We start from the raw sequence: 576,716 nt of genomic DNA on the forward strand, positions 1-576,716 counted from the left end.
TAAGCTACATATTAAGCCTTTATTTTATGCAATGCAACCAAATTCCTTAGTTGAATAGGAAGAGAACCAATGCATTCAATTGCTTACTGAAAAACAGGTTTAATGAGCTAAATGATTGGAAACATACATATAATTTATGGTAATGTTAAGCCTTTCCAAATTGCGAGTTAAGAGGTCAATCCATTGGTAATTGTTCACATTTTTAGTAATTAAAGATGAAGCAGGCAAGGAAATGGGTATTTTATTTTTACGATCTGAATCTTTATTTTTTTCTGAAAAACAAAGAAAAGGTAATTTTCTGCCATTGTGTAGAATAATATTTTCATTTCCTTCATACTAAGTTCCTAAGTGAAGCTTTGATGGAACAGATACAATCGAGTCATTCTTAAATCAAAACCACTATATCAAGCATTTCCTCTACAACACATTCACTCATATGCCATAATCTGAAACTAGATTGTTGACATTTTTTGGACTTCTTCCCAATAAACAATGAAATATCTGATTAACGTATATTTCTATAGGTGATTACAACTGACTTTATATATTTTCTGAACAACTACAGTTTACTAGTACATCATTTATGTCCTGTACATAATTTCTGACAACTGCTAAAATAATGTGATTTTCTTAAAATCTACCATATTAGTTTAAAATTATTTTCTTAAATAAAGTTTCCTTTGAAATAGTTTACATTTTTGATATTTCACAAAAAAATGTAATCTATGCTACTCTAAAGTATTGCTAAAAACTGCTAAAACATATGTTTCATAGATACAGAAGGACAACAGCAACAAGTAAAAAAAAAGTAGCGATCTGTATAATTATTAATGCAAAAAGACTGGTAAACAAAATAGAGTATAAACGCATAGCATTTATTATTAAAATAATGTGATAGATGATGTTGATACACATGACTGCGGTTTGTATTGAAGGGAATAATCTACTAAGAAAGGACTATGTATTTGTGTGCCACAATTACTTAAACTCTGGAAGAATTAATGACTTGTTAACTTAATACATAACTGTTCAAAAGTTTAAAAACATCCCCATTTTTCTAGTTTTGAATTTAAATTTAAGCAATTCAAGTCCAGTGAATAACCTGAAATAGTACAAAGTTAGAGGTTAAACAAGAGTTTACTTTTGCAAAAACTGAAAAATAATGTAAATATTACAGTCTTAAAAACTGGAAACAAGTCATGGGTTAAAAATTTACAGCTGTTCATGCACAATAAACAAAAAACTTTGTCTGGGCCATGACCTAGTGGGCTACAGAAGACCGGAAGAAGGTTTTATGGACCGATGAATCAGAATATTAAATCTTTGGTTCATCACACAGGGTTTTTGTATGCTGTAGGCAAAATGATGATTCCTCTGTAGGGTTTATTTACTAAGCAGCAACTTGAAAAAGCTGTCACTTTCTGGTATATTTAAGTCCAAAATTTCCCTAGTCCATGACTTGCACAAAGTGACTAACATTCTAAACCAAAAAGGCCATGCAATACTCTCTGATTTACTCCCAGTTGGTTAAGGATTAATCCTACAAAAAGATAATGAAACAAAACATACCTCCAGGCAATGTCAGAATTACTTTTGAAGAAAAGAACAAGATTGTAGGCTTCAAATCATGGAATGACCAGCACAGTCTCCAGGTTTAAACCCCATCAAGCTGTTTTGTGATGAACTGGATAGAAGGGTGAAAGCAAACTTCTGCAACAGTGTTGAGAAGACCTTCCTGAACCATATTTGATTTATGTTGTAGAAAGAGTGTGTTTGCGGTTATATCTATAAAAGGAATCTACTTTGAGGAGTCAAAATTTTATTATATTTTGTTAAAATGATTCTATGATTCCTTTTCTGAGTACATTGAGACATTAAACTGAGTACATTTCAATAAAAACTGGAAAAATGGGGGTGATCTAAAACTTTTGAACAGTATTGTAGTAATGAGATAATAGATTTGCTTTTAAATTTTTGCTTAAATTATTAAATCTAGTATTGGGTGGAATCAGTGGTGGAACTACAGCCACTGCCTGGGATGTGGCCACTTTGGGGCCAGAGTTGAGCCGAGTCTTCAGGAGGAATAAACAGGAATCACCAAGCCTTTCCCGTAAATGTTGCCATGATGTGTTCAACCACTAGGATGTGCTCAATGACATGTAATTAAACAAAGAGGTTTACTTATCTGATATGATTATACCTTGTGAAGTTCTGATGCATTCAATGGTCCCACATCACTCACCTCTATCCACCTATCACTCAACTCACCACCATACACCTATTGTTTTGAAGATCCTGAGAAAGTGTCACTGAACTTCCGATGTGCATTTATTTTCTGTTGTATATGAGAATTAGTGAAATGCCTGGTATAATTTTCATCATGGGGATTTGTTTTTGTTTATAGCTGCATTACAAATAGGTAGGTAAATGCCAGTTCATTTACAACTTTAAAGAGAGGGTAGAGAGCATCATCATGATCTATAGATAGTGGTCAGCTGCTGCTGCCAGCTGTGAAGCAGACCCCAATCACTTCCAAGGTGAAGACCAAAAGTTTTAAGAGGCAGACCGCTGATATCCATAACCAGGCTTTCGTCAAGTCATCTAGGTTACTGAACTTTCATAAGGCAAATTTTATCCTGCTATGAAAGCTAACACTATGTAACCATATTGAAAAACAACTATATCTATGTTCTTGGCCTTTTAAAAAGAGGGTTAAATATTTTGTTCATATGAAAAACCACCTTAAAACCTACAGGTTGCACTTTTATACAAGTCTCCGAGTGCCGCCTGCTGTGTTTTATATATATATATATATATATATATATATAGTTAGTACTGGCCCCCACAGCTATGGGTGTAATGTGACATACAGCTCCATTTACTAGTGTTGCAGGGCTGGAGAACTTTGCCTGACCCCACTGCCCCTAGTAATTTCTGACCTTGCGCAGCCATATGGAGAATTTATGTTTGGGCCAGCAGCATGCAGAGCTGGAGAAAGTTCCCCCACCCTCATGGGTGGCCTGGGTGTGCATGCAGAAGATTCCCAAGGCGGTTCCTCACTAGGGGCCCCTGACCAATGAAGATGGAAACCAGGTGAAGAACCCATTGAAGAGGAGGGGGTCGGCAGCTGTGACTGGGACTGGATCCGAGGGAGTGGAGTTGTTCCTATGGAGAAGCTACACAGCCATGACCTGTTGGAGCCCCTGCACACTAGCAACTGTGACTCTGCGCCTTGGGAGACTGCTGTGCCGGGGATGACGAAGATGACACTTACCGCATGGAAGCCCCGTCACCGGCACAGTGAACTCCGCCAACCTATATTTCCCTCACTGTGAGAAGATCCATCATCAGCCTGACAGATCTCATCAGACGCTGTGGCTGCGGGGGCCGGGGAGTGAGGAGACAGTCTGCAGCACTGCTGCCTCACACTGTCTCAGTCACTGACAGACCAGTGGCTGCGGCTGGCTTTACAAGCACCACGGCCACCGTGCGGTGTGCAGACATTACACTGGGGCCATTATAGTAAAACACCCATCATTATGGGCAGCGAGCGGCGCCCTCCAGTGGCCAGCATCCCTAGGCAGCTGCCTAAACCTGCCTAATGGTGGTTCTGGCCCTGATAGCAATGCATGAACAATGTCATATTTGTCCTCTACTTATACTAATGTTATTCTACAGACACTTTTTCCAACAAGTCCTTTTTATGATTTCAAATATTTATATATTTATGGGTTTGGAAAATAAAAGGCATCTCAATAAGAAATTAAAGATTCTTACAGAAAATTCACCAGATAAGCAAACTTCTTACTATATTTTATCATCTTTATACCATACATTTAAAACAATTTACAAATATGCTTTTGTTCACTTTGGCAATAGAATATGTCACTTAGTTGACTGTGTTTGATAAATGCTAGCTAGAAGCTGATTGGTTGCTATGGAAACTTTTCCACTCTTTGAAAGGCTTGATACATGTCCCCCATGGATCTAAAATGGATTGGGTATGGGATCCCAGTTGTCAGAATACAGACAGTGGCATCCTGACAGTCACAATTCTGACACTGAAAGGTACGTTCCCTACACCTAACCCTTACCCCTAACCCTCCCTCCCCGGTGCCTAAACCTAACCTAACCCTGCCCCCCTTAGTGCCTAACCCTAGCCCTCCCCCTAGTACCTAAACCTAACCCCCAATACTTACCTTCGGGATGCCAGTGATTGGGTTTCTGGAGCCGGAATCCCGATGCTGTCGGGATTCTGGCACCAGTATTTAGACTGTCTGCATCCCGTCTGCCGGAATGCTGACTACACCCCATCTAAAATATATACAAATAAATATTTCTATAAACATTTGTAAACAAGATATTCTGTTACAGTGCCTTCTACAAAATGCAGTTAACACCCCATTTGAAGAACCGCCATTCTTTTCAGATAAGAACTTTCAAAGATTGTGCTAAAACTTATTGTTGCCCACTTTGTCTGCACCACTCCCCTTCCACATAGCAAATAGAAGTACTTTACTTTCTTATCAGAAATTTCTTGGAGGGGAGTGGTGGGGGAGACAAAGGGGAGGGAGCACGGCTGCCTACTATGTATAAAAATTCATTTGAAAAAATCTTATCCAAAGGTAAAAAATCTGTATTTTTAACCAGAATATAACATTTATTTTCCTGCACTCAACTGAAAACAAAATAGGAAAACATTAAAGCATGTTTAAAATAATAACACTAGCAAAAATACTTCCTAAAAGTTTACAATAGGTTGTAACATAATCAGAAAACATTTGGTAACTCCATTTTACACAAAAAAAGATTTCTATATTCTTCCATTTAAATAATAATAAAAAAATAATAAGTAAGTAATAATAGTAATCTGATGTTGATCATCAACCAATAATCTGTTTGAACATTTCAGGCACATAAATCATTAGAAAACTAAAACATTTTTTAACAGTGTCTGTTGAACATTGAATTTTGTTACATTGCTGTAATATTATATTTCTGTAATTATTACAGTTTATACTTCAAAACATATTGGACGACAGTATTAAGAGGGAGAAAATGTTGCATTTTTGTATTGTAGTACTTTAAGTGACGCATTAGTGGCTTTGTAACTTGTTGACCTCTTTAAGTGATTTCTTCAACCATGATTCCAACACTTTATTATGTGTTTGTGATCTGCAGAAGATTAAAGGATTGGCAATTGCATATGATCCACAGTTCTCAGTTCTGAAAGAGCTGAAAAACTGACAGATTGGCCAAAGATCCCACCTTTTAGAGTTGACCATTCTCAATCCCATTGAACCACAACATATAGACTTAAGAAAAAGTAAGCTGTACTATACTTTTGACCCAGAAGCTATTTAAATTTAATTTAAGGTCCGTAACCCAGGAGAGGAAATGCAGCTGCATAGTCCCTACAGTGGCTAGATTATTTTCTTCAGTAACTTTTATTTCAGTTTGATGTGTTTTGCCATATGTCTTTATGTCCCAAAGTGGGATATGTTAATGCATAGCAAATGGAAGATACCATTAAATAATTCAGATACAGTACAGCAAGGGGGGTATACCAGGGAGATCAAGAAATATAAAATCATGCTACTCAGATGTAGAGACACAATATCAGTCCTGATAGTGGTGAAATAGTTTTTTAGCTGTCGCTGTTTTAGTAAAGTTTTACTTTACATTGATTAAACTCCACAACAAAACACACCGACGCTGTATTTGCACCCACGACTCCATGGGATCACAAGGTGCAAACGGAGCGCGGCGTGGTGTACCGTGGTGCAAACGTCCACGGCTAATTGCATGGCGTGATGCATGCGCACGTTTTGCAGTGTCAAAGATGCAAGAGGACACATCTGCACCTAACACGCCAATTCTGCAATTTCTCGAGTACGCGTTGAACATTCATTATTATAATATTTTAATAAAAGTACATTTTGGGATATAAATTACTAATCTGTAACTAAAAGTAAAATATTTGTTAAGGGAGAAATCCAAATGAATTACGTCATATTCTCACAGAAAACCATAAAGATGATTGTGTTTTCCTTCAGCTACTAGTATATACTACAGAATGTTCTGTATATTATATACTAAATATAAACTAATTAGGAAATACAACCATTTCACTTTTGTCTGATACTTGTGTATTGTATGGGGTCAATTATGAAGCAAAATAATAGGGTCCCATTTAGTATAATAAAGCTTTGGTTATTGTATGCGCAATTCGGTGATCATACTTAATGAAAGCAAGAGTTACTGTATAAATACATTTGCTCATTTATTCATATCTGCCTTCATTGTTCTTTGTGCCATGGTCAATGTTTGCAAAGATTGAAAAAATAAGGTGAAAATATCACTGGTTAGCACAGTTACACCTGGCTTATTCATTTGAAGCTTCCCTGATTTCTCCATGTTGACTACTTATTCAACCTTCACATATATAATAAATAACTCATAACCGGTAGTGAACATTCAGGCTGCATTTTCTTCTAGCATCGTTATTATAGCGTTTATGCTTTTAATTAGATTGAATTGACTGCTCATGACTGCATGCTTGTTTTTTCTCATCTGACTAAGATGAATACATAATGTCCCTCTGAACGTATTGAGTAACTGCACCTCTGAGGTATTGGTAAAATAGGACCATTTGTGCAGAGATGTATGATGCCTCATAATAATTTCCAATTCACCCCATTTCAATTGCTTAAGGCCCAGACACATTTTTTGTGAGCAAAAGGAAATCTCTTTTGACTAATTTAGGAACACAAATGGCTGCAAATGTGCAAATACATTATAAACAAGAAATGGGCAGGTCCGGTTCTCAGAGAATTGACAACAACCGTATTTAGGGGTTCTGAGTCCGAGTTCGGAATCACTTTGGGGTACCGGGTCTTTCTGCAGTTCGCAACTCAGATTTAATAACCAAAATCGGGTTTTGGATTGCATGCTAACAGGTCAAACTTATGTAATTGTTTTTTAAAATGCAGATCCATCCAAAACCAAAACACGAAGATGAATCCGGATCCAATAGTAAAACACGGGTGTTGGTGCACATCTCTATTATAAACCATGTAGGATAATTAATACAAACTGTGCACTAGTGTAACAATCGATATAAACATTTTCGCTTACTTGACATAATGGAGGCATGTTGCCATCGTTGGGTGGGAGTGAAGAGACAAGGATCTCCGTCGCCTATGGGAGATTTCCTGGCCACTTTTACTCTACTACGGCACCTGGCTTGCATGATCCCATGGGTTACTAAGCTGGCCAATGGACTTGCAGATGATCCAATGCTGCGTCAAGAGATGCTGCTCGGATCAGTAAGCATGAAGGAGCCGTGACGCCTCCGGCTGCATTACCATATTACAGCTTTTGCAACTACTAATATTTTAGCAGCTACGATAGCATCCAGTGAAGTGCGGTGAGGTCAATGGCTGGGGAGGCACATATGTATAAAAAAAAACAGTTTTTATATCAAAACTTTGGAGCATGACTAGCGGTCAGGGTTGATGCTTCGGCTGGAGGGCCTGATGAAAGGGCTTCCCTGGCTGTGGCATCAGCCCCCCACTAGAAAAAGTACGGTGCTGGTTCTGGAAAATACAGGGGAATCTTACTAGTTTTTTTTCCTGTATTTCCAGAACCAGAACCAGCTCAGAGCCCAGTGCTGGTTGCGCTGAATACGGGGGACTCCTACATCATTTGTCCCCCGTGTTTTGGCAACCAGGACTGGTTCTGATTTGCCTGGTGCTGGTTGTGCTTAATACGTGGGACCCCTATGTCTTTTATCCTCCATATTTTCACAACCAGGACTGGTGGGGCAGGGGGAAGATTTCCCTTTTTTTATTTTTATTTTACTCAAATTCAAATTTTAACACAGATGCATAGATGGATCTTACTGATTCATCCATGAATCTGTGTCTTATTTTCTCAGATGCATGCCCACCACCAGCGAGCACCTCTGTCGCCTGCTGATGCCCCTGTGCACTGCTCCACTGCTGCCACTGATCTGCACCCCGCTGCTGCCGCTGCCCCGCAATCCTGCAGCCCACCCGACAGCCGTATCTCCTTGTGCTTCCCCAAAACACCTCCTGTGTGCTGGCCTTCCTCCACCTGCACTAATGTACCATTTTGTTGCCATGTGTGTATTCCAATGAGCACACAATTCTGTGAATTAGAAGCTCCACCATTTTGAGTGACAGCAATCTCACTCTGTGAGAGTGCTGAATCTGCAGTTAACCACATGGCGTCATGGAAAACCATATCTGTATTACGCAAGGAACACATCCATTAAGGCGTCAGCCTTAATGATTGTAATTTCATTGCTTTTTGAAGTTTGAGTAGCAGAAATTCAATAGGTTTTGTGAAATTTCAGATCATGTTTAAGAAGCCGTAATGGGACATGTGAAACCATAAGGTTTATTGTCTATTGTCTGCTGGTAGGACCTGTGCTGCTGCCTAAAGGAGGTGTGGGGGGAGGAGGCATATGCACCATGGACTCGGTCAGGGGAGGTAGTGCAAGAGGGAGAGCACCCCCCTGACTTAAGTGCCCTGGGCCCCCTCGAAGGCTTAATCCAGCACTGAGTGTGCAGTTTTGCTGGCAGAGGCTAAGCAGTTATGCTGGGTCATACTGCAAGCAGCACAGGGGCTTGTCCATTGGAGCTCATGCTCTAGGTACTTACGGGGGTGGAGGGTGCTGCCCGGACTGTACCTTTGCCATGCTGCTGTGTAGGGTGTGTGGTGAGTGTCAGGGAAGGGGTGATGTCATTATTGTTGCTGTGTGAATCTCTGATCTTTAGTCACTGCTGGGTTTTGATGTCACTTATTATCCTCCACAATTGCACAGTCATGTTTCCCTCAGTTTGTACCCCAATCCCACCAGGTGCCTGCTCCCTGGGCAGAGGAACCAATAGGTGCTGCTGTCCTGGTGCTGTGTATGTGTATATGTGTGTCACCCTTCTGTGTGCAGAAAGTACATGCCCTTAGTACATGGGGGGTGGCTTGTGGGGGCGGTAGGCTAAAGCTTTGCCTAAGGTGTAGAGAGAGAGCTTGCACCGTCCCTGCCCTTAGGACACATTATGGCACATAGTAATGCCTCTTATAACACATTATACCACACAGTAATGCCCCTTACACATTATGTCACACAATATGCCCTTATAACACATTATGCCATACAGTAATTCCCTTTATAACACATTATGCAACATTAAGTAACACCCCTTATAGCACATTGTGCCACACAGAAATGCCCCTTACACATTATACTGCACAGTAATACCCATCTCTTCCCACCCTGAAAGATCTACCTCACTAACCCTCCTCTCTCCACTTGAGCTCAAGACAGGTTCCACAGTTTCTATGTCCATGCAGAACCAGATTATTGGGAATGTAGGTTATAACCTGTAAACTCTGCTTGTATCAGGTTAGTGCCCATTATGCAGTGCCCCCTTTAGTAGTGCCCCTTATGCCTGCCCCAAGTAGTAGTACCACATATGTAGTGCTTCCTGTAGTAGTGCCCCTTATGCAGTGTCCACTGTAGTTGTGCCCCTTATGTAGTGCCCCTGTAGTTGTGCCCCTTATGCAGTGCTTCCTGTGGTAGTGCCCCTTATGCAGTGCCCCCAGTAGTAGTGTCCCTTATGCAGTGCTTCCTGTAGTAGTGCCTCTTATGCAGTGCCCCCTGTAATAGTGCCTCTTATGCAGTGCCCCCTGTAATAGTGCCTATTATGCAGTGCCCCCTGTAGTTGTGCCCCTTATGCAGTGCTTCCTGTAGTAGTGCCCATTATGCAGTGCCCCCTGTAGTAGCATCCCTTATTCAGTGCCCCCTGAAGTAGTGCCCCTAAAGTAGTGCCCCTTATGCAGTGCCCCCTAAAGTAGTGCCCCCTCCCAATACATAAGAGCCACCAGTGGTCTCCCCACACCCCTGTGCAGTACTTACCTTACCACACTAGGCACCGCTGGCTCCACACCATCAGGGTTCCCGCTGTTGCTGCCACTGACTGGATCTAACTGGATATAACTGGATCCAGATGGCGAGCAGGCTCCTCACATCACACTGCATCACTGGAAACACTGGCCTCTGCAGCGATCAGAGCCTTCTTTAGCATCTGATCCCTTCAGTGTTCACAGTTGTTACAGTGGCGTAGCAACGGCCCCTATGCCCCCTACCCCCTTAATTCGGCACCACCGGGGACCGTTGTTATGGCACTGCCCTTAGTCATGTTTGGTGACTTTCCAATACTTTAACTGTACAGTCTATTCTGTGCACATTGCAATTACTACCATCTTGCACACGACAGATGCTGTTTTATTGGCACAATGTGTTGCAGAAGGCACAGCTAGGTTTGCATAGCATAGTATGGATGAAGTCACTCAGGGCATGTCCAGATATCAGACACATGAATATTTGCCAGTGCAGCCTCTCATGATTCTGGAAAGTCAGGGCCGTAACTAGGGTGGTGCGACCAGTGCAATTGCACAGGGCACCACAAGGCAGGGGGCACTGTTTGGACATGTTAATTTTCCTGTTTATTAGCATTCTCAGTTGTAGCTTCCTCTTCTTTTATCCCCAGCATCTCCTGGCGTCCCCCATATCTTCCCTGGCCCTTCCCTAGGAGGCAATGGCCTTTTTTCAGGTGCACTATCTTATGTCCCTATTTAAAAAATGGGGGGAGGAGGTGCCAATGCTCTCTCTGGCACAGGGAACCAAAAAGTCTAGTTACGGCTCTGGGATGAGTACAATAAGGGAGTGCTTGTATAATTGTGAACTGATGTCAATAAGGATTCAAATGTGAAAACTGTATTATTTGCTAGTGGTCAGGGGCTGGTGCGAATATCAGATGATGATGGTTGCCAACACTAGAGAACCACTTATGACTGGCTGCCTGCAATGCACCCCAGAGGCAGATTGGCATGAGATGGAGAACTGTTTCTGCTGTCTTAGGGGAGCTGTACTAAGCCTTGGAGAGAAATAAAGTGGAGAGTGATAAACGACCAGCCACTCAGCTCATAACTCTCATGTTTCAGGCTGTGTTTGAAAAATTACAGTTAGGAGCTGATTAATGCATCACTTTCCAGAGCTTAGTACATCTGCCCCTTAGTGAGGTTTTTGTAGTTTTACTGATGTCTAATAGCAAATTATGGCCCGTATTCAATAATAAGCGAAAAGCCAAGATCCGTGAAAATGTATCGCCGATTGCGTCTTTACGCCATTCGGAAACTTATCTCCGTATTCAATTACACCCGCTTTTCACGTACGTAGAGAAAGTCAATGCAATGCAATAGGCGAAAAAGATTTGCCTCTGAATAGCAGGAGAAAAGAAGAGCAACATTTTTTTATGGGGTACAAGGTGGGGAAACCACTCAGAACCCTTGGCACAGGCCCCCAAAGGACAACTGCGTAAAAAAAATCCTGTAAAAAACTTAAGAACACCCCAAAAAAGTACTTTCATTTTGGGGGCGAAAAAGCACAAAGTGGGAGGACAACTTCGCAAACTAGCAAAATAGACTTCTGGGGGTGCTCTAAGAAGAGGTCAAGTGTTTTGGAACTGCAGGTGCTTGTATGACGGAGGAATTTCACTTTTATTAAAACTTCACTTTAGAGACATTAAAATACTATATGCTTGCACCCATTTTCAGGTACCCCAAATTTGCCAAGACTACTTATTTTCTCCAAAAATACTGCTTTATGCCATTCTTCACCACTTGTGCAAAGACGCTAATTAGAGGCAATTGTGTGAATTTAAGTACCCAAAACAGTTTTATTAGGAGTAATCATGCACTACTACATTGATCCCCAATGTTTCTGCATCTTTTTGGGGGGTTCAGGCTGATTTCCCCAATTCTGACACCACTTTCCGCCTGATCTGACTTCATGTGTCGCTGTTTTTGCGTCTTTTGGAATTGAATACGGGGACGTGCAGCCAAAATACGCGATGTAGGCGAAAAGTCCTGCAGGCAAAACTTTATCGCAGGTGCAAAACTAATTGAATACGGCCCTATATTTTGAAAGGGAAAAAAATGGTTGAAAATATGGATTTAATTGTATGTGACAAATATGTGGCATAAATGAGGTACAAATGATGTTACAGGACTGCAGGCATCTTGAGATGTATAAATTGCAGCCTATGGCCGTAAATAAGCTATTTTTACATACTGCTTTTTTGCATCAACTAAACCCAATTTGACATCATGCATGGACATTCATATTTTTTTAAAATATACAGTGCATGCATTTATTATGTTTTTGTAGATCCAGATATTGGTACTATACCAAATATAGCTATGAAAACACATTTCATGAATGAAATGAATCAGTGAAACAAGAAACAAAAGAAAAGTCATAAAAAACCATAGATGGAAACATTAAAAAAAGGAATAGGCTCAGCGTGAATTACTTACAAAGTAAAACTACATTGCTTATGGAAAGAATTGGCACAATTCTTTTGGAAAAAAAATAAGGCATTGCGATTTCCTAAACCACAAACTTTTTACCACAAAACATCCCATCACTGTGTTAATGTCTACACTCAGGATACAACAAATTGTTCTTCATCTAGTTGGGTGGCAAACTTCCTTTTATCCACTGGAAAAATAACAGTTGGAGACACTAATAATAGAACACGTAATACTCAGTGTATGATCTGTAAATTATAGAAATTAACAAAACTCAAAATTTTTTGAGGTGTTTTATTATTTTATCTCTTTACTATATTTGTCCATCCATATCTGCTATTACTTTTGAAATGATATACTGTAAGTGTATATATATTAGATATTTGCGGATTCATGACCTGATTCAGACCCGCTCGCTAGATGCGTTCACACGCTAGATGCGTATGCAAATTCTGCAAGGCAGACAATCGCACGGAAAGGCATTAGCATGCCCGCTATGTCTTAGCGTGCGATCTCATTGTGTATGCAGACACCCACCTGCCTGTCTTAAGACGCCCACTTGCGCAGATCATATCCAGGAAGTGTATGCAGCCATCAGTAACATCGAGTAACATCGAATGCGATTGCAGCACTTGTGGTTGACCATACCCTGCCGCAAGCACTGCGAGTGAATACTACCAAGTGACGTGTACAATGACACTGCCTTTTAATTATGCACGGCATAAAGACGCTCAGGCATGCCTGCGTTCGCACCTCCACTCGCAGCCCCTGTCACCACCCACAAACGGCATCTCCTGTGACTCATTCTGCCGGGCAGTCTATGCGCAGTGAGCGAACGCTTTTCGATAGCTCGCACTGGTACGCCCATGCGCATTGAGATGCTTACGCATGCGCAGAATGCAAACAATCGGCTAGCTGCATGCGAACGCATCCCAGCGAGCGGGTCTGAATCAAGTCCTCAGTTCCCAGAGAACCGACAACAACCGAATTTTGGGGTTCCGAGTCCAACAGAGTCCGAGTTCGGGAACACTTTGAAGTACCGAGTCAAACCGAGTCCCTGTTTGGATCTTCCCACAGTTCAGCACTCGGATTGCATGTAAACAAGTGAAAATTATATCATCTTAGCTGTTTTTTATTTTTTGTTTTTGAAAAAAATACAGATCCAAAACCAAAACACGAAGATGAATCCGCATCCAAAACCAAAACATGGGGGTCGGCGCACAACTCTATTATATATACTGTCGTGCCCTTATATTAAGGCTGAATCGAAAAACGCGGCATTCTCCCATAGAGGATTTCGGAGGGGGGAGGGCATGGTGTTTAAGGGGCTACACCTCAAAAGCTATTGGAGTTACCAAGCTGAAATTTCACAAGGACAGGTAGAACTGTTGCTCGGTGCTGCATGCTAAATTTCAGGGCAAAAAAATATGAGAATTTGGGTGTAATCTAAATTCCAACTGTCAGTTTTTTCTGACACTCTCAGTTAGAACCACTTTTGTGCTGTTCTCTATGGGGGATTTTTGGGAAAACATAAGTCAGGGTACAGGGCAAATTTTGTTGTGGGGTTTGTTTTATTAGGTAGCTATTGTTCCAGGGTAGGTGCTTTTGGGGTTCAGGTAAATTAGAAAGTTACAGTTTGTAAACTATTACCTCACAATTATGCCATTATACAGATAGGAAGCTTCAATTTGTTGCACAGCCTCAGTGGGTGCCTCAGGCAGGGGGTGTAATCAAAGTGGCTTCACTTGAGTGCACCAAGATGGTGCTCGGGGTATGGAAGCGGGCGTTAGCTGTGGCCAGTACTCGAGGAAAGTAGAGGGGGTTAGCTGTGGCGGTGCTGGCTGCAGGACCCGGGGCAGGTAGAGGGCATTAGCAGTAGCGGTGCGGGCATTAGCAGCGGTGCGGGCTACGGTGATGTGGCCTGCAGGACCTTGGGGAGGTAGTGGGCATTAGCGGCAGACAGATGCAGGCTTGGATCAGGAAGATTCGCGATGCCTGCATCTGTGTTTAAATAGAACACAGAAGTACGAACAGGATCAGTGAGATCCATCTGTGCTTCTGTGTTTAAAAAAAATTACAACCTGTGTATAAAAAAAACACGTGCCCCCTCCCCAAAAGAACAACCAGCCCTGGGCTTTTGGAGACCCAGTACTGGCTGTGTTTAATACAGGGGACAAATGACATAGGGGTCCCCCGTAAGAAGCACAGCCATCACTGGGCTTTACAGAACCAGTCCTGGTTGCCAAAATACAGGGGAGAATTGATGTAGGGGTCCCCTGTATTAAGCGCAACCAGCACTGGGCTCTGAGCCGGTCCTGGTTCTTGAAATACAGGGGAATAAAATTTGTAGAGTCCCCATGTATTATCAAGAACCAGAACTGGACTTTTTCTAGAAGGGGGTAATGCCACAGCCAGGGAGTCCTTTCATCAGGTCCACCAGCCAAAGCATCACCCCTGACCACTAGTCAGGCCAGGCCGAGGATTCCTGGGGAGCTGTGGACCCCCCCAATAAAGGCGTCCCCCTTTCCAGGGCACCCCTGGCCCAGGCTGATAGCCCTGGGCTATCCTCATCACACCTGGGTGGTGGGTGCCGGGTTGATTGTGTAGTGTGGTGCATTTGTTGATAGTAAAAATATTGTCTTTTGCTGAGGAACTGCAGGACCCAGCAAGCCTGCACCACATGCTGGTACTTGGAGAACCACAAGTACCAGCATGCGAGGCATTATGGGCCTGCTGGTACCTGTAGTTCCATAGCAAATAAATATTAAAATAAACACAAGACACACCGTAGAAAGTTAAATTTTATTAAAACATACATGCACACACATATGTACACACACATGAACACACTATCTCACATACTCACCTAGTATCCCTGAAGCCAATCAAATCCGCTTGTCCAAGTAGATAATCCATAGGGTACCTGTAATAAACAATCCATTCTCACCTCCTCCTATGCGTGGATCACGTCCTCTTCATTCCAAAGTAGGCAATCGAGGGTCTTGGCAAAACAAAAGACGAATTTTGCGAGCCACGAAGATTAGTACTATCCTCTAAGGACAGTACTACCCGAATGATGGCTTCGCAGTGGGAATTCACTATAGAAAATCTAGTGCTGAGCGCTCATTAGCTGAGAGAGGCGAGCCTTCCGCCTCTCAGTCAATGAATGGTTCCCATCATTTACTTCAATGGTGAGAACCGCAAAAATAACTTAAGGTTCTTCCCTGCCAATTTCAAAAAGTGGCGCCTCACCACCATTTTTGAAATGTAAAAATGGCCACCACAAGCAAATCACGGCTGGCGATGTCACCGCCCCACCCCCTCCACTGGCTAATATAAGCCAGCACAAGGCAACAGCACGGCAGTCTAATGGTGGGGTGGCAGCAGAGAAGAGCTGCTGAAGAAAGAAGATGCCCCCTTGCTGGTACTTGTGGTACCAGCATGTGGGGGAGGTTTGCTGGGACCTGTAGTCCTACTGCAAAAGCCAATATTTTAACTTGCTAGAAAAAGTTCAGTGCTGGTTCTGGATTTACAGGGGAGCCTATGCATTTTTTCCCTTGTATTTCCAGAACCAGGCCCTGCATAAAGCCCAGTGATGGTTGTGCTTAATACAGGGGACCCCTACATCATTTGTCCCCTGTACTTTGGCAACCAGGACTGGTTCTGAAATGCCCATTTTTTGAGTGATGGCAATCTCACTCTGTGAGAGCGCTGAACCTGCAGTTCACCATAGGGTGCGATGGCATACCATATCTGAATTAATGATCGGAATTTCATTGCTTTTTTAAGTTTGAGTGGCAGAAATTCAGTAGGTTTTGTGAAATGTCAGATCATGTCTAAGAAGCCTTAATGGGACATGTGAAACCATAAGGTTTTTTGTCTATTGTTTATATATATTAAAGACGGACGGGTCCGGTTCTCTGAAAACCGGACCCACCCAAACATACTTGATCCAAGGGGGATCCGAGTTCAGTTCAGGGTTTCTCAACACTCAGTTCCCAAAACTAGGCAAAACATCATCAGTCCCAGTGTCAGATGTGTTTTGGATTGCATGTAAGTCCCTTCCCGCAGTGATCAGCGCCATTTGCTTCAATCTAGCTGTTCTGTACTCTGCTGTGTGGCTGAGCTGTGGGCTGTGCTGAGTCTGTCCCAGTGCTGTGCTGTCCATCCAGTGGCTGTGCTGTCCATCCATCACTTTTTCTGCTGCTACTAAGCTTCAATTGGATGATCAAGTTGCACACAGAGTTGAAGTTTTAAATAGCCTAAAAAGGTGTTTTTCTTTTTCAGAGTCAATACAATTTATATGAATGTGTGATTTTTTCTAGGTGTTGGGTGTTTACAAAATATAGCCTGCTTCATTTTCTATTGCTGAAGCAATGTTTTAAAAAATGAAATTTTCTGTTGTTACATGATACTAGTCCTTCAACGTCATCTAAAGTCAATGCCCAAGGGCATAGAGGGTTTAAATCAAGCATCTAAAATCAAAGAACAAATATTTTACAGTGGTAAAGAAAAAAACATCAGAGAGAAAGTTGGCTGCAGAAAAACATAAAATTACCAATATGCCATTCACCATACGAAGTTGCAAAAAAAGGCTCTTATGATGATGTAAGCCCTTCTCATTCTAGAAGAGGTGTCAAAAAATGAAAACCACTAGGGTGCAGGAACCAACTGTGCTTAGAAACATCACAAATCCCGAAGGAGAGTCTTGGTGTGTCCAAAGAATCAATGTGTGAGCCTGAAATTTTCAATGCTGTACTCGAAGAGGAGCCTCCTTCCACCATTTGTGCACCCTCTGCAAATATGGGCATGAGCAGCAGAAGTCAACATGCTGACATAGAAATGGAGGATGCTACTGTGGATGTGCACCAGAATGAGGCGGATATTTGTGTAGCTGACACTGGTGCTGGTAAGGATGTTGATGATGAGGATAATGATGAGGATTTTGTTTGTGTAAATTAGGCACCAGTGGAAACAGTTGTTGCCCACGATAAGAAAAAGACCATAGTCATGCCTAAGCATAAGACAAAAAAAATCGACCTCTTATTTGTGGAATTATTTCTTCTCAAATCCAGACAATTGTCAAGCCATCTGTAGCATTTGTAAAGCCAGAGAAAGTAGAGGTAGGGACCTTAACCATCTAGGAACCTCCTCCCTGTTACATCATTTGCAGCACTTTCATCAAATTTTTTTTGCCAAACTCAGAACTTTGGCTAAAAAAGTAACAACAGCCAGTCCAGTATCAGCTAGCTGTTTTCTCTCTGCTAGATCTAAGCACCTGCCATCTCCATTACCAACACCTTCATCAACAATATCCTCAATCATGATTGGAGGTAGTCCAGCATCCAATTTGATAAGTCAAAATAAATCCTCCCCTATCCAGGATTCATCAGAATTCCTTGAGCTCTATGCCTGCTGCTGGGAGTGGATCTTCATCACAGAAGGGTACCAAGAAGACTACTACTAGTAGTTTAAAAAAACAATTGACTATTAAACAATCTTTTGCAAGGAGGAGCAAGTATGACAGCAGTCACCCAGTTGCACAGCAGATCACTGACACCATAAAATCTATGCTGATATTAGATGTGCATCCAATATATGCCATTAATGCAGTGGCTTTTAGACAGTTAATTGAGGTCATGTGTCCCTGATACCAAATCCCATCTAGATTCCACTTCACTAGAAAAAGTGATTCCCAGCCTGTACAGGGACGTTAAAAAAATTTCATTAGTGTTTTTGAAAATGCCATAGTACCCATTGTTCACTTAACCACAGATATATGGACAAGCAGAAGAGTGCAAACTAAAGATTACATTACTGTGACCACCCACTGGGTGGGTGTATTGCCTTCAGCATCACCATCAACAGCAGCAGAAGCATCTAACAAACAGCAGCTCATTTAGAAGCAGGCTCCTCTGTGTATAACCGGTTTCACTAAGAGGCATACAGCTGACAACCTCTTAGAAAAAGATAAGTCATTGCAAACTGGCTTACCCCGTTTGGACTCTCCTCGAGAGTTGTCATTTCTGACAATGCCACCAATATTGTGAGAGCATTACAGCTGGGTGATTCCAACATGTCCCATGTTTTGCTCAAACTAATCAACTTGGTGGTGCAGCATTTTTTACAAAATGACAGGGCCATGCAGGAGATGCTCTCTATTGCCCAAAAAATTTCTGGACATTTTCGCCATTCAGCAAGTGCATGAAGAAGATTGCAGCATCTGCAAGAACTGTTGAATTTGCCCTGCCACCAGCTGAAGCAAGAGGTACTTACAAAGTGGAACCCCACCCTTTATATGCTTCAGTGGATCTCCTGCACCCCACCCACTTCCTAGAAATTGCCTGGTCCGTAGGGAGGGGGCAGGTCTAAATGTCACGAATCACATAATTTAGACCCACCCCCTCCTCACGGACCCGTGAATCACAAGGTTTTCCTGTAAAGGGGGCAGGGCCTAATGACGGCAATAGTTTGACCTTGTCCCCCGAAACTGAGAGAAGCGGCTCCTTTCTGGCTGCTCCCAGAAAGGTTTCCTTAAATGTCGTTAATTATGGTGTCCACCTTTGAATCAGGCCCTTGGTGCACATTTACTTACCCACCTATCTATCCTGACTCTTTGGCCCTTGTGGCCAGACACAGTCCTAACCCCACTTGAATACGTAAATTAACTTTCCTCTTCCAACATTACACTATTCAGCTCCAAATTGAGAATTTCCCAGCAGGCTCTGTTCACAGCACTCCTTGCTTTGCAATCTCTCTAGACTGAGAACTCTCTCTGTCCAGACCACCAGTCCAGTGCCATTCTTCTTTGGGTCACCTTCTCTGGGCTGGTGGCACCACACAGTCTCTTTCAAGATGCTCCCTAGTCTGCGGCTCTCTCTTTTCTGGGTTTCCCACTCTCCAAACACACAGACCTGTTAGGCTCTTCTCCCTTATCACAGTAATCTTCTGGGAGATGTAGTTTATCTACCTGGCCTTGTAAAAGGCAGCGTTACTCTCTGTTGTTACTGTTGTTATTATTAGCCCCTAGGTGCCCAAGTCTACCTGCGGGATTCCCAGGAGTCACATGCAGATGGAACAATTTTATGTATGTACAAAACTTCATGTATGTAAATGTGTGGCAATGGAAAAGACATGCAACCTGCCACATATGTATTGCGTCAGGTTGCTTTTTTTATTGAAATAAAAGTGACTCAGGGCCTGATTCAGAGCCGGACGCTATTTGCGCTCGTTCATTCAGAAAAAGGGGCCGGCTATTTAAATTGAGCGCTCGCTCTTTGCGGTCTGTTGACGCCTCTATGTCAGAGCGAGCGAACGAAACATGCGCTCGCTATTTTGTAAAGACGCCCCCTGGCCGCTTGCATCCTACGTCATCTCCGCTATTTATTTGATTAATCGAGTACATCGAAAGATGTCTGAACTGCTCGTAGTGCTTGTGGTTGGATTTTCGTACCGCAATCATGCGAACAGTTCAGGCTAAGAAACAACCAAGTGACGTGGCCGATGACGCTGCTTTGTTAATTATGCACACCCTTAAAACTCCCAATTTGACCGTTTGGCACGCCTGCGTTCAGATCTCCACTCCCCGTTTTCAAGCACCTTCCCCTGTTACCACCCACAAACGCCTCATCCTGTCACTCAAAATAGCAAGCACTCGCTATTTTGCGAGCGCTCGATTTCTGACCGCACTGACTGGTTGGCGCATGCGCATTACGACCCATATGCATGCGCAGATGTGCGGACATCACTCGGAGCGAACAAGCAGCCACTTGCGAGCGGCTCTGAATCAGGCCCTCCGTCTGTATTGTTCTCTTTTTAAAATATTTAATGTCTGGGTCTATGTACCATGCCTTGGAGAGCGAAAAAGTGGAGAGAGATAAAGAACCTCATTCAGAGCCGCTCGCAAAAAGCGAGCGCTCACTCTGAATGAGGGCGGCCACTTTTCTTTTGAAAGGCGGCCTCCTGGCCATTCACTAAGCTGTGGGAGACCATCACGACCATCGGGGATTGCGACGAGACCCTTGTGGTAGGGTCTCATCTACCGCAAGCCCCAGGTAGCTTCCTGCTCTAACAGAGCAGAAAGCTCCCTACTGCCATCACTGGTGATGTCAGTAGGGCCGCCTACAAATGGCAGACATTCCTTCAGGAACGCCTCCGTTTGTCCGGCCACCCCCCCACTTCGCCTACAAAACGGGGCGAGCTGTCGATCAACATCGACAGCCGCACCTTTTGTAGCGAGCCCCGAAGCGAGTGCATTTGTCACAGGCCCTCACCATAGACCCGCTTGCGAGCGAGTCTGAATGAGGTCCAAAGTACCAACCAATCAGCTCCTAATGGTCAGTTTTCAGGCTATGGGGTCTATTTACTGGCCGTGGATGGAGATAAAGTGAATAGAGATAAAGTACCAGCCAAGCAGTACCTAACTTCCATTTTACTAATATGGGCCTGATTAATTACCGACCGCAGCTGAGATTACACTTGCAACCGGCCGATGTTGCGCTCTGCGCATGAGTATGCATCGCAGTGCGCATGTGCAAACTGGCCTGTGCAGTGAGTACGCAGACCCATCACAGAGTGATTGACAGAAAATGCCATTTGTGGGTGGTAACTGGGGGTGGTCGGCAAAACACAGGCGTGCCAGTGCATTTGAATGCCATTGCATAAATTATCCACCGCAATGCCATAAGCAGCCTGAGCACTCATAGCATGCGATGAAGTTAGCAATTCCTGAGTAAGGTCAGACCTTGTGCAAGTGTGCGTGAGGCTGTGATGGTACTCAATGTTACCGATGGTTTTGTTTTCTTGCTAAGGATTACGGATGTGTGTAAGGTAAAGTGAGCGTCCTGTGTGCTGCAACGGCATAGCGATCGCAATGGATTTACATATGATCGCAGTGAAACTGCATGCATAATCGCTATTGAATTCCCAGTTGCGATTCTTACTGAATCAGGCCCTGTTAGGATTTGGTTGGTTGGTACTTTATCTCTCTCCACTTTATCTCTCTCCTATGTGCAACCTTGAATCAAGTTATGTTGAATACCAAAGAACTGGCATGTCTGCTTCAAAGAGAGGATGGTCTACTATTATGCATGAACCTGAGGGCCTGATTCAGACCCGCTCACGAGCGCTGAGCGCTCGCAAGCGGGTCAATGTTGGCTCAGTGTGCATGCGCATGACGGAGGCGGCTCCGTTGTGCGCATGCGCGAGACCCAGATAGCGACGGGCAAACCGTCGCTCCGGGTCTCGTACCAAAGGGGGCGTGCTGTCGATGTTGAGTGACAGCATGCCCCCTTTGGTGGGCGGGTCAAGGGTTTAGCTGCCCAGACGGAGGCGTTCCCATGGGAAGGCCTACCGTCTGGGGCCGGCCCCACTGACATCACAAGTGATGTCAGTGGGTGGACTTCTTGCTCTGTAAGAGCAAGAAGTCCACTGGGACTTGCGGCAACGAGACCCTACCACAAGGATCTCGTCGCAAGTCTGATGGTCGCAATGGTCTTGACCATCGCAACCATCATCATGGCTGCTCACACTAGCTGTGGGTGGTCACCCACAGCTATATGAGCGGCTAGGAGGCCGCTCTAAAAATTGAGCGAGCGCTCTGAAAGAGCGTCCGGCTCTGAATCAGGCCCTGAGTTCTTAATGCTCTAGTTACACTACAAAATATACTCCAAAATTGTGTTTATTTCAATGTACTATATGTAGCATTTGGTAAATAAACAAAGTAAACATTTTTGGAAGCAGGAAAATTGCCTTATGAAATTATGTGTGTTTGTTTTACTAAATACATTTGACAAGAAAAATTATCTGTAATTTGGTACAAGAAATTAATTTGGGAGTATTCTTTTTTCTATGAGACAATATTTACATAATCGCTAACCTTTTTCAGAAAATATAGATTTTAATTTTGTTTTTCAAAAATATTCATGCCAAAATTATATAGTTGCACCTGTTTCCGGTAAATAAGTAGTTAACCTGCCTGAATTACTGGGAACTGTGCAAGCAAGCTGTCAGTCTGATAATATTGTCATTTTTGGCAATACTTTAATAGTATAATCAGTAGACAGGAACCACTTAGAGCCCCACCCATCCGTGGAAGAATTTGCATCTGTTATGGAAGAGATTTTTCATAAAAAAAGGAATTTTAATCCATGTAAGTGAAAATTACGATGAATAAGTATAATGTAAATGATGAACCTTTTACAAGATCAATTTGAAGCAGAGTTTGTAATACTGTAGTTAACTAATTTTAAGAAACATCTCAAGCATTAAAATTATAAAAACAATATAATCCTTTCACAAAAATAAATTACGTAGATTCATTGTATACAGGGCCTAATTCAGACCCGCTCGTGAGCGCTGAGCGCTCGTGAGCGCTGAGCGCTCGCAAGCGGGTCGATTTTAGCCCAGTGCGCATGCTCATGAAGGAGGCGGCTCCGTTGTACGCATGCGCGAGACCTGGATAGCGACGGTCTCGCTACAAAGGGGGCGTGCTGTCGATGGTGAGTGACAGCACACCCCCTTTGGTGGGCGTGCCGGGGTCGTGGCTGCCCAGACGGAGGCGTTCCCATGGGAACGCCTACCGTTTGGAGCCTGGCCCCACTGACATCACAAGTGATGTCAGTGGGAGTGCTCTCGGCTCTGATAGAGCCGAAAGCACTCCAGGGCTTGTGGCAGACGAGACCCTACCACAAGGGTCTCATCGCAAGCCCGATGGTCGCGATGGTCTTGACCATCGCATCCATCTTTTTGGCCGCTCGCTATAGCTGTGGGTGGTCACCCACAGCTATGCAAGCGGCCAGGAGGCCGCTCTAAAATTCAGAGGGATGGCCCTGTTCAGAGCGAGCGCTGTCAGAGCGTCCGGCTCTGAATCAGGGCCACAGTTCCTAATGGCTGAGTTGGACCTGGAAGACTTTGGCTGTATTTTATTTGTTCTAACTGATACATAAAATAAAGAGTATGACAACAAACATACCATGCCAATTAGGCTCAATATCTTACCGTGCGAGAAAAAGAGTTGTAGCCTCTGATCTTTACGTCTGGGGCTATTCTAGCGGTTCCCAAACTTTCTCGGTTCATGGCATCCTTATTGACTCAGACATTTTTCGTGGCACCCCTAGGCCAAGAGGTAGAGAAGAGATATAACAGAATATTTGCTTTCTAGAAAAATAATTGGCAGATAGATAAGCGGTTTACAATGAAGCCTGACAGGTACCTGACTTTTCTACAATGTAAAAAACGGAGGGGGTGATTCAGCACAGGACAGAATTGCAAAGCTGCACGCTAATAGAAAAAAAGAAGAGAACAACCGCGCTCACCCCTATAAGCAATCTACAGTATATCGGTGCATGTGTAAACAATCTACCTCTTTTATATATGTACAAATAGGTTACTTTGCAGTGGTATAAAATTTTAAACTTCTAAGTCACAATTTCTAGCAGTGTGCTAAACATATATCATAAAAATTGCAGAATAATAAAAAGTGGTCATAAGCCACCATTCAGTGGGTGCGTGGAGGTTAGTCCTTTCCACCGTTATCTTGAAACTTGGTAACCCAATCCTCTCAATTTCCTTCATTAAGTCAAGTTCCGGATGGGATCAGGTATCTATTGAACCCGGTTACTCAAGGATATGTGCTAATCTGTATTGGTAGCAGCAGCGTCCCGCTGTTGTTAGTACATAGTCAGTCCATATGATGATCAGTGTGGTGCAGGTCCAGATATCATACTGGTGTTGGGAGCTTATCAGCTTGGTTTAATACCGGAAGCTCCATACTGTGTTTCCTCTCTGGATATCAGGCAAATTAGGGTTTATCTTGTTTGAGATGTCCCCTGGGGCCCAGTTCTCGTGGGGGTAACACTGTCTTGATATCTGGACCTGCACCACACTGATCATCATATGGACTGACTATTTACTGACAACAGCGGCATACCGCTGCTACCAATACAGATCAGCAAGTTAAGTTTAACACACTGCTAGTAATTGTGACTTCTCAATGTAATTGTGTTTTATTTATGACAACTTAGTAAAGACCTTAAGATATAACAGTTTCTTTAATTTATCTCTGATACATATCATCATTGCATAGAAGTTTAACGCTATATACCACTACAATGTAACATATTTGTACATATATAATAGAGGTAGATTGTTTACACATGCAAGGTTTAGTACATAGACCCCTAAGTTTGAATCGGATGTGCCAATCGCATAAATGTTCACCTGACTACAGCTAAGAAATGAACAAGAGAGCCACCACTGTGGCAAAGTAGGGTGAAGTGTAATTGGAGGGCAGAGTGAATAATGGACTCCAAATTAAGTTTGAAGAAAATGCAGACCACTTACAAAAGCAAAATAGGCGGTCGCTTAGAACCTCAATTTGTACAGATGCATCTAGATTTCCATCGGAAAGCATATGTATACAGACTGTAAAGTGGACACCTTTACAGTGGAGGCACAGTGAAGCTCAGAAGAAGAGTGTCAGAGCATTGCAGAAAAAAAATAGTTTTGATGAACAAAGCTGTTGCAATGTGATAAAGGGCTGGAGAGATTTCTTTTTTTAGTGGCATGAGTGAAGTGGACACTATACGACCATTTGGACATCTCAAAAGGACTTTACAACAACTGCAAACAGGTGCAGATTGGGTTTGAACACATACATTTAATATAAAAAAAAAACACTTATTACACAGAGCGCTGTGTAATTTTACATTTCTTTTACACCACTATGGACCACTAAATCCTTAGCCAACTTATCCCTGGACAGTCTAGATTGGCTCCCATTATAACAGAAAGACCATGGGCATAGCTTCCTCGGCTACTTGGAAAACCATCCACAGATTGGTCTGTGCAAGCCAAGACCCTCTACTGGGATGTGGGGTACAAAATTAGTGCTCCACCCTTCCCAGAAGCTTCCATCCATGTGCTGAAAAGTGACCCTTGCGGTGGCAACTTTGTGGTTTGCTGGGGATCCCAACAGCATTTATATTAAAATACTACTGAAATGGTTTGTTTTTAATGTTATGGAATTAAACTTCAAATGATTTAATTTATTTTAAAAAAATATTATAGGAAACTATGCTCACTTGAACATTTTAAACTTCTTCTTGTACATGCATTCATCCTACACCCTAAACTTATGACTATTGTTAAATTTTTGATCTACAGAAAAAAAAATTGTATACTCTTCCAAAGAAATCCTTGGCTCATATTTTAACTAAGTTTTCCAAATGAATAATACCAGATGCTGCTGGATTCTTCCAAACTCTTGGGTATTTCTGTCTTTCAACAACCTCCAATTCTTTACTATCCGAGCTAGAAGAAGCTGGAACTTTGTCAAGATAGAGCATTACCCCAAACCGAGTACCCATATCAACAATGACAGATACTTTCTGTTCAAGAGATTAGGTTAACATTTACAATTCTAAATACATGGATTATGATATGCTAAAAATAAGTTTAAATATACTCGCTCGTAATGCTGCAAACACTTGTCACACAGCTGACAAACTGTAGAAACATTTGCAGCAGAAAAGGCAGAATACTCGTACACTTTCAATGTGTTGACCAGAGCAACCTGCCCTGCACTGATGAGCGTAAACAAGGCTGAAACATTTATCTGCAGGTGGATGTAGTGTAAGAATGTCCCTGTGCAGCAGTGGGCGGCCTTATGCTCGGGTAAGCTTTGCAGCCATTAGCATATTTTCACAAGCTGCGATGCATATGAAATCGCAGCTGAAATTGCATTAGCGTGCGTCTCTGGAGGATGCAATCAGAAGCCGACGGTCGCAATGCCGACCGCTGGCTTCCTGACTGTCAAATCCCGACAAGGTACTAATGACAGCCGTCGAAATCCCGACACCTGTCATTAGACCTACGCAGGGAGCCCTTGCGGCCGGCGGTATTACATACTGACTCCGTCTCTGGCCCTGTGTTACAACTCATGTTACTTATGTAGGAGACAGTCATAGGCCGCAAATGTACCTTCTTACTTCTTTTCTTAGCTTTTTAAATTTGAATGTCTCTAAATAAAAAGGTGTGCTTTAGTCAGACAGAATAATTCAAATTTTATTTGCTTTTAAACTTTTAATGCTTTTGACAATAAAATCTCTAAGTTCTAGCTAGAAAACCATGAGCTTTACCATACATGTGAATAAAGTGAGTAAATGCAAGCCAATACATAAAATGGAGCTATCCAGACATGTAAATAGAGTTCTACTATTTTAATAATAACTCAGCTGACGCCATAAAATCAAAGGTCTGCAATTAAACGCAATATGGTTTTGGAGTCAGATCGAAAACATTGTATAAATGTTATGCATGTTTTATTAATGTCATTTATTTGCATTGCTTTCTTCAGCTGTTTCTTGCAATATTCTTATTTTAATTTTACAGTGTTCGTTAGCATTGTTTTATGTATTTATTGCTTTGCATTGGTAATACAATAATTAAAAGAACATTGATTTCTTAAATAAGCATCACAACATAATTTTCACTTTGGCAAATGAACGTTTGTATATACAGTATATTGTATATTTGTGTAATTTGAAGTTTGTTTGCTCTTAAAGGGACCAATGTAGAGTTGAATATAAGCAGCACGTAATAGTAGATGTAATCTGTGCTAAAAAAAAACTCAGCATTTTTGCCACTCATGCAGAGCTGCTTGTAAACACTAGATGCATCCAGCTTGACATGCCTTACATAATGTACTTCAGCAGACAATAGGAGCAGATGAACCCGGCATTGGACAGGGAGTGTGGCTTCACAATAGTTGTACAAAATTATTAAAAATCCTTTCATAATACATGCATACACAGTACAGTACATGACTGGACATAAAATATAAAGTTTCAGAGAGCATGGTAAATGAAAATCAAATGACATAAATACATTTTTAAGTGCACAAAAATGAACATATCAGTAGCCTTCCCCTTTAGAAGCTCACTAGGATAAATCTTTTATTATTGAAAATTGATTGTTCATTCCACTGTATTCCTGCAAACAATATGCACCAGAATTATTATGAGAATATTAGCGTGACTGGGAAGTATTAAATTGCACTCAGCAAATCGCACTCGGTGCCCCTGTAAACACTCATGGAGGCCCGTGTTCAATGGGCCTCCTCCTATGAACAGCTGCCCCCCAAACCACATGGTTTACCTTATGCTGGGTCCCTCCTCCTCTGCACTGCAATCATCCCAGTGGTAATCGGGAAGATGGAAAACTAGTTTCAGGGAGATTTTAGAATGCGGAATGTGGCGCGCTGGTAACGGGGCATGTCATGCTCTGCTCAAAGGCTGTGCCTAACTCCACCTGTGGGCGTATCTATTGACACTCAGGTGTTTCCTGCAGTGAACCAGGAGTTCCTGCTGTGAACTGCAGGATAGGTAAGTATGCCCCATACCCATACAGTGCTCAGCACACACCCCCATCCCCATAATGTTCAGTATACACCCTCCCATACTTACACTCAGCATACACCCCCCATACCCATACAGCATATACATATACCATACAGTGCCCAGCATACATACCCATACAGTGCCCAGCATGCACACCCCATACCCATACAGTGCCCAGCATGCACACCCCATACCCACACTGACACAGTACCCATCATACACCCCCATGCAATGATCAACACACCCCCTATACCCACAAACTCAAAGTGCACAGCATACAGCCCCCCTACCCATACCATGCACCACCCACATGCATAGTGCCAGACACACACATATACAGTACAGTAATACATTTCTATTCTATACCTGTAACACAGCCACACAGCATCTGTCATGGCCCTGTGTCCAGCAGCAGAGAGCAGGGATAACTAGAGAAGAGGGTAAATACTGCCCTCAATGCAGAAGGGTGGCAGCCAAGTTGCTGAAGCTCTACAATTCCGGACACCTCTCTTTCATATGCTCTCCCCCTGGTGGCCGCCGGCTGCAATTACAGCTAGAGAATGTGCTCTACAACTGCGGACAGCAGAGGAATGCAAGGGATTTAATTAAGTTTCCGGGGCATCGGGAGACTGTGCCTTGATCCGGGAGTCTCCTGCAGGATCGGAAAGGAAGGCGGGTATGTCATGCGCACAAGAGAGCAAAGGCTTTGGCACAGTGCCAGAGTTTTTGCTGTCACTGCGCGGCACCATCTTCCCCAAGATGTCACTGAGAAGAAGACACCGCAGAGGATGAGGGACCCACTTGCCGGCACACAGGTATGTATACTCTTGGTTGGCACACTGGGTGCAGGGTGTATGGTGCAGGGCTACCCTGATCTCAGGGGCCCATGTACACTGCACACCATGTACCTAATGTAAATACACTTATGCCACAGGGCATGATCATCATTGTCAATTTGCAACTTGCACAGGGTTCGAGATTATGTTCCTGCGGGTTCTCGAACCCTGGTGCAAAATGCATCCCATGCTTAATACCAAACACATCTGTTTGGTACTAAGCATGGGATGTATTTTGCATGAACACATCCTTACTAGAGTTTGACTGTATTTATATACCCTCTCCCAATCTCAGCCCTTTTCATACAAGGAGTTGTATGTGCAAAATGTGATTCAGACAGCAAGTGTACGCCTATATTGGAAAGCAAGTGCAGTGTGAATAGTTGCACTCTGTAGAGGAAGACAAATGCTTTGACATCCAACTCTAAATGAGCTACAAAATGGCCCCAGTGAACAATATGGTAGCATCTGTAGCTGTAATGAAAAATAGACTGCCTAGTGCTTAAGGTGTTCTGCACCCACTGAGACAAAAAATGCAGTCACGCATTACATCATTATGTGCTCAAGTCATACTTGCCGTCCTAGAGGGGGCAACCCACTACAATCTGGAAGTGGTTGGCGCCACATTCTCATCATCCTGGCCCCTCTCCCTGCTGCTAATACCCGCAATTTGCTGTATTTACAATAAGGGACAGAGCTAATCCTCATGGAGACCCTACCCCTGTCACTTCAAGACTGCAATACACAGCATTTTACAATAGGGGGCATGTCTAGTATCCAGGGGCATAGGGAGGGCGGCTCCGGTGGAGTGCAAGCTCCAGGCACCTAAAAGTAAAGTGGGCACGCAGCAGCCTGACTCTGGAAACCTACAGCCCTCCACTCACCCACGGCTGGTACCCAACAGTTGCTGCCGCGATCTGAGCTCAGCTCCGATCGGGCAGCTATACACGCTATCCAGCAGTCGCACTCGCAGCTAATGGGGGAAGCTGCTGTGCATGCCCAGCCACAGCAGCTCCCCCACAATCCTTTGCATAGCCTGCCAGTCACCACAGATGGCTCCGCCACCAGCCCCTCTGCGGCACAGCCCAGGCTCCAGGACAATCTCAACAAGCAGGCAGCGGCCTGCACGGGAACGCCGGCAACTCCACAGACAAGCAGTGGGCAGCAGGTAAGTGTTGACGGACGGATGGACAGACATACGGATGGACAGTGGGACTGATGCTGGGGGCTGATGCTGGGGGCTGGGGACTGAATTACACCCTGGGGCTGGGGGGACTGATGCAGAGAAATGCATACTGGGGTTTGGAGGAATGAGGATGAGAGACACATTGCAGCTGGCGGGAATGGGGCAGCACTGGGGCTGAGAGATGCACACTGGGGTTGGGGTGAATGAGGATGAGAGACACATTGCAGCTTGGGGGGAATGGGGCTGAGACACACTGGGGTTGGAGGAATGAGGCTAAGAGCCATAGATGGGCCTGGGGAGAATGGGGCTGCACTGGGGCTGAGAGACGCACACAGGGCCGCGGGAATGGGGATGAGAGGCACAGGTGGGCCTGGGGATGGAGAGATGCAGTGGGTCCTGTAGAGAGACAAGGGGGCCTGGAGTAGGAGAGACATGGAGGCCTGGAGATGGAGAGACATGGAGGCCTGGAGATGGAAAGACATGAAGCCTGGAGAACCACATGGGGATGGAGATGTAGGGGGGTCTGGAGTAACACAGGGGTCCTGGAGATACACAGAAATTGTTTGAACATGGAAATTCACATTTTGCCCTGCACAAAAACTTCTGTTACTATGGGCCAAATGTAATAGGGTGAGAGTTTAGAAAAGTGAGAGTTTCGGACACTTTTTAAACTTTGCCAATGTAATAGAGTCCAAAAACAAAGTAACAGAGCGAACTTGCATGTTTTTTTAGACTTAAAAAACTCTCACGATTTAAAATCTCATTCAGATGTTTTCCCATTTTGAAGATAAAACTCAACCAATGTGAGAGTTTACTGCTAATCTCTCACATTTTCTAAACTCTCACTCTATTACATTTGGCCCTATATATTAACTGGTTATGATGATGATATTGGTTATGTTTCCACATAAACAGGCATCTTACAGACAATGTGACCTCCTACATGAATAATGAACACCGGCTGAAGGCACTGCCCAGTGAGGCTCAAATTCTTCAGAGGTTCCCTGTTGCAGATAAACCACCATATAGGTAAGAAAAGACTTTCAATCTGACTGGCCTTTATTTAGTGCAGAGGGATGGGGACCCCAAAAAAAGAGTGTGTCATTCACCAAAATTTCTGTTGCTGGCACTGCTTCTCTCAGTGACTTTCAAAAGACCCTCCAGGCCCTAAAAAGGAGTATCCTGCCCTCCCCCACAGACCCTGCCCCCTCAATAGACCCACCCCATTATGGCTGCTTCCAGAAATTTCCCCGTCTGGTTTTCCACCCTAATCCACCTCTGCTGTGCGCCCCTCACGATAGTTGTGCGTGTGACATTGTGATGTCATACGCACGTACATCTGACATCAGGCGAGCGGAAAGTCAGACCGGAGTGTGGAGAGACGAGATGATGTTCATATATCCTAAGCATTGTTAATACATATAAGGTAGTACCATCCTCATCGTTTTAGTCGTTTTAATAGTCAGTGTATTATAGAGAATGTAATACAAATTATCTGCATAACCACCATGTCTAATACAACATCACAGCGACCCCACAGGTTTGAAATTTCTAGCAATAGACCAGGTCATGCCATATTGGAGGGGAGGTGATCACATCGAAAAGATTGATAAAAGAGAAAGTAGATGGATATTCAACTTACATACTTTGATCAAAGAAGGACTCAATATAGACCCATGATTGAGTAACAGCATCCACCATGTTGTATTAGACATGGTGGTTATGCAGATAATTTGTATTACATTCTCTATAATACACTGACTATTATCATGACCATAGTCAAATCTTATGAGAAATTGTAATTTTGGCTTAACAAATAGGTGCAACACACATATTATGCGACTAAAACGATGAGGATGGTACTACCTTATATGTATTAACAATGCTTAGGATATATGAACATCATAATGTCCATTAGTACAAACCACCAAAAGGTCTAACAATACAGACTATTACAAATCTAATCTGTTCTTTAGAAAATGAACGATAGGATGCCTAGGAATTAAGTATGTAAAAATATGGCCGCGCTCAGTGAAGAGACATATGTATGACCACATCCATCTCTTGACCAAGTACATCTAACCATTAAAATGGCTGCAGCAAGATTTATGCTCCTACATACTGGTAAAAATCTCACCAAAATGGCCACTGTAGTGAGCATAATGAACTACACAAAAAACAGAGAACAGAATACATTTCTGCAGTGCTGGAAACAATATCCAGTAGATGTTACATATCCTGACACCTGTTAGCATATCCAGGCATATCAGTGAAAGATGATAGGAGGTTTAACAAAATGTATAATAATTTATATTATTATCATGCATAGTGAGGAGAGGTAATCATACTCGGATCCTCCACAATTCAGATACATCCTACATTATTAATGGCCGTCGCGACACCTATATGGTTGAATTTAACTATATCAAACCAATAAAATGGCCGCCGCAACACCCATATTCACAAACAGCAGCAAAATATCTCCACCAAAATGGCAGCCGGAGTCCGCGCATGTGCATGACACAAACGGAGACCACAATACACACTCTAGTGACTGGTAATCAGGTCTCTTCATGCCGATGATGTCACAACCACAAACCCGGAAGTGCGGGGAGCGCGGACAGCGGCAACGCAGACAGCGCAATTGGCAAGCCTATTTAAGAGAGACAGAAGGTAAGGCAGGCACCTTGAAAAAGGCCATTACCTGGATGAAACGCGTTGGGCCACGCCCCTTTTTACAGAACACTTGGTGACTTTCTCATGCCTTGTATATTTTGGGATTTAACCCATTCATTACTGCTTTAGACTCCTGTGAGTTTTTATTGATTTTTAATAGAATAAATAAGATTTGATTCCATTAGATTGCATAGCCTCCCTGTATTGCCATATATACAATACCCCTCTCTCCACCACAGACCCCCTCAAGCACCGGGACAAAGGATACCAGCAGGAACCGACCAGTTTGGTAAGTACATCCATCACTTATCTACCTGCATCATCGTGTATACCCTGTCCCTGATACTGTGCCTATACATTGCATTTGAGGTGGAGAGGAGAGAGAAGAGGGCATGCTGCAGCAGAACACCCATCCTACAGCATTTAACAGACATTTACTGTGAGACTTTACTTCATCAAGAACACACATCCCACAGGTTACTGAGACATTCTCCCAAGACCCCTCATGTTGGATTCAGATGGGGATTTATTAAAACATTGTGGACATAATTAGACATTTCCCGGTTAGGGATAAGGAAGTTTTGCCTACAACATTAGTAGCTGATTGGATACTAAGGAACATTGACTTTATAGTTTGCTATTAAGGAACCATCTTCACCACATATCATCTAGTTAGCATAACCCAGAGCGCACCACTACTATACTTTCTTTTACCCTAAATGCTACTACAGTAGGTGTTCCTTCACAGATCTATATAATTAATCAAAAAAGTGAATTCTATAAATCTTTCCAGCACCTGAAACTACCAATGTACTAAACCAAACCTGCTGCAGTTAATAAAGGAGAAAAATTGATAACGCCACAGAAATATACTACGCTGGATGGATGCAGCCACCAATTGGCACAATCTAATAATTTATTGTAACAATAAAAATTATTTTGCTACACAGTAAAAAATTAGCTGACTTGTTTATGTACTGTAACAATGTATCTATGTTCTGTATAAGATATACATGGAATTAGCGCTATTGATCATTCAAAGAACTGGCATATAAAAATAATATATACATATATATACATAATATATACATACAACATAAAACATAGACCATATATATGGTGATAGATAAAAGTCCAGCTGTATATGTATAAATGAGGCAGATGGAATCTATAAGCATAGCCCGGATAAGGAGAAACGTAGGATCATATAAAATGTCAATGGACTAATTAATGTCTGTGTGTAACATACAAGAGTTACCTTCCTCTTAGTTTCATAGCACAAACACCGGCTGCTTTAGTATGTTCCTTACAACACCAAAGATTGTACTAGTGATCCTGTGTTGTTATAACACTATGCGGTGGCTGTCTGTGTTAGATCCGCCTCGGACCTCAGATGTCCTGCAGCTCGCTCTCACCACTGGGTCCCGCCGGCTATACTATTGATACGGAGTGCTTTAATGGTTAGCACTGAGGCATGCAGTGTGCTGGGATCAGCAGATAAGCTGCATCTTTGTGAATCACAAACCTCACATCAGGTGCTTATTAAGAAAAGAAGCCTCTTGAAGTCAGTCTGGACAATGTACAGGTAAGCAAGGTGGCAACGCATTTCGTCCAATACTTTGGATTTTTTCAAGCTCACTCCCTTGCATGTGGTTCTGCCATCATTATTACAGTGCATTTTAAGATGCACACTTGCAGCACTGTCTGCGCTGTCCCAGACTTAGATACTGTAGTGAATTAATGTCTTTGAAACTAGTAGTGGGATCTGAGTGAAATAGGGGTCTCTGGATTACAAACTGACTGTGCATTTTAAGATGCACACTTGTGGCACTGTCGGCATGTCCCAGACTTAGATACTGTAGTGAATGCATGTCTTAGAAACTAGCAGTGGGGTATGAGTGAAAGAGGGGTCTCTGGATTACAAGCTGAGTGCATTTTAAGATGCACATTTGTGGCACTGTCAGCTTTGTCCCAGACATAGACATTGTAGTGATTCTGGGTTCTGAGTCAAAGAGGAGTCCCTGGATTAATAGACTGACTGTGCGTTTAAGCTGCACACTTGCAGCACTGTCAGCACATTGGCGCTGTGGTGGATGCCGACACTGGGGGCTGCACATGGGATCTCCGGCACATGCCCAGTGGAGCCGGTCGGGAGTGAGACACAGTGCATCAGCACTAGGCTGATGTGCTGTGTGCTCAAGATAGTGGTGGTGCGGCGCTCCATATGCCATGTAGCACCCTGCTAGTCGTGCTATGCTTTGGCATGTGGAGGCTCATAGTACTGCGCATGCCCAGTGGAGCCACTCAGGAGTGACACACAGTGCATTAGCACTGGGCTGATGTGCTGTGTGCTCAAGAATGTGGTGTGCAGCACTCATACACTGTACTGTAGTGTATTCATGTCTTAGAAACTAGTAGTGGGGTCTGAGTGAAAGAGGGGTCTCTGGATTACAAACTGACTGTGCGCTTTAAGCCACACACCCACGGTAATGTCTGCACGCTGGCGCTGTGGCGGCTGCCGGCTTTGTAGGCTGCATATGGGATCTCCGACGCATGCTCAGTAGTTTCTAAGACAGAGAATCATTACAATATCTAAGTCTGGGACAGTGCCAACAGTGTCGCAAGTGTGCGGCTTAAAACGCATAGTCAGTTTGTAAACCAGAAACCCCTCTTTCACTCCAACCCCACTACTACTAGTTTCTAAGACATAGAATCACTACAGTATCTGAGTCTGGTACAGTGCCGACAGTGCTGCAAGTGTGCAGCTGAAAACATACAGTAAATTTGTAGTAGAGACCCGTCTTTCTGGGTTGACTTGTAGTTCAGTGATGGTTTTATGTACCACTTTATGCACCACTGTTCAGGCAACACTACAAATCGGTAAGACATACCATTGCATATTCTGCCACAGCGACCAACACTTTCATAGCAGCACATTAATTGTCCTAGTGGATGGGGGATAGTGTCCTTGGCAATGGTCACCATTCCTCGCCTTTTCAGGACACAAGAGCAGACCTTGAGCTGACTGTTTAAATGGCTAACAAAGCATCCTTTATTATGTTAATGTAACACTTGCTTTGGGGAAGGGACCTGATGCACTGTGTGTCACTCCTGACCGGCTCCACTAGGCATGTGCCAGAGATGCCATGTACAGTCTCTGGAACTGGCAAATGCCACAACATCTTAAAATGCACAGTCAGTTTGTAATCCAGAAACCCCTCTTTCACTCAGACCCCATTAGTAGTTTCTAAGACATGAAATCACTACAGTATTTAAGTCTGGGATAGCGCCGACAGTGCTGACAATGCCACAAGTGTGCATCTTAAAATGCACAGTCAGTTTTGAATCCAGAGACCCCTCTTTCACTCAGATCCCACTACTAGTTTCTAAGACATGCATTCACTACAGTATCTAAGTCTGGGACAGAATTAACAGTGCCGCAAGTGTTCGGCTAAAAACACACAGTCAGTTTGTAATCCAGAAACCCCCTCTTTCACTCAGACCCTACTACTAGTTTCTAGTCATGAAATTACTACAGTACAGTACATGAATGCCGCTCACCACTTTCTTGAGCACACGGCGCATCAGCCCAGTGCTAATGCACTATGTGTCACACCCGGCCAGATACACTGGGCATGCACATAACTATGAAACTCCCCATGCCACAGCATAGCATGACTAGCAGGGTGCTACATGGTTTACAGAGCACCGCACACCACTTTCTTGAGCACACAGTGCATCGGCTTCAAACACACAGTCAGTTTGTAATCCAGGGACCCCTCTTCCACTCAGACCCCACTGCTAGTTTCTAAGACATACATTCACTACAGTATTTAAGTCTGGGAAAATGCTGACAGTGCTGCAAGTGTGCGGCTTAAAATGCACAGTCAATTTGTAATCCAAAGACCCCTCTTTCACTCAGACCCCACTACTAGTTTCTAAGACATGCATTCACTGCAGTATCTAAGTCTGAGATAGCGCAGACAGTGCCGACAGTGCCATAAGTATGCGGTTTAAAATGCACAGTCAGTTTCTAATCCAGAGACCCCTCTTTCACTCAGACCCCACTACTAGTTTCTAAGATATAAAATCACTACAGTTTCTAAGTCATGAAATCAGTACAACACAGTGTATGAGAGCCACAGTTGGGACAGTGCCGCAAATTAGCAGCATAAAATGCACAGTCAGTTTTGCTACCCAGACCACTACTATAGTAGTTTCTCTGCAATACTCTACTACTGTATACAGTATTTCATTTGATCATCCGTCAGAGTTTACTGTTCTATTGTACTGTATTTTGTAGTGCATTAATGTAGTTGTAATCAGTGGAGCACTGGCCACCCAGTGGTGAAGCTGTGTATTGCATGCTGTGGATGTTGTCTAGTCTCACTGCGACTTAACGCGCCACACCACGCTATTCTCATGCTGCGATTTAGAGGTCTATATGGTGCACTATGAGCAACAATGTAACTGGATGCATCTGTTAATCCATTTTGCATTTTAAACTCACAGGATCCAATAGGAACATTCCTACACAGCCAAAGTTGCTGACAATGTGGTCAAGAGACTGCTGCATTGTATAAACCAGTGTTACGGTCACCATGCAACAGATACCTGGGATGCAAAGGTTTATGGTAAATTTTAGACACAACCATTCACAGAACATTCTTACAGTAGTTTTCTGGCTCATCCAGATTATCTTTAGCAAACTTAAAACAGAAATGTTCTTCTTGCATATTTGTGGCTTCCTCCATTGTTCAGTATTTTTTTCAGGGCTTGCCGGATGATGGTCTCACAAACACTGACATTAGCCACTTCAACAGGGGCCTACACATCCCTTAGCACTACCCTGGGGTTCAGTGTGATCTGATGTATTATGATGTGCCTTCCTGGTGTGAATAACAATGGTGTGGAATTTTCTTAATCTGACAGTGGATTGATGAATCCCAAACTCTTTCAAAATTGTTTTGTAACCTTTTCTTGTCTGATGAGAATCAACACATTTTTCTATGTTTCTCTGGAATCTCCTTTGAGTGAAACACGACATGAATTCACACCCCTCTATGGGACTGTATACCAGTTTTATGTTATTTTAAATAGGAAAGGGCCACCTAAACTCACATATGATTGTCATCTTATTGATTGACACATTTGAATCTATCTGTACCGATACACCTAAAGATTCACATACTTCTGTCAAATAAATTTAATGTGTGTTGCTTTAGATCAACACATTAATGAAAAAGTATATCTTTTTTTTAATTTTTGACTCATCAAAGTAGCCATCTTTAGCAGATATAATTACCGAACACACTTGTGGCTGTCTTTCTAAACTGGAAATAAAATATTGTTTGGGAAGTTGCAGAAGTTCCCACAAATATATAGCACTTGTAGGTTGCTTTGCTTTTACACTTATGTCCAGTTCATCCTAAACCAGCTGAATGAGGAGACTGTGCTGACTATTCCATGATTTGAAGCTGACATAGGGCCTGATTCAGACCCGCTCGCAAGGGCACAGTGCTCACAAGCGGGTCGATGGTCCCCCACTGTGCATGTGCCGCCTCGTCCCGTCCAGCGACGGCTGCTCCATCGCTATGGGTCTCGCTACAAGACGGGGCAGCTGTCAATGTTGATTGACAGCTCGCCCCGTTTTGTAGGTGTTGCACAAATGAAGGCATTCCCTTAGGAACGCCTGGTGTTTGTGGGCGGCCCTACTGACATCACTAGTGATGTCAGTAGTGGACTTCCTGCTCTATTAGAGCAGGAAGTCCACTCGGGCTTGCGAGAACTGAGACCCTACCACAGGATCTCCTTGCAAGCCCGATGGTCGCGATAATCGCAACTGGCTCCAGGCCACTCACAAAAGCTGTGGGTGGTCACCCACAGCTTAGCGAGCGGCCTGAAGAAAAAAAAAAAAAACGCCCATCAGACCTGCGAGCTGCCTCCGGCAGCGAGCGGGTCTGAATCAGGCCCATAGCCTGGAGGTATGTTTTGGATCATTATCTTGCTGTAGGTTGAACCCTTGACCAACTAGGCATAGACAAGATGGTATTGCATTGCACTACAAAATGCTGTGGTTCAGGGTGCCAGTCACTGTGCAAGTTGCCAACTTGGGATCCAGTAAGAGTCCCAGACCATCACGCTTCCTCCTTTGACAGTTGGTGACACAGGAGTTGCACATGCTTAAGTTCTAAATTTAAAATGGCAAAGCTTTTAATAGAAAATCCTGAGGTGCTTTCCTAATTAAAACATTTCCATTTTAAATGTTGGTGCTTAAACACACAGTGAAGCAGTGGCTCTTATAAGCAGCTGTTAATAAATAAACCGCAGACACCGAGGAACCTTCTTTTCACCTACTCGACAGGATACAAAAATTTTGCTTAAAGAATTAATGATTGCAATTCATTTGTCCTTTTTTAAAATAATAACTCTGATATTAACATTAATTTAAAGCTTTTAGCCTCTAGCAGTTTATCACTTCACTTTGTACCATTCAGGTTATTCACTGGAAAAATGAACTTATGACTGGTAGTGTACATGAAAATCTGAATACATGTATGGTTACATTTATCAGAAAATTCTAAAAAGTTTACAAATGTCACAGCACCACTGTATTTCCTGATCCCACAGAGATTGTGTGTAGTTGTAAGGAAGTGCTGAAGTGTTAATCAGCTGGGACCCAGTTATTCAAAGCAATTTGTAATTTTCTGGCAGAATATTTTTTTTTTTCAAAAAGCATTTTGATCTTAATAACAAATTTTTATCTGAAATTCAGTCAAATTATAATTGGAACAAAATTCCTGGGCCTCCATATGGCCCCTCTTAAAGTCATGTTTGAAACTCTAGTGCATAACATACTGTATATTTAACAAATATCAATTGAATTTCTGGGCACTAACACCAGGAGGCCATTTCCTGAGCCTCAAGGTAATTGTTTTGGCCAATATACAGTATTAATTTAACATAATTGAATAGCAACTTATTCTAGGTTCAATTTTGTGATACCATCAACACTACTGTATAAATATAAAAGCAAACATGTCCTCGTCTATTAATGTCACTTGTAATTTTATGCCATATGCATAGCAAGGCTGACTACTGTATGATTGTGATTTGTGGCCAAGGCCCAATGGTGAGCGGGCCCTTACATGCATTTGGCGTGGTGGCTCAGTGGATTGCATAATTGTCTGAAAAACTGTAGTTTCAGTTCCTGCTGTTGTTCAAAAGACATTCTGGTAGGCTAATCTGTTTATGGTTATTTTGACCCAGTTATTCAGCTCCACTGCTACCATTAGGCAAATCTAGACTACAGGGAAAGCTACATAGAGCACCCAGGGTATTTGTTCTCACCCAGCAAGTATGTAGCAGGGGCAAATGTAGGATTTTTAGATAGGTGGTTTCCAAATACTTTGTTTTAGAGTGAGTATGGCCAGCCTATGAAGATGGCATAAATAGCACTTGACAAGTTATAGTCTGCCTCATACAAAGTGCAGTGTACTATATGTAATACTTCAGACACATACAGGGCCAAGGGAAAGGCCACCTGGACTGAAAGTTTTTATTCCAGATGAGGGCATCATTCCACAATATAAGCATTTATCATTAGTTAAAAAGTAAAAAATAAAGATGTTTTTAAAACCAAGGAGTCATCCACAGATATTTGCCTGTTAATAAATTACTAATTTCTTATTATATTTAGAATGTATTGCTGTTCTAATATGTGTATATTATTTATTATCTCAACACTATGCCGATATTTTATCTTTTCATTTGGAAGATTTGACATAACCATAAAGTATTGCTTGTTTATTCAGGGAAAGGATGTTAGTGTACTGATCGACAGTCTCTCATAATGTAGCAACTGCGATTGTATTTGCACTTATTAGATGTTGTTACAAAGAGTATCTCTTATTGCAACAGTTTTTTCTTATGTTGCAATTCTAAACACTGTACACTTAAGGGCCTGATTCAGAGCCATTCGCTAGATGCGATCGCTCGCACGATGTGTAAGCAGTGCAATCACACAGCAATGCATTAGCACACCCAGTATTTCTTAGAGAGCGATCACATAGTGTATGCAGACACCCACCAGCCTGTCTTAAGACCCCCCACTTGTGCACGTCATGTCCAGGAAGTGTATGCAACCATCGGTACATCAGGTAACATCCGATGCGATCCCAGCGCTTGAGGTTGACCATACCCTGCAGCAAGCACTGCGAGCACTTCAGTGTAAAAACAAGCCAGGAGATGTGTACTATGATGATGTCTTTTAATTATGCACACCTGTAAAATGCCATTGAGATGCTCAGGCACGCCTGTGTTTACACCTCCACTCCCCCGTTTTTAATGGCCAGTCCCTGTTACCACCTACAAACTGCTTCCCCTGTTTCTCACTCTGCTGGGCTGTCTATGCGCAGCTAGCGAACGCATTATGAGCATTCACTAAGGTATGCACATGTGCCTTGCGATGCATACGCATGCGCACAATCCGTACACACTGCATACCATCGGCAGCAGCAAGCGTTTGCATCTTAGCGAGCGGCTCTGAATGAGCTCCTGAGTCAGCTGTCAACAATATCTGCACTGCAACCTTCTGATCACTAATAACATGTAGTAACATAACCAATATGCTTCTCTATCTTAATGGGGTCACAGTTCATTAGAAACACATTCAATCATTATGTGTAATTCAAAACTGCAGTTTCATACTGTTTATATATTTATATATATATTTTATATACATGTATACTGTATCTATATATATATATATATATATATATACTGTGTGTATATATATATATATATATATATATATATATATATATGTGTGTAAAAGAAAGTGGAGGGTGCACACACTAATTAATTGTAAAAAGCACTGTACTATATTTCAATGCTCAAAACTAGTTTGTTGTGGCCTTTGGGACTCCAGACATTGCGACGTCCTACGCTGTTCACGGTGGCCAGGGACATGGAGGTAAATTTACCAAAGTTCAATTTCATATTCGATTTTATGAAACTATAAAATTGACAAATCAAATTTAAATCAAACTGCAAAATCACTTAATAAATCCATCATTTACTAATATTCGATTTTGCATTCGATTTTCAAATCCAATTTGACTTGGTCAATTTTAAGAAGGGTTTTGTGTTCAGCTTATGAAATCCCTTCCAAAATGTAACCTCAAATCCCCATTAAAATCAAATGCAAATTAGAATGCAAAATCAAACTCAACTTCCTCATTACTTTCTATTGTGGCAAATGTATCACATGCACACTAATTAACAAGGGAAAAAATTGGAAACACTTGTGCAAAATCTAGAAAATTGAAAGTGATTTATGATTTATATATATATATATATATATATATATATATATATATATATATACAGTCAGGTCCATAAATATTGGGACATTGACAGAATTTTCATATTTTGGCCTCTATTCACCACCACAATGGCTTTGAAATAAAACAAACAAGATGTGCTTTAACTGCAGACTTTCAGATTTAATTTGAGGGTAATTACATCCAAATCGGGTGAACAGTAGGAATTACAACAGTTTCAATATGTGCCTCCCACTTTTTAAGGGGCCAAAAGTAATGGGACTATCAACTCAAAAGCTATTTCATGGACAGGTGTGGGCTATTCCCTCGTTATTTCATTATCTATTAAGCAGGTAAAAGGTCTGGAGTTGATTCTAGGTGTGACATTTGCATTTGGAATCAGTTGCTGTCAACTCTCAATATGAGATCCAAAGAGCTGTCACGATCAGTGAAGCAAGCCATCATTAGGCTGAAAAATCAAAACAAACCCATCAGAGAGATAGCAAAAACATTAGGTGTGGCCAAATCAACTGTTTGGAACATTCTTAAAAAGAAAGAACGCACCGGAGAGCTCAGCAACACCAAAAGACCCGGAAGACCATGGAAAACAACTGTGGTGGATGACTAAAGAATTATTTCCCTGGTGAAGAAAAACCCCTTCACAACAGTTGGCCAAATCAAGAACACTCTCCAGGAGGTAGGTGTAAATGTGTCAAAGTCAACAATCAAGAGAAGACTTCACAAGAGTGAATATAGAGGGTTCACCACAAGATGTAAACCATTGGTGAGCCTCAAAAACAGGAAGACCAGATTAGAGTTTGCCAAACAACATCTAAAAAAGCCATTACAGTTCTGGAACAACATCCTATGGACAGATGAGACAAAGATCAACTTGTATCAGAATGGTGGGAAGAGAAGAGAAGGAAAGGAACTGCTCATGATCCAAAACATACCACCTCATCAGTGAAGCATGGTGGTGGTAGTGTAATGGCGTGGGCATGTATGGCTGCCAATGGAACTGGAACTTGTATTTATTGATGAGAATTAATTCTGAAGTGTTTCGGGCAATATTATATGCTCTTATTCAGTCAAATGCTTCAGAACTCATTGGACGGCGTTTCACAGTGCACATGGACAATGACCCAAAAGCATACTGCAAAAGCAACCAAATAGTTTTTTAAGGCTAAATAGTGGAATGTTATGCAGTGGCCAAGTCATTCCCCTGACCTGAATCCAATTGAGCATGCATTTCACTTGATGAAGACAAAACTGAAGGGAAAATGCCCCAAGAACAAGCAGGAACTGATACATTTACAGTAGAGGCCTGGCAGAGCATCATCAGGGATGAAACTCAGCGTCTGGTGATGTCTATGCATTCCAGACTTCAGGCTGTAATTGCCTGCAAAGGATTTGCAACAAAGTATTAAAAAGTGAAAGTTAGATTTAGGATTGTTTAGTTTGTCGCATTACTTTTGGCCCCTTAAAAAGTGGTAGGCACATATAGAAACCGTTGTAATTCCTACACCGTTCACCTGATTTGGATGTAATTACCCTCAAATTAAATCTGAAAGTCTGCAGTTAAATCACATCTTGTTTGTTTCATTTCAAAGCCATTGTGGTGGTGAATAGGGGCCAAAATATGAAAATGATGTCAATGTCCCAATATTTATGGACCTGACTGTATATTGATACTTGGGATTAATTAGCTCGGTAGACTGGGGTCAGTGGTGCAGTGAGTAGGTGCAGAATTAGAGTCCACACGTAGCATTCCAGTTAAATAAACATAAGTGGTGCTTTACTTCCAGCATGTGAAATCAGGAAACAGAAAAATAATAAACAAACCTCGCACTTGCTTAGGGCACTAGCTCACTTCTTAAACCCTCTCTACAGAAGCAGCTACTCTACATGATAGTCTCTCACAGTCTCTGAGATTGGTGGTCCTTCCTGCCACATGCAGGACTGGACACTGGCCTCCTGGCCTGGTAAAGCTTCCTTAGCTTGTTGGCTGCCACCCCTTACAGTCTGGCCTGCTTCCTTGCAAGTACCATAGCTCAGTCCCAGAGTTTGGTAGCCTTCCCTGTATCTCACAGGTCTAGGCTCAGGCCTCCTGACTCTCACTGGTTTGCTAGCACAGTGATCTCTGTCTGACTGGTCTGCCTCAGTCCTCCCTGGACTGAGTTCACTCAGCAGCCCTTACACCTCTTCCCAGAATCCTTTTCTTCTCTGTGTGGGTGGATCTCTCCTGCCCCACACAGAATCTGCTGCTCTCCACCGCCATCTCTGGTGATACTGCCACATATCCCCCTCCCCAGCTTGAAACCCCTAGGTTCAGTGACATGGGATGAGGAATTCTCATGACAAAGTCCCTCTTCACTCTCTTCATGAGGGAAATCCACCGCATTCGTGGTCATACAAACTCTTGCGACCTCTGGGGGTCTCATCCTCCAGATTCCAGAATTTATTTTCCTCCTAACTTTTTTCCTCACTTTGTGGTACTTCTTGCTTTCTATATTAAGCACTTGAGATTCATTCTTGAGCATGTCAAGCTTTAAGGATTTCAGGCACATTTTCCCATAGAGCCCTACTTCTTCATAGACAAATTCAGCAGAATTGCAAGATCCGTCCTGCTTACTGTGTCCACATACACCTTTGTGAAAATTGAGCCATGGCCTGCCATTCATGGCATCAGATAACCAGCCCTGCCAAGATATACATGTCGGGACATGTGTAAGGAGGCTGAAATATAGTGTAGTACCACTTTTCAGACAGCAGGTGGCATTTTTAGAAAAGTATACTGTGGCTGCCTAAGTAGAAAGCTGAAGAGGAAGATCCAATACAGTAAGCTGCTTCACATTGCAGTGCCAGACAGGCTTACAAAATTTCTTACATACTTTGTCTACATATATAGTAAAAAGTCCTACAGAATAGAAAATAGCACTTGGAAATATAGCACCATATTTCATATACTAAAAAAAACTATTGCTATCTTTCTAGCTGGATCTAGAACAGAAGCTGTCAGTTTCAGTTCATTTTCACTTTGTAAGAGGTAAAAGACTTCAGTATTTGCCTGTAGGTGTTATAGCGTAGTGGTAAGGTGACTGCACATCACTCCAGGAAATTAGGGTTTGAATCTCAATGTAAACCTATTTTTTTCTCCAAAAATAAATTTTTATGATTATATATATATATAGTATAATTCAAAAACTGACCATCAGTAATATACTATATGTTTATGTCCTTCTCCAGGTAAACCCTTTGCTTTTTCATTTTGTAAAGGCTGCACATTTTCCACAGATAGACAACAAACCACATTTTCATGAGACACTTTTGTACATTGACACAGAAGCACGGATGGAATCAGTGAGACCCCTCTGTGCGGCTATGTATTTCAAAGACATAGATGCTTGCATGGCCCAGGAGATCCATGCTACATGCATCTGGGTCATTGACACAGAGCATAGACGGGACCAGAAAGACCCATCTGTGTAGCTGTGGTAAAAAAAAAAAAATCCTGTGAAAACAAATAAATAAAAAATGGCATGCCCTCCCTCCACAAAAGAGCCCTGAGCTTTTAGTGACCCAGTGCTGGTTTTGATTAAATACAGGGGACAAATGACGTAGGGGTCCTCAGTGAAGGGTACTGGCAATGTCAGCAGTGCCAGTGGTGTCTATGGGTGAGGGGGGCACACAGAGCCACCGCTGCTCTATTCATAGAGGGGGAAGGAGGAGGAGAGCTGCTGCTGTAAAGGTGCATACACGTAGCAATTTAAAAGGATGATTTAAATGATATCGATATCGTTATCGTTACCGTTATCTATCAAATCATCCTTTTTTAATGTACCCTACCAACTTACCTTCAACCATCAATGTGCAGGCAGCTACATTACTGGTCTATGAATGTACAATATAACCATGGAAATGAGTACAGTTTTGGGAGGAAGGGAGGGACTGAAAGTACAAAAGTGTCTCTAGACACAAAGGGCAACATTAATGAGTAGTAACAACACACAGGGGGAAAAACTTGATTTGTTGTCTGTGTAAAAAGTGCAGCCTTTACAAATGAATTCCTCCTCCCTCCCCCTCTGTGTTGAGGCAAACAATGGGCAGGGTTATTCTGAAAAAGGACATGAAGACACTGTAAATTACTGATGGCCAGTTTTTGAATTATAATGTATATCTAGAACCAGTACTGTATATGAATACTGGGATGGCAATGCTGCAGTGCTGGCAGTGTTCTCAGTGATTGGTACCGGCAGTGTCGGCAGTGCGGGGGTTGCTGATGGTGTCTGCAGTACATGGCATGGTAGTGCTGCAGTGCTGGCAGTGTCCTCAGTGACGGGTACCGGCAGTGTCGGCAGTGTGGAGGTTGCTGATGGTGTCTGCAGTACATGGGATGGCAGTGCTGCAGTGCTGGCAGTGTCCTCAGTGACGGGTACCGGCAGTGTCGGCAGTGTGGGGGTTGCTGATGGTGTCTGCAGTACATGGGATGGCAGTGCTGTAGTGCTGGCAGTGTCCTCAGTGAAGGGTACTGGCAATGTCAGCAGTGCCAGTGGTGTCTATGGGTGAGGGGGGCACACAGAGCCACCGCTGCTCTATTCATAGAGGGGGAAGGAGGAGGAGAGCTGCTGCTGTAAAGGTGCATACACGTAGCAATTTAAAAGGACGATTTAAATGATATCGATATCGTTATCGTTACCGTTATCTATCAAATCATCCTTTTTTAATGTACCCTACCAACTTACCTTCAACCATCAATGTGCAGGCATGTATGGATGATAGCGATATCGCCCATTGTCCTTGCATGCTGCACAACCTGCTGATCGCGGGTCGCTATAGTTGTTAGTGTTTTGGATTATCTATATAGATCATCCAACACTCCAGGGAGTGTGCAGTATGATCTGCCAGTGATATTATATTGCTGGCAGATCGCTACGTGTGTATGCACCATTACACTGCTATGGGTTGGGGAGAGGGGCACACAGAGCCAGGGATAGGGGGAGGGGGAGAACTGCTTGGAGTGTGCATGTGCAGCCCTCTGGCTCTGAGGGCCTGATTCAGAGCCGGACGCTATTTGCGCTCACTCGTTCAGAAAAAGGGGCCGGCTATTTAAATTGAGCGCTCGCTCTTTGCGGTCTGTTGCGCCTCTATGTCTGAGCGAGCAAACGCAACATGCGCTCGCTATTTTGTAAAGACGCCCCCTGGCTGCTCGCATCCTACGTCATCTCCGCTATTTATTAGATTAATCGAGTACATTGAAAGGCATCTGAACTGCTCGCAGTGCTTGTGGTAGGTTTATTCTACCGCAATCATGCGAACAGTTCAGGCTAAGAAACAACCAAGTGACGTGGTCGATGACGCTGCTTTGTTAATTATGCACACTCTTAAAACGCCCGTTTTGACCGTTTGGCACGCCTGCGTTCAGATCACCATTCCCCGTTTTCAAGCACCTTCCCCTGTTACCACCCACAAACGCCTCATCATGTCACTCAAATTAGCAGGCACTCGCTATTTTGCGAGCGCTCGATTTCCGACCGCAATGACTGGTTGGCGCATGCGCATTATGACCCATACGCATACGCAGATGTGCGAACATCGCTCAGAGTGAACGAGCGGCCGCTTACGAGCGGCTCTGAATCAGGCCCTGAGTCCGCTTGCAGTGTCTCCCGGCTGCAGGCTGTGGCGTTTTGGAGGCGGAGCGGGGGTGGTCCCTGGCAGTGGGATGGTAGGCATCCTTATTCAAACGATCTTAGTGTTTTTTTTATTTTCAGGACTTGCTATTAAATATAGAGGTCCTGTTTTTTATCTGTAATATTTTTAATAAATTAGCTGTTTGAAGCAGTATTATGCTACAGTGCATCCGGAAAGTATTCACAGCGCATCACTTTTTCCACATTTTGTTATGTTACAGCCATACTTCAAAATGGAATAAATTAATTTTTGTCCTCATAATTCTACAAACAATACCCCATAATGAAAACATGTAAAAGTTTTTTTGAGATTTTTGCAAATTTAATTAAAAAAAAACAAACACTAAGATATCACATATACATAAGTATTCACGGCCTTTGTCATGAAGCTCAAAATTGAGCTCACGTGCATCCTTTTTCTACTGATCATCCTTGAGATGTTCCTACAGCTTAATTGGAGTCCACCTGTGGTAAATTCATTTGATTGGACATGATTTTGAAAGGCATACACCTGTCTATATAAGGTCCCACACTTGACAGTGCATATCAGAGCACAAAACAAGCATGAAGTCCAAGGAATTGTCTGTAGACCTCCGATACAGGATTGTCTCAAGGCACAAATCTGGTGAAGGGTACAGAAAATATCTGCTGCTTAGAAGGTCCCATTGAGCACAGTGGCCTCCATCATCCGTAAATGGAAGAAGTTTGGAACCACCAGGACTCTTCCTAGAGTTGGCCGTCCATCTAAACTGAGCGATCGAGGGAGAAGGGCCCTAGTCAGGGAGGTGACCAAGAACCCGAAGGTCACTCTGTCAAAACTACAGCACTCCTCTGTGGAGAGACAAGAACCTTCCAGAAGGACAACCATCTCTGCAGCAATCCACCAATCAGGCCTGCATGGTAGAGTGGCCAGATGGAAGCCACTCCTTAGTAAAAAGCAGATGGCAGCCCGCCTGGAATTTGCCAAAATGCACCTGAAGGACACTCAGACCATGAGAGACAAAGATTGAACTCTTTGGCAAGAATGCCAGGCGTTCTATTTGGAGGAAACCAGGCATGGCTCATCACCAGACCAATGCCATCCCTACAGTGAAGCATGGTGGTGGCAGCATCATGCTGTGGGGATGTTTATCAGCGGCAGGAACTGGGAGACTAGTCAGGATAGTAGAGGGAAAAATTCATGCAGCAGTGAACAGAGACATCCTGGATGAAAACCTGCTCCAGAGCACTCTTGGCCTCAGACTGGGGCGACGGTTAATCTTTTAGCAGGACAATGACCCTAAGCACACAGCCAAGATATCAAAGGAGTAGCTTCAGGACAACTCTGTGAATGTCCTTGAGTGGCCCAGCCAGAGCCCAGACTTGAATCCGATTGAACATCTCTGGAGAGATATGAAAATGGCCAGGGCCGGATTAAGCTCTGTGGGGGCCCCTGGGCAACAAACATGTGGGGGCCCCCCAAAATAAAGGTTATATATATATCTATATAAATATCGATATATATATACATATATACACACATATAGTACCCCTTCTGAAATGCCCCCTGAAGTTGTGCCCCTTCTCTAATGCCCTCAGTAGTTGTGCCCCCTGCAATGCCCCCAATAGTTGTGTCTCTTATTCAATGATCCATGTAGTTGTACCACTTGTCTGATGCCCCAGTAGTTGTGCCCCCTGCAATGCCCAAAGTAGTTGTGCCCCCTGCAATGCCCCCTGTAGTCGTGCACCCTAAAGTAGTGCCCCCAGTATTAACTCCCCCTCCACGCCCACACACCTGTGAAAAACTTACCTGTCAGGGCTGCCAGGTCCCGCCGTCGCAACTGCTGCTGCCGCTGCCTGCTGGATAAGGCGCACAGGCTCCTCTCATCGCGCGGGTGCCGTCATGACATCACCCGCGCAATGAATCACTGGGAACGCTGGCCTCTGAAGCGCTCAGAGGCCAGCGTTCACAGTTAGTTGGTCACGATCTACATGCAGGAGCTCCGCGAGCTTCTAGTAGATCGCGACCAACCTTAGCAGGACCTGACCTGAGTCATGTGGCCAGGGGTCGGCGACAGTGTGTGGGGGCCCCCTATGTGTGGGGGCCCCTGGACAACCGCCCCTGTCCCCTGCCTTTAATCCGGCCCTGAAAATGGCTGTGCATTGATGCTTCCCATCCAACCTGATGGAGCTTGAGAGGTGCTGCAAAGAGGAATGGGCGAAACTGCCCAAAGATAGGTGTGCCAAGCTTGTGGCATCATATTCAAAAAGACTTGAGGCTGTAATTGCTGTCAAAAGTGCATCAACAAAGTATTGAGCAAAGGCTGTGAATACTTATGTACATGTGATTTTTTATTTTTATTTTTATTAAATTTGAACAAATCTCAAAAAAAACTTTTTACACATTGTTATTATGGGGTATTTGGTGTAGAATTTTGAGGAGAAAATTTAATTTATTCCATTTTGGAATAAGGCTGTAACATAACAAAATGTGAAAAAAGTGACACGCTGTGAATACTTTCCGGATGCACTGTACGTACTGTACCTCTATTTACTTTTATGTAAGTACATGAAATATCATCTGGAAATCATCTGTTGGAGTTGCAATAAAGGATTTTATTGAAATCTACTGTATGCTGTTGAATCCTCTTTATGTGAAGAAAATTATAAGGTAACCTTAAAACCTGAAGGGGTAATAAGAGGTGTTTGCTTTAAATATATCAAGAGGTATGTACCTTGAACATGAGGTGGATGGGACTGTTCTATCAAGACCTATTTTTCAGATATAAATAATCCCTCACATTGGGTGGATCAACAATAATTTTAAAATACTACACTATGGGTCTCATTTATTAACGAGTTTTATCACCAGAATGAGTGAAACATGTCACTGTGTATGATAAATGGTGCTCCAGCCAATCAGCTCCCAACTGTCAACTGTTAGAAAAGTGACAGTGGGGAGCTGATTGGCTGGAGCAACATTTATCATACACAGTGACATTTGTCAATCGTTTTGGTGATAAAACTAGTTAATAAATGGGTGCCTTTGATTGTTTCCTTTTGTTGTCATCATTTTGAGGTAAATATAAGGACACAAAGGACCTGGATGGAATTGCAGAGCCGCACATAAGCGCACACAAGAGACTGTGCAATTCTGTTCATTTAAAATGCGAATGCAGAAGGAGGTATCGCACACCTCCTTTCTGTATTTGCATGATCTCAGCTCTGCGACTGAGGCTGCATCCTGGTATCACCATCAGGACAATTGCGACTTATGGTTGCCGATGTTCCTTAGGCCAGGCTGCGGGAGCTAAAACTTCCCACAGCCTGGCCGGGTCCTGGCAGCTTGCGAGGCAAGAAAGTCTGCATGCACCCATATAGACTCTGCCCTCGCCCCTCCTTGAAAAATGGGGCAACACGCCCCTGTTTCCGGGAACGCTGCCAGGGAACATCCCTGTTCCACCTCCAAAACACCGCAACCTGTCAATCAGGCTGTGGCCGGGAGACACTGCAAGCGGACTCACAGTCAAAGGGCTGCACATGCTCAGTACACCTCCTGCACATGCGCAGCCCTACCACCATCGGAGATGTGCGCTAAACATCGAGTTTCAGAACCAATGTTTAGGTCTAAAAAATGTTTTGCAATTAATGTTAAAAACATTGGTACAGTACTTTTAATGTTATCTTTTTATGGCCTATCCATAGTGCACACACTCCAAGCAGCTCTGCCTTCCCTGATAACAGCATCACTGGCCCTGTGTGCCAACCTCCCCCACCCACAAAAGTGTAACAGCAGCAGCTCACCTCCTTCTCCTCCTTTCCCCTCTGAACACTGCAGTGGTGGGTCAGTGTGCAACCCTCACAGAGGGCCAAATTTAGGTCTGTGGGGGTTCCTGGGCAACACATGTGGGGGGGCTAGCAAGTTTATTTATATATATATATATATATATATATAGCAACTGGCATACTGTGTATACTCTATTGTAATAACTAAGTGGAAAACAAAACATTGAGCTACATTACTGGTCAATGAATGTACAATATAACCATGGAAAATGAGTACAGTTTTGGGAGGAAGGGAGGGACTGTGAGTACAACACTGTCTCTAGACACAAGGGGCAACATTAATGAGTAGTAACAACACACAGGGGGAGGGCTAATGAAAACTTGATTTGTTGTCTGTGTAAAAAGTGCAGCCTTTACAAATTAATTCATCCTCCCTCCCCCTCTGTGTTGAGACAAACAATGGGCAGGGTTATTCTGAAAAAGGACATGAATACATTGTAAATTACTGATGGCCAGTTTTTGAATTATAATGTATATCTAGAACCAGTACTGTATATAAAATATTGAGGCATATTTTCAGGGGGAAATTTCTACACTAAGAAATCACTGTACACACATGCCGTCCTCTCTGACTCAGATCCCCACATAGTGTACACGGTGTTCACAGCCTCTAGATGAAATATGATATTATTCTAAAAAGTTTTATTATTATTACAATAATATTATTGATATTATTATATTATTGAATTATACAAATTTATTTTTGTAGCAAAAAAAAAAAATGTTTACACTGGGATTCAAACCCTAACTGCCAAGTGTGATGTGCAGTGACTTTACCACTATGCCACAATACTGGGGGATGGGAATTACAGAATCTGTCTTTTCAGGAACTGATGACAGTTTCCTAGTTACAGTTTTTTTGATGCTAGTACAGTGTTTCAGCGGCTAGTACAGTGATATAGCCGCAAATGCATATAAGCCCATTTAATATGCACACAGGAAGCAAAAGAAGATGGCGCCCATCATCACCCACTGCATGACACCACCTGCACCCTCGTTGCTGACACAGCCGGCACTCCTGCACTGCTGCCCCACGTACTGAGGACACCATTAGTGACCCCCACACTGCTGGCACTCCCACACAGAGGACACCACCAGCACCACTGCACTGCCGACACTGTCAGCACACATGCACTGAGGATACTGCTGGCTCCCCTGCTCTGCTGACACCACCAAAACCCTGCATTAAGAACACCCCTGCACTGCCAACACAGTCAGCAAACCTGCACTGAGGACACCGCTGGCACCCCTGCATTGCCGACATCGCCGGTACCCTTCACTGAGGACACTGCCAGCACCACAGCACTGCCATTCCATGTACTTAGAACACTGACAGCAACCCCTGCACTGCCGACACAGCCAGCAAACCTGCACAAAAGACACCACTGGCACTGCCTACATCGCCAGTACCCTACACTGAGGACACTGCCAGCACCGCAGCACTGCCATTCCATGTACTGAGGACACCATCAGCAACCCCTGCACTGCCAACACAGCCAGCAAACCTGCACAAAAGACACCACTGGCACTGCCTACATCGCCAGTACCCTACACTGAGGACACTGCCAGCACCGCAGCACTGCCATTCCATGTACTGAGGACACCATCAGCAACCCCTGCACTGCCGACACAGCCAGCAAACCTGCACTGAAGGCACCACTGGCACTGCCGACATCGCCAGTACCCTACACTGAAGACACTGCCAGCACCGCAACACTGCCATTCCATGTACTGAGGACACCGTCAGAAACCCCTGCACTGCCGACACAGCCAGCAAACCTGCACTGAAGGCACCACTGGCACTGCCTACATCGCCAGTACCCTACACTGAAGACACTGCCAGCACCACAACACTGCCATTCCATGTACTGAGGACACCGTCAGCAACCCTTGCACTGCCGACATAGCCAGCAAACCTGCTCCGAAGATACCACTGGCACCCCAGCACTGCCAACATTGCCAGTACCCTTCACTGAGGACACTGCCAGCACTACAGCACTGCCATCCCATGTACTGCAGACACCATCAGCAACCCCTGCACTGCCGACACTACCAGTACCCATCACTGAGGACACTGCCAGCACTGCAGCATGTCCATTTCATGTACTGAGGACACTGTCAGCAACCCCTGCACTGCCAACATAGCCAGCAATCCTGCACCAAAGATACCACTGGCACCCCAGCACTGCCAACATCACCTGTATGCTTCACTGAGGACACTGCCAGCATCGCAGCACTGCCATTCCATCTACTGAGGACACCGTCAGCAACCCCTGCACTGCCGACACAGCCAGCAAACCTGCACAAAAGACACCACTGGCACTGCCTACATCGCCAGTACCCTACACTGAGGACACTGCCAGCACCGCAGCATTGCCATTCCATGTACTGAGGACACTGTCAGCAACCCCTGCACTGCTGACACAGCCAGCAAACATGCACCGAAGATACCACTGGCACCCCAGCACTGCCGACTTCGCCAGTACCTTTAACTGAAGACACTGCCAGCACCGCAGCACTGCCATTCCTTGTACTAAGGACACCGTCAGCAACCCCTGCACTGCTGACCCAGCCAGCAAACCTGCACAAAAGACACCGCTGGCACTGCCTACATCGCCAGTACCCTACACTGAGGACACTGCCAGCACTGCAGCATTGCCATTCCATGTACTGAGGACACTGTCAGCAACCCCTGCACTGCAGACACAGCCAGCAAAAATGCACCAAAAGATACCGCTGGCACCCCAGCACTGCTGACTTTGCCAGTACCCTTAACTGAGGACACTGCCAGCACTGCAGCACTGCCATTCCTTGTACTAAGGACACCGTCAGCAACCCCTGCACTGCTGACACAGCCAGCAAACCTGCACTAAAGACATCACTGGCACTGCTGACATTGCCAGTACGCTTCACTGAGGACACTGCCAGCACCACAGCACTGCCATTCCATGTACTGAGGACACCGTCAGCAACCCCTGCACTGCTGACACAGCCAGCAAACCTGCACCAAAGATACCACTGGCACCCCCGCTCTGCTTACACCGCCAGTACCCTGCACTGTGGATACTGCCAGCACCATAGCACTGCCATTCCATGTACAGAGGACACCGTCAGCAACCCCTGCACTGCTGACAAAGCCAGCAAACCTGCACCAAATATACCACTGGCACCCCAGCACTGCTGACATCGCCAGTACCTTTCACTGAGTACACTGTCAGCACCACAGCACTGCCATTCCATGTACTGAGGACACCATCAGCAACCCCTGCACTGCCAACACAGCCAGCAAACCTGCACTAAAGACACCACTGGCACTGCCTACATTGCCAGTACCCTACACTGAGGACACTGCCAGCAAACCTGCACTAAAGACACTGCTGGCACCCCAGCACTGCTGACATCATCAGTACCCTTCACTGAGGACACAGCACTGCCATTCCATGTACTGATGACACCGTCAGCAACCCTGCTCTGCCGACACTGCTGTCATAGTAAAAGCACTATTGGTGTATCCAACCCACACTGTATAACACAGTGTATCCATGTTGGAAATTGGAAGCTGAACTGCAACATGTTAGTGCCATCCAATGTATCATTTAGCGTAGTCAGCCAGCTAGCTGGATGCAACCTTTTGGCCTTAACTAGATGAAAAAATAATATTGTGAGGTGGTCAAAATTGATTGGAAATTACTGGAAATAAATGTTATTGAGGTTAATAATACTGTAGGAAGAAAAACAGGCCTATTTTATGTGATTTTAACTGTTTTTATGATATTTTAAGAACAAATCCAAAACCAAAACACGAGGGTCGGCACACATGAGAGAGAGAGAGAGAGAGAGAGAGAGAGAGAGAGAGCGCAACTGACATACTGTGTATACTTTTTCTAGCTACATTACTGGTCAAATAATGTACAATATAACCATGGAAAATTAGTACTATTTTGGGAGGAATGGATGGACCAAAAGTACAAAAGTGTCTCAATACAAAAAGGGCAACATTAATGAGTAGTAACAACATAAAACACAGGGGGAGGGCTAATGAAAACTTAATTTGTTGTCTGTGGAAAATGTGCATACTGTAAATTACTGATGGCCAGTTTTTGAATTATAATGTATATCTAGAACCAGTACTGTATATGAAATATTGAGCCATATTTTCAGGGGGAAATTTCTACACTAAGAAATCACTACACACACATGCTGTCGTCACTGACTCAGATCCCCACAGCCTCTAGATGAAATATGATATTATTCTAAAAAGTTTTATTGTTATTACAATAATATTATTGACATTATGATATTATTGAATTATATAAATTTATTTTTGGAGCAAAAAAAAATGTTTACACTGGGATTCAAACCCTAACTGCCAAGTGCGATGTGCAGTGACTTTACCACTATGCCACAATACTGGTGGAGGGAAGTACAGAATCAGTCTTTTGAGGAACTGATGACAGTTTTTTTGATGCTAGTACAGTGTTTCAGCGGCTAGTACAGTGATTTTGATGCAAATGCATATTGCACCTTAACATAAACACTCCTCAAAACTCCTTGTTTGCCCTCTATTCAAATCCAAAGGAGACCACTACTGTATCTTTGCTACATAGGTTGAACACTATTAAGTGCTACATTACATGATACACTGGCCACCCAGTGGTGAAAGTATGAATTGCACCTTTGCTGCACCGCGGATAGCACGGCACGACAATATATGAGAATTGATGTCATGCCAAATTGAGAGCCATGGCACAGTTTTCAGAAAGGTGTATGTGCACACATCTGTACCTGAGTATTATTCTTCACAAAACTCTCAGAATTAACCTTCTTTAAGGTTCTGCTTTGCACTGCAAAACTGTGTGATTGCATCACATTCACATCACTCTGAATCCACGGCAACAAGAGAGTCTCATCCTTTGAAGCCATGACTATCTCCGTAGACTTCTGTACATCCTGTACCTTTGCTTGACAGGTCATGCGATCACCATCTGTATACGTCAGTTCTTTATCATCAACTTCAGACACGGTATTGCCATCTGGACCTGTGTCCCTTTGGGAGGACTTCACACCCTCAGCTATCAATGTAAGCTGGAAGTCACTGCAAGGACTCTCATCCACTTTTCCAAGACAGACTTTTAGGGAATTTCCCAACTTTGATACAACTATTTCAGACGCTGCCACTTTTAATACACATTGCAACTCCAGTTCTTTGGTATTCCTCTCCGCTTGGAATCTTTGCAACTGGTCCTGTGTAGTTAGCAGACACTTTTCAAGGTTCTTCTTCTGTTCTTGCAACTTCCAAGCCCTGCCATGGGCAAGGTTAAGCTCTCTCTCCAAAGATTCACTTTGCTTTGCGGCTTTATGCAAACTTTCCTCCAGGAATGCATTTCTTTCCGTCAAACATTCTGAAACTGTTCTAGCTGCAGCTAAATTGGATTGGATAGTTTGTACTTACTCTTTACAGTTGACTTCAAGACGGACAATCTCCATCTCTTTTCCTTCACTGTCAGTTTCCCACTTAGCACGAGTCTGCAGCATCTGGAGATACTTCTCTTTTACTTCACAGAACTCTTCAGCCAGAGAACTTTTCTCCAATTCACAATCTTTAAGTTTTACTAGTATGGACACAATTAAAGAGTCTTTTCCTTTTAACACCAGAGCCAGATCCGCCAATTTCACTTGTGCGCACTCTGCATCACTGTGATGTTTATGGACACCTTCTTTCAATTCTTCCACTTCCTGCTGAAGTATCACCCACTTTTGCTGCAATTCCACTACATCCTGCTCTAATATGTCATTATTTGCTAGGAGCACATCATTCTCATACTTTGTAACACATTGGAAAAATTTAGCTTCCTCAAGGCGCTCAGACATAGCTGCCAATTTGAGGTCTGTCTCTTTAATAACTTCACGATTTTTTAATTCTTGCTGCTCAAATGTCATTTTCAAAGTGGACAATTCACTCCGTAATTTCTTTTCAACTTGTTCATGAACATTTCTCTCATCAGCTTCTTGCTCCATTAAGTCATCAACCTTCCCAGCAAAATACGCATTACCTTCATTCAAAACTTTACGCATATTGTCAAATTCTTCCAGGCTGATATAGTCCTTTTTGGATGGACCTTGCACCATACCCTGACCACTTTCTTTTTGGGCCTTGAGCTTTGCCCACTGCTGCTTGTTGGCTTCTTGCGGAGCTGCTGTAGCCATCCGCAAGGCCTTCACCATGTCATTCATTTTGTCTGGTGATTTAGAAGTGAGCCAGGGTTCGGCTTGAATGGATGTCAGCACCATGAAGAGCTTAGAACCACAGTCTTTTCTCCCCAAAATAAATTGGGTGCCTGTCCCTTTAAATTTTAAATACTTTTTTTTTTTTTAAGCACAGTTCTTCTTTCACTTGTACAACACTTGACTTTCAATTGTATTTACAGCACAATATAACACAGCACCTGCTTTCACTTCTGTGGAACTACAATGTCCAGCAATCAACATAGCACCTGCTCTTTTATTTGCAAAAGAAATGTCCAGGCCACATAATTAGACACACATTGTCTTAATGAGCTTGATTTCAACAGAATAAACTACACAACTTCTTTTAACCTTTCAAATGCTGAAGAAACTGCACAACTTTTAGCAAACTTTGTAGCACGATTTTCAGACATGCATACAACTTTTCCATGAAATATTTCAAAATCGATGTTATCTTCACTCACCAACCTGATGAGCTTTGCACTGTTGAGTCCACTATGCAGGTGCAGTGAGTCTCCTTTTGGCTTTCTAGGAGAGTTCGATTATGCAGTGCAATAAGCATCCATATTTCCATTTGTATTCCACATTTTCTGCAGCATAGATCTTTTTGCGTAGAATCTGTATGCCCGCATTCTCCACCATATGTGATACTTGGGGTTAATTAGCTCGGTAGACTGGGGTCAGTGGTGCAGTGAGTAGGTGCAGAATTAGAGTCCACACATAGAATGCCAGTTAAATAAACATAAGTGGTGCTTTACTTCCAGCATGTGAAATCAGGAAACAGAAAAATAATAAACAAACCTAGGGCCTGATTCAGACCCACTCACGAGCGGCTGTCCGCTCGCAAGTGGGTCGATGGTCTGCACTGAGCATGCGCACGACGGAGGGAGCTCCGTCGTGCGCATGCGCCAGACACGACGAGCGAAGGACTTTCCTTCGCTCGTTGTGTCCGATCAAAGGGGGCGTGCTGTCAATGTTGATTGACAGCACGCCCCCTTTGGTAGGCGTACCGGGGGCGTGCCTCCCTGACGGGGGCGTTCCCACGGGAACGCCTCCCGTCAAAAGCCGGCCCACTGACATCACTAGTGATGTCAGTGGGAGTGATTTTGGCTCTGATAGAGCCAAAATCACTCCGGAGCTTGCGGTTGAAAACCTCAACCGCAGGCTCCGGCTCGCAATTTCGATGGTCGCGATGGTCTCGACCATCGCGGCCATCAAAATGCACGCTCGTATAGCCTGTGGGTGGTGACCCACAGCTATACGAGCGTCCAGAAGGACGCTCCATTTTCATGGGGGGCGGCCCTCATTCAGAGCGTGCGCTCTGCTCAGAGCGTACGGCTCTGAATGAGGGCCCTAGCCCTTTCTTAGGGCACTAGCTCACTTCTTGAGCCCTCTCTACAGAAGCAGCTACTCTGCATGATAGTCTCTCACAGTCTCTGAGATTGGTGGTCCTTCCTGCCACATGCAGGACTGGACACTGGTCTCCGGGCCTGGTAAAGCTTCCTTAGCTTGTTGGCTGCCGTCTCTCACAGTCTGGCCTGCTTCCTTGCAAGTACCATAGCTCAGTCCCAGAGTTTGGCAGCCTTCCCTGTATCTCACAGGTCTAGGCTCAGGCCTCCTGACCCTCACTGGCTTGCTAGCACAGTGATCTCTGTCTGACTGGTCTGCCTCAGTCCTCCCTGGACTGAGTTCACTCTGCAGCCCTTACACCTCTTCCCAGAATCCTTTTCTTCTCTGTGTGGGTGGATCGCTCCTGCCCCACACAGAATCTGCTGCCCACTAGCGTCATCTCTGGTGACACTGCCACAATATATAGATATATATATATATATATATATAAATAAATAAAACACATGCTCCTCCGGCACATTGTTAACTTAGGGCTCGCTGCCCAACTGGCTCCGGTGCCCTCCTCATGGGTACAATGACCCTAATGAATACAGTCCACCAAATGATAGGCAGAACTCGGAGGCTTGAAGATCCATAAACCCTCACCAGAGGGATTTATTTAGTGCAAAATAGTGGTCAACGTTTCGGGGTCTTACACCCCTTCCTCAGGTCCCCGAAAGGTTGACCACTATTTTGCACTAAATAATCCATAAACCCTCACCAGGCCTCCGAGTGCCGCCTATGATTTGGTGGACTGTATATATATATATACACATTTATATGGACATACAAACTGTATACATGTATATATATACATATCATTTAAAAAAAATGTTTGGTTTGCCTGGCTATGTCGGCTAAACCCAACCATGGGAGGGGTCCAGTGTGCAGCTTTGCTATGCGGCTCCCACAGAGCTAGTTATGCCCCTAATACCGCAGGTAGGTGCACAGCATAGCATAGCCTTGAGCCGCCATTATTCCTACAGCCATACTGCCCCACATTCTTTTGGGAACTTTTAAAGGCAACACAATCACTTTCCAGCCAAAAGAATGGTGTTTAGAAGCTCAAATCGTAAATTAAGGGATCCTATATTTGACTATGGGAAAACATTGATGTTTTGCCTATATTCAATTTTGAGTGAAATACCATTTTCTGTGCAATTTGACATTCGATTTTGGTATAGTAAATCTCCAATATTAATATCGAATGGAAATCGAACCAAAATCGAACAGAATACAAAATCAATCTTTAGTATCACCCACGCACGCAGGGGGGGTTCCCGAGTACCTAGAAATCCCCCCTGCCCATTGCTCCATCTCCGATGGATGGTGAGCAGCTGAACACTATTACTTTTTTTTTTTGTGAAAGGAGCCACTACCTGGGCTGGCTGTAGGGAAAGCTGCAGTGCGCAAGCCCCTCCCAGTCAGTTCCCATAGGGGCACTGTGACTGGCAATGTGAGAGAGCACCTGACGCCGGGACACTATCTACTAGTGCCAGCGCAGCAAGTCCCGAAGCCGCACGACGTCGGTGGGGGTGCCGGGGGGATAATATTTTCTAGAATTACTGCTGTATGTACATGCCGGTGGGGGATGAGGGGAGGATCCTGTGACTGCTGTATGTATATGCCGGGGAAGGGGGACAATAACATTTATTAAATGATGCCAGATCAATGGCTGCATGTATTTGAAGGTGGGTGGGGCGAGGTTAATATTTATTAAATGCTGCTGTTTGTATTTAACTACTTGTATTTTGGCTCTGCATTCGTATGTGTGTCAGTGTGTAGTCTTTGTCAGTGTGTATGCAATGTATAGTCTTTGTCAGTGTGTGTCAGTGTGTAGTCTTTGTCAGTGTGTGTGCGTGTCTGTGTCATTGTGTGTGCAATGCTGAACTGTCCATAAAATATATATATATATATATATATTAGAGGTGAGCGGGTTCGGATTTCTTAAATCCGAACCCCCCCCGATCCTTCCGATCCGAGGCCGATCCGAGTCAGGCTCGACTTTTCCCGCCTGACTCAGATCTGAAATCGAGGCAAAACATCATCATCCCGCCTTCCGGGTCTCGCGGGTTTTGGATTCTATATAAGGTACCCGAGTTGGCGCCATTTTCTCACTCGGCTGTGGACAGTAAAGAGGGAGGGTGGGAGTTAGGGCTGGCTGGGCTGTGTAGTGTAGTGTAGTGCAGTGTAGTGTTGTGCTGTGTTGTGCTGTGCTGCTGTTGTCCATAGGGGCTGTGTCCACTCCTCCAAAGTCCATAGGGGCTGGCTGTACTGTATTGTGCAGTCAGTTGTCCATAGGGGCTGTGTCCACTCCAAAGTCCTGTGCAGTGTCCCAGTCCTAAAGGGGTGCTGTAGTGTTGTCCAGGGGGTGCTCTCTCCATGAGGGGTGCTCCCCCAGAGTGCAAAAAAAATAAATATGTTTTCTGTGTTACTGAATTGTGTGCACTGTAGCCGCACGTGCATCAACAAAGTAGCGCCAAGTGCACTCCAAACCAAATAAAAAAATATTTTCTGTGTTTCTGAATTGTGTGCACTGTGGCTGCACGTGCTTCAACAAAGGAGCAGCGCCAAGTGTGGGCCTGTGTCCCATAAGTAAAGGGCCGGCTGGCTTGTCCGTTAAAGGGTGCTGTAACCCCCAAAGTGCACTCCAGAAAAAAATTAAAATATATTTTTTTGTGTTTGTGAATTGTGTGCGCAGTAGCTGCACGTGCATCAACAAAGTAGCGCCAAGCATGTGCCTGTGTCATAAGTAAAGGGCCGGCTGGCTTGACCGATAAAGGGTGCTGTAACCCCCAAAGTGCACTCCAAACCAAATAAAAAAATATTTTCTGTGTTTGTGAATTGTGTGCACTATGGCTGCACGTGCATCAACAAAGGAGCAGCGCCAAGCATGCGCCTGTGTCCCATAAGTAAAGGGCCGGCTGGCTTGTCCATTAAAGGGTGCTGTAACCCCAAAAGTGCACTCCAAAAAAAATAAAAAAATATATTTTTTTGTGTTTGTGAATTGTGTGCACAGTAGCCGCACGTGCATCAACAAAGTAGCACCAAGCGTGTGCCTGTGTCATAAGTAAAGGGCCGGCTGGCTTGTCCGTTAAAGGGTGGTGTAACCCTCAAAGTGCGCTCCACAAAAAAAAAAAAAATGTTCTGTATTTGTGATATGTGTGGGCTGTAGCTGCACCTGCATCCTCAAAGCAGCAGCGACAAGCGTGCTTCTGTCTGTTAAAGGGTGGTGTAACCCCCAAAGTGCACTCCAACAAAAATAAACCATTTTCTTCTGTGTTTGTGAATTGTCTGCACTGTACGTGCATCCTCAAAGCAGCAGCGCCAAGCGTGCGTCTGTCTGTTAAAGGGTGCTGTAACCCCCAAAGTGCACTCCAAACCAAATAAAAAAATATTTTCTGTGTTTGTGAATTGTGTGCACTGTGGCTGCACGTGCATCAACAAAGGAGCAGCGCCAAGCGTGCGCCTGTGTCCCATAAGTAAAGGGCCGGCTGGCTTGTCCGTTAAAGGGTGCTGTAACCCCCAAAGTGCACTCCAAAAAAAAAATATATATATATTTTTTTGTGTTTGTGAATTGTGTGTGCAGTAGCCGCATGTGCATCAACAAAGTAGCGCCAAGCGTGCGCCTGTGTCATAAGTAAAGGGCCGGCTGGCTTGTCCATTAAAGGGTGGTGTAACCCTCAAAGTGCGCTCCACAAAGAATAGAAAATTCTTTTTTTTTCTATCTTTGTGAATTGTGTGGGCTGTAGCTGCACGTGCATCCTCAAAGCAGCAGCAACAAGCGTGCGTCTGTCTGTTAAAGGGTGGTGTAACCCCCAAAGTGCACTCCAACAAAAATAAAACATTTTCTTCTGTGTTTGTGAATTGTCTGCACTGTACGTGCATCCTCAAAGCAGCAGCGCCAAGCATGCATCTGTCTGTTAAAGGGTGGTGTAACCCTCAAAGTGCACTCCACAAAGAATAAAATTTTTTTTTTTTTCTGTCTTTGTGAATTGTGTGGGGTATAGCCGCACCTGCATCCTCAAAGCAGCAGCGCCAAGCATGCGTCTGTCTGTTAAAGGGTGGTGTAACCCTCAAAGTGCGCTCCGCAAAGAGTAAAAAATTCTTCTCTTTTTTTCTGTCTTTGTGAATTGTGTTCACTGTCGCTGCACGTGCATTAACAAAGGAGCAGTGCCAAGCATGCACCTGTATCCCATAAGTAAAGAGCCGGCTGGCTCATTTCTTAAAGGGTGGTGTAACCCACAAAGTGCACTAGTCTCCAACAAAAATAAAAAATTATTTTCTGTGTTTGTGTGCGCTTTAGCCGCACGTATTTCTCAATATAACATAAATGGAGGACCAAACTTTCTCCAATAAAAATAAAATAGGGAAAGATCAAGAACAACTTCCTCCTAGTGCTGAAGCTGCTGCCACTAGTCATGACATAGACGATAACATGCCATCAACGTCATCTGCCAAGGCCGATGCCCAATGTCATAGTAGAGGGCACATACAATCCCAAATGACAAAGTTCAGGAAAATGACCTTAAAAAAACATTGAAATCATCTGAGGAGAAACGTAAACTTGCCAATATGCCATTTACGACACGGAGTGGCAAAGAATGGCTAAGGTCTTTCCCTATGTTCATGACTAGTGGTTCAGCTTCACATGACGATGGAAGCCCTCCTCCCGCTAAAAAAATCAAACGAGTTAAGCTGGCAAAAGCACAGCGAAGAACTGTGCGTTCTAAGAAGATATCACAAATCCCCAAGGAGAGTCCAAGTGTGGTGGTTGTTGCGATGCATGACCTTCCCAGCACTGGACGGGAAGAGGTGGCTCTTTCCACCATTTGCACGCCCCCTGCAAGTGCTGAAAGGAGCACCCACAGTCCACTTGCTGATATGCAAATTGAAGATGTCACTGTTGAAGTACAACACGATGAGGATACTGGTGTAGCTGGCACTGAGGAGGAAGTTGGTGAGGAGGATTCTGATGGTGATGTGGTTTGTTTAAATCAGGCTCCGGGGGAGACAGTTGTTGTCCGTGGGATGAAAAGCCCATCACGGTCATGCCTAGGCAGAAGACCAAACATTCCACCACTTTGGTCTGGCAATATTTCAATCCAAGTCCGGACAACAACTGTCTTGCCATATGTACCATATGTAAAGGTGAAATAAGTATAGGTAGGGACGTTAACCACCTAGGAACATCCTCCCTTATACGGCACCTGCAGCGCATTCATAAAAAGTTACTATCAAGTTCAGAAACTTTGGCTAAGACCATAAGCAGTCCAGAGACACCTAAATGCCATTGTCCTGTTGTATCCAAGCGCCTGCAAACCACACCGTCAACTCCCTCCTCGTCAATTTCCTCCTTAGTCAGGATCGGAAGTAGTCCTGCAGGCCATGTCACTGACATGACTGACTCTCGTATCCAGGATTCCTCCGGAGGATCCTGCATTGCTACGCCTACTGCTGCCGCTGCTGCTGTTGCTGCTGCTGGGAGTCGTTCATCATCCCAGAGAGGAAGTAGGAATGCCACTACTTTTACTAAACAATTGACCCTCCAACAGTCCTTAGCGAGGAGGATGAAGTACAACAGCAGTCATCCTGTAGCAAAACGTATAACTGAGGCCTTGACTGCTATGTTGGTGTTAGATGTGTGTCCGGTGTCCGCCATTAGTGCAATGGGATTTAGACAATTGATGGAGGTAGTGTGTCCCCGGTTCCAAATCCCTTCTAGATTCCACTTCACTAGGCAGGCGATACCGAGATTGTACAGAAACGTCAGAAAAAGTGTCCTCAGTGTCCTGAAAAATGCGGTTGTACTCAATGTCCACTTAACCACGGACATGTGGACAAGTGGAACAGGGCAGACTAAGGACTTTTTGACTGTGACAGCCCACTGGGTAGATGTATCACCTTATGCAGCAACAACAGCAGCGTCACCAATAGCAGCATCTCAGAAACACCAGCTCGTTCCAAGGCAGGCTACGCTGTGCATCACCAGTTTCAGTAAGAGGCACACCACCGACAACCTCATAGAGAAACTGAGGGAAATCATCGCCCAGTGGCTAACCCCACTTAGACTCTCCTGGGGATTTGTGATATCTGACAATGCCACCAATATTGTGCGGGCATTACATCTGGGCAAATTCCAGCACGTCCCATGTTTTGCTCACACAATAAACTTGGTGGTGCAGAATTTTCTGAAAAGCGACAGGGGCGTGCATGAGACGCTTTGGGTGGCCCGAAAAATTTCTGGCCACTTTCGCCATTCAGCGACTGTGTGCCAAAGATTGGAGAGTCAGCAAACACTCTTGAACCTGTCCCTCCATCACCTGAAGCAAGAGGTTGTGACGCGGTGGAATTCAACCCTCTATATGCTTCAGAGGATGGAGGAGCAACAAAAGGCCATTGAAGCCTATACATCCCCCTATGACATAGGCAAAGGAGGGGGTATGCACCTGACTCAAGCGCAGTGGAGAATGATTGCCGTGTTGTGCAAGGTTCTCCAGCCCTTCGAACTTGCCACACGTGAAGTCAGTTCAGACACTGCCAGCTTGAGTCAGGTCATTCCCCTCAACAGGCTTTTGCTGAAGCAGCTGGAGAAAGTGAAGGAGGAGCTAAGACGGAGTGATTCCGCTCGGCATGTGGGACTTGTGGATGAAGCCCTTCATTCGCTTTGCCAGGATTCCAGGGTGGTCAATCTGTTGAAATCAGACCACTACATTTTGGCCACCATTCTCAATCCTAGGTTTAAAGCCTATGTGGTGTCTCTCTTTCTGGCTGACACAAGCCTGCAGAGGTGCAAAGACCTGCTGGTGAAAAAACTGTCAGCTGAAGTGGAACGTGACACGTCAACAGCTCCTTCTTCATTTTCTCCTGCAACTGGGGCTGCCAGGAAAAAACTTAGGTATCCTAAGCAACCCGCTGGCGGTGATGCAGGGCAGGCAGGATCAAGTTTGGACATCTGGTCCGGACTGAAGAACCTGGCAACAATTTCTGACATGTCTACTGTCACTGCATATGATACTGTCACCATTGACAGAATGGTGGAAGATTACATCAGTGACAGCATCCAAGTAGGCATATCAGACAGTCCGTACCTGTACTGGCAGGAAAAAGAGGCAATTTGGAGGCCCCTGTACAAACTGGCTCTATTTTACCTGAGTTGCCCCCCCTCCAATGTGTACTCCGAAAGAGTGTTTAGTGCAGCCGGGTACCTTGTCAGCGAAAGGCGTAGGAGGTTGCTTCCACAAAATGTGGAGAAGATGATGTTCATAAAAATTAATTATCAACTCTTCCAGGGAGACCAGCCTCCAGAACGTACAGAGGGACCTGTGGTGGTGGATTCCAGCAGGGACAAATTAATACTCTGTGAGGATGAGGATGTACACAACACTGAAGAGGGTGAGGAATCGGTGGATAAGGAGGATGAGGACGACATCTTGCCTCCGTAGAGCCAGTTTGTGCAGGGACAGATTAATTGCCAGCTTGTTTTGTGGGGGCCCATATGAACTAATCATTTCAGCCACAGTGGTGTGGCAGACCCTGGCGCTGAAATGATTGGTTTGCTAAAGTGTGCATGTCCTGTTTATACAACATAAGGGTGGGTGGGAGGGTCCAAGGACAATTCCATCTTGCACCTCTTTTTTTTCTTTGCATTATGTACTGTTTGGGGCCTAGTTTTTCAAATTGCCACCCTGTCTGCCACTGCAGTGTCACTCCTAGATGGGCCACGTGTTTGTGCTGCCCACTCGTGTCGCTTAGCATAGTCATCCAGCGACCTCGGTGCAACCTTTTGGACATAAAAACACTATTGTGAGGTGTGAAGTGTTCAGAATAGACTGGAAATGAGTGGAAATTAAGGTTATTGAGGTTAATAATAGCATAGGAGCAGAAAACCCCCACAAATTCTGTGATTTTAGCTGTTTTTATGCTTTTTTTCAAAACACAAAACACGGAAGGGTGGTTTTGGCAAAACCAATCCAGATCCAAAACACGAAGAAAGATCCAGATCCAAAACCAAAACAGAAAACATGAAAAGTGGCCGGTGCACACCCCTAATATATATATTGTATATATATATATATATATATATATATATACGGTCAGGTCCATAAATATTGGGACATTGACAGAATTTTCAGATTTTGGCCTCTATTCACCACCACAATGGCTTTGAAATGAAGCAAACAAGATGTGATTGTGCAGACTTTCAGATTTCATTTGAGGGTAATTACATCCAAATCAGGTGAACGGTGTAGGAATTACAATGGTTTCTATATGTGCCTCCCACTTTTTAAGGGGCCAAAAGTAATGGGACAAACTAAACAATCCTAAACCTAACTTTCACTTTTTAATACTTTGTTGCAAATCCTTTGCAGGCAATTACTGCCTGAAGTCTGGAATGCATAGACATCACCAGACGCTGGGTTTCATCCCTAATGATGCTCTGCCAGGCCTCTACTACAAATGTCTTCAGTTCCTGCTTGTTCTTGGTGCATTTTCCCTTCAGTTTTGTTTTCGTCAAGTGAAATGCATGCTCAATCGGATTCAGGTCAGGGGATTGACTTGGCCATTGCATACCATTCCACTTTTTAGCCTTAAAAAACTCTTTGGTTGCTTTTGCAGTATGCTTCGGGTCATTGTCCATGTGCACTGTGAAGCGCCGTCCAATGAGTTCTGAAGCATTTGACTGAATATGAGCATATAATATTGCCCGAAACACTTCAGAATTCATTCTGCTGCTTTTGTCAGCAGTCACATCATCAATAAATACAAGGGAACCAGTTCCTTTGGCAGCCATACATGCCCACGCCATGACATTACCACCACCATGCTTCACTGATGAGGTGGTATGTTTTGGATCATGAGCAGTTCCTTTCCTTCTCTTCTCTTCCCATCACTCTGGTACAAGTTGATCTTTGTCTCATCTGTCCATAGGATGTTGTTCCAGAACTGTAATGGCTTTTTTAGATGTTGTTTGGCAAACTCTAATCTGGTCTTCCTGTTTTTGTGGCTCACCAATGGTTTACATCTTGTGGTGAACCCTCTATATTCACTCTTGTGAAGTCTTCTCTTGATTGTTGACTTTGACACATATACACCTACCTCCTGGAGAGTGTTCTTGATTTGGCCAACTGTTGTGAAGGGGTTTTTCTTCACCAGGGAAATAATTCTTCTGTCATCCACCACAGTTGTTTTCCGTGGTCTTCCGGGTCTTTTGGTGTTGCTGAGCTCTCCGGTGCGTTCTTTCTTTTTAAGAATGTTCCAAACAGTTGATTTGGCCACACCTAATGTTTTTGCTATCTCTCTGATGGGTTTGTTTTGATTTTTCAGCCTAATGATGGCTTGCTTCACTGATAGTGACAGCTCTTTGGATCTCATATTGAGAGTTGACAGCAACTGATTCCAAATGCAAATGTCACACCTAGAATCAACTCCAGACCTTTTACCTGCTTAATTGATAATGAAATAACGAGGGCATAGCCCACACCTGTCCATGAAATAGCTTTTGAGTTGATAGTCCCATTACTTTTGAAACTGTTGTAATTCCTACACCGTTCACCCAATTTGGATGTAATTACCCTCATATTAAATCTGAAAGTCTGCAGTTAAAGCACATCTTGTTTGTTTCATTTCAAAACCATTGTGGTGGTGAATAGAGGCCAAAATCTGAAAATTCTGTCAATGTCCCAATATTTATGGACCTGACTGTATATATATATATATATATATATCAAGCAATAGATGGGTACAGCGCCACTACCTGTGTGACTTACTGAGTGAAACAAATAAATATTCAAATGTATAGCAACTTAGCCTATTATTTTTTTCGGCGTCCGCTCTGAGACAATAGTGTAATACTAGTGTGAGTATTTTTAGAAAGTGAAAAACAAGAGAATTGACAATCAGGCGACTAGTTTGCTAGATGTGTAGATTCACACACAGTAAAATGTACAGTAGATAGGTTAATGGTTTACAAATATAGTTATACCTCAAACCATATAGAGGGGCGTGTTTCACGCTAATTAATAAATATAATAAACCAATAAATAGCAAAGTGCTTAGTGCAAAATATGATATATCTGATTACATCTAGATAAAAAAAAAAATTTTTTTTGTTGAACTCATATAGACAACAAAGTGCTAGTGCAAAAATATAGTGAATCTGAAACAAAGTGCTAGTGCCAAGTATAATAAAAATTATGACAATTTATTGAAAAACAGTGCACATAAAAATATATAAATAAATATGACCATAAAAACAACGACTGGCAGTAAATAGATAAAAACAAAGTAGAGGAAAGTTGATATTTTTAAGCAGCTTATCTGATTGAAGGAGAGAGGTAGTTCTCCACAGTGCATGAGGCAGCCAACAGTCCCAACGTGTTTCGTCACTATGACTTCATCAAGTCATAGTGACGAAACGCGTTGGGACTGTTGGCTGCCTCATGCACTGTGGAGAACTACCTCTCTCCTTCAATCAGATAAGCTGCTTAAAAATATCAACTTTCCTCTACTTTGTTTTTATCTATTTACTGCCAGTCGTTGTTTTTATGGTCATATTTATTTATATATTTTTATGTGCACTGTTTTTCAATAAATTGTCATAATTTTTATTATACTTGGCACTAGCACTTTGTTTCAGATTCACTATATTTTTGCACTAGCACTTTGTTGTCTATATGAGTTCAACAAAATTTTTTTTTTTTTTTATCTAGATGTAATCAGATATATCATATTTTGCACTAAGCACTTTGCTATTTATTGGTTTATTATATTTATTAATTAGCGTGAAACACGCCCCTCTATATGGTTTGAGGTATAACTATATTTGTAAACCATTAACCTATCTACTGTACATTTTACTGTGTGTGAATCTACACATCTAGCAAACTAGTCGCCTGATTGTCAATTCTCTTGTTTTTCAATATATATATATATATATATACTCGTATATAGAATTCCAGCACGATTGGCACTCCCTTTGAAAAGCAGTAGAAGACCGTGGTGCCTGCCAGACCAATAAATACATCCATCCATATACAGCGGCACTCGTCGGACACAATTTACTAAACAATGATGACAAGTTGAAATAAACTGGAAAAGTTGAAGCAGATTGTGTGATCATTGTTTAGTAAATTGTGACCGACGAGTGCCGCTGTATATGAATGTATATATATATGTATGTAAATTATATCACCAACACTTTCAGTTGTTCGCTGACAATTCAGAGAGACAAACTCCTTTATCAAGACAGAGTTTGTCCCTCCGAAACGTTGGTGAACAACTGAAAGTGTTGGTGATTTCATTTACGTTGTCCAGTCCCAGAGTGCCTTTACACTATGCTGGGGATATATTGCATTTTCAGGAAAGAGCATCAAGGCAAGTTGTATTGGAGTCTAGGAGTGTTGGAGTCTTGTGGAACTGTATATATTTATATATATATATATATATATATTTTTTTTTTTAATATATATATATATATATATATATATATACATATAATATCTCTCGAACAGTTTGGAAACCCCCCTTTCAAAATCCTGTGTTTGCCACTGAATATATATCCTATGTGCCTCTGCATTCAATGTCCCCTGTATTGTACTAAGAACCTCACTTACACTCCATGTTACTTGTAGAGTTCTTTCATAGTTCTTAGTACCTAGAGTGTGTGCCTGCATTCTATGTCCCCTGTATTGTACTACAAGTCTCAACATGGCAGCACCTCCTGATATGTTTTAAATTAGGGTGTGCAGTCCAAGCCCCTCCCTTACTACTATATTTGTGTATATTTTGTGCACTTGGAGGATGAGGCTCCTTCTATTTGGAATTTGCACCCCAACCATTCGCCATCAGGTGTTTTTAAGTTCCTGCATTTCTGTCTACATAATAAAATGGGCACTATTACAGATATGTCCTGGATAAATTTAATGTAATGTGTTAGTATTAGCCTATTAGGGATGTTAGTGACCCATCTTATGGGGTTCACCTTGACAATGTGGATGGGCAAACATTTTTGGCCAAACATGTACTAAGAACTTCACTTATACTCTATGTTAATTGTAGAGTTTATCAGGATTTTTTTGTCTATCAATGTTCTTAGGGCCTGATTCAGAAGCTCACAGGGGCTTGCGGGAACGAGACCCTACCACAAGGGTCTCGTCACAAGCCTGATGGTCTCAACCATCGTGACCATCACCTGGCCGCTCGCAAAAGCTGTGGGTGGTCACCCACAGCTATGTGAGCGGCCAGGAGGCTGGCTCCCGAAAAAAAAATAACGCCCTGATTCAGAGTGAGTGCATCAGGGCCTTAGTACCTAGAGTGTACACCTGCATTCTATGTCCCCTGATGATTGAAAACTGCTATTAAGGACTTGCCTGGAGCGGTTCCTGCCCGCTGGTATTATTCAGAGGTATCGGAGTTGCATGCTGAGTCAGGAGTTTGCAATAAACCAGTTGATCTTTACTATAATGTACGTGAGCATTGAAAAATAGTAAAGTACTTTTTACAATTAATGTGTGCGCCCTACATTTTCTTTTTACATGTGCTGACATTATAATCCTGTAAATAAGCTTAAAGGCCGCCACCCTCCAGGTGAGGATACCATGGAAGGTGGCAGCCATGTAAAAGGGCATAAAGACTGCTGTCCCCCAGGTGAAGGTGCAGCAAAATAAATTATTAAAACATTTGGTGTAATGTTTTATTTTTATATTTTTTTTACATGTTTACTATAGGTACAAGTGGACCTTTAATGTCCCGCTTGCCTGTACTTGTGGTTCTCCAAGTACCAGCATGCGGGGGAGGCTTGCTGGGATCTGTAGCTACCTGGAAAAAGACAATATTTTAACTTCTTATTTTCACTACACAATCAACCCGGTACCCACTGCCCAGGGGGACCAGGGATAGCCCCGGCTATCAGCCCAGGCCTGGGGTGCCCTGGAGAGGGGGACACCTTTATAGAGGGGTCCAAACTCTGGGCTGACTAGCGTAAGGGGTAATGCTTTGCCCGGGGGACCCGGTAAAAGCATTCCCTTGGCTGTGGCATTACTCTCCTTGTAGAAAAAGCTTGGCGCTAGTTATGAATAAATGAATAATAATACAGGTGACCCCTACTCTTTTTGTCCTCTGTATTTCCAAAACCAAGATGGCTCAGCAGAGCCCAGTGCTGGTTGTGCTAAATACCACTAAATGTTTAATACCCTGTATTTTGACAACCAGTACTGGCTCTGATAAGCCCGGTGCTGGTTGTGCTAAATACAAGGGACCCCTATGCTTTTTATCACCTGTATTTTCACAATCAGGAATGGCAGTGAAAATCCCAGGGCTGGTTGTGCTTTGAACGGGGGCACGTCATTTTTTTTTATTTTTTTTTTCTTTACACATATTCAATTTTTTCAATGTGTGTATTTCAATGAGAACACAATTCTGTGAATTAGCGATCCACCATTTTCTGAGTGACAGCAATCTCACTCTGTGAGAGTTCTAAATCTGCAGTTAACAACAGGGTGTGATGCATACCATATCTGTATTGTGCAAGGAACACATCCAGAATTGTATTGTATTGCTTTTTTTAGTTTGAGTGGCAGAAAATTCAGTAGGTTTTGTGAAATTTCAGATCATGTCTAAGAAACCTTAATGGGACATGTGAAACCATAAGTAATTTTGTCTATGGAATATATATTATAGTTGAGTACATGAGCTACTGGTACTTAGGATTTGGTTTTCCATTATGGGCCGTATTCAATTAGAAGCAAAAAGTTGATTTTGCGTGGGTTTTTTTAGCGATAATTTCGCTTTTTTGTTTTTACTCTGTATTCAATTCCATTTCGTTTTCCTCTATGCGGAAATTCAATGCACTGAAATAGGCGATACTTTTTCTCCACAGAATAGCAGGTGAAAAAAAGTGTAAAATCTATATTTGGGGTGAAGATGTTGGGAAACCATTCAAAAGCCTTGGTACACTACTCCCCAAAGAACAAATCACCCCAAAAAAGAATAACAAAATTCCAGGATCCCCCCTAAAAAACGCTTTTGAAGTTGGGGGTGAAAATGACAAAAGTGGTGGGACAACTTCAAAAACTAGCGAAATAAGCTTCTGGGGGTTCTCTAAGAAGGGGCCACATGTTTTTGGGATGGCAGGTGCTTGTATGATGGAGGCACTTCACTTTAGAGAAATTAAAATATGCTAGTATCCTTTTTCTAGCATCCCAAATTTGATGGAACTACTTATTTTCACCAAAAAATACTGCTTAATGCCATTCTTCACCACATTTACAAAGACACTAATAACAAGGATTTTAAACAACTTCAGTACCCCAATTAGTTTTATTAGGGTTATTGGAACACTTCTACATTGATCCCCAATGTTAGTGCATCTTTTTTGGGGGGTAAGTCTGACAGTACTTTCCACCTGTTCTGCATTCGCCGCTTGCCGTTTTCGCATGTTTTGGAATTGAATACGGCAGAGAGCGGGGACACACACGATAAGTTTCCAAGTCCAAAATACGCGATGTCGGCGAAGTCGGGCAGGCGAAACTTTTCCGCATGTACAAAACTAATTGAATATGGCCCTATGTAATAAAACAGACTTTAAACCTTTAGAAGAAGCGATGAATAATCTCCATTCTTCAGGGTTATGGTGAAACTCTATTTCATCCATCAATCCATTTATATCTTTGCAGACACAAAGGGAAGCTTGGATTCACAGTAGCATGCAAAGCTGTTATGTAGATTTCTAAACACAGAAATCCTTGTGTCTATAACAAGAAAATTCTATTGAAGCAACCTGAATATTCTAATATTTCAGCCTGTTGCTTTGAAAATGTAAAATCCCTAACTATCACTAACTATTATCAATAAGTTTTATAATTCAGAACGAGTGATAAAACTCATTGTGTATGATAAATGGTGCTCCAGCCAATCAGCTCCCAACTGTCATTTTTCAAACAGATGACAGTTAGGAGCTGATTGGCTGGAGCACCATTTATCATATGAAACAAGTTTTATCACTCAAAAAGAGGAGATAGAAACCTTGCGCTCCACTGTAGGGTTACAACATATAAATACACAAAACTTTCAAAACTTTTACATTAAATACTAATGTGTGTTTGATTCTACAATTCTCCTATCAGTCAATTTTTCTTACATTGAGGATCCCTTACATAAAAAAGGAAAGAATGCAAAAATAGTGCATTATGTTTATAACACACAAAGCTATTCAAAAGTGAAGGTATAGCAAAATCCAAATAATGAAAATAGCTTCTATAACTTCTATAATAGGCTCCAAGCCACGTGTTGTATTTGAGAAATGGGACACCTAGTGATAAGGTGGATGAGATATGAAATCGCTCACATCAAAAACTTTCATCAAAGAGTTAGTGAAATCATATAAATGTATCTTTTCATTTATCCCTCATGGTTATTCATTAAAATTAAAGCTTCAAATCACCATGTGTCCATATCCATAGAGGAGAAGGCTTACATGTATGCTTATATATAACAAGTGCTTTATATTCATATAGCAGTTTCTTTCAATACTTTATAATCTGAAACATCACTCCCACTCCAGAAATCAGTATAAGGATATTTATTCATACCAGACTGATGTTAAAGTCCATAAACCAACATGGCAAAGAACCCAAGGGCCCCAAAAAAGTCCTTACCATATGGTTAGGGTCACTGGTAAGGGATACATATGTCCATAGAACACCATACCACCAACACATTTCGACTTCAAATTATCTTTTTCAAGGTGATGGTGTCATAGTTATTTGGTAAGTTACATATGCTTAAACAAGTCCCATCCCCAATTGGGGCTGTAAAGAAATAAAAATTTTATTTTTGAACGTCTAAACGTAATAATAAACATATCCTGCAATATGAAAAACATATATCTAGTCATATATTTATACAGACAAAATTAGTATGGCTTACAAACTCCAAAATAACCTTTTTGTTTAGGGGGTGAGACTTCTTGGATTTATATGTTATACATGTTGCCAAGGTAACCGGAATAAATGGGCAATCAAAATCTTCCATAATATCCAACACTAGAACAACTACACTGTTGTCTCTAGTGACCCAGTGACGTACTTCCGGTCCACACTCCTCTTGCGGTAACTGGAAGTGTCCTAAATTTATATTCCTATTTTGTCTCCATAGCGCTCAGTACTACAGACATGCTGGCTAGTCTGTAGTGCTCGCAAGGAGAACTTCCAGTATGTGCTCCTGGCAGAAAAAACTGAAGTGTCTGAACCATGTGATGCATTCCACCGCTATTAGGGCACACGTCACAGCTTCCTCTCCAATGCTGCCTCTAGTGTCAGTCAAGTCAGATGCTATTTTGTAGAAGGATATATACGTAGTAAAATCTCAATTAAAATGGAGGGGAGCCATTTTCCAGGGGCAGTATAAGTATAAATTAATATATATGGACTATAACTATTACATAAATATAAAATAAAGGTAAAATTAAAATTTTCATGACAAATTTCATCCATAATGGCCCAAAATGGCATAAAAATAAGTAAATAAAGATATCAAATACTAAAAAATCCATATATGTGATAATAAAAATTTACTGGGTATAAATATTAAAACTCATATAAACTTTTTAAACAAGGATCATATATAAAATGTACGATAACAGTTATGCAATGGAAGATGAGGAAAGGGTATAATCATCGGCACATACAATTATAGAAACCATTTTGTTTCAAATTCTACATTGAGGCCGAGGGGAACTAACATATTCTTATCATATACAGTATGGATTTCATTCCACTTTATGCCACTTCTCAAATCTCTCTTTCACCAATTACCCTTCACATTTTTTATCCCTATAACAAGAAAGATGGAGTCAACGTCACATTTGTGTTTCTCCTAAAAATAGTTGGAAAGGTTGTGTTTACCAAAACCTTTTTTATGTTCCTAGCGTGCTTATTCCATCTTTCACATAGAGTTCTTTAAGTTCTTCCAATATATTGCAAGCTACATTCACATAGGATCAGATATATACAGTTGTTACTGTTGCATGTAATGAACTCCTGGATTTTAAAAGAGCATCCATTTGAGGTAGAAACAAAATCCAAAACTTTTTTAGGAGTTCTGTACATAATGCAATCTCCACATCTGTAGAATCCTACTATTTTGATTCGTCCATTTCGTTGTTCCGGGAATCGCACTCTTTACAAGGTGGTTTTTTAGATTTTTTGCTCTTCTATATACAAAAGAGGGTTTATCTGGTGCAACATCTTTTAAAACTGGGTCCTTAGTTAGAATATACCAATGTTTTCTAATGGCTTTGTCCACTTCTTTATATTGGCCATTAAATGTTGAAATAAAAGGTATTTTCTGTTTACCTACATTAGTTTTCTCTTTATACTAAAGCAAAGTTGTTCTGTCTGTATTTCTTATCTGGTCCACTGTTTCCTCAATTTTATTCTTACTATATCTCTTCTCTATAAGTCGCTGTTTCATTTCCCCAACTTGTTCATCAAAAACATGTAATTCTGAACAATTTCTTCTAATTCTTTAAATTTGACGTCGAGAGACACTCTTGAGCCACGCGGGATTATAATTACTTGTAGATGGAATACAGGTGTTGTTATCCGTTGGTTTGATATAAATTCTTGCTTCAATAGACCCCTCATTTATATATAATATATATATATATATATATATACAGATCCAAAATATGCACTTCAATTTTACTAATATCAAAAGTAAGGGCAATATTAAAAGTATTGTCATTTCAAATATTACAAAATAATTTCAAATCTTCCTCACTGTCATGCCAAATAAAAAGAATATAATCATTATACATTTTCCATAGCTTGATATTTGTTATATATATGCAATATTTTTCCAAATGTGGTACTCTTCCCAAAAACACATAAATTAGCTCACGTACGCTGGGGCAAACTTCATTCCCATCGCTGTACCTTGTATTTGTTGAACCATAAAAATAGTTTTTCAATATAAAATCTATGGCCTCTTCTAAAAATTTTATTTTAGTTTTATTCCTATCACTATTCTCCAAACTCTGTTTTACTGCATCTATTCCAATTTGATGGTCTATAATGGAGTATAGAGAGCTTACATCTGCTGTTATTAAGAGATCGCTTGTCCATTTTATAGTTCATTAATTACATTTATGGTGTCTTTCAAATATGATTTTATTTTTAAAACCTCAGATTGAAGATTACAGTCTACATATTGTTATATTACATTTGATTTTGCACAGGCAAATTGAAGAAAAAATTCCCTTTGTGGGGAACTCTTTATATTGTGAACCTATGATATGGTCATAATTAGTTAAAACATAACTTTTATTTTAATACATACCAAATAAAAAGAGTCACGGTTAATACCGTGGAAAAAATAATAAACAACAGGTGAAAATAAGGAAGAAAAAAAGGAAGTTTGATCACACTATATATAATAATACAATTCCTAAAGTATATTGTTTCCGGTCACAAAAATATGTCAGTGTTAATGCCAGACTACCGGCATCCAGCAGCACCTCCAGCTCTCAATGCCTCATCACATCAATGACTCTAAAAGCCACATAACATCACCAGCTCTCAAGCCACACTACCGGAACTCAGCCACATGCCTGACTCTCAAAGCCGCATCACATCACTGGCTCTCAAGCCACCTTACCGGGCACTCAGCCACATGCCCGACTCTCAAAGCCGCATCACATCACCAGCTCTCAAGCCACACTACTGGCACTCAGCTGCATGCCTGACTCTTAAAGCTGCATCACACCACTGGCTCACTAGTCACTCCACTGGCTCTCAGCTGCATCTCCGGCTCTGAAAGCCACACCACCAGTGTTCTCTATCCACACAAGCACACCTGTGTTCTCTATCCACACCAGCACACAGCCGCATCTACGGCTCTCAAGCCACTCCATCTGGATTTACTGTGCTTAAATCACCAGCTCTTTAGCTGTCACATTGTACTGCGGTCTTCCTAGGGAAACCGCTACTACCCCGTGTTTAAGTCCAGGCGGCCACCTAAATACCAGTGAATGAAATTAGTTCTAAGGGAACAGTGAGCAGTTGTCAGTGGCAGAATATCTTGTCCATTGGCTTCTAGGGATTTACACATGGTAACCATAACATTATAGCCAGCCAAAACAGCAGTGACATGAATGGAGCCTTCACAGAATCCTGCTCAGGTTCTGGCAGGCCAGATTCAAATCCTTACTCAGAAGATGCAGTAGTTCTCCTTCAGGGTAGAAGATGTTTGTTCCACTTCAGCTCAGATGAGTGTCTAGGAACCCAAGATGCATCTCCCTGACCAATTCTCAGATGATTACAAGGAGTTTCTCAAGTTTCTAGAAAGTTGTAAACTCTATTTTAAATTATGCCCCATTTCCTCCGAAACCGAGGCACAATGTGTTGTATTAGTAATTTCGCCTAAGTGTCCAGGGGAAATTACATTCTGTTCTAGTGCCTGCACTTCTTCGGATATCTGGAAATAAATTTTCTACCACTGCATTTCTTGACAGTGGTGTGGCTGGTATTTTCATGGACCTTTCCTTCTTTCAGAAACTGGGAATCCCTGCTTCTCCTCTGAATCACTCAATTACCATTTGCAGTTTAGATGGCCAGATCTTCCCTGATGGAATTGTAACTTCTCGGACACCAACCATCCATCTTTCTGTTGGCATGTTACATTCCAAAGAGATCTCCTTTCTTCTCATACACTGCACCTTGGCGCCAATCGTCCTGGGTCTTCCCTAGCTCAGGCTGCATAATCCCGTCATTAACTGGAAGACTGGCAAAATCACCAGGTGGAGTTGGTAAGAAATCTTCCTCCACAAACTCCTCGTTCTCCCTTTGGACACCTGTGGGTGAGCAGGAGGAACCCATGCAATTAGGGGCTTTCTGTCTCCCTGTTGAAGAGAACCGAAGAAGATGTACCCTAGGACTGTGCATGTTTTGTGGGGGTAAAGGTCATTTGGCTCAGCTATGTCCTGTCAAGGCAGGAAAAAAGGCAAGGTCTAGATGCTGGTGGAGAGTTGCATCTAGACCTTGCATCCATCTCTCCAAAAAACTCAGTCTTATTTCCCACTATACTCTAGTCTTCTTCTGGTCCAGTCACCGTTTCAGCCTTGATTGATAGTGGAGCCACAGAGAACTTCATGGACATAGCATTCTTTAAGACATACGAAACAAAGAAGGAATTATGTTCCAATTTTAAATCCAAAAATTCTAATTTGAATAGATGGGAAAAGTCAGCTCTACGAGAACTGAGCTCTGATAGCTCAATAGTTATTAAAGAGGTGGACAAGGGTGGGGGTATAGTCATCCTTGATAGGGATGACTATACACTCGAGGCCCTACGCCAATTGAATGACACCATGTTCTATAGAATTTTGACTCAAGATCCCTCAATTCAGTATCTGGAGGACTTTAAAGTGATGTTAAATGATGCTTTGCAGAAAAAAGTTATTTCCAAGGAGACACATCGGTTGCTACTGGTTCCATACCCAGTCACTCCTATTTTTTATTATTTGCCCAAAATACACAAATCCCTCACTGCACCATCCGGGCACCCTATTATTTCGGGTATTAATTCACTCACTTCTAATCTTTCGTATTATGTTGATTCTTTTCTTCAACCCCATGTTACATGTCTAAAGTCCCATCTCAAACACACAACATACTTTCTAAATTTAATAGAAAGAATTATTTTGAATGAAAAGTATGCCTTTCTCACACTTGATGTGAAAGCGCTATATACACATATCCCCCATGGGTTGGGGATAGATGCGGTATCTAAATGTCTTTTGGAAGATGGGACCCTAGAGGTCGAACATCAGGAATTTATTCTCAAAGCTATTCATTTTATTTGAACTCACAATTATTTTATTTTTACTGACACTTACTTCTTACAGGTGCTTGGGATGGCCATGGGGACTAGGTTCGCCCCGAGTTTTGCTAACTTCTACATGGGGGAGTTTGAATCCCGACATGTTTTGGGGAGCGATTTTGGGGGGAACCTGGTTATCTATGGCCGTTACTTAGGTGATCTTTTTATTATTTGGGATGGGGATCTGTCTAGTGCACAATCTTTTGTATCCTCTCTTAATTCCAATCACTTTAATCTCTCCTTCACTTATTCTTACAATAGGCACCATGTGAATTTTTTGGACCTTACTTTGCAAATAATTGATACTAAAATCATCACCACAAACTACTGTAAGGAAGTAAACTCCAATAATTATTTGCACTTTCAGAGCTGCCATTATCTTCCCTGGAAAAACGAACATACCTAAGGGACAATTCATGCGGATTAGGCGGAACTGTTCTAACCTTTCTGACTATATAGAACAAACTAGGGTAATGTGTAAGAACTTTGAGGAGAGAGGTGACCCTCCCTCACTATTAGAAAAAACATGCAAGGAAGTAGCCAGCATGAATAGGACACATCTTTTGGAACAAAAAATAAAGAAACCTACACTATAGATGGTAAAAACAATTTTGTTTTTGTTTCTACTTATAATGAATCTTCGGGGAAAAATAGATCAAATCTTAAGGAAGAATTATCATATGTTGAAATATGATTCAGTATTAAGACAAATCCTCCCAGAAAAACCTGTGGTAGTACATAGAAAAAATAGGTCGCTGAAAAATATACTGGCACTGAGTGTTCTTAAGGCCCCCCCAAAAAATTCCTAGATGTTGGCACTAATTGGATACCAGTAAAACCAGTAGGATTCCACAAATGTGGGATGCCCAAATGTATAACCTGTCACCATGCAATTAAAAAAAAAACAACTATTGTTGAGGGGCAAGATAGAAATTTTACTATTAAACAGTTTATTAACTGCAATACTAAATATGTAGTTTATCTGCTTACTTGTAGCTGTGGAAATACTAGATACATAGGTAGAACAATAAGGAGCCTACGAGAAAGATTTCTTGAACATAGGCGAAATATTTAGAAGAAAAATCTTTTACACAGCGTATCTAGACATTTTGCAGGCAAACATGGGGGTTAGGTTACTTCCCTCAAAGTAACGGGATTAGAAGCTATTCCATCTACAGTAAGAAAAGGGGACCATTATAGGATTTTGTGTAAGGAGATCTTTTGGATCTTCAATATGAACAGTCAGTTTCCAGATGGTTTAAACGAACAGATAGAACTTAATACTGTCTTTTGAAGACTTTGAGAGATTGGTCTGTTTTATTGTCTATTTACCACTGCCATTATTAATGTATTTTATGGCAAAAATTAATTAATCAACAGATTATGTACCTGTTAATTGTCAATTGTTCACCCTTCATCTCTTCGTTCTACCTATATTGTCATCACATATTATGTTTTGTTATTACTCCTCATATGAACATTCTCACATACACACACTATCCATGGTTTTGAGACCTGAGATAGCTAGTTTGTATTCAAAGAATATATATGCATATAACATGTATATACTGTATGTATATATATATATACCCCTCCGGGCACGTTGAGGAGAGTTGGGAGTCACACACACAGTGTTGTGCCAAGAGTATTTTGATGTAATTCGTGGTAGGTGTTTCTGAGATAATTCATTTAATCTCTTTAGCTTTTTAAAAATATGAGGTCAAAACAAATAAGTATCTATTAAAATGCATAAGACAAAACAATGGGAAATGCTAACTTTATAACAGTGTTTTAAAGTGTAATACTCAAGCCAACTATTTAAATTGAAATAATCTGTATCACATTAGCCTAATTAGGATCGCTACTTATACTGGGATCTGACTATCATCTACACACCTTGACAAAGACGCCTTGTGACGTCGAAATGCGTAGGTGATTCCCCAGTCCATGATTGCAAGAGCATGGCTCATTACTTCTCTCTGAGCACAAAAGACCCCGACGCTGGTTCTCCACCTCTCCAGTCACCTGCCGCAATAGACATCCGGGTGCCGATCGCTGTGACTCCCACACACACAAAGGTACACAGCGTCGTGTCGGTGAGATATCTGGACCCTGTCAGCGTCCAGACACCTGGCGGCTTCTGGAATACAAGACTGGTGGCATTGGGATTTGTTCCTTGGAGCTTGTGGATCCTTCATTTGCAGAAAACCAAATGCTTTAAAGAGGCAATTACCCTGACAGTAGCTTCTCTGGTTACATCCATCACAGCTCCATCGAGTCGCTCCCCGCTGGTAGGCTTGAGCGCAGCACCATACGGATATAGATACCTCATCCTTATTATATTCACTACTGCAAAGGACTAGAGTCCAAAGGTAACTTTGTTTCCACAAGGATCACTCGTTCACCTTGCTCAATTCATTTCAACACTCACCCAAAAGACAGTTTGTATATTTATTGTTTCCCCTGTAGAGAGTTTACAATTTTGAGCCCTATTCTTTGATTAGGAAATTTTTAAATGTTTCAATGTAGACATGTGTACATTTGTATTGGTTAATTAACCTTATCATTTTACTATTTCAATTGCATAGATCACATATGTGGTCCTTTATAATATTATAATTTTTATCAACAATAAATGTTATTAATTTGACTTGTTGGCTTGAGTACATTTAATGTAACCTCCAATCTTTGCGACTGTTCTTTGTTTCTTATTTCTATTTCTATGAGGCTGACTACCTCATTCAGTCGTTTATAGATTTTAAGCTCATAAGCGCCTGGGTTCTTTACTTCATTCGTTAAGACATTGGGGTTCTCTCCAGAATCTTTGGGTACTTCAGTCATGGTAGTTGGACTAGATGGCAAGGATCTGTCTTCAGTTCCCATTTCTTATCGAACACCTCCTATTCAGTTGACCATTGGTGCACTTTATCAAGAGGAATTGTCTTTTCTCCTTTTACAATGCCCATTGGCTCCTGTGGTACTGGGCTTGCCATGGCTATAGAAGCATAGTCCTGTGATCCACTGGCAAACTGGAGAGATTCTACAGTGGGGACCCTCTTGTCACGCTCATTGTCTGTCTTGTCCAGTGCGTTTTGCTGCTGCCATTCCGTCTGGGACTCCCATAATCCCTGCTCCTTATTGTGACCTGGCAGAGGTGTTTTCTAAAAAGAAGGCCTTCCGCCACATCAGTCCTTTGATTGTGCCATAGCATTGATACCTGATGCCAGACTACCCAAAGGCAGACTTTATGCCCTGTCAGTTCCCAAAGATAAAGCAATGCAGGAGTATATCCAAGATGCTCTTGAGAAAGACTTTATTCGGCCATCCCAATCTCCGGTATGTGACGGCTTCTTTTTCATTCAGAAAAAAGATGGATCTCTCCAACCCTGTATTGATTTCAGAGGACTGAACAAGATCACTAATAAGAATGCTTACCCATTACAGCTCATCTCTGTCCTATTTGATCAGCTCCGGGAAGCTGTGATCTTCTCCAAGATTGATCTACGTGGTGCTTACAATCTTATCCGCATTCGAAAAGGAGACTAATGGAAGGTGGCTTTCAACACTCACTCAAGACATTTTGAGTATTTGGTGATGCCCTTCGGTCACTCTAATGCCCCAGCCGTCTTCCAGGACTTTATCAATGAAGTCTTGAGGCATTTTCTAGGGGTCTTTGCGGTTGTCAATTTGAATGATATCTTATTTTTTCCAAGTCCCGGGAACAACACCGACAACATGTGAGGCTGGTCTTGCAAAGACTCCTAGATAACAGCTTATATGCCAAGTTGGAGAAATGCGAGTTCGAAGTGAAAGAGATCTCCTTCTTGGGCTACATAATTTCATCTCGTGGGTTCTCCATGGATCCAAGTAAGTTGAAGGCTGTCTTGGATTGGAAACAACCACATCATTAAAGGCTATTCAGCATTTTTTGGGTTTTTCCAATTATTACCGCTGGTTCATCAGATCCTTTTCCACCACTGTTTCTCCCATTGTGGATCTGACTAAGAAAGGGGCAGATGTCAGTAATTGGTCTCCCAGATCCGTTCAGGCTTTCAACTTCCTCAAAGCAGCATTTGTGTCCACTCCGGCTCTCCGTCATCCTAATCCCGATCTTCCCTTTGTGGTGGAGGTGGACACCTCTGAGGTTGGAGTAGAGGCCATTCTTTCTCAGAGGGATTTGGAGGACAATAAACTCCATCCATGTGCCTTCTTTTTTCTGAAGTTTCAGTCAGCAAAGAAATATTACGATGTGGGCAATCGAGAGCTTCTTGCCATAAAATGAGCCTTTGAAGATTGGCAACATTGTTAGAAAGAGCTAACAATGTTATTTCTGTGCTGACAGACCATAAAAATCTGGCCTACATTGAGTCCGCCAGGAGACTGAATGCGAGACAGGCACAATGGGCCTTGTTCTTCACACGCCTTAACTTTATCATCTCCTTTTGACCTGGATCTAAGAATGTGAAGGCGGATGCCTTTTTCTGTAGTTTTTCTCTTGACCAAGTTCCTGTTGTTGGAGAGGAGACCATCATCCCTTCTTCCCAGATTCATTTGGCCTTGACTAGAACCCTGGTGGATTTTCTGAAGCTCCTCCTGAGATGCCTCCAGGTTTGATTTTTGTTCCAGAAAAGTCTTGTAAAGCAGTCCTTAAAGAATTCCACTTGTCCAAGGTTGTGGGACATCCAGACATATTCAAAACTTTTGAACTGCTTTCTCATTCTGTCTGGTGGTAGTCCATGTCTCGGGACATTCATGAGTTTGTGGCAGCTTGTGAGGTGTGCTTTAGAAACAAGACCCTCTGTACCACTCCTTCGGGTCTATTATGTCCATTACCAACTCCTCTCAGACCTTTGACACATATCGCAATGGACTTTGTGGTGGATCTTCCGTCATCTTCTCGCTGTAAAGTCATCTGGACCATTGTGGACTGCTTCTCCAAGATGGTACATTTTGTGCCTCTTAGTAAATTGCCCTCAGCCAAAGAACTAGCAGTTCTTTTCGTTCAACAAGTTTTTAAACTTCATGGACTTCCGGTGGACATTGTCTCTGACCATGGTACTCAATTTGTTGCTTGGTTCTGGAGATGTTTCTGTGCTGATTTAGGCATTAATGTCAGTCTGTCTTCTGGGTATCACCCACAGTCCAATGGACAGACAGAGTGGGCTTATCAAACACTGGAGCAGTACCTTCATTGTTTTATTTCCAGGTGTCAAAACATCTTGGTGTCCTTGTTGCCATTTGCAGAGTTTGCCTACAACAACTCCTGTCACTCCACCTGCTCAGTGTCTCCATTCTTCTGCAACTTTGGGATTCATCCAAGAAGTAATTCATTTGAGACTCCGGTTTCCACCACTCCTCCTTCTTCTGTGTCCAGGCTACGTGTAGTTTGGAGGAAAGTCCATCAGTCCCTTCTTCAAGTGTCTGGGCACTCCAAGGTCTGGGTGGACAGACATCGTAGGCCTTGTGGACTCAAAGTGGGGGATTTGGTCTGGCTGTCCGCCAGAAACATTAACCTGAGTCAGAGGTCGCAGAAGTTGGGACCCAAGTTCATCGTCCATTCAGGATTATATCCCAAGTAAATCCTGTGGCTTTCCATTTGGAGTTACCCCGGACTCTCAAAATCAATAACACTTTTCATTGTTCCCTCCTGAAGCTGGTGTTTCTTTCCTCTAAGTTTTCTCCTAGATGTCCGGTCAGACCTCATCTATGCTCGTCCAAGGGTGCCAGGAATTTGTCATGGAGAGGATCCTAGACTTCGAAATTTCCCATCTCTTCAGTTTCTGGTCCATTGGAAGGGGTATGGACCAGAGGAGCATTTCTGGGCCCCAGAAATTTCTTTGCATGTTCCTGCTCTGAAGAGAAGATTTTTCTGGGACTTTCCAGATAAACCAGGATTTAGGGGTTTCATAACCCCTTGTCAAGGGGGGAGTACTGTCACAAGCCACCGTGCTGCCAATGCTGTGCTGGGTGAATGCCGGGCAAGTGTTTGCTGAAGTCTCCTCCTTCCTCCTGTTAGGATCTGTGGTTAGCAGCATATTGTTTGCAGTTCCAGTCCTGGTTGCTGCTGAGCTTCTGCACTAATTACTACCTGTCTGTATGCACTTTAAGGTGCACACTGATTGATTCTCCTGTCTGAACACAGCCCAGGTGCTCAATAATCTGTCATTAGGGAGACTTGCTCTGGTTGGGCCCTGTTTCTGTTAAAATCCAGCCAACCTTTAACTCCATGCCGGTAATAGCATTTATTGTGTTCCAGTGGCATCTAGTGTCCTGTTGATCTGTCTAAGTTCCAGAGTCCACTCTTGCTGTGCTTCCTCACTACCTTTTGATCCATCCAGGTGGCCCGGTCTGCATAACATCTGCTGTTGCTGATTGTGTCATCTTGGTGGCATGGCGTGCATTCCAGCATCTAGGGTACACTACCTAGTGTACCAGTGCCAGTGTCAACTCAGCGACATAGGACACATTTCAGCATCCGAAGTGCAGAAATCCCAGTACCCAGGGTACGCTGTTCTGTGTACCACCATCAGTGTCATCCTGGTGGCACTTGGCGCACCCAAGCATCTCCTTCCAAGGTCACCAGCCCTCAAGGCTGCTACACAGCCGAAAGGCTGCATCATGGCCCAAAGGCTGCATCCTGCCAAAATCACCAGCTCTCAAGGCTCCTACACAGCCCAAAGGCTGCAACGCAGCCCAAATGCTGCATCACGGCCCAAAGGCTGCATCCAGCTAAGACTACCAGCCCTCAAAGCTGCTATACAGCTCTCAAGGCTGCTACACAGCCCAAAGGCCGCATCCTGCCAAGATCACCAGCCCTCAAGGCTGCAACTCAGCCCAAAGGCTGCATCATGGCCCAAAGCCATATCCAGCTAAAACTACTCAGCCCAAAGGCTACACCTCGGCCCAACGGCTGCATCTAGCCTATTACCAGTCCTCAAGGCTGTCATACAACTCCTGGACTATTTACATTCCTGCCTTCAAGACTGTGCTGAACTAGTCCCTACCTAACATAACACAATCAAACAGGCTTTTGAGGACTGGAGACATTGGTTAGAGGGGGCCAAGTTTCAGATCACTGTTCTTACCAATCATAAGAACTTGGCATATATCGAGACAGCGAAACAACTCTATTCCAGGCAGGCAGGTTGGGCCTTATTTTTCACCTGTTTCAATTTTATCATCTCTTTTCATCCAGGGTCGAAGAATATCAAGGCAGATGCACTCTCCAGGAGTTTTTTACCTGCCCAACACACTGTAGTCTCAGATGAACCTATTATTCCCACTTCTCGTTTCCATCTGGCTGTAGCAATCAATTTGGCTGATTCTCTTCCAACTTGTCAATCGGAAGCTCCACCTGAAAAACCTACCAGACTATTGTTCATTCTGGACAGACTTTGAGAAGCAGTCCTGTTGGAGTTCTACTCCCGAAAAGGACATTGGCCATTCGGGCATTTCCAAGATGATGGAATTACTTTCCCGCTTGGTAAGGTGGACTTTGTTGTCTAGAGATGCCCATGAGTTTGTTCTTGCCTGTGACACCTGTGCTCAGAATAAGATTCCACAGGTAGCTCTTCCTGGCTTCCTACTACCATTATCCATACCCAAAATACCGTGGACACATATCACCATGGACTTCATTGGTGACCTCCCTATGTCTTCTCAATGTTATGTTATTTGGACTGTGGTAGATTGCTTCAGCAGAATGGTACATATCATTCCTCTGCTCAAACTTCCCACTGCAAAGGAACTTTCTGTCTTGTTTCTCCAGCATGTTTTTCGTCTTCATGGTTTACCTTCAGATATTGTGTCTGACCGGGAAACACAGTTCATTGCCCAATTCTGGAAGAATTTTTGTTCCTCATTAGGGATTTGCCTGTACTCACCTGCAGTCCAACAGGCAGGTTCATTGGAAGGGGTATGGTCCTGAGGAGAGGTCTTGGGATCCGGAGAGGTCTTTACATGCTCCCAGGTTAAAGAACAGCTTTTTTGATGATTTCCCCAACAAACCAGGTTCTAGGGGTTGCTTAACCCATTGACATCATCACTCTCCAACACTGCAGCCATCGTGTCCACTACTTCCAACTCCCGTGTGCGAACTGCACCACCGATTTCTAGGCAACCTGGTGCAGGATGATGTCACGGGTTACTGGGAACGTAGGATTATTATCCATTAATCTGATTGGTTCCTCATCCTTTTTATACCAGGCAGCATCCTCATGGCTTTGCCGGCTATAGTGTCTCCGTACGTGCCCTTCTGGTTCCTGTTGCTAGACTCAGCTTTTTCTGTGATTTTCTCCCAGCCTTGCCGCATGATCTTTATGTCTTCCAGAACATGTCGTTCTATTGGATCCCCTCTTTTCAACTTCCACGTTGCTTTCCTGGCTCTCAAGCCAAACTACTGGTACTCAGCTGCAGCTCTGGCTCTCAAAGCCACATCACATCACCGGCTCTCAAGCCACACTACTAGCTTTCAGCCACACCAACAGCTCTCAAAGCTACATCACATCAACGGCTCTAAAGCAACACTAACAGCCCTCAGCTCCAGCTCTCAAAGTCACATTACATCACTGGCTCTCAAGCCACACTAGTGGCATTCAGCCGCACCTCTGTCTCTCAAAGCCACATCACCGCTCTCAAGTCACACTACAGCCACACCAACGGCTCTCAAAGCTGCATCACATCAACAGCTCTAAAGCCACATTAACAGCCCTCAGTTGCACCTCCAGCTCTCAAAGCCACATCACATCACCAGCTCTCAAGCCACACTACTGGCATTCAGCTGTACCTCTGGCTCTCAAAACTGCATCACATCAACAGCTCTCAAAGCCACATCATGTCAACAGTTCTCAAGCCATACTACTGGCACTCAGCCACACCTCTGGCTCTCAAAGCCACATCACATCTCCGGCTCTCAAACCACACTAACTGCACTCAGCCACACCTCTGGCTTACAAAGTCGCATTAAATCAATGTCTCTCAAGCCAACTTACTGGCACTCAGCCACATCTCAGGCTCTCAAAGCTGCATCACACCACTGACTCTCTAGCCACTCCACCAGCTCTCAGCCGCATCTCCATCTATCATACCGGCATTCAGCCACATCAACAGCTCTCAAAGCCGCATCACATCAACGGCTCTAAAGCAACACTAACAACTCTCAGCTGCACCATCAGCTCTCAAGCCACATCACATCACTGGCTCTCAAGCCACACTACTGGCATTCAGCCACACCTCTGTCTCTCAAAGCCACATCACCGCTCTCAAGTCACACTACCGGCATTCAGCCACACCAATGGCTCTCAAAGCTGCATTACATCAACAGCTCTAAAGCCACATTAACAGCCCTCAGCCACACCTCCAGCTATCAAAGCCGCATCACATCTCCGGCTCTCAAACCACACTAACTGCACTCAGCCACACCTCCGGCTCACAAAGTCACATTAAATCAATGTCTCTCAAGTCACCTTACCGGCACTCAGCCACATCTCAGGCTCTCAAAGCCGCATCACACCACTGACTCTCTAGCCACTCCACCCTCTCTCAGCTGCATCTCCATCTCTCAAATCCGCACCACCAGTTCTCTAGCCACACCATCAGCACACAGCCACATCTCCGGCTCTCAAGGCACTCCATCTGGACTTACTGTGCTTAAATCACTGGCTCTCTAGCTTTCACATTGTACTAAGGTCTTCCTAGAGAATCTGTGTAAACTGCTACTACCCCGAGTTTAAGTCCAGGAAGTTGCCTAAGTACCGGTGAATTAAATTAGTTTGTGGTTGTAGTAGGTCTAAGTACCAGTGAATTAAATTAGTAGGTGGTTGTTAGTGGCAGAAGACCTCATCCATTGGGTTCTAGGGCTTTACACGGGGTACCCTAGGTAACCGTAACAATGATTCTAAAGTATTAATTAGCTGTCAGGTGAAGATCATCATCTCCATCAATCATATTGCACAAGTCCCTATAGCATATTTGGCATTTGTCAGTATTGACTTATTATTGTCACATAAAGCACTATTATAATAGCAGATATTGTGTTGATATCCTTAGGCTAAGCATTTAACAGGAAGGTCCGCATTGACATATCAATCCTGACAATTATTACTTTAAGGTACTAGTTTCTGCTATAAATAGTAAACTATTTTAATTTCTGCAGGCAGGTAAAAGTCATTTTAAGCTCTAGCATTAGACTAAGTGAAAGTAAAACACATAAGTGTCCCCCACTTCTGCTTTCACTTGTACACAATGCATAGCATTGGACAAGTGATGAGAGATTTGTGACCAGAATCAATATACTTTAGGAAGTGTATAATTATATATTGGGATCAAACTTCCTTTTTTTAAATATTTTCACCTATTGTTTATAATTTTTTCCACTGTATTAACCATAACTCTTTTTATTTGGTATGTATTAAATAAAAGTTATGTTTTAACTACTTATAACCATATCATAATTCACAATAAAAAGAAAGGGAACTTTTTTTTTAATTTTGCCTGTACAAAATCAAACGTAATATAGCAATATATTAGTTCCCGGGAGAACTACCAACACTGTAAAATTGATAAGGATACTACTCCAGTGAAATTACATTACTGTTGGTATACTAATATTATTTCAGAGTGACTTTTTATAAATAGATCCTGTGCTTAATTATTTCCCCCAATCCCCTTCCTTTTACTCAATATAGTCTACATTTTGTGAAAGATTGCCATAACAGAATCAATTCCTGCCACCATAGGTCTGTAGGGAGGATTATGTATATCCTTATGGATCTTTGGCAGTATGTAAAATACTGGTAGGGTAGGGTTCTCATTCACAATAAATGAAATTTCTTTCTCTGTGATGGTACTATCATTTAGAATGTTTTTCATCAAAATATTCATTTCTTTATCTGTTTTAGAACTAGTGTCTTCCTGTAGGAATTTATAGGTGGTTCTATAATTTAATTGTCTCATCACTTCTTTTTCGTAATCGGTTTTGTTCATTATCACAATTCCCCACCCTTATCTGCCGGCTTAATGACAACCTCTTAATTTTTTCCAAAGATTCCAGTGCTTCTCTTTCTGATTTTGTGATATTAGGGTGTTTGTTCTATCTGGGTTGAATTTTTTCTAGATCCTCACTCACTAGTCTGTTGAAATTCTCCACAAAGCATCCCCACATATAGGTAGGATTAAACATTGATCTAGGTTTAAAAATATCCCTCACTTCTGAGTTTACTTCCTTTTGTGTAATGAAGTAGCTTTTTAATGATACATTTCGAGTACATTTTTGTAAATCTACATATGTACCAAATTTGTTGATCTTATTATCTGGTGCATATTTCAAGCCATGTTGTAATACCGTAGTTTCATCCTTAGTTAAAACGTGTGCTATTAGGTTGAAGATCCTATTATCCTGTTGTAATTGAGGGGTTATACTCTTTTCTATAGTTAAATTATGTTATATTTTTTGTTCCCTTGTTCCCTTGTATTTTCTTTTGTGGTTTTCTTTTTTGTTGCCTTCCCTCTTTTTCATCTTCTTTTTCATTTGTAGTATATTACCTCCTTTGAAAGTGCCTCCTCCTGCCTTGTCCTAAAAAATCTTCATTACTTAGTACTTCAAATCTGTTCTTATTGGTAAAAGGAGTTTGGAGACATGATTTTCCCTCATTCCATTCATCTGACTTTCAATCTTCTTGGATTATAATTTGAAAAACTATACCTTCTGTTTCTCAGATTAACATCTCTTTTTAGTCTGGTTCTTCTTTCTTTATTTTTATCATGTAGCCGTCCATGACGATTATCTTCTTGCCATCTTCTGCTTCCACCATTTTGTTTTCTGTATTCCCTTTTATACGATGGAGTGTTCCATGCATTATGTTCCTTCCATCTATTTGTATTTCTATAGATCTGTGGAATTGCTCTTACTCTCTTATCTATTTTTTTGAGTGGAGATTCTACTGCTTTCTCAGTAATTATATTAGATGAACAACTATAAAGCTGGGCATCCACTATACAATTTTCTGTCAGATTTCTGTCCAATCTGGCTGGTTGTAATGAAAACCTGGTAATGTATGGGAGCAAATGACAATCGTCCATTTGCTCACAAACACTGAAAAATAGCCAAAAATGGTTGTTCAGACAAATTGGTTAAAATACACAAATTTAACCAATTTGAACAATTTTGTTTGTCCTTTTTTCAGTGTTTAAAACCATATGATCAACTGTCATTTGCTCCCATACATTACCAGGTTTTCATTCCAACTAGCTAGATTGGACAGATATCTGACAGAAAATTGCATAGTGGATGCCCAGGTTTACTCCTCTCTCTCTCGGAGATTAGTATGCAGGTTTTCTTTATAATTCGTGTGCTAGATGGAAGCTTGTCCCTAATATATAATCTCCTTCTCTTTCATCTTAACTTTATGTTCCAGCTCTTCCTCTAAAATTTGGTATTCCCCCATATCTCTAAATGGTTCAACTGCTACTGTTAATTTGTTTATTTCTTCCTTTACGTTCTCTAAATATTTTTTTCTTTCTCTTATAATGAACTCCATTAGAGCGAAAGAGCATGAATCTACAATATGTTTCCAAGCAATTTAAAAAATCCAACAATTCCATTTAGCTTGTAGGGTCTATTTTAATGGTGAGGCCTTTTGGAATAAGGCGGTCAGCTAAAAACCTCTCCAAAGTAGATATATCCCACCATAATTTACTTTCTTTTGTTAGCATTCTTTCTAATTGATATAAAATCTGATCTAGACTATCTTCTATATGTGTCTGGTGTGAATTTATATCACTTACATATTTTCAAGTATGATATCTTTTATCCCTGAATCCCGATATCCTGCCGCAAAACTCGCAGATAACAAAGCTATGATAAAAACAAACAAAATGTGACCTTGCGCTAGAAAGGAGCAGCTCAGGATTTTTACCAGTGTTATCAAACTGGGCAAATAAACATACAAAAAGAGGGGATAGAAACCTTGCACTCCACTGTAAGGTTACAATATTTAAATACACAAAATCTTTCAAAACTTTTACATTAAATACTGTACTTATGTCTGTTTGATTCTTCAATTCTCCTATCAGTCAATTTTTCTTCATTGCAAATGATAAAACTCGTTGATAAATGAGGTCATAAGTCATTATCTCACTTTCAATTAATTGCATCTTTTTTGTCATGCTTGGGACTGCAACTGGGATCACAAGATATGGAGAGTTTTCACATAATAAGGTTTTTTACAGTATCAAGTCATTTTTTACATAAAATTATATAATTATATAATTTTATGTATCGATCCTATGTACAGTACTAAAAGCACAATGCAGATTTCACAGAAATCTCTAGCAAAGTGCTAATTAGCACTTCAGATCGCAGTCCCCATTATTGTCAATGGGACTACGATCTGACCCCTACAGTATGTACTAAACTCCAAAATGCGATGGTGTAAATTCAGATGGTAAAACTATAAACTACTGTTTGCCTAAGGGCGCTCCAGGGGCAAGAGAGAGATCTTTCAATCTCTCCCCCGCAGCCCCTGGCCGGCCCTGGAAGCTGACGCTTTGCGCCAGTGGCATAAGCATCCCAGGTGCCCGGAGGCAAGTTATCATTTAGTGCCCCCCTATCCCCTATATTTACAGCCCTAAGTGGATGATGGAGGAGGTGCCCCTTCAGTGCTGGCGCCCGGCGGCAGGCGCCTCCATTGTCTCCCATACTTCTGCCCCTGCTGTGTGCACATGCAATGTCAGCTTCCCCCGGGGAAGTCTTTCACTTCAGTGAAAGACTTCTCCTAAATGCCGGGGATGTAACTCGCGGGGACAGTGGTTACCACAACCGCTGTCCCTGTGAGTTCCTGGTAGTATATAGCCGGGATATTTTTTATTAAAAATGAAAATATTCCCGGCGTGTTGGCAGTGCCGTGATTATTAATACATAGGCCCCTTAGTGTCATATTCTGAATCAGCACATAAAAGTTAACAGAAAATGACAGTTATCAGCTATATTGCTGAAACCTTGTTGCTGAATCCATATTAACAAAGATGGTCTATGGTGGTGATCCCCAAACTAAAGGCCCCCATAAATCAGCAATTGATGGCAGCAATCGTGCAATTTGCAATCGATTGTGTATAAAAATCTTTCCCTTTTTCAATCGATTGCAGATTGCAGAATTGCCACAATCGATTGAAAAAACTAAAGATTTTTATACACAATCGATTGCAAATTGCACGATTGCTGCAATCTATTGCTGATGTATAGGGGCCTTTAGTCCTCAGGGATCCTTAACAGAAACCTCCTAGTTAGTGCACAGGTGTATTAATTACTAGTTGACACTTTAAAAAAAAAAAAAAAAACTGGTGGTGCTAATTATTTCAATTGTGAAACTTAGGAGTGTAGGGGTGAGGGTTAAAAACAAACTTTTTCAGACATAATTATCTTCAGTGGTCAGGAAAAGGTTAGAAAAGGTTAAATAAATATACATACATAGTACAACAAGTAAGAGACAGAACTGAGTTTTCACACTCTCTCAGCTCATGTGAAGATGCCTGTCTCTTATTACTGGCAGCTGCTCTTTGGTATGGTCCATTGATTGAGTGCATAGATCCACACACACCGCAGACTTCGTAGGAGAAGCTACTGATACTGGGTATGCGCGGCCGCTACATTCTGTCCCTTATACTGCATGTTTTGGCAGAAGCTCTTGTAAAAGCATATTATGTGTTACTGCTATATTGTGGTCATGATTCGAGCTACTGGCCAGGCATTCATGAGGGATTTGTTGATGCTTTACAAGTAAAAAGTAATCATCTGAAACCTGGCACTGGGCCGATACTGATGAATATATTATAACTCTGTGCTACAGTTGAGTACTATACTTGAAATTGGAAAATCTGCTTGTTATTTCCAATCAGTATTGAAAATTGCATTGAATGATATGACTTATTTCCAATTCCTGGGAATACTGTACAAATGCATGGTTTAGAATTTGCAAACATGCCATGCTCTTATTAGTTATTGGATTAACATAGAGTTTCCCAAACTCTGCTATTATAGTCCAGGTTTTAATCATATCCATGCTTGAATCCAGATGGTTATATCAAATTGACTGAGGTACTAATTAAGTCACCTGTGCTCAAACATTGATATATCCATAAATCCTGGACTGTAATGGCGAAGTTTAGGAAACCCTCGGTTAACATTCCAGAATCACAATCCAATAAACATTAACAATCACATGCAGGAAAACAAGACATTTTTGCAAACTGTTATAAACAAGAAAAAAATCTAAACTAGTTGAGATTAAATCCTGATTTCTATCCCTTATGTGAAATATGGGTGGCCTAAGATTGTTAAGATTGTAACATGCATCAAGGTGGTACATGATGTGACAGGAAAGTGTGTAAAAAAAGATATGTCAGCATGTTAACACTGTGAGGGGGCTGGTGTGATGATTAATTTTTTCCTCTCTCTCGATTTAATACAAAACACAGAGGAAGGAAAAATAAACTCATTTTATTGGTTCATATGTACTTAATTTGTGCAGCTGTTTTTTTTTCAGTGATATGTGTTTTTCACATGTTAATTTAAATGAAATGTGAACTGTTGCATGCAATGTAAAACTAAAATAAATAGACATCTCTTAGTTTGACTAGACCCCAAAGGTTGTATGGGAAAAATCTAAACACGCACATACAGACGGATACATAAATACAAACAAGCATTCTCTATCCCTTATTAAAGAGATTAGATCTGAATGTTTTGGATGTAATATGATAAAAAATATAGAGATAAAAACTAGGTGCAGATGACTTCATATTGCAGTAGTTACAAGTATACAGTATAGGAAAAACATTTTCTATTAAAGTTGAGCAAAGAGACCATATAATTTTGAGAAACTCAGTGGAACTAAAATAATATAATGTATTGCACAGAACACATAAGGCCAAATTCCTCCCTCCAAATAATATACATTCGAAATTCGTAATGAGGCAATTATTCCACAAAACAGATTGGAAAATTTTGCTAATCTCTGTATCCTAGTGTTATTACAGATTCTTATTTGTAATAAGTAGTGATGACTGGTTTGGTTTTACTGAAAACAAAACACAGCAAAAATTGGGGGTGTTTCATGTCTGTACTGAGACATGTCATTGGACATGTCTCAGTACCCCCAACCAAATCCGGGTCTCAAATTGAGGCAAAACATAATCAGATCTTGTGTGTTTTAGATTGCATATAAATCCCTCGATGTCAATCAGAGCCGGATTAAGGCAGGGCCCCACCGACACTTTGTGGGCAGGGGCAAACCCAGGATCTTCTGGGTGGCTCTAACATATATATATATATATATATATATATATATAAACTGTAATATATATATATATATAATGTAGCAAGCATATATATTACACACACACTAACACACACATAGACACATACTTACACAATAACACATATACTGTACATACACAGTAAACAGTAACACACACACTAACGCATATATACAAATTAACACATACATACACATATATACATACACATACAGTGCATCCGGAAAGTATTCACAGCGCTTCACTTTTTCCACATTTTGTTATGTTACAGCCTTATTCCAAAATTTAAAAATCCTCAAAATTCCACACAATATACCCCATAATTAAGATTTTTGCAAATTTAATAAAAAAAAGATATCACATGTACAGTATTCACAGCCTTCACAGTATTCACAGCCTTTGCCATGAAGCTCAAAATTTAGCTCAGGTGCATCCTGTTTCAACTGATCATCCTTGAGATGTTCCTACATCTTAATTGGAGTCCATCTGTGGTAAATTGAGTTGATTGGATATGATTTTGAAAGGCATACACCTGTCATTATAAGGTCCCACACTTGACAGTGTATGTCAGAGCACAAACCAAGCATGAAGTCCAAGGAATTGTCTGTAGACCACAAATCTGGGGAAGGGTACAGAAAAATATCTGCTGCTTTGAAGGTCCCAAAGAGCACACTGGCCTCCATCATCTGTAAATAGAAGAAGTTCGGAACCACCAGGACTCTTCCTAGAGTTGGCCGGCCAGCTAAACTGAGCAATCAGGGGAGAAGGGTCCTGGTCAGGGAGGTGACCAAGAACCCGATGGTCACTCTGTCAGAGCTATAGCATTCCTCTGTGGGGAGAGAAGTACTGCACCTTCCAGAAGGACAACCATCTCTGCAGCAATCCACCAATCAGGCCTGTATGGTAAAGTGGCCAGACAGAAGCCACTCCTTAGTAAAAAGCACATGGCAGCCCGCCTGGAGTTTGTCAAAATGCACCTGAAGGACTCTCAGACCATGAGAAACAAAATTCTCTGGTCTGATGAGACAAAGATTGAACTCTTTGGCATGAATGCCAGGCGTTATGTTTGGAGAAAACCAGGCACCGCTCATCACCAGGCCAAAACCATCCCTAAAGTGAAGCATGGTGGTGGCAGCATCATGCTGTGGGGATGTTTTTCAGCAGCAAGAACTGGGAGACTAGAGAGGATAGAGGGAAAGAGGAATGCAGCAAGAGGGAAAAAGGAATGCAGCAATGTACAGAGATATCCTGGATGAAAACCTGCTCCAGAGCGCTCTTGACCTCAGACTGGGGCGACAGTTCATCTTTCAGCAGTACAACTACCCTAAGCACACAGCCAAGATATCAAAGGAGTGGCTTCAGGACAACTCTGTGAATGTCCCTGAGTGGCCCAGCCAGAGCCCAGACTTGAATCCGATTGAACATCTCTGGAGAGATCTGAAAATGGCTGTGCCCCGACACTTCCCATCCAACCTGATGGAACTTGAGAGGTGCTGAAAGAGGAATGGGCAAAACTGCCAAAGATAGGTGTGCCAAGCTTGTGGCATCATATGCAAAAAGACGAGGCTGTAATTGCTGCCAAAGGTTCATCAACAAAGTATTGAGCAAAGGCTGTGAATACTTATGTACACGTGATTTCTTAGTTACTGTTTTTTTTTAGCAAATTTGCAAAAATCTCAAAAAATCTTTTTACACATTGTCATTATGGGGTATTGTGTGTAGAATTTTGAAGACAAAAATTAATTTATTCTATTATGGAATTTTTGAATTAAGCTGTAACCTAACAAAATGTGGAAAAAGTGAAGCGCACTATACTATACACAATAAACCAGTATACGTATGCTTCTCACATCATTAGACCCAGCCCTCGTGCCGTAATTCCATGTTTTATGGGTAATATAGGGGCGGGTCTTGTCATATTTGCTCCGCCACACTTCGTCCGCTGTAAGGGGTGTTTGTCCATCAGGAGGGGTTTCTAAGTACTCAGAACCCCCTTGCGTGTGCTAGTTGTGGGGGCCCCTCGGTGTGTGGGGGTCCCTGTTGAACCCCCCTTAATCCAGCCTTGATGTCAATCATATTCTTATTCTAGTTCCTATTCATCCCTGAAGAGCAGCTCCACCTTTGTGGGTGGGCTGAAAGCACTGCACAGATCAGAATATTTTGTGCAGACTTAGCTATGTGTTAAAAAAAACAGAAATCAGTAACTCAGCATAGACCTCTCAGCCTTGGCTGGTAAAGGAAATTAGGGGGGAAAAGAAGGCATGGGTTCCTCTATTCTCCAATAACCAGCAACAGGTTGAAACAACTCGGTTGTTAAAGTCATTGCAGGAAAGCAGAGAGTGTGGGGTCCCCATGCCATCACATTAACAAACCAAAACTGGTCAGCCCAGGGCTAGAATTCCATGAAAAGTGGGGACCCCATACTCTGTTGCAGAGATAACCCTGTTATTTTTTTGCTACAAAAAAACCCGTAGATACTACCCTTCTAAATTACCATTATAGAGTACAAGCCAGCACATTGCCGCTGAAAACCCATGAGGACGCTGGTTTTCTGTTTTCAAATGTACTGCTGAGTGTGATTCTAATCCCGCTAATATAAGATCAGCATCTACACTATATCACGGCACCTGGAGGTTAGCGGTGAGTGACTACTTCAGAGTACACACGGCAGGTCACAAGCCAACTTCGCTGGTCCTTACATTACACCTTGGATGTGGATTTCTGCTGCAGTATTTCCCTATAATTGTTGGGGCTGACGTCTCAGTGTAGCAGTGAGTGATCCCATCGGAGCCATAGCAACAGCTTTCAATTTGCTCCGTCGGTCTCCTGAATTGGGACAAAATATATGTGCACATATACAGGTTAATAAAACACTCTTCACTTAAGTTGCTATAATTATATCAGCTGGCTTGGAAACAAACTATTTATGTATATACAGCTTTTAATCTACATAAGCAGGTTTGAATAGAGATTATTAGAATTCTGAACTATATATTTCTATATTTGTGACATTTATATCCCGCTATCGCTATGAACGTTAAAGGTTACCAAGCTTTTTAATGTATGAGAATGCTATATTAACATCTGATTTGCTATAAGGCTGTTATGAGGCAATGAAATTATTATTCTTTGAAGGGATGCTAACTATTTCTATGTCTATATGAATTGATTGTTTTTATCCTATGCATTTTGCACCTTAACCCTGCGTCAGGCACAGCTGGCCTGACATGCGTCACAAAGCTGTTCTCGCTCACCTCTCCGCCGCAAGGGGGTCCAGGGGCCTGCCCCTCCTAGTACCTTACTATCTCTAGGTGCTGTTTGAAACCTCCCTAGTCAGTGTTCCCGCCACCTGCGTGGAGTGCAGTAGTGACCTTCCTGGCCTCTCTAAACTCGTCCAACTTTTGAAGGTACGTATTTCTTTTTATTTACTCATAATTTTGTGTATTTTGCTCATTTTATGAATGAAATTTACAAAGGTTGGGGGTATTTTGCGGAAATATGTAGGTTTGTCCAGAGTGGCCTCTTAGGCACACTGCGCCTCTTAAAATTTTATGTTTTTTGTTTTACTTGCTTTAAGGTTAATAAATGTGGTATTGTGAATCAGATTTCCATATATTCTCTCTTTGTACATCCTAATGAAGGTCACTGATCACTTTAAGAGCGTTAGAATTGAATTAATTAGGTGCTAATGACTATTTTATAACAAGTGCTTGTCAGGCACACCGCGCCCGAACCTGGGAGTCCCAGAGGTGCGCCTGATGCAGGGTTAATAAATAATCATTATTGATTATAATTGTCTGTGACATTATTCACCACTACAGCATAGCACTGTGTAGTTGTTTTTTGGATCCCCTCTCCTGAGGAATAACCAGCTCTGGGCTCTTCCACACACCCCACTGGCTTGGGCACATGGGTAATAGTAAAATAATTGTTAATCATATATAATTTAATGAATGGTCTAAAGGTCCCAGCAAGCCTGCCCAGCATGATGGCACTTGTGGAACAAGTGCCAGCATGCCAGGACATTAAGGGTCCGCTGGCACCTATAATCTGTCTGTAAAGCAAATATTAGAATAAAGACAGTACTCGCACACTGCGCATTTTAGTATTTTATTTAAAAAAATAAATCATACTTACCAGACCCATGGGTGGTCTTCGCTTGGGTCCATGTAGGCATCCTTTTTCTTTTGAAACAACCAACCACAAACCTGATCCATGTCCTTGTACTGTACTTACTGTACAACTGCCTACCCTGAATGACCGGTGACTCACAGTCACGCCATAGGATTCAATGGGGAAGCGCTGATTGGCTGAGCTACCAATAGCGCTATTTGGGTTTTTTTTTATCTAGTAAGTGCATGTTCACGTAATTGCACATTGAGGCACATGACGACACAGATACTGTACTCATAGGCAAATGCAGGAGGGGTTTCCGTCTGCCTGGAAACCCCTCTCCCCAGCACACATCATGACCACAAAATAAATAGTAATATAATACAATGTTACTAGTGCTGCATGTTCTTCTCAGTATCACAAATGAAACGATTAGCAACACCTGTGGAACTTTTAAACTGTGTCAGCCAGTAATAAATATACCTGTGCACCAAATAGGAGATGTGGAAAACATGCACTGTTAGGGGTGCACTGCTATAGACCATCAATAGGGTTAATTATTAATACTGTATAATAATACAGTATCCAGTACCTAAGGAGACCAATATATACATATATATGTCCAGGGCAGTGCTAGGTTCCTCTGTTGCTACCCCAGACTCCCGGACTTGCTTCCATGCTCTGGAATGATGCCCACATCTGAAAAAAAAAACATTCTGCTCAGACAGGATGGCCCTACTGCCATATATAATGGCTTACTGTGATCACTGGTCCTGTATATGCTGGAATTATGCAACACAATACACTTTGTATGATGCATATTAAAGCTGGATAAGTGCCAATTATACCCTCTTCATGGACTGGCCACGCTCGCTCTAAAATTACGCATTTGGAAACCCCCTCTAGAAATCCTGCATTTGCCACTGGTACTCTTGTAAACATTAATGCTGAAGACCTTAACCAGCACTAGCCATGATATGATTATGTGAGGATGTTGTCAAAAGGTAGACAGTGACAATGTCCGCATTCACAATGTCGACAGAACAATGTTGAAACTTAAAATGTCAGAATGTCAACATTAGGGTTAGGCTGCAGATGGGAGGGTTAGGGTTAGGCTGTGGGGCAGGGATGTTAGGGTTAGGCTGCATGGACGGGGAGGTTAGGGTTTGGCACTAGAAGAAGTTATGGATTATGGTTAGGGATAAGGGAGAAATATTCACTTGAATGCCGAAGGATTACAGCTCTGACTCTGATTTCACAATTACATGATCAGTAGGTCCAAGAAGCTACATACGTTGAGAGCTGTATATAGAAAAGGGGGCCCTAGACTGCACACCCTACATAAATATATAATGGGAGGTGCTACCTGTGGAGACTATTGTTGCAAATACAAGAAGAGAAAATACAAGTGCACAACTCCAACATTACTAATTATTAGGGGTGTGCACCGGCCACTTTTCGTGTTTTGTGTTTTGGTTTTGGATCTGGATCTTTCTTCGTGTTTTGGATCTGGATTGGTTTTGCCAAAACCACCCTTCCGTGTTTTGGGTTCTGGGTTTTGTGTTTTGGATCTGTATTTTTTTTTTAAAAAGCATAAAAACAGCTAAAATCACAGAATTTGTTGGTTTCTCTGCTCCTATGCTATTATTAACCTCAATAACCTTAATTTCCACTCATTTCCAGTCTATTCTGAACACCTCACACCTCACAATAGTGTTTTCATGTCCAAAAGGTTGCACCGAGGTAGCTGGATGACTATGCTAAGCGACACGAGTGGGCGGCACAAACACGTGACCCATCTAGGAGTGACACTGCAGTGGCAGACAGGATGGCAGTTAGAAAAACTAGGCCCCAAACTGTACATAATGCAAAGAAAAAAAAGAAGTGCAAGATGGAATTGTCCTTGGGCCCTCCCACCCACCCTTATGTTGTATAAACAGGACATGCACACTTTAACAAATCAATCATTTCAGCGCCAGGGTCTGCCACACAACTGTGGCTGAAATGATTGGTTCGTTTGGGCCCCCACAAAACAAGCTGGCAATTAATGTGTCCCTGCACAAACTGGCTCTACGGAGGCAAGATGTCATCCTCATCCTCCTCATCCACCGATTCCTCACCCTCTTCAGTGTGTACATCCTCATCCTCACAAAGTATTAACTCGTCCCCACTTGAATCCACCACCACAGGTCCCTCTGTACCTTCTGGAGGCTGGTCTCCCTGGAAGAGCTGATAATTCATTTTGATGAACATCATCTTCTCCACATTCTGTGGAAGCAACCTCCTACGCCTTTCGCTGACAAGGTTCCCGGCTGCACTAAACACTCTTTCGGAGTACACACTGGAGGGGGGGCAACTCAGGTAAAATAGAGCCAGCTTGTACAGGGGCCTCCAAATTGCCTCTTTTTCCTGCCAGTACAGGTATGGACTGTCTGACATGCCTACTTGGATGCTGTCACCGATGTAATCCACCACCATTCTGTCAATGGTGACAGTATCATATGCAGTGACAGTAGACATGTCAGAAATTGTTGCCAGGTCCTTCAGTCCGGACCAGATGTCCAAACTTGGTCCTGCCTGCCCTGCATTACCGCCAGCGGGTTGCTTAGGATACCTAAGTTTTTTCCTGGCAGCCCCAGTTGCGGGAGAAAATGAAGAAGGAGCCGTTGACGTGTCACGTTCCGCTTCAGCTGACAGTGTGTTCACCAGCAGGTCTTTGCACCTCTGCAGGCTTGTGTCGGCCGGAAAGAGAGACACCACATAGGCTTTAAACCTAGGATCAAGCACGGTGGCCAAAATGTAGTGGTCTGATTTCAACAGATTGACCACCCTGGAATCCTGGCAAAGCGAATGAAGGGCTTCATCCACAAGTCCCACATGCCGAGCGGAATCGCTCCGTCTTAGCTCCTCCTTCACTTTCTCCAGCTGCTTCTGCAAAAGCCTGATAAGGGGAATGACCTGACTCAAGCTGGCTGTGTCTGAACTGACTTCACGTGTGGCAAGTTCGAAGGGCTGGAGAACCTTGCACAACACGGAAATCATTCTCCACTGCGCTTGAGTCAGGTGCATACCCCCTCCTTTGCCTATGTCATAGGTGGATGTATAGGCTTGTATGGCCTTTTGCTGCTCCTCCATCCTCTGAAGCATATAGAGGGTTGAGTTCCACCGCGTCACAACCTCTTGCTTCAGGTGATGGCGGGGCAGGTTCAAGAGTGTTTGCTGGCGCTCCAGTCTTCGGCACGCAGTCGCTGAATGGCGAAAGTGGCCAGAAATTTTTCGGGCCACGCAAAGCGTCTCCTGCACGCCCCTGTCGCTTTTCAGAAAATTCTGCACCACCAAGTTTATTGTGTGAGCAAAACATGGGACGTGCTGGAATTTGCCCAGATGTAATGCCCGCACAATATTGGTGGCGTTGTCAGATATCACAAATCCCCAGGAGAGTCTAAGTGGGGTAAGCCACTGGGCGATGATTTCCCTCAGTTTCTCTAAGAGGTTGTCGGCGGTGTGCCTCTTACTGAAACCGGTGATACACAGCGTAGCCTGCCTTGTAACGAGCTGGCGTTTCTGAGATGCTGCTACTGGTGACGCTGCTGCTGTTGCTGCGTAAGGTGATACATCTACCCAGTGGGCTATCACAGTCATATAGTCCTTAGTCTGCCCTGTTCCACTTGTCCACATGTCCGTGGTTAAGTGGACATTGTGTACAACGGCATTTTTCAGGACACTGAGGACACTTTTTCTGACGTTTCTGTACAGTCTCGGTATCGCCTGCCTAGTGAAGTGGAATCTAGACGGGATTTGGAACCGGGGACACACTACCTCCATCAATTGTCTAAATCCCACTGCACTAATGGCGGATACCGGACGCACGTCTAACACCAACATAGCAGTCAAGGCCTCAGTTATACGTTTTGCTTCAGGATGACTGCTGTCGTACTTCATCCTCCTCGCTAAGGACTGTTGGAGGGTCAATTGTTTAGTAAAAGTAGTGGTGTTCCTACTTCCTCTCTGGGATGATGAACGACTCCCAGCAGCAGCAACAGCAGCAGTGGCAGCAGTAGGCGTAGCAATGCAGGATCCTCCAGAGGAATCCCGGATAGGAGAGTCAGTCATGCCAGTGACATGGCCTGCAGGACTACTTCCGATCCTGACTAAGGAGGAAATTGACGAGGAGGGAGTTGACGGTGTGGTTTGCAGGCGCTTGGATACAACAGGACAACGGGATTTAGGTGTCCCTGGACTGCTTACGGTCTTAGCCAAAGTTTCTGAACTTGACAGTAACTTTTTATGAACGCGCTGCAGGTGCCGTATAAGGGAGGATGTTCCTAGGTGGTTGACGTCCCTACCCCTACTTATTTCACCTTTACATATGGTACATATGGCAAGACAGTTGTTGTCCGGATTTGGATAGAAATATTGCCAGACCAAAGAGGTGGAATGTTTGGTCTTCTGCCCAGGCATGACCGTTATGGGCTTTTTCATCCCACGGACAACAACTGTCTCCCCCGGAGCCTGATTTAAACAAACCACATCACCATCAGAATCCTCCTCGCCAACTTCCTCCTCAGCGCCAGCTACACCAGTATCCTCATCCTGTTGTACTTCAACAGTGACATCTTCAATTTGCATATCAGCAAGTGGACTGTGGGTGCTCCTTTCAGCACTTGCAGGGGGCGTGCAAATGGTGGAAAGAGCCACCTCTTCCCGTCCAGTGCTGGGAAGGTCAGGCATCGCAACCACCACCACACTTGGACTCTCCTTGGGGATTTGTGATATCTTCTTAGAAAGCACAGTTCTTCGCTGTGCTTTTGCCAGCTTAACTCTTTTGATTTTTTTAGTGGGAGGAGGGCTTCCATCGTCATGTGAAGCTGAACCACTAGTCATGAACATACTAGGGATCGACCTTAGCCGTTCCTTGCCACTCCGTGTCGTAAATGGCATATTGGCAAGTTTACGTTTCTCTTCAGCTGATTTAAATGTCTTTTTCAAGGTCATTTTCCTGAACTTTGCCATTTGGGATTGTATGTGCCCTCTACTATGACATTGGGCATCGGCCTTGGCAGACGACGTTGATGGCATGTTATCGTCTATGTCATGACTAGTGGCAGCAGCTTCAGCACTATGAGGAAGTGGTTCTTGATCTTTCTCTATTTTATTTTTATCGGAGAAAGTTTGGTCCTCCATTTATGTTATATCGATTTGATATATACGTGCGGCTAAACACAGAAAATAATTTTTTTTTTGGTTTGGACTGGAGTGTACTTTGTGGGTTACAGCACCCTTTAACGGTCAAGCCAGCCGGCCCTTTACTTATGACACAGGCGCACTCTTAGCACTACTTTGTTGATGCACGTGCGGCTACTGCGCACACAATTCACAAACACAGAAAATAATTTTTTTTTGGTTTGGACTGGAGTGTACTTTCGGGGGTTACAGCACCCTTAACGGTCAAGCCAGCCGGCCCTTTACTTATGACACAGGCGCACGCTTGGCACTACTTTGTTGATGCACGTGCGGCTACTGCGCACACAATTCACAAACACAGAAAATAATTTTTTTTTGGTTTGGACTGGAGTGTACTTTCGGGGGTTACAGCACCCTTTAACGGTCAAGCCAGCCGGCCCTTTACTTATGACACAGGCGCACGCTTGGCACTACTTTGTTGATGCACGTGCGGCTACTGCGCACACAATTCACAAACACAGAAAATAATTTTTTTTTTGGTTTGGACTGGAGTGTACTTTGGGGGTTACAGCACCCTTTAACGGTCAAGCCAGCCGGCCCTTTACTTATGACACAGGCGCACGCTTGGCACTACTTTGTTGATGCACGTGCGGCTACTGCGCACACAATTCACAAACACAGAAAATAATTTTTTTTTTGGTTTGGACTGGAGTGTACTTTGGGGGTTACAGCACCCTTTAACGGTCAAGCCAGCCGGCCCTTTACTTATGACACAGGCACACGCTTGGCACTACTTTGTTGATGCACGTGCGGCTACTGCGCACACAATTCACAAACACAGAAAATAATTTTTTTTTTGGTTTGGACTGGAGTGTACTTTGGGGGTTACAGCACCCTTTAACGGTCAAGCCAGCTGGCCCTTTACTTATGACACAGGCGCACGCTTGGCACTACTTTGTTGATGCACGTGCGGCTACTGCGCACACAATTCACAAACACAGAAAATAATTTTTTTTTGGTTTGGACTGGAGTGTACTTTCGGGGATTACAGCACCCTTTAACGGTCAAGCCAGCTGGCCCTTTACTTATGACACAGGCGCACGCTTGGCACTACTTTGTTGATGCACGTGCGGCTACTGCGCACACAATTCACAAACACAGAAAATAATTTTTTTTTTGGTTTGGACTGGAGTGTACTTTGGGGGTTACAGCACCCTTTAACGGTCAAGCCAGCCGGCCCTTTACTTATGACACAGGCGCACGCTTGGCACTACTTTGTTGATGCACGTGCGGCTACTGCGCACACAATTCACAAACACAGAAAATAATTTTTTTTTTGGTTTGGACTGGAGTGTACTTTGGGGGTTACAGCACCCTTTAACGGTCAAGCCAGCTGGCCCTTTACTTATGACACAGGCGCACGCTTGGCACTACTTTGTTGATGCACGTGCGGCTACTGCGCACACAATTCACAAACACAGAAAATAATTTTTTTTTGGTTTGGACTGGAGTGTACTTTCGGGGATTACAGCACCCTTTAACGGTCAAGCCAGCCGGCCCTTTACTTATGACACAGGCGCACGCTTGGCACTACTTTGTTGATGCACGTGCGGCTACTGCGCACACAATTCACAAACACAGAAAATAATTTTTTTTTGGGTTTGGACTGGAGTGTACTTTGGGGGTTACAGCACCCTTTAACGGTCAAGCCAGCCGGCCCTTTACTTATGACACAGGCGCACGCTTGGCACTACTTTGTTGATGCACGTGCGGCTACTGCGCACCACAATTCACAAACACAGAAAATAATTTTTTTTTTGGTTTGGACTGGAGTGTACTTTCGGGGGTTACAGCACCCTTAACGGTCAAGCCAGCCGGCCCTTTACTTATGACACAGGCGCACGCTTGGCACTACTTTGTTGATGCACGTGCGGCTACTGCGCACACAATTCACAAACACAGAAAATAATTTTTTTTTGGTTTGGACTGGTGTACTTTCGGGGGTTACAGCACCCTTTAACGGTCAAGCCAGCCGGCCCTTTACTTATGACACAGGCGCACGCTTGGCACTACTTTGTTGATGCACGTGCGGCTACTGCGCACACAATTCACAAACACAGAAAATATATTATTTTTTTAGCACTTGGGGGGAGCACCCCTGATGGACAGAGCACCCCCTGGACAACACTACAGCACTCCTTTAGGACTGGGACACTGCACAGGACTTTGGAGTGGACACAGCCCCTATGGAGAACTGACTGCACAACACAGTCCAGCCAGCCCCTATGGACTTTGAAGTAGTGGACACAGCCCCTATTAACAACAGCAGCACAGCACAACACAGCCAGCCCCTATGGACTTTGAAGTAGTGGACAACAGCAGCACTACACTACACTACACTACACTACACAGCCCTAACTCCCACCCTCCCTCTTCACTGTCCACAGCCGAGTGAGAAAATGGCGCCGACGCGGGTACCTTATATAGGATCCAAAACCCGCGAGACTCGGAAGGCGGGATGATGAAGTTTTGCCTCGATTTCAGATCCGAGTCAGGCGGGAAAAGTCGAGCCTGACTCGGATCGGACTCGGATCGGGGGGGCTCGGGGGGGTTCGGATTTCAGAAATCCGAACCCGCTCACCCCTACTAATTATATATAATACATTATGCAATAGAATTTTGCAATACATAGAGGTTTTAGCATAATCATGGCCATGGTTATGAGCCTACCCACTGCGCCCACATAACCTCTGAGGGTAGATCCCTAACCTACTGGGGTTGAAATCCAGAGCACAGGACACCCCCAAACAAGCCCAGCTGAGCCACCCCAGGGCATCACTCTGAGAGAAGGTGAAGTGTAAGAAAGTGTAAGATAGATAAGAGCAACTACTGCTGCATATATAAGAAGGTGAAAAATAGAGGTTTAAAAATAATACATATATATTAAAACAAACAATAAAGGTGCTAAAAGTGCAAAAAGGAAAATGTGTTTATAATGCGATGCCCTGAAGCAGCCCAACCAAAGCAATCCAGGGGACCCATGCCCCAAAAATCAACCCATAGCTGCACTGCAGTATAACATTTTTTAGGACTTACCTAGAATTGTGCCTTGTACTAAGGTGCAGTCAAAATGCCAGGATCCCTTCTTAAAACCAATGGGGGAAGGGGTGCTAATCTAGGCTGAAGGCGTCTCAAACCTTCAGGTGTGCATGGGAGCACACTAAATAGAGTATATAGAAAAGGGCCAGGATCCCTGCTTAAAACCAATGGTCCAGACAGCCTTCTCTACAACTTCCTCCCTAGTCCAGCAAGCCAGCATGCCCTGCCCTGTCCTCCCAATCCAGCCAGCACGCCTTCCCTGCACACCCCTCCCAGTCCAGCCAGCCAACCTTGTCTGTCCTGCCCCCCTCTAGTCCAACCAGCCTTCCCGGCCCTGGTCCCCACTAGTTTAGCCAACTTTCTCAGCCCAGTGTACCCCCCTTAGTCCAGCAAGCCTTCCCAGCCCTGTGCTCCCCCCAGTCCAGCCTTCCCTGTCCTGTGCCCTCCATTAAGGTCCAGCCATTCCTACCCTGTGCCACCCCTCCCCTACCATGTCTAGGGTCATCTCTCTCTGTCCTGCACTTCCCCTTCCTTCTGGCTTTTTACAGTTTGTGGATCCTTGTATTTCCATGTATCTTATGTGGATCCGGCTATTTATATATGATGTATTAGAATGGCGGCATTCGCAGGACTCAATAATGAATGTAGGAAAGTTTAAGTTTTACTTCAACATTTCAATCTTATTTATTTGAGATGTTCCTCATCCCTGAGGAAGTGAAACTCTTATTTGTGCATATGATGGAGTGTCGGCTAATGGAGTTATATATACAGTATATATATATAATTTTCAAAAGGCAGGCACTCACAGACTAAATGAACTTTGGAAAAAACTAATGCTTTATTGCATTAGCGCTAAGGCAATAAAGCATTAGTTTTTTCCAAAGTTCATTTAGTCTGTGAGTGCCTGCCTTTTGAAAATTATACATACGGGGGACATTCAACCTCAGGGAGAGCACCGCAGCAAGGAAATCTTTTGCTCATACTACAGGAGTGCCGGTAATTTGGATTGTATATATATATATATATATATATATATTTATAGATATATATATATATATATATATATATAAAATATATATATATATATGTATATTAGGGGTGAGCGGGTTCGGATTTCTGAAATCCGAACCCCCTCGGATCTGAAATCGAGGCAAAACGTCATCATCCCGCCTTCCGGGTCTCGCGGGTTTTGGATCCTATACAAGGTACCCGCGTCGGCGCCATTTTCTTACTCGGCTGTGGACAGTGAAGAGGGAGGGAGGGAGTTAGGGCTGGCTGGGCTGTGTAGTGTAGTGTAGTGTAGTGTAGTGCAGTGTAGTGTTGTGCTGTGCTGTGCTGCGCTGTGCTGTGCTGTTCTGCTGTTGTCCATAAGGGCTGTGTCCACTCCTAAAAAAGTCCATAGGGGCTGAGTGTGTTGTGCTGTGCTGCTGTTGTCCATAGGGGCTGTGTCCACTCCTCCAAAGTCCATAGGGGCTGGCTGGACTGTGTTGTGCAGTCAGTTGTCCATAGGGGCTGTGTCCACTCCAAAGTCCTGTGCAGAGTCCCAGTCCTAAAGGGGTGCTGTAGTGTTGTCCAGGGGGTGCTCTGTCCATCAGGGGTGCTCCCCCCCAAGTGCAAAAAAAAATAAAATATTTTCTGTGTTTGTGAATTGTGTGCGCTGTAGCCGCACGTGCATCAACAAAGTAGTGCCAAGCGTGCGCCTGTGTCATAAGAGAAGGGCCGGCTGCCTTGACCGTTAAAGGGTGCTGTAACCCTCAAAGTACACTCCAAACAAAATAAAAAATATTTTCTGTGTTTGTGAATTGTGTGCGCAGTAGCCGCACGTGCATCAACAAAGTAGTGCCAAGCGTGCACCTGTGTCATAAGTAAAGGGCCGGCTGGCTTGACCGTTAAAGGGTGCTGTAACCCCCAAAGTACACTCCAAACAAAATAAAAAAATATTTTCTGTGTTTGTGAATTGTGTGCGCAGTAGCCGCTCGTGCATCAACAAAGTAGTGCCAAGCGTGCGCCTGTGTCATAAGTAAAGGGTCGGCTGGCTTGACCGTTAAAGGGTGCTGTAACCCCCAAAGTACACTCCAAACAAAATAAAAAAATATTTTCTGTGTTTGTGAATTGTGTGCGCAGTAGCTGCACGTGCATCAACAAAGTAGTGCCAAGCGTGCGCCTGTGTCATAAGTAAAGGGCCGGCTGGCTTGACCGTTAAAGGGTGCTGTAACCCCCAAAGTACACTCCAAACAAAATAAAAAAATATTTTCTGTGTTTGTGAATTGTGTGTGCAGTAGCCGCACGTGCATCAACAAAGTAGTGCCAAGCGTGCGCCTGTGTCTTAAGTAAAGGGCCGGCTGGCTTGTCTGTTAAAGGGTGCTGTAACCCCCAAAGTACACTCCAAACAAAATAAAAAAATATTTTCTGTGTTTGTGAATTGTGTGCACAGTAGCCGCACGTGCATCAACAAAGTAGTGCCAAGCGTGCGGCTGTGTCCCATAAATAAAGGGCCAGCTGGATTGACTGCTAAAGGGTGCTGTAACCCCCAAAGGGCACTCCAAACAAAATAAAAAAACATTTCTGTGTTTGTGAATTGTGTGCACTGTGGCTGCACGTGCATCAACGAAGGAGCAGCGCCAAGCATGCGCCTGTGTCCCATAAGTAAAAGGTCGGCTGGCTTGTCCATTAAAGGGTGCTGTAACCCCCAAAGGGAACTCCAAACAAAATAAAAAAATATATTTTTTTGTGTTTGCGAATTGTGTGCGCAGTAGCCGCACGTGCATCAACAAAGTAGTGCCAAGCGTGCGCCTGTGTCCCATAAATAAAGGGCCAGCTGGATTGACCACTAAAGGGTGCTGTAACCCCCAAAGGGCACTCCAAAGAAAATTAAAAAAAAAATTCTGTGTTTGTGAATTGTGTGCACTGTGGCTGCACGTGCATCAACAAAGGAGCAGCGCCAAGCGTGCGCCTGTGTCCCACAAGTAAAGGGCCAGCTGGCTCATTTCTTAAAGGGTGGTGTAACCCACAAAGTGCGCTAGTCTCCAACAAAAATAAAAAATAATTTTCTGTGTTTGTGTGCGCCTTAGCCGCACGTATATATCAATATAACATAAATGGAGGACCAAACTTTCTCAGATAAAAATAAAATAGGGAAAGATCAAGAACCACTTCCTCCTAGTGCTGAAGCTGCTGCCACAAGTCATGACATAGACGATAACATGCCATCAACGTCGTCTGCCAAGGCCGATGCCCAATGTCATAGTAGAGGGCACATACAATCCCAAATGACAAAGTTCAGGAAAATGACCTTGAAAAAAACATTTAAATCATCTGAAGAGAAACATAAACTTGCCAATATGCCATTTACGACACGGAGTGGCAAGGAATGGCTATGGTCTTTCCCTATGTTCATGATTAGTGGTTCAGCTTCACATGACGATAGAAGCCCTCCTCCCACTAAAAAAATCAAAAGAGTTAAGCTGGCAAAAGCACAGCGAAGAACTGTGTGTTCTAAGAAGATATCACAAATCCCCAAGGAGAGTCCAAGTGTGGTGGTGGTTGCGATGCCTGACCTTCCCAGCACTGGACGGGAAGAGGTGGCTCTTTCCACCATTTGCACGCCCCCTGCAAGTGCTGAAAGGAGCACCCACAGTCCACTTGCTGATATGCAAATTGAAGATGTCACTGTTGAAGTACAACAGGATGAGGATACTGGTGTAGCTGGCGCTGAGGAGGAAGTTGGCGAGGAGGATTCTGATGGTGATGTGGTTTGTTTAAATCAGGCTCCGGGGGAGACAGTTGTTGTCCGTGGGATGAAAAAGCCCATCACGGTCATGCCTGGGCAGAAGACCAAACATTCCACCTCTTTGGTCTGACAATATTTCTATCCAAATCCGGACAACAACTGTCTTGCCATATGTACCATATGTAAAGGTGAAATAAGTAGGGGTAGGGATGTTAACCACCTAGGAACATCGTCCCTTATACGGCACCTGCAGCGTGTTCAAAAAAAGTTACTGTCAAGTTCAGAAACTTTGGCTAAGACCATAAGCAGTCCAGGGATACCTAAATCCCGTTGTCCTGTTGTATCCAAGCGCCTGCAAACCACACCGTCAACTCCCTCCTCATCAATTTCCTCCTTAGTCAGGATCGGAAGTAGTCCTGCAGGCCATGTCACTGGCATGACTGACTCTCCTATCCGGGATTCCTCCGGAGGATCCTGTATTGCTACGCCTCCTGCTGCCGCTGCTGCTGGGAGTCGTTCATCATCCCAGAGAGGAAGTAGGAACACCACTACTTTTACTAAACAATTGACCCTCCAACAGTCCTTAGTGAGGAGGATGAAGTACGACAGCAGTCATCCTGAAGCAAAACGTATAACTGAGGCCTTGACTGCTATGTTGGTGTTAGATGTGCGTCCGGTATCCGCCATTAGTGCAGTGGGATTTAGACAATTGATGGAGGTAGTGTGTCCCTGGTTCCAAATCCCATCTAGATTCCACTTCACTAGGCAGGCAATACCGAGACTGTACAGAAACGTCAGAAAAAGTGTCCTCAGTGTCCTGAAAAATGCCGTTGTACCCAATGTCCACTTAACCACGGACATGTGGACAAGTGGAACAGGGCAGACTAAGGACTATATGACTGTGACAGCCCACTGGGTAGATGTATCACCTTACGCAGCAACAGCAGCAGCGTCACCAGTAGCAGCATCTCAGAAACGCCAGCTCATTCCAAGGCAGGCTACACTGTGTTTCACCGGTTTCAGTAAGAGGCACACCGCCGACAACCTCTTAGAGAAACTGAGGGAAATCATCGCCCAGTGGCTAACCCCACTTAGACTCTCCTGGGGATTTGTGATATCTGACAACGCCACCAATATTGTGCGGGCATTACATCTGGGCAAATTCCAGCACGTCCCATGTTTTGCTCACACAATAAACTTGGTGGTGAAGAATTTTCTGAAAAGGGACAGGGGCGTGCAGGAGACGCTTTGGATGGTCCGAAAAATTTCTGGCCACTTTCGCCATTCAGCGACTGCGTGCCGAAGACTGGAGCACCAGCAAACACTCTTGAACCTGCCCTGCCATGACCTGAAGCAAGAGGTTGTGACGCGGTGGAACTCAGCCCTCTATATGCTTCAGAGGATGGAGGAGCAGCAAAAGGCCATACAAGCCTATACATCCACCTATGACATAGGCAAAGGAGGGGGTATGCACTAGGGGTGTGCACCGGCCACTTTTCGTGTTTTGTGTTTTGGTTTTGGATCTGGATCTTTCTTCGTGTTTTGGATCTGGATTGGTTTTGCCAAAACCACCCTTCCGTGTTTTGGGTTCTGGGTTTTGTGTTTTGGATCTGTATTTTTTTGAAAAAAAGCATAAAAACAGCTAAAATCACAGAATTTGTAGGTTTTTCTGCTCCTATGCTATTATTAACCTCAATAACCTTAATTTCCACTCATTTCCAGTCTATTCTGAACACCTCACACCTCACAATAGTGTTTTTATGTCCAAAAGGTTGCACCGAGGTAGCTGGATGACTATGCTAAGCGACACGAGTGGGCGGCACAAACACGTGACCCATCTAGGAGTGACACTGCAGTGGCAGGCAGGATGGCAGTTAGAAAAACTAGGCCCCAAACTGTACATAATGCAAAGAAAAAAAGAGGTGCAAGATGGAATTGTCCTTGGGCCCTCCCACCCACCCTTATGTTGTATAAACAGGACATGCACACTTTAACAAATCAATCATTTCAGCGCCAGGGTCTGCCACACAACTGTGGCTGAAATGATTGGTTCGTTTGGGCCCCCACAAAACAAGCTGGCAATTAATGTGTCCCTGCACAAACTGGCTCTACGGAGGCAAGATGTCATCCTCATCCTCCTCATCCACCGATTCCTCACCCTCTTCAGTGTGTACATCCTCATCCTCACAAAGTATTAACTCGTCCCCACTTGAATCCACCACCACAGGTCCCTCTGTACCTTCTGGAGGCTGGTCTCCCTGGAAGAGCTGATAATTCATTTTGATGAACATCATCTTCTCCACATTCTGTGGAAGCAACCTCCTACGTCTTTCGCTGACAAGGTTCCCGGCTGCACTAAACACTCTTTCGGAGTACACACTGGAGGGGGGGCAACTCAGGTAAAATAGAGCCAGTTTGTACAGGGGCCTCCAAATTGCCTCTTTTTCCTGCCAGTACAGGTATGGACTGTCTGACATGCCTACTTGGATGCTGTCACCGATGTAATCCTCCACCATTCTGTCAATGGTGACAGTATCATATGCAGTGACAGTAGACATGTCAGAAATTGTTGCCAGGTCCTTCAGTCCGGACCAGATGTCCAAACTTGGTCCTGCCTGCCCTGCATCACCGCCAGCGGGTTGCTTAGGATACCTAAGTTTTTTCCTGGCAGCCCCAGTTGCGGGAGAAAATGAAGAAGGAGCCGTTGACGTGTCACGTTCCGCTTCAGCTGACAGTGTGTTCACCAGCAGGTCTTTGCACCTCTGCAGGCTTGTGTCGGCCGGAAAGAGAGACACCACATAGGCTTTAAACCTAGGATCGAGCACGGTGGCCAAAATGTAGTGGTCTGATTTCAACAGATTGACCACCCTGGAATCCTGGCAAAGCGAATGAAGGGCTTCATCCACAAGTCCCACATGCCGAGCGGAATCGCTCCGTCTTAGCTCCTCCTTCACTTTCTCCAGCTGCTTCTGCAAAAGCCTGATGAGGGGAATGACCTGACTCAAGCTGGCAGTGTCTGAACTGACTTCACGTGTGGCAAGTTCGAAGGGCTGAAGAACCTTGCACAACACGGAAATCATTCTCCACTGCGCTTGAGTCAGGTGCATACCCCCTCCTTTGCCTATGTCATAGGTGGATGTATAGGCTTGTATGGCCTTTTGCTGCTCCTCCATCCTCTGAAGCATATAGAGGGTTGAGTTCCACCGCGTCACAACCTCTTGCTTCAGGTGATGGCGGGGCAGGTTCAAGAGTGTTTGCTGGCGCTCCAGTCTTCGGCACGCAGTCACTGAATGGCGAAAGTGGCCAGAAATTTTTCGGGCCACCCAAAGCGTCTCCTGCACGCCCCTGTCGCTTTTCAGAAAATTCTGCACCACCAAGTTTATTGTGTGAGCAAAACATGGGACGTGCTGGAATTTGCCCAGATGTAATGCCCGCACAATATTGGTGGCGTTGTCAGATATCACAAATCCCCAGGAGAGTCTAAGTGGGGTAAGCCACTGGGCGATGATTTCCCTCAGTTTCTCTAAGAGGTTGTCGGCGGTGTGCCTCTTACTGAAACTGGTGATACACAGCGTAGCCTGCCTTGTAACGAGCTGGCGTTTCTGAGATGCTGCTACTGGTGACGCTGCTGCTGTTGCTGCGTAAGGTGATACATCTACCCAGTGGGCTGTCACAGTCATATAGTCCTTAGTCTGCCCTGTTCCACTTGTCCACATGTCCGTGGTTAAGTGGACATTGTGTACAACGGCATTTTTCAGGACACTGAGGACACTTTTTCTGACGTTTCTGTACAGTCTCGGTATCGCCTGCCTAGTGAAGTGGAATCTAGACGGGATTTGGAACCGGGGACACACTACCTCCATCAATTGTCTAAATCCCACTGCACTAATGGCGGATACCGGACGCACGTCTAACACCAACATAGCAGTCAAGGCCTCAGTTATACGTTTTGCTTCAGGATGACTGCTGTCGTACTTCATCCTCCTCGCTAAGGACTGTTGGAGGGTCAATTGTTTAGTAAAAGTAGTGGTGTTCCTACTTCCTCTCTGGGATGATGAACGACTCCCAGCAGCAGCAGCAACAGCAGCAGCGGCAGCAGTAGGCGTAGCAATGCAGGATCCTCTGGAGGAATCCCGGATAGGAGAGTCAGTCATGCCAGTGATATGGCCTGCAGGACTACTTCCGATCCTGACTAAGGAGGAAATTGACGAGGAGGGAGTTGACGGTGTGGTTTGCAGGCGCTTGGATACAACAGGACAACGGGATTTAGGTGTCCCTGGACTGCTTACGGTCTGAGCCAAAGTTTCTGAACTTGACAGTAACTTTTTATGAACGCGCTGCAGGTGCCGTATAAGGGAGGATGTTCCTAGGTGGTTGACGTCCCTACCCCTACTTATTTCACCTTTACATATGGTACATATGGCAAGACAGTTGTTGTCCGGATTTGGATAGAAATATTGCCAGACCAAAGAGGTGGAATGTTTGGTCTTCTGCCCAGGCATGACCGTGATGGGCTTTTTCATCCCACGGACAACAACTGTCTCCCCCGGAGCCTGATTTAAACAAACCACATCACCATCAGAATCCTCCTCGCCAACTTCCTCCTCAGCGCCAGCTACACCAGTATCCTCATCCTGTTGTACTTCAACAGTGACATCTTCAATTTGCATATCAGCAAGTGGACTGTGGGTGCTCCTTTCAGCACTTGCAGGGGGCGTGCAAATGGTGGAAAGAGCCACCTCTTCCCGTCCAGTGCTGGGAAGGTCAGGCATCGCAACCACCACCACACTTGGACTCTCTTTGGGGATTTGTGATATCTTCTTAGAAAGCACAGTTCTTCGCTGTGCTTTTGCCAGCTTAACTCTTTTGATTTTTTTAGTGGGAGGAGTGCTTCCATCGTCATGTGAAGCTGAACCACTAGTCATGAACATACTAGGGATCGACCTTAGCCGTTCCTTGCCACTCCGTGTCGTAAATGGCATATTGGCAAGTTTACGTTTCTCTTCAGCTGATTTAAATGTCTTTTTCAAGGTCATTTTCCTGAACTTTGCCATTTGGGATTGTATGTGCCCTCTACTATGACATTGGGCATCGGCCTTGGCAGACGACGTTGATGGCATGTTATCGTCTATGTCATGACTAGTGGCAGCAGCTTCAGCACTAGGAGGAAGTGGTTCTTGATCTTTCTCTATTTTATTTTTATCGGAGAAAGTTTGGTCCTCCATTTATGTTATATCGATTTGATATATACGTGCGGCTAAACACAGAAAATAAATTTTTTTTTGGTTCGGACTGGAGTGTACTTTGTGGGTTACAGCACCCTTTAACGGTCAAGCCAGCCGGCCCTTTACTTATGACACAGGCGCACTCTTGGCACTACTTTGTTGATGCACGTGCGGCTACTGCGCACACAATTCACAAACACAGAAAATAATTTTTTTTTGGTTTGGACTGGAGTGTACTTTGGGGGTTACAGCACGCTTTAACGGTCAAGCCAGCCGGCCCTTTACTTATGACACAGGCGCACGCTTGGCACTACTTTGTTGATGCACGTGCGGCTACTGCGCACACAATTCACAAACACAGAAAATAATTTTTTTTTGGTTTGGACTGGAGTGTACTTTCGGGGGTTACAGCACCCTTTAACGGTCAAGCCAGCCGGCCCTTTACTTATGACACAGGCGCACGCTTGGCACTACTTTGTTGATGCACGTGCGGCTACTGCGCACACAATTCACAAACACAGAAAATAATTTTTTTTTAGGTTTGGACTGGAGTGTACTTTCGGGGGTTACAGCACCCTTAACGGTCAAGCCAGCCGGCCCTTTACTTATGACACAGGCGCACGCTTGGCACTACTTTGTTGATGCACGTGCGGCTACTGCGCACACAATTCACAAACACAGAAAATAATTTTTTTTTTGGTTTGGACTGGAGTGTACTTTCGGGGGTTACAGCACCCTTAACGGTCAAGCCAGCCGGCCCTTTACTTATGACACAGGCGCACGCTTGGCACTACTTTGTTGATGCACGTGCGGCTACTGCGCACACAATTCACAAACACAGAAAATAATTTTTTTTTTGGTTTGGACTGGAGTGTACTTTCGGGAGTTACAGCACCCTTAACGGTCAAGCCAGCCGGCCCTTTACTTATGACACAGGCGCACGCTTGGCACTACTTTGTTGATGCACGTGCGGCTACTGCGCACACAATTCACAAACACAGAAAATAATTTTTTTTTGGTTTGGACTGGAGTGTACTTTCAGGGGTTACAGCACCCTTTAACGGTCAAGCCAGCCGGCCCTTTACTTATGACACAGGCGCACGCTTGGCACTACTTTGTTGATGCACGTGCGGCTACTGCGCACACAATTCACAAACACAGAAAATAATTTTTTTTTTGGTTTGGACTGGAGTGTACTTTCGGGGGTTACAGCACCCTTAACGGTCAAGCCAGCCGGCCCTTTACTTATGACACAGGCGCACGCTTGGCACTACTTTGTTGATGCACGTGCGGCTACTGCGCACACAATTCACAAACACAGAAAATAATTTTTTTTTTGGTTTGGACTGGAGTGTACTTTCGGGAGTTACAGCACCCTTAACGGTCAAGCCAGCCGGCCCTTTACTTATGACACAGGCGCACGCTTGGCACTACTTTGTTGATGCACGTGCGGCTACTGCGCACACAATTCACAAACACAGAAAATAATTTTTTTTTGGTTTGGACTGGAGTGTACTTTCAGGGGTTACAGCACCCTTTAACGGTCAAGCCAGCCGGCCCTTTACTTATGACACAGGCGCACGCTTGGCACTACTTTGTTGATGCACGTGCGGCTACTGCGCACACAATTCACAAACACAGAAAATAATTTTTTTTTGGTTTGGACTGGAGTGTACTTTCGGGGGTTACAGCACCCTTTAACGGTCAAGCCAGCCGGCCCTTTACTTATGACACAGGCGCACTCTTGGCACTACTTTGTTGATGCACGTGCGGCTACTGCGCACACAATTCACAAACACAGAAAATAATTTTTTTTTAGGTTTGGACTGGAGTGTACTTTCGGGGGTTACAGCACCCTTAACGGTCAAGCCAGCCGGCCCTTTACTTATGACACAGGCGCACGCTTGGCACTACTTTGTTGATGCACGTGCGGCTACTGCGCACACAATTCACAAACACAGAAAATAATTTTTTTTTTGGTTTGGACTGGAGTGTACTTTCGGGGGTTACAGCACCCTTAACGGTCAAGCCAGCCGGCCCTTTACTTATGACACAGGCGCACGCTTGGCACTACTTTGTTGATGCACGTGCGGCTACTGCGCACACAATTCACAAACACAGAAAATAATTTTTTTTTTGGTTTGGACTGGAGTGTACTTTCGGGGGTTACAGCACCCTTAACGGTCAAGCCAGCCGGCCCTTTACTTATGACACAGGCGAACGCTTGACACTACTTTGTTGATGCACGTGCGGCTACTGCGCACACAATTCACAAACACAGAAAATAATTTTTTTTGGGTTTGGACTGGAGTGTACTTTCAGGGGTTACAGCACCCTTTAACGGTCAAGCCAGCCGGCCCTTTACTTATGACACAGGCGCACGCTTGGCACTACTTTGTTGATGCACGTGCGGCTACTGCGCACACAATTCACAAACACAGAAAATAATTTTTTTTTGGTTTGGACTGGAGTGTACTTTCGGGGGTTACAGCACCCTTTAACGGTCAAGCCAGCCGGCCCTTTACTTATGACACAGGGGCACTCTTGGCACTACTTTGTTGATGCACGTGCGGCTACTGCGCACACAATTCACAAACACAGAAAATAATTTTTTTTTAGGTTTGGACTGGAGTGTACTTTCGGGGGTTACAGCACCCTTAACGGTCAAGCCAGCCGGCCCTTTACTTATGACACAGGCGCACGCTTGGCACTACTTTGTTGATGCACGTGCGGCTACTGCGCACACAATTCACAAACACAGAAAATAATTTTTTTTTGGTTTGGACTGGAGTGTACTTTCGGGGGTTACAGCACCCTTTAACGGTCAAGCCAGCCGGCCCTTTACTTATGACACAGGCGCACGCTTGGCACTACTTTGTTGATGCACGTGCGGCTACTGCGCACACAATTCACAAACACAGAAAATAATTTTTTTTTTGGTTTGGACTGGAGTGTACTTTCGGGGGTTACAGCACCCTTAACGGTCAAGCCAGCCGGCCCTTTACTTATGACACAGGCGCACGCTTGGCACTACTTTGTTGATGCACGTGCGGCTACTGCGCACACAATTCACAAACACAGAAAATATATTATTTTTTTAGCACTTGGGGGGAGCACCCCTGATGGACAGAGCACCCCCTGGACAACACTACAGCACCCCTTTAGGACTGGGACACTGCACAGGACTTTGGAACTGACTGCACAACACAGTCCAGCCAGCCCCTATGGACTTTGAAGTAGTGGACACAGCCCCTATTAACAACAGCAGCACAGCACAACACAGCCAGCCCCTATGGACTTTGAAGTAGTGGACAACAGCAGCACTACACTACACTACACTACACAGCACTAACTCCCACCCTCCCTCTTCACTGTCCACAGCCGAGTGAGAAAATGGCGCCGACGCGGGTACCTTATATAGGATCCAAAACCCGCGAGACTCGGAAGGCGGGATGATGACGTTTTGCCTCGATGTCAGATCCGAGTCAGGCGGGAAAAGTCGAGCCTGACTCGGATCGGACTCGGATCGGGGGGGCTCGGGGGGGTTCGGATTTCAGAAATCCGAACCCGCTCACCCCTAGTATGCACCTGACTCAAGCGCAGTGGAGAATGATTTCCGTGTTGTGCAAGGTTCTCCAGCCCTTCGAACTTGCCACACGTGAAGTCAGTTCAGACACTGCCAGCTTGAGTCAGGTCATTCCCCTCATCAGGCTTTTGCAGAAGCAGCTGGAGAAAGTGAAGGAGGAGCTAAGACGGAGCGATTCCGCTCGGCATGTGGGACTTGTAGATGAAGCCCTTCATTCACTTTGCCAGGATTCCAGGGTGGTCAATCTGTTGAAATCAGACCACTACATTTTGGCCACCGTGCTCGATCCTAGGTTTAAAGCCTATGTGGTGTCTCTCTTTCTGGCCGACACAAGCCTGCAGAGGTGCAAAGACCTGCTGGTGACCACACTGTCAGCTGAAGCGGAACGTGACACGTCAACAGCTCCTTCTTCATTTTCTCCCGCAACTGGGGCTGCCAGGAAAAAACTTAGCTATCCTAAGATACCCGCTGGCGGTGATGCAGGGCAGGCAGGATCAAGTTTGGACATCTGGTCCGGACTGAAGGACCTGGCAACAATTTCTGACATGTCTACTGTCACTACATATGATACTGTCACCATTAACATAATGGTGGAGGATTACATCGGTGACAGCATCCAAGTAGGCATGTCAGACAGGAAAAAGAGGCAATTTGGAGGCCCCTGTACAAACTGGCTCTATTTTACCTGAGTTGCCCCCCCTCCAGTGTGTACTCCGAAAGAGTGTTTAGTGCAGCCGGGAACCTTGTCAGCGAAAGGCGTAGGAGGTTGCTTCCACAAAATGTGGAGAAGATGATGTTCATCAAAATGAATTATCAACTCTTCCAGGGAGACCAGCCTCCAGAACGTACAGAGGGACCTGTGGTGGTGGATTCCAGTGGGGACGAGTTAATACTCTGTGAGGATGAGGATGTACACAACACTGAAGAGAGTGAGGAATCGGTGTATGAGGAGGATGAGGACGACATCTTGCCTCCGTAGAGCCAGTTTGTGCAGGGACAAATTAATTGCCAGTTTGTTTTGTGGGGGCCCAAACGAACCAATTATTTCAGCCACAGTCGTGTGGCAGACCCTGGCGCTGAAATGATTGCTTTGTTAAAGTGTGCATGTCCTGTTTATACAACATAAGGGTGGGTGGGAGGGCCCAAGGACAATTCCATCTTGCACCTCTTTTTTTTCTTTGCATTTGCATTATGTACAGTTTGGGGCCTAGTTTTTCAAACTGCCATCCTGTCTGCCACTGCAGTGCCACTCCTAGATGGGCCACGTGTTTGTGCCGCCCACTCGTATCGCTTAGCATAGTCATCCAGCTACCTCGGTGCAACCTTTTGGACATAAAAACACTATTGTGAGGTGATCAGAATAGACTGGAAATGAGTGGAAATTAAGGTTATTGAGGTTAATAATAGCATAGGAGCAGAAAAACCCACAAATTCTGTGATTTTAGCTGTTTTTATGCTTTTTTTAAAAAAAAAAAATACAGATCCAAAACACAAAACCCAGAACCCAAAACACGGAAGGGTGGTTTTGGCAAAACCAATCCAGATCCAAAACACGAAGAAAGATCCAGATCCAAAACCAAAACACAAAACACGAAAAGTGGCCGGTGCACACCCCTAATGTGTGTGTATATATATATATATATATATATAAAGAATAGGTGGGTGCGGCGCCAGCTACTATTTATATATATATAATAAATAAATCAAGGTAAGAACCCACTAATATGGGCATCAGCAAGACGGTCACTCACGGGAGACTAAAAGGGACAGCGAGAGGCTAGGAAATGACCAGCGGTATACGATGTGATAGAAAGTCTATACGCAAATATGCGTCTACGGGGACGGTGGCAGTGGGACATTAACAAGATGGCCGCGAGGATAAGACGGTCATGGGAGACTTAAAGGAAATGATCAGCGGTATACTGTGTATGTGATAGAAACTCGATACGCAGATATCCGTCTAACACAGCAAACATAGCAAAATGACCGTGAACCATAGCAAGCTACTTACAGTACCAGTGGGATGATATTGTATGAAACAGCTAGAAGCTCAAGGTACAGCAGCAAAGGTGACTCGGAAGTCAGGCAGCGTTGCAGATAGTAGTATCTCAAGGGATCCGAGCAGCAAGTCTGTACGGTTATGTAACAGATTCACAGTGTGGATTGCTAGGCCGGTCTGAGATGTTATATTATACTACCAGAGACAAAAGAATTCCTTCCCGCTGAAACTCTGGCTGCTGATTGGTGTATTTGAAAAATGCACTTCATTGTCGTCCAATGGCATGGCAGAGTTTCGGCGGCAAGGTTTTATTTGTCTCTGGTAGCATAAAAGAGCATCTCAGACCAGCCTAGCTATCCACACTGTGAATCTGCTACTTAACTGTACGGACTTGCTGCTCGGATTGTCTCTTCGGCACGTATCACCAGTTCGAACCCTTGAGATACTACTATCTGCAACGCTGCCTGACTTCTAAGTCGATGTTGTTGCTGCTCATTACAGCGATCTACCTCTGCAACTCTGCCTGACTTCCGAGTCACCTTTGTTGCTGTACCCTGAGCTTCTACAGCTGTTTCCTACAGTATCAACCCGCTAGTACTGTAAGTAGGTTCACGATCATTTTGCTTTGTTTGCTGTGTTAGACACATATTTGCGTATCGAGTTTCTATCACACCATATACCGCTGATCGTTTTCTAGCTACCCACAGCCATTTTGTGTAAGCTCAGCGGTCATCAGCGGCCATCTAGCTTTAGTCGCAATATTGCTGTGTCTAATGTCCCGCTGCCACAGTGTCTCGTCCTTTAGCCGTAGTCGCTTATTTGCATTTCTATCACACACCGTATACCGCTGATAGTTTCCAAGCCTCCCGCAGCCCTCATAGTGCCCCTCATAGTCTCCCGTGAGTAACCATCTTGTCCTAGCTGCCATCTTGTGTTTGCTCGGCAGCCATCTTAGTTTCAGTCGCAATATTGCTGTGTTTAATGTCCCGTTGCCACAGTATGAGCCGTCCTTTGCCCGTCCCTGTAGATGCTTATTTGCGTATAGACTTTCTACCACACACACCATATACCACTGATCGTTTCCTAGCCTCCCAATGCCCCTCATAGTCTCCCGTGAGTGACTGTCTTGTCCTAGCGGCCATCTTGTGTTTGCTCAGTGGCCATATTAGTTTCAGTTGCAATATTGCTATGTTTAAAGTCCCGCTGCCACAGTATGCCCCATCCTTTGCCTGTTCCCATAGACACTTATTTGCGTATAGACTTTTTATCACACACGCCGTATACCGCTGAACATTTCCTAGCCTCCCGCTGCCCCTTTTAGTCTCCCTTGAGTAACCATCTTTTCCTAGTGGCCATCCTGTGTTCGCTCAGTGGCCATCTTGTTTTAGTCACAATATTGCTGTGTTTAATGTCCTGTATAATGTCTCCTTCGTAGACGCATCTTTGCGTATTAAGGGGCATATGTATCAAAGCTTGATGTGAGATAAAATTGGGAAATTTATATCACCAATCAGCTCAAAACTATCATTTATTAAACAAAGCCTGCAAAATGGAAGTTACAAGCTGATCGGTTGGTGATATATATCTCACAATTTTATCTCACATGAAGCTTTGATACATACTGTACTGTGTGTCCCTTAGTTTCCATCGAGCAGGCCACATTTCACATTATCTGCTGGTGTAAATGTGAGGAAATTTAATGTGTAATACTTTTTAGCCTTTACTGTACAATAAGTTTAGCCCTGGTAGTGACAGTACAGTATCACAGTATTTCTGGGATATATATATATATATATATATATATATATATAGATAGATAGATATATATATACACTGTGTCTATGTGTATACTATATATATATATATATATATATATATATATATATACACACACACATACACATATTACACACACACACCAAAGAGATAAGGTACTGTACTGTACCAAACAATCAGCTCCCGAATGTAATTTTTCAAACATAACCTTGAAAAATTACAGTTGGGAGCTGATTGGTTGGTACAGTACCTTATCTCTTTTCACTGTCTACTAACACTGCTTAGTACTGTATATACAGTATATACTGTACATATTGTATTTGATTGAAAATATATTTACTGTTGAAAAAAACAATCAAAACAACCTTTAAACTAAAACTGAAAGTACTGTATCTTATAAAAAGTAAATTTTGCCCTGTCAAACTGGAGTTAATGATTGGTACAGGAACTGAGATCTTAAAGAAAAATAGCCCCACCCTTTTCACACAGAAAATACTGTAGCAAAAAACCCTGTCTTTACCCGACATTTGAAGCACAGGCTTATTTGATAGTCCTGCTTTGTACCCCTTTTGGCACAGACAATCAAAATACTGGGCATACAGTATAGTACCACTTTTACCCAGTGATTTGCAGATGAACACGAGCATTTAATCTATGTGAAAGGGTCAACCTACGTCGAAATTACCAGGTCTCTGACCCAGGTAAAATGTAAGGTCAAAGTGACCCTTTCACACAGTAAAAATCTCTGTTCATCAGCAAATTACTGCACCAGGTACAGTAAAGTGCTTTACTGTAACTGCTACAGTCATTTGCTTTTCTGTGTGAAAGGGTTATTACTGGAGTTGTATAGAGTACAGTAGCAGCACATTCTTCAAAGTACAGTACATACAATATTGGTACTGTAATTGTTTACAGTGCTGTAATGTGAAACATTTATATTTCCACTATTTTGCTTAATATTGTATTTAGTGTCTTTATACTTGTGTATTTCAGAGTGCACCGAACTGTGAAAATGGTGAAGAGTAAAGGTTTTTACAACGGTGAGTCATCTTGCCCACTTCCACTGACCAAAAGGCTGAGGGCCTGATTCAGAGCCAGACACTCTTTAAGAGCACTCACTATGAATCAGGGCATTATTTTTTTTGGTTTGTTGCGGCCTCCTGACCCCTCGCTAAGCTGCGGGTGACCACCCACAGCTTTTGCAAGCGGCCAGGTGATGACCGTCGGGGCTTGCGATGAGACCCTTGTGGTCCGTCGCAAGCCCCAGAGAGCTTCCTGCTCTAACAGAGCAGGAAGCTCTCCACTGACATCACTGGTGATGTCAGTGGTGCCTCCCACAAACAGCAGGCGTTCCTTTGGGAACGCCTCCTTTTGTGTAGCCACCCTCCCTCCCCGCCTACAAAATGGGGTGAGCTATCGATCAATATCGACAGCCACCCCTTTTGTAGTGAGTCCCAGAGCGAGAGAATTTCTCTCTCGCTCTGGGGCTTGCACATGCGTGCGGCGCGCATGTGCAGTACCAACCATCGACCCGCTTGCGAGCACTATGCGAGCGGGTCTGAATCTGGCCCTGAGTGCACTAGTGCCACAACGATCTAAATCCAAACCTTCCAAGAAGAAAGCAGGGAAGGAAAATGTACCTGTACTTGTCAAGGCGAGGAAAAATGCAAAGCCCAAGTGCGCGACTTTGGATCTGCACATAGGAGAAACTAGACCAGGGAAAGTGGAGCAACCAATGAACGTGGAGAACCAGGAGGAAACACCAGTGATTGATGCACCAAATACACTGAACAAAGAACTGGACACCTTGGAGCCTCTGGTTTGTACACTTGTCAAAGATGCATCCCACTCACCAACCCGTCAAAAACTGTCCTTTCAAGAAGATAATGAATGCACATGTAGCTGTGCTAAGATGTGAGAGACATCGTGGGAAAAGTTGGTCATCTGGAGGTGAAAATTGACAATTTGAAAGAAGGGCTGAAGGACACCATTGCAGAAGTAATGAAAGAAGCAATCCGGCAAACTAAAGAAGAATGGCAAGAGGCTCTGCCCAGCGTACCAGGAACAGTCATGAGCAGGCAGTACAGTATGAAATGGTCACACCTGATGAATTTGAGCCTCAGGATAACAACGACCATGAGGATTTCAACTTGGAGACAGACCCATCATTCCACTTGCTAGACGTGGACACTACAGTGGCATCAGAGCACTTGGACATGACACCAGTGTCATCATACAGCCTGCCTCAGTGGGAGAGTACACCAGTGGCATTGTATCGTCTTCCTGAATGGTCAGTCGAAGAATCGAGGATCAACAATGCAAGCTTGCCTGTACTTTCACCAGGAACACCTGTCATGTCAAGCACCCCAGCACCACAGACTGTATTTGGAACACCCTTGCCAGATATACCACTGGCTGTAATCACCATTGAGAAGGACAATGAACTTTACAGAGCTGGCAATTGTGAGATGCATCGATATGCACAAGCAATATTTCAAGAACATGTGGCCTGCAGCCTCTGTTGCAATTGGACCAAGTGTGTGAACTTTGTTGGCAGTCGGAAGAAAGTACCAATCCCGTGCAATTTAAAAGAAGATATCCTCTCAAGATGTTGGACAAGATTCAGGATTGGAAAAGAAGAAATTAACCTGATAAAGAACACGTTGAATGGGGTGCTGCGCATGACAAGGAACCAAGCATGGAGGACTGCCACACAGCCACCAAGTACAGATCTTCAATCAACAAACACAACTTGAAGGGACTTGTAAGAAGAGAGGAAGACCCGGCGCCGCTGGCCAGGACATGCCAGCAGCAGAAGAAAGAAGCTGAGGACAGGAGAGGACTAAAGGGGTGGAAAGCAAAAGAGCTAAAGAAGTTCCCCCCCCCAAAGCCTCTTCCACCATAACAGGTAGGCCCTCTGTGAGGCCAACTGTACATTAACCCCAAACTAGACCAACAGATCTGAAGAGAGGAAAACCTGACGCCGCTGGCCGGAATGTGCCAGCGGCAGAAGAAAGAAGCTGAGGACAGGAGAGGACCATGGGGGTGGAAAACAAAAGAGCTAAAGATGTTCCCCCCCAAGCCTCTTCCACCATAACAGGTAGGCCCTCTGTGAGGCCAACTGTACATTAATACTGTAGTTTGTTAGGCTGGTGAGTTACAGTAGGGCTGATATTAATGTAGATTAGTGTGACACACTGTTAGAGCAGGAAAGGGCCTTTCATGGCATATTCTCTCTCCTCACCTGTGTGTGGGATTGAGCAGGCTGAAAGAACAAGAGTATCTCCGATGTTCATCTCTGCCTATCCTCCTTTCTTCAGGGCGTACAGTGGACCTTGCACTCCGGTGCGAGGTTGAGTCTGCACCGGGCATAGGTGAAACTCCGGATCTGAGACCAAAAGTGCCAGTGATGATTTTAACTTAAAAGCCTAATTTTTTTGTGTAGCCCTCGGTCTGGTAGGGCATATTGATCGGCATTGAGGAAGGACTGTTCTCACGTCATCTCCTTCCTCCTAGTTACTGTACAGTAGTCATGTCAGAGTCCTGCTTGGAATTCCAGGACCATCTAAGCAACATACGGGCTGAAGATGAGACAGTGCAATGCAAGCTACGGAAGTACACTTGCATGGCAGTAGGCACCACACCGCACCCCTCTTAGAAATGCATGCTAATTTCATAGTGTAATACAGTTGTTGAGTAAAGACTTAAGGCACACATCCACTAGCCGACGGAGAAATGAGAGCACGATTACGACATTGTAATCGTGCTGTCATTTGTCCATCTGTAATGAGCCTACTGTACATTAAACAAGCAGATGTTCAGTGCAGGCTCATCAATCATTAGGCAACATGCTGAACCTGCCGATATCGTCAGGTTGTTCAGCATGTTTGCCCGATGATACTGTAGATGTCGGAAACGACCAGCGGGCGCGCGTATCACTGATCGTTTCCGATAAAAAAGTGCACAATTTCCATCGTTCGCAAATCGTTTGCAAATAATTTGCAAAAATGTCTAAAAGGACCAGCGATGCATGTGGCCGATGGTCATTTAGACATCTGCAGGTATCATCGTGCAAACAAGCTGGTTAACCTGACGATAACGTCAGGTTGAGCAATGTTTGCAGATGATTGATGAGTCTGCACTGAATGACTGCTTGTTCAGTGCAGGCTCATCACAGGCTGACAAATGACTGCATGATTGCAATGTCATAATCGGGTACTTTTCAGCACGTCTAGTCAGGGCCGAAACTAGGATATCTGTCACCCGGTGCAAGGCAGCGATTTTGCGCCCCCTCCCTTCCTGTACCTGGAGTTTGTCCTTGCTCCTCCATAAAGCAGTGCACTACTCAGACGTCCCTGGTATAGTGACTTACATTATTCCATACACCATAATGCCCATTACACATTATGCCACACACTGTAATGCCTATTACCAAAGTGCCACTGACATATTTGCCCGACACCATTTTATGCCCCACAGTAATGCTTCGAATTACTTTAAAATTATCTGCTCATTGCCAGGGGGTTTATGCTCGTTGCCAGGGGTTTCATGCTCGTTGCCATGGGGTGTCATGCTCATTGCCATGGGGTTTCATGCTCGTTGTCAGGGGATTTATGCTTGTTACCAGGGGTTCCATGCTCGTTGCCAGGAGTTACATGCTCATTGCCATGGGGTTTATGCTCGTTGCCAGGGGGTTTCATGCTTGTTGTCAGGGGATTTATGCTTGTTACCAGGGGTTACATGCTCATTGCCAGGGGGTTTCATGCTTGTTGTCAGGGGATTTATGCTTGTTACCAGGGGTTTCATGCTCGTTGCCAGGAGTTACACGCTCGTTGCCATGGGGTTTCATGCTTGTTGCCAGGAGTTACATGCTCGTTGCCATGGGGTTCCATGCTCGTTGCCATGGGGTTCCATGCTTGTTGCTAGGAGTTACATGCTCGTTGCCATGGGGTTTACGCTCATTTCCAGGGGGGTTTATGCTCATTGCCAGGGGATTTGAAGGGAGAAGATGCAGCTCTCAGCATCTTCTCCGTGCAGCGCCAGCGTTCCCGGCACTTCCGGGAACGCTGTGCGCATTGCTCTCTGCTAACAGACACTAGAAGTCCAGTAGGACCTCTAGCATCTGTCTCTTCCTTGGCGGCGGCCATTTTTGGATTGCCGTTTTCAGCAGAGTCCATGCGGACGGCTAGTCCGCATGGAATCTGCTGAAAACGGCCATCCAAAAATGGCCGCCGCCAAGGAAGAGACAGACACTAGAGGTCAAGTAAGGACCTCTAGCATTAGTCTCCTCTTTGGCGGCAGCCATTTTCAGATGGCCGAGTCAGCCTTTTCACCCCCCCGCAAACCCCACCCGGTGCACGTGCACCTCTAGCACCCCCCTAGTTGCGGCCCTGGTCTAGTGGATTGGCAGCATACTGTAACTGTAAGAAAACTGCAATAATGTATATAAAATGCAGGACTGTAGTACTGTAGATTCATACTGTATACTGTTAAATTACAGTACTGTGTAACAGAATATATGTTTAATTTACTGTACACTACTGTGTTTGACCATACAGTACAGTACTTACAGGTACAGTACAATCATTTTTGTTTACTTTTTCTAGTTGGCATCATGCAGTGACCATTAGCAAATCAATTTTGTTTTCACCTTATCTAAAAGCATGTACAGTATTAAAAAGGTGTGCTTAACTGCATACAGTACAGTATATTACAGTATGTTAGGTTAAGTAAAAATTTTCATTGATTTATAAAATTGGTGTTTGTGTGTAATTCAGTCTTTAAGTGCGTCTGAGACCCAACACGTGCATTTGTCATTGCAAGGTAGAGTTGGGGTTGTTGTGAATAATGAAGTGAGTTCGACACAGTACCCCAACAGTTCTGAACAGGAATTAATCTTACTGTAAATCAGTACGTGACATACAGTACAGTAAGAACTATCGTGCACGGTTTCACAATTTTTATATTAGATCGTACGCAATAACAGAAGATGCTTGCAGCACGGATCAGGGAGATCCATGCTCCAAGTACTATATTGGTGAAAAAAAAATTACAGATGCATGCACGGATCAGTGCGTTACGTGTTGCACGCGGCTACAGTATGATGAAAAAAAGTCAATAACACACAGATGCAGGGGCGTATCTTCCTATTGGCCAGGATTGCCCTCACTAGGGGCGCCGGCCGATGGGGGGTGCCGCCCGCAGTCATATACACTATCCATGTTGCCCGTCCCAGTGATTTCCCGGCTGCTCAGCACTTACAGTAGTATACAGTACAGTACACATACTGTACACACTGAGGGCCTGATTCAGAGCCGGACGCTATTTGCGCTCATTCAGAAAAAGGGGCTGGCTATTTAAATTGAGCGCTCACTCTTTGCGGTCTGTTGACGCCTCTATGTCTGAGCGAGCGAACAAAACATGCGCTTGCTATTTTGTAAAGACGCCCCCTGGCCGCTCGCATCCTACGTCATCTCCGCTATTTATTTGATTAATCGAGTACATCGAAAGGCATCTGAACTGCTTGCAGTGCTTGTGGTAGGATTTTCCTAACCGCAATCATGCGAACAGTTCAGGCTAAGAAACAACCAAGTGACGTGGTCGTTGACGCTGCTTAGTTAATTATGCACACCCTTAAAACGCCCGTTTTGACCGTTTGGCACGCCTGCGTTTGGATCTCCACTCCCCGTTTTCAAGCACCTTCACCTGTTACCACCCACAAACGCCTCATCCTGTCACTCAAATTAGCAGGCACTCGCTATTTTGCGAGCGCTCGATTTCCGACCGCAATGACTGGTTGGCGCATGCGCAGTACGACCCATATGCATGCACAGATGTGCAAACATCGCTCGGAGCGAACGAGTGGCCGCTTATGAGCGGCTCTGAACCAGGCCCTGAGGCCCATATTAAGGGCCTGATTCAGAGCAGGACGCTCTGACAGAGTGCTCGCTCTGAATCAGGGCCATCCTTCCTGATTTTAGAGCGGCCTCCTGGCCGCTCGCATAGCTGTGGGTGACCACCCACAGCTATATCGAGCGGCCAAAAAGATGGTCGCGATGGTCAAGACCATCACGACCATCGGGCTTGCGATGAGACCCTTGTGGTAGGGTCTCGTCTGCCGCAAGCCCTGGAGTGCTTTTAGCTCTATCCATCACTTGTGATGTCAGTGGGGTCGGCCCCAGATGGTAGGCATTCCCAAGGGAATGCCTCTGTCTGGCCAGCCACGCCCTGGCACGCCCACCAAAGGAGGCATGCTGTCACTCACCATCGACAGCATGCCCCCTTTGTAGCGAGACCCATAGCGATGGCTTGCCCGTCGCTATCCAGGTCTCGCGCATGCGCATGACGGAGCCGGGTCCGTTGTGCGCATGCGCACTGGCCCAACATCGACCCGCTTGCGAGTGCTCAGCGCTCGCGAGCGGGTCTGAATTAGGCCCTAAATTTGGAGCGAAAAGACGAGATCGGCTAAAAAAGTTTCGCCGATGACGTAATTTCGCAAAGGTGGAAAAGTATCGCTGTATTCAATTTGAAAGACTTTCCACCTAGGCGGGAAGTCAATGCAATGTACAGTAATATGCAAAAAAGTTTTGCCTATTGTATGAATAGCAGGCGGCAAAAAAAATGCTGAATTGGGGTGCAAGTGGGGAACCCACATGCAGCCTTCAGACAGTCCCCCAAGGGTAAACTGCATCAACAAATTTTGAAAAAACCCTTAATGCCCCAAAAAATCACTTTCATTTTGGGGGCGGAAAAAAAAATTTGGGGGACAAAGTTAAAAATCTAGTATATATAATGTACTGAGTTTAATAAGGGTTTGATAATAATACTGAACTAGGGAAGAATTTAAAAAAAAATTATCAAGGTCTAGAACAGGCGGGACAGGCAGGTAGAGAGACTGAACACCTAATTGGTTGTCCACAAGCCTGTCGTAGCAAGACATCCCACTTTAGCTGCATTTGACTCCTGACCCACTGGGCATGAGCAGTGCTGTGATCTTCCATATGCCATGGAATAGCGCTACATGGTGTATGGCTTGCCTCCACTGGGCATGCACCAGAAAACCCATTGCAACCCCTCCACTGGGCATGCACCAAAGATCCCATTTGTAACCCCTCGGAGCTGGCTGACAGCCACCACAGCACCAACCGTGCTAACATTGATGCAAGTTTGCGCTTTAAATGCACAGTCAGTTTGTAATAGAGAGACCTCTCTCAAACAGACCCCACTACCAGTTGCTGCTCATGAGAAATCACTATAATGTCCATAATGTCCAAGGCAGGGACAGCACCAACTTTGACACAATTTTGCGCTCTAAACGCACAATCAGTTTGTAATATAGAGACCCCACTTTTAAACAGCCTAATACACTACTAATTTCTAAAGTAATGAAATCACTATACAGTACTTTAGTCTGGGATACAGTGTGTGAATCCCGACACACTGGGCATGTGCAGTAGAAATAGACTCAAAATGCTATACTATAGCGCAACTAGCTTTGTGCTGTACGTGGGTACTGTATTGGTGCGCCATACACCCCTTTCTTGAGCACACAGTGTCATAAAGTACTGTAGCATAGAAATGCCAGAATTTGTGGATAATGTATTAGTGAAGATTTAAAAAAATATTTATATATATTTTAAAGGTCTCGAACCCGTGGGACAAGATGGTAGAAGCAGCAAGGCTAGGCATTAGCCCCCTAGCCCACACACCTCCACCCTATACTACTGTAGTTCCTAAAGTCATGGAATCACTACAATGTCTAAGTCCGGGACAATGCCGACAGTACTGTACTTACATTACCACAAGTGTGCACAGTCAGTACAGTATATACAGTAATACAGACAACTGGGCGTGGGCAGTGCTATGAGACTCAATATGCCACAGCATAGCACGCAACTAGCAATGCATTACATATGGAGCAACAAACTACAGCAGCTGGGCACATCTACATATACAGTATAATGTATTGAGTTTAGTAAGGGTTGGATAACAATACTGAACTACTGTAGTGAACATTTAAAAAAAAATTCTCAAGGTCTCGTACAGGTGGACAGGAAGTGTAAGTAAGGTGGTTCACCTAACCCCTTGCCCACAAGCCTGTCCTAGTAAGAATTGCATCTGTCATGTATGTGATGTGATGGCTGTGAATTACAGTACTGTATGTGTAGTGAGCCTCCTTGTAGCTTGACTGGTGTAAGGGAGTGGCTCCATTGTGTGTGACTCCTGACACACTGGGCATGCACATTACTACTACAGTATACAGTATGAGCCTCCTTACACCACAGCTATGGAGCGGCTCCACTGGACATGCACCAGAAATGCCATTGCAACCCCTCCACTGGGCATGTGCCAGAGATCCCATTTGTAACCCCTTGGAGCTGGCTGACAGCCACCACAGCACCAGTCAGTGTGTAATACAAAGCTTAATGATTTAAAACTTTATTAGACATTCTTCTACTGCTTTATTATACATTCCGTATTCCATGTGGAAAACGCTGTACTACTGTATAGTATACTGAATCACCACTTCTGTCATCCAATCATTGGGCGGTGATACAGAACATGCATTGGAAATCAGACACATGCGCTATGTAGTTTAGGAAAAGTGACACCTGGTGGACAAAAAGTTGTATTATACGTTATGACTTTTTTACAGCGCTACACTACATTCTGAAACTTTCTGTGTGACGTGACTCATGGCGTGGTGTGTGGCGTGCTTCATAGCATATGGAGCAACAAACTAGCTGGGCACATCTGTAAAAACCCATTAATATGGTCGTCAGTTACTTTGTCAATAGTAGTATAGTGCTGGTAGTGCACTAGAATGAATGAATAGAGATAATGGAATTGACCTGTCGAGGGATTTAATAATAACAATCAATGGAGTGTGTAAGGTTACCAACCTTTAAAGTGACTTTGTGTGGTATTATGGTCACTTATTTTTCACTAATTATGGATAATGATTTCCTATACAGGTAAGGTGCTAGTGTACTGTATATACAGTAGGTGTGCAAAGGTATATTGAGATTAGAAATATATATTTTTTAGAAGAAAGTGCTAATGTGCCATAAATAACATAGTGTACAAAGTTCAGTGAAATCACAAGACAGAACTCATAAAAAATACATATACTAAAAGTTCTAAAAACATATATAAATATATTTTCACAAATTGATAAAGTATATATTAAATACCAACTCCGACACAAGGAGGCAAAATTAATATTGCACATAAAAAACTGAGGACAACGGAATCACAGTATAAAAATAAATATTGGATAAATAAAAGGTAAGGCTTATCTGAGATAAACGAGTGGATTTCTATAGTTCATGCAGCAAGAATCAAGAGCACCCAACGTGTTTCGTCCAGCGGGGACTTCATCAAGGGGATACTGCTTTAGTGAGATGTCTGTCCTTCTATGCCCCACCAAGTGCTCATTAGGGATTGATCATTTAGCTAATTACTTCAGGTTTCTGTTCCTTAGCATAACACGATTCCCATAAAAAAAATGGGTCCCTTGGCTTTTAACGCTATGACCATTGAATTTTTAGACCTGGTATTAACAGGAGAACGGGTTACTATCTCCACAAAAAATGTAATCAACGGAGTAGATGCAAACAGCTATTTACACTTTAAGAGCTGCCATCTAAAGAAATGGAAACAAAATATTCCATATTCTCAGTTCCACAGGATAAAATGGAACTGTAGTGATATGGAAATATGTGAGGAACAAATCGAAATGTATGCCAATAGATTCCATGAAAAAGAGTATCCAGAGGAAACTTTGAATAAGGCTATAAATGAAGTGAAACTGGTTGACCGCAACACTCTATTGGATTACAAAACGGAGACGAACCAAAATAAAGCACTAATTCCGTTCACTACCACATTTAATGGTAATGAGAATAGGATCAGAAGATCACGTAGTAAAGTATCTTGATGATGGACCCCATTTTAAAAGAGATATTACCAACGAGACCTCAAATTGTATACAGTAAATCCAGGAACCTCAAGATTTGTTAGCTCCAAGCATGCTGAGATAGAATGATAAATCATGCAAAGAGGGAATTAAAAAATGTAAGGGTTGCTATAAGTGTGGATATTGCAATATTTCTAAGTACCTACATCCAAAAAGCAAAATCTTCACAAATTCAGAGGGATCCAAAGAATATGCTATTAAAGAGTTTTTGAATTGTAATTCAACCTCTACCATTTATTTACTGGAGTGCACATGTGGGAAGAAATACGTCGGGAAAACCAAGAGAATATTTAAGTTAAGAATACCGGAACACATAAGGAACATGAAAAATAAAATAGAGGGACACGCGGTTTCTAAGCATTTTATTACAAAACACAACTTTAACCCAGAGCACTTAACTTTCAAAGCCATCGAACATGTTACTTTAGGCGAAAAAGGAGGTGATTTGGGAAATGTATTACCCAAATGGGAGATGTATTGGATATTTGAACTTAACACTTTTGCTCCCAACGGCTTCAACAAGATCTATGAAATAGCTCCATTCCTGTGAAAATCAAGACCGTGATTCAAGCAATTGTGGGGTACAGTATTATCTAGTATTATATTAACCTGGGAAAGTGCCCAATCTTGCTTAATTTTGGAAGCAAAAGTTGGTTGAGCTCAGCAAGTACCGAGAAGGGAGACCTTCAGGGAACACTGTACGCACACATAAGTGTTCTTTCGATCTCTGGGGACAAAAGAAACACTCAAGATTACTGATGGGAATTTATGGGATGTAGGGATTAAGGGTTAGGAAGGTATTTATGACCATACCACTGTATACATGCCCAAACTCGTCTGATCTTATAAGCCAAGCACAGTTGGGCCTGGTTAGTACTGGGTTGGGAGACCCCCTGAGAATACCAGGTGCAGTAGATACCTCCACCCTGATGCAATAAGCATCCTACCCTTCGAAACCACCACCTGAAGAGACTAAAGAATGAAGAATCAAGTACATCAAAGAAAACATGAAGGAAATCTAACAATTAAAAAAGAAAGTGATAAGTTGTGAGTATGAGAGAATGAACATCTAAATGACGCTGTGTTCCCAGGATGTGAATTTTTGGTATATACCGTGTGTCCCCATCAAAAGAATGAACCAATTTTCTAATTAAATATTGAAAATAGAAGATCTGAACTAATTAAACCTTGTTCACTGATTGTTTAGGGTTAAGATGCTAAATGGACCTATTTATAATTTATTTCACTTATCTGTAAATAGGTCCTATACAGTGATGTTTAGGGATATGTTGGTATATGGACCTGTATACAACCTAATTACCAGATGTGTACTGAATCCTACACTAGACTTGAATTTTCAAACTAGAACTTATTTTCTATATGGAACGCTTATCCATACCAAATGATATACCTCTCTTTCAGTTATTCATGGAATATTTTATTTTTAGAATAAACAACAGAGGGTGCTCTGGGAACTCCAATAGCCCACATGAACATGGTACGGGAGAGCCGGGCCAATGTGATGTGGCGACTGGTCCATGCAGAGGGCGGAAATTGGAAAGACCAGTCATGTGTCTAACCCGGAGCCGGGCAGAAGCATTATTCCATTGCGGAGTGCGACGGTGCACTGCTCGCATGTTGAGGATGGAGGCCAAGTGATGTAATACAGTGCTGGATGCTGGTGATGACGCGGGTCATCGAGAGTCCGGGCGGAAGTGACCAGATGACCTCTCAGGGCGATAATAACCCTGGTCATATACACAAAGGAGCTGCTTAATAGTTTACTATTATTCTTTTAACATAGAACTATTTATGTATTCACTTGCTCAGTTCATAGCACTAATAGAAAGTGAGGCACCCGTTTTTTTTATGGGAATCGTGTTATGCTAAGGAACAGAAACTGGAAGTAATTAGCTTAATGATGGATCCCTAATGAGCACTTAGTGGGGCATAAAAGGACAGACACCCCACTAGAGCAGTATCCCCTTGATGAAGTCCCTGCTGCATGAAATGTGTTGGGAGCTCTTGATTCTTGCTGCATGAACTATAGAAATCCACTCGTTTATCTCAGATAAGCCTGACCTTTTATTTAGCCAATATTTGTTTTTATAGTTTGATTCCATTGTCCTCAGTTTTTTATGTGCAATATTAATTACGCCTCCTTGTGTCGGAGGTGGTACTGTATTTTAATATATACTTTGTTGATTTGTGAAAATAAATTCATATATGTTTTTAGAACTTTTAATATATGTATTTTTTATAAGATCTGTCTTGTGATTTCACTGAACTTTGTACAATATGTTATTTATGACACATTAGCACTTTCTTCTAAAAAATATATATATCTAACCTCAATATACCTTTGCACACTTATATACACTTGCACCTTACAATCATTATCCTTTGATTTTTGTAGTATTATGGTCACTTATTTTTCACTAAGTCACTTTAAAGGTTGGTAACCTTACACACTAATATTAAGTCGCTCAACAGGTCAATTCCGTTATATATATATATATATATATATATATATATATATATATATATATATATATATATATACATATATACATATATACATATACAGTATGTACGATTCAACGTTGCTTTCCTTATATATTTAGTATAGATTATGGTTATCTGTCCATGTTAATTTACAGAAGTTTGCTTTACATTGATGTATTTGCATAGTTTCATATATTATAATAGATTATCATGTTATAATAAACACTCCAACAGCCCAATCTTTGAGAATGTTTAAACTGTTTTATGCACCAATTGATGCCCCACCCCCGATGTAGCTCCATCCATATTATGTACAGCTCTGCCTACTTTTGCCCCATCCCCAAGGGGAAGGGGGGCCCTGCCTATTTTGTAGGTACTATGCCCTTCAATTTCTGATGGCAGCCCTTTCTCCGGCAGCCTAACCCTAACCCACCCCTCCCGCAGCCTAACCCTAACTCCCCCTAGTGTCTAACCTTAACCCTAAACCTAAATCTCCCTCGGATCCTAATACAGTACTTACCTCTGAAATCTGTCAGGATTCTGATAGTCGGGAACCTGCTGTTGGTATTGTGACCATCTGCATCTTATTGTCAGGATGCTGACTACATCCCTTACAGTAATATCTACGCACCATATTTTTGTGATAATAGAAAATTATGGAAATATGGTGCATGTCAAAATGAATATGTACATATGTACAAAAAGGAGCTTTCCAGTTCAGAAAATAAATTGCAGCAATAAATCATTTATTTTATGATCTGATGTATAACTGACATATTGATACATGTCTAGATTCACTATAAAAAGCCTTGCATAAGGGTGCATTGTTGCCTGTGTTCAATTCTAGCGTGTTTTTTTTATTTTTATAAAGTGCATGTACATCCAATTCACCATCAGCCCCTGAATGTTTAATGTGAGGACAGCAAATGGACCTGTGGATTTCCTTTATTTTCTGTGTTATAGCTTAACATTTGCTTGATTTTTATTATATTGTTTTTTACAGAAATTACCATATACTGTATTTGTACTAGCATGAACATTTTCCACCTCTGTATAATTTTCATTTATTGGCGTTTACGTGCATTCTTCTTGGAAATGTTTTTTATGGTAGTACAATATGTTGATTACATTATGCAATAACTGTATGCACACACACTAATTAATCTGCACCGCAATGCTACATAAGCATATAATATTTTACAGTGTTCCAAGAAAATGTAGAGATTTATTGCTGCTATTTTTCATGTACCTGCATAATTCCTGATGACTCTTCAACGTTTATTTATACTGTTGATTTGTGTTAGAAGAATTTTACAAAACAGTCTCTGTGCTTAAAAGAGGAAAAACATGAAAATATAGACATAGTTGAATAATGATATGTTACCACCACAGACAGATGTAAAACCATGTGAGATACAGGAGTGAGTATTCATCTGGAAAGAGTGATGCAATAAAAAGGGCCACAAGTGAAAAGGGCCACAACCTTCTACACGGGGAGAAGGGAGGAATCCAATTGGATCCCTCCCTGGGGGAGGTTTTGCGAACAAAGCCCATAGGCTTCTATAAGGCAACGCCATCTAAAGATGGTGTGGCCCACTGCATCCAAGCCCCAGAATGTATCGCATTCCAGGGCTTGGTGCATATGAAAAATGTGGTCAAACAAATAATTTTGTCTATTTACAATATAATTGTTCTTATGCAAGTGACTCCCCCATCAAAAGTATATCCTATCTTGTCTGTAGTTGGCAACAATGGAAGTCAAGTCTATCAGGAAACTGCCAACAGTTCATAAATATGTGGCTATCTTAGGATTGTTTATTCAGCGGATAAGAAAGATAATCGACACTGCCTGCAAAAATCATCAGACATGCTTCCTCTTTTTTGTGGCGGAACATGTTCAGTGGTTAACTTCCATGGGACCTATATATCCTGTTCCATTGAAAAAAACATTTCAGCAACGAACAATGTGATTCCTTCTGACATCTTGGTATATTAAGCTGTTTTTGGCAGCACACTTATTATTTTACTTCTGTACTGTTTTCCCAAAACAGGTACAAAATCTACCCCAATTAATTGACAAAACAGATTGAGGTTTTAAATATTTTGGTATTGCAGGTGTTACAATGACGTGGACCCTGAGAGTTATAGCACTTTCCCTAAAACACAATATGCAGATACTGTATATCAGCCATGAATGGAAGTTTCAAGACTCAAAGGAAAAAAATTAAAAACATAGGTGCTCCATATCCTGAACTGCAGCTTGCCATGGATCTTGTCCCGTATGCTCTGATAGTAGCCACAGTCAGCCAATGACGTGCACAATACCATCATTTATTTATTAAAAAAAATGTTATTATGACATGTTGAATTACACATAAAATAGTAAATGAAATCTTAAGTCACTTATATGGAGAGGGATGTGTCATCTATGGGCCTGATTCATTACAGATCGCAACTGCGATTGCAATATCGGTTACGCACACAATCTCACTGCGATAGCATGCTAATTCATTGCTATCAAAATGCCATCACAGCACAACATAAGGACGCCCACTTTACTTTACTTTACACATCCGTAAGCCTTAGCAAAACTGCGAAACCATCAGTAACATCGAGTACAATCGCAGCCTCAATCACACTTGATAAAGAAGAAAAACAGGAAAGAGAAGGTGTGCTGGTATCCCACTAATTGAATTAATAAACGACTGCTATCACAGTGGGCTCTGCATCCCACAATAAATAGTAAATGGAAAAATCAAAAGTGGAGTGCCGTATAGAATTCAATAAAATGTTAATAATACACTTAATACACTATGGGGGTCATTCAGATCCGCTCGTGACCGCAGGACGCTCGCAAGTGGGTCGATGTTTCCTCACTGCACATGCGCACGATGGAGGGAGCTCCGTCGTGCGCATGCGCGAGACCTGGCGAGCGACGGGCTCTCCATCGCTCCGGGTCTCGCACCAAAGGGGGCGTGCTGTCGATGTTGATTGACAGCACGCCCCCTTTGGTGGGCGTGCCGGGGGCGTGCCTGCCAGACGGAGGCGTTCCCATGGGAACGCCTACCATTTGAAGCCGGCCCCACTGACATCACTAGTGATGCCAGTGGGAGTGATTTTGGCTCTGATAGAGCCAAAATCACTCCAGGGCTTGCGGCAGCGAGACCCTACCGCAGGGTCTCCGTCGCAAGCCCGATGGTCGCGATGGTCAAGACCATCGCGAACCTTCATCATGGACGCTCGCATGTGCTGTGGGTGGTCACGCACAGCTATGCGAGCGGCCAGGAGGCCGCTCCATTTTCATGGAGGAGGGCACTGATTCAGAGCGAGCGCTCTGGTCAGAGCGCTCGGCTCTGAATCAGGCCCTATATTCCTATAATACCATAGTAATACTTATCAGCTAAAACTGCGAATTACCAGATAATACAAGCCTGAGAATAATGCTGCTGGCAATGTCTAGCAATGTACAATATATGAATCTCTAAAAGTCTGCACAGACATATGGATGAAGTACATACAGAAAAAAATATTTTGATATCAAACAAAGATATCATTAGATCCTGTAATGTTGTTATTAGTACAGAAATCGTAATTAGCCACACTATTGGATATGTAACAATCCGCAATTCATTGTAGCAATATGAATGGGAAAAAATAAACAGCCACGGATCGTGTTTCCAACTTCAATAGTCCCAAGGTGATACGAAACAGTCAGAGAACTTATTTGTATCGAAATGATAATAAATAGTGTGAAGCAGGGCCGTAACTAGGGTAGTGCGACCAGTGCCATGGCACAGGGCACCGCAGGACAGGGGGCGCTGTTTGGACCTCTCAATTTTGCTGTTTATTATCATTCTCACGTGTAGCTTCCTCTTCTTTTATCCCCAGCATCTTCTGGTCACCCCTATCTCTTCCCTGGTCCTTCCCCTTGAGGCTATGGTCCTTTTTCAGGTGCACTATTGTATGTCCCTATTTAAAAAATGGGACAAGGGGGGTGCCAATGCTCTCTCTGGTACAGGACACCAAAAAGTCTAGTTACGGCTCTGGTGTGAAGTACTCATTGCTGATCAAAAACGATATGTATACACGGCTAATTATACTTGCAGGAATAACGTGTAAGTGGAGGGATTTGTTCACCCGACAGGAGGTCCAATGTATGCCTTTCCAGACGCTATTCACCAATAGATTGTATCAGCCGGCGTGCTGGTGGAGGATTGTGTCTCCGTAATCGACTCTATCACACTGCACAGAGATTGTCATTATGGAGTATACACCGGCCGCAGACAGTTAGCTCTATTGATACACCCGTGGGCTGCTCTTTGATATCAGTGGCTCAATGACTGACTGCTAAAAACACAGTGGGATAGAGATTGCCTTAATCCAGTGGAGCGCACACCTGGACGGAGGTGTCCCAGCCTTCCGAAAAAATCTTTCATTTATGGAGAGACAATTCTCCACTAGCACGCCGGCTGATACAATCTTTTGGTTAATAGACTTAACAGCGACTGGAAAGGCATACATTGGACCTCCTGTCGGGTGAACAAATCCCTCCACTTACACGATTTTCCCGCAAGTATAATTAGCCATGTATACATACTGTTTTTTGAGCAGCAATCAGTACTTCACACTACTCATTATCATTTCGATACAAACAAGTTCTCTGACTGTTTAGTATAACCTTGGGTCTATTGAAGTTGGAAACACGACCCGTGTTTCTTTTTTCCCATTCATATTGCTACAATGATTGTTACATATGCAATAGTGTGGCTGATTACGATTTATATTCTAATAACAACATTACAGGATCTAATTATATCTTTATTTGATATCATAATATTTTTTTCTGTATGTACTTCATCCATATGTCTGTGCAGACTTTTAGAGATTGATATATTGTATGTTGTTAGACTATGCCAGCAGCATTATTCTCAGGCTTGTATTATCTGGTAATTAGCAGTTTTAGCTAATAAGTATTACTATGTTATTATAGGAATATTGTGTATTAATTGTATTAATACAATTTTATTGAATTCCAAACGGTACTCCACTTTTGATTTTTTTCACGCACACTTGCACAAGCTCTGACCTTACTCGGGAATTGCTAACCTTGTTGCTACGTAAGGCATCGCAGTGGACAATTTATGCACGCCCCTGCAACAGCGTTCAAACACACTTGCACGCATACGTTTCACCAACCACCCCTCTTCACCTCCCACAAACAGTACTTCCTGTCAATCAATCCGCGATGGGTCTGCATGGTCCCAATCGCCAGGGACTGGCTGGCAAGTTTTAGCCTGGGGGGCAAATGCATGCAGGTGACCCTGGCCGAGGAGTAGTGTGTAGCCAGGGTGCTCAGAGCACATGCTATGGAGCCCCCCCCCTCAAGTGTTCCAGGGAGGAGGCGGTCCATATGGAATTAATGTAAAGTAAAAATAAAGATATGGGGCAGCCCCCTGTAGTGGTGCCCATATGCAGTGCCCCCTGTGCCCCAGGAGAGGACCCCCTTATGCAGGCCTCCAATAGTGCCCCCAGTAATGATCCCCCTATGCAATGCACCTTATACAGTGCCCCCAGTAGTGGTCCCCCCTGTGCAGTGCCCCTTGTGCCACCAGTAGTAAGCCCCTTATATAGTGCCCCCAGTAATGGTCCCCCCTGTGCAGTGCCCCTTGTGCCCCCAGTAGTAAGCCCCTTATATAGTGCCCCCAGTAGTGGTACGCCCTAAGCAGTGCCCCCAGTAGTAGTCCCCCCTCGTAGTGCCCCCAGTTGTGCTCTCCCCCTTGTAGTGCCCCCAGTAGTAGTCCCCACCCCTTGTAGTGCCCCCAGTAGTGGTCTCCCCCTTGTAGTGCCCCCCAGTAGTAGTCCCTCCCCTTGTAGTGCCCCCAGTAGTAGTCCCCGCCCCTTGTAGTGCCCCCAGTAGTGGTCTACCCCTTGTAGTGCCCCCCAGTAGTAGTCCCTCCCCTTGTAGTGCCCCCAGTAGTGGTCTCCCCCCCTTGTAGTGCCCCCAGTAGTAGTCCCCACTCCCCTTGTAGAACCCCAGGGAGTGGTCTCCCCCTTGTAGTGCAGTTGACACATGTAATAAAAAAAATAATAAAACACTTACCTGAATCACCGCTCCCGCCGCCGCCATCTGCTCCTCTGTTCGACCTCACGGGCCGGGCCACTCTGCATTACGGGAGAGACGTCATGATGTCTCTCCCATTACTCACTGCAGGAGCCGGAAGATGGAGCAGCTCCTGCAGTGGGTGCAGCAGCAGTCACTGAGAATCTGACAGACTCTCATTGGCTGCCACTCAAAACAAACACACAGCTGCCGGCGCTGGCAGCTCTGTGTTTGTCAGTCACTGTGTAGCACTGACCGAACTCTGTCCGGTCAGCGTTACACTTGTGGTGCAGCTGTGTCACAGAGACCCAGACTGCCCGCGGCCCATGGTCTGCGGCCCGTTTGGCGCTGTGGCCAGGGGGCACATGGCACCCTGCCCCCCCGGCCCAGCAGTGGCCGGTTTTGCATGTGCACTGCGATGCATATGCATGCGCAGAACGCAACAATCGGCCGATTGCGTGCTTAATCGCAGTTGCGATCGGTAATGAATCAGGCCCTATATCTTTTATTGTCAGCTGCAAATTGCTTTAAAAAAAATCTACAATAGTCCCATAGCCATCCACTATCACAAGATTATGGTGATGGGCAGAACTACATTTAAAGAATGGTCTACATTTCACACAAGGGGTCTTATTATGTCATAAAGAACTGTAGTATAGGTCCTTATGTCTCAGGCCAACTACAATTCAATGTTAAATGGCCACATACTGTAATTAAGGTTTTAATATGTCCCATTTTGTGCAAATAGTGTAGCTGTCTAGAGACAGGAGAAAGAATGCAATGTGGCCAAACAAACATATGCAACAACAAAACCTAAATGACAACCAGTGGATTGATAAAGTGTAAACAACTGAGTAATTACATTTTCAATAGTTACAGTAAGTGCTGCATTTACAAGAAGAGATTGCCAGATGCTGATGTTACAGTGATGTAGCTGACAAAGCAGGTCAGCATTCCTTGCTGGCAAAGGGAAAGATTACATACAGTACTATAAGTGGGTTTAAAATTATACAAATCCATTGTATCCAATTACATGTGTAAAACATGCGGCTTGCCTTTATATACATTTATATGTCTGTCATATTGTACAAATTCATTCTTTAGTTAGCAGTTATTTATGGGAATAATTTATTTATATTTAATTTACAGACAATTCTTTTGAACTATAAGCATAAAATGCTGCAAATGAAGAGTATTTGGGCATGTACAATATAGTAAAATCAACTAAGCTAATGATGAGCATATAGAGGTGTAGTATGAGATTGATAGTTTGGGCAACGGGTTGCAGAGCTAAAAACAAATTAAGTAGAGTTAATGCCTAAAGGTGCAGTAACTACGTGGTGCGACATGTGCAGACGGCGCTGTTTGGCCCTTTCAATTTTACTGTTTATAATCATTCTCACTTGTAGCTGCCCTTTCTTTTATCCCCAGAATTTCGTGGCTGCCCCATCTCCTCCCTGGCCAACTCCCCCTCCATCTGACCACCTCCCCAAGCACCTTCAGTCACATCTTTTATTTAACACACACATTTCAAAATACTGTCATACCTGGGACTCAAACCTATCACCTCTAACATGGCAGTGAGACAATTGGAGCTATCTGCCCCTCAATTTCTGATGGCAGCCCTGAATATAGCCACTGATTCCCGGCCCAGGTGTTACCAACAGACCTTGAGTACCTTTACTACTGATATTTTCTGCATATACACTACAAGTAGTCCTTTTTCTATACCTTCAGTAGGTGATCTACACTGCCAGCTCCAGACTTGTGCATGGCTGTTTTGATGGACAAATCCTGCTGCAGCCTCACCAGCGCTCTCTTACATCTAGAGCTGGTGAATTATACTGCATTTTTTTGTGTATCCTCACTGCAGCCATTTGAGTCACACTGTATTTGGCAGCGACACCTAGATAACAAATCTATCTGATTTGTCCTGGCACCCCTTCATCATGGTACGGGACAAATCAGATTTCCCCATGAAGCCACACCCCTTTTTTGGGTGCCAGTCTTATGTCCTCATTTGAAAACTTGGGAGGGGGGGGCAGTGCCAGTGCTCATTCTGGTCCAGGGCACCAAAAATTGCCTACTCTACTTAGAGAAGGTCTTTAGAAGGGGTAGATCAAACAGTAATATTATCAATGTAAGGAAAATAAAAATTCTCAATAATTAACACTCAATTAGTCCATTGCCTTAATGTTCCTTATGTGGGATTTGTACAGAGTAACCCACCGGGTGGTTTGCAAATCCGCCAGTTTGCGTAGTAAGTCGCACCATCCGCACTATTGGATGCACATTGGTCACACCATCAGACATTAGAGCAACCCTATGGTTGCTCAGAATGTCCATCAGAAAACAGCCACTGGTGCCAGTGCAGCTGTGAAAGAACATGCAGGCGTATCGCGACTAGCTAGCCACTCCTGTTACCACTCAGGAGCACCCACTAACTCTAATTGCATCCAATTTTTTTCTGCATCCCCCTGGCAGTATCCTTCGGGATACACGTGCAGTGTGATTTGGATGCATACGTAGACTGAAAACATTGGCTGCTTGCAACCAAAATCGACAATGTGTCCACCTCTGACTCAGGCCCAATGTCTCTATGCTTCCAATTTGACTGTTTAAATGAAAGAGATGTTCGCCTTTGGGGTCACAAAAACTCCACTGTCAAAACTCCATATAGTTCTGTACGCACAATCCAATCCATATAGTTCTGTATGCACAATCCAATCCATATAGTTCTGTACGCACAATCCAATCCATATAGTTCTGTACGCACACATCCAATCCATATAGTTCTGTACGCACAATCCAATCCATATACTTCTGTACGCACTATCCAATCCATATACTTCTGTACGCACAATTAAATCCGTATAGGCCTGTACGTACAATTCAATCCATATAGTTCTGTACGAACAATCCAATCCATATAGTTCTGTACGCACAATCCAATCCATATAGCTCTGTACACAGAATCCAATCCATATAGTTCTGTACCTACAATCCAATGCATATTGGGCCTGATTCAGAGCTGAACACTCTGACCAGAGCGCTCGCTCTGAATCAGGGCCCTCCAACCTTTTTTTTCAGCGTCCTCATGGACGCTCGCATAGCTGTGGGTTACCACCCACAGCTATAGCGAGCGTCCATGATGATGGTCGCGATGGTCTTGACCATCGCGACCATCGGGCTTGCGACGGAGACCCTGCGGTAGGGTCTCGCTGCCGCAAGCCCTGGAGTGATTTTGGCTCTATCAGAGCCAAAAATCACTCCCACTGACATCACTAGTGATGTCAGTGGGGCCGGCTTGAGACGGTAGGCGTTCCCATGGGAACGCCTCCATCTGGCAGGCATGCCCCTGGCACACCCACCAAAGGGGGCATGCTGTCAATCAACATCGACAGCACGCCCCCTTTGGTGCGAGACCCGGAGCGAAGGTGAGCCCGTCGCTCGCCGGGTCTCACGCATGCGCACGACAGAGCTCCCACCATCGTGCGCATGCGCAGTGGGGAACATCGACCCGCTTGCGAGCGTCCTGCCGCTCGCGAGCGGGTCTGAATGACCCCCATAGTTCTGTACGCACAATCCAATCCATATAGTTCTGTACGGACAATCATAAGAAAGTAATAATGTACAGTATCAATTATCTCAAAGAGCACTATTTTGCAGAATAATTCAGATGAGATATATCGTACTCACACAGGTGGGGTCTTGGTCCACTTGCCATCTGAGTTACTGTTTTTCTTAATGCCTGTGCATGTGTGGGAGATATCAGAGGAAAATGTCTGCAGTGTTAATAAAAACAATAGCTGTACATATTGCTTAACATGCTGTACAAATAACTGCTTGCTACAGTATGGTAATATCAATATAACAGCTGTCTCACCGATAATATGTGAAATCTACAAAGTCTCCTACTGTATATTGAAGAGTAACATCTAAGTTACATTGACAAGTATAGGTGGGCGTCTCCCAATGGGTTTCATCACGGTCACATGACTTACTCATGGGGTGTATCAGTGGCCGTTGCGTCTCCTTCTCTGCACCATCCTTCATGCTAACAGGGTGAATCCCATGTAAACCATGAGATACAGTTGCTATATTTTAAAAATAAAAAGGGACACACTGGCGGTGTGACCAAATCAAGGAGACGTGGCCATGCCCCTCCCACAAAAATCAGAATCAGCCCTCTGTGTATCAGCTCCCTATATATGGATTTAAATACAATACATGCCTTTTAGGTAAACAGTACATCAACCTTATGTGTGTAAATATATACAGTACTGTGTGAAAGTTTTAGGCAGGTGTGGAAAAAATGCTTCAAAGTAAGAGTGCTTTCAAAAATAGAAGTGTTAATAGTTAATTTTTATCAATTAACAAAATGCAAAGTGAATGATCTAAATCAAATCAATATTTGGTGTGACCATCCTGTGCCTTCAAAACAGCAACAATTCTTCTAGGTACACTTGCACAAAGTCAGGGATTTTGGGCCTGATTCAGAGCCGGACGCTCTGACAGAGCGCTCGCTCTGAATCAGGGCCGTCCTTCTGTTTATTTAGAGCGGCACTGAACACAGGAGACCATTACTGGGGGCACTATATAAGGGGCTTACTACTGGGTCACATAGCTCTAGCGAGTGGCCAGGAAGATGGTCGCTATGGTCAAGACCATCGCGACCATCGGGTTTGCGACGAGACCCTTGTGGTAGGGTCTCGTTGCCGCAAGCCCTAGAGTGCTTTCGGCTCTACCAGAGCCGAAAGCACTCCCACTGACATCACTTGTGATGTTAGTGGGGCCGGCCCCAGACGGTAGGCGTTCCCATGGGAAGGCCTCCATCTGGGCAGCCATGCCCCCGGCACGCCCACCAAAGGGGGCGTGCTGTCACTCAACATCGACAGCACGCCCCCTTTGGTACGATACCCGGAGCGACGGCTTGCCCGTCGCTATCCGGGTCTCGCGCATGCGCACGACGGAGCCGACTCCATCGTCCGCGTGCGCACTAGGCCACCATCGACCCACTTGTGAGTGCTCAGTGCTCGCGAGTGGGTCTGAATCAGGCCCTTTGTATGATTATAGGGCCCGATTCAGACCCGCTCGCTAGATGCGCTCGCATGCAGCCGTCAGCTGCCAAAGTATGCAAATCGTGGTGTGTATTTAGACGTCCACCAGCCTGTCTAAAGGCTCCCACTTTTCCTTAGTACTACACATCATCTCCAAGAAGTGTATTCAACAATTGGTAACATCGAGTAACATCGAACCCATACGCAGAGCCGGATTTAGACCTCATATGGCCCTAGGCAAGATACCGGTTTTGGGCTCCCCTCCCCTCAAAAGATACATAGCACTACATTTTCATTCCAGATTCATGTCCCTATACAGCACCCTGAAGAAAAGGTCCACTGCGGCCTTGAACACTGACCTCCATCCCATCTCACTTATTGCATCCCTATAGCACACCAAGACCCCCACAGTACACACACTAACCTAGTTACTGCCCACCTTATAGCACCACATACTGCCCCCTTCACTGTCCCCTCACAGCACAGAGCAGGACAGGATAGCAGTGACAGGACAAGGTGACAGTGACAGTCACATGGCCAGAACAGAGGTGACAGGACCAGGACAGTGGAGGCAGGGGAGACAGGACCAGGACAGAACAGAGGGACAGGAGAGGTGGGACAGGAACAGTACAGAGGTGACAGGTTCAGGACAGCATTGACAGGGACAAGATAGGGACAAGACAATGGGGCATGACAGAGATGACAGGACAGGACAAAGGTGACAGGAACAGGACCAGGACAAAGGTGACAGGGATGGGGCCAGGACAAAGCTGACGGGGCCAGGACAGAGGTGACAGAACTAGTACAGAGGGTACATGGAAAGGACGGGAGGACCAGGGCAGAACAGAGGGGACAAGAGAGAGGAGTGACAGGGCCAAGAAAGAAGTAGCAGGGCCAGGACAGAAATAACAGGGCCACGACAGAGGGGCCAGAGAAAGGACAGGGATTACAAAGCAAGGCAGGAACAGAGGGGGCAGGAGAGAGGGGTGACAGGGACAAGATAGAGGTAACAGGTGGACAGGGGTGTATTTAGGGGTCAGAGCACCCCTGGCAAAGAAATGGACAGGCGCCCGCCCCCCCCATTTTCAGAATAATTACACTTAGCACTTATTTAATAAAAACAAAGATAAACAAAAAATGATAGAGATAATAATAAAAACAAAAAAGTAACCTTTCCATGTTTCTCCCAGTCGGATTCCTCAGGGACCTTCCTTCCAATTCAGCCAGCACCCCCTTATGTCTACAAATCCAGCCTCTCCCCCCTTCTGTCTGACCAGGAGGTGACCAATCCCAGGGACAGGCTCCCCAGACATCCAGTCAACAATCAGGCTCTGTATTGCAGCATGCAGAGCACAGAGGATCCAAGATGGGGCCAACAAGGAGAAATGGAGCAGAGTGGAGTTCACTGCACAAACAGCTGGGCACCGGACCACACCGGAGGATGCCAGGAGCATTACTGAGGCCGGCCTTTCCCCCCTTTCTGTCTGACCAGCCAGTCCCCTTCCCTAGCTCCAGCCCCCTGTCCCTCGCAGACCAGAGACACTTACATGCAGCTGCAGCGGCCGGCTCCTCCTCAGTGCAGTGATGAGGCGCACGAGACGTCATGACGTCACGCGTGTCTTGTCTCAAAGAAAAAAAAAACTTTATTAACTTAAACCAGACAGCCGCCGGCAAGTACAAGCGCCAGCGGGTGTCTGGCTCTGGACGTCTGTGCTGCATAGGAATGAGGGGCGGGCCCAGGACTCCAGTCCTGGCAGTCCCGTCCTGTCTATCCCCCTGGCCACAAGTGGCACCACCAGACAGCGGCCCCCCTTGGCCGGTGCCCCTGGCAAGTGCCATCCTGGCCAATGGGTAGATACGCCCCTGCAGGTGGATAGTAAAACTGCTAGCCCACTGACCTTACTCCTACACCTGCTGTCGTGGGTCACATGTTTGTGACATCAGAAGTCCTTCAACATAGCTAGCGCATTTCAATATCTTAGACATCGCCTAGCCTCTGGGAACCTTCCTTGGGGCCACCCCGTCTCCTCTTAAACTGGCCCAGCAATCACCATAGTAAATAGACAGAGGACATGCCTGAGCCTGTGAGAGTGAAAGCACAGACACTTCGGTGCCAGCCGAGTATCACCCTGTGCAACAGCAACCTCACTTACCATACTCTGGATCTCCCTGATGCTATTCTTCCATGGCTCCTCTCTGAGTCTCAGCATGGCGCGTGAGACTCAGAGGGTTGTAAATTTATTTAGCCTAGAGATAAGACATTGAGAAAAAAAAATTAAAAAATCTTGAACTCATTGATTACATTAGACATACGTCTATCTCAGGTAGTGCTGGACTTAAGCATGGACCAACAAAGGTGCATGGCCAACTATCATAGAGGAGTGGTCAGCCTTTTTTAGGGGCATGTTCAGACAACAGGGGACATAATATATAAAGAAAAAAGTGTACCTTGCTAAACAGAATTCTGCCCTATCCACTTTAACAATGATGGTTTGCCTAATGATAATGACATAGTCAATGTGCTGTAGCACACAGACCTTCTCTGTGAGTGTAACACACAGTAGCCTGTACAGGCCTTAATCACTGGTGAACTGGTGATGACAGACACTGACAGACAGTGACACTGAGTGTGACACACAGTAGCCCTAAGCTCACAGAGTCACAGTCGCAGCACTGCAGCCTCACAGTGTTGATGACAGACACTGACAGTCACAGAAAGTGACACTGATTGTGAAATACCATAGTCCAGAGAGTCACAGTCTCACTGCAGCCTGCCCCACACACCCTAACCCTCCATCGTCCTGTGTGAAATGGCAGCCTTTTATCAAATCCAAAACACGTGAGATCCAACGTCAGGTAGATGACATTTTGCATCGTTTGGGATTCTGAGTTTGGCATGAAAACCCGAGCCCTGGCTTGGAAATACTCGGTTATGCAAAAGTTGAGGGTATTCGGTTTTCAGAAAACTGGACCCGCTCATTTCTCATACTTTTGTCCTTTCTGACCCATATCTGTAATAACATTGAGTAGCATTTAGACACTATTTGGGAAAATTTAAGCACAGCTGACGTCATGACACCTGAATAAAGCACACAAAATAGACATACAAAGCAGAATGGGTCAGAACTTAATCAACTCAAAAAATAGGACATGAGGATCAATATGAAAACTGTATAGCAAAGAGATTACCATAGTCTTACTGATTTTACTAATTATAGTCTTTGAGACTTGTGCAAGCCTTAGAGACATTAAGGGATCAACTCAAGGTTTGTGAAGCTGCCTAATATAGACTTCATTTACATTAAACTATTTTAAAGTCTCCATATAGTCAGTATATACAAACTAGTCACACAAACATGTCTAAGATAATCATTGGTCCCTTACTTGGATAACATACCTAGGCCTGGGGTATGATAACAAGAATAGAAAATGTAAAAATAAGGGATCAGCTTTCAGGGTCTGTTTTAATAAGAGTTTAGGGAACCTTTTTGTGAAACAAAATAGTGACTTTACTTTGTTTAGAATAATAATAAAAAGTATAATAATAACAAGAGTAGTGTTTTCATCATATGGATCTGGATGTGTGATGAAATAAATATATCTTGTAAAAGACTAATATTGGCCTCCGAAGACAAATAATGAACTGGCAATTTGCACTTAGCAGGCACAATTCATAGGTTAGTATTATGCAAACTAACAGGTCAATGATCTAGACCTTTCCCAGTCACAGGTATCAAGGGAATTAAAATAAAAAATTATCACCGTGCTCAATAACTGGTAACGTAGGGAATTACCAAGAGAGAAAAAGGAAAAAATTAATAATTGGAAAAAAGAAATCCAAGAAATACCTGAAATAACATCATTTTTGTTTTTCTACTTTTACTACTTTCTTTAGTAGTTTGTCATCTGCAACAACATATTCATAATATTTAAATTGGTCCATTATTATGGGAAAATTTATTTGTTTCACAGGGATATAGTCATAATGTCGACATTACAGTGTTGACTTCAGAATGTCAACAGTTATGTCGACATTGACAATGTCTGCATGTTCAGAATGTTGACATGCTCACATTGCCGACATCTGAAATGTTGACATGTGAAATGTTGGAATTCTGCACAGAGGGTTAGGCACTAGGGAGAGGGTCAGGCACTAGGGGGAGGGTTAGGATTAGGCTGTGGGAGGGGAGGTTGGGGTTAGGCACTAGGGTGAGGGTTAGGGGTTAAGTTTAGTAATACTTATCACCAGAAGCGCTACAGAATCTGCCGAATGTCACCATGACATTTTGTCGACGTGGTCAATGTCAACATGCTGCACATCAACATTACAACCAGAAATGTCAACATGATGAATGTCAACAAAATATATACCACACCCTCTGTCACAGAGAACTGGTTACCATGTGTTATGGACAACATGTAACTGGCAGCTGTAACGTTTATTTTGGTTTTCATTGCAGGTGCTGGTTTGCTGGATGTCAACTAATTCTGAATCCTACACTAAGGTGACATGTTATTTATGTAATATGGTCCTTTTAATATTTCTTATTGGTGCCCGATGCCTTAAACAGTCATCTGTTACAATACACCTTGCGAGTAGTTTTAGTGTTCACATGCTAGCATTTCCATGTTCCTGTCTCTGTGACCCCATCTTTGCCTTATTGCTGCCTTCCCTGTCACCTGGATTATGCCTATTGCTGTATGGCCATCTTATATCTGTGACTTGTACTTTGCTGTTTGAACCATTCGCTTGTTTGTGCGTCTTTGGATGCAGCACTGATGCTAAACTATGCTAATGCCGCAGGAGGCCTCTTGTGTAAATAGAAGCCTCCTGCCAGCTTCTGTGATCACTGTGTATGATCATTGGTCATCTGAGTAGCCTTCAAGTTACTCAGGATTGGCGGTGTTTCACGCATCTGCAGCCAAAGAATCTTCTGCGTACAAGGACACAGCCACTGATTTAGCATGCCCAGAAAACGGGACAACATGCCCCCATTTACTGGAATGCTGCTCCAGCTCCGCCACCAAACGGCCACAACCTGTCATTGCCCAAGCTGCGCTGTCTGGGCACTGTGATCGAACTCACAGACACTGATCAGCACGTGTACAGTACAGATCCTGTGCATGCACTGATTGGCCACCATTGGAGTTGCACAGAAACCATCTGGTTTGCATACAACTCTGAATCAGCCCACTATTCATTTCTATCATAGACTCCTGCTACCCATTGTACATACTGCATACACCTTTCATACACAGGTGCTTATTAACAGCAGTGCCTGGCATCTGACCAAATAACTTTCTCTTGCATTGCTGGACAAAACTCTACTTGCAGTACTGCATTTCCCATATCTACTGGTTTACCTACTAGTATCTGTTGTGTAATATATACTACTACTGTACTACAGATGAACATCTGTATCGCTGGCCAAACACAGGTACAACAACCTGCATCTAATTGACTTTGTGCATGTACACCGTGGCTTAACAAATTACTCACAACTCTATATTGCCAAGAGGAGTTACTGATCAGACCTACCTCCTGCATCCTGCAATACAATAAAACACTGTATTTAGGCTTGGTCTTACTACTACTTACATACAGCTAATCTCTTTATCTTACTGGTGCATCATCTGTCCTGGCTGTCATTGTACAGATTGGTACTTTCAGGTCAGACTGACATGTAAACTAGTATTTAATCCTAGTAAGTTTTCACTTCCAAAGACCATGTAATGGTGACAACTGAATAATGGCAAACATAGTGGGTTCCCCTTGAACAGTTTGTTGCTATAGGTGAAGTTCTTGTCAAGATTATCTCTGATTACTTAACACAGTAAGTAAAGAGGTTTGTGACTCTAGGGACCAGTTTATAAAGGTTTGTATTCATGTTATGTGTCCACAATCACCCTATATCAAAGTGAGCTCTTGTAGTTTCACCATATAGATAGCTGCTTAGCTGTCAAGATGAAACAGCCATTTTACTGTCTGAGGGGGTGTGATGGAGCCACAATTAAAAGCATTGTGAAATGGGGGTCAGGGCCACGATGACGCGATTTAGTCTAAATCATGTCATCAGCAGCCAGAAGAGTCCACTTCATTCGAGAAGTGGGTAGCCACAGGTGGGTGGCAGATGGCTCTGGGAGACTTGCCCACTCTTCTGGATAACCAGGAATGCCACCCAAGATTCATTACAGGTCATTCATCTTGCTCACAGCCTTTTCTCACAATGGAAAGTAACACACATTTGAGGGGTGGATCCATGTCTATTTGTGCTTATGTAACACATGCTCCGCTGTATGTGGAGTAGGTAGATGACCATGGTCACATGTAACTGTTGCTGTTGGTTTTAGTGCATCTTATGTCTTATGTAAGTAAATGAATTACCCTTTAGGGGTTAGGTTGTTATTTATTAAAAGAAGATAGAAGAAGATAGATGCAATAATATCACCAGTATCCCTTACATATATAATTACCCCTAGACCTTTTAATCTAACTCACAGCTCTAAGGCTGACTATAAATGTAATGTGGAACACTTTACCAGAGATACCCTTCAAAATATGTTGTTTAAAAGTTACAGTATAGAGTAATTACTTCACCTAAAATATCTACACAATATTACAATATCAGTTCAAGAAAGCTAGCAATTCTAAAATAGAAGTATTTCCTCCTGTATCAACCTACCCAAAATTACACCTTTAGCCTATACACAATCTATTTGTTTATAATAACGTCAACTGAGCAAGAACTAATAGGTCAGTGAACATGGGCAGGAGAAGTGGAGGAGGAGGCCATGAAGCTGGTGGAGATGATCCAGAGGGAAGAGGAGTAGCTACAGGAGTCTGCAGCGGTCAGCCCATGGGCATGAGCCATGAAAGAAGCAGACCAGCCAGCAAAAAGGTTCTATCAAAAAATAATAAAGTTCTTAGTCCCGTTATATGACCTTATTTCTGTTTAGTTATCTGCTTGTGCGATCACTATGTTACTATTCGGAAGACTCACTACTATGTATGACTACCTACTTTGTGTATCAAACTGTCTTCTGTCTGACCACCTACTGGGTACCAACCAGACACTTATCTGACTTCCCACCAGTGTGTATAACCTTGCTTCCATCTAACTTCCTGTTGCTGTGTATGACCAGGTTTACATCTTACTACCTATGCTGTGCACCTAGACTGGCTACTTAACTAGATACCCTTGTTCCAAGAATCATTGCATATACAGTAGTTTTAAAAAAATTACTTTTTGTAAGCTACCTGCAAAGATGAACTCCACAAAAACTCAGCTTGCAAAGCCTGGGAAAATCCTTGCGTCTTAGGAAAATAAAATTTACAGCCAGATAAATTGTGTGTCATGAAAAAAACAAATCCTCTATATGATGTTTGCACCATTAATTGAATCATAAAATATTTGTCTGTTCTCAATTATCATGTCTGCCAATAATAGGTTGGGACTGTGGTTTGTATTCACATTGAGAGAATTTTTGAATATTATTATTCTAGACCTGTTCTCAGCAGTGTCCTGAACAGCAAGGTCCTATTAAGGGTTCTCATCAATCTTTCCAGGGAATCCTGTATATATGTGATATCTGTAAAATACAGCACATTCATGATTACTTTCCCTAGAAACACATTACCAAACTTCCAGATACCTAAATTAAATGTATAACAATTGTCTGCTCAAAAATATGCATCTCTAATTCATTCTCAGTGTTGAAGATCAATTGTGACCAATAGTGTAAGGAGGCATAAGTCTTATGTTTTCTGCGCCTTTCATCTTTTTTTTTTATCTTCAAAAACTGCAAGTGTTGATAGTGATATCCTATGATAAAAGGGCTAACAACAATGCACATGGACTTTTTCTTTATTGTACTTTAGTTACTTCTGTATTTTTACCAGTTTTAAAAATGCAAGCATTATTTTAACATTAAATCTATGAGTAGAGATATAAAAATGCAAACCATACATTTGCAATCAATTTAACTTGTGGGCTACACGCAAAAATAATACTTGCAATCATTTTAAAAAGGGAGAGAATAAAAACTGCATGTAAAAATGAATGACATACTAGAAAAATAATATTAAAAAAGTAGAATTTTTATTAGCAAAACATAAAATAAATGGGTCAAAAAAAACTCATAGAATCTTCTTTTGTAGCAACTCCAAACCCTCCCACCCACAATTACTCTTTATTCAAAATACTATACCTACACATCCACAATCTTCTTTAATTTATACTCTTAATATGTAAATATCACTACCTTTTACAATATACCCACGTCCCAGCCAACCCTACACTCAACTCACACACTAATAAATAACTAATACAGTTAAGACAATAACACCAGTAATATTATATATTTTCAATTATGGTCACTTAGAATGAACTGGCCAAATATTTGTTGATGAACATAGATTGTAATGTAATTATAAAAAGAGGTTAAACAATGGCGAGATACTTATGCACTAGATTGGTTTAAACAAAAGAACATTATACTATACATAAGATATAAAGGATCAAGAAAAATCCAACACATCAAACAGATAATAAGGATTTTATGGAAAAATGGTAAACTGTCCTTGAAGATGTTCATTTAAGCTAAGAAGATGTGGATGTGGCTGGGGTGTGAGGAAAGAAGGATGGTGTATGTGATGATGTGGCCAGGGTGTGAGGAAAGGAGGATGATGGAGAGGTTGTGGCCAGGGTGTGATGGAAGGTGGATGATGGAGAGGATGTGACTAAGATGTGAGGGAAAGATGTTAGAGGAGAGGAGGTGGCTGGGTTGTGAGGGAAGGAGGTTGATGTAAGAGGAGATGGGGTCTGAGTGTGAGGGAAGAAGGATGATGGAGGAGAGGATGTGGCAGCAATGTGAAGGAAGAAGGGTGATGGAGGAAGGGATGGGGCCAGGGTGTGAGGGAAAGAGGATAATGGAGAGGATGGGGCCAGGTGGTTGATGCAGAGGATGTTACTAGGATGTGAGGGAAGGAGGATGTTGGAGGAGAGAAGGTGGCTGTGTTGTGAGGGAAGGAGGTTGATGGAAAAGAGGATGGGAAGGATGATGATGGAGGAGAGGATGTGGCAGGGATGTTAGGGAAAAAGGGTGATGGAAGAGGGGATGGGGCCAGGGTGTGAGGGAAGGAGGATGATGGAGAGGATGTGGCTGGGGCATGAGGGAAGAAGGATGATGGAGGAGAGGGTGTGGCTGGGGGTGAGGGAAGAAGGATGATGGAGGAGAGGATGTGGTCGGGGTCTGAGGGAAAGAGAATGATAGAAGAGAGGATGTAGCCGGGGTGTGAGGGAAGTAGAATGATGGAGAAGTGGATGTGACTGGGGTGTGAGGGAAGAAAAGTGATGGAGGAGAGGATATGGCCAGGGTGTGAGGGAAGAAAAGTGATGGAGGAGAGGATATGGCCAGAGTTTGAGAGAAGGAGTATGATGGAGGAGAGGATGTGGTTGGGGTGTGAAGGAAGGAGGATGATGGTGGAGAAAATGGGGCTGGGGTGTGATGGATGGAGGATGATGGAGGACAGAATATGGGTGGGGTGTGAGGGAACGGGGATGATGTAAGAAAGGATGCAACCAGGATGTGAGGAAAGGAGGATGATCAGTAACTGATCAACTATTAGGTAGATCAGGTTGCAGCCTAGAGTACTAGGGCTTGGATGGGCACCAACCATCCCTATTGGGGCATAGCCTGAGCAATCATGGACAACTTTGAGGTGCACCTAGCACTTCCTAGTATTTTCAGAATCATGACACTGTGGCATTGGCAGATGTCACTGTAGAGGAGCTGGGATAGAGCAGTCATCCGGACTGTAAAGAAGATGCAGAGCAAATAGGATGTAGTTTTAAGTTAAGTAATAATTAACTAATAGGCACTGTATTAGTTTTGAGAGCTGGTATTTTGGTGTAGATGGCAGTGTGTGGGTCACGGAGCTATAAGGTTCATTGTATTGTTAGGAGAAGGGATACTTACCATATTAGCCTTTCACATCATCACTATGCTAGCTAGTTATAGCAGGAGGCAATATAACAATCAAGTGACCTTGTCTTTGTTAGCAATTACAATTATATGAATGGCAAGGAGGGAAAGAGTAACAGTGACAGTGTCTCTCATGTTGTGAGTAAGTAAAATGAAGTAGGGTGTAATTTCTATGTTGACCACAGTGCAGGGCATTTTCCACACATTGGAGGAGGCATAGGCCTTATGTCATCTCTAGCTTTATTAGTGATGAATGATAATTTATTACCCTCCTAACACACCATTGACTTGCCATTCTGTCTCACCTCTATTCAACAACCCCTGCCTGTTGATTGTAAACTCTAAAAAGAGGCACCTTCTTCCCTCATGTACTCTTTCTTCGTGTTATGATTCCTGGAGGGAATTGACAGTATTAATGTAGAGCCAACTGATGACAGCCTTGAGGGCTGGAATGTATTGTACTAGTCGTGGCCAAGGGTTAAGGATTTGGTTGCAGCTGTTGGGCTGTCGATGCCACCTTGGGGCTGATTTGTTTTCTCTAGTTGTGCCGAGGGCAAGAGGTGTGATGCAGCCTGTGGGCTGTAGGAGTAGCCTTGTGGGCTGGTTGTGGCTTTTATAGTGGTGGCCAAGGGACTAATGGTGTGAAGCAGCCTTTGGGCTGTTGCAGAAGCCTTGAGGGCTGATAGTGACCTGGGGCCCCAGGACTGTTGCAGCCTTTGGGCTGATGAGACTCAGGTGAGGTATGCAACAAGAATGTGGGACTGCTACCAGTGCAGCCAAGATGACACTGGTGATGGTGTGCTTAATAGCACACCTGGAATGCAGAGTTGCTACCAGTGCTGACAGGATGACACTGGTGATGAAGTGCTAATTTGTGCACCTGGAACGCAGAGTTGCTACCAGTGCCACCGGGATGACACTGGCGATGGTGTGCTAGATTGTGCACCTGGAACACTAGACTATGACTAGTGCCACCAGGTTGGCACAAGCTGCCGGATGGTGACAGATGCTTCTGGGGTAGGAAGCGCTCTGTGCTGCCCCGATGGTACCAGCAGCATGCGTGGATGAGATGTAGGTGGAGCCGCCTAGATGGAATAAACGGCACACACGAAACAAAGCTAGACTGATTCAGGAACTTGACTGACAAGCAGGAGACTGGAAACCGTAAATACGAAAAAACTCTATCACCAGCATGGAGTGAGGGCTGGCTGGAATTTAACAGGAACAGGGCCCAACCAGAGCAAACCTCCCTTAGCGACAGACCAGTGTGCAGCTGTGCTGTGCACAGACAGGAGAATCAATTAGCATGCACTTGAGACTGCACACAGACAGGCAGTAATTAGTGCAGTGCCTCAGCCTGGAAATTGCAAACAATATGATCAGCTAACCACAATTCCTTACCATACCCCCCCTTGATGAGGGGTTAAAGAACCAGGTTTTTCCAGAAAATTTGAAAAAATGTTCTTACTAAGGTAGGAGCATTCAATGATCTCATAGGCACCCAGGAGCATTTTTTTGGCCCATACCCCTTCCAATGGGCCAGGAACTGAAGGGCTCCTCGTGAGAGTCTTGAGTCCAGAATTTTCTCCACCACAAACTCTCGACATCCTTGGACAGGGATGGGTGGAGGTCTTGCTGGCTTTCTACAGCTGTACCTGAGGGAAGAGGATACCAGCTTGAGTAAGGAGCAGTGAAACATATTGTCAATCCTCAGGTTAGCAGGCAGCTTCAGACGGAAGGCCACAGGATTGATACAAGAGATAATCCTAAATGGTCCAATGAATCTGGGACCTAACTTCTGTGATCGTTGACGGATATTAATATTCTTGGAAGACAGCCACACCAAATCGTCCACTTTGAAATTGCATGGTCGTTGATGTTTATCCGCCAAGATTTTGGCATGACAGGATGCTTTGGCATTGGCGAACTCTTCTCCAAACAGACCGTAGCCTTCCCACTGATGTGGAGGATGGAAAAAAAACAGCTGAAATTGCCTCAAAGGAGTTTGCATTAGGGTGCAGCCCAGAGTTGCAGAAAAAAGGTGAAACCGATGAAGAGGAGTGACAAGAATTATTAAATGCAAATTCCGCAATGGGAAGAAGAGACACCCAGTCGTTCTGGTACTTAGAAACGAAGAATCAGAGATACTGCTCCAATGACTGGTTCATCCATTCTGTCTGTCCGTTTGACTGTGGATGGTACCCGGAAGATAGTGTTATGATTCCTGGAGGGAATCGATGGTATAGTTGTGGCCAAGGGTTAAGGATTTGGTTGCAGCCATTGGGCTGTTGATGCTGCCTTGGGGCTTATTTGTTTTGACTGGCTGTGCCGAGGGCAAGAGGTGTGATGCAGGCTGTGGGAACAGCCTTGAGGGCTGTTGCAACAGCCTTGAGGGCTGGTTGTGGCCTTTATAGTTGTGGCCAAGGGACTGGTGATGTGAAGCAGCCTTTGGGCTGTTGGAGCAGCCTTGAGGGTTGATAGTGACCTGGGGTCCCAGGACCGTTGCAGCCTTTGGGCTGATGAGACTCAAGTGAGGTATGCAACAAGAATGTGGGTCTGTTACCAGTGCTTCCGGGACACTGGCGACAGTGTACTTAATAGTGCACCTGGAACGCAGAGTTGCTACCAGTGCCACCGGGATGACACTGGCGATGGTGTGCTAAGTTGCGCACCTGGAAGACAGAGCTGCTACCAGTGCCACCGGGATGACACTGGTGATGGTGTGCTAAGTTGCGCACCTGGAACGCAGAGCTGCTACCAGCACCGCCGGGATGACACTGGCGACGATGTGCTAGGTTGCGCACCTGGAACGCAGAGTAGCTACCAGTGCTGCCGGGATGACACTGGCAATGGTGTGCTAGATTGCACTCCTGGAATGCTAAACTGCAACTGGTGCCACCGTATTGATACAAGCCACCGGATGGTGACAGACGCTTCTGGGGTAGGAAGCACTCCGTGCTGCCCAGATGGTACAAGCAGCACGTGTGGATGAGATCCAGGTGGAGATGCCTGGATGGAATAAATGGCACACACGAAACACAGCTAGACTGACTCAGGAACTCAACTGACAAACAGGAGACAGGAACCAGAAGTACGAAGAAACTTCTATCACTGGCAGGGAATGCAGGACTGGCTGGGTATTAACAGGAACAGGCCCCAAGCAGCCTGCATCCCTTAACAATGCAGCTGTGCTGAGCACAAACAGGAAAATCATTTAGCATACACCTGACATTGCACACAGACAGGCAGTAATTAATGCAATGCCTCAGGCAGGAGCTGCAAACAATATGATCAGCTAACTACAGATCCTGACACTTCGCTTACCTGGGCCATCATCTACTCCCTCTTAGCATTCCTTTGCAATCACTGGCTTTAAACCAAGGGGCAAAGTTGTGCCTCTGTCACCCAGGACAAAGACTCAGCTTGGCTCCTCCTCCCACTATCAGTCTTTTTAACATTTTGTTCTTATATGCCATCAGACCCATCCAAATGCCCCTTATATGCCATCATGCACCTTCATATGCTCTTATATTCCATTCTACCTTTTGTGTGCTGGTTTTCAATCTTTATTTCCATGCATTCTGACTGCCGATTAGAAGCATAGCTACAGGAACTGGAAGTACGAATAAAATTCTATCACCGGCAGGGAATGCAGGGATGGCTGGGTTTTAACAGGAACAGACCCCAAGCAGCAAGCCTCCCTTAATGATGCAGCTGTGCTGAGCACAAACAGGAGAATCATTTAGCATGCACCTGACATTGCACACAGACAGGCAGTAATTAATGCAATGCCTCAGGCAGGAGCTGCAAACAATATGATCAGCTAACTACAGATCCTGACACTTCGCTTACCTGGGCCATCATCTACTCCCTCTTAGCATTCCTTTGCAATCACTGGCTTTAAACCAAGGGGCAAAGTTGTGCCTCTGTCACCCAGGACAAAGACTCAGCTTGGCTCCTCCTCCCACTATCAGTCTTTTTAACATTTTGTTCTTATATGCCATCAGACCCATCCAAATGCCCCTTATATGCCATCATGCACCTTCATATGCTCTTATATCCCATTCTACCTTTTGTGTGCTGGTTTTTAATCTTTATTTTCATGCATTTCTGACTGCCGATTAGAAGCATAACTGCTTTTATATTGTACACTATCGTTTTCTCTGACTGTACCCTGTTCACTACAGCTGTCTCAGAATTAAAACAATGATAATTATGAGCTGAATTTGATTGATTAGATTACACTGACTAACAATTACACAGCTCAGTGAATTAATTCAACAAACTGCTATGTCATAACTTGTCTAGTTAGTGTAAATTACCATGGCAGAGATATGGAGCACTTGTCAGACTGAAAAAATATTGCAACAGTTACAGACAATAGTGGGGCAGCCAGTTTAAAAACTAAGCTTGAGAAGATAATCTGAATAAAATATTAAATTTATTAACTATTTTTTCAATTGACGTTATTTATAATATGCTACAATTTGATAAAACTATTTTGACAATGCCTAATACCAGAGATTATAGAATTATGTATTGGAAACATTAGACTCTTAGGCCCTCATTCAGAGCCGTTCGCTATTTGCGGTCGTTCGTTCAAAAACAAGGGGTGGCTATTCAAATGATCCGTTCGCACATTGCAGTCTGTTCACACCTCTAAGTCTGAACGAGCGAGCAAAACATATGCTCGTTTATTTGATAAAAACGCCCCCTGGCCGCTCGCACCATACATCATGTCCACTATTTATTAGATTAATCGAGTACATCGTACAGCATATGAACTGCTCGCTATTCTTGTGGTTGGTTTTTCCAACCGCTATTTTGCGAGCAGGTCTGAGTTAAAAAAAAACAAGTGACGTGGTCAATGACGCTGCTGTATTAATTATGCACTCCCTTAAAACGCCCGTTTCGACCTTTAAGCACGCCTGCGTTCGAATTCCACTCCCCCGTTTTCAAGCACCTTCCCCTGTTACCACCCACATACGCCTCATTCTGTCACTCAAAATAGCAGGCACTCGCTATATAGTGTACAAACGATTTTCGGCCGCACTGACTGGTTCGCGCATGCGTACTAAAAACCGTACGCATGCGCTGATGTGCGAACATCGCTCGGAACGAGCGTACTGCCGCTAGCGAGCGGCTCTGAATGAGGGCCTTTACTCGATAACTTTGCTTTTTCAGTAACCATTTGTACTTGGTAGTAGAAGTAACTTGATTTGTTCTAAATGAATTTAAATGTTGAAACATTTATATGATGCTAGTTAGTACATCAATATATTTGTGTTTTATTTGCAGTTTAGTAACCTATCAGTGGTCTGTAGGCTCATGTACTGAGGGCCTGATTCAGCTATGGATGCAGCTCAGTCTTTTACATAGAGTCCCGATGTTTGGGAATCTGCAAATGCGCCGGACCCGTACTGCGAATGTGCAGTACGGGTCTGAGATATCCCTCACAGTTTGGCAGCAGACTGTCAGTGATTGCCATGGTAGCAGCTGCGATAGCTAGTGCATCCACAGCTGAATCAGACCCTGAATGCAGAACCCCAATAATTATTTTCTGGCCAAATGTAAAATAATATCTTGCTAATTTACAACATTACTACACATGATAATGTAACAATACACATGGTATATTCAGATGTGCCATTATTAGTTGCTGTTTAGCTCAATAAAATACCTTGCTTTTGCACAAGTGTGCTTGGATCTCCCTCCAGCACTCATCAAGTGATCCACCTACTCTGCACTCCCTGAGACAGCTCCTTTATCTAGATAAGCAATCTCTGGAGGCACACTGTCCATCTGTAAGCATTATATCTAAAGGCAAACTTCATACCTCATGCCACTTCAGTATACATCTGTCCCATTTTAATAAAATATGATATTTTTTTTGGCCTAAGTACTCAATAAAATAATGCTTGGTTTGGTGTGGTATGATATGTCCACAGTCATAATGTCAACATTCATCAACATGAGAATGTCGACATGGTCATAAGGTCGACGTTGACCATGTTGACATTCACCATGTAGACGGTGATGAAATGTGGACATGTTAGAATGATCACATATCATCCCTGGTGGTCCAGCAGTGCCTTACCTGCTCCCGATGGCTGGAGAAAGTCAAGTACGGTTACTGAGTCTCGGCGGTCATGTGACTGTGACTTCCTGGTCAGAGCTGTGATCCTCTGGCGTTCCGATGAGTATGTCTCCACTATTCCTAACTATAATCCCTACCCTAATCCCAACCCTTCCTCTAGTGCCTAAGCCCACCCCCTGGCAGCCTAACCCTAACCCTTCCTCCGCCTAACCTACGGTACATGTCGACATTCTGACAATATAAACATTTCATCTGTCGACATTCTGAGAATACTGACACGTTGCCTGATTTTTTAACAGTGTCGGCCTCAATACTGTTGACATTGTGGTGAAGCTTTTTATTTCATTTCTTAACGTGCACCTAAAAATGTGCTTCTTTGCGAACCTGCTACATGTAGAGACAGAGGGGTAAATTTACTAAGGTGGGAGTTCTATTAAGAAGTGATGTTGCTCATAGCAACCAATCAGATTCCAGGTATTATCTTCTAGAAGGTGCTAGATAAATGAGAAGTAGAATCTGATTGGTTGGTATGGGCAATTTTAGAATAAGGCTGTAACATAACAAAATGTGGAAAAAGTGAAGAATTGTGAATACTTTCCAGATGCACTGTATGTGTGTGTATATATATATACCCTGTAGTAGTGCCCCAATAGTAATGCCCCCTGTAGTAATGCCCCCCGTCGCAGTGCCCCCAATAGTAATGCCCACTACATAATGCCCCCATTAGTATTGCCCCCTATAGTGAAGCCGCTTACACAAAAAAAAACAATACTTACCTAAAACCCTGCTCCTGCGTCCGCTGCCTCTGTTCCACCTAGCCGCTCCTCTGAACTATGGGAGATGTCGGACCTGTTCGGGGAGCCGGAAGCCAGAGCTCAAGAGTGAGCCCCAGCCTCAGTAGTTGTGCCCCTTATGCAGCGCCCCCAGTAGTGGTAGTGCCTCTTATACAGTGCCTACAGTGGAAGCACCCCTTATGCAGTGCCCACAGTGATAGTGTCCCTTATTCTGTGCCCCCAATAATGGAACCCTTATGCAGTGCCCCCAGTAGTGGTGCCCCTTATGCATGTCCCTATTAGTGGTAGTGCCCCTTATGCAGTGCCCACAGTGATAGTGCCCCTTATTCTGTGCCCCCAATAATGGAACCCTTATGCAGTGCCCCCAGTAGTGGTGCCCCTTATGCAGTGTCCCTATTAGTGGTAGTGCCCCTTATGCAGTGCCCACAGTGGTAGTGTCCCTTATTCAATGACCACAGTATTGGTGCCCATTATGCAGTGCCCCCAGTAGTGGTGCCCCTTATGCAGTTCTTCCAGTAGTGGTAGTGCCCCTTATTCAGTGCCCCCAGTAGTGGTGCCCCTTAAGCAGAGCCCACAGTAGTGGTAGTGCCCCTTATGTAGTGCCCCCAGGAGTGGTGCCCCTTGTAAAAATGCCCCCTGTATAAGTAATGCCCCCTGTAGTAATATGCCCAGTAGTAGTGCCCCCAATAGTAATGCCCACTACATAATGCCCCCATTAGTATTGCCCCCTATAGTGAAGCCGCTTACACAAAAAAAAACCAATACTTACCTAAAACCCCGCTCCTGCATCTGCTGCCTCCACTCCACCTAGCCGCTCCTCTGAACTATGGGAGATGTCGGGCCCGTTGGGGGAGCCAGAAGTCAGTGCTCAAGAGCGAGCTCCAGGCTCCGGCTGCTGGTAACAAATTCTTAGCAGGTGCCTGGCAAATGGAGCCTCCTTCGGCGCTGGGCTGAGGTGGGTCAGGGGAGGCGGAATTGCAGTGGCGTATTTATAATGAGTGCAGGGTGTGCAGGGAACACGGGCCCGCACCACACACCCTGCACCCATATTATACTTACCTCTTCGGAGTCCAAAGGTCGGCGTAGGTGTCTGCGCTGTAAAAATGGCTGGAAAATGGCCTCCATGGCCATTTTCCCATCGTTTGCGTGTGCGCCGTACAGAGAAGATGGCCATTTTCCCGGTGACCTGTGCATGCGCTATAGACTCTGGGCACACTCTGGTGCCCAGAATCTGTAAGTGCAGCACTGCTCAGTGCGCTGCCAGCCGCCGGAGGGAGAGGAGGGGGCCTGTGATGGAGACTGCACACAGGCCCCCTCCTCTCTAGAAACGCCCCTGCTGAACTGGTTCCGTCTCCGAATAGAAGTGATGGAACACAGTTTAAACTTTAAACCCTATATATATATATATATATATATATATATATATATACACTTTAAACCATATATATATATATATATATATATATATATATATAGATATATATATATATATAGAGAGAGAGAGAGAGAGAGAGAGACAGAGAGACCCCGAGACCCATTAAAATCCAATGTTTGTCCCTGGTAGGAGCATTATGGCCAAATGGGCGATTTCCAATAATCTCTGTGCCTGATTCAGACCCGCTCGCAAGCGCATGGGTCAATGGTCCCCCACTGCGCATGCAAACACCGGAGCTGGCTCCGGCATGCACATGCGCAAGAGCCAGCCAGCGACGGGCGCACCGTCGCTACGGATCTCGCACCAAAACGGGGCGGCTGTCGATTGTGATTGACAGCTCGCCCCGTTTTGGGGGCGGGCAGGGGGGGGTGGCTGGCCAAACGGAGGCGTTCCCGAAGGAACGCTTGCCGTTTGGGGGAGGCCTCAGTAGTGAGCCTCCGGCTCTATTAGAGCTGGAAGCTCACTGGGGCTTGCGATGGACGAGACCCTACCACAAGGGTCTCGTTGCAAGCCCGATGGTCGCAACAATCTTGACCATCACCTGGCCACTCGCAAAAGCTGTGGGTAGTCGCCCACAGCTTAGCGAACGGCCAGGAGGCCGGTTAAATAAAAAATGCCGCCCTGATTCAGAGAGAGAGCTCTGAAAGAGTGTTCGGCTCTGAATCAGGCCCTCTGTACCTCTACATAGTCACTATTGGCCTTATATTGACAATTAATGACTGTTTCTAATGAATTAATGTTTATTTTAGGACTGAATGAATCAAATTGTATCTACATTTTAGTGCAATAAGTATAGAAAAGAGATTTGTTTGTCAGTAACATCTTAGGTAAATCTTTTAAAATCAATGCAAGTGTGTTTTACGTGACATTTCACCAGACAGTCCAGATTTTCAAAGCAGTTCTGGAAAAACTAGACGACGCCTTCTATTCACAAGTTTGTATTTAGATAATGGAGTACTCGGAAATTACGCCCATAAATCACAGTATAGACAACAAATGTCATTCTTAAAAAATATTTTCCAAAACAATTTACATAATAAATACCAGACACAAGAAATGTTCCACTATATCTATAAATAAAGCATTTTTTAAATTGTTAGGCTCATTAGATGCTGAGAGCAGTAACATGCTTGCTGTAAACTAGTTGAGAGTGTGGAATACTTTCACAAATAAATTACCAAATGTAATTTAAAGGTGATATGTGCAAATACTAACTATACTGGAAATCATAGCAATCTTTCGAGGTTCTATGAACCATTTGCCTTATTAAAAAAACAAATCTGAAATTTCAAATAGAGTGAAGAGAAGAGAGAACAGATCAAGATATAAACAACTACAATGTAGAACAGGCATTTGGTGGAGAACCAAAGTCTGCCCAGAGAAGTTAACTGTCAGGTTGTATGCTAACACATATCAGAGGTGTACAGGAGAAATCCCCAGTGGGCTCCACTGCCTGAGGGCAGCACACCCCCCTCTAAGGGTCAGTAATTTGTTGGAGCAGGATCATGGATAAACTTATATTTTTGGTATGTTTATATGAAAATTACACCAAGATTAGCCCTCCTGCCAATCAGTGGGTGGTCCTGACACACCCCTGTTCTTTGCATGCCCTCTCTAATGGTTGACCAAATACATTTTGTTGGCTGACCCCACCCCTCTGATGGATGGCCACGCCCCTTAAGCTTGAGCCCCTTCTACTGCATTCCCTGATGGTCCCTTCATGCCCCAGACTGACACTAGAGATAAGAATATGCAAATGTAGACATGAAATACATGCTTTGCATAAACAATATAGCAATGTCCATTTTATACGAGGACATTGTATCCACCATTGTAATATACTTAAAATGAATGAAATGTCTAGATCAGGGGTCTCAAACATGCTACCCTCCAGCTGCTGTGGGACTACATATCCCAGTATTCCCTGCCACAGTTTTAGCATGTCGTAATAGCAAAACTGTGGCAGTGCATGTTGGGATGTGTAGTTCCACTGCAGCTGAAGGGCCCTATGATTAACACTACTGGTCTAGATGAAGTTTGTACATAGAAGAAAGTGGAACAGGGGCATCTTTATAATGGGTGCAAGGTGTGCAGTGCACACGGGGCCCTGGGTAGAGGGGGGCCCACACTGCACACCCTGCGCCCATAGTTAACAATACTTACCTTCCTGCACATTCCGGTGTAAAAAATGGTTGCACCCATTTTCCCGGTGACTCGTGCACATGCAGAAAAGATGTCCCCGGGAAAAAGTCACGGGCGCCATTTTCCTGGAGACCTGCGCAAGCGCAGTAGATTCTGGCATGAAGCCAGAATCTACCACACTCAGTGTGCTGACAAAGAGGAGTGGGCCCAAATGGAGACTGCATACGGGCACCCTCCTCTCTTAAAATGCCACTGAAGTGGAAGTGGGCACAGCTAAATCTTTGAAACACAGAAAAACATCTCAACTGGATAAAATTTGATGCCCTGACCACAGTCCAATGGTCACCATACAGGCTGCAATATCTGTTCTCATATCAGTTGACCTAATATTTCCTAATGTATGGGACAAATATGATTGAGATTACCAATAATGATCTTTATTGCGCATGGAGTATCCGCATCACTCATGGCTTCCAGCTAGAAACTATCTATGCACCTTCTGGACTTATAGTTTCATATTAAGTAATGTAATGGGGTAAACGGTTGCACTTGTAATGCAGCAGCCAAGTAGCAGCACACCAGTCTAGGGCCTTGGAACATGTATCTGCAGCTCGTTTTATTAGCAGCACAAAAAAAATAAAACATAAAAGTAAATCCTGGCATGTCTGGCTTTAACTAAACAAAATAATTCCCTCTCTCACAGTGAAAGGACCTAACAATGCTCTCACAAACAGAATCTTTAGCACAGTGTCTCTCAACAGACCTATGACCTGTTACCCAGGCAGTGAGAAACTATAGAGACTGACACAACCTTTATCAGCCTCTCACAGGTGGTCTGGCAATCAAGACTGTTAATCAGCTTCTGTCTACCAGACAGGAGCTGAAAACCTGTGGCATATATATCTCATCTTGACAAACTTTCCAGTGTTTTTGTCACATTAGCTTAAACAACATAGGGCCTGATTCAGCAAGGATTGCTATTGCGATTGCAATAGCTGTTACTCACGTAGTCTCACTGCGAAGATATACTAATGATTGCAATAGCAATGCCATACGCAGTCTAACATAAGGACGTCCCCCTTACCTTACACACAACCATAATACTTAGCAAGACTGCAAAACTATCGGTAACATCAAGTACAACTGCAGCCTCACGCACACTTGCACAAGGCCTGACCTTACTCAGGAATTGCTAATCTCATCGCACGCAGAGGAAGTCCAAACTGCGTATGGCATCACAGTGGCTAATTTATGCATGACCCTGCAATGGCGTAGTCACTGCGATCACTGTCCCGATTGCAGTGGGGTGTTCGTGCATGCACACTGTGATGCATACACATGAGCAGAATGCAACAATCGGCCGATTGCGTGCGTAATCGCAATAGCGATTCTTGCTGAATCAGGCCCATAGTACACTATTTATAGTATATTAATTTTAATTTTTTTTGCATTATACACTGCTTGAAGAAGAGTGATCATCAATTTAAGAAGAATTGTGAGAATACAGTGCAGAATGTAATTTATGATATTAAAGTCGTTTATTGATTTGGGTGTATTTTATATTTTAATGTTTTGCAGCAGTTTTTGGGATGCTGCATTTTTGTGCTACTTATTTTTATACAGGTTGAGTCTCCCATATCCAAATATTCAGAAATACGGAATTTTTTTGGCATGACTGAGAAATGAAACCTATGAGTTTTGATGGTTCAATGTACACAAACTTTGTCTAAGGCACAAATTATTAAAAATATTGTATAAAATGACCTACAGGGCATGTGTATAGGGTGTATATGAAACATAAATAAATTTCATGTATGTACACAAACTTTGTTTGAGCCAGAAAATTATTGAAAATATTGTATAAAATTACCTGCAGGCTGTGTGTATAAGGTGTATATAACACATAAATGCATTCTGTGTGTATATTTGAGTCCCATTCTCAAGATATTTCATTATTAAATCCAAATATTACAAAATATGGAATATTCCATTATCCAAAATACCCCTGGTCCCAAGCATTTTGGATATGGGAGACTCAACCTGTATATCCACATTTGCCCATATAACAATAATTCCATTGCGTAACTCTTGCCCAAGTATATGCAGCTTTATTGGAAAACATCTGAAAACCCAAGAACAAGCTAGAAATGTAAATTTATAAAAAATATATATATATATAACCTTTACAAATAGGTTTAAGTTGAACCTACAGCAAGAGTTTATGTCTACTAATCAGTCATAAAGTTAGCATTCATTATAGATATGTATTATGTTAAATTACTGTGCGAACATAAAACTCTTATCTATAATTACAATTATAATATCAACATTTCAATATGTAATATTATTCAGAAAAGCACATGCAGACATTCCCACAGTTGAAAACCGCAACTGCCATCTACTTTCTTAACCCTTAAAAAGTGTAAAATACAAAAAAAGTTGAAAGATTGTGACACTAGTAAAAGTTTTTTAGGTTGATTATTCTGTCTATGTTTAGTTATCATTGTCCCAGAACTGTATGCCATGACAACATCTGCACAAAGTTTGAATGAATTTTGCTGTACATTTTTGGTTATTACTCTACCATATAAGATGCATGACTTACACACATTTATTATTATTATTATTATTATTATTATTATTATTATTACTTCCAGATGTTCCGTTACCACACTTAGGGGTCTATTTACTAAGCAGTGTTAGGAGACAGAGTGAAAAGTGATAAGAAAGTGATAAGGTGCTAGCCAATCAACTCCCAACTGTCATTTTTCAAACACAGCCGGTGAAATGGCAGTTGGGAGCTGATTGGCTGGCACCTTATCACTTTCTTATCACTTTTCACTCTGTCTCCTAACTCTGCTTAGTAAATAGACCCCTTAGATTGCTCAGTAATAAGCACCACATTACAACATCTGCAGATAAAAATATTCTGTTGAAAAGCTTTCTGGAAATTGAAAGTGTATTCTTGGATTGATAGTTGGATGCTTCACCCGACAGACTTTCTGTATTGTTCAAGACAATTTTCTACATATTTTTTCAATGTAAAAGTTTGGTATGTTGGATGTGTCCAAAACCAATTATCTGCACAGAATGGATAATGTTACAGATAATTTAAGAAATAAAATGCTTTGAAGAAAAAATAAATAGTGATACAAGCTGAGAGATCGTTTATCACTGTCATGCGATCACAATGACCGTATTATAATAACAAAGGAATCAAAGGTCCTTATTAAGATGAAAGATTTGTTACATTTTATGTATGACGCTGTGATACAAAAGTTGATTTTTTTTCTTATGGTTTGAATCTTGAAAATGATTTGAATGAGTTTCTTCAGGAGCACTAGTGAGCTTCAAACTGTGTGTACCTTTATAAAACCTGGTATTCTAACATATCTTCTTAGTAAATATCAATATAAAATTACATGGTTTAGAGCACAGGCTCTCAAACTCGGTCCTTAGGACCCCAATCAGGGCACGTTTTCCAGGTCTTCTCACAGAAACCCAAGGGAAATAATTAGCTCCACCTGTGGACCTTTTAAATATGTCAGTGAGTAATAAGTACACCTGTGCACCTGCTGGGTGACCTATAAAACGTGACCTGGGTGGGGTCCTGTGGACCGAGTTTGAGAACCATTGATTTAGAGGCTCCAATTTCAATTTCTTGCAACCCTTAACCACTTTAGCTATCGAACCTTTAATTCCTTCAGAGCCAAAACCTCAACCACATCAAAAAAGAATCAATCAGGCAAAGTACATATGCATAATTAGTATAAGGTGGCACTTATAGGACACAAAGCAGTATAAAGATTGAATATCCCGTTTTAATCACAATATAGCAATGACAAAATACATATCCTACACATTGTGCATGCACATATTAAACATTTAAGCAATAAAAAGTCTCAATAAAAGACCTTCAGAATAGTCAGGTGATATCATAGGTAGTTATTCCACAGAGTTCCAAGTAATTGAAACAATTGTATCGGGTTAGTGCCAGCTGCAGTTCATTAGATTGGAACTTAAAGGTGCCTATACACTTACCGATCTGCACTCGATCCGACATCGTGTACGATTTGGTGTCCAATTTACAAACGATCTATCGTGCATCCAGATTTTTTCCAGTACATTTGTGTCCCAGATTGGTAGATCTGCCCTACAGCACAGCAGATCTGACGATGTGATGTGCGGCCAGCGGGGACGCGCATCGCATCGTGATCGTGAGTGGGGACTCACGATTTGGGCATTTTTTACATGATCTGTCGTTCCAATGCGTCGGAATCGGCCAGATTGTGTAAAAAAATTGCCAAGTGTGTAGGCACCTTAGCACTAACAATGCCACAGTGTACTGTAACTGTAGCAGTAAATGTTACAGTAACGCTATTACACTTCAGTATACGTTTTGAAAGTTCTGATAAGATAAGTCTATAGTAAATCTCCTATATGGAATCCTTCTACTCACAGTCCTGAGTCAATGAGAACTTACAGTATATGTAGCCCAGCTCCTCCATGAGTTTATACTGGGTAAGCTGATAAACTGCAATGTCCAGATTACCTCCTGTGTACACTATACACACTGTGCGGCTCTCTGTAAATATCCAATTACAATACATATATAATATACAATAAACAGAGGGGAAAGAAAAAAAAAACACTGAATTATAGACAGTCAGGGGTATATTTACTAAAGGTCGATTTTAATCAATTTTGATCCATTTAATATCCATGAAAATTGATCAATATGAGTTTCTGGGGCTAAATCATACTTTTACTAACAGACAATTTTTGACTTGTTTTAGTACAGTAAATGTGTGATTTAGCCTCAGAAACTATCGATTTTTATTGATTTTAAATCACTCAAAATGGATTAAAGTCGACATTTAGTAAATATACCCCTCAAATGGAACATGGTCAAATAGTAAAAAGCAGGGAATGTCTATCTCTGTAAATATGCCACCATAACCATGCACCACAATAGTCTTTCCACATAAAGTATTATACTGTATGGTGTCTGCAGAAATGTTGGTTATAACTTGGATTAGCAAGCATTTTACAATGCAAATTTCCAATTTAGTACTTTGAAGTCTTGTGGACATCTATGAGTGAATCATGTAAATATTGACATTATGACCACATCCCATATAAAGTGATTGGAATAAAAATCACAGGCTGTACCCATACACATTGCATAGAGCATCTCTAGTCACATGGAGAATTATGCTGTATGGCTATTTCCCAAGGTATCTAATATTATCAGGTTTTTCTTTTTGTAACTGGATTATGCTGTTTTATTTCTTGCAGAGTATCATATTCTAAACTGAGAAAAGCACATCTCAGGATTTCTCATGATTGAGATATTATTTTCAGTCTTTATTAGTATTGTTGCTTTTTTCCTATATAGCAGAGGATTTATCTTAATTGAATGTATATTGGACGAACAGATATTGCAACATTTCTATAATATAAAATGTTATGTATCTGTAGTGTTACAAAATATCTAGACCACCAACCCATTTTAGACAGTTCTCCTCTGAAATGCCTATGAACAACTGGTTTGAATTCCGCTGACCTGACAAAACCATTCCTTATGTACTTATTTAAAAGTCCCTGTTGTACTGAAGCATTGTTAAGTATGCACAGAGATAGGGAAGCTGTTAATTTCAGTACCTCCAACCTTGATATGAAACAGAACAGTTACTTAATCTCAGAGGACACTTAACAGGCCAATAAAGTGACTGCCTAGCATTAGTTTGCATTTTCTGGTACTCTAGATGGCTGTAGTAAAAGTGTAAGCCTTCGGATGAACACTTCACAAGATTTTATTACTTCAACACTTTACACAAAAGAATCAGTGACTCATACCCCTTTTATGAGAGCATGTGTCTGTTGAATAAAGTTGTAATAATACTGTTTGCCTTATCCATGCCTCCATGCCAGAAAAAAGTCAGACCGTGTTTCTGTCAGTGATCGTTACAAAAAATAAGCTGAATATATTTTAATTTGATCCAAAAATCCCATTCCAGGTTTACTGATTGCAATATACTGGAATGTGTGGGGACACAGATTGGCTATACATTGTGCATTGATTATAAAGTGAAAATATATATTTTTTTTCAATCAAAATATATTTGGATTTAAGGCAATAGTAATAACTTTAATAACACAGGTCTGCGATGAAAAAGCTTTTTTAACTAATTTATGTGATACTTATAGATTTTTGGCTTCTGAACATGAAATTGACTCCCGATTTTGCATATCACATCACGTTGTTCTGCAAAACGGGTATTTATGAATAAGTAATTTTTTCATATTCTTCAAAGTATTAAATGTATTCTGCCTACATTTATTATAGAACTTGGTCTTAAATTAATTCAGTCGGCAGTATAGAACGTTGTAATTCAGTTCTCGTCATAAAACTTCCCCCGCCCACTGCCAGATTAAGGTCCACATGGTCCTGGAGCTGAAATTTACAAAGGGCCTAAACCCCGTACTGTCTAAAAGGAACATTGCACACACACAACAACTACAACTGCAAGGTGAGCTGGCGAAGGTGGAACCATGTACAACAGATGCAACATGGTTTTGCCCTGTGGCGGCTCATTTGAACCCCTGGCTACCACCATATACACACACACAGTACACACTACACACACACAGTACATATACAGTACACACCACTCATACAGTGATTTCAAAATTTTTAGGCAATGTCAAGGATCCAAACTACAAAGAAATTGTCAGGGAAATGCTTAATAGTTACAGAAACCTTGGCTGCAATATGAGTTTAAAGGTAAATTTTTTGAATTCCCATATTGAGCATTTCCCGAATAAACTCGGAGACTACAGTGAAGAACAGGGTGAACGGTTCCACCAAGACGTTAAAGGTGTAGAAAGAAGATACCAGGGTCATTGGTACACACTAGACTAGACATTGTCTAGTGTGTACTGGCCTTAAGTGATATAGAGGACAGCATATGTGAGTATTTCATTCAACCTGTGAGCCACCTCAACAATTAGGGATACAGGCTGTTGACTAGGGTGCCAGTGGTTAGGTGGTGCCTAAAACACTGAGGGCCTGATTCAAAACAAACACAATATCGATATTCATGTAGTTCAGCAGTTGTTTACTACTGCTCATGCACGAAAAGTTCTGAAAACCCCAATGGTACATGCACAAAAGTGCGGTTGCAATTGACTCAGACGTATCAGAAATCGAGCAGCAAAATGATTGGGCATTCCTGGGCGGTGGCCTGAAGTGAACACAGAAAAAGTCTGACTCGTGGGAACGTTATAGCAGTGTCACAGACGTGTCAGTGAAAGAGGCTGCATTCTTAAGGCGCATATCCACTACACAAACGATTGAACGATAGCAACATTGTTGTTGTTCAATCTTTCATTATATTGTGCAGTGGATATTGAGCCCACACTGAAATATCGTTCAGTGTGGGCACCTTCCCTCATCCCCAAACCTGCACAACCTGACGATATGGGAGGGTACAGTATGGGATTAATGTAAAGTAATGTAAAGTAAAATAAAGACTAGGGGCAGCACCCTGTCATAGTGCCCATATGCAGTGCCCCCCTGTGCCCCAGGAGAGGACCCCCTTATGCAGGCCTCCAGTAGTGCCCCCCTTTGTAGTGCCCCCAGTAGTAGTAATCCCCCCTTTGTAGTGCCCCCAGTAGTAATCCCCCCTTTGTAGTGCCCCCAGTAGTGATCCCCCCTATGCAGTGCCCCTTATACAGTGTCCCCAGTAGTGGTCCCCCCTGTGCCCCCAGTAGTAAGCCCCTTATATAGTGCCCACAGTAGTGGTCCCCCCTGTGTAGCGCCCCTTATATAGTGCCCCCAGTAGCAGTCCACCCCCCATGCACTGCCCCCAATAGTGGTAACCCTTATGCAGTGCCCCTTAAATAGTGGTCCCAGTTGTAGTCTCCCCCCTATGCAGCACCCCCAGTATTGCCCTTTATATAGAGCCCCCAGCAGTGGTCCCTCGATGCAGTGCCCCCAGTGGTAGTCCCCTCCCCCCTATGTAGTGCCCCTAGTAGTAGTCCCCTCCCCCCTATGTAGTGCCCCTAGTAGTAGTCCCCCCTTTGTAGTGCCCCCAGTAGTAGTAGTCCCCCCCTTATAGTGCCCCCAGTAGCAGTAGTCCCCCCTTATAGTGCCCCCAGTAGTAGTAGCCCCCCCCTTGTAGTGCCCCCAGTAGTAGTAGTCCCCAGTAGTAGTAGTCCCCCCTTGTAGTGCCCCCAGTAGTAGTAGTCCCCCCCTTTGTAGTGTCCCCAGTAGTAGTATTCCCCAGTAGTAGTAGTCCCCCCCCTTGTAGTGCCCCCAGTAGTAGTAGTCCCCCCCTTGTAGTGCCCCCTGTAATAGTAGTCCCCAGCAGTAGTAGCCCCCCCCCCTTTTAGTGCTCCCAGTAGTAGTAGTGCTCCCAGTAGTGGTCTCCCCCTTGTAGTGCCAGAGTGCCAGCCCCCCCCAGTAGACACACGTAATAAAAAAAAACCACTTACCTGAATTCCCGCTCCCGCCGCCAACATCCGCTCCTCCGTCTGTCCTACCGGGCCGGCCCACTCTGCATTATGGGAGAGACGTCATGACGCCTCTCCCATTACCCACTGCGGGAGCCGGAAGATGGAGCGGCTCCTGCAGTGGGCGCTGCAGCAGCTAATGAGAGTCTGTCAGACTCTCATTGGCTGCTGATAAAAACAAACACACAGCTGCCGGAGCCGGCGGCTGTGTGTTAGTCGGTGTAGCGCTGACCAAACGCCGTCCGGTCAGCGTTACACACGCGGTGCAGCCTCTGTCAAAGAGACACAGACTGCCCACGGCCCGCGGCCCGCGGCCCGCATGGCGCTGTGGCCCGGGGGTCACATGGCACCCTTCCCCCCGGCCCAGCCCACCACTGGGTTCGGGCGATGAGCGACGGCGTCGATGATCAGCGGGAGTGCGCATTGGTGGTCATTGATGACATGCACGATATTGCGGACAATGAACGATGTCATTATCGTTAAATTGGTTATTTGGCCAGTTCCACAGAGGCCATGTTCAGATGGAGAAATTGCACCTGCCATAGTGTCGATGATGCGACCAATGGTGATCCAATGGTAGAATGTCAAGAATCCTTTGCGGTATAACTATGTGAAAGTGGGCGTCTCAGAGCTTGCACATTCAGACACAGGCTAGTACACAAGGCGGGACGCTGAAACTAGCATTTTCATATTATTGCTCCCATGACTCTGCCAACAGATGCACACATGGACCAAGCAGGGTCACCTCTGAATCAGGCACTGAATGAGAGACAAAACATCTTTTATCTGGTGCTTTTCACATCTTCACATAGAGCGCCAGCTGCTGACACGAAAGAGAAGCAGAAACACACAATGAAAAAGGAAGTGTATTTTTTGTGAGTGCACTTTAGGGATTCAGTAACAGTTGTACAATTATAAATTTGAAAAATATAATATAATATATATATATTTAACTTTTCATATTTTATTATTAAAAAGATGTATGCAAAAACACCCTTAGTAATGTAAGCAATATATTGTTCTAGATGGAATACGTAAGTTAAAGAAAATTAAAGTGTGTTTTAAAAAAGAAGTCCGCTGCTAGACAATTTATTAAGTCTCTTATATTGGGAATAGTATTGTATGATAGATAGTCACAGGCTGAGGCATGGATATATTATAGGATTGGTTTTATCTATATAATATACACAACATACAGGGGCGTATCTACCCCTTGGCCAGGATGGCACTCGCCAGGGGCACCGGTCTATGGGGGGGCGCCGCCCAGCTGTGCCACCTGTGGCCAGGGGGTATAATCACATAGTAGGCCACTCAGACACTTCCTGCTGGACTGGCCGACGGGTTGGATGACCCAGTCCTACCTCCTAAGCGGCAGCGCCATGTGCCAACCAATAGCCACTCCTCCCACACTCCCTCTGAGCTGGCATGAATTACGGCAGCAACAGCCAATCAGCTGCCACCAAATCCTGCCCCCTCACTGACTGACGGTGGTGCAAACTAATCAGCAGCTAGCACCACTGTCCGAGGCTCCGTCAGTAATGCCAGCTGCTTATTGGATTGCGCCGCCGTCAGTCATCGCTGGGTCCCGCTAGCGCACACGGGGGGGGTTCTAAGTACCTAGAGACACCCCCCTGACAGACTGATCCACCCCCTACACTGGCTGCAGTGGGGCGGAGGAAACACAGCAAGCTCCGCCTCCATATAAACCGCGAATTGTGGCATTTAAGTTAAGAGGGGGCGGGGCCTAATGCATCTACGTGCCAACCCCTTTAACAACCTGTACCAGCAGCAGCTGCTGCATCAAATGTGTAAGTATGCATGTGTGTATGTGTTAGTGTGTATGTGATAGTGTGTGTATACTCTGCATGTGTTAGTGTGTATACATGTGAAGCTATGTGACCCCCCCCACAACAGCCATTGACCTCCACCTTCAGCTCGCTGCCCCCCAGCAGGTGGTACTTTTGAGGCAGCTGACGCACGTTCAGCAGTTTGGAGATGTTCTTTCTCTCCATGGCCTCTGGGAAGTGGTGCGGGTCGGGCTGCGGGAATGGGGTAGGGGTCTATAGGCTGTACCTGTAACAGGTGAGCGCTGTCTCGCCCTCCTTTGCAGGTGCTGGCCCATCCCAGGCTCCATGCATGGCAGACATGGGGAGGAAACGGCAGCCATGGGCAGGAGGATGAGACCCTACTCCACGCATGTGCGACCCCCGTTCCGCTAACTGAGCCTGCCTCTGCAGAACATCACACCATAGGGTGGCTGCATCTGATATGGGGTCTGCAGAGCCTAACATCTTAAGGGTCTGCACCTGATATGGGGTCTACAGATCATATGCATGTGTATAAGGGGTACTACTGTGTGAAGTTACATGTATAAGGGGTACTGTGTGGCGTAATGTGAATAAGGTGTACTACTGTGTGGCGTAACGTGTACAAGGGGAACGAATGTGTGGCGTAACATGAATAAGGGGTACTACTGTGTGATGTAACGTGTATAAGAGGTACAACTATGTGACATAAAGTGATTAAGGCAACTACTGTCTGGTGTATTGTAAATAACAGACATTACTGTGTGGTGTAATGTGAATAACGGGCACTACTGTGTGGTGTAATTTTAATTGGCACTAATGTGTTGTCACATCCCTTTCCCATGATGCTATGCCCCTTTATTTTTGTTTTTTAGAGGAGGGGCGCCAGTCCCTTACTTTGCCAGGGGTGCTTGGACCCCTAGATACACCTCTGACAACATATAATAACATATAATACTGCATATTCACACCGAATATATAGATAATACAAATGTATATAGTAGGTCCACGCCCCAGCCTGCAGATATATTTTTTGTCAGTATTGTATAGTAAGATTATGTTATAAACATATCATTAACAATATCTACTGTATATTATGTGCAAGTCCCATGCGGGTGATCCCACATTTCTATACCTTATTAGCAAAGATATGTTATATGGTTGTTGGATTTGGTCCTATACATCACCAGTTCACATTGCTTAGTATCTATTAAAAGACATGATATTCTTACTTTTAGATTAACAATACTGTCAAATACAATACTCCTTCTTACATGTTCTAATACCAATTATTCTTGAAAATTAAGCATAAATAAAGGTCCCCATGTGGGTTAGCTTAAATGACTTCGTTTACGTATTGTAATGTACATGTAAATTGTTATTAATTTGTGGAATACTGTTAGGTCTTATTCCCCTGTTGAATTTATCTTATTTTAATTGGTTTCTGATACAGAGGAGTGTGAGTCCCTTATGGTATTAATCATTAGTTGACCATCTCTGTTTACGAGCATTTAAAGAAGTCGCTATGCTCTTTTTTGAAGTACAATGTATTTTTGGAATACAGTATGCGCTTGTTTATAAGGTGGTATTTATCATAAAGTGGTACTCTATTTGTTGACATAATTCCACACTGTATTTTGATTTCTAAGTTACTGTGACAGGGTTTCAAAAACTTTCTCTTATGCAGTTAGTAGGTACATACTGTAAATATTTCAGAGTATCAATCATGCACTTCAGATCATATAAGGTATCTGGTGCCCTCAATACTGTACACACACATTCAGACATTGTACTTAATTTTCATTAGAAGGATCGGACTGTGGACCTCATTCAGACCCGCTCACTAGATGCGTTCGCTCGCACGCTGCCTGTGCAAATTTGGGAAGGCAGGTGATCGCACGGCAAGGCACTAGCACACCCACTATGTCTTGGCGTGCGATCGCATTGTGTATGCAGACACCCACCAGCCTGTCTTAAGACGCCCACTTGCGCACGTCATCTCCAGGAAGTGTATACAACCATCAGTACATCGGGTAACATCGGATTCGATCGCAGTGCTTGTGGATGACCATACCCTGCCGCAAGCACTGCGAGCACTTCAATGTAAAAACCAGCCAGGTGATGTGTACTATGACGCTGCCTCTTAATTATGCATGCCTCTGAAATGGCGTTAAGATGCTCAGGCACGCCTGCATACACACCTCCACTTCCCCGTTTTTAATGGCCAGCCACTGTCATCACCCAGAAACAGCTTCTCCTGTCACTCACTCTGCTGGGCAGACTATGCACAGCGAGCGAATGCTTCCCGATCTCTTGCACTGGTTCGCGCACACACACTGCGAAGCGTACGCATGTGCACAATGCGAAAATTTGCTGTTTACGAGCGAACGCAGCCTAGCGAGTGAATCTGAATCAGGTCCCGTGTCCCAGAAAACGCAGATGTGCGTTTCGCTCTGGGCTTTCTCTAGGCAGGTAGCCTATTCTTTTATGCAGAAAAACAATGGGATAAAAAATAAAGTTTGTATTTTTCATTCAGCTCAGGACGTAATAAATATTTAAATATTACATTTCTCCCTTGGCCCTGAAGTGATTGAAAGTAAAAAAAAAAAAAAAAAAATCATGTTATTTCAACTGTAAGTGACAAAACTTAATAAAAAAATATGTATTATTCTATGGAAAGATGTACCCCCACTACATTCTAATCAGGTGGATATGAGTGCAACAGGTTCTATAGGCAATATATCAATATGGGTACTGACAGTTCAACCTAATTAATGTATCAGTCAGTAATGTAAATTAATGCCACCAAAGAAGCAATTTAACAGACTAACATAGGCCATGTACATTAAAGGCGTGATCGCATAATTGCAAACAGATGCAAACTGGCACAGAGATGCATATAAGCCTTTCAAAGCTGTTTCTACAGAGGTGTCTGAAAGATGGTGAAAATACACGCTGATGATGTTGAAGAGCATTACCTAACTATCACTAAACCTGATATGTACTTTTTTGTGGCTCGTGCATATATTATGGGGCTGAGTTCACATTTCTTTGAGGTTTCAGTCTACTCCAATGTTCGTCCAGGCAGTGTGTGCCGCCATCTTGCTGTAGTACTCAGAGTTTTAGCTCTGGTCTCCACTTATGGGTGTCACCATTTTGCTGAAGCCTCAACTCTTCAGTTTCTTCTCAACTGACCACAGCAACCAGATGCAGAGGCTAAATATAGAAGGTATGCCACATCTGGCATTGAATACAATATATGAGATGCAGTTTCCATAATAAAGAAGGTATGTGCAGAGCCCTTCAAAATATGGTATACTATTTAAGCCACTTCCCCTGATTCTTGTCTAACTTTGGGGTTAAGACTTCCTCAATCTCCTGCAGTTTCCACATACTGCTGCAACCTAAAGTGTGTACCAGACCTGGCCAGACTTGACCCCTGCTCCTTCACCCTTGCTATTGACTTTCATCCCAATTAAGAACTTTTGCTAGTGATCTTAACCTTTGGCTTGATTAACCACTTCTTGGATCCTGCCTCTTTACTGCAATATTACAATTTCCCAGCTAATCTTTTAGTATGTATTAAGGGGGAGGCCATGACATGTGTGGTTCCTACGGCAAAGTCCAGATCCCTTTGCTGGGTTCCCTGGTGTAAGCCAAGTCTCCATTAGACTCAGTGGCCTCAGGTGAGTCTCACCAAACCAATTGTGACTAATAGAATCTTGGAAATTACAATATTTTCAGTATCTAAAGTAGGGACTAGTGAAAACAGCCTTTAATATCTAGAATGGGCAATACAAATATCTTGTTATGCCCCTTGACCTCTGCAACTGCAACTTTGCCAGTGAAGTCTTTTGAGATCTGCTCCATAAAACAATGGTAGTATATCTAGATGACATTGTAATCTTTTCTCAAGATCTACACTCCCATCATCTTCATGCCTCAGAGGTTATATCCTGTCAGTGGGCAAATCAGCTGAATTGTAAACTGGAGAAGATGAGATTCCATTCCTAGACTACATCATATCTGGTACAGACCTTCAATTGGACGCTGACAAGGTGCAAAGAATTCTGAACTGTCCTCAACCCAAGGACCTGAAGGCAGTCCAATCATTTTTAGGTAAAACAAAATAGTGTGAAATAACTCAGTGCACTCCAGCAGCCAACAGATCAAACAACTCAATGAGGTTGTTCCCTCAAAAAACTGATACTAACTAAACATAAATAAAGATGTTGATATCTGTCGGCGCTATACTGATATAACAATGTAGATAAAAATTGATTAGATATACTGATAACAATCCTTTTCTGTGAATGTCTTATCCTCCAATGATTGGATGTCCTCTATTCATAAAAGGGCCAGACTTTCAATCTCTGAAATCTTCTCAATTGTATCACCAATAATTCTGCTTCAGATGGCAAGGATGAGGGTGTGACTCTCAAAAAAAAAAAAAAGCAACCCATAGCATATTTTTCTTTTTAATCACAAATAAGCACATATAACATTAAAACACGCAAGTGAGAAACTAAAATCCAGAATGGAAGAAAAGAGTACAATTACCATAAAGGCTTTCAGAACCTGCTTGAAGTTCTGGATGAGCATGTAAGGAAGGAGTAGAGGTGCTGCCTCAAATCTCCCAAAATTCCAATCAGCAACAGGAACCCGGTCACTGCTGCAATGCGTCCCAAAAGAGTGAGCCAAAAAGTGATCCAACGCGTTTCAACCCCTTCCTGGGGTCTTTATCAAGGCAAGGTTAGTGAGTGAATGTAGTCCAAGCAATGTCCGTTCTTAAATACCGCTCAGCACCAATCACAGGTGGAACATAATCAACCCTAGTCTAAACAAGTGACATCTGTCTAAACCTGGTCCCACCCCCATTAATGAACCATCGTATCCTGAGCCTAATAGATGAAGGAGCTGTGTTCCAACCAATCATGTAGTCTACAGCTCCGATCATGTGGTCTAAAACATTATACAGCCTGGAAGTCAACATGGCGTGGGGATTCTCCTCCGGCGTCTTTACTGTCTAGGCAACCAAAGTATCTACGTAGCTGCCGAATGACATCCGGAAGGGCAACCCTGGCATCACCGTTGTTATGGTGACGTTCACGAGCATGTGACCTCCGGCGAAACCATGGCAACTCCGATAGAATCATCCGTTTACATGAGAGCATGATTAGACGGCATCTACACAATGGAGCTTGTATGATACTGTTTGGAGGAGCAAAACCGGGGATCTGAATGGATCCACTTGCAGATAAATGATAGGGGGATCCATAATAGCACATAGGAAGATAAAAGACTAAACAAATTATTAGATTATATACTTTAAAACATATATCATAAAACCACTGAATAAAAAGTTAGAAAAAGTTAAAAAAAAGGAGGATATGAATTATAAAAACCATTGAAGCTCGAAGTCAATGTTAAGACCACCCGGATGTAAGGTATTATATTCATAAATATATTGCATCTCTCATTTAGCAAGTTGTCGGGCTACATCCTTCCTCCTCCAGTTGCCTTTCACCAAAATGAGCCCTGCAAATCTTTTGATGTTAGTGACTGAACAATTATGTGTAAGCTTAAAATGATTGGATAAAGCATGGCTCTCCAGACCTTTTTTAATATTTTGTATATGTTCGCCTAATCGAACCTTTAAAGGTCTGGAGGTACGACCTATATAAATCAAATTACAAGAGCACTCTATCATGTAGATAACACTTTTGGTGTTACAAATTATAAAGTCATCAATGGGCTTTTTAATCCCATTTATAATAGTTTCCTCCATCTTAGCAGCACCACAGGTATTAGGGATTGTCCTGCAGCCCATACAAAGCCCGCATCTGAAGAAACCTTTCGATTTAATGTTACTGGTTGGGCCACTGGGGGGAAAAGCACTTCTAACTAATTTGTTACCAAAATTGGGTGCTTTCTTGTAAATAATCTTACGTCTATTTGGTATCACACTCCCTAAGACCTGATCCTTCTGAAGGATAGGCCAATGCTTGTTCAAAAATTTTTCAATGGTTTTATATTGGGCACAATATCCAGTTTTGAATGCCTATTGATAACTATTATCCTGCTTGACCTTTGGTAAATCCTTTTTAAATAACTCATGTCTTTCTATGGTTTCAATATTATCCAAAGCTTTATTTACTAAATCCTGTCCATATCCACAGGCTACAAAATTTTCCTTCATTTCAGAAGCCTGTTTTTTAAAAATCTCATCAGTGCAGTTACGTTTAAGTCTCTTCAGTTGACCACTCGGAATCGACCGCAGCCAGTTCCGATGGTGGCAACTATCGGCTCCAATGTAAGTTCTTGAATCAGTTGATTTAAAAAAAGCTTTTGTCATGACCTCCGTGTCCACATGTTAAATAGTAATATCTAAAAAATTGACCTCTACATCACTAATATTAAAACTTAATTCAATATTTAAAAGGTTAGTATTTAAATATGTGCAAAGCTCATTAAGAAGGAATCAATCTCCTCTCCAAATAAACAATATATCATCAATGTACCGCCACCAGGACACCAGGTTCACACCAAATGGGTTATTGGTCCATATTACATCGTTTTCCCATTGACCCATAAAAATGTTGGCATAGCTAGGTGCGAACCTGGTGCCCATTGTGGTACCAACCTTTTGAAGATAAAAGTTGTCTTTAAATTTAAAATAGTTATTGCATAAAATGAACTCTACACCATACAAAATAAATTCTTGTAGTTTTTTGTCCAGTGTACTGGCAGAAATGTATTTTTTTATGGCTCTGATACCAGCTTGATGTTCTATTATAGTATATAAAGATTTTACATCTGCTGTCACAAACCAGAAATTATCCTCCCATTTAATTTCAGTTAATTAATTTAACACATCCATGGTATCCTTCAAATGTGATTTATTGGAGCACACTGAAGGCTGTAGATGGAAATCTATATACTCCGAAAGGTTCGCTGTCACTGAATTCTCTCCTGAGACTATGGGTCTCCCCGGAGGGTGGAGTGGATCCTTGTGAACCTTCGGCAGTATATAGAAAAATGGAATCATGGGATCTGGATTAATAAGGAATTTTTGTTCATTCAAATTTAAGACACCTTGTTTCCCAAAATTGTCTACAGAACTAGCCAATTTATTGGAAATGTTAATGGTAGGATCTGATCTCAATTTATGGTATGTGGTTCTATCCTCCAATAGTTTCATTACTTCAGACTCATACCAAACTTTATCCATCACTACTACCCCACCGCCTTTATCGGCAGATTTGATAATTAAATCGGTGTTAGATTGAAGTGTTTTTAAAGCTTCTCTTTCTTTAAAGGTCATATTAGATTTTCCCTTCTCTGCACCTAATTTTCTAATATCATCTTGGACAAGGGCAGAGAAGGTATCTAAAAAGTTACCTTTAACATGAGACAGGTAAAACAGTGCTTTGGGTTTAAATTTACATTCTGCAGTATAATCAATTGAACTAGTTTCCTCATCCTCTTTTTTACTCAAGTAGAATTTTTTTAAAGTGAATTTTCTGACATATTTATGTACATCCACAAAAATGGAAAACTTATTGATATTATGCATTGGGGCATATTTTAGACCTTTTTCCAAAACTATGGTCTCTTCTCTCGTTAAAACCTGAGAACTGATATTGAAAATTTTAACCTTTTTATTCCTTACAACATCTTCATTTATTTTATTTCTACTGGTAATCTCATTTAAGTTCCTTTTCTTCCTTTTGTATATTTTCCTTATATAAGGGATGCTGCCTCTTTTGCCTCTGGACCTACAATGTCCTACCTTGTGGTATAAGGACAACCTCCTTTTTCTAAAAAGTGATGAGAATGAGCGATCTTATTATCATCCAAAGGGAGGAATCTATTATTTGTGGATACATGGGACCTATTTTGTCTCGGACTTGTGGCACAACTGGGCTCCCCCAATTGGCCACTTCTCCAGTTAGAATCCACTTCCTGTTTCCTCATCCTTCTTTTTTTAGGGGATTGCATAGACCCTACTGAAAACCACTCATTACATATATTCTCTTCCACTTCAGATTTCTGTTTCTGAGAACTGTGCTCTATATTGGGTGAAGTGTGATAAGACCTCCATCTATCAGGAGACTGAAAATTCCATATATGGCCTCTAGGATTAAATCTATATTTAACATTATCCCTTCTAAAAATCATGGATGGGCCTGTTATTTTTCTAGACTGAGCTAATTCTCTCCAATGTTTATGAGGCCGAAAATTATCTTTAATTGTATATTTATCTGTATAGTGCTCAATTTGATTCTGTTTAGCTATATCAAGATTGGATTCAGATAAAGCCTCAGAAGCGTCCCTTTTGTCCCTTTGAAATTTCCTGACCTTACGATCAATTAAATTTTTTCATTTTTCTTTATATTAAATTCTATCCTATTTTCCAACTCTTTGAATTCTGGTGAATCAACAAAAGGAGTGATGAGTTCCTTTAAAGAGGAAATTTCCTCCTCCAATTTAACAAGATCCTTCCTTCTCTCAATAATTATCAAATTCATTAATGAGATGGAGCAATCCTGCAAAAAAAATTTCCAATCATTTTTAAATTCTTCTGTAGCCATAGAAAAAGAGGCATTTTTTTGAATTTGTAAACCTTTAGGTATGATCTGGTGGGTGACATATTTTTCTAATGTTACTGTCTCCCACCAGATCTTATTTTCCTTTAATAGTGTGCCTTCTAATTTCCTCATGATATTTACTAAACTTTCATCAACCAAAATTGTTGTATTATCATCTTCTTTAAATATGTTCTCTAAAATAGACCTCCTATGGTTCCTATATTCAAACAAAATAAGCTGCACGTGATATTTTACACAATGGGTAAAACAATACAAATAGCTAAAACAAAATAGTGTGAAATAATAATAGCTCCAGCAGCCAACAGATCAAACAACTCAATGAGGTTGTTCCCACTGCCTCAAAAAACTGATACTAACTAAACATAAATAAAGATGTTGATATCTGTCGGCGCTATACTGATATAACAATGTAGATAAAAATTGATTAGATATACTGATAACAATCCTTTTCTGAGAATGTCTTATCCTCCAATGATTGGATGTCCTCTATTCATAAAAGGGCCAGACTTTCAATCACTGAAATCGTCTCAATTGTATCACCAATAATTCTGCTTCAGATGGCAAGAATGAGGATGTGACTCTCAAAAAAAGGAAATTTTCCGAGTGGACAACTGAAGAGACTTAAACGTAACTGCACTGATAATGAGATTTTTAAAAAACAGGCTTCTTAAGTGAAGGAAAATTTTGTAGCCTGTGGATATGGACAAGATTTAGTAAATAAAGCTTTGGATAATATTAAAACCATAGAAAGACATGAGTTACTTAAAAAGGATTTAACAAAGGTCAAGCAGGATAATAGTTATCAATGGGCATTCACAACTGGATATTGTGCACAATATAAAACCATTGAAAACATTTTGAACAAGCATTGGCCTATCCTTCAGAAGGATCTGGTCTTAGGGAGTGTGATACCAAATAGACCTAAGATTATTTACAAGGAAGCACCCAATTTTGGTAACAAATTAGTTAGAAGTGCTTTTCCCCCCAGTGGCCCAACCAGTAACATTAAATCGAAAGGTTTCTTCAGATGTGGACTTTGTATGGGCTGCAGGACAATCCCTAATACCTGTGGTGCTGCTAAGATGGAGGAAACTATTACAAATGGGATTAAAAAGCCCATTGATGACTTTATAACTTGTAACACCAAAAGTGTTATCTACATGATAGAGTGCTCTTGTAATTTGATTTATATAGGTCGTACCTCCAGACCTTAAAAAGGTTGGATTAGGCGAACATATACGAAATATTAAAAAAGGTCTGGAGAGCCATGCTTTATCCAATCATTTTAAGCTTACACATAATTGTTCAGTCACTAACATCAAAAGATTTGCAGGGCTCATTTTGGTGAAAGGCAACTGGAGGAGGAAGGATGTAGCCCGACAACTTGCTAAAAGAGAGATGCAATGTATTTATGAATATAATACCTTACATTCGGGCAGTCTTAATATTGACTTCGAGCTTAAATGGTTTTTATAATTCCTATCCTCCTTTTTTTAACTTTTTCTAACTTTTTTATTCAGTGGTTTTATGATATGTGTTTTAAAGTATATAATCTAATCATTTGTTTATTCTTTTAACTTCCTATGTGCTATTATGGATCCCCCTATCATTTATCCGCAAGTGGATCCGTTCAGATCCCCGGTTTTGCTCCTCCAGACAGTATCATACAAGCTCCGTTGTGTAGATGCCGTCTAATCATGCTCTCATGTAAACGGATGATTTTATTGGAGTTGCCATGGTTTCACCGGAAGTCACATGCTTGTGAATGTCACCATGACAACGGTGACGCCAGGGTCACCCTTCCGGATGTCATTTGGCAGCTACGTAGATTCTTTGGTTGCCTAGACAGTAAAGACGCCGGAGGAGAATCCCCACGCCACGTGGACTTCCAGGCTGTATAACGTTTTAGACCACGTGATCAGAGCTGTAGACTACATGATTGGTTGGAACACAGCTCCTTCATCTATTAGGCTCAGGATACAATGGTTCATTAACGGGGGTGGGACCAGGTTTAGACAGATGTCACTTGTTTAGACTAGGGTTGATTATGTTCCACCTGTGATTGGTGCTGAGCGGTATTTAAGAACGGACATTATTGGACTACATTCACTCACTAACCTTGCCTTGATAAAGTACCCAGGAAGGGGTTGAAATGCGTTGGTAACTTTTTGGCTCACTCTTTTGGGATGCATTGCAGCAGTGACCGGGTTTCTGTTGCTGATTGGAATTTGGGGAGATTTGAGGCAGCCCCTCTGCTCCTTCCTTACATGCCCATCCAGAACTTCAAGCAGGTTCTGAAAGCCTTTATGGCAATTGTACTCTTTTCTTCTATTCTGGATTTTAGTTTCTCACTTGCATGTTTTAATGTTATATGTGCTTATTTGTGATTAAAAAGGAAATTATGCTATGGGTTGCTTTTTTTCCTTTTTTGAGAGTCACACCCTCATCCTTGCCATCTGAAGCAGAATTATTGGTGATACAATTGAGAAGATTTTAGTGATTGAAAGTCTGGCCCTTTTATGAATAGAGGATATCCAATCATTGGAGAATAAGACATTCTCAGAAAAGGACTGTTATCAGTATATCTAATCAAGTTTTATCTACATTGTTATATCAGTATGGCGCCAACAGATATCAACATCTTTATTTATGTTTAGTTACAATCATTTTTAGGGTTTGCAAAATATTATAGACATTTATTTGTGAATAATCTTTGTTGGTGGCTCCCCTCCCCTCTCTCAACAAAAAGCAGGCAAATCCAAAACTTTTTACTTCTGGGGCACTCACAACCTTTCAAAACTTAAAAAAGTCCTTCATCGCAGCCCCTATTCTCTGGAAATCATATACAACATCAGAGGTAGAGGCAAAATGTAGCTATTTTTCTAAAAAAGTTCTTCTGGCAGAAAATAACTACACTATTGAAGATAAAAAAAACTCCAGGCTATGTGTTTGGCCTTGGAAGAATGGAGATATTTGGGTGTCAAATTACCTTAGACAGTGTACACAGACTCCTATGGCTGCTGTCAGCTGTCTGAATAAACGTCAGACTTGGTGTTCCTTATTCTTCTCACATTTTATTTTAAAGATAAAATTCAGGCCAGGAAGCAAAAATCATAAAGCCAATGCACTCTCCTGAGCTTTTGTTATACAAAATAATAAGAATTTTGATAAGATTGGCCTATCATAGACCGTACATGTATTCAAGTGGCATTTGCCACTCCCAGTCCTCCACAAGGGAAATCCTTCAATGCCCCAATACTTCACAAAAGATAGGTTTAATATGCACATTCCTTCCAATTCTTGGATCATGATGGTATCTGCAAAAATTAGGAGATTATTCAGCAAAATTACTGTTAGCCTTCACTCCATCTGGATGTGGAACATTTTCTTTCAGGCTGTCTTACGTGTGATCAATCATGCCACAATCAACCATGTAGAAGCAACTAACTAGCATTGTCTGTGGTCACCATCATCATCATCAGTTTGTATTTACACCAGCCCTCAGGCATCTGTAAGTGATATGGTTACTGATGCCTATCCGCGTCTTCATGTTACACAAACACACCCTTACTGTACCATAACTACATTTGACCACATCTTCCATCCATCATTCTGCCTCTCCAGTTGTAAGGACCAATTCTGCATATGGATGTCTGTGTACCCTTTCTTTAGTGGGGCATATATTAGAATGGAAAAAAAACAGGTATACGCCCAACTCAGTATGAGACACATAATGTCTCTGCAGCACTGCATTGCTCATGCTAGTCACACACTCAAATCCTACACTGCTTGAACATGACTTAGTCATACTCTGCTGTGGTCTTCATGTTGTCAAAGCTGGATAATTGGCTGAGACAAGATCAGTTTAAAATTGAAGCGTGCACGACACCATCTTGCGAATGGCAGCTAGACTCCATTTTAGAAACAAGAATCTGCAAGACGCCATTTTGCGACCAACGTCACTTTAAGTTACAACTCACGAGCTAAGAACAGATGGCAATGTTTTTGATAATCTACCAAGGGCAACTAGAAGAACAGCCTCTTGAGAAAAAGTAAATAGAATAGACAATGCACCAGAAACTGTGAGTGCTTTACATACAAATTGGGAATCCCAGTATGCAGATAAGTATAGTTGTGGCAATTGTAATATAATCCAGGCATTAATCTACACAATTGAATATGTCTGAATCCTAAACAGGTTTTAGTTTCACACCCAGACAGAATGGCCCTAGCTTCACAGCTGGAGGAAACACATTTGCATTGCAGTCTGAAACTGTGAGTGAGGAATGATATGTGTGTGTGTATGTATGTATATGTATATATATATATATATAAATATGTTAAGTCCATCATGGATGGAATCTCATGCATAAACACCGTACATTATGCACAATTGAGCTGCTAACATGACGCCCAGTAGCTAATGCACAATTATTAGCATCATGCGATTGCATATTTCTCCATTTCACATACACACATTATGCTTAAGACCCCAAATGAAAACACGTTTAGTAGCTAAATGCGCACGCATCTGTCCTCAGTTAACTAGCATCTTCATATCAAACCCCGTACTCTCACACATTACATATTCACTTACAAGGTTACATTAGCGTTAAGGTATAATATTTAAGTTTGTTCAGATAATATAAATGCTGTGAAATAAAGATATTTGGTAACTAAGGTATTAACATGCTAAACAAGCCATGTTTGGTTTTGTACTGATGCGTACTCTTTCCACAGTATTCCGGTGTAATTGGTGGGGAGATCGCATCATGCATTCTCGAGTTATGGACCGCAGAGACTTCAAGCAACAAAATGTATTAACTGTTAGGATGTTACAGGGGGCGGGAAGGGAGAGAACCTCAGTTGTTAGAGGCTGGGTGAGTCTATTTGAACCAGCCTGTTAAATGCTCCGTAACAGATGGATTCCCCTTGGGAACCAATAGCATCAGCAACAAATGTCTCTATTGTTTTGCCTATTCCTGGGGGGGTATAAATATGTGTGCTCCAACACTGGGTCTTACATCTTCTTGCTGAATGCTGACTGAGTGGTTTCTTGCTGATGCCTAACATCTGGTACCAGAAGCGCTGCGTATGTATACTGTACTTGGGTCTGTATAATTCCTTTGCGCCTAAATTGTGTCTGGATCAATTGCGTGTAACTGACTGTACTTTTACTTGAATAATACTTTGTGCTTTGGAACCACAGATTCCAGGTCTAAGTCTCTATTTACTGTATGACTGCATACGCAAATTAGCATCATCCTTAGAAGGTATAGGCAGGATATTAGAAGGTATAGGAAGGTGTGTATAGAGGTTCTGATCCAATATCGTCAATGTGCTAACCAAAGGTGTGAGAGCTCACAAAAGGGGTGTGGCTTCTACCAGAAAAACCATGCCCCTTATTAATGACATTTTGGGTTGTGACATTGTGTCAAGTCCCTGTTTTCATCAAGTCCCCAGTCTCTCCAGACACAGTGTGCATGCACGTGTCATCCATCAATGCTATCTGAGCTGCATGGTGAAACCATCTGAGGGGGTGACACCAAAATATCAGAGCGGCTCTACTATTTTGGTGTTACTGGCTCGGATGGTGTCACCCCCTCCACTGAGTTCACTGAACCTTCTGCTCGTAATCTCTCAACAACATAAATGTTACACATAGTTCAGTTCATAACTACAGTATTAGTCAATCTGACAATTGGCAACAAGCAAAACTTTATCACCTGCCCATGTCACCCTCTTCTTAGGGTAAACAGATAGCGGTGGCTCTCTTGGCAGCTCCAAGTTTAAACAACAAGTACTATTTAGTCGAGGTATTGTAGTGAGCAGGATGAGGCTTACAAAAGTTATTACCATTATGGCATATTTTCATGACAGCTCCTCTTTAATTCATCAGGCACAATCCCAATTACAATGGTTCTGCTCCACTGCATTGAAAACCTATACATGAGCAGCAAACAATCATATTAAGGATGTCACGAAAGATTGGCACACAGTTTGTAATCCAAAGACCTTGTTTGTCCTTATCTACCATTAAATTAAGGGTTGGCTAGTCACAATTTTTATTAGCTTAACCGGGAGTCCCCAACCCTACAACAACAACTCCATGATCCCTTCCATGCAATTCAACTCTTCTGTTGCTGAAACTAGTGGTAGTAATTCTGTGACCCATTTGGAAGGATCGGCAACTTTAGTAATGAGGTAGGATGGCACTTGCTCCTATGGATTACCTGCCCACATCATAATCTGCAAACAAAAAGTATGGTGGTCGCTCACATCAATTTAATGACATTGCACAGGTGCTTGTAAAGGGTGGGGATTACACTGAGCTACAGAAAAAAAAGGGATTTTCCCTCCAGCACACTGCAGCAAAATCAACAAAAATACTTGAATCCTACACGATAATAGAAATTCAGAGGTATTGGTTTACATACATTTGCAAATATATGAATAAGCGCTGGGCCAACGTCAAGGCTCCTCTATGCCAGCGTCCCTAACATTATGGGGTTCACGTCCGAGATGCAGAGAACCCCAAAAGAATCCAGCCAAGGACCATCCCCAGGGCATCACACGAAAAATGGAAAAAAGGTGAAAGTGAAGTGTAAAGTATAGATGTATAAAGATAAATCAATAAGTGTTAATGGTAAGGGGTTAAAATTACATAAATAATAGACAAACAAATAGAAAGGTGATAAAAAAATATCTATGTGAATTAAGTGGTGATGCCCTGAAAAAAGGCCCAGCCAGAGCAACTTCGGGGGCCCCACGCCCAAACACCCACCCCAAAATAATTGTTGCTATCTAATAGTAGCACCCACTCTGGGTTATATAATTACAAATTAATGGACTGCATAATAACAGTACATGTATAAGCTGAGAGCACATACACCTAGAAGGTACCCAGAAACCTCCTAATGGCACTATTCAGACCAACACATCCTCCCCATGCTGGCTCCTTTCATGCCGCACAAAACTGCAAACAAAAACTATGGTGGTCGCTCACATCAACTTAATGACATTGCACAGGTGCTTGTAATGGGTGGGGTTTACACTGAGCTACAGAAAAAAAAGGGATTATCCCTCCAGCACACTGCAGCAAAATCAACAAAAATACTTGAATCCTACATGATAATAGAAATTCAGAGGTATTGGTTTACATACATTTGCAAATATATGAATAAGCGCTGGGTCAACATCAAGGCTCCTCTATAACAGCATCCCTAACATTATGGGGTTCACGTCCGAAACGCAGGGAATCCCAAAAGAATCCAGCCAAGGACCATCCCCAGGGCATCACACGAAAAATGGAAAAAAGGTGAAAGTGAAGTGTAAGGTATAGTTGTGTAAAGATAAATCAATAAGTGTTAATGGTAAGGTGTTAAAATTACATAAATAATAGACAAACAAATAGAAAGGTGATAAAAAAATATCTATGTGAATTAAGTGGTGATGCCCTGAAAAAAGGCCCAGCCAGAGCAACTTCGGGGGCCCCACGCCCAAACACCCACCTCAAAATAATTGTTGCTATCTAATAGTAGCACCCACTCTGGGTCATATAATTACAAATTAATGTACTGCATAATAACAGTACATATATAAGCTGAGAGCAGACTCACCTAGAAGGTACCCAGAAACCTCCTAATGGCACTATTCAGACCAACACATCCTCCCCATGCTGGCTCCTTTCATGCCACACAAAACTGCAAACAAAAACTATGGTGGTCGCTCACATCAACTTAATGACATTGCACAGGTGCTTGTAAAGGGAGGGTTTACACTGAGCTACAGAAAAACAGGGATTTTCCCTCCAGCACACTGCAGCAAAATCAACACAAATACTTGAATCCTACATGATAATAGAAATTCAGAGGTATTGGTTTACATACATTTGCAAATATATGAATAAGCGCTGGGCCAATGTCAAGGCTCCTCTATACCAGCGTCCCTAACATTATGGGGTTCACGTCCGAGATGCAGGGAACCCCAAAAGAATCCAGCCAAGGACCATCCCCAGGGCATCACACGAAAAATGGAAAAAAGGTGAAAGTGAAGTGTAAAGTATAGTTGTGTAAAAATAAATCAATGGGTGTTAATGGTAAGGTGTTAAAATTACATAAATAATAGACAAACAAATAGAAAGGTGATAAAAAAATATATGTGTGAATTAGGTGGTGATGCCCTGAAAAATGGCCCAGCCAGAGCAACTTCGGGGGGCCCACGCCCAAACACCCACCCCAAAATAATTGTTGCTATCTAATAGTAGCACCCACTCTGGGTCATATAATTACAAATTAATGTACTGCATAATAACAGTACATGTATAAGCTGAGAGCAGACTCACCTAGAAGGTACCCAGAAACCTCCTAATGGCACTATTCAGACCAACACATCCTCCCCATGCTGGCTCCTTTCATGCCACACTAAACTGCAAACAAAAACTATGGTGGTCGCTCACATCAACTTAATGACATTGCACAGGTGCTTGTAAAGGGAGGGTTTACACTGAGCTACAGAAAAAAAGGGATTTTCCCTCCAGCACACTGCAGCAAAATCAACACAAATACTTGAATCCTACATGATAATAGAAATTCAGAGGTATTGGATTACATACATTTGCAAATATATGAATAAGCGCTGGGCCAACAAGAAGGCTCCTCTATACCAGCATCCCTAACATTATGGGGTTCACGTCCGAGATGCAGGGATCCCCAAAAGAATCCAGCCAAGGACCATCCCCAGGGCATCACACGAAAAATGGAAAAAAGGTGAAAGTGAAGTGTAAAGTATAGTTGTGTAAAGATAAATCAATAAGTGTTAATGGTAAGGTGTTAAAATGACATAAATAATAGACAAACAAATAGAAAGGTGATAAAAAAATATCTATGTGAATTAAGTGGTGATGCCCTGAAAAAAGGCCCAGCCAGAGCAACTTCGGGGGCCCCACTTCCAAACACCCACCCCAAAATAATTGTTGCTATCTAATAGTAGCACCCACTCTGGGTCATATAATTACAAATTAATGTACTGCATAATAACAGTACATGTATAAGCTGAGAGCAGACTCACCTAGAAGGTAAACAGATACCTCCTAATGGCACTATTCAGACCAACACATCCTCCCCATGCTGGCTCCTTTCATGCCACACAAAACTGCAAACAAAAACTATGGTGGTCGCTCACATCAACTTAATGACATTGCACAGGTGCTTGCAATGGGTGGGGTTTACACTGAGCTACAGAAAAAAAGGGATTTTCCCTCCAGCACACTGCAGCAAAATCAACAAAAATACTTGAATCCTACATGATAATAGAAATTCAGAGGTATTGGATTACATACATATGCAAATATATTAATAATCGCTGGGCCAATGTCAAGGCTCCTCTATACCAGCGTCCCTAACATTATGGGGTTCACGTCCGAGATGCAGGGAACCCCAAAAGAATCCAGCCAAGGACCATCCCCAGGGCATCACACGAAAAATGGAAAAAAGGTGAAAGTGAAGTGTAAAGTATAGTTGTGTAAAAATAAATCAATAAGTGTTAATGGTAAGGTGTTAAAATTACATAAATAATAGACAAACAAATAGAAAGGTGATAAAAAAATATCTGTGTGAATTAGGTGGTGGCCCAGAAAAAAGGCCCAGCCAGAGCAACTTCGGGGGCCCCACGCCAAAACACCCACCCCAAAATAATTGTTGCTATCTAATAGTAGCACCCACTCTGGATCATATAATTACAAATTAATGTACTGCATAATAACACTACATGTATAAGCTGAGAGCAGACTCACCTAGAAGGTACCCAAGAAATATCCTAATGGCACTATTCAGAACCAACTTATCCTCCCAATGCTGTCTCCTTTCATGCCACACAAAACTGCAAACAAAAAGTATGGTGGTCACTCACATCAACTCAATGTCATTGCACAGGTGCTTGTAAAGGGTGGGGTTTACACTGAGCTACAGAAAAAAAGGGATTTTCCCTCCAGTACACTGCAGCAAAATCAACAAAAATACTTGAATCCTACATGATAATAGAAATTCAGAGGTATTGGTTTACATACATTTGCAAATATATGAATAAGCGCTGGGCCAATGTCAAGGCTCCTCTATACCAGCGTCCCTAACATTATGGGGTTCACATCCGAGATGCAGGGAACCCCAAAAGAATCCAGCCAAGGACCATCCCCAGGGCATCACACGAAAAATGGAAAAAAGGTGAAAGTGAAGTGTAAAGTATAGTTGTGTAAAGATAAATCAATAAGTGTTAATGGTAAGGTGTTAAAATTACATAAATAATAGACAAACAAATAGAAAGGTGATAAAAAAATATCTATTTGAATTAAGTGGTGATGCCCTGAAAAAAGGCCCAGCCAGAGCAAATTCGGGGGCCCCACGCCCAAACATCCACCCCCAAATAATAGTTGCTATCTAATAGTAGCACCCACTCTGGGTCATATAATTACAAATTAATGTACTGCATAATAACAGTACATGTATAAGCTGAGAGAAGACTCACCTAGAAGGTAAACAGATACCTCCTAATGGCACTATTCAGACCAACACATCCTCCCCATGCTGGCTCCTTTCATGCCACACAAAACTGCAAACAAAAACTATGGTGGTCGCTCACATCAACTTAATGACATTGCACAGGTGATTGTAAAGGGTGGGGTTTACACTGAGCTACAGAAAAAAAAGGGATTTTCCCTCCAGCACACTGCAGCAAAATCAACAAAAAAACTTGAATCCCACATGATAATAGAAATTCAGAGGTATTGGATTACATACATTTGCAAATATATGAATAAGCGCTGGGCCAACAAGAAGGCTCCTCTTTACCAGCATCCCTAACATTATGGGGTACACGTCCGAGATGCAGGGATCCCCAAAAGAATCCAGCCAAGGACCATCCCCAGGGCATCACACGAAAAATGGAAAAAAGGTGAAAGTGAAGTGTAAAGTATAGTTGTGTAAAGATAAATCAATAAGTGTTAATGGTAAGGTGTTAAAATTACATAAATAATAGACAAACAAATAGAAAGGTGATAAAAAAATATCTATGTGAATTAAGTGGTGATGCCCTGAAAAAAGGCCCAGCCAGAGCAACTTCGGGGGCCCCACTTCCAAACACCCACCCCAAAATAATTGTTGCTATCTAATAGTAGCACCCACTCTGGGTCATATAATTACAAATTAATGTACTGCATAATAACAGTACATGTATAAGCTGAGAGCAGACTCACCTAGAAGGTACTCCAGAAATATCCTAATGGCACTATTCAGACCAACTCATCCTCCCAATGCTGGCTCCTTTCATGCCACACAAAACTGCAAACAAAAAGTATGGTGGTCACTCACATCAACTCAATGACATTGCACAGGTGCTTGCAATGGGTGGGGTTTACACTGAGCTACAGAAAAAAAGGGATTTTCCCTCCAGCCCACTGCAGCAAAATCAACAAAAATACTTGAATCCTACATGATAATAGAAATTCAGAGGTATTGGATTACATACATATGCAAATATATTAATAATCGCTGGGCCAATGTCAAGGCTCCTCTATACCAGCGTCCCTAACATTATGGGGTTCACGTCCGAGATGCAGGGAACCCCAAAAGAATCCAGCCAAGGACCATCCCCAGGGCATCACACGAAAAATGGAAAAAAGGTGAAAGTGAAGTGTAAAGTATAGATGTGTAAAGATAAATCAATAAGTGTTAATGGTAAGGGGTTAAAATTACATAAATAATAGACAAACAAATAGAAAGGTGATAAAAAAATATCTATGTCAATTAAGTGGTGATGCCCTGAAAAAAGGCCCAACCAGAGCAACTTCAGGGGCCCCAAGCCCAAACACCCACCCCAAAATAATTGTTGCTATCTAATAGTAGCACCCACTCTGGGTCATATAATTACAAATTAATGTACTGCATAATAACAGTACATGTATAAGCTGAGAGCAGACTCACCTAGAAGGTACCCAGAAACCTCCTAATGGCACTATTCAGACCAACACATCCTCCCCATGCTGGCTCCTTTCATGCCACTCAAAACTGCAAACAAAAACTATGGTGGTTGCTAACATCAACTTAATGACATTGCACAGGTGCTTGTAAAGGGTGGGTTTACACTGAGCTACAGAAAAAAAGGGATTTTCCCTCCAGCACACTGCAGCAAAATCAACAAAAACACTTGAATCCTACACGATAATAGAAATTCAGAGGTATTGGTTTACATACATTTGCAAATATATGAATAAGCGCTGGGCCAATGTCAAGGCTCCTCTATACCAGCGTCCCTAACATTATGGGGTTCACGTCCGAGATGCAGGGAACCCCAAAAGAATCCAGCCAAGGACCATCCCCAGGGCATCACACGAAAAATGGAAAAAAGGTGAAAGTGAAGTGTAAAGTATAATTGTGTAAAAATAAATCAATAAGTGTTAATGGTAAGGTGTTAAAATTACATAAATAATAGACAAACAAATAGAAAGGTGATAAAAAAATATCTGTGTGAATTAGGTGGTGATGCCCTGAAAAATGGCCCAGCCAGAGCAACTTCGGGGGCCCCACGCCCAAACACCCACCCCAAAATAATTGTTGCTATCTAATAGTAGCACCCACTCTGGGTCATATAATTACAAATTAATGTACTGCATAATAACAATACATGTATAAGCTGAGAGCAGACTCACCTAGAAGGTACCCAGAAACCTCCTAATGGCACTATTCAGACCAACACATCCTCCCCATGCTGGCTCCTTTCATGCCACACAAAACTGCAAACAAAAACTATGGTGGTCGCTCATATCAACTTAATGACATTGCACAGGTGCTTGTAAAGGGAGGGTTTACACTGAGCTACAGAAAAAAAGGGATTTTCCCTCCAGCACACTGCAGCAAAATCAACACAAATACTTGAATCCTACATGATAATAGAAATTCAGAGGTATTGGTTTACATACATTTGCAAATATATGAATAAACGCTGGGCCAATGTCAAGGCTCCTCTATACCAGCGTCCCTAACATTATGGGGTTCACGTCCGAGATGCAGGGAACCCCAAAAGAATCCAGCCAAGGACCATCCCCAGGGCATCACACGAAAAATGGAAAAAAGGTGAAAGTGAAGTGTAAAGTATAGATGTGTAAAGATAAATCAATAAGTGTTAATGGTAAGGGGTTAAAATTACACAAATAATAGACAAACAAATAGAAAGGTGATAAAAAAATATCTATGTGAATTAAGTGGTGATGCCCTGAAAAAAGGCCCAGCCAGAGCAACTTCGGGGGCCCCACGCCCAAACACCCACCCCAAAATAATTGTTGCTATCTAATAGTAGCACCCACTCTGGGTCATATAATTACAAATTAATGTACTGCATAATAACACTACATGTATAAGCTGAGAGCAGACTCACCTAGAAGGTACCCAGAAACCTCCTAATGGCACTATTCAGACCAACCCATCCTCCCAATGCTGGCTCCTTTCATGCCACACAAAACTGCAAACAAAAAGTATGGTGGTCACTCACATCAACTCAATGACATTGCACAGGTGCTTGTAAAGGGTGGGGTTTACACTGAGCTTCAGAAAAAAAGGGATTTTCCCTCCAGCACACTGCAGCAAAATCAACAAAAATACTTGAATCCTACATGATAATAGAAATTCAGAGGTATTGGTTTACATACATTTGCAAATATATGAAAAAGCGATGGGTCAACATCAAGGCTCCTCTATACCAGCATCCCTATCATTATGGGGTTCACGTCCGAAACACAGGGAACCCCAAAAGAATCCAGCCAAGGACCATCCCCAGAGCATCACACGAAACATGGAAAAAAGGTGAAAGTGAAGTGTAAAGTATAGTTGTGTAAAGATAAATCAATAAGTGTTAATGGTAAGGTAATAAAATTACATAAATAATAGACAAACAAATAGAAAGGTGATAAAAAAATATCTATGTGAATTAAGTGGTGATACCCTGAAAAAAGGCCCAGCCAGAGCAACTTCGGGGGCCCCACGCCCAAACACCCACCCCAAAATAATTGTTGCTATCTAATAGTAGCACCCACTCTGGGTCATATAATTACAAATTAATGTACTGCATAATAACAGTACATGTATAAGCTGAGAGCAGACTCACCTAGAAGGTACCCAGAAACCTCCTAATGGCAATATTCAGACCAACACATCTTCCCCATGCTGGCTCCTTTCATGCCACACAAAACTGCAAACAAAAACTATGGTGGTCGCTCACATCAACTTAATGACATTGCACAGGTGCTTGTAAAGGGTGGGGTTTACACTGAGCTACAGAAAAAAAAGGGATTTTCCCTCCAGCACACTGCAGCAAAATCAACAAAAATACTTGAATCCTACATGATAATTGAAATTCAGAGGTATTGGTTTACATACATTTGCAAATATATGAATAAGCGCTGGGCCAATGTCTACGCTCCTCTATACCAGCGTCCCTAACATTATGGGGTTCACATCCGAGATGCAGGGAACCCCAAAAGAATCCAGCCAAGGACCATCCCCAGGGCATCACACGAAAAATGGAAAAAAGGTGAAAGTGAAGTGTAAAGTATAGTTGTGTAAAGATAAATCAATAAGTGTTAATGGTAAGGTGTTAAAATTACATAAATAATAGACAAACAAATAGAAAGGTGATAAAAAAATATCTATGTCAATTAAGTGGTGATGCCCTGAAAAAAGGCCCAGCCAGAGCAACTTCGGGGGCCCCACGCCTAAACACCAACCCCAAAATAATTTTTGCTATCTAATAGTAGCACCCACTCTGGGTCATATAATTACAAATTAATGTACTGCATAATAACAGTACATGTATAAGCTGAGAGCAGACTCACCTAGAAGGTAAACAGAAACCTCCTAATGGCAATATTCAGGCCAACACATCCTCCCCATGATGGCTCCTTTCATGCCACACAAAACTGCAAACAAAAACTATGGTGGTCGCTCACATCAACTTAATGACATTGCACAGGTGCTTGTAAAGGGTGGGGTTTACACTGAGCTACAGAAAAAAAAGGGATTTTCCCTCCAGCACACTGCAGCAAAATCAACAACAATACTTGAATCCTATATGATAATAGAAATTCAGAGGTATTGGTTTACATACATTTGCAAATATATGAAAAAGCGATGGGTCAACATCAAGGCTCCTCTATACCAGCATCCCTATCATTATGGGGTTCACGTCCGAAACACAGGGAACCCCAAAAGAATCCAGCCAAGGACCATCCCCAGAGCATCACACGAAACATGGAAAAAAGGTGAAAGTGAAGTGTAAAGTATAGTTGTGTACAGATAAATCAATAAGTGTTAATGGTAAGGTAATAAAATTACATAAATAATAGACAAACAAATAGAAAGGTGATAAAAAAATATCTATGTGAATTAAGTGGTGATACCCTGAAAAAAGGCCCAGCCAGAGCAACTTCGGGGGCCCCACGCCCAAACACCCACCCCAAAATAATTGTTGCTATCTAATAGTAGCACTCACTCTGGGTCATATAATTACAAATTAATGTACTGCATAATAACAGTACATGTATAAGCTGAGAGCAGACTCACCTAGAAGGTACCCAGAAACCTCCTAATGGCAATATTCAGACCAACACATCTTCCCCATGCTGGCTCCTTTCATGCCACACAAAACTGCAAACAAAAACTATGGTGGTCGCTCACATCAACTTAATGACATTGCACAGGTGCTTGTAAAGGGTGGGGTTTACACTGAGCTACAGAAAAAAAAGGTATTTTCCCTCCAGCACACTGCAGCAAAATCAACAAAAATACTTGAATCCTACATGATAAATGAAATTCAGAGGTATTGGAATACATACATTTGCAAATATATGAATAAGCGCTGGGTCAACATCAAGGCTCCTCTATACCAGCATCCCTAACATTATGGGGTTCAAGTCCGAGATGCAGTTAACCCCAAAAGAATCCAGCCAAGGACCATCCCCAGGGCATCACACGAAAAATGGAAAAAAGGTGAAAGTGAAGTGTAAAGTATAGATGTGTAAAGATAAATCAATAAGTGTTAATGGTAAGGGGTTAAAATTACATAAATAATAGACAAACAAATAGAAAGGTGATAAAAAAATATCTATGTGAATTAAGTGGTGATGCCCTGAAAAAAGGCCCAGCCAGAGCAACTTCGGGGGCCCCACGCCCAAACACCCACCTCAAAATAATTGTTGCTATCTAATAGTAGCACCCACTCTGGGTCATATAATTACAAATTAATGTACTGCATAATAACAGTACATGTATAAGCTGAGAGCAGACTCACCTAGAAGGTACCCAGAAACCTCCTAATGGCACTATTCAGACCAACACATCCTCCCCATGCTGGCTCCTTTCATGCCACACAAAACTGCAAACAAAAACTATGGTGGTCGCTCACATCAACTCAATGACATTGCACAGGTGCTTGCAAAGGGTGGGGTTTACACTTAGCTATAGAAAAAAAAGTGATTTTCCCTCCAGCACACTGCAGCAAAATCAACAAAAATACTTGAATCCTACATGATAATAGAAATTCAGAGGTATTGGTTTACATACATTTGCAAATATATTAATAAGCGCTGGGACAATGTCAAGGCTCCTCTATACCAGCGTCCCTAACATTATGGGGTTCACATCCGAGATGCAGGGAACCCCAAAAGAATCCAGCCAAGGACCATCCCCAGGGCATCACATGAAAAATGGAAAAAAGGTGAAAGTGAAGTGTAAAGTATAGATGTGTAAAGATAAATTTATAAGTGTTAATGGTAAGGGGTTAAAATTACATAAATAATAGACAAACAAATAGAAAGGTGATAAAAAAATATCTATGTGAATTAAGTGGTGATGCCCTGAAAAAAGGCCCAGCCAGAGCAACTTCGGGGGCACCACACCCAAACACCCACCCCAAAATAATTGTTGCTATCTAATAGTAGCACCCACTCTGGGTCATATAATTACAAATTAATGTACTGCATAATAACAGTACATGTATAAGCTGAGAGCAGACTCACCTAGATGGTACCCAGAAACCTCCTAATGGCACTATTCAGGCCAACACATCCTCTCCATGCTGGCTCCTTTCATGCCACACAAAACTGCAAACAAAAACTATGGTGGTCGCTCACATCAACAAAATGACATTGCACAGGTGCTGGTAAAGGGTGGGGTTTACACTGAGCTACAGAAAAAAAAAGGGATTTTCCCTCCAGCACACTGCAGCAAAATCAACAAAAATACTTGAATCCTACATGATAATAGAAATTCAGAGGTATTGGTTTACATACATTTGCAAATATATGAATAAGCGCTGGGTCAACATCAAGGCTCCTCTATACCAGCATCACTAACATTATGGGGTTCACGTCCGAGATGCAGGGAACCCCAAAAGAATCCAGCCAAGGACCATCCCCAGGGCATCACATGAAAAATGGAAAAAAGGTGAAAGTGAAGTGTAAAGTATAGATGTGTAAAGATAAATCAATAAGTGTTAATGGTAAGGGGTTAAAATTACATAAATAATAGACAAACAAATAGAAAGGTGATAAAAAAATATCTATGTGAATTAAGTGGTGATGCCCTGAAAAAAGGCCCAGCCAGAGCAACTTCGGGGGCCCCACGCCCAAACACCCACCTCAAAATAATTGTTGCTATCTAATAGTAGCACCCACTCTGGGTCATATAATTACAAATTAATGTACTGCATAATAACAGTACATGTATAAGCTGAGAGCAGACTCACCTAGAAGGTACCCAGAAACCTCCTAATGGCACTATTCAGACCAACACATCCTCCCCATGATGGCTCCTTTCATGCCACACAAAACTGCAAACAAAAACTATGGTGGTCGCTCACATCAACTTAATGACATTGCACAGGTGCTTGTAAAGGGTGGGGTTTACTCTGAGCTACAGAAAAAAAAGTGATTTTCCCTCCAGCACACTGCAGCAAAATCAACAAAAATACTTGAATCCTACATGATAATAGAAATTCAGAGGTATTGGTTTACATACATTTGCAAATATATGAATAAGCGCTGGGCCAATGTCAAGGCTCCTCTATACCAGCGTCCCTAACATTATGGGGTTCACATCCGAGATGCAGGGAACCCCAAAAGAATCCAGCCAAGGACCATCCCCAGGGCATCACACGAAAAATGGAAAAAAGGTGAAAGTGAAGTGTAAAGTATAGATGTGTAAAGATAAATCAATAAGTGTTAATGGTAAGGGGTTAAAATTACATAAATAATAGACAAACAAATAGAAAGGTGATAAAAAAATATCTATGTGAATTAAGTGGTGATGCCCTGAAAAAAGGCCCAGCCAGAGCAACTTCGGGGGCCCCACGCCCAAACACCCACCTCAAAATAATTGTTGCTATCTAATAGTAGCACCCACTCTGGGTCATATAATTACAAATTAATGTACTGCATAATAACAGTACATGTATAAGCTGAGAGCAGACTCACCTAGAAGGTACCCAGAAACCTCCTAATGGCACTATTCAGACCAACACATCCTCCCCATGCTGGCTCCTTTCATGCCACACAAAACTGCAAACAAAAACTATGGTGGTCGCTCACATCAACTTAATGACATTGCACAGGTGCTTGTAAAGGGTGGGGTTTACTCTGAGCTACAGAAAAAAAAGTGATTTTCCCTCCAGCACCCTGCAGCAAAATTAACAAAAATACTTGAATCCTACATGATAATAGAAATTCAGAGGTATTGGTTTACATACATTTGCAAATATATGAATAAGCGCTTGGTCAACATCAAGGCTCCTCTATACCAGCATCCCTAACATTATGGGGTTCACGTCCGAGATGCAGGGAACCCCAAAAGAATCCAGCCAAGGACCATCCCCAGGGCATCACACGAAAAATGGAAAAAAGGTGAAAGTGAAGTGTAAAGTATAGATGTGTAAAGATAAATCAATAAGTGTTAATGGTAAGGGGTTAAAATTACATAAATAATAGACAAACAAATAGAAAGGTGATAAAAAAATATCTATGTGAATTAAGTGGTGATGCCCTGAAAAAAGGCCCAGCCAGAGCAACTTCGGGGGCCCCACGCCCAAACACCCACCCCAAAATAATTGTTGCTATCTAATAGTAGCACCCACTCTGGGTCATATAATTACAAATTAATGTACTGCATAATAACAGTACATGTATAAGCTGAGAGCAGACTCACCTAGATGGTACCCAGAAACCTCCTAATGGCACTATTCAGGCCAACACATCCTCCCCATGCTGGCTCCTTTCATGCCACACAAAACTGCAAACAAAAACTATGGTTGTCGCTCACATCAACTTAATGACATTGCACAGGTGCTTGTAAAGGGTGGGGTTTACACTGAGCTACAGAAAAAAAAGGGATTTTCCCTCCAGCACACTGCAGCAAAATCAACAAAAATACTTGAATCCTACATGATAATAGAAATTCAGAGGTATTGGTTTACATACATTTGCAAATATATGAATAAGCGCTGGGTCAACATCAAGGCTCCTCTATACCAGCATCACTAACATTATGGGGTTCACGTCCGAGATGCAGTTAACCCCAAAAGAATCCAGCCAAGGACCATCCCCAGGGCATCACATGAAAAATGGAAAAAAGGTGAAAGTGAAGTGTAAAGTATAGATGTGTAAAGATAAATCAATAAGTGTTAATGGTAAGGGGTTAAAATTACATAAATTATAGACAAACAAATAGAAAGGTGATAAAAAAATATCTATGTGAATTAAGTGGTGATGCCCTGAAAAAAGGCCCAGCCAGAGCAACTTCGGGGGCCCCACGCCCAAACACCCACCCCAAAATAATTGTTGCTATCTAATAGTAGCACCCACTCTGGGTCATATAATTACAAATTAATGTACTGCATAATAACAGTACATGTATAAGCTGAGAGCAGACTCACTTAGATGGTACCCAGAAACCTCCTAATGGCACTATTCAGGCCAACACATCCTCCCCATGCTGGCTCCTTTCATGCCACACAAAACTGCAAACAAAAACTATGGTGGTCGCTCACATCAACTTAATGACATTGCACAGGTGCTTGTAAAGGGTGGGGTTTACACTGAGCTACAGAAAAAAAAGGGATTTTCCCTCCAGCACACTGCAGCAAAATCAACAAAAATACTTGAATCCTACATGATAATAGAAATTCAGAGGTATTGGTTTACATACATTTGCAAATATATGAATAAGCGCTGGGTCAACATCAAGGCTCCTCTATACCAGCATCACTAACATTATGGGGTTCACGTCCGAGATGCAGTTAACCCCAAAAGAATCCAGCCAAGGACCATCCCCAGGGCATCACATGAAAAATGGAAAAAAGGTGAAAGTGAAGTGTAAAGTACAGATGTGTAAAGATAAATCAATAAGTGTTAATGGTAAGGGGTTAAAATTACATAAATAATAGACAAACAAATAGAAAGGTGATAAAAAAATATCTATGTGAATTAAGTGGTGATGCCCTGAAAAAAGGCCCAGCCAGAGCAACTTCGGGGGCCCTACGCCCAAACACCCACCCCAAAATAATTGTTGCTATCTAATAGTAGCACCCACTCTGGGTCATATAATTACAAATTAATGTACTGCATAATAACAGTACATGTATAAGCTGAGAGCAGACTCACCTAGAAGGTACCCAGAAACCTCCTAATGGCACTTTTCAGACCAACACATCCTCCCCATGATGGCTCCTTTCATGCCACACAAAACTGCAAACAAAAAATATGGTGGTTGCTCACATCAACTTAATGACATTGCACAGGTGCTTGTAAAGGGTGGGGTTTACTCTGAGCTACAGAAAAAAAAGTGATTTTCCCTCCAGCACACTGCAGCAAAATCAACAAAAATACTTGAATCCTACATGATAATAGAAATTCAGAGGTATTGGTTTACATACATTTGCAAATATATGAATAAGCGCTGGGCCAATGTCAAGGCTCCTCTATACCAGCGTCCCTAACATTATGGGGTTCACATCCGAGATGCAGGGAACCCCAAAAGAATCCAGCCAAGGACCATCCCCAGGGCATCACACGAAAAATGGAAAAAAGGTGAAAGTGAAGTGTAAAGTATAGATGTGTAAAGATAAATCTATAAGTGTTAATGGTAAGGGGTTAAAATTACATAAATAATAGACAAACAAATAGAAAGGTGATAAAAAAATATCTATGTGAATTAAGTGGTGATGCCCTGAAAAAAGGCCCAGCCAGAGCAACTTCGTGGGCACCACGCCCAAACACCCACCCCAAAATAATTGTTGCTATCTAATAGTAGCACCCACTCTGGGTCATATAATTACAAATTAATGTACTGCATAATAACAGTACATGTATAAGCTGAGAGCAGACTCACCTAGATGGTACCCAGAAACCTCCTAATGGCACTATTCAGGCCAACACATCCTCCCCATGCTGGCTCCTTTCATGCCACACAAAACTGCAAACAAAAACTATGGTGGTCGCTCACATCAACTTAATGACATTGCACAGGTGCTTGTAAAGGGTGGGGTTTACACTGAGCTACAGAAAAAAAAGGGATTTTCCCTCCAGCACACTGCAGCAAAAAAATCAACAAAAATACTTGAATCCTACATGATAATAGAAATTCAGAGGTATTGGTTTACATAAATTTGCAAATATATGAATAAGCGCTTGGTCAACATCAAGGCTCCTCTATACCAGCATCCCTAACATTATGGGGTTCACGTCCGAGATGCAGGGAACCCCAAAAGAATCCAGCCAAGGACCATCCCCAGGGCATCACACGAAAAATGGAAAAAAGGTGAAAGTGAAGTGTAAAGTATAGATGTGTAAAGATAAATCAATAAGTGTTAATGGTAAGGGGTTAAAATTACATAAATAATAGACAAACAAATAGAAAGGTGATAAAAAAATATCTATGTGAATTAAGTGGTGATGCCCTGAAAAAAGGCCCAGCCAGAGCAACTTCGGGGGCCCCACGCCCAAACACCCACCCCAAAATAATTGTTGCTATCTAATAGTAGCACCCACTCTGGGTCATATAATTACAAATTAATGTACTGCATAATAACAGTACATGTATAAGCTGAGAGCAGACTCACCTAGATGGTACCCAGAAACCTCCTAATGGCACTATTCAGGCCAACACATCCTCCCCATGCTGGCTCCTTTCATGCCACACAAAACTGCAAACAAAAACTATGGTGGTCGCTCACATCAACTTAATGACATTGCACAGGTGCTTGTAAAGGGTGGGGTTTACACTGAGCTACAGAAAAAAAAGGGATTTTCCCTCCAGCACACTGCAGCAAAATCAACAAAAATACTTGAATCCTACATGATAATAGAAATTCAGAGGTATTGGTTTACATACATTTGCAAATATATGAATAAGCGCTGGGCCAATGTCAAGGCTCCTCTATACCAGCATCCCTAACATTATGGGGTTCACGTCCGAGATGCAGTTAACCCCAAAAGAATCCAGCCAAGGACCATCCCCAGGGCATCACATGAAAAATGGAAAAAAGGTGAAAGTGAAGTGTAAAGTATAGATGTGTAAAGATAAATCAATAAGTGTTAATGGTAAGGGGTTAAAATTACATAAATAATAGACAAACAAATAGAAAGGTGATAAAAAAATATCTATGTGAATTAAGTGGTGATGCCCTGAAAAAAGGCCCAGCCAGAGCAACTTCGGGGGCCCCACGCCCAAACACCCACCCCAAAATAATTGTTGCTATCTAATAGTAGCACCCACTCTGGGTCATATAATTACAAATTAATGTACTGCATAATAACAGTACATGTATAAGCTGAGAGCAGACTCACTTAGATGGTACCCAGAAACCTCCTAATGGCACTATTCAGGCCAACACATCCTCCCCATGCTGGCTCCTTTCATGCCACACAAAACTGCAAACAAAAACTATGGTGGTCGCTCACATCAACTTAATGACATTGCACAGGTGCTTGTAAAGGGTGGGGTTTACACTGAGCTACAGAAAAAAAGGGATTTTCCCTCCAGCACACTGCAGCAAAATCAACAAAAATACTTGAATCCTACATGATAATAGAAATTCAGAGGTATTGGTTTACATACATTTGCAAATAAATGAATAAGCGCTGGGTCAACATCAAGGCTCCTCTATACCAGCATCACTAACATTATGGGGTTCACGTCCGAGATGCAGTTAACCCCAAAAGAATCCAGCCAAGGACCATCCCCAGGGCATCACATGAAAAATGGAAAAAAGGTGAAAGTGAAGTGTAAAGTATAGATGTGTAAAGATAAATCAATAAGTGTTAATGGTAAGGGGTTAAAATTACATAAATAATAGACAAACAAATAGAAAGGTGATAAAAAAATATCTATGTGAATTAAGTGGTGATGCCCTGAAAAAAGGCCCAGCCAGAGCAACTTCGGGGGCCCCACGCCCAAACACCCACCCCAAAATAATTGTTGCTATCTAATAGTAGCACCCACTCTGGGTCATATAATTACAAATTAATGTACTGCATAATAACAGTACATGTATAAGCTGAGAGCAGACTCACCTAGAAGGTACCCAGAAACCTCCTAATGGCACTATTCAGACCAACACATCCTCCCCATGATGGCTCCTTTCATGCCACACAAAACTGCAAACAAAAACTATGGTGGTCGCTCACATCAACTTAATGACATTGCACAGGTGCTTGTAAAGGGTGGGGTTTACTCTGAGCTACAGAAAAAAAAGGGATATTCCCTCCAGCACACTGCAGCAAAATCAACAAAAATACTTGAATCCTACATGATAATAGAAATTCAGAGGTATTGGTTTACATACATTTGCAAATATATGAATAAGCGCTGGGCCAATGTCAAGGCTCCTCTATCCCAGCATCCCTAACATTATGGGGTTCACGTCCGAGATGCAGGGAACCCCAAAAGAATCCAGCCAAGGACCATCCCCAGGGCATCACACGAAAAATGGAAAAAAGGTGAAAGTGAAGTGTAAAGTATAGATCTGTAAAGATAAATCAATAAGTGTTAATGGTGAGGGGTTAAAATTACATAAATAATAGACAAACAAATAGAAAGGTGATAAAAAAATATCTATGTGAATTAAGTGGTGATGCCCTGACAAAAGGCCCAGCCAGAGCATCTTCGGGGGCCCCACGCCCAAACACCCACCCCAAAATAATTGTTGCTATCTAATAGTAGCACCCACTCTGGGTCATATAATTACAAATTAATGTACTGCATAATAACAGTACATGTATAAGCTGAGAGCAGACTCACCTAGATGGTACCCAAGAAATATCCTAATGGCACTATTCAGACCAACTCATCCTCCCAATGCTGGCTCCTTTCATGCCACACAAAACTGCAAACAAAAAGTATGGTGGTCACTCACATCAACACAATGACATTGCACAGGTGCTTGTAAAGGGTGGGGTTTACACTGAGCTACAGAAAAAAAGGGATTTTCCCTCCAGCACACTGCAGCAAAATCAACAAAAATACTTGAATCCTACATGATAATAGAAATTCAGAGGTATTGGTTTACATACATTTGACAAATATATGAATAAGCGCTGGGCCAATGTCAAGGCTCCTCTATACCAGCGTCCCTAACATTATGGGGTTCACGTCCGAGATGCAGGGAACCCCAAAAGAATCCAGCCAAGGACCATCCCCAGGGCATCACACGAAAAATGGAAAAAGGTGAAAGGGAAGTGTAAAGTATAGATGTGTAAAGATAAATCAATAAGTGTTAATGGTAAGGGGTTAAAATTACATAAATAATAGACAAACAAATAGAAAGGTGATAAAAAAATATCTATGTGAATTAAGTGGTGATGCCCTGACAAAAGGCCCAGCCAGAGCAACTTCGGGGGCCCCACGCCCAAACATCCACCCCAAAATAATAGTTGCTATCTAATAGTAGCACCCACTCTGGGTCATATAATTACAAATTAATGTACTGCATAATAACAGTACATGTATAAGATGAGAGCAGACTCACCTAGAAGGTAAACAGAAACTTCCTAATGGCACTATTCAGAACAACACATCCAACCCAAGCTGGCTCCTTTCATGCCACACAAAACTGCAAACAAAAACTATGGTGGTCGCTCACATCAACTTAATGACATTGCACAGGTGATTGTAAAGGGTGGGGTTTACACTGAGCTACAGAAAAAAAAGGGATTTTCCCTCCAGCACACTGCAGCAAAATCTACAAAAAAACTTGAATCCTACATAATAGAAATTCAGAGGTATTGGATTACATACATTTGCAAATATATGAATAAGCGCTGGGCCAACATGAAGGCTCCTCTATACCAGCATCCCTAACATTAAGGGGTTCACGTCCGAGATGCAGGGAACCCCAAAAGAATCCAGCCAAGGACCATCCCCAGGGCATCACACGAAAAATGGAAAAAAGGTGAAAGTGAAGTGTAAAGTATAGTTGTGTAAAGATAAATCAATAAGTGTTAATGGTAAGGTGTTAAAATTACATAAATTATAGACAAACAAATAGAAAGGTTATAAAAAAATATCTATGTGAATTAAGTGGTGATGCCCTGAAAAAAGGCCCAGCCAGTGCAACTTCGGGGACCCCACGCCCAAACGCTCACCCCAAAATAATTGTTGCTATCTAATAGTAGCACCCACTCTGGATCATATAATTACAAATTAATGTACTGCATAATAACACTACATGTATAAGCTGAGAGCAAACTCACCTAGATGGTACCCAAGAAATATCCTAATGGCACTATTCAGACCAACTCATCCTCCCAATGCTGGCTCCTTTCATGCCACACAAAACTGCTAACAAAAAGTATGGTGGTCACTCACATCAACTCAATGACATTGCACAGGTGCTTGTAAAGGGTTTACACTGCACAGGTGCTTGGGGTTTACACTGAGCTTCAGAAAAAAAGGGATTTTCCCTCCAGCACACTGCAGCAAAATCAACAAAAATACTTGAATCCTACATGATAATAGAAATTCAGAGGTATTGGTTTACATACATTTGCAAATAAATGAATAAGCGCTGGGTCAACATCAAGGCTCCTCTATTCCAGCATCACTAACATTATGGGGTTCACGTCCGAGATGCAGTTAACCCCAAAAGAATCCAGCCAAGGATCATCCCCAGGGCATCATATGAAAAATGGAAAAAAGGTGAAAGTGAAGTGTAAAGTATAGATGTGTAAAGATAAATCAATAAGTGTTAATGGTAAGGGGTTAAAATTACATAAATAATAGACAAACAAATAGAAAGGTGATAAAAAAATATCTATGTGAATTAAGTGGTGATGCCCTGAAAAAGGCCCAGCCAGAGCAACTTCGGGGGCCCCACGCCCAAACACCCACCCCAAAATAATTGTTGCTATCTAATAGTAGCACCCACTCTGGGTCATATAATTACAAATTAATGTACTGCATAATAACAGTACATGTATAAGCTGAGAGCAGACTCACCTAGAAGGTACCAAGAAACCTCCTAATGGCACTATTCAGACCAACACATCCTCCCCATGATGGCTCCTTTCATGCCACACAAAACTGCAAACAAAAACTATGGTGGTCGCTCACATCAACTTAATGACATTGCACAGGTGCTTGTAAAGGGTGGGGTTTACTCTGAGCTACAGAAAAAAAAGTGATTTTCCCTCCAGCACACTGCAGCAAAATCAACAAAAATACTTGAATCCTACATGATAATAGAAATTCAGAGGTATTGGTTTACATACATTTGCAAATATATGAATAAGCGCTGGGCCAATGTCAAGGCTCCTCTATACCAGCGTCCCTAACATTATGGGGTTCACATCCGAGATGCAGGGAACCCCAAAAGAATCCAGCCAAGGACCATCCCCAGGGCATCACACGAAAAATGGAAAAAAGGTGAAAGTGAAGTGTAAAGTATAGTTGTGTAAATATAAATCAATAAGTGTTAATGGTAAGGTGTTAAAATTACATAAATAATAGACAAACAAATAGAAAGGTGATAAAAAAATATCTATGTGAATTAAGTGGTGATGCCCTGACAAAAGGCCCAGCCAGAGCATCTTCGGGGGCCCCACGCCCAAACACCCACCCCAAAATAATTGTTGCTATCTAATAGTAGCACCCACTCTGGGTCATATAATTACAAATTAATGTACTGCATAATAACAGTACATGTATAAGCTGAGAGCAGACTCACCTAGAAGGTACCCAGAAACCTCCTAATGGCACTATTCAGACCAACACATCCTCCCCATGATGGCTCCTTTCATGCCACACAAAACTGCAAACAAAAACTATGGTGGTCGCTCACATCAACTTAATGACATTGCACAGGTGCTTGTAAAGGGTGGGGTTTACACTGAGCTACAGAAAAAAAAGGGATTTTCCCTCCAGCACACTGCAGCAAAATCAAAAAAAATACTTGAATCCTATATGATAATAGAAATTCAGAGGTATTGGTTTACATACATTTGCAAATATATGAAAAAGCGATGGGTCAACATCAAGGCTCCTCTATACCAGCATCCCTATCATTATGGGGTTCACGTCCGAAACACAGGGAACCCCAAAAGAATCCAGCCAAGGACCATCCCCAGAGCATCACACGAAACATGGAAAAAAGGTGAAAGTGAAGTGTAAAGTATAGTAGTGTAAAGATAAATCAATAAGTGTTAATGGTAAGGTAATAAAATTACATAAATAATAGACAAACAAATAGAAAGGTGATAAAAAAATATCTATGTGAATTAAGTGGTGATACCCTGAAAAAAGGCCCAGCCAGAGCAACTTCGGGGGCCCCACTTCCAAACACCCACCCCAAAATAATTGTTGCTATCTAATAGTAGCACCCACTCTGGGTCATATAATTACAAATAAATGTACTGCATAATAACAGTACATGTATAAGCTGAGAGCAGACTCACCTAGAAGGTACCCAGAAACCTCCTAATGGCACTATTCAGACCAACACATCCTCCCAATGCTGGCTCCTTTCATGCCACACAAAACTGCAAACAAAAACTATGGTGGTCGCTCACATCAACTCAATGACATTGCACAGGTGCTTGTAAAGGGTGGGGTTTACACTGAGCTACAGAAAAAAAAGGGATTTTCCATCCAGCACACTGCAGCAAAATCAAAAAAAAAAAATGAATCCTACATGATAATAGAAATTCAGAGGTATTGGATTACATACATTTGCAAATATATTAATAAGCGCTGGGACAATGTCAAGGCTCCTCTATACCAGCGTCCCTAACATTATGGGGTTCACGTCCGAGATGCAGGGAACCCCAAAAGAATCCAGCCAAGGACCATCCCCAGGGCATCACACGAAAAATGGAAAAAAGATGAAAGTGAAGTGTAAAGTATAGATGTGTAAAGATAAATCAATAAGTGTTAATGTTAAGGGGTTAAAATTACATAAATAATAGACAAACAAATAGAAAGGTGATAAAAAAATATCTATGTGAATTAAGTGGTGATGCCCTGAAAAAAGGCCCAGCCAGAGCAACTTCGGGGGCCCCACGCCAAAACACCCACCCCAAAATAATAGTTGCTATCTAATAGTAGCACCCACTCTGGGTCATATAATTACAAATTAATGTACTGCATAATAACAGTACATGTATAAGATGAGAGCAGACTCACCTAGAAGGTAAACAGAAACCTCCTAATGGCACTATTCAGACCAACACATCCTCCCCATGCTGGCTCCTTTCATGCCACACAAAACTGCAAACAAAAACTATGGTGGTCGCTCACATCAACTTAATGACATTGCACATGTGATTGTAAAGGGTGGGGTTTACACTGAGCTACAGAAAAAAAAGGGATTTTCCCTCCAGCATACTGCAGCAAAATCAACAAAAAAACTTGAATCCTACATGATAATAGAAATTCAGAGGTATTGGATTACATACATTTGCAAATATATGAATAAGCGCTGGGCCAACATGAAGGCTCCTCTATACCAGCATCCCTAACATTAAGGGGTTCACGTCCGAGATGCAGGGAACCCCAAAAGAATCCAGCCAAGGACCATCCCCAGGGCATCACACGAAAAATGGAAAAAAGGTGAAAGTGAAGTGTAAAGTATAGTTGTGTAAAGATAAATCAATAAGTGTTAATGGTAAGGTGTTAAAATTACATAAATTATAGACAAACAAATAGAAAGGTGATAAAAAAATATCTATGTGAATTAAGTGGTGATGCCCTGAAAAAAGGCCCAGCCAGAGCAACTTCGGGGGCCCCACGCCCAAACATCCACCCCAAAATAATAGTTGCTATCTAATAGTAGCACCCACTCTGGGTCATATAATTACAAATTAATGTACTGCATAATAACAGTACATGTATAAGCTGAGAGCAGACTCACCTAGAAGGTACCCAGAAACCTCCTAATGGCACTATTCAGACCAACACATCCTCCCCATGCTGGCTCCTTTCATGCCATACAAAACTGTGAACAAAAACTATGGTGGTCGCTCACATCAACTTAATGACATTGCACAGGTGCTTGTAAAGGGTGGGTTTACACTGAGCTACAGAAAAAAAAGGGCTTTTCCCTCCAGCACACTGCAGCAAAATCACCAAAAATACTTGAATCCTACATGATAATAGAAATTCAGAGGTATTGGTTTACATACATTTGCAAATATATGAATAAGCGCTGGGCCAATGTCAAGGCTCCTCTATACCAGCGTCCCTAACATTATGGGGTTCACGTCCGAGATGCAGGGAACCCCAAAAGAATCCAGCCAAGGACCATCCCCAGGGCATCACACGAAAAATGGAAAAAAGGTGAAAGTGAAGTGTAAAGTATAGTTGTGTAGAGATAAATCAATAAGTGTTAATGGTAAGGTAATAAAATTACATAAATAATAGACAAACAAATAGAAAGGTGATAAAAAAATATCTATGTGAATTAAGTGGTGATGCCCTGAAAAAAGGCCCAGCCAGAGCAACTTCGGGGGCCCCACGCCCAAACACACACCCCAAAATAATTGTTGCTATCTAATAGTAGCACCCACTCTGGGTCATATAATTACAAATTAATGTACTGCATAATAACAGTACATGTATAAGCTGAGAGCAGACTCACCTAGATGGTACCCAGAAACCTCCTAATGGCACTATTCAGGCCAACACATCCTCCCCATGCTGGCTCCTTTCATACCACACAAAACTGCAAACAAAAAGTATGGTGGTCGCTCACATCAACTTAATGACATTGCACAGGTGCTTGTAAAGGGTGGGGTTTACACTGAGCTACAGAAAAAAAAGGGATTTTCCCTCCAGCACACTGCAGCAAAATCAACAAACATACTTGAATCCTACATGATAATAGAAATTCAGAGGTATTGGTTTACATACATTTGCAAATATATGAATAAGCGCTGGGTCAACATCAAGGCTCCTCTATACCAGCATCACTAACATTATGGGGTTCACGTCCGAGATGCAGTTAACCCCAAAAGAATCCAGCCAAGGACCATCCCCAGGGCATCACATGAAAAATGGAAAAAAGGTGAAAGTGAAGTGTAAAGTATAGATGTGTAAAGATAAATCAATAAGTGTTAATGGTAAGAGGTTAAAATTACATAAATAATAGACAAACAAATAGAAAGGTGATAAAAAATATCTATGTGAATTAAGTGGTGATGCCCTGAAAAAAGGCCCAGCCAGAGCAACTTCGGGGGCCCTACGCCCAAACACCCACCCCAAAATAATTGTTGCTATCTAACAGTAGCACCCACTCTGGGTCATATAATTACAAATTAATGTACTGCATAATAACAGTACATGTATAAGCTGAGAGCAGACTCACCTAGAAGGTACCCAGAAACCTCCTAATGGCACTATTCAGACCAACACATCCTCCCCATGCTGGCTCCTTTCATGCCACACAAAACTGCAAACAAAAACTATGGTGGTCGCTCACATCAACTTAATGACATTGCACAGGTGCTTGTAAAGTGTGGGGTTTACTCTGAGCTACAGAAAAAAAAGTGATTTTCCCTCCAGCACACTGCAGCAAAATCAACAAAAATACTTGAATCCTACATGATAATAGAAATTCAGAGGTATTGGATTACATACATTTGCAAATATATGAATAAGCCATGGGCCAACATGAAGGCTCCTCTATACCAGCATCCCTAACATTATGGGGTTCACGTCCGAGATGCAGGGAACCCCAAAAGAATCCAGCCAAGGACCATCCCCAGGGCATCACACGAAAAATGGAAAAAAGGTGAAAGTGCAGTGTAAAGTATAGTTGTGTAAAGATAAATCAATAAGTGTTAATGGTAAGGTGTTAAAATTACATAAATTATAGACAAACAAATAGAAAGGTGATAAAAAAATATCTATGTGAATTAAGTGGTGATGCCCTGAAAAAAGGCCCAGCCAGAGCAACTTCGGGGACCCCACGCCCAAACGCTCACCCCAAAATAATTGTTGCTATCTAATAGTAGCACCCACTCTGGATCATATAATTACAAATTAATGTACTGCATAATAACACTACATGTATAAGCTGAGAGCAGACTCACCTAGATGGTACCCAAGAAATATCCTAATGGCACTATTCAGACCAACTCATCCTCCCAATGCTGGCTCCTTTCATGCCACACAAAACTGCAAACAAAAAGTATGGTGGTCACTCACATCAACTCAATGACATTGCACAGGTGCTTGTAAAGGGTGGGGTTTACACTGAGCTACAGAAAAAAAAGGGATTTTCCCTCCAGCACACTGCAGCAAAATCAACAAAAATACTTGAATCCTACATGATAATAGAAATTCAGAGGTATTGGTTTACATACATTTGCAAATATATGAATAAGCGCTGGGCCAATGTCAAGGCTCCTCTATACCAGCGTCCCTAACATTATGGGGTTCACGTCCGAGATGCAGGGAACCCCAAAAGAATCCAGCCAAGGACCATCCCCAGGGCATCACACGAAAAATGGAAAAAAGGTGAAAGTGAAGTGTAAAGTATAGATGTGTAAAGATAAATCAATAAGTGTTAATGGTAAGGGGTTAAAATTACATAAATAATAGACAAACAAATAGAAAGGTGATAAAAAAATATCTATGTGAATTAAGTGGTGATGCCCTGACAAAAGGCCCAGCCAGAGCAACTTCGGGGGCCCCACGCCCAAACATCCACCCCAAAATAATAGTTGCTATCTAATAGTAGCACCCACTCTGGGTCATATAATTACAAATTAATGTACTGCATAATAACAGTACATGTAAAAGATGAGAGCAGACTCACCTAGAAGGTACCCCAGAAATATCCTAATGGCACTATTCAGACCAACTCATCCTCCCCATGCTGGCTCCTTTCATGCCACACAAAACTGCAAACAAAAAGTATGGTGGTCACTCACATCAACTCAATGACATTGCACAGGTGCTTGTAAAGTGTGGGGTTTACACTGAGCTACAGAAAAAAAAGGGATTTTCCCTCCAGCACACTGCAGCAAAATCAACAAAAAAACTTGAATCCTACATGATAATAGAAATTCAGAGGTATTGGATTACATACATATGCAAATATATTAATAAGCGCTGGGCCAATGTCAAGGCTCCTCTATACCAGCGTCCCTAACATTATGGGGTTCACGTCCGAGATGCAGGGAACCCCAAAAGAATCCAGCCAAGGACCATCCCCAGGGCATTACTCGAAAAATGGAAAAAAGGTGAAAGTGAAGTGTAAAGTATAGATGTGTAAAGATAAATCAATAAGTGTTAATGGTAAGGGGTTAAAATTACATAAATAATAGACAAACAAATAGAAAGGTGATAAAAAAATATCTATGTGAATTAAGTGGTGATGACCTGAAAAAAGGCCCAGCCAGAGCAACTTCGGGGGCCCCACGCCCAAACACCCACCCCAAAATAATTGTTGCTATCTAATAGTAGCACCCACTCTGGGTCATATAATTACAAATTAATGTACTGCATAATAACAGTACATGTATAAGCTGAGAGCAGACTCACCTAGAAGGTACCCAGAAACCTCCTAATGGCACTATTCAGACCAACACAACCTCCCCATGCTGGCTCCTTTCATGCCATACAAAACTGCAAACAAAAACTATGGTGGTCGCTCACATCAACTTAATGACATTGCATAGGTGCTTGTAAAGGGTGGGTTTACACTGAGCTACAGAAAAAAAAGGGCTTTTCCCTCCAGCACACTGCAGCAAAATCAACAAAAATACTTGAATCCTACATGATAATAGAAATTCAGAGGTATTGGTTTACATACATTTGCAAATATATGAATAAGCGCTGGGCCAATGTCAAGGCTCCTCTATACCAGCGTCCCTAACATTAAGGGGTTCACGTCCGAGATGCAGGGAATCCCAAAAGAATCCAGCCAAGGACCATCCCCAGGGCATCACACGAAAAATGGAAAAAAGGTGAAAGTGAAGTGTAAAGTATAGTTGTGTAGAGATAAATCAATAAGTGTTAATGGTAAGGTAATAAAATTACATAAATAATAGACAAACAAATAGAAAGGTGATAAAAAAATATCTATGTGAATTAAGTGGTGATGCCCTGAAAAAAGGCCCAGCCAGAGCAACTTCGGGGGCCCCACGCCCAAACACACACCCCAAAATAATTGTTGCTATCTAATAGTAGCACCCACTCTGGGTCATATAATTACAAATTAATGTACTGCATAATAACAGTACATGTATAAGCTGAGAGCAGACTCACCTAGATGGTACCCAGAAACCTCCTAATGGCACTATTCAGGCCAACACATCCTCCCCATGCTGGCTCCTTTCATGCCACACAAAACTGCAAACAAAAAGTATGGTGGTCGCTCACATCAACTTAATGACATTGCACAGGTGCTTGTAAAGGGTGGGGTTTACACTGAGCTACAGAAAAAAAAGGGATTTTCCCTCCAGCACACTGCAGCAAAATCAACAAACATACTTGAATCCTACATGATAATAGAAATTCAGAGGTATTGGTTTACATACATTTGCAAATATATGAATAAGCACTGGGTCAACATCAAGGCTCCTCTATACCAGCATCACTAACATTATGGGGTTCACGTCCGAGATGCAGTTAACCCCAAAAGAATCCAGCCAAGGACCATCCCCAGGGCATCACATGAAAAATGGAAAAAAGGTGAAAGTGAAGTGTAAAGTATAGATGTGTAAAGATAAATCAATAAGTGTTAATGGTAAGGGGTTAAAATTACATAAATAATAGACAAACAAATAGAAAGGTGATAAAAAAATATTTATGTGAATTAAGTGGTGATGCCCTGAAAAAAGGCCCAGCCAGAGCAACTTCGGGGGCCCCATGCCCAAACACCCACCCCAAAATAATTGTTGCTATCTAATAGTAGCACCCACTCTGGGTCATATAATTACAAATTAATGTACTGCATAATAACAGTACATGTATAAGCTGAGAGCAGACTCACCTAGAAGGTACCCAGAAACCTCCTAATGGCACTATTCAGACCAACACATCCTCCCCATGATGGCTCCTTTCATGCCACACAAAACTGCAAACAAAAACTATGGTGGTCGCTCACATCAACTTAATGAAATTGCACAGGCGCTTGTAAAGGGTGGGGTTTACTCTGAGCTACAGAAAAAAAAGTGATTTTCCCTCCAGCACACTGCAGCAAAATCAACAAAAATACTTGAATCCTACATGATAATAGAAATTCAGAGGTATTGGTTTACATACATTTGCAAATATATGAATAAGCGCTGGGCCAATGTCAAGGCTCCTCTATACCAGCGTCCCTAACATTATGGGGTTCACATCCAAGATGCAGGGAACCCCAAAAGAATCCAGCCAAGGACGATCCCCAGGGCATCACACGAAAAATGGAAAAAAGGTGAAAGTGAAGTGTAAAGTATAGATGTGTAAAGATAAATCAATAAGTGTTAATGGTAAGGGGTTAAAATTACATAAATAATAGACAAACAAATAGAAAGGTGATAAAAAAATATCTATGTGAATTAAGTGGTGATGCCCTGAAAAAAGGCCCAGCCAGAGCAACTTCGGGGGCCCCACGCCCAAACACCCACCCCAAAATAATTGTTGCTATCTAATAGTAGCACCCACTCTGGGTCATATAATTACAAATTAATGTACTGCATAATAACAGTACATGTATAAGCTGAGAGCAGACTCACCTAGATGGTACCCAGAAACCTCCTAATGGCACTATTCAGGCCAACACATCCTCCCCATGCTGGCTCCTTTCATGCCACACAAAACTGCAAACAAAAACTATGGTGGTCGCTCACATCAACTTAATGACATTGCACAGGTGCTTGTAAAGGGTGGGGTTTACACTGAGCTACAGAAAAAAAAGGGATTTTCCCTCCAGCACACTGCAGCAAAATCAACAAAAATACTTGAATCCTACATGATAATAGAAATTCAGAGGTATTGGTTTACATACATTTGCAAATATATGAATAAGCGCTGGGTCAACATCAAGGCTCCTCTATACCAGCATCACTAACATTATGGGGTTCACGTCCGAGATGCAGGGAACCCCAAAAGAATCCAGCCAAGGACCATCCCCAGGGCATCACATGAAAAATGGAAAAAAGGTGAAAGTGAAGTGTAAAGTATAGATGTGTAAAGATAAATCAATAAGTGTTAATGGTAAGGGGTTAAAATTACATAAATAATAGACAAACAAATAGAAAGGTGATAAAAAAATATCTATGTGAATTAAGTGGTGATGCCCTGAAAAAAGGCCCAGCCAGAGCAACTTCGGGGGCCCCACGCCCAAACACCCACCCCAAAATAATTGTTGCTATCTAATAGTAGCACCCACTCTGGGTCATATAATTACAAATTAATGTACTGCATAATAACAGTACATGTATAAGCTGAGAGCAGACTCACCTAGAAGGTACCCAGAAACCTCCTAATGGCACTATTCAGACCAACACATCCTCCCCATGATGGCTCCTTTCATGCCACACAAAACTGCAAACAAAAACTATGGTGGTCGCTCACATCAACTTAATGACATTGCACAGGTGCTTGTAAAGGGTGGGGTTTACTCTGAGCTACAGAAAAAAAAGTGATTTTCCCTCCAGCACACTGCAGCAAAATCAACAAAAATACTTGAATCCTACATGATAATAGAAATTCAGAGGTATTGGTTTACATACATTTGCAAATATATGAATAAGCGCTGGGCCAATGTCAAGGCTCCTCTATACCAGCATCCCTAACATTATGGGGTTCACGTCCGAGATGCAGGGAACCCCAAAAGAATCCAGCCAAGGACCATCCCCAGGGCATCACACGAAAAATGGAAAAAAGGTGAAAGTGAAGTGTAAAGTATAGATGTGTAAAGATAAATCAATAAGTGTTAATGGTAAGGGGTTAAAATTACATAAATAATAGACAAACAAATAGAAAGGTGATAAAAAAATATCTATGTGAATTAAGTGGTGATGCCCTGAAAAAAGGCCCAGCCAGAGCAACTTCAGGGGCCCCACGCCAAAACACCCACCCCAAAATAATTGTTGCTATCTAATAGTAGCACCCACTCTGGGTCATATAATTACAAATTAATGTACTGCATAATAACAGTACATGTATAAGCTGAGAGCAGACTCACATAGATGGTACCCAGAAACCTCCTAATGGCACTATTCAGGCCAACACATCCTCCCCATGCTGGCTCCTTTCATGCCACACAAAACTGCAAACAAAAACTATGGTGGTCGCTCACATCAACTTAATGACATTGCACAGGTGCTTGTAAAGGGTGGGGTTTACACTGAGCTACAGAAAAAAAAGGGATTTTCCCTCCAGCACACTGCAGCAAAATCAACAAAAATACTTGAATCCTACATGATAATAGAAATTCAGAGGTATTGGTTTACATACATTTGCAAATAAATGAATAAGCGCTGGGTCAACATCAAGGCTCCTCTATACCAGCATCACTAACATTATGGGGTTCACGTCCGAGATGCAGTTAACCCCAAAAGAATCCAGCCAAGGACCATCCCCAGGGCATCACATGAAAAATGGAAAAAAGGTGAAAGTGAAGTGTAAAGTATAGATGTGTAAAGATAAATCAATAAGTGTTAATGGTAAGGGGTTAAAATTACATAAATAATAGACAAACAAATAGAAAGGTGATAAAAAAATATCTATGTGAATTAAGTGGTGATGCCCTGAAAAAAGGCCCAGCCAGAGCAACTTCGGGGGCCCCACGCCCAAACACCCACCCCAAAATAATTGTTGCTATCTAATAGTAGCACCCACTCTGGGTCATATAATTACAAATTAATGTACTGCATAATAACAGTACATGTATAAGCTGAGAGCAGACTCACCTAGAAGGTACCCAGAAACCTCCTAATGGCACTATTCAGAACAACACATCCTCCCCATGCTAGCTCCTTTCATGCCACACAAAACTGCAAACAAAAACTATGGTGGTCGCTCACATCAACTTAATGACATTGCACAGGTGCTTGTAAAGGGTGGGGTTTACTCTGAGCTATAGAAAAAAAAGGGATTTTCCATCCAGCACACTGCAGCAAAATCAACAAAAATACTTGAATCCTACATGATAATAGAAATTCAGAGGTATTGGTTTACATACATTTGCAAATATATGAATAAGCGCTGGGCCAATGTCAAGGCTCCTCTATACCAGCGTCCCTAACATTATGGGGTTCACATCCGAGATGCAGGGAACCCCAAAAGAATCCAGCCAAGGACCATCCCCAGGGCATCACACAAAAAATGGAAAAAAGGTGAAAGTGAAGTGTAAAGTATAGTTGTGTAAATATAAATCAATAAGTGTTAATGGTAAGGTGTTAAAATTACATAAATAATAGACAAACAAATAGAAAGGTGATAAAAAAATATCTATGTGAATTAAGTGGTGATGCCCTGACAAAAGGCCCAGCCAGAGCATCTTCGGGGGCCCCACGCCCAAACACCCACCCCAAAATAATTGTTGCTATCTAATAGTAGCACCCACTCTGGGTCATATAATTACAAATTAATGTACTGCATAATAACAGTACATGTATAAGCTGAGAGCAGACTCACCTAGAAGGTACCCAGAAACCTCCTAATGGCACTATTCAGACCAACACATCCTCCCCATGATGGCTCCTTTCATGCCACACAAAACTGCAAACAAAAACTATGGTGGTCGCTCACATCAACTTAATGACATTGCACAGGTGCTTGTAAAGGGTGGGGTTTACACTGAGCTACAGAAAAAAAAGGGATTTTCCCTCCAGCATACTGCAGCAAAATCAAAAAAAATACTTGAATCCTATATGATAATAGAAATTCAGAGGTATTGGTTTACATACATTTGCAAATATATGAAAAAGCGATGGGTCAACATCAAGGCTCCTCTATACCAGCATCCCTATCGTTATGGGGTTCACGTCCGAAACACAGGGAACCCCAAAAGAATCCAGCCAAGGACCATCCCCAGAGCATCACACGAAACATGGAAAAAAGGTGAAAGTGAAGTGTAAAGTATAGTTGTGTAAAGATAAATCAATAAGTGTTAATGGTAAGGTAATAAAATTACATAAATAATAGACAAACAAATAGAAAGGTGATAAAAAAATATCTATGTGAATTAAGTGGTGATACCCTGAAAAAAGGCCCAGCCAGAGCAACTTCGGGGGCCCCACGCCCAAACACCCACCCCAAAATAATTGTTGCTATCTAATAGTAGCACCCACTCTGGGTCATATAATTACAAATTAATGTACTGCATAATAACAGTACATGTATAAGCTGAGAGCAGACTCACCTAGAAGGTACCCAGAAACCTCCTAATGGCACTATTCAGACCAACACATCCTCCCCATGCTGGCTCCTTTCATGCCACACAAAACTGCAAACAAAAACTATGGTGGTCGCTCACATCAACTCAATGACATTGCACAGGTGCTTGTAAAGGGTGGGGTTTACACTGAGCTACAGAAAAAAAAGGGATTTTCCATCCAGCACACTGCAGCAAAATCAAAAAAAAAAAATTAATCATACATGATAATAGAAATTCAGAGGTATTGGATTACATACATTTGCAAATATATGAATAAGCGCTGGGCCAACTTGAAGGCTCCTCTATACCAGCATCCCTAACATTATGGGGTTCACGTCCGAGATGCAGGGAACCCCAAAAGAATCCAGCCAAGGACCATCCCCAGGGCATCACACGAAAAATGGAAAAAAGGTGAAAGTGAAGTGTAAAGTATAGTTGTGTAAAGATAAATCAATAAATGTTAATGGTGAGGTGTTAAAATTACATAAATAATAGACAAACAAATAGAAAGGTGATAAAAAAATATCTATGTGAATTAAGTGGTGATGCCCTGAAAAAAGGCCCAGCCAGAGCAACTTCGGGGGCCCCACTTCCAAACACCCACCCCAAAATAATTGTTGCTATCTAATAGTAGCACCCACTCTGGGTCATATAATTACAAATTAATGTACTGCATAATAACAGTACATGTATAAGCTGAGAGCAGACTCACCTAGAAGGTACTCCAGAAATATCCTAATGGCACTATTCAGACCAACTCATCGTCCCAATGCTGGCTCCTTTCATGCCACACAAAACTGCAAACAAAAAGTATGGTGGTCACTCACATCAACTCAATGACATTTCACAGGTGCTTGCAAAGGGTGGGGTTTACACTGAGCTACAGAAAAAAAGGGATTTTCCCTCCAGCACACTGCAGCAAAATCAACAAAAATACTTGAATCCTACATGATAATAGAAATTCAGAGGTATTGGATTACATACATATGCAAATATATTAATAAGCGCTGGGACAATGTCAAGGCTCCTCTATACCAGCGTCCCTAACATTATGGGGTTCACGTCCGAGATGCAGGGAACCCCAAAAGAATCCAGCCAAGGACCATCCCCAGGGCATCACACGAAAAATGGAAAAAAGATGAAAGTGAAGTGTAAAGTATAGTTGTGTAAAGATAAATCAATAAGTGTTAATGTTAAGGGGTTAAAATTACATAAATAATAGACAAACAAATAGAAAGGTGATAAAAAAATATCTATGTGAATTAAGTGGTGATGCCCTGAAAAAAGGCCCAGCCAGAGCAACTTCGGGGGCCCCACGCCAAAACACCCACCCCAAAATAATTGTTGCTATCTAATAGTAGCACCCACTCTGGGTCATATAATTACAAATTAATGTACTGCATAATAACAGTACATGTATAAGCTGAGAGCAGACTCACCTAGAAGGTACCCAGAAACCTCCTAATGGCACTATTCAGACCAACACATCCTCCCCATGCTAGCTCCTTTCATGCCACACAAAACTACAAACAAAATCTATGGTGGTCGCTCACATCAACTTAATGACATTGCACAGCTGCTTGTAAAGGGTGGGTTTACACTGAGCTACAGAAAAAAAAGGGATTTTCCCTCCAGCACACTGCAGCAAAATCAACAAAAATACTTGAATCCTACATAATAGAAATTCAGAGGTATTGGTTTACATACATTTGCAAATATATGAATAAGCGCTGGGCCAATGTCAAGGCTCCTCTATACCAGCGTCCCTAACATTATGGGGTTCACGTCCGAGATGCTGGGAACCCCAAAAGAATCCAGCCAAGGACCATCCCCAGGGCATCACACGAAAAATGGAAAAAAGGTGAAAGTGAAGTGTAAAGTATAGATGTGTAAAGATAAATCAATAAGTGTTAATGGTAAGGGGTTAAAATTACATAAATAATAGACAAACAAATAGAAAGGTGATAAAAAAATATCTATGTGAATTAAGTGGTGATCCCCTGACAAAAGGCCCAGCCAGTGCAACTTCGGGGGCCCCACGCCCAAACATCCACCCCAAAATAATAGTTGCTATCTAATAGTAGCACCCACTCTGGGTCATATAATTACAAATTAATGTACTGCATAATAACAGTACATGTATAAGATGAGAGCAGACTCACCTAGAAGGTAAACAGAAACCTCCTAATGGCACTATTCAGACCAACACATCCTCCCCATGCTGGCTCCTTTCATGCCACACAAAACTGCAAACAAAAACTATGGTGGTCGCTCACATCAACTTAATGACATTGCACAGGTGCTTGTAAAGGGTGGGGTTTACACTGAGCTACAGAAAAAAAAGGGATTTTCCCTCCAGCACACTGCAGCAAAATCAACAAAAATACTTGAATCCTACATGATAATAGAAATTCAGAGGTATTGGTTTACATACATTTGCAAATATATGAATAAGCGCTGGGCCAATGTCAAGGCTCCTCTATACCAGCGTCCCTAACATTATGGGGTTCACGTCCGAGATGCAGGGAACCCCAAAAGAATCCAGCCAAGGACCATCCCCAGAGCATCACACGAAACATGGAAAAAAGGTGAAAGTGAAGTGTAAAGTATAGTTGTGTAAAGATAAATCAATAAGTGTTAATGGTAAGGTAATAAAATTACATAAATAATAGACAAACAAATAGAAAGGTGATAAAAAAATATCTATGTGAATTAAGTGGTGATACCCTGAAAAAAGGCCCAGCCAGAGCAACTTCGGGGGCCCCACGCCCAAACACCCACCCCAAAATAATTGTTGCTATCTAATAGTAGCACCCACTCTGGGTCATATAATTACAAATTAATGTACTGCATAATAACAGTACATGTATAAGCTGAGAGCAGACTCACCTAGAAGGTACCCAGAAACCTCCTAATGGCACTATTCAGACCAACACATCCTCCCCATGCTGGCTCCTTTCATGCCACACAAAACTGCAAACAAAAACTATGGTGGTCGCTCACATCAACTCAATGACATTGCACAGGTGCTTGTAAAGGGTGGGCTTTACACTGAGCTACAGAAAAAAAAGGGATTTTCCATCCAGCACACTGCAGCAAAATCAAAAAAAAAAAATGAATCCTACATGATAATAGAAATTCAGAGGTATTGGATTACATACATTTGCAAATATATGAATAAGCGCTGGGCCAACTTGAAGGCTCCTCTATACCAGCATCCCTAACATTATGGGGTTCACGTCCGAGATGCAGGGAACCCCAAAAGAATCCAGCCAAGGACCATCCCCAGGGCATCACACGAAAAATGGAAAAAAGGTGAAAGTGAAGTGTAAAGTATAGTTGTGTAAAGATAAATCAATAAATGTTAATGGTGAGGTGTTAAAATTACATAAATAATAGACAAACAAATAGAAAGGTGATAAAAAAATATCTATGTGAATTAAGTGGTGATGCCCTGAAAAAAGGCCCAGCCAGAGCAACTTCGGGGGCCCCACGCCAAAACACCCACCCCAAAATAATTGTTGCTATCTAATAGTAGCACCCACTCTGGGTCATATAATTACAAATTAATGTACTGCATAATAACAGTACATGTATAAGCTGAGAGCAGACTCACCTAGAAGGTACTCCAGAAATATCCTAATGGCACTATTCAGACCAACTCATCGTCCCAATGCTGGCTCCTTTCATGCCACACAAAACTGCAAACAAAAAGTATGGTGGTCACTCACATCAACTCAATGACATTTCACAGGTGCTTGCAAAGGGTGGGGTTTACACTGAGCTACAGAAAAAAAGGGATTTTCCCTCCAGCACACTGCAGCAAAATCAACAAAAATACTTGAATCCTACATGATAATAGAAATTCAGAGGTATTGGATTACATACATATGCAAATATATTAATAAGCGCTGGGACAATGTCAAGGCTCCTCTATACCAGCGTCCCTAACATTATGGGGTTCACGTCCGAGATGCAGGGAACCCCAAAAGAATCCAGCCAAGGACCATCCCCAGGGCATCACACGAAAAATGGAAAAAAGATGAAAGTGAAGTGTAAAGTATAGTTGTGTAAAGATAAATCAATAAGTGTTAATGGTAAGGGGTTAAAATTACATAAATAATAGACAAACAAATAGAAAGGTGATAAAAAAATATCTATGTGAATTAAGTGGTGATGCCCTGACAAAAGGCCCAGCCAGAGCAACTTCGGGGGCCCCACGCCCAAACATCCACCCCAAAATAATAGTTGCTATCTAATAGTAGCACCCACTCTGGGTCATATAATTACAAATTAATGTACTGCATAATAACAGTACATGTATAAGATGAGAGCAGACTCACCTAGAAGGTAAACAGAAACCTCCTAATGGCACTATTCAGACCAACACATCCTCCCCATGCTGGCTCCTTTCATGCCACACAAAACTGCAAACAAAAACTATGGTGGTCGCTCACATCAACTTAATGACATTGCACATGTGATTGTAAAGGGTGGGGTTTACACTGAGCTACAGAAAAAAAAGGGATTTTCCCTCCAGCATACTGCAGCAAAATCAACAAAAAAACTTGAATCCTACATGATAATAGAAATTCAGAGGTATTGGATTACATACATTTGCAAATATATGAATAAGCGCTGGGCCAACATGAAGGCTCCTCTATACCAGCATCCCTAACATTAAGGGGTTCACATCCGAGATGCAGGGAACCCCAAAAGAATCCAGCCAAGGACCATCCCCAGGGCATCACACGAAAAATGGAAAAAAGGTGAAAGTGAAGTGTAAAGTATAGTTGTGTAAAGATAAATCAATAAGTGTTAATGGTAAGGTGTTAAAATTACATAAATTATAGACAAACAAATAGAAAGGTGATAAAAAAATATATATGTGAATTAAGTGCTGATGCCCTGAAAAAAGGCCCAGCCAGAGCAACTTCGGGGACCCCACGCCCAAACGCTCACCCCAAAATAATTGTTGCTATCTAATAGTAGCACCCACTCTGGATCATATAATTACAAATTAATGTACTGCATAATAACACTACATGTATAAGCTGAGAGCAGACTCACCTAGATGGTACCCAAGAAATATCCTAATGGCACTATTCAGACCAACTCATCCTCCCAATGCTGGCTCCTTTCATGCCACACAAAACTGCAAACAAAAAGTATGGTGGTCACTCACATCAACTCAATGACATTGCACAGGTGCTTGTAAAGGGTGGGGTTTACACTGAGCTACAGAAAAAAAAGGGATTTTCCCTCCAGCACACTGCAGCAAAATCAACAAACATACTTGAATCCTACATGATAATAGAAATTCAGAGGTATTGGTTTACATACATTTGCAAATATATGAATAAGCGCTGGGTCAACATCAAGGCTCCTCTATACCAGCATCACTAACATTATGGGGTTCACGTCCGAGATGCAGTTAACCCCAAAAGAATCCAGCCAAGGACCATCCCCAGGGCATCACATGAAAAATGGAAAAAAGGTGAAAGTGAAGTGTAAAGTATAGATGTGTAAAGATAAATCAATAAGTGTTAATGGTAAGAGGTTAAAATTACATAAATAATAGACAAACAAATAGAAAGGTGATAAAAAATATCTATGTGAATTAAGTGGTGATGCCCTGAAAAAAGGCCCAGCCAGAGCAACTTCGGGGGCCCTACGCCCAAACACCCACCCCAAAATAATTGTTGCTATCTAATAGTAGCACCCACTCTGGGTCATATAATTACAAATTAATGTACTGCATAATAACAGTACATGTATAAGCTGAGAGCAGACTCACCTAGAAGGTACCCAGAAACCTCCTAATGGCACTATTCAGACCAACACATCCTCCCCATGCTGGCTCCTTTCATGCCACACAAAACTGCAAACAAAAACTATGGTGGTCGCTCACATCAACTCAATGACATTGCACAGGTGCTTGTAAAGGGTGGGGTTTACACTGAGCTACAGAAAAAAAAGGGATTTTCCATCCAGCACACTGCAGCAAAATCAAAAAAAAAAAATGAATCCTACATGATAATAGAAATTCAGAGGTATTGGATTACATACATTTGCAAATATATGAATAAGCGCTGGGCCAACTTGAAGGCTCCTCTATACCAGCATCCCTAACATTATGGGGTTCACGTCCGAGATGCAGGGAACCCCAAAAGAATCCAGCCAAGGACCATCCCCAGGGCATCACACGAAAAATGGAAAAAAGGTGAAAGTGAAGTGTAAAGTATAGTTGTGTAAAGATAAATCAATAAATGTTAATGGTGAGGTGTTAAAATTACATAAATAATAGACAAACAAATAGAAAGGTGATAAAAAAATATCTATGTGAATTAAGTGGTGATGCCCTGAAAAAAGGCCCAGCCAGAGCAACTTCGGGGGCCCCACTTCCAAACACCCACCCCAAAATAATTGTTGCTATCTAATAGTAGCACCCACTCTGGGTCATATAATTACAAATTAATGTACTGCATAATAACAGTACATGTATAAGCTGAGAGCAGACTCACCTAGAAGGTACTCCTGAAATATCCTAATGGCACTATTCAGACCAACTCATCGTCCCAATGCTGGCTCCTTTCATGCCACACAAAACTGCAAACAAAAAGTATGGTGGTCACTCACATCAACTCAATGACATTTCACAGGTGCTTGCAAAGGGTGGGTTTACACTGAGCTACAGAAAAAAAAGGGATTTTCCCTCCAGCACACTGCAGCAAAATCAACAAAAATACTTGAATCCTACATGATAATAGAAATTCAGAGGTATTGGATTACATACATTTGCAAATATATGAATAAGCGCTGGGCCAACATGAAGGCTCCTCTATACCAGCATCCCTAACATTAAGGGGTTCACGTCCGAGATGCAGGGAACCCCAAAAGAATCCAGCCAAGGACCATCCCCAGGGCATCACACGAAAAATGGAAAAAAGGTGAAAGTGAAGTGTAAAGTATAGTTGTGTAAAGATAAATCAATAAGTGTTAATGGTAAGGTGTTAAAATTACATAAATTATAGACAAACAAATAGAAAGGTGATAAAAAAATATATATGTGAATTAAGTGCTGATGCCCTGAAAAAAGGCCCAGCCAGAGCAACTTCGGGGACCCCACGCCCAAACGCTCACCCCAAAATAATTGTTGCTATCTAATAGTAGCACCCACTCTGGATCATATAATTACAAATTAATGTACTGCATAATAACACTACATGTATAAGCTGAGAGCAGACTCACCTAGATGGTACCCAAGAAATATCCTAATGGCACTATTCAGACCAACTCATCCTCCCAATGCTGGCTCCTTTCATGCCACACAAAACTGCAAACAAAAAGTATGGTGGTCACTCACATCAACTCAATGGCATTGCACAGGTGCTTGTAAAGGGTGGGGTTTACACTGAGCTACAGAAAAAAAAGGGATTTTCCCTCCAGCACACTGCAGCAAAATCAACAAAAATACTTGAATCCTACATGATAATAGAAATTCAGAGGTATTGGTTTACATACATTTGCAAATATATGAATAAGCGCTGGGCCAATGTCAAGGCTCCTCTATACCAGCGTCCCTAACATTATGGGGTTCACGTCCGAGATGCAGGGAACCCCAAAAGAATCCAGCCAAGGACCATCCCCAGGGCATCACACGAAAAATGGAAAAAAGGTGAAAGTGAAGTGTAAAGTATAGATGTGTAAAGATAAATCAATAAGTGTTAATGGTAAGGGGTTAAAATTACATAAATAATAGACAAACAAATAGAAAGGTGATAAAAAAATATCTATGTGAATTAAGTGGTGATGCCCTGACAAAAGGCCCAGCCAGAGCAACTTCGGGGGCCCCACGCCCAAACATCCACCCCAAAATAATAGTTGCTATCTAATAGTAGCACCCACTCTGGGTCATATAATTACAAATTAATGTACTGCATAATAACAGTACATGTATAAGATGAGAGCAGACTCACCTAGAAGGTACCCCAGAAATATCCTAATGGCACTATTCAGACCAACTCATCCTCCCCATGCTGGCTCCTTTCATGCCACACAAAACTGCAAACAAAAAGTATGGTGGTCACTCACATCAACTCAATGACTTTGCACAGGTGCTTGTAAAGGGTGGGGTTTACACTGAGCTACAGAAAAAAAAGGGATTTTCCCTCCAGCACACTGCAGCAAAATCAACAAAAATACTTGAATCCTACATGATAATAGAAATTCAGAGGTATTGGATTACATACATATGCAAATATATTAATAAGCGCTGGGCCAATGTCAAGGCTCCTCTATACCAGCGTCCCTAACATTATGGGGTTCACGTCCGAGATGCAGGGAACCCCAAAAGAATCCAGCCAAGGACCATCCCCAGGGCATTACACGAAAAATGGAAAAAAGGTGAAAGTGAAGTGTAAAGTATAGATGTGTAAAGATAAATCAATAAGTGTTAATGGTAAGGGGTTAAAATTACATAAATAATAGACAAACAAATAGAAAGGTGATAAAAAAATATCTATGTGAATTAAGTGGTGATGCCCTGAAAAAAGGCCCAGCCAGAGCAACTTCGGGGGCCCCACGCCCAAACACCCACCCCAAAATAATTGTTGCTATCTAATAGTAGCACCCACTCTGGGTCATATAATTACAAATTAATGTACTGCATAATAACAGTACATGTATAAGCTGAGAGCAGACTCACCTAGAAGGTACCCAGAAACCTCCTAATGGCACTATTCAGACCAACACATCCTCCCCATGCTGGCTCCTTTCATGCCATACAAAACTGCAAACAAAAACTATGGTGGTCGCTCACATCAACTTAATGACATTGCACAGGTGCTTGTAAAGGGTGGGTTTACACTGAGCTACAGAAAAAAAAGGGCTTTTCCCTCCAGCACACTGCAGCAAAATCAACAAAAATACTTGAATCCTACACGATAATAGAAATTCAGAGGTATTGGTTTACATACATTTGCAAATATATGAATAAGCGCTGGGCCAATGTCAAGGCTCCTCTATACCAGCGTCCCTAACATTATGGGGTTCACGTCCGAGATGCAGGGAACCCCAAAAGAATCCAGCCAAGGACCATCCCCAGGGCATCACACGAAAAATGGAAAAAAGGTGAAAGTGAAGTGTAAAGTATAGTTATGTAGAGATAAATCAATAAGTGTTAATGGTAAGGTAATAAAATTACATAAATAATAGACAAACAAATAGAAAGGTGATAAAAAAATATCTATGTGAATTAAGTGGTGATGCCCTGAAAAAAGGCCCAGCCAGAGCAACTTCGGGGGCCCCACGCCCAAACACACACCCCAAAATAATTGTTGCTATCTAATAGTAGCACCCACTCTGGGTCATATAATTACAAATTAATGTACTGCATAATAACAGTACATGTATAAGCTGAGAGCAGACTCACCTAGATGGTACCCAGAAACCTCCTAATGGCACTATTCAGGCCAACACATCCTCCCCATGCTGGCTCCTTTCATGCCACACAAAACTGCAAACAAAAAGTATGGTGGTCGCTCACATCAACTTAATGACATTGCACAGGTGCTTGTAAAGGGTGGGGTTTACACTGAGCTACAGAAAAAAAAGGGATTTTCCCTCCAGCACACTGCAGCAAAATCAACAAACATACTTGAATCCTACATGATAATAGAAATTCAGAGGTATTGGTTTACATACATTTGCAAATATATGAATAAGCGCTTGGTCAACATCAAGGCTCCTCTATACCAGCATCACTAACATTATGGGGTTCACGTCCGAGATGCAGTTAACCCCAAAAGAATCCAGCCAAGGACCATCCCCAGGGTATCACATGAAAAATGGAAAAAAGGTGAAAGTGAAGTGTATAGTATAGATGTGTAAAGATAAATCAATAAGTGTTAATGGTAAGAGGTTAAAATTACATAAATAATAGACAAACAAATAGAAAGGTGATAAAAAATATCTATGTGAATTAAGTGGTGATGCCCTGAAAAAAGGCCCAGCCAGAGCAACTTCGGGGGCCCTACGCCCAAACACCCACCCCAAAATAATTGTTGCTATCTAATAGTAGCACCCACTCTGGGTCATATAATTACAAATTAATGTACTGCATAATAACAGTACATGTATAAGCTGAGAGCAGACTCACCTAGAAGGTACCCAGAAACCTCCTAATGGCACTATTCAGACCAACACATCCTCCCCATGCTGGCTCCTTTCATGCCACACAAAACTGCAAACAAAAACTATGGTGGTCGCTCACATCAACTTAATGACATTGCACAGGTGCTTGTAAAGGGTGGGGTTTACTCTGAGCTACAGAAAAAAAAGTGATTTTCCCTCCAGCACACTGCAGCAAAATCAACAAAAATACTTGAATCCTACATGATAATAGAAATTCAGAGGTATTGGATTACATACATTTGCAAATATATGAATAAGCCATGGGCCAACATGAAGGCTCCTCTATACCAGCATCCCTAACATTATGGGGTTCACGTCCGAGATGCAGGGAACCCCAAAAGAATCCAGCCAAGGACCATCCCCAGGGCATCACACGAAAAATGGAAAAAAGGTGAAAGTGAAGTGTAAAGTATAGATGTGTAAAGATAAATCAATAAGTGTTAATGGTAAGGGGTTAAAATTACATAAATAATAGACAAACAAATAGAAAGGTGATAAAAAAATATCTATGTGAATTAAGTGGTGATGCCCTGACAAAAGGCCCAGCCAGAGCAACTTCGGGGGCCCCACGCCCAAACATCCACCCCAAAATAATAGTTGCTATCTAATAGTAGCACCCACTCTGGGTCATATAATTACAAATTAATGTACTGCATAATAACAGTACATGTATAAGATGAGAGCAGACTCACCTAGAAGGTACCCAGAAACCTCCTAATGGCAATATTCAGACCAACACATCCTCCCCATGCTGGCTCCTTTCATGCCACACAAAACTGCAAACAAAAAGTATGGTGGTCGCTCACATCAACTTAATGACATTGCACATGTGATTGTAAAGGGTGGGGTTTACACTGAGCTACAGAAAAAAAAGGGATTTTCCCTCCAGCATACTGCAGCAAAATCAACAAAAAAACTTGAATCCTACATGATAATAGAAATTCAGAGGTATTGGATTACATACATTTGCAAATATATGAATAAGCGCTGGGCCAACATGAAGGCTCCTCTATACCAGCATCCCTAACATTAAGGGGTTCACGTCCGAGATGCAGGGAACCCCAAAAGAATCCAGCCAAGGACCATCCCCAGGGCATCACACGAAAAATGGAAAAAAGGTGAAAGTGAAGTGTAAAGTATAGTTGTGTAAAGATAAATCAATAAGTGTTAATGGTAAGGTGTTAAAATTACATAAATTATAGACAAACAAATAGAAAGGTGATAAAAAAATATATATGTGAATTAAGTGCTGATGCCCTGAAAAAAGGCCCAGCCAGAGCAACTTCGGGGACCCCACGCCCAAACGCTCACCCCAAAATAATTGTTGCTATCTAATAGTAGCACCCACTCTGGATCATATAATTACAAATTAATGTACTGCATAATAACACTACATGTATAAGCTGAGAGCAGACTCACCTAGATGGTACCCAAGAAATATCCTAATGGCACTATTCAGACCAACTCATCCTCCCAATGCTGGCTCCTTTCATGCCACACAAAACTGCAAACAAAAAGTATGGTGGTCACTCACATCAACTCAATGGCATTGCACAGGTGCTTGTAAAGGGTGGGGTTTACACTGAGCTACAGAAAAAAAAGGGATTTTCCCTCCAGCACACTGCAGCAAAATCAACAAAAATACTTGAATCCTACATGATAATAGAAATTCAGAGGTATTGGTTTACATACATTTGCAAATATATGAATAAGCGCTGGGCCAATGTCAAGGCTCCTCTATACCAGCGTCCCTAACATTATGGGGTTCACGTCCGAGATGCAGGGAACCCCAAAAGAATCCAGCCAAGGACCATCCCCAGGGCATCACACGAAAAATGGAAAAAAGGTGAAAGTGAAGTGTAAAGTATAGATGTGTAAAGATAAATCAATAAGTGTTAATGGTAAGGGGTTAAAATTACATAAATAATAGACAAACAAATAGAAAGGTGATAAAAAAATATCTATGTGAATTAAGTGGTGATGCCCTGACAAAAGGCCCAGCCAGAGCAACTTCGGGGGCCCCACGCCCAAACACCCACCCCAAAATAATAGTTGCTATCTAATAGTAGCACCCACTCTGGGTCATATAATTACAAATTAATGTACTGCATAATAACAGTACATGTATAAGATGAGAGCAGACTCACCTAGAAGGTACCCCAGAAATATCCTAATGGCACTATTCAGACCAACTCATCCTCCCAATGCTGGCTCCTTTCATGCCACACAAAACTGCAAACAAAAAGTATGGTGGTCACTCACATCAACTCAATGACTTTGCACAGGTGCTTGTAAAGGGTGGGGTTTACACTGAGCTACAGAAAAAAAAGGGATTTTCCCTCCAGCACACTGCAGCAAAATCAACAAAAATACTTGAATCCTACATGATAATAGAAATTCAGAGGTATTGGATTACATACATATGCAAATATATTAATAAGCGCTGGGCCAATGTCAAGGCTCCTCTATACCAGCGTCCCTAACATTATGGGGTTCACGTCCGAGATGCAGGGAACCCCAAAAGAATCCAGCCAAGGACCATCCCCAGGGCATCACACGAAAAATGGAAAAAAGGTGAAAGTGAAGTGTAAAGTATAGTTATGTAGAGATAAATCAATAAGTGTTAATGGTAAGGTAATAAAATTACATAAATAATAGACAAACAAATAGAAAGGTGATAAAAAAATATCTATGTGAATTAAGTGGTGATGCCCTGAAAAAAGGCCCAGCCAGAGCAACTTCGGGGGCCCCACGCCCAAACACACACCCCAAAATAATTGTTGCTATCTAATAGTAGCACCCACTCTGGGTCATATAATTACAAATTAATGTACTGCATAATAACAGTACATGTATAAGCTGAGAGCAGACTCACCTAGATGGTACCCAGAAACCTCCTAATGGCACTATTCAGGCCAACACATCCTCCCCATGCTGGCTCCTTTCATGCCACACAAAACTGCAAACAAAAAGTATGGTGGTCGCTCACATCAACTTAATGACATTGCACAGGTGCTTGTAAAGGGTGGGGTTTACACTGAGCTACAGAAAAAAAAGGGATTTTCCCTCCAGCACACTGCAGCAAAATCAACAAACATACTTGAATCCTACATGATAATAGAAATTCAGAGGTATTGGTTTACATACATTTGCAAATATATGAATAAGCGCTGGGTCAACATCAAGGCTCCTCTATACCAGCATCACTAACATTATGGGGTTCACGTCCGAGATGCAGTTAACCCCAAAAGAATCCAGCCAAGGACCATCCCCAGGGCATCACATGAAAAATGGAAAAAAGGTGAAAGTGAAGTGTAAAGTATAGATGTGTAAAGATAAATCAATAAGTGTTAATGGTAAGAGGTTAAAATTACATAAATAATAGACAAACAAATAGAAAGGTGATAAAAAATATCTATGTGAATTAAGTGGTGATGCCCTGAAAAAAGGCCCAGCCAGAGCAACTTCGGGGGCCCTACGCCCAAACACCCACCCCAAAATAATTGTTGCTATCTAATAGTAGCACCCACTCTGGGTCATATAATTACAAATTAATGTACTGCATAATAACAGTACATGTATAAGCTGAGAGCAGACTCACCTAGAAGGTACCCAGAAACCTCCTAATGGCACTATTCAGACCAACACATCCTCCCCATGCTGGCTCCTTTCATGCCACACAAAACTGCAAACAAAAACTATGGTGGTCGCTCACATCAACTTAATGACATTGCACAGGTGCTTGTAAAGGGTGGGGTTTACTCTGAGCTACAGAAAAAAAAGTGATTTTCCCTCCAGCACACTGCAGCAAAATCAACAAAAATACTTGAATCCTACATGATAATAGAAATTCAGAGGTATTGGATTACATACATTTGCAAATATATGAATAAGCCATGGGCCAACATGAAGGCTCCTCTATACCAGCATCCCTAACATTATGGGGTTCACATCCGAGATGCAGGGAACCCCAAAAGAATCCAGCCAAGGACCATCCCCAGGGCATCACACGAAAAATGGAAAAAAGGTGAAAGTGAAGTGTAAAGTATAGATGTGTAAAGATAAATCAATAAGTGTTAATGGTAAGGGGTTAAAATTACATAAATAATAGACAAACAAATAGAAAGGTGATAAAAAAATATCTATGTGAATTAAGTGGTGATGCCCTGACAAAAGGCCCAGCCAGAGCAACTTCGGGGGCCCCACGCCCAAACATCCACCCCAAAATAATAGTTGCTATCTAATAGTAGCACCCACTCTGGGTCATATAATTACAAATTAATGTACTGCATAATAACAGTACATGTATAAGATGAGAGCAGACTCACCTAGAAGGTACCCAGAAACCTCCTAATGGCAATATTCAGACCAACACATCCTCCCCATGCTGGCTCCTTTCATGTCACACAAAACTGCAAACAAAAAGTATGGTGGTCGCTCACATCAACTTAATGACATTGCACATGTGATTGTAAAGGGTGGGGTTTACACTGAGCTACAGAAAAAAAAGGGATTTTCCCTCCAGCATACTGCAGCAAAATCAACAAAAAAACTTGAATCCTACATGATAATAGAAATTCAGAGGTATTGGATTACATACATTTGCAAATATATGAATAAGCGCTGGGCCAACATGAAGGCTCCTCTATACCAGCATCCCTAACATTAAGGGGTTCACGTCCGAGATGCAGGGAACCCCAAAAGAATCCAGCCAAGGACCATCCCCAGGGCATCACACGAAAAATGGAAAAAAGGTGAAAGTGAAGTGTAAAGTATAGTTGTGTAAAGATAAATCAATAAGTGTTAATGGTAAGGTGTTAAAATTACATAAATTATAGACAAACAAATAGAAAGGTGATAAAAAAATATCTATGTGAATTAAGTGGTGATGCCCTGAAAAAAGGCCCAGCCAGAGCAACTTCGGGGACCCCACGCCCAAACGCTCACCCCAAAATAATTGTTGCTATCTAATAGTAGCACCCACTCTGGATCATATAATTACAAATTAATGTACTGCATAATAACACTACATGTATAAGCTGAGAGCAGACTCACCTAGATGGTACCCAAGAAATATCCTAATGGCACTATTCAGACCAATTCATCCTCCCAATGCTGGCTCCTTTCATGCCACACAAAACTGCAAACAAAAAGTATGGTGGTCACTCACATCAACTCAATGACATTGCACAGGTGCTTGTAAAGGGTGGGGTTTACACTGAGCTACAGAAAAAAAAGGGATTTTCCCTCCAGCACACTGCAGCAAAATCAACAAAAATACTTGAATCCTACATGATAATAGAAATTCAGAGGTATTGGTTTACATACATTTGCAAATATATGAATAAGCGCTGGGCCAATGTCAAGGCTCCTCTATACCAGCGTCCCTAACATTATGGGGTTCACGTCCGAGATGCAGGGAACCCCAAAAGAATCCAGCCAAGGACCATCCCCAGGGCATCACACGAAAAATGGAAAAAAGGTGAAAGTGAAGTGTAAAGTATAGATGTGTAAAGATAAATCAATAAGTGTTAATGGTAAGGGGTTAAAATTACATAAATAATAGACAAACAAATAGAAAGGTGATAAAAAAATATCTATGTGAATTAAGTGGTGATGCCCTGACAAAAGGCCCAGCCAGAGCAACTTCGGGGGCCCCACGCCCAAACATCCACCCCAAAATAATAGTTGCTATCTAATAGTAGCACCCACTCTGGGTCATATAATTACAAATTAATGTACTGCATAATAACAGTACATGTATAAGATGAGAGCAGACTCACCTAGAAGGTACCCCAGAAATATCCTAATGGCACTATTCAGACCAACTCATCCTCCCCATGCTGGCTCCTTTCATGCCACACAAAACTGCAAACAAAAAGTATGGTGGTCACTCACATCAACTCAATGACATTGCACAGGTGCTTGTAAAGGGTGGGGTTTACACTGAGCTACAGAAAAAAAAGGGATTTTCCCTCCAGCACACTGCAGCAAAATCAACAAAAAAACTTGAATCCTACATGATAATAGAAATTCAGAGGTATTGGATTACATACATATGCAAATATATTAATAAGCGCTGGGCCAATGTCAAGGCTCCTCTATACCAGCGTCCCTAACATTATGGGGTTCACGTCCGAGATGCAGGGAACCCCAAAAGAATCCAGCCAAGGACCATCCCCAGGGCATTACTCGAAAAATGGAAAAAAGGTGAAAGTGAAGTGTAAAGTATAGATGTGTAAAGATAAATCAATAAGTGTTAATGGTAAGGGGTTAAAATTACATAAATAATAGACAAACAAATAGAAAGGTGATAAAAAAATATCTATGTGAATTAAGTGGTGATGCCCTGAAAAAAGGCCCAGCCAGAGCAACTTCGGGGGCCCCACGCCCAAACACCCACCCCAAAATAATTGTTGCTATCTAATAGTAGCACCCACTCTGGGTCATGTAATTACAAATTAATGTACTGCATAATAACAGTACATGTATAAGCTGAGAGCAGACTCACCTAGAAGGTACCCAGAAACCTCCTAATGGCACTATTCAGACCAACACAACCTCCCCATGCTGGCTCCTTTCATGCCATACAAAACTGCAAACAAAAACTATGGTGGTCGCTCACATCAACTTAATGACATTGCACAGGTGCTTGTAAAGGGTGGGTTTACACTGAGCTACAGAAAAAAAAGGGCTTTTCCCTCCAGCACACTGCAGCAAAATCAACAAAAATACTTGAATCCTACATGATAATAGAAATTCAGAGGTATTGGTTTACATACATTTGCAAATATATGAATAAGCGCTGGGCCAATGTCAAGGCTCCTCTATACCAGCGTCCCTAACATTATGGGGTTCACGTCCGAGATGCAGGGAACCCCAAAAGAATCCAGCCAAGGACCATCCCCAGGGCATCACACGAAAAATGGAAAAAAGGTGAAAGTGAAGTGTAAAGTATAGTTGTGTAGAGATAAATCAATAAGTGTTAATGGTAAGGTAATAAAATTACATAAATAATAGACAAACAAATAGAAAGGTGATAAAAAAATATCTATGTGAATTAAGTGGTGATGCCCTGAAAAAAGGCCCAGCCAGAGCAACTTCGGGGGCCCCACGCCCAAACACACACCCCAAAATAATTGTTGCTATCTAATAGTAGCACCCACTCTGGGTCATATAATTACAAATTAATGTACTGCATAATAACAGTACATGTATAAGCTGAGAGCAGACTCACCTAGATGGTACCCAGAAACCTCCTAATGGCACTATTCAGGCCAACACATCCTCCCCATGCTGGCTCCTTTCATGCCACACAAAACTGCAAACAAAAAGTATGGTGGTCGCTCACATCAACTTAATGACATTGCACAGGTGCTTGTAAAGGGTGGGGTTTACTCTGAGCTACAGAAAAAAAAGTGATTTTCCCTCCAGCACACTGCAGCAAAATCAACAAAAATACTTGAATCCTACATGATAATAGAAATTCAGAGGTATTCGATTACATACATTTGCAAATATATGAATAAGCCATGGGCCAACATGAAGGCTCCTCTATACCAGCATCCCTAACATTATGGGGTTCACGTCCGAGATGCAGGGAACCCCAAAAGAATCCAGCCAAGGACCATCCCCAGGGCATCACATGAAAAATGGAAAAAAGGTGAAAGTGAAGTGTAAAGTATAGTTGTGTAAAGATAAATCAATAAGTGTTAATGGTAAGGTGTTAAAATTACATAAATAATAGACAAACAAATAGAAAGGTGATAAAAAAATATCTATCTGAATTAAGTGGTGATGCCCTGAAAAAAGGCCCAGCCAGAGCAACTTCGGGGGACCCACTTCCAAACACCCAACCCAAAATAATTGTGGCTATCTAATAGTAGCACCCACTCTGGATCATATACTTACAAATTAATGTACTGCATAATAACAGTACATGTATAAGCTGAGAGCAGACTCACCTAGAAGGTACCCAGAAACCTCCTAATGGCACTATTCAGACCAACACATCCTCCCCATGCTGGCTCCTTTCATGCCACACAAAACTGCAAACAAAAACTATGGTGGTCGCTCACATCAACTTAATGACATTGCACAGCTGCTTGTAAAGGGTGGGGTTTACACTGAGCTACAGAAAAAAAAGGGATTTTCCCTCCAGCACACTGCAGCAAAATCAACAAAAAAACTTGAATCCTACATGATAATAGAAATTCAGAGGTATTGGATTACATACATTTGCAAATATATGAATAAGCGCTGGGCCAACATGAAGGCTCCTCTATACCAGCATCCCTAACATTAAGGGGTTCACGTCCGAGATGCAGGGAACCCCAAAAGAATCCAGCCAAGGACCATCGCCAGGGCATCACACGAAAAATGGAAAAAAGGTGAAAGTGAAGTGTAAAGTATAGTTGTGTAAAGATAAATCAATAAGTGTTAATGGTAAGGTGTTAAAATTACATAAATTATAGACAAACAAATAGAAAGGTGATAAAAAAATATATATATGTGAATTAAGTGCTGATGCCCTGAAAAAAGGCCCAGCCAGAGCAACTTCGGGGACCCCACGCCCAAACGCTCACCCCAAAATAATTGTTGCTATCTAATAGTAGCACCCACTCTGGATCATATAATTACAAATTAATGTACTGCATAATAACACTACATGTATAAGCTGAGAGCAGACTCACCTAGATGGTACCCAAGAAATATCCTAATGGCACTATTCAGACCAACTCATCCTCCCAATGCTGGCTCCTTTCATGCCACACAAAACTGCAAACAAAAAGTATGGTGGTCACTCACATCAACTCAATGGCATTGCACAGGTGCTTGTAAAGGGTGGGGTTTACACTGAGCTACAGAAAAAAAAGGGATTTTCCCTCCAGCACACTGCAGCAAAATCAACAAAAATACTTGAATCCTACATGATAATAGAAATTCAGAGGTATTGGTTTACATACATTTGTAAATATATGAATAAGCGCTGGGCCAATGTCAAGGCTCCTCTATACCAGCGTCCCTAACATTATGGGGTTCACGTCCGAGATGCAGGGAACCCCAAAAGAATCCAGCCAAGGACCATCCCCAGGGCATCACACGAAAAATGGAAAAAAGGTGAAAGTGAAGTGTAAAGTATAGATGTGTAAAGATAAATCAATAAGTGTTAATGGTAAGGGGTTAAAATTACATAAATAAATAATAGACAAACAAATAGAAAGGTGATAAAAAAATATCTATGTGAATTAAGTGGTGATGCCCTGACAAAAGGCCCAGCCAGAGCAACTTCGGGGGCCCCACGCCCAAACATCCACCCCAAAATAATAGTTGCTATCTAATAGTAGCACCCACTCTGGGTCATATAATTACAAATTAATGTACTGCATAATAACAGTACATGTATAAGATGAGAGCAGACTCACCTAGAAGGTACCCCAGAAATACCCTAATGGCACTATTCAGACCAACTCATCCTCCCCATGCTGGCTCCTTTCATGCCACACAAAACTGCAACACAAAAGTATGGTGGTCACTCACATCAACTCAATGACTTTGCACAGGTGCTTGTAAAGGGTGGGGTTTACACTGAGCTACAGAAAAAAAAAGGGATTTTCCCTCCAGCACACTGCAGCAAAATCAACACAAAATACTTGAATCCTACATGATAATAGAAATTCAGAGGTATTGGATTACATACATATGCAAATATATTAATAAGCGCTGGGCCAATGTCAAGGCTCCTCTATACCAGCGTCCCTAACATTATGGGGTTCACGTCGAGATGCAGGAACCCAAAAGAATCCAGCCAAGGACCATCCCAGGGCATTACACGAAAAATGGAAAAAAGGTGAAAGTGAAGTGTAAAGTATAGATGTGTAAAGATAAATCAATAAGTGTTAATGGTAAGGGGTTAAAATTACATAAATAATAGACAAACAAATAGAAAGGTGATAAAAAAATATCTATGTGAATTAAGTGGTGATGCCCTGAAAAAGGCCCAGCCAGAGCAACTTCGGGGGCCCCACGCCCAAACACCCACCCCAAAATAATTGTTGCTATCTAATAGTAGCACCCACTCTGGGTCATATAATTACAAATTAATGTACTGCATAATAACAGTACATGTATAAGCTGAGAGCAGACTCACCTAGAAGGTACCCAGAAACCTCCTAATGGCACTATTCAGACCAACACATCCTCCCATGCTGGCTCCTTTCATGCCATACAAAACTGCAAACAAAAACTATGGTGGTCGCTCACATCAACTTAATGACATTGCACAGGTGCTTGTAAAGGGTGGGTTTACACTGAGCTACAGAAAAAAAAGGGCTTTTCCCTCCAGCACACTGCAGCAAAATCAACAAAAATACTTGAATCCTACACGATAATAGAAATTCAGAGGTATTGGTTTACATACATTTGCAAATATATGAATAAGCGCTGGGCCAATGTCAAGGCTCCTCTATACCAGCGTCCCTAACATTATGGGGTTCACGTCCGAGATGCAGGGAACCCCAAAAGAATCCAGCCAAGGACCATCCCCAGGGCATCACACGAAAAATGGAAAAAAGGTGAAAGTGAAGTGTAAAGTATAGTTATGTAGAGATAAATCAATAAGTGTTAATGGTAAGGTAATAAAATTACATAAATAATAGACAAACAAATAGAAAGGTGATAAAAAAATATCTATGTGAATTAAGTGGTGATGCCCTGAAAAAAGGCCCAGCCAGAGCAACTTCGGGGGCCCCACACCCAAACACAAACCCCAAAATAATTGTTGCTATCTAAGAGTAGCACCCACTCTGGGTCATATAATTACAAATTAATGTACTGCATAATAACAGTACATGTATAAGCTGAGAGCAGAATCACCTAGATGGTACCCAGAAACCTCCTAATGGCACTATTCAGGCCAACACATCCTCCCCATGCTGGCTCCTTTCATGCCACACAAAACTGCAAACAAAAAGTATGGTGGACGCTCACATCAACTTAATGACATTGCACAGGTGCTTGTAAAGGGTGGGGTTTACACTGAGCTACAGAAAAAAAAGGGATTTTCCCTCCAGCACACTGCAGCAAAATCAACAAACATACTTGAATCCTACATGATAATAGAAATTCAGAGGTATTGGTTTACATACATTTGCAAATATATGAATAAGCGCTGGGTCAACATCAAGGCTCCTCTATACCAGCATCACTAACATTATGGGGTTCACGTCCGAGATGCAGTTAACCCCAAAAGAATCCAGCCAAGGACATCCCCAGGGCATCACATGAAAAATGGAAAAAAGGTGAAAGTGAAGTGTAAAGTATAGATGTGTAAAGATAAATCAATAAGTGTTAATGGTAAGAGGTTAAAATTACATAAATAATAGACAAACAAATAGAAAGGTGATAAAAAATATCTATGTGAATTAAGTGGTGATGCCCTGAAAAAAGGCCCAGCCAGAGCAACTTCGGGGGCCCTACGCCCAAACACCCACCCCAAAATAATTGTTGCTATCTAATAGTAGCACCCACTCTGGGTCATATAATTACAAATTAATGTACTGCATAATAACAGTACATGTATAAGCTGAGAGCAGACTCACCTAGAAGGTACCCAGAAACCTCCTAATGGCACTATTCAGACCAACACATCCTCCCCATGCTGGCTCCTTTCATGCCACACAAAACTGCAAACAAAAACTATGGTGGTCGCTCACATCAACTTAATGACATTGCACAGGTGCTTGTAAAGGGTGGGGTTTACTCTGAGCTACAGAAAAAAAAGTGATTTTCCCTCCAGCACACTGCAGCAAAATCAACAAAAATACTTGAATCCTACATGATAATAGAAATTCAGAGGTATTGGATTACATACATTTGCAAATATATGAATAAGCCATGGGCCAACATGAAGGCTCCTCTATACCAGCATCCCTAACATTATGGGGTTCACGTCCGAGATGCAGGGAACCCCAAAAGAATCCAGCCAAGGACCATCCCCAGGGCATCACACGAAAAATGGAAAAAAGGTGAAAGTGAAGTGTAAAGTATAGATGTGTAAAGATAAATAAATAAGTGTTAATGGTAAGGGGTTAAAATTACATAAATAATAGACAAACAAATAGAAAGGTGATAAAAAAATATCTATGTGAATTAAGTGGTGATGCCCTGACAAAAGGCCCAGCCAGAGCAACTTCGGGGGCCCCACGCCCAAACATCCACCCCAAAATAATAGTTGCTATCTAATAGTAGCACCCACTCTGGGTCATATAATTACAAATTAATGTACTGCATAATAACAGTACATGTATAAGATGAGAGCAGACTCACCTAGAAGGTACCCAGAAACCTCCTAATGGCAATATTCAGACCAACACATCCTCCCCATGCTGGCTCCTTTCATGTCACACAAAACTGCAAACAAAAAGTATGGTGGTCGCTCACATCAACTTAATGACATTGCACATGTGATTGTAAAGGGTGGGGTTTACACTGAGCTACAGAAAAAAAAGGGATTTTCCCTCCAGCATACTGCAGCAAAATCAACAAAAAAACTTGAATCCTACATGATAATAGAAATTCAGAGGTATTGGATTACATACATTTGCAAATATATGAATAAGCGCTGGGCCAACATGAAGGCTCCTCTATACCAGCATCCCTAACATTAAGGGGTTCACGTCCGAGATGCAGGGAACCCCAAAAGAATCCAGCCAAGGACCATCCCCAGGGCATCACACGAAAAATGGAAAAAAGGTGAAAGTGAAGTGTAAAGTATAGTTGTGTAAAGATAAATCAATAAGTGTTAATGGTAAGGTGTTAAAATTACATAAATTATAGACAAACAAATAGAAAGGTGATAAAAAAATATCTATGTGAATTAAGTGGTGATGCCCTGAAAAAAGGCCCAGCCAGAGCAACTTCGGGGACCCCACGCCCAAACGCTCACCCCAAAATAATTGTTGCTATCTAATAGTAGCACCCACTCTGGATCATATAATTACAAATTAATGTACTGCATAATAACACTACATGTATAAGCTGAGAGCAGACTCACCTAGATGGTACCCAAGAAATATCCTAATGGCACTATTCAGACCAATTCATCCTCCCAATGCTGGCTCCTTTCATGCCACACAAAACTGCAAACAAAAAGTATGGTGGTCACTCACATCAACTCAATGACATTGCACAGGTGCTTGTAAAGGGTGGGGTTTACACTGAGCTACAGAAAAAAAAGGGATTTTCCCTCCAGCACACTGCAGCAAAATCAACAAAAATACTTGAATCCTACATGATAATAGAAATTCAGAGGTATTGGTTTACATACATTTGCAAATATATGAATAAGCGCTGGGCCAATGTCAAGGCTCCTCTATACCAGCGTCCCTAACATTATGGGGTTCACGTCCGAGATGCAGGGAACCCCAAAAGAATCCAGCCAAGGACCATCCCCAGGGCATCACACGAAAAATGGAAAAAAGGTGAAAGTGAAGTGTAAAGTATAGATGTGTAAAGATAAATCAATAAGTGTTAATGGTAAGGGGTTAAAATTACATAAATAATAGACAAACAAATAGAAAGGTGATAAAAAAATATCTATGTGAATTAAGTGGTGATGCCCTGACAAAAGGCCCAGCCAGAGCAACTTCGGGGGCCCCACGCCCAAACATCCACCCCAAAATAATAGTTGCTATCTAATAGTAGCACCCACTCTGGGTCATATAATTACAAATTAATGTACTGCATAATAACAGTACATGTATAAGATGAGAGCAGACTCACCTAGAAGGTACCCCAGAAATATCCTAATGGCACTATTCAGACCAACTCATCCTCCCCATGCTGGCTCCTTTCATGCCACACAAAACTGCAAACAAAAAGTATGGTGGTCACTCACATCAACTCAATGACATTGCACAGGTGCTTGTAAAGGGTGGGGGTTTACACTGAGCTACAGAAAAAAAAGGGATTTTCCCTCCAGCACACTGCAGCAAAATCAACAAAAAAACTTGAATCCTACATGATAATAGAAATTCAGAGGTATTGGATTACATACATATGCAAATATATTAATAAGCGCTGGGCCAATGTCAAGGCTCCTCTATACCAGCGTCCCTAACATTATGGGGTTCACGTCCGAGATGCAGGGAACCCCAAAAGAATCCAGCCAAGGACCATCCCCAGGGCATTACTCGAAAAATGGAAAAAAGGTGAAAGTGAAGTGTAAAGTATAGATGTGTAAAGATAAATCAATAAGTGTTAATGGTAAGGGGTTAAAATTACATAAATAATAGACAAACAAATAGAAAGGTGATAAAAAAATATCTATGTGAATTAAGTGGTGATGCCCTGAAAAAAGGCCCAGCCAGAGCAACTTCGGGGGCCCCACGCCCAAACACCCACCCCAAAATAATTGTTGCTATCTAATAGTAGCACCCACTCTGGGTCATATAATTACAAATTAATGTACTGCATAATAACAGTACATGTATAAGCTGAGAGCAGACTCACCTAGAAGGTACCCAGAAACCTCCTAATGGCACTATTCAGACCAACACAACCTCCCCATGCTGGCTCCTTTCATGCCATACAAAACTGCAAACAAAAACTATGGTGGTCGCTCACATCAACTTAATGACATTGCACAGGTGCTTGTAAAGGGTGGGTTTACACTGAGCTACAGAAAAAAAAGGGCTTTTCCCTCCAGCACACTGCAGCAAAATCAACAAAAATACTTGAATCCTACATGATAATAGAAATTCAGAGGTATTGGTTTACATACATTTGCAAATATATGAATAAGCGCTGGGCCAATGTCAAGGCTCCTCTATACCAGCGTCCCTAACATTATGGGGTTCACGTCCGAGATGCAGGGGAACCCCAAAAGAATCCAGCCAAGGACCATCCCCAGGGCATCACACGAAAAATGGAAAAAAGGTGAAAGTGAAGTGTAAAGTATAGTTGTGTAGAGATAAATCAATAAGTGTTAATGGTAAGGTAATAAAATTACATAAATAATAGACAAACAAATAGAAAGGTGATAAAAAAATATCTATGTGAATTAAGTGGTGATGCCCTGAAAAAAGGCCCAGCCAGAGCAACTTCGGGGGCCCCACGCCCAAACACACACCCCAAAATAATTGTTGCTATCTAATAGTAGCACCCACTCTGGGTCATATAATTACAAATTAATGTACTGCATAATAACAGTACATGTATAAGCTGAGAGCAGACTCACCTATACCCAGAAACCTCCTAATGGCACTATTCAGGCCAACACATCCTCCCCATGCTGGCTCCTTTCATGCCACACAAAACTGCAAACAACAAGTATGGTGGTCGCTCACATCAACTTAATGACATTGCACAGGTGCTTGTAAAGGGTGGGGTTTACTCTGAGCTACAGAAAAAAAAGTGATTTTCCCTCCAGCACACTGCAGCAAAATCAACAAAAATACTTGAATCCTACATGATAATAGAAATTCAGAGGTATTCGATTACATACATTTGCAAATATATGAATAAGCCATGGGCCAACATGAAGGCTCCTCTATACCAGCATCCCTAACATTATGGGGTTCACGTCCGAGATGCAGGGAACCCCAAAAGAATCCAGCCAAGGACCATCCCCAGGGCATCACATGAAAAATGGAAAAAAGGTGAAAGTGAAGTGTAAAGTATAGTTGTGTAAAGATAAATCAATAAGTGTTAATGGTAAGGTGTTAAAATTACATAAATAATAGACAAACAAATAGAAAGGTGATAAAAAAATATCTATGTGAATTAAGTGGTGATGCCCTGAAAAAAGGCCCAGCCAGAGCAACTTCGGGGGACCCACTTCCAAACACCCAACCCAAAATAATTGTGGCTATCTAATAGTAGCACCCACTCTGGATCATATACTTACAAATTAATGTACTGCATAATAACAGTACATGTATAAGCTGAGAGCAGACTCACCTAGAAGGTACCCAGAAACCTCCTAATGGCACTATTCAGACCAACACATCCTCCCCATGCTGGCTCCTTTCATGCCACACAAAACTGCAAACAAAAACTATGGTGGTCGCTCACATCAACTTAATGACATTGCACAGCTGCTTGTAAAGGGTGGGGTTTACACTGAGCTACAGAAAAAAAAGCGGATTTTCCCTCCAGCACACTGCAGCAAAATCAAACAAAAAATACTTGAATCCTACATGATAATAGAAATTCAGAGGTATTGGTTTACATACATTTGCAAATATATGAATAAGCGCTGGGCCAATGTCAAGGCTCCTCTATACCAGCGTCCCTAACATTATGGGGTTCACGTCCGAGATGCAGGGAACCCCCAAAAGAATCCAGCCAAGACCATCCCCAGGGCATCACACGAAAAATGGAAAAAAGGTGAAAGTGAAGTGTAAAGTATAGATGTGTAAAGATAAATCAATAAGTGTTAATGGTAAGGGGTTAAAATTACATAAATAATAGACAAACAAATAGAAAGGTGATAAAAAAATATCTATGTGAATTAAGTGGTGATGCCCCTGAAAAAAGGCCCAGCCAGAGCAACTTCGGGGGCCCCACGCCCAAACACACACCCCAAAATAATTGTTGCTATCTAATAGTAGCACCCACTCTGGGTCATAAAATTATAAATTAATGTACTGCATAATAAACAGTACATGTATAAGCTGAGAGCAGACTCACCTAGAAGGTACCCAGAAACCTCCTAATGGCACTATTCAGGCCAACACATCCTCCCCATGCTGGCTCCTTTCATGCCACACAAAACTGCAAACAAAAACTATGGTGGTCGCTCACATCAACTTAATGACATTGCACAGGTGCTTGTAAAGGGTGGGGTTTTACACTGAGCTACAGAAAAAAAAGGGATTTTCCCTCCAGCACACTGCAGCAAAATCAACAAAAATACTTGAATCCTACATGATAATAGAAATTCAGAGGTATTGGTTTACATACATTTGCAAATATATGAATAAGCGCTGGGTCAACATCAAGGCTCCTCTATACCAGCATCCCTAACATTATGGGGTTCACGTCCGAGATGCAGTTAACCCCAAAAGAATCAACCAAGGACCATCCCCAGGGCATCACACGAAAAATGGAAAAAAAGGTGAAAGTGAAGTGTAAAGTATAGATGTGTAAAGATAAATCAATAAGTGTTAATGGTAAGGGGTTAAAATTACATAAATAATAGACAAACAAATAGAAAGGTGATAAAAAAAATATCTATGTGAATTAAGTGGTGATGCCTGAAAAAAGGCCCAGCCAGAGCAACTTCGGGGGCCCCACGCCCAAACACCCACCCCAAAATAATTGTTGCTATCTAATAGTAGCACCCACTCTGGGGCATATAATTACAAATTAATGTACTGCATAATAACTGTACATGTATAAGCTGAGAGCAGACTCACCTAGAAGGTACCCAGAAACCTCCTAATGGCACTATTCAGACCAACACATCCTCCCCCATGCTGGCTCCTTTCATGCCACACAAAACTGCAAACAAAAACTATGGTGGTCGCTCACATCAACTTAATGACATTGCACAGGTGCTTGTAAAGGGTGGGTTCACACTGAGCTACAGAAAAAAAAGCGATTTTCCCTCCAGCACACTGCAGCAAAATCAACAAAAATACTTGAATCCTACATGATAATAGAAATTCAGAGGTATTGGTTTACATACATTTGCAAATATATGAAAAAGCGATGGGTCAACATCAAGGCTCCTTTATACCAGCATCCCTAACATTATAGGGTTCACGTCCGAAACACAGGGAACCCCAAAAGAATCCAGCCAAGGACCATCCCCAAAGCATCACACGAAAAATGGAAAAAAGGTGAAAGTGAAGTGTAAAGTATAGATGTGTAAAGATAAATCAATAAGTGTTAATGGTAAGGTAATACAATTACATAAATAATAGACAAACAAATAGAAAGGTGATAAAAAAATATCTATGTGAATTAAGTGGTGATGCCCTGAAAAAAGGCCCAGCCAGAGCAACTTCGGGGGCCCCACGCCCAAACACACACCCCAAAATAATTGTTGCTATCTAATAGTAGCACCCACTCTGGGTCAATAATTATAAATTAATGTACTGCATAATAACAGTACATGTATAAGCTGAGAGCAGACTCACCTAGAAGGTACCCAGAAACCTCCTAATGGCACTATTCAGGCCAACACATCCTCCCCATGCTGGCTCCTTTCATGCCACACAAAACTGCAAACAAAAACTATGGTGGTCGCTCACATCAACTTAATGACATTGCACAGGTGCTTGTAAAGGGTGGGGTTTACCACTGAGCTACAGAAAAAAAAGGGATTTTCCCTCCAGCACACTGCAGCAAAATCAACAAAAATACTTGAATCCTACATGATAATAGAAATTCAGAGGTATTGGTTTACATACATTTGCAAATATATGAATAAGCGCTGGGCCAATGTCAAGGCTCCTCTATACCAGCGTCCCTAACATTATGGGGTTCACGTCCGAGATGCAGGGAACCCCAAAAGAATCCAGCCAAGGACCATCCCCAGGGCATCACACGAAAAATGGAAAAAAGGTGAAAGTGAAGTGTAAAGTATAGATGTGTAAAGATAAATCAATAAGTGTTAATGGTAAGGGGTTAAAATTACATAAATAATAGACAAACAAATAGAAAGGTGATAAAAAAATATCTATGTGAATTAAGTGGTGATGCCCTGACAAAAGGCCCAGCCAGAGCAACTTCGGGGGCCCCACGCCCAAACATCCACCCCAAAATAATAGTTGCTATCTAATAGTAGCACCCACTCTGGGTCATATAATTACAAATTAATGTACTGCATAATAACAGTACATGTATAAGATGAGAGCAGACTCACCTAGAAGGTACCCCAGAAATATCCTAATGGCACTATTCAGACCAACTCATCCTCCCCATGCTGGCTCCTTTCATGCCACACAAAACTGCAAACAAAAAGTATGGTGGTCACTCACATCAACTCAATGACTTTGCACAGGTGCTTGTAAAGGGTGGGGTTTACACTGAGCTACAGAAAAAAAAGGGATTTTCCCTCCAGCACACTGCAGCAAAATCAACAAAAATACTTGAATCCTACATGATAATAGAAATTCAGAGGGTATTGGATTACATACATATGCAAATATATTAATAAGCGCTGGGCCAATGTCAAGGCTCCTCTATACCAGCGTCCCTAACATTATGGGGTTCACGTCCGAGATGCAGGGAACCCCAAAAGAATCCAGCCAAGGACCATCCCCAGGGCATTACACGAAAAATGGAAAAAAGGTGAAAGTGAAGTGTAAAGTATAGATGTGTAAAGATAAATCAATAAGTGTTAATGGTAAGGGGTTAAAATTACATAAATAATAGACAAACAAATAGAAAGGTGATAAAAAAATATCTATGTGAATTAAGTGGTGATGCCCTGAAAAAAGGCCCAGCCAGAGCAACTTCGGGGGCCTCACGCCCAAACACCCACCCCAAAATAATTGTTGCTATCTAATAGTAGCACCCACTCTGGGTCATATAATTACAAATTAATGTACTGCATAATAACAGTACATGTATAAGCTGAGAGCAGACTCACCTAGAAGGTACCCAGAAACCTCCTAATGGCACTATTCAGACCAACACATCCTCCCCATGCTGGCTCCTTTCATGCCATACAAAACTGCAAACAAAAACTATGGTGGTCGCTCACATCAACTTAATGACATTGCACAGGTGCTTGTAAAGGGTGGGTTTACACTGAGCTACAGAAAAAAAAGGGGCTTTTCCCTCCAGCACACTGCAGCAAAATCAACAAAAATACTTGAATCCTACACGATAATAGAAATTCAGAGGTATTGGTTTACATACATTTGCAAATATATGAATAAGCGCTGGGCCAATGTCAAGGCTCCTCTATACCAGCGTCCCTAACATTATGGGGTTCACGTCCGAGATGCAGGGAACCCCAAAAGAATCCAGCCAAGGACCATCCCCCAGGGCATCACACGAAAAATGGAAAAAAAGGTGAAAGTGAAGTGTAAAGTATAGTTATGTAGAGATAAATCAATAAGTGTTAATGGTAAGGTAATAAAATTACATAAATAATAGACAAACAAATAGAAAGGTGATAAAAAAATATCTATGTGAATTAAGTGGTGATGCCCTGAAAAAAGGCCCAGCCAGAGCAACTTCGGGGGCCCCACGCCCAAACACACACCCCAAAATAATTGTTGCTATCTAATAGTAGCACCCACTCTGGGTCATATAATTACAAATTAATATACTGCATAATAACAGTACATGTATAAGCTGAGAGCAGACTCACCTAGATGGTACCCAGAAACCTCCTAATGGCACTATTCAGGCCAACACATCCTCCCCATGCTGGCTCCTTTCATGCCACACAAAACTGCAAACAAAAAGTATGGTGGTCGCTCACATCAACTTAATGACATTGCACAGGTGCTTGTAAAGGGTGGGGTTTACACTGAGCAGCTACAGAAAAAAAAGGGATTTTCCCTCCAGCACACTGCAGCAAAATCAACAAACATACTTGAATCCTACATGATAATAGAAATTCAGAGGTATTGGTTTACATACATTTGCAAATATATGAATAAGCGCTGGGTCAACATCAAGGCTCCTCTATACCAGCATCACTAACATTATGGGGTTCACGTCCGAGATGCAGTTAACCCCAAAAGAATCCAGCCAAGGACCATCCCCAGGGCATCACATGAAAAATGGAAAAAAGGTGAAAGTGAAGTGTAAAGTATAGATGTGTAAAGATAAATCAATAAGTGTTAATGGTAAGAGGTTAAAATTACATAAATAATAGACAAACAAATAGAAAGGTGATAAAAAATATCTATGTGAATTAAGTGGTGATGCCCTGAAAAAAGGCCCAGCCAGAGCAACTTCGGGGGCCCTACGCCCAAACACCCACCCCAAAATAATTGTTGCTATCTAATAGTAGCACCCACTCTGGGTCATATAATTACAAATTAATGTACTGCATAATAACAGTACATGTATAAGCTGAGAGCAGACTCACCTAGAAGGTACCCAGAAACCTCCTAATGGCACTATTCAGACCAACACATCCTCCCCATGCTGGCTCCTTTCATGCCACACAAAACTGCAAACAAAAACTATGGTGGTCGCTCACATCAACTTAATGACATTGCACAGGTGCTTGTAAAGGGTGGGGTTTACTCTGAGCTACAGAAAAAAAAGTGATTTTCCCTCCAGCACACTGCAGCAAAATCAACAAAAATACTTGAATCCTACATGATAATAGAAATTCAGAGGTATTGGATTACATACATTTGCAAATATATGAATAAGCCATGGGCCAACATGAAGGCTCCTCTATACCAGCATCCCTAACATTATGGGGTTCACGTCCGAGATGCAGGGAACCCCAAAAGAATCCAGCCAAGGACCATCCCCAGGGCATCACACGAAAAATGGAAAAAAGGTGAAAGTGAAGTGTAAAGTATAGATGTGTAAAGATAAATCAATAAGTGTTAATGGTAAGGGGTTAAAATTACATAAATAATAGACAAACAAATAGAAAGGTGATAAAAAAATATCTATGTGAATTAAGTGGTGATGCCCTGACAAAAGGCCCAGCCAGAGCAACTTCGGGGGCCCCACGCCCAAACATCCACCCCAAAATAATAGTTGCTATCTAATAGTAGCACCCACTCTGGGTCATATAATTACAAATTAATGTACTGCATAATAACAGTACATGTATAAGATGAGAGCAGACTCACCTAGAAGGTACCCAGAAACCTCCTAATGGCACTATTCAGACCAACACATCCTCCCCATGCTGGCTCCTTTCATGCCACACAAAACTGCAAACAAAAAGTATGGTGGTCGCTCACATCAACTTAATGACATTGCACATGTGATTGTAAAGGGTGGGGTTTACACAGAGCTACAGAAAAAAAAGGGATTTTCCCTCCAGCATACTGCAGCAAAATCAACAAAAAAACTTGAATCCTACATGATAATAGAAATTCAGAGGTATTGGATTACATACATTTGCAAATATATGAATAAGCGCTGGGCCAACATGAAGGCTCCTCTATACCAGCATCCCTAACATTAAGGGGTTCACATCCGAGATGCAGGGAACCCCAAAAGAATCCAGCCAAGGACCATCCCCAGGGCATCACACGAAAAATGGAAAAAAGGTGAAAGTGAAGTGTAAAGTATAGTTGTGTAAAGATAAATCAATAAGTGTTAATGGTAAGGTGTTAAAATTACATAAATTATAGACAAACAAATAGAAAGGTGATAAAAAAATATCTATGTGAATTAAGTGGTGATGCCCTGAAAAAAGGCCCAGCCAGAGCAACTTCGGGGACCCCACGCCCAAACGCTCACCCCAAAATAATTGTTGCTATCTAATAGTAGCACCCACTCTGGATCATATAATTACAAATTAATGTACTGCATAATAACACTACATGTATAAGCTGAGAGCAGACTCACCTAGATGGTACCCAAGAAATATCCTAATGGCACTATTCAGACCAATTCATCCTCCCAATGCTGGCTCCTTTCATGCCACACAAAACTGCAAACAAAAAGTATGGTGGTCACTCACATCAACTCAATGACATTGCACAGGTGCTTGTAAAGGGTGGGGTTTACACTGAGCTACAGAAAAAAAAGGGATTTTCCCTCCAGCACACTGCAGCAAAATCAACAAAAATACTTGAATCCTACATGATAATAGAAATTCAGAGGTATTGGTTTACATACATTTGCAAATATATGAATAAGCGCTGGGCCAATGTCAAGGCTCCTCTATACCAGCGTCCCTAACATTATGGGGTTCACGTCCGAGATGCAGGGAACCCCAAAAGAATCCAGCCAAGGACCATCCCCAGGGCATCACACGAAAAATGGAAAAAAGGTGAAAGTGAAGTGTAAAGTATAGATGTGTAAAGATAAATCAATAAGTGTTAATGGTAAGGGGTTAAAATTACATAAATAATAGACAAACAAATAGAAAGGTGATAAAAAAATATCTATGTGAATTAAGTGGTGATGCCCTGACAAAAGGCCCAGCCAGAGCAACTTCGGGGGCCCCACGCCCAAACATCCACCCCAAAATAATAGTTGCTATCTAATAGTAGCACCCACTCTGGGTCATATAATTACAAATTAATGTACTGCATAATAACAGTACATGTATAAGATGAGAGCAGACTCACCTAGAAGGTACCCCAGAAATATCCTAATGGCACTATTCAGACCAACTCATCCTCCCCATGCTGGCTCCTTTCATGCCACACAAAACTGCAAACAAAAAGTATGGTGGTCACTCACATCAACTCAATGACATTGCACAGGTGCTTGTAAAGGGTGGGGTTTACACTGAGCTACAGAAAAAAAAGGGATTTTCCCTCCAGCACACTGCAGCAAAATCAACAAAAAAACTTGAATCCTACATGATAATAGAAATTCAGAGGTATTGGATTACATACATATGCAAATATATTAATAAGCGCTGGGCCAATGTCAAGGCTCCTCTATACCAGCGTCCCTAACATTATGGGGTTCACGTCCGAGATGCAGGGAACCCCAAAAGAATCCAGCCAAGGACCATCCCCAGGGCATTACTCGAAAAATGGAAAAAAGGTGAAAGTGAAGTGTAAAGTATAGATGTGTAAAGATAAATCAATAAGTGTTAATGGTAAGGGGTTAAAATTACATAAATAATAGACAAACAAATAGAAAGGTGATAAAAAAATATCTATGTGAATTAAGTGGTGATGCCCTGAAAAAAGGCCCAGCCAGAGCAACTTCGGGGGCCCCACGCCCAAACACCCACCCCAAAATAATTGTTGCTATCTAATAGTAGCACCCACTCGGGGTCATATAATTACAAATTAATGTACTGCATAATAACAGTACATGTATAAGCTGAGAGCAGACTCACCTAGAAGGTACCCAGAAACCTCCTAATGGCACTATTCAGACCAACACAACCTCCCCATGCTGGCTCCTTTCATGCCATACAAAACTGCAAACAAAAACTATGGTGGTCGCTCACATTAACTTAATGACATTGCACAGGTGCTTGTAAAGGGTGGGTTTACACTGAGCTACAGAAAAAAAAGGGCTTTTCCCTCCAGCACACTGCAGCAAAATCAACAAAAATACTTGAATCCTACATGATAATAGAAATTCAGAGGTATTGGTTTACATACATTTGCAAATATATGAATAAGCGCTGGGCCAATGTCAAGGCTCCTCTATACCAGCGTCCCTAACATTATGGGGTTCACGTCCGAGATGCAGGGAACCCCAAAAGAATCCAGCCAAGGACCATCCCCAGGGCATCACACGAAAAATGGAAAAAAGGTGAAAGTGAAGTGTAAAGTATAGTTGTGTAGAGATAAATCAATAAGTGTTAATGGTAAGGTAATAAAATTACATAAATAATAGACAAACAAATAGAAAGGTGATAAAAAAATATCTATGTGAATTAAGTGGTGATGCAATGAAAAAAGGCCCAGCCAGAGCAACTTCGGGGGCCCCACGCCCAAACACACACCCCAAAATAATTGTTGCTATCTAATAGTAGCACCCACTCTGGGTCATATAATTACAAATTAATGTACTGCATAATAACAGTACATGTATAAGCTGAGAGCAGACTCACCTAGATGGTACCCAGAAACCTCCTAATGGCACTATTCAGGCCAACACATCCTCCCCATGCTGGCTCCTTTCATGCCACACAAAACTGCAAACAAAAAGTATGGTGGTCGCTCACATCAACTTAATGACATTGCACAGGTGCTTGTAAAGGGTGGGGTTTACACTGAGCTACAGAAAAAAAGGGATTTTCCCTCCAGCACACTGCAGCAAAATCAACAAAAATACTTGAATCCTACATGATAATAGAAATTCAGAGGTATTGGTTTACATACATTTGCAAATATATGAATAAGTGCTGGGCCAATGTCAAGGCTCCTTTATACCAGCGTCCCTAACATTATGGGGTTCACGTCCGAGATGCAGGGAACCCCAAAAGAATCCAGCCAAGGACCATCCCCAGGGCATCACACGAAAAATGGAAAAAAGGTGAAAGTGAAGTGTAAAGTATAGATGTGTAAAGATAAATCAATAAGTGTTAATGGTAAGGTAATACAATTACATAAATAATAGACAAACAAATAGAAAGGTGATAAAAAAATATCTATGTGAATTAAGTGGTGATGCCCTGAAAAAAGGCCCAGCCAGAGCAACTTCGGGGGCCCCACGCCCAAACACACACCCCAAAATAATTGTTGCTATCTAATAGTAGCACGCACTCTGGGTCATAAAATTATAAATTTATGTACTGCATAATAACAGTACATGTATAAGCTGAGAGCAGACTCACCTAGAAGGTACCCAGAAACCTCCTAATGGCACTATTCAGGCCAACACATCCTCCCCATGCTGGCTCCTTTCATGCCACACAAAACTGCAAACAAAAACTATGGTGGTCGCTCACATCAACTTAATGACATTGCACAGGTGCTTGTAAAGGGTGGGGTTTACACTGAGCTACAGAAAAAAAAGGGATTTTCCCTCCAGCACACTGCAGCAAAATCAACAAAAATACTTGAATCCTACATGATAATAGAAATTCAGAGGTATTGGTTTACATACATTTGCAAATATATGAATAAGCGCTGGGTCAACATCAAGGCTCCTCTATACCAGCATCCCTAACATTATGGGGTTCACGTCCGAGATGCAGTTAACCCCAAAAGAATCCAACCAAGGACCATCCCCAGGGCATCACACGAAAAATGGAAAAAAGGTGAAAGTGAAGTGTAAAGTATAGATGTGTAAAGATAAATCAATAAGTGTTAATGGTAAGGGGTTAAAATTACATAAATAATAGACAAACAAATAGAAAGGTGATAAAAAAATATCTATGTGAATTAAGTGGTGATGCCCTGAAAAAAGGCCCAGCCAGAGCAACTTCGGGGGCCCCACGCCCAAACACCCACCCCAAAATAATTGTTGCTATCTAATAGTAGCACCCACTCTGGGTCATATAATTACAAATTAATGTACTGCATAATAACTGTACATGTATAAGCTGAGAGCAGACTCACCTAGAAGGTACCCAGAAACCTCCTAATGGCACTATTCAGACCAACACATCCTCCCCATGCTGGCTCCTTTCATGCCACACAAAACTGCAAACAAAAACTATGGTGGTCGCTCACATCAACTTAATGACATTGCACAGGTGCTTGTAAAGGGTGGGTTCACACTGAGCTACAGAAAAAAAAGGGCTTTTCCCTCCAGCACACTGCAGCAAAATCAACAAAAATACTTGAATCCTACATGATAATAGAAATTCAGAGGTATTGGTTTACATACATTTGCAAATATATGAAAAAGCGATGGGTCAACATCAAGGCTCCTTTATACCAGCATCCCTAACATTATAGGGTTCACGTCCGAAACACAGGGAACCCCAAAAGAATCCAGCCAAGGACCATCCCCAAAGCATCACACGAAAAATGGAAAAAAGGTGAAAGTGAAGTGTAAAGTATAGATGTGTAAAGATAAATCAATAAGTGTTAATGGTAAGGTAATACAATTACATAAATAATAGACAAACAAATAGAAAGGTGATAAAAAAATATCTATGTGAATTAAGTGGTGATGCCCTGAAAAAAGGCCCAGCCAGAGCAACTTCGGGGGCCCCACGCCCAAACACACACCCCAAAATAATTGTTGCTATCTAATAGTAGCACCCACTCTGGGTCATATAATTATAAATTAATGTACTGCATAATAACAGTACATGTATAAGCTGAGAGCAGACTCACCTAGAAGGTACCCAGAAACCTCCTAATGGCACTATTCAGGCCAACACATCCTCCCCATGCTGGCTCCTTTCATGCCACACAAAACTGCAAACAAAAACTATGGTGGTCGCTCACATCAACTTAATGACATTGCACAGGTGCTTGTAAAGGGTGGGGTTTACACTGAGCTACAGAAAAAAAAGGGATTTTCCCTCCAGCACACTGCAGCAAAATCAACAAAAATACTTGAATCCTACATGATAATAGAAATTCAGAGGTATTGGTTTACATACATTTGCAAATATATGAATAAGCGCTTGGTCAACATCAAGGCTCCTCTATACCAGCATCCCTAACATTATGGGGTTCACGTCCGAGATGCAGTTAACCCCAAAAGAATCCAACCAAGGACCATCCCCAGGGCATCACACGAAAAATGGAAAAAAGGTGAAAGTGAAGTGTAAAGTATAGATGTGTAAAGATAAATCAATAAGTGTTAATGGTAAGGGGTTAAAATTACATAAATAATAGACAAACAAATAGAAAGGTGATAAAAAAATATCTATGTGAATTAAGTGGTGATGCCCTGAAAAAAGGCCCAGCCAGAGCAACTTCGGGGGCCCCACGCCCAAACACCCACCCCAAAATAATTGTTGCTATCTAATAGTAGCACCCACTCTGGGTCATATAATTACAAATTAATGTACTGCATAATAACAGTACATGTATAAGCTGAGAGCAGACTCACCTAGAAGGTACCCAGAAACCTCCTAATGGCACTATTCAGACCAACACATCCTCCCCATGCTGGCTCCTTTCATGCCACACAAAACTGCAAACAAAAACTATGGTGGTCGCTCACATCAACTTAATGACATTGCACAGGTGCTTGTAAAGGGTGGGTTCACACTGAGCTACAGAAAAAAAAGCGATTTTCCCTCCAGCACACTGCAGCAAAATCAACAAAAATACTTGAATCCTACATGATAATAGAAATTCAGAGGTATTGGATTACATAAATATGCAAATATATTAATAAGCGCTGGGCCAATGTCAAGGCTCCTCTATACCAGCGTCCCTAACATTATTGGGTTCACATCCGAGATGCAGGGAACCCCAAAAGAATCCAGCCAAGGACCATCCCCAGGGCATCACACGAAAAATGGAAAAAAGGTGAAAGTGAAGTGTAAAGTATAGATGTGTAAAGATAAATCAATAAGTGTTAATGGTAAGGGGTTAAAATTACATAAATATTAGACAATCAAATAGAAAGGTGATAAAAAAATATCTATGTGAATTAAGTGGTGATGCCCTGAAAAAAGGCCCAGCCAGAGCAACTTCGGGGGCCCCACGCCCAAACACCCACCCCAAAATAATTGTTGCTATCTAATAGTAGCACCCACTCTGGGTCATATAATTACAAATTAATGTACTGCATAATAACAGTACATGTATAAGCTGAGAGCAGACTCACCTAGAAGGTAAACAGAAACCTCCTAATGGCACTATTCAGACCAACACATCCTCCCCATGCTGGCTCCTTTCATGCCACACAAAACTGCAAACAAAAACTATGGTGGTCGCTCACATCAACTTAATGACATTGCACAGGTGCTTGTAAATGGTGGGTTTACACTGAGCTACAGAAAAAAAGGGATTTTCCCTCCAGCACACTGCAGCAAAATCAACAAAAATACTTGAATCCTACATGATAATAGAAATTCAGAGGTATTGGTTTACATACATTTGCAAATATATGAATAAGCGCTGGGCCAATGTCAAGGCTCCTCTATACCAGCGTCCCTAACATTATGGGGTTCACGTCCGAGATGCAGGGAACCCCAAAAGAATCCAGCCAAGGACCATCCCCAGGGCATCACACGAAAAATGGAAAAAAGGTGAAAGTAAAGTGTAAAGTATAGATGTGTAAAGATAAATCAATAAGTGTTAATGGTAAGGGGTTAAAATTACATAAATAATAGACAAACAAATAGAAAGGTGATAAAAAAATATCTATGTGAATTAAGTGGTGATGCCCTGACAAAAGGCCCAGCCAGAGCATCTTCAGGGGCCCCACGCCCAAACACCCACCCCAAAATAATTGTTGCTATCTAATAGTAGCACCCACTCTGGGTCATATAATTACAAATTAATGTACTGCATAATAACAGTACATGTATAAGCTGAGAGCAGACTCACCTAGAAGGTACCCAGAAACCTCCTAATGGCACTATTCAGACCAACACATCCTCCCCATGCTAGCTCCTTTCATGCCACACAAAACTGCAAACAAAAACTATAGTGGTCGCTCACATCAACTTAATGACATTGCACAGGTGCTTGTAAAGGGTGGGGTTTACACTGAGCTACAGAAAAAAAGGGATTTTCCCTCCAGCACACTGCAGCAAAATCAACAAAAATACTTGAATCCTACATGATAATAGAAATTCAGAGGTATTGGTTTACATACATTTGCAAATATATGAAAAAGCAATGGGTCAACATCAAGGCTCCTCTATACCAGCATCCCTAACATTATGGTGTTCACGTCCGAGATGCAGGGAACCCCAAAAGAATCCAGCCAAGGACCATCCCCAGGGCATCACACGAAAAATGGAAAAAAGGTGAAAGTGAAGTGTAAAGTATAGTTGTGTAAATATAAATCAATAAGTGTTAATGGTAAGGTGTTAAAATTACATAAATTATAGACAAACAAATAGAAAGGTGATAAAAAAATATCTATGTGAATTAAGTGGTGATGCCCTGAAAAAAGGCCCAGCCAGAGCAACTTCGGGACCCCACGCCCAAACGCTCACCCCAAAATAATTGTTGCTATCTAATAGTAGCACCCACTCTGGATCATATAATTACAAATTAATGTACTGCATAATAACACTACATGTATAAGCTGAGAGCAGACTCACCTAGATGGTACCCAAGAAATATCCTAATGGCACTATTCAGACCAACTCATCCTCCCAATGCTGGCTCCTTTCATGCCACACAAAACTGCAAACAAAAAGTATGGTGGTCACTCACATCAACTCAATGACATTGCACAGGTGCTTTCAAAGGGTGGGGTTTACACTGAGCTACAGAAAAAAAGGGATTTTCCCTCCAGCACACTGCAGCAAAATCAACAAAAATACTTGAATCCTACATGATAATAGAAATTCAGAGGTATTGGATTACATACATATGCAAATATATTAATAAGCGCTGGGCCAATGTCAAGGCTCCTCTATACCAGCGTCCCTAACATTATGGGGTTCACGTCCGAGATGCAGGGAACCCCAAAAGAATCCAGCCAAGGACCATCCCCAGGGCATCACACGAAAAATGGAAAAAAGGTGAAAGTGAAGTGTAAAGTATAGATGTGTAAAGATAAATCAATAAGTGTTAATGGTAAGGGGTTAAAATTACATAAATAATAGACAAACAAATAGAAAGGTGATAAAAAAATATCTATGTGAATTAAGTGGTGATGCCCTGAAAAAAGGCCCAGCCAGAGCAACTTCGGGGGCCCCACGCCCAAACACCCACCCCAAAATAATTGTTGCTATCTAATAGTAGCACCCACTCTGGGTCATATAATTACAAATTAATGTACTGCATAATAACAGTACATGTATAAGCTGAGAGCAGACTCACCTAGAAGGTACCCAGAAACCTCCTAATGGCACTATTCAGACCAACACATCCTCCCCATGCTGGCTCCTTTCATGCCACACAAAACTGCAAACAAAAACTATGGTGGTCGCTCACATCAACTTAATGACATTGCACAGCTGCTTGTAAAGGGTGGGTTTACACTGAGCTACAGAAAAAAAAGGGATTTTCCTTCCAGCACACTGCAGCAAAATCAACAAAAATACTTGAATCCTACATGATAATAGAAATTCAGAGGTATTGGTTTACATACATTTGCAAATATATGAATAAGCGCTGGGCCAATGTCAAGGCTCCTCTATACCAGCGTCCCTAACATTATGGGGTTCACGTCCGAGATGCAGGGAACCCCAAAAGAATCCAGCCAAGGACCATCCCCAGGGCATCACACGAAAAATGGAATAAAGGTGAAAGTAAAGTGTAAAGTATAGATGTGTAAAGATAAATCAATAAGTGTTAATGGTAAGGGGTTAAAATTACATAAATAATAGACAAACAAATAGAAAGGTGATAAAAAAATATCTATGTGAATTAAGTGGTGATGCCCTGACAAAAGGCCCAGCCAGAGCATCTTCGGGGGCCCCACGCCCAAACACCCACCCCAAAATAATTGTTGCTATCTAATAGTAGCACCCACTCTGGATCATATAATTACAAATTAATGTACTGCATAATAACAGTACATGTATAAGCTGAGAGCAGACTCACCTAGAAGGTACCCAGAAACCTCCTAATGGTACTATTCAGACCAACACATCCTCCCCATGCTAGCTCCTTTCATGCCACACAAAACTGCAAACAAAAACTATAGTGGTCGCTCACATCAACTTAATGACATTGCACAGGTGCTTGTAAAGGGTGGGGTTTACACTGAGCTACAGAAAAAAAGGGATTTTCCCTCCAGCACACTGCAGCAAAATCAACAAAAATACTTGAATCCTACATGATAATAGAAATTCAGAGGTATTGGTTTACATACATTTGCAAATATATGAAAAAGCAATGGGTCAACATCAAGGCTCCTCTATACCAGCATCCCTAACATTATGGTGTTCACGTCCGAGATGCAGGGAACCCCAAAAGAATCCAGCCAAGGACCATCCCCAGGGCATCACACGAAAAATGGAAAAAAGGTGAAAGTGAAGTGTAAAGTATAGTTGTGTAAATATAAATCAATAAGTGTTAATGGTAAGGTGTTAAAATTACATAAATTATAGACAAACAAATAGAAAGGTGATAAAAAAATATCTATGTGAATTAAGTGGTGATGCCCTGAAAAAAGGCCCAGCCAGAGCAACTTCGGGACCCCACGCCCAAACGCTCACCCCAAAATAATTGTTGCTATCTAATAGTAGCACCCACTCTGGGTCATATAATTACAAATTAATGTACTGCATAATAACAGTACATGTATAAGCTGAGAGCAGACTCACCTAGAAGGTACCCAGAAACCTCCTAATGGCACTATTCAGACCAACACATCCTCCCCATGCTGGCTCCTTTCATGCCACACAAAACTGCAAACAAAAACTATGGTGGTCGCTCACATCAACTTAATGACATTGCACAGCTGCTTGTAAAGGGTGGGTTTACACTGAGCTACAGAAAAAAAAAGGGATTTTCCGTCCAGCACACTGCAGCAAAATCAACAAAAATACTTGAATCCTACATGATAATAGAAATTCAGAGGTATTGGTTTACATACATTTGCAAATATATGAATAAGCGCTGGGCCAATGTCAAGGCTCCTCTATACCAGCGTCCCTAACATTATGGGGTTCACGTCCGAGATGCAGGGAACCCCAAAAGAATCCAGCCATGGACCATCCCCAGGGCATCACACGAAAAATGGAAAAAAGGTGAAAGTAAAGTGTAAAGTATAGATGTGTAAAGATAAATCAATAAGTGTTAATGGTAAGGGGTTAAAATTACATAAATAATAGACAAACAAATAGAAAGGTGATAAAAAAATATCTATGTGAATTAAGTGGTGATGCCCTGACAAAAGGCCCAGCCAGAGCATCTTCGGGGGCCCCACGCCCAAACACCCACCCCAAAATAATTGTTGCTATCTAATAGTAGCACCCACTCTGGATCATATAATTACAAATTAATGTACTGCATAATAACAGTACATGTATAAGCTGAGAGCAGACTCACCTAGAAGGTACCCAGAAACCTCCTAATGGTACTATTCAGACCAACACATCCTCCCCATGCTAGCTCCTTTCATGCCACACAAAACTGCAAACAAAAACTATAGTGGTCGCTCACATCAACTTAATGACATTGCACAGGTGCTTGTAAAGGGTGGGGTTTACACTGAGCTACAGAAAAAAAGGGATTTTCCCTCCAGCACACTGCAGCAAAATCAACAAAAATACTTGAATCCTACATGATAATAGAAATTCAGAGGTATTGGTTTACATACATTTGCAAATATATGAAAAAGCAATGGGTCAACATCAAGGCTCCTCTATACCAGCATCCCTAACATTATGGTGTTCACGTCCGAGATGCAGGGAACCCCAAAAGAATCCAGCCAAGGACCATCCCCAGGGCATCACACGAAAAATGGAAAAAAGGTGAAAGTGAAGTGTAAAGTATAGTTGTGTAAATATAAATCAATAAGTGTTAATGGTAAGGTGTTAAAATTACATAAATTATAGACAAACAAATAGAAAGGTGATAAAAAAATATCTATGTGAATTAAGTGGTGATGCCCTGAAAAAAGGCCCAGCCAGAGCAACTTCGGGACCCCACGCCCAAACGCTCACCCCAAAATAATTGTTGCTATCTAATAGTAGCACCCACTCTGGATCATATAATTACAAATTAATGTACTGCATAATAACACTACATGTATAAGCTGAGAGCAGACTCACCTAGATGGTACCCAAGAAATATCCTAATGGCACTATTCAGACCAACTCATCCTCCCAATGCTGGCTCCTTTCATGCCACACAAAACTGCAAACAAAAAGTATGGTGGTCACTCACATCAACTCAATGACATTGCACAGGTGCTTTCAAAGGGTGGGGTTTACACTGAGCTACAGAAAAAAAGGGATTTTCCCTCCAGCACACTGCAGCAAAATCAACAAAAATACTTGAATCCTACATGATAATAGAAATTCAGAGGTATTGGATTACATACATATGCAAATATATTAATAAGCGCTGGGCCAATGTCAAGGCTCCTCTATACCAGCGTCCCTAACATTATGGGGTTCAGGTCCGAGATGCAGAGAACCCCAAAAGAATCCAGCCAAGGACCATCCCCAGGGCATCACACGAAAAATGGAAAAAAGGTGAAAGTGAAGTGTAAAGTATAGATGTGTAAAGATAAATCAATAAGTGTTAATGGTAAGGGGTTAAAATTACATAAATAATAGACAAACAAATAGAAAGGTGATAAAAAAATATCTATGTGAATTAAGTGGTGATGCCCTGAAAAAAGACCCAGCCAGAGCAACTTCGGGGGCCCACGCCCAAACACCCACCCCAAAATAATTGTTGCTATCTAATAGTAGCACCCACTCTGGGTCATATAATTACAAATTAATGTACTGCATAATAACAGTACATGTATAAGCTGAGAGCAGACTCACCTAGAAGGTACCCAGAAACCTCCTAATGGCACTATTCAGACCAACACATCCTCCCCATGCTGGCTCCTTTCATGCCACACAAAACTGCAAACAAAAACTATGGTGGTCGCTCACATCAACTTAATGACATTGCACAGCTGCTTGTAAAGGGTGGGTTTACACTGAGCTACAGAAAAAAAAAGGGATTTTCCGTCCAGCACACTGCAGCAAAATCAACAAAAATACTTGAATCCTACATGATAATAGAAATTCAGAGGTATTGGTTTACATACATTTGCAAATATATGAATAAGCGCTGGGCCAATGTCAAGGCTCCTCTATACCAGCGTCCCTAACATTATGGGGTTCACGTCCGAGATGCAGGGAACCCCAAAAGAATCCAGCCAAGGACCATCCCCAGGGCATCACACGAAAAATGGAAAAAAGGTGAAAGTAAAGTGTAAAGTATAGATGTGTAAAGATAAATCAATAAGTGTTAATGGTAAGGGGTTAAAATTACATAAATAATAGACAAACAAATAGAAAGGTGATAAAAAAATATCTATGTGAATTAAGTGGTGATGCCCTGACAAAAGGCCCAGCCAGAGCATCTTCGGGGGCCCCACGCCCAAACACCCACCCCAAAATAATTGTTGCTATCTAATAGTAGCACCCACTCTGGGTCATATAATTACAAATTAATGTACTGCATAATAACAGTACATGTATAAGCTGAGAGCAGACTCACCTAGAAGGTACCCAGAAACCTCCTAATGGCACTATTCAGACCAACACATCCTCCCCATGCTAGCTCCTTTCATGCCACACAAAACTGCAAACAAAAACTATAGTGGTCGCTCACATCAACTTAATGACATTGCACAGGTGCTTGTAAAGGGTGGGGTTTACACTGAGCTACAGAAAAAAAGGGATTTTCCCTCCAGCACACTGCAGCAAAATCAACAAAAATACTTGAATCCTACATGATAATAGAAATTCAGAGGTATTGGTTTACATACATTTGCAAATATATGAAAAAGCAATGGGTCAACATCAAGGCTCCTCTATACCAGCGTCCCTAACATTATGGTGTTCACGTCCGAGATGCAGGGAACCCCAAAAGAATCCAGCCAAGGACCATCCCCAGGGCATCACACGAAAAATGGAAAAAAGGTGAAAGTGAAGTGTAAAGTATAGTTGTGTAAATATAAATCAATAAGTGTTAATGGTAAGGTGTTAAAATTACATAAATTATAGACAAACAAATAGAAAGGTGATAAAAAAATATCTATGTGAATTAAGTGGTGATGCCCTGAAAAAAGGCCCAGCCAGAGCAACTTCGGGACCCCACGCCCAAACGCTCACCCCAAAATAATTGTTGCTATCTAATAGTAGCACCCACTCTGGATCATATAATTACAAATTAATGTACTGCATAATAACACTACATGTATAAACTGAGAGCAGACTCACCTAGATGGTACCCAAGAAATATCCTAATGGCACTATTCAGACCAACTCATCCTCCCAATGCTGGCTCCTTTCATGCCACACAAAACTGCAAACAAAAAGTATGGTGGTCACTCACATCAACTCAATGACATTGCACAGGTGCTTTCAAAGGGTGGGGTTTACACTGAGCTACAGAAAAAAAGGGATTTTCCCTCCAGCACACTGCAGCAAAATCAACAAAAATACTTGAATCCTACATGATAATAGAAATTCAGAGGTATTGGATTACATACATATGCAAATATATTAATAAGCGCTGGGCCAATGTCAAGGCTCCTCTATACCAGCGTCCCTAACATTATGGGGTTCACGTCCGAGATGCAGGGAACCCCAAAAGAATCCAGCCAAGGACCATCCCCAGGGCATCACACGAAAAATGGAAAAAAGGTGAAAGTGAAGTGTAAAGTATAGATGTGTAAAGATAAATCAATAAGTGTTAATGGTAAGGGGTTAAAATTACATAAATAATAGACAAACAAATAGAAAGGTGATAAAAAAATATCTATGTGAATTAAGTGGTGATGCCCTGAAAAAAGGCCCAGCCAGAGCAACTTCGGTGGCCCCACGCCCAAACACCCACCCCAAAATAATTGTTGCTATCTAATAGTAGCACCCACTCTGGGTCATATAATTACAAATTAATGTACTGCATAATAACAGTACATGTATAAGCTGAGAGCAGACTCACCTAGAAGGTACCCAGAAACCTCCTAATGGCACTATTCAGACCAACACATCCTCCCCATGCTGGCTCCTTTCATGCCACACAAAACTGCAAACAAAAACTATGGTGGTCGCTCACATCAACTTAATGACATTGCACAGCTGCTTGTAAAGGGTGGGTTTACACTGAGCTACAGAAAAAAAAAGGGATTTTCCGTCCAGCACACTGCAGCAAAATCAACAAAAATACTTGAATCCCACATGATAATAGAAATTCAGAGGTATTGGTTTATATACATTTGCAAATATATGAATAAGCGCTGGGCCAATGTCAAGGCTCCTCTATACCAGCGTCACTAACATTATGAGGTTCACGTCCGAGATGCAGGCAACCCCAAAAGAATCCAGCCAAGGACCATCCCCAGGGCATCACACGAAAAATGGAAAAAAAGTGAAAGTGAAGTGTGAAGTATAGATGTGTAAAGATAAATCAATAAGTTTTAATGGTAAGGGGTTAAAATTACATAAATAATAGACAAACAAATAGAAAAGTGATAAAAAAATATCTATGTGAATTAAGTGGTGATGCCCTGACAAAAGGCCCAGCCAGAGAAACTTCGGGGGCCCCACGCCCAAACATCCACCCCAAAATAATTGTTGCTATCTAATAGTAGCACCCACTCTGGGTCATATAATTACAAATTAATGTACTGCATAATAACAGTACATGTATAAGCTGAGTGCAGACTCACCTAGAAGGTAAACAGAAACCTCCTAATGGCACTATTCAGACCAACACATCCTCGCCATGCTGGCTCCTTTCATGCCACACAAAACTGCAAACAAAAACTATGGTGGTCGCTCACATCAACTTAATGACATTGCACAGGTGATTGTAAAGGGTGGGGTTTACACTGAGCTACAGAAAAAAAGGGATTTTCCCTCCAGCACACTGCAGCAAAATCAACAAAAAAACTTGAATCCTACATGATAATAGAAATTCAGAGGTATTGGATTACATACATTTGCAAATATATGAATAAGCGCTGGGCCAACATGAAGGCTCCTCTATACCAGCATCCCTAACATTATGGGGTTCACGTCTGAGATGCAGGGAACCCCAAATGAATCCAGCCAAGGACCATCCCCAGGGCATCACACGAAAAATGGAAAAAAGGTGAAAGTGAAGTGTAAAGTATAGATGTGTAAAGATAAATCAATAAGTGTTAATGGTAAGGGGTTAAAATTACATAAATAATAGACAAACAAATAGAAAGGTGATAAAAAAATATCTATGTGAATTAAGTGGTGATGCCCTGAAAAAAGGCCCAGCCAGAGCAACTTCGGGGGCCCCACGCCCAAACACCCACCCCAAAATAATTGTTGCTATCTAATAGTAGCACCCACTCTGGGTCATATAATTACAAATTAATGTACTGCATAATAACAGTACATGTATAAGCTGAGAGCAGACTCACCTAGAAGGTAAACAGAAACCTCCTAATGGCACTATTCAGACCAACACATCCTCCCCATGCTGGCTCCTTTCATGCCACACAAAACTGCAAACAAAACTATGGTGGTCGCTCACATCAACTTAATGACATTGCACAGGTGCTTGTAAATGGTGGGTTTACACTGAGCTACAGAAAAAAAGGGATTTTCCCTCCAGCACACTGCAGCAAAATCAACAAAAATACTTGAATCCTACATGATAATAGAAATTCAGAGGTATTGGTTTACATACATTTGCAAATATGTGAATAAGCGCTGGGCCAATGTCAAGGCTCCTCTATACCAGCGTCCTTAACATTATGGGGTTCACGTCCGAAATGCAGGGAACCCCAAAAGAATCCAGCCAAGGACCATCCCCAGGGCATCACACGAAAAATGGAAAAAAGGTGAAAGTGAAGTGTAAAGTATAGATGTGTAAAGATAAATCAATAAGTGTTAATGGTAAGGGGTTAAAATTACATAAATAATAGACAAACAAATAGAAAGGTGATAAAAAAATATCTATGTGAATTAAGTGGTGATGCCCTGACAAAAGGCCCAGCCAGAGCATCTTCGGGGGCCCCACGCCCAAACACCCACCCCAAAATAATTGTTGCTATCTAATAGTAGCACCCACTCTGGGTCATATAATTACAAATTAATGTACTGCATAATAACAGTACATGTATAAGCTGAGAGCAGACTCACCTAGAAGGTACCCAGAAACCTCCTAATGGCACTATTCAGACCAACACATCCTCCCCATGCTAGCTCCTTTCATACCACACAAAACTGCAAACAAAAACTATGGTGGTCGCTCACATCAACTTAATGACATTGCACAGGTGCTTGTAAAGAGTGGGGTTTACACTGAGCTACAGAAAAAAAAGGGATTTTCCCTCCAGCACACTGCAGCAAAATCAACAAAAATACTTGAATCCTACATGATAATAGAAATTCAGAGGTATTGGTTTACATACATTTGCAAATATATGAAAAAGCAATGGGTCAACATCAAGGCTCCTCTATACCAGCATCCCTAACATAATGGGGTTCACGTCCGAGATGCAGGGAACCCCAAAAGAATCCAGCCAAGGACCATCCCCAGGGCATCACACGAAAAATGGAAAAAAGGTGAAAGTGAAGTGTAAAGTATAGTTGTGTAAATATAAATCAATAAGTGTTAATGGTAAGGTGTTAAAATTACATAAATTATAGACAAACAAATAGAAAGGTGATAAAAAAATATCTATGTGAATTAAGTGGTGATGCCCTGAAAAAAGGCCCAGCCAGAGCAACTTTGGGGGCCCCACGCCCAAACACCCACCCCAAAATAATTGTTGCTATCTAATAGTAGCACCCACTCTGGGTCATATAATTACAAATTAATGTACTGCATAATAACAGTACATGTATAAGCTGAGTGCAGACTCACCTAGAAGGTAAACAGAAACCTCCTAATGGCACTATTCAGACCAACACATCCTCCCCATGCTGGCTCCTTTCATGCCACACAAAACTGCAAACAAAAACTATGGTGGTCGCTCACATCAACTTAATGACATTGCACAGGTGCTTTCAAAGGGTGGGGTTTACACTGAGCTACAGAAAAAAAGGGATTTTCCCTCCAGCACACTGCAGCAAAATCAACAAAAATACTTGAATCCTACATGATAATAGAAATTCAGAGGTATTGGATTACATACATATGCAAATATATTAATAAGCGCTGGGCCAATGTCAAGGCTCCTCTATAGCAGCATCCCTAACATTATGGGGTTCACGTCCGAGATGCAGGGAACCCCAAAAGAATCCAGCCAAGGACCATCCCCAGGGCATCACACGAAAAATGGAAAAAAGGTGAAAGTGAAGTGTAAAGTATAGATGTGTAAATATAAATCAATAAGTGTTAATGGTAAGGGGTTAAAATTACATAAATAATAGACAAACAAATAGAAAGGTGATAAAAAAATATCTATGTGAATTAAGTGGTGATGCCCTGAAAAAAGGCCCAGCCAGAGCAACTTCGGGGGCCCCACGCCCAAACACCCACCCCAAAATAATTGTTGCTATCTAATAGTAGCACCCACTCTGGGTCATATAATTACAAATTAATGTACTGCATAATAACAGTACATGTATAAGCTGAGAGCAGACTCACCTAGAAGGTACCCAGAAACCTCCTAATGGCACTATTCAGACCAACACATCCTCCCCATGCTGGCTCCTTTCATGCCACACAAAACTGCAAACAAAAACTATGGTGGTCGCTCACATCAACTTAATGACATTGCACAGCTGCTTGTAAAGGGTGGGTTTACACTGAGCTACAGAAAAAAAAAGGGATTTTCCGTCCAGCACACTGCAGCAAAATCAACAAAAATACTTGAATCCTACATGATAATAGAAATTCAGAGGTATTGGTTTACATACATTTGCAAATATATGAATAAGCAATGGGTCAACATCAAGGCTTCTCTATACCAGCATCCCTAACATTATGGGGTTCACGTCCGAGATGCAGGGAACCCCAAAAGAATCCAGCCAAGGACCATCCCCAGGGCATCACACGAAAAATGGAAAAAAGGTGAAAGTGAAGTGTAAAGTATAGATGTGTAAATATAAATCAATAAGTGTTAATGGTAAGGGGTTAAAATTACATAAATAATAGACAAACAAATAGAAAGGTGATAAAAAAATATCTATGTGAATTAAGTGGTGATGCCCTGAAAAAAGGCCCAGCCAGAGCAACTTCGGGACCCCACGCCCAAACGCTCACCCCAAAATAATTGTTGCTATCTAATAGTAGCACCCACTCTGGATCATATAATTACAAATTAATGTAATGCATAATAACACTACATGTATAAGCTGAGAGCAGACTCACCTAGATGGTACCCAAGAAATATCCTAATGGCACTATGCAGACCAACTCATCCTCCCAATGCTGGCTCCTTTCATGCCACACAAAACTGCAAACAAAAAGTATGGTGGTCACTCACATCAACTCAATGACATTGCACAGGTGCTTTCAAAGGGTGGGGTTTACACTGAGCTACAGAAAAAAAGGGATTTTCCCTCCAGCACACTGCAGCAAAATCAACAAAAATACTTGAATCCTACATGATAATAGAAATTCAGAGGTATTGGATTACATACATATGCAAATATATTAATAAGCGCTGGGCCAATGTCAAGGCTCCTCTATACCAGCGTCCCTAACATTATGGGGTTCACGTCCGAGATGCAGGGAACCCCAAAAGAATCCAGCCAAGGACCATCCCCAGGGCATCACACGAAAAATGGAAAAAAGGTGAAAGTGAAGTGTAAAGTATAGATGTGTAAAGATAAATCAATAAGTGTTAATGGTAAGGGGTTAAAATTACATAAATAATAGACAAACAAATAGAAAGGTGATAAAAAAATATCTATGTGAATTAAGTGGTGATGCCCTGAAAAAAGGCCCAGCCAGAGCAACTTCGGGGGCCCCACGCCCAAACACCCACCCCAAAATAATTGTTGCTATCTAATAGTAGCACCCACTCTGGGTCATATAATTACAAATTAATGTACTGCATAATAACAGTACATGTATAAGCTGAGAGCAGACTCACCTAGAAGGTACCCAGAAACCTCCTAATGGCACTATTCAGACCAACACATCCTCCCCATGCTGGCTCCTTTCATGCCACACAAAACTGCAAACAAAAACTATGGTGGTCGCTCACATCAACTTAATGACATTGCACAGCTGCTTGTAAAGCGTGGGTTTACACTGAGTTACAGAAAAAAAAAGGGATTTTCCGTCCAGCACACTGCAGCAAAATCAACAAAAATACTTGAATCCTACATGATAATAGAAATTCAGAGGTATTGGTTTACATACATTTGCAAATATATGAATAAGCGCTGGGCCAATGTCAACGCTCCTCTATACCAGCGTCCCTAACATTATGGGGTTCACATCCGAAATGCAGGGAACCCCAAAAGAATCCAGCCAAGGACCATCCCCAGGGCATCACACGAAAAATGGAAAAAAGGTGAAAGTGAAGTGTAAAGTATAGTTGTGTAAAGATAAATCAATAAGTGTTAATAGTAAGGTGTTAAAATTACATAAATAATAGACAAACAAATAGAAAGGTGATAAAAAAATATCTATGTGAATTAAGTGGTGATGCCCTGAAAAAAGGCCCAGCCAGAGCAACTTCTAGGGCCCCACTTCCAATCACCCACCCCAAAATAATTGTTGCTATCTAATAGTAGCACCCACTCTGGGTCATATAATTACAAATTAATGTACTGCATAATAACAGTACATGTATAAGCTGAGAGCAGACTCACCTAGAAGGTACTCCAGAAATATCCTAATGGCACTATTCAGACCAACTCATCCTCCCAATGCTGGCTCCTTTCATGCCACACAAAACTGCAAACAAAAAGTATGGTGGTCACTCACATCAACTCAATGACATTGCACAGGTGCTTTCAAAGGGTGGGGTTTACACTGAGCTACAGAAAAAAAGGGATTTTCCCTCCAGCACACTGCAGCAAAATCAACAAAAATACTTGAATCCTACATGATAATAGAAATTCAGAGGTATTGGATTACATACATATGCAAATATATTAATAAGCGCTGGGCCAATGTCAAGGCTCCTCTATACCAGCATCCCTAACATTATGGGGTTCACATCCGAGATGCAGGGAACCCCAAAAGAATCCAGCCAAGGACCATCCCCAGGGCATCACACGAAAAATGGAAAAAAGGTGAAAGTGAAGTGTAAAGTATAGATGTGTAAAGATAAATCAATAAGTTTTAATGGTAAGGGGTTAAAATTACATAAATAATAGACAAACAAATAGAAAGGTGATAAAAAAAATATCTATGTGAATTAAGTGGTGATGCCCTCACAAAAGGCCCAGCCAGAGCAACTTCGGGGGCCCCACGCCCAAACATCCACCCCAAAATAATAAATGCTATCTAATAGTAGCACCCACTCTGGGTCATATAATTACAAATTAATGTACTGCATAATAACAGTACATGTATAAGCTGAGAGCAGACTCACCTAGAAGGTAAACAGAAACCTCCTAATGGCACTATTCAGACCAACACATCCTCCCCATGCTGGCTCCTTTCATGCCACACAAAACTGCAAACAAAAACTATGGTGGTCGCTCACATCAACTTAATGACATTGCACAGGTGATTGTAAAGGGTGGGGTTTACACTGAGCTACAGAAAAAAAGGGATTTTCCCTCCAGCACACTGCAGCAAAATCAACAAAAATACTTGAATCCTACATGATAATAGAAATTCAGAGGTATTGGATTACATACATATGCAAATATATTAATAAGCGCTGGGCCAATGTCAAGGCTCTTCTATACCAGCATCCCTAACATTATGGGGTTCACGTCCGAGATGCAGGGAACCCCAAAAGAATCCAGCCAAGGACCATCCCCAGGGCATCACACGAAAAATGGAAAAAAGGTGAAAGTGAAGTGTAAAGTATAGATGTGTAAATATAAATAAATAAGTGTTAATGGTAAGGGGTTAAAATTACATAAATAATAGACAAACAAATAGAAAGGTGATAAAAAAATATCTATGTGAATTAAGTGGTGATGCCCTGAAAAAAGGCCCAGCCAGAGCAACTTCGGGGGCCCCACGCCCAAACACCCACCCCAAAATAATTGTTGCTATCTAATAGTAGCACCCACTCTGGGTCATATAATTACAAATTAATGTACTGCATAATAACAGTACATGTATAAGCTGAGAGCAGACTCACCTAGAAGGTACCCAGAAACCTCCTAATGGCACTATTCAGACCAACACATCCTCCCCATGCTGGCTCCTTTCATGCCACACAAAACTGCAAACAAAAACTATGGTGGTCGCTCACATCAACTTAATGACATTGCACAGCTGCTTGTAAAGGGTGGGTTTACACTGAGCTACAGAAAAAAAAAGGATTTTTCCTCCAGCACACTGCAGCAAAATCAACAAAAATACTTGAATCCTACATGATAATAGAAATTCAGAGGTATTGGTTTACATACATTTGCAAATATATGAATAAGCGCTGGGCCAATGTCAAGGCTCCTCTATACCAGCGTCCCTAACATTATGGGGTTCACGTCCGAGATGCAGGGAACCCCAAAAGAATCCAGCCAAGGACCATCCCCAGGGCATCACACGAAAAATGGAAAAAAGGTGAAAGTGAAGTGTAAAGTATAGATGTGTAAAGATAAATCAATAAGTGTTAATGGTAAGGGGTTAAAATTACATAAATAATAGACAAACAAATAGAAAGGTGATAAAAAAATATCTATGTGAATTAAGTGGTGATGCCCTGAAATAAGGCCCAGCCAGAGCAACTTCGGGGACCCCACGCCCAAACGCTCACCCAAAAATAATTGTTGCTATCTAATAGTAGCACCCACTCTGGATCATATAATTACAAATTAATGTACTGCATAATAACACTACATGTATAAGCTGAGAGCAGACTCACCTAGATGGTACCCAAGAATTATCCTAATGGCACTATTCAGACCAACTCATCCTCCCAATGCTGGCTCCTTTCATGCCACACAAAACTGCAAACAAAAAGTATGGTGGTCACTCACATCAACTCAATGACATTTCACAGGTGCTTGTAAAGGGTTTACACTGCACAGGTGCTTGGGGTTTACACTGAGCTACAGAAAAAAAGGGATTTTCCCTCCAGCACACTGCAGCAAAATCAACAAAAATACTTGAATCCTACATGATAATAGAAATTCAGAGGTATTGGTTTACATACATTTGCAAATATATGAATAAGCGCTGGGCCAATGTCAACGCTCCTCTATACCAGCGTCCCTAACATTATGGGGTTCACATCCGAGATGCAGGGAACCCCAAAAGAATCCAGCCAAGGACCATCCCCAGGGCATCACACGAAAAATGGAAAAAAGGTGAAAGTGAAGTGTAAAGTATAGTTGTGTAAAGATAAATCAATAACTGTTAATGGTAAGGTGTTAAAATTACATAAATAATAGACAAACAAATAGAAAGGTGATAAAAAAATATCTATGTGAATTAAGTGGTGATGCCCTGAAAAAAGGCCCAGCCAGAGCAACTTCGGGGGCCCCACTTCCAAACACCCACCCCAAAATAATTGTTGCTATCTAATAGTAGCACCCACTCTGGGTCATATAATTACAAATTAATGTACTGCATAATAACAGTACATGTATAAGCTGAGAGCAGACTCACCTAGAAGGTATCCCAGAAATATCCTAATGGCACTATTCAGACCAACTCATCCTCCCAATGCTGGCTCCTTTCATGCCACACAAAACTGCAAACAAAAAGTATTGTGGTCACTCACATCAACTCAATGACATTGCACAGGTGCTTGTAAAGGGTGGGGTTTACTCTGAGCTACAGAAAAAAAGGGATTTTCCCTCCAGCACACTGCAGCAAAATCAACAAAAATACTTGAATCCTACATGATAATAGAAATTCAGAGGTATTGGATTACATACATATGCAAATATATTAATAAGCGCTGGGCCAATGTCAAGGCTCCTCTATACCAGCATCCCTAACATTATGGGGTTCACGTCCGAGATGCAGGGAACCCCAAAAGAATCCAGCCAAGGACCATCCCCAGGGCATCACACGAAAAATGGAAAAAAGGTGAAAGTGAAGTGTAAAGTATAGATGTGTAAATATAAATCAATAAGTGTTAATGGTAAGGGGTTAAAATTACATAAATAATAGACAAACAAATAGAAAGGTGATAAAAAAATATCTATGTGAATTAAGTGGTGATGCCCTGAAAAAAGGCCCAGCCAGAGCAACTTCGGGGGCCCCACGCCCAAACACCCACCCCAAAATAATTGTTGCTATCTAATAGTAGCACCCACTCTGGGTCATATAATTACAAATTAATGTACTGCATAATAACAGTACATGTATAAGCTGAGAGCAGACTCACCTAGAAGGTACCCAGAAACCTCCTAATGGCACTATTCAGACCAACACATCCTCCCCATGCTGGCTCCTTTCATGCCACACAAAACTGCAAACAAAAACTATGGTGGTCGCTCACATCAACTTAATGACATTGCACAGCTGCTTGTAAAGGGTGGGTTTACACTGAGCTACAGAAAAAAAAATGATTTTTCCTCCAGCACACTGCAGCAAAATCAACAAAAATACTTGAATCCTACATGATAATAGAAATTCAGAGGTATTGGTTTACATACATTTGCAAATATATGAATAAGCGCTGGGCCAATGTCAAGGCTTCTCTATACCAGCGTCCCTAACATTATGGGGTTCACGTCCGAGATGCAGGGAACCCCAAAAGAATCCAGCCAAGGACCATCCCCAGGGCATCACACGAAAAATGGAAAAAAGGTGAAAGTGAAGTGTAAAGTATAGATGTGTAAAGATAAATCAATAAGTGTTAATGGTAAAGGGTTAAAATTACATAAATAATAGACAAACAAATAGAAAGGTGATAAAAAAAATATCTATGTGAATTAAGTGGTGATGCCCTCACAAAAGGCCCAGCCAGAGCAACTTCGGGGGCCCCACGCCCAAACATCCACCCCAAAATAATAGTTGCTATCTAATAGTAGCACCCACTCTGGGTCATATAATTACAAATTAATTTACTGCATAATAACAGTACATGTATAAGCTGAGAGCAGACTCACCTAGAAGGTAAACAGAAACCTCCTAATGGCACTATTCAGACCAACACATCCTCCCCATGCTGGCTCCTTTCATGCCACACAAAACTGCAAACAAAAACTATGGTGGTCGCTCACATCAACTTAATGACATTGCACAGGTGATTGTAAAGGGTGGGGTTTACACTGAGCTACAGAAAAAAAGGGATTTTCCCCCCAGCACACTGCAGCAAAATCAACAAAAATACTTGAATCCTACATGATAATAGAAATTCAGAGGTATTGGTTTACATACATTTGCAAATATATGAATAAGCGCTGGGTCAACATCAAGGCTCCTCTATACCAGCGTCCCTAACATTATGGGGTTCACGTCCGAAACGCAGGGATCCCCAAAAGAATCCAGCCAAGGACCATCCCCAGGGCATCACACGAAAAATGGAAAAAAGGTGAAAGTGAAGTGTAAAGTATAGTTGTGTAAAGATAAATCAATAAGTGTTAATGGTAAGGTGTTAAAATTACATAAATAATAGACAAACAAATAGAAAGGTGATAAAAAAATATCTATGTGAATTAAGTGGTGATGCCCTGAAAAAAGGCCCAGCCAGAGCAACTTCGGGGGCCCCACTTCCAAACACCCACCCCAAAATAATTGTTGCTTTCTAATAGTAGCACCCACTCTGGGTCATATAATTACAAATTAATGTACTGTATAATAACAGTACATGTATTAGCTGAGAGCAGACTCACCTAGAAGGTACCCAAGAAATATCCTAATGGCACTATTCAGACCAACTCATCCTCCCAATGCTGGCTCCTTTCAAGCCACACAAAACTGCAAACAAAAAGTATGGTGGTCACTCACATCAACTCAATGACATTGCACAGGTGCTTGTAAAGGGTTTACACTGCACAGGTGCTTGGGGTTTACACTGAGCTACAGAAAAAAAGTGATTTTCCCTCCAGCACACTGCAGCAAAATCAACAAAAATACTTGAATCCTACATGATAATAGAAATTCAGAGGTATTGGTTTACATACATTTGCAAACATATGAATAAGCGCTGGGCCAATGTCAACGCTCCTCTATACCAGCGTCCCTAACATTATGGGGTTCACATCCGAGATGCAGGGAACCCCAAAAGAATCCAGCCAAGGACCATCCCCAGGGCATCACACGAAAAATGGAAAAAAGGTGAAAGTGAAGTGTAAAGTATAGTTGTGTAAAGATAAATCAATAAGTGTTAATGGTAAGGTGTTAAAATTACATAAATAATAGACAAACAAATAGAAATGTGATAAAAAAATATCTATGTGAATTAAGTGGTGATGCCCTGAAAAAAGGCCCAGCCAGAGCAACTTCGGGGGCCCCACGCCCAAACACCCACCCCAAAATAATTGTTGCTATCTAATAGTAGCACCCACTCTGGGTCATATAATTACAAATTAATGTACTGCATAATAACAGTACATGTATAAGCTGAGAGCAGACTCACCTAGAAGGTACCCAGAAACCTCCTAATGGCACTATTCAGACCAACACATCCTCCCCATGCTGGCTCCGTTCATGCCACACAAAACTGCAAACAAAAACTATGGTGGTCGCTCACATCAACTTAATGACATTGCACAGCTGCTTGTAAAGGGTGGGTTTACACTGAGCTACAGAAAAAAAAGGGATTTTCCCTCCAGCACACTGCAGCAAAATCAACAAAAATACTTGAATCCTACATGATAATAGAAATTCAGAGGTATTGCTTTACATACATTTGCAAATATATGAATAAGCGCTGGGCCAATGTCAAGGCTCCTCTATACCAGCGTCCCTAACATTATGGTGTTCATGTCCGAGATGCAGGGATCCCCAAAAGAATCCAGCCAAGGACCATCCCCAGGGCATCACACGAAAAATGGAAAAAAGGTGAAAGTGAAGTGTAACGTATAGATGTGTAATGATAAATCAATAAGTGTTAATGGTAATGGGTTAAAATTACATAAATAATAGACAAACAAATAGAAAGGTGATAAAAAAATATCTATGTGAATTAAGTGGTGATGCCCTGTCAAAAGGCGCAGCCAGAGCAACTTCGGGGGCCCCACGCCCAAACATCCACCCCAAAATAATAGTTGCTATCTAATAGTAGCACCCACTCTGGGTCATATAATTACAAATTAATGTACTGCATAATAACAGTACATGTATAAGCTGAGAGCAGACTCACCTAGAAGGTAAACAGAAACCTCCTAATGGCACTATTCAGACCAACACATCCTCCCCATGCTGGCTCCTTTCATGCCACACAAAACTGCAAACAAAAACTATGGTGGTCGCTCACATCAACTTAATGACATTGCACAGGTGATTGTAAAGGGTGGGGTTTACACTGAGCTACAGAAAAAAAAGGGATTTTCCCTCCAGCACACTGCAGCAAAATCAACAAAAAAACTTGAATCCTACATGATAATAGAAATTCAGAGGTATTGGATTACATACATTTGCAAATATATGAATAAGCTCTGGGCCAACATGAAGGCTCCTCTATACCAGCATCCCTAACATTATGGGGTTCACGTCTGAGATGCAGGGAACCCCAAAAGAATCCAGCCAAGGACCATCCCCAGGGCATCACACGAAAAATGGAAAAAAGGTGAAAGTGAAGTGTAAAGTATAGATGTGTAAAGATAAATCAATAAGTGTTAATGGTAAGGGGTTAAAATTACATAAATAATAGACAAACAAATAGAAAGGTGATAAAAAAATATCTATGTGAATTAAGTGGTGATGCCCTGAAAAAAGGCCCATCCAGAGCAACTTCAGGGGCCCCACGCCCAAACACCCACCCCAAAATAATTGTTGCTATCTAATAGTAGCACCCACTCTGGGTCATATAATTACAAATTAATGTACTGCATAATAACAGTACATGTATAAGCTGAGAGCAGACTCACCTAGAAGGTACCCAGAAACCTCCTAATGGCACTATTCAGACCAACACATCCTCCCCATGATGGCTCCTTTCATGCCACACAAAACTGCAAACAAAATCTATGGTGGTCGCTCACATCAACTTAATGACATTGCACAGGTGCTTGTAAAGAGTGGGGTTTACTCTGAGCTACAGAAAAAAAAGGGATTTTCCCTCCAGCACACTGCAGCAAAATTAACAAAAATACTTGAATCCTACATGATAATAGAAATTCAGAGGTATTGGTTTACATACATTTGCAAATATATGAATAAGCGCTGGGTCAACATCAAGGCTCCTCTATACCAGCATCCCTAACATTATGGGGTTCACGTCCGAGATGCAGGGAACCCCAAAAGAATCCAGCCAAGGACCATCCCCAGGGCATCACACGAAAAATGGAAAAAAGGTGAAAGTGAAGTGTAAAGTATAGTTGTGTAAAGATAAATCAATAAGTGTTAATGGTAAGGTGTTAAAATTACATAAATTATAGACAAACAAATAGAAAGGTGATAAAAAAATATCTATGTGAATTAAGTGGTGATGCCCTGAAATAAGGCCCAGCCAGAGCAACTTCGGGGACCCCACGCCCAAACGCTCACCCAAAAATAATTGTTGCTATCTAATAGTAGCACCCACTCTGGATCATATAATTACAAATTAATGTACTGCATAATAACACTACATGTATAAGCTGAGAGCAGACTCACCTAGATGGTACCCAAGAATTATCCTAATGGCACTATTCAGACCAACTCATCCTCCCAATGCTGGCTCCTTTCATGCCACACAAAACTGCAAACAAAAAGTATGGTGGTCACTCACATCAACTCAATGACATTGCACAGGTGCTTGTAAAGGGTTTACACTGCACAGGTGCTTGGGGTTTACACTGAGCTACAGAAAAAAAGGGATTTTCCCTCCAGCACACTGCAGCAAAATCAACAAAAATACTTGAATCCTACATGATAATAGAAATTAAGAGGTATTGGTTTACATACATTTGCAAATATATGAATAAGCGCTGGGCCAATGTCAACGCTCCTCTATACCAGCGTCCCTAACATTATGGGGTTCACATCCGAGATGCAGGGAACCCCAAAAGAATCCAGCCAAGGACCATCCCCAGGGCATCACACGAAAAATGGAAAAAAGGTGAAAGTGAAGTGTAAAGTATAGTTGTGTAAAGATAAATCAATAAGTGTTAATGGTAAGGTGTTAAAATTACATAAATAATAGACAAACAAATAGAAAGGTGATAAAAAAATATCTATGTGAATTAAGTGGTGATGCCCTGAAAAAAGGCCCAGCCAGAGCAACTTCGGGGGCCCCACTTCCAAACACCCACCCCAAAATAATTGTTGCTTTCTAATAGTAGCACCCACTCTGGGTCATATAATTACAAATTAATGTACTGCATAATAACAGTACATGTATAAGCTGAGAGCAGACTCACCTAGAAGGTACTCCAGAAATATCCTAATGGCACTATTCAGACCAACTCATCCTCCCAATGCTGGCTCCTTTCATGCCACACAAAACTGCAAAGAAAAAGTATGGTGGTCACTCACATCAACTCAATGACATTGCACAGGTGCTTGCAAAGGGTGGGGTTTACACTGAGCTACAGAAAAAAAGGGATTTTCCCTCCAGCACACTGCAGCAAAATCAACAAAAATACTTGAATCCTACATGATAATAGAAATTCAGAGGTATTGGATTACATACATATGCAAATATATTAATAAGCGCTGGGCCAATGTCAAGGCTCCTCTATACCAGCGTCCCTAACATTATGGGGTTCACGTCCGAGATGCAGGGAACCCCAAAAGAATCCAGCCAAGGACCATCCCCAGGGCATCACACGAAAAATGGAAAAAAGGTGAAAGTGAAGTGTAAAGTATAGATGTGTAAAGATAAATCAATAAGTGTTAATGGTAAGGTGTTAATATTACATAAATAATAGACAAACAAATAGAAAGGTGATAAAAAAATATCTATGTGAATTAAGTGGTGATGCCCTGAAAAAAGGCCCAGCCAGAGCAACTTCGGCACGCCCTAACACCCACCCCAAAATAATTGTTGCTATCTAATAGTAGCACCCACTCTGGGTCATATAATTACAAATTAATGTACTGTATAATAACAGTACATGTATTAGCTGAGAGCAGACTCACCTAGAAGGTACCCAAGAAATATCCTAATGGCACTATTCAGACCAACTCATCCTCCCAATGCTGGCTCCTTTCATGCCACACAAAACTGCAAAGAAAAAGTATGGTGGTCACTCACATCAACTCAATGACATTGCACAGGTGCTTGCAAAGGGTGGGGTTTACACTGAGCTACAGAAAAAAAGGGATTTTCCCTCCAGCACACTGCAGCAAAATCAACAAAAATACTTGAATCCTACATGATAATAGAAATTCAGAGGTATTGGATTACATACATATGCAAATATATTAATAAGCGCTGGGCCAATGTCAATGCTCCTCTATACCAGCGTCCCTAACATTATGGGGTTCACGTCCGAGATGCAGGGAACCCCAAAAGAATCCAGCCAAGGACCATCCCCAGGGCATCACACGAAAAATGGAAAAAAGGTGAAAGTGAAGTGTAAAGTATAGATGTGTAAAGATAAATCAATAAGTGTTAATGGTAAGGTGTTAATATTACATAAATAATAGACAAACAAATAGAAAGGTGATAAAAAAATATCTATGTGAATTAAGTGGTGATGCCCTGAAAAAAGGCCCAGCCAGAGCAACTTCGGCACGCCCTAACACCCACCCCAAAATAATTGTTGCTATCTAATAGTAGCACCCACTCTGGGTCATATAATTACAAATTAATGTACTGTATAATAACAGTACATGTATTAGCTGAGAGCAGACTCACCTAGAAGGTACCCAAGAAATATCCTAATGGCACTATTCAGACCAACTCATCCTCCCAATGCTGGCTCCTTTCATGCCACACAAAACTGCAAACAAAAAGTATGGTGGTCACTCACATCAACTCAATGACATTGCACAGGTGCTTGTAAAGGGTTTACACTGCACAGGTGCTTGGGGTTTACACTGAGCTACAGAAAAAAAGGGATTTTCCCTCCAGCACACTGCAGCAAAATCAACAAAAATACTTGAATCCTACATGATAATAGAAATTCAGAGGTATTGGTTTACATACATTTGCAAATATATGAATAAGCGCTGGGCCAATGTCAACGCTCCTCTATACCAGCGTCCCTAACATTATGGGGTTCACATCCGAGATGCAGGGAACCCCAAAAGAATCCAGCCAAGGACCATCCCCAGGGCATCACACGAAAAATGGAAAAAAGGTGAAAGTGAAGTGTAAAGTATAGTTGTGTAAAGATAAATCAATAAGTGTTAATGGTAAGGTGTTAAAATTACATAAATAATAGACAAACAAATAGAAAGGTGATAAAAAAATATCTATGTGAATTAAGTGGTGATGCCCTGAAAAAAGGCCCAGCCAGAGCAACTTCGGGGGCCCCACTTCCAAACACCCACCCCAAAATAATTGTTGCTATCTAATAGTAGCACCCACTCTGGGTCATATAATTACAAATTAATGTACTGCATAATAACAGTACATGTATAAGCTGAGAGCAGACTCACCTAGAAGGTACCCCAGAAATATCCTAATGGCACTATTCAGACCAACTCATCCTCCCAATGCTGGCTCCTTTCATGCCACACAAAACTGCAAACAAAAAGTATTGTGGTCACTCACATCAACTCAATGACATTGCACAGGTGCTTGTAAAGGGTGGGGTTTACACTGAGCTACAGAAAAAAAGGGATTTTCCCTCCAGCACACTGCAGCAAAATCAACAAAAATACTTGAATCCTACATGATAATAGAAATTCAGAGGTATTGGATTACATACATATGCAAATATATTAATAAGCGCTGGGCCAATGTCAAGGCTCCTCTATACCAGCGTCCCTAACATTATGGGGTTCACGTCCGAGATGCAGGGAACCCCAAAAGAATCCAGCCAAGGACCATCCCCAGGGCATCACACGAAAAATGGAAAAAAGGTGAAAGTGAAGTGTAAAGTATAGATGTGTAAAGATAAATCAATAAGTGTTAATGGTAAGGGGTTAAAATTACATAAATAATAGACAAACAAATAGAAAGGTGACAAAAAAATATCTATGTGAATTAAGTGGTGATGCCCTGAAAAAAGGCCCAGCCAGAGCAACTTCGGGGGCCCCACGCCCAAACACCCACCCCAAAATAATTGTTGCTATCTAATAGTAGCACCCACTCTGGGTCATATAATTACAAATTAATGTACTGCATAATAACAGTACATGTATAAGCTGAGAGCAGACTCACCTAGAAGGTACCCAGAAACCTCCTAATGGCACTATTCAGACCAACACATCCTCCCCATTCTGGCTCCGTTCATGCCACACAAAACTGCAAACAAAAACTATGGTGGTCGCTCACATCAACTTAATGACATTGCACAGCTGCTTGTAAAGGGTGGGGTTTACACTGAGCTACAGAAAAAAAAGGGATTTTCCCTCCAGCACACTGCAGCAAAATCAACAAAAAAACTTGAATCCTACATGATAATAGAAATTCAGAGGTATTGGATTACATACATTTGCAAATATATGAATAAGCGCTGGGCCAATGTCAAGGCTCCTCTATACCAGCGTCCCTAACATTATGGTGTTCATGTCCGAGATGCAGGGATCCCCAAAAGAATCCAGCCAAGGACCATCCCCAGGGCATCACACGAAAAATGGAAAAAAGGTGAAAGTGAAGTGTAACGTATAGTTGTGTAAAGATAAATCAATAAGTGTTAATGGTAAGGTGTTAAAATTACATAAATTATAGACAAACAAATAGAAAGGTGATAAAAAAATATCTATGTGAATTAAGTGGTGATGCCCTGAAATAAGGCCCAGCCAGAGCAACTTCGGGGACCCCACGCCCTAACGCTCACCCAAAAATAATTGTTGCTATCTAATAGTAGCACCCACTCTGGATCATATAATTACAAATTAATGTACTGCATAATAACACTACATGTATAAGCTGAGAGCAGACTCACCTAGATGGTACCCAAGAATTATCCTAATGGCACTATTCAGACCAACTCATCCTCCCAATGCTGGCTCCTTTCATGCCACACAAAACTGCAAACAAAAAGTATGGTGGTCACTCACATCAACTCAATGACATTGCACAGGTGCTTGTAAAGGGTTTACACTGCACAGGTGCTTGGGGTTTACACTGAGCTACAGAAAAAAAGGGATTTTCCCTCCAGCACACTGCAGCAAAATCAACAAAAATACTTGAATCCTACATGATAATAGAAATTCAGAGGTATTGGTTTACATACATTTGCAAATATATGAATAAGCGCTGGGCCAATGTCAACGCTCCTCTATACCAGCGTCCCTAACATTATGGGGTTCACATCCGAGATGCAGGGAACCCCAAAAGAATCCAGCCAAGGACCATCCCCAGGGCATCACACGAAAAATGGAAAAAAGGTGAAAGTGAAGTGTAAAGTATAGTTGTGTAAAGATAAATCAATAAGTGTTAATGGTAAGGTGTTAAAATTACATAAATAATAGACAAACAAATAGAAAGGTGATAAAAAAATATCTATGTGAATTAAGTGGTGATGCCCTGAAAAAAGGCCCAGCCAGAGCAACTTCGGGGGCCACACGCCCAAACACACACCCCAAAATAATTGTTGCTATCTAATAGTAGCACCCACTCTGGGTCATATAATTACAAATTAATGTACTGCATAATAACAGTACATGTATAAGCTGAGAGCAGACTCACCTAGAAGGTACCCCAGAAATATCCTAATGGCACTATTCAGACCAATTCATCCTCCCAATGCTGGCTCCTTTCATGCCAGACAAAACTGCAAACAAAAAGTATTGTGGTCACTCACATCAACTCAATGACATTGCACAGGTGCTTGTAAAGGGTGGGGTTTACACTGAGCTACAGAAAAAAAAGGGATTTTCCCTCCAGCACACTGCAGCAAAATCAACAAAAAAACTTGAATCCTACATGATAATAGAAATTCAGAGGTATTGGATTACATACATTTGCAAATATATGAATAAGCGCTGGGCCAACATGATGGCTCCTCTATACCAGCATCCCTAACATTATGGGGTTCACGTCTGAGATGCAGGGAACCCCAAAAGAATCCAGCCAAGGACCATCCCCAGGGCATCACACGAAAAATGGAAAAAAGGTGAAAGTGAAGTGTAAAGTATAGATGTGTAAAGATAAATCAATAAGTGTTAATGGTAAGGGGTTAAAATTACATAAATAATAGACAAACAAATAGAAAGGTGATAAAAAAATATCTATGTGAATTAAGTGGTGATGCCCTGAAAAAAGGCCCAGCCAGAGCAACTTCGGGGGCCCCACGCCCAAACACCCACCCCAAAATAATTGTTGCTATCTAATAGTAGCACCCACTCTGGGTCATATAATTACAAATTAATGTACTGCATAATAACAGTACATGTATAAGCTGAGAGCAGACTCACCTAGAAGGTACCCAGAAACCTCCTAATGGCACTATTCAGACCAACACATACTCCCCATGATGGCTCCTTTCATGCCACACAAAACTGCAAACAAAAACTATGGTGGTCGCTCACATCAACTTAATGACATTGCACAGGTGCTTGTAAAGGGTGGGGTTTACTCTGAGCTACAGAAAAAAAAGGGATTTTCCCTCCAGCACACTGCAGCAAAATCAACAAAAATACTTGAATCCTACATGATAATAGAAATTCAGAGGTATTGGTTTACATACATTTGCAAATATATGAATAAGCTCTGGGTCAACATCAAGGCTCCTCTATACCAGCAACCCTAACATTATGGGGTTCACGTCCGAAACGCAGGGATCCCCAAAAGAATCCAGCCAAGGACCATCCCCAGGGCATCACACGAAAAATGGAAAAAAGGTGAAAGTGAAGTGTAAAGTATATCTGTGTAACGATAAATCAATAAGTGTTAATGGTAAGGTGTTAAAATTACATAAATAATAGACAAACAAATAGAAAGGTGATAAAAAAATATCTATGTGAATTAAGGGGTGATGCCCTGAAAAAAGGCCCAGCCAGAGCAACTTCGGGGACCCCACGCCCAAACACCCACCCCAAAATAATTGTTGCTATCTAATAGTAGCACCCACTCTGGGTCATATAATTACAAATTAATGTACTGCATAATAACAGTACATGTATTAGCAGAGAGCAGACTCACCTAGAAGGTACCCAAGAAATATCCAAATGGCACTATTCAGACCAACTCATCCTCCCAATGCTGGCTCCTTTCATGCCACACAAAACTGCAAACAAAAAGTATGGTGGTCACTCACATCAACTCAATGACATTGCACAGGTGCTTGTAAAGGGTTTACACTGCACAGGTGCTTGGGGTTTACACTGAGCTACAGAAAAAAAGGGATTTTCCCTCCAGCACACAGCAGCAAAATCAACAAAAATACTTGAATCCTACATGATAATAGAAATTCAGAGGTATTGGTTTACATACATTTGCAAATATATGAATAAGCGCTGGGCCAATGTCAACGCTCCTCTATACCAGCATCCCTAACATTATGGGGTTCACGTCCGAGATGCAGGGAACCCCAAAAGAATCCAGCCAAGGACCATCCCCAGGGCATCACACGAAAAATTGAAAAAAGGTGAAAGTGAAGTGTAAAGTATAGATGTGTAAAGATAAATCAATAAGTGTTAATGGTAAGGGGTTAATATTACATAAATAATAGACAAACAAATAGAAAGGTGATAAAAAAATATCTATGTGAATTAAGTGGTGATGCCCTGAAAAAAGGCCCAGCCAGAGCAACTTCGGCACGCCCAAACACCCACCCCAAAATAATTGTTGCTATCTAATAGTAGCACCCACTCTGGGTCATATAATTACAAATTAATGTACTGCATAATAACAGTACATGTATTAGCTGAGAGCAGACTCACCTAGAAGGTACCCAAGAAATATCCTAATGGCACTATTCAGACCAACTCATCCTCCCAATGCTGGCTCCTTTCATGCCACACAAAACTGCAAACAAAAAGTATGGTGGTCACTCACATCAACTCAATGACATTGCACAGGTGCTTGTAAAGGGTGGGGTTTACACTGAGCTACAGAAAAAAAGGGAGTTTCCCTCCAGCACACTGCTGCAAAATCAACAAAAATACTTGAATCCTACATGATAATAGAAATTCAGAGGTATTGGATTACATACATATGCAAATATATTAATAATCGCTGGGCCAATGTCAAGGCTCCTCTATACCAGCATCCCTAACATTATGGGGTTCACGTCCGAGATGCAGGGAACCCCAAAAGAATCCAGCCAAGGACCATCCCCAGGGCATCACACGAAAAATGGAAAAAAGGTGAAAGTGAAGTGTAAAGTATAGATGTGTAAAGATAAATCAATAAGTGTTAATGGTAAGGGGTTAAAATTACATAAATAATAGACAAACAAATAGAAAGGTGATAAAAAAATATCTATGTGAATTAAGTGGTGATGCCCTGAAAAAAGGCCCAGCCAGAGCAACTTCGGGGGCCCCACGCCCAAACACCCACCCCAAAATAATTGTTGCTATCTAATAGTAGCACCCACTCTGGGTCATATAATTACAAATTAATGTACTGCATAATAACAGTACATGTATAAGCTGAGAGCAGACTCACCTAGAAGGTAAACAGAAACCTCCTAATGGCACTATTCAGACCAACACATCCTCCCCATGCTGGCTCCTTTCATGCCACACAAAACTGCAAACAAAAACTATGGTGGTCGCTCACATCAACTTAATGACATTGCACAGGTGATTGTAAAGGGTGGGGTTTACACTGAGCTACAGAAAAAAAGGGATTTTCCCTCCAGCACACTGCAGCAAAATCAACAAAAAAACTTGAATCCTACATGATAATAGAAATTCAGTGGTATTGGATTACATACATTTGCAAATATATGAATAAGCGCTGGGCCAACATGAAGGCTCCTCTATACCAGCATCCCTAACATTATGGGGTTCACGTCCGAAACACAGGGAACCCCAAAAGAATCCAGCCAAGGACCATCCCCAAAGCATCACACGAAAAATGGAAAAAAGGTGAAAGTGAAGTGTAAAGTATAGTTGTGTAAAGATAAATCAATAAGTGTTAATGGTAAGGTGCTAAAATTACATAAATTATAGACAAACAAATAGAAAGGTGATAAAAAAATATCTATGTGAATTAAGTGGTGATGCCCTGAAAAAAGGCCCAGCCAGAGCAACATCGGGGGCCACACGCCCAAACACACACCCCAAAATAATTGTTGCTATCTAATAGTAGCACCCACTCTGGGTCATATAATTACAAATTAATGCACTGCATAATAACAGTACATGTATAAGCTGAGAGCAGACTCACCTAGAAGGTACCCAGAAACCTCCTAATGGCACTATTCAGGCCAACACATCCTCCCCATGCTGGCTCCTTTCATGCCACACAAAACTGCAAACAAAAACTATGGTGGTCGCTCACATCAACTTAATGACATTGCACAGGTGCTTGTAAAGGGTGGGGTTTACACTGAGCTACAGAAAAAAAAGGGATTTTCCCTCCAGCACACTGCAGCAAAATCAACAAAAATACTTGAATCCTACATGATAATAGAAATTCAGAGGTATTGGTTTACATACATTTGCAAATATATGAATAAGCGCTGGGTCAACATCAAGGCTCCTCTATACCAGCATCCCTAACATTATGGGGTTCACGTCCGAGATGCAGTTAACCCCAAAAGAATCCAGCCAAGGACCATCCCCAGGGCATCACACGAAAAATGGAAAAAAGGTGAAAGTGAAGTGTAAAGTATAGATGTGTAAAGATAAATCAATAAGTGTTAATGGTAAGGGGTTAAAATTACATAAATAATAGACAAACAAATAGAAAGGTGATAAAAAAATATCTATGTGAATTAAGTGGTGATGCCCTGAAAAAAGGCCCAGCCAGAGCAACTTCAGGGGCCCCACGCCCAAACACCCACCCCAAAATAATTGTTGCTATCTAATAGTAGCACCCACTCTGGGTCATATAATTACAAATTAATGTACTGCATAATAACAGTACATGTAAAAGCTGAGAGCAGAGTCACCTAGAAGGTACCCAGAAACCTCCTAATGGCACTATTCAGACCAACACATCCTCCCCATGCTGGCTCCTTTCATGCCACACAAAACTGCAAACAAAAACTATGGTGGTCGCTCACATCAACTTAATGACATTGCACAGGTGCTTGTAAAGGGTGGGGTTTACACTGAGCTACAGAAAAAAAAGGGATTTTCCCTCCAGCACACTGCAGCAAAATCAACAAAAATACTTGAATCCTACATGATAATAGAAATTCAGAGGTATTGGTTTACATACATTTGCAAATATATGAATAAGCGCTGGATCAACATCAAGGCTCCTCTATACCAGCATCCCTAATATTATGGGGTTCACGTCCGAAATGCAGGGATCCCCAAAAGAATCCAGCCAAGGACCATCCCCAGGGCATCACACGAAAAATGGAAAAAAGGTGAAAGTGAAGTGTAAAGTATAGTTGTGTAAAGATAAATCAATAAGTGTTAATGGTAAGGTGTTCAAATTACATAAATAATAGACAAACAAATAGAAAGGTGATAAAAAAATATCTATGTGAATTAAGTGGTGATGCCCTGACAAAAGGCCCAGCCAGAGCAACTTCGGGGGCCCCACGCCCAAACATCCACCCCAAAATAATAGTTGCTATCTAATAGTAGCACCCACTCTGGGTCATATAATTACAAATTAATGTACTGCATAATAACAGTACATGTATAAGCTGAGAGCAGACTCACCTAGAAGGTAAACAGAAACCTCCTAATGGCACTATTCAGACCAACACATCCTCCCCATGCTGGCTCCTTTCATGCCACACAAAACTGCAAACAATAACTATGGTGGTCGCTCACATCAACTTAATGACATTGCACAGGTGATTGTAAAGAGTGGGGTTTACACTGAGCTACAGAAAAAAAAGGGATTTTCCCTCCAGCACACTGCAGCAAAATCAACAAAAAAACTTGAATCCTACATGATAATAGAAATTCAGAGGTATTAGATTACATACATTTGCAAATATATGAATAAGCGATGGGTCAACATCAAGGCTCCTCTATACCAGCATCCCTAACATTATGGGGTTCACGTCCGAAACGCAGGGAACCCCAAAAGAATCCAGCCAAGGACCATCCCCAGGGCATCACACGAAAAATGGAAAAAAGGTATAGTTGTGTAAAGATAAATCAATAAGTGTTAATGGTAAGGTGTTAAAATTACATAAATTATAGACAAACAAATAGAAAGGTGATAAAAAAATATCTATGTGAATTAAGTGGTGATGCTCTGAAAAAAGGCCCAGCCAGAGCAACTTCGGGGACCCCACGCCCAAACGCTCACCCCAAAATAATTGTTGCTATCTAATAGTAGCACCCACTCTGGATCATATAATTACAAATTAATGTACTGCATAATAACACTACATGTATAAGCTGAGAGCAGACTCACCTAGAAGGTACCCAAGAAATATCCTAATGGCACTATTCAGACCAACTGATCCTCCCAATGCTGGCTCCATTCATGCCACACAAAACTGCAAACAAAAAGTATGGTGGTCACTCACATCAACTCAATGACATTGCACAGGTGCTTGTAAAGGGTGGGGTTTACACTGAGCTACAGAAAAAAAGGGATTTTCCCTCCAGCACACTGCAGCAAAATCAACAAAAATACTTGAATCCTACATGATAATAGAAATTCAGAGGTATTGGTTTACATACATTTGCAAATATATGAACAAGCGCTGGGCCAATGTCAAGGCTCCTCTATACCAGCATCCCTAACATTATGGGGTTCACATCCGAGATGCAGGGAACCCCAAAAGAATCCAGCCAAGGACCATCCCCAGGGCATCACACGAAAAATGGAAAAAAGGTGAAAGTGAAGTGTAAAGTATAGATTTGTAAAGATAAATCAATAAGTGTTAATGGTAAGGGGTTAAAATTACATAAATAATAGACAAACAAATAGAAAGGTGATAAAAAAATATCTATGTGAATTAAGTGGTGATGCCCTGAAGAAAGGCCCAGCCAGAGCAACTTTGGGGGCCGCACGCCCAAACACCCTCCCCAAAATAATTGTTGCTATCTAATAGTAGCACCCACTCTGGGTCATATAATTACAAATTAATGTACTGCATAATAACAGTACATGTATAAGCTGAGAGCAGACTCACCTAGAAGGTACCCAGAAACCTCCAAATGGCACTATTCAGACCAACACATCCTCCCCATGATGGCTCCTTTCATGCCACACAAAACTGCAAAAAAAAGTATGGTGGTCGCTCACATCAACTTTATGACATTGCACAGGTGCTTGTAAAGGGTGGGGTTTACATTGAGCTACAGAAAAAAAAGGGATTTTCCCTCCAGCACGCTGCAGCAAAATCAACAAAAATACTTGAATCCTACATGATAATAGAATTCAGAGGTATTGGTTTACATACATTTGCAAATATATGAATAAGCGCTGGGTCAACATCAAGGCTCCTCTATACCAGCATCCCTAACATTATGGGGTTCACGTCCGAGATGCAGGGAACCCCAAAAGAATCCAGCCAAGGACCATCCCCAGGGTATCACATGAAAAATGGAAAAAAGGTGAAAGTGAAGTGTAAAGTATAGTTGTGTAAATATAAATCAATAAGTATTAATGGTAAGGTGTTAAAATTACATAAATAATAGACAAACAAATAGAAAGGTGATAAAAAAATATCTATGTGAATTAAGTGGTGATGCCCTGAAAAAAGGCCCAGCCAGAGCAACTTCGGGGGCCCACGCCCAAACACCCACCCCAAAATAATTGTTGCTATCTAATAGTAGCACCCACTCTGGGTCATATAATTACAAATTAATGTACTGCATAAAAACAGTACATGTATAAGCTGAGAGCAGACTCACCTAGAAGGTACCCAGAAACCTCCTAATGGCACTTTCAGACCAACACATCCTCCCCATGATGGCTCCTTTCATGCCACACAAAACTGCAAACAAAAAGTATGGTGGTCGCTCACATCAACTTAATGACATTGCACAGGTGCTTGTAAAGGGTGGGGTTTACATTGAGCTACAGAAAAAAAAGGGATTTTCCCTCCAGCACACTGCAGCAAAATCAACAAAAATACTTGAATCCTACATGATAATAGAAATTCAGAGGTATTGGTTTACATACATTTGCAAATATATGAATAAGCGCTGGGTCAACATCAAAGCTCCTCTATTCCAGCATCCCTAACATTATGGGGTTCACGTCCGAGATGCAGGGAACCCCAAAAGAATCCAGCCAAGGACCATCTCCAGGGCATCACACAAAAAATGGAAAAAAGGTATAGTTGTGTAAAGATAAATCAATAAGTGTTAATGGTAAGGTGTTAAAATTACATAAATTATAGACAAACAAATAGAAAGGTGATAAAAAAATATCTATGTGAATTAAGTGGTGATGCCCTGAAAAAAGGCCCAGCCAGAGCAACTTCGGGGGCCCCACGCCCAAACACCCACCCCAAAATAATTGTTGCTATCTAATAGTAGCACCCACTCTGGGTCATATAATTACTAGGGGTGTGCACCGGCCACTTTTCGTGTTTTGTGTTTTGGTTTTGGATCTGGATCTTTCTTCGTGTTTTGGATCTGGATTGGTTTTGCCAAAACCACCCTTCCGTGTTTTGGGTTCTGGGTTTTGTGTTTTGGATCTGTATTTTTTTTAAAAAAAGCATAAAAACAGCTAAAATCACAGAATTTGTTGGTTTCTCTGCTCCTATGCTATTATTAACCTCAATAACCTTAATTTCCACTCATTTCCAGTCTATTCTGAACACCTCACACCTCACAATAGTGTTTTCATGTCCAAAAGGTTGCACCGAGGTAGCTGGATGACTATGCTAAGCGACACGAGTGGGCGGCACAAACACGTGCCCCATCTAGGAGTGACACTGCAGTGGCAGACAGGATGGCAGTTAGAAAAACTAGGCCCCAAACTGTACATAATGCAAAGAAAAAAAAGAAGTGCAAGATGGAATTGTCCTTGGGCCATCCCACCCACCCTTATGTTGTATAAACAGGACATGCACACTTTAACAAATCAATCATTTCAGCGCCAGGGTCTGCCACACAACTGTGGCTGAAATGATTGGTTCGTTTGGGCCCCCACAAAACAAGCTGGCAATTAATGTGTCCCTGCACAAACTGGCTCTACGGAGGCAAGATGTCATCCTCATCCTCCTCATCCACCGATTCCTCACCCTCTTCAGTGTGTACATCCTCATCCTCACAGAGTATTAATTCGTCCCTGCTGGAACCACAGGTCCCTCTGTACGTTCTGGAGGCTGGTCTCCCTGGAAGAGTTGATAATTCATTTTATGAACATCATCTTCTCCACATTTTGTGGAAGCAACCTCCTACGCCTTTCGCTGACAAGGTTCCCGGCTGCACTAAACACTCTTTCGGAGTACACACTGGAGGGGGGGCAACTCAGGTAAAATAGAGCCAGTTTGTACAGGGACCTCCAAATTGCTTCTTTTTCCTGCCAGTACAGGTACGGACTGTCTGACATGCCTACTTGGATGCTGTCACCGATGTAATCCTTTAACAGACAGACGCACGCTTGTCGCTGCTGCTTTGAGGATTCAAGTGCGGCTACAGCCCACACAATTCACAAAGACAGAAAAAAAAAAAGAATATTTTTATTGTTTGTGGAGCACACTTTGAGGGTTACACCACCCTTTAACAGACAGACGCACGCTTGTCGCTGCTGCTTTGAGGATGCAAGTGCGGCTACAGCCCACACAATTCACAAAGACCGAAAAAAAAAGAACAATATTTTAATTGTTTGTGTAGAACACTTTGAGGGTGTCACCACCCTTTAACAGACAGACGCACGCTTGTCGCTGCTGCTTTAAGGATGCAGGTGCGGCTACAGCCCACACATTTCACAAAGACCGAAAAAAAAAGAACAATATTTTAATTGTTTGTGTAGCACACTTTGAGGGTGTCACCACCCTTTAACAGACAGACGCACGCTTGTCGCTGCTGCTTTAAGGATGCAGGTGCGGCTACAGCCCACACATTTCACAAAGACCAAAAAAAAAAGAACAATATTTTAATTGTTTGTGTAGCACACTTTGAGGGTGTCACCACCCTTTAACAGACAGACGCACGCTTGTCGCTGCTGCTTTAAGGATGCAGGTGCGGCTACAGCCCACACAATTCACAAAGACAGAAAAAAGAACAATATTTTAATTGTTTGTGTAGCACACTTTGAGGGTGTCACCACCCTTTAACAGACAGACGCACGCTTGTCGCTGCTGCTTTAAGGATGCAGGTGCGGCTACAGCCCACACAATTCACAAAGACAGAAAAAAGAACAATATTTTAATTGTTTGTGTAGCACACTTTGAGGGTGTCACCACCCTTTAACAGACAGACGCACGCTTGTCGCTGCTGCTTTAAGGATGCAGGTGAGGCTACAGCCCACACATTTCACAAAGACCGAAAAAAAAAGAACAATATTTTAATTGTTTGTGTAGAACACTTTGAGGGTGTCACCACCCTTTAACAGACAGACGCACGCTTGTCGCTGCTGCTTTGAGGATGCAGGTGGAATCTAGACGGGATTTGGAACCGAGGACACACTACCTCCATCAATTGTCTAAATCCCACTGCACTAATGTCGGATACCGGATGCACGTCTAACACCAACATAGCAGTCAAGGCCTCAGTTATACGTTTTGCTTCAGGATGACTGCTGTCGTACTTCATCCTCATCGCTAGGGACTGTTGGAGGGTCAATTGTTTAGTAAAAGTAGTGATGTTCCTACTTCCTCTCTGGGATGATGAACAACTCCCAGCAGCAGCAACAGCACTAGGAGGAAGAGGTTCTTGATCTTTCCCTATTTTATTTTTATCGGAGAAAGTTTGGTCCTCCATTTATGTTATATTGATATATATACGTGCGGCTAAAGCGCACACAAACACAGAAAATATTATTTTATTTTTGCTGGAGAGTAGTGCACTTTGTGGGTTACACCACCCTTTAAGAAATGAGCCAGCCGGCTCTTTACTTATGGGACACAGGCGCACGCTTGGCGCTGCTCCTTTGTTGATGCACGCGCAGCCACAGTGCACACAATTCACAGACACAGAAAATAATTTTTTTTTGGTTTGGACTGGAGTGTACTTTCGGGGGTTACAGCACCCTTAACGGTCAAGCCAGCCGGCCCTTTACTTATGACACAGGCGCACGCTTGGCACTACTTTGTTGATGCACGTGTGGCTACTGCGCACACAATTCACAAACACAGAAAATAATTTTTTTTTGGTTTGGACTGGAGTGTACTTTCGGGGGTTACAGCACCCTTAACGGTCAAGCCAGCCGGCCCTTTACTTATGACACAGGCGCACGCTTGGCACTACTTTGTTGATGCACGTGCGGCTACTGCGCACACAATTCACAAACACAGAAAATAATTTTTTTTAGGTTTGGACTGGAGTGTACTTTCGGGGGTTACAGCACCCTTAACGGTCAAGCCAGCCGGCCCTTTACTTATGACACAGGCGCACGCTTGGCACTACTTTGTTGATGCACGTGCGGCTACTGCGCACACAATTCACAAACACAGAAAATAATTTTTTTTTGGTTTGGACTGGAGTGTACTTTCGGGGGTTACAGCACCCTTTAACGGTCAAGCCAGCCGGCCCTTTACTTATGACACAGGCGCACGCTTGGCACTACTTTGTTGATGCACGTGCGGCTACTGCGCACACAATTCACAAACACAGAAAATAATTTTTTTTTAGGTTTGGACTGGAGTGTACTTTCGGGAGTTACAGCACCCTTAACGGTCAAGCCAGCCGGCCCTTTACTTATGACACAGGCGCACGCTTGGCACTACTTTGTTGATGCACGTGCGGCTACTGCGCACACAATTCACAAACACAGAAAATAATTTTTTTTTTGGTTTGGACTGGAGTGTACTTTCGGGGGTTACAGCACCCTTAACGGTCAAGCCAGCCGGCCCTTTACTTATGACACAGGCGCACGCTTGGCACTACTTTGTTGATGCACGTGCGGCTACTGCGCACACAATTCACAAACACAGAAAATAATTTTTTTTTTGGTTTGGACTGGAGTGTACTTTCGGGGGTTACAGCACCCTTAACGGTCAAGCCAGCCGGCCCTTTACTTATGACACAGGCGCACGCTTGGCACTACTTTGTTGATGCACGTGCGGCTACTGCGCACACAATTCACAAACACAGAAAATAATTTTTTTTTTGGTTTGGACTGGAGTGTACTTTCGGGGGTTACAGCACCCTTTAACGGTCAAGCCAGCCGGCCCTTTACTTATGACACAGGCGCACGCTTGGCACTACTTTGTTGATGCACGTGCGGCTACTGCGCACACAATTCACAAACACAGAAAATATATTATTTTTTTAGCACTTGGGGGGAGCACCCCTGATGGACAGAGCACCCCCTGGACAACACTACAGCACTCCTTTAGGACTGGGACACTGCACAGGACTTTGGAGTGGACACAGCCCCTATGGAGAACTGACTGCACAACACAGTCCAGCCAGCCCCTATGGACTTTGAAGTAGTGGACACAGCCCCTATTAACAACAGCAGCACAGCACAACACAGAAAGCCCCTATGGACTTTGAAGTAGTGGACAACAGAAGCACTACACTACACTACACTACACTACACAGCCCTAACTCCCACCCTCCCTCTTCACTGTCCACAGCCGAGTGAGAAAATGGCGCCGACGCGGGTACCTTATATAGGATCCAAAACCCGCGAGACTCGGAAGGCGGGATGATGACGTTTTGCCTCGATTTCAGATCCGAGTCAGGCGGGAAAAGTCGAGCCTGATTCGGATCGGACTCGGATCGGGGGGGCTCGGGGGGGTTCGGATTTCAGAAATCCGAACCCGCTCACCCCTAATAATTACAAATTAATATACTGCATAATAACAGTACATGTATAAGCTGAGAGCAGACTCACCTAGAAGGTACCCAGAAACCTCCTAATGGCACTATTCAGACCAACACATCCTCCCCATGCTGGCTCCTTTCATGCCACACAAAACTGCAAACAAAAACTATAGTGGTCGCTCACAACAACTTAATGACATTGCATAGGTGCTTGTAAAGGGTGGGTTTACACTGAGCTACAGAAAAAAAAGGGATTTTCCCTCCAGCACACTGCAGCAAAATCAACAAAAATACTTGAATCCTACATGATAATAGAAATTCAGAGGTATTGGTTTACATACATTTGCAAATATATGAATAAGGGCTTGGCCAATGTCAAGGCTCCTCTATACCAGCATCCCTAACATTATGGGGTTCACATCCGAGATGCAGGGAACCCCAAAAGAATCCAGCCAAGGACCATCCCCAGGGCATCACACAAAAAATGGAAAAAAGGTGAAAGTGAAGTGTAAAGTACAGATTTGTAAAGATAAATCAATAAGTGTTAATGGTAAGGGGTTAAAATTACATAAATATTAGACAAACAAATAGAAAGGTAATAAAAAAATATCTATGTGAATTAAGTGTTGATGCCCTGAAAAAAGGCCCAGCCAGAGCAACTTTGGGGGCCCCACGCCCAAACACCCACCCCAAAATAATTGTTGCTATCTAATAGTAGCACCCACTCTGGGTCATATAATTACAAATTAATGGACTGCTTAATAACAGTACATGTATATGCTGAGAGCAGACTCACCTAGAAGGTACCAAGAAACCTCCTAATGGCACTATTCAGACCAACACATCCTCCCCATGCTGGCTCCTCTCATGCCACACAAAACTGCAAACAAAAAGAATGGTGGTCGCTCACATCAACTTAATGACATTGCACTGGTGCTTGTAAAGGGTTGGGTTTACATTGAGCTACAGAAAAAAAAGAGATTTTCCCTCCAGCACACTGCAGCAAAATCAACAAAAATACTTGAATCCTACATGATAATAGAAAATCAGAGGTATTGGTTTACATACATTTGCAAATATATGAATAAGCGCTGGGTCAACATCAAGGCTCCTCTATGCCAGCATCCCTAATATTATGGGGTTCACATCCAAGATGCAGGGAACCCCAAAAGAATCCAGCCAAGGACCATCCCCAGGGCATCACACGAAAAATGGAAAAAAGTTGAAAGTGAAGTGTAAAGTATAGTTGTGTAAATATAAATCAATAAGTGTTAATGGTAAGGTGTTAAAATTACATAAATAATAGACAAACAAATAGAAATGTGATAAAAAAATATCTATGTGAATTAAGTGGTGATGCCCTGAAAAAAGGCCCAGCCAGAGCAACTTCGGGGGCCCCACGCCCAAACATCCACCCCAAAATAATAGTTGCTATCTAATAGTAGCGCCCACTCTGGGCCATATAATTACAAATTAATGTACTGCATAATAACAGTACATGTATAAGCTGAGAGCAGACTCACCTAGAAGGTAAACAGAAACCTCCTAATGGCACTATTCAGACCAACACATCCTCCCCATGCTGGCTCCTTTCATGCCACACAAAACTGCAAACAAAAACTATGGTGGTCGCTCACATCAACTTAATGACATTGCACAGGTGATTGTAAAGGGTGGGGTTTACACTGAGCTACAGAAAAAAAAAGGGATTTTCCCTCCAGCACACTGCAGCAAAATCAACAAAAAAACTTGAATCCTACATGATAATAGAAATTCAGAGGTAATGGATTACATACATTTGCAAATATATGAATAAGCGCTGGGCCAACATGAAGGATCCTCTATACCAGCGTCCCTAACATTATGGAGTTCACGTCCGAGATGCAGGGAACCCCAAAAGAATCCAGCCAAGGACCATCCCCAGGGCATCACACAAAAAATGGAAAAAAGGTGAAAGTGAAGTGTAAAGTATAGTTGTGTAAAGATAAATCAATAAGTGTTAATGGTAAGGTGTTAAAATTACATAAATTATAGACAAACAAATAGAAAGGTGATAAAAAAATATCTATGTGAATTAAGTGGTGATGCCCTGAAAAAAGGCCCAGCCAGAGCAACTTCGGGGGCCCCACGCCCAAACACCCACCCCAAAATAATTGTTGCTATCTAATAGTAGCACCCACTCTGGGTCATATAATTACAAATGAATGTACTGCATAATAACAGTACATGTATAAGCTGAGAGCAGACTCACCTAGAAGGTACCCAGAAACCTCCTAATGGCACTATTCAGACCAACACAGCCTCCCCATGCTGGCTTCTTTCATGCCACACAAAACTGCAAACAAAAAGAATGGTGGTCGCTCACATCAACTTAATGACATTGCACAGGTGCTTGTAAAGGGTGGGGTTTACACTGAGCTACAGAAAAAAAATGGATATTCCCTCCAGCACACTGCAGCAAAATCAACAAAAATACTTGAATCCTACATGATAATAGAAATTCAGAGGTATTGGTTTACATACATTTGCAAATATATGAATAAGCGATGGGTCAACATCAAGGCTCCTCTATACCAGCATCCCTAACATTATGGGGTTCACGTCCGAAACGCAGGGAACCCCAAAAGAATCCAGCCAAGGACCATCCCCAGGGCATCACACGAAAAATGGAACAAAGGTATAGTTGTGTAAAGATAAATCAATAAGTGTTAATGGTAAGGTGTTAAAATTACATAAATTATAGACAAACAAATAGAAAGGTGATAAAAAAATATCTATGTGAACTAAGTGGTGATGCTCTGAAAAAAGGCCCAGCCAGAGCAACTTCGGGGACCCCACGCCCAAACGCTCACCCCAAAATAATTGTTGCTATCTAATAGTAGCACCCACTCTGGATCATATAATTACAAATTAATGTACTGCATAATAACACTACATGTATAAGCTGAGAGCAGACTCACCTAGAAGGTACCCAAGAAATATCCTAATGGCACTATTCAGACCAACTGATCCTCCCAATGCTGGCTCCATTCATGCCAGACAAAACTGCAAACAAAAAGTATGGTGGTCACTCACATCAACTCAATGACATTGCACATGTGATTGTAAAGGGTGGGGTTTACACTGAGCTACAGAAAAAAAAGGGATTTTCCCTCCAGCACACTGCAGCAAAATCAACAAAAAAACTTGAATCCTACATGATAATGGAAATTCAGAGGTATTGGATTACATACATTTGCAAATATATGAATAAGCGCTGGGCCAACATGATGGCTCCTCTATACCAGCATCCCTAACATTATGGGGTTCACGTCTGAGATGCAGGGAACCCCAAAAGAATCCAGCCAAGGACCATCCCCAGGGCATCACACGAAAAATGGAAAAAAGGTGAAAGTGAAGTGTAAAGTATAGATGTGTAAAGATAAATCAATAAGTGTTAATGGTAAGGGGTTAAAATTACATAAATAATAGACAAACAAATAGAAAGGTGATAAAAAAATATCTATGTGAATTAAGTGGTGATGCCCTGAAAAAAGGCCCAGCCAGAGCAACTTCGGGGGCCCCACGCCCAAACACCCACCCCAAAATAATTGTTGCTATCTAATAGTAGCACCCACTCTGGGTCATATAATTACAAATTAATGTACTGCATAATAACAGTACATGTATAAGCTGAGAGCAGACTCACCTAGAAGGTACCCAGAAACCTCCTAATGGCACTATTCAGACCAACACATACTCCCCATGATGGCTCCTTTCATGCCACACAAAACTGCAAACAAAAACTATGGTGGTCGCTCACATCAACTTAATGACATTGCACAGGTGCTTGTAAAGGGTGGGGTTTACTCTGAGCTACAGAAAAAAAAGGGATTTTCCCTCCAGCACACTGCAGCAAAATCAACAAAAATACTTGAATCCTACATGATAATAGAAATTCAGAGGTATTGGTTTACATACATTTGCAAATATATGAATAAGCGCTGGGTCAACATCAAGGCTCCTCTATACCAGCATCCCTAACATTATGGGGTTCACGTCCGAAACGCAGGGATCCCCAAAAGAATCCAGCCAAGGACCATCCCCAGGGCATCACACTAAAAATGGAAAAAAGGTGAAAGTGAAGTGTAAAGTATATCTGTGTAACGATAAATCAATAAGTGTTAATGGTAAGGTGTTAAAATTACATAAATAATAGACAAACAAATAGAAAGGTGATAAAAAAATATCTATGTGAATTAAGGGGTGATGCCCTGAAAAAAGGCCCAGCCAGAGCAACTTCGGGGACCCCACGCCCAAACACCCACCCCAAAATAATTGTTGCTATCTAATAGTAGCACCCACTCTGGGTCATATAATTACAAATTAATGTACTGCATAATAACAGTACATGTATTAGCAGAGAGCAGACTCACCTAGAAGGTACCCAAGAAATATCCAAATGGCACTATTCAGACCAACTCATCCTCCCAATGCTGGCTCCTTTCATGCCACACAAAACTGCAAACAAAAAGTATGGTGGTCACTCACATCAACTCAATGACATTGCACAGGTGCTTGTAAAGGGTTTACACTGCACAGGTGCTTGGGGTTTACACTGAGCTACAGAAAAAAAGGGATTTTCCCTCCAGCACACAGCAGCAAAATCAACAAAAATACTTGAATCCTACATGATAATAGAAATTCAGAGGTATTGGTTTACATACATTTGCAAATATATGTATAAGCGCTGGGCCAATGTCAACGCTCCTCTATACCAGCATCCCTAACATTATGGGGTTCACGTCCGAGATGCAGGGAACCCCAAAAGAATCCAGCCAAGGACCATCCCCAGGGCATCACACGAAAAATTGAAAAAAGGTGAAAGTGAAGTGTAAAGTATAGATGTGTAAAGATAAATCAATAAGTGTTAATGGTAAGGGGTTAATATTACATAAATAATAGACAAACAAATAGAAAGGTGATAAAAAAATATCTATGTGAATTAAGTGGTGATGCCCTGAAAAAAGGCCCAGCCAGAGCAACTTCGGCACGCCCAAACACCCACCCCAAAATAATTGTTGCTATCTAATAGTAGCACCCACTCTGGGTCATATAATTACAAATTAATGTACTGCATAATAACAGTACATGTATTAGCTGAGAGCAGACTCACCTAGAAGGTACCCAAGAAATATCCTAATGGCACTATTCAGACCAACTCATCCTCCCAATGCTGGCTCCTTTCATGCCACACAAAACTGCAAACAAAAAGTATGGTGGTCACTCACATCAACTCAATGACATTGCACAGGTGCTTGTAAAGGGTGGGGTTTACACTGAGCTACAGAAAAAAAGGGAGTTTCCCTCCAGCACACTGCTGCAAAATCAACAAAAATACTTGAATCCTACATGATAATAGAAATTCAGAGGTATTGGATTACATACATATGCAAATATATTAATAATCGCTGGGCCAATGTCAAGGCTCCTCTATACCAGCGTCCCTAACATTATGGGGTTCACGTCCGAGATGCAGGGAACCCCAAAAGAATCCAGCCAAGGACCATCCCCAGGGCATCACACGAAAAATGGAAAAAAGGTGAAAGTGAAGTGTAAAGTATAGATGTGTAAAGATAAATCAATAAGTGTTAATGGTAAGGGGTTAAAATTACATAAATAATAGACAAACAAATAGAAAGGTGATAAAAAAATATCTATGTGAATTAAGTGGTGATGCCCTGAAAAAAGGCCCAGCCAGAGCAACTTCGGGGGCCCCACGCCCAAACACCCACCCCAAAATAATTGTTGCTATCTAATAGTAGCACCCACTCTGGGTCATATAATTACAAATTAATGTACTGCATAATAACAGTACATGTATAAGCTGAGAGCAGACTCACCTAGAAGGTAAACAGAAACCTCCTAATGGCACTATTCAGACCAACACATCCTCCCCATGCTGGCTCCTTTCATGCCACACAAAACTGCAAACAAAAACTATGGTGGTCGCTCACATCAACTTAATGACATTTCACAGGTGATTGTAAAGGGTGGGGTTTACACTGAGCTACAGAAAAAAAGGGATTTTCCCTCCAGCACACTGCAGCAAAATCAACAAAAAAACTTGAATCCTACATGATAATAGAAATTCAGTGGTATTGGATTACATACATTTGCAAATATATGAATAAGCGCTGGGCCAACATGAAGGCTCCTCTATACCAGCATCCCTAACATTATGGGGTTCACGTCCGAAACACAGGGAACCCCAAAAGAATCCAGCCAAGGACCATCCCCAAAGCATCACACGAAAAATGGAAAAAAGGTGAAAGTGAAGTGTAAAGTATAGTTGTGTAAAGATAAATCAATAAGTGTTAATGGTAAGGTGTTAAAATTACATAAATTATAGACAAACAAATAGAAAGGTGATAAAAAAATATCTATGTGAATTAAGTGGTGATGCCCTGAAAAAAGGCCCAGCCAGAGCAACTTCGGGGGCCACACGCCCAAACACACACCCCAAAATAATTGTTGCTATCTAATAGTAGCACCCACTCTGGGTCATATAATTACAAATTAATGCACTGCATAATAACAGTACATGTATAAGCTGAGAGCAGACTCACCTAGAAGGTACCCAGAAACCTCCTAATGGCACTATTCAGGCCAACACATCCTCCCCATGCTGGCTCCTTTCATGCCACACAAAACTGCAAACAAAAACTATGGTGGTCGCTCACATCAACTTAATGACATTGCACAGGTGCTTGTAAAGGGTGGGGTTTACACTGAGCTACAGAAAAAAAAGGGATTTTCCCTCCAGCACACTGCAGCAAAATCAACAAAAATACTTGAATCCTACATGATAATAGAAATTCAGAGGTATTGGTTTACATACATTTGCAAATATATGAATAAGCGCTGGGTCAACATCAAGGCTCCTCTATACCAGCATCCCTAACATTATGGGGTTCACGTCCGAGATGCAGTTAACCCCAAAAGAATCCAGCCAAGGACCATCCCCAGGGCATCACACGAAAAATGGAAAAAAGGTGAAAGTGAAGTGTAAAGTATAGATGTGTAAAGATAAATCAATAAGTGTTAATGGTAAGGGGTTAAAATTACATAAATAATAGACAAAAAAATAGAAAGGTGATAAAAAAATATCTATGTGAATTAAGTGGTGATGCCCTGAAAAAAGGCCCAGCCAGAGCAACTTCAGGGGCCCCACGCCCCAACACCCACCCCAAAATAATTGTTGCTATCTAATAGTAGCACCCACTCTGGGTCATATAATTACAAATTAATGTACTGCATAATAACAGTACATGTAAAAGCTGAGAGCAGAGTCACCTAGAAGGTACCCAGAAACCTCCTAATGGCACTATTCAGACCAACACATCCTCCCCATGCTGGCTCCTTTCATGCCACACAAAACTGCAAACAAAAACTATGGTGGTCGCTCACATCAACTTAATGACATTGCACAGGTGCTTGTAAAGGGTGGGGTTTACACTGAGCTACAGAAAAAAAAGGGATTTTCCCTCCAGCACACTGCAGCAAAATCAACAAAAATACTTGAATCCTACATGATAATAGAAATTCAGAGGTATTGGTTTACATACATTTGCAAATATATGAATAAGCGCTGGATCAACATCAAGGCTCCTCTATACCAGCATCCCTAATATTATGGGGTTCACGTCCGAAATGCAGGGATCCCCAAAAGAATCCAGCCAAGGACCATCCCCAGGGCATCACACGAAAAATGGAAAAAAGGTGAAAGTGAAGTGTAAAGTATAGTTGTGTAAAGATAAATCAATAAGTGTTAATGGTAAGGTGTTCAAATTACATAAATAATAGACAAACAAATAGAAAGGTGATAAAAAAATATCTATGTGAATTAAGTGGTGATGCCCTGACAAAAGGCCCAGCCAGAGCAACTTCGGGGGCACCACGCCCAAACATCCACCCCAAAATAATAGTTGCTATCTAATAGTAGCACCCACTCTGGGTCATATAATTACAAATTAATGTACTGCATAATAACAGTACATGTATAAGCTGAGAGCAGACTCACCTAGAAGGTAAACAGAAACCTCCTAATGGCACTATTCAGACCAACACATCCTCCCCATGCTGGCTCCTTTCATGCAACACAAAACTGCAAACAATAACTATGGTGGTCGCTCACATCAACTTAATGACATTGCACAGGTGATTGTAAAGAGTGGGGTTTACACTGAGCTACAGAAAAAAAAGGGATTTTCCCTCCAGCACACTGCAGCAAAATCAACAAAAAAACTTGAATCCTACATGATAATAGAAATTCAGAGGTATTAGATTACATACATTTGCAAATATATGAATAAGCGATGGGTCAACATCAAGGCTCCTCTATACCAGCATCCCTAACATTATGGGGTTCACGTCCGAAACGCAGGGAACCCCAAAAGAATCCAGCCAAGGACCATCCCCAGGGCATCACATGAAAAATGGAAAAAAGGTATAGTTGTGTAAAGATAAATCAATAAGTGTTAATGGTAAGGTGTTAAAATTACATAAATTATAGACAAACAAATAGAAAGGTGATAAAAAAATATCTATGTGAATTAAGTGGTGATGCTCTGAAAAAAGGCCCAGCCAGAGCAACTTCGGGGACCCCACGCCCAAACGCTCACCCCAAAATAATTGTTGCTATCTAATAGTAGCACCCACTCTGGATCATATAATTACAAATTAATGTACTGCATAATAACACTACATGTATAAGCTGAGAGCAGACTCACCTAGAAGGTACCCAAGAAATATCCTAATGGCACTATTCAGACCAACTGATCCTCCCAATGCTGGCTCCATTCATGCCACACAAAACTGCAAACAAAAAGTATGGTGGTCACTCACATCAACTCAATGACATTGCACAGGTGCTTGTAAAGGGTGGGGTTTACACTGAGCTACAGAAAAAAAGGGATTTTCCCTCCAGCACACTGCAGCAAAATCAACAAAAATACTTGAATCCTACATGATAATAGAAATTCAGAGGTATTGGTTTACATACATTTGCAAATATATGAACAAGCGCTGGGCCAATGTCAAGGCTCCTCTATACCAGCATCCCTAACATTATGGGGTTCACATCCGAGATGCAGGGAACCCCAAAAGAATCCAGCCAAGGACCATCCCCAGGGCATCACACGAAAAATGGAAAAAAGGTGAAAGTGAAGTGTAAAGTATAGATTTGTAAAGATAAATCAATAAGTGTTAATGGTAAGGGGTTAAAATTACATAATTAATAGACAAACAAATAGAAAGGTGATAAAAAAATATCTATGTGAATTAAGTGGTGATGCCCTGAAGAAAGGCCCAGCCAGAGCAACTTCGGGGGCCGCACGCCCAAACACCCTCCCCAAAATAATTGTTGCTATCTAATAGTAGCACCCACTCTGGGTCATATAATTACAAATTAATGTACTGCATAATAACAGTACATGTATAAGCTGAGAGCAGACTCACCTAGAAGGTACCCAGAAACCTCCAAATGGCACTATTCAGACCAACACATCCTCCCCATGATGGCTCCTTTCATGCCACACAAAACTGCAAAAAAAAGTATGGTGGTCGCTCACATCAACTTTATGACATTGCACAGGTGCTTGTAAAGGGTGGGGTTTACATTGAGCTACAGAAAAAAAAGGGATTTTCCCTCCAGCACGCTGCAGCAAAATCAACAAAAATACTTGAATCCTACATGATAATAGAATTCAGAGGTATTGGTTTACATACATTTGCAAATATATGAATAAGCGCTGGGTCAACATCAAGGCTCCTCTATACCAGCATCCCTAACATTATGGGGTTCACGTCCGAGATGCAGGGAACCCCAAAAGAATCCAGCCAAGGACCATCCCCAGGGTATCACATGAAAAATGGAAAAAAGGTGAAAGTGAAGTGTAAAGTATAGTTGTGTAAATATAAATCAATAAGTATTAATGGTAAGGTGTTAAAATTACATAAATAATAGACAAACAAATAGAAAGGTGATAAAAAAATATCTATGTGAATTAAGTGGTGATGCCCTGAAAAAAGGCCCAGCCAGAGCAACTTCGGGGGCCCCACGCCCAAACACCCACCCCAAAATAATTGTTGCTATCTAATAGTAGCACCCACTCTGGGTCATATAATTACAAATTAATGTACTGCATAAAAACAGTACATGTATAAGCTGAGAGCAGACTCACCTAGAAGGTACCCAGAAACCTCCTAATGGCACTTTCAGACCAACACATCCTCCCCATGATGGCTCCTTTCATGCCACACAAAACTGCAAACAAAAAGTATGGTGGTCGCTCACATCAACTTAATGACATTGCACAGGTGCTTGTAAAGGGTGGGGTTTACATTGAGCTACAGAAAAAAAAGGGATTTTCCCTCCAGCACACTGCAGCAAAATCAACAAAAATACTTGAATCCTACATGATAATAGAAATTCAGAGGTATTGGTTTACATACATTTGCAAATATATGAATAAGCGCTGGGTCAACATCAAAGCTCCTCTATTCCAGCATCCCTAACATTATGGGGTTCACGTCCGAGATGCAGGGAACCCCAAAAGAATCCAGCCAAGGACCATCTCCAGGGCATCACACAAAAAATGGAAAAAAGGTATAGTTGTGTAAAGATAAATCAATAAGTGTTAATGGTAAGGTGTTAAAATTACATAAATTATAGACAAACAAATAGAAAGGTGATAAAAAAATATCTATGTGAATTAAGTGGTGATGCCCTGAAAAAAGGCCCAGCCAGAGCAACTTCGGGGGCCCCACGCCCAAACACCCACCCCAAAATAATTGTTGCTATCTAATAGTAGCACCCACTCTGGGTCATATAATTACTAGGGGTGTGCACCGGCCACTTTTCGTGTTTTGTGTTTTGGTTTTGGATCTGGATCTTTCTTCGTGTTTTGGATCTGGATTGGTTTTGCCAAAACCACCCTTCCGTGTTTTGGGTTCTGGGTTTTGTGTTTTGGATCTGTATTTTTTTTAAAAAAAGCATAAAAACAGCTAAAATCACAGAATTTGTTGGTTTCTCTGCTCCTATGCTATTATTAACCTCAATAACCTTAATTTCCACTCATTTCCAGTCTATTCTGAACACCTCACACCTCACAATAGTGTTTTCATGTCCAAAAGGTTGCACCGAGGTAGCTGGATGACTATGCTAAGCGACACGAGTGGGCGGCACAAACACGTGCCCCATCTAGGAGTGACACTGCAGTGGCAGACAGGATGGCAGTTAGAAAAACTAGGCCCCAAACTGTACATAATGCAAAGAAAAAAAAGAAGTGCAAGATGGAATTGTCCTTGGGCCCTCCCACCCACCCTTATGTTGTATAAACAGGACATGCACACTTTAACAAATCAATCATTTCAGCGCCAGGGTCTGCCACACAACTGTGGCTGAAATGATTGGTTCGTTTGGGCCCCCACAAAACAAGCTGGCAATTAATGTGTCCCTGCACAAACTGGCTCTACGGAGGCAAGATGTCATCCTCATCCTCCTCATCCACCGATTCCTCACCCTCTTCAGTGTGTACATCCTCATCCTCACAGAGTATTAATTCGTCCCTGCTGGAACCACAGGTCCCTCTGTACGTTCTGGAGGCTGGTCTCCCTGGAAGAGTTGATAATTCATTTTATGAACATCATCTTCTCCACATTTTGTGGAAGCAACCTCCTACGCCTTTCGCTGACAAGGTTCCCGGCTGCACTAAACACTCTTTCGGAGTACACACTGGAGGGGGGGCAACTCAGGTAAAATAGAGCCAGTTTGTACAGGGACCTCCAAATTGCTTCTTTTTCCTGCCAGTACAGGTACGGACTGTCTGACATGCCTACTTGGATGCTGTCACCGATGTAATCCTTTAACAGACAGACGCACGCTTGTCGCTGCTGCTTTGAGGATTCAAGTGCGGCTACAGCCCACACAATTCACAAAGACAGAAAAAAAAAAAGAATATTTTTATTGTTTGTGGAGCACACTTTGAGGGTTACACCACCCTTTAACAGACAGACGCACGCTTGTCGCTGCTGCTTTGAGGATGCAAGTGCGGCTACAGCCCACACAATTCACAAAGACCGAAAAAAAAAGAACAATATTTTAATTGTTTGTGTAGAACACTTTGAGGGTGTCACCACCCTTTAACAGACAGACGCACGCTTGTCGCTGCTGCTTTAAGGATGCAGGTGCGGCTACAGCCCACACATTTCACAAAGACCGAAAAAAAAAGAACAATATTTTAATTGTTTGTGTAGCACACTTTGAGGGTGTCACCACCCTTTAACAGACAGACGCACGCTTGTCGCTGCTGCTTTAAGGATGCAGGTGCGGCTACAGCCCACACATTTCACAAAGACCAAAAAAAAAAGAACAATATTTTAATTGTTTGTGTAGCACACTTTGAGGGTGTCACCACCCTTTAACAGACAGGCGCACGCTTGTCGCTGCTGCTTTAAGGATGCAGGTGCGGCTACAGCCCACACAATTCACAAAGACAGAAAAAAGAACAATATTTTAATTGTTTGTGTAGCACACTTTGAGGGTGTCACCACCCTTTAACAGACAGACGCACGCTTGTCGCTGCTGCTTTAAGGATGCAGGTGCGGCTACAGCCCACACAATTCACAAAGACAGAAAAAAGAACAATATTTTAATTGTTTGTGTAGCACACTTTGAGGGTGTCACCACCCTTTAACAGACAGACGCACGCTTGTCGCTGCTGCTTTAAGGATGCAGGTGAGGCTACAGCCCACACATTTCACAAAGACCGAAAAAAAAAGAACAATATTTTAATTGTTTGTGTAGAACACTTTGAGGGTGTCACCACCCTTTAACAGACAGACGCACGCTTGTCGCTGCTGCTTTGAGGATGCAGGTGGAATCTAGACGGGATTTGGAACCGAGGACACACTACCTCCATCAATTGTCTAAATCCCACTGCACTAATGTCGGATACCGGATGCACGTCTAACACCAACATAGCAGTCAAGGCCTCAGTTATACGTTTTGCTTCAGGATGACTGCTGTCGTACTTCATCCTCATCGCTAGGGACTGTTGGAGGGTCAATTGTTTAGTAAAAGTAGTGATGTTCCTACTTCCTCTCTGGGATGATGAACAACTCCCAGCAGCAGCAACAGCACTAGGAGGAAGAGGTTCTTGATCTTTCCCTATTTTATTTTTATCGGAGAAAGTTTGGTCCTCCATTTATGTTATATTGATATATATACGTGCGGCTAAAGCGCACACAAACACAGAAAATATTATTTTATTTTTGCTGGAGAGTAGTGCACTTTGTGGGTTACACCACCCTTTAAGAAATGAGCCAGCCGGCTCTTTACTTATGGGACACAGGCGCACGCTTGGCGCTGCTCCTTTGTTGATGCACGCGCAGCCACAGTGCACACAATTCACAGACACAGAAAATAATTTTTTTTTGGTTTGGACTGGAGTGTACTTTCGGGGGTTACAGCACCCTTAACGGTCAAGCCAGCCGGCCCTTTACTTATGACACAGGCGCACGCTTGGCACTACTTTGTTGATGCACGTGCGGCTACTGCGCACACAATTCACAAACACAGAAAATAATTTTTTTTTAGGTTTGGACTGGAGTGTACTTTCGGGGGTTACAGCACCCTTAACGGTCAAGCCAGCCGGCCCTTTACTTATGACACAGGCGCACGCTTGGCACTACTTTGTTGATGCACGTGTGGCTACTGCGCACACAATTCACAAACACAGAAAATAATTTTTTTTTTGTTTGGACTGGAGTGTACTTTCGGGGGTTACAGCACCCTTAACGGTCAAGCCAGCCGGCCCTTTACTTATGACACAGGCGCACGCTTGGCACTACTTTGTTGATGCACGTGCGGCTACTGCGCACACAATTCACAAACACAGAAAATATTTTTTTTTGGGTTTGGACTGGAGTGTACTTTCGGGGGTTACAGCACCCTTTAACGGTCAAGCCAGCCGGCCCTTTACTTATGACACAGGCGCACGCTTGGCACTACTTTGTTGATGCACGTGCGGCTACTGCGCACACAATTCACAAACACAGAAAATAATTTTTTTTTAGGTTTGGACTGGAGTGTACTTTCGGGGGTTACAGCACCCTTAACGGTCAAGCCAGCCGGCCCTTTACTTATGACACAGGCGCACGCTTGGCACTACTTTGTTGATGCACGTGCGGCTACTGCGCACACAATTCACAAACACAGAAAATAATTTTTTTTTAGGTTTGGACTGGAGTGTACTTTCGGGAGTTACAGCACCCTTAACGGTCAAGCCAGCCGGCCCTTTACTTATGACACAGGCGCACGCTTGGCACTACTTTGTTGATGCACGTGCGGCTACTGCGCACACAATTCACAAACACAGAAAATAATTTTTTTTTTGGTTTGGACTGGAGTGTACTTTCGGGGGTTACAGCACCCTTAACGGTCAAGCCAGCCGGCCCTTTACTTATGACACAGGCGCACGCTTGGCACTACTTTGTTGATGCACGTGCGGCTACTGCGCACACAATTCACAAACACAGAAAATAATTTTTTTTTTGGTTTGGACTGGAGTGTACTTTCGGGGGTTACAGCACCCTTAACGGTCAAGCCAGCCGGCCCTTTACTTATGACACAGGCGCACGCTTGGCACTACTTTGTTGATGCACGTGCGGCTACTGCGCACACAATTCACAAACACAGAAAATAATTTTTTTTTTGGTTTGGACTGGAGTGTACTTTCGGGGGTTACAGCACCCTTAACGGTCAAGCCAGCCGGCCCTTTACTTATGACACAGGCGCACGCTTGGCACTACTTTGTTGATGCACGTGCGGCTACTGCGCACACAATTCACAAACACAGAAAATTATTTTTTTTTGGTTTGGACTGGAGTGTACTTTCGGGGGTTACAGCACCCTTTAACGGTCAAGCCAGCCGGCCCTTTACTTATGACACAGGCACACGCTTGGCACTACTTTGTTGATGCACGTGCGGCTACTGCGCACACAATTCACAAACACAGAAAATATATTATTTTTTTAGCACTTGGGGGGAGCACCCCTGATGGACAGAGCACCCCCTGGACAACACTACAGCACTCCTTTAGGACTGGGACACTGCACAGGACTTTGGAGTGGACACAGCCCCTATGGAGAACTGACTGCACAACACAGTCCAGCCAGCCCCTATGGACTTTGAAGTAGTGGACACAGCCCCTATTAACAACAGCAGCACAGCACAACACAGAAAGCCCCTATGGACTTTGAAGTAGTGGACAACAGCAGCACTACACTACACTACACTACACTACACAGCCCTAACTCCCACCCTCCCTCTTCACTGTCCACAGCCGAGTGAGAAAATGGCGCCGACGCGGGTACCTTATATAGGATCCAAAACCCGCGAGACTCGGAAGGCGGGATGATGACGTTTTGCCTCGATTTCAGATCCGAGTCAGGCGGGAAAAGTCGAGCCTGATTCGGATCGGACTCGGATCGGGGGGGCTCGGGGGGGTTCGGATTTCAGAAATCCGAACCCGCTCACCCCTAATAATTACAAATTAATATACTGCATAATAACAGTACATGTATAAGCTGAGAGCAGACTCACCTAGAAGGTACCCAGAAACCTCCTAATGGCACTATTCAGACCAACACATCCTCCCCATGCTGGCTCCTTTCATGCCACACAAAACTGCAAACAAAAACTATAGTGGTCGCTCACAACAACTTAATGACATTGCATAGGTGCTTGTAAAGGGTGGGTTTACACTGAGCTACAGAAAAAAAAGGGATTTTCCCTCCAGCACACTGCAGCAAAATCAACAAAAATACTTGAATCCTACATGATAATAGAAATTCAGAGGTATTGGTTTACATACATTTGCAAATATATGAATAAGGGCTTGGCCAATGTCAAGGCTCCTCTATACCAGCATCCCTAACATTATGGGGTTCACATCCGAGATGCAGGGAACCCCAAAAGAATCCAGCCAAGGACCATCCCCAGGGCATCACACAAAAAATGGAAAAAAGGTGAAAGTGAAGTGTAAAGTACAGATTTGTAAAGATAAATCAATAAGTGTTAATGGTAAGGGGTTAAAATTACATAAATATTAGACAAACAAATAGAAAGGTAATAAAAAAATATCTATGTGAATTAAGTGTTGATGCCCTGAAAAAAGGCCCAGCCAGAGCAACTTTGGGGGCCCCACGCCCAAACACCCACCCCAAAATAATTGTTGCTATCTAATAGTAGCACCCACTCTGGGTCATATAATTACAAATTAATGGACTGCTTAATAACAGTACATGTATATGCTGAGAGCAGACTCACCTAGAAGGTACCCAGAAACCTCCTAATGGCACTATTCAGACCAACACATCCTCCCCATGCTGGCTCCTTTCATGCCACACAAAACTGCAAACAAAAAGAATGGTGGTCGCTCACATCAACTTAATGACATTGCACTGGTGCTTGTAAAGGGTTGGGTTTACATTGAGCTACAGAAAAAAAAGAGATTTTCCCTCCAGCACACTGCAGCAAAATCAACAAAAATACTTGAATCCTACATGATAATAGAAAATCAGAGGTATTGGTTTACATACATTTGCAAATATATGAATAAGCGCTGGGTCAACATCAAGGCTCCTCTATGCCAGCATCCCTAATATTATGGGGTTCACATCCAAGATGCAGGGAACCCCAAAAGAATCCAGCCAAGGACCATCCCCAGGGCATCACACGAAAAATGGAAAAAAGTTGAAAGTGAAGTGTAAAGTATAGTTGTGTAAATATAAATCAATAAGTGTTAATGGTAAGGTGTTAAAATTACATAAATAATAGACAAACAAATAGAAATGTGATAAAAAATATCTATGTGAATTAAGTGGTGATGCCCTGAAAAAAGGCCCAGCCAGAGCAACTTCGGGGGCCCCACGCCCAAACATCCACCCCAAAATAATAGTTGCTATCTAATAGTAGCGCCCACTCTGGGCCATATAATTACAAATTAATGTACTGCATAATAACAGTACATGTATAAGCTGAGAGCAGACTCACCTAGAAGGTAAACAGAAACCTCCTAATGGCACTATTCAGACCAACACATCCTCCCCATGCTGGCTCCTTTCATGCCACACAAAACTGCAAACAAAAACTATGGTGGTCGCTCACATCAACTTAATGACATTGCACAGGTGATTGTAAAGGGTGGGGTTTACACTGAGCTACAGATAAAAAAGGGATTTTCCCTCCAGCACACTGCAGCAAAATCAACAAAAAAACTTGAATCCTACATGATAATAGAAATTCAGAGGTATTGGATTACATACATTTGCAAATATATGAATAAGCGCTGGGCCAACATGAAGGATCCTCTATACCAGCGTCCCTAACATTATGGAGTTCACGTCCGAGATGCAGGGAACCCCAAAAGAATCCAGCCAAGGACCATCCCCAGGGCATCACACAAAAAATGGAAAAAAGGTGAAAGTGAAGTGTAAAGTATAGTTGTGTAAAGATAAATCAATAAGTGTTAATGGTAAGGTGTTAAAATTACATAAATTATAGACAAACAAATAGAAAGGTGATAAAAAAATATCTATGTGAATTAAGTGGTGATGCCCTGAAAAAAGGCCCAGCCAGAGCAACTTCGGGGGCCCCACGCCCAAACACCCACCCCAAAATAATTGTTGCTATCTAATAGTAGCACCCACTCTGGGTCATATAATTACAAATGAATGTACTGCATAATAACAGTACATGTATAAGCTGAGAGCAGACTCACCTAGAAGGTACCCAGAAACCTCCTAATGGCACTATTCAGACCAACACAGCCTCCCCATGCTGGCTCCTTTCATGCCACACAAAACTGCAAACAAAAAGAATGGTGGTCGCTCACATCAACTTAATGACATTGCACAGGTGCTTGTAAAGGGTGGGGTTTACACTGAGCTACAGAAAAAAAATGGATATTCCCTCCAGCACACTGCAGCAAAATCAACAAAAATACTTGAATCCTACATGATAATAGAAATTCAGAGGTATTGGTTTACATACATTTGCAAATATATGAATAAGCGATGGGTCAACATCAAGGCTCCTCTATACCAGCATCCCTAACATTATGGGGTTCACGTCCGAAACGCAGGGAACCCCAAAAGAATCCAGCCAAGGACCATCCCCAGGGCATCACACGAAAAATGGAAAAAAGGTATAGTTGTGTAAAGATAAATCAATAAGTGTTAATGGTAAGGTGTTAAAATTACATAAATTATAGACAAACAAATAGAAAGGTGATAAAAAAATATCTATGTGAACTAAGTGGTGATGCTCTGAAAAAAGGCCCAGCCAGAGCAACTTCGGGGACCCCACGCCCAAACGCTCACCCCAAAATAATTGTTGCTATCTAATAGTAGCACCCACTCTGGATCATATAATTACAAATTAATGTACTGCATAATAACACTACATGTATAAGCTGAGAGCAGACTCACCTAGAAGGTACCCAAGAAATATCCTAATGGCACGATTCAGACCAACTGATCCTCCCAATGCTGGCTCCATTCATGCCAGACAAAACTGCAAACAAAAAGTATGGTGGTCACTCACATCAACTCAATGACATTGCACAGGTGCTTGTAAAGGGTGGGGTTTACACTGAGCTACAGAAAAAAAAGGGATTTTCCCTCCAGCACACTGCAGCAAAATCAACAAAAATACTTGAATCCTACATGATAATAGAAATTCAGAGGTATTGGTTTACATACATTTGCAAATATATGAACAAGCGCTGGGCCAATGTCAAGGCTCCTCTATACCAGCATCCCTAACATTATGGGGTTCACATCCGAGATGCAGGGAACCCCAAAAGAATCCAGCCAAGGACCATCCCCAGGGCATCACACAAAAAATGGAAAAAAGGTGAAAGTGAAGTGTAAAGTACAGATTTGTAAATATAAATCAATAAGTGTTAATGGTAAGGGGTTAAAATTACATAAATATTAGACAAACAAATAGAAAGGTAATAAAAAAATATCTATGTGAATTAAGTGTTGATGCCCTGAAAAAAGGCCCAGCCAGAGCAACTTTGGGGGCCCCACGCCCAAACACCCACCCCAAAATAATTGTTGCTATCTAATAGTAGCACCCACTCTGGGTCATATAATTACAAATTAATGTACTGCATAATAACAGTACATGTATATGCTGAGAGCAGACTCACCTAGAAGGTACCCAGAAACCTCCTAATGGCACTATTCAGACCAACACATCCTCCCCATGCTGGCTCCTTTCATGCCACACAAAACTGCAAACAAAAAGAATGGTGGTCGCTCACATCAACTTAATGACATTGCACTGGTGCTTGTAAAGGGTTGGGTTTACATTGAGCTACAGAAAAAAAAGAGATTTTCCCTCCAGCACACTGCAGCAAAATCAACAAAAATACTTGAATCCTACATGATAATAGAAAATCAGAGGTATTGGTTTACATACATTTGCAAATATATGAATAAGCGCTGGGTCAACATCAAGGCTCCTCTATGCCAGCATCCCTAATATTATGGGGTTCACATCCAAGATGCAGGGAACCCCAAAAGAATCCAGCCAAGGACCATCCCCAGGGCATCACACGAAAAATGGTAAAAAGGTGAAAGTGAAGTGTAAAGTATAGTTGTGTAAATATAAATCAATAAGTGTTAATGGTAAGGTGTTAAAATTACATAAATAATAGACAAACAAATAGAAATGTGATAAAAAAATATCTATGTGAATTAAGTGGTGATGCCCTGAAAAAAGGCCCAGCCAGAGCAACTTCGGGGGCCCCACGCCCAAACATCCACCCCAAAATAATAGTTGCTATCTAATAGTAGCGCCCACTCTGGGCCATATAATTACAAATTAATGTACTGCATAATAACAGTACATGTATAAGCTGAGAGCAGACTCACCTAGAAGGTAAACAGAAACCTCCTAATGGCACTATTCAGACCAACACATCCTCCCCATGCTGGCTCCTTTCATGCCACACAAAACTGCAAACAAAAACTATGGTGGTCGCTCACATCAACTTAATGACATTGCACAGGTGATTGTAAAGGGTGGGGTTTACACTGAGCTACAGATAAAAAAGGGATTTTCCCTCCAGCACACTGCAGCAAAATCAACAAAAAAACTTGAATCCTACATGATAATAGAAATTCAGAGGTATTGGATTACATACATTTGCAAATATATGAATAAGCGCTGGGCCAACATGAAGGATCCTCTATACCAGCGTCCCTAACATTATGGAGTTCACGTCCGAGATGCAGGGAACCCCAAAAGAATCCAGCCAAGGACCATCCCCAGGGCATCACACAAAAAATGGAAAAAAGGTGAAAGTGAAGTGTAAAGTATAGTTGTGTAAAGATAAATCAATAAGTGTTAATGGTAAGGTGTTAAAATTACATAAATTATAGACAAACAAATAGAAAGGTGATAAAAAAATATCTATGTGAATTAAGTGGTGATGCCCTGAAAAAAGGCCCAGCCAGAGCAACTTCGGGGGCCCCACGCCCAAACACCCACCCCAAAATAATTGTTGCTATCTAATAGTAGCACCCACTCTGGGTCATATAATTACAAATGAATGTACTGCATAATAACAGTACATGTATAAGCTGAGAGCAGACTCACCTAGAAGGTACCCAGAAACCTCCTAATGGCACTATTCAGACCAACACAGCCTCCCCATGCTGGCTCCTTTCATGCCACACAAAACTGCAAACAAAAAGAATGGTGGTCGCTCACATCAACTTAATGACATTGCACAGGTGCTTGTAAAGGGTGGGGTTTACACTGAGCTACAGAAAAAAAATGGATATTCCCTCCAGCACACTGCAGCAAAATCAACAAAAATACTTGAATCCTACATGATAATAGAAATTCAGAGGTATTGGTTTACATACATTTGCAAATATATGAATAAGCGATGGGTCAACATCAAGGCTCCTCTATACCAGCATCCCTAACATTATGGGGTTCACGTCCGAAACGCAGGGAACCCCAAAAGAATCCAGCCAAGGACCATCCCCAGGGCATCACACGAAAAATGGAAAAAAGGTATAGTTGTGTAAAGATAAATCAATAAGTGTTAATGGTAAGGTGTTAAAATTACATAAATTATAGACAAACAAATAGAAAGGTGATAAAAAAATATCTATGTGAATTAAGTGGTGATGCTCTGAAAAAAGGCCCAGCCAGAGCAACTTCGGGGACCCCACGCCCAAAAGCTCACCCCAAAATAATTGTTGCTATCTAATAGTAGCACCCACTCTGGATCATATAATTACAAATTAATGTACTGCATAATAACACTACATGTATAAGCTGAGAGCAGACTCACCTAGAAGGTACCCAAGAAATATCCTAATGGCACTATTCAGACCAACTGATCCTCCCAATGCTGGCTCCAATCATGCCACACAAAACTGCAAACAAAAAGTATGGTGGTCACTCACATCAACTCAATGACATTGCACAGGTGCTTGTAAAGGGTGGGGTTTACACTGAGCTACAGAAAAAAAGGGATTTTCCCTCCAGCACACTGCAGCAAAATCAACAAAAATACTTGAATCCTACATGATAATAGAAATTCAGAGGTATTGGTTTACATACATTTGCAAATATATGAACAAGCGCTGGGCCAATGTCAAGGCTCCTCTATACCAGCATCCCTAACATTATGGGGTTCACATCCGAGATGCAGGGAACCCCAAAAGAATCCAGCCAAGGACCATCCCCAGGGCATCACACGAAAAATGGAAAAAAGGTGAAAGTGAAGTGTAAAGTATAGATTTGTAAAGATAAATCAATAAGTGTTAATGGTAAGGGGTTAAAATTACATAAATAATAGACAAACAAATAGAAAGGTGATAAAAAAATATCTATGTGAATTAAGTGATGATGCCCTGAAGAAAGGCCCAGCCAGAGCAACTTCGGGGGCCGCACGCCCAAACACCCTCCCCAAAATAATTGTTGCTATCTAATAGTAGCACCCACTCTGGGTCATATAATTACAAATTAATGTACTGCATAATAACAGTACATGTATAAGCTGAGAGCAGACTCACCTAGAAGGTACCCAGAAACCTCCAAATGGCACTATTCAGACCAACACATCCTCCCCATGATGGCTCCTTTCATGCCACACAAAACTGCAAAAAAAAGTATGGTGGTCGCTCACATCAACTTTATGACATTGCACAGGTGCTTGTAAAGGGTGGGGTTTACATTGAGCTACAGAAAAAAAGGGATTTTCCCTCCAGCACACTGCAGCAAAATCAACAAAAATACTTGAATCCTACATGATAATAGAAATTCAGAGGTATTGGTTTACATACATTTGCAAATATATGAATAAGCGCTGGGTCAACATCAAGGCTCCTCTATACCAGCATCCCTAACATTATGGGGTTCACGTCCGAGATGCAGGGAACCCCAAAAGAATCCAGCCAAGGACCATCCCCAGGGTATCACATGAAAAATGGAAAAAAGGTGAAAGTGAAGTGTAAAGTATAGTTGTGTAAATATAAATCAATAAGTATTAATGGTAAGGTGTTAAAATTACATAAATAATAGACAAACAAATAGAAAGGTGATAAAAAAATATCTATGTGAATTAAGTGGTGATGCCCTGAAAAAAGGCCCAGCCAGAGCAACTTCGGGGGCCCCACGCCCAAACACCCACCCCAAAATAATTGTTGCTATCTAATAGTAGCACCCACTCTGGGTCATATAATTACAAATTAATGTACTGCATAAAAACAGTACATGTATAAGCTGAGAGCAGACTCACCTAGAAGGTACCCAGAAACCTCCTAATGGCACTTTCAGACCAACACATCCTCCCCATGATGGCTCCTTTCATGCCACACAAAACTGCAAACAAAAAGTATGGTGGTCGCTCACATCAACTTAATGACATTGCAAAGGTGCTTGTAAAGGGTGGGGTTTACATTGAGCTACAGAAAAAAAAGGGATTTTCCCTCCAGCACACTGCAGCAAAATCACCAAAAATACTTGAATCCTACATGATAATAGAAATTCAGAGGTATTGGTTTACATACATTTGCAAATATATGAATAAGCGCTGGGTCAACATCAAAGCTCCTCTATTCCAGCATCCCTAACATTATGGGGTTCACGTCCGAGATGCAGGGAACCCCAAAAGAATCCAGCCAAGGACCATCTCCAGGGCATCACACAAAAAATGGAAAAAAGGTATAGTTGTGTAAAGATAAATCAATAAGTGTTAATAGTAAGGTGTTAAAATTACATAAATTATAGACAAACAAATAGAAAGGTGATAAAAAAATATCTATGTGAATTAAGTGGTGATGCCCTGAAAAAAGGCCCAGCCAGAGCAACTTCGGGGACCCCACGCCCAAACACCCACCCCAAAATAATTGTTGCTATCTAATAGTAGCACCCACTCTGGGTCATATAATTACAAATTAATATACTGCATAATAACAGTACATGTATAAGCTGAGAGCAGACTCACCTAGAAGGTACCCAGAAACCTCCTAATGGCACTATTCAGACCAACACATCCTCCCCATGCTGGCTCCTTTCATGCCACACAAAACTGCAAACAAAAACTATAGTGGTCGCTCACAACAACTTAATGACATTGCATAGGTGCTTGTAAAGGGTGGGTTTACACTGAGCTACAGAAAAAAAAAGGGAATTTCCCTCCAGCACACTGCAGCAAAATCAACAAAAATACTTGAATCCTACATGATAATAGAAATTCAGAGGTATTGGTTTACATACATTTGCAAATATATGAATAAGGGCTTGGCCAATGTCAAGGCTCCTCTATACCAGCGTCCCTAACATTATGGGGTTCACATCCGAGATGCAGGGAACCCCAAAAGAATCCAGCCAAGGACCATCCCCAGGGCATCACACAAAAAATGGAAAAAAGGTGAAAGTGAAGTGTAAAGTACAGATTTGTAAAGATAAATCAATAAGTGTTAATGGTAAGGGGTTAAAATTACATAAATATTAGACAAACAAATAGAAAGGTGATAAAAAAATATCTATGTGAATTCAGTGGTGATGCCCTTAAAAAAGACCCAGCCAGAGCAACTTCGGGGGCCCCATGCCCAAACACCCACCCCAAAATAATTGTTGCTATCTAATAGTAGCACCCACTCTGGGTCATATAATTACAAATTAATGTACTGCATAAAAACAGTACATGTATAAGCTGAGAGCAGACTCACCTAGAAGGTACCCAGAAACCTCCTAATGGCACTTTCAGACCAACACATCCTCCCCATGATGGCTCCTTTCATGCCACACAAAACTGCAAACAAAAAGTATGGTGGTCGCTCACATCAACTTAATGACATTGCACAGGTGCTTGTAAAGGGTGGGGTTTACATTGAGCTACAGAAAAAAAAGGGATTTTCCCTCCAGCACACTGCAGCAAAATCAACAAAAATACTTGAATCCTACATGATAATAGAAATTCAGAGGTATTGGTTTACATACATTTGCAAATATATGAATAAGCGCTGGGTCAACATCAAAGCTCCTCTATTCCAGCATCCCTAACATTATGGGGTTCACGTCCGAGATGCAGGGAACCCCAAAAGAATCCAGCCAAGGACCATCTCCAGGGCATCACACAAAAAATGGAAAAAAGGTATAGTTGTGTAAAGATAAATCAATAAGTGTTAATGGTAAGGTGTTAAAATTACATAAATTATAGACAAACAAATAGAAAGGTGATAAAAAAATATCTATGTGAATTAAGTGGTGATGCCCTGAAAAAAGGCCCAGCCAGAGCAACTTCGGGGGCCCCACGCCCAAACACCCACCCCAAAATAATTGTTGCTATCTAATAGTAGCACCCACTCTGGGTCATATAATTACAAATTAATATACTGCATAATAACAGTACATGTATAAGCTGAGAGCAGACTCACCTAGAAGGTACCCAGAAACCTCCTAATGGCACTATTCAGACCAACACATCCTCCCCATGCTGGCTCCTTTCATGCCACACAAAACTGCAAACAAAAACTATAGTTGTCGCTCACAACAACTTAATGACATTGCATAGGTGCTTGTAAAGGGTGGGTTTACACTGAGCTACAGAAAAAAAAGGGATTTTCCCTCCAGCACACTGCAGCAAAATCAACAAAAATACTTGAATCCTACATGATAATAGAAATTCAGAGGTATTGGTTTACATACATTTGCAAATATATGAATAAGGGCTTGGCCAATGTCAAGGCTCCTCTATACCAGCATCCCTAACATTATGGGGTTCACGTCCGAAACGCAGGGAACACCAAAAGAATCCAGCCAAGGACCGTCCCCAGGGCATCACACGAAAAATGGAAAAAAGGTATAGTTGTGTAAAGATAAATCAATAAGTGTTAATGGTAAGGTGTTAAAATTACATAAATTATAGACAAACAAATAGAAAGGTGATAAAAAAATATCTATGTGAATTAAGTGGTGATGCTCTGAAAAAAGGCCCAGCCAGAGCAACTTCGGGGACCCCACGCCCAAACGCTCACCCCAAAATAATTGTTGCTATCTAATAGTAGCACCCACTCTGGATCATATAATTACAAATTAATGTACTGCATAATAACACTACATGTATAAGCTGAGAGCAGACTCACCTAGAAGGTACCCAAGAAATATCCTAATGGCACTATTCAGACCAACTGATCCTCCCAATGCTGGCTCCATTCATGCCACACAAAACTGCAAACAAAAAGTATGGTGGTCACTCACATCAACTCAATGACATTGCACAGGTGCTTGTAAAGGGTGGGGTTTACACTGAGCTACAGAAAAAAAGGGATTTTCCCTCCAGCACACTGCAGCAAAATCAACAAAAATACTTGAATCCTACATGATAATAGAAATTCAGAGGTATTGGTTTACATACATTTGCAAATATATGAATAAGCGCAGGGCCAATGTCAAGGCTCCTCTATACCAGCATCCCTAACATTATGGGGTTCACATTCGAGATGCAGTTAACCCCAAAAGAATCCAGCCAAAGACCATCCCCAGGGCATCACACGAAAAATGGAAAAAAGGAGAAAGTGAAATGTAAAGTATAGATGTGTAAAGATAAATCAATAAGTGTTAATGGTAAGGGGTTAAAATTACATAAATAATAGACAAACAAATAGAAAGGTGATAAAAAAATATCTATGTGAATTAAGTGGTGATGCCCTGAAAAAAGGCCCAGCCAGAGCAACTTCGGGGGCCCCACGCCCAAACACCCACCCCAAAATAATTGTTGCTATCTAATAGTAGCACCCACTCTGGGTCATATAATTACAAATGAATGTACTGCATAATAACAGTACATGTATAAGCTGAGAGCAGACTCACCTAGAAGGTACCCAGAAACCTCCTAATGGCACTATTCAGACCAACACCTCCTCCCCATGATGGCTCCTTTCATGCCACACAAAACTGCAAACAAAAAGTATGGTGGTCGCTCACATCAACTTAATGACATTGCACAGGTGCTTGTAAAGGGTGGGGTTTACATTGAGCTACAGAAAAAAAAGGGATTTTCCCTCCAGCACACTGCAGCAAAATCAACAAAAATACTTGAATCCTACATGATAATAGAAATTCAGAGGTATTGGTTTACATACATTTGCAAATATATGAATAAGCGCTGGGTCAACATCAAGGCTCCTCTATACCAGCATCCCTAACATTATAGGGTTCACGTCCGAGATGCAGGGAACCCCAAAAGAATCCAGCCAAGGACCATCCCCAGGGCATCACACGAAAAATGGAAAAAAGGTGAAAGTGAAGTGTAAATTATAGTTGTGTAAATATAAATCAATAAGTGTTAATGGTAAGGTGTTAAAATTACATAAATAATAGACAAACAAATCGAAAGGTGATAAAAAAATATCTATGTGAATTAAGTGGTGATGCCCTGAAAAAAGGCCCAGCCAGAGCAACTTCAGGGGCCCCACGCCCAAACACCCACCCAAAATAATTGTTGCTATCTAATAGTAGCACCCACTCTGGGTCATATAATTACAAATTAATGTACTGCATAATAACAGTACATGTACAAGCTGAGAGCAGACTCACCTAGAAGGTGCCCAGAAACCTCCTAATGGCACTATTCAGACCAACACATCCTCCACATGCTGGCTCCTTTCATGCCACACAAAACTGCAAACAAAAACTATGGTGGTCGCTCACATCAACTTAATGACATTGCACAGGTGCTTGTAAAGGGTGGGGTTTACACTGAGCTACAGAAAAAAAAGGGATTTTCCCTCCAGCACACTGCAGCAAAATCAACAAAAAAACTTGAATCCTACATGATAATAGAAATTCAGAGGTATTGGATTACATACATTTGCAAATATATGAATAAGCGCTGGGCCAACATCAAGGCTCCTCTATACCAGCATCCCTAACATTATGGGGTTCACGTCCGAGATGCAGGGAACCCCAAAAGAATCCAGCCAAGGACCATCCCCAGGGCATCACTCGAAAAATGGAAAAACGGTATAGTTGTGTAAAGATAAATCAATAAGTGTTAATGGTAAGGTGTTATAATTACATAAATTATAGACAAACAAATAGAAAGGTGATAAAAAAATATCTATGTGAATTAAGTGGTGATGCCCTGAAAAAAGCCCAGCCAGAGCAACTTCGTGGGCACCACGCCCAAACACCCACCCCAAAATAATTGTTGCTATCTAATAGTAGCACCCACTCTGGGTCACATAATTACAAATGAATGTACTGCATAATAACAGTACATGTATAAGCTGAGAGCAGACTCACCTAGAAGGTACCCAGAAACCTCTTAATGGCCCTATTCAGACCAACACATCCTCCCCATGCTGGCTCCTTTCATGCCACACAAAACTGCAAACAAAAAGTATGGTGGTCGCTCACATCAACTTAATGACATTGCACAGGTGCTTGTAAAGGGTGGGGTTTACACTGAGCTACAGAAAAAAAAGGGATTTTCCCTCCAGCACACTGCAGCAAAATCAACAAAAATACTTGAATCCTACATGATAATAGAAATTCAGAGGTACTGGATTACATACATTTGCAAATATATGAATAAGCGCTGGGCCAACATGAATGCTTCTCTATACCAGCGTCCCTAACATTATGGGGTTCACGTCCGAGATGCAGGAAACCCCAAAAGAATCCAGCCAAGGACCATCCCCAGGGCATCACACGAAAAATGGAAAAAAGGTGAAAGTGAAGTGTAAAGTATAGTTGTGTAAAGATAAATCAATAAGTGTTAATGGTAAGGTGTTAAAATTACATAAATAATAGACAAACAAATAGAAAGGTGATAAAAAAATATCTATGTGAATTAAGTGGTGATGCCCTGAAAAAAGGCCCAGCCAGAGCAACTTCGGGGGCCCCACGCCCAAACACCCACCCCAAAATAATTGTTGCCATCTAATAGTAGCACCCACTCTGGGTCATATAATTACAAATTAATGTACTGCATAACACCAGTACATGTATAAGCTGAGAGCAGACTCACCTAGAAGGTACCCAGAAACCTCCTAATGGCACTATTCAGACCAACACATCCTCCCCATGCTGGCTCCTTTCATGCCACACAAAACTGCAAACAAAAAGTATGGTGGTCGCTCACATCAACTTAATGACATTGCACAGGTGCTTGTAAAGGGTGGGGTTTACACTGAGCTACAGAAAAAAAAGAGATTTTCCCTCCAGAACACTGCAGCAAAATCAACAAAAATACTTGAATCCTACATGATAATAGAAATTCAGAGGTATTGGTTTACATACATTTGCAAATATATGAATAAGCGCTGGGTCAACATCAAGGCTCCTCTATACCAGCATCCCTAACATTATGGGGTTCACGTCCAAAACGCAGGGAACCCCAAAAGAATCCAGCCAAGGACCATCCTCAGGGCATCACTTGAAAAATGGAACAAAGGTATAGTTGTGTAAAGATAAATCAATAAGTGTTAATGGTAAGGTGTTAAAATTACATAAATAATAGACAAACAAATAGAAAGGTGATAAAAAAATATCTATGTGAATTAAGTGGTGATGCCCTGAAAAAAGGCCCAGCCAGAGCAACTTCGGGGGCCCCACGCCCAAACATCCACCCCAAAATAATTGTTGCTATCTAATAGTAGCACCCACTCTGGGTCATATAATTACAAATTAATGTACTGCATAATAACAGTACATGTATAAGCTGAGAGCAGACTCACCTAGAAGGTAAACAGAAACCTCCTAATGGCACTATTCAGACCAACACATCCTCCCCATGCTGGCTACTTTCATTCCACACAAAACTGCAAACAAAAACTATGGTGGTCGCTCACATCAACTTAATGACATTGCACAGGTGATTGTAAAGGGTGGGGTTTACACTGAGCTACAGAAAAAAAGGGATTTTCCCTCCAGCACACTGCAGCAAAATCAACAAAAGTACTTGAATCCTACATGATAATAGAAATTCAGAGGTATTGGATTACATACATTTGCAAATATATGAATAAGCGCTTGGCCAACATGAAGGCTCCTCTATACCAGCATCCCTAACATTATGGGGTTCACGTCCGAGATGCAGGGAACCCCAAAAGAATCCAGCCAAGGACCATCCCCAGGGCATCACACGAAAAATGGAAAAAAGGTGAAAGTGAAGTGTAAAGTATAGTTGTGCAAAGATAAATCAATAAGTGTTAATGGTAAGGTGTTAAAATTACATAAATTATAGACAAACAAATAGAAAGGTGATAAAAAAATATCTATGTGAATTAACTGGTGATGCCCTGAAAAAAGGCCCAGCCAGAGCAACTTCGGGGGCCCCACGCCCAAACACCCACCCCAAAATAATTGATGCTATCTAATAGTAGCACCCACTCTGGGTCATATAATTACAAATTAATGTACTGCATAATAACAGTACATGTATAAGCTGAGAGCAGACTCACCTAGAAGGTACCCAGAAACCTCCTAATGGCACTATTCAGACGAACACATCCTCCCCATGCTGGCTCCTTTCATGCCACACAAAACTGCAAACAAAAAGTATGGTGGTCGCTCACATCAACTTAATGACATTGCACAGGTGCTTGTAAAGGGTGGGGTTTACACTGAGTTACAGAAAAAAAAAGGGATTTTCCCTCCAGCACACTGCAGCAAAATCAACAAAAATACTTGAATCCTACATGATAATAGAAATTCAGAGGTATTGGTTTACATACATTTGCAAATATATGAATAAGCGCTGGGTCAACATCAAGGCTCCTCTATACCAGCATCCCTAACATTATGGGGTTCACGTCTGAAACACAGGGAACCCCAAAAGAATCCAGCCAAGGACCATCCTCAGTGCATCACTTCAAAAATGGAACAAAGGTATAGTTGTGTAAAGATAAATCAATAAGTGTTAATGGTAAGGTGTTAAAATTACATAAATAATAGACAAACAAATAGAAAGGTGATAAAAAAATATCTATGTGAATTAAGTGGTGATGCCCTGAAAAAAGGCCCAGCCAGAGCAACTTCGGGGGCCCCACGCCCAAACATCCACCCCAAAATAATTGTTGCTATCTAATAGTAGCACCCACTCTGGGTCATATAATTACAAATTAATGTACTGCATAATAACAGTACATGTATAAGCTGAGAGCAGACTCACCTAGAAGGTACCCAAGAAATATCCTAATGGCACTATTCAGACCAACTGATCCTCCCAATGCTGGCTCCATTCATGCCACACAAAACTGCAAACAAAAAGTATGGTGGTCACTCACATCAACTCAATGACATTGCACAGGTGCTTGTAAAGGGTGGGGTTTACACTGAGCTACAGAAAAAAAGGGATTTTCCCTCCAGCACACTGCAGCAAAATCAACAAAAATACTTGAATCCTACATGATAATAGAAATTCAGAGGTATTGGTTTACATACATTTGCAAATATATGAATAAGCGCAGGGCCAATGTCAAGGCTCCTCTATACCAGCATCCCTAACATTATGGGGTTCACATTCGAGATGCAGTTAACCCCAAAAGAATCCAGCCAAAGACCATCCCCAGGGCATCACACGAAAAATGGAAAAAAGGAGAAAGTGAAATGTAAAGTATAGATGTGTAAAGATAAATCAATAAGTGTTAATGGTAAGGGGTTAAAATTACATAAATAATAGACAAACAAATAGAAAGGTGATAAAAAAATATCTATGTGAATTAAGTGGTGATGCCCTGAAAAAAGGCCCAGCCAGAGCAACTTCGGGGGCCCCACGCCCAAACACCCACCCCAAAATAATTGTTGCTATCTAATAGTAGCACCCACTCTGGGTCATATAATTACAAATGAATGTACTGCATAATAACAGTACATGTATAAGCTGAGAGCAGACTCACCTAGAAGGTACCCAGAAACCTCCTAATGGCACTATTCAGACCAACACCTCCTCCCCATGATGGCTCCTTTCATGCCACACAAAACTGCAAACAAAAAGTATGGTGGTCGCTCACATCAACTTAATGACATTGCACAGGTGCTTGTAAAGGGTGGGGTTTACATTGAGCTACAGAAAAAAAAGGGATTTTCCCTCCAGCACACTGCAGCAAAATCAACAAAAATACTTGAATCCTACATGATAATAGAAATTCAGAGGTATTGGTTTACATACATTTGCAAATATATGAATAAGCGCTGGGTCAACATCAAGGCTCCTCTATACCAGCATCCCTAACATTATAGGGTTCACGTCCGAGATGCAGGGAACCCCAAAAGAATCCAGCCAAGGACCATCCCCAGGGCATCACACGAAAAATGGAAAAAAGGTGAAAGTGAAGTGTAAATTATAGTTGTGTAAATATAAATCAATAAGTGTTAATGGTAAGGTGTTAAAATTACATAAATAATAGACAAACAAATCGAAAGGTGATAAAAAAATATCTATGTGAATTAAGTGGTGATGCCCTGAAAAAAGGCCCAGCCAGAGCAACTTCAGGGGCCCCACGCCCAAACACCCACCCAAAATAATTGTTGCTATCTAATAGTAGCACCCACTCTGGGTCATATAATTACAAATTAATGTACTGCATAATAACAGTACATGTACAAGCTGAGAGCAGACTCACCTAGAAGGTGCCCAGAAACCTCCTAATGGCACTATTCAGACCAACACATCCTCCACATGCTGGCTCCTTTCATGCCACACAAAACTGCAAACAAAAACTATGGTGGTCGCTCACATCAACTTAATGACATTGCACAGGTGCTTGTAAAGGGTGGGGTTTACACTGAGCTACAGAAAAAAAAGGGATTTTCCCTCCAGCACACTGCAGCAAAATCAACAAAAAAACTTGAATCCTACATGATAATAGAAATTCAGAGGTATTGGATTACATACATTTGCAAATATATGAATAAGCGCTGGGCCAACATCAAGGCTCCTCTATACCAGCATCCCTAACATTATGGGGTTCACGTCCGAGATGCAGGGAACCCCAAAAGAATCCAGCCAAGGACAATCCCCAGGGCATCACTCGAAAAATGGAAAAACGGTATAGTTGTGTAAAGATAAATCAATAAGTGTTAATGGTAAGGTGTTATAATTACATAAATTATAGACAAACAAATAGAAAGGTGATAAAAAAATATCTATGTGAATTAAGTGGTGATGCCCTGAAAAAAGCCCAGCCAGAGCAACTTCGGGGGCACCACGCCCAAACACCCACCCCAAAATAATTGTTGCTATCTAATAGTAGCACCCACTCTGGGTCACATAATTACAAATGAATGTACTGCATAATAACAGTACATGTATAAGCTGAGAGCAGACTCACCTAGAAGGTACCCAGAAACCTCTTAATGGCCCTATTCAGACCAACACATCCTCCCCATGCTGGCTCCTTTCATGCCACACAAAACTGCAAACAAAAAGTATGGTGGTCGCTCACATCAACTTAATGACATTGCACAGGTGCTTGTAAAGGGTGGGGTTTACACTGAGCTACAGAAAAAAAAGGGATTTTCCCTCCAGCACACTGCAGCAAAATCAACAAAAATACTTGAATCCTACATGATAATAGAAATTCAGAGGTACTGGATTACATACATTTGCAAATATATGAATAAGCGCTGGGCCAACATGAATGCTTCTCTATACCAGCGTCCCTAACATTATGGGGTTCACGTCCGAGATGCAGGAAACCCCAAAAGAATCCAGCCAAGGACCATCCCCAGGGCATCACACGAAAAATGGAAAAAAGGTGAAAGTGAAGTGTAAAGTATAGTTGTGTAAAGATAAATCAATAAGTGTTAATGGTAAGGTGTTAAAATTACATAAATAATAGACAAACAAATAGAAAGGTGATAAAAAAATATCTATGTGAATTAAGTGGTGATGCCCTGAAAAAAGGCCCAGCCAGAGCAACTTCGGGGGCCCCACGCCCAAACACCCACCCCAAAATAATTGTTGCCATCTAATAGTAGCACCCACTCTGGGTCATATAATTACAAATTAATGTACTGCATAACACCAGTACATGTATAAGCTGAGAGCAGACTCACCTAGAAGGTACCCAGAAACCTCCTAATGGCACTATTCAGACCAACACATCCTCCCCATGCTGGCTCCTTTCATGCCACACAAAACTGCAAACAAAAAGTATGGTGGTCGCTCACATCAACTTAATGACATTGCACAGGTGCTTGTAAAGGGTGGGGTTTACACTGAGCTACAGAAAAAAAAGAGATTTTCCCTCCAGAACACTGCAGCAAAATCAACAAAAATACTTGAATCCTACATGATAATAGAAATTCAGAGGTATTGGTTTACATACATTTGCAAATATATGAATAAGCGCTGGGTCAACATCAAGGCTCCTCTATACCAGCATCCCTAACATTATGGGGTTCACGTCCAAAACGCAGGGAACCCCAAAAGAATCCAGCCAAGGACCATCCTCAGGGCATCACTTGAAAAATGGAACAAAGGTATAGTTGTGTAAAGATAAATCAATAAGTGTTAATGGTAAGGTGTTAAAATTACATAAATAATAGACAAACAAATAGAAAGGTGATAAAAAAATATCTATGTGAATTAAGTGGTGATGCCCTGAAAAAAGGCCCAGCCAGAGCAACTTCGGGGGCCCCACGCCCAAACATCCACCCCAAAATAATTGTTGCTATCTAATAGTAGCACCCACTCTGGGTCATATAATTACAAATTAATGTACTGCATAATAACAGTACATGTATAAGCTGAGAGCAGACTCACCTAGAAGGTAAACAGAAACCTCCTAATGGCACTATTCAGACCAACACATCCTCCCCATGCTGGCTACTTTCATTCCACACAAAACTGCAAACAAAAACTATGGTGGTCGCTCACATCAACTTAATGACATTGCACAGGTGATTGTAAAGGGTGGGGTTTACACTGAGCTACAGAAAAAAAGGGATTTTCCCTCCAGCACACTGCAGCAAAATCAACAAAAGTACTTGAATCCTACATGATAATAGAAATTCAGAGGTATTGGATTACATACATTTGCAAATATATGAATAAGCGCTTGGCCAACATGAAGGCTCCTCTATACCAGCATCCCTAACATTATGGGGTTCACGTCCGAGATGCAGGGAACCCCAAAAGAATCCAGCCAAGGACCATCCCCAGGGCATCACACGAAAAATGGAAAAAAGGTGAAAGTGAAGTGTAAAGTATAGTTGTGCAAAGATAAATCAATAAGTGTTAATGGTAAGGTGTTAAAATTACATAAATTATAGACAAACAAATAGAAAGGTGATAAAAAAATATCTATGTGAATTAACTGGTGATGCCCTGAAAAAAGGCCCAGCCAGAGCAACTTCGGGGGCCCCACGCCCAAACACCCACCCCAAAATAATTGATGCTATCTAATAGTAGCACCCACTCTGGGTCATATAATTACAAATTAATGTACTGCATAATAACAGTACATGTATAAGCTGAGAGCAGACTCACCTAGAAGGTACCCAGAAACCTCCTAATGGCACTATTCAGACGAACACATCCTCCCCATGCTGGCTCCTTTCATGCCACACAAAACTGCAAACAAAAAGTATGGTGGTCGCTCACATCAACTTAATGACATTGCACAGGTGCTTGTAAAGGGTGGGGTTTACACTGAGTTACAGAAAAAAAAAGGGATTTTCCCTCCAGCACACTGCAGCAAAATCAACAAAAATACTTGAATCCTACATGATAATAGAAATTCAGAGGTATTGGTTTACATACATTTGCAAATATATGAATAAGCGCTGGGTCAACATCAAGGCTCCTCTATACCAGCATCCCTAACATTATGGGGTTCACGTCCGAAACACAGGGAACCCCAAAAGAATCCAGCCAAGGACCATCCTCAGTGCATCACTTCAAAAATGGAACAAAGGTATAGTTGTGTAAAGATAAATCAATAAGTGTTAATGGTAAGGTGTTAAAATTACATAAATAATAGACAAACAAATAGAAAGGTGATAAAAAAATATCTATGTGAATTAAGTGGTGATGCCCTGAAAAAAGGCCCAGCCAGAGCAACTTCGGGGGCCCCACGCCCAAACATCCACCCCAAAATAATTGTTGCTATCTAATAGTAGCACCCACTCTGGGTCATATAATTACAAATTAATGTACTGCATAATAACAGTACATGTATAAGCTGAGAGCAGACTCACCTAGAAGGTAAACAGAAACCTCCTAATGGCACTATTCAGACCAACACATCCTCCCCATGCTGGCTACTTTCATTCCACACAAAACTGCAAACAAAAACTATGGTGGTCGCTCACATCAACTTAATGACATTGCACAGGTGATTGTAAAGGGTGGGGTTTACACTGAGCTACAGAAAAAAAGGGATTTTCCCTCCAGCACACTGCAGCAAAATCAACAAAAGTACTTGAATCCTACATGATAATAGAAATTCAGAGGTATTGGATTACATACATTTGCAAATATATGAATAAGCGCTTGGCCAGCATGAAGGCTCCTCTATACCAGCATCCCTAACATTATGGGGTTCACGTCCGAGATGCAGGGAACCCCAAAAGAATCCAGCCAAGGACCATCCCCAGGGCATCACACGAAAAATGGAAAAAAGGTGAAAGTGAAGTGTAAAGTATAGTTGTGTAAAGATAAATCAATAAGTGTTAATGGTAAGGTGTTAAAATTACATAAATTATAGACAAACAAATAGAAAGGTGATAAAAAAATATCTATGTGAATTAAGTGGTGATGCCCTGAAAAAAGGCCCAGCCAGAGCAACTTCGGGGGCCCCACGCCCAAACATCCACCCCAAAATAATTGTTGCTATCTAATAGTAGCACCCACTCTGGGTCATATAATTACAAATGAATGTACTGCATAATAACAGTACATGTATAAGCTGAGAGCAGACTCACCTAGAAGGTAAACAGAAACCTCCTAATGGCACTATTCAGACCAACACATCCTCCCCATGCTGGCTACTTTCATTCCACACAAAACTGCAAACAAAAACTATGGTGGTCGCTCACATCAACTTAATGACATTGCACAGGTGATTGTAAAGGGTGGGGTTTACACTGAGCTACAGGAAAAAAAAAGGGATTTTCCCTCCAGCACACTGCAGCAAAATCAACAAAAGTACTTGAATCCTACATGATAATAGAAGTTCAGAGGTATTGGATTACATACATTTGCAAATATATGAATAAGCGCTTGGCCAACATGAAGGCTCCTCTATACCAGCATCCCTAACATTATGGGATTCATGTCTGAGATGCAGGGAACCCCAAAAGAATCCAGCCAAGGACCATCCCCAGGGCATCACACGAAAAATGGAAAAAAGGTGAAAGTGAAGTGTAAAGTATAGTTGTGTAAAGATAAATCAATAAGTGTTAATGGTAAGGTGTTAAAATTACATAAATTATAGACAAACAAATAGAAAGGTGATAAAAAAAAAACTATGTGAATTAAGTGGTGATGCCCTGAAAAAAGGCCCAGCCAGAGCAACTTCGGGGGCCCCACGCCCAAACACCCACCCCAAAATAATTGTTGCTATCTAATAGTAGCACCCACTCTGGGTCATATAATTACAAATTAATGTACTGCATAATAACAGTACATGTATAAGCTGAGAGCAGACTCACCTAGAAGGTACCCAGAAACCTCCTAATGGCACTATTCAGACGAACACATCCTCCCCATGCTGGCTCCTTTCATGCCACACAAAACTGCAAACAAAAAGTATGGTGGTCGCTCACATCAACTTAATGACATTGCACAGGTGCTTGTAAAGGGTGGGGTTTTCACTGATCTACAGAAAAAAAAAGGGATTTTCCCTCCAGCACACTGCAGCAAAATCAACAAAAATACTTGAATCCTACATGATAATAGAAATTCAGAGGTATTGGTTTACATACATTTGCAAATATATGAATAAGCGCTGGGTCAACTTCAAGGCTCCTCTATACCAGCATCCCTAACATTATGGGGTTCACGTCCGAAACGCAGGGAATCCCAAAAGAATCCAGCCAAGGACCATCCCCAGGGCATCACACGAAAAATGGAAAAAAGGTATAGTTGTGTAAAGATAAATCAATAAGTGTTAATGGTAAGGTGTTAAAATTACATAAATTATAGACAAACAAATAGAAAGGTGATAAAATAAATATCTATGGGAATTAAGTGGTGATGCCCTGAAAAAATGCCCAGCCAGAGCAACTTCGGGGACCCCACGCCCAAACGCTCACCACAAAATAATTGTTGCTATCTAATAGTAGCAACCACTCTGGATCATATAATTACAAATGAATGTACTGCATAATAACAGTACATGTATAAGCTGAGAGCAGACTCACCTAGAAGGTACCCAGAAACCTCCTAATGGCACTATTCAGACGAACACATCCTCCCCATGCTGGCTCCTTTCATGCCACACAAAACAGCAAACAAAAAGTATGGTGGTCGCTCACATCAACTTAATGACATTGCACAGGTGCTTGTAAAGGGTGGGGTTTACAATGAGCTACAGAAAAAAAAAAGGGATTTTCCCTCCAGCACACTGCAGCAAAATCAACAAAAATACTTGAATCCTACATGATAATAGAAATTCAGAGGTATTGGTTTACATACATTTGCAAATATATGAATAAGCGCTGGGTCAACATCAAGGCTCCTCTATACCAGCATCCCTAACATTATGGGGTTCACGTCCGAAACGCAGGGAACCCCAAAAGAATCCAGCCAAGGACCATCCCCAGGGCATCACACGAAAAATGGAAAAAAGGTATAGTTGTGTAAAGATAAATCAATAAGTGTTAATGGTAAGGTGTTAAAATTACATAAATTATAGACAAACAAATAGAAAGGTGATAAAAAAAATATCTATGTGAATTAAGTGGTGATGCCCTGAAAAAATGCCCAGCCAGAGCAACTTCGGGGACCCCACGCCCAAACGCTCACCCCAAAATAATTGTTGCTATCTAATAGTAGCACCCACTCTGGATCATATAATTACAAATTAATGTACTGCATAATAACACTACATGTAAAAGCTGAGAGCAGACTCACCTAGAAGGTACCCAAGAAATATCCTAATGGCACTATTCAGACCAACTCATCCTCCCAATGCTGGCTCCTTTCATGCCACACAAAACTGCAAACCAAAAGTATGGTGGTCACTCACATCAACTCAATGACATTGCACAGGTGCTTTCAAAGGGTGGGGTTTACATTGAGCTACAGAAAAAAAGGGATTTTCCCTCCAGCACACTGCAGCAAAATCAACAAAAATACTTGAATCCTACATGATAATAGAAATTCAGAGGTATTGGTTTACATACATTTGCAAATATATGAATAAGCGCTGGGCAATGTCAAGGCTCCTCTATACCAGCATCCCTAACATTATGGGGTTCACGTCCGAGATGCAGGGAACCCCAAAAGAATCCGGCCAAGGACCATCCCCAGGGCATCACACGAAAAATGGAAAAAAGGTGAAAGTGAAGTGTACAGTATAGTTGTGTAAAGATAAATCAATAAGTGTTAATGGTAAGGGGTTAAAATTACATAAATAATAGACAAACAAATAGAAAGGTGATAAAAAAATATCTATGTGAATTAAGTGGTGATGCCCTGAAAAAAGGCCCAGCCAGAGCAACTTCGGGGGCCCCACGCCCAAACATCCACCCCAAAATAATTGTTGCTATCTAATAGTAGCACCAACTCTGGGTCATATAATTACAAATTAATGTACTGCATAATAACAGTACATGTATAAGCTGAGAGCAGACTCACCTAGAAGGTACCCAGAAACCTCCTAATGGCACTATTCAGACCAACACATCCTCCCCATGCTGGCTCCTTTCATGCCACACAAAACTGCAAACAAAATCTATGGTGGTCGCTCACATCAACTTAATGACATTGCACAGGTGCTTGTAAAGGGTGGGGTTTACACTGAGCTACAGAAAAAAAAGGGATTTTCCCTCCAGCACACTGCTGCAAAATCAACAAAAAAACTTGAATCCTACATGATAATAGAAATTCAGAGGTATTGGATTACATACATTTGCAAATATATGAATAAGCGCTGGGCCAACATGAAGGCTCCTCTATACCAGCATCCCTAACATTATGGGGTTCACGTCCGAGATGCAGGAAACCCCAAAAGAATCCAGCCAAGGACCATCCCCAGGGCATCACACGAAAAATGGAAAAAAGGTGAAAGTGAAGTGTAAAGTATAGATGTGTAAAGATAAATAAATAAGTGTTAATGGTAAGGGGTTAAAATTACATAAATAATAGACAAACAAATAGAAAGGTGATAAAAAAATATCTATGTGAATTAAGTGGTGATGCCCTGAAAAAAGGCCCAGCCAGAGCAACTTCGGGGGCCCCACGCCCAAACACCCACCCCAAAATAATTGTTGTTATCTAATAGTAGCACCCACTCTGGGTCATATAATTACAAATTAATGTACTGCATAATAACAGTACATGTATAAGCTGAGAGCAGACTCACCTAGAAGGTACCCAGAAACCTCCTAATGGCACTATTCAGACCAACACATCCTCCCCATGATGGCTCCTTTCATGCCACACAAAACTGCAAACAAAAAGTATGGTGGTTGCTCACATCAACTTAATGACATTGCACAGGTGCTTGTAAAGGGTGGGGTTTAAATTGAGCTACAGAAAAAAAAGTGATTTTCCCTCCAGCACACTGCAGCAAAATCAACAAAAATACTTGAATCCTACATGATAATAGAAATTCAGAGGTATTGGTTTACATACATTTGCAAATATATGAAAAAGCGATGGGTCAACATCAAGGCTCCTCTATACCAGCATCCCTAACATTATGGGGTTCACGTCCGAAACGCAGGGAACCCCAAAAGAATCCAGCCAAGGACCATCCCCAGGGCATCACTCGAAAAATGGAAAAAAGGTATAGTTGTGTAAAGATAAATCAATAAGTGTTAATGGTAAGGTGTTAAAATTACATAAATAATAGACAAACAAATAGAAAGGCGATAAAAAAATATCTATGTGAATTAAGTGGTGATGCCCTGAAAAAAGGCCCAGCCAGAGCAACTTCGGGGGCCCCACGCCCAAACACCCACCCCAAAATAATTGTTGCTATCTAATAGTAGCACCCACTCTGGGTCATATAATTACAAATTAATGTACTGCATAATAACAGTACATGTTTAAGCTGAGAGCAGACTCACCTAGAAGGTACCCAGAAACCTCCTAATGGCACTATTCAGACGAACACATCCTCCCCATGCTGGCTCCTTTCATGCCACACAAAACTGCAAACAAAAAGTATGGTGGTCGCTCACATCAACTTAATGACATTGCACAGGTGATTGTAAAGGGTGGGGTTTACACTGAGCTACAGAAAAAAAAGGGATTTTCCCTCCAGCACACTGCAGCAAAATCAACAAAAATACTTGAATCCTACATGATAATAGAAATTCAGAGGTATTGGATTACATACATTTGCAAATATATGAATAAGCGCTTGGCCAACATGAAGGCTCCTCTATACCAGCATCCCTAACGTTATGGGATTCACGTCCGAGATGCAGGGAACCCCAAAAGAATCCAGCCAAGGACCATCCCCAGGGCATCACACGAAAAATGGAAAAAAGGTATAGTTGTGTGAAGATAAATCAATAAGTGTTAATGGTAAGGTGTTAAAATTACATAAATTATAGACAAACAAATAGAAAGGTAATAAAAAAAATATCTATGTGAATTAAGTGGTGATGCCCTGAAAAAATGCCCAGCCAGAGCAACTTCGGGGACCCCACGCCCAAACGCTCACCCCAAAATAATTGTTGCTATCTAATAGTAGCACCCACTCTGGATCATATAATTACAAATTAATGTACTGCATAATAACACTACATGTATAAGCTGAGAGCAGACTCACCTAGAAGGTACCCAAGAAATATCCTAATGGCACTATTCAGACCAACTCATCCTCCCAATGCTGGCTCCTTTCATGCCACACAAAACTGCAAACAAAAAGTATGGTGGTCACTCACATCAACTCAATGACATTGCACAGGTGCTTTCAAAGGGTGGGGTTTACACTGAGCTACAGAAAAAAAGGGATTTTCCCTCCAGCACACTGCAGCAAAATCAACAAAAATACTTGAATCCTACATGATAATAGAAATTCAGAGGTATTGGTTTACATACATTTGCAAATATATGAATAAGCGCTGGGCAATGTCAAGGCTCCTCTATACCAGCATCCCTAACATTATGGGGTTCACGTCCGAGATGCAGGGAACCCCAAAAGAATCCGGCCAAGGACCATCCCCAGGGCATCACACGAAAAATGGAAAAAAGGTGAAAGTGAAGTGTACAGTATAGTTGTGTAAAGATAAATCAATAAGTGTTAATGGTAAGGGGTTAAAATTACATAAATAATAGACAAACAAATAGAAAGGTGATAAAAAAATATCTATGTGAATTAAGTGGTGATGCCCTGAAAAAAGGCCCAGCCAGAGCAACTTCGGGGGCCCCACGTCCAAACATCCACCCCAAAATAATTGTTGCTATCTAATAGTAGCACCCACTCTGGGTCATATAATTACAAATTAATGTACTGCATAATAACAGTACATGTATAAGCTGAGAGCAGACTCACCTAGAAGGTACCCAGAAACCTCCTAATGGCACTATTCAGACCAACACATCCTCCCCATGCTGGCTCCTTTCATGCCACACAAAACTACAAACAAAAACTATGGTGGTCGCTCACATCAACTTAATGACATTGCACAGGTGCTTGTAAAGGGTGGGGTTTACACTGAGCTACAGAAAAAACAGGGATTTTCCCTCCAGCACACTGCAGCAAAATCAACAAAAAAACTTGAATCCTACATGATAATAGAAATTCAGAGGTATTGGATTACATACATTTGCAAATATATGAATAAGCGCTGGGCAATGTCAAGGCTCCTCTATACCAGCATCCCTAACATTATGGGGTTCACATCCGAGATGCAGGGAACCCCTAAAGAATCCAGCCAAAGACCATCCCCAGGGCATCACACGAAAAATGGAAAAAAGGTGAAAGTGAAGTGTAAAGTATAGATGTGTAAAGATAAATAAATAAGTGTTAATGGTAAGGGGTTAAAATTACATAAATAATAGACAAACAAATAGAAAGGTGATAAAAAAATATCTATGTGAATTAAGTGGTGATGCCCTGAAAAAAGGCCCAGCCAGAGCAACTTCGGGGGCCCCACGCCCAAACACCCACCCCAAAATAATTGTTGTTATCTAATAGTAGCACCCACTCTGGGTCATATAATTACAAATTAATGTACAGCATAATAACAGTACATGTATAAGCTGAGAGCAGACTCACCTAGAAGGTACCCAGGAACCTCCTAAAGGCACTATTCAGACCAACACATCCTCCCCATGATGGCTCCTTTCATGCCACACAAAACTGCAAACAAAAAGTATGGTGGTCGCTCACATCAACTTAATGACATTGCACAGGTGCTTGTAAAGGGTGGGGTTTACATTGAGCTACAGAAAAAAAAGGGATTTTCCCTCCAGCACACTGCAGCAAAATCAACAAAAATACTTGAATCCTACATGATAATAGAAATTCAGAGGTATTGGTTTACATACATTTGCAAATATATGAAAAAGCGATGGGTCAACATCAAGGCTCCTCTATACCAGCATCCCTAACATTATGGGGTTCACGTCCGAAACGCAGGGAACCCCAAAAGAATCCAGCCAAGGACCATCCCCAGGGCATCACTCGAAAAATGGAAAAAAGGTATAGTTGTGTAAAGATAAATCAATAAGTGTTAATGGTAAGGTGTTAAAATTACATAAATCATAGACAAACAAATAGAAAGGCGATAAAAAAATATCTATGTGAATTAAGTGGTGATGCCCTGAAAAAAGGCCCAGCCAGAGCAACTTCGGGGGCCCCACGCCCAAACACCCACCCCAAAATAATTGTTGCTATCTAATAGTAGCACCCACTCTGGGTCATATAATTACAAATTAATGTACTGCATAATAACAGTACATGTTTAAGCTGAGAGCAGACTCACCTAGAAGGTACCCAGAAACCTCCTAATGGCACAATTCAGACGAACACATCCTCCCCATGCTGGCTCCTTTCATGCCACACAAAACTGCAAACAAAAAGTATGGTGGTCGCTCACATCAACTTAATGACATTGCACAGGTGCTTGTAAAGGGTGGGGTTTACACTGAGCTACAGAAAAAAAAGGGATTTTCCCTCCAGCACACTGCAGCAAAATCAACAAAAATACTTGAATCCTACATGATAATAGAAATTCAGAGGTATTGGATTACATACATTTGCAAATATATGAATAAGCGCTTGGCCAACATGAAGGCTCCTCTATACCAGCATCCCTAACATTATGGGATTCACGTCCGAGATGCAGGGAACCCCAAAAGAATCCAGCCAAGGACCATCCCCAGGGCATCACACGAAAAATGGAAAAAAGGTGAAAGTGAAGTGTAAAGTATAGTTGTGTAAAGATAAATCAATAAGTGTTAATGGTAAGGTGTTAAAATTACATAAATAATAGACAAACAAATAGAAAGGTAATAAAAAAAATATCTATGTGAATTAAGTGGTGATGCCCTGAAAAAATGCCCAGCCAGAGCAACTTCGGGGACCCCACGCCCAAACGCTCACCCCAAAATAATTGTTGCTATCTAATAGTAGCACCCACTCTGGATCATATAATTACAAATTAATGTACTGCATAATAACACTACATGTATAAGCTGAGAGCAGACTCACCTAGAAGGTACCCAAGAAATATCCTAATGGCACTATTCAGACCAACTCATCCTCCCAATGCTGGCTCCTTTCATGCCACACAAAACTGCAAACAAAAAGTATGGTGGTCACTCACATCAACTCAATGACATTGCGCAGGTGCTTTCAAAGGGTGGGGTTTACACTGAGCTACAGAAAAAAAGGGATTTTCCCTCCAGCACACTGCAGCAAAATCAACAAAAATACTTGAATCCTACATGATAATAGAAATTCAGAGGTATTGGTTTACATACATTTGCAAATATATGAATAAGCGCTGGGCAATGTCAAGGCTCCTCTATACCAGCATCCCTAACATTATGGGGTTCACGTCCGAGATGCAGGGAACCCCAAAAGAATCCGGCCAAGGACCATCCCCAGGGCATCACACGAAAAATGGAAAAAAGGTGAAAGTGAAGTGTACAGTATAGTTGTGTAAAGATAAATCAATAAGTGTTAATGGTAAGGGGTTAAAATTACATAAATAATAGACAAACAAATAGAAAGGTGATAAAAAAATATCTATGTGAATTAAGTGGTGATGCCCTGAAAAAAGGCCCAGCCAGAGCAACTTCGGGGGCCCCACGTCCAAACATCCACCCCAAAATAATTGTTGCTATCTAATAGTAGCACCCACTCTGGGTCATATAATTACAAATTAATGTACTGCATAATAACAGTACATGTATAAGCTGAGAGCAGACTCACCTAGAAGGTACCCAGAAACCTCCTAATGGCACTATTCAGACCAACACATCCTCCCCATGCTGGCTCCTTTCATGCCACACAAAACTACAAACAAAAACTATGGTGGTCGCTCACATCAACTTAATGACATTGCACAGGTGCTTGTAAAGGGTGGGGTTTACACTGAGCTACAGAAAAAAAAGGGATTTTCCCTCCAGCACACTGCAGCAAAATCAACAAAAAAACTTGAATCCTACATGATAATAGAAATTCAGAGGTATTGGATTACATACATTTGCAAATATATGAATAAGCGCTGGGCAATGTCAAGGCTCCTCTATACCAGCATCCCTAACATTATGGGGTTCACATCCGAGATGCAGGGAACCCCTAAAGAATCCAGCCAAAGACCATCCCCAGGGCATCACACGAAAAATGGAAAAAAGGTGAAAGTGAAGTGTAAAGTATAGATGTGTAAAGATAAATAAATAAGTGTTAATGGTAAGGGGTTAAAATTACATAAATAATAGACAAACAAATAGAAAGGTGATAAAAAAATATCTATGTGAATTAAGTGGTGATGCCCTGAAAAAAGGCCCAGCCAGAGCAACTTCGGGGGCCCCACGCCCAAACACCCACCCCAAAATAATTGTTGTTATCTAATAGTAGCACCCACTCTGGGTCATATAATTACAAATTAATGTACAGCATAATAACAGTACATGTATAAGCTGAGAGCAGACTCACCTAGAAGGTACCCAGGAACCTCCTAAAGGCACTATTCAGACCAACACATCCTCCCCATGATGGCTCCTTTCATGCCACACAAAACTGCAAACAAAAAGTATGGTGGTCGCTCACATCAACTTAATGACATTGCACAGGTGCTTGTAAAGGGTGGGGTTTACATTGAGCTACAGAAAAAAGAGGGATTTTCCCTCCAGCACACTGCAGCAAAATCAACAAAAATACTTGAATCCTACATGATAATAGAAATTCAGAGGTATTGGTTTACATACATTTGCAAATATATGAAAAAGCGATGGGTCAACATCAAGGCTCCTCTATACCAGCATCCCTAACATTATGGGGTTCACGTCCGAAACGCAGGGAACCCCAAAAGAATCCAGCCAAGGACCATCCCCAGGGCATCACTCGAAAAATGGAAAAAAGGTATAGTTGTGTAAAGATAAATCAATAAGTGTTAATGGTAAGGTGTTAAAATTACATAAATCATAGACAAACAAATAGAAAGGCGATAAAAAATATCTATGTGAATTAAGTGGTGATGCCCTGAAAAAAGGCCCAGCCAGAGCAACTTCGGGGGCCCCACGCCCAAACACCCACCCCAAAATAATTGTTGCTATCTAATAGTAGCACCCACTCTGGGTCATATAATTACAAATTAATGTACTGCATAATAACAGTACATGTTTAAGCTGAGAGCAGACTCACCTAGAAGGTACCCAGAAACCTCCTAATGGCACTATTCAGACGAACACATCCTCCCCATGCTGGCTCCTTTCATGCCACACAAAACTGCAAACAAAAAGTATGGTGGTCGCTCACATCAACTTAATGACATTGCACAGTTGTTTGTAAAGGGTGGGGTTTACACTGAGCTACAGAAAAAAAAGGGATTTTCCCTCCAGCACACTGCAGCAAAATCAACAAAAATACTTGAATCCTACATGATAATAGAAATTCAGAGATATTGGATTACATACATTTGCAAATATATGAATAAGCGCTTGGCCAACATGAAGGCTCCTCTATACCAGCTTCCCTAACATTATGGGATTCACGTCCGAGATGCAGGGAACCCCAAAAGAATCCAGCCAAGGACCATCCCCAGGGCATCACACGAAAAATGGAAAAAAGGTGAAAGTGAAGTGTAAAGTATAGTTGTGTAAAGATAAATCAATAAGTGTTAATGGTAAGGTGTTAAAATTACATAAATTATAGACAAACAAATAGAAAGGTGATAAAAAAAAAACTATGTGAATTAAGTGGTGATGCCCTGAAAAAAGGCCCAGCCAGAGCAACTTCGGGGGCCCCACGCCCAAACACCCACCCCAAAATAATTGTTGCTATCTAATAGTAGCACCCACTCTGGGTCATATAATTACAAATTAATGTACTGCATAATAACAGTACATGTATAAGCTGAGAGCAGACTCACCTAGAAGGTACCCAGAAACCTCCTAATGGCACTATTCAGACGAACACATCCTCCCCATGCTGGCTCCTTTCATGCCACACAAAACTGCAAACAAAAAGTATGGTGGTCGCTCACATCAACTTAATGACATTGCACAGGTGCTTGTAAAGGGTGGGGTTTACACTGAGCTACAGAAAAAAAAAGGGATTTTCCCTCCAGCACACTGCAGCAAAATCAACAAAAATACTTGAATCCTACATGATAATAGAAATTCAGAGGTATTGGTTTATATACATTTGCAAATATATGAATAAGCGCTGGGTCAACATCAAGGCTCCTCTATACCAGCATCCCTAACATAATGGGGTTCACGTCCGAAACGCAGGGAACCCCAAAAGAATCCAGCCAAGGACCATCCCCAGGGCATCACACGAAAAATGGAAAAAAGGTATAGTTGTGTAAAGATAAATCAATAAGTGTTAATGGTAAGGTGTTAAAATTACATAAATATTAGACAAACAAATAGAAAGGTGATAAAATAAATATCTATGGGAATTAAGTGGTGATGCCCTGAAAAAATGCCCAGCCAGAGCAACTTCGGGGACCCCACGCCCAAACGCTCACCCCAAAATAATTGTTGCTATCTAATAGTAGCACCCACTCTGGATCATATAATTACAAATTAATGTTCTGCATAATAACAGTACATGTATAAGCTGAGAGCAGACTCACCTAGAAGGTACCCAGAAACCTCCTAATGGCACTATTCAGACGAACACATCCTCCCCATGCTGGCTCCTTTCATGCCACACAAAACTGCAAACAAAAAGTATGGTGGTCGCTCACATCAACTTAATGACATTGCACAGGTGCTTGTAAAGGGTGGGGTTTACACTGAGCTACAGAAAAAAAAAAGGGATTTTCCCTCCAGCACACTGCAGCAAAATCAACAAAAATACTTGAATCCTACATGATAATAGAAATTCAGAGGTATTGGTTTACATACATTTGCAAATATATGAATAAGCGCTGGGTCAACATCAAGGCTCCTCTATACCAGCATCCCTAACATTATGGGGTTCATGTCCGAAACGAAGGGAACCCCAAAAGAATCCAGCCAAGGACCATCCCCAGGGCATCACACGAAAAATAGAAAAAAGGTATAGTTGTGTAAAGATAAATCAATAAGTGTTAATGGTAAGGTGTTAAAATTACATAAATTATAGACAAACAAATAGAAAGGTGATAAAAAAAATATCTATGTGAATTAAGTGGTGATGCCCTGAAAAAATGCCCAGCCAGAGCAACTTCGGTGACCCCACGCCCAAACGCTCACCCCAAAATAATTGTTGCTATCTAATAGTAGCACCCACTCTGGATCATATAATTACAAATTAATGTACTGCATAATAACACTACATGTATAAGCTGAGAGCAGACTCACCTAGAAGGTACCCAAGAAATATCCTAATGGCACTATTCAGACCAACTCATCCTCCCAATGCTGGCTCCTTTCATGCCACACAAAACTGCAAACAAAAAGTATGGTGGTCACTCACATCAACTCAATGACATTGCACAGGTGCTTTCAAAGGGTGGGGTTTACACTGAGCTACAGAAAAAAAGGGATTTTCCCTCCAACACACTGCAGCAAAATCAACAAAAATACTTGAATCCTACATGATAATAGAAATTCAGAGGTATTGGTTTACATACATTTGCAAATATATGAATAAGCGCTGGGCAATGTCAAGGCTCCTCTATACCGGCATCCCGAACATTATGGGGTTCACGTCCGAGATGCAGGGAACCCCAAAAGAATCCGGCCAAGGACCATCCCCAGGGCATCACACGAAAAATGGAAAAAAGGTGAAAGTGAAGTGTACAGTATAGTTGTGTAAAGATAAATCAATAAGTGTTAATGGTAAGGGGTTAAAATTACATAAATAAAAGACAAACAAATAGAAAGGTGATAAAAAAATATCTATGTGAATTAAGTGGTGATGCCCTGAAAAAAGGCCCAGCCAGAGCAACTTCGGGGGCCCCACGCCCAAACATCCACCCCAAAATAATTGTTGCTATCTAATAGTAGCACCCACTCTGGGTCATATAATTACAAATTAATGTACTGCATAATAACAGTACATGTATAAGCTGAGAGCAGACTCACCTAGAAGGTACCCAGAAACCTTCTAATGGCACTATTCAGACCAACACATCCTCCCCATGCTGGCTCCTTTCATGCCACACAAAACTGCAAACAAAAACTATGGTGGTCGCTCACATCAACTTAATGACATTGCTCAGGTGCTTGTAAAGGGTGGTGTTTACACTGAGCTACAGAAAAAAAAGGGATTTTCCCTCCAGCACACTGCAGCAAAATCAACAAAAATACTTGAATCCTACATGATAATAGAAATTCAGAGGTATTGGATTACATACATTTGCAAATATATGAATAAGCGCTGGGCCAACATGAAGGCTCCTCTATACCAGCATCCCTAACATTATGGGGTTCACGTACGAGATGCAGGAAACCCCAAAAGAATCCAGCCAAGGACCATCCCCAGGGCATCACACGAAAAATGGAAAAAAGGTGAAAGTGAAGTGTAAAGTATAGTTGTGTAAAGATAAATCAATAAGTGTTAATGGTAAGGTGTTAAAATTACATAAATAATAGACAAACAAATAGAAAGGTGATAAAAAAATATCTATGTGAATTAAGTGGTGATGCCCTGAAAAAAGGCCCAGCCAGAGCAACTTCGGGGGCCCCACGCCCAAACACCCACCCCAAAATAATTGTTGCTATCTAATAGTAGCACCCACTCCGGGTCATATAATTACAAATTAATGTACTGCATAATAACAGTACATGTATAAGCTGAGAGCAGACTCACCTAGAAGGTACCCAGAAACCTCCTAATGGCACTATTCAGACCAACACATCCTCCCCATGCTGGCTCCTTTCATGCCACACAAAACTGCAAACAAAAAGTAAGGTGGTCACTCACATCAACTCAATGACATTGCACAGGTGCTTGTTAAGGGTGGGGTTTACACTGAGCTACAGAAAAAAAGGGATTTTCCCTCCAGCACACTGCAGCAAAATCAACAAAAATACTTGAATCCTACATGATAATAGAAATTCAGAGGTATTGGTTTACATACATTTGCAAATATATGAAAAAGCGCTGGGCCAATGTCAAGGCTCCTCTATACCAGCGTCCCTAACATTATGGGGTTCACGTCCGAGATGCAGGGAACCCCAAAAGAATCCAGCCAAGGACCATCCCCAGGGCATCACACGGAAAATGGAAAAAAGGTGAAAGTGAAGTGTAAAGTATAGATGTGTAAAGATAAATCAATAAGTGTTAATGGTAAGGGGTTAAAATAACATAAATATTAGACAAACAAATAGAATGGTGATAAAAAAATATCTATGTGAATTAAGTGGTGATGCCCTGAAAAAAGGCCCAGCCAGAGCAACTTCGGGGACCCCACGCCCTAACGCTCACCCCAAAATAATTGTTGCTAACTAATAGTAGCACCCACTCTGGATCATATAATTACAAATTAATGTACTGCATAATAACAGTACATGTATAAGCTGAGAGCAGACTCACCTAGAAGGTACCCCAGAAATATCCTAATGGCACTATTCAGACCAACTCATTCTCCCAATGCTGGCTTCTTTCATGCCACACAAAACTGCAAACAAAAAGTATGGTGGTCGCTCACATCAACTCAATGACATTGCACAGGTGCTTGTAAAGGGTGGGGTTTACACTGAGCTACAGAAAAAAAGGGATTTTCCCTCCAGCACACTGCAGCAAAATCAACAAAAATACTTGAATCCTACATGATAATAGAAATTCAGAGGTATTGGTTTACATACATTTGCAAATATATGAATAAGCGTTGGTTCAACATCAAGGCTCCTCTATACCAGCGTCCCTAACATTATGGGGTTCACATCCGAGATGCAGGGAACCCCAAAAGAATCCAGCCAAGGACCATACCCAGGGCATCACACGAAAAATGGAAAAAAGGTGAAAGTGAAGTGTAAAGTATAGTTGTGTAAAGATAAATCAATAAGTGTTAATGGTAAGGTGTTAACATTACATAAATAATAGACAAACAAATAGAAAGGTAATAAAAAAATATCTATGTGAATTAAGTGGTGATGCCCAGAAAAAAGACCCAGCCAGAGCATCTTCGGGGCCCCACGCCCAAACGCTCACCCCAAAATAATTGTTGCTATCTAATAGTAGCACCCACTCTGGGTAATATAGTTACAAATTAATGTACTGCATAATAACAGTACATGTATAAGCTGAGAGCAGACCCACCTAGAAGGTACCTAGAAACCTCCTAATGGCACTATTCAGACCAACACGTCCTCCTAATGCTGGCTCCTTTCATGCCACACAAAACTGCAAACAAAAAGTATGGTGGTCGCTCACATCAACTTAATGACATTGCACAGGTGCTTGTAAAGGGTGGGGTTTACACTGAGCTACAGAAAAAAAAGGGATTTTCCCTCCAGCACACTGCAGCAAAATCAACAAAAATACTTGAATCCTACATGATAATAGAAATTCAGAGGTATTGGTTTACATACATTTGCAAATATATGAATAAGCGCTGGGTCAACATCAAGGCTCCTCTATACCAGCGTCCCTAACATTATGGGGTTCACATCCGAGATGCAGGGAACCCCAAAAGAATCCAGCCAAGGACCATACCCAGGGCATCACACGAAAAATGGAAAAAAGGTGAAAGTGAAGTGTAAAGTATAGTTGTGTAAAGATAAATCAATAAGTGTTAATGGTAAGGTGTTAACATTACATAAATAATAGACAAACAAATAGAAAGGTAATAAAAAAATATCTATGTGAATTAAGTGGTGATGCCCTGAAAAAAGACCCAGCCAGAGCAACTTCGGGGACCCCACGCCCAAACGCTCACCCCAAAATAATTGTTGCTATCTAATAGTAGCACCCACTCTGGATCATATAATTACAAATTAATGTACTGCATAATAACACTACATGTATAAGCTGAGAGCAGACTCACCTAGAAGGTACCCAAGAAATATCCTAATGGCACTATTCAGACCAACACATCCTCCCAATGCTGGCTCCTTTCATGCCACACAAAACTGCAAACAAAAAGTATGGTGGTCACTCACATCAACTCAATGACATTGCACAGGTGCTTGTAAAGGGTGGGGTTTACACTGAGCTACAGAAAAAAGGGATTTTCCCTCCAGCACACTGCAGCAAAATCAACAAAAATACTTGAATCCTACATGATAATAGAAATTCAGAGGTATTTTACATACATTTGCAAATATATGAATAAGCGATGGGCCAATGTCAAGGCTCCTCTATACCAGCATCCCTAACATTATGGGGTTCACATCCGAGATGCAGGGAACTCCAAAAGAATCCAGCCAAAGACCATCCCCAGGGCATCACACGAAAAATGGAAAAAAGGTGAAAGTGAAGTGTAAAGTATAGATGTGTAAAGATAAATCAATAAGTGTTAATGGTAAGGGGTTAAAATTACATAAATAATAGACAAACAAATAGAAAGGTGATAAAAAAATATCTATGTGAATTAAGTGGTGATGCCCTGAAAAAAGGCCCAGCCAGAGCAACTTCGGGGGCCCCACGCCCAAACACTCACCCCAAAATAATTGTTGCTATATAATAGTAGCACCCACTCTGGGTCATATAATTACAAATTAATGTACTGCATAATAACAGTACATGTATAAGCTGAGAGCAGACTCACCTAGAAGGTACCCAGAAACCTCCTAATGGCACTATTCAGACCATCACATCCTCCCCATGATGGCTCCTTTCATGCCACAAAAAACTGCAAACAAAAAGTATGGTTGTCGCTCACATCAACTTAATGACATTGCACAGGTGCTTGTAAAGGGTGGGGTTTACATTGAGCTACAGAAAAAAAAGGGATTTTCCCTCCAGCACACTGCAGCAAAATCAACAAAAATACTTGAATCCTACATGATAATAGAAATTCAGAGGTATTGGTTTACATACATTTGCAAATATATGAATAAGCGCTGGGTCAACATCAAGGCTCCTCTATACCAGCATCCCTAACATTATGGGGTTCACGTCCAAGATGCAGGGAACCCCAAAAGAATCCAGCAAAGGACTATCCCCAGGGCATCACATGAAAAATGGAAAAAAGGTGAAAGTGAAGTGTAAAGTATAGTTGTGTAAATATAAATCAATAAGTGTTAATGGTAAGGTGTTAAAATTACATAAATAATAGACAAACAAATAGAAAGGTGATAAAAAAATATCTATGTGAATTAAGTGGTGATGCCCTGAAAAAAGGCCCAGCCAGAGCAACTTCGGGGGCCCCATGCCCAAACACCCACGCCAAAATAATTGTTGCTATCTAATAGTAGCACCCACTCTGGGTCATATAATTACAAATTAATGTACTGCATAATAACACTACATGTATAAGCTGAGAGCAGACTCACCTAGAAGGTACCCAGAAACCTCCTAATGGCACTATTCAGACCAACACATCCTCCCCATGCTGGCTCCTTTCATGCCACACAAAACTGCAAACAAAAAGTATGGTGGTCACTCACATCAACTTAATGACATTGCACAGGTGCTTGTAAAGGGTGGGGTTTACACTGAGCTACAGAAAAAAAAAAGGGATTTTCCCTCCAGCACACTGCAGCAAAATCAACAAAAATACTTGAATCCTACATGATAATAGAAATTCAGAGGTATTGGTTTACATACATTTGCAAATATATGAATAAGCGCTTGGCCAATGTCAAGGCTCCTCTATACCAGCATCCCTAACATAATGGGGTTCACATCCGAGATGCAGGGAACCCCAAAAGAATCCAGCCAAGGACCATCCCCAGGGCATCACACGAAAAATGGAAGAAAGGTGAAAGTGAAGTGTAAAGTATAGATGTGTAAAGATAAATCAATAAGTGTTAATGGTAAGGGGTTAAAATTACATAAATATTAGACAAACAAATAGAAAGGTGATAAAAAAATATCTATGTGAATTAAGTGGTGATGCCCTGAAAAAAGGCCCAGCCAGAGCAACTTCGGGGACCCCACGCCCAAATGCTCACCCCAAAATATTTGTTGCTATCTAATAGTAGGACCCACTCTGGATCATATAATTACAAATTAATGTACTGCATAATAACACTACATGTATAAGCTGAGAGCAGACTCACCTAGAAGGTACCCAGAAACCTCCTAATGGCACTATTCAGACCAACACATCCTCCCCATGCTGGCTCCTTTCATGCCACACAAAACTGCAAACCAAAAGTATGGTGGTCGCTCACATCAACTCAATGACATTGCACAGGTGCTTGTAAAGGGTGGGGTTTACATTGAGCTACAGAAAAAAAAGGGATTTTCCCTCCAGCACATTGCAGCAAAATCAACAAAAATACTTGAATCCTACATGGTAATAGAAATTCAGAGGTATTGGTTTACATACATTTGCAAATATATGAATAAGCGCTGGGTCAACATAAAGGCTCCTCTATACCAGCATCCCTAACATTATGGGGTTCACGTCCGAGATGCAGGGAACCTCAAAAGAATCCAGCCAAGGACCATCCCCAGGGCATCACACGAAAAATGGAAAAAAGGTGAAAGTGAAGTGTAAAGTATAGTTGTGTAAATATAAATCAATAAGTGTTAATGGTAAGGTGTTAAAATTACATAAATAATAGACAAACAAATAGAAAGGTGATAAAAAAATATCTATGTGAATTAAGTGGTGATGCCCTGAAAAAAGGCCCAGCCAGAGCAACTACGGGGGCCCCACGCCCAAACACCCACCCCAAAATAATTGTTGCTATCTAATAGTAGCACCCACTCTGGGTCATATAATTACAAATTAATGTACTGCATAATAACAGTACATGTATAAGCTGAGAGCAGACTCACCTAGAAGGTACCCAGAAACCTCCTAATGGCACTATTCAGACCAACACATCCTCCCCATGCTGGCTCCTTTCATGCCACACAAAACTGCAAACAAAAAGTATGGTGGTCACTCACATCAACTTAATGACATTGCACAGGTGCTTGTAAAGGGTGGGGTTTACACTGAGCTACAGAAAAAAAAGGGATTTTCCCTCCAGCACATTGCAGCAAAATCAACAAAAATACTTGAATCCTACATGGTAATAGAAATTCAGAGGTATTGGTTTACATACATTTGCAAATATATGAATAAGCGCTGGGTCAACATCAAGGCTCCTCTATACCAGCATCCCTAACATTATGGGGTTCACGTCCGAGATGCAGGGAACCTCAAAAGAATCCAGCCAAGGACCATCCCCAGGGCATCACACGAAAAATGGAAAAAAGGTGAAAGTGAAGTGTAAAGTATAGTTGTGTAAATATAAATCAATAAGTGTTAATGGTAAGGTGTTAAAATTACATAAATTATAGACAAACAAATAGAAAGGTGATAAAAAATATCTATGTGAATTAAGTGGTGATGCCCTGAAAAAAGGCCCAGCCAGAGCAACTTCGGGGACCCCACGCCCAAACGCTCACCCCAAAATAATTGTTGCTATCTAATAGTAGCACCCACTCTGGATCATATAATTACAAATTAATGTACTGCATAATAACACTACATGTATAAGCTGAGAGCAGACTCACCTAGAAGGTACCCAAGAAATATCCTAATGGCACTATTCAGACCAACTCATCCTCCCAATGCTGGCTCCTTTCATGCCACACAAAACTGCAAACAAAAAGTATGGTGGTCACTCACATCAACTCAATGACATTGCACAGGTGCTTGTAAAGGGTGGGGTTTACACTGAGCTACAGAAAAAAAAGGGATTTTCCCTCCAGCACACTGCAGCAAAATCAACAAAAATACTTGAATCCTACATGATAATAGAAATTAAGAGGTATTGGTTTACATACATTTGCAAATATATGAATAAGCGCTGGGCTAATGTCAAGGCTCCTCTATACCAGCATCCCTAACATTATGGGGTTCACATCCGAGATGCAAGGAACCCCAATAGAATCCAGCCAAAGACCATCCCCAGGGCATCACACGAAAAATTGAAAAAAGGTGAAAGTGAAGTGTAAAGTATAGTTGTGTAAAGATAAATCAATATGTGTTAATGGTAAGGGGTTAAAATTACATAAATATTAGACAAACAAATAGAAAGGTGATAAAAAAATATCTATGTGAATTAAGTGGTGATGCCCTGAAAAAAGGCCCAGCCAGAGCAACTTCGGGGACCCCACGCCCAAACGCTCACCCCAAAATAATTGTTGCTATCTAATAGTAGCACCCACTCTGGATCATATAATACAAATTAATGTACTGCATAATAACACTACATGTATAAGCTGAGAGCAGACTCACCTAGAAGGTACCCAAGAAATATCCTAATGGCACTATTCAGACCAACACATCCTCCCCATGCTGGCTCCTTTCATGCCACACAAAACTGCAAACAAAAACTATGGTGGTCGCTCACATCAACTTAATGACATTGCACAGCTGCTTGTAAAGGGTGGGGTTTACACTGCGCTACAGAAAAAAAAGGGATTTTCCCTCCAGCACACTGCAGCAAAATCAACCAAAATACTTGAATCCTACATGATAATAGAAATTCAGAGGTATTGGTTTACATACATTTGCAAATATATGAATAAGCGCTGGGTCAACATCAAGGCTCCTCTATACCAGCATCCCTAACATTATGGGGTTCACGTCCAAAACGCAGGGAACCCCAAAAGAATCCAGCCAAGGACCATCCCCAGGGCATAACACGAAAAATGGAAAAAAGGTATAGTTGTGTAAAGATAAATCAATAAGTGTTAATGGTAAGGTGTTAAAATTACATAAATTATAGACAAACAAATAGAAAGGTGATAAAAAATATCTATGTGAATTAAGTGGTGATGCCCTGAAAAAAGGCCCAGCAAGAGCAACTTCGGGGACCCCACGCCCAAACGCTCACCCCAAAATAATTGTTGCTATCTTATAGTAGCACCCACTCTGGATCATATAATTACAAATTAATGTACTGCATAATAACACTACATGTATAAGCTGAGAGCAGACTCACCTAGAAGGTACCCAAGAAATATCCTAATGGCACTATTCAGACCAACTCATCCTCCCAATGCTGGCTCCTTTCATGCCACACAAAACTGCAAACAAAAAGTATGGTGGTCACTCACATCAACTCAATGACATTGCACAGGTGCTTGTAAAGGGTGGGGTTTACACTGAGCTACAGAAAAAAAAGGGATTTTCCCTCCAGCACACTGCAACAAAATCAACAAAAATACTTGAATCCTACATGATAATAGAAATTAAGAGGTATTGGTTTACATACATTTGCAAATATATGAATAAGCGCTGGGCCAATGTCAAGGCTCCTCTATACCAGCATCCCTAACATTATGGGGTTCACATCCGAGATGCAGGGAACCCCAATAGAATCCAGCCAAAGACCATCCCCAGGGCATCACACGAAAAATGGAAAAAAGGTGAAAGTGAAGTGTAAAGTATAGATGTGTAAAGATAAATCAATAAGTGTTAATGGTAAGGGGTTAAAATTACATAAATAATAGACAAACAAATAGAAAGGTGATAAAAAAATATCTATGTGAATTAAGTGGTGATGCCCTGAAAAAAGGCCCAGCCAGACCAACTTCGGGGGCCCCACGCCCAAACACCTACCCCAAAATAATTGTAGCTATCTAATAGTAGCACCCACTCTGGGTCATATAATTACAAATTAATGTACTGCATAATAACAGTACATGTATAAGCTGAGAGCAGACTCACCTAGAAGGTACCCAGAAACCTCCTAATGGCACTATTCAGACCAACACATCCTCCCCATGCTGGCTCCTTTCATGCCACACAAAACTGCAAACAAAAACTATGGTGGTCGCTCACATCAACTTAATGACATTGCACAGGTGCTTGTAAAGGGTGGGGTTTACACTGAGCTACAGAAAAAAAAGGGATTTTCCCTCCAGCACACTGCAGCAAAATCAACAAAAAAACTTGAATCCTACATGATAATAGAAATTCAGAGGTATTGGATTACATACATTTGCAAATATATGAATTAGCGCTGGGCCAACATCAAGGCTCCTCTATACCAGCATCCCTAACATTATGGGGTTCACGTCCGAGATGCAGGGAACCCCAAAAGAATCCAGCCAAGGACCATCCCCAGGGCATCACACGAAAAATGGTAAAAAGGTGAAAGTGAAGTGTAAAGTATAGTTGTGTAAATATAAATCAATAAGTGTTAATGGTAAGGTGTTAAAATTACATAAATAATAGACAAACAAATAGAAAGGTGATAAAAAAATATCTATGTGAATTAAGTGGTGATGCCCTGAAAAAAGGCCCAGCCAGAGCAACTTCGGGGGCCCCACGCCCAAACACCCACCCCAAATAATTTTTGCTATCTAATAGTAGCACCCACTCTGGGTCATATAATTACAAATTAATGTACTGCATAATAACAGTACATGTATAAGCTGAGAGCAGACTCACCTAGAATGTACCCAGAAACCTCCTAATGGCACTATTCAGACCAACACATCCTCCCCATGCTGGCTCCTTTCATGCCACACAAAACTGCAAACAAAAAGTATGGTGGTCGCTCACATCAACTTAATGACATTGCACAGGTGCTTGTAAAGGGTGGGGTTTACATTGAGCTACAGAAAAAAAAGGGATTTTCCCTCCAGCACATTGCAGCAAAATCAACAAAAATACTTGAATCCTACATGATAATAGAAATTCAGAGGTATTGGTTTACATACATTTGCAAATATATGAAAAAGCGCTGGGTCAACATCAAGGCTCCCATATACCAGCATCCCTAACATTATGGGGTTCAAGTCCGAGATGCAGGGAACCCCAAAAGAATCCAGCCAATGACCATCCCCAGGGCATCACACGAAAAATGGAAAAAAGGTGAAAGTGAAGTGTAAAGTATAGTTGTGTAAATATAAATCAATAAGTGTTAATGGTAAGGTGTTAAAATTACATAAATAATAGACAAACAAATAGAAAGGTGATAAAAAAATATCTATGTGAATTAAGTGGTGATGCCCTGAAAAAAGGCCCAGCCAGAGCAACTTCGGGGGCCCCACACCCAAACACCCACCCCAAATAATTTTTGCTATCTAATAGTAGCACCCACTCTGGATCATATAATACAAATTAATGTACTGCATAATAACACTACATGTATAAGCTGAGAGCAGACTCACCTAGAAGGTACCCAAGAAATATCCTAATGGCACTATTCAGACCAACACATCCTCCCCATGCTGGCTCCTTTCATGCCACACAAAACTGCAAACAAAAACTATGGTGGTCGCTCACATCAACTTAATGACATTGCACAGCTGCTTGTAAAGGGTGGGGTTTACACTGCGCTACAGAAAAAAAAGGGATTTTCCCTCCAGCACACTGCAGCAAAATCAACCAAAATACTTGAATCCTACATGATAATAGAAATTCAGAGGTATTGGTTTACATACATTTGCAAATATATGAATAAGCGCTGGGTCAACATCAAGGCTCCTCTATACCAGCATCCCTAACATTATGGGGTTCACGTCCAAAACGCAGGGAACCCCAAAAGAATCCAGCCAAGGACCATCCCCAGGGCATAACACGAAAAATGGAAAAAAGGTATAGTTGTGTAAAGATAAATCAATAAGTGTTAATGGTAAGGTGTTAAAATTACATAAATTATAGACAAACAAATAGAAAGGTGATAAAAAATATCTATGTGAATTAAGTGGTGATGCCCTGAAAAAAGGCCCAGCAAGAGCAACTTCGGGGACCCCACGCCCAAACGCTCACCCCAAAATAATTGTTGCTATCTTATAGTAGCACCCACTCTGGATCATATAATTACAAATTAATGTACTGCATAATAACACTACATGTATAAGCTGAGAGCAGACTCACCTAGAAGGTACCCAAGAAATATCCTAATGGCACTATTCAGACCAACTCATCCTCCCAATGCTGGCTCCTTTCATGCCACACAAAACTGCAAACAAAAAGTATGGTGGTCACTCACATCAACTCAATGACATTGCACAGGTGCTTGTAAAGGGTGGGGTTTACACTGAGCTACAGAAAAAAAAGGGATTTTCCCTCCAGCACACTGCAACAAAATCAACAAAAATACTTGAATCCTACATGATAATAGAAATTAAGAGGTATTGGTTTACATACATTTGCAAATATATGAATAAGCGCTGGGCCAATGTCAAGGCTCCTCTATACCAGCATCCCTAACATTATGGGGTTCACATCCGAGATGCAGGGAACTCCAATAGAATCCAGCCAAAGACCATCCCCAGGGCATCACACGAAAAATGGAAAAAAGGTGAAAGTGAAGTGTAAAGTATAGATGTGTAAAGATAAATCAATAAGTGTTAATGGTAAGGGGTTAAAATTACATAAATAATAGACAAACAAATAGAAAGGTGATAAAAAAATATCTATGTGAATTAAGTGGTGATGCCCTGAAAAAAGGCCCAGCCAGAGCAACTTCGGGGGCCCCACGCCCAAACACCTACCCCAAAATAATTGTAGCTATCTAATAGTAGCACCCACTCTGGGTCATATAATTACAAATTAATGTACTGCATAATAACAGTACATGTATAAGCTGAGAGCAGACTCACCTAGAAGGTACCCAGAAACCTCCTAATGGCACTATTCAGACCAACACATCCTCCCCATGCTGGCTCCTTTCATGCCACACAAAACTGCAAACAAAAACTATGGTGGTCGCTCACATCAACTTAATGACATTGCACAGGTGCTTGTAAAGGGTGGGGTTTACACTGAGCTACAGAAAAAAAAGGGATTTTCCCTCCAGCACACTGCAGCAAAATCAACAAAAAAACTTGAATCCTACATGATAATAGAAATTCAGAGGTATTGGATTACATACATTTGCAAATATATGAATTAGCGCTGGGCCAACATCAAGGCTCCTCTATACCAGCATCCCTAACATTATGGGGTTCACGTCCGAGATGCAGGGAACCCCAAAAGAATCCAGCCAAGGACCATCCCCAGGGCATCACACGAAAAATGGTAAAAAGGTGAAAGTGAAGTGTAAAGTATAGTTGTGTAAATATAAATCAATAAGTGTTAATGGTAAGGTGTTAAAATTACATAAATAATAGACAAACAAATAGAAAGGTGATAAAAAAATATCTATGTGAATTAAGTGGTGATGCCCTGAAAAAAGGCCCAGCCAGAGCAACTTCGGGGGCCCCACGCCCAAACACCCACCCCAAATAATTTTTGCTATCTAATAGTAGCACCCACTCTGGGTCATATAATTACAAATTAATGTACTGCATAATAACAGTACATGTATAAGCTGAGAGCAGACTCACCTAGAATGTACCCAGAAACCTCCTAATGGCACTATTCAGACCAACACATCCTCCCCATGCTGGCTCCTTTCATGCCACACAAAACTGCAAACAAAAAGTATGGTGGTCGCTCACATCAACTTAATGACATTGCACAGGTGCTTGTAAAGGGTGGGGTTTACATTGAGCTACAGAAAAAAAAGGGATTTTCCCTCCAGCACATTGCAGCAAAATCAACAAAAATACTTGAATCCTACATGATAATAGAAATTCAGAGGTATTGGTTTACATACATTTGCAAATATATGAAAAAGCGCTGGGTCAACATCAAGGCTCCCATATACCAGCATCCCTAACATTATGGGGTTCAAGTCCGAGATGCAGGGAACCCCAAAAGAATCCAGCCAATGACCATCCCCAGGGCATCACACGAAAAATGGAAAAAAGGTGAAAGTGAAGTGTAAAGTATAGTTGTGTAAATATAAATCAATAAGTGTTAATGGTAAGGTGTTAAAATTACATAAATAATAGACAAACAAATAGAAAGGTGATAAAAAATATCTATGTGAATTAAGTCGTGATGCCCTGAAAAAAGGCCCAGCCAGAGCAACTTCGGGGACCCTACGCCCAAACGCTCACCCCAAAATAATTGTTGCTATCTAATAGTAGCACCCACTCTGGATCATATAATTACAAATTAATGTACTGCATAATAACACTACATGTATAAGCTGAGAGCAGACTCACCTAGAAGGTACCCATGAAATATCCTAATGGCACTATTCAGACCAACTCATCCTCCCAATGCTGGCTCCTTTCATGCCACACAAAACTGCAAACAAAAAGTATGGTGGTCGCTCACATCAACTCAATGACATTGCACAGGTGCTTGTAAAGGGTGGGGTTTACACTGAGCTACAGAAAAAAAAGGGATTTTCCCTCCAGCACACTGCAGCAAAATCAACAAAAATACTTGAATCCTACATGATAATAGAAATTAAGAGGTATTGGTTTACATACATTTGCAAATATATGAATAAGCGCTGGGCCAATGTCAAGGCTCCTCTATACCAGCATCCCTAACATTATGGGGTTCACATCCGAGATGCAAGGAACCCCAAAAGAATCCAGCCAAAGACCATCCCCAGGGCATCACACGAAAAATTGAAAAAAGGTGAAAGTGAAGTGTAAAGTATAGTTGTGTAAAGATAAATCAATATGTGTTAATGGTAAGGGGGTAAAATTACATAAATATTAGACAAACAAATAGAAAGGTGATAAAAAAATATCTATGTGAATTAAGTGGTGATGCCCTGAAAAAAGGCCCAGCCAGAGCAACTTCGGGGACCCCACGCCCAAACGCTCACCCCAAAATAATTGTTGCTATCTAATAGTAGCACCCACTCTGGATCATATAATACAAATTAATGTACTGCATAATAACACTACATGTATAAGCTGAGAGCAGACTCACCTAGAAGGTACCCAAGAAATATCCTAATGGCACTATTCAGACCAACACATCCTCCCCATGCTGGCTCCTTTCATGCCACACAAAACTGCAAACAAAAAGTATGGTGGTCACTCACATCAACTTAATGACATTGCACAGCTGCTTGTAAAGGGTGGGGTTTACACTGCGCTACAGAAAAAAAAGGGATTTTCCCTCCAGCACACTGCAGCAAAATCAACCAAAATACTTGAATCCTACATGATAATAGAAATTCAGAGGTATTGGTTTACATACATTTGCAAATATATGAATAAGCGCTGGGTCAACATCAAGGCTCCTCTATACCAGCATCCCTAACATTATGGGGTTCACGTCCAAAACGCAGGGAACCCCAAAAGAATCCAGCCAAGGACCATCCCTAGGGCATAACACGAAAAATGGAAAAAAGGTATAGTTGTGTAAAGATAAATCAATAAGTGTTAATGGTAAGGTGTTAATATTACATAAATTATAGACAAACAAATAGAAAGGTGATAAAAAATATCTATGTGAATTAAGTGGTGATGCCCTGAAAAAAGGCCCAGCAAGAGCAACTTCGGGGACCCCACGCCCAAACACTCACCCCAAAATAATTGTTGCTATCTTATAGTAGCACCCACTCTGGATCATATAATTACAAATTAATGTACTGCATAATAACACTACATGTATAAGCTGAGAGCAGACTCACCTAGAAGGTACCCAAGAAATATCCTAATGGCACTATTCAGACCAACTCATCCTCCCAATGCTGGCTCCTTTCATGCCACACAAAACTGCAAACAAAAAGTATGGTGGTCACTCACATCAACTCAATGACATTGCACAGGTGCTTGTAAAGGGTGGGGTTTACACTGAGCTACAGAAAAAAAAGGGATTTTCCCTCCAGCACACTGCAACAAAATCAACAAAAATACTTGAATCCTACATGATAATAGAAATTAAGAGGTATTGGTTTACATACATTTGCAAATATATGAATAAGCGCTGGGCCAATGTCAAGGCTCCTCTATACCAGCATCCCTAACATTATGGGGTTCACATCCGAGATGCAGGGAACCCCAATAGAATCCAGCCAAAGACCATCCCCAGGGCATCACACGAAAAATGGAAAAAAGGTGAAAGTGAAGTGTAAAGTATAGATGTGTAAAGATAAATCAATAAGTGTTAATGGTAAGGGGTTAAAATTACATAAATAATAGACAAACAAATAGAAAGGTGATAAAAAAATATCTATGTGAATTAAGTGGTGATGCCCTGAAAAAAGGCCCAGCCAGACCAACTTCGGGGGCCCCACGCCCAAACACCTACCCCAAAATAATTGTAGCTATCTAATAGTAGCACCCACTCTGGGTCATATAATTACAAATTAATGTACTGCATAATAACAGTACATGTATAAGCTGAGAGCAGACTCACCTAGAAGGTACCCAGAAACCTCCTAATGGCACTATTCAGACCAACACATCCTCCCCATGCTGGCTCCTTTCATGCCACACAAAACTGCAAACAAAAACTATGGTGGTCGCTCACATCAACTTAATGACATTGCACAGGTGCTTGTAAAGGGTGGGGTTTACACTGAGCTACAGAAAAAAAAGGGATTTTCCCTCCAGCACACTGCAGCAAAATCAACAAAAAAACTTGAATCCTACATGATAATAGAAATTCAGAGGTATTGGATTACATACATTTGCAAATATATGAATTAGCGCTTGGCCAACATCAAGGCTCCTCTATACCAGCATCCCTAACATTATAGGGTTCACGTCCAAGATGCAGGGAACCCCAAAAGAATCCAGCCAAGGTTCATCCCCAGGGCATCACACGAAAAATGGAAAAAAGGTGAAAGTGAAGTGTAAAGTATAGTTGTGTAAAGATAAATCAATAAGTGTTAATGGTAAGGTGTTAAAATTACATAAATAATAGACAAACAAATAGAAAGGTGATAAAAAAATATCTATGTGAATTAAGTGGTGATGCCCTGAAAAAAGGCCCAGCCAGAGCAACTTCGGGGGCCCCACGCCCAAACACCCACCCCAAAATAATTGTTGCTATCTAATAGTAGCACCCACTCTGGGTCATATAATTACAAATTAATGTACTGCATAATAACAGTACATGTATAAGCTGAGAGCAGACTCACCTAGAAGGTACCCAGAAACCTCCTAATGGCACTATTCAGACCAACACATCCTCCCCATGCTGGCTCCTTTCATGCCACACAAAACTGCAAACAAAAACTATGGTGGTCGCTCACATCAACTTAATGACATTGCACAGGTGCTTGTAAAGGGTGGGGTTTACATTGAGCTACAGAAAAAAATGGGATTTTCCCTCCAGCACATTGCAGCAAAATCAACAAAAATACTTGAATCCTACATGATAATAGAAATTCAGAGGTATTGGTTTACATACATTTGCAAATATATGAATAAGCGCTGGGTCAACATCAAGGCTCCTCTATACCAGCATCCCTAACATTATGGGGTTCACGTCCGAGATGCAGGGAACCCCAAAAGAATCCAGCCAAGGACCATCCCCAGGGCATCACACGAAAAATGGTAAAAAGGTGAAAGTGAAGTGTAAAGTATAGTTGTGTAAATATAAATCAATAAGTGTTAATGGTAAGGTGTTAAAATTACATAAATTATAGACAAACAAATAGAAAGGTGATAAAAAAATATCTATGTGAATTAAGTGGTGATGCCCTGAAAAAAGGCCCAGCCAGAGCAACTTCGGGGGCCCCACGCACAAACACCCACCCCAAATAATTGTTGCTATCTAATAGTAGCACCCACTCTGGGTCATATAATTACAAATTAATGTACTGCATAATAACAGTACATGTATAAGCTGACAGCAGACTCACCTAGAAGGTACCCAGAAACCTCCTAATGGCACTATTCAGACCAACACATCCTCCCCATGCTGGCTCCTTTCATGCCACACAAAACTGCAAACAAAAAGTATGGTGGTCGCTCACATCAACTTAATGACATTGCACAGGTGCTTGTAAAGGGTGGGGTTTACATTGAGCTACAGAAAAAAAAGGGATTTTCCCTCCAGCACATTGCAGCAAAATCAACAAAAATACTTGAATCCTACATGATAATAGAAATTCAGAGGTATTGGTTTACATACATTTGCAAATATATGAAAAAGCGCTGGGTCAACATCAAGGCTCCCATATACCAGCATCCCTAACATTATGGGGTTCAAGTCTGAGATGCAGGGAACCCCAAAAGAATCCAGCCAAGGACCATCCCCAGGGCATCACACGAAAAATGGAAAAAAGGTGAAAGTGAAGTGTAAAGTATAGTTGTGTAAATATAAATCAATAAGTGTTAATGGTAAGGTGTTAAATTACATAAATAATAGACAAACAAATAGAAAGGTGATAAAAAAATATCTATGTGAATTAAGTGGTGATGCCCTGAAAAAAGGCCCAGCCAGAGCAACTTCGGGGGCCCCACGCCCAAACACCCACCCCAAAATAATTGTTGCTATCTAATAGTAGCACCAACTCTGGGTCATATAATTACAAATTAATGTACTGCATAATAACACTACATGTATAAGCTGAGAGCAGACTCACCTAGAAGGTACCCAGAAACCTCCTAATGGCACTATTCAGACCAACACATCCTCCCCATGCTGGCTCCTTTCATGCCACACAAAACTGCAAACAAAAACTATGGTGGTCGCTCACATCAATTTAATGACATTGCACAGCTGCTTGTAAAGGGTGGGGTTTACACTGAGCTACAGAAAAAAAAGGGATTTTCCCTCCAGCACACTGCAGCAAAATCAACCAAAATAATTGAATCCTACAAGATAATAGAAATTCAGAGGTATTGGATTACATACATTTGCAAATATATGAATAAACGCTGGGTCAACATCAAGGCTCCTCTATACCAGCATCCCTAACATTATAGGGTTCACGTCCGAGATGCAGGGAACCCCAAAAGAATCCAGCCAAGGTTCATCCCCAGGGCATCACACGAAAAATGGAAAAAAGGTGAAAGTGAAGTGTAAAGTATAGTTGTGTAAAGATAAATCAATAAATGTTAATGGTAAGGTGTTAAAATTACATAAATAATAGACAAACAAATAGAAAGGTGATAAAAAAATATCTATGTGAATTAAGTGGTGATGCCCTGAAAAAAGGCCCAGCCAGAGCAACTTCGGGGGCCCCACGCCCAAACACCCACCCCAAATAATTGTTGCTATCTAATAGTAGCACCCACTCTGGGTCATATAATTACAAATTAATGTACTGCATAATAACAGTACATGTATAAGCTGAGAGCAGACTCACCTAGAAGGTACCCAGAAACCTCCTAATGGCACTATTCAGACCAACACATCCTCCCCATGCTGGCTCCTTTCATGCCACACAAAACTGCAAACAAAAACTATGGTGGTCGCTCACATCAACTTAATGACATTGCACAGGTGCTTGTAAAGGGTGGGGTTTACATTGAGCTACAGAAAAAAATGGGATTTTCCCTCTGGCACATTGCAGCAAAATCAACAAAAATACTTGAATCCTACATGATAATAGAAATTCAGAGGTATTGGTTTACATACATTTGCAAATATATGAATAAGCGCTGGGTCAACATCAAGGCTCCTCTATACCAGCATCCCTAACATTATGGGGTTCACGTACGAGATGCAGGGAACCCCAAAAGAATCCAGCCAAGGACCATCCCCAGGGCATCACACGAAAAATGGTAAAAAGGTGAAAGTGAAGTGTAAAGTATAGTTGTGTAAATATAAATCAATAAGTGTTAATGGTAAGGTGTTAAAATTACATAAATAATAGACAAACAAATAGAAAGGTGATATAAAAATATCTATGTGAATTAAGTGGTGATGCCCTGAAAAAAGGCCCAGCCAGAGCAACTTCGGGGGCCCCACGCCCAAACACCCACCCCAAAATAATTGTTGCTATCTAATAGTAACACCAACTCTGGGTCATATAATTACAAATTAATGTACTGCATAATAACAGTACATGTATAAGCTGAGAGCAGACTCACCTAGAAGGTACCCAGAAACCTCCTAATGGCACTATTCAGACCAACACATCCTCCCCATGCTGGCTCCTTTCATGCCACACAAAACTGCAAACAAAAACTATGGTGGTCGCTCACATCAACTTAATGACATTGCACAGGTGCTTGTAAAGGGTGGGTTTACACTGAGCTACAGAAAAAATAGGGATTTTCCCTCCAGCACACTGCAGCAAAATCAACAAAAAAACTTGAATCCTACATGATAATAGAAATTCAGAGGTATTGGATTACATACATTTGCAATTATATGAATAAGCGCTGGGCCAACATGAAGGCTCCTCTATACCAGCATCCCTAACATTATGGGGTTCACATCCGAGATGCAGGAAACCCCAAAAGAATCCAGCCAAGGACCATCCCCAGGGCATCACACGAAAAATGGAAAAAATGTGAAAGTGAAGTGTAAAGTATAGTTGTGTAAAGATAAATCAATAAGTGTTAATGGTAAGGGGTTAAAATTACATAAATATTAGACAAACAAATAGAAAGGTGATAAAAAAATATCTATGTGAATTAAGTGGTGATGCCCTGAAAAAAGGCCCAGCCAGAGCAACTTCGGGGACCCCACGCCCAAACGCTCACCCCAAAATAATTGTTGCTATCTAATAGTAGCACCCACTCTGGATCATATAATTACAAATTAATGTACTGCATAATAACACTACATGTATAAGCTGAGAGCAGACTCACCTAGAAGGTACCCAAGAAATATCCTAATGGCACTATTCAGACCAACACATCCTCCCCATGCTGGCTCCTTTCATGCCACACAAAACTGCAAACAAAAAGTATGGTGGTCGCTCACATCAACTTAATGACATTGCACAGCTGCTTGTAAAGGGTGGGGTTTACACTGAGCTACAGAAAAAAAAGGGATTTTCCCTCCAGCACACTGCAGCAAAATCAACCAAAATACTTGAATCCTACAAGATAATAGAAATTCAGAGGTATTGGTTTACATACATTTGCAAAAATATGAATAAGCGCTGGGTCAACATCAAGGCTCCTCTATACCAGCATCCCTAACATTATGGAGTTCACGTCCAAAACGCAGGGAACTCCAAAAGAATCCAGCCAAGGACCATCCCCAGGGCATAACACGAAAAATGGAAAAAAGGTATAGTTGTGTAAAGATAAATCAATAAGTGTTAATGGTAAGGTGTTAAAATTACATAAATTATAGACAAACAAATAGAAAGGTGATAAAAAAATATCTATGTGAATTAAGTGGTGATGCCCTGAAAAAAGGCCCAGCCAGAGCAACTTCTGGGACCCCACGCCCAAACGCTCACCCCAAAATAATTGTTGCTATCTAATAGTAGCACCCACTCTGGATCATATAATTACAAATTAATGTACTGCATAATAACACTACATGTATAAGCTGAGAGCAGACTCACCTAGAAGGTACCCAAGAAATATCCTAATGGCACTATTCAGACCAACTCATCCTCCCAATGCTGGCTCCTTTCATGCCACACAAAACTGCAAACAAAAAGTATGGTGGTCACTCACATCAACTCAATGACATTGCACAGGTGCTTATAAAGGGTGGGGTTTACACTGAGCTACAGAAAAAAAAGGGATTTTCCCTCCAGCACACTGCAGCAAAATCAACAAAAATACTGGAATCCTACATGATAATAGAAATTAAGAGGTATTGGTTTACATACATTTGCAAATATATGAATAAGCGCTGGGCCAATGTCAAGGCTCCTCTATACCAGCATCCCTAACATTATGGGGTTCACATCCGAGATGCAGGGAACCCCAAAAGAATCCAGCCAAAGACCATCCCCAGGGCATCACACGAAAAATGGAAAAAAGGTGAAAGTGAAGTGTAAAGTATAGTTGTGTAAAGATAAATCAATAAGTGTTAATGGTAAGGGGTTAAAATTACATAAATATTAGACAAACAAATAGAAAGGTGATAAAAAAATATCTATGTGAATTAAGTGGTGATGCCCTGAAAAAAGGCCCAGCCAGAGCAACTTCGGGGACCCCACGCCCAAACGCTCACCCCAAAATAATTGTTGCTATCTAATAGTAGCACCCACTCTGGATCATATAATTACAAATTAATGTACTGCATAATAACACTACAAGTATAAGCTGAGAGCAGACTTACCTAGAAGGTACCCAAGAAATATCCTAAAGGCACTATTCAGACCAACACATCCTCCCCATGCTGGCTCCTTTCATGCCACACAAAACTGCAAACAAAAAGTATGGTGGTCGCTCACATCAACTTAATGACATTGCACAGCTGCTTGTAAAGGGTGGGGTTTACACTGAGCTACAGAAAAAAAAGGGATTTTCCCTCCAGCACACTGCAGCAAAATCAACCAAAATACTTGAATCCTACATGATAATAGAAATTCAGAGGTATTGGTTTACATACATTTCCAAATATATGAATAAGCGCTGGGTCAACATCAAGGCTCCTCTATACCAGCATCCCTAACATTATGGGGTTCACGTCCAAAACGCAGGGAACCCCAAAAGAATCCAGCCAAGGACCATCCCCAGGGCATAACACGAAAAATGGAAAAAAGGTATAGTTGTGTAAAGATAAATCAATAAGTGTTAATGGTAAGGTGTTAAAATGACATAAATAATAGACAAACAAATAGAAAGGTGATAAAAAATATCTATATGAATTAAGTGGTGATGCCCTGAAAAAAGGCCCAGCCAGAGCAACTTCGGGGACCCCACGCCCAAACGCTCACCCCAAAATAATTGTTGCTATCTTATAGTAGCACCCACTCTGGATCATATAATTACAAATTAATGTACTGCATAATAACACTACATGTATAAGCTGAGAGCAGACTCACCTAGAAGGTACCCAAGAAATATCCTAATGGCACTATTCAGACCAACTCATCCTCCCAATGCTGGCTCCTTTCATGCCACACAAAACTGCAAACAAAAAGTATGGTGGTCACTCACATCAACTCAATGACATTGCACAGCTGCTTGTAAAGGGTGGGGTTTACACTGAGCTACAGAAAAAAAAGGGATTTTCCCTCCAGCACACTGCAGCAAAATCAACAAAAATACTTGAATCCTACATGATAATAGAAATTAAGAGGTATTGGTTTACATACATTTGCAAATATATGAATAAGCTCTGGGCCAATGTCAAGGCTCCTCTATACCAGCATCCCTAACATTATGGGGTTCACGTCCAAAACGCAGGGAACCCCAATAGAATCCAGCCAAAGACCATCCCCAGGGCATCACACGAAAAATGGAAAAAAGGTATAGTTGTGTAAAGATAAATCAATAAGTGTTAATGGTAAGGTGTTAAAATTACATAAATTATAGACAAACAAATAGAAAGGTGATAAAAAAATATCTATGTGAATTAAGTGGTGATGCCCTGAAAAAAGGCCCAGCCAGAGCAACTTCTGGGACCCCACGCCCAAACGCTCACCCCAAAATAATTGTTGCTATCTAATAGTAGCACCCACTCTGGATCATATAATTACAAATTAATGTACTGCATAATAACACTACATGTATAAGCTGAGAGCAGACTCACCTAGAAGGTACCCAAGAAATATCCTAATGGCACTATTCAGACCAACTCATCCTCCCAATGCTGGCTCCTTTCATGCCACACAAAACTGCAAACAAAAAGTATGGTGGTCACTCACATCAACTCAATGACATTGCACAGGTGCTTGTAAAGGGTGGGGTTTACACTGAGCTACAGAAAAAAAAGGGATTTTCCCTCCAGCACACTGCAGCAAAATCAACAAAAATACTTGAATCCTACATGATAATAGAAATTAAGAGGTATTGGTTTACATACATTTGCAAATATATGAATAAGCGCTGGGCCAATGTCAAGGCTCCTCTATACCAGCATCCCTAACATTATGGGGTTCACATCCGAGATGCAGGGAACCCCAAAAGAATCCAGCCAAAGACCATCCCCAGGGCATCACACGAAAAATGGAAAAAAGGTGAAAGTGAAGTGTAAAGTATAGTTGTGTAAAGATAAATCAATAAGTGTTAATGGTAAGGGGTTAAAATTACATAAATATTAGACAAACAAATAGAAAGGTGATAAAAAAATATCTATGTGAATTAAGTGGTGATGCCCTGAAAAAAGGCCCAGCCAGAGCAACTTCGGGGACCCCACGCCCAAACGCTCACCCCAAAATAATTGTTGCTATCTAATAGTAGCACCCACTCTGGATCATATAATTACAAATTAATGTACTGCATAATAACACTACATGTATAAGCTGAGAGCAGACTTACCTAGAAGGTACCCAAGAAATATCCTAAAGGCACTATTCAGACCAACACATCCTCCCCATGCTGGCTCCTTTCATGCCACACAAAACTGCAAACAAAAAGTATGGTGGTCGCTCACATCAACTTAATGACATTGCACAGCTGCTTGTAAAGGGTGGGGTTTACACTGAGCTACAGAAAAAAAAGGGATTTTCCCTCCAGCACACTGCAGCAAAATCAACCAAAATACTTGAATCCTACATGATAATAGAAATTCAGAGGTATTGGTTTACATACATTTGCAAATATCTGAATAAGCGCTGGGTCAACATCAAGGCTCCTCTATACCAGCATCCCTAACATTATGGGGTTCACGTCCAAAACGCAGGGAACCCCAAAAGAATCCAGCCAAGGACCATCCCCAGGGCATAACACGAAAAATGGAAAAAAGGTATAGTTGTGTAAAGATAAATCAATAAGTGTTAATGGTAAGGTGTTAAATTTACATAAATTATAGACAAACAAATAGAAAGGTGATAAAAAATATCTATATGAATTAAGTGGTGATGCCCTGAAAAAAGGCCCAGCCAGAGCAACTTCGGGGACCCCACGCCCAAACGCTCACCCCAAAATAATTGTTGCTATCTTATAGTAGCACCCACTCTGGATCATATAATTACAAATTAATGTACTGCATAATAACACTACATGTATAAGCTGAGAGCAGACTCACCTAGAAGGTACCCAAGAAATATCCTAATGGCACTATTCAGACCAACTCATCCTCCCAATGCTGGCTCCTTTCATGCCACACAAAACTGCAAACAAAAAGTATGGTGGTCACTCACATCAACTCAATGACATTGCACAGGTGCTTGTAAAGGGTGGGGTTTACACTGAGCTACAGAAAAAAAAGGGATTTTCCCTCCAGCACACTGCAGCAAAATCAACAAAAATACTTGAATCCTACATGATAATAGAAATTAAGAGGTATTGGTTTACATACATTTGCAAATATATGAATAAGCTCTGGGCCAATGTCAAGGCTCCTCTATACCAGCATCCCTAACATTATGGGGTTCACATCCGAGATGCAGGGAACCCCAATAGAATCCAGCCAAAGACCATCCCCAGGGCATCACACGAAAAATGGAAAAAAGGTGAAAGTGAAGTGTAAAGTATAGATGTGTAAAGATAAATCAATAAGTGTTAATGGTAAGGGGTTAAAATTACATAAATAATAGACAAACAAATAGAAAGGTGATAAAAAAATATCTATGTGAATTAAGTGGTGATGCCCTGAAAAAAGGCCCAGCCAGAGCAACTTCGGGGACCCCACGCCCAAACGCTCAACCCAAAATAATTGTTGCTATCTAATAGTAGCACCCACTCTGGATCATATAATTACAAATTAATGTACTGCATAATAACACTACATGTATAAGCTGAGAGCAGACTCACCTAGAAGGTACCCAGAAACCTCCTAATGGCACTATTCAGACCAACACATCCTCCCCATGCTGGCTCCTGTCATGCCACACAAAACTGCAAACAAAAAGTATGGTGGTCGCTCACATCAACTTAATGACATTGCACAGGTGCTTGTAAAGGGTGGGGTTTACACTGAGCTACAGAAAAAAAAGGGATTTTCCCTCCAGCACATTGCAGCAAAATCCACAAAAATACTTGAATCCTCCATGATAATAGAAATTCAGAGGTATTGGTTTACATACATTTGCAAATATATGAATAAGCGCTGGGTCAACATCAAGGCTCCTCTATACCAGCATCCCTAACATTATGGGGTTCACGTCCGAGATGCAGGGAACCCCAAAAGAATCCAGCCAAGGACCATCCCCAGGGCATCACACCAAAAATGGAAAAAAGGTGAAAGTGAAGTGTAAAGTATAGTTGTGTAAATATAAATCAATAAGTGTTAATGGTAAGGTGTTAAAATTACATAAATAATAGACAAACAAATAGAAAGGTGATAAAAAAATATCTATGTGAATTAAGTGGTGATGCCATGAAAAAAGGCCCAGCCAGAGCAACTTCGGGGGCCCCACGCCCAAACACCCACCCCAAAATAATTGTTGCTATCTAATAGTAGCACCCACTCTGGGTCATATAATTACAAATTAATGTACTGCATAATAACAGTACATGTATAAGCTGAGAGCAGACTCACCTAGAAGGTACCCAAGAAATATCCTAATGGCACTATTCAGACCAACACATCCTCCCCATGCTGGCTCCTTTCATGCCACACAAAACTGCAAACAAAAAGTATGGTGGTCGCTCACATCAACTTAATGACATTGCACAGCTGCTTGTAAAGGGTGGGGTTTACACTGAGCTACAGAAAAAAAAGGGATTTTCCCTCCAGCACACTGCAGCAAAATCAACCAAAATACTTGAATCCTACAAGATAATAGAAATTCAGAGGTATTGGTTTACATACATTTGCAAATATCTGAATAAGCGCTGGGTCAACATCAAGGCTCCTCTATACCAGCATCCCTAACATTATGGAGTTCATGTCCAAAACGCAGGGAACCCCAAAAGAATCCAGCCAAGGACCATCCCCAGGGCATAACACAAAAAATGGAAAAAAGGTATAGTTGTGTAAAGATAAATCAATAAGTGTTAATGGTAAGGTGTTAAAATTACATAAATTATAGACAAACAAATAGAAAGGTGATAAAAAATATCTATGTGAATTAAGTGGTGATGCCCTGAAAAAAGGCCCAGCCAGAGCAACTTCGGGGACCCCACGCCCAAACGCTCACCCCAAAATAATTGTTGCTATCTAATAGTAGCACCCACTCTGGATCATATAATTACAAATTAATGTACTGCATAATAACACTACATGTATAAGCTGAGAGCAGACTCACCTAGAAGGTACCCAAGAAATATCCTAATGGCACTATTCAGACCAACTCATCCTCCCAATGCTGGCTCCTTTCATGCCACACAAAACTGCAAACAAAAAGTATGGTGGTCACTCACATCAACTCAATGACATTGCACAGGTGCTTGTAAAGGGTGGGGTTTACACTGAGCTACAGAAAAAAAAGGGATTTTCCCTCCAGCACACAGCAGCAAAATCAACAAAAATACTTGAATCCTACATGATAATAGAAATTCAGAGGTATTGGTTTACATACTTTTGCAAATATATGAATAAGCGCTGGGCCAATGTCAAGGCTCCTCTATACCAGCATCCCTAACATTATGGGGTTCACATCCGAGATGCAGGGAACCCCAAAAGAATCCAGCCAAATACCATCCCCAGGGCATCACACGAAAAATGGAAAAAAGGTGAAAGTGAAGTGTAAAGTATAGTTGTGTAAAGATAAATCAATAAGTGTTAATGGTAAGGGGTTAAAATTACATAAATATTAGACAAACAAATAGAAAGGTGATAAAAAAATATCTATGTGAATTAAGTGGTGATGCCCTGAAAAAAGGCCCAGCCAGAGCAACTTCGGGGACCCCACGCCCAAACGCTCACCCCAAAATAATTGTTGCTATCTAATAGTAGCACCCACTCTGGATCATATAATTACAAATTAATGTACTGCATAATAACACTACATGTATAAGCTGAGAGCAGACTCACCTAGAAGGTACCCAAGAAATATCCTAATGGCACTATTCAGACCAACACATCCTCCCCATGCTGGCTCCTTTCATGCCACACAAAACTGCAAACAAAAAGTATGGTGGTCGCTCACATCAACTTAATGACATTGCACAGCTGCTTGTAAAGGGTGGGGTTTACACTGAGCTACAGAAAAAAAAGGGATTTTCCCTCCAGCACACTGCAGCAAAATCAACCAAAATACTTGAATCCTACATGATAATAGAAATTCAGAGGTATTGGTTTACATACATTTGCAAATATATGAATAAGCGCTGGGTCAACATCAAGGCTCCTCTATACCAGCATCCCTAACATTATGGGGTTCACGTCCAAAACGCAGGGAACCCCAAAAGAATCCAGCCAAGGACCATCCCCAGGGCATAACACGAAAAATGGAAAAAAGGTATAGTTGTGTAAAGATAAATCAATAAGTGTTAATGTTAAGGTGTTAAAATTACATAAATTATAGACAAACAAATAGAAAGGTGATAAAAAATATCTATGTGAATTAAGTGGTGATGCCCTGAAAAAAGGCCCAGCCAGAGCAACTTCGGGGACCCCACGCCCAAACGCTCACCCCAAAATAATTGTTGCTATCTTATAGTAGCACCCACTCTGGATCATATAATTACAAATTAATATACTGCATAATAACACTACATGTATAAGCTGAGAGCAGACTCACTTAGAAGGTACCCAAGAAATATCCTAATGGCACTATTCAGACCAACTCATCCTCCCAATGCTGGCTCCTTTCATGCCACACAAAACTGCAAACAAAAAGTATGGTGGTCACTCACATCATCTCAATGACATTGCACAGGTGCTTGTAAAGGGTGGGGTTTACACTGAGCTACAGAAAAAAAAGGGATTTTCCCTCCAGCACACTGCAGCAAAATCAACAAAAATACTTGAATCCTACATGATAATAGAAATTAAGAGGTATTGGTTTACATACATTTGCAAATATATGAATAAGCGCTGGGCCAATGTCAAGGCTCCTCTATACCAGCATCCCTAACATTATGGGGTTCACATCCGAGATGCAGGGAACCCCAATAGAATCCAGCGAAAGACCATCCCCAGGGCATCACACGAAAAATGGAAAAAAGGTGAAAGTGAAGTGTAAAGTATAGATGTGTAAAGATAAATCAATAAGTGTTAATGGTAAGGGGTTATAATTACATAAATATTAGACAAACAAATAGAAAGGTGATAAAAAAATATCTATGTGAATTAAGTGGTGATGCCCTGAAAAAAGGCCCAGCCAGAGCAACTTCGGGGACCCCACGCCCAAACGCTCACCCCAAAATAATTGTTGCTATCTAATAGTAGCACCCACTCTGGATCATATAATTACAAATTAATGTACTGCATAATAACACTACATGTATAAGCTGAGAGCAGACTCACCTAGAAGGTACCCAAGAAATATCCTAATGGCACTATTCAGACCAACACATCCTCCCCATGCTGGCTCCTTTCATGCCACACAAAACTGCAAACAAAAAGTATGGTGGTCGCTCACATCAACTTAATGACATTGCACAGCTGCTTGTAAAGGGTGGGGTTTACACTGAGCTACAGAAAAAAAAGGGATTTTCCCTCCAGCACACTGCAGCAAAATCAACCAAAATACTTGAATCCTACATGATAATAGAAATTCAGAGGTATTGGTTTACATACATTTGCAAATATATGAATAAGCGCTGGGTCAACATCAAGGCTCCTCTATACCAGCATCCCTAACATTATGGGGTTCACGTCCAAAATGCAGGGAACCCCAAAAGAATCCAGCCAAGGACCATCCCCAGGGCATAACACGAAAAATGGAAAAAAGGTATAGTTGTGTAAAGATAAATCAATAAGTGTTAATGTTAAGGTGTTAAAATTACATAAATTATAGACAAACAAATAGAAAGGTGATAAAAAATATCTATGTGAATTAAGTGGTGATGCCCTGAAAAAAGGCCCAGCCAGAGCAACTTCGGGGACCCCACGCCCAAACGCTCACCCCAAAATAATTGTTGCTATCTTATAGTAGCACCCACTCTGGATCATATAATTACAAATTAATATACTGCATAATAACACTACATGTATAAGCTGAGAGCAGACTCACCTAGAAGGTACCCAAGAAATATCCTAATGGCACTATTCAGACCAACTCATCCTCCCAATGCTGGCTCCTTTCATGCCACACAAAACTGCAAACAAAAAGTATGGTGGTCACTCACATCATCTCAATGACATTGCACAGGTGCTTGTAAAGGGTGGGGTTTACACTGAGCTACAGAAAAAAAAGGGATTTTCCCTCCAGCACACTGCAGCAAAATCAACAAAAATACTTGAATCCTACATGATAATAGAAATTAAGAGGTATTGGTTTACATACATTTGCAAATATATGAATAAGCGCTGGGCCAATGTCAAGGCTCCTCTATACCAGCATCCCTAACATTATGGGGTTCACATCCGAGATGCAGGGAACCCCAATAGAATCCAGCGAAAGACCATCCCCAGGGCATCACACGAAAAATGGAAAAAAGGTGAAAGTGAAGTGTAAAGTATAGATGTGTAAAGATAAATCAATAAGTGTTAATGGTAAGGGGTTAAAATTACATAAATAATAGACAAACAAATAGAAAGGTGATAAAAAAATTATCTATGTGAATTAAGTGGTGATGCCCTGAAAAAAGGCCCAGCCAGAGCAACTTCGGGGGCCCCACGCCAAAACACCCACCCCAAAATAATTGTAGCTATCTAATAGTAGCACCCACTCCGGGTCATATAATTACAAATTAATGTACTGCATAATAACAGTACATGTATAAGCTGAGAGCAGACTCACCTAGAAGGTACCCAGAAACCTCCTAATGGCACTATTCAGACCAACACATCCTCCCCATGCTGGCTCCTTTCATGCCACACAAAACTGCAAACAAAAAGTATGGTGGTCGCTCACATCAACTTAATGACATTGCACAGGTGCTTGTAAAGGGTGGGGTTTACATTGAGCTACAGAAAAAAAAGGGATTTTCCCTCCAGCACATTGCAGCAAAATCAACAAAAATACTTGAAATCTACATGATAATAGAAATTCAGAGGTATTGGTTTACATACATTTGCAAATATATGAATAAGCGCTGGGTCAACATCAAGGCTCCTCTATACCAGCATCCCTAACATTATGGGGTTCACGTCCGAGATGCAGGGAACCCCAAAAGAATCCAGCCAAGGACCATCCCCAGGGCATCACACGAAAAATGGAAAAAAGGTGAAAGTGAAGTGTAAAGTATAGTTGTGTAAATATAAATCAATAAGTGTTAATGGTAAGGTGTTAAAATTACATAAATAATAGACAAACAAATAGAAAGGTGATAAAAAAATATCTATGTGAATTAAGTGGTGATGCCCTGAAAAAAGGCCCAGCCAGAGCAACTTCGGGGGCCCCACGCCCAAACACCCACCCCAAAATAATTGTTGCTATCTAATAGTAGCACCCACTCTGGGTCATATAATTACAAATTAATGTACTGCATAATAACAGTACATGTATAAGCTGAGAGCAGACTCACCTAGAAGGTACCCAGAAACCTCCTAATGGCACTATTCAGACCAACACATCCTCGCCATGCTGGCTCCTTTCATGCCACACAAAACAGCAAACAAAAACTATGGTGGTCGCTCACATCAACTTAATGACATTGCACAGGTGCTTGTAAAGGGTGGGTTTACACTGAGCTACAGAAAAAAATGGGATTTTCCCTCCAGCACACTGCAGCAAAATCAACAAAAAAACTTGAATCCTACATGATAATAGAAATTCAGAGGTATTGGATTACATACATTTGCAAATATATGAATAAGCGCTGGGCCAACATGAAGGCTCCTCTATACCAGCATCCCTAACATTATGGGGTTCACATCCGAGATGCAGGAAACCCCAAAAGAATCCAGCCAAGGACCATCCCCAGGGCATCACACGAAAAATGGAAAAAAGGTGAAAGTGAAGTGTAAAGTATAGTTGTGTAAAGATAAATCAATAAGTGTTAATGGTAAGGGGTTAAAATTACATAAATATTAGACAAACAAATAGAAAGGTGATAAAAAAATATCTATGTGAATTAAGTGGTGATGCCCTGAAAAAAGGCCCAGCCAGAGCAACTTCGGGGACCCCACGCCCAAACGCTCACCCCAAAATAATTGTTGCTATCTAATAGTAGCACCCACTATTAATGTACTGCATAATAACACTACATGTATAAGCTGAGAGCAGCCTCACCTAGAAGGTACCCAAGAAATATCCTAATGGCACTATTCAGACCAACACATCCTCCCCAATGCTGGCTCCTTTCATGCCACACAAAACTGCAAACAAAAAGTATGGTGGTCGCTCACATCAACTTAATGACATTGCACAGCAGCTTGTAAAGGGTGGGGTTTACACTGAGCTACAGAAAAAAAAGGGATTTTCCCTCCAGCACACTGCAGCAAAATCAACCAAAATACTTGAATCCTACATGATAATAGAAATTCAGAGGTATTGGTTTACATACATTTGCAAATATATGAATAAGCGCTGGGTCAACATCAAGGCTCCTCTATACCAGCATCCCTAACATTATGGGGTTCACGTCCAAAACACAGGGAATCCCAAAAGAATCCAGCCAAGGACCATCCCCAGGGCATAACACGAAAATTGGAAAAAAGGTATAGTTGTGTAAAGATAAATCAATAAGTGTTAATGGTAAGGTGTTAAAATTACATAAATTATAGACAAACAAATAGAAAGGTGATAAAAAAATATCTATGTGAATTAAGTGGTGATGCCCTGAAAAAAGGCCATGCCAGAGCAACTTCGGGGACCCCACGCCCAAACGCTCACCCCAAAATAATTGTTGCTATCTAATAGTAGCACCCACTCTGGATCATATAATTACAAATTAATGTACTGCATAATAACACTACATGTATAAGCTGAGAGCAGACTCACCTAGAAGGTACCCAAGAAATATCCTAATGGCACTATTCAGACCAACTCATCCTCCCAATGCTGGCTCCTTTCATGCCACACAAAACTGCAAACAAAAAGTATGGTGGTCACTCACATCAACTCAATGACATTGCACAGGTGCTTGTAAAGGGTCGGGTTTACACTGAGCTACAGAAAAAAAAGGGATTTTCCCTCCAGCACACAGCAGCAAAATCAACAAAAATACTTGAATCCTACATGATAATAGAAATTAAGAGGTATTGGTTTACATACATTTGCAAATATATGAATAAGCGCTGGGTAAATGTCAAGGCTCCTCTATACCAGCATCCCTAACATTATGGGGTTCACATCCGAGATGCAGGGAACCCCAAAAGAATCCAGCCAAAGACCATCCCCAGGGCATCACACGAAAAATGGAAAAAAGGTGAAAGTGAAGTGTAAAGTATAGATGTGTAAAGATAAATCAATAAGTGTTAATGGTAAGGGGTTAAAATTACATAAATTATAGACAAACAAATAGAAAGGTGATAAAAAAATATCTATGTGAATTAAGTGGTGATGCCCTGAAAAAAGGCCCAGCCAGAGCAACTTCGGGGGCCCCACGCCCAAACACCCATCCCAAAATAATTGAAGCTATATAATAGTAACACCCACTCTGTGTCATATAATTACAAATTAATGTACTGCATAATAACAGTACATGTATAAGCTGAGAGCAGACTCACCTAGAAGGTACCCAGAAACCTCCTAATGGCACTATTCAGACCATCACATCCTCCCCATGATGGCTCCTTTCATGCGACACAAAACTGCAAACAAAAAGTATGGTTGTCGCTCACATCAACTTAATGACATTGCACAGGTGCTTGTAAAGGGTGGGGTTTACATTGAGCTACAGAAAAAAAAGGGTTTTTCCCTCCAGCACACTGCAGCAAAATCAACAAAAATACTTGAATCCTACATGATAATAGAAATTCAGAGGTATTGGTTTACATACATTTGCAAATATACGAATAAGCGCTGGGTCAACATCAAGGCTCCTCTATACCAGCATCCCTAACATTATGGGGTTCACGTCCGAGATGCAGGGAACCCCAAAAGAATCCAGCCAAGGACCATCCCCAGGGCATCACACGAAAAATGGAAAAAAGGTGAAAGTGAAGTGTAAAGTATAGTTGTGTAAATATAAATCAATAAGTGTTAATGGTAAGGTGTTAAAATTACATAAATAATAGACAAACAAATAGAAAGGTGATAAAAAAATATCTATGTGAATTAAATGGTGATGCCCTGAAAAAAGGCCCAGCCAGAGCAACTTCGGGGGCCCCACGCCCAAACACCCACCCCAAAATAATTGTTGCTATCTAATAGTAGCACCCACTCTGGATCATATAATTACAAATTAATTTACTGCATAATAACACTACATGTATAAGCTGAGAGCATACTCACCTAGAAGGTACCCAAGAAATATCCTAATGGCACTATTCAGACCAACACATCCTCCCAATGCTGGCTCCTTTCATGCCACACAAAACTACAAACAAAAAGTATGGTGGTCGCTCACATCAACTTAATGACATTGCACAGGTGCTTGTAAAGGGTGGGGTTTACATTGAGCTACAGAAAAAAAAGGGATTTTCCCTCCAGCACACTGGAGAAATTCAGAGGTATTGGTTTACATACATTTGCAAATATATGAATAAGCGCTGGGTCAACATCAAGGCTCCTCTATATCAGCATCCCTAACATTATGGGGTTCACGTCCGAGATGCAGGGAACCCCAAAAGATTCCAGCCAAGGACCATCCCCAGGGCATCACACGAAAAATGGAAAAAAGGTGAAAGTGAAGTGTAAAGTATAGATGTGTAAATATAAATCAATAAGTGTTAATGGTAAGGTGTTAAAATTACATAAATAACAGTACATGTATAAGCTGAAAGCAGACTCACCTAGAAGGTACCCAGAAACCTCCTAATGGCACTATTCAGACCAACACATCCTCCCCATGCTGGCTCCTTTCATGCCACACAAAACTGCAAACAAAAACTATGGTGGTCACTCACATCAACTTAATGACATTGCACAGGTGCTTGTAAAGGATGGGGTTTACACTGAGCTACAGAAAAAAAAGGGATTTTCCCTCCAGCACACTGCAGCAAAATCAACATAAAAACTTGAATCCTACATGATAATAGAAATTCAGAGGTATTGGATTACATACATTTGCAAATATATGAATAAGCGCTGGGCCAACATCAAGGCTCCTCTATACCAGCATCCCTAACATTATGGGGTTCACGTCCGAGATGCAGGGAACCCCAAAAGAATCCAGCAAAGGACCATCCCCAGGGCATCACACGAAAAATGGAAAAAAGGTGAAAGTGAAGTGTAAAGTATAGTTGTGTAAAGATAAATCAATAAGTGTTAATGGTAAGGGGTTAAAATTACATAAATATTAGACAAACAAATAGAAAGGTGATAAAAAAATATCTATGTGAATTAAGTGGTGATGCCCTGAAAAAAGGCCCAGCCAGAGCAACTTCGGGGACCCCACGCCCAAACGCTCACCCCAAAATAATTGTTGCTATCTAATAGTAGCACCCACTCTGGATCATATAATTACAAATTAATGTACTGCATAATAACACTACATGTATAAGCTGAGAGCAGACTCACCTAGAAGGTACCCAAGAAATATCCTAATGGCACTATTCAGACCAACACATCCTCCCCATGCTGGCTCCTTTCATGCCACACAAAACTGCAAACAAAAAGTATGGTGGTCGCTCACATCAACTTAATGACATTGCACAGCTGCTTGTAAAGGGTGGGGTTTACACTGAGCTACAGAAAAAAAAGGGATTTTCCCTCCAGCACACTGCAGCAAAATCAACCAAAATACTTGAATCCTACATGATAATAGAAATTCAGAGGTATTGGTTTACATACATTTGCAAATATATGAATAAGCGCTGGGTCAACATCAAGGCTCCTCTATACCAGCATCCCTAACATTATGGGGTTCACGTCCAAAACGCAGGGAACCCCAAAAGAATCCATCCAAGGACCATCCCCAGGGCATAACACGAAAAATGGAAAAAAGGTATAGTTGTGTAAAGATAAATCAATAAGTGTTAATGTTAAGGTGTTAAAATTACATAAATTATAGACAAACAAATAGAAAGGTGATAAAAAATATCTATGTGAATTAAGTGGTGATGCCCTGAAAAAAGGCCCAGCCAGAGCAACTTCGGGGACCCCACGCCCAAACGCTCACCCCAAAATAATTGTTGCTATCTTATAGTAGCACCCACTCTGGATCATCTAATTACAAATTAATATACTGCATAATAACACTACATGTATAAGCTGAGAGCAGACTCACCTAGAAGGTACCCAAGAAATATCCTAATGGCACTATTCAGACCAACTCATCCTCCCAATGCTGGCTCCTTTCATGCCACACAAAACTGCAAACAAAAAGTATGGTGGTCACTCACATCATCTCAATGACATTGCACAGGTGCTTGTAAAGGGTGGGGTTTACACTGAGCTACAGAAAAAAAAGGGATTTTCCCTCCAGCACACTGCAGCAAAATCAACAAAAATACTTGAATCCTACATGATAATAGAAATTAAGAGGTATTGGTTTACATACATTTGCAAATATATGAATAAGCGCTGGGCCAATGTCAAGGCTCCTCTATACCAGCATCCCTAACATTATGGGGTTCACATCCGAGATGCAGGGAACCCCAATAGAATCCAGCGAAAGACCATCCCCAGGGCATCACACGAAAAATGGAAAAAAGGTGAAAGTGAAGTGTAAAGTATAGATGTGTAAAGATAAATCAATAAGTGTTAATGGTAAGGGGTTAAAATTACATAAATAATAGACAAACAAATAGAAAGGTGATAAAAAAATATCTATGTGAATTAAGTGGTGATGCCCTGAAAAAAGGCCCAGCCAGAGCAACTTCGGGGGCCCCACGCCAAAACACCCACCCCAAAATAATTGTAGCTATCTAATAGTAGCACCCACTCCGGGTCATATAATTACAAATTAATGTACTGCATAATAACAGTACATGTATAAGCTGAGAGCAGACTCACCTAGAAGGTACCCAGAAACCTCCTAATGGCACTATTCAGACCAACACATCCTCCCCATGCTGGCTCCTTTCATGCCACACAAAACTGCAAACAAAAACTATGGTGGTCGCTCACATCAACTTAATGACATTGCACAGGTGCTTGTAAAGGGTGGGGTTTACACTGAGCTACAGAAAAAAAAGGGATTTTCCCTCCAGCACACTGCAGCAAAATCAACAAAAAAACTTGAATCCTACATGATAATAGAAATTCAGAGGTATTGGATTACATACATTTGCAAATATATGAATTAGCGCTGGGCCAACATCAAGTCTCCTCTATACCAGCATCCCTAACATTATAGGGTTCACGTCCGAGATGCTGGGAACCCCAAAAGAATCCAGCCAAGGTTCATCCCCAGGGCATGACACGAAAAATGGAAAAAAGGTGAAAGTGAAGTGTAAAGTATAGTTGTGTAAATATAAATCAATAAGTGTTAATGGTAAGGTGTTAAAATTACATAAATAATAGACAAACAAATAGAAAGGTGATAAAAAAATATCTATGTGAATTAAGTGGTGATGCCCTGAAAAAAGGCCCAGCCAGAGCAACTTCGGGGGCCCCACGCCCAAACACCCACCCCAAATAATTGTTGCTATCTAATAGTAGCACCCACTCTGGGTCATATAATTACAAATTAATGTACTGCATAATAACAGTACATGTATAAGCTGAGAGCAGACTCACCTAGAAGGTACCCAGAAACCTCCTAATGGCACTATTCAGACCAACACATCCTCCCCATGCTGGCTCCTTTCATGCCACACAAAACTGCAAACAAAAACTATGGTGGTCGCTCACATCAACTTAATGACATTGCACAGGTGCTTGTAAAGGGTGGGTTTACACTGAGCTACAGAAAAAAAAAGGATTTTCCCTCCAGCACACTGCAGCAAAATCAACAAAAATACTTGAATCCTACATGATAATAGAAATTCAGAGGTATTGGATTACATACATTTGCAAATATATGAATAAGCGCTGGGCCAACATGAAGGCTCCTCTATACCAGCATCCCTAACATTATGGGGTTCACGTCCGAGATGCAGGAAACCCCAAAAGAATCCAGCCAAGGACCATCCCCATGGCTTCACACGAAAAATGGAAAAAAGGTGAAAGTGAAGTGTAAAGTATAGTTGTGTAAAGATAAATCAATAAGTGTTAATGGTAAGGTGTTAAAATTACATAAATAGTAGACAAACAAATAGAAAGGTGATAAAAAAATATCTATGTGAATTAAGTGGTGATGCCCTGAAAAAAGGCCCAGCCAGAGCAACTTCGGGGGCCCCACGCCCAAACACCCACCCCAAAATAATTGTTGCTATCTAATAGTAGCACCAACTCTGGGTCATATAATTACAAATTAATGTACTGCATAATAACAGTACATGTATAAGCTGAGAGCAGACTCACCTAGAAGGTACCCAGAAACCTCCTAATGGCACTATTCAGACCAACACATCCTCCCCATGCTGGCTCCTTTCATGCCACACAAAACTGCAAACAAAAAGTATGGTGGTCGCTCACATCAACTTAATGACATTGCACAGGTGCTTGTAAAAGGTGGGGTTTACACTGAGCTACAGAAAAAAAAGGGATTTTCCCTCCAGCACACTGCAGCAAAATCAACAAAAATACTTGAATCCTACATGATAATAGAAATTCAGAGGTATTGGTTTACATACCTTTGCAAATATATGAATAAGCGCTTGGCCAGTGTCAAAGCTCCTCTATACCAGCATCACTAACATTATGGGGTTCACATCCGAGATGCAGGGAACCCCAAAAGAATCCAGCCAAGGACCATCCCCAGGGCATCACACGAAAAATGGAAAAAAGGTGAAAGTGAAGTGTAAAGTATAGATGTGTAAAGATAAATCAATAAGTGTTAATGGTAAGGGGTTAAAATTACATAAATATTAGAGAAACAAATAGAAAGGTGATAAAAAAATATCTATGTGAATTAAGTGGTGATGCCCTGAAAAAAGGCCCAGCCAGAGCAACTTCGGGGACCCCACGCCCAAACGCTCACCCCAAAATAATTGTTGCTATCTAATAGTAGCACCCACTCTGGATCATATAATTACAAATTAATGTACTGCATAATAACACTACATGTATAAGCTGAGAGCAGACTCACCTAGAAGGTACCCAGAAACCTCCTAATGGCACTATTCAGACCAACACATCCTCCCCATGCTGGCTCCTTTCATGCCACACAAAACTGCAAACAAAAACTATGGTGGTCGCTCACATCAACTTAATGACATTGCACAGGTGCTTGTAAAGGGTGGGTTTACACTGAGCTACAGAAAAAAAAAGGATTTTCCCTCCAGCACACTGCAGCAAAATCAACAAAAATACTTGAATCCTACATGATAATAGAAATTCAGAGGTATTGGATTACATACATTTGCAAATATATGAATAAGCGCTGGGCCAACATGAAGGCTCCTCTATACCAGCATCCCTAACATTATGGGGTTCACGTCCGAGATGCAGGAAACCCGAAAAGAATCCAGCCAAGGACCATCCCCATGGCTTCACACGAAAAATGGAAAAAAGGTGAAAGTGAAGTGTAAAGTATAGTTGTGTAAAGATAAATCAATAAGTGTTAATGGTAAGGTGTTAAAATTACATAAATAGTAGACAAACAAATAGAAAGGTGATAAAAAAATATCTATGTGAATTAAGTGGTGATGCCCTGAAAAAAGGCCCAGCCAGAGCAACTTCGGGGGCCCCACGCCCAAACACCCACCCCAAAATAATTGTTGCTATCTAATAGTAGCACCAACTCTGGGTCATATAATTACAAATTAATGTACTGCATAATAACAGTACATGTATAAGCTGAGAGCAGACTCACCTAGAAGGTACCCAGAAACCTCCTAATGGCACTATTCAGACCAACACATCCTCCCCATGCTGGCTCCTTTCATGCCACACAAAACTGCAAACAAAAAGTATGGTGGTCGCTCACATCAACTTAATGACATTGCACAGGTGCTTGTAAAGGGTGGGGTTTACACTGAGCTACAGAAAAAAAAGGGATTTTCCCTCCAGCACACTGCAGCAAAATCAACAAAAATACTTGAATCCTACATGATAATAGAAATTCAGAGGTATTGGATTACATACCTTTGCAAATATATGAATAAGCGCTTGGCCAGTGTCAAAGCTCCTCTATACCAGCATCACTAACATTATGGGGTTCACATCCGAGATGCAGGGAACCCCAAAAGAATCCAGCCAAGGACCATCCCCAGGGCATCACACGAAAAATGGAAAAAAGGTGAAAGTGAAGTGTAAAGTATAGATGTGTAAAGATAAATCAATAAGTGTTAATGGTAAGGGGTTAAAATTACATAAATATTAGACAAACAAATAGAAAGGTGATAAAAAAATATCTATGTGAATTAAGTGGTGATGCCCTGAAAAAAGGCCCAGCCAGAGCAACTTCGGGGACCCCACGCCCAAACGCTCACCCCAAAATAATTGTTGCTATCTAATAGTAGCACCCACTCTGGATCATATAATTACAAATTAATGTACTGCATAATAACACTACATGTATAAGCTGAGAGCAGACTCACCTAGAAGGTACCCAGAAACCTCCTAATGGCACTATTCAGACCAACACATCCTCCCCATGCTGGCTCCTTTCATGCCACACAAAACTGCAAACAAAAAGTATGGTGGTCGCTCACATCAACTTAATGACATTGCACAGGTGCTTGTAAAGGGTGGGGTTTACATTGAGCTACAGAAAAAAAAGGGATTTTCCCTCCAGCACATTGCAGCAAAATCAACAAAAATACTTGAATCCTACATGATAATAGAAATTCAGAGGTATTGGTTTACATACATTTGCAAATATATGAATAAGCGCTGGGTCAACATCAAGGCTCCTCTATACCAGCATCCCTAACATTATGGGGTTCACGTCCGAGATGCAGGGAACCCCAAAAGAATCCAGCCAAGGACCATCCCCAGGGCATCACACGAAAAATGGAAAAAAGGTGAAAGTGAAGTGTAAAGTATAGTTGTGTAAATATAAATCAATAAGTGTTAATGGTAAGGTGTTAAAATTACATAAATAATAGACAAACAAATAGAAAGGTGATAAAAAAATATCTATGTGAATTAAGTGGTGATGCCCTGAAAAAAGGCCCAGCCAGAGCAACTTCGGGGGCCCCACGCCCAAACACCCACCCCAAAATAATTGTTGCTATCTAATAGTAGCACCCACTCTGGGTCATATAATTACAAATTAATGTACTGCATAATAACAGTACATGTATAAGCTGAGAGCAGACTCACCTAGAAGGTACCCAGAAACCTCCTAATGGCACTATTCAGACCAACACATCCTCCCATGCTGGCTCCTTTCATGCCACACAAAACAGCAAACAAAAACTATGGTGGTCGCTCACATCAACTTAATGACATTGCACAGGTGCTTGTAAAGGGTGGGTTTACACTGAGCTACAGAAAAAAAAGGGATTTTCCCTCCAGCACACTGCAGCAAAATCAACAAAAATACTTGAATCCTACATGATAATAGAAATTCAGAGGTATTGGATTACATACATTTGCAAATATATGAATAAGCGCTGGGCCAACATGAAGGCTCCTCTATACCAGCATCCCTAACATTATGGGGTTCACATCCGAGATGCAGGAAACCCCAAAAGAATCCAGCCAAGGACCATCCCCAGGGCATCACACGAAAAATGGAAAAAAGGTGAAAGTGAAGTGTAAAGTATAGTTGTGTAAATATAAATCAATAAGTGTTAATGGTAAGGTGTTAAAATTACATAAATAATAGACAAACAAATAGAAAGGTGATAAAAAAATATCTATGTGAATTAAGTGGTGATGCCCTGAAAAAAGGCCCAGCCAGAGCAACTTCGGGGGCCCCACGCCCAAACACCCACCCCAAAATAATTGTTGCTATCTAATAGTAGCACCCACTCTGGGTCATATAATTACAAATTAATGTACTGCATAATAACAGTACATGTATAAGCTGAGAGCAGACTCACCTAGAAGGTACCCAGAAACCTCCTAATGGCACTATTCAGACCAACACATCCTCCCCATGCTGGCTCCTTTCATGCCACACAAAACAGCAAACAAAAACTATGGTGGTCGCTCACATCAACTTAATGACATTGCACAGGTGCTTGTAAAGGGTGGGTTTACACTGAGCTACAGAAAAAAAAGGGATTTTCCCTCCAGCACACTGCAGCAAAATCAACAAAAATACTTGAATCCTACATGATAATAGAAATTCAGAGGTATTGGATTACATACATTTGCAAATATATGAATAAGCGCTGGGCCAACATGAAGGCTCCTCTATACCAGCATCCCTAACATTATGGGGTTCACATCCGAGATGCAGGAAACCCCAAAAGAATCCAGCCAAGGACCATCCCCAGGGCATCACACGAAAAATGGAAAAAAGGTGAAAGTGAAGTGTAAAGTATAGTTGTGTAAAGATAAATCAATAAGTGTTAATGGTAAGGGGTTAAAATTACATAAATATTAGACAAACAAATAGAAAGGTGATAAAAAAATATCTATGTGAATTAAGTGGTGATGCCCTGAAAAAAGGCCCAGCCAGAGCAACTTCGGGGACCCCACGCCCAAACGCTCACCCCAAAATAATTGTTGCTATCTCATAGTAGCACCCACTATTAATGTACTGCATAATAACACTACATGTATAAGCTGAGAGCAGACTCACCTAGAAGGTACCCAAGAAATATCCTAATGGCACTATTCAGACCAACACATCCTCCCCAATGCTGGCTCCTTTCATGCCACACAAAACTGCAAACAAAAAGTATGGTGGTCGCTCACATCAACTTAATGACATTGCACAGCAGCTTGTAAAGGGTGGGGTTTACACTGAGCTACAGAAAAAAAAGGGATTTTCCCTCCAGCACACTGCAGCAAAATCAACCAAAATACTTGAATCCTACATGATAATAGAAATTCAGAGGTATTGGTTTACATACATTTGCAAATATATGAATAAGCGCTGGGTCAACATCAAGGCTCCTCTATACCAGCATCCCTAACATTATGGGGTTCACGTCCAAAACACAGGGAATCCCAAAAGAATCCAGCCAAGGACCATCCCCAGGGCATAACACGAAAATTGGAAAAAAGGTATAGTTGTGTAAAGATAAATCAATAAGTGTTAATGGTAAGGTGTTAAAATTACATAAATTATAGACAAACAAATAGAAAGGTGATAAAAAAATATCTATGTGAATTAAGTGGTGATGCCCTGAAAAAAGGCCATGCCAGAGCAACTTCGGGGACCCCACGCCCAAACGCTCACCCCAAAATAATTGTTGCTATCTAATAGTAGCACCCACTCTGGATCATATAATTACAAATTAATGTACTGCATAATAACACTACATGTATAAGCTGAGAGCAGACTCACCTAGAAGGTACCCAAGAAATATCCTAATGGCACTATTCAGACCAACTCATCCTCCCAATGCTGGCTCCTTTCATGCCACACAAAACTGCAAACAAAAAGTATGGTGGTCACTCACATCAACTCAATGACATTGCACAGGTGCTTGTAAAGGGTCGGGTTTACACTGAGCTACAGAAAAAAAAGGGATTTTCCCTCCAGCACACAGCAGCAAAATCAACAAAAATACTTGAATCCTACATGATAATAGAAATTAAGAGGTATTGGTTTACATACATTTGCAAATATATGAATAAGCGCTGGGTAAATGTCAAGGCTCCTCTATACCAGCATCCCTAACATTATGGGGTTCACATCCGAGATGCAGGGAACCCCAAAAGAATCCAGCCAAAGACCATCCCCAGGGCATCACACGAAAAATGGAAAAAAGGTGAAAGTGAAGTGTAAAGTATAGATGTGTAAAGATAAATCAATAAGTGTTAATGGTAAGGGGTTAAAATTACATAAATTATAGACAAACAAATAGAAAGGTGATAAAAAAATATCTATGTGAATTAAGTGGTGATGCCCTGAAAAAAGGCCCAGCCAGAGCAACTTCGGGGGCCCCACGCCCAAACACCCACCCCAAAATAATTGTAGCTATATAATAGTAGCACCCACTCTGGGTCATATAATTACAAATTAATGTACTGCATAATAACAGTACATGTATAAGCTGAGAGCAGACTCACCTAGAAGGTACCCAGAAACCTCCTAATGGCACTATTCAGACCATCACATCCTCCCCATGATGGCTCCTTTCATGCGACACAAAACTGCAAACAAAAAGTATGGTTGTCGCTCACATCAACTTAATGACATTGCACAGGTGCTTGTAAAGGGTGGGGTTTACATTGAGCTACAGAAAAAAAAGGGTTTTTCCCTCCAGCACACTGCAGCAAAATCAACAAAAATACTTGAATCCTACATGATAATAGAAATTCAGAGGTATTGGTTTACATACATTTGCAAATATACGAATAAGCGCTGGGTCAACATCAAGGCTCCTCTATACCAGCATCCCTAACATTATGGGGTTCACGTCCGAGATGCAGGGAACCCCAAAAGAATCCAGCCAAGGACCATCCCCAGGGCATCACACGAAAAATGGAAAAAAGGTGAAAGTGAAGTGTAAAGTATAGTTGTGTAAATATAAATCAATAAGTGTTAATGGTAAGGTGTTAAAATTACATAAATAATAGACAAACAAATAGAAAGGTGATAAAAAAATATCTATGTGAATTAAGTGGTGATGCCCTGAAAAAAGGCCCAGCCAGAGCAACTTCGGGGGCCCCACGCCCAAACACCCACCCCAAAATAATTGTTGCTATCTAATAGTAGCACCCACTCTGGGTCATATAATTACAAATTAATGTACTGCATAATAACAGTACATGTATAAGCTGAGAGCAGACTCACCTAGAAGGTACCCAGAAACCTCCTAATGGCACTATTCAGACCAACACATCCTCCCCATGCTGGCTCCTTTCATGCCACACAAAACAGCAAACAAAAACTATGGTGGTCGCTCACATCAACTTAATGACATTGCACAGGTGCTTGTAAAGGGTGGGTTTACACTGAGCTACAGAAAAAAAAGGGATTTTCCCTCCAGCACACTGCAGCAAAATCAACAAAAATACTTGAATCCTACATGATAATAGAAATTCAGAGGTATTGGATTACATACATTTGCAAATATATGAATAAGCGCTGGGCCAACATGAAGGCTCCTCTATACCAGCATCCCTAACATTATGGGGTTCACATCCGAGATGCAGGAAACCCCAAAAGAATCCAGCCAAGGACCATCCCCAGGGCATCACACGAAAAATGGAAAAAAGGTGAAAGTGAAGTGTAAAGTATAGTTGTGTAAAGATAAACCAATAAGTGTTAATGGTAAGGGGTTAAAATTACATAAATATTAGACAAACAAATAGAAAGGTGATAAAAAAATATCTATGTGAATTAAGTGGTGATGCCCTGAAAAAAGGCCCAGCCAGAGCAACTTCGGGGACCCCACGCCCAAACGCTCACCCCAAAATAATTGTTGCTATCTCATAGTAGCACCCACTATTAATGTACTGCATAATAACACTACATGTATAAGCTGAGAGCAGACTCACCTAGAAGGTACCCAAGAAATATCCTAATGGCACTATTCAGACCAACACATCCTCCCCAATGCTGGCTCCTTTCATGCCACACAAAACTGCAAACAAAAAGTATGGTGGTCGCTCACATCAACTTAATGACATTGCACAGCAGCTTGTAAAGGGTGGGGTTTACACTGAGCTACAGAAAAAAAAGGGATTTTCCCTCCAGCACACTGCAGCAAAATCAACCAAAATACTTGAATCCTAAATGATAATAGAAATTCAGAGGTATTGGTTTACATACATTTGCAAATATATGAATAAGCGCTGGGTCAACATCAAGGCTCCTCTATACCAGCATCCCTAACATTATGGGGTTCACGTCCAAAACACAGGGAATCCCAAAAGAATCCAGCCAAGGACCATCCCCAGGGCATAACACGAAAATTGGAAAAAAGGTATAGTTGTGTAAAGATAAATCAATAAGTGTTAATGGTAAGGTGTTAAAATTACATAAATTATAGACAAACAAATAGAAAGGTGATAAAAAAATATCTATGTGAATTAAGTGGTGATGCCCTGAAAAAAGGCCATGCCAGAGCAACTTCGGGGACCCCACGCCCAAACGCTCACCCCAAAATAATTGTTGCTATCTAATAGTAGCACCCACTCTGGATCATATAATTACAAATTAATGTACTGCATAATAACACTACATGTATAAGCTGAGAGCAGACTCACCTAGAAGGTACCCAAGAAATATCCTAATGGCACTATTCAGACCAACTCATCCTCCCAATGCTGGCTCCTTTCATGCCACACAAAACTGCAAACAAAAAGTATGGTGGTCACTCACATCAACTCAATGACATTGCACAGGTGCTTGTAAAGGGTCGGGTTTACACTGAGCTACAGAAAAAAAAGGGATTTTCCCTCCAGCACACAGCAGCAAAATCAACAAAAATACTTGAATCCTACATGATAATAGAAATTAAGAGGTATTGGTTTACATACATTTGCAAATATATGAATAAGCGCTGGGTAAATGTCAAGGCTCCTCTATACCAGCATCCCTAACATAATGGGGTTCACGTCCGAAACGCAGGGAACCCCAAAAGAATCCAGCCAAGGACCATCCCCAGGGCATCACTCGAAAAATGGAAAAAAGGTATAGTTGTGTAAAGATAAATCAATAAGTGTTAATGGTAAGGTGTTAAAATTACATAAATAATAGACAAACAAATAGAAAGGTGATAAAAAAATATCTATGTGAATTAAGTGGTGATGCCCTGAAAAAAGGCCCAGCCAGAGCAACTTCGGGGGCCCCACGCCCAAACACCCACCCCAAATTAATTGTTGCTATCTAATAGTAGCACCCACTCTGGGTCATATAATTACAAATTAATGTACTGCATAATAACAGTACATGTATAAGCTGAGAGTAGACTCACCTAGAAGGTACCCAGAAACCTCCTAATGGCACTATTCAGACCAACACATCCTCCCCATGCTGGCTCCTTTCATGCCACACAAAACTGCAAACAAAAAGTATGGTGGTCGCTCACATCAACTTAATGACATTGCACAGGTGATTGTAAAGGGTGGGGTTTACATTGAGCTACAGAAAAAAAAGGGATTTTCCCTCCAGCACATTGCAGCAAAATCAACAAAAATACTTGAATCCTACATGATAATAGAAATTCAGAGGTATTGGATTACATACATTTGCAAATATATGAATAAGCGCTGGGTCAACATCAAGGCTCCTCTATACCAGCATCCCTAACATTATGGGGTTCACGTCCGAGATGCAGGGAACCCCAAAAGAATCCAGCCAAGGACCATCCCCAGGGCATCACACGAAAAATGGAAAAAAGGTGAAAGTGAAGTGTAAAGTATAGTTGTGTAAATATAAATCAATAAGTGTTAATGGTAAGGTGTTAAAATTACATAAATAATAGACAAACAAATAGAAAGGTGATAAAAAAATATCTATGTGAATTAAGTGGTGATGCCCTGAAAAAAGGCACAGCCAGAGCAACTTCGGGGGCCCCACGCCCAAACACCCACCCCAAAATAATTGTTGCTATCTAATAGTAGCACCCACTCTGGGTCATATAATTACAAATTAATGTACTGCATAATAACAGTACATGTATAAGCTGAGAGCAGACTCACCTAGAAGGTACCCAGAAATCTCCTAATGGCACTATTCAGACCAACACATCCTCCCCATGCTGGCTCCTTTCATGCCACACAAAACTGCAAACAAAAAGTATGGTGGTCGCTCACATCAACTTAATGACATTGCACAGGTGCTTGTAAAGGGTGGGTTTACACTGAGCTACAGAAAAAAAAGGGATTTTCCCTCCAGCACACTGCAGCAAAATCAATAAAAAAAACTTGAATCCTACATGATAATAGAAATTCAGAGGTATTGGATTACATACATTTGTAAATATATGAATAAGCGCTGGGCCAACATGAAGGCTCCTCTATACCAGCATCCCTAACATTATGGGGTTCACGTCCGAAATGCAGGAAACCCCAAAAGAATCCAGCCAAGGACCATCCCCAGGACATCACACGAAAAATGGAAAAAAGGTGAAAGTGAAGTGTAAAGTATAGTTGTGTAAAGATAAATCAATAAGTGTTAATGGTAAGGGGTTAAAATTACATAAATATTAGACAAACAAATAGAAAGGTGATAAAAAAATATCTATGTGAATTAAGTGGTGATGCCCTGAAAAAAGGCCCAGCCAGAGCAACTTCGGGGACCCCACGCCCAAACGCTCACCCCAAAATAATTGTTGCTATCTAATAGTAGCACCCACTCTGGATCATATAATTACAAATTAATGTACTGCATAATAACACTACATGTATAAGCTGAGAGCAGACTCACCTAGAAGGTACCCAAGAAATATCCTAATGGCACTATTCAGACCAACACATCCTCCCCATGCTGGCTCCTTTCATGCCACAAAAAACTGCAAACAAAAAGTATGGTGGTCGCTCACATCAACTTAATGACATTGCACAGCTGCTTGTAAAGGGTGGGGTTTACACTGAGCTACAGAAAAAAAAGGGATTTTCCCTCCAGCACACTGCAGCAAAATCAACCAAAATACTTGAATCCTACATGATAATAGAAATTCAGAGGTATTGGTTTACATACATTTGCAAATATATGAATAAGCGCTGGGTCAACATGAAGGCTCCTCTATACCAGCATCCCTAACATTATGGGGTTCACGTCCAAAACGCAGGGAACCCCAAAAGAATCCAGCCAAGGACCATCCCCAGGGCATAACACGAAAGATGGAAAAAAGGTATAGTTGTGTAAAGATAAATTAATAAGTGTTAATGGTAAGGTGTTAAAATTACATAAATTATAGACAAACAAATAGAAAGGTGATAAAAAATATCTATGTGAATTAAGTGGTGATGCCCTGAAAAAAGGCCCAGCCAGAGCAACTTCGGGGACCCCACGCCCAAACGCTCACCCCAAAATAATTGTTGCTATCTTATAGTAGCACCCACTCTGGATCATATAATTACAAATTAATATACTGCATAATAACACTACATGTATAAGCTGAGAGCAGACTCACCTAGAAGGTACCCAAGAAATATCCTAATGGCACTATTCAGACCAACTCATCCTCCCAATGCTGGCTCCTTTCATGCCACACAAAACTGCAAACAAAAAGTATGGTGGTCACTCACATCAACTCAATGACATTGCACAGGTGCTTGTAAAGGGTGGGGTTTACACTGAGCTACAGAAAAAAAAGGGATTTTCCCTCCAGCACACTGCAGCAAAATCAACAAAAAAACTTGAATCCTACATGATAATAGAAATTCAGAGGTATTGGATTACATACATTTGCAAATATATGAATTAGCGCTGGGCCAACATGAAGGCTCCTCTATACCAGCATCCCTAACATTATAGGGTTCACGTCCGAGATGCTGGGAACCCCAAAAGAATCCAGCCAAGGTTCATCCCCAGGGCATGACACGAAAAATGGAAAAAAGGTGAAAGTGAAGTGTAAAGTATAGTTGTGTAAATATAAATCAATAAGTGTTAATGGTAAGGTGTTAAAATTACATAAATAATAGACAAACAAATAGAAAGGTGATAAAAAAATATCTATGTGAATTAAGTGGTGATGCCCTGAAAAAAGGCCCAGCCAGAGCAACTTCGGGGGCCCCACACCCAAACACCCACCCCAAATAATTGTTGCTATCTAATAGTAGCACCCACTCTGGGTCATATAATTACAAAATAATGTACTGCATAATAACAGTACATGTATAAGCTGAGAGCAGACTCACCTAGAAGGTACCCAGAAACCTCCTAATGGCACTATTCAGACCAACACATCCTCCCCATGCTGGCTCCTTTCATGCCACACAAAACTGCAAACAAAAACTATGGTGGTCGCTCACATCAACTTAATGACATTGCACAGGTGCTTGTAAAGGGTGGGTTTACACTGAGCTACAGAAAAAAAAGGGATTTTCCCTCCAGCACACTGCAGCAAAATCAACAAAAATACTTGAATCCTACATGATAATAGAAATTCAGAGGTATTGGATTACATACATTTGCAAATATATGAATAAGCGCTGGGCCAACATGAAGGCTCCTCTATACCAGCATCCCTAACATTATGGGGTTCACGTCCGAGATGCAGGAAACCCCAAAAGAATCCAGCCAAGGACCATCCCCAGGGCTTCACACGAAAAATGGAAAAAAGGTGAAAGTGAAGTGTAAAGTATAGTTGTGTAAAGATAAATCAATAAGTGTTAATGGTAAGGTGTTAAAATTACATAAATAGTAGACAAACAAATAGAAAGGTGATAAAAAAATATCTATGTGAATTAAGTGGTGATGCCCTGAAAAAAGGCCCAGCCAGAGCAACTTCGGGGGCCCCACGCCCAAACACCCACCCCAAAATAATTGTTGCTATCTAATAGTAGCACCAACTCTGGGTCATATAATTACAAATTAATGTACTGCATAATAACAGTACATGTATAAGCTGAGAGCAGACTCACCTAGAAGGTACCCAGAAACCTCCTAATGGCACTATTCAGACCAACACATCCTCCCCATGCTGGCTCCTTTCATGCCACACAAAACTGCAAACAAAAAGTATGGTGGTCGCTCACATCAACTTAATGACATTGCACAGGTGCTTGTAAAGGGTGGGGTTTACACTGAGCTACAGAAAAAAAAGGGATTTTCCCTCCAGCACACTGCAGCAAAATCAACAAAAATACTTGAATCCTACATGATAATAGAAATTCAGAGGTATTGGTTTACATACCTTTGCAAATATATGAATAAGCGCTTGGCCAATGTCAAGGCTCCTCTATACCAGCATCACTAACATTATGGGGTTCACATCCGAGATGCAGGGAACCCCAAAAGAATCCAGCCAAGGACCATCCCCAGGGCATCACACGAAAAATGGAAAAAAGGTGAAAGTGAAGTGTAAAGTATAGATGTGTAAAGATAAATCAATAAGTGTTAATGGTAAGGGGTTAAAATTACATAAATATTAGACAAACAAATAGAAAGGTGATAAAAAAATATCTATGTGAATTAAGTGGTGATGCCCTGAAAAAAGGCCCAGCCAGAGCAACTTCGGGGACCCCACGCCCAAACGCTCACCCCAAAATAATTGTTGCTATCTAATAGTAGCACCCACTCTGGATCATATAATTACAAATTAATGTACTGCATAATAACAGTACATGTATAAGCTGAGAGCAGACTCACCTAGAAGGTACCCAGAAACCTCCTAATGGCACTATTCAGACCAACACATCCTCCCCATGCTGGCTCCTTTCATGCCACACAAAACTGCAAACAAAAAGTATGGTGGTCGCTCACATCAACTTAATGACATTGCACAGGTGCTTGTAAAGGGTGGGGTTTACACTGAGCTACAGAAAAAAAAGGGATTTTCCCTCCAGCACACTGCAGCAAAATCAACAAAAATACTTGAATCCTACATGATAATAGAAATTCAGAGGTATTGGTTTACATACCTTTGCAAATATATGAATAAGCGCTTGGCCAATGTCAAGGCTCCTCTATACCAGCATCACTAACATTATGGGGTTCACATCCGAGATGCAGGGAACCCCAAAAGAATCCAGCCAAGGACCATCCCCAGGGCATCACACGAAAAATGGAAAAAAGGTGAAAGTGAAGTGTAAAGTATAGATGTGTAAAGATAAATCAATAAGTGTTAATGGTAAGGGGTTAAAATTACATAAATATTAGACAAACAAATAGAAAGGTGATAAAAAAATATCTATGTGAATTAAGTGGTGATGCCCTGAAAAAAGGCCCAGCCAGAGCAACTTCGGGGACCCCACGCCCAAACGCTCACCCCAAAATAATTGTTGCTATCTAATAGTAGCACCCACTCTGGATCATATAATTACAAATTAATGTACTGCATAATAACACTACATGTATAAGCTGAGAGCAGACTCACCTAGAAGGTACCCAGAAACCTCCTAATGGCACTATTCAGACCAACACATCCTCCCCATGCTGGCTCCTTTCATGCCACACAAAACTGCAAACAAAAACTATGGTGGTCGCTCACATCAACTTAATGACATTGCACAGGTGCTTGTAAAGGGTGGGGTTTACATTGAGCTACAGAAAAAAAAGGGATTTTCCCTCCAGCACACTGCAGCAAAATCAACCAAAATACTTGAATCCTACATGATAATAGAAATTCAGAGGTATTGGTTTACATACATTTGCAAATATATGAATAAGCGCTGGGTCAACATCAAGGCTCCTCTATACCAGCATCCCTAACATTATGGGGTTCACGTCCAAAACACAGGGAACCCCAAAAGAATCCAGCCAAGGACCATCCCCAGGGCATAACACGAAAGATGGAAAAAAGGTATAGTTGTGTAAAGATAAATCAATAAGTGTTAATGCTAAGGTGTTAAAATTACATAAATTATAGACAAACAAATAGAAAGGTGATAAAAAATATCTATGTGAATTAAGTGGTGATGCCCTGAAAAAAGGCCCAGCCAGAGCAACTTCGGGGACCCCACGCCCAAACGCTCACCCCAAAATAATTGTTGCTATCTTATAGTAGCACCCACTCTGGATCATATAATTACAAATTAATATACTGCATAATAACACTACATGTATAAGCTGAGAGCAGACTCACCTAGAAGGTACCCAAGAAATATCCTAATGGCACTATTCAGACCAACTCATCCTCCCAATGCTGGCTCCTTTCATGCCACACAAAACTGCAAACAAAAAGTATGGTGGTCACTCACATCAACTCAATGACATTGCACAGGTGCTTGTAAAGGGTGGGGTTTACACTGAGCTACAGAAAAAAAAGGGATTTTCCCTCCAGCACACTGCAGCAAAATCAACAAAAAAACTTGAATCCTACATGATAATAGAAATTCAGAGGTATTGGATTACATACCTTTGCAAATATATGAATAAGCGCTGGGCCAACATGAAGGCTCCTCTATACCAGCATCCCTAACATTATGGGGTTCACGTCCGAGATGCAGGAAACCCCAAAAGAATCCAGCCAAGGACCATCCCCAGGGCTTCACACGAAAAATGGAAAAAAGGTGAAAGTGAAGTGTAAAGTATAGTTGTGTAAAGATAAATCAATAAGTGTTAATGGTAAGGTGTTAAAATTACATAAATAGTAGACAAACAAATAGAAAGGTGATAAAAAAATATCTATGTGAATTAAGTGGTGATGCCCTGAAAAAAGGCCCAGCCAGAGCAACTTCGGGGGCCCCACGCCCAAACACCCACCCCAAAATAATTGTTGCTATCTAATAGTAGCACCAACTCTGGGTCATATAATTACAAATTAATGTACTGCATAATAACAGTACATGTATAAGCTGAGAGCAGACTCACCTAGAAGGTACCCAGAAACCTCCTAATGGCACTATTCAGACCAACACATCCTCCCCATGCTGGCTCCTTTCATGCCACACAAAACTGCAAACAAAAAGTATGGTGGTCGCTCACATCAACTTAATGACATTGCACAGGTGCTTGTAAAGGGTGGGGTTTACACTGAGCTACAGAAAAAAAAGGGATTTTCCCTCCAGCACACTGCAGCAAAATCAACAAAAATACTTGAATCCTACATGATAATAGAAATTCAGAGGTATTGGTTTACATACCTTTGCAAATATATGAATAAGCGCTTGGCCAATGTCAAGGCTCCTCTATACCAGCATCACTAACATTATGGGGTTCACATCCGAGATGCAGGGAACCCCAAAAGAATCCAGCCAAGGACCATCCCCAGGGCATCACACGAAAAATGGAAAAAAGGTGAAAGTGAAGTGTAAAGTATAGATGTGTAAAGATAAATCAATAAGTGTTAATGGTAAGGGGTTAAAATTACATAAATATTAGACAAACAAATAGAAAGGTGATAAAAAAATATCTATGTGAATTAAGTGGTGATGCCCTGAAAAAAGGCCCAGCCAGAGCAACTTCGGGGACCCCACGCCCAAACGCTCACCCCAAAATAATTGTTGCTATCTAATAGTAGCACCCACTCTGGATCATATAATTACAAATTAATGTACTGCATAATAACAGTACATGTATAAGCTGAGAGCAGACTCACCTAGAAGGTACCCAGAAACCTCCTAATGGCACTATTCAGACCAACACATCCTCCCCATGCTGGCTCCTTTCATGCCACACAAAACTGCAAACAAAAAGTATGGTGGTCGCTCACATCAACTTAATGACATTGCACAGGTGCTTGTAAAGGGTGGGGTTTACACTGAGCTACAGAAAAAAAAGGGATTTTCCCTCCAGCACACTGCAGCAAAATCAACAAAAATACTTGAATCCTACATGATAATAGAAATTCAGAGGTATTGGTTTACATACCTTTGCAAATATATGAATAAGCGCTTGGCCAATGTCAAGGCTCCTCTATACCAGCATCACTAACATTATGGGGTTCACATCCGAGATGCAGGGAACCCCAAAAGAATCCAGCCAAGGACCATCCCCAGGGCATCACACGAAAAATGGAAAAAAGGTGAAAGTGAAGTGTAAAGTATAGATGTGTAAAGATAAATCAATAAGTGTTAATGGTAAGGGGTTAAAATTACATAAATATTAGACAAACAAATAGAAAGGTGATAAAAAAATATCTATGTGAATTAAGTGGTGATGCCCTGAAAAAAGGCCCAGCCAGAGCAACTTCGGGGACCCCACGCCCAAACGCTCACCCCAAAATAATTGTTGCTATCTAATAGTAGCACCCACTCTGGATCATATAATTACAAATTAATGTACTGCATAATAACACTACATGTATAAGCTGAGAGCAGACTCACCTAGAAGGTACCCAGAAACCTCCTAATGGCACTATTCAGACCAACACATCCTCCCCATGCTGGCTCCTTTCATGCCACACAAAACTGCAAACAAAAACTATGGTGGTCGCTCACATCAACTTAATGACATTGCACAGGTGCTTGTAAAGGGTGGGGTTTACATTGAGCTACAGAAAAAAAAGGGATTTTCCCTCCAGCACACTGCAGCAAAATCAACCAAAATACTTGAATCCTACATGATAATAGAAATTCAGAGGTATTGGTTTACATACATTTGCAAATATATGAATAAGCGCTGGGTCAACATCAAGGCTCCTCTATACCAGCATCCCTAACATTATGGGGTTCACGTCCAAAACACAGGGAACCCCAAAAGAATCCAGCCAAGGACCATCCCCAGGGCATAACACGAAAGATGGAAAAAAGGTATAGTTGTGTAAAGATAAATCAATAAGTGTTAATGCTAAGGTGTTAAAATTACATAAATTATAGACAAACAAATAGAAAGGTGATAAAAAATATCTATGTGAATTAAGTGGTGATGCCCTGAAAAAAGGCCCAGCCAGAGCAACTTCGGGGACCCCACGCCCAAACGCTCACCCCAAAATAATTGTTGCTATCTTATAGTAGCACCCACTCTGGATCATATAATTACAAATTAATATACTGCATAATAACACTACATGTATAAGCTGAGAGCAGACTCACCTAGAAGGTACCCAAGAAATATCCTAATGGCACTATTCAGACCAACTCATCCTCCCAATGCTGGCTCCTTTCATGCCACACAAAACTGCAAACAAAAAGTATGGTGGTCACTCACATCAACTCAATGACATTGCACAGGTGCTTGTAAAGGGTGGGGTTTACACTGAGCTACAGAAAAAAAAGGGATTTTCCCTCCAGCACACTGCAGCAAAATCAACAAAAAAACTTGAATCCTACATGATAATAGAAATTCAGAGGTATTGGATTACATACATTTGCAAATATATGAATTAGCGCTGGGCCAACATCAAGGCTCCTCTATACCAGCATCCCTAACATTATAGGGTTCACGTCCGAGATGCTGGGAACCCCAAAAGAATCCAGCCAAGGTTCATCCCCAGGGCATGACACGAAAAATGGAAAAAAGGTGAAAGTGAAGTGTAAAGTATAGTTGTGTAAATATAAATCAATAAGTGTTAATGGTAAGGTGTTAAAATTACATAAATAATAGACAAACAAATAGAAAGGTGATAAAAAAATATCTATGTGAATTAAGTGGTGATGCCCTGAAAAAAGGCCCAGCCAGAGCAACTTCGGGGGCCCCACGCCCAAACACCCACCCCAAATAATTGTTGCTATCTAATAGTAGCACCCACTCTGGGTCATATAATTACAAAATAATGTACTGCATAATAACAGTACATGTATAAGCTGAGAGCAGACTCACCTAGAAGGTACCCAGAAACCTCCTAATGGCACTATTCAGACCAACACATCCTCCCCATGCTGGCTCCTTTCATGCCACACAAAACTGCAAACAAAAAGTATGGTGGTCGCTCACATCAACTTAATGACATTGCACAGGTGCTTGTAAAGGGTGGGGTCTACACTGAGCTACAGAAAAAAAAGGGATTTTCCCTCCAGCACACTGCAGCAAAATCAACAAAAATACTTGAATCCTACATGATAATAGAAATTCAGAGGTATTGGTTTACATACCTTTGCAAATATATGAATAAGCGCTTGGCCAATGTCAAGGCTCCTCTATACCAGCATCCCTAACATTATGGGGTTCATGTCTGAGATGCAGGGAACCCCAAAAGAATCCAGCCAAGGACCATCCCCAGGGCATCACACGAAAAATGGAAAAAAGGTGAAAGTGAAGTGTAAAGTATAGTTGTGTAAATATAAATCAATAAGTGTTAATGGTAAGGTGTTAAAATTACATAAATAATAGACAAACAAATAGAAAGGTGATAAAAAAATATCTATGTGAATTAAGTGGTGATGCCCTGAAAAAAGGCCCAGCCAGAGCAACTTCGGGGGCCCCACGCCCAAACACCCACCCCAAAATAATTGTAGCTATCTAATAGTAGCACCCACTCCGGGTCATATAATTACAAATTAATGTACTGCATAATAACAGTACATGTATAAGCTGAGAGCAGACTCACCTAGAAGGTACCCAGAAACCTCCTAATGGCACTATTCAGACCAACACATCCTCCCCATGCTGGCTCCTTTCATGCCACACAAAACTGCAAACAAGAACAATGGTGGTCGCTCACATCAACTTAATGACATTGCACAGGTGCTTGTAAAGGGTGGGGTTTACACTGAGCTACAGAAAAAAAAGGGATTTTCCCTCCAGCACACTGCAGCAAAATCAACAAAAAAACTTGAATCCTACATGATAATAGAAATTCAGAGGTATTGGATTACATACATTTGCAAATATATGAATTAGCGCTGGGCCAACATCAAGGCTCCTCTATACCAGCATCCCTAACATTATAGGGTTCACGTCCGAGATGCTGGGAACCCCAAAAGAATCCAGCCAAGGTTCATCCCCAGGGCATGACACGAAAAATGGAAAAAAGGTGAAAGTGAAGTGTAAAGTATAGTTGTGTAAATATAAATCAATAAGTGTTAATGGTAAGGTGTTAAAATTACATAAATAATAGACAAACAAATAGAAAGGTGATAAAAAAAAATCTATGTGAATTAAGTGGTGATGCCCTGAAAAAAGGCCCAGCCAGAGCAACTTCGGAGGCCCCACGCCCAAACACCCACCCCAAATAATTGTTGCTATCTAATAGTAGCACCCACTCTGGGTCATATAATTACAAAATAATGTACTGCATAATAACAGTACATGTATAAGCTGAGAGCAGACTCACCTAGAAGGTACCCAGAAACCTCCTAATGGCACTATTCAGACCAACACATCCTCCCCATGCTGGCTCCTTTCATGCCACACAAAACTGCAAACAAAAACTATGGTGGTCGCTCACATCAACTTAATGACATTGCACAGGTGCTTGTAAAGGGTGGGTTTACACTGAGCTACAGAAAAAAAAGGGATTTTCCCTCCAGCACACTGCAGCAAAATCAACAAAAATACTTGAATCCTACATGATAATAGAAATTCAGAGGTATTGGATTACATACATTTGCAAATATATGAATAAGCGCTGGGCCAACATCAAGGCTCCTCTATACCAGCATCCCTAACATTATGGGGTTCACGTCCGAGATGCAGGAAACCCCAAAAGAATCCAGCCAAGGACCATCCCCAGGGCTTCACACGAAAAATGGAAAAAAGGTGAAAGTGAAGTGGAAAGTATAGTTGTGTAAAGATAAATCAATAAGTGTTAATGGTAAGGGGTTAAAATTACATAAATATTAGACAAACAAATAGAAAGGTGATAAAAAAATATCTATGTGTATTAAGTGGTGATGCCCTGAAAAAAGGCCCAGCCAGAGCAACTTCGGGGACCCCACGCCCAAACGCTCACCCCAAAATAATTGTTGCTATCTAATAGTAGCACCCACTCTGGATCATATAATTACAAATTAATGTACTGCATAATAACACTACATGTATAAGCTGAGAGCAGACTCACCTAGAAGGTACCCAGAAACCTCCTAATGGCACTATTCAGACCAACACATCCTCCCCATGCTGGCTCCTTTCATGCCACACAAAACTGCAAACAAAAAGTATGGTGGTCGCTCACATCAACTTAATGACATTGCACAGGTGATTGTAAAGGGTGGGGTTTACATTGAGCTACAGAAAAAAAAGGGATTTTCCCTCCAGCACATTGCAGCAAAATCAACAAAAATACTTGAATCCTACATGATAATAGAAATTCAGAGGTATTGGATTACATACATTTGCAAATATATGAATAAGCGCTGGGTCAACATCAAGGCTCCTCTATACCAGCATCCCTAACATTATGGGGTTCACGTCCGAGATGCAGGGAACCCCAAAAGAATCCAGCCAAGGACCATCCCCAGGGCATCACACGAAAAATGGAAAAAAGGTGAAAGTGAAGTGTAAAGTATAGTTGTGTAAATATAAATCAATAAGTGTTAATGGTAAGGTGTTAAAATTACATAAATAATAGACAAACAAATAGAAAGGTGATAAAAAAATATCTATGTGAATTAAGTGGTGATGCCCTGAAAAAAGGCACAGCCAGAGCAACTTCGGGGGCCCCACGCCCAAACACCCACCCCAAAATAATTGTTGCTATCTAATAGTAGCACCCACTCTGGGTCATATAATTACAAATTAATGTACTGCATAATAACAGTACATGTATAAGCTGAGAGCAGACTCACCTAGAAGGTACCCAGAAATCTCCTAATGGCACTATTCAGACCAACACATCCTCCCCATGCTGGCTCCTTTCATGCCACACAAAACTGCAAACAAAAAGTATGGTGGTCGCTCACATCAACTTAATGACATTGCACAGGTGCTTGTAAAGGGTGGGTTTACACTGAGCTACAGAAAAAAAAGGGATTTTCCCTCCAGCACACTGCAGCAAAATCAATAAAAAAACTTGAATCCTACATGATAATAGAAATTCAGAGGTATTGGATTACATACATTTGTAAATATATGAATAAGCGCTGGGCCAACATGAAGGCTCCTCTATACCAGCATCCCTAACATTATGGGGTTCACGTCCGAAATGCAGGAAACCCCAAAAGAATCCAGCCAAGGACCATCCCCAGGACATCACACGAAAAATGGAAAAAAGGTGAAAGTGAAGTGTAAAGTATAGTTGTGTAAAGATAAATCAATAAGTGTTAATGGTAAGGGGTTAAAATTACATAAATATTAGACAAACAAATAGAAAGGTGATAAAAAAATATCTATGTGAATTAAGTGGTGATGCCCTGAAAAAAGGCCCAGCCAGAGCAACTTCGGGGACCCCACGCCCAAACGCTCACCCCAAAATAATTGTTGCTATCTAATAGTAGCACCCACTCTGGATCATATAATTACAAATTAATGTACTGCATAATAACACTACATGTATAAGCTGAGAGCAGACTCACCTAGAAGGTACCCAAGAAATATCCTAATGGCACTATTCAGACCAACACATCCTCCCCATGCTGGCTCCTTTCATGCCACAAAAAACTGCAAACAAAAAGTATGGTGGTCGCTCACATCAACTTAATGACATTGCACAGCTGCTTGTAAAGGGTGGGGTTTACACTGAGCTACAGAAAAAAAAGGGATTTTCCCTCCAGCACACTGCAGCAAAATCAACCAAAATACTTGAATCCTACATGATAATAGAAATTCAGAGGTATTGGTTTACATACATTTGCAAATATATGAATAAGCGCTGGGTCAACATGAAGGCTCCTCTATACCAGCATCCCTAACATTATGGGGTTCACGTCCAAAACGCAGGGAACCCCAAAAGAATCCAGCCAAGGACCATCCCCAGGGCATAACACGAAAGATGGAAAAAAGGTATAGTTGTGTAAAGATAAATTAATAAGTGTTAATGGTAAGGTGTTAAAATTACATAAATTATAGACAAACAAATAGAAAGGTGATAAAAAATATCTATGTGAATTAAGTGGTGATGCCCTGAAAAAAGGCCCAGCCAGAGCAACTTCGGGGACCCCACGCCCAAACGCTCACCCCAAAATAATTGTTGCTATCTTATAGTAGCACCCACTCTGGATCATATAATTACAAATTAATATACTGCATAATAACACTACATGTATAAGCTGAGAGCAGACTCACCTAGAAGGTACCCAAGAAATATCCTAATGGCACTATTCAGACCAACTCATCCTCCCAATGCTGGCTCCTTTCATGCCACACAAAACTGCAAACAAAAAGTATGGTGGTCACTCACATCAACTCAATGACATTGCACAGGTGCTTGTAAAGGGTGGGGTTTACACTGAGCTACAGAAAAAAAAGGGATTTTCCCTCCAGCACACTGCAGCAAAATCAACAAAAAAACTTGAATCCTACATGATAATAGAAATTCAGAGGTATTGGATTACATACATTTGCAAATATATGAATTAGCGCTGGGCCAACATGAAGGCTCCTCTATACCAGCATCCCTAACATTATAGGGTTCACGTCCGAGATGCTGGGAACCCCAAAAGAATCCAGCCAAGGTTCATCCCCAGGGCATGACACGAAAAATGGAAAAAAGGTGAAAGTGAAGTGTAAAGTATAGTTGTGTAAATATAAATCAATAAGTGTTAATGGTAAGGTGTTAAAATTACATAAATAATAGACAAACAAATAGAAAGGTGATAAAAAAATATCTATGTGAATTAAGTGGTGATGCCCTGAAAAAAGGCCCAGCCAGAGCAACTTCGGGGGCCCCACACCCAAACACCCACCCCAAATAATTGTTGCTATCTAATAGTAGCACCCACTCTGGGTCATATAATTACAAAATAATGTACTGCATAATAACAGTACATGTATAAGCTGAGAGCAGACTCACCTAGAAGGTACCCAGAAACCTCCTAATGGCACTATTCAGACCAACACATCCTCCCCATGCTGGCTCCTTTCATGCCACACAAAACTGCAAACAAAAACTATGGTGGTCGCTCACATCAACTTAATGACATTGCACAGGTGCTTGTAAAGGGTGGGTTTACACTGAGCTACAGAAAAAAAAGGGATTTTCCCTCCAGCACACTGCAGCAAAATCAACAAAAATACTTGAATCCTACATGATAATAGAAATTCAGAGGTATTGGATTACATACCTTTGCAAATATATGAATAAGCGCTGGGCCAACATGAAGGCTCCTCTATACCAGCATCCCTAACATTATGGGGTTCACGTCCGAGATGCAGGAAACCCCAAAAGAATCCAGCCAAGGACCATCCCCAGGGCTTCACACGAAAAATGGAAAAAAGGTGAAAGTGAAGTGTAAAGTATAGTTGTGTAAAGATAAATCAATAAGTGTTAATGGTAAGGTGTTAAAATTACATAAATAGTAGACAAACAAATAGAAAGGTGATAAAAAAATATCTATGTGAATTAAGTGGTGATGCCCTGAAAAAAGGCCCAGCCAGAGCAACTTCGGGGGCCCCACGCCCAAACACCCACCCCAAAATAATTGTTGCTATCTAATAGTAGCACCAACTCTGGGTCATATAATTACAAATTAATGTACTGCATAATAACAGTACATGTATAAGCTGAGAGCAGACTCACCTAGAAGGTACCCAGAAACCTCCTAATGGCACTATTCAGACCAACACATCCTCCCCATGCTGGCTCCTTTCATGCCACACAAAACTGCAAACAAAAAGTATGGTGGTCGCTCACATCAACTTAATGACATTGCACAGGTGCTTGTAAAGGGTGGGGTTTACACTGAGCTACAGAAAAAAAAGGGATTTTCCCTCCAGCACACTGCAGCAAAATCAACAAAAATACTTGAATCCTACATGATAATAGAAATTCAGAGGTATTGGTTTACATACCTTTGCAAATATATGAATAAGCGCTTGGCCAATGTCAAGGCTCCTCTATACCAGCATCACTAACATTATGGGGTTCACATCCGAGATGCAGGGAACCCCAAAAGAATCCAGCCAAGGACCATCCCCAGGGCATCACACGAAAAATGGAAAAAAGGTGAAAGTGAAGTGTAAAGTATAGATGTGTAAAGATAAATCAATAAGTGTTAATGGTAAGGGGTTAAAATTACATAAATATTAGACAAACAAATAGAAAGGTGATAAAAAAATATCTATGTGAATTAAGTGGTGATGCCCTGAAAAAAGGCCCAGCCAGAGCAACTTCGGGGACCCCACGCCCAAACGCTCACCCCAAAATAATTGTTGCTATCTAATAGTAGCACCCACTCTGGATCATATAATTACAAATTAATGTACTGCATAATAACAGTACATGTATAAGCTGAGAGCAGACTCACCTAGAAGGTACCCAGAAACCTCCTAATGGCACTATTCAGACCAACACATCCTCCCCATGCTGGCTCCTTTCATGCCACACAAAACTGCAAACAAAAAGTATGGTGGTCGCTCACATCAACTTAATGACATTGCACAGGTGCTTGTAAAGGGTGGGGTTTACACTGAGCTACAGAAAAAAAAGGGATTTTCCCTCCAGCACACTGCAGCAAAATCAACAAAAATACTTGAATCCTACATGATAATAGAAATTCAGAGGTATTGGTTTACATACCTTTGCAAATATATGAATAAGCGCTTGGCCAATGTCAAGGCTCCTCTATACCAGCATCACTAACATTATGGGGTTCACATCCGAGATGCAGGGAACCCCAAAAGAATCCAGCCAAGGACCATCCCCAGGGCATCACACGAAAAATGGAAAAAAGGTGAAAGTGAAGTGTAAAGTATAGATGTGTAAAGATAAATCAATAAGTGTTAATGGTAAGGGGTTAAAATTACATAAATATTAGACAAACAAATAGAAAGGTGATAAAAAAATATCTATGTGAATTAAGTGGTGATGCCCTGAAAAAAGGCCCAGCCAGAGCAACTTCGGGGACCCCACGCCCAAACGCTCACCCCAAAATAATTGTTGCTATCTAATAGTAGCACCCACTCTGGATCATATAATTACAAATTAATGTACTGCATAATAACACTACATGTATAAGCTGAGAGCAGACTCACCTAGAAGGTACCCAGAAACCTCCTAATGGCACTATTCAGACCAACACATCCTCCCCATGCTGGCTCCTTTCATGCCACACAAAACTGCAAACAAAAACTATGGTGGTCGCTCACATCAACTTAATGACATTGCACAGGTGCTTGTAAAGGGTGGGGTTTACATTGAGCTACAGAAAAAAAAGGGATTTTCCCTCCAGCACACTGCAGCAAAATCAACCAAAATACTTGAATCCTACATGATAATAGAAATTCAGAGGTATTGGTTTACATACATTTGCAAATATATGAATAAGCGCTGGGTCAACATCAAGGCTCCTCTATACCAGCATCCCTAACATTATGGGGTTCACGTCCAAAACACAGGGAACCCCAAAAGAATCCAGCCAAGGACCATCCCCAGGGCATAACACGAAAGATGGAAAAAAGGTATAGTTGTGTAAAGATAAATCAATAAGTGTTAATGGTAAGGTGTTAAAATTACATAAATTATAGACAAACAAATAGAAAGGTGATAAAAAATATCTATGTGAATTAAGTGGTGATGCCCTGAAAAAAGGCCCAGCCAGAGCAACTTCGGGGACCCCACGCCCAAACGCTCACCCCAAAATAATTGTTGCTATCTTATAGTAGCACCCACTCTGGATCATATAATTACAAATTAATATACTGCATAATAACACTACATGTATAAGCTGAGAGCAGACTCACCTAGAAGGTACCCAAGAAATATCCTAATGGCACTATTCAGACCAACTCATCCTCCCAATGCTGGCTCCTTTCATGCCACACAAAACTGCAAACAAAAAGTATGGTGGTCACTCACATCAACTCAATGACATTGCACAGGTGCTTGTAAAGGGTGGGGTTTACACTGAGCTACAGAAAAAAAAGGGATTTTCCCTCCAGCACACTGCAGCAAAATCAACAAAAAAACTTGAATCCTACATGATAATAGAAATTCAGAGGTATTGGATTACATACATTTGCAAATATATGAATTAGCGCTGGGCCAACATCAAGGCTCCTCTATACCAGCATCCCTAACATTATAGGGTTCACGTCCGAGATGCTGGGAACCCCAAAAGAATCCAGCCAAGGTTCATCCCCAGGGCATGACACGAAAAATGGAAAAAAGGTGAAAGTGAAGTGTAAAGTATAGTTGTGTAAATATAAATCAATAAGTGTTAATGGTAAGGTGTTAAAATTACATAAATAATAGACAAACAAATAGAAAGGTGATAAAAAAATATCTATGTGAATTAAGTGGTGATGCCCTGAAAAAAGGCCCAGCCAGAGCAACTTCGGGGGCCCCACGCCCAAACACCCACCCCAAATAATTGTTGCTATCTAATAGTAGCACCCACTCTGGGTCATATAATTACAAAATAATGTACTGCATAATAACAGTACATGTATAAGCTGAGAGCAGACTCACCTAGAAGGTACCCAGAAACCTCCTAATGGCACTATTCAGACCAACACATCCTCCCCATGCTGGCTCCTTTCATGCCACACAAAACTGCAAACAAAAAGTATGGTGGTCGCTCACATCAACTTAATGACATTGCACAGGTGCTTGTAAAGGGTGGGGTCTACACTGAGCTACAGAAAAAAAAGGGATTTTCCCTCCAGCACACTGCAGCAAAATCAACAAAAATACTTGAATCCTACATGATAATAGAAATTCAGAGGTATTGGTTTACATACCTTTGCAAATATATGAATAAGCGCTTGGCCAATGTCAAGGCTCCTCTATACCAGCATCACTAACATTATGGGGTTTCACATCCGAGATGCAGGGAACCCCAAAAGAATCCAGCCAAGGACCATCCCCAGGGCATCACACGAAAAATGGAAAAAAGCTGAAAGTGAAGTGTAAAGTATAGATGTGTAAAGATAAATCAATAAGTGTTAATGGTAAGGGGTTAAAATTACATAAATATTAGACAAACAAATAGAAAGGTGATAAAAAAATATCTATGTGAATTAAGTGGTGATGCCCTGAAAAAAGGCCCAGCCAGAGAAACTTCGGGGACCCCACGCCCAAACGCTCACCCCAAAATAATTGCTGCTATCTAATAGTAGCACCCACTCTGGATCATATAATTACAAATTAATGTACTGCATAATAACACTACATGTATAAGCTGAGAGCAGACTCACCTAGAAGGTACCCAGAAACCTCCTAATGGCACTATTCAGACCAACACATCCTCCCCATGCTGGCTCCTTTCATGCCACACAAAACTGCAAACAAAAACTATGGTGGTCACTCACATCAACTTAATGACATTGCACAGGTGCTTGTAAAGGGTGGGGTTTACATTGAGCTACAGAAAAAAAAGGGATTTTCCCTCCAGCACATTGCAGCAAAATCAACAAAAATACTTGAATCCTACATGATAATAGAAATTCAGAGGTATTGGTTTACATACATTTGCAAATATATGAATAAGCGCTGGGTCAACATCAAGGCTCCTCTATACCAGCATCCCTAACATTATGGGGTTCATGTCTGAGATGCAGGGAACCCCAAAAGAATCCAGCCAAGGACCATCCCCAGGGCATCACACGAAAAATGGAAAAAAGGTGAAAGTGAAGTGTAAAGTATAGTTGTGTAAATATAAATCAATAAGTGTTAATGGTAAGGTGTTAAAATTACATAAATAATAGACAAACAAATAGAAAGGTGATAAAAAAATATCTATGTGAATTAAGTGGTGATGCCCTGAAAAAAGGCCCAGCCAGAGCAACTTCGGGGGCCCCACGCCCAAACACCCACCCCAAAATAATTGTAGCTATCTAATAGTAGCACCCACTCCGGGTCATATAATTACAAATTAATGTACTGCATAATAACAGTACATGTATAAGCTGAGAGCAGACTCACCTAGAAGGTACCCAGAAACCTCCTAATGGCACTATTCAGACCAACACATCCTCCCCATGCTGGCTCCTTTCATGCCACACAAAACTGCAAACAAGAACAATGGTGGTCGCTCACATCAACTTAATGACATTGCACAGGTGCTTGTAAAGGGTGGGGTTTACACTGAGCTACAGAAAAAAAAGGGATTTTCCCTCCAGCACACTGCAGCAAAATCAACAAAAAAACTTGAATCCTACATGATAATAGAAATTCAGAGGTATTGGATTACATACATTTGCAAATATATGAATTAGCGCTGGGCCAACATCAAGGCTCCTCTATACCAGCATCCCTAACATTATAGGGTTCACGTCCGAGATGCTGGGAACCCCAAAAGAATCCAGCCAAGGTTCATCCCCAGGGCATGACACGAAAAATGGAAAAAAGGTGAAAGTGAAGTGTAAAGTACAGTTGTGTAAATATAAATCAATAAGTGTTAATGGTAAGGTGTTAAAATTACATAAATAATAGACAAACAAATAGAAAGGTGATAAAAAAAAATCTATGTGAATTAAGTGGTGATGCCCTGAAAAAAGGCCCAGCCAGAGCAACTTCGGAGGCCCCACGCCCAAACACCCACCCCAAATAATTGTTGCTATCTAATAGTAGCACCCACTCTGGGTCATATAATTACAAAATAATGTACTGCATAATAACAGTACATGTATAAGCTGAGAGCAGACTCACCTAGAAGGTACCCAGAAACCTCCTAATGGCACTATTCAGACCAACACATCCTCCCCATGCTGGCTCCTTTCATGCCACACAAAACTGCAAACAAAAACTATGGTGGTCGCTCACATCAACTTAATGACATTGCACAGGTGCTTGTAAAGGGTGGGTTTACACTGAGCTACAGAAAAAAAAGGGATTTTCCCTCCAGCACACTGCAGCAAAATCAACAAAAATACTTGAATCCTACATGATAATAGAAATTCAGAGGTATTGGATTACATACATTTGCAAATATATGAATAAGCGCTGGGCCAACATCAAGGCTCCTCTATACCAGCATCCCTAACATTATGGGGTTCACGTCCGAGATGCAGGAAACCCCAAAAGAATCCAGCCAAGGACCATCCCCAGGGCTTCACACGAAAAATGGAAAAAAGGTGAAAGTGAAGTGGAAAGTATAGTTGTGTAAAGATAAATCAATAAGTGTTAATGGTAAAGGTGTTAAAATTACATAAATAGTAGACAAACAAATAGAAAGGTGATAAAAAAATATCTATGTGAATTAAGTGGTGATGCCCTGAAAAAAGGCCCAGCCAGAGCAACTTCGGGGGCCCCACGCCCAAACACCCACCCCAAAATAATTGTTGCTATCTAATAGTAGCACCAACTCTTGGTCATATAATTACAAATTAATGTACTGCATAATATCAGTACATGTATAAGCTGAGAGCAGACTCACCTAGAAGGTACCCAGAAACCTCCTAATGGCACTATTCAGACCAACACATCCTCCCCATGCTGGCTCCTTTCATGCCACAAAAAACTGCAAACAAAAAGTATAGTGGTCGCTCACATCAACTTAATGACATTGCACAGGTGCTTGTAAAGGGTGGGGTTTACACTGAGCTACAGAAAAAAAGGGATTTTCACTCCAGCACCATGCTGCAAAATCAACAAAAATACTTGAATCCTACATGATAATAGAAATTCAGAGGTATTGGTTTACATACATTTGCAAATATATGAATAAGCGCTGGGTCAACATCAAGGCTCCTCTATACCAGCATCCCTAACATTATGGGGTTCACGTCCGAGATGCAGGGAACCCCAAAAGAATCCGGCCAAGGACCATCCCCAGGGCATCACACGAAAAATGGAAAAAAGGTGAAAGTGAAGTGTAAAGTATAGTTGTGTAAATATAAATCAATAAGTGTTAATGGTAAGGTGTTAAAATTACATAAATAATAGACAAACAAATAGAAAGGTGATAAAAAAATATCTATGTGAATTAAGTGGTGATGCCCTGAAAAAAGGCCCAGCCAGAGCAACTTCGGGGGCCCCACGCCCAAACACCCACCCCAAAATAATTGTTGCTATCTAATAGTAGCACCCACTCTGGGTCATATAATTACAAATTAATGTACTGCATAATAACAGTACATGTATAAGCTGAGAGCAGACTCACCTAGAAGGTACCCAGAAACCTCCTAATGGCACTATTCAGACCAACACATCCTCCCCATGCTGGCTCCTTTCATGCCACACAAAACTGCAAACAAAAAGTATGGTGGTCGCTCACATCAACTTAATGACATTGCACAGGTGCTTGTAAAGGGTGGGTTTACACTGAGCTACAGAAAAAAAAGGGATTTTCCCTCCAGCACACTGCAGCAAAATCAACAAAAATACTTGAATCCTACATGATAATAGAAATTCAGAGGTATTGGATTACATACATTTGTAAATATATGAATAAGCGCTGGGCCAACATGAAGGCTCCTCTATACCAGCGTCCCTAACATTATGGGGTTCACGTCCGAAATGCAGGAAACCCCAAAAGAATCCAGCCAAGGACCATCCCCAGGGCATCACACGAAAAATGGAAAAAAGGTGAAAGTGAAGTGTAAAGTATAGTTGTGTAAAGATAAATCAATAAGTGTTAATGGTAAGGGGTTAAAATTACATAAATATTAGACAAACAAATAGAAAGGTGATAAAAAAATATCTATGTTAATTAAGTGGTGATGCCCTGAAAAAAGGCCCAGCCAGAGCAACTTCGGGGACCCCACGCCCAAATGCTCACCCCAAAATAATTGTTGCTATCTAATAGTAGCACCCACTCTGGATCATATAATTACAAATTAATGTACTGCATAATAACACTACATGTATAAGCTGAGAGCAGACTCACCTAGAAGGTACCCAAGAAATATCCTAATGGCACTATTCAGACCAACACATCCTCCCCATGCTGGCTCCTTTCATGCCACAAAAAACTGCAAACAAAAAGTATGGTGGTCGCTCACATCAACTTAATGACATTGCACAGCTGCTTGTAAAGGGTGGGGTTTACACTGAGCTACAGAAAAAAAAGGGATTTTCCCTCCAGCACACTGCAGCAAAATCAACCAAAATACTTGAATCCTACATGATAATAGAAATTCAGAGGTATTGGTTTACATACATTTGCAAATATATGAATAAGCGCTGGGTCAACATCAAGGCTCCTCTATACCAGCATCCCTAACATTATGGGGTTCACGTCCAAAACGCAGGGAACCCCAAAAGAATCCAGCCAAGGACCATCCCCAGGGCATAACATGAAAAATGGAAAAAAGGTATAGTTGTGTAAAGATAAATCAATAAGTGTTAATGGTAAGGTGTTAAAATTACATAAATTATAGACAAACAAATAGAAAGGTGATAAAAAAATATCTATGTGAATTAAGTGGTGATGCCCTGAAAAAAGGTCCAGCCAGAGCAACTTCGGGGACCCCACGCCCAAACGCTCACCCCAAAATAATTGTTGCTATCTAATAGTAGCACCCACTCTGGATCATATAATTACAAATTAATGTACTGCATAATAACACTACATGTATAAGCTGAGAGCAGACTCACCTAGAAGGTACCCAAGAAATATCCTAAAGGCACTATTCAGACCAACACATACTCCCCATGCTGGCTCCTTTCATGCCACACAAAACTGCAAACAAAAAGTATGGTGGTCGCTCACATCAACTTAATGACATTGCACAGGTGCTTGTAAAGGGTGGGGTTTACACTGAGCTACAGAAAAAAAGGGATTTTCCCTCCAGCACACTGCAGCAAAATCAACAAAAATACTTGAATCCTACATGATAATAGAAATTCAGAGGTATTGGTTTACATACATTTGCAAATATATGAATAAGCGCTGGGTCAACATCAAGGCTCCTCTATACCAGCATCCCTAACATTATGGGGTTCACGTCCGAAACGCAGGGAACCCCAAAAGAATCCAGCCAAGGACCATCCCCAGGGCATCACTCGAAAAATGGAAAAAAGGTATAGTTGTGTAAAGATAAATCAATGTGTTAATGGTAAGGTGTTAAAATTACAAAAATTATAGACAAACAAATAGAAAGGTGATAAAAAAATATCTATGTGAATTAAGTGGTGATGCCCTGAAAAAAGGCCCAGCCAGAGCAACTTCGGGGGCCCCACGCCCAAACGCCCACCCAAAAATAATTGTTGCTATCTAATAGTAGCACCCACTCTGGGTCATATAATTACAAATTAATGTACTGCATAATAACAGTACATGTATAAGATGAGAGCAGACTCACCTAGAAGGTAAACAGAAACCTCCTAATGGCACTATTCAGACCAACACATCCTCCCCATGCTGGCTCCTTTCATGCCACACAAAACTGCAAACAAAAAGTATGGTGGTCGCTCACATCAACTTAATGACATTGCACAGGTGCTTGTAAAGGGTGGGGTTTACATTGAGCTACAGAAAAAAAAGGGATTTTCCCTCCAGCACATTGCAGCAAAATCAACAAAAATACTTGAATCCTACATGATAATAGAAATTCAGAGGTATTGGTTTACATACATTTGCAAATATATGAATAAGATCTGGGTCAACATCAAGGCTCCTCTATACCAGCATCCCTAACATTATGGGGTTCACGTCCGAGATGCAGGGAACCCCAAAAGAATCCAGCAAAGGACCATCCCCAGGGCATCACACGAAAAATGGAAAAAAGGTGAAAGTGAAGTGTAAAGTATAGTTGTGTAAATATAAATCAATAAGTGATAATGGTAAGGTGTTAAAATTACATAAATAATAGACAAACAAATAGAAAGGTGATAAAAAAATATCTATGTGAATTAAGTGGTGATGCCCTGAAAAAAGGCCCAGCCAGAGCAACTTCGGGGGCCCCACGCCCAAACACCCACCAAAAAATAATTGTTGCTATCTAATAGTAGCACCCACTCTTGGTCATATAATTACAAATTAATGTACTGCATAATAACAGTACATGTATAATCTGAGAGCAGACTCACCTAGAAGGTACCCAGAAACCTCCTAATGGCACTATTCATACCAACACATCCTCCCCAATGCTGGCTCCTTTCATGCCACACAAAACAGCAAACAAAAACTATGGTGGTCGCTCACATCAACTTAATGACATTGCACAGGTGCTTGTAAAGGGTGGGTTTACACTGAGCTACAGAAAAAAAAGGGATTTTCCCTCCAGCACACTGCAGCAAAATCAACAAAAATACTTGAATCCTACATGATAATAGAAATTCAGAGGTATTGGTTTACATACATTTGCAAATATATGAATAAGCGCTTTACCAATGTCAAGGCTCCTCTATACCAGCGTCCCTAACATTATGGGGTTCACATCCGAGACGCAGGGAACCCCAAAAGAATCCAGCCAAGGACCATCCCCAGGGCATCACACGAAAAATGGAAAAAAGGTGAAAGTGAAGTGTAAAGTATAGATGTGTAAAGATAAATCAATAAGTGTTAATGGTAAGGGGTTAAAATTACATAAATATTAGACAAACAAATAGAAAGGTGATAAAAAAATATCTATGTGAATTAAGTGGTGATGCCCTGAAAAAAGGCCCAGCCAGAGCAACTTCGGGGACCCCACGCCCAAACGCTCACCCCAAAATAATTGTTGCTATCTAATAGTAGCACCCACTCTGGATCATATAATTACAAATTAATGTACTGCATAATAACACTACATGTATAAGCTGAGAGCAGACTCACCTAGAAGGTACCCAAGAAATATCCTAATGGCACTATTCAGACCAACACATCCTCCGAATGCTGGCTCCTTTCATGCCACACAAAACTGCAAACAAAATGTATGGTGGTCGCTCACATCAACTTAATGACATTGCACAGGTGCTTGTAAAGGGTGGGGTTTACATTGAGCTACAGAAAAAAAAGGGATTTTCCCTCCAGCACACTGCAGCAAAATCAACAAAAATACTTGAATCCTACATGATAATAGAAATTCAGAGGTATTGGTTTACATACATTTGCAAATATATGAATAAGCGCTGGGTCAACATCAAGGCTCCTCTATACCAGCATCCCTAACATTATGGGGTTCACGTCCGAGATGCAGGAAACCCCAAAAGAATCCAGCCAAGGACCATCCCCAGGGCATCACACGAAAAATGGAAAAAACGTGCAAGTGAAGTGTAAAGTATAGATGTGTAAATATAAATCAATAAGTGTTAATGGTAAGGTGTTAAAATTACATAAATAATAGACAAACAAATAGAAAGGTGATAAAAAAATATCTATGTGAATAAAGTGGTGATGCCCTGAAAAAAGGCCCAGCCAGAGCAACTTCGGGGACCCCACTCCCAAACACCCACCCCAAATTAATTGTTGCTATCTAATAGTAGCACCCACTCTGGGTCATATAATTACAAATTAATGTACTGCATAATAACAGTACATGTATAAGCTGAGAGCAGACTCACCTAGAAGGTACCCAGAAACCTCCTAATGGCACTATTCAGACCAACACATCCTCCCCATGCTGGCTCCATTCATGCCACACAAAACTGCAAACAAAAAGTATGGTGGTCACTCACATGAACTTAATGACATTGCACAGGTGCTTGTAAAGGGTGGGGTTTACACTGAGCTACAGAAAAGAAAGGGATTTTCCCTCCAGCACACTGCAGCAAAATCAACAAAAATACTTGAATCCTACATGATAATAGAAATTCAGAGGTATTGGTTTACATACATTTGCAAATATATGAAAAAGCGCTTGGCCAATGTCAAGGCTCCTCTATACCAGCGTCCCTAACATTAAGGGGTTCACATCCGAGATGCAGGGAACCCCAAAAGAATCCAGCCAAGGACCATCCCCATGGCATCACACGAAAAATGGAAAAAAGGTGAAAGTGAAGTGTAAAGTATAGATGTGTAAAGACAAATCAATAAGTGTTAATGGTAAGGGGTTAAAATTACATAAATATGAGACAAACAAATAGAAAGCTGATAAAAAAATATCTATGTGAATTAAGTGGTGATGCCCTGAAAAAAGGCCCAGCCAGAGCAACTTCGGGGACCCCACGCCCAAACGCTCACCCCAAAATAATTGTTGCTATCTAATAGTAGCACCCACTCTGGATCATATAATTACAAATTAATGTACTGCATAATAACACTACATGTATAAGCTGAGAGCAGACTCACCTAGAAGGTACCCAAGAAATATCCTAATGGCACTATTCAGACCAACACATCCTCCCAATGCTGGCTCCTTTCATGCCACACAAAACTGCAAACAAAAAGTATGGTGCTCGCTCACATCAACTTAATGACATTGCACAGGTGCTTGTAAAGGGTGGGGTTTACATTGAGCTACAGAAAAAAAAGGGATTTTCCCTCCAGCACACTGCAGCAAAATCAACAAAAATACTTGAATCCTACATGATAATAGAAATTCAGAGGTATTGGTTTACATACATTTGCAAATATATGAATAAGCGCTGGGTCAACATCAAGGCTCCTCTATACCAGCATCCCTAACATTATGGGGTTCACGTCCGAGATGCAGGGAACCCCAAAAGAATCCAGCCAAGGACCATCCCCAGGGCATCACACGAAAAATGGAAAAAAGGTGAAAGTGAAGTGTAAAGTATAGATGTGTAAATATAAATCAATAAGTGTTAATGGTAAGGTGTTAAAATTACATAAATAATAGACAAACAAATAGAAAGGTGATAAAAATATATCTATGTGAATAAAATGGTAATGCCCTGAAAAAAGGCCCAGCCAGAGCAACTTCGGGGGCCCCACGCCCAAACACCCACCCCAAATTAATTGTTGCTATCTAATAGTAGCACCCACTCTGGGTCATAGAATTACACATTAATGTACTGCATAATAACAGTACATGTATAAGCTGAGAGCAGTCTCATCTAGAAGGTACCCAGAAACCTCCTAATGGCACTATTCAGACCAACACATCCTCCCCATGCTGGCTCCTTTCATGCCACACAAAACTGCAAACAAAAAGTATGGTGGTCGCTCACATCAACTTAATGACATTGCACAGGTGCTTGTAAAGGGTGGGGTTTACATTGAGCTACAGAAAAAAAAGGGATTTTCCCTCCAGCACATTGCAGCAAAATCAACAAAAATACTTGAATCCTACATGATAATAGAAATTCAGAGGTACTGGTTTACATACATTTGCAAATATATGAATAAGCGCTGGGTCAACATCAAGGCTCCTCTATACCAGCATCCCTAACATTATGGGGTTCACGTCCGAGATGCAGGGAACCCCAAAAGAATCCAGCCAAGGCCCATCCCCAGGGCATCACACGAAAAATGGAAAAAAGTTGAAAGTGAAGTGTAAAGTATAGTTGTGTAAATATAAATCAATAAGTGTTAATGGTAAGGTGTTAAAATTACATAAATAATAGACAAACAAATAGAAAGGTGATAAAAAAATATCTATGTGAATTAAGTGGTGATGCCCTAAAAAAAGGCCCAGCCAGAGCAACTTCGGCGGCCCCACGCCCAAACACCCACCCCAAAATAATTGTTGCTATCTAATAGTAGCACCCACTCTGGGTCATATAATTACAAATTAATGTACTGCATAATAACAGTACATGTATAAGCTGAGAGCAGACTCACCTAGAAGGTACCCAGAAACCTCCTAATGGCACTATTCAGACCAACACATCCTCCCCATGCTGGCTCCTTTCATGCCACACAAAACTGCAAACAAAAACTATGGTGGTCGCTCACATCAACTTAATGACATTGCACAGGTGCTTGTAAAGGGTGGGTTTATACTGAGCTACAGAAAAAAAAGGGATTTTCCCTCCAGCACACTGCAGCAAAATCAACAAAAATACTTGAATCCTACATGATAATAGAAATTCAGAGGTATTGGATTACATACATTTGCAAATATATGAATAAGCGCTGGGCCAACATGAAGGCTCCTCTATACCAGCATCCCTAACATTATGGGGTTCACGTCCGAGATGCAGGAAACCCCAAAAGAATCCAGCCAAGGACCATCCCCAGGGCATCACACGAAAAATGGAAAAAAGCTGAAAGTGAAGTGTAAAGTATAGTTGTGTAAAGATAAATCAATAAGTGTTAATGGTAAGGTGTTAAAATTACATAAATAGTAGACAAACAAATAGAAAGGTGATAAAAAAATATCTATGTGAATTAAGTGGTGATGCCCTGAAAAAAGGCCCAGCCAGAGCAACTTCGGGGGCCCCACGCCCAAACACCCACCCCAAAATAATTGTTGCTATCTAATAGTAGCACCAACTCTTGGTCATATAATTACAAATTAATGTACTGCATAATATCAGTACATGTATAAGCTGAGAGCAGACTCACCTAGAAGGTACCCAGAAACCTCCTAATGGCACTATTCAGACCAACACATCCTCCCCATGCTGGCTCCTTTCATGCCACAAAAAACTGCAAACAAAAAGTATAGTGGTCGCTCACATCAACTTAATGACATTGCACAGGTGCTTGTAAAGGGTGGGGTTTACACTGAGCTACAGAAAAAAAGGGATTTTCACTCCAGCACCATGCTGCAAAATCAACAAAAATACTTGAATCCTACATGATAATAAAAATTCAGAGGTATTGGTTTACATACATTTGCAAATATATGAATAAGCGCTTGGCCAATGTCAAGGCTCCTCTATACCAGCGTCCCTAACATTATGGGGTTCACATCCGAGATGCAGGGAACCCCAAAAGAATCCAGCCAAGGACCATCCCCAGGGCATCACACGAAAAATGGAAAAAAGGTGAAAGTGAAGTGTAAAGTATAGATGTGTAAAGATAAATCAATAAGTGTTAATGGTAAGGGGTTAAAATTACATAAATATTAGACAAACAAATAGAAAGGTGATAAAAAAATATCTATGTGAATTAAGTGGTGATGCCCTGAAAAAAGGCCCAGCCAGAGCAACTTCGGGGACCCCACGCCCAAACGCTCACCCCAAAATAATTGTTGCTATCTAATAGTAGCACCCACTCTGGATCATATAATTACAAATTAATGTACTGCATAATAACACTACATGAATAAGCTGAGAGCAGACTCACCTAGAAGGTACCCAAGAAATATCCTAATTGCACTATTCAGACCAACACATCCTCCCAATGCTGGCTCCTTTCATGCCACACAAAACTGCAAACAAAAAGTATAGTGGTCGCTCACATCAACTTAATGACATTGCACAGGTGCTTGTAAAGGGTGGGGTTTACATTGAGCTACAGAAAAAAAAGGGATTTTCCCTCCAGCACACTGCAGCAAAATCAACAAAAATACTTGAATCCTACATGATAATAGAAATTCAGAGGTATTGGTTTACATACATTTGCAAATATATGAATAAGCGCTGGGTCAACATCAAGGCTCCTCTATACCAGCATCCCTAACATTATGGGGTTCACATCCGAGATGCAGGGAACCCCAAAAGAATCCAGCCAAGGACCATCCCCAGGGCATCACACGAAAAATGGAAAAAAGGTGAAAGTGAAGTGTAAAGTATAGATGTGTAAATATAAATCAATAAGTGTTAATGGTAAGGTGTTAAAATTACATAAATAATAGACAAACAAATAGAAAGGTGATAAAAAAATATCTATGTGAATAAAGTGGTGATGCCCTGAAAAAAGGCCCAGCCAGAGCAACTTCGGGGCCCCACGCCCAAACACCCACCCCAAATTAATTGTTGCTATCTAATAGTAGCACCCACTCTGGGTCATATAATTACAAATTAATGTACTGCATAATAACAGTACATGTATAAGCTGAGAGCAGACTCACCTAGAAGGTACCCAGAAACCTCCTAATGGCACTATTCAGACCAACTCATCCTCCCAATGCTGGCTCCTTTCATGCCACACAAAACTGCAAACAAAAAGTATGGTGGTCACTCACATCAACTCAATGACATTGCACAGGTGCTTGTAAAAGGTGGGGTTTACACTGAGCTACAGAAAAAAAGGGATTTTCCCTCCAGCACACTGCAGCAAAATCCACAAAAATTCTTGAATCCTACATGATAATAGAAATTCAGAGGTATTGGTTTACATACATTTGCAAATATATGAATAAGCGCTGGGCCAATGTCAAGGCTCCTCTATACCAGCGTCCCTAACATTATGGGGTTCACGTCCGAGATGCAGGGAACCCCAAAAGAATCCAGCCAAGGACCATCCCCAGGGCATCACACGAAAAATGGAAAAAAGGTGAAAGTGAAGTGTAAAGTATAGTTGTGTAAAGATAAATCAATAAGTGTTAATGGTAAGGTGTTAAAATTACATAAATAATAGACAAACAAATAGAAAGGTGATAAAAAAAATATCTATGTGAATTAAGTGGTGATGCCCTGAAAAAAGGCCCAGCCAGAGCAACTTCGGGGCCCCACGCCCAAACGCTCACCCCAAAATAATTGTTGCTATCTAATAGTAGCACCCACTCTGGGTCATATAATTACAAATTAATGTACTGCATAATAACACTACATGTATAAGCTGAGAGCAGACTCACCTAGAAGGTACCCCAGAAACCTCCTAATGGCACTATTCAGACCAACTCATCCTTCCAATGCTGGCTCCTTTCATGCCACCAGTAATCTACCAGTTGACAGGTGGGTTATGATCAAGTGGAACTACAACCTTCTTTCTCCTCTGCACCTCTGCTATGGGCACCTGACTAATTTCACATGTCTCTTCCACCCTAACTTCCTCTGGGACATTGCTTGTTAATTAAAATAATGTCTTGAGATTTGGTCATCTCTGTGAAGCCAGTTACCTCCTGTTCAGGTCTGCTTGACATGGCACTCTCTACAGTAGATCTGGACTGGAGAGCCCAGTTAAATAGTTTGTCCAATCTATCCTGACCATACCCTCTTCTAGTCAGATTCTTGGTATAGCTGTTACTGTACTTTTACTAGGCTATGGGTGCATACTCATATGTGGTGTCCTGAATGATTGAAATAATTTAAGAGTACTTGAGAGGTAATGTATTTTGATAAAGCCACAGGAGGTCCTCCCTTATCCTGCATAATCTTCTGTTCTCTTACTACCTCCAACATCCCTCCATAGGACTCATAGGTGTTAGTGTAATACCTGAAGGGTAGAGATAAGACCTTTTGAACAACTTGATGAGGTTTTCACCTTTAGCAGCTGCCTTTCCAATACTTACTGGTACTTGAATGCCACCAGGTCCAGGACTTTGACTCAGAGTAAAGGTTTGCCTCTCCAGAGAATAGCTTCAGTCAGGAATGGACAGAACACTAATAGATGTGCTAGAAGGGTGGTCCTTAGTCTGTAATAAATATCAGTCTCCGCTGGGAACTATTCCTGCTTGGGGTGCTGATGACAGTAAGAAGAAGATTAAACAGGCTTGGTCAGAGTACAGTCCAAAGGTCAGGGTTGGCAGCAGGCAGGCAGAAGCAATAAGAAAATGTTAGATCAGGGCTAATGGCAGACAACCTCTATAGTCCAGAAAGAGGCAAGATGTTGATTGCTTAGCATAGCCTTAACTTAGGGTTCGATTCCTGTTGAGGACACTGCTATTGACACTGCTATTGAAGAATAAGTTTTAAATTTTAAGTCAACATACAAGTTTGCCACAGAAGCCAACTACTGTATTCAGGTGCTGCACACATCCATTACTGATGGCTGATTAATGTCACTGTTATTGAATAGGTGCAATGTGAGAAGTTCGCACTTTGAATAAGGCCCCTGTCTGCAACATTATTGCAAGCAATAAGTTACTGTAATGTAAGCTGTTAGAGGATATGTCAGCATTTAACTAGAGTTAAAGTTTCATCATGAAAATATCTAATTTTATTAAAGACTGGCCATGATTCATATAAGCAGCCATGTTTGCTACTTTTATGCAGAAACGCCAGTGCACTACTGCCATGATGGTTTACCGTACTCTACATCTACGGCTTTATAGCGGCTATGTACTATACTGTAGCAGCTACATCCACAGGCAGTACACTGTTGGGGCTTGCTATACTGTGATACTGTAGTGCCATCTCCATCCACTGCTATTGTATCCAGTTCCATAGTTTTCATTAGTGAAGCACTGGCCATCCAATGGTTAAGCTGTGCATTGCATGCCGTGGATTCAGTCACGTCTCACTGCACCCTTCCATGGTATTTCATAAATAGACCACCTAATGTCCCTTCATAAGTAAATAGGTTCTGACTAAAGTAGCCTGTGTGTGTACATGCTTATATTTCATAAATAATTTATATGCTTCATTGAAGGCTGTGCGCCATTTATTTATGGTTAGCAGTCATAAAAAGTGATCAGCTCTATTCAGTTGTTAGCAGTGGATACCTTCTCATATCTCTATGTAAGCCTTAAACTATTTTATTTGATTGAAAACTTTTTAGGGACCTCTAATGTTTTATGATATTTTTTTCTACTGTGTTATGCTTTGTGCTTTGTTGATTACTCTGTAAGCAGGGGCGTATTTAGAGAGGAGGGGGCCCGTGTTCACTCACCATCCGGGGCCCCCTCCTATTTCACTGGTGGCTGTGGCATACTTATATATTCAATAGACTCCAGGCACTATTCTGTGCCCGGAGTCTACTGCGCATGCGCACGGTGTGGCAGCCATTTTCCCAGCAATTTCCCTACTGCGCATGCGCAGAACACTGTGGCCACTTTCCAGGCGTTCAGTGTAGCGCCTTTCCAGCCAACTTGAGACTTTGGAGAGGTAAGTATTAAGAAGTATGGGTGCATGGTGTACGATGTGGGCCCCCTGGACCCAGGGGCCCGTGTACCCTGCACCCATTATAGATACGCCCCTGTCTGTAAGATACTGTGTCCTTTTGCGGCACAATATAAAAAACTGGGCCTAATGACATAAACCAGTACCCTACCAAGAAAGGAATAGAATAAAAAAAATTAAAGTTTGTATCACAATTAACCTTCTGGATACCTCAGAAAGTACTTGGTTAAAATGCCTTTATTCCATAGGGCTATAAAATAAACATCTACGTACATACATGGAAGTTAACTTATTTGAGAACTAAATGCAAGCAGGTTTAAGTGTGTGGCATCAGTAAAATTACTAACTTGTTGATGAAAAAGTGGCAGTTTGCCTCTGGGTAAAAGACATTCTAAACAAAGCACTTCATTGGGAGGAAAAACAAGGCTCCAAAATATATATTTATTTTCTAAAGCACAAACAAATTCCATTTTCTTCTTGGAGGTGGTATCAAAAGTTAAAAAAAAAATGCTAATTCTTTTGCACATGTATTAATAGCCTTCAACTAACCAAAAAATCAAAATGTAATTAAGAATATCTATTCTATGCATGATGTTAAAATTTCTGTTTATTTGTACATTTATTTTCATGCAAAGATTTATACGGTATTGTGGCTATTAATGAACTGTGTAAAACATTTGTTGAAGGTACGGTTAAATCCTATTGTGCAAGTTTTACAATTACCCTGCATTCTACCCATTAAACTGTGTGTAAAGCAGTTTTAATTGTACCTATGACCTACTACTTCAGTTCCTGTTACCCACTTCCCTTGTGACCTGTTCCATTCTGGTGGTGCCTGTGACCTGCTTCTTCATGGTCACTATTGATCCAGCCTATCCCCCCTAACCTGGTATTGTCTACTTTCCTACTATCACCTCTTACCCTTCCTATATTCTGTGTCTCTAGTCTTCTCGTCCCGTCCTTCCTCTCCTGTCCATTTTTCCCTGCCCCTCACATCTTTCCTCACGTTAGCAGTGTACTCAATCTAATAGCCTCAAATCAAGAGCAAGCCATTATTATTATTATTATTATTATTATATACATATATATATATATGTAAACATTATGTGTATTTTCTAAATACTACATATATGTATATATAATATCTACAGAGCCGCCATCAGGGGGGGACTGCCGGGCCTCGAGTCCCGGGCCCGGAGAGAACAGAGACAGAGGAGGGCCTGGGTGGCTGCGATGCTGCACCAACAGCCATGAAGTACTGATTTAATGCCTGACAGTGCCTGCTGCATTACAGTTACAAATATGGTGCGGCCGCGAGCCAGCTGGAGCTCACGGACCGGCTGATTGGCTGCTGGTCCGCGAGCTTTGATTGGTTCACGCCCGGCGCCATCCAATCAAAGCTCCCGCACTGGCAGCTAATCAGGAGTGGACGCTCCTGATTGGCTGCTGGTCCGCGAGCTTTGTTTGGCTTGGGCCCGGCACCATATGTGAAATGCCGGTGGGTGCAGCAGCTTCCAGTCACAGTGCCACTCTACTTATATGATTCTGATATGCCGTCAGTGCGCCGCTGATTCCAGCTGCCAACTGAAGAGGCGCAATCCAGGTACTACATAGTGCCTGAGCTTGCCCTGTGCTCGCCCTCCTGTTCCAGCCAGCCCTCCCTACCTTGTCCCCCCTCTCTACCCTGAGCCTCCCCAGCTATCCCAGCCAGCCTTCCAAGTCCCTCTCCTAGTCTAGACAGTCTTCCCTGCCAGGCCACTCCCCCCAGTCCAGACAGCCCTCCCTGACCTGTGCATCTCCCCCCTAGTCCAGCCACTCAGCCATCCCTGTCCGACCCCCCCCCTAGGCCAGCCAGCCCTCCGTACCCTGTCGCCCCCTCTCTGCCCTGACCTCCCCCTGAAGAAGTTTGTTTGTTTCTTTATTTGTTGGTGAATATCTTTATCACCTCTCGAGGTAAAGCTACCAAATCTTAGAAATAGTTATGTAGTATCAAAAAAGTAAGCTATTAGACCACATAGCGACAATGCGACAAATCTTATATCCGAAATTTGTTGGTCTGTTTGTTTGTCTGTCTGGTTATGCATTCGACCACCCATGCACTGATTGAGATGAAACCAACACAAGGTGGTCCAGTGGAACCCTGGCCAGGTTTTAGGGTGGTTAGGGTCCTGGTCGGACCTCCCATTGGTGTATGCTGGGCAGAAATTTGACGCGAGGACTTCCGTGTCTCCTAAGGATTGGCCAAGTACTTTTGTGTAAATCACTGTGGTTACGGACCGGAAGTGATGTGAAGTCATAGGCTGCAAGGCCCACTGGGTTTTGTCTACTATAATAATTGCTATGACGATACCGGAAGACACAACTCTAAGGATTGTACCAATTGACTGGGCACAGGAAAGGATCATGGGACTTGTAGTTGATTCATTGTTGTATAGCTATAGAGATCAGCTGTGCCGGTGTTCGCAAAATTGGATAGAGGGGTATTTAAAGTAGTTTGGGACTGAGAGTGACATACACACATTCTGGATTAAACTTAAAGAAGACCCTAGCTGAGGGTTGAAAAGCATAGGTGTTGTGACGGTGATGCCTGATGGCGTTTGAGTCACAGGATCCGGTTTAATCAGGATTGGAGCCATTACCAGTGAAGGACCCGGGATCGACACTCAGATTTAACATCTCACTTGAGCCCCTTAAGGACTACCCATTCACAGTTCTTTCCACTATCCGTTAATTGTTACTCTTCCAGTCATTTGGGGATACCTGTGGATGTGTATATTGGCCGATTGTTTTACATGTTTTTTAATAAATAGTACTTCATTATATTTTTCTTATCCTCTATTTTGGGTACATGCTTATGGACTTATGAGGAGACTACATCAGAGGACCAATCTATTAAAGTTACGGTGAAGTAGATACTGAAATCAGCTGGGATACATCGCTCTGCTATATATGTTAAATTAGCGCTGGTCAAGTGATTTCTAATTTTACTTTGCATCTCTTGCAATCCTTGTCAGCAATCATTGGCTATTAACATTGTATTCTTTTCTCTTCTCAGTTGCTGCAAAACAGCACTCGCAAGGCCATGTCTCAATTTAAATATTTTTAATTAATCAATAGAGTTGTCAATCGATCATTCTTTTTTACCTGTCTTCCACTACATATTCTACCTCCATTTAGCTGTACTGCCCCATGGCCTCTGTCTGATCTAGTTCTTGATTAATGAAAAAAAAATGCTATGGGGTTGTATAGTTTCTTAAACTGCTATCTTGTCTGCCACTGCTGTGTTGCAATGTTTCATAGATGTGCTATATTCTTTTAAACTGCCGTGTGCTTGTGCCGCTGCTCTGTTGCTTAGTTTAGCCAACCAGCCTTTGGCCAATATTGGTGAACAATATTGTGAGCTGTGAGGTGGTCAAAATTGTCTTGAAATGACTGGAAATTAATATTTTTAAGATTAATAATACTGTAGGAACAAAAACAGACCCAAATTGTATTAGTTTAGCTGTTTTTAGCAATGTTAAGAAAAAATCCAGACCCAGAACTAAAACTGAAACCCGTGAGGGTAGTTTTGGCAAAACCAAAACACAAAGATGAATTAGAACAAAAACACGGAGGTCCGAGCAGATCTCAAATTTATATTATTCTGATACCTACTGTGTCTCTGTTATAATGACTCTATTCTTGTAAATTGTATTATTCCTACACAGTTGCTATAACTTTACCCTCTGTATCCCTTCCCTATATTTATTTTTTGTTTGGACCGCCATTTAGTGATCACTTGTTATACTCATTAGATAATACCTATAGTGGTTCTCCTGACCTATACTAGTCCCTCTATTGTTCATTAAACTGTATTGTACATTAGTAATTTGTATTATATCTGCTACCACCTATTGTGGTTTCTGACATTTACGACATCTAATCTCAGACCTTCCCTTACTTGCTGACATTATTTATGTTACCTCTGGGCTCTCCATTTTTTGTTAAATTATACTATATTTTTGCATTTTCCCTGATCTGATATAACTTGTTTACTGTGCTATATTGCTACCTGTTCATGACTTGAACCTTTACCATCACCTATTGTAATACCTGTGTGATATGGACAAATTCTTGGGCAAATCTACTCCTTTACCCCCAAGGATGGGCAAATCCAAACATGGTACATACATCCAACACATTCTCCTGTATCAACAATGGAGCCTTTGGATGTGTCCCAACTGTTTTTCTCTCATGATGATTCTTCTTCCCCTGGCCCTGACACTGCCCCAGGGGATTCCTCACAGTTCTGTCAAATGGATAAGAAATTGGACAGAATTCAATTGTCTATTAGTATTAATGCAATATTTTCAATGTTATATTAAATTCATCACTAAGGTGGAGTAATGTAACAGTGATAATGAGGATGTAACTACAGGTATGTGACTCTTGCCCTATAAAACACTGTTGAATCTCAGCCTAGGGTTATTGGTATACTGACCAGTAAGGTAGATTATCTGGCAAGATATTCTTTGATTTTTGAGTATTATAGAGTCCATTAAAGGCTCAGACTTAGAGGATGTTCTCAGTACTGGCCTGATTCAGGTACTAAATATCCCTGTACAAAATAGCTCAGTGGCTATAGAGCGCTCCCAGAACGGTCACCCCATAACAAATATGCCAGACAAGTGATTCCCAGATTCCTAGATTACCATTACAAGGAACATATCCTTAGGGAGTATCGCAAAGTGCAGACCCTTCAAATAAGTACTTATTTTTCCTCCGATGTTGCCCTCAATAGGAAAAAATTTAGCCCCATTTTACATTTCTCTTTGAAAATCATGCCAAATTTGCCTTACACTACCCGGCTAGGTTAAGAGTCATGATAGACGGCAAACCTGTCTTTTTTATTCCCCGCAGGCAGATTGGTTACATTTGAATCTGCCCTTATCACAGCCTTTCATGGCTGCATAATCGACTCCTTATGGCTGATATAGTTAGTTTATCCTTTTTTGTTGCACTTATTATGGCGGTGCTGAGTCAGCTGACTCTTTCATATTCACACTACTGACTCCATAACTTTATGTTCTGATATTTAATTGTTATATTATCCCATGTTACTGATTTATGTTTTATGTTCTTCTGTTTCTTCTTCCTACCCTCTTTATTTTCCCTTGTTTCCTCTCACAGTACACTCTGGATTGCTGTAGGCGGGGGTCCCTGTACTTTTAGACAGAGTTGTTTTCTTTAGGCCTTTCCTCTTGGAATGTAGAGGGTCATAACTCTGCTATCAAACGTAAAAGAGTTGTCACCTATGTTAAATCTTTTAATCCCAATGTAGTGTTGGTGCAGGAGACTCACAATTGGCTGTCTCCTGGATAAGTAAATGTATAGCAGCCCCCTATGTATGTAAAAAGTGGGAAGTGGCAGGGGTGTATTAAGAGAGGAGGGGGCCCGTGTTCACGTCCCATCTGGGGCCCCCTCCTCTCTCCCCAGCTGCCGTCAGTGAATTGACAGCAGCGGTAGACTCCAGGCACTAGAGTGTGCCCGGAGTCTACTGCGCATGCGCAGATCATCGGGAAAATGCGCGGCAGCCATTTTCCCAGTGATTTCCTACTACGCATGTGCAAAACGCAGGGAAAATGGCCATGGGGGCCAAAAGTTTGGGTGCAGGGTGTGCGGTGCGGGCCCCCCTGGACCCAGGGGCCCATGTGCACCACACTCCCTGCACCCATTATTACACAAACATTTAAACTATGACATGACCAATAGACTTATCGACCCTGAGGGCTGTTATATGCTGCATAATAATACAATTCCAGGTTAAGCTTTATACCATTCTTAATGTTTGTGCCCCGAACACACCAATTTTGACTTTCTTACCGTGCTCTCTAATTTGTCGATGTGGTCTGATATGCCAAACCTGATTGTTAGAGGCAATTTCAATCTGATCATTGATCCTTGAAATGACTGATCCCCCCCCTTTTGTCTCGTAGTTCTTTTCTTCCCCACGGAATGGCATACACATGCTCTTAAATCACCATAACTTGCTTGACTCACAGAGATCACTGCAGCACAACGGTAAGGAATTCAATTTTTCACTCCCCCATGTGCACAACATTTTTACGAGAATTGACCACATGTTAGTTGTGGACTCATTATTATCCCAAATGATTAATGCTCATGTCACCAACATTGTTATATCAGATCATGCCCAAATTTTTATTTTTTAATTTAGCCCTTCATCCCTGTAGTACACCTGCAGCCTTCACTTTTTTACATCCTCATCTATAACCATGATAACTATTCATATTAGGAGTAAATGACAGTGCAGACAGGCATATTCTCATAATGTTTGGAATGGAGTATATCAGGAGTATCAGGAGCAGACTGATTTACAGAAAAGAAATCAGTATAGCTTCCAGAATCACTTGAGTTTCAGAAATCACTGCAGAACAGAGGGGTGACTCAGCTGTGGATGAACATGCTATTGCAGCTGCTAACATGTTAGCAGCTGCGATAGCTGTAATATGATAATGCAGCAGGAGGCGTCATATAGGAATGATACTTTTTATAGTTGTTACATAGCACATTCAAATAGTTCTTATTGTATCAATAGATGTCAGTGTGTGTTCATATTACATACTGTGACAATTTCTCTCTTTGGAGTTTAAGTGAGAAGAGTCCTGTTACATAGATGTTAATTATGAGTCACATATTAATTAAATCAGACAGATATATGCACACGCGTGTGTTCAACAGTATGTGATGAGGGGTAATAAACCCTGAGGAAGTCCATGAGATAAGACATTACTCTATCCAGACGAAACGCATTGTGTGTATCTGCTGATCTAATCTTCTTCAGATAAGCTATTGTTTTCTCTAAATTATTGTACAAGCAACCTTATATTCTTAAGTGCTAATATTATTTGCAAAAACCATCTGCACTATGTTTGTTTGTTTTTTCTTTTACATATTTTTTGGAGTTCTAAAAATTTTTCGTTATGTGGATGACTTTGTGTGGACCTAAAATACTTTGAGATAAGCCCAATTAATTTATTCATATGGTACGGGTTCACTTTTAAGTTGCATTTATTCACTTTGGTGGCATTTGCACTTGTTTGCACTAGGAGGTGCCTTTGTCATTTATTATATATATATATATATATGTCTGTGTGTGTGGAAATATTAATATACTGTTTTATATATACTGTATATATATATATATATATATATATATATATATATGCACACGTTGTGCATTGACAACAGACAACATATTTGTATATGATTAAAGCTAGATATCTGTTGGGGAACGGTATGAAGCACTGGCAGTCAGGATCCTGGTAATCATTGAAAAAAAAGTGTTGAACAATAGTGTCTGTGGGCATTCTAAAAAAAAAAGGGGGCACAAGATAAGATTGGCATTGGAGTGCTTCATTAAGGTTGCAGGATGCCTGCTGGGCAAACCGGTTTTAGGCACAATAATTGTAAACCATGCAGTTATGTAAATAAAATAACCATTTCTATAAAATTATCATACCTTTAAAGAAGAAAAATGTAATGTCAGAGTATAATAATACTCCATTGCATCCTAAAATTATTTAAAGACCATTTCCAATTACTAAAGATGGAAATGTGCAAAAGAGATTTTAAATCATCTGTGTATACATTCCTCTGTAAATGGAAACAGCCAACATCAGTCCCCACTTCCTGAGCAGATATCATAACCAATAATCAAATTGGATCCTAAGTAGTCTAGAAAACATCCCCACTGGAACTGCACATATATTAACCTTTGCTTTAAAGCACGACATATACACAATACAATTTTGTATTTAACTTGGTGAGAAATTTAGCTTAGAGGTACAAAGGCAAAAACATTTTTTTCCATCCAGAAACACAGATGCATAATCTCAGGCTGCAGAGCTTTTATGGTCCCTAAGTCACTGGATTGGCTGTAGAACACATTACCTGACAGTGTAGACTAAACTGTTCCTCTGTCTTTTGCCAGAGGGAAAAAAGTTTTGCAAAATATAATACACTTGAGCTTATGAGCATGCACTTTAAGAAAAAAAAAAAGTATAGATCAGAATTTTTAGAAGATATAATCATACAAACATATTAACACCCATCATTCCAAGCCATAAAATGCAGACGTAGGATTTTGTCAGGCAGTTGTTCACATTGTATGGATAACAGTATCTGACCTTTAATACTGAATAAATATCTCCTTACCTGCTTCATTAAAAGTACAGTACTCTACACACTGTAGGTCTGTTCATTTTTACTAATGTCTACTATTAGACTTGTTTCTCTTTAGTTTGCTACAGTATATTTATACTTTAAATTACATGGTCAAATGTTTGTCATCTATTCTATACTCATTTGCAGCACTCAAACACCCTATCCCAAACAATCAGCCAGTGAGTCACTCTCATGCTGGAAACTAGAGGATCCTATACTGTCAGTTTGATTTGCCACTACTTGGGACAGAGGACCTAGTGGGCGGCTAAAGACAGGCTGGTTGGCGTCTATAAATACAAAGTGATTGCTTGCCAAGACATAGTGGGTGTGCTTATAATAATTAATAATAATTTTATTTATATAGAGCTTTTCTCCTAAAGGACTCAAAGTGCTTTACATTTACAGTACAAAATACAAAACAAGCTTAAACAAGGGACATTAGTGAAATGCTTGGGTGAATAGGTAAGTCTTGAGTCTATTTTTGAAGGATTCTAGAGTGGAGGCCTCTCGAACTGTGCGGGGAAGTGAGTTCCATAAGGTTGGAGCCACAAAACTGAAAGCTCGACCCCCAGACGAATTCCGTGAGATTCTAGGTACTGTTAATAGTCCTTCGTCAACGGATCGCAGTAACCGAGTGGGACAGTAGGGAATCATAAGCTGCTTCAGGTACCCTGGGCCATGGTCATGAAGGGCTTTGTAAGTTATTAATCCAATCTTGAAAGCAATTCGCCATCTGACAGGCAGCCAGTGAAGGGAGTAGAGAATGGGTGTTATGTGGCTGGAACGGGGCTGGTTGGTTAATAGCCTGGCAGCTGCGTTTTTTTACCATCTGCAAGTGGTGTAATTCTTTTGCTGGGAGACCGAGGTAGAGGGCGTTGCAGTAGTCTAGGCGTGATGATATAAATGCATGTATGACTTTAGGCAGATCTTCTGAGGGAATTAAGTGCTTGATTCTGGCTATGTTCCTCAGATGAAAGAATGAGGATTTGATTGTGGCTGATACCTGATGTTTAAGTGTCAAGCCACTATCCAGGACAACACCAAGATTCCGCACATGTTTAGTGTTTTGTAATTCTGAACCCCCAAGCGTAAGTCCTGTTGGTTGGCTATGCTGTAGCCCTGTCCTTTGACCTATCATAAGAACCTCTGTTTTATCAGGGTTCAGTCGTAGCCAACTGGCACTCATCCACTCCTGAAGCTCAGCTAGGCAGGCATTTAGGGTTGTTATTGGGTCATTTGTATATGGAGCAAAGGACAGGTACAGTTGTGTATCATCTGCATAGCAGTGGTAAACCAGGCCATGACGTCTGATTATTTCGCCCAGTGGCAGCATGTATACTGCAAAAAGCATGGGAGATAGTATAGAACCCTGTGGGACACCGCATGGAAGTGACATTGGTGATGAAGAGTTTACTCCAGAAGAAACTCTCTGTGATCTGCCAGTGAGAAATGATTTGAACCATCTAAGGACTGTACCATCCAGTCCACAGAAATTTTTCAGGCGCTCAATTAGAATCCCATGGTCCACAGTATCAAATGCTGCTGAGAGATCCAGAAGGATTAAGATTGAATATGTCTTGCCGTGCGAGCGGCTGCCTTGACGTCACTTACATAGGCAAAAGCAGGGAGGGTTTCTGGCTGCCTGGAAACCCCCCTCCCCAGCCCACACCATGACCACAATAGAAATAGTATTATAATAAATATTTACTAGTGCTGCATGTTCTTCTCAGTATCACAAATGAAATAATTAGCACCACCTGTGGATCTTTTAACATGTATCAGACAGTAATAAATAACCTGTGCACCAACTAGGAGATCTGGAAAACATGCACTGTTAGGGATGCACTGCTGTAGAGCCCAATATGTAGATATATGTCTAGGGCAGTGCTAGGTTTTTCTGCTGCTCCTCCAGGCTCCCGGACTTGCTCCAATAGTCTGGAATGGTGCCCACATCTAAAATAAACACATTCAACTCAGGCAGGATGGCCTACTGATGCATCTAATGGCTACTGTGATCATTGGTCCTGTATATGCTGGAATTATGACACACAATACACTTTAAATGATGCATATAATGGCTTACGGTTATCACTGGTCCTGTATATGCTGGAATTATGACACACAATACACTTTGTATGACACTTATTAAAGCTGGTTAAGTACTAATTCTGCCCTCTTCATGGACTGGCAACACTAGCTCTAAAATCAAGCATTTGGAAACCCCCCTCTAGAATTCCTGTGTTTGCCACTGCCTTAGCTGAATTTTCATACGCTGGGAGCGAGCGACCGCATCTAGCGAGCGGGTTTGAATCACCCTCATCCTACAAACAATGCAGACCCCATCAATACTCATCTACCCTTGTGATCTGCCTCTCAACGCCATGCACATCGGTAACCTGTTACTTGTACTGTCATTGTCAGCAATCCTAACTGCTCTTATTCTATTAAACCAATCAGTGTTCACTACCTTTGCCCAGATTTTGCTACACTGAAATCCTAAAACTGATCATGGCAGCAGTGGCTTGTTGCCACAGCAGTTTTACAGAATTTGCCAGTGGTTCCCAAACTGTGCACGGCGGCTTCCTGGGGTGCCGGGGTGCAGCGGCGGCTGGTTTTGTGTAAAATATATATACTTTTTGCATGGGTGGGAGAGGGGTTGGCGGCACAGACTAGAGCGGAGCTGCAGGGAAGGGGTGGCAATGAGCGGGGGGAGAGCTGTCACTGTAAAGCAACATCAGTGAATCCTGAGGCTGTCTGTTGCTGAATGGGGTCCTACAACGCAATGCATTGTGGGAGATCAGACAGGAAGTGTCTGATCTGATCTGAGGAGTGATGCTGCAGAACAGCTCTGACGATCACAATTAAAGGTAAGTAAGGGGTGGAAATGGAGGTGGCAAAGGAAGAGACATGGAGGGGACAAAGGGAGAGACATGGAGGGGGCAAAGAAAGAAAGACGAAGTGGGCAATGGGAGAGAGACGGAGGGGGCAATGGGAGAGAGACAGAAGCGACAATGGGTAAGAATAGCACAGTTTTTCTCTTTCTTTTATAAATACTTATTATGTTATTTTGACCCAACTACTTAAAAAAACTAGACTGCTCTGTAATTATTTTGGCTTAGGAGTGCCTTGAAAAAAATATGGAGACCCTAATGGTGCCTCCTACTGAGAAAGTTTGGGAACCACTGGTATATACATATAAATAAATAAACAAAAGTACACTTGGAAATAAAACTGCAGTAAATACATTATAAAGGTTACTGTAGCAATAGTTGAGCATTTACAGGTTCTAAGAAAGCTCTCAGAAAAACGTACAAATAACCTACAAAACAAAATGTAAAAGTGTCATTGTTATTGGATATATTGTTCATCTGAGATGTGCACTATAAATTCTTGTTTTTTCCATTAGCCTTACATGAGAAATGATAGAGCACAGTGTAATAAGCATACATGTATTACAGCTAAGTAACCTCTATACAGGAAGATTCTTGGAATCTATAGCTCTTCTAATCCCCTTGTTGTTGTGGGTAATAGTTATGACAGATTTGATTTTTTTAAGGGAGTCATAGCAGTCCAACATTTCGGAGGTATTTGTATAATGACGCTGTCCCTAATTCACTGCTCAATATTTTTTTGTATAATTTATCAATATGATTGTTCACGCCTTGCTTTTTATGATGAAATACTCCTAAATATTTTCACTTTACAACCACTCCTTAGAGAATTTGTGTGCTCGTTCAACTTACTGAATATACATACTTTGTGAATGGGTACCGACACACCTCCTTGCTGTCCAACCATCTGGGGGAAATATACAGCTACAATATGTGAATAAACAATGCATTTTCTTCTGTGCAAACTAAATGTATTTAAATTCTCAGCTCATTTGTAAAGAATCTTCAAGGACCGGTTGAGTGGATGTGTTGCAGGTAGGCAAAATTAAAAATGGCACTTATTTATTAACTGTTATTTATATAGCGTACACATACTGTATTATGCAACTCTTTAGATAGAATATTTAGTCATTCACTTCAGCTCCCTCCACAATGACACACATATACATTAGGGTCATTATTTTTCTTTTTAGTCAGAAGTCAATTAACCTACAAATATATTTTTGGAGTGTGGGAAGAAACCAGAGTTCCAGAAGGAAACCCACACAGACACGGGGTAAATACGCAAACTCCACACACAGACAGAACCCTGGATGGAAGATTCTCCATATCATGTGGTTGGTGAGGCAGCAATACAAAGGCCACCTCAGGTGCCTGAAGACTGCAGTATGCCACTGTGGTATTCTCTTTCGCTACTTTTGAAATTGCCTCCTGTCAGCCCCACCAAGTCTCATTGCATAGCTTAAACTTTGATTGCGCCATACCTTATAGACTATCAGCACTATTGAAAACCCCAATCATGACTGCACTTCTTATATCATAAAGGGGAATTCACACAAGAATGCAGCACAAAAAGATAAAACGTTCAATTCATCTACAAAACAGGTGGAAAAGCATGATGGATCATTAACTTCTAACGTACATGAAGAAATTGCAATTGTTTTGTGTTGGATTGAGTTTCCCTTTAACTGTTTAGCATGTTGTACCTAACCAACTATCTGAGTATGGGCCTGATTCAGAGCCGGACGCAATTAGCGCTCGCTCGTCTTGAAAATAGGGGTGGCTAATCAAATGAACCTTTCGCTGTTTGCGGTCTGTTCACGCCTTTAGGTCTGAACGAGCGAACAAAACTTGCGGTCGTTTTTTGGGAAACTACGCCCCCTGGCCACTCGCATCCTACGTCATGTCCGCTATTTATTAGATTAATCGAGTACATTGACCACGGTATGAACTGCTCGCTATTCTTGTGGGTGGTTTTTGCTACCACAATTTTGCGAGCAGTTCTGGCTTAAAAAAAACCCAGTGACGTTGTCAATGACGCTGATGTTTTAATTATGCACACCCATAAAACGCCTGTTTTGACCTTTAAGCACGCCTGCGATCGGATCTCCACTCCCCGTTTTCAAGCACCTTCCCCTGTTACCACCCACATACGCCTCATTCTGTCACTCAAAATAGCAGGCATTCTCTATTTTGCGAGCACATGAATTTTGGCCGCACTGACTGGTTCGCGCATGCGTATAACGATCCGTACGCATGCGCAGTTGGGAAAACATCGCTCGGAGCGAACGAGCGGCCGCTTACGAGTGGCTCTGAATCAGGCCCAATATCTCTAACTACTAATTAGATTGTAAACTGTGACAGAAGCATCTTTGGATTGGGGGTGTGTTTCTGTTTGTGTGGGGGGGAGGGGGGAGTGCTGGACATAAACTGGAAAAAAGGGTGAGTCAGGTACGCTCTCTCAATCTGTAGGGTAGGGATGTGTGTGTGTTCTGTGGTGCTTGTGTGGGAAAAAATAACAGACAACCAGGTAAGGGGCTTAACCATTTATTTGAAAAGGTACAGTGCTGCTCGGGAATGGTCCCAGGAGGGGTGTGGGGTGGTATGACTGGCTCAGGGGGAAGGTGAGTGGACCCTTTCAGGGGGCTTCTTACTGTGTGGTTCTAGACTGGCACCTCTTCCCTGCTGGACCTTTGGTCAAAAGTCTTGGTAGCCGTCAGTAGGATAGAGTGATGTTAAGGGCATGTGTGCTGCTGTGGTGGTATCCCGCACGGTGTAGCATGCATGCAACTTACCTACCGGTAGGTTGCCTATGAGATGGCGTTGCAGATGGGGTATGGCAGCATAGGGGTGGTGGCAGTCTTATCCTGGTATGGACGGTGCTGTGACCATGTGGGCGGTGCTGAGGTGTGCGACACGTGTGGGGTGTGCTGGTCCACCCTGTTGTGGGTGCTGTTGAGTTGCAGTCTCTGGATGGCTGCTGGTGGTGCCTGGGTGGACGACGGTAGCTGGTGCCAAGATGCTGTCTATGGGGCAGGTCTCCGGGAGCTGCCCTGTGCTGGGTGGGAGGCTGGTGGTGTGTGCAGAACAGGTGCCGGCGGTGGTGCCGGGGGATGGGAGTGCGTCACGGTCTAGGATAGGGTGCTGTTTGCTGAAGGTGCTTGCAGCTGCCTGAACCGACAGAACTCCTAAGCTACAGGTGCGGGGGGCATTGGGTTAGGGCAGTCGCGCTGAGTGTTGCAGCTGATTGCTGCGCTCGTCTGGGTGCAATGTGGTAACTCCGGTTACTGGTCGGGAGTGAGTAGCTGGATCAGAGCTGGGGGGAATTCGGGGATGGTCTCCAACGTGTTTCGGCTCATGGCTTTCTTCAAGGAGGTTAATGAGGTGCTTGGCAGGAAGGTGTTTTATGCTGAGTTACCTGGTGGTCATGTGGTTTGTCCGGCCAATGAGGGGGCTGTGCTGTGATGATGCGTAGGGGAAGGTGTGTGTGTGGGAGTGTGCATGGTAATAGGAGGCAGACGGAGGTGTGGGGATGACGTATAGGTAATCGGCCAATCAGGGAGTGGAGAGAAGCATGATATCTGTGACAGGTGTGTGTGGGCAAGGGGGCGTGCTGTTGAAGTTGTGTGTGGGGTCTGTGTGTAGGACTTCATACGTCTGGGTGTCTTGTAGGATGCGCTGTGATTCGTTGATGTAGTCTGATTTGTCCAGGAGTTCCACTCCTCCTCCTTTGCCGGCCGGCTTGATGATCAGTTTGTGATTGAGTTTCAGGTTTTTCAGTGATGTTCATTTCTTGGTGTTGAGGTTGTTATTGTGGTGTTTGATGTGGGTTTTGATTTTGTTAATGTCTTCCATAACCAGATGTTCGAATGTGTTTATGAAATGTCCCTTGAGGTGGCTAGGGAAAAATTTGGAGGATGGTTTCAGTGTGCTGTGTTTGTAATGGTCACTATTGGGTTCTTTTGTGAGGGGATTGGACATGAAGAATCTTTTAAGGGTTAGTCTGCAGACAAATCTGTTGAGCTCTAAGTATGTCTCGAATTTGTTAAGTTTGTTGTAGGGGGTGAATTTGAGGCCTTTGTTGAGTAGGGAAATGTCACTGTTGGTTAGTGTGTGGCTGCTTACATTAAAGATGCCTTTTGTGCTGCAGGGAGTGGTGTGGGTGGGGGCTTTGGGTTTGGTTGTATGTCCTCCTCTGCATCATCATCTCGTTGGTCCATTTTTCTTTTTGTCCTGGTGGAGCTGATTTGGGTTGATTGTGGGCAGATGCAGCTGCCCGCTTCCAAGTCTATGGTCCTCTGTGCTGATGGTTGTGTTGGTGGGGGTTACTCTGACTCACTCTCCCACCCTGTCCACAGCACGCTCCCTTGCCCACACACACCTATCACAGATATCACGCTCCCTGTACCGTCTCATTGCCAACCACAGTTTATATATACACTTCTCCCCACTCCCTGATTGGCCGATCACCTATACGTCATCCCCACACCTCCATACGGCCTCCTATTACCATGCACACTCACACACACCTTACCCTACACATCATCACAGCACAGCCCCTTCATTGACCAAACACACACATGACCACCAGGTAACTAACCATAAAACACCTTCCTGCCAAGCACCTCATTAACCTCCTTGAAGAAAGCCATGAGCCGGAACACATTGGAGACCATCCGCCCCACACGGAATTACCCCCAGCTTCAAGCCAGATATTCACTCCAGACCCGTGACCAGAGTCACCACACTGCGCCCAGACGCGCGCGACAATCAGCTGCACCACTCAGCGCGACTGCCCTCATCCGTCACCCCCGCACCTGCAGCTTAGGAGTTCCGTTGGTCCAGACAGCCACGAGCACCTTCAGCAAACAGCATCCTGTCCTGGACAGCGACGCACTCCCATCGACCAGCACCGCTGGTGGCACCTGTTCTGCACACACCACCGGCCTCCCGCCCAGCACACGGCGGTGCCTGGAGACTTGCCCATAGACCGCATCTCAGCACCAGCTACCACCGTCCACCCGGGCACCACCAGCAGCCATCCAGAGACTGCAACTCAACAGCACCCACAACAAGGTGGACCAGCACACCTCAGCATCGTCCACACAGCGACGGCACCGTCCATACCAGGATAAGACTGCCAACACCCCTATGCTGCCATACCCCATCTGCAACACCATCTCATAGGCAACCTACCCGTTGGTAAGTTGCATGCATGCTACACCGTGCGGGACACCGCCACAGCAGCACACATGCCCCTTACATCACTCAATCCTACTGACGGCTACCAAGACTGTTGACCAAAGGTCCAGCAGGAAAGACATGCCGGTCTAGAACCGCACAGTAAGGAGCCCCCTGAAAGGGTCCACCCACCTTCCCCCTGAGCCAGTCACACCACCCACACACCCCTGGAACCATTCCTGAACCTTCTCAAATAAATGGTTTGGCCCCTTACCTGGTTGTCTGTTATTTTTTCAACACAAGCACCACATAACACACACACAATCCAACCGTACACATTGAGAGAGCACACCAGACCCACGCTTTTTTGTGAGAGGATGTAGTTAGGAGACCGGCGGATGGGATGCCGCCGGTAAAAATCCTGACATCACAAGCCCAACACAGGACTAAAGATAGGCATCGAAATACAAACATCTATCTTAATCCCAACGCCAGAATCTAGACAGACGCCACCCTGAACAAGCGAATGCATGGTGAACATACCTTAGCGAATGTTCACAATGCATTCGCTCACTGCGCATAGACAGCCCAGCAGAGTGAGTGACAGGGGAAGCTGTTTGTAGGTGGTAACAGGGGCTGGCCATTAGAAACTGAGGAGTGGAGGTGCAAACGCAGGCGTGCTGAGCATCTCAACGGTGTTTAAGAGGTGTGCATAATTGAAAAACAGCATCATAGTACATGTCACCTGGCTTGTTTTTACACTGAAGTGCTTGCAGTGCTTACAGTAGGGTATAGTCAACCTCAAGTGCTGCGATAGCATCCGATGTACCGATGGTTGCATACACTTCCTGGACATGACGTGCACAAGTGGGCGTCTTAAAACAGGATGATGGCTGTCTGCATACACAATGTGATCGCTCTCTAAGAAATACTGGGCGTGCTAATCCATTGATGTGCGATTGCACTGCCTACACATCGTGCGAGTGGCTCTGAATCGGGTCCTAGGTTCAATATCTACTGTCAAAAAATGACAACAAACGTAGTTTCCATGGGATACATTGGTATCTATTTATCAAGGCACATAGCAGAACTTTAAGATAGATTGGCTCTTTGATTATGTGTCATTATAGCTCTTATATGCTGATGTTTTAATGTGGCGATTCCCTCTTTCACTGTGAACTCCCGCACAGGCTGAGGAGACTGTTCTTGCTGCTGCTCATCAACAGCGAGCAGTCTCCCACTGCAGCTCAGATAGGTAAGAGGGAGAGAGGGCGGTGTCGGACCCGGTCCCCACCAGGCCCCTCCTACAAACCCAGGTAATCCCGAGTAATTAGTACCACCCCCCATCTTGGCCCTCCTGCCTATACCTATGTCCAACTCCATTTCTACAGCTCTTCCCAAATTGCTGTTTAATCTGTTTTTACAGTTATTCTATATTGGCAGTTTGGACTAATTCTGGGCATACACTGCCAGATGAAATGCCTGTCAGACTGACAGACATTTTATCTGGCAGTCTGACATCCTGCAGATATCATGGGCATACACTGTGAGATGTCTCACGGTGTATTGGCCCCGATACCTGCGTTCCTCCCCTCAGGAGGAGACATTTCCCCATTCCTTCCCTGTGAAGGTAAAAGGGAAATGTCTATCAGTTGGCAGCGGCTGGGCATACACTGCCCGATGAGACCGACTTTTAACTTACAAAATATTCCATCGGACAGACATTCTGGACGATCCAGCATGCCTGACCAATACATATTTTAGCATCGGTCGGCGGCACACACAGTACAATTATTAGGTCGATCCACCAGGTATCAGCGAATCGCCCCAATTATTGTATAGTGTATGCCCAGCATTACCGATGAGATAAGCATGCAGTGTTTGATTTACAACCATACTGAGCCAATGTTCTACACATTACATTTGATTTATTTAGACAAATTAAACATTGCATAAAGTATGGTTAGCACACAACATTTGTACTTGTTTATATCTTTTCCAATAAAGATAGATTACATAAAAAATATTGCTCATACATAAAAATAGCTAAATAAAAAAAATGTCCAGGCAATGTGAACTAACAAATTTAGTAGCGGCATTTGGAAGAAACCTTATGTCACCACTTGAACAGATGGTACACTTTTTATTGTTGCCCTGTTACTTATAAGAGGTAACACGGCATGCATTCCAATGTTAATGACTGAATTTATCACATAATACAAGATGTTGCAGATGAACATAATGTATTTTACTGAGCCTTCATTAAATACAACAACCCTGTGCTCTCAGTTTTAGGACAGCTGTTGATCTCCAAAACATTGCAATCATTAATCAAATGCAGCAGAGAGTTAACCTGTGTTTAGGCTCACAATCTAGGTTCTAAGTGAAATATGTCTGTAAATCGTTGCTGTGCCTTTTGGGAGGTGCAGCATTTTGTATCCGCAAGACCAGAACACCTGAGTCTACGGACTTTGACCCCTTATAGCACCAAGTATGGCAAATATACAAAATGTAAACATAATTGAATGGAAATTTAATTATCTCTCAACTCCAGAGACAGCACAGCCCTTCCAGCATTGCTTATGGGGCGCTGTGAAATTCTCACATTACAGTTGATAAAGCTGACAAACTAAACCAGCTCTATACACTTGTTAGACACTAAATGCAAGCACTCATGTATTTACTTTAGGTGTTCTAAAAATCACAAGACATACAACAGTCACATACATCAAGTAAAACATTAGTATTAGCATATGCTGGTATCACAATAAAGTTCAATTTGCAGGGCTTTCAGTATATGAACCTCATTTACTATTCCCACATTTGTATACATTGGAAGCATAACTGTTCTGTGTCTAAATTTATCTTCTTCCCTGCTGACACTTCTGAGCCTGTATCTGAGGTTTGCCTTACCTTTGCTGCTGTCTACAGGGGTTTCTGAAACAGCACCCTCTTAATCAGGACCGTTTCTAGACAATCTGGCTTCCAGTGCAAACAGTAAAAATGCGCCATCACCACCGTCATCCCCACAGGAATTTAAAAGATCATGTGTGCATGACCTCACAGCAAGGGGCATGGCCATGTGGGAAATCCTGCCTCCAGCCTGCCCCCAGTGTCACTCCTGCCAGCCCTCAGTGTCCCTCCTGGCTCCAGCCAGCCCCCAGTAATTATTATATAATAAACCTCACCTGGCTGCGGCTTTCATATAATCACACCTGTGAAGAAACTTATCGTCCCTGGGCAGACTGTGTCTTCAGTCGGTATTCACTATTCATGTAGTAGATCACATGGTACAGAAGATGCCTGTTTGTTTAGGAATTTAACCAATGTCATCATCATACAACAGAGGTTCAACCAGACTGGTGCCCTATGTAACCTACTGCCCCCAGTATCCCCTTCAGCCTCCTGCCCCTTGTGTCTCTCCAGCCTCCTTTCTTTACAGCCTCCTGTCCCATTCCTCTAAAATAAGAGCACAGCTCCCCTCTCCCATCACAGCAGCATTTTCCCAACACAGCACTGGTCCCCTCTCCCCACCTGACAGCACTGGTCCCTTCTGCCCACCTGACAGCACTGGTCCCTTCTCCCCACATGACAGCGCTGATCATTTCTCCTCACCTGACAACACTGGTCCCTTCTTCCCCAGGCCCGGTGACAGGAGGGGACAAAGGGTGCACCCATACCGGGCCCAGACTTCCAGAGGAACCCCGAGGTCCAGACAGGCACAAAACGGGGCTGCGGAAGACAGGACTCACTGTTTCAGCTGGCTGGGCATGGCTGCAACCTAGCCCCGGCTCCCTCATAGCTTGGCCGGGCAGTGCAGGGCTCTTCCAAGTGGCATAGCTGTGGCCCAGGCCATGCATGACCTTTAAGTTAGCAATGCGGTGGCATGAAGTCATAGGTCACATTGCCACATGTCTTCCCTGCCCGTAAGTCTGCTGCGGTGGTGAGGTGTTGAGTTGATAGGGCATAGAGGATAAGGAATAGAGGATGGGTGCAGACGAAGGTGATGGGGGCTGGGGACAGAAGAAGGTGAAATGGGCAGAGAAAGGTAATAGGGGCTGGGAGCAGAGGAAGGTGATGGGGCTGGGGATGAAAGATGGTGAAGGGGGCAGATGAAGGTGATAGGGCTGGGGGCAGAGGAAGGTATTTGGGGCTGGGATGGAGGAAGGTGAAGGGGCAGAGGAAGGTGATGGGGCAGAAGGTGACAGGGGCTGGGGGCAGAGGAAGGTGATGGGGGCTGGGGATGGAGGAAGGTGAAGGAGGCAGAGGAGGGTGATGGGGCTGGGGGCTAAAGGTGATGGGCTGGGGGCAGAGGATGGTGATGGGGGCTGGGGATGGAGGAAGGTATAGAGAGCAGAGGAAGATGATGAGGGCTGGGGACAGAGGAAGGTGATGGGGGCTCGGGAAAGAGGAAGGTGATGGGGCTGGGGATGGAGTAAGGTGATGGGGGCTTCTGGGCTGAGGATTGTGATGAGAGGCTGAATTTGAGGAAGGTGATAAGGGGATGAGAACTGAGGATGGCTGGCTGCAGACACCATCCCTCCTACCCCGGAGGCATCCACAGCACTCTCATCAAGAAGACCATGCAAGAGACGGCAGACAAGAACTACAGCGATAGAGAGACAGTGTAGTAAGTCATATTGTATTTTTACTTTATTTAAAGGCTGGTATATATTTCAGTTAACATTACCATGCTTCATATATCACACATGCAGAAAAGGGATGTGTGGGATCGGGTGTGGTGGTGAGAAGGTGGGTCATCAGTGTACTGGGCCCAGAGATTTCTGTTGCAGGCCCTATTCTCCCCACCTGACAGCACTGGTCCCCTCTCTCCACCTGAGAGCACTGGTCTCCTCTTCCCATCTGACAGCACTGGTCCCCTCTCCCAACCTGACAGCACTGGTCCTTTCTCCCCACTGATAGCACAGGTCCCTTCTCCCCACCTCACAGCACTTGTTCTCTCTCCCCACCTGACAGCACTGGTCCCTTCTCCCCACATGACAGCACTTGTCCCTTCCCCCCACATGACAGCACTGGTCCTTTCTCCCCACCTCACATCACTTGTCCCTTCTCCCCAGCTGACAACACTGGTCCCCTCTCCCCACCTCACAGCACTGGTCCCCTCTCACACCTGACAACACTGGTCCCCTCTCCCCAACTCACAACACTGGTCCCTTCTCCCCAGCTGACAACACTGGTCCCCTCTCCCCACCTCACAGCACAGGTCCCCTCTCCCACCTGACAACACTGGTCCCCTCTCCCCACCTGACAATACTGGTCTTTTCTCCCCACCTCACAGCACTAGTCCCTTCTCCTCATCTGACAGCACTGGTCCCCTATCCCCACATGACAGCACTGGTCCTTTATCCTCACCTCACAGCACTGGTCCCTTCTCCCCACCTGACAGCAATGGTCCCTTCTCACCACCTTACAGCACTGGTCCCTTCTCCCCACATGACAGCACTGGTCCCTTCTCCCCACATGACAGCACTGGTCCTTTCTCCACACCTCATGGCACTAGTCCCTTCTCCCCACCTGACGGCACTGGTTCCTTCTCCCCACCTGACAGCACTGGTCCCTTCTCCCAACATGACAGCACTGGTCCTTTCTCCCCACCTGACAGCACTGGTTCCCTCTCCCCACCTGACAGCACTGGTCTCCTCTCCCCACCTGACAAAACTGGTCCCCTCTCCGCACCTGACAGCACTGGTCCCCTATCCCCACCTGACAGCACTGGTCCCCTTACCCCACCTCAAAGGTAAATTGCCCACTGCAGCGGCATGACATCATGATGTCACGTTGCCCAGACCAGCAGTCATGGCAAGGACCAGCTCCTAAGCAAAGGAGCCGCAGCCCTCCCCTTACTCATTGATGCAGTGTAGGCAACTGTACCACAGTGACACAGTCTGAGACCCGCGGACAAACTAATCTGCAGCGGAACTCAGGAGATTAGTGTAGTCCTCCTGATCCTTGCCAGCAGCCAGCAGGGGTCGGGTGGGGTAGTGGCATTCCTCCCCGCAGTGTCACCCGGTGCAGGGAGGGATTCTGCTAGATCCAAGATGGAGAAAGGTCCTCTCTGATGTCACAACCACGTGACTGCTGCAGCAAGGCTGGATCGCTCCTGTGTTACCATACACGTGGGCACAGAGGGGGAATATAATTTTGTGATGAGCGTAACAAGCGTAATGAGCCACTGTGCCAAAGCATGGTGAGCAAAGTGAGCCAGCGAGGGGACACTTTGGGTCCCCATTGTAATCCTTGCCCCTCCCCCTTTTGTCGCAGGTAACGTGGGTGTGACGTCAGAGGTCCTTTGCAGCACACAATTCTAGACCTAACTGTGCAGGGAAGGACGCAGGGCACGCCTCTAAAAAGGGGGTGTGACCACTCAGGAAGGGGTGTGTCCTTGTAGGAAGGGGCATGGCCTGAACCCCCATGCCTATTACTTGGTGGAGAGAAGTGAGGGGGTGCAGGAGGTCCCTGCGTGCAGTGCCGACTTGGCTCCCTGTGAAGTGCAGCACCCATCTCCTGTTAGTGAGAGGGAGTCTGCACCTTGGTGTCACCCCTCAGTGAGTGACACTCGGGTGCGGACTGCACCCCCATTGTGACACCACTGGGGCGGGACACCACATGTGATTGCAAGCCTTGCCCACCCATAGAAATGTCTCTGCTCTTAATCCTTTGCAGAAACTTATAGAAACATTTATTTATAGATGTGTAATTTCATACCACACTAGATCAACTAGCAGGAATCCACAAATGTATTTGACTTTGCTGCAAGAGAATCAGCATTTTGGCCCTCATTCAGAGCCACTCGCTATTTGCGTTCGTTCGTTCTAAAACTAGGGGTGGCTATTCAAATGAACCGTTCGCTGTTTGCGGTCTGTTCACGCCTCTATGTCTGAAAGAGCGAACTAAACTTGCGTTCGTTTTTTGGAAAAATACGCCCCCTGGCCGCTCGCATCCTACGTCATGTCCGCTATTTATTAGATTAATCGAGTACATCGACAAGGGTATGAACTGCTCGCTATTCTTGGGGTTGGTGTTTGCTACCACAATTTTGCGAGCAGTTCTGACTATAAAATAACCCAGTGACGTGGTCCATGACGCTGCTGTTTTAAATATGCACACCCATAAAATGCCCGTTTTGACCTTTAAGCACGCCTGCGTTCTGATTTCCACTCCCCATTTTCAAGCACCTTCCGCTGTTACCACCCACATACGCCTCTTTCTGTCACTCAAAATAGCAGGCATTCGCTATTTTGCGAGCACATGAATTTCGGCCGCACTGACTGGTTAGCGCATGCGTATAACGATCCGTACGCATGCGCAGTTGGGCTAACATCGCTCGGAACGAACGAGCGGCCGCTTACGAGCAGCTCTGAATCAGGCCCTTTGTTTGGTGAGTGGTGGAAGGGGTATTGGGTACTGTGATCACAATATGCTACAAAAATTTAGGGTTGGTGGATTATTTCTATCTCTTGGCAAAAACAAAATCACTATTATAGCCCATTTATCAGGCCCATTTATCAAACATAGGAGACTTTCTAAATTGTGAGCAACATCCAGGCGTTAGTGGTGGGGTGACCCGGCAATGGCAGCGGGTGGAAGCGGTGGCGGGGACCTGGCGGCGGTGTGGTACTTACTTCCCGGGGACCCAGCAATGGTGGAGCAGGCATCAGCAGTGGCGGTGTAGCGGGCAGCGGTGGCATCAGTGCGGGCTACAGTGGCGGTGGTGGTGCGGGCTGTGGGACCCAGCGGTGGCGGCGAGACATGATGTCTATGCGGGCATTGAAAGCGGGCCTGGATCCAAGAGGATACAGTACCTGGCAGCCATTCTGCTGAGTTTGGCAGCGGAGCCCATTTAAAAAATGGCACCTCAGCGCCATTTTTGAAATTCAAAGATGGCTGCCGTGAGGCAATCACGGCTTGTTACATCATCACCCTGCCCCCTTGGCTGGCTTATAAAGGCTAGTGCGAAGCGGTTTTATGACAGTCCGGTAACGGAGAGGTAGTCAATATCTCCCAAAGAAATAAGACGCCAGAAGTCCTAGGGGGTGGCAGCCATGCCAAAGCCATGGCAGGTTGGTGCCCACCAGGCAAAGATGATGAAGCCCTGGTGGGTTGGTGCCCACCAGGTGAAGATGACGAATTCCTTGGGTGGCAGTGGCCTCGAAAAAGAGCTTAAAGGCCACCGCCACCCAGGTGAAGACGTCGAAGCCCTGGTGGGTTGGTGCTTGCCAGGCAAAGACACCGAAGCCCTGGAGGGTTGGTGCTTGCCAGGTGAAGACAACATAGTCCTGGGGTGGCTGTGGCCATGAAAAAGAGCTTAAAGTCATCCCCTTCCCTTTATTTTGGCAACCAGGACTTATTCTGAATAACCCGGTGCTGGTTGTGTTAAATACAGGTGACCCCTATGTCATTTGTCTCCTGTATTTTCACAACCAGGACCGGCAGTGAAGAGCCCGGGGCTGGTTGTGCTTTAGTGGGAGGGGGCCACTTTACACAATCAACCTGGCACCCACCACCAAGTGGTGCCGGGGAAAGCCCTGGGCTATCAGCCCAGGCCTGGGGTGCCCTTGAGAGGGAGACCCATTTTTTGGGGGGTCCTCTGCTCCACAGGGACCCCAGCCTGGGCTGACTACCAGTCAGGGTTAATGCTTCAGCCGGGGGACATGGTGGAAGGATTCTCCTGGTTGTGGCATTAGCCCCCTGCTAGAAAAAGTCTGGTGCTGGTTCTGGATAATACAGGGGGAACCTATGCTTTTTTCCCCTGTATTTCCAGAACCAGGACCAGCTCAGAGCCCAGTGTTGGTTGTGCTGCATACGGGGAACCTCTAAGTCGTTTATCCCTGTATTTTGGCAACCCGGACTGGTTCTAAAAAGCCCAGTTCTGGTTGTGCTAAATGCAGGGGACCCCTATGCTTTTTGTCCCCTGTATTGTTACAAACAGGACTGGCAGTGAAAAGCCCGGGGCTGGTTGTGCTTTGGGTGGGGAGGCGGCCCTGTCCTTTTTTTATTATTTTACACATATTAAATTTTTAACATAGATGCATAGATGGATCTCACTGATACATCCATGCATCTGTGTCTGATTGTTTTTATTTTCTCCGACGCATGTCCAGCACCAGTGAGACCCTCTGTCACTCACTGATGCCCCTGTACACTGCCCCACTGCTGCCACTGCTCCACACCCCTGTTGCTGCCACTCTCCTGCAGCCTGCCCCCACAGCCGTCTCTCCCTGTGCACCCCCAAAACACCTCCGGTGTGCTGGCTTTCCTCCACCTGTGCTAATGTACCATTTTATTGCCCTTGTCCCCTGCAGGTGGCCCGGTTTGCTCCTCCAATTCCTGAAAGTTAATCAATTTTTAAAAATAATTAAATGCCATAGACTAAAAGCCTTACGGTTTCACATGTCCCATTAAGGCTTCTTAGACATGATCTGAAATTTCACAAAACCATAATCTGAAATTTCACAAAAAAATTCTGACACTTAAACTTAAAAAAGCAATGAAATTCCGATCATTAAGGCTGATGCCTTAATGGACATGTTCCTTATGCAATACAGATATGGTATGCCATCATACCTTGTGGTTAACTGCAGATTCAGCACAATTCTGAGAGTTAGCAGCTCCACCATCTTGTGAGTGACAGCAATCTCACTCTGTGAGAGTGCTGAATTTGCAGTTAACAATAGAGTGTGATGGCATACCATATTTGTATTGCACAAGGAACACATCCATTAAGGCATCAGCCTTAAAGATCAGAATTTCATTGCTTTTTTAAGTTTGAGTGGCAGAAATTCAATAGGTTTTGTGAAATTTCAGATCATATCTAAGAAGCCTTAATGGGACATGTGAAACCGTAAGGTTTTTTGTCTATGGAATATACATTTCTGATTGTTTGATTGGAAATCAAATGTCTATAATGTACAGGCAAAATAATATTTTTTTATTAAAGAATTCTCCACTACATTGTGCATGCAGTAGAATTCATAAACTGTTGTAAAACCCCTTTAGCATACAGTACAACCTCACGGGACAGGAGGACTGGGCTGAAGAAGCTTGTTTATTAGGATACTGTATCTGATCAATAATTGTCATTTGTCTATTTAAACTGTAATGGGGCCTATCCATTAGCAGATCTTTCTCTACGATGAATGACAAAAGATTTATCCCTTGAAAATTCCTGGGGCTGCGGTGACAGATATCTGTCATGTACATGACAGATTTTTGCAAACGACGAACAATATGGCATGACATCATTCAGGGAGTGGATTTTTTTTTATGTTTCTATTAATTTTCATTAAAAATATCGTTCGTCGTTTACCGCTTATAAACTGACAGATATTTCTAATATCTGTCAGCGATAATTGACCAACATGTTGGAGAGACGAAAGGCACAATTTGTCGGCCGCGGGAGTGCACATCTGTCATCGTTCAGGGCCTATCCATGGCAGATAAATTGAATGACTGAACGATATAACGTTCATCGTTCAAATTTATCTGCTGATGGATAGGCTAGGGTTATTCCCTCCTTGTTATAATAAGTGAGTTTCTTTTTTCTACTGTTTTAATACATACTCAGGAGGAATTCACATTTTTTCTTTACCAACACTGAAAGCGACTCTATCTTTGCCAGCAAATATCTAATGGGCATATGGGGGACCGGCTGAAATCCCGACAGTGGAAGCCCGGCTGGTTGAGACTCCCGGCAACAGTAAGTAAGTACTTTAACCTACTCCTACCCCCCCTAACTCTAATCCTCCCTTGGTGGCGCCTAACCCTAACCTCTGGAAGGGGAGCCTAACCCTAACCTTCCCCCTAGTGGTGCCTAAACCTAACCCCCCCTTCCCCGTACCCTAAACCTAACCCTCCCGGGGGGTGCCTAGCCCTAACCTCCCCCATAGTGGTGGTTAACCCTAACCCCCCCCTTCCCCTAGCCTAACCCTAACCCTCCCAGGGGGTGCCTAACTCTAACCTCTCCCCCAGTGTTGCCTAAACCTAAACCCCCCTTCCCCAGGGACATTGGCGTTACTTACCCGTCTGCACGATCGGGATTGTGGAGTTTCGAGATGCCGGCATCGGTATCCTGTTCACTGTTGGGATATCGTTGCCGGCATTTTGCCAGGTGGCGGGATGTGGGCTTTGGGATACTAGCTGGCCAGCCTTGCTTGTAAAAGCCATACAACACAAAAACTGTCTGATTTCCTAAAGGAGTTGGTATGATCCACATAGATTTGGATAGCATGAACCATATCCAGGGAAGCTTCACCTGCAGAGAGGTCTGAAGACTGGAAGGCTGGAACCACAATCTCTTCATTCAAATGAAATTGGGATACTACCTTAGGAAGGTAACCCACCTGGGTACGGAGGACTGCTCTATCCAGATGAAAAATCAAAAAGAGGGAGTGACAAGAAAGTGCTGCTAAGTCAGATACCCTGCGGGCAGAGGAAATATCTAAGAGGAAGAGCGTCTTTGCTGTCAGCCACTTGAGATCTACTGAGTCTAAAGGTTCAAACGGAAGAGCCTGTAAAGCCCGGACAAGCCGTCGGTATGGGTCTCGCTACAAAGGGGGCGTGCTGTCGATGTTGAGAGACAGCACGCCCCCTTTGGTGGGTGTGCCGGGGGCGTTGCTGACCAGAAGGAGGCGTTCCCATGGGAACGCCTACCATCTGGGGCTAGCCCCACTGACATCACAAATTATGTCAGTGGGAGTGCTTTTGGCTCTGATAGAGCCAAAAGCACTCCAGGGCTTGCGTCAGATGAGACCCTACCACAAGGGTCTCGTCACAAGCCCGATGGTCGCGATGGTCTTGACCATCGCGACCATCTTTTTGGCCGTTCGCTATAGCTGTGACTCTGAATCAGGCCCTCTGTGACATTCTCTGCAGTACATGGCAGGCACTGACGGTCTTTCCATTATATGGCGGCAACTGCTGCTCTCTGCGTTATATGATGAGCACTGCAACACTGTATTATATGGTAATCACTGTGGTGCTCTCTGCCTTTTATGGTGGACAATGATGGTCTCTGTATTACATGACAGGCACTTATGCTCTTTGCATTATATGGCAGAAACTGCAACACTGTCTGCATTATATAGTAGTCACTGCAAAGCTTTTTCACCGAAAATGCTTCTAAGCAGCAATGCAACTCGGATGCACCAGCAGACTGTGTTGATTATTTTTACATGTGCACCTGAGTTTGTATATAAACCACAATGGAACTTGGAATGAAAAAAACTGCAGCAGCTACATTGTAGCTCTTCGTATACAGGTTCAGAGACTCAGTCGCACTGAAATATACAAGTGTCACATATCAAATTAATCAGCACAGTCTGTTGGTGCGTACCAGTCACATTGAATTGCGACTTAAAACATTTATGGCAAAAAAAGATGCAAAATATACGCCAGGCGCTAGCAGTGTCTCATGGGCCCTGGCACTCCAAGAGGGGCTTTTTAGAGCGACAGCAGTAAAGATGTATAGGGAGATGTGTATGTGCAAGTGAAAGGAATACAGATACACACACGTACTGTATGCGCATATCGTCTATAACCAGGCTACTGGAAACATGCGTAAACCTCAGAGGTATTAACTATTCCGTAGTCATTATATCATTTCATGAAATATATCTTTAAAAGTAAATAGTGTAATATGTCAAGACCACCAAGCTGTTATTGTAACAGTATATCATAGATATGCAGTAGAAAAAGGAACTGTACTCAGGTCATGTAGGCATGTGGTAGAGGCTGCTGTAAACAACAGAGATTTTTTGCTGAGCTCCACATAAAATCTGCATGTGGACATTAAAACAGGAATTTGATCTTTTTTTTATTGGTTTAAAGACCAGACCAAATCTTTAGAAACAAATGCCAAAGCAAAATAACAAAAAAAACACATTAAAAGGTGCAAAACAGCATAGCAACCGTATCCTTTAATCTCCATTTTGGTTTAGGTAGCATGAAATATAGATTGCATATTTTTAGCAGAAAAGATTTAGCTTTTGAAGCGGGTAAGGGATTTCAACTCAGCAGGCGACCAAGTGTTCTTCACAACTTTCCTGATTTATTGACAGGAAATCTAACATTTTACATTTCTAACTCTGAATTTGGTGATACATCTGCTGCTCTATGAGTCAAATTTCAGTGTATTTCTCTTATGTATTAAAACAAATGAGCATTTCTTACAGATCAATGTCAAATATTTCCTATATATTTGTGGGTCCCTGACAATACCTGCATTTTTGAAAAATAATCTTCATTTAAATATTTTTTAATATATAACTATAAGCCGTAGTGAAGACATACAGCATAATGGCAAACAAAAAGCACTACTATGGAAACAATGCAGTATCAGAAAGTGTAGTAGTCACACTATTGAATATATGGCAGCTTACAAGTGTTAAAGCTTCAAGGGACAATACATTGAATAAGGATAAATCAATCAGAATTTAGAAAAGGGAAAGGGAGGAATAAATGTGGAGGAGCAGGTAAACAGAGGGCGAGGAAGGAAGGAGTGCTCAGAGCAGGGGTAACTGATGAAACACCAGGGGGTAAATTTACTAAGAATCGAGTTTGGTTGAGTGTTGTTTTTTTAAACACTCTTTACTTCGCCAAAACTCGGGTGAGTTTTCCGTTTTTCAACTCGCAAATTTACTAAGGAGTGAGTTTACTTAGAGTGAGTTTTCCGATGGTGAAGTAGAGTGAGATTTCTTCCCCTAGTTGCGAGTTTAGATGAGATTACTCACCCGAGATTGCAGTGTTTTCTCTCTGCCAAACTCACCCATACAAGCAGCCTGCACATATCAGTGAGATACAGTATGTGAAGGCTGCTTGTGTTGTACCTGTAAAACATGGATTAAAATATATTTAAAAAATGAAATAGGGTCCCCCACCCAAAAGCATAACCAGCCCCGGACTTGTCAGCCAGTCCTTGTTCCTAAAATTATGGGGAACAAAATGAGTAGGGTTCCACCGTAATTTAGGAACCAGCACCAGGCTGCAGGGCCAGTACTGGCTTTAAATATAGGGGGGAAAAAACACAATCTAAAAACAAACAGGACACGCCATACAGCGCGTGACTCGTGGCATCTTGACGCTTGTTTCACTATTAGCGCTTAGTCATAGGATCCTATCACTAAGCTCTATTAGCAAAACGCGCATCATGACACCAAGAGACATGCACTGTATGGCGTGTCCTGTTTGTTTTTAGATTGTGTTTCACCTCACTGTTTATGTTGCAAGTGTAAAATAAAGAGACGTGATTCTGTCTGTCAGTAGGGAGCATTATGCCCGTGAGATGTCTGATTACAGACGGGTGTGATTTTTGCTATACTTGATCCACATCACTCAACAAAAGAGAGGGAATAATAATATCCCCATGTGATGTATAACAGTATTACCTACGTCTCTGTTAAGCTAACAAGCTCCGGATAATCAATGAGTCACAGTGCGCTACAACATTACATTTATAACAATGTGTCTACAAAAAAAGTATCATCTCTACAAATAACACAGTATTGCTGCAGTGACAGCTTACTGATATGAAGCCGAGGGTTGCTAACTATGAGAGAAGACTCTCTGATTAATGATTTAATAAAGTGTATTATCTCTGTAAATAACACAACATCACTATAGTGACAGTTTAACTGTAGGTAGCTGATTTAATAAATTATGTTGAATATTACAACATGGGGATATGATTTCTAAATCCCCTGTTGAATTAGCAATCAAACAGTGAACCTGTAGTCACGTTGCATGATAGATATAATTGAGTGGTCAGTTATATAGATTTAGATATGTTCAATCATCTTCATACAAAACCATGTGGTGTAATCAATATTTAATATAAATTATCAGATATAGGTAATTTTACTTGGAGTTTACATCACAAGAGAGTTGATATACTGTAAATAACTCATAACACATGAACAATTCCGACTAGAGAAAAATTATAATTGAGACACACAACCTAAGTATATGTGTGGTGAACACTGATTCTTAAATCACTTGTACACTTGTTTTAAATAAAATAATGCAATATTGATTAAAAATATTTAGCTGACATTATTTTAGGTACTTATTAAAGGTTATATTTTAGTAATTAGGGGCATATTCAATTGCCGGCGATACTTTTTCGCTGATGATGCAATTTTGCCAATCTGAACTTATCCTCGTATTCAATTCTTCAGACTTTTCGCAGGGGCGGAAAGTTAATGCTTAGAAACCAGCGAAAAAGTATCACCTATAAATAGGTGTAAAAAAAAGCGCGGAATTGGGCTTTTGGGGTACAAACGTTTGAAAACTAGCCAGCACCCATGGGACAGCCCCTCAAAGGTAAACTGTGTCAAAAAAATTGTAAAAGAAAATTAAGAAATCCCCAAAAAAGTAGTTTTGTTTTGGGTGCGATAAAAAACAAAGTTGGGGGACAAAGTTTAAAACTAGCGAAATAGACTCTGGGGGTGGTCCCCAAGTATGCGCCAGGTGTTTTTTTTCTTGCAGGTGGTTGCGGCAGGTGGATTCATCACATTTTTTAAAAGTTCACATAAGCCACTTTAAAATATGCTAGCACCCATTTTCATGAACCTCATATTTGATGGGACTACTCATTTTTCCAGAAAATCTTGCTAAATGCAAGCACTTTTTCAAAGACGCAAATTAACATCTATTGAGACCATTTAAACAGCCCAAATACCTTCAGCAGGGCTATTCGGGGGTACCCATAGTGAACCCCATATCGCAGCATCTTTTGGAGGGTGTCAGGCTGATTTCCCCAAAAATGACAGCACTTCTTGCTCATTCCAATTTCAACGAGTGCCGTTTTCGCCGATTTGGAATTGAATACGGGGATATGCGGGGACAAGCGCGATACATTTACACTCAGAAAATCTGCGATGTTGCTGGACTTTTCACCGGCAATTTAGGGTCACTAGGTGACTTAATAATTGGACATTAGTCCGTGAGTGCCCCTCAATAGTAATACTTTGTTTCTTTTTCTATTTCACTGTACTTGTTTTATTCCTGGGTGCACCTCCCCTCTGTATTTGAGACTAGTAATTCAGCCTGATTGGATTATAGGGGAAGGATGATATTCATTCAAGATCTGTGCGGACATTCTTTTGTTCTACTAACCTATATTCCCTACCACATGCTCACACACTTACACACTAGGGTAATTTTGTTGGGACACAATTAACCTAACAGTATATTTTTGGAGTGTGGGAGGAAACTGGAGTACCCAGAGGAAACCCACGCAAGCACAGGGAGAATATACAAACTCCACACAGTGTTGTATTGTGGGAAGAACTTCATAGTATCTGTTCTTCCTAGCACAGCCTTGTTTTGGCAATGGCCATATTTAATTTTAAAATAATTTCATCCTAGAATTGAAACTTTAAGTTTCTCAAGTACCAGGATGAGCTAGAAAACTTACCTGCAGATGTGTTACAGTTGTACAACAACAATGAGAACTGTTGGAGTTGCTACCTGACTGCAATGCAAAACAATGCAAATGCAAGTACATCATTTAACTATTTACAGTACACTCAGGCAGCATATGTGGTTCATATGTGTCCGGTTCTAAACAGCTCATCTGTTAACCCTATAAAATGGTCATGATGCTATATCAACAAAAGTCCTCTGATGTGCTAATTTACTATAAATATCTTTTTATAGTACATAAACAGTATCATAGACCCAAATCTATCAAACATATTTAGAATTCTGAAGACTATATTTAAACTGAGCACTGCCGATTAGACTATATTACCGATATGTTGCTTGAAGCACTATGGGAAGCAAAAATGAATTCCATATATTATTTACTTTATTAATGAATAACTGGTGCCAGCTGGGTGGAAACAAGTCTCAGACCACACTTGGTGCTCCACATGTTAATTATCGAGGATCTGAAATGAATTGGAAAATTTCATCATTCTATTTCTTGATCTGCTGTCACATGAAAGAATAGATAAGATTTTATCTTATACACTGAGTTTTATCATTTTCAGATAAACTGTAAGTTTGCCCATTTATGTCCGACAAATGTTTTTTTAGTGCATGAAATATACTCTTTGTTCTTGCTTCCATCCATGTTCATATAAAGTTCTTAGGAACCAATGAAATTTATATTCTAAAAAATTGTTCAGCTGCTGTATTTGTCTTTGACAGAAAATAGAAGAATTATTTTCTGATAAACTGATATGCCAACAGTCATTGCTTCAAATTGCATCAGTTTAGATTCAAAAAAGAGAATCAAGTCACTGAATATATTGTATGCAGTAATGAGACCAAAGCTAGAACAATATGTGGCCACCAACATGTCTTAGGGCTTTATTTACTACAATCCGCATTTTGAATGCATTACCGACTGGCTTGAGCGAAGCCTTCCAGGAATTGTCCAGTCCCCGCCGGGAGACAGTGCAATGCACATGCGCAGACTGACCATCGTGCATGTGCATGACACAACAGCTCATTGCTGGCAGCGTTACCTATCGGTAAGTATCCTAACTCTACCCTTAACCCTCCTTCCCCGCAGGTAGAATAGATTCATGAGAGGTGACACCATGAGTTACTGCAATGGTTGACACCAACCCTAGTGACGCCATTGGTTACAAAGGTACTATGTTATGCATTAAACATTTCTGGAATGAAATGCAGAACTTAACTAATATAATAACTGATTAATCACTCCCAAAATGTACATGCTTTTCATTATTATGCTAGCCAATTTCATATAGTTATAAAAAAACAAACTTCAACCCTAATAAACCATACTTTATTTGTTGCAAAACTGATAATAGCTTCACATTAGAAAAACTCAGAGGCACAAACCAATAATATTTGGGAATAATATAATCTACAATCAATCATTAACATAAAAGAAGCTTACAACAAATTTTGATCTATTTAATCTCTCTGATTTGAACATTTTAATCCCAACATAGAAAACTAAACATTTTACATTAAAATTGTTTTATGTTATGCTTACAACTATTAATAATTCTAATTGCTAAACATAACTATTTCCCCCTTAACCCTCTTGCTATCCCTACATCACAGTCATTTAGATTTTTTTCTTTAATTATTTGAATAACCTTGCTTAAAAAATAAGTGTTCATAGTTATTTTATATTATATATTAAAAAAAGTTAAATAAAAATATATTAAAAAAAGCACAAATAGCTATTGTATTAATTATTAATTATTTTAATTATTCAATAATTTTTCTCATCATATAAAAAAATAACCGAAGAACATCTTTCACCTGACTTCCAAAAAAATTATGCATGAAGACATTTACATAGTTTCATGTTACTGTATCATGTAATGTCTTTCATGGCCAACCATGTTTACCACATAATAATGATAACACAAACTGCCTTTTATTCACAGTTGTGTAATTCTGTAAAATGTTACTATCCATAATCTGCTTGCTACCTGGTTCAATAGTTCTACACATCTGTACTTCAGGTGTGTGTTCTTATAGTATGTGCAAAGTATTTTAAGGTAAAAGGTCATGTAACAATCTGACTTGGTTTATGACTTCCTATGGCGACTCATTCCATTGATAATGATTCAAATTGGGAGTTTTTCTGTAGATGCTATAGCACCACAGCACATCTCCCGACATTTAAAAATACATTGATAAACTCTTAAAGATGATATCCATCCTAAAATCAGGTTATAATTAGATTATAAGACGTTGTAATACAGAATCTTCTAAAAGAATGCCATTGTCAAATAACTTACTCTCAAGAAAAAAAGTCTTGTCAAAATTGAACAAAACTTGTTATACAGTATACTTGTAATTTAATACAGGTGAATATCTCACATAAAAGTGGAATGTAATAGCCTGTATAGCACGGGTGGAGAACTTTTTTTCTGCCGACGGCCATTTTGATATATATATAACATTATTCACGGGCCTAGTCCAGGCCACGCCCCCACCATGGGCCCAGTCCAGGCCACAATCAACGGTGATTACAGCACTGCCCGGAGCATCCTGAGGATGCTCTGGGGAGCTGTAAGGGCAGTGGTGTGACCATCTGAAGTGTCCTAAGGATGCTCCAGGCAGCACTGCTGCATAGATTCTGGCTGCACTGTGCTGTTCTAGGCTCCATTCTAGCCAGATAAGGCTAGCAGAAAAAAGTTCTGAGGGCCAGACCAAATGATTATAAGGCCCCCGGGCCTGAGGTTTCCCATCCCTGCTGTATAGCCTGTAAAAAATTGTGTCAAGATTGTGGCGACTTTGGCCGCCAAGTCACAGGATAAAATAGGCCACAATTTGGAACTTACAGTAAGCCACTAACCTGCCGGCAATGTGTGGCAGGTTTTGAAACCACACATTGCCAGCATTCTGGCATGCTTACAGCAACTTTAAAAAACAATTAAATAAATGGGGAAAATAAGCACCCCACCACACAAAAACATAAACAATATCAGTTCTAGCACTTCTGTCTAGGAAACATCAGAGAAACGAGTGTGGAGTCTTCCCAGTTTTCTATTTTCCAGCAATAGGCATTACCAAATAATACTGATGGCACTATAGCAAGCGGGACACACAACATTGGATTCCCTCACCATAGTGCCAACAAGATGGCGCCTGTAGAGAGGTACATCATAATTCATAGAAGTACACAAGACATGGACCACCACAAGGAGTGCTGCAGAGGCAAGGAGATGGTATTATGTTACTGTGATGTGCAGACACACACTATTTATAAACCCCACCCTCCCCCTCCCCCCTTCACTGGGCACAGCAGTACGGTAAGATGTGCTGATTTGATGTTTATTCTGAACATTAAGGGTATTAAGGGTATTAAGGGTATATGACGAGTAGAGATGAGTGTTTCAGTACTTTTCGCCAAATTAACGCAAGTTAGTATTAGTTTGGATTTATCTTAAAACATGTGAGAGCTGGATAGCTAATAAGATGTCATTTTTGAGATAAAAACATAACCGAGTAAAACTGAACTGCTCATCTCATCTCATTTTTGTCACGGTCAGGGTTTCTCGGCATGGTAGTCACCGGGTATTACCTGTGAGGTCGTTATGGCGTGGGATCTTTGGCAGCGGTGCTGGTGTTTGGCGAGGGGCATTGGCTGCGCGGGGTTCTGTGCGGGCACATTGTCACTAGGCCTGGTGAGGTCTGGCGGTGTTTCCGTTCTGTTGGCATAGGCGCCGCCATCTTGCCTGCGGCCATGTGATTCGGCTGTCTAATCCTGGTAGGGCATGTGCTCATTCAAGCCAGTTACAGCACGGCACTGAGTATTTAGGAAGGTCCAGAGCCTTACTTCCTTTGCCAGTGCAACGTGTTTCTCAGCTGCGGCTGAGAGAGAGTACCTGTGCCTTATCTGCCTGCTTGTATAGGCTCCTAGCCTGAACCTTGCCTGCTCCAACCTGCTGGACTTACCCTGCACCCTCCATATACCTTCTTACCTGTCTGAGTACCTGAACCTGCTGTTCCCCTGCACCTTGCTTAATTTCACTCCCAGCTGGACTTCACTACCTCTGCCTGCATCAGTTACAGCTCACCAAACCTGCATTCACTTACAGCTCACCAAACCTGCATTCAGTTACAGCTCATCAAGCCTGCATTCTGTTTTCAGCTCACCATACTTGTATACTGGACTGTTCCTGCCTGTCACTATCTGGACATTTCCCATTAACCCCCACTACAGTTATCAAGTACACTTTAGTGCTATACCTGGACTTTTTCATTTGCCATTCCCATGTCTTCTAAGTCACTTATTAAAAACTCCACTTTTTCATTTAAGTCTTCTTCTGTGTCTGCTCCTATCACCACCCCGAGTCCACAACAAATTCAGAACCTAACAATGATTTGACATGGGTGTAACTAGGATAGTGTCGTCGGTATTGCTGCATAGAGCACAGGATGCCCTGAGGGCGGAACCAGCCACCACTGCAATCTCAATTTTCAGATGCCAACTCTGCTGTTGTTACTAACAGTGCACCCGGTTCCTTCCTCTCCTGGTTTCACACAGCTCCAAACTTCTCCCCCCATTCGCAGCACGCCCAACCCCCCCCCCCCACACACACACACACACACACTCACAGGATACCCTTTGCTGCTCTTTCTCCCCTCACACAGCTCCAACCCCCCCCATTCATGGCCACCCCTGACCTCCCTCTCCCCCACACATACACACATACACCTATTCCTCTTTCCTACTCTCTCTCCCCTCACACAGCTCCATTTGTAGCACCTCCATCCACCCCTACTCCAAAAAGGTTACACTTTGTTGCTCTCTCATTTCTCACACAGCTCCAAACCCCCCCTAATTCACAACCACCCCCTACTCTATACCGGTAACTTTTTCCTGGTCGCTCTCCCCTCACAGCTACAAACTCTCCCTCCCATCCAGCAGCACCCCATCCCCTAGTGCCTAGAGCACAAAGGAGCTGTTAAGTAGCAGGAGCAGAAGGTAGGCATCTGGTTTCACAGTCAGGGAAGGCAGATGACCAAGACAAGCAGTCAGTGAGTGACAGTGAGGGTTTGGCTGCCAGGTGAGTGCTGTCACTGTGACTCACCCTATGAAGGTGACGTAAGGTGTAAGGGGCATAACTGTGTGGCTTAGTGTGTAAGGGGCAGTACTGTATGGAATAATATGAAAGGGTCATTACTGTATGGAATAATGTTTATGGGGCATTACTGTGCACCATATTGTATAAGGGGCATTACTGTGTGGCATAATGTGAAAGGGACTCTACTGTGGTGTAATGTGAAGGGGCACTACTGCATGGAATAATGTATATAAGGGACTCAACTGTGTGGTATAATGTGTAAGGGGCACTACTGTATGGCATAATGTGTATAAGGGGCTCTACTGTGTGGTGTAACATGAATAAGGGACACTAATGTGTGGTGTAATGTGAATAAGGGACACTACTGTGCAGTGTAATATGAATAAGATTGCACTACTGTATGTTGTAAATTGAATAAGGGGTAGTATCGTGGTGCCACACCTCTTCCTCACAAGACCATGCCCCTTTTTGGGCACGTGCTGCTCCTATTTATAACATGAGGAGGACACCAATGCTCTTTCTGGCACAGCGCACCAAAATGTCTACTTACAGTATGACTCTGTGGCGAAATAACTTTTGGTGACTCTTTTTTTTTACTTTTAGTAAATTCTCATAGAAAAACGTTTATTAAATCCGTCTCTGTCCCCCGCCCTTATTCACAGTTTAACCTTCATATTATGCATGTACAAATCATTGTAAGCTCTAGCAAGTAGCCCATCCCCCCATCTTTTGTTTACTATGATATCCAGTGGCTTCAGTTTGTTCTCCAACTTATACAGCATTGCTGAATATTGTGGACACAGTCTAACCAAAACCAAAATAATGTTAATAATGTAATGATAAATGTAAAAGAAAAATATTATTTCTACAATTATTTTAAACATTTGCAGATGTGTATGAAAGAGCTACACTTGTAAATTGTATGCAGAGGAATTGATGCGATTTATAAGCCATTTTATAGAATTTTTGTGGTTACCATTAACCCAGTGATCACTAATTGGTTAAGTTATGTATTGAACCCTTAACAGTATTTGTAATGGAAAAATCAAAAAGAGTACAATCTTTAAAGAGAAAACATTTTTCTTATTATCACCCGTGGCTATGTTATTCTAACTATATAGCATGCACTTGAAAAAAATAAACCGCAAAACCCACATTAATAGCATATGTTCATTGGCTTGTGTACTTTGGCAAATATCTTTGTACTGAAAATTAACACAAAGATATTCTAAGAGTCACTGATACTACAATGATCATGAGAGTTCACTTAGCTGTGTAAAATTTAAATGTATTCTACTTCTTCCAGAGTTATGCTTGGGAGTCAAAGGAAAAATGTGAAGCTGCAATAAATTACATGCTGTTATAAGGTGCAATTTGGTAAAGCAGAAAGTCATGTCTATCTTATGTGCCCTAGGAATGATTTTCTGCAGGAATGTAATTTTTGTTCTTAAAGAAGAACTCACCCAAATTGTAAACTGTAGTAACAGATGGAGTGTACTGTGTTAATTAATAACTAATATAGAAGATGAACCATTGGAGACAATTAGCAGTGGAAACCACCTGAACGAGTTCCAGCTGCTTTGAGCGTTACCTCCCACTACCTGGAATCTGTCCGCAGACTATGAAGGTGCAAGAAGAAATCAGCTACCATTATGGGGTGATACATTCACCAATGGCAACTCGCGTCTAATTGAATTTGGCCCCTTGAACAGTGCATCACAAGGGGATGTGATCAATATCCCAGCCAAGGGGATTCCGGCGCTCAGAATGTTGGCGCCGGAATCCAGACACTTGTCATAGTCCCGGCATCCCAAAGGTAAATAGTGGGGTTGGAGGGAGGGTTACCGTTAGGGTTAGGTGTTAGGGTTAGGCACTAGGGGGAGAGTTAGGGTTAGGCACTAAGGGGGGAGAGTTAGGTTTAGGGTGCGGGAAGGGGGAGGTTAAGTTTAGGCACTAGGGGGGGAGGTAAGGGTCAGGCACTGGGGAGGGAGGGTTAGGATAGGGAGAGGGGGATGGTTAGAATACTGACCGATAAGTGTCAGCATCCCGAGCGCCGGCATCCCATGCACCGCCATCCTGAGACCATCCCCTTCACAAGTGTGGGAGGTTTACTAAAACGTTTTGGTCGATTTATGTGAGGTTTGGAATTTGTGAGCTTTGAGCAAAACAGTACATCAGACCACATTATTCCAAAGTGCCAATTCATTGACTCTGTAAACTGCATTAAATGAAGTCTGATTTGCAAACTGCATTCAAATCTGCTTAGTAAATTTCTCCCTAGTTCTAATATTAACGGTACAAATTCCAACTAATATTACATTTTAAGTCAATGTTTGTACCTGATGCAGAGCTGTACCAGGTGCCAAGTGCCACCACATGGTGAGAGGATGAAGGGGCAAAATTGCTGTCCCCATGCTACAGTAGCTGTCTCCAGCTTGTGGGATCCCTGGAGGACCATTATGCTGCCTAAAGAGGCTCTGAATGTGACCTAAGAACTTAGCTTAGTTTATGTTCCCTTCCTCAAAAGTGCCCTGTGACAGCATGACCTGTTATATGATATATGTGATTATATCTTGTATACATACATACTGTATATATTTCATTATTGAATATTAAACCATCTCACTCAGTGATTTACTTAAACAGTGTTCAGGCATCTATTGTAGATAAGTAATTAGAGTTAGGATAATGGTTTCATTTATTGCTTAGACAGTGTAAATTAGCTCTGATCCTAACACTGCTATAAAACTAACCTTCCAAATCAGGTAAACCACTTAATGTAAGTGTAGTGGGGTCCAGTGTACTTGTGTGTGCACTGGCCCTGTTGCTGTGCACAATTGCCCTCCTCATATGGGCAGGGCAATGTGCGTCTTGGAGTCCAGTGGAAGTCCTGGCCATGGCAGTGGGCCTGGATCCTGGAGGGTTCCCCCTGGCACTGACTTATATCAGCCACTGCAAGGCAGCGCAAGAGGATCCGTCAATGGGAAAGGAGCATTGAAAAGCTCCTGAAGAATGAATCGAGAAGATGTCTGAAGTCTTAGAGGGCAGTGGGCCATTACTGAGGACTATTAACAGGTTGCTGTCCACTAGGTAAAGACAAAAGAGCAGACGCCCACTGGAAATGGGATCAATGAAGACACTGTTAGCCTTCAGGCAGTAGTGTGCAACGCAAAAGAGCTAACGCTGGTCACTGTTCCTCAGGTGAAGACTACTAGAAGCCCTGAAGTGGTGGGGATTGGCCCGCCTCAGGGTTCAGCCAAAGACATCAGGACTGGTAAGTCCCATTATATTTATATATCCCCTAGACCACCAGAGTTGGGGCATCATGCCAGTGGACTTTGTCAGGCATTAGGCCTGTGGAACAGTAGGTGGGCATTAGGCCCGGAAGGCATAGGGGTCATTTATTTCCATAGTGTGTGAAAGGTCCACACTGATTAGGTGGACATGAGGCCTGACCCCCCTATTAAATATAAAAGGTCCCACTGGTTAGGCGGGCATTTGGCAATAGGAGCAAAGGGCAATAGGCCCTATAGTGATTATATTTTAGCACGTGGATAGGCGGGCACCAGGCCCAAGGTGCTGTGAGCATTAATCTCAAATTAGTATTGTAAGCAGCCCCATTGATAGGCAGGCACCAGGCATGTGGCACAGAGAGCATTAGGCACTATAAGTATTGGTTTGTCCCCAGTGATACAAAGGTAATAGACTCAAATCCACAGAGGCCCTGTAGTAATTAGGTTATAGCCCCATGGTCAGACAGGCACTAAACCCCAGTGTAGTGAGAGACCCATTATTAGGACATATTCTGTGTTAAGTCACAAAGACATTGCATCTCCCACAGTGGTGCCAATTAAAAATAGGCAGTTGGTAAGTCATTGCATCGCCTTCAGTCAGGCACCCATTAAGGGTAGGCTGTTGGTAAGTCACCTGTCTGTTCTATAAACGGTATAGTTGTATTGTTTGTAACCATTTTATTATATTGGCTTGTACCGATTACTACATTGAGTGTGTAAATGCTTTGTTGGTGAGTATAAGAGGGAATGCACCACACCCAGCCTGGATTGTTGTGGTTTACCAGGTCAATGAGAGTTAGGGCCCTGATGTATGTATGAGTTGCCAGATTATTGTGAGTGGCACATGTTGGGAAAAATAATCTATTGCAGCTATGAAGATGGCCTATTTTCCTGTGCTTATTTGAAGGTACCAAGATTAAGACCATCTGTCCATCAAGGTGGCACCTCCTTTCCTTTGGGCAACTTCGATCCATCTAAGGCCAAAAGTGGCAATGATGACCGTCCACTAAACTTAGGTCATCCAGTTGTAGCACGTTTCTCTTCCTTTGCAGGGTCTGTGAGCAGGATTTTCACCTACACCATCCATGTCCGACCTGCATTGAAGGACCATTGACCAGAGCTTCCTTGGTGGTCTGAAGTGAGATCAAGCAAAGTGCCAGATTACACCTGCACGGCAGCAGGCATTTGCACCCTACAGCCACCCTTCACATTTGCCAAGCCCCAAAGTGTTAAACAACAGAAAATTGTTTCTTCCTTTTCTATACATTCACACTGCCACCCTCAGCACTTATCTATTCTGGTACTCAGATTATCACCATTATTCTAGTGCTCTTGGCTAGGTTCTGTTCTTGGTCCTCTACTAGTCTCCATTTATACATCCTCTTTAGGAGAGCTTATCAGCTCTTTGGGCCTCCAATATCATCTCTATGCTGATGACACTCAGATCTACCACTCCTCTTCTGGCCTTTGCCCCTCTCTCCTCACTCGTATCTCAAACTGTCTCTCTGCCATATCCTCTTGGATGTCCCAGCACTTTTTCAAATTTACCATATCTAAGACTGAGCTGACCATTTTCCCACCCTCCCGAATGATCTCACCTTCCACAATTTCACTATTTATTGACAGCACGATCATCACCTCTAGCCTCCAAGTGCTCTGTCTTGTAGTTATTCTTGACTCCTCCCTCTTTTTCAGACAAAACATTCAGCACCTCTCGCAGTCCTGCCATTTCCATCTCAGAGATATCTCCAGTATCAGACCCTTTCTCCTCACCCTGGAGGCAACTAAGACTCTCATCCACTCACTGGTCATATTCTGAATGGAATCCTGTAACCTCCTCTTATCTGTACTTCTTGACTCCCACATATCTACACTCGAATCTTCCTCAATGCTGCTGCCCGGCTTATTATCTTCTCCAAACATACTACATCTGCCTTTTCTCTTGTACAAGCCCTCCTCTGGCTCCCCTTCCCCTTCAGTACCCAACTCAAACTCCTCACTCTTACTTACAAAGCCCTGACCCAGTGCTCTCCCATTTACATCTTGGACCTTGTCTCACTGTATGCTCCCACCCGCCCACTTTGCTCCACAAATGAATGCTGCATTTCCACCCAACTGATTATTTCCTCCCACCCTCACCTCCAAGACTTTGCCGGTGCTGCTCCTTTCCTCTGGAAGTGGCCTATCTGTATCCTTCATACAGCCAGGTCCATTCCATCTACCATTTAGCTTTTCCCTAGTGTTCCCCACCTTGTCACCCCAGTTTCCCTATCTTCCTGGACTTGTCTAAACTCTCATTATTATTCCTAGGTTCCCCTTCCACCTACTTCAATTTATCCTTTACCTAGCTCATTTTCTACATGCTTTTATTTTTATTTCTGTTCCCATTGTTCTGTTTGCCATAATTTTTGTAATTGCTTTCTTTTATTGTTTACATCAATTGTTTTTGTTTGCATCTATTGCTATTTTCTCTCCCACATCTTTTCTCCCATTTTGTTTTGCAGTTTTGTTTTTCTTTCACATCACTTTTGCTGTGACTTTATCTCTCTATCACCATTTTGTCTTTCTGCATTTAACAGACACTTTTTATGCATTTAAATGCCATTTTGGTCTTTGCATTAACCACCAATTGTTTTTTCCTGTTTCTCATCAACATTATGGGCCAAATGTGAGAGTGAGAGTTTAGAAAATGTGAGACTTTACACTCTCACACTTTTTAATCTCTGCCAATGTCAGAGAACATGGAAACTCGCATGTTTTCTGACTCAATAAACTCTAACAATTTAAACTCTCATCCAGATGTTTTCCCATTGTGAAGATAAAACTCGATCAATGTGAGAATTTACTGCTAAACTCTCACATTTTCTAAACTCTCACCCTATTACATTTGGCCCTTTGTCTCCAAATTTGAATGCCATTTAATTGCCATTATTGCTTTAGCTGTATTGCCACTTTTAGTACTGTAACCTCTGCATTGTTCTGCCTTTATTGTGTAGGGTAATTCCATAGTCTACAGTCCATAATCATAGGCTAAAATTGGGGGAACACATCTCTGGGTAATAATTTCAGTAATTTTTAAAATGTTTCAAAGTGAAAATAAAAACATAAACTAAGCTATTCAATAAGAAGTCTCTAAATTGTCTAATATGTTTTAACTATTTGTTTTAATATTAATATCATTTTTGTGGTTATAGACTAACATGTATTAGGGGCCTATTCATTAAACCTAAAAATTCTCTGGAGATAATTAGCTTTAGAACTCTCATGGAGTTCTAGCTAATTATAGATGGAATTCATCATTCCACCTCTCCATAAGTATCTATTCCGAAAAGCTGTCATTTTTGCGATGACAGCTTTTCGGGAAATAGATACTTTTCCCTGCCTACACTACCTTATCGCATCTGGAAACAGTGCTGCGCATGCGCTGTTACATCTGTAAAACCAGCGCATGCGCAGCACTGCCTACAGATGCGTTAAGTTTGTGTACCCCCCCAACCTAAAAACTCTCCCCTAGACCCACTCCGCTCACCTCCCCCCCCCCCGACTTACCTGTCTGCACAGCAGCCTCCGGCTCCATCCTGCTGGTCTGTCATGTGGTTTCCCAGCAGATCACATGACAGATTAGAACAAAAAAAAATTTGTCCGACCAGCCTCCGGAGCCTGAGGACAGAGCAGAGCGCCGGAGGGACTCGTCGGGGGATCTGCACACGCGGATACAGGTAAGTTTCACCTGCTATTCGCCACCTCACAGTGGCGAATAGTAACTGCATCAAATTCCGAAAATTGATAATTTTCGGAATTTGATGAATACCACAATTTCCACATCCCCATACTAATGTATGGGGAGTATGGAAATTAACGCAGGGGAACTTAGCAAGGAGATATCTGTGATATCTCCTGTGCTAAGTGGCTACATGAATAATAAAATAACGTCATTTAAGGAAAATGTCCTTAAAAACGTTATTTTAGTGTTGATGAATAGGCCCCTTAGACAGTATTATTGCAAATGTACTTGTTAACGTTCTGTGAAATGAGAGTCACTTTCAAAATAATCTTAGTTCCATGGGATGTACAGTATTAGATGTTGATAGTGCTAAAAATTAGATTTATTAAATACTTTATTTTAATTATTTATTTTAGAATGCAGTGAAAATAAGAAAAGGGGTTACAGACTAACATGGCAGTGGTCACAGACTAATATTATGAAATGAGTTTGTAAATTGCCAATTACCAATTCGTTCTTTTTCTAGTTAAAAATAGTTTATTGAAGTAATATAGCAGTGATTCCCAAACTGGGTGCCATGGGGCACTTGCAGGGGTGCCACGTGTTTATGATTCAGAACCAAATAAAATTATTTATGATAAATGTGATAGGCAAAACCAGTGTTGGTAGCTGCCCATTATAAATGAATGTAGACAAACAGAAGCACAACCACATAACTGGACAGGTTTGTGGACAGGATGACAGGTAAGCACAATTTACTTAATTTCATTATATTTTCTGAATTTTTTCAATAAAAAACTTTTGACCTAAAAGTGGAGTGGAAAAAGTCCTGATACTCTACGACACCATGATTCAAGAAAGTTTGGGAACCACTACAATATAGTATTCATGCTGTTATACAAAACCTTAGGTAATTTGAGCACTTGGATAGCACAAACTTTCATTAACAAACTGATTTCACAATGCTCTTCATATTCATGTCATGAAAGGTTTAATGAATGAGCTCCACCTTACAGCTCACTGAGCGTTTCTTGAATCACTTTGAAGTCAATTTCAAGAATAAGAATCTGGATGATTATTACAACTATTGTATGTATACACACTATAATAACTATTGTGTCCACTGTAATAGCTACTGTGATTATTACAACTATGTACAGTAAATACATATTATAATATTGTAGCTACTGTGTCCACATTATAAGACCAACTGTATGTACTGTACATTATAAGTTGTATTCACACTTTAGAGCCACTGTATACATTATATAAAATTATTTATGCAACAAGTACGAACAAATCTTGAAATAAATGTATAGACAATTTTGTCAATTGATTCTTGTTTTTCATTTATAATTATTTATATCTGTCCCTTTGGAGAATACCCTAATAATAAAGATCCATACAACTTTGTACCACAAGCTGTTTATTACATACGAGGAAGACACAGAGGGTGATTCGACTTAGGAAGGACTTGCAAAGCTACACGCAGGCAGCTTTGCAATTCCATCATTGCTAATATGCAAATGCAGCAGGAGGTGTATGACACTCTTTGCTGCATTTGCGATCCCAGCACTGCGACCGAGTTCGCAAGCTGGGATCACCATAGCGATGGTGGTTTGTGCTGGGCCGTTGGTCAGCTGAGTAAGCCTTAGCTTACTCAGGGTGGCTGGCTTGGGAGGCCAGGAAACTGTGTCCATGGACGCATCCCCTGGCCTAGCCACTCCCGGAAAGCAGGGCGTACACGCCCCCGTTTCCGAGAATGTCGGCCATCCTCATCCCCGCACCACCCCTTAAATGCCTCTGCCTGTCAATCAGGCAGAGGCATAGAAGGGGCTATGTGCAATAATGCTCACTTGCAGAATGGGTTCTGCGCACGTGTAGGTTCCCGATAATCGGGAATCTGCGTTCAGCATTGCACATACGTGCAATGCTGAATCAGCCCCACAGTCCTATCAAGGAGAGCTATTAAAGAAGACAGATGAATGGTTTATGTAGAGACGATTGTGATTTTCAAAACTGTTTTCTTGTGTGTGTTGACATGAGTAGTGTAACGGCGACTATGGAGTCTATTCATGCAGCAGTGAAATGCCCTTTGTCAGTGATAACAGGGCTTTTTACTGCTTTCTCCTAGTCATAGAAGGGGTTACCGTGGAGTTTCTGATTTCTCCAGCGTTGCCCCTCACCAATGTAGATATACGCTGCCCCATACACAAGTATAGTGAGAGCGATTCATGGAAGCACGAAAAGCTCTGTGACAGGAGAAGCGCAGTGCCTTCTCCCTGCTCTCCCCGCCCCCTTCCCATAAACTGGCAAATCACCTGCCTCCTCATCACCCCCTGTTTAGGGTCCATAATGTACTGAGCACTGCCATTTAAGCATAAGTAATGGGTATGATGTCAGAGACACACATCCCCTGCATCAAGCTGTGCTGCTGCCAAGTGCTTGCTCTCAATGCACCCAGGGCTCTGTCGTTAGTTGCTGCTGGCCAGGGGCAATGTGAGGACTGGGAGAAGTGTGTAGGAACAAAGCAAGGGGCTCGCATGAACTTACAGCAGCCAGAGGCAGAGCTGCCGCTGTCACAGGACCATCAGTACAGGCTGGAGCTTCACTGGCGCATGCTCAGTATCCGGATCCTAGGTCTCAGATGCGATATTTTGCAAACCGCACTGATCCATTGGTTCACTGAGGAGGCTGAACATCCTGGGACATCTTAAGATGGGTAAGTATTTGTAAATCGCTCTGGGGCCCATTTATCATTGAATATTTGAGGTAAAATCCCAGAAAACACCAGTTCTTGGGGGTTTACTTCAAATATTAAATATCCCCCGAATGTATTAAGGAAGGGCCGGAGCAAGTATCTCTAATACCTGCTGTGATCCCTCCATATGGGGGATACGATGCTGCCAGATTTACCAATATCTGAAGATGGCGTAAGCCGCTGTAGCCTATGGGCTACCACCGCATAATTGCCTATGGCCGCCACACATTTGCATTCAGCGTGACTGCACATGCGCAGCAGCCCCAGCACTGGCCAGAAGCTCTCCAGGCACATCGCAGGGACGGACACCTTTCGGATGATATATCCGGCCGCTATGATCGCATTTTGCAATGCGATCATGTGCAGTACTGACATGCCTTGATTGCATTGCAAATACGATCATTAATAAATGGGTGCCTCTATAACTTTGAGATATATCGCATCGATATGAAGCACTCTGTCTTGAAAGTTACCGTATGTCCTTTAATGTAGAACAGCTGGAAATAGACAAGTTGCTGTTTTCTGGGAAGTACATTTTGTAACACTGATGAATGAAAACAGCTATAAATGGAATTGTGCATTTAAAAAAGAGTGACAAATAATGACAGTGTAAGAGGAATTGCTAAAATAATAGATGAATTTAAAACATATGTTCTTTAACTTTTAATTAATTGTGTTGTATTTGTGTCTGAGCTGTGTTGGTGCCAAAAATCCTTTATAACAATAAATCTGTGGCAATGACCTGATGACACAAAACATACTGCTGCATAGATTTTGCTCATAAAATGGGTGTGGATTGATAGATCTATAATAAAAAGCTCAATATTCAAATGGTTGACACAAAAAAGGTTGACACATTAATATTTTCGTTATTTTAGCCTAACCCTAGACCCGACTCTAACCGTAAAATCATGAAAAACCATGTGTTGACTATTTTGTAGACCATTTGAATGTCGACATTTAACCCTGTCGACTTAAGGCACTGATGACAAATTACATGTCGACTTAATGTCCCTGTCGACCTATTGACCTTATTATTAGATATAGGTATATTTAGGGGTGTTGGGTAATAAGGCATATTAAAGGGAACAGGCATTCTGGACATTTGTGATATGTGAATTAAGCAGTGGGTGTCCTTCCATAAATCAGTGCCCTTATTGCCACAGAGGAAATGTGCTTGGGAAGATAATGTAACCTTTTAGGCATAAGATTTCAGCAATAGAGAACAGTCATTTATGTATTTTGGATTATATTGAAGTATCTTTTTGTTTCCCTGAATTAATAATACTTGAAGTTCATACAGAATTTAAGATTAAACCTTGAATGGAGACTGGAGAAATTGCAATATACATTTCAATTATGTATTTAATTCAAATTAAAAAAAAACTTAGAAATGTTAATTTAGCTATAAACAGTCAAAAACAGAACACTCCAATCAACTGTATATGCATATATTTTCTCAATATGTTTTTGCTGTGTTTATTTTAGAATTAATTTAGAAAGTTATAATTTTACTGTACTGTATGCTGAAGTTTGCATCCTATTCACACTTAACAGATGTGGCATATGGTGTTATACAAATAATTAGTATACACAGGTTTGTAACCAATATAATGTTTTTTCAATATGTTTTTAATTTAATTTGCATAAGGTTTAATCAGATGTCCTTTGCTAAGGTGCAATCAGCAGTTTAAATTATTATGCACAGAATAATTATTGCAAATCCAGATTTACACACAGAAAGCCAAATACAATACTTAAATTATATGGAAGAATTATGTAACCCTGATTAGGGTTACGGAGATATAAATATAATTCATATATACAATTGAAACAGGTATACATTTTCAGTCATCTATTTACAGCAAAATGCCATTTATGTGGTAAATGTTAAATATACTGAAGGGATATATGTGATGTGATGTAAACATGTATGTACCCTGTGCATGTTAGATATCTATGATGTCAGTGGACTTTAGTGCTTCATGCTGCAGATATACATTTCACAGGCATTGGTGATAGTTGCAGAAGGGGGCGGAGTAATATAGATGGGAGTGAATCGGTTCCTGTCAGGAAAATAGGATCCGGTGAGGGAGAGGCTATATAACAGCTGTTGGTAGCAGCTGAGAGGCAGTCTCCTGATCCCTCCCTCCAGTGCCTGCCCTCCTGTGACCCGGGCAGCCAGTGAGCGGCTAAATGCTGCCGGGCGCAGGGGGGCAGAGCCGGAGATGGAGCCCAGCCGGAGCTGGGGAAGAAGGTGGAACAGTGGCACCCACTCTGCCTACCTGATGATGCCAGAGAGGCAGCGTTGTGGGACGTGGACTAGGCAGCATGAGTGGAAGTGGCTAGGAGCCACGCAGGAAGTCCCGGTGTCAGCCGCCACATCAGCGGGGAGGCAGCTCCGGAAGTTCTGGCTACTGTCCAGTGACAGGAGGGCTGCCTGCTTGGTGGCAGGCTATGACAGAGCCGGGGGAGAGAGAGACACTGCAGCTGATGGGGTGAGGCTATCAGCAGTCATCCCTGCACAAGCAGCTGGAGAGCCTGTGTGCACACAGCCCCTGTCAGTGAAGCAGACTAGTGTCCTGCCGGGGCAGGCACTAAACGCTGACGTGGTCATAAAGCTGTCTATCTCCCTGGAAAGCACCAATCATCGGCTGTGAGTAACCATAACTTATGCCCTTACAGGATGCAGAAAAAGCTGTGCAGTCACACAAATAGCAGGCCGTGTTACCTGCAGTTACTAGCCTCATGTACTATGGCCCTCATTCAGAGCCACTCGCTAGCGGCAGTACGCTCGTTCCGAGCGATGTTCGCACATCTGCGCATGCGTACGGTTTTTAGTACGCATGCGCGAACCAGTCAGTGCGGCCGAAAATCGTTGGAACGCAATATAGCGAGGGCCTGCTATTTTGAGTGACAGAATGAGGCGTATGTGGGTGGTAACAGGGGAAGGTGCTTGAAAACGGGGAGTGGAGATCCGAACGCAGGCGTGCTTAAAAGTCAAAACGGGCGTTTTAAGGGAGTGCATAATTAATACAGCAGCGTCATTGACCACGTCACTTGGTTTTTTTAAACTCAGAACTGCTCGCAAAATAGCGGTTGAAAACACCAACCACAAGAATAGCGAGCAGTTCATACGCTGTACGATGTACTCGATTAATCTAATAAATAGCGGACATGACGTATGGTGCGTGCGGCTAGGGGGTGTTTTTATCAAATAAACGAGCGTATGTTTTGCTCGCTCGTTCAGACTTAGAGGTGGGAACAGACTGCAATTTGCGAACGGATCATTTGAATAGCCACCCCTTGTTTTTGAACGAACGACCACAAATAGCGAACGGCTCTGAATCAGGCCCAATATCTCTAATACTCTCTCATTAATACCAGACTGACTAAAGAGGTGGGGGAGAGAACAGTTTACTGCACTTATTCAGACAAAGCTGAAAACTGGTATATTGACATTTGATCACACAGTAAAGTAACTATTCAGTTTTGGCTTCTGATAGCAGAGATCCACAGGAACTGCAACCGGACTTTTAGAACTTAGTATTTAGGAGGAAATCTATATTGATATATTGTTATTATTTATGCATGATGTTACTGCATTGTTCAGATAAACATATGTATGTCAATATACAACACAGTACACTGTTATGTCATATAATGAGATGAATGTATGTTCTTATTTACTTGGAATTTCGTCAATATAAAGAACGTTATATCTATATGTAATTGTGTTTACTTACCTGGAGGTGTGATGCAAGCATCCAAAAAGTATAAGGAACAGATGTCTTTGTGTTATAATATTGTTTTCAACTAACATGCCCCTTCTACACACTACACTATAGGGAGTAATATTAATACTTGAGTGTATCCTTGGGCTTACATAGGCAAGTCCTATATATATTCTATGGGTTTTCCCAAGTAGACCCATACCGACAACCAATACTTGGGTGGAGGCACTGATAAAATAATGGTACACCACTTAGAGAGAGGTTAAGGGTGGGTACATTAGGAGTAATAGAGGTGTTAGTAACCTGGTGACCCTTTAGTGGTAAAAAGGGGGGTTACAATTATAAAATGAGAATGCAGAGTGATGCAGATGCCCAGAAAATGACCAAACACAAACACATACTGTACATATTCATACATACATACAGTATATGAGGCATATTCAATTAGGTGCGAGAATAGCAAATAACCCACACCTGTGGGGTTTTTCCTGCAGGTGCAGGATTTTTGCTATTCAATTTGGCGCGGAGCTTTTCATTTTTAAGTGCCAGGAGGTTTCTTTTGAGCACTTTCAGAGCACCACCAAACTTTCCTAAAATCCATATTTTTAGGAAAAATGGTCGGGACATGCTCTGGGACCCTGGCAGCACCCCTCCTAATGACTAATTAAGCAATTGGAAGTTGCCAATTAGCTTAATTATTAATTACTCACCTTCCGAAGCGGTGTCTTTTCCCTCTAGCGTCGGGACCCGGTCTTCTGCAGCAGCGGTGTATGTAAGCAGGGACGTTTCTATAATGGGTGCAGGGTGTGCGGGCCCACCGATATTTTTAATACTCACCATCGGCGCCGGTGTCGGCGCTGTCAAAACCGCCTGTGAAATGGCCGCTGTGGCCATTTTCCCAGCGTTTTGCGCATGCACAGTAGGGAGGTTAGGGTTAGGCACCCCCCCAGGGGCCTTAGGTTTAGGCAGCGGGGAAGGGGGGGTTAGGTTTAGGCACTTAGAGGGGGGGTTAGGGTCAGGCACAGGGGGGAGGTTAGGGTTAGGCACCCTAAAGGAGGGTTAGGGTTAGGGGGGAAAATAGGTTAGTTTATACTTACCTAGGGACGATCGGGATTTCCTCCTCTGTCTGCCAGCCGCTGTCGGGATTTGAACCGCCGGCCATGCGGCTGGCGGTAATACATATCACACCCATTCTAGTGACCACAAAATTACTGGACAACTAATACTTGCAACTGGAGTTCCAAGTCTTCATTGGCCAATGATCAAAGTCTGCCTTCATTCCATATCTCCTCTCTTATTGGAATTAACTAAAGTTATTACAGCAGGGTAAACTCTTTGCTTCTCAGCTCTGGAGATATGAATCCATCCTGTAAATAAAATTACTTTGGCTAGAACAGAATAGGAAGAGGACATCAGGAAGAGGTACAGACATCACTGTTGTCTGTGACAGGCCCCAACTAATTAGGGTGTCTCCAACACTGGTACCTGGTGGATGTATGCTCACAAGGAACCAGACACCTTATTAAAAGTGAAAAGGGAGGGGGCTGGAATGCACAACCTTATTTTAAACATTATAAGAGGTACTATGATGAAAAAAAAAATTGCAGGTGCACACTCTAAGCTCTAAGAATACTGATAATCATAACAACTATAATAAACTGTAACATAAGGTTCTTAGCACATGTTTGGCCAAAAATGTATGCCCACCTACCACGTCAAGGTGAACCCCATTAGGTGGGATCCTAACATTCCTAATACTGGCACATTATAACATTTTATCTAGGACTTATCTATAACAGTACCCATAATATTTATATTCCATGTAATTGTTAGAGTTTCTTATAATTGTTTATATAATGTGTCAGAATTAGGGATAATTGGCAGAGCAGCTCTGATGTCTGAAGATTGGGTACCTGAGCAGAAGTGTCATTGTTTCCGACTGCTGGAAAGCAGGAGCTGGAAGCAAGAGATTATGGTGATCCTTTACTGGACGTATTGCACTATTTGGGCATTGCTATCTTTGGGGCTGATCCTGAGTCACACTGACCTCTATTTATGTACTGTATGTAAACTGGGAGTTTTTGCACACAGCACATGTGCAGAAGTTACTTTAAGTATTTTTGTGTATGTTTGTCATATTCTGAGTTAGAAGCAACTTGGCCGGATCAGTCTTTCCGTGATATAGGACATTTTGGGATGTGAACTGGGTATTGGCAAAGTAATCGCACGTTACCACCCTGACTTGTGGAGTGTCGCGAGTATGTAACAAAGCTCCGTGCAATTGTCAGTTGTATGTATGGAGAAGTAAATCTGTTTCTGATGGATCTCTTACACCTAGCATGGGGCTGATGCAAGGGCAGACAGTTGTAGCAGCTGATGTAAAATCGATGGTTGGCAGTGGTTTCCACTTGCATATACATGATCCTAGCATTAGGTGAATGGATACTCACATTGGCATAAAGGAGTAAAACAGGATTCCGCCACTGCCTGCAACTACAGTCCCTGCCTGCAACTACAGCCGCTGCCTGCAACTACAGCCCCTGCCTGCAACTACAGCCGCTGCCTGCAACTACAGCCACTACTACTCAGACTAAGCCTGCAGTGTTTTTTGGTTCATACTTCTATCTTACTAGCACTTTGTGGTAATGTGAAAATAAATCACTTCATCGTTAATATACCATAAAAAAAGTTATAAAAATATACAAAGTGTGCTCAAGAATAACAAATATATGCATGCTGATTCACTGAAATGGTTATACATTTATGTAAAACAGTTAGACAATGGATTTATGTATTCCTAAATCACAGGAAAAGAGAAAAACCTGGCCTGCTGTGATGGGAACACTGTTCTTTCTGGTTCAGAAATGCTTCATCCTTAGGTGATGCAGCTGCAAATTTGAAGTGAACATAGGAAGTGAACTTGAGACCTATAGTTGTCTGCTAAATATATAAGTGTCCCATTGTGTGTGGTTACTGTCTTTGTACAGAAAGATATCAGTATACATTCAACATATGCTTGAATTTTACTTGTGCCCCTATAATCTAACAATATCCAAAGTGCTCGACCTATAATCCACAGTTGTACTGTTACTGTAACTTGATTATCATACATTGTTATTCATACAGTAAATAACGTAATGTATGAGGTAAATAATTCATGTTTATATGACAGGCTGGTGTTGGTGTGTTTCCATATAGAATCCTCTGACAGGTTCTCTTTTTTGAGCACAGATGTTAAAATTAGATTATTACAAATGCCCCTCATCTGTTGGTTCAGTAGTTGTTGCATAGCTCCATCAACTAGCGTATATACTGTATAAACTTATTTAGCATTCAATCTAATCGACTTTCATGCAAAAAGCAGCCCAGCCAGCATGCTAATCATGGTCAATGCTGTCCTCAGAATCCGTAGCAGCAGTAGGGGGCCTGTCCGACTACTACCACAGATCTTTCCACTACCATGGTGAAACAGAGCCGGCGCCAATTCAAACATGTCGCCGGCTGCGAGCTAATCACAGCTCACGAAACAGTAACCAATCAGGAGTGGCCATTCCTGATTGGCTGCAGGTCCGCAAGCTGTGATTGGCTCATGGCCGGTGCCATGTTTGAAATGCCGCACTGGTGCACTCCAGGACCACAGTATATCACATCTATATACATTTATTTTAATGAAAAAGTTCTGAAAATTATAATGATAAGCTAGGTGATGCTACAGTTAAACCACTAACATGTTCATTTACATTAGAGATGTGAACTGACCCCTATGTTTTTGCTTTGATTTTAGATCCGGATTCATCTTTGTGTTGTTGTTTTGGTTTTGCAAAACCACCCTCATGCGTTTTGGATCTGTATTTTTTAAAATATAAAAATAAAAAACATCTAAAATGACGTCATTTTGACCTGTTAGCATGCAATCCAAAACACAAGTTCGATTTTTAAATCTGACTTCCGAATTGCAAGAAGATCCAAACCAGGACATGTTCAACTCGGTTCCCCAAAGTGATTCGGAATCCCTTAATTCAGTTGTCTGTTCTGAGAACCGGACCTGCACATCTCTAATTTACATACTGACAGTGTATGTATATATATATATATATATATATATATATATATATGGTAGAATCTGTGCTAATTTGTAAAAGATCCCCAACTAATTTTGCTCTACGACTGTAGATATAGAAGTTTAGCTGGTAGCGGCAAACTCTTGCAATAAACTGCACTCCATCTGTAAATTGAATAACTTAATTTCCTTAGTAAATGATTCATTGAAGAGGGCAGTAAAACAAAATATAATTATACCTTTTTTTTTTACATATTTTATGCATTTATAAATAAAAAATTTTCAAAGTCAGAGTTGGACAATCCTATTAAAATGTAGATGGAGAACATACTTTTTAGGAATAAAAATACTGGCTTTGTTCACAACATTATAAGGCGAACAGTTGTCTCATGTAACTGCACATGACAGCTTTGGGAAGTCAAACATTGGACAAACACTCTGGGGAGCAATTTTGTATAATAATTCATATCTTGATTAACTGAATGAATTAAATACCCATAGTTGCTGATGGTATCTTTACAAATGATGGTCATATATTTTAGTTATTTAGAAAAGAGTCCTGGGAGTACTATATATCTCTCAGTTGAATACTTCTATAACGCATGCCATAACCTTTTACATTTGTTACACAAACTGACCTAGCAGTAACAAACACCAGCCATGGGACAACAATAAAGAAAGTTGTAACTGAAGTGTTTCAAAGTAGCATAATTTGCTTCCATGTAGAATTTAATTGAACAATAAAACAAATAATTCTATCCTATACAAAATTAAAGTTTGGATTGAATACTGGGAATTGGTTTTAATAATCTTGGGCCTGATGAAAGGGCGCACGGAAAGTGGCCACATCAGCGGTAGCTCTGCATGCAGGTCTGAAATAGGCCCCTTCACAATAAATATCTACTTCTAGCTAGTTAGCTAAGTTGCTTTATGTCTCTTACCTTTACTTGTTTAGGTGTGGAGATTATAGAGGTATTCTGTGATATATGTAGTGATCTCTCTTAAATGAACCCTTGAATTGGTGTCAAAAAGGTAAGTTAACTTGTGCCATAAAGAACATATGAGTTCCAATTTCCTTTAATTTACCCCTCTGGGGTTTCCACTAAGTTAAGTTAGTTCAACAAATTGTGAATGGCATTTTTTCAAGATGCACTTGACTTGGGACAGACCATCTTTTTGTGATCACTCTTCAAATCCTGCTTCTGCTTACAGTATTTCATATATCCAAAGGGTCGGACTGGCCAACAGGGCTACAAGGCAAATCCTTGATGGGTCCCACTGCCCAAGGTCCTACCCCCTCTTCCTGCCCAAGCTAGTACCCCCTCTTTAGGCTGCGCTCTAAAATAATACAGTGTTACTCTATTAGAAGGTAAATTACCTGGTGGAGCAAGGCCACAGATGAACATGGGTGTTTGGTTCACATCTATAGAAACTACACCAAGATTCACCCTAGTGTCAATTGAAGTGAGTGGTCACTATACACCCCTGTCCCCTCCTCTTCTTGGCTGTGGGTCTTGGCATAATGAACAGAGTTCCAGCCTGTGATTGGAATGGCTCTGTATTCATTCACTAACCTAAAATTAAGTAATCCCAGTAATAAAAATGTAGGTAGTTAATTTTTTTAACAATGGCATGTATTTCATCTTTACAATTCTGACTTCTGTCACGGTACATGAATCAAGCTGACACAGGTCTGATACACTAGGGTTGGCTTCCTTGGTAGGAGAGTGAATGAAGCTGGAAGACTTAATAAGACTCCTCCTCGGGCAGACTGACTACTAGAAGATGGATGTGGTACTGGAAGTGGATAGACAGCTGTAGGCCGATTGTACAGAATCACTGATAATACTGAGCAAGCAGGAACAAATATCACTGATTATAATGATGATAGTGCACTGTCAGGAGTCGATAGCACTGAGTTGCTGATCATTTTGTACAGCCCGAAGCAGGTAGCACGGAGATGCTGAATACTGTGCAGCCAGGAGCAGATAACATGGAGATGCTGAATACTGTGCAGCCAGGAGCAGATAACATGGAGATGCTGAATACTGTGCAGCCAGGAGCAGATAACATGGAGATGCTGAATACTGTGCAGCCAGGAGCAGATAACATGGAGATGCTGAATACTGTGCAGCCAGGAGCAGATAACATGGAGATGCTGAATACTGTGCAGCCAGGAGCAGATAACATGGAGATGCTGAATACTGTGCAGCCAGGAGCAGATAACATGGAGATGCTGAATACTGTGCAGCCAGGAACAGATAACATGGAGATGCTGAATAGTGTGCAGCCAGGAGCAGATAACATGGAGATGCTGAATAGTGTGCAGCCAGGAGCAGATAACATGGAGATGCTGAATAGTGTGCAGCCAGGAGCAGATAACATGGAGATGCTGAATACTGTGCAGCCAGGAGCAGATAACATGGAGATGCTGAATACTGTGCAGCCAGGAGCAGATAACATTGAGATGCTGAATACTGTGCAGTCAGGAACAGATAACATGGAGATGCTGAATAGTGTGCAGCCAGGAGCAGATAACATGGAGATGCTGAATAGTGTGCAGCCAGGAGCAGATAACATGGAGATGCTGAATAGTGTGCAGCCAGGAGCAGATAACATGGAGATGCTGAATAGTGTGCAGCCAGGAACAGATAACATGGAGATGCTGAATAGTGTGCAGCCAGGAGCAGATAACATGGAGATGCTGAATACTGTGCAGCCAGGAACAGATAACATGGAGATGCTGAATACTGTGCAGCCAGGAGCAGATAACATGGAGATGCTGAATACTGTGCAGCCAGGAGCAGATAACATGGAGATGCTGAATACTGTGCAGCCAGGAGCAGATAACATGGAGATGCTGAATAATGTGCAGCCAGGAACAGATAACATGGAGATGCTGAATTGTGTGCAGCCAGGAGCAGATAACATGGAGATGCTGAATACTGTGCAGCCAGGAGCAGATAACATGGAGATGCTGAATAGTGTGCAGCCAGGAACAGATAACATGGAGATGCTGAACTGTGTGCAGCCAGGAGCAGATAACATGGAGATGCTGAATAGTGTGTAGCCAGGAGCAGATAACATGGAGATGCTGAATAGTGTGCAGCCAGGAGCAGATAACATGGAGATGCTGAATAGTGTGCAGCCAGGAGCAGATAACATGGAGATGCTGAATACTGTGCAGCCAGGAGCAGATAACATGGAGATGCTGAATACTGTGCAGCCAGGAGCAGATAACATGGAGATGCTGAATAGTGTGCAGCCAGGAACAGATAACATGGAGATGCTGAATTGTGTGCAGCCAGGAGCAGATAACATGGAGATGCTGAATACTGTGCAGCCAGGAGCAGATAACATGGAGATGCAGGTCTTTGTAATAAGAAGTTCTTCTGGCACTGAATCCTGTACTGTACAATTAAAGGTTTATGTAGGGCATAGTAAGTGCCAAATGGCTGTTCGAGCACTTGATCAGGAAGATTCGGAGACTGGTTGGCTGAAGGTAGTCAGATTATCATTGTCAAGATGGCGGTGCCCATGCATCACAAATGCAAAAAGAAGGAGATAGATGCTGATCTTGAGACCAATATAAACAGACATCCCTTCAGGGAAACTGCAGATGGCCTGGACGGTCATGGATGGCACCCAGGAGGTCCCACCGGATTGTGTAACAGGGACTACGAAGCCTCTTCATCATGTTAATTATCGGGGTCCGAATAATTAACATTCTAACTCGCCACTGCTACCGGCGCGGTAACAGCTGATGCGATATCAGCTGCCCCCGCTAGCAGCTTCACTTTTCGGAGCAGTGAATCCTTTCACTGCTCCTGTCAGAGCAGTGACGAGAGTGACCTACAGGTCACGCATGCGCACAAGAACCCCGACGTCCGGCGGAAGGAGCCGGACAGGGGCGGAGGAATCCGAAAGGACCTTCCTCCCATAGGGAAGTGAGGCTTGAATTCTTAAGTGAATTGTGAGTTTGAAAGACAAGCAGGTGAGTATTCTGAGTATTCTCTGCCTATCTATATAAGAATATAAGAATTGTAATTTAAGGGAGACATCTGTGTGTGAATTTTGGTTGTGTCTGTATCTGGGTTGTGTCTTGTGTATTCTATTCTTACTAGGTGTGAAGTGAAACTAGGAGGAGGGGCTGATTCTAAGTAGGGGTGAGCGGGTTCAGATTTCTGAAATCCGAACCCCCCCGAGCCCCCCCGATCCGAGTCCGATCCGAGTCAGGCTCGACTTTTCCCGCCTGACTCGGATCTGAAATCGAGGCAAAACGTCATCATCCCGCCTTCCGAGTCTCGCGGGTTTTGGATCCTATATAAGGTACCCGCGTCTGCGCCATTTTCTCACTCGGCTGTGGACAGTGAAGAGGGAGGGTGGGAGTTAGGGCCGTGTAGTGTAGTGTAGTGTAGTGCTGCTGTTGTCCACTACTTCAAAGTCCAAAGGGGCTGGCTGTGTTGTGCTGTGCTGCTGTTGTTAATAGGGGCTGTGTCCACTACTTCAAAGTCCATAGGGGCTGGCTGGACTGTGTTGTGCAGTCAGTTCTCCATAGGGGCTGTGTCCACTCCAAAGTCCTGTGCAGTGTCCCAGTCCTAAAGGGGTGCTGTAGTGTTGTCCAGGGGGTGCTCTGTCCATCAGGGGTGCTCCCCCCAAGTGCTAAAAAAATAATATATTTTCTGTGTTTGTGAATTGTGTGCGCAGTAGCCGCACGTGCATCAACAAAGTAGTGCCAAGCGTGCGCCTGTGTCATAAGTAAAGGGCCGGCTGGCTTGACCGTTAAAGGGTGCTGTAACCCCCAAAGTACACTCCAGTCCAAACCAAAAAAAAATTATTTTCTGTGTTTGTGAATTGTGTGCGCAGTAGCCGCACGTGCATCAACAAAGTAGTGCCAAGCATGCGCCTGTGTCATAAGTAAAGGGCCGGCTGGCTTGACTGTTAAAGGGTGCTGTAACCCCCAAAGTACACTCCAGTCCAAACCAAAAAAAAAATTATTTTCTGTGTTTGTGAATTGTGTGCGCAGTAGCCGCACGTGCATCAACAAAGTAGTGCCAAGCGTGCGCCTGTGTCATAAGTAAAGGGCCGGCTGGCTTGACCGTTAAAGGGTGCTGTAACCCCCAAAGTACACTCCAGTCCAAACCAAAAAAAAAATTATTTTCTGTGTTTGTGAATTGTGTGCGCAGTAGCCGCACATGCATCAACAAAGTAGTGCCAAGCGTGCGCCTGTGTCATAAGTAAAGGGCCGGCTGGCTTGACCGTTAAAGTGTGCTGTAACCCCCAAAGTACACTCCAGTCCAAACCAAAAAAAAAATAATTTTCTGTGTTTGTGAATTGTGTGCGCAGTAGCCGCACGTGCATCAACAAAGTAGTGCCAAGCGTGCGCCTGTGTCATAAGTAAAGGGCCGGCTGGCTTGACCATTAAAGGGTGCTGTAACCCCCAAAGTACACTCCAGTCCAAACCAAAAAAAAAAATTATTTTCTGTGTTTGTAAATTGTGTGCGCAGTAGCCGCACGTGCATCAACAAAGTAGTGCCAAGCGTGCGCCTGTGTCATAAGTAAAGGGCCAGCTGGCTTGACCGTTAAAGGGTGCTGTAACCCCCGAAAGTACACTCCAGTCCAAACCAAAAAAAAAATAATTTTCTGTGTTTGTAAATTGTGTGCACAGTAGCCGCACGTGCATCAACAAAGTATTGCCAAGCGTGCGCCTGTGTCATAAGTAAAGGGCCGGCTGGCTTGACCGTTAAGGGTGCTGTAACCCCCGAAAGTACACTCCAGTCCAAACCAAAAAAAAAATTATTTTCTGTGTTTGTGAATTGTGTGCGCAGTAGCCGCACGTGCATCAACAAAGTAGTGCCAAGCGTGCGCCTGTGTCATAAGTAAAGGGCCGGCTGGCTTGACCGTTAAAGGGTGCTGTAAACCCCAAAGTACACTCCAGTCCAAACCAAAAAAAAAATAATTTTCTGTGTTTGTGAATTGTGTGCGCAGTAGCCGCACGTGCATCAACAAAGTAGTGCCAAGCGTGCGCCTGTGTCATAAGTAAAGGGCCAGCTGGCTTGACCGTTAAAGGGTGCTGTAACCACCAAAGTACACTCCAGTCCAAACCAAAATAAAAATTATTTTCTGTGTTTGTGAATTGTGTGCGCAGTAGCCGCACGTGCATCAACAAAGTAGTGCCAAGCGTGCGCCTGTGTCATAAGTAAAGGGCCAGCTGGCTTGACCGTTAAAGGGTGCTGTAACCCCCAAAGTACACTCCAGTCCAAACCAAAAAAAAATTATTTTCTGTGTTTAGCCGCACGTATATATCAAATCGATATAACATAAATGGAGGACCAAACTTTCTCCGATAAAAATAAAATAGAGAAAGATCAAGAACCACTTCCTCCTAGTGCTGAAGCTGCTGCCACTAGTCATGACATAGACGATAACATGCCATCAACGTCGTCTGCCAAGGCCGATGCCCAATGTCATGGTAGAGGGCACATACAATCCCAAATGGCAAAGTTCAGGAAAATGACCTTGAAAAAGACATTTAAATCAGCTGAAGAGAAACGTAAACTTGCCAATATGCCATTTACGACACGGAGTGGCAAGGAACGGCTAAGGTCGATCCCTAGTATGTTCATGACTAGTGGTTCAGCTTCACATGACGATGGAAGCCCTCCTCCCACTAAAAAAATCAAAAGAGTTAAGCTGGCAAAAGCACAGCGAAGAACTGTGCTTTCTAAGAAGATATCACAAATCCCCAAGGAGAGTCCAAGTGTGGTGGTGGTTGCGATGCCTGACCTTCCCAGCACTGGACGGGAAGAGGTGGCTCTTTCCACCATTTGCACGCCCCCTGCAAGTGCTGAAAGGAGCACCCACAGTCCACTTGCTGATATGCAAATTGAAGATGTCACTGTTGAAGTACAACAGGATGAGGATACTGGTGTAGCTGGCGCTGAGGAGGAAGTTGGCGAGGAGGATTCTGATGGTGATGTGGTTTGTTTAAATCAGGCTCCGGGGGAGACAGTTGTTGTCCGTGGGATGAAAAAGCCCATCACGGTCATGCCTGGGCAGAAGACCAAACATTCCACCTCTTTGGTCTGGCAATATTTCTATCCAAATCCGGACAACAACTGTCTTGCCATATGTACCATATGTAAAGGTGAAATAAGTAGGGGTAGGGACGTCAACCACCTAGGAACATCCTCCCTTATACGGCACCTGCAGCGCGTTCATAAAAAGTTACTGTCAAGTTCAGAAACTTTCGCTAAGACCGTAAGCAGCCCAGGGACACCTAAATCCCATTGTCCTGTTGTATCCAAGCGCCTGCAAACCACACCATCAACTCCCTCCTCGTCAATTTCCTCCTTAGTAAGGATCGGAAGTAGTCCTGCAGGCCATGTCACAGGCATGACTGACTCTCCTATCCGGGATTCCTCCGGAGGATCCTGCATTGCTACGCCTACTGCTGCCGCTGCTGCTGTTGCTGCTGCTGGGAGTCGTTCATCATCCCAGAGAGGAAGTAGGAACACCACTACTTTTACTAAACAATTGACCCTCCAACAGTCCTTAGCGAGGAGGATGAAGTACGACAGCAGTCATCCTGAAGCAAAACGTATAACTGAGGCCTTGACTGCTATGTTGGTGTTAGACGTGCGTCCGGTATCCGCCATTAGTGCAGTGGGATTTAGACAATTGATGGAGGTAGTGTGTCCCCGGTTCCAAATCCCGTCTAGATTCCACTTCACTAGGCAGGCGATACCGAGACTGTACAGAAACGTCAGAAAAAATGTCCTCAGTGTCCTGAAAAATGCCGTTGTACACAATGTCCACTTAACCACGGACATGTGGACAAGTGGAACAGGGCAGACTAAGGACTATATGACTGTGACAGCCCACTGGGTAGATGTATCACCTTACGCAGCAACAGCAGCAGCGTCACCAGTAGCAGCATCTCAGAAACGCCAGCTCGTTACAAGGCAGGCTACGCTGTGTATCACCGGTTTCAGTAAGAGGCACACCGCCGACAACCTCTTAGAGAAACTGTGGGAAATCATCGCCCAGTGGCTTACCCCACTTAGACTCTCCTGGGGATTTGTGATATCTGACAACGCCACCAATATTGTGCGGGCATTACATCTGGGCAAATTCCAGCACGTCCCATGTTTTGCTCACACAATAAACTTGGTGGTGCAGAATTTTCTGAAAAGCGACAGGGGCGTGCAGGAGACGCTTTGGGTGGCCCGAAAAATTTCTGGCCACTTTCGCCATTCAGCGACTGCGTGCCAAAGACTGGAGCGCCAGCAAACACTCTTGAACCTGCCCCGCCATCACCTGAAGCAAGAGGTTGTGACGCGGTGGAACTCAACCCTCTATATGCTTCAGAGGATGGAGGAGCAGCAAAAGGCCATACAAGCCTATACATCCACCTATGACATAGGCAAAGGAGGGGGTATGCACCTGACTCAAGCGCAGTGGAGAATGATTTCCGTGTTGTGCAAGGTTCTCCAGCCCTTCGAACTTGCCACACGTGAAGTCAGTTCAGACACTGCCAGCTTGAGTCAGGTCATTCCCCTCATCAGGCTTTTGCAGAAGCAGCTGGAGAAAGTGAAGGAGGAGCTAAGACGGAGCGATTCCGCTCGGCATGTGGGACTTGTGGATGAAGCCCTTCATTCGCTTTGCCAGGATTCCAGGGTGGCCAATCTGTTGAAATCAGACATTTTGGCCACTGTGCTCGATCCTAGGTTTAAAGCCTATGTGGTGTCTCTCTTTCCGGCCGACACAAGCCTGCAGAGGTGCAAAGACCTGCTGGTGAACACACTGTCAGCTGAAGCGGAACATGACACGTCAACGGCTCCTTCTTCATTTTCTCCCGCAACTGGGGCTGCCAGGAAAAAACTTAGGTATCCTAAGCAACCCACTGGCGGTGATGCAGGGCAGGCAGGACCAAGTTTGGACATCTGGTCCGGACTGAAGGACCTGGCAACAATTTCTGACATGTCTACTGTCACTGCATATGATACTGTCACCATTGACAGAATGGTGGAGGATTACATCGGTGACAGCATCCAAGTAGGCATGTCAGACAGTCCATACCTGTACTGGCAGGAAAAAGAGGCAATTTGGAGGCCCCTGTACAAACTGGCTCTATTTTACCTGAGTTGCCCCCCCTCCAGTGTGTACTCCGAAAGAGTGTTTAGTGCAGCCGGGAACCTTGTCAGCGAAAGGCGTAGGAGGTTGCTTCCACAGAATGTGGAGAAGATGATGTTCATCAAAATGAATTATCAGCTCTTCCAGGGAGACCAGCATCCAGAAGGTACAGAGGGACCTGTGGTGGTGGATTCAAGTGGGGACGAGTTAATACTTTGTGAGGATGAGGATGTACACACTGAAGAGGGTGAGGAATCGGTGGATGAGGAGGATGAGGATGACATCTTGCCTCCGTAGAGCCAGTTTGTGCAGGGACACATTAATTGCCAGCTTGTTTTGTGGGGGCCCAAACGAACCAATCATTTCAGCCACAGTTGTGTGGCAGACCCTGGCGCTGAAATGATTGATTTGTTAAAGTGTGCATGTCCTGTTTATACAACATAAGGGTGGGTGGGAGGGCCCAAGGACAATTCCATCTTGCACCTCTTTTTTTTCTTTGCATTATGTACAGTTTGGGGCCTAGTTTTTCTAACTGCCATCCTGTCTGCCACTGCAGTGTCACTCCTAGATGGGTCACGTGTTTGTGCCGCCCACTCGTGTCGCTTAGCATAGTCATCCAGCTACCTCGGTGCAACCTTTTGGACATAATAACACTATTGTGAGGTGTGAGGTGTTCAGAATAGACTGGAAATGAGTGGAAATTAAGGTTATTGAGGTTAATAATAGCATAGGAGCAGAAAAACCTACAAATTCTGTGATTTTAGCTGTTTTTATGCTTTTTTTTAAAAAAATACAGATCCAAAACACAAAACCCAGAACCCAAAACACGGAAGGGTGGTTTTGGCAAAACCAATCCAGATCCAAAACACGAAGAAAGATCCAGATCCAAAACCAAAACACAAAACACGAAAAGTGGCCGGTGCACACCCCTAATTCTAAGGAAAAGTAACACTAGGAGGAGGGTCTGAATCTAATAGCAGTCACCCGAGAGACTATATAAACAGTGTTCACACTCATTAGAGCTTGCTCATTGAGAGAAGCTTGCAGTCTAAAGTGAGGCTTGAATTCTTAAGTGATTTGTGAGTTTGAAACAGAAGCAGGTGAGTTATTATACACAAACAGTAACATATATTTTCAATACAACTTACATCTGAGACAATGTTTGGCCTAGTGCAGTGCAGGGGATGTAATGCATTTGTTTTACAGGAAGAATGCTGGGGACTCAGCTGCTTTCCAATCTGTAAGCAATTTTCTCTACTGCAGGAGGAGGTAGCAAAACTTCATGCAGAGATATGTAGGATGTCTGTGTCCTTGAGGCCACCACTGCCTCAGAGAGCCCCCCGAAGACATACTGCCTGGACTACTGTGGGCTCTGAAAGGCAGAGATTTCTAGAGGGACACAGACACCCACAAGCTGTGACACTGCAAAACTCATATGCTGCTTTTGCAGGACTGGAAGGTACAGCTAATACAGGCAATACAGAACAGGAAGATATATGGGGTCTTCCACTGACTATAGAAAAAGGAATAGGAACAGGAAAATGACATCTTCAAAAAGGACTACACTTCTCTTGGGAGATTCCATTATCAGAGGAGTACACCTGGGAAACACTGCTGAAGTAGAGAGACAAGTAGGGTGTTTACCTGGATCCACAGCTCCAAGGGATAAAGAGCGCATGCTGAGAATTGTGAAGGCAGCAAGAAAAGATGGAGAGGTGGATGTCATTGTCCACCTAGGGACAAATGACCTGGCCAATGCTGAAGTCATGGCAGTAAAAGATGAATTCAGGAAGTTAGGGTTTTCTCTAAAGCAGGTGGCAACCACTGTAACTTTTTCAGAAGTATTGCCAGTACACAGAGGGGGAGATAGAAATCATTGCATCAGAAACTTCAATGTTTGGCTACAGGAGTGGTGTTATGAGGAGGGATTTGGACTGAGAGTCCATAGCCACGCCATCTGGCAATATAGAAGCTTATACAAATATGATGGCCTGCACCCACCTTCAAAAGGAACTAGAGTACTGAGTGAAGAGTTTGAAAGCTTCACCAAGAACTATTTAAACTAGAAGAGGGGGACAGTGAACCAAACATGAAAAAATAAATCTGCTCCCCCAATAAAGAGGTATTATTTCTGCTGGCAAATGGAGCAGTAAGCATATCCACAGCAACAGAAGATGATTCAGAACAAAAGCAAATAAACATAGGCAGAGAGATGAACATACCTAGGAAAAGGAGAAATAAGCAAACAAATAAAACTCTAAGAGCAATGTGTGCAAATGCTAGGAGCTTAGGAAATAAAATCCCTGAACTAATTGCAATAATGACAAGGGATGATCTGGATATTGTGGCTATTACGGAGTCACGGTGCAATGAAAATCATGACTGGGACATAGCTATACCGGGATATACTTTATTTAGGAAGGATAGAATGGGAAGAATAGGCGGAGGAGTAGCAATGTATGTCAAGGAAAGCATTAATACTACGTTAATACATAGTATTGAAGAAAAAAATGCATCCCTTTGGGTGACTATAGAAACAGGGGAGAAAGTGATTCTTCGTATCAGGGTGATCTACAGACCACCAGGTCAGAAAGAGGAACTGAACAATAAACTATTGCAGGGCATCACTAAAATGACATTAAAATGAGAGGTTATAATCATGGGAGATTTTAATCTACCCGATATAAACTGGGAGGTGTCTGTGGCAAGTTCCACTAGAAGTAGTGGAACTCATTGAATTCATTGCAGGGAGCCTCCCTCCAGCAATTGGTGAGGGAGCCCACTCGGAAAGACGCAATATTAGACTTAATACTTACAAATGGAGACAAAATATCTAATATAAAAGTGGGTGAGAACCTGGTATCCAGTGATCATCAAGCAGTATGGTTCAGAATAAAGACAGATACTGACTCACCCCATACAAAAACAAAGGTGTTAGATTTTAGGAAGGCTGATTTTGCTCCCGGCCAAATCGGGAGGGTAGCCAACCCTGACACATACTTGACTACTCTCCTGGAACCTGGGTGAGGCTCCCGGTTTGTCAGTAGCCCCCCACAACTCTGTGTGTAGTAACAAAAAATAGAGACATTACTTTATGGTATAATGTGAATCGGGCACTATGTACGGTGTAATGTGAATAAGATTGTGCACTGTGACTCCTTGGGCTGTAGCCCACTGTGTTAACAAGTACTTGACTCTGCTGGCTGTACCCCACTGGGTGGGTGGGAGAGCCCAAGGACAATTCCGTCTTGCACTACCTTTCATTTCTGCCACTGCTGTGTGGCAATGTTTCATAGATGTGCTTTAAACTGTGGTGTCTGCGCCGCTGCGCTGCTGTTCTGATGCTTAGTAACCAGTCAGCTCACTGCAACCTTTGGCCAATAATGGTGAAAACAATACTATAAGCTGTGAGGTGGTCTAAATTGACTGTAAATGACTGGAAATCAATGTTATTGAGGTTAATAACACTCTAGTAAGAAAAAAATGCCAAATTTATGTGATTTTAGTTTTTTTGTAAATTTTTTAAAACAATCCAAATCCAAAGCCAGTCACCACAGTTTGGCAAATCCAAATCCAAAGCCGGACAATGAATTAGAACCAAATCCAAATACGGCAAATATGGTCCGGCGAACATCCCTAGTTACATCATAAATAGATTTTGTGTAGTCACTCAGCTTTTGGTAGAAATCTCACCATTTTGTAGAGAACTGTCAGTTATCAACTGTATCTGCTGGGGATGCAGTTAAAAATGTTGACTGCTGATATGACAAGTAATGTACGGTATGAGATAGATAGATAGATAGATAGATAGATAGATAGATAGATAGATAGATAGATAGATAGATCGATCACAATAGTAAAATGCAGATAGGAGGTAATTTATAACCTGTTCCCGGAAGGGGGTTGCTGCGGAACTGTGTTCTGAAGATGGTGCTTGCTCTCACAGGTAAACTCTGATAACTTTAATTTTACGGAGTTTGTTGAATATCGGGTGGTCCTATTCGGACCCCTGATGATGAATGGTCTGTTAACTTAAATATGCGGAATCTAGCATTTCCACATGGTTAATGGGGCATTTTAGGTATGATGAATAGGCCCCTCATTCCCTGAGTTTGCTGAGCATGGGCACCGCCATCTTGGTTGCGATCACCTGACTGCACCTGCCAAACAAAGTCCAGTAACATTGGCCACCTGCTCTGTTCAGCCTATCAAAGCACACTATTTAAACCTAGACTTGCACTGTGATCATTACTAGAATAACTCCTGATTCCATTTGCATTCTGCTTCTGATCTAGTCACCTGTCTCCTGCATTCGGACTCCTTCATCAGTCTCCTACATTGCTTACAGCATTCAGACTTACAGTACAGGAATAGCAAATAGGTAGATCAATCTTGGCATCACAATAATCATAAGCAAATATACTTATATTCAAAATGTGTCTCCACTTCTTGTAATGTTCTTTAAGCTTATACAACATCACACAGGTAATATCTTTTGAATCAACCAACAGAATGAAATAAATAAGCCTGTCAATCTGTCTCAGCTGTGACTGGAGTTTCTTCTTCTCTCTGTATAACAGATGTCTGCATATAGAAAAGATTTAGAAAAATAGCCTCAGAAATGTTTCTGTGTCCCTGGGGTAGAATCACTGCACCATGCCTGATGGTCACCTGTTTGGAGGTCCCCACTGCAACATATCCCTTCTTACGACGTGTTTAAACAAGAATTGGGTCTTTTTCAAGGCATTGAATGGTGCTGTGATTCTACCTCGGGGAGCACAGAAACCCTTTTGAGGCTTTATTTTTTTTAAATCTTTTATGTATGGAGACATCTTTTATAAAGAGAGAAGCTACAGTCACAGCTGAGACAGCATGACATGCCTGTTTATCACATCCTATTTGCTGATTCAGAAGATAGTATCTATGTGATGGTGTAGAACCTCATAGGACATATCAGGAAGATACATAATGAATATAAGTATATTCACTTTTTATTATTGTGGTGCCAAGATTAGCCTATCTATTTGCCTGATTCACTGATGGACTGGATGGTGCTGTGTCTTCGGTAACAGCGTATCAGAGAAGGTATGTAAATTATGCAGGTGTCTTTTGAATTGAAATGCCCACTTGGGCCTTCTCAGATCAGCTGCATGCGTCCAAAGATGCAACATCGCATCAACATCTGGAACATCGGCAGACCATCAGATATCTGAGTAACCCTAAGGTTATGGAGAAAAAATTAAATAAAGTTCACACTCTGGGCCTGATTCAGAGTTGGTAGTAGAGTAAGATAGAGCAAGTCACTGTGTACCTGGACAAACCATGCTGCAATGCAAGGGGTGTAAATACATACATGTTTTTTTGCATGCAAGTTAAATACTGGTTACTTTTGCATGTTGTCCACAAATGCTGGACAGCTTTATTTTACACTGCAATTTAGATTTCAGTTTGGACACCCCCTCCCAAATCTAAATCTCTCTATACATTGTATATCTGCCCCACCTGGAGTGCAACATGGTTTTACCAAGGTTCACAGTTACTAGCTATATCTTACTCTATTCCCAAAGTTGAACCAGGCCCTCTAAGCACTAAGAATACTGATAATGAAAACATTTATAATAAGCACTAACAATTAACATGGAGTTTAAATTCAGTTGTTATTGTTTGGCCAAAAATGTATGCCCACCTACCACTACTTCCAGGCAAACCTCATCAGGTGGGTCCCTAACATACCTAATACTGACACATTATATTTATTCAGGACTTATCTATAATAGTGCCTATTCCAATGTGTAGACTGCAATGCAAGGACCTATACTAATTAATATCACCTTTAACCCTAAGGTTACTCAGAATGTAAGTAAGCTGCCAAGGATAGTAAATCAGCACCAGACAGTGAAGTTGCTGGCATCGGCACACCTCTAAAATGCCAGTGACATGCCTGAATTTTAGATGCCCCAATCAGGTAGGGATGGCCATCAACCATCGATGGTTAACCACCAATGAGCGATGGTTTTGCCATTGATGGCAGAGATACAATGGGTTTTTATTCTCCATGTACCAGAGCCTAGCTTCACCCCCTGACACAACCCGCAAAGCCCTGCCCCCACTTCCTGATTGGGCTGCAGCCTGGCAAGTACTAAAGCAGGGATACCATCAATGGTTTCCAGCAATGGTTTCATACCATCAATGCATCAATGGTGACCATCAATGGTTAACCTATCGGTGGCAATCCCTACACCCAGGTGCATAGCAAGATCTATGGGGGCCCAATAACAAAACTTTTCTACAGGCCCCCCTCCCCACTCACTGCTATAGAGCAGAATAGCTGTTGTCACAGGCCCAGCCAGCTCTATCTCTCCTCACTAATGCAAGAAGAAAAAATGACACCAGCTAAACATTAAGGGCAGAATTGGACTATGGACATGTTATATCATAAACATTAGAATTAGGGAGACTATTTAGAACCTTTACAAGCATAATGGTTAAGCAGGTAAATAATTTGCATATATGCAAATTATTTAGCAGTTTATTTATCACCGCCCCCACACTGCGACGAGAGCCACAGCAGAATCATGGCACATGTGCACTGCGGCTCCGGTGCAGTAATGCGACTGAGTCCCCACTTACATCCTGGTCTGACAGCTTCAAACATCACCTGCAGCCTGCTTTTATTGTGCATTACTGCAAACCAGATTCCAACATTACCTGCAATCTGCCTTTAGTGTGCATATCACTCAGCTTCAAACATCATCTGCAGCTGGCTTCAATTGTACAATGCACTGAATTACAATACTATCTGCAGTCTGCCTCTGAGGTGCATAGCACACAATTGCTACACCATCTGCAGTTTGCCTCCAGTGTGCACGCAACTCCTACGCATACTTGCCTAATCTCACGGAACCTGGGTGAAGCTCACGATTTTTTGAGTAGCCCCCCACAACTCTGAAAGAGTAGGTACTCCTCCCGCATTACGCCAACTTCATTGTGAAGTGTGTAGAATGGGAGAGATAATATCATAAATCTGTGGATCCATGATGAGGGGAGAGTGCCTAATAACACAAATAGTCCAGTACCGCCCTTATCACCTGCCACCAGGCTTCTCCCAGAGAGGAAATTACAAAAGTAGGCAAGTATGCTCCTATATCACCTCCGCTATACTACTATAGTCCTATAGTCCAGTCCTCATGCATATTGACTTTGTCCTGCTCCCGGCACTTACTCCAGTGTTGGTCTGTGGCCTCTTCAGGATATCCAGTCTATATATATTAGGGGTGAGCGGGTTCGGATTTCGGAAATCCGAACCCCCCCGAGCCCCCCCGATCCGAGTCCGATCCGAATCAGGCTCGACTTTTCCCGCCTGACTCGGATCTGAAATCGAGGCAAAACGTCATCATCCCGCCTTCCGAGTCTCGCGGGTTTTGGATCCTATATAAGGTACCCGCGTCGGCGCCATTTTCTCACTCGGGTGTGGACAGTGAAGAGGGAGGGTGGGAGTTAGGGCTGTGTAGTGTAGTGTAGTGTAGTGCTGCTGTTGTCCACTACTTCAAAGTCCATAGGGGCTGGCTGTGTTGTGCTGTGCTGCTGTTGTTAATAGGGGCTGTGTCCACTACTTCAAAGTCCATAGGGGCTGGCTGGACTGTGTTGTGCAGTCAGTTCTCCATAGGGGCTGTGTCCACTCCAAAGTCCTGTGCAGTGTCCCAGTCCTAAAGGGGTGCTGTAGTGTTGTCCAGGGGGTGCTCTATCCATCAGGGGTGCTCCCCCCAAGTGCTAAAAAAATAATATATTTTCTGTGTTTGTGAATTGTGTGCGCAGTAGCCGCACGTGCATCAACAAAGTAGTGCCAAGCGTGCGCCTGTGTCATAAGTAAAGGGCCGGCTGGCTTGACCGTTAAGGGTGCTGTAACCCCCGAAAGTACACTCCAGTCCAAACCAAAAAAAAAATTATTTTCTGTGTTTGTGAATTGTGTGCGCAGTAGCCGCACGTGCATCAACAAAGTATTGCCAAGCGTGCGCCTGTGTCATAAGTAAAGGGCCAGCTGGCTTGACCGTTAAGGGTGCTGTAACCCCCGAAAGTACACTTCAGTCCAAACCAAAAAAAAAATTATTTTCCGTGTTTGTGAATTGTGTGCGCAGTAGCCGCACGTGCATCAACAAAGTAGTGCCAAGCGTGCGCCTGTGTCATAAGTAAAGGGCCGGCTGGCTTGACCGTTAAGGGTGCTGTAACCCCCGAAGTACACTCCAGTCCAAACCAAAAAAAAAATTATTTTCTGTGTTTGTGAATTGTGTGCGCAGTAGCCGCACGTGCATCAACAAAGTAGTGCCAAGCGTGCGCCTGTGTCATAAGTAAAGGGTCGGCTGGCTTGACCGTTAAGGGTGCTGTAACCACCGAAAGTACACTCCAGTCCAAACCAAAAAAAAAATTATTTTCTGTGTTTGTGAATTGTGTGCGCAGTAGTCGCACGTGCATCAACAAAGTAGTGCCAAGCGTGCGCCTGTGTCATAAGTAAAGGGCCGGCTGGCTTGACCGTTAAAGGGTGCTGTAACCCCCAAAGTACACTCCAGTCCAAACCAAAAAAAAAATTATTTTCTGTGTTTGTGAATTGTGTGCGCAGTAGCCGCATGTGCATCAACAAAGTAGTGCCAAGCGTGCGCCTGTGTCAAAAGTAAAGGGCCGGCTGGCTTGACCGTTAAAGGGTGCTGTAACCCCCAAAGTACACTCCAGTCCAAACCAAAAAAAAAATTATTTTCTGTGTTTGTGAATTGTGTGCGCAGTAGCCGCACGTGCATCAACAAAGTAGTGCCAAGCATGCGCCTGTGTCATAAGTAAAGGGCTGGCTGGCTTGACCGTTAAAGGGTGCTGTAACCCCCGAAAGTACACTCCAGTCCAAACCAAAAAAAAAATTATTTTCTGTGTTTGTGAATTGTGTGCGCAGTAGCCGCACGTGCATCAACAAAGTAGTGCCAAGCGTGCGCCTGTGTCATAAGTAAAGGGCCGGCTGGCTTGACCGTTAAAGGGTGCTGTAACCCCCGAAAGTACACTCCAGTCCAAACCAAAAAAATAATTATTTTCTGTGTTTGTGAATTGTGTGCGCAGTAGCCGCACGTGCATCAACAAAGTAGTGCCAAGCGTGTGCCTGTGTCATAAGTAAAGGGCCGGCTGGCTTGACCGTTAAAGGGTGCTGTAACCCCCAAAGTACACTCCAGTCCAAACCAAAAAAAAAATTATTTTCTGTGTTTGTGAATTGTGTGCGCAGTAGCCGCACGTGCATCAACAAAGTAGTGCCAAGTGTGCGCCTGTGTCATAAGTAAAGGGCCGGCTGGCTTGACCGTTAAAGGGTGCTGTAACCCCCGAAAGTACAGTCCAGTCCAAACCAAAAAAAAATTATTTTCTGTGTTTGTGAATTGTGTGCGCAGTAGCCGCACGTGCATCAACAAAGTAGTGCCAAGCGTGCGCCTGTGTCATAAGTAAAGGGCCAGCTGGCTTGACCATTAAAGGGTGCTGTAACCCCCAAAGTACACTCCAGTCCAAACCAAAAAAAAAATTATTTTCTGTGTTTGTGAATTGTGTGCGCAGTAGCCGCACGTGCATCAACAAAGTAGTGCCAAGCGTGCGCCTGTGTCATAAGTAATGGGCCGGCTGGCTTGACTGTTAAAGGGTTCTGTAACCCCCAAAGTACACTCCAAACCCAAAAAATATATATTTTCTGTGTTTGTGACTTGTGTGCACTGTGGCTGCACGTGCATCAACAAAGGAGCAGTGCCAAGCGTGCGCCTGTGTCCCATAAGTAAAGAGCCGGCTTGCTCATTTCTTAAAGGGTGGTGTAACCCACAAAGTGCACTACTCTCCAGCAAAAATAAAAAAATATTTTCTGTGTTTGTGTGCGCTTTAGCCGCACGTATATATATCAATATAACATAAATGGAGGACCAAACTTTCTCCGATAAAAATAAAATAGGGAAAGATCAAGAACCACTTCCTCCTAGTGCTGTTGCTGCTGCTGGGAGTTGTTCATCATCCCAGAGAGGAAGTAGGAACATCACTACTTTTACTAAACAATTGACCCTCCAACAGTCCCTAGCGATGAGGATGAAGTACGACAGCAGTCATCCTGAAGCAAAACGTATAACTGAGGCCTTGACTGCTATGTTGGTGTTAGACGTGCGTCCGGTATCCGACATTAGTGCAGTGGGATTTAGACAATTGATGGAGGTAGTGTGTCCTCGGTTCCAAATCCCGTCTAGATTCCACCTGCATCCTCAAAGCAGCAGCGACAAGTGTGCGTCTGTCTGTTAAAGGGTGGTGACACCCTCAAAGTGTGCTACACAAACAATTAAAATATTGTTCTTTTTTTTTCTGTCTTTGTGAATTGTGTGGGCTGTAGCCGCACCTGCATCCTTAAAGCAGCAGCGACAAGCGTGCTTCTGTCTGTTAAAGGGTGGTGTAACTCTCAAAGTGCTCCAAAAAATAAAAAACTATTTTTTTAATGTGTTTGTGACTTGTGTGCGATGTAGCCGCACTTGCATCCTCAAAGCAGCAGCGACAAGCGTGCGTCTGTCTGTTAAAGGGTGGTGACACCCTCAAAGTGTGCTACACAAACAATAAAAATATTCTTCTTCTTTTTTCTGTCTTTGTGAATTGTGTGGGCTGTAGCCGCACCTGCATCCTTAAAGCAGCAGCGACAAGCGTGCGTCTGTCTGTTAAAGGGTGGTGACACCCTCAAAGTGTGCTACACAAACAATTAAAATATTGTTCTTTTTTCTGTCTTTGTGAATTGTGTGGGCTGTAGCCGCACCTGCATCCTTAAAGCAGCAGCGACAAGCGTGCGTCTGTCTGTTAATGGGTGGTGATACCCTCAAAGTGTGCTACACAAACAATTAAAATATTGTTCTTTTTTTTTTGGTCTTTGTGAAATGTGTGGGCTGTAGCCGCACCTGCATCCTTAAAGCAGCAGCGACAAGCGTGCGTCTGTCTGTTAAAGGGTGGTGACACCCTCAAAGTGTGCTACACAAACAATAAAAATATTCTTCTTCTTTTTTCTGTCTATGTGAATTGTGTGGGCTGTAGCCGCACCTGCATCCTTAAAGCAGCAGCGACAAGCGTGCATCTGTCTGTTAAAGGGTGGTGACACCCTCAAAGTGTGCTACACAAACAATTAAAATATTGTTCTTTTTTTTTCGGTCTTTGTGAAATGTGTGGGCTGTAGCCGCACCTGCATCCTTAAAGCAGCAGCGACAAGCGTGCGTCTGTCTGTTAAAGGGTGGTGTAACTCTCAAAGTGCACCAAAAAATAAAAAAATATTTTTTTAATGTGTTTGTGACTTGTGTGCGATGTAGCCGCACTTGCATCCTCAAAGCAGCAGCGACAAGCATGCGTCTGTCTGTTAAAGGGTGGTGGCACCCTCAAAGTGTGCTACACAAACAATAAAAATATTCTTCTTCTTTTTTCTGTCTTTGTGAATTGTGTGGGCTGTAGCCGCACCTGCATCCTTAAAGCAGCAGCGACAAGCGTGCATCTGTCAATTAAAGGGTGGTGACACCCTCAAAGTGTGCTACACAAACAATTAAAATATTGTTCTTTTTTTTTCGGTCTTTGTGAAATGTGTGGGCTGTAGCAGTACCTGCATCCTTAAAGCAGCAGCGACAAGCGTGCGTCTGTCTGTTAAAGGGTGGTGACACCCTCAAAGTGTGCTACACAATCAATTAAAATATTGTTCTTTTTTTTTTGGTCTTTGTGAAATGTGTGGGCTGTAGCCGCACCTGCATCCTTAAAGCAGCAGCGACAAGCGTGCGTCTGTCTGTTAAAGGGTGGTGACACCCTCAAAGTGTGCTACACAAACAATAAAAATATTCTTCTTCATTTTTCTGTCTATGTGAATTGTGTGGGCTGTAGCCGCACCTGCATCCTTAAAGCAGCAGCGACAAGCATGCGTCTGTCTGTTAAAGGGTGGTGACACCCTCAAAGTGTGCTACACAAACAATAAAAATATTCTTCTTCATTTCTCTGTCTATGAGAATTGTGTGGGCTGTAGCCGCACCTGCATCCTTAAAGCAGCAGCGACAAGCGTGCGTCTGTCTGTTAAAGGGTGGTGACACCTCAAAGTGTTCTACACAAACAATTAAAATATTGTTCTTTTTTTTCGGTCTTTGTGAAATGTGTGGGCTGTAGCCGCACCTGCATCCTTAAAGCAGCAGCGACAAGCGTGCGTCTGTCTGTTAAAGGGTGGTGTAACTCTCAAAGTGCTCCAAAAAATAAAAAACTATTTTTTTAATGTGTTTGTGACTTGTGTGCGATGTAGCCGCACTTGCATCCTCAAAGCAGCAGCGACAAGCGTGCGTCTGTCTGTTAAAGGGTGGTGACACCCTCAAAGTGTGCTACACAAACAATAAAAATATTCTTCTTTTTCTGTCTTTGTGAATTGTGTGGGCTGTAGCCGCACCTGCATCCTTAAAGCAGCAGCGACAAGCGTGCGTCTGTCTGTTAAAGGGTGGTGACTCCCTCAAAGTGTGCTACACAAACAATTAAAATATTGTTCTTTTTTTTCGGTCTTTGTGAAATGTGTGGGCTGTAGCCGCACCTGCATCCTTAAAGCAGCAGCGACAAGCGTGCGTCTGTCTGTTAAAGGGTGGTGACACCCTCAAAGTGTGCTACCCAAACAATAAAAATATTCTTCTTCTTTTTTCTGTCTTTGTGAATTGTGTGGGCTGTAGCCGCACCTGCATCCTTAAAGCAGCAGTGACAAGCGTGCGTCTGTCTGTTAAAGGGTGGTGACACCCTCAAAGTGTGCTACACAAACAATAAAAATATTCTTCTTCTTTTTTCTGTCTTTGTGAATTGTGTGGGCTGTAGCTGCACTTGCATCCTCAAAGCAGCAGCGACAAGCGTGCGTCTGTCTGTTAAAGGGTGGTGTAACCCTCAAAGTGTGCTCCACAAACAATAAAAATATTCTTTTTTTTTTTCTGTCTTTGTGAATTGTGTGGGCTGTAGCCGCACTTGAATCCTCAAAGCAGCAGCGACAAGCGTGCGTCTGTCTGTTAAAGGATTACATCGGTGACAGCATCCAAGTAGGCATGTCAGACAGTCCGTACCTGTACTGGCAGGAAAAAGAAGCAAATTGGAGGTCCCTGTACAAACTGGCTCTATTTTACCTGAGTTGCCCCCCCTCCAGTGTGTACTCCGAAAGAGTGTTTAGCGCAGCCGGGAACCTTGTCAGCGAAAGGCGTAGGAGGTTGCTTCCACAAAATGTGGAGAAGATGATGTTCATAAAATGAATTATCAACTCTTCCAGGGAGACCAGCCTCCAGAACGTACAGAGGGACCTGTGGTTCCAGCAGGGACGAATTAATACTCTGTGAGGATGAGGATGTACACACTGAAGAGGGTGAGGAATCGGTGGATGAGGAGGATGAGGATGACATCTTGCCTCCGTAGAGCCAGTTTGTGCAGGGACAGATAAATTGCCAGCTTGTTTTGTGGGGGCCCAAACGAACCAATCATTTCAGCCACAGTTGTGTGGCAGACCCTGGCGCTGAAATGATTGGTTTGTTAAAGTGTGCATGTCCTGTTTATACAACATAAGGGTGGGTGGGAGGGCCCAAGGACAATTCCATCTTGCACCTCTTTTTTTTCTTTGCATTATGTACAGTTTGGGGCCTAGTTTTTGAATGCCATCCTGTCTGCCACTGCAGTTTCACGCCTAGATGGGTCACGTGTTTGTGCCGCCCACTCGTGTCGCTTAGCATAGTCATCCAGCTACCTCGGTGCAACCTTTTGGACATAAAAACACTATTGTGAGGTGTGAGGTATTCAGAATAGACTGGAAATGAGTGGAAATTAAGGTTATTGAGGTTAATAATAGCATAGGAGCAGAAAAACCTACAAATTCTGTGATTTTAGCTGTTTTTATGCTTTTTTTAAAAAAAATACAGATCCAAAACACAAAACCCAGAACCCAAAACACGGAAGGGTGGTTTTGGCAAAACCAATCCAGATCCAAAACACGAAGAAAGATCCAGATCCAAAACCAAAACACAAAACACGAAAAGTGGCCGGTGCACACCCGTAATATATATATATATATATATATATATATATAACACTTGCTACAGTGGCCTGTATGAGGCGAAGCATAATCAGGCCCTCCAGCTTCATGCACCCTGCTACTAGTGCAGCTGGCCTCAGGGGTTCTGATCCCAATCACCAAAACACCAGTGCCATGACACATTATGGGCCTGATTCTGAGAACTTCTCTGTGGTATTTTACTTACTGTACTTCCTTATGCTAATTCAAGTATCAACTCAAGTATATTAAAAATGTGTGCTTCTGCATGTGGACAGGCTTTTTACAGCTGCAGCTGCAAACATAATTAATAGTATCTGGACTTGTACCCACCCCATGCTTGGTGCAAAAGATCTGTCTGAAACAGATGTCCAATTTTCACAGAAGCCAGCATACATGCCAACGACACGCCACAGACACTCCCATGAGGTAGAAGAGTTACATGCACTCTCATGGTCAACACCCAGTTACCACCCAGAACGCCCATATCATGGATAGTATGCTCTGTCGACCTCCGAATCAATCCATGTTCACTAGCAAACTCCGTCAGTGTGTGCATCACTTATCCCGCACATGCGTAGAAGGTGATTTTTTTCTTTGGTGCATGCGCAGTATGCTGACATCCATGAGTTGTGTGCATTGCATCTTATGCGCACCTTATAATCAGGCCCTATATGTGAAACTAGATGTTGTCCCTGGCGTTGCATTTTTTTTTCTCTCTGTCTCTTTCTTTCCTGCTCTCTCTCTTCAACGCTCCCCACAGCGAAATTGTGACAACAAAAATCAACAGTGAGACTTGAGTAAACAAACAAAAATGATGTGTGAGCTATGCTGTCATACCTTAGTAAAGCAATCAACCACATTTTAAAGTCTTAATACAGGAGATTGTATATCTAAGCTGCAGGAGGTGTTGTTTGTTATGTATATACAGAGCATACAATGTGTAGTTGAAACTATCGTATGGGCCAAAGGATGATTTAGGGAACCTAGAGCCACCCCCTGCATACACACGCACCCCACTCCCAAACCTCCTGCAGCCTGACCACCCACAAATTGCAACAATTATACTGGGCACATCATTTGAAAAGACTAGAAAAAAATTTGAATAATTAATATAATTTTGCCATAATTTAATGCTTTTTAAAAAAAAGTAGCACTGTATAACTTTATATATCTACTTATTATTATTATTATTATTATTATTATTATTATTATTAGTTACTTATACAGTATTGCTCCAGCATATTCCCTTGCACTTTACAATTGGGAACAAAACAGTAATATAACAAGAATAGGTAATAACAAAGAGGTAAGAGAGCCCTGCTCACAAGCTTACAATACTGTACTGTATATACTGTAGGACATATTAAATCAGTGTTTCTTAAAAGCAGTCTTCAAGCACGACAAACATCTCATATTTTGTATGTAATATATATTTATCTTAATTGTATTGGAGGGTACTTTAATAACAAGCCACACCATAAAGGTATCTGAAGGCTGTACAAACCTAATGCTACATTGATGGCTAATCTTGGAGCTGATAGGTTGGTTAGTTATTAGTATTTAAATGGTTTAGATTGACAGTTGTAGTTAGAACCATTTAGCCTATTGTAGTGTAGCAGTGGTTGGTGTTAAGAGTCTATGTAAGGGAGAATCAGATTCAGTCATGTCCTCTTTCCTTAAGTATTCCGGAAGGCTAAAGGACATATTTATTAACTATTAGTTTGTAGACCCGATAATTTTAATTTCTTATTACCACTATTAACGGCAATACGAATTTAAGTCTGTCTAAATGTATTAATAATCGCATGCAGGGACTATGGCTCCTATGGATCCCTCTCCGGAACCTTTGGCTAACACCATCTGGTATCTGTTTGTTGCCTGGTAGTAGCAAGCTTATGTTGCCCAGTGGCAGGCCGGCATTTCCTTTTTCTTGCAATTTGCGGGTATTAGAGACTTCACTAAGGGTTTCTTGATACAAAAAGCTCTTAGGGGTCAGTTGCGATTAGTGCCTGTGGCAGATGATCGGCATCCTATCGGTCCCAAACTTTTTTTGCAATTGTTAGATAGTTTTTTCTGTTTGTTAGGTCCTATTTCTTCAAAGTGTCCCTGTTTAGGCTAGCTTTTGCGATGACCTTTCGTGGGCCTATTGCATCAGCGAGTTAATCATGGCTTCACGTGCTCCCTTCCCTTCTTGCTTCACAACCATATTTTCCTGGGTGATACGGTGTTGTGCCGGATCCGGCAATCTAAAACCAACCAGAGGGGTAGGGGTCGCTGGGTGTGCCCGAGATCCTGTTCTGAGGTCCGGATTCATCCAGTATGCCTGGCCACCCTATATATTGGATGCCGACACTCTCTGCCGGGTGCATGGCTGATGCATGATGATGGTTCGCCTCTAACTAAATAATTTTATTCAGCATTTCGGGCTTACCTCTCGGAGTGCGGTATCTATTCATTTAGAATTGATGCCGCAACTTCTGCAGCTTCTTCGGGTCTTTCAATCCAGGATCTCAAAATATGGAAGTCCAATGTCTACCAGACATATATTCGTGTGGAGTCCTAATTTGTAATACTTGTGCCTTTTATTGACTTGAGAGCTGCGGCCAATCACCACCATTTTGGTGGGGACCTAAAGGAATTTTGCACTGTTTTTTGCCTTGCTACAGACAACAATTGGTGTTACAAAAAATATATATAGGAAAGAAGTGCAATGTAGCCTAAATTTAAAAGATGCAACAGGTGTTTTGTAGGTTTTTACCTCAGGGCAAGTCCTCCTTCTCCCCTTTTACCTAACCCTCCTTCCTTATTGCTTGATATAATTTGTTTGATATAAATAATTTCTACTCCCCTATTATTTTCTGTATGCTGCAGGTGGTTTCCTGGATTTTAGGCCCATTTGGTTAGTTGCCCATTCTTTTGTCTTTTGCGCTTCGCAATCCCGCTTTGCAACTAATACCTCTATTTTTCCATGGTGGGACAGCAACAGGTAGTTTGAGTTTAAGGGTATGTTGTGGGAGGCTTTGTTGCCCAGACTCCATAGGTCGGTAGCTGAGTTTGGGGCCCCTCTTGTGTTAATGATCCATCATGGGGGAATTGATTTACGCCAATAGACTTCTTTAGAGTTGCGTAAAGCTTTGGACTAATTGTGTGGTGGTATGGTCCTGTGTAATCGCTAGTCTGTCTTGGCAATATAGGTCTAGTGGGGTGATGATTGACAGGCCCAGAAAGAAAGTCAACCCCAGGTGGCTAGACACATGTTGGAGCTGGGCGGGTTGGTGGTTCATCACTCTTTAATTAGAGTCCAGTATGTCCATATTTTTTTTAGGGATGGGGTTTACCTCATGGAGGAGAATTTTTTTTTGTTTCTTGAGAGTATTTTTTCTGTGTTATGGGATTTAGTTAGTCTAGTATGGTAGTAGGCTTGGTTCTTTACTGAGAACAATGCTTGGTGGGAAAGACATGAAATCATCCACCTTGCTGCAATATGAGTGGTGCACTCCCCTTCAATCCACTGGTTAGACTGATTTCATCCTACTGGGGTCAATGACACCTCTCAACCAAGCAGGTCTGACTAGTGCATTGGCATGGGTGTTGGATACCACCTCACTTGCTTAGAAAGGGAGAGCTGGCCCTTGCAAGTTTTAATATCACACTTGCCCTTGATATTGGGATAGCTGGCCGTCGTAAGCTGTGATGTCCTTTTGACTAAGACAAGTGGTCGCCATTTTTTCTTCTGCCACCATACTTCTATTGTAACAATTAAATAAAGCTGACCATTATTTTGAACTGCATATTTTGGTCTTGTGTCTTTTTTTTAGTTAAGTATAGGTTAAGAAGTTTTTTGGTATATCTATCATCTGATAATAGAGAGCTTCAAGGTATCTGAAGGTACAAGCCTAATGCTACATGGGTGGATAATCTTGGCGCTGATAGGGGGTTTAGTTGATATGATTAAAATTATTTATATTGACAGTGTATTTGGGGCCAGTTAGCCTGTTGTAGTGTAGCAGGGGTGGGTCTTAGGAGTCTATGTAAGGGAGGATCAGATTCAGTCACTTCCTATTTTCTTAAGGATTCTGGAAGGTAAAGAAGCATATTTATTAATTATCAGTTGTAGACCCAATAATTATAATTTCGTATCACCACTATTCATGGAGTTAAGAATTAAAGTATTGCAAAAAATGTATTAATAATCACATGCAGGGATGACGACTTCTACAGAGCCCTCTTCTGAACCTTTTGCGGAAAGTAGCCGATAGGTTACAACAGCTAACACCATTTGAAGATGGTGTTAGCTACTGGGGATAAGCTCCGTAATACTTTGTAGGTTTCTATGGGGGCTGCTTTTGCAGTAGAAAATGAGGGGATCATAGATATCTGCTGAGGTCCCCTGTAGATACATTCGGGGGATACTTAAGATTTGCAGATATTCTGCAACTATTAATTGATAAATAAGCCTCTTAGCACCCTGTGCTGATTCTCTATCCTGTCCCTGAGCCATTTGTTTTTCATTGTTTTTTTTCTCTTTCTTATGCTTTCCTCCTTGTCCCCTTATTTTTTTTCTGTCAATTAATTGTGTCTTTTCATTTCAGTGCTTTTTCTCCTCTCATTTGTGTTTCCTTCTGTTTTTCCTATGTGCTGATTTTCTTTCTTCCCTGTCTCCACGTCCTGCCAGCAGTGCTCTGCTCCCCTCCTCAGCTGTTTGGCAGAGCTACCCTCTCTAGCTATTTGACTGAGCTTGCCCATCCCCCTCTTCTCCTACCTTTATCAGGCTACACGTCTCCCCATTGCCTCAGTACACTTACATCAGCACAGCTGCCCCCTCTCCTCTCCCCACAGGCCAGTTGCCCATTCAGTTGCTCTGAGGGCCATGCCCCACAAGTGATTTGAGGAAAGCCCCTTCTCCAGTCTAGAATTGGCCAAATGGCTGGGATGATACTTCAGTCAGGCTGACACAAAATTCCTCAGGGAATGTTTTTTTGAAGGTTTTAAAGTTCCTGTCACTGGCTCGGTGGTTGACGTTGACTTACTCAATATTCACTCCACCTAGAACCTCCCTGATGTGATTAAGGACACATTTGATGTTGAGCTTGGATTGGGTAGGATGTCAGTCCCTTTTCCCAGTCCTCCAATAGATGATGTATGCATCTTCCCTTTAGGTACTGTGTGGAAGATGATGCAGGGAAAGTTTAAGTTAATTCAACACCACTCCAGTGGCTTCAGTTAATGAGCCTTGGCTCTACAGTATTATTTATCGATCCTTAATGATGTATAGGCCTGATTCCAAAGTTGCACACAGCAGTGTCTATAGGCGGTCATGCTTCATGCCAATGCCGATACAAACTTCTTCCCTTGTGTACATCTGTGTGGCTGAAATGTGCTTAGAATCTAATGTCTGTTTCCGGGCAAAGTATGTACCGGGGGTGGGCAACTGCATTGCGATGCACTGTTGTGTTTTCAAAGATGAAGTTTAGAGTTCTGGTGCCTTTAGATGAGGCTTCAAGGTTTAAAATCTCATTTTTATGTCTGGAAAATAACCAAGCTGGTTTAGAGGGATTGGCTACCATGACTCTGATGCCATCCATGGAGTAGTTCATTCAGCAGCCTTGAGGGAGAGCAATTGCGCACTTCCAGTTTAAGATCTGTTATGACTTGTGAGTAGAATTTAGGCACTTTTGTTTGGGCTTGCTATAGGCAAGGTCACTCTAGGGCATCGACCACAATAGTGCTTGTAGAAATTTCTTAATTTTCCATTTTTGGGGGGAGAAAGGATCCTACAATATATTTTTTTTTTCAAGGCCATGAGGGGTTAGGCTAGGTCAGACATAGTTAAGGAATATAGGAGGCAGCTTATTGATATAGGGCTTTTGAGGGATTTGATTAACTGCATGCCCAAGGCGGCTTCTAATACGTCCAAAACCAAGTTGTTTTGGTTGGTATTTTTAATGGCTTTTTTCTAGGCTTTCAGGGTTTGAGAATTAGTGACTCTTGAAAACAGTAGTACTTATCAGGGATCCTGGCAAAGACTGTGAATTTGTGAATTTGGTCCTAAAACCTATATCCCTTCTTTGCAAGATTAACTGATCCAAAACGGATCAGTGGAGTAAAGTGCGTTACTGTAACTGCCCAAGCTATAGTTGATGTCTGACCAGTAACTTTAACAAAGCTATTTGAATGTTTGCTCTGAGAATTGCAAACATTGGTTAGCTCATGCTAATGGCACCAGCTGACTAAATTCAGTTTGCAGCAGTATTTAAGCATTGCATATAGTCTCTGGGTTTAGACACATATTGTTATGGTATGCATTCATGTCACATAGGGGCAGCGACATACATATAAGAATTATATTCACTGCAAACTGAAGTGCTAGGCTTACTAGGCAAATGGTTTGGGATTCAGCTTATCCTTACCGTGCATGCTGGTCTACTATCTAAAAGGAATTTTCTTCATGGGTCAATACAGATGGTTTGGTCAGATACAGTTCAGCATAGGGTTTGGAGATTCCCACATATACGGACTGTAGATGATAGGATTTGGTAGAAGGTTAATGCTTTCATTGCTAAATATGTTATCAATCTTGGGGGTTTAGTGGTATGGTACCCTTTAATTTGTTATGACAATCCAAGATCATTCGAGAATATGGTGTGCACCTACTGTAAGTGATAGCAGTAGTGATAGATATATTCTTTCAGGATATATTTTCTGTTCTAAGGGTGGATTTGTACGGTTACTAGAATGCAGGCTAAATGGCCAAACACAGCTTTAGCTAATGAAGGGTGGACTTCGCATCTTAGTTTGCATTGGGGGTGTACATACTGTATTGTTAGTGGAGAATATCTCAGCTAGAGCTGAGATTTGCAATGTTTTCTTAGGCCATCTTTATTCAATCTATATCACATTAATAAAAGCTGTGACCTTATTTATATCCCAATTCTTGTGACTTGTGTCTTTTATTTCTAGTTTATTAGTTATTGGTTTATTATATTTATTTTGTTTGTCAGATGTTCTAACGACCAAATGTTGTGTTTTCCTTTTTGACGCAGGTGAAACAAAGTGCTTATTGAGAAATCATTGATCAGTACATCATCCTGATATACTAAACCTAGTGCTTTTCCCAATATGAAACCACTAAATAAATCCTATGAAAACACAGTTGTTGTTGTTATTATTATTATTATTATTATTATTATTACTATTATTATTGTTATTATTATTATTAAATTTATGTTTTCATGTAGCATAAATGTGAACATGATTTTTCAGGCTGTTTCGCAGCACTCACACAATTTGAAGCTGCTTTGACAGTTTCAGCACCAACACCTCATAACACTGGCTGGAAGAGAAAGTCCTTCAAACCGTAGGAGCCAGTTAAAAGAAAGATGATTCATCATTTGGAGAAGAGATCAGTGGTCTGTTCTTTCAAGAATGAAATGGAAACAATACCAAGGATACAAGCTGCCACAACCTTCAATCCTCTTGGTGGAAATGTTTCATACATGAAAGTGTTTCCTCTCCTTGTTGACAACGATGTTAAGTTCATAACTAAAAGTGTCAAGAAAGTGTAATTATTTCCATATAATTCGTAATAGGAACCATATTGCTCATGGGGCATGTGGTTTCTGTTTGAAGATATTATATATTGGAATGGATTTGTGTATACACAGGTGAGAATTGCAAAGACTAATTTTCCACACTGTCATCTTTTTATAGAAGGGTTCAAGTACTATATTTGAAGAATATATCCCAAATATGTTTATATGCTGCTAAAACTAATGCTCAAATATTTTAATTATAAATTGAATCTAAATATTGTAAATTGCTTGAATTTAAGATTTATTATCTGTTGTTTTATGGCCTTTACAGTTGGAGGCTGTACTAGTGTAATAGTTGCTATTACTAGCAATAAAGATGTGCGCCGACCCCCATGTTTTGATTTTTGTTTTGGATTTGAATCTCCCCTGGTTTTGGATCTGGATTGGTTTTGCCAAAACCTCACCTCTGTGTTTTGTTTTCGGGTCTTGGTTTTGGATCTGGATTTTTTCTTAAAAAATAAAAAAAACAGCTAAAATCACATAAAATGGGCCTTTTTTTGATCCTACGCTATTAATAACCTCAATAAAATTAGTTTCCACTCATTTCTAGTCTATTCTGAACACCTCACACCTGACAATATTGTTTTAGGCCAAAAGGTTGCACCGAGGTAGCTGGATGACTATGCTAAGTGACACAAGTGGGCGGCACAAACACGTGGCCCATCTAGGAGTGGCACTGCAGTGGCAGACAGGAAGCCAATCAGCGTTATGGTGCCCATTTGCATGTAGCATGGACCCGGGAGATCCGTGCTACATGCATCTGTGTGATTGACACAGACCTCAGACGGGTCAGTGAGACCCGTCTGTGCTGCTGTGTGTTTCAATTACACAGATGCACGCATGGCCTGGGCTGACTAGCGGTCAGAGCTGATGCTGCAGCTGGGGGGCCCGGTGAAAGGAGATCCGTGCTACTTGCATCTGTGTCATTGACCGTGAGATGCCTACTTTGGAACAAAGAGGACAGAACCTCGCATAGGAGATGGTGAGTATAATTTTTTTCACAGGTCCCCTATGGATACCTTACCGGAGAAGTGGACCGATAGCTACAGAGATACATAGGTGAGTATGTATACATGTATGTGTGTATGTGTGTGTACATGTGTGAGTGCATGTATGTTTAATATGCTTATACTGTCACTGTGTGTGTGTCCTGTGTTATTTTTAAACATTTTTTTACAGGTGAACTACAGGTACTAGTGGGCCCTTGTGGTTCTCCAAGTATCAGCATGCGGGGCAGGCTTGCTGGGACCTAGTCACCCACAGCTATGCGAGCGGCCAGGAGGCCGCTCTAAAAATACAATAGGCGGCACTGATTCAGAGCGAGCGCTCTGAAAGAGCGTCCGGCTCTGAATCAGGCCCTGTGATCGGAGCCGCGGCTCTGGTGCAGGTGCAGTAAAGAAACCATGAGACAGCTGAGACTGAATCTGCACAGCACCTGAGGCTGAATCAGGCCCTTAGAGCAGTTTTATGCAATAAGCTGCGATATCATACACATCAAAAAACAGTACAATGTATTATACAAAAGTTGGGTCACTTGAAATAAAATTACTATAAAAAGAAGTTATGTCTGTTATTATATTTTGGGGTAAGTAACAAGCGGTGGGGTAGGACATAGCCCAATTCATTAAAAGTTTCATCACAATGTAAGTTCTTCCAATAATATAAAAAGAAGTGTTCTCCAGCTCTGGAAGAAGGTAAAGTTCAAATATTTTATATAAAATTAATTGTGTCACTATACTATGATTAGACCTACCCTTACTCATCCATATAGTGTAAACGATTGTGTAGAATGGGAGAGGTCAAAGTAATTATCACAGCTATTATACAATTGTGTAACACCTTAGAAACAATAATAAAGGATTGAATTAAATACTGGAGGATAGGTTCAAATTGTTAGAAGTGGTGTGTGCTACTGTGCAGTCTCCAACAACAAGGTTCCTGCTCCTCTAGGGAAACCTAACTCACTAACAGAGATAGTCGCCGATAGTGAATCTGCGCATGCATGGTGCCAACTTCTCACTGTGTATGAGCGACATGTTGGAGGACGGACTTCCTCCTCTTAGCTCCCGCAAGTTCACCCTGCTATTACTGCTGGTCCAGAACCCTGCACTGCTACCTTATGCCAAGTTGACAGTCGCTGGCTAATGAGCTGTGTGCACTCCACTCCACTACAGGCTCCGCTCAATCTGACATCCAAGCTGTGTTACAGTGAGTACAGCAGTACATTCACTTGTGCTAAATAAACATCAAAGCCTGGTTAAGCCACCGCACTGGTATATTTTAAAAAGACAGCCTAACAAACCTTGCTCGATCAATTCACAACTTTTACCAAGTCCTGGATGCATTATGAGATTACGTAGCTGGGGCGTTACTCTTCAGTTAAAATGATGATGCTCCCTAATATCTTATATCTGTTCTCTTTATAATGCCATTGCAAATTTAACCAAATTATTTTCTGTTGTTTTGGCCTTTATACTGATATTTCTGGAAAGGCATATGCCATTGAATGACTGGGGTTCAGCTGTTCCACTCTAAGATTAGGGGTGGACTTGCTGTCCCAAACCTTGAAATGTATCAAAAAGCCTGTATATTAGATCAGTTGAGAGATTGGATCTCCTCCTCACTAAAACCTTGGGTAGCCATAGAAAAGATTAGTTCTAATACCTTTCCCTTGCAGGCTCTTTTATGGGTTGATTCAACACACAAACCTCCGAGCTCTCTTAGATTGAATAATGTATCAAATTCCCTAATTGTTTGGGATACATTAATATCTACATATTTTCACTTTCCATACTGATTTCCAAACTTGAATTTGTGCAATTGGCATAGTCAAGGTATTATTACGGTACAGGATCTATATGATAACCAACCCTTTAAACTCTGAGAACAACATGTCATTCATTTAAGTGAGTTTTATAAATGCAGTAGCTCCAAATTCAACATTGGATTTTGTCTAACTCTGCTCATGACCGACCTTTATCTTCCCCACCTCCTTATATATCCTCTACATTCTCTTCCTTGAGTTGTAAGGGTGGTATAACAATGTGTTACAAAACCCTTCTGTCTTCCATAAAAGACAATAAGCTTGCTATCTAAATTAAATGGGAAGCCACCTTTCAGATCTCCTTAACTGATGCAGACTGGAATATTGTTTAAGAATGTTTCCAAAATGTCTAAATGTACAGTATTAAGCATTCTGAAATTATGTTTAAACTCATACAAGGTCTATATCAAACTCCAGATAAGTTACACAAAATATGGCCAAAGTCCTTAACTTTTGCTGGAGAAATTGTGGAATGGTGGGTTCTGTGATACATATTTTGTTGTCATGCCTGGTAATCCAATCCTTGGGGTCTTTGATCTAATTTTACTTCAGTATCACTTCTTTTCCTCCCTGAAATAACTGTTCTGAATCACTTTCCTCCTTCAGTCCAATCCTATAATAAATATGTAATTTGCTGTATTTTCATAGCTGCAAGAGCTGCATTAGCTCAGTATTGGAAAATACCTGATCCTTCTCTTCTGTCTAGATTAATCTCTGACACTCAGTGTAGCTTTGAAATGGAAACTCTTGGCTTCAAATTCTCCACATCAGTTTCTTCTCCTTTGGTTAAATGGAGTCTTTAGACTGACCATATTACTCCGACAGGTACCTAGCAGTGGCATAACTAGGGTATTTAGAGCCCAGGACAAGTTGAAAAATGGAGCCCCCCCCCAATGTGCGCGTGCCAAAGGCACCTGTGCTGAAAAATGGGCATGGTCTCATGCCACAAGGGGCATGGTCACTGAAAAATGGGGTTTGTCAACATGACACACACCCCTTTCTCGTCACTCTGGGAACATTCCTTTCTATATGCAACTTAATGCATTGCCCCTTATACAGTGCCCCCTATGCAGTGCCCACAGTAGTGACCCCCCTTAAGCAGGCCCCCAGTAGTGCCCCTGATACAGTGCCCCTGGTAGTGGTCCCCCTTATGCAGGCCACCAGCAGTGATCCCCTCTAGGTAGTGCCCATTATACAGTGCCATTTGTAGTGGTCCTCCCTATTCATTGCCCCCAGTAGTGATACAGTGCCAGTAGTGCCCCTTACATAACATACAGACATACACACAGAAAACAGAAAACTCTGGCACTGACTTACCTGAATCACCACTCCTGCTGCGCCCCACGCCGCAGTCTACTCCTCCATCCTCCCACTTGGTACCACTCAGTACTATGGGAGAGACGTCACCCACTGCAGGAACCAGAAGGCGGAGCTCGTGAGTGAGCTCCAGCCTGGCTGTGGCAGTGGGCGCAGCAGCCAATGAGAGGCTGTCTGACTCTTGTGGGCTGCTGAAACACACACATCGCCGCAGCGCCAGCGGCGATGTGTGTGTAACTGTGTAGTGTGGACCACACTCACTGCAGTCTGCACTACACTGGCTGACTAGGTCGGGTCTGTACTCTCTGTAAATGTCAACTTTATACACAATTGTTATTTTTGTTCAATTTGTACTGTAATTCTTTTCAATAAAGTTAAAAAAAGACAGTATCAGTAAAATAACACCAGGCATAAAATCAAAATATTCCAAAAAATAAAGCATAAAATAGAGCAGGAAGTTCACTACTGAGATCACGTGTGATGTCAGTAGGGCCGCCCCCAAACGGCAGGCGTTTATTCGGGAACGCCTCCGTTTGGCCATCCACCCCCCCAACCCGCCTACAAAACGGGGCGCGCTGTCAAACAATATTGACAGCCGCCCCGTTTTGCTGCGAGCCCCGAGCGAGTAAAGGTCTCACACGCTCCGGGGCTCGGGCGTGCGCACTGCCCGGCCATCGACCCGCTTGCGAGCGCTATACGCTCGCGAGTGGGTCTGAATCAGGCCCGCTGTACAATGGAAATTCAATGTACATTAATAGTAATTAATACAGAAATTATTATTATATCCATTTTACTCCTCAGATTTATCAGCACTGCATTGCATGGGAAGCCTGATTCAGATTTCTTATCATTTTAACAAGGTTTTTATACCCTGCATGGGATACCATAATGAGGATTTCAATGACAAAAGCACTATGGCTTTTAACACATCCCTCTCTAATGGCAGTGTGTAATGATTGTGGAATCAGGAGCCAATCTATAGTTCCATACCTCCCAACATTCCAAGGCCAAAAAATTGTTGCAAAAATTGGTCATCTTCCCAGACCTAGATCCAACCAGTCCATTCTCATATTTACTTATGTTATTGGTTCCTGCCTTTTTCTAATTACAAAGTTAGGTCTGTTAAGCAGTTCTGAAGTTCATGGGCCTAACCTCAGAACTGTCAATGACTTAGGGGGTCTGAACTTACAAACAATCGCTGACACAACACAAGGATTAGGTTCGCCAACCCAACATATATTTATATTGGTAAGTTGTATAAAAGTTAATTAAACAGTATTTTGTACAGAAAACTTTTCTATTTAGTTATTTTTTTCAGTAGTAAAATGACAAAATGAGTTAATAACATTGGTGTACCATATTACATTTCTATCAACCAATCAGCAATTAGATTGTATTAGTCTCATGCAAATCAAACAATAAGAGCAAAATGTTGATCGATTTCTAGAGATTAAGTGTAGTTATGCATCTCTGTGCAACAATTGTAAATAAACATCCTATGTATGAAAAGATATTACCCCTGAAATTCATGTGGAAAGAGCAGATTTATCTATCTCTGATATTTTCCAAAAGCAGAATTCAGGACATATCAGCAGGAGGCCATAGTCAACATTAATGGAATGGGAACCGTAGTCTTCTCCTATTTATCAAGCTCCGAAAGAAAGTTTTGGAGCTTAATCTCCCGATAACTAATGCTATTTCATGGATTTGGCCATTGTAGCCTATGGGCTACAGTTCTGCTTTTGTCTACAGAGAGGGAGCAGATTGCTGGGACTCCTCTCACTGTTGGGCTGCCGGTGAGACTAAGAAAACAGTGGAGTGGAGTTTTTTGCTTGGGGTGCCAGATTGACAAATATGGGATAAATTGTGTTCAGTATTATTGTGATATGCAGCAATACAGAATGCACCCACTGACCCATAAAACCCATAAGTAGGCACCTTAGTTAGCCAGGAGCACAAGTGTCAGCTGCTGATCAGTTTAATTTCACTCCACTTTTTTGCACATCATTTACATAACTAATTTTACTATATGGATAACAGACCCTCTACAAAACACATGTATTACGTTAAGCATTTCACAACTGCATTACATCATAGTAAGAAGTAAAAGAAAACAACAGACAAGTTAGCATATGATCTATCTATACAACCATTCAAGAAAATATCAACACTCATGTCACTGCTATCAGATACTCCCAAAGTAAAACACTGCAACACAGTGATGAGATTATAATGATCTCTTTCCTGGACATCAACCGTAAACATAAAGAGTATAAACAAAATTTAGCAACATACATCAGAGTACACACAATATTTGAAGGTATATCCATGAGGTTAAGAACATAAATTCAGAAAGTGACAGTACTTCATGCCTCAGGTTTCATGAATCACGATTCAATATAAAACCTGTGACCCTTGAGTATTACACATTGTTTGCTCTAACACTGAAGAAACAAAGCTTCATCCTTAACTCTTCCGTTTTTTTTATGAGAAAATCTATTATGTAGCCAATTGTTATGTTATGTTCGAGGTTTGCATCAAAATCCACCCTATAATATATTTAGGTCATTCTTCATTTCCTGCTTATCCTATGTGTTTTAATGCTGAATACAAGTAAAGTTGAGAGAATATTTTTTCCACTGTAAAGTAATACAACTAGTATGTGCACAAAGTTGCTAAGACTAACATAATAGTCACAATTTATTCCTGTCTGCAATAAAAAGTACCTGTTCCAGTGGCAAACGCAGGATTTCTAGAGGGGGGTTTCCAAATGCTTGATTTTAGAGTGAGTGTGGCCAGTCCATGAAGAGGACATAATTAGCACTTATCCAACTTTAATATTTGTCATACAAAGTGTATTGTGTATCATAATTCCAGCATATACAGGACCAGTGATCACATCCCTAACAGTGCATGTTTTCCAAATCTCATAGTTGGTGCACAGGTTATTTATTATTGGCTGATCAATGTTATAATATCCACAGGTGGTGCTGATTATTTCATTTGTGATACTGAGAAGAACATGCAGCGATAGTACATTTCTATTATATTACTATTTCTATTGTGGTCATGGTATAGGCTGGTGAGAGGGGTTTCCAGGCAGCCGGAAACCCCCCCTGCGTTTGCCTATGTGTTCTACTGCTTTTCCCAATGAGCGGCCTCAGTTGCTTTGATGCAAATACAGTAAGTTGCATATACAAGCATGGAGCTACAGAAATGTGAGTAGTTCATTTTGCATTATACTGTATACTGGACATCAGAAGAGAGCTCTACATTGTATATGGAACATCAGATAGAGGCTATGTACTGAAAAATGAATCATTAGAACGAGTTTTACATTGTACACTTATCACTAGGATGTGCTATGTATTATGCAATGGTTAGCAGAAAACACTTTGTATATTATAATTAGAGATGTGCGCAGACCCCCTTGTTTTGGTTTCGCCAAAACCACCCTCAACAGTTTTGATTTTGCCAAAGCCACCCTTAAATGTTTTGTTTTTTAATCTGGATTTTGTAAAAAATGTATAAAAACAGCTATAATCATGTAATATAGGCCTGTTTTTGTTCCTACATTATTATTAACCTCAATAACAATTTCCTGTCATTTCAAGTCAATTTTGACCACTTCACAGCTCACAATCATGTTTTCAGTTTTCACCCATATTGGCCAAAGACTGCTTGGAGCTGACTGGCTAAACTAAGCAACAAAGTACTGACACAAACACACAGCAGTTTAGAAAATAATATAGCACATCTAGGGAACAAAGCACTGGCAGACATGATGGCAGTTTAATATTAAACTATATGATGCTATAGGATGTTAGCATTAATCAAGAACTAGATCAGAGGCCTGAGGCACAAATAAATGGAGGTTGTAGTATTAGTGGAAGCCAGGTAAAGGATTGATTATTTGTTGGTTGGTTGATTGATTGAATTAATGAAATGGAACAAGCTATCAAAAAACAAGAATCCAAATTACACTGATTGATTATAGAATAGTCTATAAATAAAAAAAATTGTAAATGGAACAAACCATTAAAAAACAAGAATCCAAGTGAGAATGATTGATTGGTTGATTGATTACAGAATAAAACACTATTAATAAACAAGCATCCAAAATACCAATGAGATTGATTCCTCATGATTCAAGGCAGAGTAACAGCCTAGTCAAATTGAATAAATAATTAATAATGATATGATTATATGATTTGATTACACTAGTCTGTATCTGTTGAGAAGCTGCAGATACTATGGACCTGATTCAGACCCGCTCGAAAGTTGCGGTTGCTCGCTGGAAAAAAGGGTCTGGATATTTAAATTAAGTGCTCGCACTGTGTCGCGTAAGGATGCCCACTATGTTTTAACAAGCTACGGAAAAATGCGATCGCAGGTGTCTAAAGATGCCCCCTTGCCACTCGCAACACACATCATCTTCCTCGGGAAATGAAGGATTAATCGGGACCATCGAGAGCCATCGGAGTTGCTCACAGCCCTTGCAGTTGCCTCAGCCAGCGATCAGTGCTGGCTGAAATACATGCAGGTGATGTGTACAATGACGCTACTTTGCTAATTTTGCACGCCCTTTAAACAGCATTTTGGCAGCCTGACATGCCTGCGTTCGCACATCCACTCCCCCGTTCACAAGCACCTTCCCCTGTTACCACCCACAAACGGCACTATCTTTCACTCAAAGCAGCGACCTGATTGTGGCTTATGAGCAACCAAAATCAGATCGCAATGAATGGCTTGCACATGTGCACTGTGAATTATGCGCATACGTAGATGGGCGAAAATCGTTCAGAGCACGTGATCGTGCCTTAGCGAGCGGGTCTGAATCAGGTCCCATGTGCCTGGATGAAAAGCTGGTGATGACTTGCCTCCCAGCTCAGGTCCAATCCTGATATCCAGGGTATACAGATAGGGTCCACGGACTCCAAAATCTCTCTATCTGCTGATGATATATTGCTTTCGCTGACCCAACCCACAATATCCCTACCTAACCTTTTTTCTGTGCTTCAGTCATAATGCGCTGTCTCTAACTATAAAATGAATTATTCAAACTCGGAGGCAATGCTGCTTCATGTTCCCCCGCGAGAAACCAAGATCCTTAAAACTCATTTCAGTTTCAAATGGCAACCCAGAAGGGTCAAATATTTAGGGATCTGTCTCACCTCCTGCAATTACTTTCTCTATCATGATAATTTCCCACCTCTTTTCTCTAGGATACAGGCTGACCAGACTTCCTGGAATCGTCTCATTATTTCGTGGCTGGGCAGAATCATAGCTGTTAAAATGAACATTATACCCAAATGGCTCTACCTCTTTCAAACCTTACAGTACCTGTGACCATTCCTTCTTCCTACCTTAGCAAAATCCAAAGAGCCCTTACTCATTTTATATAGAACCATAGACCTCCACGGATCTCAGCCAATATCTTTAAGAAACTGGTCTCTGGGAGAGGTAGAGGTCTTCCTGACATTAGACTTTACTATCTGGTCTCCCACTTCTCTCAAATTGTTACCTCTTATGCCTGGCTTGATATTGAATCAGCTTATATTAACCTACCTGACTTGACTTCTCTGTGGGACCTTCCCTCCGCACAATATCCTGCTACTGTTAAATCACTTCCCACCCTCAAATTTGACTCGAAACTTTAGGACCTAAATTTCTCCAAAATGAATCTCACCACACCAATCTCTCCCTTGATCCCTATATGGAATAACCCTTGGTTTCCACCTGCGTCTTCTACTACAAGATCCCACATCTGTTTTAAGGTAGGCCTTAAGTTTCCCGCTGATATTGCCATGCAGGGTCAATGATTATCCTTGGCTTAGCTCCAACAGGTGTCTCCATCCCACACACACAACCTTTTTTAATTTTTCCAGATTCACCACTTTTTATGTTCCTTACTGTACCTCCAATCCATGCTCTTCGGGACCTTACCCCTTTTGAGAACCTTTGCAGATACCACCCCTTGACCAACTTTATACTATCTTTTTAGATACTGCCATCCCCCTCTAAGATATCATGTAGCTAAAAAGATCTCGGTACCCCTTCAGGCAAAGAGGTGTGGGAGGACATGAGTCTGGGGAGAGCTAAGAGCTCCATTTCCACAAAAAATAAAAGAAACCTTATATAAAATCTATTACTGTTTGTATTACACCCCATCATGATTTAAGAAAATGTTCCCATCCTCCTCACCTGATTGCTGCTGGAGCTGTTGTTGCAGGGGTACTATGCTACATATATGGTGTACTTGCTTGATTATTGCCCTCAAGGTGTCTAACAGTGTTGTTAATCATCTTTACAGTTGGATGATGTCATTATTATCCGTATCCGCACCTTTATCAGTATTAATATCATCATCACACAATATTAGCTCATCCACATGTACTTTATTGTAATTAGCAGCAAAGGTCTTCCTCATAGAATTTGTAGTTCATTTTTATGAAAATTTGTTTCTCCACATTTTTAAGAAGTAGCCTCCTACTCCAATAACTCACAATGTTACTGGCTATGTTAAACACTCTTTCTAAGTACACACTGGATAGTAGGCAGCTTTAGTAAACCAAAGCTAGTATGTACAAGGGGCTCCAAATTGCTTTTTTCTCCCATTATTCAAAGGGACTGTGATATGCTAATTTGTACATTGTCATTAATATAATCCTCCACAATTCTATTGATGCTTACTGTATCAGAATGAGTCTTAGTAGAGGTGTAAATAATTTTAAGTAATTCTTTTAAGCCTGATAAGATGTCGTAATGGTGTTTCACTCTGAGTTGACTTATCCTCATCACCAGTGGGTCTCCTGGGAAAGGTCCGTTTTTCCTGGTTGTCAGGTCATGTGCTACTTAGGATCAAGCAAGGTTGCCAAAATGTAGTGATCCAATTGCAAGAAGTTACAATCATCTTGGTCCTGGTGAAGGGAAAAAATAACGATTTACAAGCCCAACATACTTAGCCCCAGGACTTCATTTCATCTCCTCCTTCAGTTTATATAGCTGCTTTCCCATGAAACAAACGGAATCACCTGACTCAGGCTGGCAGTGTCTGAATTCATGTTTTTGATTACTATTTGCAATGTTTTCAGTATCTTGCATAAAATGGAGATTATTCTCCACTGTGGTACATTCCCCCTTCTCTTCCTATGTCATGGCTTGCAGTGTAGGTTTGAATAACTATTTGCTGTTCCTCCAGTCACTGAAGAATATAAAGGGTGGAATTCCACCTGGTTACTGCCTCTTGCTTTAGTTGGTGGAATGGCAATTGAACTGTTTTTGCAGCTGCTGCAATCTTTGCTGCAATCTCTTACATGTGGTTGCTGAATGCTGAAAATCACCAGAAATTTTACCGGCCCCAGACAGCATCTCCTGCATGCACCTGTCACTTTTCCAAAAAAATTGTGAGCCACCAAGTTTACTGTGTTTGCAAAGCATGGTATGTGTTCTAATTCACTTAGTTGTAATGCTTGTATAATGTTACTTGTGTTATTGGAAATGCCAAATCCTGAGGAGAGTCTTAATGGGGTAAGCCATTTTGCTATCACATCCCTGAGTTTTTCCAACAGGTTGTGATTTGTGTTAGTAACTGATGCTGCCGATACCCAGTGTGCTGTCACAGTGTCAGGATGTGGCCTGTGATTGGCTGCTACTCATCTCCGCGCCAGCATCCTTGGGCTTAGGTGTTCAGTCGCTGGGAGTGGAGGTGAGTGGTGACTGAGTATTTTCCCCAGGGCCTGCTAGGACTTTCGTGCATGTGTCCTGGTTCCCGGGGTGCTAGGCATGAACGCAACCATGTTGGTCCATATCACCTGACTACTCTCTTCCAATGGTAGTACTGTGGTCCCCTCAGCTGATCCTCTGATCCAATGACCAGCTACCCAGGGATATTTAGTCTGACTCCAAGAACAGGGAATTGCTGTTTAGCTTCGCTGTTCCAGTGACTGTGATACTCACCAGTGTTTCTCTGTGTTAATTCCCCAGTATCCTGCTTCAGCCTTCTTGCTGTTCTCCAGTGTCACTTGTATTAGCTCGCATGCTAATTCTCAGCGTGTTACTTTAGCTCTCTCACAGAACTCCTGTGTTTCATGTAACAGCTCTTGTATTGTTATTATTGTGTTGTTCGGTTCCCCAGCTGCCTCCCTGTGTTACTGTGGTGTCCGCTTTCATGCTAATTACTAGTTAGCTCTCTCACACATTTCTCTGTGTTTCTCTGTGCAAGTCAGCACCTGAATCTCTAGCAATTCCCAGTACATCCTGATCTCCTGTTTTCAAGTATTCAGTTCATACATTAATCTCCTGTGTTCAAGTATTCAGTTCATATGCTGACCTCCTGTGTTCAAGTATTCAGTTCATATTTTGATCTCCTGTGTTCAAGTATTCAGTTCATACGCTGACCTCCTGTGTTTAAATATGCAGTTCATACGCTGACCTCCTGTGTTCAAGTATTCAGTTCATATGCTGATTTCCTGAGTTCAAGTATTCTATTCATATGTTGATCTCCTGTGTTCAAGTATTCATACGCTGACCTCCAGTGTTCAAGTATTCAGTTCATACGTTGACCTCCTGTGTTCAAGTATTCAGTTCATATGCTGACCTCCTGTGTTCAAGTATTCAGTTCATACGCTGACTTCCTGAGTTCAAGTATTCAATTCATACGTTGATCTCCTGTGTTCAAGTATTCATACGCTGACCTCCAGTGTTCAAGTATTCAGTTCATACGCTGATCTACTGTGTTCAAGTATTAAGTTCTTATGCTGGTCTCTAGTGTTATACCTTTTTAGTCTCTGTGCTGGTTTCCTGTGAATTAACTTTTGTTAATATATAGTTACCGGTCTTCCTGCCACTCCCAGGTACCTGTCCAAGGGGCCACGACCTGCTCACTTGGTGCAGCAAAACCCATATCCCAATTGGAGGGGTCACTGGTGAAGACCACCAAGTGAGTTAGACTCCACACCTCTGGGCAGGTCTAGCCAAACCTGGGTTTTCGTCGAAATAGGGAGACTTAGTCACTCACCTTGTTGTTCCCTAACCCCCTGGCTTTTGTCCACACCTGAGGAACTTCCCATATGGATCGTGACACACAGTCGTGTAATCTTTTGTTTGACCAGTACTGCTTGTCTACATATCTGTAGTTAAGCGGATACTCAGCATGATTTTTAGGCCAATTTTTTTTAACTAACCAGTACAGCGAGGAATTGCTGTTCTGGTAATATAGAATCGAGATGAAATTTGGCAGCAGGACACAGGACCTCAATTAACTGTCTAAAAGCATATCATTGATGGAGGATATTAGACTCAGATCTAGTGCTAGCATAGTCCTCATGGCTTTAGTGATCTGTTTTGCAACTGGATGGCAGCTTTCACACTTGTTCTTGTTTTAAACTGCTAGTCTTCTTGGTCCCCTTCTCTGATGAAGATTCACCCCCAGCAGCAGCAGCCCTAGTGTGCAAAGTTTCTTCTTGGGAATACTGGATAGGGGAGGAGTCAGTTAGCCTTCAGCAAATTGGATGCATGAGCACTACCTCCGATTATAAATTAGGAAATCGATGATGAAGATGTTGACGGTGGAGATTGCATGTGCTGGGATCTATCCATACTGGTGGCAGCTAATGCTGGACTGCTTGTTATTATTTTACTGGATTTCTTTAGATTTTCCCAAATAATATGCATGAACTCGCTACAAATGACGTAACAGGGAGGAGTGTCCTAGATGGTTAACATCCCTACCTCTATTTACTTTGGTTTCATAAACAGTACAGATGGCTTGACAAATGTTTTCAGGATTTGGGTAAATATTATTCCACACAAAAGAGATTACTTTTTAGTTTTTTTTTACCAGGAATGAAAATATGCTTCTTCTTATCACTGGCAAGAACTGTCGACACTGGTGGCTGACTTTCTTTGACATAAACATTGTTTGTGTCAAAATTGAATTTTATTAACTTCTTGCCCAGCACATTCATCAACATCCTTATTAGCATCAGACACACAAATACCGCCCTCATCCTTTTGCACTTCTACCTTAAAATCCTCAATTTATATGTCACCATCTTTACTTTTACTGCTATAAAGGGTTCAGAAATAGTGGAAGAAGGCTTCTATAGGATTATAAAGTCAGAAATGTCAGACTCGCACATAGTTCTCATTGACACCCTTAGACTCGCCTAAGGATTTGTGAAGTTTGTGAATACACAGTCTTAGTGGGTTTTTGTGCACTGATTTGCCTGATTTAATGGTGACACCTCTAGACTCAGTGAGAACGTGTTGCATGCCAGGTTACAGAAGATGACTCACTTTGTTTGGCCCTGGGTTCCACAATAGGCATGAAACAACAGTAATAGGACCACCACTCACAAACAAAGGCCATGATCTGTGACTGTGTGTGGTATATGGCACACTGGCAATTTTCAGCAGTAACTTTGCCCATTATGATGCTTTTTAATTTAACATTGTTAAATATTGTGTAGATTTCAGGTTCCCTTTCTTAAACCTTCTTTCCCCTTGTCCACCTTTAGTAGATATTGATGTACTATCATGACTGCCAGCAGCTGCAGCACTAATATTGCTATTCCTGCTCTTCTATCGACTGATCAGTGATTGGTTTTATTTTTTACACCAGTGAAGAAATAATTTTTTTACACTTGAGAATTGTTTTCGGGTGCAAGGTGACGGGGGAACACCACCACACACCATCACTTACACTAGAAGGATAACACACTATTTCATTTTTTTAGAAATAATGTCAGACAACACTGGCCATTGTTTTCACACACTTGAAGGAACAGGTCCTCAAGAATTGTTTTGGGATGCAGATGATGGGGGGACATCGTCGCACACAGAACAGTAATACATGCTGCTACACTCGTCTGAACAAACTTGCTGAAATGCACAATATAAAATATTTTTTTGCTTTATATATAACTGGGAAAAACTCAAATCAAAGTCGTCTTGGGATTCAGAAGCCTCAAACACCATAGAATATTTATTTTTATTGATCTAGTATACTGCAGTGAGAAACAAATGTGAAGGTTCACTTTAAGAACCAAAAAAACAACAGCAACTCAGACAGTAGCCTGTTTGTTTGCACTGCAGTGTGTGAGTATGCAGTGTGTGTCACAAACACACATACACTGAGTGACAAGTGACAATGATGGCTGCAGTGCAGTCACACTTTCCAGACACCTACTCCTGTCTCCAGATAAATCTATTAAACTCTTCAAAATAAACTTAACTAACTCCTCATAACCTAATAGCACCTTAATGGTGCCCTGATGGCTTGCTCCACTCTCCTGTGTGAAATGGTCCCCGATCACGAGGAGGGACTATGCAAATTCAGTTAAAAAGCAGGGTTTTTTAAATAAACAGGAAAAAAATATATTTTTGCTATTTTTTATATACAATTTGGGAAAAAACTCAAAATAAAGAGGTCTTCTTGGGGTGCTGTAGCCTCAAACACAGTAGAGTATTTTTTGACAGATAAACAAGAAGTGGGAAAAAAGGTGGAGGTTCACTTTAAGAAACAAAAAGGCAATCTCAACAGCACCACACAGACAGTAGCCCGTTTGTTTGCACTGCAGTGTGTGAGTGTGTAGTGTGTGTGACAAACACACATACTGTACACTGACTACAGTGACAAGTGACAATGATGTCTGCAGTCACACTTAACAGACACCTACTCCTGTCTCCACTCTCCAGATCTATTAAAGATCCTAGGACCTAAAGCAAACTCCTCCTAACCTAATGCTGCTAATGGTACTCTAATGGTGCCCTGATGGCTTGCTAAAGCATTTTTTTTTTTAATACAGTGCGTCACTGCTCCAGCCCACAGTCCCACACCCTCTCCCTCTGGTCTAATGTTTGCAATTGTGCCTAATCAAGAGGGAGGAATGCAATCTAAAACACGCGAGATATGACGCCGGGAAGATGACATTTTGCCTCATTTTGGGATCTGTACTTGGCGAGAAGACTTGAAACGGGACTCAGATCCACTCGTTTCCATAAGTTCGGGTGTGTTCAGTTTCCAGGGAACCCGAACTACTCATCTCTAATTAGAATGGTAACTAGAACTGGATTTGCTTTATATGTTGGCAGTAGGCAGTGCTCTATTTTGTACAGATGCATAATGTCATCTATAGTTATTTTTTCTTTTGCAAATATCCCAAAATACTTTATCTAATATAGAACAGATTTTCAACCTACTCAATAGCAATGGTGTATCCATCGCTGCCATAAACTACTCCATTTGTATACAGGTCATCCAAAAGGGTAATGCATTCCAAAAACAAATCGTCAGAATGTCTTTTCTTTGCATTGTATTCTAGTTCCCAGACTGGCTGTGGTTTTCACACCATTCATTTTGATGAGCTTTGCTTTGTATATTGGTCAGCATAGGTGAAACTAGAGATCTGGTAATGGGTGATCCCAGTTTTAGCACCATGTCAGATATTGTGTTACTGTTTCTTGGAAAAAAAAAATCTATCACACATACACACACCAGTAGTGTCTGTCCCTACGGTGTTACCCTGTGAGGAGAGGGAGGTTGCGCGTAGCTAAGCTGCAGCTGCAAAAAAGAGGGCATGGTCTCATGAACATGGGGTGTGTGCCCTTGGGAAGGGGACATGGCATCACGGCCCAAACCCCAGTAGTCCGGTGTGGGGGGGGTGCCAGAAGTACAGATGAGCACTGTGGAGTACTGGCTCCTTAACACTGTCAGGAGCCGAGTGCTACACCTAATGCCGCAGCGCAGCACCCGGCTCCTGTCACCTTGGTGTCACCCCTCAGTGGGCTTTTGGGGCCCCAGTCAGTTTGAAAGTCTGTTCTTACCTATATGGTGGTTTCTCTGCAACGGGGATCCTCTGAGGAATTTGAGCCTCACTGGGCAGCGTCTTCAGCTGGTATTCACTATTCATGTAGGAAGATGTCTGTTTGTGTAGAAATATAACCCCTGTAATCATCATCACCAGATAATATATACTGTTGTAACAGAAGTTTTTGTGCAGGAAAAATGTGAATTTCCCTGATCAAACTTCTGTGTCTCTCCAGGCTCCCCTGTGTTACTCCAGACCCCCCAATGTTCCCATACCCAGGACCCCCTGTGGTTCTCCAGGCTCTCTGGGTCTCTCTATCTCCAGGCTCCCTTGTCTCTCACCAGGACCCCTGGGCCTCTCCATCCCCAGGACCCTCTGGGCCTCTCCATCCCCAGGACCCCCTGCATCTCATCATCCTAAGGCCCACCTGTGTCTCTCAGCCCCATTCCCCCAGCCCCAGTGTGCGCCTCTCTCTGCTCCATTTGCCTGACCCCAGTGTGCGTCTCTCAGCCCCATTCCTCCAGCCCCAGTGAGCGTCTCTCTGCCCCATTCCCCCAGGGCCAGTGTGCATCTCTCAGTCCCATTCCCAGCCCTGTGTTAACTCCAAACCCCCCAGCCCTGTGCAGTCAGCTCCAACCTTCCACCCTGGCCACCTGTGCAGTCAGCTCCAACACCCCCCCAACCCTGTGCAGTCAGCTCCAATATACCCCAGCCCTGTGCAGTCAGCTCCAACCTCCCCCCCAGCCCCCTGCACAGTCAGCTCCAAACCCCCAGCCCCCTGTGCAGTCAGCTCCAAACCCCCCAGCCCTGTGCAGTCAGCTCCAACCTTCCACTCCCCAGCCCCCTATGCAGTCAGCTCCAATCCCCCCCTCTCCCCTCACCTCCCTGCCACTGCCAGCACTTACCTGCTGCGTGCTGCTCTATCCTCTGTTTGGCTGCTTGTGAAAAGACTGCTGCTTGTGAATAGACTGCATGCTGCTCTATCCTCTGTTTGGCTGCTTGTGAAAAGACTGCTGCTTGTGAATAGACTGCATGCTGCTCTATCCTCTGATTGGCAGCTGCTGGGCATGCACAGCAGCTCCCCCTGGCGGCCATTTTTTTTTTTTTTAAGATAAACTTCTGCGCATGCGCATTGTGCAGAAGCTGTAAACTAGAGCTGCCTGATTGGAGCTCAGCACCGATCGCGGCAGCGGGTGTGGGAGGGTGCAGGGCGGCTGCCGGCCACTGCCACGGACGGCAGTGGGGGGGCCACGGGCAGTGGCGGTTCGGCGAACTGGGCTAATGAGTGGTCCTGTGCACCCCTGGAATACACCCCAGTTTTACCTATTTTGGTCAGATTAATAACTAGAACAGCTCTGCGGTATACTGTATTGTATATTTAGTTTGACACTAAATTCAATCACACATCTCTAACATAATCTCACAGACACATCTTCCTCATCCACCATGATGAAATGTATGAAGATCTTCCACTCGCTGTGACCAAACAAAGAAGACCACGGCAGTCCAACCGCAGGTTCAGACACATCGATGTATGAGCTTCACAATAACCAGCATAGCGTTGCCACGTCTACCTATGGGACAGAAAAACAGTGGCAGTCTCATTACTTTTCATTCAGCCCTCGTATATATATAGTAGAATGGGCTCTCCATTGTATATTAGGTATTATCTAAATTAAGGAATATGAAAGAATTCCACACTGATTCTAGTTAGTTATCTTGAATCCTAAAATTATTCATCCTTCCTCTTAATAATTGTATCTGGTGTTGTGATTCATCAATTCCAGAAATGTTTGATTCTTGCCATAAATTTTGGAAAAAAGAATAGAGTAAAGTGGTGCTACTCTGCTCACCTATAACATATTGTTTATAAGAGAAAGAAAGTAGTGAGATCTGTGGGTGCACTCTGGGATGAATAGAAAAATAGGATACAAGGGAAAAGCTTGGCTTTTATTAATGGTTGGTATTACAAATGCATCATATTAAAAAATAACTTTTATTAGTACCTATTAAAAATTATATAGAGTTAAAATTAAGAAGATGTGTATAAAGTAAGAAAAAATTAGTGATTAAAAAGCCTGTTTTGATCGCTGGATCACATGTGTTAATCTAACTATTTATGTGTATGTGATACGAAACATTCATCCACTTGCTCACTTATTATGAGATACAGAGTATATTATTTAACAGAGCAAAGTGGTTTCACTGTGTCATGAGTCCAAATGGCAACACTTGTTGCAAACAATATTTGGTGCAGGGTATTTGTTACTTTTTATGCAATGCATGTGCTGCTGGATATTTAATTTAATACTTAATTCTTATCACATCGCGCTTGAACACCATTGACTCAGGGGAGCTTATTTAGTTATGAAACAAAACTGTCTCAGTGTTATTCAATGTAACACTGTTGATAATAACTTTAGTATTAATTGATGCTGTGACACATTTGTGTCCTGCAATAGTAACTCAATATATACTGACTCGTTGATGTCAGTCACAGATATTTAAATATACAGTGCTAGTTGCAGCAGCTTCTATATACTGACTCGTTGATGTCAGTCACAGGTATTTAAATATACGGTGCTAGTTGCTGCAGCTTATATGCGTTTCTTAATAGGTTAATGTACATCTCTCTCCCAGTACTTTCATTAGCATTTAGTTTGGCACAACACACTAACTCTGCCAATATAGTGTTTTACAATGTTCTAATTTGGACATATACGTCCATACGATCCAATAATTTTAAGCACCTGTGTATATATTAACAATATCCTGCAGTCTTGCTCATGTGCTGTTATGCAGTGTTTTCATTTAGACATGTGTGTCCTTATAGTTTGCCGTCTTAGATGTCTATGTTTGCAGTGGCTCTGCTGATACACTATTTTATGACATTTCTGTTGTGTTCACAGAGGATTTTCTAATAGCTCACTCAGGAAATGTGCGTCCATATAGTTCAGCGCTCTCAAGCGTCTGTATTTACAGTATTCAGCGGCTCTGTTAACCCAGTGCTTTTACATTAGTTAGAATTGGACACATGCGTCCATGTGAACCAGCGGTCTCAGGCGCCGTATCATTCAGCGCTCTCAAGCATCTATATTTTCAGTATACAGCAGTTCTATTAACACAGTGTTTTTATAATAGTTAGAGTTGGACACGTGCGTCCATGTGAACCAGCGGTCTCAGGCACCGTTGCGCATTTCGCCGGATGTCCGGCTTCCTCAGGGCAAGCCGAGCATTTGGTCTTGCTTAGTTTAAATCCCTATCCCTTAGCTACTGTTGCTAAGGGGCGTGTGTGTCCTGTCTGGAATGATCGCTATTGGAAATGTTTGTCTCCATTTTTTCATGATGGTATAGTTTTGTTATTTCAAATAGGTTATTATTACTACCTACTTTTCTACTTATTATTGACTAGCCAGTAATTCAATAAATAAATATTCTCTTAGCGGATGATATCGTAAAATCGTCCATCCGTGATCATCATAATATTGAGTATAGTGTATTTAGCCTGTTAAAACATTTGAAAAACCAATACAATAAAAAAGTATAAAGTGTTGTGTTATTTTATTTTATTTATGAGTGTATAATCATGCAATATATATGTGTTAGTGATTATTTAAAAATTATACTGTGAATAAAGAATCTATATATAATTATAAGATTATTTTTTAAAAAACCCTAGTGTAATGAATATTGTGAATACCTATAAAATTATAATATTGTACCACCATTTAAACCCTTTTACTACAAAATTATCTTAATATGCTCGTGAAAAAACGGTGAAATAAGTGACTGTGTGGATAAAAATTGTGAATAAAAACATAAATTAATGTAAGACAGGGAATAGTCCCCTGAAGGATTGGATATTATTGTAATAAAATGGTGTTGATGCCGTGCATGAAGTATGTTGCATAATTATTGATTAGTGCACCATAAATCACAATATATTTTATAGTAGTCCCTAAATTTTATATATAAAATACTGAGACAAAAGAAAGAAAAAGTAGTCATCAAAGAATATACTAAGTATATTTCTACTATGCTCAAAAAATCTATATATATAAAGAATATTAATTATAATCCAAAGCAGTAACTGACAGTCATATATCTGGATCAAGAATTTTCTTTTAATAGACTTGTTAAGATTGAAAGAAAAAGAAATAACAATCAGAAACTATACTAAGTATATATTAGTAAAAGTAAATATTAGGTATTATAACAGATTTTCTATTGATTCTGGAATGTACTCTTCATAGTTTTTTGTGGTCTCTCTAATTACAGTGCTCTCTGGTTGAAATCTGTGCAAAAGGTCTAGGGGACTGATTCCGTCCATCTCATATGCAAATGCAGAAGGAGGTGTCAGACACCTCCTTGATGCATTTATGATGCAAGCACTGTGACCTACATCACAGTCTGGGATCACCATTGGAACCATTGCGACCATTGCGGTGGGTTCTCCTTTGGTCAGACTGACCGATGCCCGGTCATGCAAGATGCCAGGAATCTGTGCCTGCTAATGCAGGCCCCAGCCTCGTCCCTCCCAGAAAACAGAGACAATACACCTTTATTTCCAAGAGCGGCGACCAGGCACGCCCCCCAAATGCTACAGCATGTCAATCATTCTGCAGCTTGGGGGTTTGCAAGCAAGATCGCACATGCGCAGTGCAGGTCTTGCGCAGGCACAGACCCCTAATCATCAGAGATGTTCGTTCATCCTCGGATGAACGTACATCTCTGAATCAGGCACTAGGTGCAGTAACTGAGGTCCTGATTGGAGGACACAATGCCAATGTTTGCAGAGTTGAGTGATTATTCATTTTACTGCGCATGTGGCCTGGACGCACTTTCTGAAGCATTACTGATGTTGGTCGCATTGAGGATTTGCACGCAGAATGACAGTCAGCTCAGCGAGCATTTGTGGGAGGTAACGGGGGTGGCGAACCAAAAACAGATGGTCGCGCCCATATCAGGGGCTTTTCTCAGCCTGCAACTGTGTCTGTGTATGCAGTTACAATGGTTCCTGCGGCTGACTGCCAATGAACATTCTCAGCAACCCTAGGGATCCATAGGGAACACCTCAGAGGATCGATGGTGCGTTTTTGTACACAAACGGTGGGTCAGAGACACTTCCGATGGGTGTCTATCTACAAACCCCAGAGCCACAACATTTGCATATTTATGCAGAACTGCTGCTTACAGAATGGCAGTCTCTAGGGGATTTGCGTGTGCCTTTGAATCAGGCCCTGAGTGAAATGTTAAATATACATAAGCTGTCTATTGGTTGAGGATTTTTACATTTGGCCATCACATCTTTTCCTTACATAATATAACAACTTAACCTAATAAATAAACACACAGAGATTTGTAATTGCAAATCATTTTATCAGAGTTTATTAAATTGTAAACTAGAACCTATAGAGAATTAGGGGAAAATAAAATCCGTCAGCTGCACTATCCAGTGAACACAAGCTGCAGACAGAGGGCCTGATTCATTATGGATCGCTATTGCAATTACGCACACAGACGGCCGATTGGTGCGTACTCCGCATGTGCATGCATCGCAGTGCACGTGCGCGAAGGCTTCACTGCGAGCACACTGCAATCGCATTGACTAAGCAGACCCATCACAGAGTGATTGACAGGAAGTGATTGTTTGAGGGTGTTGACGTGGGGTGGTCAGCGGAACACAGTCATGTCAGTGCATTTGCACGCCATTACAGGGGCATCCATAAATTAGCCAATGCCATACGCAGCTTGAGCTTTCACTACATGCGATGAGGTTAGCATATTCTGTGTAAGGTCAGACCTGTTGTAGTTGTGCGTGAGGCTCCAATGGTACTCGATGTTACTAATTGTTTAGTAGACTTGCAAGGTATTACAGATATGAGTAAGGGTAAGTGGGCATCTTTATGGTGTGCTGCGACGACATAGCGATTGCAAACATTAGCATATTTTTGCATTGGGTCTGCGTGCGTAATCGCAGCAGGGATCGCAATAGCATTCTGTAATGGAGTTCCACAAGTATATCTCCCACACACTAGGTCCCCCATCTTGTGGTACTAGCGTAACCCAAGTCAATACTGCACAAACACCTTCTGCACCACGTGTGCACACTGACAATTATTTGCTGCCAAATGAGCAACACCCACAAGCCATTCAAACCAACCAGGCAACCAAGAGAACAACTAAAAACAGGGACTGGAAGGTAGAAAAAATGAATACAGTAGTAGCAGGATCCAGGAGCAAATACCAGTTCCCAGACACTATGAGGGGTATACAATATGGGAGTGAAAAGTCCGTGCTGGACTTTTCACTCCACATCGGAGATTTTTCAGGGATAAAGTAGCGGACGCGCGCCCGCTTTATCCCCGTATTCAATATCAAATCTACGAAAACGGGACCTGGCGAAGTGGGATTTGCGATAAACTACAAAATTTTCCTTGAAAAAATTGTAGGACCCCCCCTAAAGTTGTAAAAACATGGGGGATCACTATGGGTACCCCCGTTTTAGCCTGCAAATGAAAGTCGGGGATTTAAATAGCCGCAGCAGGTGTTTTTTTCCCGACATTGAAGAAGTGTTGCAGAAGAGCACTTAGGTTATTTTTTTCGTTTTTTTAAGTGGTCCCATCAAATTTGGGGCACATGAAAATGGGTACTAGCATATTTTTATATCCCTAAAATAAGTTTTTAAAAATTCTGCAACTATGCACCTGCCGCTAATAGCCTATTCTAGAATACACCTGCCGCATACTTGCAGAATAGCCCTGAACCTATTTCCCTATTTTTAAACACTTTTTTCACTTTTTTTTTTTTTCACCACAATTTTTTAATAAATTTTTTGGGGTGTCCCTATTTTTTTTTTACATTTTTTTGACACAGTACTTTTTAAAATGTCATTCCCAGGGGTGCAGGCTATTTTTTTTTAAGCCTGCAACCCTAAACCCCAATTCTGCACTTTTTTTCGCCACCTATTCAGTAGTGAAAAGATATCCCCGTTTTTTTTCAAAGACTTTTCGAACCTGCGAAAAGTCTTTGAAATTGAATACAGTGTAAAACTAAAACCTGCGATAATGACGTCATAGGTGCGATATTAACGCAAAAACTGAGTTTTCGCTCCATATTGAATTCCCCTATATATATATAAGTTCTGACACACCTCCAACAAAAGCTACTACTGGCTATTCCCAGCTATGCCAGCAGAGCAAGATTAATGTAACCCCATTAATACATACATACCAAAATACAAAATCGCAAACTAAGGGCCTGATTCAGCTTGGATCACTATAACTTCAGCCCAAGCTGTCAGGCCTCAGGCTGTGTATGGCATTGCAGTGGATAATTTATGCATGCCCCTGAAACGCCATTGAAATGCATTGGCACGCCTGCGTTCGCCCAACCACCCCCCATCACCACCCACAAATGGCACTTCCTGTCAATCACTCTGTTATGGGTCTGTGTAGCCTTTGTGATCGCAGTCCCGATCACAATAGCTGGTTCTCGCATGCACGCTGCGATGCATACACTTGCGCAGAACGCAACAATCGGCTGATTGCATGTGTATTAGCAACTGAGATCCAAGCTGAATCAGACCCTTAAGTAATTTATAATCCCTAGGCTCATAAGGTCTAGCATTTTTTTAAGCTGTCTTTGGCCAACACATATTACCCTTACATAATATAAATATCACAATCCGATGCAAATGTTCCTCTGTGGAGGACGGTGAGCTGGAGGGTTCGGGTGACTGTGGGAGTGACTGGACTAGGTCTCCTAGTTGCGGCCGAACCCAGGTTTGGCTAGACCTGCACAGAGGCGCGGAGTCTAACTCACTTGGTGGTATTCTCCAGTGACCCCTCCAATTGGGATTTGGTTTTCGCCACACCAAGTGAGCAGGTCGCGGCCCTCTGGACAGCTACCTGGGATTGGCAGAAGACCGGAAACTATATACAATGCTAGAACACTGGAGGTGAACAGAATGCTAGAAAACAGGGGAAGAATCTGGATACTAGAACTTAGGCATGGACTGGAAATAGTTAAATATCCAGGTGCTGATTAGCACATAAAACACAAACATATGCTGGGAATTGCACAGACAAGAGCAGAGTGGACTCAGGGAATATTGTTGGGAATGCTAGAAATGTGGGTGCTGACTGCACAGACAAAACACAGTGGCCCTGATTCAGAGCCGGATGCTCTGACAGAGTGCTCGCTCTGAATCAGGGCCGTCCCTCTTACTGTTTGGAGCGGCCTTCTGGCCACTCACATAGCTGTGGGTGACCACCCACAGCTATAGCGAGCGGCCAAAATGATGGTCGCGATGGTCAAGACCATCGTGACCATCGGGCTTGCGACGAGACTCTTGCGGTAGGGTCTAGCTGCCGCAAGCCCTGGAGTGCTTTTGGCTCTATCAGGGCCAAAAGCACTCCCACTGACATCACAAGTGATGTCAGTGGGGCCGGCCCCAAACGGTAGGCATTCCAATAGGGACGCCTCCGTCTGGGCAGCCATGCCCCTGGCACGCCCACCAAAGGGGGCGTGCTGTCAATCACAATCGACAGCACGCCCCTTTTGGAGCGAGACCCATAACGACGGTTAATCGGGTCTCGCGCATGCGCACGACGGAGCCGCCTCCGTCGTGCGCATGCGCACTTGGGCAACATCGACCCGCTTGCGAGCGCTCAGCGCTCGCGAGCAGGTCTAAATCAGGCCCAGAGAGAAGTGGACATAGGCACATGTAGTAATCCCAGTCGCAGGCTTGCTTGGAAACACAGGAAAACATACAGGAACTGCAACAGATTCTGGAGCTGATTAGCACAATGAGACACAGAGAGAAGACAGGTATATACTGGAAAGCTAGAAATTCTGGTACTGGACAAAGGCAAATACTGGGAGAGCTAGAAATGCTGGTACTGGATAAAGGCAAAATACTGGGAGAGCTAGAAATGCTGGTACTGGACAAAGGCAAAATACTGGGAGAGTGCTTTGAGGTCCAGCTGTGAGCTAACTAGTGATTAGCACAGTGAGACACAGAGAGAAGACAGGCATAAATACAAAGACACACAGGAAAGACATATAAAGTACTGTGAGAGAGCTAAAATTTCAGACTAAGAGTTAGCATGGAAGTTAATACAGGAAACTGGAGAACTGTGAGCAGGCTGAAGCAACTCTCTGAAGGAATAGCACAGAGTAACATTGGTGAGTATCACAAGTCACTGGAAAAGTGAAGTTGAACAACAGTTCCTGGAGTCAGACTTAAATACCCCTGGGTGGCTGATCATTGGATCAGAGGATCAGCTGAGTGACCACAGGACTATCATTGGGAGAGACTAGTCAGGTGATATGAGCCAACATGGCTACCCCCATGCCCGGTACCCCGGAAACCAGGACGCATGCATGGAAGCCCTAGCGGACCCCAGGGAGAATACTCAGTCACCACTCACCTCCACTCCCAGCGTCTGGACACCTAAGCCCAAGGACACCAGCGCAGAGGTGAGTAGCGGCCGAATCCCAGGCCGCATCCTGACAATAAACAATTTATCCTAATAAACACATGACTTATATTTGGGGAGCAATTTTATCACAATTTCTTAAAATACATTTGAAAATGCTCTTTGTCTCCCCCTACCAGCCAAGGCTTCAAGACTTAGGGTTGGTTCTCATTTTTGGGGAGAAGCCACTTCATTTTTTTAGTATTTTGCTTTTTTTTTACTTTTTATTATTAAAAAAGCCTGCATAGACCCTAGTTCTTTATTTTCTGTCCTGAAAACTCACCTCACCTATATCCTGTAAACTGATGTTCAACCGCTCACATAAGAGGTCATGCTCACATGGAGAAACTGCACCTGATAGTGAGACTGTATGTATGTACACAATGGAAGGATTTTGTAGCAGCCTTTGCATAAAATTACAGATGAAAGACTGCCAATATACCTCTGAATCAGGCCCTTTATGTCTTAACCTATTGACTGGAGTTGTGCTACTGTCTCAATCAATGCATTTATATGTTGCTGCTAAGCATCATTTTGTATAGTTTCCTTAACATAAATAGCTTACTGTTGGATCTTTCTTGCAGTTTCTGTAATGCATACCATGTGCATTTCGTGGTATTGTCATATCTTATGTGAATTAGCCATTCACCTTTAACTGGATGTTTTTATTAGTACTGTATGTCTTTCATATTCCATTCTTGGTTAGTAATCTCAGGTATCTCTGTAGTAACAAGTTACCACAAGTCATGTCTGGATAGCAACATCTTAATCTTATATATCTACAGCTAATAATTATCCTTAACTAGTTTAACTATTGCTAATTTAAGTACTTCCTTCCTTTCTTCCCTCCCTTTGAAATACAATGTTGAGTTACTCACATGCGCTTCACGTGTCTGGGTCACATAACCATTTGAGAGTATTCTTCACATGTAGGAATGATTAGAGGATAAACCTTATTGTTACTAATAACTGATAGATACTTCATAGCACATAATATAATATTGAGAATGACAAACAAGTTTAATATAGAGTTCAATGTCATAATTTAAGAAACATAGTATCACTTACTGTCCCTCCAATAACAATCAGTTGTTACTGTACACCAAAAAAAGAATAACAATGATATTGCAGTAGACAAAGGCAGGGGATAATGGGTGAATAAATTATATTTGGGAAAAGTCCTGAGAAGGGGCAGATTCTGGCATTGGTTGGGAGGAGGAGATAAGACAATGAAAGGACCTATATAACTGGTATTAAGCTAAGGGCACAAAGAATGGCACCAAGGTAGCGAGCTTGATGGTCTTGGAAGAGCTTCATATTACCAATGGTAAAGAGACTACAGGGGGCTACTGACCCTGGGAGGATTTTGGACATTTGAGTTTTAAATAACATTAACACATTTAACTGGAGATTGCAGATAGTCAGTTGAATAAAAAAAGGAGATGTCAGTGGAGATGTGGATTTGGTTGTTGTCTTCATAGTGTTGCTAGTGGAGGCTGAAGGAACATATTAGTTCTCACAGATTAGTGTTGAGTCTGGGTACAAATTGCCCAGACCCAAATCTGTCTGGGGGCTCCAGCCTGCCAAGGAGGTACAGCCATGGCACAAATATGGTGTAGCTATGCTCCCTTTTTTCAGTGCCACAGTGTCCTGATATTCACAATGGGCATAACCACACACCCACACACTTGGTCAGGCCCCCATGTACCAGGGCTCACAAGATCTACTGGAAGCTTTGGGGAGTATGTTTCAGATGTAAAGACACTAAAGGAACTTTCAGAAAGTTATGAGGTGAAAAAAGAGAGCACAATGATACAAAAGCCAAGGGAGACAAGGGTGTGCAAGTGAAGAGGGTGGTCAACAGTACTGAAAGACAGAAAACGGGCCAAGGAGAATAAGTATGAATATTTGAATTTTGAGCAGACCATTGGTCATTTTATTGATAGCGGTGGAGAAACAGAGTAATTGACAGAGAATTAAGTTTAGGTGATAAAGAAGAAAGAAGTTGGAGACCTTGTTTTCATTAATGGGAGAGAAAGAACTGCAAATGTAAAAGGGAGTGGAAGGGAAGGTAGGTGTAGTGTGCAGGGTCTGCCAAAGGAGGTGTCTTGATATAATGGGCTAAATGTAATAGCCTGCCAGCTTCCGATGTTGCAGGGATTTTTGTGAGTTCCCCCTGTTTTTTTAATTGGCAATTATTTTAAAGGCTAAACTAAGCTGGTTTAGCCTTTAAAATGATTGCCACTTTAAAAAAATGGGGAAACTCGCATAAATCCCTACTGCGTCGGAAGCTTGCAGGCTATTACATTTAGCCCATAGTGTTGATTTTTAGTGACCTTTAAGTAGCGGTCAAGTCAAGAGCAAGTAAGGAAGAGAAAGGGGATGGTGGTGGTGGGTAAAGAAGTAAGTTGAAAGAGGCAAAGTAATAATGAGGGTAAAACGAAATAGTAGGCAGCAGAGACAGAATCTGAGTTAATATCAGAAAACGTTATTATAGGAAATGTTTTAACAGGTACTTCACTGGAATGGTCACAGATACTATTGTATAATATTTCAAGGAATTTTCCTGATTGGCTGGAAAGATAAGAAGGAATGTAACAATGCTGAGCAGACAGCAGGCTTAAAGTCACAGGACTGGCATATCATTGATATAGCAGATATTGCTAGCAGGACCATAGCAAGGGTAGTGCAGCCGGTGCCATCGCACAGGGCACCACAGGGGCGCTGTTTGGGCCTGTCAAATTTCTGTTTATTATCATTCTTGCTTGTAGCTTCCTCTTATTTCATCCCCAGCATCTCCTGGCCTCTTCTATCTCTTCCCTGGCCCTTCCCCATGAACCCATGGCCCTTTTTTGGGTGCATTATGTCCCTTTGAAAAACGAGGGGGTCGCCAATGCTCTTTCTGGCACAGGGCACCAAAAACTCTAGTTACGGCTCTGATTGCTAGTGCAAGTAGCACTGAGGCAACAAGATAATGCTGGTATTGAGGATGCACTGGCAACTGGATTTAAATAAGAGGAAACAGGCTGATGTTGCATTGATATAAAATGGCTGCATACTGTAGGTACAGGCCTGAATAAACTGACATGACCACTAATAATAAATGTTGTTAGTGGGTCAACAGTATATAAATACCAGTTCATGGTAAGGAGTCAGGGACAGGACAGGAGCATGTTGAAGCCAGGGAATAAAAGAGAGAGTCCACAAACAAGGTGAAGCCAGGGATTCCAGAAGTCGTCAAGGTGAAACAAAAGGTCAGTTTTCCAGAATGACAGTTAGGAAATTAAGCAGCAGGCACAGAAATTCCAGTGCAAGCACCTATTTCAAAAAGCTTTGACGCAAAAGGACTCTTTTTACATAGAAAACTTATAATTTAGAAATGTAAATGTTGTTTATAAGTGCAGGATTGTGACAGAAGGTCTGTAAACTGGGTGGATTTTATAGACTTTGCAGTCTGACAGGTAGTATGACAGGGGAGGCTCTACTTCCCCTGCCTACCCTGACTGCCCGTCTCTGTTTTAGATTTCCAAAGGAAAGTGATGTGGATGGAGCTTACCACTGTAGGTTTGCATCAAGTTTAGTGTTGTAGAAATAGATTGCTGCACTGGAGTAGGAGAGGGAGAGACAAGTGGGCTGAGAAGAGGATCAGGTCATGGATGTTTAAATATCACTGTGTGCACATTAATTTAGGTACAGGGAGGATGCTGGCGGCAATTTGAGGCATAAGTGTATGATTAGGAAGCAGTTGGAGAAGTTGCAGATAAAACAACGATTGAGAACAAAAGGACCAAGGAATGTCCATCATGATGTGTGGGAGATGATTTCCACTGGAGAGTATAAAGGATGCAGTTTGTGAAAGAAATTCACAGACAGCAGTATTGATAGGTTTGTTGATGGGGATGTTGAGATCCTCAAGAATGAGAGTAGGTAGATCAGTAGATAGGAAGTGAGAGAGCAAGTTTACAGAGTTATCAACGAATACTGAGAGGTGAAATGGAGAGAATAGTTTCAGGTTCATTAATGACAAAGAGGCTGAAAGAAAGTGAGGAATATGTTATGCACTGATGCAACTTTGTTGAATCAGAGTTACCATAGAGTGTACAAGAAATAGGGAGAAATGTGTTGGATGTACATGCTGGGTGGTCTAAGAAGCAGCAGGAGTAAATTGTTGTTGGGTCCAGTGTGTGTGGAGATATTGCCAAAAGGAGATGGTGGAAGAAGAGATACTGTATGTGAGTGTAAGGAATGTTCCTTCTTGTGTAGTCTGAATAATGAGGACGATGTACATAGCTGAGGATAGATAGATAGATAGATAAATAGATAGATAGATAGATAGATAGATAGATAGATAGATAGGATATCTACCGCCGCATGACCAGTTAGTTCAGGGTTCACCTCCTGGCTGTGTCTTCAGGCAGCAGGTAGAGAGTAGCCGCCACCTAGAGCCGGGGGTGAAGCAGCAAGGAGAACATCAGCTGCTGACTGGATCATGGCTACCAGGCAGTGAAATGCTGGTGAGCCCGCTCCTGCAGTTGGAGAAGAGGTTATGGGAGCTGGCAGCAGGGAGGGAAATGATTCTGGGTGAGTACCAGAAAGAGGATGTGGGGAGGGAGCAGACACACTGGGCAGTGGATGTAGGGAAGTAGCAGGCACACTGAGCAGAGGATGAGGGGAGGGAGCAGACACACTGGGCAGAGGATGTAGGGAAGAAGCAGGCACACTGAGCACAGGATTAGGGGAGGGAGCAGACACACTGAGCAGAGGATGTGGGGAGGGAGCAGACACACTGGGCAGTGGATGCGGGGAAGAAGCAGACACACTGAGCAGAGGATGAGGGGAGGGAGTAGACACACTAAGCAGAGGATGAGGGGAGGGAGCAGACACACTGGGCAGGGGATGCGGGTAAGAAGCAGACACACTGAGCAGAGGATGAGGGCAGGGAGAAGACACACTGAGCAGAGGATGAGGGAAGGGAGCAGACACACTGAGCAGAGGATGAGGGGAGAGAGTAGACACACTGAGCAGAGGATGAGGGGAGGGAGTAGACACACTGAGCAGAGGATGAGGGGAGGGAGCAGACACACTGAGCAGAGGATGAGGGGAGGGAGTAGACACACTGAGCAGAGGATGAGGGGAGGGAGTAGACACACTGAGCAGAGGATGAGGGGAGGGAGCAGACACCCTGGGTAGAGGAAGCGGGGAGGAAGCAGGCACACTGAGCAGGGGATGAGGGGGGGAGCAGGCACACTGGGCAGAGGAAGTGGGGAGGGAGCAGGTACACTGAGAAGTGGATGAGGGGGGGAGCAGACACACTGAGCAGAGGATGAGGGGAGGGAGCAGACACACTGAGCTGTGGATGCAGGGAAGAAGCAGACACACTGAGCAGTGGATGTGGGGAAGAAGCAGACACACTGAGCATAGGATAGGATGAAGGGAGGGAGCAGACACACTGAGCAGAGGATGTGGGGAAGAAGCAGACACACTGACCAGTGGATGCGGGGAGGGAGCAGACACACTGAGCTGTGGATGCAGGGAAGAAGCAGACACACTGAGCAGTGGATGTGGGGAAGAAGCAGACACACTGAGCATAGGATAGGATGAAGGGAGGGAGCAGACACACTGAGCAGAGGATGAGGGGAAGAAGCAGACACACTGACCAGTGGATGCGGGGAGGGAGCAGACACACTGAGCTGTGGATGCAGGGAAGAAGCAGACACACTGAGCAGTGGATGTGGGGAAGAAGCAGACACACTGAGCATAGGATGAGGGGAGGGTGCAGACACACTGAGCAGTGGATGTGGGGAAGAAGCAGAACACTGAGCAAAGGATGAGGGGAGGGAGCAGACATACAGAGCTGTGGAAGCGGGGAAGAAGCAGACACACTGAGCAGTGGATGTGGGAAAGAAGCAGACACACTCAGCAAAGGATGAGGGGAGGGAGCAGACACACTGAGCAGAGGATGCGGGGAAGAAGCAGATACACGGAGCAAAGGATTAGGGGAGGGAGCAGACACACTGAGCTGTGGATGAGGGGAGGGAACAGGCACACTGAGCAGGGGATGAGGGGAGTGAGCAGACACACTGAGCTGTGGATGAGGGGAGTGAGCAGGCACCCTGGGCAGAGGAAGCGAGGAGGGAGCAGGCACACTGAGCAGGGGATGAGGAGAGAGAGCAGACACACTGAGCAAAGGACGTGGGGAGGGAGCAGACACCCTGAGCAGAGGATAAGGGGAGGGAGCAGACACACTGAGCAGAGGATGAGGGGAGGGAGCAGACACCCTGGGCAGAGGAAGCAGGGAGGGAGCAGGCACACTGAGCAGGGGATGAGGGGAGTGAGCAGGCACACTGAGCAGGGGATGTGGGGAGGGAGCAGGCACCCTGGGCAGAGGAAGCAGGGAGGGAGCAGACACACTGATCAGGGGATGAGGGGAGTGAGCAGGCACACTGAGCAGGGGATGAGGGGGGGAGCAGGCACACTGGGCAGAGGAAGTGGGGAGGGAGCAGTCACACTGAGCAGAGGATAAGGGGAGGGACCAGACACACTGAGCAGAGGATGAGGGGAAGAAGCAGACACACTGAGCAGAGGATGAGGGGAGTGAGCAGACACACTGAGCTGTGGATGAGGGGAGTGAGCAGGCACCTTGGGCAGAGGAAGCGAGGAGGGAGCAGGCACACTGAGCAGGGGATGAGGGGAGAGAGCAGACACACTGAGCAGACGACGTGGGGAGGGAGCAGACACCCTGAGCAGAGGATAAGGGGAGGGAGCAGACACACTGAGCACAGGATGAGGGGAGGGAGCAGACACCCTGGGCAGAGGAAGCAGGGAGGGAGCAGGCACACTGAGCAGGGGATGAGGGGAGTGAGCAGGCACACTGAGCAGGGGATGTGGGGAGGGAGCAGGCACCCTGGGCAGAGGAAGCAGGGAGGGAGCAGAAACACTGAGCAGGGGATGAGGGGAGTGAGCAGGCACACTGAGCATGGGATGAGGGGGGAGCAGGCACACTGGGCAGAGGAAGTGTTGAGGGAGCAGTCACACTGAGCAGAGGATAAGGGGAAGAAGCAGACACACTGAGCAGAGGATGAGGGGAGGGAGCAGACACACTGAGCAGGGGATGAGGGGAGTGAGCAGGCACCCTGGGCAGAGGAAGCGAGGAGGGAGCAGGCACACTGAGCAGGGGATGAGAGGAGAGAGCAGACACACTGAGCAGAGGACGTGGGGAGGGAGCAGACACCCTGAGCAGAGGATAAGGGGAGGGAGCAGACACACTGAGCAGAGGATGAGGGGAGGGATCAGACACCCTGGGCAGAGGAAGCAGGGAGGGAGCAGGCACACTGAGCAGGGGATGAGGGGAGTGAGCAGGCACACTGATTAGGGGATGTGGGGAGGGAGCAGGCACCCTGGGCAGAGGAAGCAAAGAGGGAGCAGACACACTGAGCAGGGGATGAGGGGAGAGAGCAGGCACACTGAGCAGGGGATGAGGGGGGGAGCAAGCACACTGGGCAGAGGAAGTGGGGAGGGAGCAGGCACACTGAGCAGTGGATGAGGGGAAGAAGCAGACAAACTGAGCAGTGGATGAGAGGAGGCAGCAGACACACTGAGAAGTGGATGAGGGGAGGGACCAGGCACCCTGGGCAGAGGAAGCGAGGAGGGAGCAGGCACAGTGAGCAGGGGATGAGGGGAGAGAGCAGGCACCCTGAGCAGAGGATAAGGGGAGGGAGCATACACCCTGGGCAGAGGAAGTGGGGATGGAGCAGGCACACTGAGCAGGGGATGAGGGGAGTGAGCAGGCACACTGAGCAGGGGATGAGGGGGGGAGCAGGCACACTGAGCAGTGGATGATGGGAGGGAGCAGACACACTGAGCAGGGGATGTGGGGAGGGAGCAGGCACACTGAGCAGGGGATGAGGGGGGAGCAGGCACACTGAGCAGGGGATGAGGGGAGAGAGCAGGCACACTGAGCAGGGGATGAGGGGGGGAGCAGACACACTGAGCAGTGGATGATGGGAGGGAGCAGACACCCTGGGCAGAGGAAGTGAGGAGGGAGCAGACACACTGAGCAGGGGATGAGGGGAGGGAGCAGGCACACTGAGCAGTGGATGATGGGAGGGAGCAGGCACCCTGGGCAGAGGAAGCGAGGAGGGAGCAGACACACTGAGCAGGGGATGAGGGGAGGGAGCAGGCACACTGAGCAGTGGATGATGGGAGGGAGCAGGCACCCTGGGCAGAGGAAGCGAGTAGCGAGCAGTCACAGTGAGCAGGGGATGAGGGGAGAGAGCAGGCACCCTGAGCAGAGGATAAGGGGAGGGAGCAGACACCCTGGGCAGAGGAAGCGGGGAGGGAGCAGGCACACTGAGCAGGGGATGAGGGGAGTGAGCAGGCACACTGAGCAGGGGATGTGGGGAGGGAGCAGGCACACTGAGCAGGGGATGAGGGGGGGAGCAGGCACACTGAACAGTGGATGATGGGAGGGAGCAGGCACCCTGGGCAGAGGAAGCGAGGAGGGAGCAGACACACTGAGCAGGGGATGAGTGGAGGGAGCAGGCACACTGAGCAATGGATGATGGGAGGGAGCAGGCACCCTGGGCAGAGGAAGTGAGGAGGGAGCAGACACACTGAGCAGGGGATGAGGGGAGGAAGCAGGCACACTGAGCAGTGGATGATGGGAGGGAGCAGGCACCCTGAGCAGAGGAAGCGAAAAGGGAGCAGACACACTAAACAGTGGATGTGTGGAGGAAGCAGACACACTGGGCAGTGGATGTGGGGAAGAAGCAGACACACTGAGCAGAGGATGCAGGGAGGGAGCAGACACCCTGAGCAGGGGATGAGGGGAGTGAGCAGGCACACTGAGCAGGGGATGTGGGGAGGGAGCAAGCACACTGAGCAGGGGATGAGGAGGGGGAGTAGACTCCCTGGGCAGAGGAAGCGGGGAAGGAGCAGGCACACTGAACTGGGGATGAGGGGAGTGAGCAGGCACTCTTGGCAGAGGGAGCGGGGAGGGAGCAGGCACACTGAGCAGTGGATGACGGGGAGGGAGCAGACACACTGAGCAGAGGATGTGAGGACGGAGCAGACACAATGAGCAGTGGATGCGGGGGAGAAGCAGACACACTGAGCAGAGAATGAGGGGAGGGAGCAGACACCCTGGGCAGAAGAAGCGGGAAGGGAGCAGGCACACTGAGCAGGGGATGAGGGGAGTGAGCAGACACACTGAGCAGGGGATGAGGGGGCGGAGCAGGCACACTGGGAAGAGGAAGCAGGGAGGGAGGAGGCACACTGAGCAGTGGATGAGGGGGGGGAACAGACACACTGAGCAGAGGATAAGGGGAGGGAGCAGGCACACTGAACAGGGGATGAGGGGAGTGAGCAGGCACACTGAGCAGGGGATGTGGGGAGGGAGCAGGCACACCGAGCAGGGGATGAGGAGTGGGAGCATACACCCTGGGAAGAGGAAGCGGGGAAGGAGCAGGCACACTGAGCAGGGGATGAGGGGAGGGAGCTGGCACCCTGAGCAGTGGATGTGGGGAGGAAGCAGACAAACTGGGCAGTGGATGCAGCAAAGAAGCAGATACACTGAGCAGAGGATGAGGGGATGGAGCAGACACACTGAGCAGAGGATGAGAGGGAGCGAGCAGGCACACTGAGCAGTGGATGAGGGGAGAGAGCAGGCACACTGAGCACAGGATGTGGGGATGGAGCAGACACACTGGGCAGTTGATGTGGGGAAGAAGCAGACACACTGACCAGAGGATGAGGGGAGGGAGCAGACACACTGAGCATAGGATGAGGGGAGGGAGCAGGCACACTGAGCAGTGGATGAGGGGAGGGAGCAGGCACCCTGGGCAGAGGAAGTGGGGTGGGAGCAGACACACTGAGCAGGGGATGAGGGGAGAGAGCAGGCACACTGAGCAGGGAATGACGGGAGGGAGCAGGCACACTGAGCAGGAAATGAGGGGAGGGAGCAGGCACCCTGAGCAGTGGATGAGGGGAGGGAGCAGGCACCCTGAGCAGGGGATGAGGGGAGAGAGCAGGCACACTGAACAGGGAATGAGGGGAGGGAGCAGGCACCCTGAGCAGTGGATGAGGGGAGGGAGCAGACACACTGGGCAGAGTAAGCGGGGAGGGAGCAGGCACACTGAACAGTGGATGAGGAGGGGAGCAGGCACCCTTGTCAAAGAAAGCAGGGAGTTAGCAGGCACGCTGGGCAGAGGATGCCGAGAGGGAGCTCGGGAGAAACAGATGAAGTATTTCACACTTACAAACAGCTGTATATGCAGAAAGAGCAGCTTTTCGGCAGTGATAATTAAGTAAAGGAGACATGATGAATGCCTCCACAACCTACATTGAACTCCCAGCAAGTTCAATCCATAATTATCACCAAGTACATTTTGTCATCATGAATAGGCCCCTGAATGATTCTGATGCAGTGCATTTAGCATGATTACTGGATACTGAGTTCAATAAACGTTTGACACCTAAAAAGTAGAAAGTACTATGGCAGTTTGCATGGATTGAGCAAATTTTATATCATCATTGTGCTCTGGTATTCTGATTAAAAATTAAGATTAGGATGGGAAAAATGAATAATAATGATTTACATATCACTTTATTATCATTTAGGGAAACCAATTTAACATGAACACGTGGGTGCAGTTCCCCTTGAATTTTATTGATTACTCATAATTAGAAACTTAAGAAATGGCTCCCAGATGTACTGTAGAATCTGAATATCTATTATGTAATCTTATAGTCGGTTAAACAGTTAACCAAAAACCAATCTTAGTTTATTCATTTTACAGGGTGATGTACTATAATGGGAAAAAATGTTATCTGGAAAAACAGCAGATGCACAAAATGCTCTTTATAAATACAGTACTACAACTGTCTGTTAATAATAATGACACAATCTTTCCAGGCTGATTGGGAAATATCTAATTAAGAAATAGGAAAATACAAATTACATATAGTAATTACAGAGAAAAGGAAATAGCTCACTTTTAAGCTAGTTGAGTTCTGGGCCAAAAATTGCAATGCTTACTGCAAACAATTTCCTGGATATACATTTTAAAGAGAAAACGTAATATTGTAGGCATTCAGATTTGCACCATATACAGTTTCATAAACAAGCAAAGCACTGTTAGAGAGTTATTTACTAAAATAGATCCAAACCTTTGAAATAAATAATCCCTTTTGAGACTAAGGGGAATTGGAAAGGAATGCAATTTTGGTGGCGAGTACAAACTCGCTGCAAATTGCCATTGGCTTTCGCTTTCAAACAACAGATTTATTAATCAAACACAATAAAGAAACTTATTAAACATCTGTATATAATTGACACTGATTAACACTTAATTAAGGGGCCCAAACAATGAATACATATAATTATGACTCAATTATTGAATTAATTTATAATTAGAGCCAATTATGTGGACAATATAATAATGGTAGAAGCACCAATTATATTGCACACTTATTTATTTATTTTATTTATTTATTACCAGTTATTTATATAGCGCACACATATTCCGCAACGCGATACTACAAGTGCGATGGCACAGCAAACCGCAATTGGTTCACTGGTCTTCTGTAATTGAACTGCCACCCTCTGATTGTCCAAATTTGAATCTTTTTACATTCAAGCTCACCAAATAAGAATGAAGCCCCAACAACTTAACTAACTGGGTTCCTGCGGCGCCAATCTCCTCAAGATGGCCCCAGTAATGTCAGTGTCTGTTTCCCACCGGTGAATACATTTGTTCTTAGGCTCTCTTTCTTCCAACCCTGGCCATTGCTCCTTTTCCTGAGCGGGAACTTTCTTTGTTGTCATTCCGTGGCACCTTTTCATAGACCTTTATGTTAGAGCTACAATTTTACCTAATGTGGAGGCTGTTTTAGATTTTTTAAAAATGTAGCTAGCACTTTGATTCCTTTTATTTGTAAAAATGTGCAGTGAACCCATCTGTATCAGAGATTTGATGGCTTGGCAGACTTCAGTAGCAGATATGTTGGCTTTCGGAGAGACAAGGTAGTCAGCATATGGTCAGATTCAGAAGGTGGGGAATTCCTCTGTGACTGCATTAATTAGGTGGATTTGTCTTTTTAATAGTGGTAATTCTGTAATGGGCATAGTTGCTTTGAAATGTAATGGCTACAAAAGTTGTCAGCTTTGCCACTCTTGCTACTGTAGTAACTTTTTTGTGAATGCTGTTGAGTAGCCCTTTAAGAAAAGTTAAGTGGCAAGCTCATTTCTTATTAGGGTGCTAATCTAGAATGTTTGACTTTTTCTTTTTGCTGCAGATACAGTATGACAATTATTCTGCCTTGGATTTATGTACAAAACATTTTGGAGAGCCTGCTTTATTAAGGAGAATACTCCAATCCAAAAATCTAGGTCTAGCCCCATGATCTGACCGGGAAAGGGAGTAATCCTTGCATCTAAGAGCTTCTGAGTTAGGAGTCCATAAAAGTGAAGCCAGTGTGTCAGTACAGGATATATGGGCCTGAATGATATGTGAATATGTTATGTTGTTGTGTAAGGCTTTTGCAACCAATTATTGTAGAACTGTAAAATGTTTGGTAGCACAATAATGTAGATGTAGCACCACATCTCTTGGAGACTGATATGCTGGTTCCCCAGTGAGCAGGGCTCAATGGGCTGTGTCTAGCATTAGGACAGATTTGACAGCTTCTGGTAGAATTTGCTGGAAGAATTCCATCAGATAAACTGGGATTGCCTCTGTGTCATCTGCAAATAATATTATGCCAAGATCTGTTTCAAATGGCTGTCACTTTTCCTTCAGTCCAGAACATGTCAGCCTTTTGGTTTGTCAATGGTTGGTGTACCCCTTTTGAAACTGTTAAATCTAATTTGAATGCTGCCTTCAGATCAGTCACTGCTATGTGAATTACACGTTCAGTTTCACACTCACTAAGGATTCTAAATGCCATGTTCTAGACCGGGTTGTGATCTGGTAAATGGATGTAGTCAATTTATTTTCTTGAAAAAGTAAGAAGAACTGTGTTTTTCTTGTTTCTGGGTGACATGCTTAGTGAGGGAAGGGTGGATGGTATGGGCAAGATAAAGTAATGGGGAATGGAGAATATGGACTAGAGAGAGGAATCAGAAGATTCTCAGCACACTACAGTGAGTTACATGCCCATACAAATAGGTAAGATTACTGCGCTAGGTATTAAGTAGTATTTTTGACCCCTGTATATAGAGATAGTGTAGAAAGTATATTATATTATATAAAACTTCAATAAGCTTGCTCTCTATTAAGGAAAACGAGGCTCTGTTCATATATCACTAAAATTGGTTTTATTAACACAAACATAAGCACATATTAAAAACACCAAACAATACACTTCACATATAAAATAGCAATAAACTTTATATATAAAATAGCAAATTTCTGAATCTCTAAAAAATAATAATTTAAACTAGGGATGTGCGCCGACCCCCGTGTATGGGTTTTGGTTTTGGTTTTGGATATGGATCTCCCCTGATTTGGGATCATGATTGGTTTTGCCAAAACCTTACCTCCATGTTTTGCTTTCCGGTTTTGGTTTGGATCTGGATTTATTCGTAAAAAAAAGCTAAAATCACATAAAATGGGCCTTTTTTGTTCCTACGGTATTAATAACCTCAATAACATTTATTTCCACTCGTTTCCAGTCAATTTTGACCACCTCACAGCTCACAATATTGATCTTTTCATCTAGTTAAAAGGCCAAAAGGTTGCATCCAGCTTGCTGGCTCAAAACTGACTGATATAAATATTAATAGAGTTGAGAACTGTGCAAAGATGATGGTTGGGATACCCTTGAGGATTGAAGAATTGATAGTTGATAGTTGGTGCAGCCCCTGGCTGTAAAATTGATAATAAATTAATTTAAAAACAATTCAATGGTGCAGCCCCTGGCTGTAAAATTGATAATAAATAAAATAAAAAACAATTCATTGGTGCAGCCCGGGCTGAATAATTAATAATAAAAATAAATTCATTGGTGCATTCCCTGGATGTAAAATTGATAATAAATTAATTAAAAAACAATTCATTGGTGCAGCCCCTGGCTGAATAATTAATAATAATTTAATTTAAAAAGTAAAAAACAATTCATTGGGTGCAGCCCCTGGCTGAATACTTAATAAAAAAAAATTCATTAGTGCAGCCCCTGGCTGTAAAAATTGATAATAAATTAATTTAAAAACAAATCATTGGTTCCTAAACCAACCATAACATTAATTTAAAATGTCAGGCAGCAATGCCCCAACCAGCATATAATGGAAAAGAAAAAGGTGCAAGATGGAATAGTCCTTGGGCCCTCTCACCCACCCTTATGTTGTATATGAAACAGGACATTCACAGTTTAACAAACCAATCATTTCAGCGACAAGGACTACCAATTGTGGTTGAAATGATTGGTTTGTTTGGACCCCCATAAAACAAGCTGCCAATGTGCATTGGAGATGGAAATGAAAATGATCCCATACACAAACTGGCTTTACATTACAAGTTGTCGTCGTCCTCGTCCTCGTCATCCCCATCAGTGTGTACATCCTCTTCTTCACACAATATTAATTTGTCCCCGCTGGAATCCACCATAGGCATCTCTGTAATTTTTTTATGTAATTGTTGGTAGAGGTCGTCCTCGTGGAATTTGTAATTCATTTTAATGAGCATCATCTTTTCCACAGTTTGAGGAAATAACCTCCTACGCCAGTCACTGACAAGGGTGCCAGCTGCACTGAAAACTCTTTTGGAGTACACACTAGAGGGTGGGCAACTTAAGTAATGCAAAGCCAGTTTGTGTATGGGACTCCAAATTGCCTCTTTTTCCTGCCAGTACTAAAAGTGACTGTCTGACATGCCTATTAGGATGTTATCTCTGAAATAGTCCTCCACCATTCTGTGAATGGAGATTGTATCACACACAGTCACAGTAGAAGACATGTCAGTAGTAGGCAGTTCTCTCAGGCCTGACCAGATGTAATTTTTTGGTGAACGATCTGCATGACTAACAGGCATTCTGTAAGGAAAATTGAGTTTTTTCCTGGCAGCTGCAGAAACAATTTTTTTACCAAGAGCTCTATGCATAGTTTTAGATTTGTTGTAAAAAAAACTCACAAGGTAGGACTTAAACCTAAGATCCAGAATGGTCGCCAAAATATGTTTTTCAGATTTCAATAGATTGACGACTCTTGGATCCCAGTGAAGTGAATCAAGGGCTTGATCCACCAATCTGACATACCTTACGCAATTGTTCCATTTCAGTTTCTCCTTCAGTTTCTCCAGCTGTTTTTGCAAAAGTCTGATGAGGGGAATGACCTGACTCAAGCTGGCAGTGTCTGAACTAACTTCACGTGTGGCAAGTTCAAAGGGTTTGAGAACCTTGCACAACATGTAAATTATTCTCCACTGCGCTTAAGTAAGGTGCATTCCCCCTCCACGGCCTATGTCATAGACCATTGTATAGCCCTGGATGGCCTTTTGCTGTTCCTCCATCCGCTGAAGCATATAGAAGGTAGAATTCCTCCAAGTTCCTACCTCTTGCTTCAGCTGATGGCAGGGCAAATTTAACAGTACCTGCTGGTCATGCAATCTTCGACAAGCAGTTGCCGAATGTCTAAAATGTCCGGATATTTTGCGGGCCACCAAGAGCATCTCCTGCACGCCCCTGTAATTTTTTTTTAAATGTTGCACCACCAAATTAAGTGTGTGAGCAAAACATGGGATGTGTTGGAATTCGCCCAGATGTAATGCTCTCACAAAATTGGTGACACTGTCCAAAATCACAAATCCCAAGGAGAGTCCAATTGGGGTAAGCCATTTAGCAATGATTTCCCTGAGTTTTTCTAAGAGGTTCTCAGCGGTATGCCTCTTAGTGAAACCAGTTATACAAAGAGTAGCCTGCCCCTGTATCAGCTGTCTTTTGGTAGATGTTGCTGCTGCTGCTGTTGCTGTTGTAGGCAATACACCTACACAGTGGGCTGTCACAGTCATGTAATCCTTAGTTGCCCTGTCCCACTTATCTACATATCAGTGGTCAAGTGGACAGTGGGTACAATGGCATAATTGAGGACATTAATAAGGTTTTTTTTAATGTCCTTGTACAGACTTGGAATTGCTGTTCTAGCAAAGTGGAATCTAGAAGGGATCTGGTAGGGAGGACACAGGACCTGAATTGACTGTTGAAAACCCACTGCAGTAATGGAGGATACTGGATGCACATCTAATACCAGCATAGCTGTTATAGCGTCAGTAATCTGCTGTGCAACTGGGTGATTGCTGTCATACTTGTTTGCCCTTGCAAATGATTGTTTTACAGTTAATTGTTTTTGGAGGATACACTACAAGTAGTCTTCCTTCTGGGATGAAGATCCACTCACAGCAGCAGCAACAGGCGTAGTCATCAAGGATCCTTCTGAGGAATCACAGATAGGAGAGGAGTCAATCATGCTTCGAATAACAACATTCGATGCAGCAGGACTACTCCCGATGACGAATGAGGATGTTGATGATGCAGGTGTTGGTGGTGGAAATCAAAGGCACTTGGATCCCATAGATATGGAGCAGGTAGGTGACACTGGACTTGTTACATTTTGAGTTTTGAAACTTGGCGACATACACTTTGATATTTGATGAATGCGCTCCAAGTGACGTAACAAGGAGGAGGTTCCTAGGTGGTTTAGGTCCCTCCCTCTACTCACTCTTTCTTGGCAATGGCTACATATGGCTTGACAACTGTTGTCCGGATTGGGGTGGAAATAATTCCACACGTGAGAAGTGGATTTATTGGTCTTTTGCACCGGCATGACAACAATTGGCTTTGGCTTTTTCAATCCATGGGCAACAGCTGTTGCCTTACTTACACAAAGGACATCCTCGGCATCAACATCCTCATCACCAACAGCTTCATCATCAACATCCTCATCATCCTTCCTTAGCGCCTTCAACTACCAAAATATCCTCCTCCTCCTCCATGTGCAATTCCACAGAAGCATCTTCACTGACTACATCTGCAAGATGTTGACTGTCCTTCCCCACAGTTACAGAGGGCACACAAATGTTGGAACTTGGAGGATCTTCCAGTACACTAGTATTTAGGTCTGGCTCACACATAGCAACCGCGGACACACTTGCACTCTCCTCTGGGATTTGTGATTTCGATTTCTCAGAGCACACAGTTGGTTTTCCAGAGCTGTATTACTCTTAACAACTTTTAATTTTTTAATGGTTCCACCACCACTACTACTACAAGCAGAAGGGCTATCAGAACCAGAAGTCAACATAATTAGAGGCCAAGGCCTTATCCTTTCCTTGCCACTTCCTGTAGTTAATGGCATATTGCCAATTTTTTGTTTATCTAAAGGCAACTTGCCTTTCGATTTTTTTTTTCCTTACTACAGTAAAAGTAGCTTTACCATATCCATGGCGTGACTTAAGCCCTGGGGCACGGGCCTTCACAGAAGACAAGTAAGTTGACGGCCTTGCATTCTCATGATGACCGCTGGCGGCAGCTACAACATGTGGTTCTTGGCCTTGCTCTCCTGTCATGTGACAGCCCTCCATATTTGCGGTCTTGAAGCAGTGTGACAAGCACCAATAGTGTAGCCAAAGTGCGGTTACAAAATTCAGACACGTGCAGTCGTGCTCACACATAAAATAAATATACAAGAGACAATATATATATATGAAAGTGTCTGAGAAATATTTATCTCCTCTAATAATGATGTCTGTTACTGGCTGAAATCAACATCTCATACAACATATAAAGATCACTTGTTGACACTAATCATCATTATTCCATAACTCAGAAGAAATCCTCCCATATATGATTAGTGCCCGCACAAGCAACCATCAAATAGAGGAAAATTAATAATGAATTAAATCTCGCTATCAAGGTGATATATTCCAAATTTATAGACACATATTTGACATTTGTGATTGAATATAATGAATAATCAGTTAGTCATAGGTGCTTTGAATTATTCTCAAATTATTCTATTGGACTGCCTAAAATCCACTGCAGTGATAGTTAAATACATTTATTAATTAAATGGGGTGCTTTTCCCTATGTTTAACAATAATAGTGTGTTAATAACTGTGAATAGTTCTTAATTCATAGTAGGTATTTTCACTATGATAGTGTGTAGCTGATGGCAATATTTGTATCACCACACTGTAACATTCATTTTAAGCAATTGGACAGTAACATAATTGTAGTGTCAGATTATATACATCCTTGCCCGAGTAATTATAGCGATCTTAATGAGGTGACAAGATATCAGATGTAGTATACTCCCACTTTCACTTACTGAAAGCCAAATATCACATAACTATGTTTTAACATAGCCTCATAACAGCTGTGCTGTGTATGGTGTTCTTCAAGAAATAACTGTATCAAAGTTATTTAATCACTGCCCCAATCTGGTATATACACAATGAGCCTGTTCACTATTAGCTAATGTGGTTATCCCCATAATAGACTGCCATAGTAAGTATACACACTATAAACTATTCAGTGCAGGTAATAATGAACTTATATATTCACATTTAATATGTAACTCTCAATTGAGCATGTCATGATAGGCATATTCCCGCACCAACTAAATTAATCATAGACAGTTAACTTGTTCATTGTAACGGACATTAGCTGCATGACCAGCTTTTTCAAGGCTAAACCCGATTGTCACACCCGGCAAAATATTTAACGGGGATGAAGCCTCCAATCACTTCATTACTCCTAGTCACGTGACATGGCCAACCAATAAGGGCTTTTGTTTATCTCCCTTATGTTAGAAGTCACATGATCGGATCTTCAATGCGATCCGACTACATGATTGTAAATGACTGTATTACGCTACTAATAAATTATTTATAGATTCAGATAACTATGTGAGATCTTTATTTATATCCTTAACAACAAGTGCATATCATATCCTTCGAAACTTATATGGTAAGTCTCGATCATATTTACAATAACTATTCTACCACTCAATACATACTCAGTTTTATGATGTCAAATTGACATTAATTCATTCATAAATGTATATATTGCATGGCCATAATATAAGTCTCGATCATGTGCTCAAAACTGCACTAATTGTAATTGGGTACATCACTTATATTAATACGGGAGATTTTAAGGAAATAAATATTGACTTATAAAATTCAATATTATTAAGTTAATCTTACATCAGTACCCCGATATCACAAATACCACAGTTCTCGATATTAATACTAGATCACATCATATAATTGAGGCTACACATCGAAGCCATTTTTAGTTGTTTTTACTAACAAAACGGTGTATAAGAAATAAGTATTAAAAAATTAAATATATAAACTGTAAGATACCCCCTATGTCCCAACATTATAAATTACCGTAATTACATCAATTAACTAAATACCTTATCTGCTCTTAGCACATTACTTATATAGGTGAATAATTACATAAGTATCAAAAAAAGGGGAATATAAATATTTTTATAAAAGAAAACGTAATTTGATAAAAATTTAAATAAATATATTTTTATAATACAATATTGTGAAATCACCCCTTGTGATGAAAAAAAGAGTTTATTTGAAAAAAGTGAATGAATAAAAATGAATTTATATAAGAAGTATATAATGAAAAAGAAAAATAATAAATAAATAACATAGATAACTAAATGTGAGTGCATGTAAGACCTCCTAATTAAACAAGAAAAAACACACAATATAAATAAATCTTATGAGGAGGAAATGATGTGAGAAAAGAAGACTGTGAAAAAATATATATATGTAAATTATCTCTACAACATGTTAAATACTGTTAAATCATATAGAAATATATATTATCAGTGTAAAGAATGACTATAAAAAGTGAACCAAATAAAAAATATAATAAATATTACAATAATAAGAAATTTGATATATCATTAATAGATGTAAATGACATACGTATACATGTAAGGGGAATCCAGAAATATATATCATAAATTACAAAAATTCTAAAAAGATTTTTAAATTAAAGATAAGGACTAAAGCTATTAGCTTCATTCAGACCTCCCGGATATTGACTGTTCATTAGAAAGATCATCTTTGTTTCCCATTTCAGAAGATCTTCATCTAAATCTCCGCCTCAAATTCCCAATTGGATATGTCTCATGCCAAAGGCTTTGAGACCCCTAGGATCACTATTGTGGAATTGCTGAAAATGTCTAGCTACTGAAGTAAGAGTCCTAAATCTGGCTTGATCTTTGTTGGCATTCCGAATATTGCCAACATGTTCCAGAATTCTAATTTTTAGAGGTCTAGATGTTTTACCAACATAGATTTTCTGACATGGGCACTCTAAAAGATAGATCATACCTACTGTAGTACATGTGATATAGGAGGCTATAAACCATTTGTTGTTATATTTGTCACAGAACCATTGTTTGGAAACCATGTATTTACACGCTTTGCATTGTCCACAGCGTGAAGACCCTCATTTTTTTAGAAAAGGACTTCTGAATGTTAGGGAAATGGCTATGTACTATCTGGTCTCGAATGTTACGAGATCTCCTCCAACTCGTTTGTACTTTGGTGGGTCCAGAACTTGGGTCCAGAGCACAGATTGATGACGACTGGAGTCGGGCAGCACTAGGTTGCATTGCTGTATCTTGTGCGGCTAAGCCTAACTTGCACACACAGAAAAAAAATAAAAAGACAATATATTTTTTTTTTGGGGGGGGTCCAGAACTTGGGCCCAGATGGACGCAGCAGACAGCACAGCACCAGCCCAGATGGATCAGCACCATCCCAGATGGATGCAGCAGACAGCACAGCACCAGCCCAGATGGATCAGCAACAGTACCAGCCCCAGATGGACACAGCAGACAGCATAGAAGTGACAGCACCAGATAGATCAGCAGTGCACCAGCCCAGGACACAGGAGACAGCACAGCCCAGCACCAGCACAGCACAAGTACAGGTAAGTAGTACTACCTCTCCCAGCCCTACACTACCCACCTTCCCTCGTCAGTCTCCACAGACGGAGTGAAATGGTGGCCGCCGTGTGGTCCCTTATATACATAGAGAAGAAAGCTTGCAATGCCACAACATTTCGTCGCTATGGTGTTGCCACGTTTGGTTCTCGCCCCGGATCTCAAAATTCGGTTGGGTTCGGATCTCTGAGATCCGAACCCGCTCATCTGTAGTTTAAACTACTGTGCAATAGCTTCAGCAATAATATAAGGTAGAGAATGGGGACTATCCAGGAAATGACTGTTGGCCAAACTGTGTAGTCTGAAAAGGTAATTAGGGCTGGTGGAATGCTGGCATACTGACACCTATATACCTTGTTTACTTAAAAAGAAAAAAAACACAGTAGGATGAAAGACATAGGAGATACTGTATAACACTTGTGTTAGGGGTTGGACCTGGATTTCAACTTATACTTGCTTATCATTTGGTCCTCTCCCCACAAACATGAGGACCAATGGAGCCTCCAAAGGTGGTGCTGCAGTCCAAAATTCAAACAGGGAAGCCACACCAACTGCCCTTCGAAACACTGCCAAACTAAAATATAGTAAATATGGGAATGAAAGTCCCAGCACTCCTTTAGTGTAAAGAACGGGTAGCAAGAATGTAGCAGCACAGTCACACAGGGCCATATCTAGGGTGATGCGACATGTGCCATGGCACAGGGCACTTCAGGGCAGGGAGCGCTGCTCAGGCCTGTCAATTTCCTGTTTATACTAATTCTCACTTATAGTTTCCTTTTATCCCTGGCATCTCCTGACCACCCCTATCTCCTTCCTGGCCGACTTGCCCTCCATGTGCCACCTGCCCAAGAACCTTCAGTCACACCCTCTTTTATTTAACCAATACATTTCAAAATACTGTCATACCCAGGACTCAAACCTATCACCTCTCACATGACAGGCAGACATGTTACACATGGTGCTATCTGATGGCAGCCCATGAGACCACACCTCTTTTTTGGGCAAGTGTATTTTGTCCCTATTTGAAAAATAAGGAAAGGGGGGTGCCAATGCTCTTTCTGACCCAGGGCACCAAAAAGTCTAGTTATGGCTCTGCAGCCACACACCAGTGCCACTGTTCTGGTTGTTTTGGCCTATGGTGAAGGGTTACAGATGCCATATATACTCAATGGAAATATAAGTAGCATCTGAGTCTCGAGCACATTGCCAGCTGCTGGCATCACCTGTAAAAGACACAGCCCTGTTCTAGGTTAGTATATACTATACATTCTAGCTGCCTGTGTTTTCCACTCACATGAGCAAGCAACAGGTGCCATGACCTGAACAACAATGAACAGGTCACTTAAATCGAGAATTACTAAAATTAAAATGCAGCTAAATCTCTGAAAACTGTAGTTTTCTGTGTTTTGACTACATTCCCCATATGTACAAAGCTCCGGAAAGCGAAACTTTACAACAACACCATCTATAGATAGCAATGCCTAATTGAAGCCTATGGGCTTCTTTCTGCATTGTGACCTGAGATGGATCCAATAGGATCCCTTCCAGTGTCCTCCAAGGCTTGTGCGACAGCCAGTGCATGCGCAAGAGGACTTCAGGGTCTTAAACCTGGAAGTTCCCTCTTAGCAGAGGACAGGTCTTTTCAGAAGATCTGTCCTTTGTGATGTTAATCGCATTTGTATGTGCATAACAATGTTATTAACACCGGTATGCATGCAGTTAGTGGCAAGATGTATCCCATCCATAATGTGATTCTTGATACATCCTTTCCTTAACCTAAGCAGCAAACAAATACTGATAGATGTGGTGCACTGTCCTATCTGCTAGACAATGTAAAACATTACAGTGCAATCAACCCCAATACAGGTCATCAACAATTAGCACAGGCAACACAGATAACAATGCAGCACAAATATATACGCTAAACAAGAGATCACCCAAAGGGACCTACACAGGGTTAAAGATTGTCCTTTACCTACTGCCAATGGTTTGGCAGGATCGCCGTGGGGATGTAAAATGGACTTCTTGCTTTGCCAAGGCCTGGTGCCATATGATGTACAGCGACCCTTACCTGATTGCTTATCATTTGCACTTGTAGCTGGTTATCTTTTATATAAAAACGCCAGAACTGTTCTTTGCCTCAGCACTGTTTACATTTCTGTAATCAGTTACTGGCAATCTGTAGACTATCTGCTATCCTGACTCATAGTTCTGTTTTGCCAGTATACTGATTCGCAGCCTTGTTCCGTGGACTTTTTCTGATGATATCACTCGGCTTCTGTTCTACTTGTCTAATTAGTTACTTATCCCATTTACCTTTGGCCGTAGTGATTTACTACTACCTGGATTCCTCTGGCCTTCATCCAATCAAAGTTTTGTTGCTTATATAGTTTTTTGCTTTCATTACTTTCTTATTGTACTCTTGTGTACTGCCTTTTTTTTTCATTAAAACCTGTTTCTTTTATTCACTGATTAACTTTGGTGCTAATACTGATCGTATCTCTAGTATTGGAGGTTTTCCATCAAACACCTTAAAACTTTCCTCATATTGTAAGTTAACCATGACAAGCTGACATCAAGTAGTATATTATATACTGATCAGATGGACCTATGCTGTATTTGTGTATAGCTATTAAAAAATTTACTTTGGCATAAATTTCTTTGTGTCACAAGCCGCAGCTGCGTCCTGTTGGATGGTGGTTCTCTCAGGCCGGTTGCTGGGAGACAGAGGCGCCACGCTGTCAGCTCATGAAGTCCTCCCTTTAGATGGTACATCATCCCTGCTGGATTGGGATTGGTGTTTCCTCCTTTTTGTGCCCTGCTGATACGTTGCTCAGATGCCGGAGATAGTATTCCACATAATTCTGGTCCTGGTCTTTGCATCATGTTGGTCAAGTGTCCTGATCCTCAGCCTGCCTGTCTCCAGTTTTCCTGCCACTTGTGTCAACTCGGCGGCACAGGTCTCTTCCTAGTGTTTACTGCCGCTTGTGTCATCTCGGCGGCACAAGTCTCACTCCAGCGACATCCACCGCTTGTGTCATCTCAGCGGCACAGGCCATTACCCAGCATTTCCAGTGTACATTACCAACTACACTACCGGTTGTGTCATCTCGGCGGCACAAGTCGCACCCCAGCATCATCAGTTGCTTGTGTCATCTCTGCGGCACAAGTCGCACTCCTGCATCTTTGCCAATGCAATTCTGCATCATCTGCTACACAACCCAGCGGCTGCATCTTCCACCAGCCTTTCAAGGCTGCTATACTGCCGAGAGACTGTATGCACTTCCAGACCTCAAGGCTGCCACACCGCCCATTGACTACATCCTCTACCAGCCTTCAAGGCTCCTACACAGCCCAGAGGCTGCATCTGCTACCAGCCCTCAAGGCTGCTACACAGCCCAGTGGCTGCATCTTCCACCAGCCCTCAAGGCTGCTACACAGCCCAGTGACTGTATCTGCTTCCAGCCCTCAAGGCTACCACACAACCCATTGGCTGCATCCTCCACCAGCCCTCAAGGCTTCTACACAGCACAATGACTGCATCTTCCACCAGCCTTCAAGGCTTCTAAACTGCCCAGTGGCTGCATCTTCCACCAGCCTTCAAGGCTGATATACTGCCCAGAGACTGTATGCGCTTCCAGCCCTCAAGGCTGCCACAAAGCCCTTTGACTGCATCCTCTACCAGCCCTCAAGGCTGCTACACAGCACAGTGGCTGCATCTTCCACCAGCCCTCAAGGCTGCTACACTGCCCAGTGGCTGCATCTCCTACCAGCCCTCAAGGCTGCTACACAGCCCAGTGGCCGCATCTTTCACAAGCCCTTAAGGCTCCAGAGGCTGCATCAGTTATCTTTCTGCAAGGGGTATCCCAACCATCATCTTTGCATAATCCTTGGCTCTATTACTACTCAGTGTTAATTCCACTTAGGACTCATGACACTTTGATTCTGTAAACCCTCACCCACAACTTTGGCAACACACAATTGTTTCCTACAGGCAATGTCTCTATACTTTCACTGTTTCCAAGTTGATCTCACTGCGTATAGCATCTGAGTCAGGGACAATCTGTGCATTTCTACTAGAAATTCTTATATGACCATGTGAAAGAGAGACGTTAAAGGGGTTAACAAATACAGATATAAAATTTAAATGGGTTTTTTGGTAATTAGGGAGGACCCTATTACCTTCAGCATCATGTTACTGGAGCACCTGGTCATGGTCAAGGTTTTCTTAGGCCATAAATATAACCCAAAAACCCTATTTTGATGTCAAAGAAGGTGAGATTACAGTAGAAACATCCATAATCCATACTTCTCTAGTTAGTTTTTAGTTGCATCAGGAGTATGTGTTACTAGGTAATAACTAGAGATGTGCGAGGACCCCCGTGTTTTGGTTTTGGTAAAACCACCCTCAAGTGTTTTTCTGCGGATTCGGTTTGGGATTTCTTTAAAAATTTATAAAAACAGCTAGAATCATGTAATTTTGCCCTGTTTTGATTCTATAGTATTATAAACATCAATGACTTTCATTTCCAGTCAATTTTGGCCTCATCACAGCACCTGAAATCACGAGGGAGGAACTTAAATGTAATCCAACATACGCGAGATCCGAGTTCTGAGTTGCGGAACCCCAAAGTGATTGCGAATCGGGACACAGTTCTACTCGGAACCCCAAAGTGATTCCGACCAGGACTTGGTTCTACTTGGAACTGCATAGTGATTCCAAACCGGGACTTGATACAACTCTGAACCCCTAACTGCAGGTGTGTTCATTTTTCAGGAAAACTGAACCGCACATCTCTAGTACTAACCAGTACAGGTTGTCTCCCATATCCAAAATGCTTGGGACCAGGGGTATTTTGGATATCGGAATATTCCATATTTTGGAATATTTGCATACCATAATGCAAAATCTTGGGAATGGGACCCAAATCTAAATACAGAATGCATTTATGTTTTATATACACCTTATACATACAGCCTGAAGGCAGAGGTGGATCTAGACTCTTGCTTTAGGGGGGGCAGTGTGTGTGTGTATGTGCAGTGGTGGTGTCGGTGATCCGTCATCATCATGGATCCCAATGGGACCCCTGGGAGTGAGGTACGTGTCGCCTGTGTCCTCAGACTCCTCATTAATCCGGTTTTAGTCACCTGTAGGTGGGTGACCTTGTGTGTCATATCAGGGCCAGTTCTACACCAAGTAGAGCCCCGAGGGAAAATTCCATTGGTGCCCCACTTAAAAGGACAAAAAAATCAATACTGTTTTTGTGTGTACTAAAAAAAACCTCACCTTACCTATACGGTGGTTTCTCGGCAATGGGGAATGTCTGAAGACATTGATCATCCGTGTGCAGACAGTGTCCTCAATCAGTAGTCACTATTCACGTTGAAGATCACATGGTCTGGAAGATACCTGTTTGTGTAGGAATATAACCAATGTCATCATCATACAAAAGAGGTTCAATCAGAAATGTCACCCTGGTGTCCCCTCCAGCCTCATGCCCCCTGTGTTCCTTCCAGCCATGTCATTCCAGCCTCCAGCCTTCTGCGTCCCCTCCAGCCATGTCATTCCGCCTCCAGACCCCAGTGTACCCTCCAGCACCCGCTTTCCCCTCCAGCCCCACATTATTCCAGTCTCCAGACCTCTGTGGTTCCAACCTTCAGCCCAGTGTCCCCTCCAGCCCCCTCTCATTACAGCCTTCAGACCCCTGTGTCCCCTCCATCCCTGTCATTCCTGCATCCACTGCCCTGTATCGCCTCCAGTCCTGTCATTCCAGTATCCAGTCCTCTGTGTACCATCCAGCCCCCATCAATCCAGCCTCCAACCCCTTGTCATTCCAGCCTTCAGCCCCCGTGTCCCCTCCAGCCCTCATCATTCCAGCCTTCAGCCCTATGTATCCCCTCCAGCCACCTGTCATTCCAGCCTCCTGTCTCCTCCAGCCCCTTATCATTCCAGCGTTCAGCCCCTGTGTCCCCTCCAGCCACCTGTCATTCCAGCCTTGTGTCCCCTCTAGCCCTCATCATCATGGCTGGAGCCTTCAGTCCTATGTGTCCCCTCCAGCCACCTGTCATTCCAACCTCCTGTCTCCTCCAGCCCCTCATCATTCCTGCCTTCAGCCCACTGTGTCTCCTCCAGCCACCTGTCATTCCAGCCTCGTGTCCCCTCCAGCCCTCAGCATCATGGCTGGAGCCTTCAGTCCTATGTGTCCCCTCCAGCCACCTGTCATTCCAGCCTCCTGTCTCCTCCAGCCCCTCATCATTCCAGCCTTCAGCCCCCTGTGTCTCCTCCAGCCACCTGTCATTCCAGCCTCGTGTCCCCTCCAGCCCTCATCATCATAGCTGGAGCCTTCAGTCCTATGTCCCCTCCAGCCACCTGTCATTCCAGCCTCCTGTCCCCTCCAGCCATTTTTCCAGCCTTCAGCCCCCTGTGTCCCCTCCAGCCACCTGTCATTCCAGCCTCATGTCCCCTCCAGCCCCCAACCTTCTGGCCACCTGTCTCCCCTTCAGGCCCCTGTCATCCTGTCTCCCCTCCAAGCCCCTGTCATTCCAGCCTCCAGACCCCTGTGATTCCAACCTTCAGCCCAGTGTCCCCTCCAGCCCCCTCATTCCAGCCTTCAGCCCCTGTGTCCCCTCCATCCCCGTCATTCCAGCTTCCACCACTCTGTGTCCCCTCCAGTCCCCTGTCATTCCAGTTTCCAGTCCTCTGTATACCCACCAGCCCCCATCATTCCAGCCTCCAACCCCTTGTCATTCCAGACTTCAGCCCTGTGTCCCCTCCAGTCCTCATCATTCCAGCCTTCAGCCCTATGTGTCCCCTCCAGCCACCTGTCATTCCAGCCTCCTGTCACCTCCAGCCCCTCAACATTCTAGCCTTCAGCCCCGTGTCCCCTCCAGCCACCTGTCATTCCATCCTCGTGTCCCCTCCAGCCCCGACATTCCGGCCACCTGTCTCCCTTCCAGGCTCCCGTGATCCTGTCTCTCATCCAGACCCCTGTCATCCTGTCTCCCCTCCAAGCCCCTGTCATCCTGTCTCCCCTCCTGGCCCCTGTTATTCCATCCTCCAGCCTCGAGTAACCTCAACAACCAACCCACTTACCTTCATATCTGCAGCTGGACTGCTTTTTCTTCCAGTTCGGCATCCTACTGCTCCTGCTCCTCAGACTCTTCGGCTCTTCCTGAGCACTTGACACATAGCATGTGTCCCTGAAGAGAGCCGACTGGGTTAAAGGGGCGTGGCCTAATTGCGGGTCTGTGGCCACACCCTCTTATGGAGGAAGAGAAAAAATATTTTTTGCAGTTGTGTTACGGGGGGCGATCGCCCTGTTTGCCCCCCCCCCAGGATCTGTCACTGCCTGAAGGTAATTTTATACAATATTTTTTATAATTTTGTGCATCAAAAAAAGTTTGCGTACATACATGAAATTCATTTGTTTCATATATACCTTATACACAAAGCCAGAAGGTTATTTTATGCTATATTTTTAATAATTTTGTGCCTTAAGCAAAGTTTGTGTACATTGAGCCATCAGAAAGCAAAGGTTTAACTATCTTAGCCATGCTAAAATTATTCTGTATTTGAGAATATACCGTATTTCTAAATATTGGATATGGGAGACTCAACCGGCACTTCTTTTCTGCAGGTACTCAGTGGTACACAGATTTGTCCATAGTATGGAAGCAATTATAATTCTTCTATCAACCTGTAACTTTCGGTGAGCACCGGCAGAAGTACTGTAGGCATAGGACTCTATTTACTACAATCCGCATAGATTGCAGATTGTAGTGTGATATTTCCAGGCAATATCAAAGGGATTTATTAAGAATCCATAGCAGGGGCAGAACTTGTGATAAAGCTCTGACCCTGCGAAACCCCTCCGCAGCCTTATCACTAAATTTTTGGGAAAAATACAGTGACCAGGTGCCGTGCATGCGCCGACCGGCCTCCCCCGTCCCCCCCCCTCCGCGATTGCGACCCCCCTTCTTAATTTCACTTACCTCCGATGATCAGTGCTCCGGTGATATCCTTCCTCTGGGGCTCTAATCAGTTGGTCTCCAATCCTGCACTGTGAACTGGTTAGCTGTTCTATGCAGCACCTGACCAGGGTCACAGTGCAGGATGGGAGACCAGCTGACCAGAGCCCTGGAGGACATCACCGGAATACCAATCACTGGCCCTGGACTCAGGTAAGTTTTTTTATTATTATTATTATTATTATTATTTTTATTATTTAGCATTGATCAGCTAGTGCTTTGTTTAGACCATACAGCTGATCACTGGGGCCAGCTCCTGGGTCTGCTCTGTTAGAGCAAAGCAGGAGTCAGGGAGCCAGGGCAAAGCCTGGACAATGCCACCTCCAGGTGGCGTTATTGTCACAGGGCTTCCCATGGTATTTTTTCACATTTTATTTTTAGTAACTCTCAGGAAGATCACATTTCCCATTACAGTTATGGGAAATGTGATCTGCTTACTAAAAATATGTGATAATTAGGGCTTGGAGTAGAATTTTACAAATTCTGCTCCAATTGCCCTTTAGTAAATTTAGATGAAACTAAAATAATGTGAAAAATGTGTGAAATTGAAAACACCCTTTTTCACTTTATTTTAGTAAAAATCATGTTAATAAATAGAGCCCATAGTGAGAAAGCTTTCTGCTGGAAAAAAATTAGATTGTCCAGGGAAAACTAGAACATATGGGAGTTGAAAACGTTTCCAATACCAAGGGGTAAATTTACTAAGGGTCGAGTTTGTGTGAGTTT

Source organism: Taudactylus pleione, unplaced genomic scaffold (genome assembly GCF_031769625.1).
Source record: "Taudactylus pleione unplaced genomic scaffold, aTauple2 ptg000236l, whole genome shotgun sequence".
In the NCBI taxonomy this organism is placed as follows: domain Eukaryota; kingdom Metazoa; phylum Chordata; class Amphibia; order Anura; family Myobatrachidae; genus Taudactylus; species Taudactylus pleione.